This window comes from Pinus tabuliformis, chromosome J (assembly GCF_031772625.1).
Source record: "Pinus tabuliformis cultivar Carrire ecotype Pingquan chromosome J, CPIR1, whole genome shotgun sequence".
In the NCBI taxonomy this organism is placed as follows: domain Eukaryota; kingdom Viridiplantae; phylum Streptophyta; class Pinopsida; order Pinales; family Pinaceae; genus Pinus; species Pinus tabuliformis.
In genome coordinates this window covers 246074812-246651527 of record NC_142295.1, presented here as the reverse complement: position 1 = coordinate 246651527, position 576716 = coordinate 246074812, and the positions used below count along the sequence as shown (strand labels likewise).

Here is a 576716-nt window from a genome sequence, read left to right as displayed (position 1 = left end):
AAGACAATTCGTCTAGGTCGGCCAACAACCAAATAAACCCCACATGTGCTCAACGTTTTAGTATAAATAGAGGTGGCCTTCAAGTCATTTCAACACACACTTGGGATATCTTCCTCTCTCTACTTGTCTTTGGGTTTTAGCAGGAGGAGAGATCCTAAGGGATAACACTGCCCTGATCCAAAGGGCAAAAAGCCGGAACTGCCAGAAAAGCCAGAACTGTTGGAAAAGCTGAAACTGACGAAAAAGCCGGAAAAGCCGGAACTGCCTGAACTGCCGGAAAAGACAGAACTACCAGAAAAGACGGAACTGTCGGAAAAGCCGGAACTGCCGGAAAAGCCAGAACCGCCGGAAAAGCCAGAAATGCCGGAAAATCCAGAACTGTCGGAAAAGCTGGAACTGTCGGGACTACTGGAACTGCCGAGAACAACCAGAACTGCCGAAACTGCCGAGAACAACCGGAACCGCCAGAACTGCCGGGAACTGCCGAAACAGCCAGAGCATCTATCTCCGAAGGAGAGCAGCATGCAAGGGACAACTAACTAACATTGGGACAGTTGTATGGTACTTAGCAGCAAATACACCAAGCATGCAATGTTACAGCTAGCATGCAAGGGACAACTAGCATGCAACAACAAGCATGCTAGGGACAACAAGCAAGCAAGGTGCAGCCAACACATAGGTCAAGATGGCAACATGGTGCAGCAATGGCACATAATGCAGTACAGTGATGGGTACAGTCATGATTAATGAAGCGTGATGAGATGCAGCATAGTGATGATGGGTGCAGCATGGTGCAACGCGGTGAGGTGCAGCATGATGACGAAATGCAGCACAACGATAGGTGAAGGAGTCACCTTGGAGAATTAGTTGAAGCAGCATGTCTTCAACTGATCTCATGTATCATCTTCTTAGAGATGATCTATGCTCTTATCTAGATAAGTCAAAGTGTTGACTTCTGTTGTAAACGTACTATCTCTCTCTCTCTGCTAAAATATTGAAGAACATATAATAAGAATTGATCAAGGGTTTCCCCACAATGGGATTTGTCCTTGTCTAGCGCCACATCTTGTGTCCTATTGTCTTGGCTTGTCTTCTGTGATTTATGTTTATGTTCTATCTGCAGTTTACTTTAATGCTTATGTGATTGCTAATCTGGAAAAGGTATGGAGCTAACTGTGAAAATTGAAATAAATTGCTCTAAGCATAGAACATACCTAAAATTAACATGGTATCAGAGCTGAGGTGAAGGCAATGCCCAAGCAAGAGTGAAAGAGCAATCACCGAAGACAATTGGGAAAAAAAGGATCAGTGGATTCCTCATCCCTCTTCAAATTCACCAAGGGTGAAGTTGAAGCAGAGAATATTATCAGAATGGCACAGCGGAATATGGCCTACCTAAAGATCACTTCATTGGAAGACCAGATCTCAGGGTGGAAGGAAAAGCAGATAACTAGTTCGGCCATTATGCGAAGGAGTGTCCAAATGGCAAGGACACATCACTTGATGATGATAACAATCATTCCAGGGACATCTTCAATGATCAAAGGAATGATAGGTAATGCAGGTCATCAAGGAAATGGCCAACTCTTCATAGAAAGCAAGGAACCCTAGGTATGAAGAATCAAATGTTGTTTCTGATAAGATAAAGAAGTGTTATCTTGTATTGGCCCTCTCCTTCAGATTTGTTGGGAATTTAGCTTACAGATTGTAGTGCTTCAAGGCACTTCATCGGATAGATGGGTGCACTCTCTAATTTGGTAGAGATGGAAACAATCGTGGGATTATACTTGGAGCCGATGCCACCTATCTCGGAAAGGGTGTAGGGAATGTTAACTCTCAATTGAATAAGGGTAACTCGATTCATTTACAGAATCTCTTTTATGTACCTGATCGCAAGAAGAACCTAGTGTCCATCTCGAAAATGGAAGTCAAAGGTTTCAGGGTGGCATTCATCGATGGAAAGGTACGTGTTAAAAAATATAATTTTCAAAGATGCTTTTTCTCATGGGTTCAGGGTTGGCAATTTGTATCAAGTTGTAGGATGGTCCATTGGGGATCATGTCAATTGACATATCGCATCTATAACACCGGAGGTCTACCTATGGGGCCCTACCTGATGTGAGTCAAATGGTGATAGGGATGTTTGAATTCAAGTAGAGCATGAAGGTACATGTCTAAGATGTACCGAAGGAAAATCTTATAAGGGGACCATTCCCCTCATGCAGCAGGTCCACAGGTTTGGAACAACCCGAGGAGTTTGAGATTCATGATCGGGAATCTCATGTATACAGGTGGAAGAAAGCCCTCTATGGCTTGAAGCAAAACACCCCGGGTGTAGTATGAGAGGATTGATAGTTGTCTGATGAAGCTGAGATTCACTAGGAGTGAAACCGATCCAAACCATTACCCGAAGGTTGTGGATGATAGACCTCTCATACCGGCACCTTATGAGGACGACCTATTTCTGATAGGTGCAGACCCTGTCATTTGCAGAAGTAAGAGGGAGTTGGATTCTAGATGTGGAATGATAAACTGCAAGCCTGTGACTACCTCGAGGATCTTAACTTTCAGAAGTTATATGGTAGTGATGTCGGACCAGATTTGGGAAATGCCTCTGAGTTTCACAAACTCATTCGCGTTGATGTTCTTGGTGAACTACCCTCCAGACATATGTTTTGCCGTTAGCATGGTGAGCTCATATTTGGTTGAGCCTCACTGGATTGGTGACAAGAATCTTCTGAGATATCTCTGGGGCACAATCTCTCATGGATTGAGATACACTTCCGGAAATATGAAACTGCATGATTATTCGAATGCTGACTGGGCAGGCAGTGTGGAGGATCACTAGAGCACTTCTCAGTGCTGGTTCTCTTTGGATTCTACTTCGATATCATGGATGAGTAGGAAGCAGAAGTCGGTTGCTATAAGCACCACCGAGACCGAATACATAGCTATGAGTATGATCTCGTGTGAAGCTGCATGGTTGCAGAAGCTCTTAAGTGAGCTGTTTGTACACATGATGAATACCACTGTGATTCTCTGTGACAACCAGAGGGGGGATTCGATTATTGAGGAATCCCGTATTCGATGATTGCTCCAGTAGATAGACATCAGATATTGCCTTATTTGCGATATGGTAAGTCGATGAGCGAGGAGGCTCCATCACATTGAGACTGATGTACAGGTCGCAGACATTTTGTCAAAGCCCCGGGGAAAGGTCAAATCTGTGACTTTCCCGAACAACTTGGAGTCGTTGAGAGACATTCTTATAAGGGTCCTGCATGTTGCATGCATTGAGCTCTGGGAGCTTTGGGGGGCTTGGGGTACTTATTGGAGCAACATACGACCACAGGGTGACTCAACCTCCCCTGGTGGTGCGCTATGAACAAGATGATTAGTTCTTCTGTGGGCCGGGATGATTAGTTCTTCCGTGGAAACTGTGGAACAGGATGATTAGTTCTCCTGTGGTCCAGGATGATTTGTTCTCCGTGGCGACTATGGAACAGGATTAGTTCTCCTATGGGCCAAGATTATTTGTTCTCCGTGGTGACTGTGGAACAGGATGATTAGTTCTCCTATGGGCCACGATGATTAGTTCTCCGTGGCATCCACTAACAGGATGATTCATTCTCCTGTGGACAGGATGATTAGTTCTCCTGTCGAGTCATCCTACCCAAGCAGTCTGGGACTCATGAGAAGTACCTCTCATCTGATCAATGAGCAGGGAAATGAGGATAGGGACCATAGTAGTACTATCGATGGACGCATCACTGTATCTACCCTACTCCCTATGCTAGGATGACCTCCATTGATCTGGGATCAGTATGAGTGGTTTGAGACACTCTCTTGTGACATTGATATGGGATCAATGAATCTGATCTGGGATCAGTATGAGTGGTTTGAGACACTCTCTTGTGACATTGAGCTGGGATCAATGAAACTGATCTGGGCTCAATATGAGTGGTTTGAGACACTCTCTTGTGATATTGATCTGGGATCAATAAAACTAACCTTGGGTCAGTAAGAGTGATGTGACACACTCTCTTCAGATGAAACTGACTTTGGGTCAGTAGAGAATGGTATGAGACATTCTCGATCAATTCTTCTTCTTCATGGTTTAGCAGAGCGGAGCAGAGCAGTGCAGGGCACTGATGGCAGAGATAGTACAGTCGGACATATGGATCAACGGATGGAGTTCTCCCTAGTTGAGAGGGAGTGTTAAAATTGGCAACTAGGGCCAAACTCCATGTGGGTCATCTTATTTATGGTAGCTGATATTTTTCTTGGATCCCTCTCATCGAAAGGTGTAGGATTGATCTAAAGATCATCTGATTCCGATAAGTATTCATGGAGTTATGAATTTATTTGTGTTTGTCAGACCAAGCAATAACTCCTCAGAATCAATTCGTTATATTCATTCAAGTTGGTCTTTATTATATATATGAGGGAGAGACTATTCATTTCATCTGCCGGTGACTCTTCATATTTTCCATTATTTATTTACATCAATTACACTTATTCACCCAATCCTGATAATTAGGTGTTAACATTCCCCCCCTTAATCTGAAGGGATGTTGGTGAGTGCAAGCATCGTTCTGAATCGTTAAAGCTTTTCTCTTCCAAGCGCTTTGGTGAAGATGTCTGCAATTTGCACATTAGTGGAACAATGGCAGAGATGGATTGTTTTGGCCTCAACATGATGTCGAATCAGATGATATTTAGTATTGATGTGCTTTGTTCGATTATGGAACTTTGGGTTCTTGGCCAACTTTATTGATGAGGTATTGTCAATCATGAGTGGAGTCGATTGTACTTGTTTTACCTGCAAATCTTCAAGAATTTTCCTGAGCCACAGAATTTCTTTTGTTGCCTCAGCTGCTACCACATATTTTGCTTCTGTTGTGGAATTTGCTAGAACTAATTGTTTGCGTGATCTTCAGGAGACAGCTCTTGATCCAAGACTCATAGCATAACCTGAAGTAGATACCCCAATTTCTTTGTCTCCATCGAAGTCTGAATCAAAGTATCCAATCAAGCTGAAGTCATCCACATGTGTATACTTGATTCCAAAGTCTTGAGTTGCCTTCAAGTACCTCAGAACTCTTTTTGTAGCAAACCAATGTCCCTCACAAGGCTTTTGCATAAACCTGGAGAGGATTCCAACAACAAACGAAATGTCTGGTCTGGTAGTAGTTAGGTAGTTGAGACTTCCTACAAGCTATCTATACTTTGTTGCATCCTCAAATTCTTTTCCTTCAATGGATGTGAGCTTTAAGTTTTGTTCCATTGGAGTGGTAAGAGGATTGCATTCTGTCATGCCAAACCTGTTCAACAGATCTCCAATGCACTTCTTTTGAGAAAGAAATATGGACTTCGGATGTTGAGTTACTTCAATACCAAGATAGTAATGAACATAGCCCAAATTAGTCATTTCAAAACCTTTCCTCAATTCCTTCTTTATGGATACAATGTAGCTTTCATTGTTCCTTGTCATCAAAAGATCATCTACATATACCACAAGATATACAACTCTTTTGCCAACTTTCTTGACAAATAAAGTTACACCATCAAGATCATAATGTTTGAAATTGAGTTTCAGAGGATGCTCAATTAGTTTTTCATACCAGGCTCGCGGTGCTTGTTTGAGGCCATACAAGGATTTCACAAGTTTGCATACTTTATGTTCATGTCCTTTCACAACAAATCCTTTAGGCTGGGACATAAAAACATTCTCTTTTAGATCTCCATTCAAGAAAGCAGTTTTTACATCCATTTGATGGACTTTCCAACCGTTCTGAGCTGCTAGGGCAAAAAGTGTCCGGATGGTAGCCCATTTTGCTGTGGGGGCAAAAGTCTCCTCATAATCGACCCCTTCCTTCTGTGAAAAACCTTTTGCCACAAGCCTAGCTTTGTGTTTGTCAAGTGAGCCATCTGCTTTATACTTTTTCTTGTAGACCCACTTGTAGCCAATTGGTTTGGTTCCTAATGGAGGATCAACCAGCTTCCAAGTGTCATTCTTTATCAGGGCATCATACTCCTTTTGCATCGCTTCTTTCCATTCATCATGAGAAGCAACTTCTTTGAAGGAAGTTGGTTCGAAATCTGTAGACAAATTCAATTCACAATCATAAGAAACATCCATATCAACAGGTGAATCAGAGTCATCTACATCACCTCCATTTTTCCGGTTTGAATTTCTAGTTCCTGTCTTTCCAATCTCATCAGGATGAACACTTTCAAGTGTCTTTGTCAGCCACTTTGGAGGACCTTTCTCAGATGGTCCAGACTGCTCCGTTGATTGAGTTGGGACTGAATCAAGATTGAGTCTCCCAATTCTATCAATCACATCACTTAAAGTATCATCCATTGTCAGAGTTTCATGCGAGGGAGAGAGTGCTTCAGAAGAAGATTCCACAGGTTGATTTAGTATAGGAATCCCCCCTTCAAGATGTGGAATTTGATTATCAAATTCCTGAAATGATTTTGCATTTGCGAATCTATCCAAGCGATCAAGCTGCCGCTCAACAACATTGTCAGTTTTAGATGATTCAAGAAAGATTACATCTCTAGATACAACAAACCTTTTATTGACTTCATCATAGAGATGGTATGCTTTGGAGGTGTTTGAATACCCCAGGAAGATACACTTACAACTTCTTGCACTAAGTTTGTTTCTATGTACCTTTGGTATCAAGGTATAACAGGTGGAACCAAAGACCCTGAGATGCTTTACCGAAGGAATGTGCCCATACCACATTTCATAGGGAGTCTTGTTTCTAATAGCATTAGATGGACATCTATTCTTTATATATACAGCACATAGAACTGCATCAGCCCAAAACATCAATTTTACATTTTTGAAAAACATCATGGAGTGCACCATATTTAAGATTTTCCTATTCATTCTTTCAGCTACACCACTCTGTTGGGGATTATAAGGCACAGTTGTTTGATGTTTGATCCCATGTTGGCGAAGACAGTTTTCAAATTCATTTGAAGTGTATTCTTTTCCATTATCAGTGCGAGTAAAGCCAATATGACATTGTGCATCATTTTCAATCCATTTATGAAAGTTCTTGAATGTTTGAAAAGCATCAGATTTGTTCTTCAATAAATAAACCCAACACATTCTGGTGTAGTCATCAATAAATGTCATCATATATTTGTTTCCATTTGCAGAAGGAACAGGCATTGGACCACATAAATCTGAATGAATGAGTTCAAGTTTTCTATGTGCTCTTGAATGTGAATCATGAAAAGACTATTTGCTATGCTTTCCTAGAATACAAGCATCACATTGCTTAAGTTTCCTAGGAATTGTAGGCAAACTAGTAACACCATTTTTCTTCAACAAGCGGAGACTGTCATAGTTCAAATGTCCAAATCTAGCATGCCATAATAAACTTGATGGAAGTGTACCTTCTTCATAATGAGAATTGTATGAGAAATGTTGTGCACGAGCAGAGGTACGTTGCAGCTTGAAAAGCCTTTCTTCTTCTATCCCCCTCATGACAAGTGAGTGGTCAGATGCTTTTCTCACCTCAAGCTTGCCATCAAACATATGAATGGAGTGACCTTGCTGGCGGATGTGGACCAAGGACAGAAAGTTTCTCTTCAGCTGTGGGAGATATAGAACATGATGCAGAAGAAAGTCTGGAAGACCAGGCAATTTGAGCCTGATTGTGCCAAGCCCTGATGGCTTGATTTTTTATTGGTCTGCAAAGTACACTGCTCCATCAACATTGTCAGTAAATTCTTCAAAAAAATCTTTTCTATGAGTCATGTGACAAGTTGCTCCTGAATCAAGCAACCAATCATTTTTCCAAGAAGAGAGTGAAGCATTAAAAAAGTCTTCATTTACTCCAATATTACATTGTGCCACAACATAATGAGCGGATTCAGGTGCTTTACCTTTGTCTATGTTATTAGTTTTACCTTTGGGTTGGTTTCTTTGCCGCTCAATTTTGTCCCAAGGTAACTTGCATGTGGAGGCATCATGTGATCCATTTCTTTTGCAGCGTATGCAGTGCAAATCTGACTTTTCTCCTTGAGAGTGTCTGCCCCCCCTGCCTCTGAAATATCTTCCTCTGGAAGAATCTTGGGCAAGATTCTTTTCTTTATGAGCAAGGCACACAGCCTTTTCAGAAGAAGATATGATTGAATGTATTGAAAAATTTGAGTGCTATAAAAATACCTCTGCTGGCAAAAAATATGCTTTTGATGTAAAAAAGAATTGCACTGTAGTAGCAATATTCTGAATTCTTATGACAACCAAGAAACAAGCTGCAATATCTTACAAAACAGGGGCACAAAATCATGAAAGAAATTGCAGGGGCCCAAAAAAATCATAGGTCAGGTTCTTGTGCACATGATCATCAAAATATAAATAATCTTTTATATCCCAACCAACACATTAATCGATTTTTACAAGAGCTCAATGCATATGGTTATTGCAGCAACATTCGACATTCACCATTACAAACACACACACTGCACTAACTAGATTGTTCAACGCACCATTCGCAATCTCCATACAATGCACTGCCAACTTTGACCAGCGCACAAAACTTATGCAATCCAAACCAAAGTTACTTTTCTAAAACCTTAGTATCCACCCTTCAAATCATTAACAACATCATATGGAATGGGTGTGAATGGTGCACCAACGCACGATCTGCTCAAGAACTGCTTCAATGGCTACCGCAGTTTGGATTCAACACAATATTCAACATGTTCGAATATTTTAACACAACAAACCAGGAGGGCGGTGTATTGCGCATTCAACAACATTCAATGCATCATTCAAGGTATGGCGACCGGTGGAGAGAGCTAAATGTGTATGGCAGCGCAGTATTACACAATAGAGGCAGCACACATGTATTAAAATGATGTAAAAAAACAGTGTATTAAAACCATCAACGGAGCAGGCTTACAACAGTGATACCGCACTCTTGGGCAATCTCGGGCAAAATGACCGAAGTCACCGACCAGTCTCGAACTCGGGCTTGTAGAATTTCAACACGTTCTCAACGACCTTATGCAAGAGTTCCTCATTCGATGCCTCCCGCTCCAAGCCGCTTATAATTGCAACATGAGACAGAGCGTCTCTCCAACTCTGAATTCTTTTGGAAAAATGACCCACAAAAACTCACATTTTGGCTCCTCCTTCTACAGATTCTCACTTTGCTATAAATTGTGGAGGCGGACAGAAGATTTTTGCTATCGGAGATGCTTTTGAGTCGGATAGCGAATCACTTGATAATACGTCATTTTATGTCAGCAATACACAGAAGTGGGGAGTGAGTTATGCTGGACGTTTTATGGGCGACAATAATGTAACTTATACAACAAGCAATCAGTCTCAATTTACAAAGACATTAAACTCATAACTGTATCAAACAGCGTGCTTATCTCCCAACTCACTTCGATACTATGGTTTAGGGCTCGAGAACGGACCATATACAGTAAAACTACATTTTGCAGAGATACAAATTGGAAATACAAATAGTTGGAAGAGTGTTGGAAGACGCGTTTTTGATGTTTATGTTCAGGGGCAGAAAGTATTCACAGATTTTGACATCCGAAAGGAGGCAGGGGGCTCAAATATAGGTGTTGTTAAATCTTTCAACACGACCAATGTGATAGCAAACTTCCTCGAAATTCATTTATTCTGGGCTGGTTGGAAAAACGAATGTCATTGCTAACAGTAACAATAACGCCGAATATCAATGACATAAACGAAATGCGCGCAATGCACCATGAGCGTTTTGTATGCTCTGATACCTGCGTAGCAGAGAATAATAATAGTGAATAGCAGGTGGAGCAGCGACAAGAGTAATAATAGTGAATAGCAGGTGGAGCAGTGACAAGAGCAGGGTTTTTATGAAAGGCAAAACATAGCCAGAATAGGGAGTTACAAAGTAGGTGGAGGCCAAAATGGCGCTGGCTCTGACACCATGTCAGACCAGGCAGTAACTCCTCAGAATCAATTTGTTATATTCATTCAGGTTGGTCTTTATTATATACATGAGGGAGAGACTGTTCATTTCATCTCCCGGTGACTCTTCATATTTTCCATTATTTATTTACATCAGTTACACTTATTCACCCAATCCTGATGATTAGGTGTCAATAGTGTTATAAGACAATTCGTCAAGGTCGGCCAGCAACCAAATAAACCCCACATGTGCTCAACGTTTTAGTATAAATAGAGGTGGCCTTCAAGTCATTTCAACACACACTTGGGATCTCTTCCTCTCTCTACTTGTCTTTAGGTTTTAGTAGGAGGAGAGATCCTAAGGGATAACGTTGCCCTGATCCAGAGGGCAGAAAACCGGAACTGCCGGAAAAGTCGAAACTGCCGGAAAAGCCGGAACTGCCGGAAAAGCCGGAACTGTCGGAAAAGACGGAACTGTCGGAACTGCCAGAAAAGCTGGAAAAGCCGAAACTTCCGGAAAAACTGGAACTGTCGGAAAAGCTGGAACTAACAAAACTGCCGGAAAAGCCGGAACTGCCAGGACAGCTGGAACTGCCGAGAACAACTGGAACTGTCGGAACTTTCGGAACTGTCGGAACTACCGGAACTGCCAGGAATAGCCGGAACTGCCAAAACTGCCTGGAACTGCCAAAACAGCCGAAGCATCTGTCTCTGAAGGAGAGCAGCATGCAAGGGACAGCTAACTAACATTGGGACAATTGTATGGTACTTAGCAACAAATACACCAAGCGTGCAATGTTACAGCTAGCATGCAAGGGACAACTAGCATGCAACAACAAGCATGCTAAGGACAACAAGCATGCTAGGGACAACAAGCAAGCAAGGGACAACAAGCAAGCAAGGTGCAGCCAACACATAGGTCAGGATAGCAACATGGAGCAGCAATGGCACATAATGCAGTACAGTGATGGGTACAATCATGATTAATGAAGCGTGATGAGCTGCAGCATAGTGATGATGGGTGCAGCATGGTGCAGCGTGGTGAGGTGCAGCATGATGACGAAATGCAGCACAAAGATAGGTGAAGGAGTCACCTTGGAGAATTACTTGAAGTAGCTTGTCTTCAATTGATCTCATGTATCATCTTCTTAGAGATTATCTATGCTCTTATCTAGATAAGTCAAAGTGTTGACTTCTATTGTAAATGTACTATCTCTCTCTCTCTGCTGAAATATTGAAGAACATATAAGAAGAATTGATCAAGGGTTTCCCCACATTGGGGTTTGTCCCTGGCTAGCGCCACATCTTGTGTCCTCTTGTCTTGGCTTGTCTTCTACGATTTATGTTTATGTTCTATCTGCAGTTTACTTTAATGCTGATGTGATTGCTAATCTGGAAAAGATATGGAGCTAACTGTGAAAATTGAAATAAATTGCTCTAAGCATAGAACATACCTAAAATTAACACTAAAGCCCCAAAATTTGTACCAAATGGTTCAACCAGTTTAAAAACCTCAACATAGAAACATTCCTACTCCCTTGTAAGAGTCTTTGGAATAGATATAAGGGTGCCAAGATGTGCATGAGAATGGATCTATCGACATAATGGTTGCATGAAATGCACCAATGACTGTGACAAACACAACAATGTCCATGGAAAGCATGATAGAGAGGTTCAATAAAAGATATCATTTTTTTTTCTCTTTAGTATAATAACTGTGGAAATATGATTATGTAATGTTCCTAATTAGGAAAAACAATGATATGAAAAGCAAAATAATACATGCAAGCACCAAATTCAGAAAAATCAGAGAACACCCATGGAGACTCCAAAAACGCCATCCAGCTGAGCTCTTTTATCAAAAATATGGAGTAAGAGTACAATGGTATGGAAGGAGTGCACCTGGGCTTGCCTCAATGGCAAGCTTGACAAGACCTAGATGAGAAAATAGAATGCAATTATGAGAGAATAATCTGCTCCAAAGATGCCTTTCCCTGCCCTAGAAAACTGCATTGTCTGCTGGAAAGATACTGCTGAAAGTCCCACCTCTAGTGCTCAAAAAATTCTACAAAATTAGCCCCGAGCTCCTCTCATATAACCCATCAAAACCAAGAAAGGGTTTGGCCTAGTTCTGACCTCTAAAATTTGGCCCCAATTACCACCTCCTCCCCACTGGCTGGAAAATATGGCTTGTCTGCAATATCTCTGGAAAAGCCTCCCAATCACTCCAAAAATGTTGAGTTTCACCTCCCCTAAGATCTCCTCAATTCTCCCAGCAAAATCTAGCTCCCAAGCACTTCCCCCAATCTCCCATGTGTGCCTAGAAAATGACTACTATGCAGGCCCTGGAGAATGAATTACGTCCTGCCTCCAAATAGCAATCTCCTACCCCAAAACTCCTCAATTAGCTTGGTCTTCCCCTGGAGCCACTATACAAAATTTCTCCCGACAAACACCACCCAGAAAGATAGTTGGAATGAGTAGTTGGTGGTCCCCTCCTGCGTCCTCCTAGAGTACAAACTGGCTAAGAGAAAGGTTGTACGATGTGCTCTGAACTCCTTCAATCTCCCCTCCAAATTGGCACAAACTTACCTCCCTAGGGTGGCACTCGTAGTCCACCGAAAGAAGGGTGAGCTCTCCCCTTGGAAAGCTCTACGCTGAACAACACTGTGACCCGGCTAAGTAGCTCGAGCAACAAGAGAAATGTATGATTGACAAAAGACCCCAAAAGTTGCTAAGCTCCTTCAATTTATAATTTTCAAGCTGCCTTCCCATGTGGGTCCCTCCATCAAGTATTTTGACCCCCTTGGCAAATCAAATTTCCTCCTAAGGTGATGCGTATTTCAAGTGGACGTGGCCCCCACATCCCACCATCAAAATGATTTTCGGTCTCCCTTTTCCTAAGTCCTGGCCCAAAATTTCGTGGGTAACATAGTAAACAAAATTGCGAAAATTGTGATAATAAACTTAAGGAAAATTATTCTAGGAAAAGACATTACAAAGTATACATATACTTTAAAATAAAATAATAATCACAATAATATAACAAAATTATAATAACTATAAAAAGCGTCGTTCATCTCTCACAAGCAGATTTTCAACCATATCTGTTTTGATCATTTCCATTTCATGTTTTGGGAAGCCTTTTGACTTATTTTTGAAGCATTTTGCAATCTTGATATGGTTCCTTTTGTCTCTAGTTTTATTTCTGAATGTCAAATGGGTACATGCCCAAACCGTTAACGGAATATTTTTTTTTAAATTAGTGCTGGCCAAGTTTCCTGACTGGGGTTTAGCTTTGTTAGCCAGGAAAGACACTACTAGATGAATCCCAACTTGTTTCTTATTGAAAAAAAAAAAAAAAACTCAAATTTTCTCAGGAAAAAAATAATAGAAACTGTTCAATAATAAAAATGGTTCCTATTACCCCAGTGACAGCTCAATTGACAATGGCCATGAAAAATGAAAATGAAATATTATGTTTCAAGAGGTTTCAGGTTCAAATCCTCCGAATTTACATGTTGGCGGCGGTGTGGTTCACTTAGAGGTTATAATGGTAGTAGTTGGAATCAACCCGGTGTCATCATGCAAATATGAGACTGGCCTAATTGCCAATTCCTCTGGTTACAAAAACAAAACAAAAAATATAGAAATGGTTTCTATGACCCCAACAAGTTTTAAACATTTCAATAATGATAAGAATTACTTAATTCAAATGAGTATCAATGACCCGTTAGACTGAATCGGTCTACTTTCAGTCCAAAAGTACAGGTTTTTATTTGTTTAATATCTAAATTCGTGGCTTGGATTGATCATCAGGCTGTAGAAAATTTGATACTCTAAAGGTACATGTTTTTATGTGTTTAAATTTTAATTTCCTAGCATGGATTGATCGTCAGACCTGAAGAAATTTCGCATGGTATATGTGCTTGACATTCAAAATATATTTCTTTGTCCTGTATATCATATGATACGGGACATTTTACGAAATCAAAGACACTGCATGGAGTGAACCCGTGTGTTCTTTAGGGCACATTTATTTATAATTTTGGGTTGGCACCAGCAGGCTAAAATATAACAACTCCATGTTTATTAGGCACCTCCATTTTCAGAGTGGCTTGAGAGGTCCACACCAGTGGTTTTTTTTTTTTTTCTCATCAGTATATCATCTATGATATCTATTGCAACGGTTCCAGTGACAAGACTTATCCATATTTTTCTAGTACTGAATTTGGAGATGGGGTTCTCATGGAAGACGTGTGATTGAACAAAGCTGGCTCAGTGACTTCTTTTGGTTGGCTTAGAAAGCAATTAAGAAATGGAAATGTGATCAGGTTCATAAAGCAAAAAAAATGCAATTAGGCCAAGGCATTGATGAAAACTACTGATTTTAGCACATGAAGAAATGTTCTCAAACTAAACCGGAAATGCCACTCCAATTCGAAGAAATTGACCGCTACAACTGCAACAAATAAAAACTTGATTGGCTGGCTATGTCAAACTGAATTGAATTCCATTAAATATCCATCTTACTGCCTAGCTAATTCCCCTTTCCCCTAACGGTTCAAACGGTCTAAATAAAAACATAAAACGAACGAAAGCAGTCTCAAGGGTGCAGGAACTACAATAGCAAAAATTAAGGCGGGAAGATAATCATAGTAAAAATTCGCAGAACGGGTATTATTCAATTCTGAACCAGGGGTTGCAATTCACGTTCAGGTTTTCATTGGCAATCAAACGAAACGCGAAGAGTCGCCAAAACTCATAAGGCAATTAATGCATACAATAACTGACCTCCGAACCTAGTTTATTGAGGCGCTGTATCAAAGCGGCCCTGTCCTTTTTCTGGAGGGATGCCTCGTCGAGGGCTCCGCCATCTTTGAATCGCTTCCATACTTGATCATCGTCTTTCTTATAAACTCGTCCTCCTGATGAGGGGGAGTCTCTTCTATGGAAATGCATGATCACGAAGAAGACAACTCACAGTCTCTTCTCTTCTCAGCAATTCCTTTCTTTTTCCTTTCGGACCGGGACTCCTTCGAAATCCAGTCTTCTTCGGCTCGAAGGAGGCCACCCACCTTGGCCTTCCACCACCTTCGCTGTTTCACTGGCCGTCCACCAACAATTTACGATATTATAATTATTAATAATTACGTTTATGACGTGGAGTTTTGGTATTTAGAATCGACGGTGTTATAATCATTAATAATTACCACATAGCAGACGCGGAATGTTGTAATAACATTTCCATCAAATCATTTTATATATATTTTATTTAATTTATTTATAAATTATTAACTTATTAAATTAATTTAAGAATGTAAGTTTCTATAATTCATCATTTATATCAAAAATCTGAGAAATCAAATCACATAATGTTATAACAACATTATCATGCAAACATTTTAAATATATTTTACTTAATTCATTTATAAATTATAAACTTATTAAATTAATTTTAAATACTATTTAGTTATTTCATTTATAAATTATAACTTGTTAAATTAATTTCAGAATATAGGTATAAATTATAAGTTAAATTAATTATAGGTTTCTCTGATTCATAATTTATATAAAAAATCTTCGAGATGAAATCATATATAGTTTTAAATATATTTTAGTTAATTTATTTGTAAATTATAAACATTAATGTTAAATATATTTATTTTAATTAATTAATTTTAAATATATTTTAATTAATTAATTTATAAATTATAATTTAAAATTTAAAATATATTTTACTTCATTTATTTATAAATCACAAATTTATTTAAGATATAATATAGGAAAAATTAAATGGAAAATATTTTAAATTAATATTTTTTGTTTTTCATATTGTTTAATTTATAGTTTGTTTTTTATGTTTTATTAAATCACAGTGAATTAGTGATTTGTTTGAGTAATCTAGGTGAAGCCCAAGATCAAACTTAGAAGTTGTCATTATAACACCAAGGGTATATCCAATTGCTAGTACCTAAAATATACCATAAATTTATGACTTAGCAAGAGCTTACACTCCATGAGGGTGAGGGGCCTACGCCTTGAACCTTCTCACAAATGGCCAAAAATATCACCCCTAACAAAAAGTGAGTTTAAAAGTATGGCATTCCCTAAAATGATGTTTATTTGGCATATGCATGCCATCACTATTGTTATATATTATTATTATATGGTTGGGATAGTTTCATGATATCATTTTGATTGTTTAGTAATTCTAGTTTAATTGTTATTGTTTATTGTTTATTTTATTTTTAAATTAAAAACATTTCTCATAAAAAGATATTAATATAATTATTAAAATAGTTAAACAATTTCAAAACTATAATAATGATTATTATTAACGTTCACTAAGGTCTATATGGTCTATCACACCGAAAGAAGATAACAAAATAATTGAAATTCTTTAACATTTTATTTTTATCCTTAAAAAGAAGTGAGAGAAGCGTTCCCAAATCACCATAGTTTTGCTAACTTAAAAGGTTAAGAAGGTTGGTATTGTGAAAAATATTTTGAATATTAGATCAAATGTGATTATAAGATGGACAATCTAAGAGAAATTGCTTCTCAACCTCAACCCTCTTAAGATCGCACAGATCACAGACTCTTTCATTGCATGGGATTTTGGGAATTGACCAATGCTTAGTTTCACTATGAAACTCATGAGAATTAGTTCTTATCTTGGAAATGTTCATTTTCTTCTTGACATGGGTAAAGACAGAAATATAAATTTGGTTTTTGATATTAGGGTTGATCACCTCTTCATGATATTTTAGTTCCTTTTCCCCTCTAACTCTTTGTCGCCTCGCAATTTCATCCTTAACTTTGGAAGTAATAATTTGGATTCTACAAGATGATCTCCTCCTTTAGTCCCCCATGGTCCAACCAAGACTTTGGTGTGTAACACATGGCAAGTCAGTGGCAGAACACGGGGCATAAGGTGACATGTGACACGTGAAAGGATTGGTTCATGTTGAATGACATAGCAAGTGACTCGGATATGGTGGGTCTATATTGGGGAATGGGGCATTGGTGTAGTTTTAATGTTAAAATCCAAGGTCAAGCTAATGTGACTTAGTGAGGTACAACATGGTGGTGGTGAGGTGGCATGTGTTATTTAGTCCCTACTGGCATGAAGTACCAAACCTTAGGATATGTACCAAGACCCTGCCTGGAAAAAAAAATTCATGTTGACGATTTGTGGATTCGAAATTGGAAGCATGAGAGAAAGGTGGGGTTGTATTGACCCAACGCTTGTTAGACCACCAGGAACCAAAGCATTGGGAAGAAAAAATTATGTGAATGCATAGTGCAGTGTGGTAGACCACATGCCAATAAATGAAGAAATCGTCACTAGAAGCAACGAGTGGAAAGGGAAGTGTTAATTTTTTTAAAGTTCGTCGAGGTATAAAGTATTGGATCAGGATTGCCTGCAGGTAAAGTGCAACACATGGAATAGTTTGGTGATCTTCTATCGGATGCAAACTAACACCTTTTTGCTAGCACTATCATTCATCACCTTTAGTCACATGCATGAGGAAACAAGGTAAGCACCAAGTGCATTAAATTTTGGGGTTTGATTGTTTTCCCTTATAAGGCAATTTGACTGAATCGCACAAGTTGTTTGCTTAACACCCATTGACCTAAGCTTTTGGTTCTGACCCCTAGTCACATGGTTCAAGGTGGTTAGAACTCAAGTGTTGAGCCTTGAAATTTGGTGTTTTAGGGCATATAAATCAGGTAAGGGAAGAAAAATAAAAATGTATCAATGGGACAAATAAGTGTGATCTAAGGATATAAAACTGAAGACAAATGACGTGACAAATGTATGACCCCGTGCAAAACATCGTGTGAGAATGTTGTGGACACGAGAAAAGCTACAGTTTGAAAATAACGAGGAGAGAGGGTTGTGCTTTAGAAAACTGAAAAAGTTGTGAGCCAATCGCCACAAATTTGAGATAAAGTTGTAGGGGAGTGTTGTGCAAAGGCTAAAAGTGCAGATTCATTGAGATATGAAGTTGTTGTGTTAAATAAAATTGTAGATCTAAAGTGTTGTAGCTTTATTTGAAGTGTTATCTTAGAAAAGAACCAGTGTCCATAAGCATATTTGTGAGGGAGCTATTGTGATTTGGTGTAAATTCAATTGAACCAGAGAAACAAAGGAAGAGAGGTTGTTGCAAAAAAAAAGTTCAAAGAAGTCAAGTAGATCTGATATTAAAGTTTGCTTTATGTGTGATTTTTTGATCGAAGTGTTATGGATCTAAGTTGTTAAAGCAAGTTGGTGCTGGTAGCTCAAGAAGATTAATGTCTACAATGGGTTAGTGCCTGCAAATAAGTGGGGGTGTTGGTGCCTCAAACAGGTGGTTTCTTGCAAAGAAAAGGGGGTTGGTCCCTCTTGTAGGTTGGTGCCTGCAAAATCTGATGTAAAACAAAGTTGGTAATTACATTTACATTAAAATGAAAAAAAAAAAAAAAATTGTGGTTTTCTCCCATTTGGGTTTCCTATTGATTTTTGGTAGCATTGGGCAGGTGTTCTAGTCTCGATTTGTGTAAGAAAGGTTAAGGAACACAAGATCTCCAAACCCAAAAAAGGGATAAAAGACTTAGAGTCCACTCAATTAAGTTAATTGATCAATCATTAAAAAATACCTAACTTAGGAAAATTGATTAATTAACAACAATTAATTGAGAAAGATCAAGAAATCTCTAGAGACTCGCATGGATCGAATCTAAGATGATCTTATCCATTGATAATGATTTAATAATGGTCGTTGGTGCTCCAACAAGAGATTATAATAGAAAATAGATGGGATGAAGATAGACAACATCGAACAAGAGGAAGAGCGAGTGTCCTTGGAAAATCGAGCTATCCAGTCAGCAACAGGAGGATTTTGAAGCATTTCCAGTTAGTTTCAGGGCCGGAAAGGGGGGCCACATTATTCCTCAGTTGATCAAGGGGATAAAAAAATATGCTCAAAATGAAAGTGCTCAAAATCTCCCGAACCTAACGAAAAATCACAGATCTTGTCATTTTGATTCCAACGACACTTGAATCACCTAAATCTGACATCGTATAAGGAATTTATCATGTTCCGAAGTTTTTGGCAAGCAGTAAAAACGTCAACTCACAGGGTTGACTGGGAAGTGTATGGATGCCATGTGGTAGTCCGTACAATGACATCATGTCGATGTCATAAGTTGACAGGGTGTACAGGCCAGACAAGTGGCTTTTTGATGAGTTGCCAAGTGGCATTCAAAGATTGGATAGTGGTAAACAAATAAGGTTTGGACAATTGGTCTAATGGTTGGGTGACACGTGGCACCACGCGGTACCCCGGATTGGATCAAAAATTGTTAGGGCCAATTGACAACCTCCGTGCGAATCAAACTCAAGACCTTAAGTTAACGAAACTAACTCCCGACCAAATGGGCTACAAAGGTGCTTGTTAAATTTTATGGGGGAATTAATATTTAAATTTTATTATCGACAGAGTCGACATATAAAGTGGCAAGTCGGTGGGTCGAACCCCTAACTGAACCAACCACAATGGCTTAATGGTCACGCTATGGGCACGGGGGTGGGTGCGTGGTTTGTTAAACCACCATCGTTCCCTCCCATTTAACATGAGTTGTCGGTGGGTGGCACCAAATGGATGAGGTTGGTCACACGACCCCGCCACAATATATAACAAATCACTATTAAACTGATAGAAAGGGAGGATCGTACCCATGACTCGCAGAACCACAATCTAAGCACCCATTAGTTGGTTTGTCACAATTTAGTTGCCCCGTTTACAGAGTACAAAGTTTTGCATAACAGGTAGCAGGCATATTTCGTAAAATAGGCTTAAATTGGTCATTTTTTAACCTTTTTGAGCCCAATAAGACCCTACACAAGGGTTTTTGGGCATTCTAGATGCAATGGAAGTATTATTTTTTCAATTTGAGCATTGTATGTTGATTTAATTTCACATTTAATCATAGAATATAAAGGGCCATCATTGGAAGCTGGACTCGGAGACGTAGCCCAGAAGGGGTGAACTCCGTCATCAAATTGTTGTGTTGTGATGTTGCTTATTGTCCATTTTTAACTATTAAAACATAAAAAAATTTACTTAGTTTGTGTTCTTTTGCCATCACGATCCATTGCCCATAAGACATAAACAAGCTTGCAAAACTTTACATGAAACCTTCACTTTTAATTTCAGATCAGTGTGGTATCAGAGCATGTTTTTTGTGAAGGTTTGGCAGATTTTGCAAGTTTTTTTTTTCTTTAATGATTACAAGGTCTAATTGAGAAGAGGAGAAGGAGTAATTTAAGAGCCAAACCTTCCAATTGGCTCAGTGAGGCCACAAACTCCACAAGTCATGGCACATGAAGAAGGACAAGAATTGAAGTCTGGGGATGAGAGAGCTTTTAGAAAGGCTTTCTATGATATGTCTGAGATGGTGAAAGTGTTATATAATGAGAGGAAACCAAGGTTGCAAGGAGAAAGTTATAATCAACCAAAAGGTAATGGTGGTGATGGGAGCAAGCATCGACCTCCACCTCCTCCTTCACCTCCATCTTCACCTCCTTCATCACCTCCTTCATCTCATAGACCTACTCCTGCTCCATCTCCAAAAGGATATGCTAAGTCTCCTTTGATTAAACTTGATGTCAAATTTGAATTTCCAACTTACAATGGGGAAGTAAATGCTAAAAAGCTGGATAATTGTGTTCATCAAACTGAAGTCTATTGCAGGATTCAAAAAAATGATGATGATATCACAAAGATCCAACTTGCTTCTCTTCATTTGGAAGGTGCAGTACTCATCTGGTGGGAGGCCAGAACTCAAGAAGATTTGAAAAAAAATGGTAAAATTATCTCTTCTTGGAATGATTTTATAGTTGCATTAAGAAGGCAATTTTATCCATTAGCTTACATGCAAAAAGCAATTATGGATTGACAAAATTTTAGATAAGCTAAAGGTCAGAGTGTCCAAAGTTACACACAAGAATTTAGAAGAAGAGCTTTAATATTGGGTGTTGATTTGTCTTCACAAGATACTCTCCTTAAATATATAGGTTGATTACATAGTTATTTGAGACATACTATACCTATGTTTAATCCAACCAATATAGATGAAGTATGTGTTCAGGAAACTCATTTAGAAACAAGAGGCAAGAATGTTCCTCAAGAGACTAGCAATAAACCTTATAAATATGGAGATAAAGGAAAGGGGAAGTTTAAAGGCAAAGGAAAAAATAATGCTACTGTCAAGAAAGAGGGAAAGAAACTTACCTGTAAATAGTGTTCAAAAGATGGTCATGATGAAGACCATTGTTGGAAATTACATCCAGAATTGAGACCAAAGAAGTTCAATAGCAAGGGGAAACAAAAGACTGTTGCCACAGTTCAACAAGATCTAGGATCTGATTCAGGTGATGAAAACAAAATCACAGCCATGGGAATGAAAGTTATAGATTCTAATGCAAGTACTAGTTCTTCTAGTAATCCTATTGAATCTCAAAATGATAAAGAAAGAAGTGAGATTTTCCATATCAGGGTCTTTACAAAACATACAAAAGTTGATACATTTTTTGATAGTGGATCCCAACTCAATCTTATTGTTGAAGCAATTGTCAAGAAACTTAAGTTAGAAACTACACCTCGTGCTAAATCTTACCCTTTGGGTTGGGTATGTGATGATTCCAAATTACAAGTGACAAGAAAATGTAAACCAAAACTTGCCATCAATGCTAATTTTATATATGAGATAGAGCTTGAGGTTGTACCACTTGATATTTGCAGGATTATTTTAGGAAGTCCATACTTGTATGACTAAAAAGCCATATTCTATCATCATAAGAAAAAATATCATCTTTTTAAAGATGAAATTGAGTATATTGTGAGAACACATCGCAAGAAGATGAACTTATCTCTTGTCAGTGTTGGTCAAATGAAAAGGCTTGTAAATGCTAGTATGAATTTTGTGTTGTTGATGATTAAAGCTAAACATACTGTTGAATTTGAAGCTTTCACAAGGTGTAATTCTAAACTCAAGCATGAATTGGTTGAAGTTTCTAACACTTATGACAATATCTTTCAAGAACCTGAAGGGTTACCTCCAAAAAGAGCAATCCAACAAGAGATTCACTTGCAACAAGATGCACCACTTCCAAATATTAGCATGTATAGAATGTCAATTTTGGAGAATGAAAATATCAAGAAGAAAATTTAAGGGCTTCCTAACAAAGGAATCATTAGACCTAACACATCTCCTTATGGGTCTCCTATTGTCTTGGTTCCAAAGAAAGTTGGTATGTGGCACACGGATGTGGATTTCCAAGCTTTGAACAAGATCATAGTAAAGAATTGTTATCCTCTTCCTCGCATTGATGATTTGCTAGATCAATTAAAGGAATTTGTTTATTTTACTAAGTTAGATTTGAGAAGTGGTTATCATTATATAAGGATTGTTGAAGATGATATTTGGAAAATTGCTTTCAAGACAAAACAAGGTTTGTTTGAATGGTTAGTTATGTTGTTTGGGATTTACAATGCACCTGCCACATTCATGAGAGTTATGAATGATGTATTGTGACCATTCCTTGATGATTTTGTCATAGTCTACTTAGATGATATTCTTATTTTCCATGAGACTCGTGAAGAGCATGTCGAGCATGTGAAACAAGTTTTAGATGTCTTGAAAAAGGAGAAGTTGTATTTGAAGATGTCTAAATGTGAATTTGGGAAAACCTCTTTGGTTTATTTCGGTCATACTGTAGGAAGGGGTGAATTGAAGAGAAGTCCCTAAAAAGTTGATGTTATTGTGAATTGGCCTAAACCCAACAATGTAACATAATTTAGGAGTTCTTTTAGAGCAGCCCAATATTGGAGAACATTTATCGCTAACTTCTCACTCATTTCAACACCATTACATGTTTTAACAAGTGTGAAATAGGTCTTTTAGTGGGGAAGCAAGAAGCAGAAAGCCTTCAACACTTTGAAAGAGAAAATCAGTACACTGACCCATTCTAGCACTTCCAAATCTTAAGCATCCATTTGAAATTCAAACCGATGTAAGCAAATATGCTATGGGAGCAATTTTGATGCAACATGGTAAGCCAATATGTTATCATTTTGAAACCTTTACCAATGTAGCAATTAATTATCGAACTTATGATAAATAGATGTATGCTTTGGTACAAAGCATGAAGAAAGGGAAGCATTATTTGATAGGTAAAGAAACGATTATTCATACTGACCATCAACTTTTTCAATATTTACAATCACAAACCAAACTACAACAAGCTAGACATTTCAGGTGGATGGGATTCCTACAACAATTTCATTTGGTAATCAAGTATAAGAAAGGTATATACAACAAAGTTGTAGATATGTTATCAAGGCCTATTGTTAATGCATCCGTTATTATTATGCATAACTCAATCATGCATGAAATTTGTATTGAACAATATGCTCAAGATGAATATTTTAAATATGTTTAGGTAACTTTGAGTCAAGGCAATCATGTTTAGGAGTTGGATTATCATGCTCATAATAAATTGCTGTATCATCTTGGAAAGTTATGTGTTCCACAGGGTGAAATATTAAATGTCATAAGGGAATCCCACACTTCTCTTATTGCTAGCCACTTTGGTGTAGGAAAAACAATTGCTCAAATTCAAAAGTATTGTTATTGGCCTCACATGAATGAAACGATTTCAAGATATGTGAAAGGATGTTCTATGTGTGCTACTGGAAAGCCAAGCAATAGGAAATTGGGTTTGTATACTCCACTTCCTATCCCTTCTTGTCCTTAGGAAAGTATTTCTTTGGATTTTGTTCGGGGACTAACGATGACTAGGAAAGGTCATGATTATATTTATGTTGTAGTGGATCGTTTCAGCAAAATGTGTGTGTTGATGCCATGTAAGAAACATGTTATAGTTGAATAGACCGTAAATATGTTCTTTCAAAATGTATGGGTTCACTTTGGGTTACCCACTTCTATTATTTTTTATTGATATTCTCGATTTATCAGGAATTTTTGGTCAATTTTATGGGAACTCATGGACACAAAGTTAAAGAAGAGAACAACATTTCATCCACAAACTGACAACCAGATAGAAGTAGTGAACAGAAGAGTAGTGCATCTCATTCAAGGATATTTTGGTAATCATCCTAAACTTTGGGATGAGAATTTGCATTACATCCAATTCGCCTACAACCATTTCAAGCATTCATCTACACAAGTATCTCCATTTGAAGTTTGTTTGGGTTATTTGCCAAAGTCTGCTTTGGATTTCATCTTTGATAAAGATATTGCAGTAGATGGACACATTGATATGGACAAAGCCAAGCATTTCATTAAACATATTCAACTAGTGCATCAAAGGGTACAAGTACATCTAGAGAAAAGCAAATCCAAGTACAAAGCACTACATGATAAGCATCGGGTTCATCATTATTTCCAAGTGGGAGATCAATTTTGGTTGTACATTAGCAAGGAAAGACCACAAAGTGAAGGTAAAAATCTCAAGCTAATCAGATATGGTCCTTTCAAAATCTTGGAGAAGATTGGTAACAACGCTTTCCGATTAGAGTAGCCACCTTACATGCAAATTTATTCTATTGTGAATATGCAAAACTTGACACTATATGAGCCTCCTATGATTGATGATCGAGAAGAGAATGTTCAAATTCCATCTATAGAATACTTTTCTCTTGAATATTTAAATGAGTTGCAAGAAGACTTAATTCTTGACAGGAGGATAAGGAATTCACGTAGAGGCAATGTGGATTATTTTCAAGTTGGGATCAAAGGTAACAATCTAAGTAAAGCAAGGTGGATAGAGATCGATAAATTGAGGGAGTTGCAGCCTCACTTACTTGTTGAGTTAAAACAAACTTTTGGTGGTCCAAAAGCTTCTAGTCAGGAGGAATGCTCTAGTGGATCAAAAATATAATTTAAAATAAAAGTTCTCAAGATATCTTGAAACTAATGCCAAATTGTAGATCTCATCATTATAATTCCAACGACCCTTGAATCACCTCAATCCGACATCGTATGAGGAAGTTATCACATTCTGAAGTTTTTGGAAAATAGTAAAAAATCAACTTTTAGGGTTGACTGGGCAATGTACGGTTTCCACATGGCAGTATATATGATGACATCATCATCTGACTGGGTGTATTGATCAGAATCTGGATTAGGGGTAAAAATTTGCTCAAAAATCAAAGTGCTTGGAATCGCTAAAAACCTAAACGAGTGCGTCCATCTCGGCGATACGATCCCAACAAAACTCGTTTCACTCAAAATGGAGTTCATATGAGAAAGTTAGAGCTTATTGTCTATTTTGTCAAATAGGAAAAATTTTGTGACTGGGATGCTAACTAGGCATTAGTACAACCCAGTCAGCAAAAAAATATTCCTAGAATATTCCCATAGGTGGCTTAATGAGATTGTGACATTTGTTGGCACGTAATTGGTCATTGGCAGTTTTGGTGGACCAATGAGAGGCTAACATGTGGCAAGCTCGAAGGCCGCCACGTGCCCTCTCAAAAGTCGTGCAAAATTTTTTTGGCAGGCCGGGGAGTCAAACCCATGACCTCGCCCACACAAGCATTATGCCTTACCACTATACCGCACCACAATTATTAACCACTAAAGGCTTGAAATTATATTTAAATCTTAACTGCTGTCAGATTGGGAGATAACCATAACATAACCCTCTGCATTTGACCAACATTGCTTAATCTCTAGTATTTTATGTTAATCGCATGGATTAACCGAAGAGTAGTGGTAATTAATCCTTGCTTATCGTTAATTATGTGCGGGTTTAACTTGGCAAATCTTTTGGTGGGACCGCTAAATTTGGAACTAACTCCACATTTGGCAGAGTTAACTGGAGTTTCTCCAGATTTAGTGGAGTTTTCCTAGGGAAAATTGAAGAGACCATAACTTCACATTTCGACCTCACTCAGAAAGAGTCATTCCTAGATGATTTAGATTCTTTGGACACAATGGAATAGTTTGCAGAGTCAGAAAGGCACTTTTGTACGTGATTTTTCTACGTTGAGGTTTAAGGAAGCCTAGGGCCACCAAGAGAGGAGGTCAAGCCTAGATCAGCTGAAGTCCAATTGCAGAGATTGGGGAGTCATTTTTGGGGTTTTCTGGTCTTCTGAATCCAATGGAGCAGGTTTAAAATCCATTGGATCACTGTAGGTGCATGTAATCAGAGAATTGACCATTAATCCAAGGAGGGCCTAGCCGTTGAAGCAAGTCCAAGGAGATGTAGCCCAAGAGGGGTGAACTCCTTTATCAACTTTGTGTTATGAGTTTGCTTTTTTTTACTTATATGCATTTTACTTCTTGTATATGTGTTTTAAATGGATAATTAACCTCACATATTGCTCTTAAAATACACTTAATGCTTGACATATAATCCTTCACATTTTGGTTAATTTGAGACGATCCTAAATACATATTTTTAATACTGAAGAAGGGAGCTTGCATACCATTAACAAGTTTTCCCAACATTCAGATCAAGTTGGTATTAAAGCACTGTTAGCTCATTTTGACCTTGAGATGTTTTGCCAAGGTTAGCTAGAAAATTAGCTATTGGTTTTGTATTTTTCCAAGGAGAATTTAACTATGTGCAAGTTTATGTGATGGCAGCTTCAACAAGTGATGTTGCTAATCCATCTTCCTTAGTAAGACTCTTTGATGAAGAGATGTTGCAAGAGCTTATCATCATGAGAGATAGGGTGCAAAATATGTATGAAGATAGGAAGGAGAACAATATACTTCAAGAGCAGTTGATGGCCATGAAGGAGGAGAAGCAAGAGATTCTTGAAAAGATGCATGAGATGGAGATTCAACTCCATGATGCCAAGGAAACCCTAGCCAAGTATATGGATGAAAATGAGGTATGAAATTCAAGTTTATCTTCAATTTCCTATAAAAATGAATGTTTTGGTGCTTTTGAAAGACACACTAGAGGAATAGGATCCAAATTATTGATGAAGATGTGCTTGGAGGTAAAGGGTTAGGCAAACATGCACAAGGTATAGTTGAGCCAATTGTTGTTGAGGAAAGGCCTAGGTATTTGGGTCTTGGTTATGGACAACATGATGGAGAATTCTCCAAAGCCAAGGAGGCACATGAAGGTGTTCCAAGAAGGATTTTCATTACATGTTCATTACCTCAAGCTTGTAAAGTTTGTGTTCATGAGGAATGCAAAAGTCTTATACCGACTTTGCAAGAAGATGTTCATAAGCATGCAACTAGTGGAAATGGAAAACAAGAGGATGTTGAAAGCTCTAAGGTCATTGAAACCATTGTTGGTATTCCGAAGAGAGTCACTACCTCATCAAATTCACCTCTTCAAGAAGGTGATAAAGGTAAATGTGCAAGGAATAAATATGTCTTTAATCAAGTTTCTTTTGATTATGATAAACATGGTAAATCTTCACATAAGATTTGGGGAAAATTTACATATTCCTTTTGTGGTTTGAATAACCATACTGTCTTGAGGTGTTGGAAGAGGATAGCCATACACAGGAAACTTTTAAAACAAAGAGATAGAAAGCCAAAGGTCCATTGGATAATGGAAACCATGTTGAAAAGAAGATGCAATTATTTTGCACTTGTTGCCATAAGCAGGGTCATCTTGAAGACAAGTGTTGGACTTTGCATTGAGCAAGTCATCCACGACATTTGAAGAAGGTGGAGAGAGATTTTGGCAAGAATGGAAAAGAGGATTCCATAATTGATGTGGGTCAGGATGATACACATGATGAAGTGCAGCTGAAAGAAGCGCCATTGAAATGGTTTGGAAAGAGATGGTTAGATTTCTTAGCCAGTTGAGGCCTTGCATTTATTTTGATAATTGATGCAAATTTTTCCTTATTGATGCATTTCCTTATTATTTGGATGCATTTCTTTTCTCCTGAAAGTATGTTGCATATTGCATGAAGCAAGATGTTGGAAAAGTAGAGTTATGTTGACTCACTTAGATGTAGCAAAGATGGAAATTTGCAACTACAAATTTGCATGCATGTTGCATTCTTGAACTTTCATGTTTGCGCGAGGAAGGTGTTTGAAAGTGGAGTATGTTGACTCACTTATTGCAGCAAATTTGGTCATTTCAGCTCTTTAATTACTTGTACATACCAATGGGATTCTTGTACTTGTGAGAGAGTTGAGAATTGTTATACATGCATGAGAGTTTGTGTGTGTGAACAATGGAATTTTTAATAGTTTCATTGTGTTTGAACATGCATGAGTGATTGACTTGTGTTTGTCGATTGCTTTGTTAACATGTATGTTGTCAACTTGAAAATGTTGATCATTTTCACATGCATGAGTGTCAAATTGTGTGGTCGATTGATTGTTACATGTATGTTATATCGACTTGGAAGAGTTGATTTTGTCTCCAAAGATGAAAGGGAGATGTGACGAATTGTTTCATGAGAATGTGGAATTCTTGTTGTAAATCGTCAAGTTGTTGTACATGATTTTGCTTGACTTGAAAGTTAGTTGTTTGAAGAAGCATGTTTTGTCGACTTGTGTTTAGTAAACCATTGAATAAACACCAAGATGTAAGAGTACATGGCGATGTTCACATGATGTGAAATTTGTTGCTTTGAAGAAGAAAAAGGAAGAGGTTGTCAAATTATATTCTTGCGTGATTGTTTTTCAAGGTTAATGGTGTTTCTGGTGACAAGATGTCGCAGGATTTTGGAAGGTCTAGGCTTGAGCAAGAGGCTCGTGATTAGCCTTCATTCTCAAATCATGACATGAGCAGCATGTTTATACTGGAGGATGATGGAATCAAGAAGAAAAAGTGGACAAAAATGCCAAAAAAACTGCATCCCTTGTAAAATATCGAATGGTATACAATGTGATTTGATGTGTTGACACCAAGAAGAAAAAGAGACGGTGAATGCATTCTTCCAAATGTGGAATTTGGAACCGTGGAGGTAAAAGAATGGTCATTTCTTTTCTTGTTATTACTGATATTGGAACTCATTGTTGTAGTTCACTCAGATGGGCTTAACTTGGAAAATTGGTTTCCAAGGAGAAGCTTGCATCAAATGCATGTGATGCAAAGGAGGAACATGATTCTCAATGGTGATCTGAAAATGAGATCTTAGATTACTTTTAAGGTATTACAAACTCATGTGCATGGATTTTCCTATATTACTAAGTGCAATGGATCGATAAGATTGCGAATAATACAGACAATTGAGCAGTTAGATAAACATAATAGACAACATGCATAACACAACAAATATAATATGGAGTTCACCCAAAACTCTTGGGCTACGTCTCCAGGTCTAGCCTTTAGTGGTGGCCTCTCTATTATGTCTTCAAGTGTAGAGTTTTACAAAGTGTGAGCTCAAATTGAGTCTCAACACAACAGATGCAAACAACAGGAGTTTTGCTTGAATCCCTCAAGCCTCTCTGAGTACACAAACTCTTTCTTTCACTCTCTGTCTCTGTTTTCTCTCTGTCTCTGCCATTATGTGGCTTTAAAGCCAATCGACGTTGTCTGTTCATTTCCTCTTCTTGGGCTCTCTGGCTCCCGGCCTCTGTCTGCTCGAATCCCCTTCTTTGAGCGTTAAACAATCATTGCTAACGCCTTTAGGGGTGGTGGCCACCTGTTCTGCAATGGAAGGGACCATTGAGCCTTTGAAATCCCCGAAATAGCCATTCTCTATTTACACAGAGAAATACATTCAAACACGGGAAAATCCACCAAAACACTATTCATCGGATTTCAAATATCCATAGATCTGCCCTATACTTCTATCGGGTCCACCTTTTAATCGCTATCGCAAGTCACAACTGCCCTGTTCTGTGGTTTCCATTTGTATTTTAAAAATAAATTAAAACATTGAAAAATCCCGTAAAATGGCTTTAGACGGACTTGAAATATTATATATTTGAATTCATGAACCCTTTCGGATCTGGTTTCATCGCATCGGCACACTTTCTTTGTATTTTATTTATTTGGTAGAAAATGTAAATACCAAGGAAAATATCGTTTTTCGGATCTCAAAATATATGAAATATCACCTATATCTCCATCGAGTCCAGCTATTGCAAGCCATATGTATATCGGCCCCGCTCCTCGGTAATCGCTGACTGCGATATCGCGAGTTAACCTAGGTCGTCGATCTGTGCGCTTGATCGACAGTCCTCGTTGACCCCACTGATCGCTGTCGCATATTCCATGTGGTCTCTGTTGATAGCCTCCGCTTGCCACTGCCGATTGCGATTTGCCGATCGGATCTGGACTGTTGATCGGCCAGATCCGACAACTCCAGTGCAAAGTTGGTTTGACTTCCGATAGCTTCGATTTCACTGTTTTCTTCATGTTTTTGCCTCCCGATAGTGTTTTCCACCATTTTTAAAGGTTCTCCTTATGCGATAGTTTTTGGATTTAGAATACTTAGAGATGTTTTGGATCCACTTTAGATCACGCCTTCCAATTGAGGAAAAAATAAATAAATAAAATTAAAAAAAATAAATAAATAAATAAATTGGACCACCAAAAGTTGGTTTTCAAGCATCGATCAAGTGAGGGTACAGCTTCCTCACTTGCCCAATTTCCATCCATCGTGCAGTGCTTGGTTTTGAACCTTTGAGTCCAATTCCGAGGTACTTGATATCCTCTCTGCGCATAGTTCTCACCTTCCTATCCAGAACTGTATCTTCCTGCAACTCATTGAGATATTCAGGCAACAGATCATCAATAGAAGGCAATTGACTTTGCTCTTCAGGATCTTCAATTAATGAAGGTTCAAACAGTCTCAAGTTCTCTGCATTAACTACTGAATAGATGTGCATGTAAGCTGGAAAATCAATGCGAAAAGCTTTCTCACCAATTTTCTCAAGTATCTTGAAAGGCCCATACCTATTGGCTTCAGCTTCTTTCCTTCACCTTGCATTCTGTGTTTGCTGATGTACAGCCATATTTGATCACCAACTTGGAAGTTATGCTCCATTCGATGCTTATCATGCCTTGACTTGTACTTGGCGTGGCTTCTTTCCAACTTTTCCTGCACTACCTGGTGAATTTCTTAGATATGTTCAATGAACTTGGTTGCTTTGTCCACATCACTGTGTCCATCAACCATTATGTCTTTGCCAAAGACAAAATCCAAGGGAGACCTTGGTGTAAAACCAAAACAAGTCTCAAAAGGAGATCTCTGTGTAGAAGAGTGCTTAGCACGGTTGTAAGCATGTTGCACATAACACAACTGTTCATCCCAAAGCTTGGGATGCTTGCTGAAATAACCTTTGAGCAACTGGATCACTGTCCTATTGACCACCTCTGTTTGGCCATCTATTTGTGGATGAAAGGTTGTGCTCTTCTTCAATCTGGTGTCCATCAATTCCCACAGACTTGACCAAAACTTCCCAACAAATCGAGAATCTCGATCAGATACTATGGAAGTGGGTAACCCAAAATGCACCCAAACATGCTGAAAGAACAACTTCGTTGTTTGTTCAGCTGTAATCTGCTTGTTACAAGGTATTAAAATACACATTTTGCTGAACCTGTCCACAATAACATATAAATAGTCATGACCTTTTCTAGATTTTGGCAATCCCCCAACAAAGTCCATGGAAACACTTTCCCAAGGACGAGAAGGAATTGGTAGTGGAGTGTACAAGCCTAATTTTCTATTGCTGGGCTTGATTTTAGCACACATGGTACACCCTTTAATATATCTAGAAATTGTTTCATGCCTTCTTGACTAATAACAGAACCTTTGCAGCTGTGCAACTGTTTTACTTACACCAAAATGACCTGATATAAGAGAAGTATGTGACTCCCGAATTTTTAACTCTTTCAATTTTTGGAATGCATAGCTTTCCCAAATGATACAAGAGTTGGTCCTTAACATAATAATCCAATTCTTCTACTTGTTTGCCATGACTTAAAGTTGCATATACATCTTTAAAATCTATATCTTGAGCATATTGTTCAATGTAGCTTTCATGCATTACTGAGTTATGCTTAAGTATAGTAGATGCATTTATGATGGGTCTGGACAACATATCTGCAACTCTATTGTGTATGCCCTTCTTATATCTCATGACTAGATGAAATTGCTATAGGAAACCCATCCACCTATAGTGTCTTGATTGTTGCAATTTAGTTTGTGAGTGTAAATACTGAAGTGGTTGATGATCAGTATGTATAATTGTTTCTTTGCCCATTAAGTAATGTTTCCACTTTTTCACACTGTACTAATGCATACAATTCCTTATCATATGTGGGATAATTAACTACTGCGGAATTAAATGTCTCAGAATGATAGCATATGGGTTTACCATGTTGCATAAACACTAATCCCATGGCATAGTCACTGGCATCTATTTCAATCTCAAATGGTCGTTGAAGATCTGGCAGTGCTAGTACTGGTGCTGTACTAATTTTTTCTTTCAAGGTGTCAAAGGATTTCTGCTGTTTGCCTCCCCATTGAAACACGTGTTCAATCATGTTAAATCATGAAAGGGAGTTGCAATCAAGGAAAAGTTAGCAATGAACTTTCTCCAATATTGTGCTGCTCCTAGGAAGCTCCTAACTTCTGTAGCAGATTTGGGTTTAGGCCAGTTCACAATGACTTCAACCTTAAATGGATCTATCTTCAATTCACCACCCCCTACAATATGACCCAAATAATTTAAACATGTTTTGCCAAATTCACATTTTGATAACTTAACATAGAGATTTTCTCTTTTCAAAACATCTAGAGTCTGCTTTACATGTTTCAAATGTTCTTCCCATGTTTTACTAAAAACAAGAATGTCATCTAAATACACAATTACAAAATCATCAATAAAAGGCCTGAGTACATCATTCATAACTCTCATGAAAGTGGCAGGAGCATTAGTTAAGCCAAAAGGCATAACCAGCCACTCATACAGCCCTTGCTTTGTTTTGAAATCAGTCTTCCGTGCATCTTGTTCTGCTACTCTAACCTGATGATAGCCACTCCGCAAGTCCAACTTGGAAAATTAAATTGCTTTTTTCAGCTGATCTAATAGATCATCAATGCGAGGAAGGGATAACGATTCTTGATCGTTATTTTATTCAGTGCTTTGTAATCAATGCACATCCTCCACGAACTATCTTTCTTCCTCACCAACACAATTGGAGATCCGCATGATGATGTGCTTGGTCTTATGAACCCTTTCTCGAGTAGCTCCTGTACCTACTTCTTGATCTCTGCATTCTCTAAAGCGGATAACCTATACATTCTAATTATAGGAAATGGAGCATCTTGATGCAAATGAATATCATGTAAAATTTCCCTTTTGGGTGGCAGATATTTACGTTCTTGAAATAGGATATCATATTCTGAAACAACTTTTTCTAAATCAGCTTTCTGTTTAGCGTCACAGCCCTCAAATACATTGGTTTTATCAAGTTTCTTTTCCTTTACAACCATTAGTAAAAATTGCTTGCACGAATTTACAATTCTTTTCATCTGCCCTGAGTTTATGAGAGTGTAATTATTTTTGAGTTTATGAGCTCTTACAATATATTCTATTCCATCTTTGGTGAGTAGATACTTATTTTCAGCGCTATAGAAAATGGCTTTTCTATCATACAAGTAAGGACTTCCTAAAACAATACCACATATATCCAAGGGAATTATATCTAACTCAACCTCATCTACAAATGTTGACCCAATAGCAAACCTAAGTTTACATTTTTTAGTCACTTGTAGCTTTGTTTTATCACATACCCAACCTAATGGATACGGCTTCTTGTGAGGTGTGGTTAGTAGTCCCAACTTCTTTACAATTGCTTCAGAAATCAAGTTTACTTGTGAGCCACTATCAAATAAAGTATCAACCTTTTGATTCTTGGAAATAACTCTAATATGAAAAAGCTCATGTCTTTTCCTCTCATTTTCTTCATTATCAATAGTTTGTGCAGAATTACTAGTAGATGCTTCAGAATTTTTACCTTTTATACCTGTGGTTGTGACTGTTGTTTCATCACCTAAGTCTGACCCCAAATCTTTCTGAATAGTAGCAACAGTCTTCTTCTTCTTGCCATCAAACTTCTTGGGTTTCAGCTCCGGATGCAAAGACCAGCAATGTGCATCATCATGTCCATCCTTCTTGCAGTGAGTGCATGAAGGTTTGTCTTTCTGTACAACGTTTGCCTTCCTCTCTTTCCATTTCTGCTTCTTCTTTTCCTTGTTCTTGCTTGTAGTGGGACATTCTTGCCTCTAGCCTCTAGATGTGTAGCCTGAACAGATACCTCATCTATGCTAGTAGGGTTAAACATGAGAATGGTGTGCCTCAAATAGCTATGTAGACCACCTATATACTTCAACAAAGTTTCAGATGAGTCTAGAGAAATGCCTAGAATTAAAGCTCTTTTTCTAAATTCCTGGGTATAGCTTTGTACACTTCGCCCTTTTAATTGGCGAAGATTTTTCCAACTCATCATAGCTTGTTGCATATAAGCTAGTGGATAGAATTGCTTTTTAATGGTAGAAACAAATTCACTCCATGTAGAGAGAATTTTACCATGCTTCTTCAAATCAGCTTGTGTCCTGCCTTCCCACAACACTAGGGTAGTTCCTCCAAGGTGAAGGCTGGCAGCTGAATCCTTCTCCTTTTCGAATCGATGTTCTGCACCCTACAATATACATCAATCTATCTAATCCAGTTATCTATCTTTTCTGCATTTTATTCTCCATCATATATTGGCAAATCAAATTTTACATCCAATTTAATCACAAAAGTCTTCTTCTTTTTCTTATCAGGGCTAGAAGATGAGGATGATGGAGGAGGATTTTCCCCTTTCCCTTTGCCCTCTGGGGCATCCAGAGAAGGTTCTTTTGCTCCTTTATCTTGTTTGGAGGTTGAAGTACTTTCACCTCAACCTTTCTTGAATTCTCGATACATCTCTTCTACCATGGTCCTCATGGCCATAAAATTGTCCATGAACTGAGATTCTAATTCCATATGAGTTTCTTTTGCCATGCTTCTCCTCGAATATACTCTTCCAATTTTTGGGTTGGCCTCAACAAGTTCTCCTTTTCCCAGTTTGATCTTTGACCTCGTTAGCATTCAAAAAAAAGTCCAGTACAAGCTTTTCTAACCTTAACAAATCAAAAACCAAAAGCTCTGATACTACTTGATCTGAAAATGAGATCTTAGATTACTTTTAAGGTATTACAGACTCATGTGCATGGATTTGCCTATATTACTTAGTGCAATGGATCGATAAGATTGCGAACAATACATACAATTGAGCAGTTAGATAAACATAATAGATAACACACATAACACAACAAATTTAATATGGAGTTCACCTAAAACTCTTGGGCTATGTCTCCAAGTCTAGCCTTCAGTGGTGGCCCCTTTATTATGTCTTCAAGAGCAAAGTTTTACAAAGTGTGAGCTCAAATTGAGTCTCAACACAACAGATGCAAACAACATGAGTTTTGCTTGAATCCCTCAAGCCTCTCTAAGTACACAGACTCTTTCTTTCACTCTCTGTCTCTATTTTCTCTCTATCTTAGTATTGCTCCCTTCGTCTCTATCATTCTATGGCTTTAAAGTCAATTGGCACTGTCTGTTCATTTCCTCTTCTTGGGCTCTCTGTCTCCCGACCTCTGTCCACTCGAATCCCGTTTTTTTAGCGTTAAACAATCATTGCTAACGCCTTTAGGGGTGGTGGCCACCTGTTCTGCAACGGAAGTGATGTAGGAGAGTCCATCACTCTTAGTAAAAAGGAGGAATCCAAAGCAGAGTGAAGAGGAGGACGTGGACCAAGGGAACAAAACAAGGACAAATTTGTTTTAAAACAGAGAAAAAGATGGAATGGATAAGTCTCTCGAAGACTTATTTTATCTGCCACATATGTATGCATGTAGCAAGCTTTATGGCTTTAGTTGAGTGATTCAAGGAAAGGATGTGATCGGGTCCTTCACAGTGATCTGATCCAATGTTTCCATATAAATATATGTGTGATGAACCTGCGTGTTCAATAGGAGGGGGAAACAGAGTGATATAGATAGAATTGGTGTAAACAAAGTGTTGATATGTAGACGAGAGGAGAACCCGTGCTAAGGCTGAAATGCCTTAGAATTGTAACTGTGCTATTTATAATAAATATGTGTTTTGTGGGTTTCCTGTGTGTCTGTGTAGTACATTCCCTTTCAATTTTGTTATGTATATATGTGCCGAGGCTTAAGTCCCAATTGTGAGTGGTTTTATTGACCATCGATCCCCATGGGGTCGATGGCGATCCAAGATATAGAGTGATTATATATATGTAGAGTTATCGTGTGTTAACAGGGTGTGAATGCAAGTGTGACAAAAGAACAAGCTATAAAGCACAAATTTCATCACTAACAAGCAGAACTAAGTCCAACAGGAAATGAAGAATTGATGCATAGGATCCATTAAATCTGTTAGATCAACGGCCTGGATCAACTTGCAGAGGAGTGGAGAGCTCATATCGCATCGGCAAGATCATTGAAACGATATCAGAACGGAGCAAAATGGTGATGCGATAGCAAATTGCGATTGAATGGCAATCGTCGGATCAAACCCAGGATCAATGGTTGCGATCAAATCGCTAATCGCCAATCGGGGGGATCAGGAGATAGCGGTGGTGCAATGGAACGCCGATGGCCGATGAGCGATGTGGTGATGTCGTCGATAGACCAATCGACGATCGGGTAGTCGGAGTTTCGGAGAAGGCATAGATTGGTGCTGTGGACTTACAATGGGCCAAGAGTAGACCCACCGATTTTATAGTCGCGGGCTAATAAAATTTGAGGTCCAGCCCATGGGTTCTAAGCGGGGTTTTCCTTTGTATCTCCCGTATTCCTATATATTTCAGACAAATTAATGGATGTGGGTTTTAAGGCTAACCGCGTATTTAAAAGCTTCAGATGGTGAAAAAGACCCGATATTGAATAGTCCATGATTTTAAAGGCTTAATGCCTTATAAACGCTTCTGATAGGCTTAGTGGGCCATAACCCACAAGCATCAAGATCGATATTTTTTAAGGGAAAGGGATTTTGATTAACCCCCAAATTCCTATTCCCATCATTTGGTATCAGAGCAGACGAAGATTTTGTGTGCAAAGGAAGATTAAAGAATGTTCTAAGAGAAAGAAGAAGGAGCAGGAGGTACAATGGATTAAAGTATGGAGAGTTATGGTCTTACTGTCATGCAGATAATGACAGCCGAAGGTGAGAAGATTGCAGCAAACCTAGAGCATGGAGTGCTCATATGGTTCCAGACGAGAGAAACTAAAGGATGCCAAAAGACTAGGTGAGGAGAGCTTGGTGAGGTATCATGTAGCAAAAGGAGATTGTTACTGCAAAGGTTTGGTTGCAGCTCACAGAAGACCATGAAGGCAGTTCCACTGAAGAAATGCAGTGGGTAGAATTGCTAAGGACAAGGAGAAGCATATGACCAGGAGGTCATAAATTTTTGTGCCTCGGGAGTCTGATGCAAGAGCATCCAACACTCCTAGTAAAAAGGAGGAATCCAAAGCGAAGCGAAGAGGAGGACGTGGACCAGGGAAGCAAAACAGGGACAAATCTATTTTAAAACAAAGAAAAAGATGGAATGGATAAGTCTCTCGAAGACTTATTTTATCTGCCACATATGTATGCATGTAGCGAGCTTTAGGGCTTTAGTTGAGTGATTCAAGGAAAGGATGTGATCGGATCCTTCACAGTGATCCGATCCAATGTTTCCATATAAATATATGTGTGATGAACCTGTGCATTCAATAGGAGGGGGACACAGAGTGATATAGATAAAATTGGTGTAAACAGAGTGTTGATATGTAGATGAGAGGAGAACCCGTGCTAAGGCTGAAATGCCTTAGAATTGTAACTATGCTATTTATAATAAATATGTGTTTTGTGGGTTTCCTGCGTGTCTGTGTAGTATGTTCCCTTTCAATTCTGTTATGTATGTATGTGCCGAGGCTTAAGTCCCAATTGTGAGTGGTTTGATCGACCATCGACCCTCGTAGGGTCGATGGTGATCCAAGATATTGAGTGATTATATATATATGTGTGTGTGTGTGTGTGTGTGTGTGTGTGTGTGTGTATACAGTTATCGTGTGTTAACAGGGTGTGAACGCAAGCGTGACAAAAGAACAGGCTCTAAAGCACAGATTCCATCAATAACAAGCAAAACTAAGTCCAAGAGGAAATGAAGAATTGATGCACAGGATCCATTAGATCTGTTAGATCAACGACCTGGATCAACTTGCAGAGGAGCAGAGAGCTCATATCGCATCGGCAGGATCATTTAAATGATACCAGAATGGAGCGAAATGGTGATGCGATAGCGAATTGCGATTGAACGGCAACTCTCAGATCAGACCCAAGATCAATAGTTGCGATCAAATCGCTAATCACCAATCAGGGGGATCAGGAGATAGCAGTGGTGCAATGGAATGCCAATAGCCGATGAGCGATGTGGCAATGTCGCCGATAGACCAATCAGCGATCGGGTATTCGAATTTTCGGAGAAGGCAGAGTTCAGTGCTGCAAACTTGTGATGGGCCGAGAGCGGACCCATCGATTTTATAGTCGCGGGCTAATAAAATTTGAGGTCCAGCCCATGGGTTCTAAGCGGGGTTTTCCTTTGTATCTCCTATATTCGTATATATTTCCGACAAATGTATGGACGCGGGTTTTAAGGCTAACCGCGTATTTAAAAGCTCTCGATGGTGAAAAAGACCTGATAATGTATAGTCCGTGATTTTAAAGGCTTAAAGCCTTATAAATGCTTCTAATGGGCTTAGTGGCCCATAACCCACAGGCCTCAAGATCAATATTTTTTAAGGGAAAGGGATTTTGATTAACCCCCAAATTCCTATTCCCATCAGGAAGGGACCATTAGGCCTTTGAAATCCCCAAAATATCCATTCTCTGTTTACATAGAGAAATACATTCAAACACGGGAAAATTTGCCAAAACATTGTTCATCGGATTTCAAATATCCATAGATCCACCCTATAATTCTATCAGGTCCGCCTTTTAATTGCTATCGCAAGTCGCAACTGCGTTGTTCCATGGTTTCCCTTTGTATTTTAAAAATACATTAAAACATTGAAAAATCTCGTAAAATGGCTTTAGACGGGCTTGAAATATTATATATTTGCATTCATGAACCCTTTCGGGTCCGGTTTCATCGCATCGACACACTTCCTTTGTATTTTATTTATTTGGCGGAAAACACAAATACAAAGGAAAATGTCATTTTCTGGATCTCAAAATATATGAAATATCACCTATATCTCCATCGGGTCTGGCTATCGCAAGCCATATGTATATCGGCCCCGCGCTTCTGTAATCGTCGATTGCAATATCACGAGTTAACCTGGGTCGTCAATCTGCATGCTTGATCGACGGTCCTCGTTAACCCTACTGATCGTTGTCGCATATTCCATGTGGTCTTCGTCGATAGCCTCCTCTTGCCACCGCCGATTGTGATTTGCCGATCGGATTTGCCTCCCGATAATGTTTTCCGCCATTTTTAAAGGTTCTCCTTATGCGATAGCTTTTGGATTTAGAAGATTTAGAGGTGTTTTGGATCAAGTAGGAAGGCCATCAGTCAGCTTTCCAAGCACCGAGGGATCACTTTGGTACAATAGGGTGTTTAATCAACAAGTAGCCAACAAGTGTTGGATTGGGTCATCAACAAAATAAGAACATCGGTTGAAGTGCCAAGAAATTTGCAAGGAAACGCATGTTAGTGAACCCAAGTGCTTGTCATGGAGATTTTTCCAAGTAGAATCAATTGATAGAATTAGCTTCAACGGTTAGGCCATCTTTGGATTAATGGTCAAGTCCCTTATTACATGCACCTATAGTGCTCCAATGGATTTTCAATTTGCTCCATTGGATTCAGAAGACCCAAAAACCCCAAAAATGACTCTCCAAGCTCTACAATTGGACTTCAGCTGATCTAGGCTTGACCTCCTCTCCTAGTGGCCCTAGGCTTCCTTAAACTTCAATGTAGCAAAGTCACTTACAAAAGTGCCTTTCTACCTCTATAAACTATTCCATTGTTTTCATAGCATCTAAATCATATAGGAATGACTCTTTCTGAGCTAAAATTAGTCGAAATGTGAAGAAATTATGGTCTCTTCAGTTTTCCCTAGGAAAACTCCACCAAATTTGGAGAAAATCCAGTTAACTCTACCAAATGTGGAGTTAGTTTTGGATTAAGCGGTCCTGCCAAAAGATCTGCCAAGTTAAATATGCACTTAATTAATGATAATCAAGGATTAATTACCACCAATCTCTGGTTAATCCGCACGGTTAGCATTAAATGCTAGCAGTTAAGCAATGTTGGTCACATGCGAAGGGTTAATGTTACGGTTACCTCCCAATCCGTCGACGGTTAACATTTAAATATAATTTAAATCCTTTAGTGGTTAAGACTTGTGGTGTGGCATAGTGGTAAGGCATAATTCTTGCATGGGCGAGGTCACATGTTTGACTCCCCGACTTGCCAATAAACTTTTGCATGACCTTTGAGAGGGAATGTGACAACCTCTAGGCTTGCTATGTGTCATCCTCTCATTGGTCCACCAAAACTGTCAATGACCAATCACGTGCTGAAAAATGTCACAATCTCATTGAGCCACCTGTGGGAATATTTTAATAATATTCTAAGAATATTCCCTAGAATATTCTTTTTGCTAACTGGGCTGTACGGATGCCTAGTCAGGATCCTAGTCACAAAAATTTGCCTATTTGACAAAACGGACAGTAAGCTCTAACTTTCTCATGCGAACTCCATTTTGAGTGAAACAAGTTGCTTTGGGATCATATCACCTAGATTGACGCGATGTTTCAAGTTTTGAGAAATTCTGAACACTTTGATTTTTTAGCAGATTTTTGCCCCTAATCCATATTCCGATCATGTACAAACCAGACAAGTGGCATGTTGATGTGTTGACAACTGGCATTTAGAGATTGGACAAAAATGAGAAAATAAGGTTTGGAAAATTGGTCCAATGGTTGGGTGACAGGTGGCCCAATCACGTGGCATCACATGGCAACCTGAATTGGATCAAAATTTGTTGGGGCCGAGTGAAAGATTCTGTGCAAATCGAACACCAAACCCCTTGTTAATGAAACCACCGCCCAACCAAACAGGATGCAAAGGTGCTTGTTAAAGTTTATGGGCGAATTAATATTTAGCTTTTTTTATCGGTGGAGTCCACATATAAAGTGGTGGGCTGTGGGTGGAACCCCTAACTGGCCTGACCATAATGGCTTAATGATCACACTATGTCCATAGAGGCGGGCACATGGTTTGTTAAGCCACCACTGTGCCTTCCCATTTAATATGAGTTCTCGGTGGGTGGCACCAAAAGGGTGGGGTCGGTCACATAACCCCTGTCACGATATATAATAAACAACAATAAAAGAACCATAATCTAAGTGCCCACCAATTGGCTTGTCACAATTTGGTTGCCTAGTTTGCAGAGCAGGGAGTTTTAAAAAATAGTTAGCAAGCGGATATGGTAAAATAGGCCTAACTTGGTCATTTTTGAACCATTTTGAGCCAAGAAGAGCCTACAGAGGGGATTTTGAGCATTCTAGACACAATGGAAGTATTATTTTTACAATTTGAGCATTGTATGTTGATTTAATTTCACATTTGGGCATATAATATAAACGACCACCATTAGAAGTTGGACTCGAAGACATAGCCTGGGAGGGGTGAACTCCATCATCAAATTGTTTTGTTGTGACGTTGCTTATTGTCTATTTTTAACTATTAAAATCTACAAAATTTCACTTAGTTTATGTTCTTTTGCAATCATGATCCATTTCCCATTAGACATAAACTAGCTTGTAAAACTTTGCATGAAACCTTCACTTTTAATTTCAGATCATTAGTGAGGTTGCATAGAGGCTTCAAAGGGCCATTTCGATTCAACCATAGAGGAGGTTGATTCAACTGTTGGTGGCCATAATTTTCATCAAAAGGCCAAGTGAATCATTTCCAGAGGCAGACTCAGGAAAATAAATAGATTCCAGGCAGTGCGAGTAAGAACCGCACAAGGGCTTCACAAAGGCTATGCATGGGCATTTCTTGTAGCCCAAATAAGTTGTGGAATGAGAAAATTTGTCTCACAAATATTTTGGCCAGATTATCTCTGTATGATAGCCAATGAGGCATCCATAATATTGTACTCATATTTGTATTGCTACATAATAAAATATACCCTCATCTGCTGCACCGGTTTTTCCTTCAAGGTTTTTCCAAGGACTATTGTCAAAAAAATATTGTGTCAGTTTTATTGTGTGTGCCTCTATTTTCTCAATTCCAACATTTGATTTATCTTTCACATAATTTATTTGTGAAGAATTGTAGTGTGATTTATTTGGTATTAATAAGAGAAATAATTAACTCCTAACCAATTAGAAGAGTAAATTCTAGTTATTGCAATTCAAGGAAATTTCACATGGGATTAGAGCGATTTTGAACAGATCAAAAGCTCAGAGATGAGAGGAGAAAATTTTGCAGTTTCATAGTGAGAACTAAGAAAAATTTATAAAAATCTGCGCAGTCCATCTAGGGGTGAGAATTGCAGATGTAATTGGGTTGAATTTTCAGTAGTAGGACCAGGAAAAATCGATCCGCCTCAAAAGAAGAATTTATACGTAGTGGATTTTCCGGATAGAGGGTTCCAGCGAGAAAATTAGTTATTTTTTTGAGCAGATTATTATGAATATAAATTATATTCATAACAATGTGCCCCCATAGCCAAGGTAATGATCCAAGAGGAATCACTTTCCTAATTCTACCACCTTGGACCCTGCCCAAACCTACAACTCTAAAGTTATCATGCTTGTACTCCATCTAGAGGTATAGTTGCTATCAATGCAAACTCCTCTAACCTGGAGGTCAAATAATTTATCTTTGTCGAATCTATAGTTTGTTGCTCCCCCTTATTGTCCTTATTTTTCCTAGGACATTGGGTGTGGTGGTTATCAAACTCACCACACTTGAAGCATTTGATCTTTGACATATCCTTCTTCTTCTTCTTGTTTCCCCTTGAACTATGTCCCTAATTGGGACCCTTCTTAGATTTCCCTTTACTCGCAAGATCTATGTTCTCCTCTCCCTCCTTCTTAGCCTTCAATCCTCTCCTACTACTGTTGATATTGCCTTCAACAAGGCTGAGCCTCGACTGCTCTTACATAAAGTCACTCCATACACATTCCCAATCTAGTAGTTGATCTCGTCTAGTGATCCCCTAAATAAAGGTCCTTCATTCTTTAGAAAATCCATTTATAGCAACCTGCACAAGCTCTTTGTCATTAGGATTCTCACTTACAAATGTTAGATCATATCTGGATTCTGGTGAGATAGGTAGTCACGCCTTCACCCTTCTAAATCTTTGTGGTCCTCAGCTTCTCCTTGAGAACCATTTTGCGAATCTCTTATGGATCTTGGTATAGTTTTACAATGACGTCCCACATATCCTTTGTTGTTTCCTTCTGTGTGATGTGTGGAACTATATGACCTCAAACCCCATCCAATACCATTCTCTTTATCTGATCCATCTATTTCTTGAATGTAGCCAACTATTATGGATTTGTGTAATGCCCCACCCCACATTTACTCGCTTTTACAAGATTTCCAAGGTAAACATGAGTTGAGTGCTACTATGACATGATATGACCTCCAAGTTCCAGTGATGGAAATGGGGCCTACAAACCAAAAACTTATTGACATACCCTAGGGACAACAGATCACTCAGGGGCCTGGGAACCACCCCAGGTGATCAATCCCTGAGTTGGAACTCTTTTTCACTAACCTCACTCCACAAACCAACCCTTGACACTTCATGCATGTGGTTATGAGGCTATAACCATACCCAAAAGCTTGTCTGCCAGCTGTTATGACCCAATATCCCTTATTCTATGCATGCGGTCGTGAGATCTATGCCACTTTTCAGGCAAGCCCCTAGACCACTGCCCAAAACTGCTTGCAACTTTCTATAATCATGATTGAGATGATAACAATGCCAACCATTAAAAACTTGAACAAGATCTTGACCTAGACATGCCTAGTACATGATAAACATTTCGTCAAACATATGATAAACATGAAATCTATAGGTCATGAATGCATATCTGATCATAAAATCTTGATCTTCATCTGATAATCACTAAGAAGGTTCAATGCCATCTCAAGCTAGTTGCAACAACACTTCTTAGCCCATGCATTCATCAACCATTCAATAAACTATCAAAACACGAACAAGAGCCATAACTAGAGAACATCATAAAACCATGCTTATAACCATAATAGAAACCATGAAAATTCAGCCATATAATCCACATAATAACAAGTACATGTGCTCATTAATTACATTAAAATAATAACTCATATTAACTTATGCAAAATCCAACCAAGTCGGGGACTTCCATGTACCACCGGACCATAGTTTGAGCTAAACCAAATATTTCTTTCAGCTAATCACTCTCGTGCCATATTCTAAGTGTGAATGTGGGATCTCAGAGGATAAAAAAATACATAACCAACATGGACTCCAAAGGTTAAACCACCTCCACCCTCAAGTTACCATGATCTCACCTAAACCGGTCCCAAGATCACAAAACCAAACCAAGCTTGGATGCCTCATAATTCCTTCACCATACCTTGAGGAATTTTCTTGTCTCCACCCACCTATCAAAGACTTCCTGAAGAACACCATCTACACCCCAAACCCTTTGGATTTTCTTGGGACCACCTCACCTGGTGCCAAAACCTTCCAACAATCCAAAGCTCAACAAGGAATGAAACCATCACACCATGGCTATCCAATAAATGGCAAGGCAAGGTTGTAACCATTGTCAAATCAGGAAAAACCCATGCAATGATAGCAAATGAAGCAAATAAACAAATGCATGTACCATGAATTCACATCCCATCAAGGAAATCACCCATGCAACCTGTTACCTACAAGATATTCTTGCTAAATTTGTTGATCCAAATTTCTCCTTGCTTTCCTTCGCTTTCCTTTGCTTGTCCTTTTCCTTCCCTTGCTTGCTTTCCTTTCTCCAATTCCAAGTGATTTCCAAAGTGCTCCAAAAATGCTCTAAGTGTGCACAAGTGTAAAAGAGCCAAAAGTTAAACTAAGAAAAGCTAAGCCAAAAGTTGTGAATTGTTTATCTAATGCCTTTTTATCATTGATGTCCCATTTTTCTTCATTTTCCTCTAATTTCCCTTGCATGCAAATTTGTGTCTCTTCACCTTCCTTTTCTCGTATTTTCCTTTATGTTCATAATTAAATGCCAATTATTGCCTCTTTTCCTTTGTCAATGCCTTTTCCAATTTTCCATAGCCATTATTGAACCACAAGTGATGCCAACTAAAGTGTTTTCCCAACATTAATCTTGGAATACATGTCCCATGACCTTGGTGTTAGTTTACCTTTATTACATAAAAATTTAACCCGGGTTTGTTACAATCTGTGGCTCTACCATGACATTTGTCACAAAATCCTTCAAACCACGCTCATTTAACAGAAACTACATCTATCCTTCTAGACGCCAAAATGTTAGGCTCCATCAAGTCTATCCTGATCTCTTAGACCTGTTGTGGCCATCCCTGAGAAAACTCAAGAACTGAGAAATGTATTGAAATCTCCTCTCTTTCCTATGGCCCTGCTTCTGATACTTGTACTTCCTTGAGAAATGCGCAGATCTGCTCCTACTTGCATTTGGATATCCTTTTCTGACACTCATACTGTCTATTATACCTCCACTGGGCAACTCTCCCAACCTTCCTGAAGTCCTTCTCTGGAATCTAGTAGACAATCTATTGCTCTTGAAGCTTGCACTAACTAATGAAAAAAATGTTGAGGCCTACTGCCACTGAAAATTACGGATCTCCTCCTTAAAACTAGAAATTGAAAACATTGAGAAAATTGGAAATTCCTTCTTCAGTGTGCTTTTCTCTTCCACCCAACATCGATCCGCTGCTACAAACCAACCACGCCCAATTGTTACAAATATAATTTATAAATATAAATTATCTTCAAAACACCCACAATTTCAATAGCAGGAAGATCAATGTCAGTAGGCGTAGTCAGATCTTGAGAGACATTGCAAAGACTAGTTGCAGTGAGTTAATAAGGGGGCGCAGAGACATATGAACGAAAACAATTACTCAATAGACAATGCATAGACTAGTTACATTCAGAGACTCAAGAGACAATGTAGAGCCAATACAGGGGCACAGTGGATTTGTACATTAGTTCTCAATTGCAATAGTTGCAGCAACAACAATAGGAGATTAGATGTAACACAGGCAATGTTGGTAGCAATACAGGGAGGCACAGTGCAGTGTCAGCAGCAACTCAAATGCAAACTGGTTAAACTACAGGGTTAGTAGATAATCATAGTATGCATAGTGTTGATGAATAGTGAGAGCTAGTTGTATCATAGTTGTCGGACATCAACAACGTGAGGTGGTCCAACTATAGGCTACAAGATATTCATAAGGTTGATGGGTATAGTAGTAGTATGGAGAAGACAAAATGCCTTCCTTGCTAAGAGGGAGTGTTAGTTTTTGGTAGAATTAGATAGGTTTTCTAGTCTCGATTGATAGGTTTTATAGTCTCGATTTGTGTTAGAGACACTAAGGAACACAAGATAAGGTTTGGAGAGAAAATACCTAGAGACCACCCAATTAAGTTAATTGATCAATAATTAAAAAATGCCTAAGTCTATCTTAGGCAAAATCATTAATTAACAATAATTAATTGAGAAATATTGAGAAAGCTCTTTAGACTCACACAGATCGAGTCTATGATGATCGTAGCCATTGGTAATGATTTAATCATGGTTGTTGGTGCTCCAACGAGAGATTTTAAGATCAAATCGATGGGATGAATATAGACAACATCGAGCAAGAGGGAGAGCATGTATCCTTGGCAGATTGAGTTATCTAGTGTAGTGATTCAACAAGGAAGTGAGTTCAATCCAAAGAAATAGTGATTGTGGAAGTAGTAGGAGGATTTTGAAGCATTTGTAGTCAGCGTCAATGTCGAAAAGAGAGGTTTCATTATTCCTTAGTGAGGTTGCGTAGGGGCTATCCAGAGGCTTCAGAGGGACAATTTAATTCAGCTCGAGAGGAGGTCAATTAAAATACTAGTGGCCGAGGTTGTCATAAGAAGGCTAAGATAATCATTTCTATAGGCAGAGTTAAACAAAGAAACATATTCTAGGCATTTCCAGAAGTAGTTTAAGTAGGGCCTATGCAAGGATTGCACAAAGGCTGCATAGGTGCATTTCGCGTAGCTCAGATTGAGTCGATTTCTTGAGTTGGATCAGTTGTGTGGTGAGACAATTTATCTCACAAATATTTTGGCCAATTTATCTCCAAAGGATAGCCAGTGAGACATCAAGATTACTATTCTCAAAATTTTATTGCAACATAATAAAATAACCCTCATTTGCTGCACCGATTTTTCCTTCGAAGTTTTTCTAGTGATTATTGTCCAAAAATTATTATGTCACTTTTATTTTGTGTGTGCATCTATTTTCTTAGTTCTAGAATTTTATTTAGCTTATGCATAATTTATTTGTGAAGAATTGCAGTGTGATTTATTTGGTATTAATAAAAAATTTAATAAATTTCTAACCAGTTAGAAAAGTAAATTCCAATTACTGCAATTAAAGGAAATTTCACATTTCCACATAAATATCTTGTGTTCAATTATTTATGTGATTGGTGCATTATTTTTTGATTGAATGTGTTTCATCGGAGAAATAATTGTTAAAAATTGTATAATACTAATTCAACCCCCCAGTGTTATCCTAGTTTACAATAATAATAAAATTGCCATGAAGATAGAGAATCAATTGAGATAGTGGAAGAGGTGCATATCCATCGATATCCATCTATATCAACCCCGCCCCCAATAATAAATGGTCTCCATTGCATCAATTTCCCGCATCATATGGGGAAACTTCTGCTAAATTTGGATCCTAGTGAACCACTTACCTTGGGGAAGAAGTTACCTAGCTTTTACTACCTGGTAGAGTTGTATGTGTTGTTGGTGGGTATACTTTATCTTAATGTCCATGATCTAATCCATGGTAGCCTATTCAATGCAGTCAATATTGATTTCTATGGGGGAGAATTGCTCAGTTGTCTCTAGGGTGTCCAACAAAGGTGGAAAATATGGTCAAAACAACTCCACATTAAATACTAGGTGCAAGCCAAGGAATGAGGGGTTGCTCAATTCAAAATCATTTTCACCCACAACCTTTATGATTTTTTATTTATTTTTTTCCCTTTGGAAAAATCATAATTTTATTCATAAGACAAAATTACATTTTGTAGATGCTAAAGAGCAAATTCATATGGCTTGTTCCTGTTTTCACAAGAAACAAAGCAAACAAAAATAAAAAATAAAAAATATAACTACTATTCTTTTCACCCCATTTTTTTTCCACCTTTCACCAACCTCCAATGTTGGGAGTGGCCGACACAATGGAAACCTGATTTTCACATGTATGAGCAGGAATGTCTTTGTCAGAATCGGATCCTTCTGATCCATGGGTTTGCTTGATGCCAGTTATTTCCATTCCTATTAGTTGAGATGCATGGTGCTGCGTAGGATTGTTGGGGACTTCCTCCTCCTTTTGTGTGTTGTTCTAGTCCTTTTGGTCTTCCGTTTCTACTTTGTATGTTGTTGTTTCTGCTTTTTCTACTTCTTCCTCCAAGGGGGTAGTATATTGCCATCCTTTTGGTTGTTTCTGTTGCTTCTTGTTCCATTTGGGAGTTTGTTTTGCTTTAGGACAGGCACTGTGGAGGTGTCCTGTTTGTAGACATCCACGACATCGGAAGGCTGTGTTTTCGTAGTCTAGTGGTTGTGTCCACTGTGTATTATTGAAATTCAAGTTTATGCTTTCAGGTATCCCCTCACTGAAGTCTACCTTAATGCATATCCTGGCAAAAGTGAATCCCCCTTGTAATTCTATCATCATCGATCTTTAGGAATTTTCCCAATACATTCCCTATGGCGATTAATACAATGTGATGCCATAAGTGTAACGGGAGGTTGTGCAACCTGACCCAAACTGGCATCTTTGATACCACCATTGTGTTGGCGTCGAATTCCAGGAACCAAGGGGTCATAAATAGTCTTGCATTGCCCTAAAACTATGGTCCCTTATTGAGGATATGTTCCTTTTCCTGTACTGTTCTAAATCTGACTATAAAAAATCCTTTAGGGCATAGATATATTTCACAATCTAGTGACCAGGTGTCATATATCCATTGATGCAAAACATCAAATTTTTGCCAAAACCCATTAAATATCCATATAACTGATTTGGAGTAGAGATCTGTGTATAGGTCTTTTACCTTAGGCATTGCAATGGTAAGATCAGGATTCTCAAATGTTTGTTCTACAATGTAGGGCCCTAGAAGCTCTGCTGGTGTTGTGGTTTTGGTTTGTGCTTTTTCCTTATGTTTAACTACTTCCTTAAAGGATCGTGTGCTTTTTGAGCAGGTTCCAACACTTCCACCCCTCAGGCGCAGGTTAATCATGATGGTCGAGCCTGCAGTGATGCCATAATCCTGAAGTGTGAGGTTGTCCTGCAAACTGTGGCTCAAGTAGATCAGATTTTGTTGGCATGGTAGTATACCATGGTGGTTCTGGATTTTGTTTCTTAGCTCCTGAATCTTCCTCCCTTTCTAGATCCTCCAGCAAATAGTCTTGCCTTCCAATGTTTTGATGAAGATTTGTATCAGGTCCTCCATATTTGAGTGTGGGTCTGTCTAAGGAGGGGTTCGATCTATTGTCCATGTGCCCGAATATGTCAGATCTAAGCATATCGATGCTCTGTTTGGTTTTCTCTTTGCTAGATCTTGTTCTCGATGTGGTGGTAGGTCTGTATATATATATATATATTGTAGCCAGAGTATGAATATGCCCTCGTGGGGACGACACATCGCTCATAGGCCGAGTTTTCCCTTAGCATATTTTTTTTTCAGAACCGAGTTGCTTGGTCTTCATTGCTGGAATAAAACTCACAGGGAAATTGGGTTTCTTGTTGGATCTGTGTACTGATTGGAAAAGGTTGACATCTCCCTTGTTTGTAACCAGGAAAGAGGCCGAAATTCTGGGCTTATTCAGAGGTTAAAAATCATGTGCTGAAGTGACAGGCCATTGGGCAGAGTTATACCTTGTGCAGAAATGCCATTATCTTTTGTCATTGAGAAGATATTCTGTTGGAGCCCTGGAGGAAGCCATGCCATGGGTCAAAGTCCCTGTATAATCAACTGAACGTAGAACAAGTTCTGGGCGCTTCATTGGACGTGGAAAGATCATCTTACGCCAGCTGAGTCAACGCATCAGTACAAGGTTCCCTTTTCTAAATTTTATTTTTTTCCAAGTTGCAGGTAGTTTTTTGAAGACATTTTTTTCTTTCAAAAAATTCTAGAACTTTGATTCCATGAAGATGTAGTGAAGCTGAGCGCTTATGTACTCCAAAGTTTAATAAAGATATAATTTTTTGTGGTGATTGTGTCCTAGATCCGCCCGAAATTGAATAAGGGGATCTTAGGTACACGAAGAGTGTGTTGATGATGGTGCATGCTTCATGTTGTTGCATTTTTATTTGTGTCTAGTTTTGACACATAAATGATCTCATTTAACACACATAAAGTTCAATGCAAGAAAGCACGACACTGTAACGAAATAGTTGCAAGGAAGGATAATTAAGCTCAACACATGCATTTGCGTCACTACAACAAATAATCAAATTTTTCCACATCGGAATTCTACCTCAACAAACAAATTCACTCAATACAATCAAGTTCATGAATCTGCAAACTCCAACATTTCAAAGCAAAGTCTACATCACTACATTCAAGTTAATGAATCTGTAAACTTCAACATTTCAGCGCACAGACTACATCAACATTGTTGAACTTGTAATCAAACTCAAATCACATTGAATTGTAAGGGTGCATTCTCGGTTGAAACCGACACCCAAGTCTTGAATTGAGTCAAACTGAATTCATTGTAGTGAGTCATTAAAATCATTGTAAGCTTTTTTGGGTGCATTTTCGACAGTGTTCGACACCCTTCCTTTAAAGCACAATCAAGTGAGTCCATGAGTTTTAACTCCAAATGAAACACACAACAAGTTCACATCTCCTGCAAGCGAGCGTGAGTATTCATTCAAGCAATTTGCCTCAAAACAGTACAAAGTTCAAATCTTCAAGTGAGCTAGAGTGAAGTTCATTGCAGCAACCATCAAAGCAACTAAACAAGTTCAACTCTTACACCAATCAAGAAAGTTGAGATCAACATCAAGCGAGCGTGGCTATTCCTTCAAGTGAGTGTGAAGTCATCAAGTAAGGCAAGTGAACATTTATGCAAACACGATCATCATCAAGCGAGCGTGAATTCCAGAGTTTAAGCAAGAAAGTTCTACAACTCTAGCAAGTGTTCCCAGCAAGTGCAATAAGCAACAAATCAAGCAAGCGTGCCATTCAAGTCCCATAGCACAAGAGCATGTCATTCAAGTAACAAAATCAAGTGCAACAGTTCAAAGCACGACATCTACGACAAGAGAGCCTGATTTCAAGTGAGCAAGTTCAGATGGCGCAACATATTCAGTTGTTACACATTCTTCACAGTTTGATCATCTCCAATGATGAAGACATGGTGCACATCAACAAAGAAACTCTTGCTAATCTTTCACGGCATCTACAACAAACACATGAAACCATTGAATTTCTTCAACTAGAGTCGCAACTACAAAGAGATGAACTGCAACAAAAGAGTGCTTCTTCCAAGTCATTCAACCATATAGATGAAGATAATGATGTCGATTCCAACTCACTCATCCAAACAAATTCAAGTGTCGAAGTTGTTCATGGTCAAATTCAAATTTCTTCCAAACCCATCATCAAGCCCTAGGAAGAGATTCAAAATAACAAGAATCGACGAGGCTTAGGATATGTCACTGATGACACAAACTTACATATCCCAGATTATTCCAAGCCAATTAAGTTTGTGAGTGCAGGATTTCTTGAACAACTCATCTCAGAAGGTTCTGAGAAAATTGCAGACAAACAAAATTGCATGCAACCTGAAGTTCATGTCCAACCAAAATGCTCTCATTGTCAAAGAGCCGGTCATATGGAAGATCAATGTTTTGATCTCCATCCGTGTTGCCATTGTGGCAAGCCCAATCATTCCTTAGAAAAATGTCGCAACCAACAAAAATCAGCCAGATTGAAGATACATTATGCATGGATTGATCCTTGGGAATGGTCATCCACAGTCAAACGATTGTCTTAGTTCTACAATCGACTACAATCACACATAGTGCAGCCAGCAGTGAACCGATGATGGTACTCTCATGCAGTTGAACGAGGGAGTACAACAGTGAAACTCTCCTACACCTGAAGGGGGGGAGTTCAAATATATTTTGGAGAAGATTGTCTCTCCTTTCAGCTGACAAAGGGGGGAAAATGTCAATGAAATTGACAAGTGGTTGTCAGACTGAAAGTCTCGACAATATCAGCGAAGCAGCCAGTGGGCATCTTCATCAGCCAGTGGGCATTTGTCATCAGCAGTGAGCATCAGCAAATTCGCCAGTGGGCGATCGACAGCCAAAGCAGCAGTGAGCAGCTTTCATCATAGCAAAAACAACATTGAGTTGTTTTTCGACATCTTCAGCCAGTGGGCAATCATCATCAGCAAACACGCCAGTGGGCGTTCATCAAATTGTGTCAGTGGACACCGGATGCTGTTTTCAAGCAAAGGATAGTTGGATCCTTTTGTAGCTTGGCACATGATGGAGTTGTCAAGCGTCCCTCTGAGATGAATCTGTCATGCAGCTGACTCAGTCTCTTCATATTGCGGTTTGTTCAACATCCAAATTTGGCGGTTTTTTCAGGCAATGTTTTTGAGGATCAACATGAGAACTTGGAAGATGGTTCTCGTTCTTATTTTTGGATTTATCATTGAGGGGGGGGATGTTAGACTCTCTCATAAAACAATAATAAATTATTTAATTAAATATTCCAAGTTAGGAATTTGTGCCTAACTCTTGGGTTGTTCCTCTAAGATAGGAGTTAGTTTAGGTAACTCCTATATTGGTGTGTGTCTAGTGAGAAATTATCTCAACCAAAGGAGAAATTATCTCAACCAAAAGTGTCTAAGATAGCACGCACTATCTTGAGAACACTATCTCTCATCTATTTATTTGTAACACTATATTCAATTATTTTTGAGAATGTATGAATGAGAGATAATACATGAGGAAGCATGAAGCTTCAGCCTTTTTCCGCCCATATTTTGTGTCTGATTTTTATGTGTGATTTATAAATTTGTCTGGGTTAATCTCTTTTTCAATAAATGCGTACCCAAACAAGTGCTCCAAAACTCCTCTTGCGTCGTAGAGGGTTCCTTTTTCCTTCTTATCGTGGGGTCTGCTAATTAGTGGTATACAGGGGAGGTTGGGTTGTAGATGACTAGATTTGGCCAGCGTATGAACCAATCTGCCTTCTTTCGACCATTTCCAAAGGGAGGCCCAGATGGGTGATCCATAGCAATCCGCCAAGCTCAGCAAGGCCGGGTCTGTGCCAATACTTGGTATGCATAGTATTGCAGTGGCGGGGTATTCCAGTCTGTCGGCAACCTGATGGGTTTCTGAGGACTGGTAGACCCTAGCTTTGAAGGGGATGTACCCTTCGTCAACCAGCAGAGGCATGTGGAAATAAGTAGGGAAACCATAAACATTAGGTATCCAAAAGGCAACCCTCGGAATGCCATATTGTCGGCGTTCTGCTATGCAAGATACAACATACTGTCTGCTAAAATGAAGAAGATATGAGGGACATTGACGACGAAATACTTTAGATTTTCAGCCATTCTTTTAGCGTTGAGAGTGCTATGTTTCACCAGGCGCTCGCAGAGTTCGGAAAGCTTCTAGGTGCGGCCGCGATTAAGGAAATCCATCAGTAACCTCCCTCCCAACGAGGCCGAGGCTTAACTTCAAGCACAACATCTAGATCGTCGTTTCTTATACAAACAAAAATGGGGCCGAGGAAATTTTCCGGTACTTTTTCGCCTCACTTAACAATTACATCCTTCCCGGTTCCCATGTTCTGCAGCGCCTGGCCAACCCTTCCAGCATCGATGATCATAGACGGAGTTACGGACTTTTGAACGATGACCATGGTTCACAGTCTTTATGATTGTGTAAAGCCCATATTATATTTGTTTGAGCTTCATATGGAGACCTATAAGGTGCTCTTTCTATAAATGTAACCACACCTTATCACTAACCCGAAACTTATGTAAATCCTATGTTAACATGCCATTGCTTATACTTAGAATTGGCTTTTTGTAGGATATCATGGACCAGTTGTTGGAGGTTTTGGATCCGTTCAACAAATTTGTTTACCATATCTACCTTAACCTAAGTGTGGGAGGCCTATGTCGGTGAAAATGAAATGGGTATAACTACATAAATTGGGGCCATTGGTTGCAACTCTAAGCATACTTGAAAATGATTGTGGCCAATAGAGTCGTGGAGGGAGTTTTTATAGCTATGTTGAACATTTGGAAGGATATTGTCCCATGTACACATATGTTTGGTGTTGTACATGCACAAGGTATGCACAAACATCATGTTGACTACTTTTGTTTGTTAATTTGATTAGGGATGAAAGGCAATCAATTTGATCAACTTGGTATCCATGAGGGACCATAGGTTGGACCAAAAGTTATTGAGGAACCTATTGTCCCTATTTGAAATAATCATCTAAGATAGCCCAAAATGACCCCAAAAATGATCAAAGAATATTTTATTATTGGATTTAGTTATGATATTCTTCTTGCATACTGCTAAAATGGCCATCATAGAACTGATAAGCAACCACAAACACATAATAGTTACCATGCTTGTTGGATGGAAAACATGACATGTAATCCATGGATATTGACTCTTAGAGCTTTTCTGAGGTAGCTAGAGGAGTGTAAAACCCTTGCTTATTGATGGTTGGTCTAGAAATGGCACAGGAAGTGCACGATCTAATATATCGTTGAACATCTTATCAAAGCTTTAGTTAGTGGAAATACTTCTGAAGTACTACTATTATTTTCTCCACACCAAAGTGCCCTGCCACTATGTTGGAATTGCGGTAGTTAGGAAGGTATTTCCAAGAGGAGAAAACCCACCAAAAGCTAGTTGGTTGGGAAATTTACCTAGATTTTGGATTTTGGACCCAAAATTGTGGGTTTGGGACCTAAGAAACTAATTTTTTATTCTAAGGGGTTCAGAGAGTGAAAACCCTAAAGATATATAGTTTTCTTAAGAAACCCTAAAAGAAAAAGTATAAATAGAGAGCCTAAGGAGAGGCTCATTATACACACATGAGACAAAATTCATGTGTGAAGTAAAATAGCCCTTGGAGGAGTTGAATCTAGGAGGATGAGTGAAGTATCTTTCTACTCAAGAAGTTAGATTTTTTTCAAGGAGGCCTAGTTCTATTCAAGAGGTTGAGTTATGAAAAATGTTGTGTTATGTTTTTTCTTAAAGAATCAAGCTCTATTCTACATGATTTAGTTAGGTCAAGGTTAGTTTGGTAGCTCGCTGTGAACCCAAGGTGCCTTTGTTAGGGCCACATGAGGATATAGACAGGTAAGTTGAGGCTTGTGGGTTGTTTTTTCAGGGTCATAAGGCTACAATGAGTTGTGGAAGTATCCAAGGCAAACTAAGGGCATCCATGCTGAAGAATATGGGTTGATGAGGTTTGAAGCCTTAATATTGGCAGAGTGAGTTAAGTATAAGGTCTATCTGTAGCATGTAAGATCATATGAGGGAGACCTGATTCCTAAGAAAAGGGTTCGAATAGGCCGCAAAAGAGATAGGTCTAATGCAAGCCTAAATAAGGGAAATTAATGGTTAAGTGTGTCAAACACAGCTGTATTCTTTGGTTAGTCATTGGGTACCTCTACCCCATATTAGGACCGCAATTGGATGAAGAGAAGGCATAGGGCCTCTGAAATTAAGGAGATAGTCAAAAACGTTCTAAGATGGGGGCCAAGTACTCTAAATCTCGTGTGAGGTTAGTAGAAGGTGCTTATAGATGAGTGAACAAGAAGTTAAGGTTCATCAAGGACTTGAATGGAAGTTTGTGAGGTCAAAGGAAGGACCTAACAACAAGTTATTTGAGGTTGATAAGTACATTGAGCTTAAGGGAACTAGCCCTACTATGAGTAGTTTTACGAGAAAGGCCTCATGGAGAAAATATATGTATGATTTTGATGACAAAGGACAACTAGAATAGTGGATAGAGAGGACTAAAAGGACTGTGTGCAAAGGATTTCCTTCAACAAGTAAGTCAAGAGTTGTCTCTGTGTTTTGTTGGGCAAATTGTAGATCTAATGGATAAAATCTCAAGCCCTAATTTTGTATACTATGTATACTAGTTGTATTATAGTTTTAAAGGGCCATGATCCCTGGTATGGGAGCCTTAATGATTCTTTACTAATAGACTAATAATGGTTGAGATTTGGTCCATATAAATATGTGTACTTAATTGGTTTCATTTTTGTTATATTATTGTTGCAAAAAGTACTTTTGTGTTGGGGTTCCTAGTGTGTTTATGTGCTAATATCTAGTCATAGACAAGATCTAGGGTCTAAGCAAAATTCCACATGGTATCAAAGCTACTTTGAAGGGATAGTTGAATTAGAGGGTGCACAAGAAGTAGTTTAAGAGGGAGATATTGCAGAAAGTAGTGGTGTTTCCTAGATATGGAGCAAGAGGTTCAATAGAGAAGGTTCCTTTCCTTTGACAAGGTAGCTTCATGTGGATGCTTGGTTGATGGCGAGATAAATCTTCATTGGGTTGTGGAGTTGCACATCTAACAAGGGAGACACGTGCACATGAAATATTTGACCGAGGAGGATGAGATAACTTGTAGAGTTGAGTTGTGGTGGTTTGGAGTTGATTTGACCTAGTGTCTGACTGCAACTCAGAACTAAGTTTGGAAGGACACAAGTTCAGTAGCACCACTTTCTAGGAGAGAAAGTAGAGAGAGCCAATGGAGGTTGTGTAGGTTTAGAGGGACTATAGCTTTAGAGGGAGACTGCAAAGGAAGGTCAGGAGGTTTGAATCTTCAAGTTAAAGTGAGAGATTGGATTTTTTAGCTCATGTAAGGACGATCACATACCATGTAAGAACACTCATGGTGGTGTAAGGAAAAGACATGTTGCATGTGAGGATAGTCATGCACCATGCAAGATAAATCTTTGCCAAGTAAAAAATAGGATGTGGCACATGGAAGGAAAGTTATGGCCACGCAAGGAAAGTCATAACTAATGTGAGGACAATCTTGAGTATGAAAGGAAAGTCATGGAGATGGAGATTTCAAGGTATGAAGGAAATACCTTCCTCACTAAGAGGGAGTGTTGGAATCTGGGTAGCTTGGAAGGTATTTCCGAGAGGGGAAAACCCACCAAAAGTTAGTTGGTTGGGAAATTTACCCAAAGTTGGGGTTTTTGACCCAAAGTTGTGTGTTTGGGACCTAAGAAATTACTTGTTTATTCTATGGGGTTAAGAGAGTTAAAACCCTAAATCTATAGTTTTCCTAAGAAACCCTAAAAGAAAAGTACAAATAGAGACCCTAAGGAGAGGCTCATTGTACACACATGAGAAGGACTTCAAGTGTGGAGTAAAATTGCCCTTGGAGGAGCCACAACTAGGAGGATGAGTGAAGTACCTTTCTGCTCAAGAAGTTCAAGTTCTATCAAGGATGCTTAGTTCTGTTCAAGAGAGCGAGTTATGAAAAATGTTTTGTTATGTTTTTCCTTAAAGGATCAAGCTCTATTTTGCATGATTTAATTAGGGCGAGGTTAGTTTGGTAGTTGGATGTGAGCCCAAGGTACCTTTGTTAGGGTCGTAGGAGGCTATGAATAGGTCATCTAAGGCTAGTGGATGGTTTGCTCAAGGCTGCAAGGCTATAGTAAGTTGTGGAAGTATCCAAGTCAGACTAAGGGTATCTAGGTTGAAGAACAAGGGTTGTTGAAGTCATAATAGTGGTTTTAAACCTTAAGATTGGCAAAGCGAATTAAGGAGAAGGTATGTCTACAACATGTAATATTGTTTGAGGTAGAAATGAGCCCTAAGAATAGGGTTGGACTAGGCCGCAGAAGAGACAAATCTAATGCAGGCCTAAAGAAGGGCGGTCAAGGGTTAAGTGTGCCAAATGAAGATGTATTTTTTGGTTAGCCCCTGGGTACCTCTGCCCTAGATTGAGAACACAGTTGGATCAAGAGAAGGCTAAGGGCCTTTGAAATCAAGGATACAACTAAGAACCTTCTAATATAGGGGTTGAGTATCCTAAACCCTATGTGAGATTAGTAGAAGGTGGTCGTAGCTCAGTGGAAAACAAGTTAAGGTTGACTAAGGGCTTGAGAAAATGTTTGTTAGTTCAAAGGAAGGACTTAAAAACAAGAAATTTGAGGCTATAAGTATAGTGAGCTAAGGGGGACTAGCCCTATCTGAGTAGTTGTGCGATAGAGGTTTAATGTAGAAAATATTTGTATGATTTTGATGGAAAAGGGTAGCCATAATAGTGGATAAACGGGACTAAAAGGACCGAGGACAAAGGACTTCATCAAGTAAGTCAATACTTATCTCTGTGTGTTTTGGGGAAAATTGTAGATCTTATGGTTCAAATCACAAGCCCTAGTTTTATATACTATGTATACTAGTTGTATAAGAAATCTAAAGGGCCATGATCTGTGGTATGGGATCCCTAGTCATTCTTTATTAATAGACTAATAAAAATCGAGATTTGAGCCATATAAATACGTGTACTTGATTGATTTCATTATTGTTATATTTCCACTGTGAAAAGTACTTTTCTGTTGGGGTTCCTAGTGTGTTTATGTGCTAAGATCTAGTCATAGACTAGATCTAGGGCCTAAGGAAGATTCAACACGCTAGAATGTAATAAGCCTCCTATATCAAATTAACATGCTTGCTTAAAGGAACAAAAAGGTGGCTTAGGTAGCATAAGAGCACATCCTAGAGGTGGAAGTCTTGAACTTGCCTGCCTACAATCAACATCTAGAATGTGGAAGTTAATTTATTGTCATTTTGTATTATTGTAGCCACCTAGATGTTTCATGCCCAAAAGAATTAAGAAATGTGGTTAGCGTCACAAATGGGGGCAAACTATGGCTACCTATGACATGATTTGTGATACCCTTCTTGTATTTGACGTTCAAATGGAATTGTTGCAAGTAAGTGGACCATTTTTTATGGAAGTCACTCTGTAACATTCCTTATGTCTGCATAAATTGCAGAGGCCTATGATTATTTTGTATGATCATATCCTTCCCCATAATATAATGCTTTCATCACTGATAGGCTTGCTTGATGGAGTACATCTCCTTGTCATAGGTGTGTTATCTCTGGATAGTATTAGAGAGTGTTTTACTATGATAGGCCACCAGATGTGATTTTTAAGTGAGGATTGCACCAATAGCATAGTCAGAGGAATTTGTCTCAAGCTCAAATGGTCCTTGTAGTTATGTTATGGTGAGGACTAGTGTGGAGAAAAGGAAGTATTTAAGATCCTTGAATGCTTTTGACTATGATTCAAACTAGGAAAATTATATTTTTGCTCCACCCTTGGTCACTTGAATTAAGGGCCAAGTGATATAAGAGAACCCCAACATAAACCTTCAATAGAAGTTAGCAAAGCCTAAGAAGCTACAAAGATTTGTTAGAGTCATCAAGGTTGGCCAATCCCGAATGATTTGCATACAACTTGTGTTGTTGCAAGGTGATAAAGACATGTTGAATGTGCTACAAATTTTCCACCCTATTTTTGTTGAAGATGGGGATGCCATCCAAATATACAACCATAAAAGAGTTTGTGAATGACTATAGGATATCATCCATAATCCTCATGAACATTGTTGGAGCATTGAAAAATCCACGAGGCATGACCAACCACTTAAAAAGGCCTTCTTTAGATTTGAATGTTGTCTTGAACATGGTGGTAGCTTGACTTTATATCAATCTTACTAAAGAACTTGGCACCCTTAATTTGTTCAAGAAATTTTTCAATCATGGGGATTCGATATCTATCCTTGACAATGATTTTATTTATGACTTTATAATAAAGACAAAGTCTCCATGTATCATCCTTCTTCAACACCAACACAACTAGACTCCCGCAAGGTGAGGAGATCGATTGAACGTGGCCCTTTTGAATGAGCTAATGAATCTAACTTTTTATTTCCACATTCTCCAAGAGAAAGAATCTATATATTGGGCCATTATGTAAAGGAGCCCTTGGTATAAAGTCAATTGAGTGTTTGACTTAATGGTGTAGAGGAACCCCCACAAGTGGAGTGAAGATATCTTTGCATGTCACTACAATATTGTCCACTTTCTTATGTTATGTAAAGAGGCATTGTAGAGGTTGTGGTGGTTGCAGTAACCCTCCTTTCACCTTCTGACTGAACCATGAAGAGAACAAACTTTGCAGTCTGATATACTACCTTTTGCTAATGTTTTGTTAAGATCAATGAAATTTCAATAGTTGGGACTAACTTTCGTATCCTATAGAGATAACCTCTAAGAGTAACAACAACACTATGAGGATGAGACTCATAAATAACATGACATTTCCACATACAAGGTTGTCCTAAAATAACATCACAAAATTAAAGTGGGGCAATATCACATGGTACCTCATATTTGAAATTCCATAGGACAAGTAGCATTACTAACTAACACAAATGTCTTGTCCATGGCTTAACCAACTAATGGTGTATGGTTGGGGGTGTGGCATTATCAGAAGCTTCATCATCTTAGTGTCCTAGACTCAGATTGGGTTCTTTTGGCTCGTGTTTTTAATGATTAAATGGAGTGGGGTACCCTTCACCCACATCTGTGAATTGAAGAGGTTTTCCCCTTCTTCAAGCTCCTTTAACTCTTCTAGTTGGATCTTTGTGGTCACAATGGTATCACTAGGTTCTACATCGATAATATGCTTTCTTTATCCTATTGTAAATCAAAACTAGAGAAATATTCTGCTTCCTTTCCTTTAGGATCCACTGATAATGATTATTTCGAGCAATATTCATCAATGTTGTGCTATGGGCTTTTGTGGAACTCACACCACTTTCAAGCATCCTTTTTTGAATTCCCATTACCCTTCTTCACCTGTGACTTGGGCTGTTTGTCTTTAAGTTGGATATTATTTCCTTGTCCCTTGTTCTATGAGTTAGCTCCACCTTTTCTAGGCTTCTATTGTGGTAGATTGGTAGAACCAAATTCCCGCTTATTCCACTGCTTCAATTTCTGCTCATTTATGGCAACATATCGATAAGTAGCTCTGGGTGTCGAGATGTCTAGGAAATCCATCTCCATTTAGATGTCAATATTTAGGCCACTACGATACATAATACCAAATGCCACTTGAAGTCTTTGGTACCCAAATTTGAGTGCAAGGTATGGAAATTATTGGTGTACTTTGACAGCATCTAGTCTCTCTCCTATCGCATAGTTGTCCATATCATGCACTGGTCATCTCAGTTCCCTGCAAGGAAGAATTCCTCCTTAAGGGAATCAACAAAAGTGACCCAATTTTGTCCTTCATTGAACATTTCAGGTTGATCTTCGTTGTGTCTCTCCCACTAAGCTTCCCACCAATATTTGACACGGGGAACAACTTTCAACAATGCGAAAGTGATCTTCTTATTTTTGGAAACAGTAATAACCATCTAATATATTTGACCATTTCTCCTAAGCATATACATCTATTTGGCCTTCGAATAAGGGGATAATAAAGTTAACATGTACCTTGAAGGGTTTCGCACCTTTCGAAATTGCCACTCGTTGAAGGTGCGTCAGCCAGTGTTGGCAATCATTGAAGGATTTGGGAAAATTGTCCACCATATCATTCGTTTATTACATAAGTACTTCCTCAAGCAACAACTTGATAGGAATTATTGTTCCATCATCTATATTTTTTTCTGCCATGGGAGGTCGCCTGGGTTTTTAAGATTGACTGTTCCCAAATGAAATTAGCTTGAGACCCAACTCCCTATACCCTAACATCTTTAGGGACTTACATTGAAAAAAGATAAGGATAAAATTTCTCTGATACCATTGATTCAGGTTATAAAAATAATGAAATGAAATGCAGGAAATTAAATGGAACACACATAGACAAATAGAATATACATTACAATAATATGGTTAAAACTCAAATTCTATAAATAAATGAAATAACAAAATATTGTAGAACACAGACTAGATAGAATGGTGGTAGCTATCTCTGAACAAAAAGAGATGGAAACTATGTGCATTCTCAAAAGCTAGTAAAAGAGGAAAAAATAATGGCCTTTTAATATAAATCAAAAACACTAGAGGTCTTGTTGACATGGCTAATGTGCACTATGCCAACAAGGGGAACTAACCCGATCGCAAGCCCCAATCAGACCTACTTTTGTTTGGATTGGCTAGCTCCAACGGGTCTTAAGGGACCCCGTAAACCACTTGGACATGTCGAAAGATTGCTTCCGGGAAGAAGACTTCAATTAAATCAACAAAATTAAATAGCTAACCTCTATGTATTAAATCCTATCTATACTACTTCTAACTACTCTAATTTATCCTGCAAGAGCATGATACAGAGGTTTAAACATCATATATATGTTCAGCAGGAGTGTGATAAAGAAGGTTAAACATCATGCATATATTCAAGTCCAAATGAATCAATCACTGAATTCACAGCTGGACAAGACTGTATTAAAGATAAATTGCAATCCAATCACTCATATAGGAATCCACATTCTTCTATGGAATTAAAATTGCAACTGATGTTTAATTTAGTTTCAAATCAGAGACCATTCACAAGTTAACCATGAAACTGAATCACATTCAGTTTAACAAGACTAATAGTGAACTGTAAGTCATCAATATGCATAAATATAAATCACATTTACATTCATGCCAGTAACAACACTCTGATCCAAAACAATACAATCAGTCCTCAAACTAATGGCTCCTTCTTCCCCTAAAAACAGTCCTCCTCATTCACAATAAATCAACATTGTTCTTCCTGAAAATCAAAAGCCCCTTCTCCTCTTCGGAGGTAATACTTATGTGGCCCCGAACAACCCTCAGCCTTCCCTAACCTTTCCCTGCCTCTTGTCGTTACACATATCAATATGTACAGATGCGACAGGTTGGTGAAACTGTCGACAAGCTGAGGTCACCCTGCCTCTTCATCCTCCCACTGTTTCAGATATGCCAATCGAGTACACAGAGATAGGATCATTAGCATGACCGTTGGCACATAGAAGGCATAACGGCCGGGTCAATTCCTTTCCTGAGGAGGAGAACAGATGTTGGCAAAAAGGGTGACTGTGTGTTGCCTCCCCATAATGAAGACCGGGACAGCTCTGCTTACGGAATGCACAGGCAATGCATGGGCTCCCGACCTGGAACGCTTGCAGCCAGACCCTTAAACGCAACATTTTTGCATCCATGGCTCTTTGTATCCCCTCCTGCGTCCTTTACCTCTCACCTGCAGAGATAGCTATCATTAGCTTCATAATTGTGAGCGATATAATAGAGATATTCACATGAAACACAAACGCTACTTCCATTAACTTTTATAACTATGGGAACAAGTGTGAAAAGGATCTATGCATAAAACACAGTCAACATACAATTTCCTGCTCAAAGCATAGGCTTGGCACAGTTTTTGAGGGCTTCCTCTCATCACAATCGGGTATCGGCCCCCTCTCAGGTCACAGGACCCATGCCTTCCACTGCCCCGATGTGCAATTGCACTATCGGGAGTCCACAGGCTTTCCCTTTACACTAAAACCCGATCCCATTATAATTTCGAAAAATTTGGAAAACAAAGAAATACACAGGAAAACCTGAGTCAATCGCCCAAGCCGGACCTCAAATATTATATGTTGTAGCCTATAAATATCGTCGAGTCCGGTAAACAACGGCGTGCCTTATATAAAACTTTGGACCAGGCCGATTGTGATACGCGAAATGCTCCGGACCTGATATATATATATAGATATATATATCTATATATATATATATATCTATATCTATATCTATATATATATCTATATATATATATATATATATATATATATATATATATATATATATATATATATATATATATATATATATATATATATATATATATCGTGGTTGATAAAACCATCGGGTCCGGTAGATGGTAGCGCGCCATATATATAAGCCCTGTGCCTCCCAATAGCGATAAGCGATTAACTCTAGACCCGATATATCATATGATATGCTTAATAAGATCAGCGGGTCTGCCACATCGCTGCGCACCTTATGGTCAAGCCTTGGGACCCCGCCGATTGCGATATGCGAAATGCTCCGGACCTGAAGATATATGTATTCCGGTTGATAAGGCCGTCAGGTTCAGAGGGTAGCGACACGCCATGTACGCATATGCCTTGGACTTGGGCCGATTGCGATATGCGACGGGTTTTTGGACCTGAAAATGTATATATTGTGGTTTATTTTCATTACAAAGAGTTAGAATGAAATAACGTGCGATAGAAGTGAGGGTGGAGGTGATTATGCGAGTGAGCATAGAAGTGCCATGAATGCATATGAAAATTGAAAAGTTTGATGGAGGGAATGAATGAAGGGCTGAGCTGGGCCAAGAATGAACTATGCAATAGAGATTTATCAAAAGGTGGGTCTTGACCATTACGAATTAAAGATTTGACTTGACAACGAGTTAAAGTCTCTGGGATAAAATGGATCATTCGGAGAGGTGGACGATCAAAATTCTAGGGGGGGCCATGAAAAATTGCTATCAAGGCAAGTTTTAATAGGGTGGTGGTTGTGGCCACAACAAATGGTGAACCGCTAGACGAACCAGTTATCTTTGTTTCCAAATAACCTTCAGATCAATAGAATGTCAGGATGTTAAAATAAACTTGAAATGCAAACTACACAGATGGACAAGCATGGGTTCCGCTTAAACATTACTGCTTCAGAAGGGATAGAGACAAATAGCTTCTACTTGCTGATATGATTTTGACAGGCATTCTCCAATGGCAGCATTATGGGGTTTATTGACTTCCCTTTACCTGTTTCCCACTTTCAAAAACCCCTTTAGGGCCATCACTGGTCTGTCCATACCTGTTTAGGTGTGTACCTCAGCTCTTTATTGCTCATCAAGCTTGATGTAGACATGTTTTCTTGCACTCTATATGAGAATTTCAATGCTATATTTATTGATTGAATGGGGCGCAGTCATGGATCATGCCATATTTTTAAACTGCTTAAGCAAGGTTGGGCTTGCTGTGTCAACCGGTACTCTGAGCCCAGCAACAGTCCTTACTCTAATCGGCTTCCCAAACAACCTGTCCTTCCAGATTGGCACAAGGACTTGACATTTCATTTCTTTTTAGATAAGTCCTTCCAGTTTCAGGCACAAGGACTAGAGCACAATTAGATTTGCCACAGGGTATGAGACAGTGAACTTAGCCCATGAGAGGAGGTTTACTTGTAAGTAACAGGTATTGGACCATTTAATGTGGTGGATGGGACCAATGGAGAATGACTGTAAACCTTACAAGCAAGTATAGGCTAGGTCTGAGTGGGATTTATTAAAATGCAGCATTCCTCCATGCTAGTCCGGCTGTAGTTACACATTTTTTGATTTATAAGGATGCCCCTACATGCTCCAGATGTTCAAGTTATCAACAGATTTCACATAGTTCCCAACAGATGCCAATGAGGGGTTTCGGTTTGCATTCCACTGCTGATTCTCAAGGGCTCATGGGCTGCTAGAAGGTTTGTTTGATTTGCGGGAAAAAGACGGATTCAGGAACAGCAGAATCATCAGCGAGCTAATGAGGCAAGGAAAGGCTGAGAATAGCAAATGAGGGAAAATCTGAAAGGTAGAACGAGACCGGAGGACTACAATTAGCTGGCTGAAAAGGAATGTAATTCAAAATAGCAGGAGAATAGACTTGGTAGAAAACAAAGGAAGGGAAAAAATACAACTAAACTAACAGCAAAAGAAATGAACTCTAACCTACTCAAGAGGCAACCACCAATGCGATGGCTACTAGAAGTATCTCTTCAAATGCTGGCCATTAACAGGGAGCTTTTCAGTCTCCCCTTGTAATGTTTTCAACCTGTAAGTCCCTTGACCAATCTTTTCAACAACTTGGAATGGGCCCAGCCATAGGTGTTGGAATTTTGTGTGTTTACCCTTTGGCTCACTCAGCTTGTCCCATTTCAGAACTAGTTCCCCCACTTGGAAATCTTTATCTCCCACCAGATGATGATCAAACCATATTTTTACAATCATTTGGTGATTTTTGAATTTAATTCTGGTTCTATCCCTTAATTCCTCCAGCTTCCTCAGTTGTTCGATCCTTTCTTGAAGCGGGGTTGAAGGGGTTCCTCTTGAAGCTTGGGAGAGCTGTAAGGATGGAAGGGAAACGTTTGGGGGCAAGATGGCTTCTTGTTCATAGACCAGGAAGTATGGAGAGTTTCCCAAGGCCACTTTAGGGGTGAACCTATCGGCCCAAAGGGAATTTGTCAAGGCATTGTGCCAGTTCCTTTGGTTATCAACGACTGTCTTGTGGATTATGTGGATAAGGTTCTTATTGGAAGACTCTGCAACTCCGTTTCCTTGGGGATAATAGTTTGCTACACATTTTATGTGGATTGGCTTATCAATGGAAAACTCAGTAAGTCTTAGAGATGAAAAATAAGAAGTGTTATTGAAGATGAGAGTGTCATGGATGCCATACCTATTGATAATGAATTTCTCAACGAATGATATTACCTCATCTTCGTTCACCTTCCGGAGCGGGATGGCTTCGGTCCATCTGGTGAAGTAATCAATTGATGTGATTATATGCTTGTGCTGCTATGAGGAGTTTGGAGTGATTACGCCTATGATGTCTAGGCCCCATTGCTGGAACGGTCAGTAAATCATGACAGGCCTGAGGGGAACAACGGGCTTTCTTTCTCGTCCTGCGGCAGTTTGGCACACCTTGCATTTGTGAGCATAGGCATGCGAGTCTCTGAACACTATGGGCCAATAATATCTGGCTCTCAATATTTTGTGGGCAGTGGTCTCTTTGCCATAATGACCACCTGCTGGGCCATCGTGCATTTCTTTCAATACATGGTTGGCATCATCTTTCTCTAAACATCTCAGCCAGATTCCATTGTGATTTTTTCTATACAAGATGCGGTTGACCAAATAATGCAGATTGGATTTTAATATGACAACTCTCCTCTGTGATGCATCCATGTGTTCAAGACACGAACCCTTGTCGGCCGGATAAATCGTTCTTGCGGACAAGACCGATCTCCCTAGTATCAACAGATATCTAGCGACAAGCAGAACAAGAATCTATCTTTCTCTAAATATTATAATTTATAAATAAAAACCAAGAGGTGTTTTAGAACCTACCTTAAGTCCAACGCTAGTTTGTGGCAGCCACGCTTCAACCGTTAGAATGAGTTTCCTTTTAAGAACCCGCAAACACAAACAAGCACACATGAAATAACACCTGCATAGCTAATATAATAAATCATATTCATCATGGTGATCAAGGAGTCCATGAAATAAACCATAAAAGACAGCTTATTGAGAAAAATAAACTTGATTGTATTAACTTTGAACAAAGAAGAACTTTACAACCTTTGGTGCCTTGATGTTGTACAAGCTCCTCCCAGGGTCCAAGCAAGAATCTCCTCTACTTTGACAAGCCTCACACTCTTCCCAATGAGATCAAAAAAGGTATGTAATCTCTCCTCTCAAGCTCAATTAGGAAGATTAAATTCCAACAGCATTTACCCTAAAAAATATTCAGCTTTCAACCTCCCCGGTAACTAGCCCAATGCCTCATTTTATAGTGCAAAGGAAGGAGGTTACAGATCCACCTATGAAGGGATAGAGTCCTCCTTCAAAGGGATAAGCTCCTCACATCAAGGGGTTAGCTCCTTAAGGTATGGGATGCATGAACCACCAAGGAGCGAACTTGCCACCTCAAGATTCTCTCTAGAAGCTTCCAGAAATAACCCAAATTGAGTTTTTAAGAATGTACTTGCGCCTTTTTGAATTTTACAGGGGTCTGCACCTATTACACAGAAACAAAGCGGTCAGGTACACAAGGGACATGACCAGTGGGTGTGGGACAATAGGTAATGCTAAGAGAAAGTGCGGAACCAGAGTTTTAGAGATTTTTAAGGGCTTTCTCTCATTTTTCAAGGCTTGACATGAAGAGCTGAGGTTTAAGACTTGCAAAGGAGGAAAGTATGAGTGGTGATAGACACATACTGATTGCAGATGTCATGGTGACCATATTTTGTGCAACAGATTTCCACCTAAAGTGCGAAGTCTGTAATAGATGAGGATAGTATTTTTCATCTAAGAAGAGTGAAGTACTTTATCATTTCAAGGATCATCCTCTGGACAGCCTGGTTGGAACCTGTAAAAAACATTCAATACAAAATATATATATGTGATCATATCATCGCTGAGGTAGGCATTCACATACTCAGATCAAAACTGACTAGAGAACTAACTAAACTGCTCTGATATAGGAATGATTTCATAATACATCACAAGTATAGACATATGTAGACACAGTATGGGTGCAACCATCTGTTTATGAATAGTCCACTGTATAATGAATAACAAAATTCTTCACAGCCTGGATGGTGGAAACTAGATCCAGGGTCTTGATTTTTGCTTCCCGAACTAGTACGATTCTATCCATGTGAATGAATGTGTCGAAGTCGAACATGGTAGAAACCACTTGATTACCAGTCAATGATGTGAACTGTTAACAAGTGTGAGAGAAACCACTAGTAATGTCAATGGCTCTCAAAGTACTCAGTACAATCCATGAAATGTGAATAGATGAGCTGATGTCGAACATGTCACCGAATCCTTTGATCGAAGGTCAATGATGCAACCTGTCGTCGAAGTTGAGAAACCTGCCATTGAGGCATGCAGATTCCAAGGTATTGACGATTTCTAGATCATCTTTCTAGATAATGAGCTGAAGTCGATAGAAAGCGATCAGTCATAGGCAAGCCCACAACACGAAATCATAGATCAAGTTTGAAGAAATATGTTTGCAAGGACTAACTCAGGGATGGCCAAGATGGATGACAGATATTTTGCAGATGAATGGTTTATTCGAACTGACCTCTTGAACACATAACGACACTGCAGATGGTTTGGTGACAATTGACCCAAAGCTAATACCCAGAAATCGGCTGAAGACTTTCAATATGGTTTGATTAACTGTTAGGCAAAGGATTTCCCAACCCAGGTGAACAAAAAGTGTCGTGTTCAAGAGTGGTTAAATGCTTTTTTGAGACACAAAGTATAACAAACAAGTTCATTTTTCTCTCTTTTCCCCCACCATTTCTGGCAAGTACCTCTTTATTTTTTACAAGCTTGAGGAAGATAACATTTGCTTGGTTATAAGCTCATCCTTCAGATGAGTCCAACTTAGTTTATAATTCGAACCCTAAGAAGCAGTGGTCTGTTCCTGTTTAAAATTGAACAAGTCCTTTACTGTTAAATTTTAACGAGTCCAATATAGGAGAAACTCGGTGTTTTTCAATTTTAGGGAGTCAGAAGAAAAACTTAAGAAAACTCCATGGTTGTCCTTTTTCGTAAATTTGTGTCTCCCAAGCCCGAAAAAGTATAAAATAATACTTGAGAGAATTGCTTGACCATTAAGATCAAGGAGTACTTTTCATAATTAGTGTCCTTGATCCAAAAAAGTAAAAAAGTGATCAGCGACACGTCGTTTTATAACCAATATCGAACTTGAAACGACAAAATCCTGGCAATCTTTTCATGTTTATACGGTCAGAAAAGAGCTGTAAGTGGACCGTCCTTTTAATTCCGTTTTAATGATCTTAAAAAGAAAAACTCAACAATATTTTCATATTCTACGAGTCAGAAAAGAGTTTAAAGAGGACTCTAATGTTTTTTGTTAAAAATGATCAATTTTCCCTGAAAATCCGATATTCTGCACAAAAACTCAAACATTACTCATACCTGTTTAAAATAAATAAAAATGCATCAAAAAGTTACCTCTTTAAAGTGAAAAATAAACAAATTAAAAATTCATTTATTCAAAAAAGCTTATAAAAAGGGATTTTGTAAATTCATTTTTACCGTTTGACTTTAGAGTGAGAAAAGAGAGCTTTTGGGTAAGAAACTTCCTGTGAATATTGCAGAAAATCCGTCCGTTGGAAACGAAAACTGTCAGCTCCAGGTAATCCACATCACTTTAATCTTGCATTTCAACCGTTTGAATTTCGTTTTTAGGCTTCCATTTTGATTTTTAAGGAAAAATTAGTTTAAAAGACCGCTCGCGGGGGTCCGCAGGCGCAACATGCGAAACCTGCGGACCCCGACTTTTTCCTACAAAGGAAAGAGCCAGGGGCCCGCACCTGCTGCTTGGGAAGAGTGCGGACCTACGCACTGTCCCTAACTAGCAGGTGCGGACCCCACAAAATAGGTTTTTAAAACTCCAATTTTTTCATTTTTGCCCAAAAAAAAAATTTGAACTAAAATGTTCTAATCCGCCGTTTTTTCAATGTAGGATATACACAATGCTCATTTGGCGAGAAAGGGAGCACGAAGATGTGGACCTAGCTGCAATAAATCATCAGCCCTCATTGGATGCATTAAGAGCATGTGGGTTATATAAATTCTGGGCCATACCTGGCATGAGGGCCCAAGTAGAATTTTTGCAATGGCTGGTGGACAAATGGAATATACAGGACCAGTGTTTCATTATTGGTGGCCACCGGCTTGAAATGGAGCTAGAGGACATTTACTTCTTGACTGGTTTGCCCAAGAGAGGTGAACGATTATCTCTATTCGGGACTAGGCCAGGTGGCCAGTTTGTCGATAGTCTCCGACTAGAGTTTTGTAATGACCAAACAAAGGACAAAGGGATTGATATCTAAACTATCCCCCGTCCTGAACTCAAAGTGATTGCATTTACTATCACCAGACTTTGCAAAAGCGCAACATTGCATGTAGATACTGGATCCCAAATGCGAATGGCAGAAGACTGTTATTGAGGCACCATCTTCAACTGGTGCGACGCTGTGTTGGTGAATGTAAAAGGCCAACTAACTAGAGCAAAGAACGGACAACTAAAAAACTTTGGATATGGTTTCTTATTTGTGAGCTTTGGCCCATAGAGGGTCCCGATTTTGGTCCCACAGCATCTTTTCGTTGGAGTTGGACTTCCCCGCGAGCCTAAGCTGATGCGTTGGGTTACAGTTATGGCCCGTCATCCTGAGGAGGGTTCAGAGGTTGTTCGATTTCCTCCTGAGTATTTTCGTTGGATAGAGAACCAACTTTTCATGATTCAGGATTTCCTTATGCTGGGACGGATTATCGTGGTGATCCAGACATGACTCTTCCATCAGGAGAGCAGTGGGATGATTAAGGTAAAATCATTCTCAACGTTTTCTAATTTTTAACTAATTTTTTTTTTGTTCTTAAATCGTTCAAAACTGATAGTAGAAGTTTCAAGTGCAGATGTGGGTCCACGGCGACCAGCCACTCTCTGGCCCTATGAGAGGAGACACCTAGCTGCAACAATACCGGCCCCACGAGACGAATCTACAGAGACCCTGACTGAATTGGAAAATCATCTAGAGCGTTTGACAGCAGATATTCCAGAGACTAGCATAGATGATATTCCACTTAGGTTACAACGCTATGTGATTGGGGTCCCAGGACCTTTCAGGAGGTTCCTTTGTAGGGTGGCCCGAGTAGTGGTTTCTTATCGTGATCATCACCAGTGATAGGATGATCGCCTTTGTAGGCTCATATGACATTTTTGCTTTTTGTACTATCATTTTTGCCGATCATAAGGTGTTTTTCAACCTATGATCGAAGACGATGTATATTTGACACACTTCTATGCTATGCTATATCACTATTACTGGCTATCTTGTAAAACATGTTATGGAATGTTTTTAAATTTACTGTTTGATTATTGCAAATGTCTATTTAACATTCAAGAAGAAATTGCATCTGCTAATGTATTTAAATATCTTGGAATATGCTGATATTCAATGTAGTCAAATTCACGTTCCAAGAGACGAACTCTCAAAAATAATCTTAATAACACTGGATTTTTAATGGCATAAACTCTATTAAGCTGCAATACAACGAGTTTAGAATCTAACCTAACAATCAAACTCCGAATCCCAAATGAAATGTTTCAGATAATAACTCAATCACTGCACTATACTCTGCAATGTCGTTCGTTGTTTGACCGAGGCTTACCCCATGCATAGATACCAACTCATCAATGGGTGAATAGATAACCCAAGCCGCGGAATAAATGTTCCGTGTATTACGACAAGCACCATCAGCGAAACTAATGTATGTTTGAAGAGACGTCGACATCTGCAATATCAAGAGTAAAATCAAGATAAGCAGGAATAATGATAAAAACACTCTCTAAACTAAGCACACTTTTCTAATCTAAAACACACCAGCTAGAAAGAAACTAATCTAACTAAAATCTCCACACCTAGATTTAAGCATAATATCTCTTCAGATAAATACCATTTCTGGGTTTACCCAAAGAGACATTGTCAAAATCTACCAATTCATAGGCCCATTTTGCCAACTTTCGCTTAACAACACAAGGACCATGCCACATAAGTATAAATTTTCTAGCCCCTAGCTTATCGTTTGCTTGATCGTATAGTAAGACTAGGTCTCCTTCCGAAAAATTACGGGGTGTAACATTTCGATCGTACTGAGCTTTAATTCGTTTGGCATGAGTTTCGATTGCTAATGCAGCATCATGTCGATTCTCATCTAGCTGAGCTAAGTACAACAAACGTTTCTCCTCTTCGGAAGTGGCTGGGAGTAATTCTATGGCAATTTTCAATCATGGAATTTCACATTCAATGGGTAACATATCTTCCAAATCGTAAACCAATTGAAAAGGAGTGAAACCAGTTGATGTTTTTATTGAGGTTCGATATGCCCAAAGCACTGAAAATAACATGTTATGCCAATTCGACCTGTGAATACCAATGATTCATCGGATCATAATGACTAGAACTTTGTTGATGGCTTCAACCAGACCATTAGCCTGTGGGTAATATGGAGTAGAACTATCGTGACACAGGCCAAGTTGATTTGTTAGTTCAGTCATCATGATGTTTCAAAAATGACTCCCATGATCGGTAATAATCTCTTGAGGAACACCGAATCTAGTAATTATATGATTGAAAATGAAAATTACAATAGTTTTGCCGTCTGCCGAAAATGTAGGCATCGCTTTGGCCCACTTAGTAAAATAATCTACCACAAGGATGATATATGCATGCCCCCCGGCCGAGTGAAGGTTACATGTAATAAAGTCGATACCCCACTTTGCAAAAGGGCCGACGACAATTATAGGGTGGAGAGGAGCAGGTGGAGCACGCATCTTTCGATCAAAAATTTGACAATTGTGGCATTTTTGGACCGCATAGATACAATCTTTAAATAAAGACAGCCAGAAATAACCAGCGCGCAATATATTTTGGCTATGGCATACCCAGACATATGACCGCCACATGCTCTAGAGTGACAGTCATTTAGAACCTTTTCAGCTTCCTCATGAGTTAAACAACATCAGAAAATAGAATCCGCCCCACGACGATAGAGTGTATCTCCAATGATTTTGTATTATTGGGATTGGAATCGTATTTTCCGTCGCTGAGATCGTGAAATTTCAGGCCAAAAAGATTGGGTTTGGAGATAAACGATGATATCTCCATACCATGGATCAAGAGTACTAATAAGAAACAAGGATTCGTCCGCAATGGGCTCTTCCGCCATAGTTTCAGTATCAGCACGTGGGAAATCACACATCAATTCCACAAATACCAAAGATTTCTTTGCCTTGGATTTTTCAAATTCCAAGTCAAATTTCTGTAGGATAACAATCCATTTGGAATACTTGCCCCCTAGCAATTTTTTGGTCAAAATATAGATCATAGGGTTACTATAAGAAATTACGGTAGTTTTGCGTAGTAAGATGTAATGACGAAATCTTTGGATAGCTTGAACAGCTGCCAAGGCCAATTTCTCCACATGCGAATATTTAAGCTCAGTCGGATTCAAAGTTCGACTAAGATAGTAAATCACATGTTCACTATTGAATTCATCTTCCTAAACTAAAACCATCCCGATGGTGGAATGAGAAGCGGCGAGGTACAAGAAGTAATCCTGGTTGTAGTTGGGAGGATGCAATAATGGTGCATGGGTCAACACATGTTTAAGTGCATCAAAAGATTTGTCAGCTATCTCATCCCAAAAGAATGGAGTATTCTGTTTCAACAGCCTAGTAAAACCCTTTGTTATCTTGGCGTAGTTAGGAATGAAACGATGTAAAAAGTTTGCTTTCCCTTGCAAAATTTGGAGTTGGCGAAGAGTTGAAAGAGGATGCAATTTGACAATAGCTTCAACCTTCGAGGGATTGACACAAATGCCAGCTTTTGAAACAACGAATCTTAGCAAACGACCCGTTTCTATACAGAAAACACATTTGTGTGGATTCAACCTAATTCGATAATGCCTACATCTCATAAATATTGCTCGTAAATGAGTGAGATGATCGGCTCTACGTAATGAATGGGCAGGTAAATCATCGAGATAAGGTTGCACAATGTGCTTGATGTCATGAAACGCGTAAGACATAGCTCTTTGAAAAGTTGCTCCGGCATTCTTTAATCCAAAAGGTAATTTGCAATAAGCAAATGTCCCCCATGGGAAAATGAAAGCCGTTTTTGGTTGATCAGCATGGAGTATGTTGATTTGATTGTAACCGGAAAAACCATCCATAAAGGAGAAAAACCATCTGGCACAATCATTAATGATTTGATCGATATAGGGAGTTGGGTAATTGTCTTGGGGACAAGCTCGATTAATATCCCTATAATCGATACATATTCTTATCATTCCTTGCTTTTTGTTAAAAGGAACAATATTCGATACCCAATCCGTTAAGGGAATTGGATAAATGAAACTCGATCGAAGTAATTTCTCAATTTCAGCTTTAATAGCAGCAACTTTTCGCGGATGTATATGACGCAAACGTTGCCGGACAGGTTTAGCATCTGGGTAAGTTTTAATTTCATGAACAACAGTTGTTGGATCGATTCTTGGCATTTCTTCGTATGACCAAGCAAACACGTCACAGAATTCTTGAAATAGGGCTTTATAAGTTTGGAGTTCATTGTCCGTACATGAAGCACCTATATGAATGTTTTCAACAATTCCAGGTTTAACTGAAATGTCAATAGGAACCGTTCGAGAGATATTTCCCAAATTTAACTCAGAATCAGGATGATGCAATGGATTCTGTGGTTCTTTGACATAATCAATAGTAAAAATAGATGAAAAATCATTTTCAAAATGATCAAGCTCAGGTGAAAACGAAGATCTATGATGAAGATCTTCCCATGGTAAATCATCAACAGACAAAATTTTACGAATTTGTTCATCAGTATGAACAAGCTCGAAAAAAGTTGTTGAATCTGAGGTTGATATTGAAAGTGATTCTCAATGGACCACATTCATTAGATCAATTTCGGTTGAACAAGGGTCGGAAAAGATTATACAGCCTGATATGCAATTTCATAGGGACTCAAAGGCATCGCATCACCAAATGAATCCACCTCAGATTCGGAAGGTACGATCCAAGGATCATTGAAAACAATAGTGTTTGATGAAATAATATGATTGGTTGCAGTAGAAGGCGATATGTTAGGAGGAGGAAAGGAAAAATTTCCTAGTAAACCAAAATCTTTAACTAATCCTACCCCAACATCCTTGTAAGGGATAGTCGTTTTACCGACATGTTGGATACTTTCAGAAGAGGCTAGGTCGGATGAAAAATAAGTCAGCTGGTCTATTGTAATGATCTTTCCATTATGAGGAAACTTTATAAGCTGAAAGACTGATGAAACAACAACAGTCATAGCGTAAGACCAGCTGCGACCCAAAAGAAGGTTGTAATCTAGAGGGGAATCAACCACTTCCACATCTAGATTAACAGTTTTGCCTTCAACCCCTAGAGGTAAATCCTGTAGAATGCCAAAAAGATGGAACCCACGGCCATCAAAAGCCTTTAGAATCATCGGGGATTGATTGAGTGTAGGAGAACCAAGCGATCTCCAACACTGGATCGACATAATACACGTAGAAGCTCCCTCATCAATTACAGTCCTATAGCAAGGTCTGTTTTTTACTAACACTGGAATATGGAAAGCCATTGGATGAGGTAGGTGAGGTGTACTATTTTCTAAATCGAAGATTATAAGGTTCGAGTCTTGAATATCAACAGCTCCTATAGTTGACAATAGCAATTTACGCTGTGTTGGGCATGATTGCAGCACCTCCAAAGCCGACATTGCTGAAGGGGAAATAGCTAAGTCTTCAACAATGTTATAATTCTGAGCAGCTCTCGCATGCGGATTGAAAGCTGACTTTCGAAGTATACCTTTAGCAGGTGGTTTGATTACTAAGTTTGGGTTAGGTTTCTCGATCTGTAGCAGATCGGAACCAGAAGGAGTTGAAGTTGATGGGTTTGAATTAGAAGATTCTGCTTCCTTACCACCAATAGGACTTTTACTGCCATAATCTTGTGATCACGTCGCAATCCTCACATGATACATCATCATTATGGGTTCTTCCGAGGCATTTGAGGAAGAACCGATCATATTACTATCTTAACTAGGAAAAGGATCCTTCAAGACAGCAGGCGTTTGAGAACCTTTGACGATTTTCGCAACCTCAGCGCGATGTGGGCAGTCTCTTGTAAAATGCTCTTCATCACAAATGAGACAAGGATAGTGAGGTTTACGTTTCTCGTCAGTAGATTCAGTTTTATTTGATTTCTCTTTCGAATTTTGTTTATTTTTCTTCTTCCCCTTCTTTTTACCGTTGGATTTTGATTTGGCCGTAGATGATTCTACGACATGAATATCGGCAGGAATTTCAGCGGAAGAGTCTCCTGTCGGGGAATCTGGTAAAGTTATAATAGGATAATAATTCTTTGAAGATTTCTTCTTACTTTTGGTGTTAACTGAACCAATCATACCGTCAGCGGCATGAGACCCTGAAGGAGCTGCAGTTATTTGATTTTGTTTCGGAAGGTCGGGGATTTTTTCGTGTAAAGTACTCGACTGCGTATAAACGAGGTCAAGGTACTGAGCTTGAGCAATTACTTTCTCTTCAGTAACAACTCCTGCCTTAGCTACATCCTCAGTGATTTTAGGTAATTATGATTTAATAAACCATTCTGCTAAAATTTGATCTGGAATAAAAACTTTCACTAAACGTCGCCGACGTCGCCATTCATGAATATGATTTGAAATATATGTTGACGTTGACTGTTTTAATGAAGTTAATAATTCGGTGCCATTGTCGTATCTGACAGGCAACTGAAAATGAGTTAAGAATGAAGTGGCTAACTAACTAAAATTATAAAAAGAGGCTTGCGGTAACTCAATGTACCACTTGGCCGCAAGACCAATTAGAGTGCGTTGAAAAAGACGTAAGCGAATTGAATCATCTATAATGGAATTAGATGCACACCAGAGGTGATAAGTCATCACATGGTTTGACGGGTCCTCTCCTGATTTACCTTCAAACTTTGGGATATCACTGGGCAACTTATTCGGCATTGGCGGCCAAAACAGAAGATAATTAATCGGATCGTTCGTAAGGCGCGACAAATCAAGCAATTCCAAAGTTGCAATAAATGGTAACTGATGGTTAGGGTCACGAAAACCCTGGGTCATAAGACCAGCCCCAGGAGGAGGATATCCAGGATAAATTGGAATTGGAATTGCATTTGGGATATTATATCCTCCCGGAAAACCAGGATTAACCGGACCAAACTGGGCTTGTTGAGGTTGTTGATAAGTATATCCAGGATACGGTTGATACTGGTAAATTGGGCTTTGCACAGCAGGACCGAATTGGTATTGTCCCTAGTACGGTTGATAAGTGAATTGTGGTTGACTTGTGACAACCGTACTTGGACCAGGTTGTCCTACAGGCATCTGAACCGAAGTCTGAATTGTAGGTCCTGACTGAGGTAAAGATGCTTGAGGAGTTGATACAGGAACAGTAGAAACTGGAGCTGTCGATACTCCAGAAGTAGGTGGGGTAGATTGCACAGAAGCTACAGTAGTTGCAGCAGTCGTTTGAGGTGGAGTTCGAGGGAAACTAGGCCCAGACTGATGAGCTACACCAGGTGCAGAAGTTTGAATAGTAGGTTGGACAGGTTTCTGGGTTGAAATAGAAACCAAAGTCTGTCCAGATTGAGATGACAACTGCACATTAGGCTGAAAAATCTGTTGAGATTGAGATGGATCCCACACCATGTTCATTCCGGGGTATGGACCCATAGAAAGTTGAGAATATTGAGGACCATAACTAGGTTGAGCATAGAGCTGATAATTCAAAGGTACATTTCCAGCTCCTTGTACAAATGATTGAACAGAAGGTGGTTGGAAACCTTGGGTTGGGTACTGACCTTGAGGTTGATAACCTTGAGGCACGTACTGAAACTGGGGTTGACCTTGAGGTATATATTGATACTGGGGTTGACCTTGAGGTATGCACTGAGTCTGGAGCTGACCTTGAGGAATGTACTGTCCCGAAGGTATGTACTGTCCTTGAGGTTGCCCCCCAAGCGGTAACTGACTACCTTGAGGTTGCCCCTCAGGCGATAATTGAGTACCTTGAGGTTGCCCCCCAAGCGGTAACTGACTACCTTGAGGTTGCGGATTTGGAATAGTACTAATCATCATAAAAATTTCTTCTACACTCAACGGTTGAGTTCCGTTATTATCAGTTGATATCCCATGTTCAATGGGTTGAGGAGATGCTCCTGAAAAAGTACCAGTGAGTGACTGATACCCAGAAGGAACATAAGGACTGCCATATAAAAATGCTTCTGGTGGTTGGGAAAACATGGATGACTGTCTTGACATATTCAAAGGAGGATAATAACCTCTAGGTGTTGGATGAAAAGGAATTTGAGGTGGTGAAAAACTGAGACCCGGGTTTTCTAAAAGGTTGGTCAATGAGAGGTACCAAGCGTCCCTCCTAGGTGGACTGTAGAAAATTGATTCACGCTCCCTAAGTTCTAAAGTTGGTTGATTTTCAGGAAGACTTATATCTTCTTCTGGACTAACAAGTTCTTCAATAGAAATAAGTCCCGAAGGAAGATTTTGGGTAATGATCTTTCCTACCCTGGGTGAACCAGGACCACTAGAAGTTGGAGAAGCAAATCCTGACGATGGAGTAGCAGCAGGTTCAGCTTCAGGCTCAGAAATTTCAGGTTCTTCAGCTAATTCATTAGTAGAGGAAATACTACCAGTAACTTCGGAAAATGAAATTGGTTCAGAAATATACTCTGTTGCTTGAACTTGATAATCAGGATGAAAAAATAAAGAAGATTCTCTTTCTTCCGGTGACCCAACTCTACTATCACTAAGAGTTACAAGAGCTCGTAGCCCTTCAAGCTGGCTTGGTGAATACTCGGGAGGTTTCCCCCGAAGTCTACGGGATTGTCTCGGTAATTTAGCCACGATTAAATATTTTAATTACTTCACACGCAAACAAAGAAAAAATCTCAATAAAACGACCTAAAGTCTCTAAAGAAACAAACAATTTGAATCACACGCCTAAAAAATCTAAGAGTTCAAACCACACACAAACAGTAACTTTCCGTACCAAAAACACTAGTTGGTGATGAAATCCAACGCTGCAGAATTCAATACAGAAAGGGCGGTTGGAATAGTTAGCGGTTGGAACAGTTACCCCGACAACCTGCTTAATGAAACAGATTGGCACAAGTTTCTTCACAAAACCGTCTCGAGTGAAGGGAACCCCCCAGAGAGTCCAAGTGAGTCTAGTTGACGTTTGCTCCAAGTACAGTGGGATCTTCCCTTCACCGTCACCTTAGGAAAGAATCCTATAGATTATGGTCACTATGGTTACCAACAGAAACAAATATACCTGGGGGAACAGTCTACGATCCGATACACACGCAAGGGCAGAGTAACAAAGCTCAATCCCCTTGAAGGCTCCTTGACATAATCCAAGTTTTACCAAAAAGTGACCCCAGGCTCCTCGACAATGGTCAATCCAAGGTTTACCGTTTTTAATACGTGTATATATGCTATCGTTCCCAATGAGGAAGGATTGATTACCCCACTGGTTCAGATATGATCTCGTGCTTGACTCCTTTAAGAGGAGCTTCCCAGAGCATAGATGTAACAATTGGAATTTATCTCCTACCGCAAGATATAGCTACTTGTTTGTTTTAACTATCTTGGAGAGTTAATTACTCCCTAATCCAAGATACTAGCCTAAGCTATGTTGGTGATAAGAGCCCTAGAAATAAAAAGATTGCTAGATCAATTTTAATTTAAGCGTTATTTTTATGGGTTGTTTCTTATGTCAAAAGGTATGGAGATGAAACTTTATGGTGTGAAGACTCGACTCAAAAACACTAACAATGCACCTAAGATGATAAACAATTCTTTTTCTTCAATGAATTTCTAGCTAAAGAAAGAGTTGAAAATGCAAATCTTTGAAAAACAAATCTTTCCTTCAACATATAAATGAAAAGAAAATATTTTTTGTCTTTTTCAATAAACTCAAAAATGAGACTACTAATTATGCTCATGAAAAAATCCTTTTCTTTTTGAACACTCAACAACTACAGAAAACAATTTCTTTCAAAAGAGAATCTAAAATTTCTAGAAAACACTCAAAACTATAAAAAAACTATGCTTGAGATCTAAAAATTTCTAAAAACTTAATTGAAGTAAAAGCTTAAAAAAATTCTTTTTGAGGACGTTTTACTTAGTTATTTAGCAAACTAAGGACTAATTCGTTCAGAATAACAAATTAATCAAAAAACACCCAGCTATGTTTTCTTTTTTAAAAATGAAATTCAAAACTTTCCAACAAGTTCTTTCAAAGCTTTGCAAAGAAAAAACGAGATCTATTTCTCACCAAAGGCAGATTTCAAAAATCAGTCAGACTCATCAAGAATACGAAAAAAAACCAGGGTAATCTGAGGTTTCTTAGGCTTCTAATCTCTGAGTTACTACAAAGAACAAGCGAAAATCAAACCAGGCACGCAAAACTTCTAGAAAATCACCTAAAACCAAAATGCCAATGGAAGTCACTTACAAGAAATTTCTGACAAGACACATGCAGATTTGGGCAGAGGCTAAAAAACATAAATAATCCTAAGCTTAACTGGACGAAAACAATTTAGGTTTTTCAAAAAGTTTGACAGGGTCCACAGGCTTCCGATATAACCAGATGCGGTACCGCTCTGTGTAGTAAAGTAACAGTGCGAGGATGTCCGCACTGTGTTACAAACAGAACGTGCGGTCCTCTTCAAAATTTCGGAAAAAAACAAAATATACTCCAGATCCTAAAAAACTACCCAATCCCACACACATCAAGCAAAAACCAAAAACAAGAAAAAGTTTCTGAAGTCAAAGTAAAAGTAAAGGAAAAAACCAAAAATTCAAGTCCCCAGTGGAGTCGCCAATTTGTCGGTCGGATAAATTGTTCTTGCAGACAAGACCGATCTCCCTAGTATCAACAGATATCTAGCGACAAGCAGAACAAGCAAATCTATCTTTCTCTAAATATTACGATTTATAAATAAAAACCAAGAGGTGTTTTAGAACCTACCTTAAGTCCAATGCTAGTTTGTGGCAGCCACGCTTCGACCGTCTGAATGAGTTTCCTTTTAAGAACCTACAAACACAAACAAGCACACATCAAATAACACCTGCATAGCTAATATAATAAATCATATTCATCTTGGTGATCAAGGAGTCCATGAAATAAACCATAAAAGATAGCTTATTGAGAAAAATAAACTTGATTGTATTAACTTTGAACAAAGAAGAACTTTACAACCTTTGGTGCCTTGATGTTGTACAAGCTCCTCCCAGGGTCCAAGCAAGAATCTCCTCTACTTTGACAAGCCTCACACTCTTCCCAATGAGATCAAAAAAGGTATGTAATATCTCCTCTCAAGCTCAATTAGGAAGACTAAATTCCAACAACATTTATCCTAAAAAATATTCAGCTTTCAACCTCCCCAGTAACCAGCCCAATGCCTCATTTTGTAGTGCAAAGGAAGGAGGTTACAGGTCCACCTATGAAGGGATAGAGTCCTCCTTCAAAGGGATAAGCTCCTCACATCAAGGGGTTAGCTCCTTAAGGTATGGGATGCATGAACCACCAAGGAGCGAACTTGCCACCTCAAGATTCTCTCTAGAAGCTTCCAGAAATAACCCAAAGTGAGTTTTTAAGAATGTACTTGCACCTTTTTGACTTTTACAAGGGTCCGCACCTATTACACAGAAACAGAGCGGTCAGGTACGCAGGGGACATGACCAGTGGGTGCGGGACAACAGGTAATGCTAAGAGAAAGTGCGGAACCAGAGTTTTAGAGATTTTTAAGGGCTTTCTCTCATTTTTCAAGGCTTGACATGAAGAGCTGAGGTTTAAGACTTGCAAAGGAGGAAAGTATGAGTGGTGATAGACTCATATTGATTGCAGAATGTCATGGTGACAATATTTTGTGCAACAACCCCGCACTAGATAGAAGCGTATGTTGTGGTACCACGACTAGGGGTCCAAAAAGGTTTTCGATGCTTCTCGCTCATACATCAGTGCTTCGTTACTCCATAAGAGCTCCTCCCTGAGTTCCCTTTGCGCATATTGCAAGCTCAACGTTCCTAATTTTTCAGATGCCTCCTTTTGGTCCGCTAAGGCTTCTGCCGCTAGCCCGCAAAGTCCCTGCCCTCGGATTATCAGTGCTGGTTTTACCTCCATGTCGACCTCTTGAAGGGCAGTTATCCAATTCCCTCTTCGTTCACCCATTTCTTTCTGTACAAAGAGGGCTCTTATAGTAGGATGGGGCATGATGACTTTGGTCTTGGCCTTTAGTAAGTAAGGGCGGAAATGTTTAATGGCCTTGAAAACTGTGTAGCCCTGTTTCTCCACGTCTGGGTAATTCAGTTCCGCTCCTTGGAGATTTGAACTCATGTAGGAAATGGGGACTTCATTGTCGTCATCATTTTTTTGAGTGAGAATTGCGGCATATGAAAGGTCAGAAGCAAAGGTGTATAAGAAGAATCCTTTGCCAAAATCAAGGCTGACCAATGTAGGAGCTTCAACAATGGCTTCTTTGATTCACGAAACGCTTCCTTGGCTTCATCGCTCCATTTATATGCAACATCCTTCTTCATCATCAACTGTAAGGGGTGTATTATTTTGGAGAATCTTGATACGAACTTTCTAATGAAATTAATCCTCTCGAAGAAAGATTGCATGGCCCTTTTGTTAGTAGCGGGTTGTATTGTCATGATGGTCTGTATTCTTTCAGGATCAATCACAATCCCATCTTTAGAAAGCATATGACCCAGTAGTTTCCCCTCTGTGGCTACAAAGATGCTCTTCTTGGGATTAAAAGAAATTCCATACCTTCAGAATCTTTCGAAAATATGCCTCAGGTGATAAACGTGATCCCTCCTGCGATATGAATACACAGTGATGTCATCCATGTACACCACTACCGATCTGTTCATCAACCCTCGAAAGGCTATGTCCATAGCTCTCTGGAATGTGGCACCTGCGTTAATGAGCCCAAAAGGCATTTTTCGGTATGCGTAGGTGCCCCATTTGGTGTTGAAGGCTGTCTTAAGCTGATCCCCATGCGATACCAGTACCTGATTATATCCTGAAAACCCATCTAATAGGGACAACATTTCAGACCCAGAAACACACTGAAGGATGTGTTCCATAGAAGGGACCGGATAGTTGTCCTTTTGAGATGCTCTGTTCAGGTTTCTGAAATCAATACATAGCCTGATGTCTCCATTTTTCTTTCTCACTGGCACGAGATTGGCTACCCAGTGGGTGTGTCTGATTGGGAATATGATTTTAGCATCCAGCATCTTGTTTAGTTCTTTCTTCACCAATGGTTCTAGGCTTGGATGCATCTTACGCAGCTTTTGTTGGTAGGGCTTGGCCTCCTTTTCCAAAGGGATCACATGCTGCATAATACTGGTATCAAAGGTCTTTAGGTCTTCATATGTCCATGCAAAGACATCCTTGTATTCTTTAAATATTCTGACAAATGCAGTCTTTTCTTGCGGAGAGCACCCCAAGCCCAGATTGAAATTTTTTGGGTCTTTTTTGGTCCCATTGTTGACCGTTTCATACTTCATGGACGAGCTGTGTGTTTTGCAGTTAGTAGGTTTCTTGAATTTATCATGCAAGTCGTACAAGTGCTCCATCCTAACCACTGATTTTGGAATCATATTGGGTTGATCCTTTTCCTCATCTTCCATTTCATTCATAAGCTTGTCATGCTCCTTTTCGTCAATGACTGCACTCTTGAATGTCTTCTCGTAGTGTAGGAACTCAAGGATTTTCTCATCATCTTTGAAAAATTGCCAATTCGAGATGTTATCAGGCATGGATGGTTTGAAAATCAATTCAGTAGAACATTTATTTTTATTCAATCTAAAGTCACGCAAAAGTTTAGTAGCCATATTAGTCAACAGATCATCATCTTGGTTTTGGCCTCGAGGTATGTATGTAATATTAAAGGAATCAAAACTGTCAATTAAATCCCATACCTCATGCTGGTACCTCATCAGGTCTGGAGAATTGCAATGTATCCTTTTCCTTACCTGATTTATGATTATATGAGAGTCGCCAAAAACTTTAAGATTTTTCACATTCATACCAATGGCTTTCTTCATGCCTTGCAGTAGGCCCTCATATTCCACCGTGTTGTTGGTGCATACGAACTCCTACCGGCTGGCCATTAGATGTTGGTTCCCTTGCGGGTCAATGAGAATACTTCCAGCACTTGCACCTTCAAGGTAGTTAGAGCCATCAAAATAGAGTGTCCAGATTATCACATCTAATGTTACATCAATTGAACTAATATCTAAGAAATTGGTCCTATCATCTACTATAATACAGGATAACTCATCAGTTGGATTATAAGAGGGAGTTTCCAACTGTGTGTGCATCAAAGTTTCTTCCACGATTTCTGCATGAAACTCTCCAAAACAGGTTTCTATATTATAAACATTGAAACTGTAGCTCCCAAGGATGGAGTTGGAAAACATTACAGGTTCATTGGGACCATTTAGTTCCATTACCACATACTTCATGTATCTCTCCCTATCGAATCTCAACATATCATCCTTTCCCTTCTGAGGCAACAAGAGATGGGACCAATTCGACGAGAAGTATCCATTCAATTTTGCTAGCCAATCCCCACTAAGTAGCATTCCATAGGCCTCAGGTATATCGACTACCACTATATCAATGACTTGTGTGTACTGTGGTTTAGCAGCCATCCAAATCAACACATCCTTCAATTCTCCAATTACTGTCACATTTGTCCTATCTAATTGCATGATTCGAGTTCTAGTTTTTTCAGGTATGGCCTGAAGTCTTTTAGCCACAGCATAAGGCATGACAGTGGATGAGGTGCCAGAATCTACCAAGCAATTATGGACGTTCATGTTGAAAATTTCAAACGTAATGAGGAACGGTGGGGTCATAGATTTCAATTTCCTCCCTATCATGGTTGCGCTGACATCTTGGGGTTTTCGATTCATTTTAGACAACGTGGCCTCCATAGCTGAGGGTATTTGGGTTGCACTAGTGGTACTAATAGGTTTGGACATTGGCTTCTTGGTTTGGGTGCTTGAGGTGGTGGGGGTTTTGTAGTTCTGCTCATTCATAGCTTTCAACAACAAATCTCTTTGCTGCGTTAATTTTAACAAGTCAAAATATGTGATATCGGCCCTAGAATTCTTGAGATCGTCCACAATATTATAATCAATGTTATAAAAAGGATAGCGTAGAGTAAACATACCTGTCTTTCCATTTTTAAGTGGGAGTTTACCGTGTTGAGTAGCCTTCGTTGCAGTGGGAGATACATTTTCTTTCTCTGGGGGACTTGCAACACGGGTATTCTTGGATTGACCGCTAGGCCTACTATTCTCGATAGGAACCTTGGGAGCGGATGCTTTCACAAGGCGAACATCTTGCTTTGTTCGGTCTAAGGGATTTGTCGCACCTAGAAGCAGCCCTTTACTACACGTGTGGATTTCATTAGCGTTGATTTCTACGGTGTTATCTCCCTCATCATCATTCTCATCACTATGGAAATCCCACAACACATTAATTTGGGTTTCCTCATCTGAGGGTTCTTCTACTTGGTATTCCTCTTCATCTCCTTGTTCTGGTTCGAGCTCCAGTATAGGTTCTTCTTTGTTGAGGAGCGATCCAATCAGAGCCAATTCTTCTGTGTTTAAAGCCCCTTCATTAGGTGGAGTAGGTAATGCAAGCTGACCATGACCACCTTCTATTTTCTTCCGGTAGAAAGGTTTTCTGTTATTATAATCTCCTCCCTAACCACTAGTACTCTCTCCATGATTCCTTCTCATATCAATTACTGTGTTCGTAAGTTTTTTAATGATCTGATGCAACCCTTCCACATCTGTGGCATCCTTGTCTTTAGTTTCAGCCCCTTTGTTATCATTTCCATTATTCTTCTTGGATGTCTAAGAGACTTTCTTTTCTCCAGTTGTGGGATGGCATGCTGTGAGGCTGATCATTTCATTTTCAACTTTCACCGCTTCATCAATAGCACCTTGCAAGGTTTGCACATTACTCCTTTTAACCCACATCACTGTAGGGACAGGGAGAGCAGATACATAGAACTCCATGAGCACTTCCTCAGTAGGTCTAGTGGTGGCTGGGATTCTATTGAATAAGGTGTTGAATCGGATATTAAAATCCTTAACCTTCTCCTTGGTTTCCATTTTCAGACGGGATAATTCTAAAACTAAGGCCGCAGGTGTTTTGTCATCACCAAACTTGTCTAAAAAGGCTTGCTGAAAAGCATCCCAAGAGGTGATTGACCCTATTCTCAAGCTGAAATACCATGTGGAGGCAGCACCAGTCAAAGTAAAAGAGAACATGCGACACACCACATCTTCATCGGCGACCCCCAACCTGCGCAAGGCTAGGAAGAAAGAGCGAATATGGTTATCAGCGGTATCTCCCCACTCAGGGTCGAAATTGGGTAACACTCTTTCTGTATTTCTGGGTAAGGGATGCTGCTACACAGGTACTGCCACAGCATCCTATGCAAGCTAGGGAGGAAGTGCTCCTGGAGGAGGTGGGGGTTGATTCCCACCCGGAGGAGGAGGTGGAGGTTGGTTCCCACCTGGAGGGGGAATGTTGGCCATATTATGGGCAGGGAAGTTTTGGTTAGAGGCTTCTCCACTAGGATTCTCAAAATCAAGTGAGGAGTTACCTTTAGAAGGGGAATCCTCAGCAATTTCTTCCCAAGGGGTGTCGATACTATGCAAGGATTCTAGCACAATGTCTTTAAGAGAAGTGGTTGCTGATGTATCTTCGCTCGGGGTAAAGATCCTTGGCTTTCTCTTAGTTGTCAGAGGTAAAGAGTGAAAGATGGGAAGCTGAGAGAGGGAATGAGCATAAGCCCAAGTAAGCACTCTGACTGGTTGTTCCTGAGTGACAGGATATCCCCACAGTCTCTCTTCCTTGGGTGACCCGGAAACAAGACTTAGAGGGGTCTCTGTTTCTTCAAAATGAGGCTCTTTCAAATGTGTGGCAAGATCTCTCTGACCTTTACAATCCATACAGTAATCCATTTGAATCCATGGGTGGCACTTATAGATGAAATATTGAAAAGCTGGAGAGGGCGGTTCAGCCCTCCTTCTAGCGCCAATTTGTTGACATGGCTAATGTGCACTATGCCAACAAGGGGAACTAACCCGATCGAAAACCCCAATTAGAGATGCTTTCGTTTGGATTGTCTAGCTCCGACGGGTTTTAAGGGACCCCATAAATCACTTGGACATGTCAAAAGATTGCTTCCGGGAAGAAGACTTCAATTAAATCAACAAAATTAAACAGCTAACCTCTATGTATTAAATCCTATCTATACTACTTCTAACTACTCTAACCTATCCTGCAAGAGCATGATACAAAGGTTTAAACATCATATATATGTTCAGCAGTAGTGTGATAACGAAGGTTAAACATCATGCATAGATTAAAGTCCAAATGAATCAATCACTGAATTCACAGCTGGACAAGACTATATTAAAGCTAAATTGCAATCCAATCACTCATATAGGAATCCACATTCTTCTATGGAATTAAAACTGCATCTGATGTTTAATTTAGTTTCAAATCAAAGACCATTCACAAGTTAACCATGATACTGAATCACATTCAATTTAACAAGACTAATAGTGAACTGTAAGTCATTAATATGCATAAATATAAATCACATTTACATTCATGCCAGTAACAACACTTTGATCCAAAACAATACAATCAGTCCTCAAACTAATGGCTCCTTCTTCCCCTAAAAACAGTCCTCCTCATTCACAATAAAGCAACACTGTTCTTCCTGAAAATCAAAAGCCCCTTCTCCTCTTCGGAGGTAATACTTATGCGGCCCCGAATGACCCTCGACCTTCCCTGACCTTTCCCTACCTCTTTTCATTACATAGATCAGTATGTACAGATGCGATAGGTTGGTGAAACTGTTGACAACCTGAGTTCACCTAGCCTCTTCATCCTCCCACTGTTTCAGATATGCCAATCGAGTACACAGAGATAGGATCATTAGCGTGACTGCTGGCACGTAGAAGGCATAACAGTCGGGTCGATTCCTTTCTTGAGGAGGAGAACAGATGTTGGAAAAAAGGGTGACTGTGTGTTGCCTCCCCATAATGAAGACTGGGACAACTTTGCTTACAGAATGCACAGGCAACGCGTGGGCTCCCAACCCGGAACGCTTGCAGCCAAACCCTTAAATGCAACGTTTCTACATCCATGGCTCTTCGTATCCCCTCCTACGTCCTTTACCTCTCACCTGCAGAGATAGCTATCATTAGCTTCATAATTGTGAGCGATATAACAAAGATATTCACATGAAACACAAACACTGCTTCCATTAACTTTTATAACTGTGGGAACAAGTGTGAAAAGGATCTATGCATAAAACACAATCAACATACAATTTCCCGCTCAAAGCATAGGCTTGGCACAGTTTCCGAGGGCTTCCTCTCATCGCAATCAGGTATCGGCCCCCTCTCAGGTCACAGGACCCATGCCTTCCACCGCCCCGATGCGCAATTGCACTATCGGGAGTCCACAAGCTTGCCCTTTACACTAAAACCTGATCCCATTATAATTTCAGAAAATTTGGAAAACAAAGAAATACACAGGAAAACCTGAGTCAATCGCCCAAGCTGGACCTCAAATATTATATGTTGTAGCCTATAAATATCGCCGGGTCCGGTAAAAAACGCCGCACCTTATATAAAACTTTGGACTGGACTGATTGTGATACGCGAAATGCTTCGGACGCAATATATATATATCTATCTATATATATATATATATATATATATATATATATATATAGATATCGTGGTTGATAAAACCATTGGGTCTGGTAGATGGTAGCGTGCCATATATATAATCCCTGTGCCTCCCAATAGTGATAAGCAATTAACTCCAGACCCGATATATCATATGATAGGCTTAATAAGATCGACGGGTCCGCCACATCATTGCGCACCTTATGGTCAAGCATTAGGACCCTGCCGATTGCAATATGCGAAATGCTTCGGACCCGAAGATATATGTATTCCAGTTGATAAGGTCATCGGGTCTGGAGGGTAGCGGCACGCCATGTACGCATATGCCTTGGACTTGGGCCGATTGCGATATGTGACGGGTTTTTTGGACTCGAAAATGTATATATTGTGGTTTATAACGCCGTCGGGTCCGGAGCCTTATGGCATGCATTATGTTAATTGCAATAAGCCCCAAAAGGGATTTATGTATGTTTTGTGAGGGATTTTCGTTATAAAGAGTTAGAACGAAATAAGGTGCGATAGAAGTGAGGGTGGAGGTGATTATGCGAGTGAGCATAGAAGTGCCATGAATGCATATGAAAATTGAAAAGTTTGATGGAGGGAATGAATGAAGGGCTGAGTTGGGCCAAGAATGAACTATGCAATGGAGATTTATCAAAAGGTGGGTCTTGACCATTACGAATTAAAGATTTGACTTGGCAATGAGTTAAAGTCTCTGGGATAAAATGGATCATTCAGAGAGGTGGATGATCAAACTTCTAGGGGGACCCATGAAAAATTGCTATCAGGGCAAGTTTTAATAGGGTGGTGGTTGTGGCCACAACAAGTCCAAAAACCTAACCCTAGAAGATGAAACACCAAAAGGTTTGCCAGCCTCGAGGTGGTTAGTTGGCATGTCAACTCCTTGGGGGCGCAACTTTTGAATACAATATATGTTTGGGGTCCACAATATCCCATTGGAAATTAATATCTGAGGACTAAAAATTTTGATTGGGGAAAGGGAATGTCATGACAAACCCTCCCCACAAAATAAAAATAAAAAAAGTCAAAAAACAACATTTAGGGTTTCAAAACAACTGCAAAAGTTTGGGACCAAGAAATTATTAAAAAAATACCAAGAATATAGAGAATTGTTGAGACAGTGGAAGAGGTGGGTGGCCACCAATATCCACCTAGATCAGAAAAATTGGCTTAAAAGTCCAAAATTGGTATCAGAGGTAAGTCAAGATAAGTGAATTAGTGGGAAATCAACAAAATTATTAAGTACCCAATATCCCTTTTAGGTCATAGAGGTTTAGGTACACAACACATGAGTATTAGAGTAATAACTAAAATTAGATCTAAGCAAAATTTGGCTCACTCCACCATCCCTAATATTGTTTAAGGAGGGTCAAGTGTGTTACAGAATAGTATTAGAGCTTGGATTTAAACACGAGACATAGATGGGTGATCCAAGTGATCCCTATATAATTTCTTATCCAAATCATCATTTTCAGAGTGGAAAAATTGAAAGAATCAACTAACAATCACAGTTTTATCAGTTGAAATCAATTTGGAGAATTGGGGTTTGAAACATTCTAGGTTTATTTTGAGGCCTCAAATGATGTGTCGATTGAAGTTTGAATGCAAGAGTTATGCTTCCTAGAAGTTGACATATCATGATTGACCATTATAATTTGAGAGGATGCCACATTAACCCCTATTACTAATGGTAAATGGGATAGCCACGTGGGAAATGGGAATAAGGCTCTATTAGGGTTGAGTTATAACTCATTTTGAGGGTTGAATGGGCCAAATTTAACCCCAAGTTGGCTATTGGGTTGTGTTATAACTAAGCCTCTAGAAAGAAAAGGGGTTTCATTCTATTTTCTTACATTTTATTCCATAGTAGAGTAGAATAGGTAAGTGTGGAGAGAGAGAGAATAAGATATGGGTTTTGTGTTTTCTAGCATCCTATGGGACACATGTATCAAGAATCTCCATATAGAATGTCTTCTCCTTTGTACTAGCATCATTTACATTCTAGACAAAAGAGAGTAAAGTAGCATCACCTTCCAACTGGATTTTCTCTTGAAAGGGTTTCCAGAGCATATCTTGGTGTTCATTGTGGTTTGTGAGTGATTGTATCTACCCATTCTCTATTTTATACATATTGTCTATTTCATGCAAAAATAACAAAACAATAATAAAAAAATTAGAATCTAAAAGGTATTAACCCTTCATAATATATAATGTTTTATTTTCATAGATTTGTTATAATGAATTTTCCATTGGAATATCCATGGCAGTTTAGAGATTAATGGGCCAAAGACATAGCAAAGGATATAACATTAGGTATGTGTGGGCCATAAATTAACTTGCAAAGGAAAAAGTTACAAGTTATTTGTAAAACACATGGCAAGATTTCATTAAGAGGAGAGGTTGGGAAAATATTATAGTTTGCACACCATTGTAATGTGCGATAAGATGCATCATTTCAACACAACAAAATGCTAATTGATGAAGTTCTTTGGAATGACACAATGGAATGTTGATTGATTAAGCACATGGCTTGCAGTGTAGCCATGTTGGGGGGGTTTTCTTAACTCATTCACTTGCCACATTGACATATTCTTATTATTGAAATAGTTGTTATATATTGATAATTAAACACACAAGAATGTTGAAAATACAATATACTAGATAGCTAGAAATCATAAACACTATTAGGCATGATGAGAGTGATTGCTTGGTGCATATGGTAATGCTTAAGCATACATATAATGTGCTTATAGACTCAAAGTAGTCTACAATTATTTATAAAATAAAGATGTTATGATGGATAATTATGGTTAATAATGGTCATGTAACCAAGAAAAGGTTGATAAAATGGCTAAAATTGTTGTTACTATTGCATATGATAAATAATGTCATCAAGAAAAGGTCTCAAAACCTTCAGGGTGCTCTATGTACACCTCTTCCTCAATCTTGCCATTGAGGAATGCAGTCTTCACATCCATCTGATGGATCTTCCAACCCATCTGTGCTGATAGTGCCAACATCAATCTGATAGATGAGTACCTTGCTACAGGAGCAAAAGTCTCATCATAGTCGATCCCCTTGACCTGTGAGAAACCACAGGCAACAAATCTTGCCTTGTGTTTCTGCACACTACCATCAGCAACTTTCTTTACATTGTAAAGCCAACGGTAACTCACAACAGACTTGTTCTCCGGTCTTGGAACCACATCCCAAACACTATTCCGAACTATGTAGTCATACTCCTCCACCATAACATCAACCCAAATCGGCTGTTGCACTGCTTCCTCAAAGGAAGATGGCTCGATCTCAACACATTCCCCAACGAGGGCCATGTATCCAGTATACCTATCAGGTGACCTCCTCTATCTATGCTGAGAAAATGGTTATCCCACATTCTCTCTCGCATCCGACAACAATCTATTAGCTCCTCTCGTGCGCTTCTGCCCATCTCTGGAAGACTCTGCTTGAGTGGATGTCTCCACTCCTGGAACCTCTGCATGTGGCTTCTCTGCATCAGTCTGAGGCTCCTCCTCCTTAGGAACCAAAATTTCCTCCACAACCTGTAGTTGGAGCTCCCTCTCTAGGGAAACTTGCATGGCCTTCTGCTCATCATACTTGAGATCTTTGTGAACCACTGTCCTCCGACTGGTAGGAAAATACACCTGATAGTTGTGGGGTGTACCAGTGTACCCCACAGGTATCCCCAATTCTGTTGTAGGCTCAAGTTTCTTCCGGGCATCCTTTGTCACATGGAAATATACCAATGAGCCAAAGATCCTGAAGTGACCCACATCCGGTCTCTTCCTGAAGAAAGCTTCCTCTGGTGTCTTCATCCCAGTATGCGATGCAGGCTTTTATTCTGCAAATAGACCATTGTGTTGCATGCCTCAGCACACAAATGAAGTGGTAGGCCTTGGTCATGCAACATCGCCCAAGTTGCTCTCACAATCGTTCTATTCTTCCTCTCGGCCACTCCATTATGTTGTGGGTTATGAGGTGTTGTCAATTCCCGTTTATTTCCTTCTGTAGCACAGAAGTCCTTAAACTCTTGAGAGACATACTCTCTACCATTGTCGCTTCTCAAGGCCCTGATGTTCTTCCCTAATTATTTCTCAACCAAAGCTTTGAACTCACAAAACTTTGAGAAGGTTTGATCCTTCTTTTGCATGAAATAGATCCAGCATTTACGAGAAAAATCATCAATGAAAATCACATAATACCTTTGCTTTGTTGTGGATGCTATCAAGAATGGTCCACACACATCTATATGAACTCACTCCAAGATTTCTTCAGCTCGACTGTCTCGATCATGAAAGGAAGACTTGGCATACTTTCCCAAGGTGCAACCTTTTCATGTGTCCACTTGCTCAAGTTTACCTTTGGGAAGTCCGGTAGAAATCTGTTCCATTATCTTCAAGGCCCCATGATGCAAGTGGCCCAACCGCCTATGCCATAACTCGCCAATATCTTGGCTTTGTACCAATTCTTATTTGGAACTCAATGCAGCACAATGATCTACCTCCATCTTATATAGATTCTTCACTCGAATCCCAATCCTCTTGGTCTGACCTGTGACTATGTGTCTTAGGAACGCCTTTCCTTTACTGAAGACTACATCATATCCTTTGTCTTCCAACATCGCGACCGATACCAAGTTCTTCTTCAGTCCAGGCACATACTTTACATCAGTCAGGGTGAGAGGAGCTCCATGCTCCCTCTAAAAAACAACCGTGCCTTCACTTGAAACACAATACTTTCCATCATCGCCCATCTCTATGCACATCTTGAGGTCTTTCTCCTCCAAGGTACTGAATAAACTCTTATCGTCGGTCATGTGGAATGAGGCTCCACTGTCCAGATACCAAACACAACCCACCATCGATGAAACCATGCATGTGATGAGGGTAAAATCCAATTCAATCTAAGAGGCTAGTGCCTCACCTTCTAATCCTTTCGAGGATCCCTTCTTGGATTTCTTCTATGGATAATTAGTTGCATAATGGCCCACCTCATGACAATTAAAGCATCTCACTTTAGATTTGTCAATCTTCTTTTCTCCATGGGAAGAACTCGATTTGGAATGGGAAGCCTTCCCTTTCCCTTTCCTTTCCTTACTTGCTAAGGCTAGATTTTCTTCATCATCATGCTTAGATGAAGAACCATCTCTGGTGCTTCTCCTAATCTCCTCCTGCATCAGACCCGACCACAGTCCTTCCCAATCCGGAAGTTTCTCTCTTCCATTCACTGATTCCTGGTAGCTATTCCAGCTCTTTGGAAGACCGAGGAGAGAAAGGCTCATTATATCATCATCGACTGTCGTTATTCCTACACTCCCAAGCTCATCACTGCAAGTGGTGAGCTTGCTCAGATATGTAGAAATAGTGTCACCCTTTTCATACTTGATTTTCCGAAGCTTGTCCTTGAGCGCCAGCTTCCTCTGATCATTATTGTTCTAATATAGGTCCTTTAATGTCTTCCACATTCAAAACGGAGTCTCCTTCCCATGGAGATTCGAGACAATATGGTCTTGAACTCCCTCTAGAAGAATCTTCCTCACCTTTGCCACACACTTCTTCCATCTAGCCAATTCTTGTGCATTAGCTGTAGCTGGCTTGGGGACTTCTTAATCAATGAAATCCTTTAAACCATTGTCTTCTAATACCGCTTCCATGTTATCCTTCCATGCTATGTAATTCGAGCTGCCATCCAGGGCATACTCGAGTCTCAAGCCATTGAACGCCATTGGTGAACTTTAAGGTGTGATAAGAATTTGATTTTGTACCTGCAATCAAGAACTTCAAAACTTGGAATTTCCTTTCTATGTATATTGTTCTCCACTTTGATCACCTTTGCTCTGATACCATGTAGAAATTCTAACTGTAGATTAATCTGATTATGCAATGTACTAAAGCAAAATACTTAATCTACTTCTACAATCAAACTTGCAGAAGCTTAATCGTTTTGAGCAAGATTAAACAAAACACATATAACGAAGAAAAAGAAACAATCACACATGAAATACAGAAGAATACTCTGGGGAAAGCCTCGGCTAAAAACCCCGCTATCTGTATTACCATACAAGTGGAAATATCTCAGGATTACATAAAGCTTTAGCTCTCACAGCTATCCAGCTCTCAATACAATCCCTCACTATTGCTCATAGACAGAATAGACAACACATATGCCTTCTCCTCTGTCCTCCAAGCCTCCTATTTCCTTGCGTTGTTCCTCTGGGATGATTCACCTTCAACCAAGTGGAACACTGCTCTTACACACTGTAAACTGTGCAATCCTCAAGGAATGAATTCCTTCTGCATGCAAGAGATTTTCTCATAGGAAAATTCTTGCAACTGATAGTACACTGTCCCTGCCTTTAATCTCAACTGGGTCTTTGTCTGAACTGACATGCATGAGTTATTTATGAGAGAATATTCAGTTATCTGGAGTACACTAGTTTCATGCATTCATGCATTAACTAACTGAACTCAAAATCAGTTCCACAAACTGTTTGGAACTAATCTAACTGGACTTAACTCAATTAACTAAGCTAACTAATTACAACTCAAATACAACTCATCCTTATCTCCTTAATTAAGGGATAACTTCCTCAATCAAAGGGATAACTGTTGCATGACTTCATAAAGACTTCATGTTTGAATTTCTCCAACTAATTAACTCAAGATGAATTAATTAATTATTTTTCAAACAGCTGGTGAGACTAAATTTGAATTTTAATTCAAGGACAAATTAAAATTGGAATATCCTGCTATTTTTAGCATTTATTGTTGCTATTTTCAACACATACCTCCCCCCTACCCCTTCTAGCTTGCCACAATGACATGGCATGGTTGTTTTTCCCATTGTCCAACAAACCTTGAACATGACAATAACATGGCTAGTCAAATAAGTGCCACAACCATCAACCTTCATGCCCAAATATCCACACAGTCTAAACAATACCCTCATCCAAGAACCTCAAATCCCCACTAGACAATTGTATACAGTGAAGGGAGAGCACCTAGTTCTAAAGCCAGGTTGTAAACAATTCTTCCCTAGAGGCAAGACTAAATAACTTACACCACCACTGACTTTGGTTTGGAAAACCGTTGAATTTGAAATGAAATCAATCCTCAGAGACTAACTGCAAAGGTCTATCAAGAATGCACAACCCAGGTATGGTTGGCTTGGGAAGTGAATTTCCCTAGCATACCTATGGCTAGCCCCCACTAGAAGAAGAAAATAAAACCTAGGTTGACATGAAATAAATTGTATCCCCACAGACAAAAGAGGTCTTTGATGCCTAGGTGAAATAAGAATAGAGGCCCAACTGGAGAAAAAAGGTGCCTTACCAGAGAAACGAGAGGTAAGTCTGGTGAGTGACCATGCATGTGCTAGGCATCGAAGCACTGAGCCACCTCCCTAATTCCATGCAGAGGAGTTGAACTGCCTTATGTGATGCCCCGGTCCTAGACTATGAGGCTATTATCACACCCTTCTCCTAACAACTCATCCCCTAGGCCAGAAAACTCCCCTTCACAACATAATATCTAGCTCCTCGAGCAAGATTTCCACCCCCGACTTGACTCCCTAATCAAGAGTTGCAAGTGAACCTCTCATAAGCTCGATTCCCATGCACAATATCTAGCTCCTCGACATGTGTCCCTTTTAAAAATATAGATAAAATATTCCCTAAATAAAAACAATGTCAACTATAATAAAAAACAAAAATGAATTTACATATTTGGTTAGTTTTAATTTAAAATGCTATAAAATATCAATAATCCTAGTTTCACCTAGGAGACTTGGTAACAATATTTCACTCTAAAAAATGAATTTACATATTTGGTTTGTTTTAAAAAAGCGTTATAAAACATTAATAATCATACTTTCACTAAGCAGATGTGGTAAAAATATTTCTCTCTCACTTTCAGTGATAAATAAAAAATATTTTGATGTGCATAAAAATATATTAATGACAAAAAAAATATTTATATGGTCTATAAATTAAATAATTCAATTGTCATTTTAGGTAAAATAATAAAATATTTCAATTCACATTTTAAGTAAAATATTTAAAATTTAAACATGTATATATTATATATGGTTAAAAAAGAATATGCGTGTGTGTTGGTGGGGTTTAAATTACCAAATCCATCGAAATATAACACTTCTTTTCATCTCAACCATGAAGCCTAATCCCGAGAGTGTCAAGGGAATTGAACACATAACCTCTCAATAACAAAGGTGTTTTAAGAATATACATATATATATATATATATATATATATATATATATATATGGATGGTCAAACTTGTTGGTATGATAAAAACATTTTTAGTCTCATTATTTTTGCACTAAGAAGTGCTCTCTAGCCAAATATGGTAGACATGTTGTAATGTTTAACATTTTGACTAGGTCAAAATAAAATTAAAATAAAAACATAAAATTTATAATTTTAATTAATAATTAAACCAGCCTAAATCCATCTTAACTTTGGATCTACCAAGTGCTGAGAGGGATCAAACATATTGAGATGCAAACTCTTTTTGAGTGAAAATAGATTTGACCCCTCTCGGCACTTGGTAGATCCAAAGTTAAAATAGATCTAGGCTAGTATATTTTGGCTTCAATTGATTTTGTTTAAAATCCAATAGAGATTTGTTGAAATTGTAAATTTAAACTGTGTAGTCTACATAATCGAAGTGCCTAAAGGGATCTTCAAGGCATTGAATCCATTTATGCATTCAAATATGCAATTAAAATAATGAAGACTTACACATGGTGTGTCTGTGTAGAGAGAACCAATATAGATCCATCCTAACCATGGATATATCAAGCATCAAGAGGGATCAAATCTCTTGATGTGTAAACTTTTTTTCAAGTTTTGCACATCAATAAATTCGATCCCTCTAGGAACTTGAGAGCTATATTGATCCATGAGTTAACACCTGATTGGTCCATGATCCTATTTAAATAGCATGGAAATTCAATTGGTCAAAGATTAATTGTGAGAAACTCTCATGTGTAATATTTTTGTTTTGCATTAATGTATTGTCTCAAATGGTTGTATTGAGTGGGCCTATAGATTGTTTCCCTCTGGGAGTTTTAACCATGTAAAGCATTAATGTTTGATCCTTGATCTATTTATGTGAGTAGTTGCATAAGGTTTTAAAATGATTTAGAAATACCTTGTTTTGTTGAACATGGTTTTAGAGCTCATATGAGGACTCACCTCCTTTGTTGGTCAAAATCTTGAACTTGTTTGGTGGAATGCACCAAAATATTTATAAGCTCTATTATTTCTATGCATTTATGGTATGAGAGAGTTGTAACCTATTTTCCATTGAAAACAATTTTCATTTCGCTTGAAAATATTTTCATCTACCCAAGATAGGACCATTTTTGTTAAATCCAAAAGTATAAAGTTTCATTACGCCTTTTAAAAAAAATTATATATTATTTTAATATTTTAGTTTTTCTATTTATTCTTTCTATAACACCCTTTCTAGTTTGTGTCTAGTCTTTGTTGTGTGCTCTTTGGATGTTTAAAAATAAAAAAACAAAGTGAAAAGCATTTTATTTTTTATGTATGCTCTTTGTTTCATGTGATCTCATCAAACTAGAAGTTGATGAAGCAAAAGAAAGCTTGCATTTTCTAGACAATTTAATTGAAATCTAAATCCAATATTGTTGAACTTTGAAATTTTTATCTCAAAAATTTAATTTGTTTTTTACGTAGTTATGTTGAAATTATTGTTGTAACCTAAAATACTTCAAAATTTTTAAAGTTCTTCACAAATTTCACTCATTTTCTCACTTACTCTACCTTGATACCTCCTTTTGCTTTAAACCTATGTTACACAGGTATTGCTCCCAACCATTGGAGAGCACGTACCCCGTGATATCATGCTCTTGGGAATTTGGGAGAAGGTACAAAATGCTCCAAAACCACCAGGAGCATATGCGGGTACTTTGGAGTGATTCTGGAGTGACTATGCAATTTTGGACATTTCAGGTATAGGTTTCGACTTGGAACGTGGCTTTGGAGCTTGTGGGAGTTCCTGATCCATCCAGGAGCGTCTAGACTCTAAGAGGATGGAACCCTAAAGATAGTATTGAACCCTAATGTTGATACTTCAAATCTGAAGAAAATATTGCAGAGAAGGTGAGTCCAAGGGACTACACAGTATGTGGGTGAAATTTTAAGAATATGAGAGATCTAATGTGGGCCACATCTTACCTGTTCACCCTGTTTTGGTCTGTGTCAAGCCTCACCCTTGGAAGGCAATAACATGTTAGGAAAAACGAGAAGGGGACAATAATAATATACTGAACAAAGGAAGGCAAGGCAGAGGGTAAAACTACAACAACAAAAAACAAAAACAAAAACAAAAAAACAAACACCCTTAGTATCAGAGCAAAGAGGTGGCAACCATAACCGAACAGAGAAATGAAAATGAATGATAGTAGTTTTCCATATCCAAGTGTAACACTGAGTTGTGTCCACTGTCAGATCGCCTTGTGCGATCTCCCTCGTCCAACTAAAAATCCCATGTGAAGGATGTCAAGTGGATCAACGCCTAAGAAACTGCATGGCATGATTATATGCCCTACCATGAGTTAAGGTGTACCAAGTTAACTACTAGTCACCCAGGTATAAGGTTTAAGGTTTATTGGGCAGAGCATAGCATTGGTCCCATGGAATATGTAAATAAAATGTAAGGTGTCAAAATAAATGAAAAATGTGTCTCTTACCAATCGCCAAGGCTAAGGTTTACTCTTTAATGTCAGAACATATCTATTCAAATCTTGTTATTTCTTTGGTTTATTTCTATTATCATATATTTCTGGGTCAGATATATAACAAGTGGGATCAGAGCACTTTCTTGGGCAAAAGTGGAGAATTTTTTTAATTTTTTGCAGGAACTTTTTGGGGCGGCGAGTTTGTAGATCATATCTGTATGTTTTGGGGCAAAATATGCAAAATCTAATTGCAAATCTGGATTATTTGTGAAAAAATACCTGATTTCAAAAAAAAATCGGCCGAATCGGAGTCCGGATGAAAGAGATATCGTTGATCTAAAAATCAGTGGTGTTGCAGACATTTTTCGGGGCAGCGAGTTTGTGGTGCAGATCTGTACATTTTGGGACAAAATATGCAAAATCTAACTGCAGATCTGGATTCTTTGTAAAAAAAATACCCGATTTCAAAAAAAAATCTGTCGAATCGGAGTCTGGATGAGGGAGATATCGCTGATTTAAAATCAGCTCTTTTTTCAGGTATTTTTTTGTGACAGCAGGATAGTTGCAGCGTGGATCTGAAATTCCAGTGCCTAGATCAGGATTTCTATCACATGGGTAGATGCAGAATGGTTGTTCCATTTCCGAAAACAAGTCATAATAGAAATTCTAATCAATATTAACTAAACTGTGGCCACTATAAATTTTCGCCAAGTAAGTGAATTTTTTTCAAAACCCTCTTCATGGCGGTCTTATGTTTTATAGGAAAAGATAATGGTCCCACTATTGAAGAATACATAAAACAAAAAAAGTTAGTATGGGCAAAAAATTGGAAGGATTCAGTGTGGCTTGGTTTCAAAGATGAGGCTTACAGATAGTATTTCTCACTTGACGACAAGCAGTTGTCCAAACTGTCAGATGAAGAATTTGAAACAGTCCTTTTAGACAAATGGTCTCATGCTAGAAAATAGAAGAATGAGACATGTAAGGGGTTATTTTCTACTGGTATATCATTATTGCAGTTTCATGGATTGATTCAGAAGGAGAAAATCATTGTGTCTATAAATCCGAGTTGCAAGCAAAATCTTATAAATGTCGACTTGGCAAAAAAATTACAAGTGCCAGCAAAACACATTGAAAACACACAACATGTGCAAGTTTATAAAGTTTTGAAGCTTTCAATAGATAAGTATGTGTTGCATGGTGATTTTTATACTTCAGATATGGATAACATGGATGTTGTTTTGGGATATCCTTGGATGGAATCCGTGGGTACTATCAATATTAATGTGCAGAACAAATTCCTGAAGCTCTGGTATAAAAAGAAGAAAATTACATTACAAGATATTTCCATCAATAAACAGGTGGAGTCCATGGAGGTTGAAGCAAAAGATGTTCCAGGGACTGACATATCAAATGATGAGCCTTTGATGATCGACAATCAAACACAAACAGAGGCTGAAGTAGAAAAGGTTACAGGTGCTAATACATCAGATGAGGGCTCAGTGGTTGAAGTAATATTGGAAGATAAGACACCACAGCAAGCACCACAACATGCACCAGATAAAAGTCAGGCTCCAGTCAAGGGTGAATTAAAGAAAAAGACACCGTGGGTTAAAACTTCAACATATCATCACCCACATCACCCCGCAAGACAATAACCAACAAGATGGCAACCAATTAGCCACAAGGACAACAACCCCCGCATGACAGATAGAGAGGAGCGAAGATCCACCTACTACACATCAACACAGAAGAGTTGCCACAGTCAACTTCCATCTCAAGCGAGGGAGGCACCAGCGAGATCGACTGTTCACCTTTCTCTTGGATGGCTAGATGCACGTCCATGGTAGCAGTGGGCTACTCTTTTGAGTAGATCTTATTATTTGTGTTCTTCCCATGTTTCGGGGACGAAACATGTTAAGGGGGTGGAATGTTATATACCTAGGGGAGATAATATGGAGTACAAAGGGAGGTACCCAAGGGAATAATGTAATAATGGGATGGGCCATAGTAATAAATAAGGTGGTTAACTCGTATCATGTAAGGGACCACAAGTAATTAGTAATAATGTAATGGACCCATGGTATTAGATAGATGGTATTGAGGGAACCATGGTAACGACCCATAGTATTGTATATATGAGGCCTATATAGAGGCTAGAGACTCCACATTGAGAGGTGTCAAGAAACATTGTATGAACAGGCATATGGCTTGTGGAGTGTTCTCCTTCCTTAAGGAGTGAATGTATGGTGTTGCCCTACCTTAAGGGTTTGATCAATAAAGAATCATTTCTATCTACTTTGATCTTGTTATTTTTTGGGTTTATTTGTGTTCTCATATATTTTTAGATCAGATCTATAACAAGTGGTATCAGAGCACTTTCTTGGGCAAAAGTGGAGCATTTTTTATTTTTGTAGGAACTTTCTGGGGGCGGCAAGTTTGCAGATCAGATCTGTACGTTTTGGGCAAAATCTGCAAAATATAATTGCAAATTTGGATTTCTTATGAAAAATACCTGATTTCAAAAAAAAAAATCGGACGAATCGGAGTCCGGATGAAGGAGATATCGCTGATTTAAAAATCAGTGGTGTCGCAGACATTTTTTTCGGGGCAGCAAGTTTGTGGCACAGATTTGTAAATTTTGGGGCAAAATCTGCAAAATCTAATTGCAGATCTGGATTCTTTGTGAAAAAATACCTGATTTCAAAAAAAAATCAGTCGAATCGGAGTCCGGATGAGGGAGATATCGCTGATTTAAAATCAGCTCTTTTTTTCAGAATTTTTGGTGACGGCGGGAGAGTTGCAACGCAGATCTGAAATTTCAGTGCCTGGATCGGGATTTCTATCACATGGGCAGATGCAGAATGGTTGTTCCATTTCCGAAAACAGGTCATAATAGGGATTCTGAGCAATATTAACTAAACTGTGACAATTTCAAATTTTCGCCAACTAAGTGAATTTTTTTCAAAACCCTCTTCATAATGGTTCTATGTTTTATAGGAAAAAATAATGGTCCTACTATTGAAGAATACATAAAACAAAAAAATTTAGTATGGGCAAAAAATTGGAGGCATTCAGTGTGGCTTGGTTTCAAAGATGCGGCTTACAAATGGTATTTCTCACTTGACGACAAGCAGTTGACCAAACTCTTAGATGCAGAATTTGAAAGAGTCCTTTTAGACAAATGGTCTCGTGCTAGAAAAAAGGAGAACGAGACACGTAAGGGGTTATTTTCTACTAGTGTCTCCTTATTGCAGGTTCATGGATCGATTCAGAAGGAGAAGATTGTTGTGTCTATAAATCCTAGTTGCAAGCATAATTTTATCAAAGTTAAATTGGCAAAAAAATTGCAAGTTCCAACAAAATACATTGAAAACAGACAGATTGATGATGAGAATGTGCAAGCTTATAAGGATTTAAAGCTTTCTATGGATAAGTATGTGTTGCATGATGATTTTTATACTTCAGATATGGATAACATGGATGTTGTTTTGGGATATCCTTGGATGGAATCCATGGGTACTATCAATATTAATGTGTAGAACAAATTCCTGAAGCTCTGGTATAAAAAGAAAAAAATTACATTACAGAATATTTCCATAAATAAACAGGTAGAGTCCATGGAGGCTGAACGTTAGGTCCCTATAATACTATTGATTATCCCATTACTATTGTAGTTGTATCCCTTATTAATATTGTTGAACCCCTATTGTCCCCATATTTTTATTATTGTGCCCCATAGAATCCCTTTATTGTTATTTTTGTGGCTTTATATTATTATTGTTAGGTCGGATGGGTTATATTGTGACTCCATAGACTCCTATATATAGAAAGGAGGTTTTGTCATTTGAATCATCTAATAATTGTTCATTTGTGTAATGTAAAGGAGGTTGTCCCCTTGAAGAGACTGAATTCTAAGGCGTTAATCTCTCTTTTCTATCTTTTTGTGAGCTAGTTTCATAACATTTGGTATCAAAGCTTTGGATTCTAGGATTTCGCCGCTCCAAATAGGTCATCGTGGCATTTTCGTTATAACTTTTTTCTGCGATGTTTCAAGAAAAAAAAAAAAAACAAAACAAAACAAAACAAAAAAAAAAACAAAAACAAAAACAAAAACAAAACAAACAAACAAAAACAAAAAAAAAAAACAAAACAAAAAAAAAAAAACAAAACAAAACAAAACAAAACAAAAAAACAAAAACAAAAACAAAAACAAAAACAGAACAAAACAAAAACAAAACAAAACAAAAAGAAAAAAAAACAAAAACCCATTTGAGACGAAATCGCACTGAACTTCGGGTCCGAATTTCAAAGATTTTTGCGCTATATTTGCGGAGATATGATCCGAGGAAGTTGGTCTTTTTGCAGAATCCTGAATTACATTCCAAACAGGTGACCTGGATAAAATCATCATAACTTTCTCTCTGAGCATCGGATTGAAATTTTGTAAAAAGGTACAGAAAGAGGACGGACTGTAGTTTCTTGTATATATTTTTCAGTGCCATAGGTTGAAACAGTGTCACGTGGCACTTCATATAAGTTCGCTCTTCTGGAAAGGTCTATAATCAGGTCATCTTGGGAGATTGTGAATAACTCTTTCTTGGAGAATCCAATTTGGATCAAACTGGTGGCATTAGAAAGAGGATGCATAGGGCTACTATAGGTCACAATTTCATAACTGGATGATCCGAAATTACAGAGATACATCAGATTCAATATCAAGCTCCTACAAAGTGAAAAAAGGTGTGTAATTTTTTTTAAATTTTTGCTTAAGCTTGGTTTCAAAAATTAGTTTGAAGGAATTCAAAGGGAATAGTAAAGAATTATTATCGGTAATTGATGCCCTGAGGAAAGAAAATGTAAACACCTAGTAAGCAACCTGAAAGCTCTAGCATGACTCATGAAGAAGAGGAAGAAATGCAAAATGATATATCAAAATTACGAGACCAAGTGCAACAAGTGTCACTTGCACAAAAAGTAACAAAATCTAAGATGAAAGATGTAGAAGCTAAGATGGATGGTTTAAAGAAAGATGTATAAGCTAAGATGGATTGTTTAAAGAAATGTGTAGAAGCTAAGATGGATGGCATGGAAGCTAAGATGAATGGCATGGACGCTAAAATGGATGGCATGGATGATAAGATAGAAGAATTGAAGATAAATATGAATAAGTTGCTACAAGAAATGGTCACTAATGGTGAAAGGGTAGTAAAGAAAACTCATGATGAGAACAAAAAAATGTTAATCGTGATTCCATAGACTTTAATGTTGGATCGAAGACCCACCATATTCCAAAAATCGATATGAGGAAGTTTGATGGCAAGGATTCCGCAACATGGATATTACAGATGGAGCAATTTTTCGATCTCAATAATGTGCAAAATACACAAAAGGTACGTATTGCAACTTTATATTTGGAACCAAATCAGTTTGTATGGTATCAATGGCTTTGCTCTCGTAAACAAATTATCACTTGGGAAATTTTTACGGAAGAATTGACAACACATTATGAGTATACAAAAAGCAACACTTTTTTTAGCCAATTGATAAGTCTCAAACAAAAGGATCCAATAATGGAGCATATTGAGGAGTTCCAAAAATTGAACATAAGGGTAAAAAATATTCCAGAGGAGCATAGGATTGATGTGTTCATAGGGACTTTAAAGGATAATATCCAACATGGTCTTCGCCTTTGGGAACCTGATTCATTAGAGAAGGCATTCAGGTTAGCAAGAAAAATGGAAAGCAAAATTATGGCAACTAGGAAGCATACCAGTCACAACTATAAATATGGAAATGTTGTTACCCCTAGCCTTCCACAACCTATAAGGTTGACACCACAACAATTGGAAGAAAAAAGAGCAAAATGGATTTGTTACATTTGTGATAGCTAATATGTAGGAATTTACAGGGTAAGTTCCTCAAAAAGAACACCAAAAGGACACCGCTCACAACCAGATCACAGATCAATACACCAGTATTTTTGACGTGGTTAAAACCCTCAAAGAGGGAAACAGTCCACGGCCTGAGCCAACGCGGCCACTTCAGGCAATTTATTAATCAAAGAATGAAAATTTACATAAGCTTCTCTCATGCACGGATTACCCTACAAATGACCCTCCATGCGCTTTAAATAGAATTCATGGACCAATCGGGTGTCAAGCCACGGATCAAGTGTCGGTAATACCGAGGAGAGAATGAACCGTCGGATCACTACATATCGTGACCATCGGATTGTAAGTTACAAAATGTACAACGGTAAAGAAACACACTTTACTTAACTCTATACTAGACCAAGTTGTACTTAACTATTTCCTATGCGTCGGAATATCCTAACATCCCCCCTTAAGAACAACTTGGGATAGGATTGAAGGATTTACAAATATGACACAATAGGAGAAGGAAGGAGGCACTAGAGCCTATCCCCCCTTAGTGACAACTTCCTGAACTCCAACCATAAATCGAAGTTTAGTGAACTTCGCCTCTCTGAGAGCCTTTGTGAAGATGTCTGCAACTTGATCATCTGTTGAACAATATTGCACTTCAAGAACATGGTCGTGAATGAGATTTCTGATGAAGTGCATGTGCAGTTCAATGTGTTTGCTGCGCTGATGTTGAAATGGATCTTTGCATAGCTGAATGGCACTTTGATTATCACACCAAAGTGTAGTCGAATGCTGCTGCTGAAAGCCAAATTCTGACAGGATCTGACGAAGCCACAAGGCTTCCTTACTAGCTTCTACGGCACCACAATACTCTGCTTCTGCTGATGAAAGAGAAATGGCACCCTGTTTCTTGCAAGCCCATGTAATAGGTCCTGAACCAAGAGTGAACACATAACCGGCAGTAGACTTTCGATCATCAGGGTCACCAGCCCAATCGGAATCAGTGAAACCAACCAATAGAGGAGATGCTTTGGCACTGTAATGAATCCCAAACTGAACTGTACCTCGAACATAACGAAGTATTCTTTTAGCTGCTTTCCAATGACTTTCACGGGGGTTTTGCATGAACCGAGCAACAAGGCCAACAGCAAAGGAAAGGTCAGGACGAGTATGGGTTAGATACAAAAGTTTTCCTACAAGTTGACGGTATAAGGTAGCATCAACTTCAGGAGAAGTACAAGTGACTGAGAGTTTGACTCCAGACTGAAAGGGAGAAAGGGGCTGGCTTACAGTCTTCCATGTGAAAATGACGTAGAATATCACAAGCATACTTGGACTGGGAAAGGGAAATACCCTCCTTGGATTGCAAGACTTGAAGACCGAGAAAATAGTGTAAGTGTCCTAAGTCTGTCATTTCAAATTTCCTTTTGAGGCTAGACTTCACATGGTTTATAAGGTTGGGATCACTACCAGTAAGGATAAGATCATCAACATAAAGAACAAGGATGATAAGAGAGTTGCCCACTTTCTTGGTGTAGACAGTATTGTCAGAATGACACCTAGAAAAGCCAGATTCTAAAAGAAAGCTATCCATTTTGGCATACCAAGCCCGAGGAGCTTGCTTGAGACCATAAAGGGATTTCTTAAGTCGACAAACAAGGCTGGAGTCTGTTTGTATGAAGCCAATGGGTTGTTCCATATAGATTTCTTCATGCAAGTCCCCATGCAAGAAGGCAGATTTAACATCCATCTGATGGACTTCCCATTTGAAAGAGGCAGCAAGGGAAAGAACAAGGTGGATAGAGTTCATTTTGGCAACAGGGGAGAAGGTTTCAGTGTAGTCAATGCCTTCAACCTGTGAAAAGCCCTTAGCAACAAGACGAGCTTTATGTTTATCAACTTTCCCATCTGGTCCATACTTGGTTCTGTAAACCCATTTGCATCTAACAATTTTTCGTCCCTTTGGTAAAGGAACAAGATCCCATGTATCATTTGCCAATAATGAATGATATTCTTCATTCATAGCTGCTTCCCAATCTGGATGGCCTGAAGCTTCTGCAAAGGTGTCAGGATCATAATTTACTGGAGCTTGAGCCAGTAAAGAAGAGGCTCTCTCGAACTGAGAACGTGTGCGTCGCTGATCTGTAGGATCACCGGCAAGATCACCTGCTGCATCTCGAGTAGCACGAACCCATTTTGGAAGCTCAGGAGCTTAAGGAGGATCCTGAGATGGTGGGGGAGGATTGTCATCCTCACTTTCATCATCTGAAGAAGAAATGTTTTCAAAGGTAGAAGAGATAGGGAGAGGTGGCACATCCGCCGGACTAGGCTCGCAGGCCGATATATTTTCATCAAATTTTACATCTCTTCTAATGATAACATTTTTGGACTTAAATGGAATAAGTCTATAGCCTTTCACATCTTCAGAATATCCAACAAAAGTACATTTTTCACTCTTAGGTTCTAAAGCTTTATGCTTTTCATCTGGAATATGGGCCCACGCTTCACTTCCAAAAACACGAAAGTGACTTACATCTGGTTTGATTGAGCTCCATGCTTCTTCTGGAGTGATATTCTTTAAAGCCTTAGTAGGAGTGCGATTTATTATGTAATTTGCACAGTTAATTGCTTCTGCCCAAAAACTAAGACCAAGTCCTTTAGATTGTAGCATACAATTAGCCATTTCCTTTAAGGTGCGATTCTTCCTTTCAGCTACACCATTTTGTTGTGGAGTATATGGAACAGTATGTTGCATTTGAATTCCATTCTCAGTGCAATAGTTGATGAATGTGTTTTTAACATATTCTCCGCCATTATCAGATCTTAACTTAAGAATTTGATGTCCAGATTGTTTTTCAACAAAGGCCTTGAAGGCCAAAAAGTGTTAAATACTTCACTCTTGAGTTTTAAGAAGTATACCCAAGTGCGTCTGGAGAAATCATCAATGAAAGTTAAGAAATACTTGCAACCAGAGAATGACACAACTGGAAGTGGACCACATAAATCACTATGCACAAGCTGTAAAGGGGCTGAGGCGTGCCAAGAGGCACGTTTTTCAAAACTGTCCCGATGATGTTTTCCGAGTACACATCCGGAACAAACACCATCTCTGCAAGATACCATAGGAAGACCTGTCACCATATTTTCTTTACATAGATGCTGAAGGGAGCGATAGTTTAAGTGACCAAATCGCTCATGCCAAAGTTTGCTCACTTCATCGTTATGAGCAACAAATACTGAGGGAAGATTTGATGACCCAAAGTTGTGAAACTTATACAACCTTGTAGAATCATCAACAATGCCAGTAGCCAAAATCTGTTTAGGATCTTTTAAGTCCTTGATTACAACATCATGAGGTGAAAATTCAATGATTTTACCTTCACCTGAATGAGTTATCTGATATACAGATAGAAGGTTGCAGGATAAGGTTGGAACACATAATACATCATTAAACTGACCATTGTCTAGATGAACAGTTCCAGTCCCTACAACATTAAGAGATCTATCATCACCAACATATATATTTTTGGTGTTACAATCATTTAAAGAAGAAAACATGGCTTTGTTTTTGGCCATGTGATAAGAAGCTCCAGAATCAATGAGCCACTCATGAGAATGAGAAGAAGAAGATACATTTAATGCATAGCCAGACTGAGATGCTTGACAACCACATGCAAAAAGTGCCATTCCTGAAGATGAAGTTGAAGTTGAAGATTGCCCCAAATGGATGTTATGCTTCTTCATTGCTGCTTCCAAGGCTTCCATCTTTTTAAAGCATTTTGATTCTAAGTGGCCATCTCGATTACAAAAATTGCAATGTCTATCAGTCTTCTTCCCTTTTTTTTTATTTGTCTTATCATTTTGTTGAAATGATTTTTCATTTTGGGGCTGAAATTGCTTAGGACCCTTGTTTGGTTTAGGACCATTCTTTTTAGGATATGACTTCTTAGGATTCTTTGAATTTGGTTGCTGCTGGGCGGCTAACGCTTTCTTGGAAGAGTTTCCAAGATTAAGAAGACCAAGGTGTAAGAGTTTTTCTTGTTCTCTTATTAAAGAATCACAAAAAGAGTCAAAGGAAGGGGGCTTGTAGTCTTTTCCTTGAGAAATTAAGGCTTCTCTTGTAGAATGGAAGGTGGAAACAAATACAGAGTAGGCTGGTCCCAACTTAGTAAGGATGGAATAAATAAGGTTACTATCTTCTTTCTTAACCTTAACACTTTCCAAGAGATATCTGAGGGTCTTGAACTTGGACAAGAAATCTTCAATGCAAGAAAAATTATTAGAGTCCAATGTAAGCAACTCAATTTCAAGTTGATGGGCTCTAATTTCATTTTTAATCCCAAAAACTTTAGTGATTTGTTCCAATGCTTCATTAGGAGTATCAAGTTTTGCAATATCGAATCTAAGATCAGGAGAGATAGACATCCCTATCAAACCACGTGCTTGATCTTGTCTATTTTCCCATTTAGCAGCCTTATCTTCATCCTTCGGTTTGTTCTCTTGGCCTGTGGCTATTCTGTAGAGACCTTTACTTCTGAGTAAATCCTCAATGTAGGACAACCATTAGAAGTAGTTGGTGTTGTCAAGGGTAACTTGGTATTGACTTTCCATTTCAACAGAAACTGAAGCTGAAAATGCTGAAAGTAAGTGTTTCAATGGATGGATCTCGAAAAATTAGGCTGGTTTAAAAAAAACGGCTCTAAAAAAGGCTTCCGGATGAAGAAGTTATGGCTTTTTTTTAAAAAAGTTGTTGAAGTTGCCGACGAAGTGCGGGAATGTGCGGAAATGAAAAAGTCCGCCCCCACAAAATGGAGACTTGAACCCAAGACCTCTACTCTCTTAAAATAGCTTTGAACCAATTGATCTATACAAAAAATTTGAGAGAGGGAGAGAGAGAGAGAGGGGGGGGGGGAACCTTGGGTTGCGTGCTTGATTTGAGAAAGCTTTTTTTCCCTACAAAACAAAAAACACAAAACCCAACACGGACATGCAAAGAAAACGAACCTTATGGCTCGAAGTTATCTTTAGCCGAAAAACTAAATATTTTCAAAAATGAACCTTGTGGCTCAAAGTTAGCTTTGGCCGGAAACTAAATATTTTCCTCAATGTTTCTGATTTTCCGAGATCACCCTAAGGCGCAGGGAAAAGAGCATACGCATGAGAAAAATCCTTCCTTTCTGTTTCTGATTTGCCCAGATCGCACAGAGTCGCAGGGCAAAGAGCATACGCAGAAATGAAAGGTATAGATCCGGTAATAAAAAGGCTAAATAAACCGAAACCGAAATAAACAGAGAGAAAATAACAGTAAACTGCAAATAAACACTGTATACCTCCAGATCTTAAAAATGACGCAGCTAGGGCTACCGGAAACCTTTTCGCGTGAAACGAAAGGGGTTCCTCACTGGAACAGATGCTCCGAACACAACAGAGCAGTCCTCTCGGCCCGAAAGCAGTTAGAAACAGCAGATCTAGGAAACGGCAGTCGGATGCAGTTCTACCGGCTTCAGATTTGGATCACCAATGGACGCGGCCCTCAAATAGCTCTGATACCATGTAGGAATTTACAGGGTAAGTTCCTCAGAAAGAACACCAAAAGGACACCGCTCACAACCAGATCACAGATCAATACACCAGTATTTTTGACGTGGTTAAAACCCTCAAAGAGGGAAACAGTCCACGGCCTGAGCCAACGCGGCCACTTCAGGAAATTTATTAATCAAAGAATGAAAATTTACATAAGCTTCTCTCATGCACGGATTACCCTACAAATGACCCTCCATGCGCTTTAAATAGAATTCATGGACCAATTGGGTGTCAAGCCACAGATCAAGTGTCGGTAATACCGAGGAGAGAATGAACCGTCGGATCACTACATATCGTGACCGTCGGATTGTAAGTTACAAAATGTACAACGGTAAAGAAACACACTTTACCTAACTCTATACTAGACCAAGTTGTACTTAACTATTTCCTATGTGTCGGAATATCCTAACATAATACACTAAAGGTCATAAGTATGCTTAGAAGAAATTATTCTACATAGATTGTGAAGAGGAAGAAGAAAAGGAGCAAAAAAGGTCAAAGGAAGAGGATATACTCCAAGAACAAAACCTAGATAAAGAAGAAATGAATCTGACCATATATTGTAATGCATTGGCTGGAATTACCACTCCTCAAACCATCAAGATAGAAGGACAAATCAAGAAGAAAAAGGTAATATTGTTGATTGATTCAGGAAGTACCCACAATTTTATTCATTGTAAGGTAGCAAAAGAATTGAATTGCTTCCTATATCCAGCATCGAAGTGTCAAGTGATGATTGCAAATGGAGGAACGATAAATTGCTCTGGAAAGTGCCATAATATCAAGCTATCCATGGGAGAATATGTATTGACTAGCCCAATGCTTTCCATTCCAATGGGAGGTGCTGATGTTGTACTAGGAGTTCAATGGCTACAATCCTTGGGTACAATAGCTTTTAATTTTCAAGAACTTTTCATGAAATTCTCTGCCGAAGGAAAGGAAGTTGAAATAAGGGGTATTGCAGGGAAACCAGGAAAGATAATCAGCTCTAATAGTATGACAAAGCTTCTAAAAGAAACAAAGAGGTGTAATTGCTCAATTATGTTCGCTAGATGTTTCCACATCAGAATCATCTATTTCTCCATATCTCCAAAAAGTCTTGGACAATCATTCTATGGTATTTGAGACTCCCAAAGGTCTCCCACCTATTTGTGATCATGATCATGCTATTCATCTAATTCCAGGAAGTGTTCCTTCAAACATCAGGCCGTACAGATATCCCTATGCCCAAAAGAGTGAAATTGAACGTATGGTTGCAGAAATGCTAGAGGCTGGTATAATTCAACCTAGTCAAAGTTCTTTCTCTGCTCCAGTAGTATTGGTGCACAAGAAGGATGGATCATGGCGCATGTGTCTGAATTATAGGGAGCTCAACAAGCTCACTATTAAAGATAAGTTTCCCATTCCTGACATTGGTGAATTACTGGATGAATTGCATGGATCAATTTACTTCACCAAGTTAGATCTTCATTCAAGATATCATCAAATCAGAATGAAGACTGAAGACATTCCAAAAACAACGTTTAGAACTCATAAGGGTCATTATGAATTTTTGGTCATGCCTTTTGGCCTTACCAATGCACCTTCGACATTTCAAGGTTTGATGAATTCCATTGTCAAACCCTTCCTTCGAAAATTTGTGTTAGTATTTTTTGATGATATACTAATCTATAGCAAGTCTTGGAAGGATCATGTTGAACATGTTGACAGGGTGCTACAACTATTGGAGGAGAAACAATTATATGCAAAAAGATCCAAATGTTTCTTTGGAGTACAAGAGGTGGAATATCTTGGTCATATTGTATCTCATGAAGGAGTTAAGGTAGACCCTAGCAAAATTAAAGCCATTAAGGAATGGAAAATCCCCACATCCATAAAGCATCTGCGAGGATTTCTCAGGTTGACAGGGTATTATCGCAAGTTTGTTAAGAATTATGGGAGAATAGCAGCACCTCTAACAACATTATTGAAGAAAGATGCATTTTCAAGGACTCCAAAAGCAACAAGGGCCTTCGAACATCTTAAAGAGGCAATGTGCCAAGCACCGGTCTTAGCTACACCGTACTTCACAAAAACCTTTATTGTGGAATGTGATGCTTCAGGAAATGGAATTGGTGTTGTTTTAATGCAAGATGAAAGACCTATTACTTTTGAAAGTCGTCCAATCAAGGGAAAGTTTTTACACAAAGCTATTTATGAGAAGGAAATGTTGGCAATACTACATGCACTTAAGAAATGGCGACCCTACCTAATGGGAAGACACTTCAAGGTAAAAACAGATCATGATAGCCTTAAATACTTTTTAGAACAAAGATTATCCTCTGAAGAGCAACAAAAGTGGGTCACAAAGATGTTGGGTTATGACTTTGAAATCATCTACAAAAAAGGGAAGCAAAATGTGGTGGCAAATGCACTCTCAAGAAAGGATAAGGAAGTGGAAGCATTGTTGTGCGCCATTTCTATTATCCAACCAGACTGGATAAATGAAGCAAGGGAGGAATGGAAGAATGATGAAGAAGTATGGGCACTTATTCGAAAGTGACAACAAGATTATAATATATCTGATACATTTAGCTGGCAAAATGATTCGTTATGGTATAAAGATCGCTTATACCTCTGTAAGAATTCACAACTCAAACAAAAAATTCTTATGGAATTGCACACTTCTCCCTTAGGAGGGCACTCAAGATTTTTAAAAACTTACCACAGGGTTAAGAAGGAATTTTTTTGGGATGGCCTTAAATCGGATATTCAAAAGTTTGTGGCGGAATGTTTGGTTTGCCAACAAAATAAAGTTGAAACAATTAAGACCCTCAGTCTATTACAACATTTATCCTTTCCAAGCCTATGTTGGGAGGAGGTTTCAATGGATTTTATCAGAGATTTACCCAAGTCTGAGGGAAAGAGTGTCATCATGGTGGTAGTTGACAGACTTACCAAGTATGCATACTTTTGTGCATTATCACATCCATTTAAATCAGTACAGTTTCTACTGCATTTATGGAAACAATTCAAAAGCTACATGGAAACCCAAAGATTATTGTAAGCGACAGAGATCCCATTTTCACTGGAAATTTTTGGACAGAATTATTTTCTTGTCTTGGTACTCAGTTAGCTCATAGCTCATCTTATCATCCTCAATCTGATGGGAAAACTGAGATAGTAAACAAATGTTTGGAAGGATGTCTTCATTGCTTTGTATCTGATAAACACACACAATGGGTCAAATGGTTGCCTCTGGTTGGATGGTGGTATAACACTTCCTTCCACACAGCAACAAAAATGACCCCATTTATGGCACTTTATGGATATCAGCCACCATCCATTATATCATATTTAAGAGAAAATTCTAAGGTTCAAGCAGTGGAACATCACATCGAACATCAACAACAAGTCCTCCAACTCTTAAAGGATAACCTCGTGTTGGCACAGAATAGAATGAAACAACAGGCAGATCAACATCACAGCGAAAGAAGTTTTGATGTAGGTGATTGGGTATTCCTACGGCTACAACCATATAAACGAATGTCCCTCAAGCAAGCTAAGAAGGATAATAAATTATCACCAAAGTATTATGGTCCGTACAAGGTGTTGCAAAATATTGGTACTATGGCATACAAATTGGAGCTTCCTGCAGTGTCTCGAGTGCACCCAGTTTTCCATGTTTCATGTTTAAAGAAGGTTATAGGCGACAAGCTCCCAGTTCAAACAATAGTGCCAGAATTTGACGAGGAAGGAAAAATTATATTGGAACCGGAAGTAGTCACAGAAACAAGAACTCGACAGTTACGAAATCGATCAATTTCGGAGTATCTCATCAAGTGTAAGAACTTATCCGTTGAAGATTCCACATGGGAGGATGAAAATTTTATACAGAAACATCCAAAACTACTCAAGCATTGAGGACAACACTTTTTTGAAGGAGAGGGGCATGTTAGGTCCCTATAATACTAGTGATTACACCATTACTATAGCAATTGTATCCCTTATTAATATTGTTGAGCCCCTATTGTCCACATATTTTTATTATTGTGCCCCATAGAATTCTTCTATTGTTATTTTTGTGGCTTTATATTATTATTGTTAGGTCGGCTGGGTTATATTGTGACTCCATAGACTCCTATATATAGAAAGGAGGTTTTGTCATTTGAATCATCCAAGAATTGTTCATTTGTGTAATGTAAAGGAGGTTTCCCCTCGAAGAGGTTGAATTCTAAGGCATTGCTCTCTCTTTTCTATCTTTTTGTGAGCTGGTTTCATAACACTGAAGCAGAAGATGTTCCAGGGATTGACATATCAAATGATGAGCCATTGATGATCAACAATCAAACACAAATAGAAGCTGAAGCAGAAAAGGATACAGGTGCTAATACATCAGATGAAGGCTCAGTGGTTGAAGTAATATTGGAAGATAAGACACTACAACATGCACCAGATAACAGTTAGGCTCCAGTAAGGGGTGAATTAAAGAAAAAGACACTGTGGGTTAAAACTTCAACATATCATTACCCACATCACCTCGCAAGACAACAACCAACAAGATGGAAACCAATTAGCCATAAGGACAACAACCCCCGCATGACAAATAGAGAGGAGCGAAGATCCACCTACTACACATCAACACAGAAGAGCTGCCACGGTCAACTTCCATCTCAAGCGAGTGAGGCACTAGCGAGATCGAGGGTTCACCTTTCTCTTGGAAGGCTAGATGCACGTGCATGGTACCAGTGGACTACTCTTTTGAGTAGATCTTATTATTTGTGTTCTTCCCATGTTTCGAGGACGAAACATGCTAAGGGGGGTGGAATGTTATATACCTAGGGGTGATAATATGGGGTACAAATGGAGGTACTCAAGGGAATAATGTAATAATGGGATGGGCAATAGTAATAAATAAGGTGGTTAACCCGTATCATGTAAGGGACCACAAGTAGTTAGTAATAATGTAATGGGCCTATGGTATTAGATAGATGGTATTGAGGGAACCATGGTAATGACCCATGGTATTGTATGTATGAGGTCTATATAGAGGCTAGAGACTCCACATTGAGAGGTGTCAAGAAATATTGTATGAACAGGCATATGGCTTGTGGAATGTTCTTCTTCCTTAAGGAGTGAATGTATGGTGTTGCCTTACCTTAAGTGTTTGATCAATAAAGAATCATCTATATCTACTTCGATCTTGTTATTTTTTGGGTTTATTTGTGTTCTCATATATTTTTAGATCAGATCTATAACAAAACTAGAGTCATTGTTGATGGAAGGTTCTTAACATTAGCGGCCCATAATACTTAACGGTAGGACTAGGGTATCCCAAGGTAAAGACTTGATTCTTTGCAAATCGAGATATGGGAATCCTTAATGCCATGGGTGAAATGTATAAAGTCTCATATAAGGCTATATCTTATGGTTACCAGTATATATCCAACTTAAATACAGATCTAACACGCGCTGAGAGGGATCCAATTCCTTCACGTGCAATTTTTTATGAGCCGAAATTGTTTAAATGTTTTGTAGAGTTATTTAATTTTTTAATTTTTATATTTTTTAAAATTTTTAATTTGGCCTACATGAGCAAAATTTCAACATTGATGACGGAGATACATCGTTACACATCACACTCACACTAGGTTGTAGAATGAGCCTCTCCGCTCAACTTGTCCTGACGATGAACCACACTGGTTGGTTCGAAATGCGTCGACAAATGGTATTCTATGTGATTTTCGCCGAAGAATTTCTCTCTGACTTTTTAGTATTTACATTATGCCTATGGTTATATAATTAAATAAAAAGGGTACATATATAATTCATTGATTTATGTCATATGATCTTCATTTTCAACCTTTAATATTGGAGGTATTAGGTATTTTGATTTATGATATACTCATACATTAATTTTTTGTTTTAATGTGGTGTGCATTTTTTTAAATAATTATTTTATTTTTATTCTTAATATATATTATATTATTGTCTCTCCAAACTTGATATTTCTAGTAAATTTGGGCAAAGCTTCTAACCATACTAGATACTTGTTCTCGCATACCCAAAGTACCTGCATAACGGATACTCGTGCAATGTAGCTTTAAACCAATATTATAACATTGGTCTCCTTAAACATCGTTGGCATTGAGCTTTTCTATTTTGTTTATACCTATGTTAGCTACTAAACAACAAAAGCTAAAAAGAAAGAAGGAAAGCAGTAAGCCTTGAGTTAACACTAAAGTTTTAATAAATATAATGTTTTTTTTTTTTTTTTTTTTTCACAGAAACGGGTATGAGCTTTCATTAACTGGGCGGCCAAAAGCCATAAATTCGGTTACAAAGACGGGGTAGATTTTCTGCGTGACTTTTCAGCCAGCGAGCTATGCCACCTACTCTTAACAGGATCTTCTTATTACATTTAACAAAGTGAGTTTCTGCTGCTAGTTTCCCAAGGTGGAAGATACAAACAAACTGATGTAGAAGGAGACAAAAAAACATTTCACTTTAGGGAATTGGGTCCCAAATAATTTCGTTGTCTTTGAGAAGGGAACCAACGTCTAGCTGAGCTGCCATGTTTGCCTCGTTGTCTGCTTCTTTATTATTTGTTCTTAAGACATGGAAGTACTTCAACTTCATGGACTTTGTCTTACCTTTGATCCTTGAAATTATCCTTGCAAGCTGCAAGTCTACTGAGTTGGAATTGGTCGCCAAGGCTTGGATAATCACCTGGGAATCTCCAAAGACATTTGCCTCCTTATAGCCCAGATCCTTGAGGAATTTAATTCCTTGGTAGAGGGCCATCGCTTCCGCTTGAATGCTTGTGGAGTGGCCTAATCCCCAAGCAAATCTATGCACCCATGTTCCGTCTGAACTTATGATAATACCTCTGGCTCCCGCAGTGCTTGGGTTCCCTTTAGCAGCCCCATCGAAGAAGAGAGATGGAAGAGCTTGGATGGACATCCAGCTTTGGAATTCGTGTTCATTTTTTCTGATTTGCCAATCTTTGCAAGGAGAAGAGGAGCTGTTGGCTTTTGGGAATTTAAAGTTTAGAGCAGATCCTAGCTCTATGTCCTGCTGGCTTAAGTTTGTGTCGTCCCCTTTATCTTCCAGCCACTCAGCTAGTTGGCATTTTGCTGCATTGGCCACTAGTCTGAAATCCTGTTCCTTATTTCGAAAAATTCTTCGGTTCCTTTCCAGCCATACTTGCCAGCTGATGAACTTTGGTAAAGCACTCCAAGCTGACCTGACTGTTTTATTTTTTGGGGAATAGCCTGGGTATTTGGTCATCCAACTCGCAAATAGATCCTGGACTGCTGTTGGGAAGGCGAATTTATGATTCCAGGTGTTTAGGAGCTCCTGCCATATAGAGGTTGTGAATCTGCATTCAATCATGATGTGGAGAGTAGATTCAGCGTTTTCCTTGCATAGAGAGCATCTAGACGGCCCATAGAAGCCCCTTTCAAGGAGCCTGTCTTCAGTCAAAATTTTCTGATGGTAGAGGAGCCAGCAGAAGTGGTCCACCTTGGGGATTGAAGGAATTCTCCAAATGTTGATCCAGGGAGCAGGGTTGGGAGGCACATGAGGCCTCGCGAGGTGTTTGGCGTAGCCTTGAGCTACAGAGTAGCCTGATTGATTCGTTCCCCAGCCTCTCACGTCTTGATTGGTTTTTCGGGATGGAGCAATCCCATGCAAATTTGTGATAAGAGTGCTCAAGTCAGAGCAAAGATAGGAAGGGACTGCGAGTTGCTTCCACCCCAACCACGCATTTTCCTCCCAAGTTGATAGATCCCACAGCGTGTTTATGTTGGCTTCTGCCATCCAGCGTTGCAGTTCTGGCATGCTCCTTGCTTCTGCCAGCGGAGGTCTATTAAGGATGCTATCATTCCAAATATGTATGCGCTTTCCATTGCCTGGGATCCAGTATGCATGGTTCCTTATCAACGAACTGGTTTTGCTGATAAACTTGCTGAAAGGCGAATTGAATTTGTTCTTGGGCTGCTCCAGACATCTAGTTCTCGGTCCTCTGAAGTATTTTCTCCATAACGCAATTTGCACCCAGCCAGGATTTGGAGCTATGATTTTCCAAATTATTTTGGCTCCCATGGCTAAGTTTTGGGCATTGAGATCCTTAAAATTCAAGCCTCCCTCCTGAAGCGGTCTCATGACTGTATCCCAATTTACCAACGAAATTATTTTCTCGTTTTGTTTACCTCCCTTCCAGAAAAAAGTTCTGATTAGATCTTCCATTTTTTTTATGATTCCTACAGGTGCCAATAGAACTGAGAATTTAAATAGGGGAAGGCTGCTGAGCACTGATTTTATGAGAACTGATTTCCCTGCTATATTTAACCAGGAGGACCCCCAGGACTGCAATTTTAATTTAAATTTGTCTAACTGAGGCAGCCAGTCTTTATTCAATGCCCTTGAATGAAATATGGGCAATCCCAGATACTTGAAAGACGACCATGAAATTAAGATTGCAAAACCCAGGCAACGAGCAATGGAGCTTGCAGTTGAGGCAGGAACATTCCAGCTGTAGATGTGACATTTGGCGTTGTTTAGGACACTGCCCGAAACCTTGCAATATTCTTCCAGAACTTCTTTAAATTTGGATGCTGAATGAGGTGTTGCAGCCCCCAGCAAAATAGTGTCATCCGCGAAGAGGGCGTGATTGATTCTTTTGACCCCTCTAGCTATGCATAGGCCTAATATGTCTTGATCTTGTTGCTTTCGTTGTAGATGGAAGCTGAGAACAGCAGCCTGAAGTACAAAAAGGAGTGGAGACAGGGGGCACCCCTGCCTCAGCCCTCTAGTGGCTTTGAAGAAGTCAGCTGCCCTTCCATTCACCAATGGGGCAATCCATGGCTCCGAGATGCAGGCTCTAATCCACTTGATAAAGCTTGGACCGAACCCCATTTTTTGCAAAACATCAAACAAAAAACTATGCCTAACCCGATCAAAAGCATTTGCAAGATCTAGTTTGACAACCATACCTTTTTCCTTTCGGTGAAGACTGGAATGGATCGCCTCTTGGACCAGCACGAAATTGTCCACCAGTTGCCTTCCATGGATAAATCCACCTTGATTGTCCGGGATGATTTTGGGGAGGATCCTTTTCAACCTGTTGGTTATCACTTTAGTTATGACTTTGTACCCAATATTGCATAGGGAAATTGGATGAAATCTATTGAAGGAGTTTGATCCTTTCTCCTTAGGAATGAGGGCAAGGAAGGCTGAGTTTGTACAGCCACCTATATTTTGGCAATCTTGAGATTTCTGTATCATTTTGTAAAATTCCTTCTCTACAATCTGCCAGCAGACCTGGAGAAACCTGGGAATGAAACCATCTGGTCCTGGGGCTTTGTCCGGGTCCATTGAGAAGAGGAATTCGTTAACTTCCTTCAACGTGAATTTTGATTCAAGAGATTGATTCATTTTAGAGGAGATCATATTAGGGACAACATCCAACAGGTCAGCGTTGAATTCAGCTCCTGATTCCTCTCTATACAACTGTTCAAAATGATCAGTAGCTGCTTTTTTTATGCTGTTAAAGTCCTTCAAAACGTGATTATCTTCCTTTATTTCGCTGATGGTGTTGCAGCCTTTCCTGGCCTGGGTTTGTTTGTGGAAGTATGAGGTGTTTCTATCTCCAGATTTGAGCCAGAGGCTTCTGGACTTGAGCCTCCAGAATTCTTCCTCTGCCAGGCAGGCCTTGTGGAAGCTTTGTTGGAGTTTGGCCTCCTTTTCTAACTCATCCTTAGTGATTTCCGCTGTTTCAATATGCAGATGTTGTCTTTCTAACTCACTTTGGATTTTTTTCCTTTCCGCTGCAGGATTTGACAGGGTCTTGGCCCAATTTTTTAGCATGCTTTTAACTCTTCTGAGTTTTTCCTCCCACACAAAAAACGCTGATCCACTGACTGGCTTTTTCCAGCACTCTCTGATCTTATCCATAAAATCCTTTTCTTTGATCCACAGGGAGCTGAATCTGAAAGGAATAGGCCCCAGATCCTTAGGGGTCAACAGTTCAAGACTTATGGGTTTATGATCTGATATGCTGTTGTGGAGGATGTGCGATCTAGCTTCTAAACCAAGGAGCAGAAAGGAACTTTGCACCAAGAATCTGTCCAGTCTTGCCGCTATGTGCCCCGGGCCAACCCTTTTGTTTGACCACGTGTACTTGCCAATAGCCGGCTTGATATCTATCAGATCCCAATCCTGCATGAGGTCATCTACTGATTCTCTTGCCGGATCTCTAACTATACTGCCTCCTCTTTTTTCTGACGAGAGGAGGGTGAGGTTCAGGTCTCCGGCAATGATTATATTTTCCAAGTTTTCTAGATTTGCCAAACTTTTGATGGAATCCCAACATGATTTTTTTTCACCTGCATTGTTAGGAGCATATACATTTACCAGGCAAATAGTTTCCTTAGATTCTAAGTGCTGTAATTTTAACAAAATCCAATGAGTATTTAGGGACTCAGAGATAAGAGAGAACTTATTTGGATTCCATAGCGACCCGAGACCTCATGATGCTCCACGGGCAGAGGTTGCTTTTGCTCCGTCTTTTTTCCAAAATTTTGCTTGCTTGGAGGAAACTGATTCCTCCAATTTAGTCTCCTGGATGAGAAGAATGTCCGGGGCTTCCAGTCTTATTAGACTATTTATAGCTTCTTCCTTGGATTTGGAGCCTATTCCCCTACAATTCCAGGAGACTATCTTCATCATTTACTTTTTCTGTGTTGAGCCCCTTTGGAGCTCTGAGTTTGGATCCTATTCATATTCAGGGTTTTTGCTAGGAGTTTCTCTAGTGTTGGTTGGCTGCCCTGAAGCTTATCTTTATATGTCTCTTGGTCTCTTTTTTCCTTTGTTGACATCCTGCCTCTCGTAGATCTTCTGGGGGTAGACTGTGATTCCCCTATCTCCCCTTCTTCCTCTAATTCCTCGGACTCTTGAGTTTCCTCTTCATCTTCTGACAATTTCTCTTTGGATCTCTCTGGTAGGCTTATGGATTTGGTCAGAGAGACTACTTTAGGGATTTTTGTCTCTTGCGTAGTCATGATATCTGATCCGAGGATCTCAAATTTGTTCCCTTGGCTTTCTGAGGGTGGATTCTGAGATCCCGCTTGGGGGGCTTTGACATTAATGTTTGCGTTCTTCCTAAATGAAGTTTTGGATTTTTTTGCCTGGTTCCATCCCTCGTCTTTCCCTTTTTCTTCAACCCCTTTGGTTGGGCAATCTCTGGCGAAGTGGCCGTAGACTTGACACTTCCGGCATTTGAATGGCAGCTGCTCATAATCTAATTTTTGGACATGCGTCCACGGACCTACCCTTATTTTGATGGCCTCTGGTAATCCGACCTCCAGATCTACCTCCACACAAATTCTGGCGCAGTCGTATTGATCTTTACTGTTAGCCTTATCTATGAATTTCCCGAGGGCGTTTCCGATATGCTTCAAAGAGTCCCAATTCCAGCAGTGGACGGGAAGATTTGGGAGCCTTACCCACACCGGGACCGCAGAAGGCACATCCACCGCCGGATCGAAGTCTGGCGTCCATTTGTTTAGATACAACCCTTGGGGGCCCATGAAATAGGGGTCGTTTCTGAAGATGAGATCCTTATCCTCTTTATCAGTAAATTCAAATAAGAAATATCCTCTTCCGAGGAAGTAAGAGGTTACCTTGTTCTTTATCAGTGGAGCCCAGTTCCTAGCAACCTAGTTCTTTGTTGATTTCGGGGAAGGCCAGAGACCTGTAAACTGGCCAACCAGAGCGCGATCCGCCAGAGATAAAGCTACTTGAATCGGACCTTCAGGAGGAAGAGCGATCTACGGGATGTCTTCTAGTCTTTTCATGAATTTGGCAGCTTCCACAGCTTTCTTCTTGGGCAGAGAGGCCAGCAAGGATCTGAAGGCCTCAGCAGCGAAAGGTGGAGAAAGGGAGGAAGGCCCCTAGGGGGGATCTGGTTCCTCCATGGTGATCTAGCCCAAACCCTAGTTGACCGCAGCCAGAAGCTAGTGCCTTCGGCGGCCAAACCCTAGTCGACCGCAGCCAGGGGGAAGAGCCCTCGGTGGACCTTTCCGCAGTGACTGAAAGGAGCAGGAGCGGATGCGCTCGCAGCTTTCTGGATCCGTGGGATGCGGACCTCGCATGTTGTAGGGCCGAGCGATCACGCGCAGCAGCTCAGCTCAAAAAAAGTGGTCTCATTTCTCCTTAATAAATATAATGTTAACATGATAATAATAACAAATATTATGAGTACTATAATACACTTATAATTGAGTCTAGAAGCTCATTCTATAGTCCAGTATGAAGCGATGTTGTGTGAGTAAGATGTTTAAACCTTATACTTTTCAAAAATATTTCAACATGGGATTTAAATAAACTATTTGAATATCTATGTTAACTAATTTATGTTGATATCAACTTCATATATATCTATATATAGAAAAAAAAAATGTTAAAAAAAATATTTTGGTGTTTTATATAATAAATATTCAATGTGGGTTACACTTAAAAATATATTAATAACAAAAAAATTATTTTAATTTGCTCATGCACATGTTATGTAAAATATTTTAATGTCAACTATGTATTTATTATATATTGTTTAAATTTTTTATGTATATATCATATAAAGCTATTGAAAAAAATAAGCTTTTATGGGTGAAATGTTTTAAGTGGTTTGAGTATTTTACAGTTTGGTTTTTTTTTTATGTATATGTTTTTTTGTCTAAATCCAACAAAGATTTTTTTGGACTTACAAATTTAAGTTATGTACTCTACGTAGAATTTAAATATATCGTTTAAACAATAAAATATTACACATTGTATTTTGCACTCTAAAAGAAGTTTACAGTTGAAACTTTTTTACCCTCTGGGCTCATGTTAGATCCTAGTTAGATAAATCATTGCTAATCATAATATAACAATAGTCAATTTATATTATAATACAAACTATTATTATACTTCAGTATTAATTTTATTAATCTTTAATATAATTTAATTATAAAATAAAATATAAAAGATATTACTATTATAATATTAGTGAAATTAAATGTTAATTATATTAATGTTATAATATTAGTGAAAGAAAGAAAGAAGAAAGAAAGAAATTATTTTAACGTCCACAAGGCCAAAGATAGCCTATGGGACAGATTGCTTCTTCATATGCTTGATGTATTCGGCCCTTTTTATGTGAAGCTTCAAAATAAATGCTCCAGCTTCTTAACAAACCCCTCGCTAAATAGATTATCCCAAGAGCTAGCTGCCAGCATATCTGCATAACTTTCCCTATTGTCTTTGAAGGCCTCACATTCTAAAATGAAATGTTTTTTTGTTTCCATTTTTATGAAAGAACAAAAAATGCATTCTCTTTCCTCCCACACTTCCTTTGGCCTTTTCCAACGCCCTGTTTCACAACGGGGTTGATGAGAATTAGTCCTTAACTGAGCAATAATAATTTTAGCTCTCCAAGAGATATTGGCCTCTATGTATGCTTTTTGTTGATGACTATGAGTGGGATTAAACACTTCAATATAGTAATTTTTCTTTCTTCCTAACTCCTTATCCAAAGTACGCTTGTGGAACTTTTCCATAACAAAAGTTTTTATCTCTTTGTTGTTTATGGGACACACGTTTAAGCAAATACCCCATTTACTAAACCATTTGTTATTTTGCTGCATCCAAGTTTTTTTGTTCTTGCACAATCTATCATTGAATACAACCTTAGGCCATCTACCCTCTTCCATTTGCTCATTTTTTTTTAAATACCTTATGACTCGCACCATAGCAATTGCTTCAATAGGAGCAGTGCATGTTTCACTTAACAAGATGTCATAAGGAACTGCACTTTTAATCTTAAATTTGTTTGTACTCAAATGCTTCTCAATTTTCTCAATTTGTCTCCACTGCATGTCGGATGCATTGTTGGCCCATAGTTCACAATCATAGAGAATCACCGGAATCACTAGAAGGCTAAAAATAGTTTGAGTGGTTTTCCAATCCCATAACTCTGCCTCTCTACACCTATTTTGAAAAGCATAAAATGCTTTCTAACCCCCCAAATTTCTTTTCTTTCTACAACCATTCCAACTTAGATTTTTGTTGAAGTCAATACCGAGGTATTTGTAATCCGCAACTTCCTCCGGAATGTTGTCTTCAAAGTAGAACTTATGCAAGTTATGTTTTATTTTCTTAGAGAAGACCACTACTTTCGTTTTGTTGATATTGACTTGCATCCCCACACTTCTACAAAAATTCTCAAGGGATAGTAAGTGCTCTTGCAAACCAAGAGCCAATTTAGCAATCAAAATAAGGTCATCTACATACAAAAGAAGTCTTATAACAAACTTTCCCAAATAGATACCATCACCCCCTTGAGAATTTAACCACTCCTAAAGCTTGTCGATATGTAAACCAAAAAGGGTAAGAGACAGTGGGAAACCTTGCTTGACCCCGATATCGCTTCTAAAACTTTCAGAATTCCCTGCTGAAGTTCTAATTTTGACTTTCGATTCTTCATACAGCGTATGCATAGCTGCTCTCAAATGTTTAGGAACCCCAAGTTCCTCCATTCTGTGCCAAAGCTTATCCCTAGGAACTAAATCAAACGCTTTTCTGAAATCAACAAAGCAACAAAAGGCTTCTTCCTTTTTCTCCCAAAATTTTTCAATGATGTGCCTTAAAGTTATACAATGAGCAACTGTGGAATGTTTAGGTCTAAAACCTGATTTCCCTTTAGCACGCTTATCTCTTTCTTTTGCCCACTTGCTAATTTTGTTTTCTAGCATGCTTCCAAATAGCTTTGAAAACAACCGGTTTATCATGATGGTCCTATAATTGGAGGTATTATTGATGTCGCCGCTCTTGAAAAGAGGTATTGCCAAACTAGTTGTCCAATCTGTGGGGAGCCCTTGTTGTATGATGTTGTTGAAGATTTTTGTAATGTGAGGTGCAAGAATCTTTGAGCCCCACTTTAGATATTCTGCTTGGAGTTCAGCTAAGTCTTTTGCTTTTCCAACACCCAACTTCTTGATACCCATCTCTACCTCTTGTACCGTGAAGATTTCAGTATCAGTGTTGACCAAGGGGGGAGGGTCAACCTTGGGAACCTACTCATAGAGTTGTTTTTCATAGTCAAACCATTTAGAAGTTGTAATATTATTTCCAATTTGTATCTTTTTCGGTTGGAGCTCCTTTCAAAATAATTTGGGATTATTTTTCCCAATGAAGATTAGTTCTTCCCTCCTTGAAACCATGAAATCTGCCTTTTTCTTGCTTAATAAATTCTTGCAAGCTTTAAGCTTTATGTTATCCTTGTTTGACTCTTTCCACATTCTCCTTGCCTTTTTGCATTCCTCGTCAAACCAAGCATTAACAAGAAAGAAATTTGTTTCAGACTTCTTAATTTTTGCTCTTTTGCACTTTGCAAGTGCACATTGAATTAAATGTGTTAATTCATGACTATGAAGGCCGTGAATTGTAATTTTCTCCTTCTCGAAGAACCTCTCTAGCGTCATTTTGAAGGTATTACAATTTTCTGGGGTCAAAAGAATTCTGCCCTGTGAGAGTTTTGTTGCACATGCTGAATTTTTTACTCTAATTGCTTTTTCCAATCCAAGAGAAACATAAATAAATTGGCTTATGATCTGATTTCAAGTCCCACAGTTGATCTCCAATCAAAACTTCCTCCATTTTCTCACACAAACCATGCGAGCAAATTACATAATCTATGAGACTTGCTCCATTGTAAGTATTGCAAGTGAAATTATCGGACTTTGCTCATCTAGTCAAACCATTAGAAATGATTAAATCAAAGGCCCCACATAGAGGAAGCAATTGTTCACCAAAGAGATTGCAGCCCTTGTTCTCTGAAATTCTTTCCCACTGATGATTACTTTCTTTTGTAAGCCAAATAGGGTCACAATCATCTTTACAACAAAGAATGCTAGCTTTCTCACTTGTAGTCATAACATTGAAATCACCCACTATAAGGACTTCACCTAGCTGTGAGTACGTTGCAATATCCGTTTTTAAGGCTACAAATGGATCTTTGTGGTCAAGCCCTCTACCTTTGTAGATTTTTGAAACTTGCGGTGCAAAATAGCATACTGTAATTCTGATGTGGTTTCCATTTTCTTATATTTTTAACCAAATGAATTGCTTATTTGAGTCTTTTTTTTCTAACTAAATGAGACAACCTTCTTTCTCCCTTACTAAAACCATGATACCCCCATGCCCTTTGTCATTCCTTGTTGCCTTGTTCCACACTGCCATCTTCCAATATCCTTCAAATAGAGGTGTCTTGCACCCTTCATGCTCATGTGTTTCTATGAAGCAAATTATGTCTATATCTTCCGCAATAGGCCCTAACCCAGGTCCTCGTCTCCATGGTAACCTCTGCAGTTCCAACAAACTAATCTTAAGGAAACCTGGGTATGACTTGATTGTTATTTATTTTGACATGCAAGACTCACATTTGAGTCTTTGTCCCTGCTTTCCCATACTAACCTTGCTTTTTGATTTCCTGTTGAAGAGTTTGCTGCCTCTTCTTTATTACCATCTTGTTGCTCTGTTTTGGAAGGAGGTCCAAATCGCGCTATCACAACTTTTCCTTTGTAAATCCATGCTCTCTTGCCTTCGTCTCTTGCTTCCCTAACCTTTAAATTTCCTCCTTTCTTTCCTCCTATTGTTTTACAGTTAAATCTTCTTCTAGAAAAAAATGAGAACCCCTCATGAAATGTTTCTTGCTTATAATGGTATATTTATCACGCAAGCTAGGCATAATGACTTTTATGGGTGTGGCTCTCTCCCCGTTAAACTTACCCACCCTCCATGCTTGGCATATTTGTCCTTCCCATAGCAACTTGTCTTTCAAGAAGTCTCTTGCAAGATCAAGAGTACATTCATTTTTCCCATAGTTTTTCACCCCTTTAATAATTATGTTTGCTGCCCTATTTTGTCTTTCCTTGCCTTCACTATCTTGCATGTTGTCAACCTGAATATTTGTTTATCCTTCCTTATTAGCAGAATTGCTAATAACTTGAGCCTAAGTTTTTGAAACTTTGGTGGAATCTCCTTTATTTTCTTCTCTTGCGTTCTCTTCATGGTTGTTTATTTGGGCAATCATTTTCCCTTTATCCTGGGATGATTTCACATTCACCACCTCTGTACTTTCCACTACAAATTTCTTTATGTTTTGCACATCCGCCTTCATGCGTTGCCATTCTGTCTTCCCTATCAGGAGAGCTTCCTGTAGCAATGTCACTTGTTCTTTTAAAACTTTATTGCTTTCTGTTAAAGCCTTGTTCTCAGTTGTTATTATATGAATTTTATGATCTCTTTCCTACCCTTTAGCTTCTAAAACCTCCAACCTTTGTTTTGCATTTAACAATTCTTTCACATAAAGATCAGATGACCAGGTGAGAGGTGTGGATGTGGGACTATATAAGGCAGAATCATCAATGACTTTTCCTCTGGACTTCTTGTTGCCACGTGCTTGTAGAGGAGACTTGTTTGAGTGCTTTTTGCGAAGGGCTCGAGTACTTTTCTTTTTACACTATTTTAGACGGGTTATTCTTCATTTTAAAATGCCCTGATATTGTTTGGCATTGACCCAAACCCACTTCCCAACTTTGGCGGATGAGGCAATTTTCACTTGTCCTAAATCATTTGTCTCCACATGTTCTGAAATTTCTTGTTCCTTTGTCATGTTTGAATGCATTTGCTGCTCCTTGCTCGCTGCTCGATATTTTTGCTGCATAAAAACTCCCCGCTCTCACATAGCTCACTATTCACTGCTCGTTGCTCTCATTGTTGACCACACTACTCACACTGCTCGGACAGCTGCACTGAACAAACGAGAACTCATTGTCGCTCCAAGAGAAACCTGTCAAAGAAAATTGCAGCAAAAAAGTTCCCACAAAGTTCTCTCTGTAGATTCTTAAAATAATTGTTGTCGTGCTCTTCTTTTCTGAAATTCTGCAAAGATCTCCAATAAAAATACATTTAACATTAAACTCTCACGAGAATTAACAATATCACTTAGGGTTACCACTTTATGCTTTGCCGAGATTTGAAACCAACACCCTTTGAAATATTTGCTTTGCCATTATTGCCACAATATAAGCATTTTGGTATAGGTGTGATTTGGTTCCAGCTCAGAGAATGTCTCAGCAAGTGTCGTCTTTGTCTTTGTCTATTGATTGCCTTTGTGACAAATTAACACCATTTCATAATCTCTTTCCTTGTTACCGCCTCCCATATTCATATGTTGCTCTGGTTTCTTCTCATAACCCTCTAACAGGTGATGGATATTTTCCTCTTGTCTTAAACTCCTATCACGCCTTAATATTAACACTGATATTAATCAATAATATTGTGATTATCATACAGTTATATTATATTATAATACTTAATTTAGTAATAAATATTATAATAAATTAATATTAAAATTATATTGTAATTTTTAAATGAATATTTTTTTAGTATTAAATGAATATAATATGTTGACACAATTTATTGAATGTTAATTGTTTAAAATGCAGTTTTAAATTTATAAATGGATTTAGCTTCTTGAAAAGTTTTTAGACTATTAGAATTTTACAGATTATACAATTAAAAGTAACACAAATTTAATGGTTATCAAATTTTAGGCAAAATTATCTAGACTAGAAAAGACAAAAACTTCTAACAATTAAACCATTGCTTAAAAAATAAAAGCACTAATGAAATAATAACCCCGAGTAGTTAGAAGGATTTAATAATAACCTCCCAACCCAAGTTCAAATCACACACCAATACAAATCGCAAATCGCAAATACTACATTATACGTTACCATCAAATGACACATGACACAACCATGATGTAACCATGTCCTTAAAATGATGATGATATATAAACCACATTTCTTTGCACGGGTCGCACCCCTTTTAAAAAAAAGGCGGTTTAAAAAAAATGAAATTTGGACTTGAAAGGAACGACAAGCAGACAAATGCATCGAACGTCGTTTCGCCTTTTCGGGCGCACGGGAATAAAGTCCATGTATTTTTGCCCCTGAAATGCACGATGAGCGCAAATTATTTTACACGTGGATTTTGATAATAGATAATCGATTAAGGTTTTCTCCATTGAAAAATGATAAACTCTAGGCTTATGAATCTATAATTCGTCGGATTTTGAACATGGTTAGGAATACAATTCATGAGAACAATATTTGGTTCACAGCCCAGAGTATCTTATGTTTATGTATTATATAGTTGTTGGTCACAAAAACAATCTATTAGGCAAAAGGAGTACAACGATTTTGCAGCATACTTGAGAATCAAAAATCAGTTTTATATTTTTAAATCGAAGAAATTGTGTTTGGAGTAGTATTTAGGTATATATAGTTTTTCTTGGGATTAGATTATAAGATTTATGAGAAACTTCTCACTTAACAATTAGACTATATCAGTTAAATAAAATAGTATTTTTTTAAATAACTTATTCTAAAATATATTGGTAAATTTTTCAATAAATTTGCTTAAATTACGAAACTTTCCTAACTATCTTTAGCCTCGTGGACGTTAAAATAATTTCTTTCTTTCTTTCTCTTTCTCATGGTAATTGCCAAAAGCAAAAAGACAAGTTAGATAAGACAATGATGGAAACTGTCCCAGTGCCGCTTGAAGTGTCATAACTGAAATGCGGTCTCCTGGGTCTCTAAAATGTCATTGTTTTTTAGATTTTATAAGATTCTTAAAATCTGCAATCAAAATAGAGATGACCATAAACATGGTATTCTATTGGCAAAACTTAATATTTCTATTGCTGGGAAATTTTCTTACATGGTCTACTAGGTTGTCTTACTAACCCAGAATTTTTTTTCCAATCTAAATAAAACTCTTTCTTTTCATTAATAAAAAAAAGTACATTAATTATGGATTCCATACATTCTATTGATCTTTCCTATCTGTAGCAGTTTTCCTACGTTTTCCTGTGTCAAAATTATTCATATAGTTCCATACATATTCTCTGTGTTTATAGATACACTATATTTTCTGAAAATTCCTTCGTTATAGTTACAAAAAGAAAAATTCTATCTGTTCTTAGTATCAAAATGGAATTCTATTCCCGATCTTTATGTTCTTGCTTTTCAACATAAAGTGAACCCTGCATTTATAGCATATAACCATCTAAAATTAATTGCAGTCCCTATGTACAATTGATGCTCCCAGCATTCATAAATCTGTCCTGCACATAAGCCGCAAAATGATACTTACCTGTCTCCGAATCAATTCCCCTCTTACTTACCCAGATTTACAGGCTTGAGACCACAAAGGAAGTTCTAGTATTGGGAGCTACAAATAATCCGGAAGCAATGATGTCACGCTTACACGTCCTGGTCGCTTTGATTTGGCACTCTATGTGCCACCACCTGATTCGAAAGGAAGAGTTGAAGTGCTACATGCACATACCCGTAATATGAAGCTAGAGAATGATGTTATCTGCCGCAGATTGCTAAGCAAACACAGTTTTTCAGCGGAGCGGAGTTAGCAGGTCTTGTAGGGTAGCGGCTATAGTTCTCAGAGGTCATTGTATCCTATTCTATGTCGAGCTTGGACTGCCATTATTCTATGTCGAGCTTGGACTGCCATTCCTCCGGGCGTGACACATGTTGAAATTCAAATTTAAACGAAAAGAACATTGAGAAGTTTAAATGGCCCATAAAACAATAGGTGTCCCATTCGCTAAATCATATAATGTTTTCAAAAAAAGATGGGGGCAGAGTTCAAAATTGAAGTGGGGATTGTTTTTCAAGAGCTATTTGGTTAGAGTTATAAATGGAGACTCTGCTCATACTATTTAACATGCTAAGTTAGATCTGTCTTTTCAACTTGTCCTAACGATGAACCACACTAGCTGGTTCGAAACGCGTCGACAAAAATTTGTCTATGTGATTTTCGCCAAAGAATCTTAAAAAAAAAAAAGAAATAAAATTATTTTCTGTGCCAATGAAATTTAAATTAAAAATTTATTTCTCAAAGTTGAAATGAAAATTGTTTTCTCACATTAGAAATGAAAATGAGCAATAAACTACCTAGTCTCAAATAAAATTAACGAAAAATTGTTAAGAAAGCGAAATCAAACAAAGAAAAAGGCTATAAAATAAAAGGTGGAAAAAAAGTAGATCCAAATAAAGGGTAACTCAAGTAGATGCAAGTGCCCGTTTCATAAAGGTGTTCATAGATGAAGGTCTTGCATAAACTAGTATGAGGCTATGACGCTTCTTATGAAGTACACCTCATATGATATTGTTTATCGCTTACATTTATTAATCGAAGGGTTAATTTGAGAATTGTTTCTCACTTTGTGTCTAGAAGCAACCATTGATGACATTTGATGATTATCCTATACCTAAATTTGGTACATTTACGATGTCATAAGTTAATGTGAAATTCGAAGTGGTTACTTTTTGTGATATACTTACATGGTTTTGACATTAAATGTGGTCCATGTTTTATGCTTAAATGAATTTTGTGATCATGTTAATTGGTTTTACTTAACTCTTTGAGCCTATGCATATGATCCATAAATGGTCATGGTCCTGTGGAGGGCATTGGTTGCACCACTCATGCCTTTTAGATGCTAATGATACACCCTTTGGAGGGTCTTCTGTGAAAATTCAGAAACCTGAATCCTGTTGCAACAACTGGAAATTATTCTCCTAATTGTTAATTAAATTTAACAATTTATTTATTGTTTCCTACAACAAATAATGAATAACTCACATTGCAACCTACACAAATAAAAACAGTGGAAGAATAAACCCTAGAAGAAATGTTAGCAAGCATACATAAATTTACACAGTTATTTTTGGACCAATGTCCCCGAAAAACCCAACTTGGGAACTGGGGTAGCAGTGAAATTTGGGCACATCTATGGATGTCCAATTGGCAATCCAAACAACAAGAAAATCTAAGTAAAATATTGAAGGTAATTTCTCTTCTCCCACAAGCAATCTCTGGCTGAATTTTCCCTATCAAAACTTAGCCTCTTGGAGCACTGTGTCAGCCTCTGCGCTACTTTGCGTAGCTGGCTAGAAGATTTGCTTTGGATTGGGCTCAAATGAAGTCGTTCTACCTATGGAAGCTGAGAAAATCATCTCTCCGACCCTCTGGGACTCCTTCTCAACCTTTGGAACTGAGAACAAATTTCCTTCTCTCCAAATCGATCTGCCTGACTGAAGCACTGCGCAGTCCCTCAACATTGCCTCTCTGGGATAATTCGATTCACTTGTTGTTGCCTCCCCGGATTTGGAAAATCTTTCCTCCGGCTCACTGTCCCTACCCCTCAATCACTGCTTCGATCTCACTGGCTCTCTCTTTGGCAACTGATTGTTGCTACTCTGGAAATTGATTTTCTCATGAAATTGAACTGCTCAAGTGTATTCTCCAAGTGCCCAACGACTTCTTCTTATAATCCTCTGTTGGGACTCCAACGGCCAAGATTAAATCTTAGTTGATGGCTAAAATTTTCTTGAAGTCGATCCGTGTGAGTATCTACAACATTCACACCTTGACTTAATTAATTCTGATTAATTAATCATATTTCCTATGTTTAGACTTAGGAAATAATAAAAAACTAGTTAATAATCTAATTAAGTCATTTCTAGGCAGAATTTCCATAAACGATTTCTGGTTTTTGGAGATCTCTTATATTCTAGCTTCTCCACAAATTTTTGTGGCTAGAACACATCCGATGCTACAAAAATTAACACTCCCTCTTAGCGAGGAATGTGTTCTACTGCTACTACCCCCTGTAGCAGCACCCTGTCTTTGCATTATCTCCTGTCACGATGTTGATGTCTGGCCATGCTTCCCACTAACTGTTATCCAACTCTGATATGTCTTGCATCTGTGTTGCTACGGACCCTACTGAAGTGCTGCCAACACTTCATATACACTGCAACTCCCTCTTCATCTATTGTTGTTGCAACTACAACATTTGGAACTGAAAATAATCCTAAATACTGAGTCAATTATGATTAGCATGATGCATCTATCTCTCGAGTCTTGATTTCTACTATTTATTGCTCTATCCACTCAAGACTCTACGTTGTTGTTGACTCTACATTGTGCCAACTGCACTGCTACGAAATTTGCATTGCGCTCCCCAGCATCTGGCTGCTACTAGTCTGCAACTGTCACTTGGCCTCTAACTGCATCTACTGCCACTGATCTATCCTGCTACTGAATATTGTGGGCTCCCATAGCAAGGTATTGATCCATGAGGTGGACCTCCTCAAGGATCCTGCCCATCTGTAGCACTTTGGGGCTACATCGCCAAATCTCCCCACCTCACTCCTAGAGGTATGTCAGCAAACATGGCAAAGTCTTTCTCCAACCTGGAGGAAAGCCTATCGATCTTTGCTAATGTTTCATGTTGGTCGAACCTCTCCTCCTTGTCCTTCTTCCTAAGAGGACACTGGGTATTATAATGACCAAGTTCACCACATCTGAAGCACTTGACCTTTGACAAGTCCTTCTTCTTCTTTCAATGCTCCCCATGTCCCTGACTGGGACCCTTCGATGTGAGGGCCAAATTCTCCTCCTCCTTCATCTGGTTCGATCCGCTACTGCTGCCACTTATGGAGCTCTTTAGAAGAGCTCGCCTCAATTCCTCCTACTACAAATCAACCAACATCTTGTCCCACTCTGGTAGCTTGTATTTGCCCAATATGCTTTGGACAAAGACTTGCCACTCCTGAGAGACACAGTTGAGTGTCAATCTCACAAGCTCTGTGGGTTGAGGCACTTCCCCAATAGCTGAAAATTGATCTTGGACCTCCCAAATCTTAGGGAGGAAGGGGTTTATGCCTTCCCCCTTCCGCATCTGGATAAGCCTCAACTTCTCCTCTAAGTACATATTCCGCTGCTCGAAAGTGCCCTGGTACAGCGTGGTGAGAATCTCCCACATCTCTCTAGCAATCCCTTTTCTAGCTATGTGTGAAACAATGTGATCTCGAACAACATCAAGGATCAACCTCTTCGCCTGCGCCATCTCCTTTATGTACCCCTTCGTTTGATCTGCATCCTAAGGCATATATACCACCGCATCTATATATGTCTTCAGGCCAAACTCACCGAGAATGAAGGACATCCTTGCCTTCCAGATGACATAGTTGGAAGTACCATCCAACCCGTTCTGATCTCACAGCTCAGCAGTGGCCATCTCAACAAATGTCAAAAATCCCCTCTTCCCTTCTGCTCAGTTGTTGCTCATCTATTCGCACTCCCTTATGGAGTGGAAAACTCTACACACAACGACTATTGATCTGTAAGTGAAATTGAACTTCTTGAGACTAGAAGTGCCTTGAGGAAAATTTTCCCTCAGTGTGTGCTCTTCTTCCACCCGACGCTAGCTCTACTCTAGCAAACTGCAGCAAAACTATTGCGTCCAGCTAGAGATATGCTCTGTGAAAATATTGGGTTACTCCCTATACCTTTGGAATCCTTTGATCTGGAGACATCGAATTTTTCTACCTCACACTCAGAAAAATCGAATCTCCTCAAGAAATTCAGCCTCTTGGCTAAGGTGATTGCACTGCCTCTGGGGTTTCGATCTGTTGCCCACATTGAATAGAAAAAATCCCTCTTCCTTCGCTACTGAGCTCTCTGGATGATCATTTGCGCTCTGATACCATGTGAAAATTTGGAAAACTAAATCCTATTCTAGCAACTGGAAATTATTCTCCTAATTGTTAATTAAATTTAACAATTTATTTATTGTTTCCTATAGAAAATACTGAATAAATCACACTGCAACCTACAGAAATAAAAATTGTGGAAGAATAAATGCTAGAATAAATTCTAGCACACACATAAATTTACACAGTTACTTTTGGACCAATATCCCCAAAAAAACCCCAGCTTGGGGAAACCAGTGCAGCAATGAGGGTTTATATTATTATGCAACAGTGAAATCTGAGTACATCTATGGATGCCCAACTGGAAATCCAAACAGCAAGAAAATTTCAGTAAAATACTGAAGGGAATTACCCTTCTCCCACAGGCAATCTCTAACTGGACTTTCCCTATCAAAACTCGGCCTCCCGGAGCACACGTCAGCCTTTGCACTGATCTATGTAGCTAGTTGGATGAATTGCTCTGGGATGGGCTCAGATGAAGTCGTTTTGCCTTTAGAAGCTGAAAAAAATGTCTCTCCGGCCCTCTATGACTCCTTCTCAGCCTCTGGAATTGAGAATGAATTTCCTTCTCTCCAAATCGATTTTCCTGATTGAAGCACTGCACAGTCCCTCAGTAATGCCTCTCTGGGATAACTCGACTCACTTGCTGCTACCTCCCCGGAACTAGAAAATATTTCTTCTGACTCACTGTTCCTACCCCTCAATCACTGCTTCGATCTCACTGGCTCTCTCTCCGGCAACTGATTGTTGCTACTCTGGAAATTGATCTTCTCATGAAATCAAACTGCTCAAGTGTATTCTCCAAGTGCCCATCGACTTCTTCTTATAATCCTTTGTTGGGACTTGAACGACCAAGATTAAATCTTAATCGATTGCTAGGATTAACTTGAAGTCGATCCATCTGAGTTTCTAGAAAATTCACACCTTGACTTTAATTAATTCTGATTAATTAATCATATTCCCTAAGTTTAGACTTAGAAAATAATCAAAAATTGGCTAATAATATAATTAAGTCATTTCTAGGCAGAATTTATAGAAATGATTTCTGGGTTTTGGAGTTCTACTATTGATCTAGGTGGTTCTAGATAAACTCGGAATTCAACAATGGCTATAGAAAATCTTCAAAATTGAAGTCCTCAGATTGAAGTGCAACGAGAACTAGGTCATAGTGCTCGTCGTCCTGATTCCAATGGTGTGAACAACACACAAATCTGAGTTCGTATGCTTTAGATATTTGCGGTTAAAGTTTTGGTTAAACTTTGACAAGTGGCAGGCTTAAGGAGGTAATAAATTCGCAGAAACCCAACGCATAGAATTCAGCCACCGGAAAGGGTGAATTGTCAAATAGTTAAAAAACCCAATGACCTTTATTCTCGGAAAACTTAAAAATGTCTGATTTGTTTTATAAAACGAAAAATTATTAAAGAAATAGGGGGGCGAGTCTGGCGGGCCCATCGGTCAACATTGTAATATATATGTTAAACAATCAAAACCCAAAATGGGTATGCAAGTCGCCACCCCCGTCGAGCCCCATGACATAAAAGATATTATTGGATTGTGGGTCATTGACCACCGAAAACTGGGGCCAGTGGGACTTGAACTCGCGTCACGGCAGCCCCACAACACTCTGCCAACTACTAAACCAACAATGCCAACGCATATGATTATAATTTGTTTCCATTACCACATGTCAATCGCATAACCGCCGACATATGTTGTAACGTCGCCCAAACGTTGTTAACCACCACTCCAATGGTCTGCAATATATGTTAAGCAAAAACCAACTAATGCCAAAAATTAACATATGACCGTCGCACAACAAATGCCAATGGGTCATATAACACTTCGCACCAAAAATGCTAAACCATCATGGGCACGCAAGGGTTTGACCTTGGAACCGTTGCCCAGTGAACTTCGACACCCCCCAATAGCCCAAATGGGCCTTGCTTTGTAAACTTCGTCGGAACTTAAATATTTAAACCCAAATTTTACCCATTTTCCCAAGAAGCGAAGGAGCGGAGTTTCGACCAGTGGAACCAGGTGCAGAACCTTGAGCACCCAGATGTAGTGGAACCATGAACAAGGAATATGCCAAGATGCCGAAAAGATTCCCTTAGAGGGCCAAAGGTGCCAGTGTCAGAATTAGTCAAGTTGATAGTCATTTTTGCACGTTTTCTTGCCAAGAGTCCAATCGTGTAGTCATAATATCCATCTAAGCAGAAGAAATTCCGATGTCGAGCAGCAAGGAATCTTTGGAGAATCTTAGGGAATCTAAAAGATTATCTTGGAGGTTGATTTTTGACAGTGTCGGAATGATGCCGACTTTATAGTCATTTTTCACATAATTTCACAGGGAACACAGTTGTGTGCTCATAATTTCCATCCAAGTGGCAGATTTTTCGGCCATCCTCAAGAAGGAATCTTTGGGGGAATCTTTAAGATTCCCGAGGGTCCAGAATTTGATAGTGTTAGAAAGGGGCAAAGTTTATAGTTGTTTGACATGATTTCACGCCACAAATTCAGCGATGATGTCCATTTCAATAGCCGAGCTTTTCATTTTTCACCCATCCTCGAAAGTGGAGGTATATGGTGAAGTTATGTCATGTTTTCTTCTGATTTGCTAAGATGATGTTTTTGTTATTGACATCCTTTATTACCATTATGTTGAGGAATACTTGTATGCTACGTCATGTGATATTTTATTAGCTTTTCATGCTGAAGGAATGCCCATTTGAGTGAGAGTTCCTATAGGGAGAACGTCTCATGGAGAGACATGCCACTCTTATTGAGGAAATTTTCCCATATGAGTGAGAGTTCATGAGAACGTCTCGTGGAGAGACATGCCACTTTGGTTGAGGGTACTTATCCTTGTAATGACAAAGAATATACCATGTACATCATCATCATTTGCATCATTTAATGAAGCGACCTCCCCACTCTTGACACCAGGATCCAAAGATGCAACCCATACTGGGTGAACTCCATTATCAATCTATCTGTGTTCTTTGATTTAATGGTCATCATTATATTTCATGTCCTTTAAAGCATGCACATGTTGCTTTTCATACTCTTTTATATGCAATTATGCTAACATCGTAGAAGTAAAAGATCTTGGTTAATTCTTGTAGCTGAAGAGATCCGGATCACTTGTATTCTAGCCTCTCCACAACATTTCGTGGCTAGAACACATTTGATGCTACAAAAACTAACACCTTCCACTACACCTTAGATGTTGTACATTAGACGAGGGATGTTGACTTGATTTTGACTTGGATTGCTCTGAGAGACACTTATACAACTCTATCACCTTGAACACTTAGACCCATTGGAGCTTGGGCAATGCCCATAAAGGGTGAGAAGATACCCTTAAGGATGATGTGGGCTTGAGGAGGTGACATTGAGGCTTGAGAAGGCACTTTTTGGATGTTAGAGGTGAATTTTCGGTTAGGACATGCGCCATTAATGAGGAGATACACTTTTTCATGATGAGACGTCACTTTTGATGTGCTTTTATTCCTATTTGGAGATGTTGTCACCCTAAGAGTCAATTTTACTCACATATGTGGGTTAATTTGAGGATAATTTGTATGTTTAAGCCTTGGGAGGTTATTTTAGGGGTAAACTTGAGGGCCTATCCACCGTGTATCATGGACTTTATGTTTTTAGAGGATTTTAGCTTAATTTGAGTTAAATTGCTGAGCTACCCTAGTATAAATAAGGGAGCGATTAGATCATTTGAATCATTATCATACTTGCAGATCACTCATTTCTTATTTTAGCATATTTTCTCTAGTTCTCTATGGAGCGCTAGTTAAGTGAATTCTCTTGAGGGACTCTTGTGTTGTGGAACAATCTCTTTTCATGGATGGTTATGGTGAATCTTGGATGCATGCATGGTGAAGTAAGCAGGTTTACTATTTTTATCTTGGCTAATGTTTCATTGGAGGGATGATTCATACATTAATCTAGTTAGCATCATATTTGTTTCACGATCCTTGTTAAAATAATCCTTCTTCTAAGACCTTGAGGAAGTAGCATGTTAGCTCCTTCCCTTGGCTTATTTTGAAATTGATAACCTTGATCTTAGACCATAGGGAAAATAGGTTTACTTGCCCTATTTAGTTGAAAACTTATTTCGGCTCCAAAGAAACTCTACATTGATTTGTTCATGGACTCCATTAGCAATTGAGAAGGCACTAGTCCTCTCTCTAGTGGCAGCCATATTTTATCATAAATCATGTTTTTCATTTCTTAATATAGGGTAAATTAGGGTTTATTGCAACAAAAAAATTATATTTATAGAATTTAATGACCTATGCATGAGTGACATAATGTGATGAAATATTTCAATCACTTGTTTCTTCCACGGATTGAAGTAATAAATCAATGGTGGAAAATACTCCATTCAATTTATGACAATGTGTTAATCATGACCATATCATGTGAAGCAACTGATGGGAGAGTTCTTAAAGGAGCTTTTATTAGAACCTCAGAAGTAATCAAGGTCATTGTTGAATCTATAGGAAATCCATCAAGAGAGGACCTTGCTTGTTGTCGTGTTTACTAAGTTGGAGTAGCAAGAATTGTTCCAAAAGTGCTTTGTGTTGATTTTCTAGTGCAATTAGGGTTGGCATAATATTTCTAAAATTCTAATAGTTACTTTTGATGTAGATATTATTTTTAGCTTGTTCCAATATATCGATCGGAAATTATACTTCAAAAATTCAACAATAAAGGACAATAGAACAGTAGAGATTGCAATGCACAAAAGAGAGACAAGATTTACCCTAGGAAAACTCACTATGGGGAAAAACCCAACAAGCCTCATTGGCTATAATGTATTCTGCTCCAGCAATGTTGAGTGCAATTGACCTCTACTTCTAACTCATCCACAATATCATAGCAGATCTGAAACTAACCCATACTCCCAAGGTACTTTTCGCGTATTCAACACTCCGTGCCCAATCAACGTCTTTATATACCTAAAGTTGTACATCCTTGTTTGCAACATACCTCAAGCCATAGTTCATTGTACCATGCAAATATTTCAAGATGTGCTTTGCTTAATCCAATGCTTGTGTCTCGATTCCACCTAGAACTAGCTCAAGGTATTCAAAGCAAAGCAAATGCCTGCCCTAGTGTTAACCAAACACAACAACATACCAATCAGTCAATGGTACATAGATGGATCTACCAATCTAGAGTCGGAGCCTCTTAACTTCTTCAAATTAGTCACCATAGGAGTTTCCATGGATTTGCAATCCATCATACCGAATATCTGAAGGATCTCTATCACATACTTTCCTTGGCTAAGGAAGACTTCACTAGGTTTTTGCCATACTTATAATCCCAAGTAAGAGTGCATCAACCCAAGATACTTCATGTCGAACTCAGAAAGCAACTGCTTTTTGCACTAAATGATAAGAGGCTTAGAACCTGTCAGAAACAATGATCAACATATAATAATAAGATCACAAGTGCATTATTCATGACCTTGAAGTAAATGTTTGGATTAGCTTCACTCTTGGTAAATCCCAGTCTCGTCAGATAACTGTCAAATCAAGCATACTAAGCTCTTAGAGATTGCTTGAGTCCATACAAGGCCTTTTTCAACCTGCATACGTGAGACTCCTTTCCATATACCTCAAATTTCTCTATGTATACCTCTTCCTCAATTACTCCAATGAGGAAATCAGTATTTACATCCATCTAGTGTAGTTTTCATCCCATGGAAGCAACAAGTGAAATGATGGTTCTAATAGAGGTGTACCTGGAAACTGGAGAAAAATTCTCATCATAGTCTTCTACTTCTTTGTGGGAGAATCCTATAGTTATGAACCACGCCTTGTATTTGTCAATACTAAAATATACATCATGATTTATCTTGTAGATCCACTTGGAAGTCACTAATGACTTCCCCTCGAGCCTTGGCACAATCTCCCAACATGCTGTCTATTTTCTTCTTCATATGTGGAAGGTTCTTCATCAATGATTTTTGTCACGAGGGTTGCATAACTGGAGAATATATTAGATTTCTTCACCTCTTTAAATGTGCCATCAGGAGTTTCATGTCCTTCAACCTCTTCTAATGCGGATCTAAGCCATGTTGGTCTATTCTTGATCTTTGGAACTATGACTAGTTATGAAGGATCTTGAGGCCCTTCTGGCCTTCATGTACATTCTATATAACTTGAGTGCTCCTCCCTTAACGATTCTTGATTAAATTCTTCCAAGGAATCTACATATACTTCCTTATACCTCCAATATGCCACTCATTGAAGGTGACATCTCGAATGAACTTAATCTAGCGTTGCTATGGAATATATATTCTATAGGTTTTTGAAGATTCATTGTATCCAACAAATATGAATTTCTTTCCAGAAGGCCCAAGATTGTTCCTCTTATCCTTAGGAACATGAAAATATACAGTACAACCAAATATTCTCATGTGCCCAACCTCTGGCTTCCTTTTGGAGAATGCTTCTTTAGGAGTCATGCCTTCTAAAACTCTATGAGGACTTTGATTTTGAATGTACACAGTTTTCTGTTATGGTTCGCCTTATAAGAACAATGACAAGTCCAAATCATGTATCATGGCCTTGACAAATTATTCAATGGATCTATTATTTTGTTCTGCTACACCATTTTGTTGTGTATTATATGGGACAATTATCTCCCTCTTAATCCCAGCCTGCTTGTAGAAAGGAACAAGCTCCTTTGAGGTGTATTCTCCTACATTGTCAGATATCAATATCTTGATTTTTTACCTGTCAGTTTTTCCACTTCAACTTTGAATTCCTAGAACTTCTCAAATACCTCACCTTTTGTATTTAATATATATACATGTCTTACGGGAGAAGTCATCAATGAATGTCACGTAGTATAATGAACCAACGAACGATTTTACAGGCATCGGACCACAAACATCAGAATGAATCAAGTCCAAAGCTTCCTTAGACCTGTTGTCACTATTTGGAAATGGTTTCTTGATGTTCTTCCCAAGAGAACAACCTTTACAACACCATTATTATTTATCTGTATTTCAAGAACCCCCAATACTATTTTACTTAATTCAGGCAATGCTCTAAAATGAAGATGTCCACACCTTCAGTGCCATAACTCACTTGGATCTATTTCATCATTTACTAATGCTTAATCTAGTTGACTCACAAGTCTATATAGTCTTCCATCATGAACACCAATAACCCTAGCATCATCTATACTAGAGCCCTTTGACCACACAATTACTTTTCCATCCACAAAAGCAACCTTCCCCTTTATCTTCTAAACAAGAAACATAAACAAGATTATTTTTCAAACCTAGTACATAAAGGACATTGCTAAGATGTATGTGGTTACCATATTCCATCTCTATGGATGCCTTTCCAATTCCTTTAAATGCATAACTTTTATTGTCTCCCATTTCAATCCTTTGAGACAACTTATTCTTTGTCGTGCTTGAAAGATTCCTACTCTCTCTGGTCATGTGTCTTGATGCTGCACTATCTACCAACCACATGTAATCATCATCTATAAAGGAGCCCGTCAAATTGGAATAGTAGAAAAAATCTTTTTCACCTTTGGGCTTCTTTGGATTTTCATCTTCTTCAACTTCTATTGCGGAAACGTGTTGTTTCCCTTTTCTTTCCTTGTTATCCATATTAAGACAATCTCTCTTGAAATGTCCATATTCTTGAAAACCATAGCATTGTATCTTAGATAAGTATTTCGTCCTCTTAGAGGAAGGAAACCCTTTTTCTGACTTCTTATGTTGAGGTCCAAACTTCTTCTTTCTCTTATTCTTGAAACGAGTTGTAAGGGCTTGACTTCTTCATGTTGATGATCTCTAGTCATCAATGTTGCTTCTTCTTGAGCACATGATGTCAATAATTTCTCAAATGAAGGAACTTATTTCCAACTGCTGCAAATGCATCCCATGATCTAGGAAGACCTTTGAGTGTTGTAGTCACAAGTTCTTGATCGGGAATAGATTCTCCAATAGCTGAAATTTGATCTCTGATTTATGAAATCCTTACAAAGTATGAAGCCACGGTGTCATCATTAGTCATGTTTTAATTTAAGAGATCATTCATCAAACTCATGGACTAACCAACATTCTTGATAGTGTATAGATTTATTAAGGCATCATACATCTTCTTGGAGGTATCGTGCTTTGCAATGCAGGGAATGAGATGATCTCTAATGGAATCCACCATTAGACTCATATAAATTATATCATCCTCCTTGAACTTCTCTTTTTTAATTGCATCAGTCGATTCAGTAGTCTTTCCTATCACAATATCCAACACTTTGTTTTTGGCAAGAATAAGATCTATTCTAACTTTCCGAGCTCTACAATTCGATGCTCCCTCTAGCTTATTTTCGGATTTCATGGAGGAAGCCATAGATGCCAATGTATAAGAAGAACTTTAATAAAACTTTCTCTCTAGGGTTTCTGCAAAGGTGATCTCAATGTACCTTCCTTTCGTCTCCAAAGCTTTGATCTCATATTGATCTTATAGTGCAATTAGGGTTAACTTTTTCCAATATAACATTCAGCAATTATACTTCAAAAATTCAACAATAAATAACAATATAACAATAAGATCACAATGCAAAAAAAAGAGACAAGATTTACCCAGGGAAAAACCCACTGCAGGGAAAACCCCAACAACCTTTTCAATAGAGAAATTCTTCTTGTTCAGTGAGAGACACAACTAGACCTATGGTCAAACATGGTCTTCTCCTCCAAGTCAAGTCACCCAAATTAGATCTTTCACTTTAGTCTTGGTCATGTACTTCTAGAATTTCGGCCCTCCTACAATACTAATTTCCCTAGACTTTCGGCCCTACAACAGTTGCCCTAGTAACCGAAAAAATTTCAGCCCCCTGCAACAATTTCCCCAGAAACTACGAATCACAAAGAGAGAGATTCCTTCACACATGCGAGATGCTAGAGAGATATAGGAGAGAGAAAATATGACCTCCTTCTTCGTCCTTCTTTGTCCTTCTTGCCCTTTACTCACTTTCCCATAAACTGTCTTAAGAGAGAAATGTGAATTTCTCAAATGAGGATCTTGATCTACCTTTATGTAGTAATTTGTCTAGGGGGAATGGATGTGTCTCTTGGCTAGGGTCAACTTGACTTGGAGGGAAGCCGATTTGTCACATTTGGAGCCAAATTTTTCATTTTAAAAATTCAAATTTACATCTTTTAAAAATTGCAATGGGACTTTGACTCAAAAATAAATTTTCCTTTGACTCAAGAATTTATAAATATGTTTTACAATGATAAATATAATTACATCAAGTGACCACAAGTACATTATGAAGATCGAACATAGTTACAAATTCAACACCTTTTTCCTCTAAAATATTATTTTCGGATTGAATCCTCATGAATTCATCCCATTCTTGATGCATCTTAATTTTATGAGAAGCTTGTTCAATAACTTATTTTCAAGGCAATTCATCAACAATCTCAATAATAACTTCGTTGATGTATAATGCAACTTTTTTCTGGAACTGTTGTAGGTGTTGCACATGGAGTGGCCTTGGGCATGCTCCTTGCTTGTATTGCATTATCAATATCTTCTATTTCCTTTTGAATAACAAGTGGCAATTTTTTTTTTCTTTAATATGTGGTTAAATGAGAGTATGTTTGTCTTGACAATTGTTGATTCCTTTGAATAACTTCTTCATAAGATTATACTCTCTTGAACAAGTCATCATAAGATGATTGTTCATGTACATACTTCTTCATTCCAATTGCACTGCAATGATTAGCAACAATACTCAAAAGGATCGTGTAACTTCAAAGAAATCTAAGAAAAAATGGTAATTCAATAAGCTATCGCTTCTTTAACAACATGAGTAGGGTTTTCCAAAGTATAGACCCCAATACAAATGGGAAACATAGGCCAACCCATTTTAGAGATAATATATAGTTCCTTAGTGATACTAGTATCTACAATTTTGTAAGCAATTTGTATAAAAATAAGAGAGTCGTAGGAAAAGAAAGGAAAAGCATGAGGGGCATAACAACTATAAATGTGAATATAAGAATATGTTTCATTTAAATATTAATCACTAATTGGGGTTATGCATTCCTTGGCTTCTTCTGACATGTGAGGGGGTTTGGTTCTATAAAACAACTGATGGATGTGAATTATAACATAATAATAAATTTCGTAAAAGTGTTTTTCATAGTTCTCATCCATGAACTTTGAATGATAAACATGGATGGGCTCTAATAATTCTTGAGTCCATTTCTATCCCATGAGTAGAAAAGCATTAGAAAAAAAAATGGCATCCATAATGTAGGCAAACATGTGAAAAGGAGGGATAAATTGTTCTATTTTAGCATAACGAAAGGCAAAAACCTGTTTGGCTAGGTTATCAAATAGAATAGTGGCCGAGTTAAAATTATAACCATATAAAACTCTCTGCATGAAAGGTATCCAAATTAAATTAAAATGATTAGCATCCTTTCTACCAATTAAGCGACATAACATAATAACAAGATAACAAGGACCAAGTTCTAAAGAATAAATTGAGTATTCTTTAAAACTTTTTTCTTTATGCTTAGGTTCTTTTCCCCTCCAAAGTCTAATAAACTCAAGCATAATTGTATGTTCTTGTATGCATTCTTTCTTGATAAAAGCTTTAACAAAATCAAAATTTGAGGTCGGGGAAGCTTATACATTACTTGAAGACTATCAAGATAAAATGAGCTTACAACAAATCCCTCTGGTATGAGTGGACCAAGTCAAAGTATCTGCATGGTCAAGTGCCTAATGAATCATGTTTATATATGGCAAAAGCCTCAAGCTCCCAACAACTTTGTGTAGAGTAGACTTTGTGATTAGCTTAAAAGTCTTATCCTTTAAAGGTTCTTCCAGAATCTCTTCCTCTAAACTCCACTACAATTCTTCTTCAAACATTTCATATATGTTCAACCAAAGTGAAATACCAATTTCTGCTTTGGATATGACAATATCATAAGAGAGACCTGCATTGGAATTTTTCTCCTCTATCTTCAACAACTTGCTATTGGGCTTTTTGCGCTCTCTTAGCTTGTTTTCCTATGGCTTATGGCTTAAATGACTTAACGTTGTGAGAATTATACATAATGAACAATGGAAAGCAATTAACTGACTTAATAGATTTAACATTCCCAAAACTAGTAAATGCACAATAATTTCACCATAAATCGTGTAAATGCATTTATCATTTCATATTACTCACCATAAAAGCCTACAAACATGACTGACAGGTAAATCTTGATACATCGGATCTGATAGTTAAATTCATTTAAATGTGAAAAGAGCCACAATCCACAACATTTAATGTATTAGTCGTAATGATGATAATTAATCCTAATGACCATATTTAACGTTTTAATCACAAAGGTTAATACAATATTTAACACTAATCTCGTGTCATCATTGTCTCGTCTGTTGGAATATTAATTCCTACTTGTCTTAGTTGTTATTTTCTATGTAAAGAGTATGTTCCTATTCTATAGGAGTGGTTTCCCTAGTTTGGTGTGTGGTTGAGATATTCTCTCAACCAACAGATTGCGTGTCCAAGATAGTTTCCCTATCTTGAGACAACACTTCCTGTATATATGTAATCTCATATTTGATTAATAGAATATTGATTGCTTTATGGAATTTTAACATGGTACCAGAGCCCGTGAGGGCCTGGCCCCTCCTGGGCTGGGCTCGTCCTAGGCTAAGGAAAATAAGTAAAATAAAATTTTTGTGAATGTTTGTTTGTCCATCACCCTTTGTTGGCCAACGCAACTATGGTTGTGGCGATTCACCCCTGAGATCTACTTCAACAGATCTGCTTCATTTAGGGAATTATGGATTGAGCCTACCAACTGGTGCAAGAGCCGAGCAAAGTGCGTGGTGTAGCATAGGAGAGTGAGATCACTGTAGGTGCATGGTGTGTGGTGCCTTCAATTGTTGCAGGTCGTGGAGCAGCATCGTGAATTATTGTAGATCAGAGCGTAGCTGTTGAGGCTCGCTGAACCTGATTTCCTATTGATCTCGAGCACTTTGGTTTTAATAAGTGGTGCTGAGGCTTGAGGTTATTATAAATGAGCAGAAGAAGTTTATTCACTCTAGTCTGATGGAAGATATAGAAAAAGCGATACTTGAGCCACAAAAGGCTAAGGTTAAGTTGAAGGTGGAAAATGTGGATATTTGTTACCCTCCTATGTTTCAGAGCGGAGGTGAGCTTGATTTGAGGCTCGGGGTTGTTAGCAATGATGATAATCTCTACTACGAAGTCACTGGTGTCATTGTCTACTCTATTGGATCATGGTATAATAGCTATTGCTCGAACATGTCTATAACTTATCTGATCGATGCAGAGCCTGTTCAGGGGAAGGCGTATAAGGTGCTGTTGAAGGCCCAGGAAGTGGCGATTAATGCGCTCAGGCCAGGAAATCCTGTGAGCGCTGCTTATAAGGCTACAGTGGAAGTTGTTCAGAGAGATGGACCAGAGTTTCTTCCCCATTTGACAAAAAACTGCAGGAACAGGGATCGGAATCGAGTTCTAGGAGTCCGGATTGAGCTTGAATGCGAGGAATGACAAAGTCCTTAGAGTTTCACTCGTGTTCAATGTTGCACTTGGACTTCAGAATTTGCAGCTGCAGAATGGTAATTCTAAAACTCGGAATTATTCTTTGTCAATTAGCGTTTCTATCAAAGCTAGCGGGAGGGAGTTCCAGTTTTACGAATCTGATGTGTTCACTAGCGCTTGCGGAACCCAGCTAAACCACGGTGTGACTCTTGTGGGCTATGGATCAGAGTCTAGCATAGACTATTGAATTGTTAAGAATTTTTGGGGAAAGAGATGGGGAGAGGAGGGATTTATCAGACTGCAGAGATAGATAAATTTGATGCTTTGTTAATCTGAAAGTTTATTTATTTATTTTTATGTCTTTGAATCATGGATAAAATTATTGTGCCCTGATTGAGCCTAGCTAACTCAATTTAGGTTAAGTTATTTTGTTAGAATTCACGACTCTAAAAAATGACGATAGGTTAAGCATGGAGTTCCAATATTAAATTGACAAAGAAAAAGATGCCTAAGATGTTAAACGAACAGCAACAACGATTAAATGATGATGGACAGCCAAGTGAAAGCTAGTATGAGTTTGTTTGTGTTTGTGGAATAGACTCTATTATGTTGTATTATGAGTCACACATTTTATTAGTAAGCAAGTCTAGGATGTTTTGTAGTGGTCTTTGTAATATATGTACCTACTAACTCCAAAAGTTGGAGTTGTGTTGTAAGCCTTGTAAGGCATGTGTACCCCCATATAGTTCATGGTAATTTAAAAAACACTTTGTATTTGTAGTGTCAGTTTGTGGTAAGCTAGAAACCACATGTAAGAGTGAAGTGGGAGAGAGATTCCATGTTGGCATGGTTTAGGGTTAGCCGAGAAAACCCTCGGCTTGGTTGAGTCAGGTCTTTGGTGAGCCGTAGTGGTTGGATTGCCCTAGTGGTAGGTTTGTAGCCCAAAGTGGTTGGAGTGCCCTAGTGGCAGATTTGTGGCCCAGAGCAGCTGTGATGAGCCTTCGTGGCTGAGTTTAATGGCTGTGTTTAGCCTTGGTGGCCGAGAGCCCTTGGAGGCATGGTTGAGGGTGATCCGATAAAACCCAGAGCATGGTTACGGGTAATTTGATAAAACCCGTGATGATATTGGAGGGGGATTTACAGGTACAGGTACAGGTGTGCAGTGATAATGGTAGAAAGAACCATGTAACCGAAGGACATCCTACAACACTGGCGGTTGCAGTGTTTAGTACCCATGCATTCTGGTGGATGGTTGCTCCTTTATATGGACATCAACATATTCTTTTATGTTTGACCACAACTAGACTTTGCAGATTGATATCGAGACAAGTACTCATTAAGGAGGTGTGTTGGAATATTAATTCCTACTTGCCTCAGTTATTACTTTCTATGTAAAGAGTTTGTTCCTATTCTATAGGAGTGGTTTCCCTAGTTTGGTGTGTGGTTGAGATATTCTCTCAACCAACATATTGTGTGTCCAAGATAGTTTCCCTATCTTGAGACAACACTTCCTGTATATATGTAATCTCATATTTGATTAATAGAATACTGAGTTCTTTATGAAATTTTAACATCGTCGAGTTTGTATGTGAAGTTCTTTTGAAATGGTGCAGTAAGACAGGAAATCACTTTTTGTAAAATTCCAACTTTTCTGGTTAATTTCCGATCTTATTCCCTATAGTGAGTTGGATTTTTTTTGCTGACGTGAATGAATGACATGGCTTAAATAATGATGTGTTGTGTCATTGTCGTGGCAATGAAATGTATCAACTAGAAAAGGCATTTTAGGATGTTTATTCATCTTAAACAACATAACATGTGAAGTGGGTTTGTAATGCTACATGGCAGTGTGATTCCATGCAGTATGACATCGAGGAGACATGGTGGATATGCCACATTATATCGGCTCTCGAATCATCGCTAGTTCTGATAGCTTTTCCTTTGTTACCTCGGCACGAAGACAGAAAGTGCGACAACAATTTTTTTAAGTACGGAAATACTTCACATTTGCGCCATCGAAACAACGCCATATTTCCTCAGCTAAACTTTGAAGGTGGGCGTGATTGACAAAAAGTGCAACGAGAGACTTTAAATTTTATTGACGGAAATATTTTTTTGTTCACGTTATTGAAAAACCTTTATATCAAATCAATTTTGCATAATGAAATGAAATGAAATGGTACTTTAACGTTTAAGAGACTAAAAATAGTTTATGGGACTACCAGTTTCCTACTTTTCGCCTTTTGCAATTCAATCTTTTTCTTATTCAAATTGATGATGAGTTGGCCCAACCTTCCAACAATTCCCTCGCTGAAAAGACAATGCCAAGAAACCAATGCTAACATATTCCCATAACTTTCTTTAATGTCTTTGAACGCATCACATTCAAAAATGAAATTTTTTTCGATTCCAATGCCCCAGACGTGCAAAATGTACACACCTATTCTTCCCGAGCTTCTTTAGGCCTTTTCCACCGTCATTTTTCACACCGAAGTTGATGCGAGTTGGTTCTTAATTGAGCAATACGAACCTTTTCCCACCACGGAATGCTAACTCCATTGTACTCTTTTTGTTGGAGATCACATGTATGGTTGAATTCCTCAATGTAGTACTTCTTTTTTTTACCCAACTCTTTTCCCCATACCTATTTACGAAACTTCTCCATAAAAATATTCATTAGCTACTTGTTATTTGTGGGACAGGCATTGAGGTGGATATTCCATTTTTGCATCCATGTGTAGTTTTGTCTCATCCATGTTTTCTTTCTTTCACTCATTCCTTCATTGAAGATAACATTAGGCCATATACCTACTCACATTTGCTCAATTCTTTTTAGATATCTTATGAGACGCACCATACCAATTGCTTCGATGGGAGTTTCTCATGTTTCACTCAACATTATCTTCTAAGGTACCGAACTTTTTATTTTGAACTTGCTCATGATCAAGCATTTTTGGATTTTCTAAATTTGTTTCCATTTTGAGACGGGGGTGCTGCTAGCCCACAATTCACACCCATATAGCATCACTAGAAAAACTAGGAGTCCAAAAAGAACTTTAATCATTTTCCAATGCAATGTCTGTAAGCATTGTGGTGCAAAGGTGGGATGGGAAAAATATTCATTAGTTTTTTGTGTTTTGGTCTCTGTTAGCACTTATCGGAAGCATTAAGCGATAGTTTCCTTATGAGGTTTTGGCATTGTGGTGCTATGGTGATCATGGTTGTGTAAATAAGTGCCCCTGCCTCCTGGCCCCTGAATTTTAAATGTTTTCCTACGTTTTATGTGATAATAGAACAAATAGGGTCCCTAGGGGAAAACCTATACAAAAGGTTCTAGTGCCTAACCTAATATATGAGAGAAATCTAATGAAATAAAAGGGAAATAGACAGCAAAAACATTAAAAAAAGGGTTTAGTAAAAGAAAAACAAACTTCAAAATTCAAAAGGGTTCCCATTTTTTATTAAGGTATATACAAAATTGGAGGGTGTTGTGAGGCTGCAAAAATGCCCTAAGACATTCACCTAATGTTCCTCCATTCAAACCCATAAAGATTCTCTCTTAAATCTGTTATATACAGAACACCTAGTAAGGGCTTTCTCCATTAACATTACTACAACTTCCAATATCTCCACCAAGGGCCATTTTCACCTACTGTTTTTTTTCTTTTCCTTATACACCTTTACTTCAATTATTCTTAAAATCCTTCCTTTCGAGTTGCAACTTATCACTCACAAAATATCCTTCCTCCCTGCTCTTTTTTATATTGTCATCTTCAACATATCCCATTCTCAACACCCCTACCATCTAGCTCTAATGCTTTATATATTGTAACACCCCACCCCACATTTACCCGCTTTTACAATCTCTCTCAGGTAAACATGAATTGAATGTCACTAGAACATGACCCAAACTCCAAGTTCTAGTGATGGAAGTGGGGCCTATAACTAACAACTTACAGTGATCCCTCAAGGACTACACACCACTCAGTAGCCTGCAAACCACCCTAGGTGATCATTCCCTGAGCTGGAACTCTTTTCTCACAAGATTTGTCAGGCCAGGGTAACTCCAGCAATTAATGAGCACAAGACAGAAATGACTGACTTATTCATTAGACAATTATTTATTTATACATATACACAACGGATCAGTTCATCTTCTAGATGACTGTCCAGCTTCACCTCATCCGTTTCGGATTAGGTGTCAACATTCCCCCCCTTAATCTGAAGGGATGTTGGTGAGTCCAAGCATCGTTCTGAATCTTTCAAGCTTTTCTCTTCCAAGCGCTTTGGTGAAGATGTCTGCAATTTGCTCGTTTGTGGAACAATGACGGAGATGGATTGTTTTGGCCTCAACATGATGTCGGATCAGATGATATTTAGTGTTGATGTGCTTAGTACGATCATGGAACTTTGGGTTCTTGGCCAATTTTATTGCAGAGGTGTTATCAATCATGAGTGGAGTTGATTGTATTTGTTTTACCTGCAAATCTTCAAGAATTTTCCTGAGCCACACAATTTCTTTCGTTGCTTCAGCTGCTGCCACATATTCTGCTTCTGTTGTGGAATCTGCTGGTACTGATTGTTTGCGTGATCTCCAGGAGACAGCTCCCGATCCAAGACTCATAGCATATCCTGAAGTAGATACCCCAGTTTCTTTGTCTCCATCAAAGTCTGAATCAGAGTATCCAATCAAGTTGAAGTCGTCCACCTGTGTATACTTGATTCCAAGGTCTTGAGTTCCCTTCAAGTACCTTAGAACTCTTTTTGCAGCAGACCAATGTCCCTCACAAGGCTTTTGCATAAACCTGGAGAGGATTCCAACAACAAATGAAATGTTTGGTCTGGTAGTAGTGAGGTAGATGAGACTTCCTACAAGCTGTCTATACTTTGTTGCATCCTCAAATTCCATTCCTTCAGTAGATGTGAGCTTCAAGTTTTGTTCCATTGGAGTAGAAAGGGGATTGCACTCTGTCATGCCAAATCTGTATAACAAATCTCCAATGTATTTCTTTTGAGAAAGAAATATGGACTTTGGATGTTGGGTTACTTCAATGCCAAGATAGTAATGAACATAGCCCAAATCAGTCATTTCAAAAAAATTTCCTAATTCTTTCTTTATGGATGCAATATAACTTTCATTGTTCCCTGTCATTAAAAGATCATCTACATATACCACAAGATATACAACTGTTTTGCCAACTTTCTTGACAAATAAAGTTGCATCATCAAGATCAAAATGATTGAAGTTGAGTTTCAGAAGATGCTCAGTTAGTTTTTCATACCAGGCTCGTGGTGCTTGTTTGAGGCCATACAAGGACTTCACAAGTTTGCATACTTTGTGTTCATGTCCTTTCACAGCAAATCCTTCAGGCTATGACATAAAAACATTCTCTTTTAGATCTCCATTCAAGAATGCAGTTTTTACATCCATTTGATGGACTTTCCAACCGTTCTGAGCAGCTAGTGCAAAGAGTGTCCGGATGGTGGCCCATTTTGCTGTGGGAGCAAAAGTTTCCTCATAATCGACCCCTTCCTTCTGTGCAAAACCTTTTGCCACAAGCCTAGCTTTGTGCTTGTCAAGTGAGCCATCAGCTTTGTACTTGTTCTTGTAGACCCACTTGCAGCCAATTGGTTTGGTTCCAAATGGAGGATCAACCAGCTTCCAAGTGCCATTCTTTATGAGGGCATCATACTCCTTCTGCATCGCTTCTTTCCATTCATCATGAGAAGCAGCTTCTTTGAAGGAAGTTGGTTCAAAATCTGTAGACAAGTTCAATTCACAATCATAAGTAATATCCATATCAACAGGTGAATTAGAGTTATCTACATCACCTCCATCTTGTCGGTTTGTATTTCTGGTTCCTGTTTTTCCAATTTCATCAGGATGAACACTTTCAAGTGTCTTTGTCAGCCACTTTGGAGGACCTTTCTGAGATGGTCCAGGCTGTTCTGTTGATTGAGTTGGGACTGAATCAAGATTAAGTCTCCCAATTCTATCAATTACATCACTTAAAGCATTATCCGTTGTTGGAGTGTCATGTAGGGGAGATTGTTCTTCAGAAGGAGATTCCACATGTTGATCTAGTATAGGAATCCCCCCTTCAAGATGTGGAATCTGATTATCAAACTCTTGAAATGATTTCGGTTTTGTGAATCTATCCAAGCGATCAAGTTGCCGCTCAACAACACTGTCAGATTTGGATGATTCAAGAAAAATGACATCTCTAGATAAAACAAACTTTTTATTTACTTCATCATAATGGCGGTATGCTTTAGATGTGTTTGAATACCCCAGGAAGATACACTTACGACTTCTAGCACCAAGTTTGTTTCTATGTACCTTTGGTATGAAAGCATAACAGGTGGAACCAAATATCTTGAGATGTTTTACCGAAGGAACATGTCCATACCACAATTCATAAGGAGTCTTGTTTCTTATAGCACTAGATGGACATCTATTCTTTATATATGCAGCACATAGAACAGCATCAGCCCAAAACATTGTCTTTACATTTTTTAAGAAAAGCATGGATCGTACCATATTCAAAATTGTTCTATTCATTCTTTCAGCTACACCATTCTGTTGAGGATTATAAGGCACAGTTGTTTGATGTTTAATCCCATGTTGGCGAAGATAGTGTTCAAATTCATTTGATGTATATTCTTTTCCATTATCAGTGCGAATAGACCCAATATGAGATTGTGCATCATTTTCAATCCACTTATGAAAATTCTTGAATGTTTGAAAAGCATCAGATTTGTTCTTCAATAAGTAAACCCAACACATTCTGGTGTAATCATCAATAAATGTCATGATATATTTATTTCCATTTGCAGAAGGAACAGGCATTGGACCACATAAATCTGAATGAATAAGTTCAAGCTTCCTATGTGCTCTTGAATGTGAATCATGAAAAGACTGTTTGCTATGCTTTCCTAGAATGCAAGCATCACATTGTTTATGTTTTCTAGGAATTGTAGGCAAACCAGCAACACCATTTTTCTTCAATAAGCGGAGACTATCATAGTTTAAATGTCCAAATCTAGCATGCCATAATAAACTTGATGGAAGTGCACCTTCTTCATGATGAGAAATATATGAGAAATGTTGTGCATGAGCAGAGGTTCCTTGCAGTTTAAGAAGTCTTTCTTCTTCTATACCCCTCATGACAAGTGAGTGGTCAGATGCCTTTCTTACCTCAAGCTTGCCATCAAACATGTGAATGGAGTGACCTTGCTGGCGGATGTGGACCAGGGACAGCAAGTTTCTCTTCAGCTGTGGGAGATATAGAACATGATCCAGAAGAAAGTCTGGAAGACCAGGCAGTCTAAGCCTGATTGTGCCAAGCCCTGATGGCTTGATTTTTGACTGATCTGCAAAGTATACTGCTCCATCAACATTGTCAGTGAAATCTTCAAAGAAATCTTTCCTATGAGTCATATGACAGGTTGCTCCTGAATCAAGCAACCGGTCATTTTTTGAAGAAGCAAGTGAAGCATTAAACAGATCTTCATTTACTCCAATGTTACATTGTGCCTCAATATAGTGAGTGGATTCAGGTGCTTTACCTTTGTCTGTGTCATCAGTTTTACCTTTCTGCTGATTTCTTCTCTGCTCAACCTTGTCCCATGGTAGCTTGCATGTAGAAGCATCATGTGATCCATTTCGTTTGCAGCGAATGCAATGCAGATCTGCCTTTTCTGCTTGAGGATGTCTGCCCCCCCTGCCTCTGAAGTGTCTTCCTCTTCCTCTTCGTCCACCTCTTCCTCTTGTAGAATCTTGAGCAGGATGCTTTTCTTTATGAGCAAGGCAAACAGTCTCTTCAGAAGATTCAGGGACTGTTTTCTTTCCAAAGGCTTTCTCTCTTTCAGCAAACTTTTTCACAAGAGTGTCAAAGGTTATATCTTTAAGATTTCCATTTGCTTGTAAAGACTCAAGATAGTTAGAGTAGGTAGGATAGAGTGCTTTGAGAAAGGCAATAAGAGAGATATCCAGCTCAACCTTAGTGGATTTAATATCATGCACTATAGACTTTATTTCAGATGCAAGAGTAAGAGGATCATTATTTTTCAGTTCAAGAGTGAAGAGTTTAATCATGAGCTGAACAACTTCAAGTGCAGAATGTGTATCATAGAGTTCTTTCAGCTTTTGTAAAGCTTCAAAGGCAGTGGAATAGGATGAAATATGACGACTTACATCCTCATTTACAGATGCTGCGATCAATGCAAAGGCTTTGCTGTTCTTGTTTTCCCAAATGGCGAGTTCTTTGTCTGATGTGGGCTGCACAGGGTCTTTGTCTTCTTCTCCGACACACACTCCTTTCCACAGCTCATTGTAGATAAGGGTGTGTTTTACCATCCGGGACCATTCAGAATAGTTCTCCTTGCCAGTGAGAACTATTCCGACCATAGAAATGATTGAATGCATTCTGTAAAAATATCTCTGCTAAAAAAAAAAACTTTTGTTGATAAAAGACTTCTGCTGGAAAAAATATTATGCCACAACAAGACTTCTGCTACAAATCCCTCTAATGTGTGACAGAAGGCATCGGAATTTTATTGAAATATTATAACACATTGTGCTTCAATACAGCATAAAACAAACTATGCAAATGTTCTGCTCTGAATGCTTTCGAAAACTGCTTATATAACCCCTTGAAAACACAATTAATATAGCATAACTAACATGATCTCATTTTTTTTTTTTAATGCAGAAATAATCCACGCTCATCGAACCACCATACACAGTCTTTGATGTCAGTCTTTAATGGAAAATGGCTTGTATAGGAGCAGTTCCAAAAAAAACGCAGTCATTAATAGAAAGCAGTCTTCAATACAATAAAAAACGCAGTAGCAATAAGATGCAGTCTTCAGTCTTCAATATAAAAAAAAACTCAGTCACCATTACAAGCTTAAGCTTCTGCCGTTCCTTCAACCTCCACAGATTCTCGACATGAGCGTTACCGGGTTCTCTTTATATTACAAAAGCAGTTCCACGGTGACACAAGAAAATGGCTTGAATAGGAGCGTAATAAAAAACAGCGCATTCAAAAACTCAGATGGCTTGAATAGGAGCGTAATAAAAAAACAGCGCATTCAAAAATACTGTAAAATACACTCAGTTTTTAACTTTCCTCACTTCTGCAATAACACAACCCACATTCTATGAAGACGCTCAATTCCATAACTTTGCCACTTGCTTCAAGCCTCTTTCCAGGCACCTCCGAGATTTGTACACCTCTCAAGAAACTTTTCCTATTTTGTGTATGGAAGTCAATTTACATGCCACTGTATTGCGTTGAAGCCATTAAATATTCAGAAATATGTAGAGTGGACAATGTAAAAAGAAATGTATATGGAACGCAGAGTTCATCTTCTAGAAAATAACTGAAGCAAGGGGCTGAGTGGCTGAGAGGGATGCCTGACACAGGTTCAGGAGTCTAAAGAATTGACTCTCAGGGACTTCGGACAAGCTCTAGACACATATCGCACCAGCCATGTTTTGTGCAATTTCCTGAGCGACGCCGGAAGAACCCGTGGTTTCCAAGCGTTCGGGGTGGCTGTTCGAGAAAAGGCTGGTGGAAAAACACATTACGGAATATGGTACATGTCCTGTCACTGGAGAATCACTTTCAACAGATGACTTGGTCCCTGTCAATACACCAAAGGCAGTAAAGCCGAGGCCATTACAAGCTGCCAGTATTCCTGGAATGCTTGTTCTGTTTCAGAATGAATGGGATGCACAGATGCGTTGTCAGAGGCAGCGTAGAGAGGGGCAGATATGTCAAAGGCAGCGCAGAGAGGGGCAGTGAATTGCCTGAATGAAACGCATGACAGAGGCAGTGTATTCAAGCCAGAGAGCGCAGAGGCAGAGGCAGGAGTTACAGCTAATTTAAGGGACTGGGACTGAGCTCTGATACCATGTCAGGCCAGGGTAACTCCAGCAATTAATGAGCGCAAGACAGAAATGACTGACTTATTCATTAGACAATTATTTATTTATACATATACACAACGGATCAGTTCATCTTCTAGATGACTGTCCAGCTTCACCTCATCCGTTTCGGATTAGGTGTCAACAAGATTTACACCCCAAAAGCACCCTTGACACACTGTGCATGCGGTTAGGAGGCTCCAACTACACCCATAAGCATGCCTACCTGCGGTTATAGCCTAAAATTACATGTTATATGCATGCGATCACGAGATCTATGCCACTTTTTCAGGCAAGCCTCTAGACCACATGCCTAGAACTTCCTGTAAGTTTCAAGAGCCATAAATAATCTGATAACAAGGCTAACCATTCAAAACTTGAACAAGATCTTGACCATAAAATGCCTAGTACATGATAGACATTTCATCAAACATATGATAAACATGAAATCTACAAGTCATGAATGCATATTTAATCATAAAATTCTAAACTTCAATTGAGAATCACCAAGAAGGCTAAATGCCCTCTCAAGCTAGCTGCAACAACACTTGTTAGCCCATGCATTCATCAACCATTCAATAAACTATCAAATCATGAACAACTATCAAATCATGAACAAGAGCTATAGCTAGAGAACATCATAGAACCATGATTATAACCAACATATAACCAGAATAAAAACCATGACAAATCAACCATAAAATCCACATAATAACAAGTGCATGTGCACATTAATTACATTAGAAGAATAAGTCATATTAACTTATGCAAAAAACCAACCAAGTCAGGGACTTCCATGTACCACCCGACCATAGATTGGGCTAAACCAAATCTTTATTTCAGTCAATCACTCTTATGCCATATTCCAAGAATGAATGTGGGATCTCATGGGATAAACCAAGACATACTCAACCAAGGAATTTGGAGGTTAAACGACCTCCACCCTCAAGCTACTGTGATCTCACCTAAATCGATCCCGAGATCACAAAACCAAATCAAGCTTGGATGCCTCAAAATTCCTTCACCATTCCTTGAGGAATTTTCTTGTCTCCACCCATCTATCAAGGGCCTCTCAGAGAAAACCATCTCCACCCCAAACCCTTGGGATTTTCCTAATACCACCTCACCCGATTCCAAAACCTTCCAGAAATTCGAAGCTCAACCAAGAATGAATCCCATCACACCATGGTTATCCAGGAAATGTCAAGGAAGGGATAAAACCATAGTCAAACCAGGCAAAACCCATGCCAATGACAACAAATGAACCAAATAAACAAATTCATGTACCATGCATTCACAATCCAACAAGGAAATCACACATACAAACTGTAACCTACAAAATCTTCCTGTTGAAGTTGTTGATCCACCCTTCTCCTTGCTTTCCTTTACTTGTCTATTTCCTTCCTTTGCTTGCTTGCTTTCCTTTATCCAAATCCAAGTGAATGCTAAAGTGCTCCAAGAATGCCCTAAGTGCACAAGAGTCTAAGAGAGCCAAAAGTTAAACTAAAAAAAAGTTGTGAATTGATTCTCTGATTCATTTTTATCATTGATATCCCATTTTTATTCATTTTCCTTCATTTTCCCTCTAATTTCCTTTGCATGCAAATTTGTGTCTCTTCACCTTCCTTTTCCCCTATTATTTTCCCTTTGTTTTCATAATTAAATATCATTTATTGCCTCTTTTCCTTTGCCAATTTCGATAACCATTATTGAACCACAAGTGATGCCCACTATAATGTTTTCCCAACATTGAGCTTAAAATATGTGTCCCATGACCTTGACCTTATTTTGCCCTTATTATCCTTTATTGCATGAAACTTTAACTTGGGGTAGTTACAAACCCCTCCCCCTTGGGGGAACACCGTCCTCGGCGTTCTACGACACCTATGACTAGAAAACCACTGAAAACAAAACATACTACCTATGGAGCTTTATAATATAGCTCCTGAGATCCTGCTGAAAGAAAAACAAACATACCATTTATTGCAGCTTTATAACACAACTCATTGTGGTGTTTACAACAACATCCACATCCACACACACCAAAAACTCATTTGCTTGAACTAGCAAATAATGAAGGATACAAAGCCCACATCTGATCAACCATCTCCCATGTAGCTTTATCGGGCCCAAAGTGCTTCTATTGCACTTTAATTTTCTCTATTGCTCGGTTTCGAAGCATGAGTTGTTTCCACTGCAATATGCATTAAGGCTTTGGCTCGAACTACCCCTCTGGTTTCACCTATAATATAGACCAATTAATCACACAATCAACATATTGCACATATCTCTAAAGTAATGAAACATGGAAAACATCATGGACTTTCATTATTGGTAGCAGTGCAAGTCTGTAGGCCACTCGTCCAATCCTCTCAAGGATCTCAAAAGGCCCACAACATTGAGGTGCTAGCTTGGCACATGATCCAATCCTCAAGGAGCTCCTATTGGGCTTGATGTACAATAACACATGCTCCCCAGCCTGAAACTCCTTGAATGCTCTATGTTGATCTACATAACTCTTCTGCCTATCGTGTGTTGCCTTCAAATTCCTCTTGATAACCTGCATCTCCTGCTCCATCTCAACCAACATATCCGATCCAATCAACACCCTGTTCACTGGATCACTTCAGCTGATAGGAGTATTACAATTTTTCCCATAAAGAGCCTCGAATGGACTCATCCTCAAGGATTCTTGATACCCATTATTATATGCAAACTCCACTAGTGGAAAATACTCCTCCCACTTCCTTTGTTAATGCATGACATACATCCTCAACATGTCCTTAAGAATAATGTTAAATCTCTCTATATGTCCATCTGTTTGGGGATGATAAGTTATACTGAAAGTTAATTCTATCTCGAAACATACAAACAACGCCTTCCAAAACTTGGAAGTGAACTTGGCATCTTTATCTTATATGATCTTCTTAGGAACACCATGCGACCTCATTATCTCCCTAATGAATATTTGAGCTACCCCACTAGCCGAATTTGTAGATTTCACTACAATGAAGTGAGCTAACTTACTTAAATTGTCAACCACAACCATGATGGAATCATGTTGTCTCGATGTCCTAGGAAAACCTGTAATGAAGTCCATGGGAGTGACCTCCCATTTCCATTTTGGAATTGGAATAGGTTGTAATAGACCAACTGGGTGCTTACACTCAGCTTTCACTTGTTGACAGTCCAAACATCTAGCAACAAACTCAGCCACTTCCTTTTTAATGTTCAACCGATGATATGATTTCTTAATAGTTGTCAATGTCTTTTGATATCCAGGGTGACCTGAATATGGCTTAACATTAAACTCCCTCAAGATAAGCTTCTTGAGCTCACTGTTATCCGTCACATAAATCATGTTCCTGGATCTGACCAAGCCATATGTCGTGAGGTGATACTCTTCATCCCTATTATCTTCATCGTGCTGTTGTAACCTCTGCTTAGTTGTTGGTACCTATTATAGTGTTGTCCTACCTGCAAGATCGCTCCTGCAAATCTATCCCATAAGAGCTCACAACTTAAATATGATTCACCTACACTCTCCTACCAAGAGTATTTGCAACCTTGTTCTCCTTTTCCTTGATGTATATGATCTCAAGTCAAACTCACTGAGAGTAGCCAACCATTTAGCTTGTCTGGCATTTACATTAGGTTGGTCAAACAAGTACCTCAATCCACTATGATCACTCATCATAATAAAACCCCTGCTAAGAATATAATTCCTCCACATCTTCAAGGCATGAATGATAACTGCCAAATCAAGATCATGAGTCACATAGTTCTAGTTGTGCTCATTCAACTTCCTTAACTCATAGCATACCACATGTCCTTCCATCATCAAGACTCCATCAAGTCCTTTCTTGCAAGCATCTGTACAAATCACAAACTCCTTATCAGGATCTGCAATCTTCAAGACTGGAGCATTTGTAAGCAAATCATTCAACTGCTCAAAACTAGTTGCGCACACCTCAGTCCATTCAAAGATCTTTCCTTTTCTCTACAAAGATGTAATAGGATAGGAAATGCTTGAGAAGTTCTTGATGAACTTCCTATAATAACCTACTAGTCCCATGAATGATTTGACCTCATTGTTTCTAGGGTAGCTACCAAACCTAGAGGGCTCAAAACATGTTAATTTCTATGAAGAGGTTGGCTAATAAGACCACTCATTGCAATTGTTCCTCAAAAAGGGTAAAACAACCAAGTGAAATCGTATGATCGGCCAAACGGATGGTGGCGATGGGATGTACACAACCAAGGTTCAAAAGGCTGATAGAATGGCAATCACAAAGGTTAATTACTTGTAAATGGGATCATTTTTTGACAAGCTTGAACCATGGGGGAACTATGCTTGGATTTGGTTTCATGTTTACAGAAGCTCGAAACGAACAAACTATGCTTGTAGTCAGTTTCATTTTTACACAAGCTCGAAATGATAAAACTATGCTTGCATTGGTTTGCATGCCCCCAGCATGATAAAAGGGAGAGTCTCCTGTAACTAGAGGGAAGTCACTGCGGTGAAACAGGATGGCTTCATCCAGAATAGACAAAACACCTCTTTGGCTTCATCCAGAATAGAAAAAGGTGAATGGTGTGTCAGACCAATCACATAACCTACAGGGAAACTTATCTTTACACACTAGGTGCATGCCCCCAAAGCTTCATTACATTCACCAGATTACTCTTGGCTATCAAGCGGATGGAATGAAGGTTCAAGTGATACCGTTGATGCAAATGGACCATTTAGGGATGATGATTGACATGGAGCTATATTTGGACCGGGAAATGAAAGCTAGTTAGCAGTGACAATTTTGCCTTCATGCGGGAAACACATCACTCGGTAAAGTGTTGAAACAATACCTTCCATGTTATAAACATAGTCACATCCAAGGAGTAAATTGTAATCTAACGGTCCTGGGACTATCATCACATTCAGATGAATGGTTTTCCTTCTCAAAGTGATAGGTAACTTAGGAAGGATCCCTAATGGTCGACTGGGTCCTTTGTTAAAGCCTAACAAATTTTGTGTAACGGGCATAAGCGATGGCGAACCAAGCGCTTTCCAAGCAGTTGAGGAAAGGATACTCACTGATGCACCTTCATCTATAATAGTGCCAGACATGATCATTTTACAAACTTGTACTATGATCCGGAAAGGTACATAAGAAGGAAGGCGAGATCTTACCAGTCGATTCCAATCAAAGGAAGTGACTAGACTACTTGGAGGGGGTATCGAATAAATGGGTGAATTAACCCATTGAGTTACAAGAACTGGGGGGTTTTCCTCCTATCATGAAGGAATGGGCGGATTGCCCCCATGTTCATTAGAATCTGAAGTAACAAAAAGAATTTGAATGGTATCATTTTCACTCTTTTCGGGAAAGGTACGATTATCTGAAGGTGAAACTGGGTCAACCGTTACCTAGACCTGTTGACTTTGGTCGGGTATAGACTCATAAGATTCACTTTCAGAGAGAGTGGTTTTGACCGAGAGTTGATTTAAGTCAGTTGGTTTTTCAACTAGTAAAGGACTTAGGGAGAGTTTCTTGTAACCAGATGGGAGTCGCTATGGTGAAGCATGACAGTTATCCAACACTCTTTTGGCTTCACCCAAAAAAGGACAAAGGTGAAGAGAATGGTTACCTTCACATAACTTACATGGAAACTTAACCTTTCTCCTGTGTGCATGAATTTTACTATCACTAGTTGAAGATGTGTTACCAACATGATCTCCAGAAGTTGATGACACGGGATGGTGTGAACAGGGAGACCATTGAAGAGGAAGAAGGGGAGGGAGAAACAAACCAGGAAGAAGGTGAAGGGTAAACTTCAGGATCAACTGGAGGTTGATTCGATTGCGGAGAAATTACGGCATTTTGAACCACAAAGGTTGAAAACAGCCATACTGGTAGGCCAATGGTAATTCCTGGAAGGGATAATGTAGCCCTATAAGGAGCACCAATATTTCCCCAAGAAGGAAAAGGACTAGGATTCCCCTCCAAAGGGATTCCTTGATTGGTGGACTCTGAATTTGTCTCCATATATCTCAACCTAAGATCAACTAAGGAACAGGGATGTTATTCCGAATTCAATTAATTTTAATGACGCTTTGACACAACTTTGCTTTTTTAGTTTTTAAGAATCGAGAAAAAGCTAAACATGACTCTAGTCTCCTTCGATTTTTAATGAGCCTGAAAGGACAAGTGCTCAGATGGACCTTTTCTTTTAAAGAGTTGAAAATGAATGAAAGTGACAACTCTGGAAAATCTAGACAGAGGGATTACCAAACCAATCGCAAAACTGCAATATACACCTTGGTGATAAATTAAAGAGAAATTACCAAGGACTTATGTATGGCAGTCAATCTTCCTGAATGTTGTGTTCAGTGCATTGCGATCAATAAGGCGGTAGACTCGGCTTCCTATGGATAAAGGATTTAAGCCTATTGTGGTCTCCCAATATATACACGACGGTACGAGGAGCACAAGTCTGTGCTAGCACTTGTTGTATCAAGGAGGAGGAATCACCCAACCTTCAATGAAAACGATAGCCACTAGATTTAATGACGCCAGAACAAGTCTCTAGCCTAGACCTCTAGATATGTTGCGTTAAGTTCCAAAGCGTTGTTAGGTTCATTGAAATTTATTTTAAAGTTGATCTTGTTTAGAATTTTTCTTTCAATGGTTCACCGCATGATGATGTTTTGAAATTCCTAAAATGCAATCTACAATGATAAACAATCTTTGTTTATTTTGAGCAATGAAAATCCTAGCTAGTAGGGAAATAAAATTACAGCGCTTTCAAGCGAAAGCAAAGAGCACACACTAGTGCATTTCCCTAAATCATATTTTCGCACACAAATCTAAAAAATGCTAAATGCAAATGCATGTATTTGTTTTTGTTCTCCTTAATGTGAAAATACCAAAAGGAAAACTAAATGCAGTGAAGATCTGAAATATTTTATTCAACATGTCACATTTTCGACAATTTCTTCTTCAAAAGAGAAATGAAGACTCCACGACACTTTTCAATTTTGAATAAAAATGATTTTGACACTTCAAATATAAACAAATCAAACCAAATACATGAAGAAAAGTTCAATCGACTATTGAAGGAAGGAAGAATTCATGACACTTCTCTTTTTGACACAAAACGACAATTACGACTCTTTGTATCAAAGTGACAAATCGATTTAAACAACTTTTCGACAAAGGACTATAAATGATGAAAAAAATACAAAAAAAACATTCACTAATCCTAATCTAATGGAGGTTGATCTATGTGATGCAAGTAGGCTTCAGTAAGGAGGCACTGTTCATATGCAGCAAAACAACTAAACAAAACTGAAAACAAGGTCAAAGACCCCCAATTTCTAGAATGGAAAAAGAGTTCAGTTAGTAATCGCACCTGGGCTTCACAGAAACAGGGATGCATCGCACTTACTACACTCGGGAGGTGCGATGCATACTGGGTTACAGTGGAAGACAGTGCGATGGTCCAGGGAGCGCAACTGAAATGGGTTTTGGCTCAGATGTGCAATTGTTTTCAATGAGTTAGGTTGGGCTTTGATGATCAGTAAAGAGCAAAGTATGAAGGAGTGTCTTGAGAGGTTGTTGGGCTACCAAACAGGCATCTAGATGTGCTTGTAAGTCAAATGTTTAATTCATAAACTAAACCAGAGATTGATTGAAGCAACATTCATCTACTATGAAATTGCAAAGAAAGAGCAGTTCAAAGGCTACCTGGCTGACTTCAGGCTCTGTCTATAGTTTATAAAACAAAAAATAACAACAAACAAACATCTATTCTCTCCCCAATGGAGTCGCCAATTTGTTTCTAGGAAAACTAGTGTCTTGTCAAACGACTAGCCCTCTAAGTTTGGCAGCTACCCTAGAAACAACAGTTTAAAGCAATTCAACGATTTCTTCTATGTGTAACAGATAAGAGAAAGTTAATGGAACCAACCTGGAACTTCCGCTTAATCCCTTGCTTGCTCTCTCTCCCCTTTGATAGATCCAGCAACTCCTCCCCATACTTAACACGCTTGGAGAGTACCTGCACAAGTACAACAACAAATAACCGTCAAAGTATCACGATCTATTACAACATAAACACTACAGAATCAGATATGTAATGAACAAATGATAGCATTCACAAATAATAACATTCACAATTGCACAATCATATGGAAGAAAACTTGAATAACTTTGTTAATAGAAGGGATAATTACAACCCAGTTGTCTGATCCAGCATCATCCTCCCAGCTTCAATCCCTCTTCACCTCATGAAATAGCAAGATCGCACCAACAATACAATGTTATTTCCTCAATTACAAACTATTAGCACTTCCTTGCAATTCACAACCTTCCAACCTCTAGATCTCTTAGATGAGGGATCCATTTATAGATGTGTGCAAGGGTCTGAGTCATCTATGGGGTTTGATTAGTGTCATTCCACTTGTTACAATTGGTTCCACTTGGATATTTTTTAGATCTCTTACTCATCCTTGGGCGAATTCAAAGAGGCAAGTGGCACAGGAGAAGTTTCTAGAAGATTCCATGAGCAACCACCTAGCAAACTGTCTCAGACAATTTTCAATCCTCGCCCATCGCACCCTACAGAAGGCCCAAACAGTATGCATCGCACCCTGGCAGTGTACCACTTAGTATGCATCGCACTTTGCCAGTGGAGCAGTCAGTATGGTTCAGTTTAGGCCATTTCTAGATGGTTTCTCAGATGGAATTTTTGGGGAATGATGTAATCAGATGACTATGTTCTTTTAGGGACTGATGAGCCCTAGTTTATCGACATAAAAATTTGGGGTTGATGTGCCCAAATATGTCTATAATACTCATTGACATTCCTAGGATCCGGTCACTCCATGATAGCTCTAACCTTTTCCGTGTCCACTACTATCCCTTCCTTGGAAACAACATGCCCCGAGTAATGCATCTGAGACTAAAATAAATTGACTTGCTAAACTTGGCATACAATTGATGCTCTCTCAACAATCTCAACATTGTTGCGAGGTGTTGTGCATGTCCCTACTCATTCTTAGAGTATATCAATATATCATTAATAAACACTATCACAAACTTGTCCAGATAAGGACGCAACACAATGTTCATCAAGCACATGGAAGTGGTTGGAGCATTAGTAAGACCAAAAAGAACCACCACAAACCCATAATGTCCATACCTAGTATGGAATGTGGTCTTGCAGATATCTTATTCTTTGATTCGCACTTGATGATATCCCGATCTCAGATCAATCTTTGAGAATACTATTGCTCCCTTCAACTGATCAAACAAGTCATCAATCCTCGGCAATGGATACATGTGCTTGATCGTCACCTTGTTCAGTTGTTTGAAATCAATGCGTAATCTGAGAGGACCATCATTCTTCTTTAAAAACAACACTAGTGCACCCCAAGGCGAGACACTTGGCCTTATTTATCCTTTATCAAGCATCTCCTTAAGCTACAACTCCAATTCCACCAACTCTGGAGTGCTCATCCTGTAAGTTGCCTTTGATGATGGTGCTACTCCTCATACCAAATCAATAGAGAAATCCACTTCCCTATGAGGCATTAACTCTGATATTTGTACAAGAAACACATCCTAAAACTGCTGCAAAATAAGATACATCTTCAAGACTTCATCATCCTCAACATCCTTCCCTTTGTCACTAGAAATATGCATGACAAACAGTACACACCCTTTCATGCAACTGCACTTAGCTTGCATGGTTGTAACCATTCTCACTGATGTAGGCTTATTTTTTTCCTACAAGATTTTATTCTCTCCATCACCATCCAGGCACTCAATAGCCTTCTCATAATAGTCTTGTAACACTCTCCTCCCACATTTACCCAAGTTAACCGGTTTATCGGGGTAAACATGTGACGAGAGGTTACTATGATGTGATTCAACTCCCCATTTATAGTCAAGGAAGTGGAACCCACAAAACACAACCAATCTGACCTTATACTCATGTTACAAAACCTTCGAGAGCCAACCAACCCTTCCAGGTGACCAACCCCTGAGGTAACTTGACATTTCACTGCCCTAGAGCCTAAGTCACTAGGACCCTCTATTCACTCCCACAACAAGGGCATGCCAACGACTAGGGAATTTTTTAGCTAGTTTTGAGCTAGCGACCCCAAATTCTATGCCACTTTCTTAAGGCTAGGTCTCATGCCACTCCCCGGAACTTCATGAAACTTCCAGAAATGAAAAATGACATTGAAATAATGATATTAATGCAAATAATTGAACAATGACTTGATCTGACCCGTAGTAGCCATGACAAGCATTTGTCAAACATGTCACAAATATACATTCTACAGGTCATAACAACATATCTGAGAATAGGGGACTCATACTTATCTGAGAATCGATAAGAAGCAATGACGCCTTATCACATTAGCTGCATTATCATCTATTAGGTAATATATTCATTGTTCATTCATTTAAAAAACAAAACATGATGAGAGACATACATCATCACTATCATAAAATGTACTCATAACCAGCGTATAAACAACGGAAATAACAAGGATACAACAACCATAAATGCCACATATAAACCAGTACATTTTCTCATAAAATACCAAATAAAGGAACTATCATAATGAATGCAAAATCCAACCAAGTTTGGGACTTCCACTTACCACCTGACCATATATTGGCTAAACGAAAGCTTTCTTTCAGCCAATCACCCTCGTGCCATATTCCAAGCATGAATGTGGGACTCATAACCAAAATCAACCAGTGCTTCCCAAGGCTACACCACCTCACCCTTATCAATAGAACCATGCTTTACCGCAATCCCCTCTGGATCACTAGGCCCTAAACAAGCATGGATTCTGTTAGCACTCAGGTTGTTCCCCAAAGTTGTAAGAAAGGGAATACGGCCGAGGTAACCACAGACCAATCTTTTAGATACAGATTCTAGCCAATCTGCATCCAGAGAGGGCTCTCTCTTTATGATTTAGTGTTGTTTGAAATGTGTTAGGCTAGCTATGAAGTTCAAGGGTTTTGTTTTGGGTTTGGATGATGGAATTCAATAGAACAGTGAGGAAAACTGAATAGTTCAGTCCATTGGGCATGATGGAGTCAAAGAAGTATGGCCTTCTGGATTTGGCTTCTAAACGAAGGATGGTATCACAGAGCAAGGTAGTCAAACATGGAACGAATATAAGCTGGAATCAGATGGAATGGACTCAATGGATGAAGGGAAATTAAGAATCCTTCAACATATTGAAAGAGAGAAAATGGATGATTACTGGTAAGGAGCAATTAAGAATTCCTTAGCAAATAGTCAAAATGCAAGAATCAGGAAGCAAGAGCAACTAAGAATTCACTGCTTATATTAATTCTGAAGAAAACACAGAGAATAATAAAGATTGAAGACAGAGTGCAATTTAAGCAAATTCTGAATTAATCCTTTTCTTTACCATTCAGATTATGAAACACAGATGATATAGCAAATAAGAAAATTGTAAAACATGAGATATGGTGGACTTATTGATCCGAAGTTTGATTCAAGAATTCTATAACAATTCTTCTGCATCAATTCCTCATCCAGTAGGCCAGACAACAGATGGTTCCAACAACTTTTTATTCCAAAAGTCTCAGTATTACAACCAAAATCTATGAATACCCACCAACCCCAAATACTTCGTTTGGGGGGGTATTTATACAAAATATCAAAATATTTGATAGAGATAATATCTAGTGATGACTAATCCCAATTTTTTACAAAAGATAGAGACAAACAGTCTCGAAAACAGGGAAAAGATGAATCGATGTTGTGTTGGCTGTTCCATCTTTGTCGGATGTGTTGGAGGTAGGTTCTGTGAGTCGGTTTACAGCTGTCTTCCACTGATACTCTGTGTTGGCTACTCTGTTATTGTTGGACATTCTTTGACCTTGATCAGATATACTTTGACACGCTTGAGCCTCATTTATCTTTGTTTATCTTTATCATGGAAAAATAACCCAAAATGTACGTTTTACCCAAGAGAAATTTACAAAATCCCCAACATGTCTTCCCACCATTGTTGCTCTAGCAATTTATGCCTCTGAAGTTTCCTCAGTGTTTCATCAGTTTTTGTATATTTGAAAAAATTAGGCTGGAGCTGAAACAGATGTTTTACCTCATGCTCAATATAAAATAAGTTTTCTAAGTTATCATAGAGAATTTGGCCTGTGGGGAGTGCTTTTACTGCTGAAGCACTTGTTGATGAATTAACTTGATCAACAGCATATTTGCTCAACTTATGTACATAATCTGCGTGTTTCATAAGCCGGTCATTATTTCCCAAAAGACTAGGTAGCCCTTTATCCTGCAAAACTATAAACCTTTCCATGAAAGAATTAATTTCTACTTGCATATCCTGACATCTTTTTTCCAAATAATTCTGCATTAAAATTCTCTTGGTTAGAACTCTTTTGATTTCCAAAATGGTGCCTGTCCTGTCTGGGAGGCCGAGTTGTTCCAGCTGTTCCCTATTTCTGTTATTAAAAAAATGTATGAGCCGGTTGGCTTGATCAGGCATTTGTCCTAATAAAGCTCTTGATTTTTGAATTTCTCCATGTGTTGCATTCACTAAGTCAATCTGCTCATAAATAGATTGGATAGATGGTCAAACATTATTTAGGGATTGATTGATGTTGGTCCAAAGAATTCCTTTGATTTCTGCCAGAGGCTTATCCATAGTGAGATCCTTCTCTAATGTTATCACTTTATTCTCTAATGCTTTAACCTATCTTATTTTCTCTGCCACACTTATTTTGGATTTATCATAACTCTTTTCTACTTTTGCCAATTGCTCTTTCACTCGTTTCAATTCTGACACTTGGAGTCTCAATTCTTCCATGGCCTTTATCAATTCTTCTATGCTCATATTAGTACTGTTGCCTAGTGCTGCTCCTGCTGATGATATATCTATGATTGCCTTTGTTGTGATTGCTGGGACATTTGGGGCCAATGCTGATCCAATTGTTGAGGGGACTGCAATTGTGACTGTAGGGATTACCTCAGGTGGCTGGGAGTTCGACTCTCCCTGCTTCTCTTTTAATTCTTTTTCAGGTGCCTGCTCTATATCAGTTAATCTTTCATTGAGTTTCATGAGCAGGTCCATCATATCTTCTTCTGATTTCTGCTCTATAATTTCTGCAGTCTGAGGGTGCCTTGAAGGAGGTAGCTTCAGTTGTTTCCTCAGGGCAGCAATGTCCTCTTCTTTCTTCTTGATTAGTGCCTTTATGCCTTTAGCATCTTGGGGGTCATGCCCCAGTTCCATGATGATCTCTTCCAATGATTTGATTCTATTATCCTTAGCTAGAGAAGAAGCTTTTTCCCAATGTAACTGAGCTGTTGTGTTGTCTAAGGAACTTTGTAACTGGTGGGCCAACATTGCTTTGTCAGTTAATGTGGAATAAACCATTTCCCCAGTTTGTTTGTGAAGTTTAATTTGGTCCAGTGGATGAATGTCTTTGGCTAGGACCTCCAAGTTTGTTCTGATGTAATTTGTTGCCGACTGGGGTTGCTGTACCTTTGGCTTAAAATAACTCATTAACATTTTGCCTTCTTTAATGTCATAGGCAGACATCAATCTTTGCTGGGTTGAGGGGACCATTTTCAAGTATTGATTATAGATTTCAATTCTCACAGGATCATTCCTGACCTTTATCTCTGTGAAAGTTTTCTTGATGTCTGAGGCCTGCTTGCTTTGTGGCCTGGTGGACGACACCTCTACACTGTGTTGCCTTTCTAGCTCCTGCATATGTGAGCTAGTTGATGTATCTACCACTGGGGAAGTTTGCTGGCTGACTACCCTCTCACCTCTTAGATTGTCTGTCGTTTCTTCAATAATTTCCTCTTCTAACAAAGGATTCAGTCTTTGTCTCTTTGCTCCTGGTTGTTCAGCAGGTCCACTGATAGGTGTGGCCTCTTCTCTGTCTCTCTTCTTGCTTCTTTCCTCATTTAGAGGAGTTTGCAGTGCTAGAATTTTTGGTGCTCTAGTTTGGGCTGGAGGAATTTGTTCCTGATTCTGTTCTTTTGACGTTGCTGGTAGATATGTCATTATAGGATACTCTGTGGTATCTACCTCTTTACCCTTTGAAGTCCCTGTGACTGATGTGTTGGTTTTCTGTGCAGGCTGCTGAGAAGTTCCAGCAGAGGATGTCCCAACTCCTGATTGTTGAGGCAGCTTGAAAGATACCTGTCCAAAAGAGTCCAGGTCAAGGGTTTTTTCAAGATCTTTCATAGCTTTTTCCATTTTTTCCTGTTCACTAATTTCTTCTATTAAGGTCCCTTCTACCCATTCTTCTTGATTTGCATACTGTTCAATTTCTGGGATCCTATGATGTACATACACTGATAGCCTGTACCTTACCCTTCTGTCACTTATGAAACTACATGGGTCATATGGCACCCATTGAAAACTCTTCTTCAATCTAAGGTGGTCTTCTAAGATTTTTCAGCATCTTTCCACGCATCCCTATAATGGATAACATAAGGGCCTAACTGGTTTTTGATTCTCAGTTGAGCCTTCTTCTTTACATTACAAAAGTGGGTCAAGTCTGCATTGATGATCTGCCTGAAATATTCTAATGCAAATAACCTCATGGGCACATATCTAGGCAACTTGAAAGGGCAAAGTTCACATCCATACATTCTGATTTCTGTGTGATTCTGGTAGAGGTACCAGTCACCTATCCTGTACTGTTTAGAAAGTTGCAGAATCTTCTTCATATCACCAGTGATCCTAGGAGGAGGAGCTCCTATCAACAGAGTGGAGGCTGGGTGTACAAACAAGTCAATGAATTCACTATAAGTATAAAGGGATTCATAGGTATCATGGAAGACTGAGCCCCAAAATATCACAGACCTCCGATTTCCTTTTGAGTCTAATTTCCTGATGGGAAATGGAAAGTTGTCTGGCTGATAATATAACAACAGATGGTATATAAAAGATGTGTATTTGAAGACTCCTTCTCTATCCAAATTCAGGAATTGGTCATGGATTTTGTTGGCAATAAAAGTGGCATAGTCATACTTGACAGCAGGGGGATGTCCTGGAGTAAAGATTGATAATAGAACCAGGGTGATATCGTCCACATATTCACTGGACCTAAATCCCAAGATCAAGGATATCATGTCAACAATGAGTTTACCAGTTTCAGTAAAAAAGGCGTGCAGATAAGAAGGAGGGCCTTTAGGTTGGTGCGTTGGTACCATGAACATCTGAGAAATACGAGTTATCTCTGAGTTGGGCAATTGAGAAGCTTTTTCCAACAAAAATCCCACGGAAAGACGAGCAAGGGGCTCAGTGGAATGGAAATGTATCATCTCATTGATGGATTCAACAGTTATGGAAAAAAGGACAGTTTTAGAAGGTGACATAACTGCTCTATGGACAGGGTCATAGCTGGCACAACATTGGTGAATGATGTCTGGGAAAACATGGACTGAGGGAAGGAAGTACATGGGAAGGTTTGATTCCCACAGTCCAAAAATATCATAGTTGCTCAGATAACTATCCCTAATTTGGCAGAAGGCCTGGAGTTGATTATAATCAGTGGTTAAGTCCTTTATTTGAAAATATTTATTTGCAAGAGGCAGATAATCTAAGTCTTTGTGGGAAGCATTGATGGGTGCGATGCTCAGAGCTGTAGGGGCTTCCATGTTTGGTTCTTGTGTTTTCAAACTGGAATTCGGAATTCGTGTGGAAAACTGGGCTAAACAGCAGGTTTAAGAGTCTTTTTATGGCATCTGTGGACTGTTTTTACTTGAATTTGGTTTTCACAGGCAGAATTTTCAGCGAAGAACTGAAATTTACAGGGTTGCTGGTAAAATGGATAAATACCTGGATTAAGGAGGCAAATTGAGTAACTGTAGGTGGGATGACGAATTGCAGAGCGCATTGTTGTGGTCTCTTTCGCCGGGTGGTGGTTGAAATCTAGTATAGTGGCTCCAGTAGTTATTTTGCATGGGAGCGTGAACAAAGAGAATTACAGTGAAAATGATATTTCGTCGTTTTTTAATGAAATTCAGTTCGGCGGGTAATTTCTGGCATTTATTGAGTGGATGACGTTAGCATGACGGGACATCTTTAGCATTTAGTGGAGGGTACGGAACGGTGACATGGCATTGATGTGGTGGTGACATGGCAGGATGACGCCAGCGAGGGGTCAGCGGGAGGGTGGTAAGCGGTTTACCCTGCACCGCTTATGGGCTTAAGTGGTTTCGGACCAGGCAGCCGCGAGCAGCGCGGGTGGTTGACACGTGTCCAAGGTACGGGCGCGATACCGCCAGTCTCCCGGGCGGTAAAGTTCGACGATGGAGGGGGTGCAATATAGATATCGGCCATCCGATGGCAGGGCGCCGATCGGACGGTGGGCGCTTGTTGGAGGTGGCAGATGGTTAATGCACGGGACCGACACACAATAAAATAAAGTTTTATAATGCATCGGGGTTATTACAATTGGTTGGCGGGGTTGTGGGTTTGGTTATTTAATTAACGAGAGGTTAATAAATCCCAAGGCTATGCACGCGAAGGGTTATTACAAGGTTTCGGATAAACCTTCAATCCCCGATTACATAGTGATATGGTTTATAACTAAGCCAGGGGGGATATTTAACATTTTGAGGATTATATTCTAAATACATAATATGGGAGAGGGTAATGGGGCGGGATTTAAATAATAAAATTAAAGTTAATATGAAAAAATGAATTGGAAAGCGCCAAGTCATAATGTTTAAAAACTTAGGAAAAAGGGGAAAAACAGGGATTTATACAAGAAATGAGGCCATTTCCCTAAGTAAAACTGGGGTTTTACTCAAGCATCTGATGAAAAAAAGGGAATGAGTGCCTTTTAAGGATATTAAACAGATCTTAATATCTCTGGGGGAGTTTTTAGTAAATGATTTGGGAAAGGGATGAAGGGGAGTTAGTCATGCTTTGCTTGAGTTGTATCCACACATTTGCCATGGTACTTGTGATAATAGTAAGATGAACAACTTGAGAGATAAAACCTATCACAAGTCTTATTCTGCAACACCAAAATTGCCTACCCAGCCTACTGTACCTAACATTTTCTCTTCTTTTTCTTTGGGTGCACTTAGACTGGAAAACCCTCATCAATTTTCTTTTCTTTGCATGATAAGCCTATCTAAGTCTGCCCTTATTTCTTCCAAGGGCTCAGATTAAACAGTTGAGCTCCTTAGCTTCTCTACCTATCTATTTATCTGCCAAGATTAAACAATTTGGACAGATTTCTATTCTCTATCTCTAAAACAGGAAATTCAAACATGAACTGGCCAAGATTAAGCTTTTTGGCCATTCATCAATTGTGGTAAAAAGTTCAACAAGCTGTACATGATGCTTTATTTACATAAAAATGAAATAGTAGTGGCATTTGGACTTGCACACTTTCCTAGTCCTTTTTATTTGGGGTTCATTTCTTTTCATTTTTTCTTTTGACCATTTATCTTTTCACCCTTTGATTTTTCTTTTAGGGTATACCCTCTTTACATTTTTTAAATTTTTTGATTTTTTGAAAATATGAAAACCTTTGCAACAAGAAAAGGTATGTACATATTGCAGAGCTAATCAAGTCAATCATGAAAGATGACACCTATTGGTATAGGAGCATAACAGATTCCATCAGATTTCTCCACCTAGACTATGAGGAATTTTCTTGGCTCCTAGTCTCTAGGCTTTACTATACATCTCGCCATACCATGGTTGAGGATCCCTAGTCCTAATCAAGACCCCACCCTCTAGGATTTACAGTATATCCTACCATTCACTGGCCAAGGATTCCTAGGCCTCATCGAGGACACCCACATCTAGGTTTTATTGTATATCCCACCATTCACTGGTTGAAGATTCCTAGTCCCACCGAGGTAACACAAAAATATGGATTTACCGCAACCCACAGTGCGGTTCAGGGATTACTAGGCTAAGACTTTACCGTGATCCACAATCTGATTTAGGGATCACGAGGATATGTGTTCTTTATTTCAGAGATCACCTCACTTAGTTTCGAATCCATCCAGCAATCTAGCTCAACGAAATTATGAGAACCCCATCACACCATGGTTATCCCGAAATGGAAAGGAAAGGTTGAAGAACATTATCACGCTTGACAAAACCCATGCCAATGACAACAAGAGAACCAAATACACACATGCATGTATCATGCATGCAAAATATAGCAAGGAAATCACATGTGAAAATACATACATGCAAATAATCTCATTGTAGTTGTTTGATCCTACTCTTCCTTGCTTTATCTTTTCTTTCTCTCGCCTTCTTTTCTTTTCTTGATCCAATGATGAAGTGCTCCAAGAAAAATTTAAGTTTCCAAGAATGTGTGAGAGAGAATAGAGAGAGAGCCCCAAAACCAAACTGACAAAAGTCAATGAATTGATCCTCATAAGCCTTTTTATCAATGAGGCCTCTATTTTCTTCAATTTCCTCTATTTTCCTTCATTTTCCTCCTCTCATGCATCATGTGACCTTTCACCTTCATCTTCTCCTAATTTCCTTTATTTTCATAAAGAAAATTCCAATTAATGCCTTGTGTCTTTCCAAAGCCTTTTCCTTTGCCTTTGCCAATTTCCTTAGGAATAATAAACCAAATGAATGTTGGAAAATGTAACTATGTTGGGTCTTCATTAATGTACTTGATTCATCATGTCAAAAGAATAAAGAAAATATTTGTTATTATTATTATTATTATTGTGACTTATTAAAGCACTGGTTTCATGCTTGGGTCACTTTGTTTTAGGTCAAAGTCCCCATTGAGGACTTCTAGGATTTATTCTGAGTCAATAGAGTCATTTTACTTTTAAAGAGACCTTTCTTGGGCTTTTGAATCATGTGAAAAGGTTAAGTGTTGAGTCAAATATGATTTATGTATCCTCCACACCATGTCAACCTAAAAGAAGATCAAGTCATCCTAAGGACCCTATTCGACCTCACATGGAGCCTATAAATACAATCTCACTGAATTCATTTGGAGCATCATTCTCTCACATAAGTTTGATATCTCTTGTAGCTGGGAAAAAGTGTGGAGTTCTCTTGTAGTTGGGAAAAGGTGAGAAGTCTGTTGCCGGGAAGCCGAAGTGAATGCGAGTTTGGGGAAGTATAAGGAGAAATGGAAAATATAAATTTTGGTGCCTCTCTCTCTTTGTTTTGTTGTTTGGATTGAGAGATCGAAGTCTAAGTTTCATTGTTGTCAGAAGTTGTATGTTGCCGGAAGCTACTGCCTAATAGAAGTTGCTAGAAGGGGTCGAAGATCTGGAAGGCTTACTTGGAGTGGAGGGAAGGTATGGTCTTGGTTTAGGGTGAAGAGTCTCAAAGAATACTATTAAAAGGAAGAATTATCTTGACTGGATTTTCCTCTCGAGGGGGGTTTTTCCCTGGCATATTGCCTATATCTTGTGTCTCTTGTTTTGTGATCTTCATACACATAATATGGTAATTGCTTGATGAAAAATAAGATAATAAAGAAGTAAAAGAAGCCAACACATTCACAAGTAATTATCAAGAAATGTGAATCAAACCCTAATATAACTACTTTGATTTTCCAACATTGTATCGGAGCTAAGGTCAGGAAGATTCGAAGATCACTTTGTTGGCATGGATTCTCCCTCTATGATGAACTACATAAGAATGGTTGCAACACTGCTGGAAGCTAGATTAAGAAGGTCATCTACTACTTGTTCAACAAGGTTAAGAGTAAAGTATTCTTGGCTACCCTTACAAGTTCTCTTACTAATGACAATGCATTGATCATAGATAGTGGATCATCGAGACACATAACGGGAGAAAGTAAGTAACTTCATACACTATCAAAGGTGTTATCATCCCATGCAGTGGAATTGGGTGACAACAAAAGCTGTGTTGTTAGAGGCCTGGGATCAACATCGTTGAAGCTGGATAATGGATTGAAGTTGCATCTCAACTACATTCTATATGTTCCAGATTTGAAAAAAAAAATCTTTCTATTTCTTGTTTAGAAGATAAAAGGGAAATAATTGCTTTTGTTGATGAAAAATATTGGTTCGAGGAAAGACTCTAGTGTTGATAAATCTAGGGTTATTGGAGTTCGTGAAGGAAGTCTTTATAGAGTCATCACACCACCTCCTCAAGATCTTGTTCATATGGAAACAAGTCCCATTGAGCTATGGCAAAGGAGGTATGATCATCTACATTATAAGGTCATCCCTACTCTAGGTTACATTCATTCATGACCATTCTAGAAAGACATGGCTCTACTTTCTCAAGACAAAAGATGAAATATTTGAGAAGTTCAAGGAGTTTAGGGATGAAGTGGAAATCCTAACCGAAAGAAAGATAAAAACTTTGAGGTCTAAAAATGGTAGGGAATACACTTCTAAGGAATTGACTGCACGTTGTAAGGAAGCATGTATTAAGAGGGAGCTCATTGTTCCCTATTATCTCGAACAAAATGGATTGGCTGAAAGGAAGAATAGGTTAATTGAAGAAGGCATTTGAACTATGCTCCTTGATCAAGATCTACCAAAGTCCTTATGGGGAGAAGCAACGATGAGAGTTGTATACATTCAAAATAGAAATCCTCATAAGAGTCTTGATAAAACTACACCTGAAGAAGTATTCACAGGAAAGAAGTCGAGTATGGATCACCTCCGAATCTTTGGAAGTCCAGCATATATTCATGTTCCAAAAGACATTTGCCATGAAAGAGTCCTCTCAAGACAAGGTTTGTCAAAGAAAAATGGTATGCTTTAAACATTGATTTCTTTTGTTTATTCATTTGACAATCTATTAATAACATTGTTATGTCTAGTTATATTGAATCATAATGATTCTTGTTTTGGGTGATTCATCTCTTGATAAATCTACCCACCCCAACCATATTCTTAATTGATTTTGTAGAACCCTAGATAGGTTATGGGAAACCCTAACCGAAGGGTATGCTAATGAGAATGAAACCCTAAACTGCTTAGGGATATTGTGAAACTCTTTTTGAATTTTGATGATGTCATGTTTGGGATTTTGGTATGATCGGGAAAACCTAACTTGTCAGGGTCGAATGATAAGGTCTAAATCTGAACCTTTGAAGCTTTGGTAATGTTGGGTTTGATATGTTTCTACATTGAAACCCTAGCTCATTAGAGTTTGGTGGAATGTGTGAGCAAGACCCTTATATTGTCTTAGAAATGATTTCCTTGGTATGTGTGTGTTTATCCGATCAAGCCCTAGTGTAATCAAGATTGTTGTATATCTAACTCTTATTGATCATTGTGAAGATAGGTTTGACTAACACGTGATATGAAATGCCTTTGCATGATGATGAATCCATAGGTATATATAGATATGCTTATATGTGATTATGAATTCCTAGATATGTGTGTTGACCTAGTTATGATGGTCATAATTCTTAGGGTTTAATGGAAGTCCTTCTCTGAGATTCTAGGATGATGATATTTGAAAATCTAGGGTTTGCAGCTAAATCCTAGTAATAGTTACATTGTCTAGTATGTGTGATATAACAATCTGAGATCTATTTATTTAATGATTGTTGAGATTGTGAAATGAAATTCTAGGGTTTTTGAGTTAAACCTTAGTAGAAGTAAAAATCTCTAATGTATGATGAAAATTTGGTAATTTGAGATTTGTGTAAGACTGTTGAAATCTGAGTTTAGGTTGGATTTGATGGTTGATCGTAAATCTAGGGTTTGCAACTAACTCTAGTGGAAGCTAGTCATGTTAATGACTAAGCTGTGATTGATTTTGATTGATTATTTTGTATGAAACCCTAGTGAGCAGTCTAACATTTGAATTTTGAAAGGTTGTTGGATGCTTTATATTTGTCTAAATTGTTTCTAGGGTTTTCCATATGTTGTAGTAAGGCATGTCATACCTTTGGAAGAAACATTGAAACCCTAGATGGAATGAAATTTGTTATGAAGTAGTATAGGGCTTATGACAAAGTCCCTAGCAAGATGTTGAAGAGTATATGTCTCTTGTTTTTAATTAAGTCTAGGTATCTGATATGCATAAAGTTGAAATGCTTCCGTGATTATAATATGGCTAGCTTCATGCTTCTATAGATTTGGTTGTACTTGCAATCTAAGTTGTGTAGGTACACAATCTTCAATTTCATGAAGATGCTCGTTGATGTGATAAGCATGATGAGGATGATAATAACTCTGATGGAATGGTTGGAAGCCACGAAAGATTCTTCGATAACGAAAATAAGAAGTTGATCTTCCTGATAAAGCATGAATAGAAGAGATCTCCCTAAGATTAAGAGGGAGTCCAAATTGTAGAAATTTTGAATAATATGACACATATTCAATGGAGATTATCCTGATCATGTACTATTGCGGAATAAATACACAATACATAAGCTCCTCTAAGTTGATCATCAATTTACAGAAGCAGAAACATTCACAGGCGCACATAGAAGCATCAATCAAACTCATTAACACAGTATGTATCTCGGGGAAAGCATCTCGCTAAACACCCCAACTATCTTTATATTATATTGATTGAATCATGTAACATTACAAAGTACAATTCTTATCACAAGCAATCGAGTACCATCTCCACCTGTTACACACAATACAACTCAGATCTAATCTCCAAATCTATTCCACTACTTGCCTGCCTCCACAGCTCAATACCTGCTCAAGAATGAATGAGAATGGTTTACCAAACTCGTATTTAACCTCCAAAGAATCACTCACACTGGGAAAGACGTGAGCACAGGCTATAATACTTGGTATTGGCCAATTCATTGGCATACTCAATCCCTTTGATTGTGCAAATCATCATGCACAACTATAGTCACAACTGATAGCAATCTGATCCTCTAACACCTGTCCCTGCTGAACTGAACATGCACTGACATGCAATTGAGTTAACTGATGTATTCTATAGTTTCATTATGAGTTAATAATTAGTTTAACAACTCATCATTAGTCTATTTGCAGTTAGATTAATTACAACTAGTTTAACCAAGTCAAACTGAACACAACTCCATTAACTCTACAATCAACTCCACCAAACTCAATTGGTTGAGTTCTAACTGAAGTCATGCATGCAACAACTCAACTGACCCACAAAGAAAGTGTACTTCCTTCTGACAGCTGCATGTGCCACCTCTGTAGCTCAAACTAAAGTGCTCCAAGAGAATAAGATCAAGTTTATAGTCCAAATATTATTATGAGACAATAATATTTGACTTTTCTATTTTTGACAGCCAGTCTAAAAATAGACTTTGATCACTCCTGCTGTGATCACTCCTGCTGTGATCACTTCCTGCTGTGGTCACTCCTACTATGATCATCCCTGTTGTGGTCACTCCTGCTGTGATCATCCCTGCTGGGATCCAAAAATAGAACTTGCGCCACAATTTGCCTGCGGGCCCACTTAGTGAAGGCGACTCTTTTCACTAAGCTCCATCATCTTGTTGCATTCTCAAAAGGCATTTCTTATTGCACACTTTTCAACACGAATGAAAAGTTACTTCCTAGTTGAGAGGGAGGGCATAGCTTGTTGTTAATTGAAGAATGAATTTTAGAGGATATGTTGCTACATGAGAAGTAGGAAAGGAAAGTATATAATTGAGGAACCTTCTATCAAATATTCGGTTGATAGTCCTACTGAGTTGAGGAGAAACATATAGAATGACCTTGGAGGTTTGTATTTGATTATGTACATGTGAAAGTATATTATTTATTGGGGTTATGTTTGTATAGGTAAATCTCTCCAAGGTTTTTTATAGCATGTTGGTTACCGATCAGTTTGATTGGGAGAGATTTTTGGTCCTTAATATGTTGAATCAAGGGGAGTTGAGGCTTTGTGAGTGAGGTATTTCTCGGGAAGACATCTGGGTGACACTTTGTATTGATGTCTGGGTCCTGAAGTTAGAAAGGTGGTGTTGGTTATTGAACTCTGTTAGGGATACACACCTAGATGTTTGGGTTGGTGGTTAGCAAGTAAGCCTGATGGTACTTAGAGGGGCTGAAAGATTGAGTCCATCTTATTCCCACTTTGATAGATTTCCCTGGTTAGGAATCTAGTCCATGGCATTCAAGTGCCTAAATCGTTGAGAGACCAATGGATCGATATCCCCGTTCAGGAATATAGTATGTGGCATTGCAGTGCATAAATTGTTGAGAGACCAATGGATCGATTGCCCTGGTCAGGAATCTAGTATGTGGCATTGCAGTGCATAAATTGTTGAGAGACCAATGGATAGAGTTCCCTGGTCAGGAATCTATTTCATGGCTTTTTGGTGCCTAAAGTTCTTCATGGTTCATATAGTTTGACATCTTCCATTGTATTTTTACATTATGAGTACCTCCCTAGTTAAGAGGAAGTGTTGGAAAGCGTAACTATGTTCGGTCTTCATTAATTTACTTGAGTCATTATGTAATGTACTTGTCAAAAATAAAAGAATTTTTATTATTATTATTGTGACTTATTAAAGCATGGGATTCATGCTTGGGTCACCTTGTTTTAGGTCAAAGTATCCCCATTGAGGAATTCTAGGATTTATTTTGAGTCAATAGGGTCATTGTACTTTTAAAGGGACCCTTCTTGGGATTTTGAATCATGTAAAAAGGTTAAGTGTTGAGTCAAATATGATCAATCAAAATGGAAATAGCTCGATCTAAAGCTTCCCTTCCAAGCTTATTATCAAATGCTACACAAATATGTGGAATTCTCTAACAAACATCCCCAACTATCTGCGCCTCCTAAGCACTGTAGATTTGAGGTCTGCTACCCTAGTACAATGGATAATCCTTCTTGCGATGATCTTTGCCATAAATCCAACATTGCAATGGTTCTCTACCACTACCTTTGTACGCTGCTTTCTAGGCTGAGGTCCATGTCCTTTCTCAGTTGCATTAAACTTCTTATAAGGAGCCACATTTTATTTCTCACTTGCATCTTGAGTTCTTCCTCGCTTCTGAGGCCATTTTCCTTTAGCCTTCTCATTCCCTTTCCAATCACGCTTAGGCTCAGGCTTGCACTTCGACTGCTCATAATAATGCTTCAATTTCCTAATGACTTCCTCCAATGATCGAGGCTCATCATACTCAATCTGATCCTTGAATGCTAATGGAAGTCCACTAATGAACCTTTAGACCTTTGCCTTCTCATCCTTGAGATAAGGCACGTACCTCAACAACTCCTGAAACTTGGTTGACTAATCTTCATCTGTCATGGAACCCATCTTCAACTCATAGAATTCCTTTTCCTTTCTATCATAATATCTCTCAGACAAGTACTTCTTCTTGAGGAGTCTTTTAAACTCTTTCTAACTCAACTCTTCTACCTTGATGCTCTTGACACGCTTCACATCTTCCCACCAGATATGTGCATTTCCCTTGAGACTGAAGATCGCTATAATGGATTTCATATTCTATTAATAACCTTGCAATCCAAAGAACTTCTTCATCCCAAGAAGCCATGCTTCTGCATCTTCTAATTTCTTCACATCCCTATCAAAAGTAGGAGGCCTCACTTTCTTTAACTCATCTGGTAAATACTACTTCTCTCTCCCCCTATAAGGATGATTGTGGTGATGAGGATGATGTCTTTTTGAACCAAAACTAGAATAGAACCCATAAGGATTGCCTCTCATATTAGGTGTATCCAACCATCTGCCACCTCTGATTGTACCATATTTGTCAAATATGTATCTTGATCGAGACCTACTACCATATGCCACATTATTCATTTCCTCCTGTCCATGATTAATCTTTAATTTTCCTTGTCTCTACAAAAATGATAGGCTCTAAAGGTTCACTGCATTAACCTCTAATTGCTTTTCTTGAGCTCTGGAAAACCTTTCCTGTGTCTCAATTAGCCTATCATTATCTGCCTTGCAACTTTTGATTTTCTCCTTTAAACATCTCAATGTATCCACTATATCAGGAGAATACTCATCTCCTTCCTGATCAACTGATTTGTAAAGAGAGACACACGAATTGTAATCCATCATTCTGCTCATCATCTCTGATATTTTTCTTCCTGTGAAAATACCATGTTAGATAAACCGAATAGAAAACATAATCAAACCATACCTTAGTGTATCTTAGGGGAGGCTATCTCATCTGCACAAATTAGTTCAGATTAGCACTATATCTATATATATATATATATATATATATATATATATAATGACATCAACATATCAACGTCTCAAAATCATACACGATGAAACAAAACTACAATAATAACAACATGCATGATAACTGTAACCATCCTAATGCATGGATATTAGGCACCTATACACTTGACATACATAAATAACTATATACCTTTACATCAAGGTCCAATGCTGCAACCTCGCACTGGTACCACCTGTGCTATCAGATATCACCCAAAGAGAATGAAAACTACTCGAGTACCATCCTGTAACACCCTACCCCACATTTACCCACTTTTACAAGCTCTCCCAGGTAAATATTAGTTGAGTGTCACTATGACATGACCTAGCCTCCATGTTCTAGAGATGGAAGTGGGGCCTACAACCAACAACATAAAACCATACCTAAGGGACTATAGACCACTCAGAAGCCTATAAGCTACCCCAGGTGATCAATCGCTAAGTTGGAACTCTTTTGTTATAATATTTACACCCCAAACACACCCTTGACACACTGTGTGTGCGGTTGTGAGGCTCCAACCACACCCATAAGCCTGCCTGCCCATGGTTATAGCCCAAAATTCCCTGTTCTATACACGCGGTTGCGAGATCTATGCCATTTTTTCAAGAAAGCCTCCAAACCACTACCCAGAATTTCTTGTAAGTTTCGAAAAAACATAAATAACTTGATAACAAGGATAATCATTCAAAACTTGAACACGATATTGACCAGAACAAGCCTAGTACATGATAAACATTCCGTCAAACATATGATAAACATGAAAGCTACAGGTCATGAATGCATATTTGATCATTAACTTCTGAACTTCATTTGAGAATCACTAAGAAGGTCATTTCCCTCTCAAGCTAGCTGTTATCACTTAGAACTATAAACATATGTATATAATCCTTTGTCCAAGTTAAATGTCAAAAAGTTGGTGTCAAATGGTTTTTGTCCTATGTTTCTTACTTAGGGTTGAAGTTTTAAAGGTGTTTGATGTAAATCGTTGTCTAATCCTATTGGTCATCCTTCATCATGATTGCTAAAGCCATGTCTTGTCTTATCCATGTCACCGATCCTTTCCGTAATTTCACAGCGGAGTCTCATTGGTTAGTTTTGCAGCGTAATCATTGTTTAGCCATTTCGCAGCGCGTCAGCATCAAGCCGTTTCGCAGCGCATTATGCCAATTCATAACTAACTGCGCTACGAAATCACAGATTCGTGCGTTTTGCAGCGTATATTCCTCAAAGGGTCAAGTCTGTTGATGAGTCACCACTTTCGTCCGTTCATGTCAGTGGGTGTACCTCCCAAACACTCATTAACCATCACTCCACCAATAGATTTGTAGGCATGCACATAAATATTATTCAAATGGGTTTTACCGTGCAAGGATTTTTTATGATGATCATAGATGATGCATAAATGACCAAACTGTGTGATGAGATATTTGAGTTGGCAAGCGAGCCCGAGTTTTTCAAGTGAGCCTGATTACAAGCGACCCCGCGTTAAAAAGAATTGAATTACCATTTGAGTTGAAGCTGTTGGCCATTCTCTGTGTGAAAATTTCAGAAGTGAAATGGAGAGGAAAGAACATAGGTCTGGAAAATGTCAGAGAACAGAGCCTGAAGGTTTGGACCTTGCATTAAGAGATGAAGGCGTGAAGAAAGCCTTCAAGGATGCCGGCTGTTGGAATTTCTGTAAGAAGCTGCAGGGTGGCCATGCTCAAGTAACAAAGGATTTTGCTTTAAACTTCACGGGTTTGAATTCTAAAATAGCTATGTTAGAAGTTCAAGTGTCTCCGGAGGCAATTGCTGCTGTAACTGAGATTCCAAGAGGGGGGCAAGAATGGTTTAAGAACTTTAAATTTGATATGAACCCCTGTAAAGAGTTTTTAAAAGAGGCATATGTGAATGAAGACCTAACAAAAGCAGTGCCTAGAAACTATGTTAAGGAGCACTATGCCCTTCTTCTCACCTGTATTCAGAAGTACTTAACCTGTGAGGGAAGATACAATAAGGTCTACTCTTATCACTTCAAATCGCTGTTACATTTCACTGGTAAAGCATCCATAGATATTCCCTTTTACTTGTTTCGCAGTCTAAGCAAAATGTGTGACAAAGTGAAATTAAGGAAGGATGACTGTGAAACATCTTTATTTCACCATGGTTTGGTTAAATTGTTAGTTTTGGATGGTCTTCAGAAAATTGGTAGAGACTGGAACTCTTTCATCTTCATGGCGGGTTTCCAAAGTAAAACAGGTCTTACTCCACAGCCGGTTAGAGAAAAAGAAAAATCAGTTGAAGAACTCACGATAGCTGAGCTTCAAAAGGAGGCAAAAGATAAGAAGAAGGCCAAGTCACAGTTGAGAAAATCAATAAAGCCACTGATCATTAAAGAACAACCTCAGTCATCATCAAAAGAAAAAGCTCAGCATAAGAAAACTGTACCTGGACCAAGTGGATCTAAAACAGTGTCAAGAGTTAGGACAAGGAGTCAAATAAGCAAAGAAAAAGGCAAAGCATTGGCTGTTCAGGAAAGCCCGATATCTAAGGCCAGCTTGAGTGATTTGCTTGAGGCCATTGAGTTTGAGCAGGTTGAACCGGTGCATATTGAACCAATGCACATTGATTTGACTCAATCATCACCGGAAAGCACTAAGAAATCTAAAGCTTCAAAAAGACTGAGGTTTGATGAACCAGGTGATGAATTTATCTTCAAACCAAGAAGACCTGTTACAAGAAAACAAGTAAGGGAAGCTGAGAAACTGCCTAGAGCAGAGGAAGTTGAAAAATTGCCCAGAACAGAGGAGGCAGAGAAAATTAAGCAAAAAGACAAGAATAGAACAGTCATTATTTCCCAAGGAGGTAAGATTATAGCTATAAAGAACCAGTTGGAGGCAGCAAAAAATGTAATTGCCAAGGTGAAGAGTGCCACTAGGGAGTCTGCAGTCAGGTATGCAAATTATCGAAAAGCTGTTTTGAGAGGAAGTAAAAACCTAGTAAGCTAGGTGGATTCAGTAGCTGATGTTTACACATGGACTGTTCCAGCTCTCAAACAGGCCAAATCCATTAGAAAAATAAACATGCATTTAAGAGCTGAAAACAAAGCCTTGAGGAAGGAGGTTGCAGACTTAAAGGCACAGCTAGATCAAATAGCTGCTAACTGATGTTGAGAAAGGTGTTGTTCTAAGTTTTGTAAAATTTTGCTTAGTTTCATTATTTTGAGGACATATAGATCTCTGCCACATGTAAAGGAGGTTTAAAAAATTAAAGGTCCAAGCAGTAAATACCTCAGGGCAAATACACATTGTTTTAGCAAATTCAGCAGTTTCGTAGCGCGCTACGAAACTGCTGTAGGTGTTGTTTTTTAACGCAGACAAACAGTTTGATAGGATGATCAGAAATTTTCAAAGGAAACATCTGAGGGACATTTAAGAGACCAAATGAAGATAGCATAGCCATTCAAATGATGACAGGTGTACCTTGGTAAAAGTGAAATGTTTTGGCTCAAGTTAAAGTTTTGATTATAAAGACACTTTATTACCGGTCATTAGGGTTTGGAAGGAGTTGCATACGAGGAGACTTGGCTTGCACACCTGTCCATCAACGAAGCCTCCAACACATCTGGAAACATGGTGGTGCTCTACATTTTTGGGATATTAAAGAGCTGGAGACATGCTGCTGCATTTTCGAATAAGTGGTGGAAGACTGGAACCGGAAAAACAGGGGTTTTCTCCTAACATCACTGAACCATCAAAGCATTCAGCATCCAAAGCTAGTATGGGACATTGAATCCTTTTCTCAGCCATCTCGGCCAAACTAAAAGGAGACAGGTGTCAAAGAACAAGAAAGAATCATTCTACGAGGAGGATAGAATTAGAGTTATAGTTAAATTAGGACTCTTTAAAATTCCAATTTAGCACTTATTGTATTTAATGAGTTAGTTCAATAGTGGATAGGGGTAATTAGTGGCAGTCATCGAGCTCCCCTCATGCTGGAGGAGGAAGCTCAAAGTAGTTAAAGTTATGTTTCTATATATAGATGAGACTTTATGTAATGAGGGTTGGATATTTGAGATAACAGAGAGTGTTATTTTGGCTTGTGTACAAACTCATTTTCAGTAATACAAGTGACTGCTTTTCTTCTCAGGATTCATACAGTGTTTCAAATGCTCAAGATATGTGGTTTTGTTTTATCCTTTATGTTTTTACAGTTGTATAGATACACAATCACTCAGAATTCACTTTGCTGCTCTGATTTCCTGTGTGTATTTATAAGCTGAGGTTTCTATGAGATGTGTTTTGAGTATTTAAACATTACATGCCCTGACTTCTATGAATGAGTAGTGTTATAGTTTACTGAAGGATGATTAACTCCATAAGCCCAATGGAAGTCTGTGTAATGCATGTCCAGCCAACATATTTGTTAAATTCACTTTGCAAGAGTTAGCCATCTCATCAATAGTCAAAATAAATAACCTTTTGAGAGAGCCCTCTCAGGCTAAGGAGGCTAAGCATTAGTCAAAAGATTGGTCTGAAACAGTTACACAGAGTCTACCTGGTCAGCAGCCTTCCAGTGCTTGATTTTGTGATAACATTTTGGTGCGTCTGCCGGGAGACTGAAGATTACTCATTCCCGAAATCTTAAGATTGAACTTCTGAAGGTAGCAGGAGCTCAAAAAGGTTTTCGAGGCTGCATTCTACCTTGGTGACTCCATTAATTCTTAAAGTTTAAAAGGTGGCTTCGAGAGGAAGATATACGAGGAGTAATCGTGACCCAAACCCACCTAGTCCTGTGGATAATCCTAATATCATCTCAAGGAGTAGACAAAGATTTTCTGATATACCAGGTACTTCAAATATTTCAAAGTCTTTGTTTCCTGAGTTTTCTAGAAGTCCTGAAGATAAAATTGTTGATGATAAAATTCAAGAAGTCTTGTTGAGGTCTGAAAACGAAGAAGAAGCTGATAAGGTAATTGATGAATTTCATAAGGGGGATTGTGGAGGCCATCACTATTGGAAAGCCACTGCAAATAAAGTTTTGAGAGCTGGATATTTTTGGCCAACTATGTTCAGAGATATTTATAAAAAGATAGCATCATGCCATGAATGTCAAGTTTTTGAAGGAAAGAGAAAGCTCATGCCAATGCCATTGGTTCCTATTTATGTTGAAGCACCTTTCCAGCAGTGGGGATTAGATTTTATAGGGGAAATCCATCCTCCTTCATCAGGACAGCATCGCTGGATTCTCACAGCCACTGATTATTTTACAAAGTGGATAGAGGCAATACCTACCAGGCAAGCAAATGATTCAGTGATAATTTCCTTTTTAGAAAATAACATCTTATCAAGGTTTGGTTGTCCAATCAAGATTATCACAGACAATGCCCAGGCTTTTAAGTCCAAAAGACTGATAAATTTTTGTCATCAATACCACATTTCCCTTGGTCATTCCACTGCTTATTATCCACAGGGAAATGGCTTAGCTGAAAGTTCAAACAAGAGTTTTGTGAGGATTATTAAGAAGCTGCTGCAGGAAAATAAAAAGGCTTGGCATTTGAAGCTAAAGTATGCCTTGTGGGCTGATCGAATTTGCATAAAGAGGTCCATTGGAACATCACCATATGAGCTTGTGTATGGAGCAGAGGCTATATTCCCCACTTCTCTCGGGGTACCAGTTATGAAGCTGATTCAAGGATTAGAAGAGGAACCAAATGCCATACAGCGAAGGATAAATCAGCTAATAGCTTTGCAGGAGAAAAGAAGTGAGGTGTTTGAAGGTCATCAACAAAACCAGAATCGGGTCAAGAGAGCATTTGACAAGAAGATCAAAGAGGTTACATTTCAGATTCATGATAAAGTCCTGAAATGGGAAGCCAGAATTGAAGAGAAAGGTAAACATGGTAAATTTGAAAATTTGTGGAAAGGGCCATATCAGATTTCTGCTTTCCATGGAAATAACACCTATATTCTGCAGGAAGTTGATGGAACACCATATGCTGGAGGACCTGTTAATGGCAGGTTCTTAAGGCATTACAATCACTGAAAGTCTGCCAAGAATCTCATGAGCATTGTATATAACCGTTTTATGAATCTTTTCTGTTGAAAATAAATGACAAGCTGAACTGAAAAGCTTAAGCCCGAGGAGAAGGCCCACAAAGCTAGAAAGGGATGCTTGTCAACTGTGTGTGTGTTTTTAAGGAATGGATAAAGCACTGGATCTACGAGTTCTTAGTGTACTACAGGAGCACACTACCCCAAGTGGAGCCATTGTTATCACTTAGAACTATAAACATATGTATATAATCCTTTGTCCAAGTTAAATGTCAAAAAGTTGGTGTCAAATGGTTTTTGTCCTATGTTTCTTACTTAGGGTTGAAGTTTTAAAGGTGTTTGATGTAAATCGTTCTCTAATCCTATTGGTCATCCTTCATCATGATTGTTAAAGCCATGTCTTGTCTTATCCATGTCACTGATCCTTTCCGTAATTTCGCAGCGCAGTCTCATTGGTTAGTTTTGCAGCGTAATCATTGTTTAGCCATTTCGCAGCGCGTCAGCATCAAGCCGTTTCGCAGCGCATTATGCCAATTCATAACTAACTGCGCTACGAAATCGCAGATTCGTGCGTTTTGCAGCGTATATTCCTCAAAGGGTCAAGTCTGTTGATGAGTCACCACTTTCGTCCGTTCATGTCAGTGGGCGTACCTCCCAAACACTCATTAACCATCACTCCACCAATAGATTTGTAGGCATGCACATAAACATTATTCAAATGGGTTTTACCGTGCAAGGATTTTTTATGATGATCATAGATGATGCATAAATGACCAACCTGTGTGATGAGATATTTGAGTTGGCAAGCAAGCCCGAGTTTTTCAAGTGAGCCTGATTACAAGCGAGCCCGCGTTAAAAAGAATTGAATTACCATTTGATTTGAAGTTGTTGGCCATTCTCTGTGTGAAAATTTCAGAAGTGAAATGGAGAGGAAAGAACATAGGTCTGGAAAATGTCAGAGAACAGAGCCTGAAGGTTTGGACCTTGCATTAAGAGATGAAGGCGTGAAGAAAGCCTTCAAGGATGCCGGCTGTTGGAATTTCTGTAAGAAGCTGCAGGGTGGCCATGCTCAGGTAACAAAGGATTTTGCTTTAAACTTCACGGGTTTGAATTCTAAAATAGCTATGTTAGAAGTTCAAGTGTCTCCGGAGGCAATTGCTGCTGTAACTGAGATTCCAAGAGGGGGGCAAGAATGGTTTAAGAACTTTAAATTTGATATGAACCCCTGCAAAGAGTTTTTAAAAGAGGCATATGTGAATGAAGACCTAACAAAAGCAGTGCCTAGAAACTATGTTAAGGAGCACTATGCCCTTCTTCTCACCTGTATTCAGAAGTACTTAACCTGTGAGGGAAGATACAATAAGGTCTACTCTTATCACTTCAAATTGCTGTTACATTTCACTGGTAAAGCATCCATAGATATTCCCTTTTACTTGTTTCGCAGTCTAAGCAAAATGTGTGACAAAGTGCAATTAAGGAAGGATGACTGTGAAACATCTTTATTTCACCATGGTTTGGTTAAATTGTTAGTTTTGGATGGTCTTCAGAAAATTGGTAGAGACTGGAACTCCTTCATCTTCATGGCGGGTTTCCAAAGTAAAACAGGTCTTACTCCACAGCCAGTTAGAGAAAAAGAAAAATCAGTTGAAGAACTCACGATAGCTGAGCTTCAAAAGGAGGCAAAAGATAAGAAGAAGGCCAAGTCACAGTTGAGAAAATCAATAAAGCCACTGATCATTAAAGAACAACCTCAGTCATCATCAAAAGAAAAAGCTCAGCATAAGAAAACTGTACCTGGACCAAGTGGATCTGAAACAGTGTCAAGAGTTAGGACAAGGAGTCAAATAAGCAAAGAAAAAGGCAAAGCATTGGCTGTTGAGGAAAGCCCGATATCTAAGGCCAGCTTGAGTGATTTGCTTGAGGCCATTGAGTTTGAGCAGGTTGAACCGGTGCATATTGAAACAATGCACATTGATTTGACTCAATCATCACCAGAAAGCACTAAGAAATCTAAAGCTTCAAAAAGACTGAGGTTTGATGAACCAGGTGATGAATTTATCTTCAAACCAAGAAGACCTGTTACAAGAAAACAAGTAAGGGAAGCTGAGAAACTGCCTAGAGCAGAGGAAGTTGAAAAATTGCCCAGAACAGAGGAGGCAGAGAAAATTAAGCAAAAAGACAAGAATAGAACAATCATTATTTCCCAAGATGGTAAGATTATAGCTATAAAGAACCAGTTGGAGGCAACAAAAAATGTAATTGCCAAGGTGAAGAGTGCCACTAGGGAGTCTGCAGTCAGGTATGCAAATTATCGAAAAGCTGTTTTGAGAGGAAGTAAAAACCTAGTAAGCCAGGTGGATTCAGTAGCTGATGTTTACACATGGACTGTTCCAGCTCTCAAACAGGCCAAATCCATTAGAAAAATAAACATGCATTTAAGAGCTGAAAACAAAGCCTTGAGGAAGGAGGTTGCAGACTTAAAGGCACAGCTAGATCAAATAGCTGCTAACTGATGTTGAGAAAGGTGTTGTTCTAAGTTTTGTAAAATTTTGCTTAGTTTCATTATTTTGAGGACATATAGATCTCTGCCACATGTAAAGGAGGTTTAAAAAAATTAAAGGTCCAAGCAGTAAATACCTCAGGGCAAATACACACTGTTTTAGCAAATTCAGCAGTTTCGTAGCGCGCTACGAAACTGCTGTAGGTGTTGTTTTTTAACGCAGACAAACAGTTTGATAGGATGATCAGAAATTTTCAAAGGAAACATCTGAGGGACATTTAAGAGACCAAATGAAGATAGCATAGCCATTCAAATGATGACAGGTGTACCTTGGTAAAAGTGAAATGTTTTGGCTCAAGTTAAAGTTTTGATTATAAAGGCACTTTATTACCGGTCATTAGGGTTTGGAAGGAGTTGCATACGAGGAGACTTGGCTTGCACACCTGTCCATCAACGAAGCCTCCAACACATCTGGAAACATGGTGGTGCTCTACATTTTTGGGATATTAAAGAGCTAGAGACATGCTGCTGCATTTTCGAATAAGTGGTGGAAGACTGGAACCGGAAAAACAGGGGTTTTCTCCTAACATCACTGAACCATCAAAGCATTCAGCATCCAAAGCTAGTATGGGACATTGAATCCTTTTCTCAGCCATCTCGGCCAAACTAAAAGGAGACAGGTGTCAAAGAACAAGAAAGAATCATTCTACGAGGAGGATAGAATTAGAGTTATAGTTAAATTAGGACTCTTTAAAATTCCAATTTAGCACTTATTGTATTTAATGAGTTAGTTCAATAGTGGATAGGGGTAATTAGTGGCAGTCATCGAGCTCCCCTCATGCTGGAGGAGGAAGCTCAAAGTAGTTAAAGTTATGTTTCTATATATAGATGAGACTTTTATGTAATGAGGGTTGGATATTTGAGATAACAGAGAGTGTTATTTTGGCTTGTGTACAAACTCATTTTCAGTAATACAAGTGACTGCTTTTCTTCTCAGGATTCATACAGTGTTTCAAATGCTCAAGATATGTGGTTTTGTTTTATCCTTTATGTTTTTACAGTTGTATAGATACATAATCACTCAGAATTCACTTTGCTGCTCTGATTTCCTGTGTGTATTTATAAGCTGAGGTTTCTATGAGATGTGTTTTGAGTATTTAAACATTACATGCCCTGACTTCTATGAATGAGTAGTGTTATAGTTTACTGAAGGATGATTAACTCCATAAGCCCAATGGAAGTCTGTGTAATGCATGTCCAGCCAACATATTTGTTAAATTCACTTTGCAAGAGTTAGCCATCTCATCAATAGTCAAAATAAATAACCTTTTGAGAGAGCCCTCTCAGGCTAAGGAGGCTAAGCCTTAGTCAAAAGATTGGTCTGAAACAGTTACACAGAGTCTACCTGGTCAGCAGCCTTCCAGTGCTTGATTTTGTGATAACATTTTGGTGCGTCTGCCGGGAGACTGAAGATTACTCATTCCCGAAATCTTAAGATTGAACTTCTGAAGGTAGCAGGAGCTCAAAAAGGTTTTCGAGGCTGCATTCTACCTTGGTGACTCCATTAATTCTTAAAGTTTAAAAGGTGGCTTCGAGAGGAAGATATACGAGGAGTAATCCTGACCCAAACCCACCTAGTCCTGTGGATAATCCTAATATCATCTCAAGGAGTAGACAAAGATTTTCTGATATACCAGGTACTTCAAATATTTCAAAGTCTTTGTTTCCTGAGTTTTCTAGAAGTCCTGAAGATAAAATTGTTGATGATAAAATTCAAGAAGTCTTGTTGAGGTCTGAAAACGAAGAAGAAGCTGATAAGGTAATTGATGAATTTCATAAGGGGGATTGTGGAGGCCATCACTATTGGAAAGCCACTGCAAATAAAGTTTTGAGAGCTGGATATTTTTGGCCAACTATGTTCAGAGATATTTATAAAAAGATAGCATCATGCCATGAATGTCAAGTTTTTGAAGGAAAGAGAAAGCTCATGCCAATGCCATTGGTTCCTATTTATGTTGAAGCACCTTTCCAGCAGTGGGGATTAGATTTTATAGGGGAAATCCATCCTCCTTCATCAGGACAGCATCGCTGGATTCTCACAGCCACTGATTATTTTACAAAGTGGATAGAGGCAATACCTACCATGCAAGCAAATGATTCAGTGATAATTTCCTTTTTAGAAAATAACATCTTATCAAGGTTTGGTTGTCCAATCAAGATTATCACAGACAATGCCCAGGCTTTTAAGTCCAAAAGACTGATAAATTTTTGTCATCAATACCACATTTCCCTTGGTCATTCCACTGCTTATTATCCACAGGGAAATGGCTTAGCTGAAAGTTCAAACAAGAGTCTTGTGAGGATTATTAAGAAGCTACTGCAGGAAAATAAAAAGGCTTGGCATTTGAAGCTAAAGTATGCCTTGTGGGCTGATCGAATTTGCATAAAGAGGTCCATTGGAACATCACCATATGAGCTTGTGTATGGAGCAGAGGCTATATTCCCAACTTCTCTCGGGGTACCAGTTATGAAGCTGATTCAAGGATTAGAAGAGGAACCAAATGCCATACAGCGAAGGATAAATCAGCTAATAGCTTTGCAGGAGAAAAGAAGTGAGGTGTTTGAAGGTCATCAACAAAACCAGAATCGGGTCAAGAGAGCATTTGACAAGAAGATCAAAGAGGTTACATTTCAGATTCATGATAAAGTCCTGAAATGGGAAGCCAGAATTGAAGAGAAAGGTAAACATGGTAAATTTGAAAATTTGTGGAAAGGGCCATATCAGATTTCTGCTTTCCATGGAAATAACACCTATATTCTGCAGGAAGTTGATGGAACACCATATGCTGGAGGACCTGTTAATGGCAGGTTCTTAAAGCATTACAATCACTGAAAGTCTGCCAAGAATCTCATGAGCATTGTATATAACCGTTTTATGAATCTTTTCTGTTGAAAATAAATGACAAGCTGAACTGAAAAGCTTAAGCCCGAGGAGAAGGCCCACAAAGCTAGAAAGGAATGCTTGTCAACTGTGTGTGTGTTTTTAAGGAATGGATAAAGCACTGGATCTACGAGTTCTTAGTGTACTACAGGAGCACACTATCCCAAGTGGAGCCACTGTTATCACTTAGAACTATAAACATATGTATATAATCCTTTGTCCAAGTTAAATGTCAAAAAGTTGGTGTCAAATGGTTTTTGTCCTATGTTTCTTACTTAGGGTTGAAGTTTTAAAGGTGTTTGATGTAAATCGTTCTCTAATCCTATTGGTCATCCTTCATCATGATTGTTAAATCCATGTCTTGTCTTATCCATGTCACTGATCCTTTCCGTAATTTCGCAGCGCAGTCTCATTGGTTAGTTTTGCAGCGTAATCATTGTTTAGCCATTTCGCAGCGCGTCAGCATCAAGCCGTTTCGCAGCGCATTATGCCAATTCATAACTAACTGCGCTACGAAATCGCAGATTCGTGCGTTTTGCAGCGTATATTCCTCAAAGGGTCAAGTCTGTTGATGAGTCACCACTTTCGTCCGTTCATGTCAGTGGGCGTACCTCCCAAACACTCATTAACCATCACTCCACCAATAGATTTGTAGGCATGCACATAAATATTATTCAAATGGGTTTTACCGTGCAAGGATTTTTTATGATGATCATAGATGATGCATAAATGACCAACCTGTGTGATGATATATTTGAGTTGGCAAGCGAGCCCGAGTTTTTCAAGTGAGCCTGATTACAAGCGAGCCCGCGTTAAAAAGAATTGAATTACCATTTGAGTTGAAGCTGTTGGCCATTCTCTGTGTGAAAATTTCAGAAGTGAAATGGAGAGGAAAGAACATAGGTCTGGAAAATGTCAGAGAACAGAGCCTGAAGGTTTGGACCTTGCATTAAGAGATGAAGGCGTGAAGAAAGCCTTCAAGGATGCCGGCTGTTGGAATTTCTGTAAGAAGCTGCAGGGTGGCCATGCTCAGGTAACAAAGGATTTTGCTTTAAACTTCACGGGTTTGAATTCTAAAATAGCTATGTTAGAAGTTCAAGTGTCTCCGGAGGCAATTGCTGCTGTAACTGAGATTCCAAGAGGGGGGCAAGAATGGTTTAAGAACTTTAAATTTGATATGAACCCCTGTAAAGAGTTTTTAAAAGAGGCATATGTGAATGAAGACCTAACAAAAACAGTGCCTAGAAACTATGTTAAGGAGCACTATGCCCTTCTTCTCACCTGTATTCAGAAGTACTTAACCTGTGAGGGAAGATACAATAAGGTCTACTCTTATCACTTCAAATTGCTGTTACATTTCACTGGTAAAGCATCCACAGATATTCCCTTTTACTTGTTTCGCAGTCTAAGCAAAATGTGTGACAAAGTGAAATTAAGGAAGGATGACTGTGAAACATCTTTATTTCACCATGGTTTGGTTAAATTGTTAGTTTTGGATGGTCTTCAGAAAATTGGTAGAGACCATGGTTTGCGCGCTACGAAACTGCTGTAGGTGTTGTTTTTTAACGCAGACAAACAGTTTGATAGGATGATCAGAAATTTTCAAAGGAAACATCTGAGGGACATTTAAGAGACCAAATGAAGATAGCATAGCCATTCAAATGATGACAGGTGTACCTTGGTAAAAGTGAAATGTTTTGGCTCAAGTTAAAGTTTTGATTATAAAGGCACTTTATTACCGGTCATTAGGGTTTGGAAGGAGTTGCATACGAGGAGACTTGGCTTGCACACCTGTCCATCAACGAAGCCTCCAACACATCTGGAAACATGGTGGTGCTCTACATTTTTGGGATATTAAAGAGCTGGAGACATGCTGCTGCATTTTCGAATAAGTGGTGGAAGACTGGAACCGGAAAAACAGGGGTTTTCTCCTAACATCACTGAACCATCAAAGCATTCAGCATCCAAAGCTAGTATGGGACATTGAATCCTTTTCTCAGCCATCTCGGCCAAACTAAAAGGAGACAGGTGTCAAAGAACAAGAAAGAATCATTCTACGAGGAGGATAGAATTAGAGTTATAGTTAAATTAGGACTCTTTAAAATTCCAATTTAGCACTTATTGTATTTAATGAGTTAGTTCAATAGTGGATAGGGGTAATTAGTGGCAGTCATCGAGCTCCCCTCATGCTGGAGGAGGAAGCTCAAAGTAGTTAAAGTTATGTTTCTATATATAGATGAGACTTTTATGTAATGAGGGTTGGATATTTGAGATAACAGAGAGTGTTATTTTGGCTTGTGTACAAACTCATTTTCAGTAATACAAGTGACTGCTTTTCTTCTCAGGTTTCATACAGTGTTTCAAATGCTCAAGATATGTGGTTTTGTTTTATCCTTTATGTTTTTACAGTTGTATAGATACACAATCACTCAGAATTCACTTTGCTGCTCTGATTTCCTGTGTGTATTTATAAGCTGAGGTTTCTATGAGATGTGTTTTGAGTATTTAAACATTACATTCCCTGACTTCTATGAATGAGTAGTGTTATAGTTTACTGAAGGATGATTAACTCCATAAGCCCAATGGAAGTCTGTGTAATGCCTGTCCAGCCAACATATTTGTTAAATTCACTTTGCAAGAGTTAGCCATCTCATCAATAGTCAAAATCAATAACCTTTTGAGAGAGCCCTCTCAGGCTAAGGAGGCTAAGCCTTAGTCAAAAGATTGGTCTGAAACAGTTACACAGAGTCTAACTGGTCAGCAGCCTTCCAGTGCTTGATTTTGTGATAACACTAGCTACAACAACACTTGTTAAACCATGCATTCATCAACCATTCAATAAACTATCAAATCATGAACAAGAGCCATATCTAGAGCACATCATAGAACCATACTTATAACTAGCATATAACCATATTAGCAACCATGACAAATAATCCATAAAATAGACATAATAACAAGTACATGTGCTCATTTATTACATTAGAAGAATAATTTATATTAACTTATGTAAAAGGAAACCAGGTCAGGGACTTCCACATACCACCTGACCATAGATTGGGCTGAACCAAATATTTCTTTCAGCCAATCACCCCCATGCCATATTTCAAGCATGAATGTGGGATCTCATAGGATAAACCAAGACATAATCAACTGAGGACTTCAGAGGTTAAACCACCTCCACCCTCAAGCTACTGTGATCTCACCTAAACCGGACCCAAGATCATAAAACCAAACCATGCTTGGAGGCCTCATAATTCCTTCACCATACCTTGAGGAATTTTCCTGTCTCCACCAACATGTTGAGGGCTTCCTGGAGAAAACCATCTCCATTCCTAACCCTTGGGATTTTCATGAGACCACCTCACCTGGTTCCAAAACCTTTCGGCGATCCAAAGCTAAACCAAGAATTAATCCCATAACACCATTACTATCAATGAAATGGCAAGGCAAGGTTGAAACATTGTCAAACCAAGAAAAACCCATGCCAATGACAACAAATGAACCAAATAAACAAATGAATGTACCATGCATTCACAGCCCAACAAGGAAATCACACATACAACCAATTACTTGCCAAATATTCCCATTGAAGCTACTGATCCACCCTTCTCCTTTCTTTCCTTCAATTTCCTTTGCTTGTCCTTTTCCTTCCTTTGTTTGCTTGCTTGAATTTCTCCAAATCCAAGTGGATGATAAAGTACTCCAAGAATGCTCTAAGTGCGAAAGTGTGTAAGAGAGAAAAAATCTAAACTAAAAAAAAATGTGCAAAAAGTTGTGAATTGATTCTCTAATGCCTTTCTGTCATTGATGTCCCATTTTTCTTCATTTCCCTTCAATTTTCCTCTAATTTTCCTTGCATTCAAATTTGTGTCTCTTCACCTTCCTTTTCTCATTTTTCCCCTTTATTTTCATAATTAAATGCCATTTATTGCCTCTTTTCCTTTGCCAATTTCCATAGTCATTATTGAACCACAAGTGATGCCCACTATAGTGTTTGGCCAACATTCAACTTGAAATACGTGTCCCGTCACCTTGCTCTTATTTTTCCTTTATTATATTTTATTACATGAAACTTTAACCCGGGGTTCTTATAGATATTGTATCAAGGATATCAAACTTGTATGGCAGTGCTCACATAACTTCAATGAACTTCCATTAAATAGGGTCGTTGAGCCTTCAAGAAACCTTCATTACAAGATTGATCTCCTCACTCATGTTAGTGTCATTATCATCATTAGCCTTTACTTTGAGGATGGTGGGAGTTAAGATTTGAACTATCCTTTCTCTATTGATGGCTTGATCCTTTGAACTTCCAATAACCTCTTCGTAATTGAATTTTTATGTCTTGTTGAAAAATTGGCCCAAACCCTTTTCACTATAAGATAAAGACCTTCATGACATGTCCCCATATTCTATGCTTGAAATAATCTCCTTCTTGAAAGCCTTAGACCTCCTCCATATCTCCAAAATCTCCTTCATGGATCTAAAGATTGACCAAGGACTAAAACTCTCAATTTCATTACAGTCCACTTGGTCAATCTCCACTAAATCAACCAACCTAACTCAAAGTAACCATCTCTTTATAACTCTCAAATCATTTGTTTATGAACTAATAATGATATTGTTAACTTTATTTATTCAGTTTTCTATAATCTAATTATTAATGTTTTACTAATTTTTTCACAATTAATCTTAATAATCAACTTTCGATGTTCCACTTTTAATTGTCTTTAGATCTAATGTTCTTTACGATCGCATCAGTTTTATCTCTCTAATAATTAAAGGAAAATGTATATTCATACTAGTAAGAACATTGTAGCTACTAGTAATTAGCTGACATGACAAAATAATTGTTGATAAGATAGAAAACACTATATCTATGAAAATATATTCCTAATGTTGATAATAAGTACAAAAAATTATCTTGAAGAACATTCTCATAGTTCCACATTGCCATACTTTGTTGCATCATTTCCACAATATTCTCTTCACCGTGTTAAGTGGACCCAATGGTTAAGAGCACGTGTTTCCTTGTAAGAGGCCACAAGATCAAATCCAAAGGGGGGTAGAATATGCACACCTCCATAAAATTTAGTAGTCAAACCATTGCGTGGAGGTGGGTCACTTGTCCCACAAACAAGGGGGTCTCATACGCCAATTCGGTCTTTGGCTTGGAAGTGACATTAAAAAAACAATTTATAAGATTATAAGAATTAAAGAGTTTAGGTCATTGACACGACTAGAAATGCTCAATGTGTTGTGATTTTTTAATTAATTTTTATTGTTTTTTACCTTAGGAACAATCAAATGTCTCGATCCATCGGAATCAACAATTATTTTTTAAACTTAGTGTTCATCCAATAAAGATTCAAATGTACATTCATTTTAGTAATAAGTTATATAGTTATATTAATATAGCCATTTTAAGATATTTGCAGAACAATCTAAGAGGTCGAGCTTTTATGTGTTTTTTTTGGCATGGGAAAATTCATTGCACTCCTCAATAAATGTATTTTTCCCTCTCTTTTATTTTATGATATAGATATAAATATTTTTGGTATTTTCACTAGTGGTGAAAAGAGATGACGAATATTATAGTGGTTAAGAGAGAGGAAATCATAATCTTTGTTAGAAAATACCAAGGTAATGTTTCATAGCCATGCCCACAAGGAATTGGTGAATGTTATAGTCTAAATGACTCGATTAATGTCGAAAAAAATCAGTAAGCATTTGTTTTATAATTTAGCAAGTCAATGGGATTCATTTTAATGTTCAACAATTCAATGGGTTAAGTCTCTTAATACTTGCATTTTGGGTCTTTTATAAAGTTTTTTTGTTTGATCGAATGATCTGTTAACTTTTGTGGATATTCCACTGGGCAGTTCGTCACAAAAGTCCTGCTCAAATATATATGAAAATCTGAAATCTACAATACGAGGTTTAATTTTTCCTTAGATTCTTGGATTTTTTAATTATTTTATTATTCTTATGGATGCAATAAATAAACTATGGAAAATAGAGAAGAATAAAATAAATTCACAAACCAAAATGAACATAAGATATGATTTGGGAAACTCTTGTGAGAGAAAACCTAGCTAGAAGGCGAGGTTGCCTTGTTCTCTCTTTCTCTGAACGGAAATGAATGCAATTACAATGGAGTGAGATCTGTGACTCATAGGTTGCTACAATACACAAGCCCTCTTTGTTTTTTCTCTCTCTATCAACTCTCCATTACTATGCTCATCTATAGAAAAAATGCACTCCAACATAATGAAACCCCTTTTCCTCCTAGTGATTCGGTTACAACACAATCTAATAGCCTACTAGTGGTTAAGTTTGAATTCTTGAACTCTTAACTAGAGTTGCAATATTGAATCTTCTAGAGTCTTACTCATCAAGAACACATGGCTTGCCCCTTTCCCATGAATAATGGGGGTTGACATGGCATCCTCTCAAATCACATTGATCCAAACAAGAAGGTCAATTTCCATGTGACATAACTTTTGCATAGAAACTATCTGAGGTCTTTCTTATGTCGTTGGAAAGGTATTTAAGTGTAGAATAGCACTATGGGGTGAAACAATTAAGAATCAAAGTTTTACCCCCACAAAACTCCTTTGAATGCCTCAAACTGCTTCTAGAAGGTTCCATACCCCAATTTGTCAAACTAGGGGCCTTTGATAAAAATGGTCCTATGACTTGAATCCTCCCTATTTTCCACTATGAAAGCATTAAGATGGATGAAAATAATATAATGATCCAATCTAGATCTTGGAAAAATCTGCTTAACAAGCAATTTTGAATAAATGCATAACCATAGATGTCATTGCCATCTTTATCTAATGTAGAAGCATGCATGACCATATCACACTCTCTAGTATTTGAAAGAGGGTATAATACGAGTTGAGTGCAAACTAATTTTAGTGTGGGGAAGGGAGGGGGGATGAGGGGACTCCACTAGAGTTTTATTTCCGATGTGTTTTCTTAATGTGAAAGGTTTCCTTTCCATTCAATGTATTCTCTTTATTTACATTGTTTCTATTTTTCTTTGTAGCAGATTTTAATAGAATTTTATTTTGATTGTGTTTTTCAATGTGAAAGGTTTCACTCCATTCAAGGTATTCTCTTTATTTGTATTATTCTCATGAGATAGTTGTTTCTATTAATCCACATTGCATATTTTTGAATTCCACAAAAGGCTTATAATTATTACAAATGTATACTTGTTTTTCTTTTATGGATGAAGGTGGTTTATTTGTGGGAACAAACATTGAGTATGATTACATAGTAGTCTTGAGTCTTAATCCTACACAAATTATAATTGGGAGTACACTTTAAGTAAATTGGTTCCGCTAGCCATTATTATATGTTTCCTTGTCTATTTGATGGATATTCCTTGGGAAATTTCATATTACTATGTTCCAAATATGGATTTAAGGTGTCAACTTCCCTTCATATCTTAAATAAGATGAATATAGAGTAATTGTTGGTTGATAAGTTCTCTCTTAGCCACCGGATGTGATTAGAGGCTATTTCTTCGTAATGAGAACTTTGATACATTTCATAATTTAGACATTTGCGATTATTCTTGTGTGTAGAATTTGTTTCTGGATTCATCGCATCAGTATTGGTTGTTTTGTCAACGTTTCGAACCATCATATGTGGTTCCTCATCAGGATTTAAAGAAAAAGGCGAAGGTCTAATAAAAAAAGGTAATATGTGTATGTGTGTGTGAGGTAATGATGGGAAAGTCGACAAAAAAGAAGAAAGGGAAAAAACAAACAAAAGGAATCCTAAAAACCCTAAAAAATGTTAATAATAATTTAATGATATGTATCATTAACTAATAGATTATTAATATTTAAAATTAGCATTAAGTTAAACAAAGATATTAAAAATTAGCATTAAGTTAAACAAAAATATTAGTCATTAATATTGTAATTGAGATAAAGATATAGTGATAGAGTTAAGGGTGAAGACATATTATATATGTAACTAAATTGTGTGTAGTAGTAATTAATAATTATAATATTAATTAAAATAAAGGAGTGGAAATACATATTAATATAAAGTTCTATATCTAAAGAATTATAATATAAAATATTATATTTATAAAGTAAAGTGAATATAAAATAATATTATTAAGTGAAATTTAATATGATATTAATTATTATTATAAAATATAAAATATAGATAATTATTTATTTAAATTGTTATGTAATTGGATCATTATGTTAAAAGAAAAGATAAGAAGCTAATTAGAGATAGACTTGGAAGCAAGGTGGGAATCTAATTCTCGCTTATTTTCCAGTCTTCATTTCTATTAAGGTTTGTTAGGACGTTTTCCTATTTCTTTAGATTCCCTAAATTTTTTATGGTGATAGTGATAAATTTTAGCAAATATGTTTTCAATGAAAAATTGATCAAATAATATGACTTGACCTGGAAACATCAAATTTACATTGAAAACAACTACATCCTTGCTAAAATTGATCACTATCACCATAGAAAATTTAGAGAAGCTATAGAAATAAGAAAATGTCCTAAATTTTAATAGAAACGACCACTGGAAAATAAGCCAGAATTAGGTTCCCACCTTAACCTCCAAGTCTATCTCTAATTAGCTTCCTATCTCTTCTTTTAACTAGATGATCCAATTACATAACAATTTAAATGAATAATTCTTTATATTTAATATTTTCTAATAATATTTAATATCATATTGAATTTCACTTAATAATGTTATTTTATTTTGACTTTACTTTATAAATATAATACACATTAATAATTCCTTATCTTTAAACTTTATATTAATATTTATTTTCACTCCTTTATGTTAATTAACTCTATCACTATCTCTTTATCTCAATTACAATATCAATAATTAATATCTCTATTTAAACTTAATGTTAAGTTTAGATAGATATTAAATATTAATAATCTATTAGTTAATCAACATATCATGAAATTATCATTAACATTTTTTAGGGTTTTTAAGATTTCTTTTTGTCTATGTTTTGTTTTTTTCCTTTTCTTGTCAGTTTTCCCCATCATTATTTCACAGATATATATCACATTTTTTTACCAGATATTCACATCTTTCTTTAAATCTTAATGATAAACCACATATGATGGTTTGAAACGTCGATAAAACAACCAATACTTATGAAATGGACCCGGAAACAAATTCTACACAACTTCAGACAATGAATTAGAGAATCATAATGACATTTATTAGCAAACACTCACTATACAAAGCCTTGTTTTCAATTATTAGATTACTGGAGCGCTTTACCTCATTTTAAGGATGGTACACATGGTAAATTGAATTCTACAAAAGCTTTGTCAACATAAGCTTCAAGGTCATTACAACAATATACTCACCAAGAGTTCAACACGTGGCTTGCAGTTGTGGGGTTCAACACTCCTCTCACTCTTCTCAACCTCTCTGGCTAGACCCAATTGACACAAGGCTACCTTACTAAGTTAAGTTGTTGTCCAATATAAAATGACATGTTTGGTTGTAGTTATCTTTTTATTTCATAGATGGGAGATTTCAAGCTCTATGTTTATTATTATCCATTAATAAAGATGTTTTTGTCCCTTGTATTCCCAAATTTAGCAAGTTAGTTGAGAGGTTTACTAAAAGGAATTACAACAAAATCATGCAGGAACATATACAATGGAATTATGCAAAGAGGCATAAATGTTCATTATTGATATACATTTCATTAACAAGAAATAAATGGAAGAAGTGATTACTAAGCTCTAAATGAAGTGACAAACTAATAAAGAAGTTAATAAAATATAGATTACAAGAACAATAAGAAAGAAAAAAATTATTTTAACGTCCACCATGCTAAAGATAGCCTATGGGACAGATTGCTTCTTCATATACTTAATGTATTTGGCCCTTTTTCTGTGAAGCTTCACAATAAATGCTCCCAACTTCTTGACAAACCCCTCGCTAAGAATGAGGAGTGTGTTTTTTGTGATGATGGTAGTATATGATAGATGCTAGTGTAAATCTAACATGATTAGTCCCTCAAAAAAAAATTTATAACAGTATCATTATCAATTCTCTTGATGTTAGTTGTATCCATATCTCTATTATTAAATTTCAAGTAAGTAGTATCAAAAATTGTTCTCTAAAATTTATAAAAACTTAAAACCAATAGTAAAAAGAATAAAAAAACCATGTCAACAATGTCAAAAGTGCAAATTTAGATGATTTAAGTATCCACATCAACACCAATAATACTATTTCCTAACCTAAAAAAAAAAACACCAATAATACTATTTCCTAATGTAAAAAACAAAAAAAACAACGCTAAACAAACCAAACAACCCAGACAGAAAAAAATAAAAAAATAAACACCATTACAACGCTAAACAAACCAGAGATAAACAACTCAAACAAAAAAACCATTATTTTAAATACTTAATATTGAAATTCTAAAAAAACACACCATTTTTTTTAATAAGAAATTTAATTAAAAAACAAAAATAACAAATATAATGAAATTTGTGATGTTTATATAAAAATCAAATTTTTGAAAATAGTAAAAGGCCATGATAATGTAGTTAGTTTTCCACGTAAAAAAAATAAAAACCTAAAAATATAATGAAATTTGTGATGCTTATATAAATTTTTTGAAAATAGTAAAAACCCATGATGATGTAGTTAGTTTACCACATAAAAAATAAAAACCTAAAAGAAAAATTGATGCTAATTTATCTTTCATTTCTCCATTATTCTTCATTAAAGACTACATAGTTTTCGCATTGCAATTTATTAATTAAGAGTCTTCCTTCTCGTGCATATTTGATAAAAGAGAAATCTAGACGGGTATTCATAAAATTGGAATTCAGAAAGAATGAAAAACAATATTTAATGTATATATGGTTTAGGATGTAGATTGAATTGGGTACTTTTAAGATTTTTCTTATATTTTTTATTTTTTATCAATAACAAAAAATTATTATTTTTTCCAGAAAGAAAATGAACATGTATATTATATTAAGGAAATATATTATTTTATTATATTTTTTATTGTGAATGTTTTGTTTTGGAAATTGTTGCGCAAAGATTTGTTCTTCACAACAATTTCCTAAAAACTTCATTCACAATGATGACAAAATGTGATGACAAAATGTGAGAGGATACATAAAATAAAATAAAAAAATAAAGTAACAAATTTTGAAATAATTAAATATATAAAAATATAATTTAAAGAAAAAACAAAGTAACAAATTTTGAAATAATTAAATATATAAAAATATAATTTAAAGAAAAAACTAAAAATTAATATAGAATAAAATCTAAAATTATTTTTTTGAAATTTTGAAATAATTAAATATATAAAAATATAATTTAAGGAAAAAACTAAAAATTAATATATAAAATAAAATCTAAAATTTAATTTAATTATAGTAAGGGGAAAAATTAAACCTAAAATTTGATTCAATTACATTTAGAAGAAATTTTATAAACAACAAAGAAAATGTAAAGAAAAAGATCAAAGTAATAAAAATGCAACCATTGCCTATTTATTTATTTATTTATTTTGGTTTTTTTTTTTTAATTTTAAGTAGATTTTTTTGAAGGAATCATATTCCGTTGGCAGTTGGCCAAACTAATCAGGTTCTAACCCCAAGAGCATCAAGGAGAATTGACTTTGTGACCTCCCAACAACAAGGTATTTGGCAACAAGACCTCAACCCCCAAGAGCATCAAGGAGAATTGACTTTGTGACCTCCCAACAACAAGGTATTTGGCAACAAGACCTCAACCCCTCGAGGCTACACGTCAATACAACTAATAAAGTTAGTTATATATTTTACTTTTTAAATTGATGTTATATGAGAGTTATTATCCACCTTATAACAACAACTTGGAGTTTTTTTAATAGATATAATACAATCTCATTTATACAATTGGTTGATATACATCATTTAATGTGTGCATATTTATAAATTGCATTTAATTATTTATATATATGAAATTATTTAATTGTAACATATGAATTTATGTAAACGTAAAGTGTAAATAAAATATATATGAAATTTCTCACAGGGCGTAGAATAGATGGTGATGGAGTGTAATATTAAGGTACTCTATGATGTGAAGGTCATCAACTTGAAACTATATGGAAAAAAATCCAACCATGTTAAGGGTTGTTGTGGCCTAGGGTGGTTGTGATCCCCGAGTGATTTTGATGGCTTAGATACCCCTCGGTCATGATTTCTCAAGCCAATGGTTAAGCGTGCAATCATCTCAGGACTCACACAAGTTATCAAACTAACACACACACACATGAAATTATACCCTTGATAGGGGTGTCTGAACATTTGTTAGAGGGATCATCAGGTGGGGGGTGCGCACCCGCCTCCCCACCAACTATCAAGCTAATTAAAAGGGGGTTCGCATGGCCTCCCCCCCACCCCACATGCACGAATGTATGAAGCCCCATACCATTTGTAATGGATGGAAGCACTCTTATTTACTCATGTTTTGTTTTGATCCAAAGTGGTGTGTATTTATGCCTTGGGAATGTTTTATCCCTGATGCAGGTGGTATTTTCCTCCCCCTTTTGGTGGTTGGTAGCTCTGTGTTGCTTTAAGAACATGTCCATGATTCACAATGGAAAGTAGGAGTTTGCTATTTTAAATTGGCATGTCGGCGGATATGCTGAAAGTGTGGCTCATTATATTAGCATTGTGGTTCTCTAGGCAATTATGGGAGGAAGAACTCAGGAAGAAGTTGGTAGAGTCAACAAGGTAGAAGATGACTATGGTGCCAAATTTGTGGTTGGATGGTGGGGTTGTGTGGGGCATAATTAAGGCTTCATGTCTCTCACTACCTCAACCGTGGCTCCTCCTCGGGGTTGTAAACTGGTAACATTTTTCTTCCGGCCTTCTGTGTTTCCCTCAAATTTTGTTTGTTCCCAATGTGTTGTGGGTTTTGGTGAAAGGTTTATGAAAGGGTTTGTTATTGATCCTTTGTTCTTGAGTGTTGGGGGCTTGTTTCCTATGGAGTTGGTCTATAATCAAGGAATTTTCACTTCTCAAATTGGTCATTGGTTGTTCCTTCTTATCAATTTTGTTAGTGGGTTTGCTCTGGTCAACTCTTCATACAGTTGTAAGCCTTTGAGTTTGTATGGTCTCCTCACATGCTTAGTTGGTTTTTTCTCTGTCGCATTTTTCGAGAAAGTGATCTCTCCTAGAGTTCTAATTATGTTGTTCGGATTATGAGGGGTTGCACTCTATTTGGGGTTCCTAGAGTTGATTAAATTCTTATTTCTAGCTCTATGTTGGTTTGGAGTATACTATAGTCCTCATGCTGATCATCATGGGGCTGGTGGTCATGGCCAAAAGAGTTGGTCACATGTCCAATCGAAGGTCCAAGAGGCGACATGTACTTTCTAATCAATGTCCCCTTGAAGTACTTGGGAGGATATTCAATGAATTGAGAAACAGGTTTCTTAAGACTATTAGGCCTTGTCAGATTCAAAGTTATTAGAGGGGGTGTCTTGTTGGCTTCTCAACCCGAGCCACACTAGGCAAAGACAAAACAAATAAATGCATTCAATAAGTCTTCACTATCAACTACGACTTTGCTATGAAGAGTTTTAAAGGAGAAGCATGAGGATATGAACGACATCATTTATTTATTAAATACTATTCATTGGAATAAGTGGAAACAACAGAACAACCTTAACGAAATGGAAGCACATTTTGCTCACATCGAAATTCATATCCAATTTGAGTTTAAACCCTTAGCTCCTCCAAATTCAAGGGCATGTGATCTAGTTCCTGTTATATCATCAGCACTTGATTTGGCTTTCATGTTTTGGATTTTTCATAACAATTTTCTTTTGGTTTTAGGATATATTTCAATATGTGTAGTCCTTTGTTATCTGCAAACTCTTTGCATTTTCATAATACCGACCAATAAATCTGGTTTCTATGTGGTAGAGTGATGTTGGCATATTTTTGTCATCTATGATGTAATCAATTTTTTGAAGGCAATATAATCAATTTACAAAAAATAAATATATGAAATTATATAAACTCATAAGATGTATTCTATTTACAATGAACCCTAATTTGATTAGCGGTGAATGTGATTCCACTGTGACACCTGGTATGAAGTTGGCATCATTCTTGACATCTGTGCTACACTAAGCTTTACGATTCATTTTCTAAGCATAACTTCTGATTCCGTATCAATTATATCTCAATGCCACTTGTTATATGATAACTTGTATAATAATTCCCCCGATCGGGGTGATGAAAGAGGAGAGTACGAGAAGGAGGACAGCGCAGGGGAGAGGATGGCTAGGACGGCCACCTACTGCCCTCAATCTGGATCAACCGGACGTGGTGGCGTCTTGCATGACTGCGGGAGTTTCGAGGCAGCGAAGTGGCAGGAGAGTGGGGGGAGAGGTGGGAAGAAACGACGGCGGTAGTGGGATGGGACGTAGGGTAGATGGGAAGGGGTACATGAGGGTGGCAAGGGTAGGAAGAGAGCTCAGTATGCAGCGAAGGAAGGAGGAGAATAGGGCAACGCGGGCGATGGGTTCTTCTGCGGCCAAGCTTAACTCCGGGTATGTCTCATTTGGCTCACCTCCTGTAATTCAATCTGTCATGCTTAGTATGTTGGAGGAGGGGGGGAAGCTGGGAATTGCAGGGGAGGGGTTGTGTCTGAGTGGGTCTAAGAATTGCATTGTGAGGCAGCAAGAGGAACAGAGCATAGGCATGCCGGGGGAAGGTATTCATAGGGCAAAGGGTCAGCCCAAGAAAACTAAGGCTTGAATCCATGCAAAGGATAGGATGAATGAGGGCTTGACCTCCATTTTTAGTCCAGGGGGGGAGAGACCATCAATTCTCGAGAGTGAAGGGGGAGGCTGGAGTGGAGAAGGAATGCTAAGAAACAAGGAGATGCTGGCTTATGGGAAGATAGCAGGTCCTAGAAAGCTAACGTTTGTTGTTGATAATTGTAAGCAGGAGCCAGTAAAGGAAAAGATGGCACGCCTGGGTAGAGGCCGAGGTCGTGGAGGCAAAGGGCGACAGAGCCAGCCGGGTAGAAGCGATCCTACAACTTCGACACCAGCAGGTCAAAGAAGAGGCAGGAAATCTATCAAGACGACTGTCCATGAAGCTGCTCGCGCATATCGAGAAGGGACGGATGTTGACATTCGTCAGCTTATACAAGAGATGGAGGATAACGTCATAGAAGAGGATTATGAGCCAGAGATGGAGGAATTGGGGGATATTGTCCCGGACTGAGGGCACACCAGAGGAAGGATTATGCTTTACAGGCAAGCCCTGCACGTGTACTGGTTTATGAAGCACTTACTGGCCAGGGGCTTGGAGCAGGTGGAGGGAGAAATGGCAGAAATAGCTCAAGGTATGCCCAATATAAAAAAGGACATGAAAAATCTGCAAATTAGCATGATTATGCAAGACAGTAAGCTGGATGAGATCCAACAACGTTTAATGAAGCTATCTCCAGAACCAGGCGATGCAGCGGCAGCACCAGCTACTGTGGACTCTGACAAAGATGACCGAAAGGAATAGTTTTTTCAGTTTATAGTTTTGATCATTTTGTAGATATCATTTTCTTTTCATATGTTTTATTTTATTTCGGAACATGAATAGCATTTCTAGACGTGAAGTTCATATAGCTTGGATTGAAAGACTGGTTAAATTTTGTTACTGGATGGCATATAACAGACTCAGGTGACCAACAGACTTGGTTTCCCATATGGGCAAGTTGAGGCCACCAAAATGTTGTTCATGGAACAACTTGTTTTATAAATAGAAAAGGAAGGAACTACTGTAGCTTACAAAAAAAAAACTTGTATAATAGTTTCTTAATTGTATTAGGTAAATGTAAAACATTAAGCATATTTTTTTTATTTACTTTTAACTAGAATGGGAATTTTTATATTTATATTCAAGTTTGTGCCCAGGTCACAACAAATACTTCATGTATTACATATCATTATCAACAAAATTTTAGTTTATTCCCTCCTATCTAAGAGCATTACTATCTTTTCTTGAGGGACATGATTCTAGTAATAAAAATGGGGGATTTGTAAGTGAATTTAAAAAATTGCCCCACTAAAAAGCAAAATTTACATAACATTCAATTTTTGATCTATAATATAATCTATCATAACAATGAACATGCCCAGGTGTTGGGCGGGTTAATTTAAATTAGGACAATAGACTATGGTTGTATTGCTTGAACTATTCTTATCATTCATGCTAAGGATTAGGCTATTTACTGAAGCTTTGATCTCTTCAATCCGTTGTCAAAGTGTGTTTGCTACATCTTCATTTTTCTTTGATTTTGCTTTCACCTCTTGAAAATTATCCATAACACGAGAAGTAGATGTTATATGCTCATTTTGCTTCAATTTTAACTTAAATACATCTAATTATAGTTCTTCAAGCGTCTTTGTAAGCTAAGTAATGATTACCTTATGATTACAACCCATAGATGCCTCACTGCTAAAACCAACAAATTTGTGAATATCAAGGGGGTTTGTACTATAACCAAGATCCTCTATTGTGTTTAACAAACTAAGAAAAGATAATTGAATAAGTATCCAAAAAAATTATTTCAAATCCCTTTATGATTTTGAATTGGTCACACAATGTTAGTTTTTGTATCATCAGATATGTTCTAGTCTCGAAACTTTGTGGAGAGACTAAAATACATGAGTTCTCCAAAACCCATAAATTGTTTATGGAAATTCCACCTAGAAGTGTCTCAATTAGATTATTAGCAATTTTTAAATATTTCCTAAGTATAAACTTAGGGAATATGGTTAATTAATTAGTATTAATTGAGATAAGGTATGAATCATCTAGAAACTCATACAGATTGAATGGGAATTAATATGGGCCTTTGATTAAGTTTTAATCTTGGTCATTGGAGGTCTAACAAAATACTATAAGAAAAAGTCGATGGGTAGATGGAGAACACACTAGTACAGATACTCAATGATCAAGGTACTTCGATTCCCTAGTGGCAAGTAATTTAGCAGCGAGAGCCAGTGATTGAGCAATAGGTGGAAGAGGGGCAACACAGTAGATGCCTAGAGGAGTTTCCGGTTTTGGAGGAATCATAAGAGAAGGCCGAAATTATTCTCCAGGTGGCTAAGCAGGGAATTGTAGGGCCTCAATTTGAGTAGTTCGATTTAGCTGACAGAAAGCACAATTCAACGTCCAAAAGCCAGGAAAAGTTTCCATAGTGCCAAAGAGTCACTTTCACCAGTATAGGAAGGCATGACAACTTGTTTTGAGAGGGTTTGTTAGCCACACATGTGGGACCTATGCAAAGGCAACGTAGAAGGGTCTACGTTGAAGTTGGAGGAATAGCCTTTAAGAGGGAGTCAGTTGCCAGAATTGCTCGGAGAAAGGGAAAAATACGTCAATATATTTTTACCAGTATTTCTCTTAGGTAGAATCGCCAGTTTGGCAACAGTTTATTGCATTCAGAAATTCCGTTGCTGCATAATAATAAAAACCCTCACTGTTGCACTGGTTTTCCCACATTGGGTTTTTCTACGGACAATTATCCAAAATAACGGTGTCAAAGTTTCTGTGTGTTAGAATTTCTTAGTTTCCAACATTTTATTTTCCGCAATTTTATTTGTGAAGGTTGCAGTGTGAGTTATTTGATATTTGTTGTAGAATATAAATTATTAAATTAATTAACAATTAGAAAAATAATTTCCAGTTGCCCCAATAAAACTTTAGACTTGAAATCTTCACATGGTATCAGAGCGAGGTTAGCATATTGGTAGCTCAGATCGAAGAAGCAGGAATTTCGTAAATTCACAGAGGTTGCGTAGATTACCTAGCTAGGTAGTACGAATTGCTTGGGAAATTCAATTTTCAATTGCAGGTGGCAGAAAAAGACTGATCTCCCGAGATAAGTGATTCCAGTAAGCAGAGGGAGCAACAAGTTATTTTCGTGAGTAGATTATTGATCTGTGGAATAGAGGGTTTTTCAGTAGCATAATGAGTGTCGTGGGGAAGAGAAATAACACACATAAAAATTCTTTAGTATGGTCATGGATGAATTTGATATTCAGGGAGCTTCATAGTTGTCTTCCAGATTGTAGGACGAATTTGCTTGATTATCAGGCTCAACTTCAAAGGGTGTTTGGTATATAGATAGTGGAGCATCAACTCATATGGCAGGGGTTAGAGAATATTTATCTAGCTACAATGAGGAGCAGATGGAATTCTAGACTACTCCAGTAGGGAGAGGTACCATTGATTTTCAGAGGGAATTAGGAACAAGTATTAGCACTATAAAGGTACTACATGTGCCAAGATTGGGTATTAATCTGATTTTAATATCCAAGCTACAAGGTAAGGCATATGATGTCCACATTTTAGGGAAGAAGGTGTTTGTCAAACACCCAAGCTGGAAGAGGGTGAGATAGATTGGAGTTCAAAGAAACATGTTATACAGGTTGCAACTCAATTCTCCATTGGCACTGATAAGCAGTGACAATAGCAGTGGTAATGAGTTGAATGAGTTAAGGCAAGAAGAATGGGACATTTACATCATGGAACACTCAAGATGCTCAGGGAAACAGTAATAGGGGTTCCAGAATTGAGCACTTAACACAATGATGTATGTAGATGGTGTGTGCTTGGGAAATATGCTAAGGCAACACTCCCAAGAAGTGGCAGCAGAGCAGATGGTGTGTTAGGACTTATACACTCAGATATTTGTGGCTCGATGTCCACTAGAGCTCTTAGTGGGGTTGAATATTTCGTCACCTTTATTGATGATCATTCTAGAAAAACTTGGATCTATTTCTTGAAGACCAAGGATGAGGTCTTCGATCGTTTCTGGGAGTTTAAGGTTCTCATGGAGAATGCGACAGGGGAAAATATCAAGATGCTTCACTCAAATAATGGTGGAGAGTATATTGATAAAGACTTCATAGATTTTTTTTGTGAAGGAAGGCATCATAAGGGAGTGGATAACTCCATATAATCCATGGTAGAATGGAGTAGCGGAGCAGAAGAACATAAATATAGTCGAGGCTGCAAAAGAGATGTTATATGACCAGGGTTTACCTAGGTTTCTATGGGTAGAGGCCTGTAACACAAAAGTGTATATTCAGAACAAGACTCCTCATAGAGCATTGGGGAAGAAAATGCAAGAAGGAGTCTTCTCAGGGAAGAAGCCAGAAGTTACTCACTTCATGATCTTCAATAACATTGCTTATTGCCATGTACCAGATGAGAAGCACACCAAATTGGATTAGACTGTGGAGAAGGGGTTTCTTGTTGGGTATAATGAAACCTTAAAGGCATACAAGATCTACATTCTTAGCAATAGGAAGATTGTAGTGAGACAGGATGTAAAGTTCATGGAGGACCGAACTTTCAAGAGATCCCATGAGATGCCTACAGGTGATCAAAATTAGCCAACATAAGCTCCATTGGTCCAGTAGCAGGGGTAGCCAGTGGGACCGCCAACAGAACAGTCACAGACATCTAGTATAGTGACCAATACTAACATTTCCTCAGGTGTAGGAGATCCAGTAAGTTCACAAAAGATGAAGTAGCAAAGGCAGGATGAGCAGGAGATGGTTGAACCTCCTACCAATATTGGTCAAGCCAACAAAGAGGTTCTTCAGACATTGAGAGATGCAGAAGAGTTTATTGGAACTCCTAGGATGAACAAGGGACAACACACACAACTTGATAGGTGCCAAGCATTGGTGGCTCAAGTTGTAGAACATGCCAACTTTCAGGAGGCCACATAACATCAGGGGTAGATTCCATGTTAGAAGAGTATATCTCTGTCACGAAGAATGATATTTGGGAGGTGGTGTTGAGACCTGAAGATATGTCAGTTGTATGTTCTCAATGGATCTACAAGATCAAGTGTGTTGCAGATGGAAGTGTGAAAAAGTACAAGGCTAGTTTCATGGAAAAGGGGTATGCACAGAAAGAAGTGATAGATTATGACGAGACCTTTGCCCTAGTTTCTAGATACACTTCTATTCAGTCAATTATATCCCTAGAAGCTTAGATGGGGTGGCAAGTTTCACCAGATGGACGTCAAGATAACGTTCTTAAACTGGGTGATAGAGGAACAAGTGTACATAGAACAATGAGAGGGCGTCAAGACTCATGAGAGGCACACTCATGTGTGTAGACTGAAGCAAGCTCTAGAAAGGCTCAAGTAGGCTCCCAGGGCATGGTATGGTTGGATTGACATCTACTTGCAATAGATGGGATTTGTCAAGAGTGACACAAATCCCAACCTTTACTATTTGATGGTAGAGGGTGAGCCATTCATCCTAGTATTTCATGTGGATGATCTCCTCCTGACAGGATCATCAGGGCTCATAGAGGACTGCAAGAGGAACTTGGTAATAGAGTTTGACATGAAGGATTTGGGGTTGACGAACTATTTCCTAGGATTGGGAGTGTGGAAAAGATATGGGGAGATCTTCCTTGGTCAAAGGGAGATACGCTAAAGATATTTTGAAGAGGTTCAAAATGCAAGATTATAGACCCATGTCCATGCCTATGATCATCAATTGGAAGAAGATAGATGCATCAGATAATAAGGATGTTGACCCTACCTTGTATAGAAAACTCATCGGTTCTCACATGTATTTTGTCAAAACTAGGTCAAATATCTACTTCATGGTCAATACTCGCAGTCAGTTTATGGTGGATCCAAAGATGGTACATTGGACAACGACAAGGCACATTTTTAGATATGTTCATGGCACAATCGAATATGGGTTGAGATATACCCAAGGAGATGACACTAGAGTATGTGGGTTCACAGATGCAGATTGGGCAGACAATTCATTGGATATGAAAGTACCTCTGGGTATCGCTTCAACGTTGGATGATAGACGATCTCTTGGTGTAACAGGAAGAAAAAATCAATAGCACTGAGCTCTGCAGAAGCAAAGTATATGGCAGTAAGCACAACTAAATGCAAAGCTATATGGATTCAGAAACTGCTAGTAAGCCTTTTCAGGCAAAGGATGGAGGAAAACCAATGTCTACTCTGATAATCAGAGTTGCATCAAGATCTCCGAGAATCCAATGTTTCATGACAGGTCGAAATACATAGATATTCACTGCCATTTTATCAGATAATATGTGCAGTGTGGAGCAGTCTAGCTACAATATGTTTCCAAAGACGAGTAGGTTGCAGACATACTCATGAAAGCTCTAAGGAGATCTAAGTTCGTCTATTTTAGAGAACATATGGGTATGGTGGAGAACTCGTTCAGTAGAAGGGACAAAGCGTTTTGGATGCTTCTCAGTTGCACTTGCAACAATAACAGATAGAGGGAGTTGCAGTGTAGATGTTGAGTTGGCAACAATATGACAATGTCAGTAGCAACATATATGCAACATCATAGTTGGACATTGGTTGGTGGGCAGTATGGCCAGACATCAGTGGCATGACCAGTGATGGTATAGAGACAGGGTGTTGTGGCAAGATGTGCAGCATTAGAACATAGTCCTCGCTAAGAGGGAGTGTTAGTTTTGTAGCATCGGATGTGTTCTAGTCTCAAAACTTTGTGGAGAGACTAAAACACATGAGTTCTCCATACCCCATAAATACTTTCTAGAAATTCCACCTAGAAGTGTCTCAATTAGATTGTTAGACAATTTTTTAATATTTCCTAAGTCTAAACTTAGGGAATATGGTTAATTAATCAATATTAATTGAGATAAGGTGCGAATCATATAGAAACTCACACAAATTGATTGAGAATTAATCTGGCCCTTTGATTAAGTTTTAATCTTGGCCTTTGGAGGTCCAACAAAATATTATAAGAATAATTTGATGGGTTGATGGAGAACACACCAGTGTAGATACTCAGTGATCAAGGCAATTCGATTTCCTTGTGGCAGGTAATTCAATAGCGAGATTGAGCCAGTGATCGAGTAGAAAGTGGTAGAGGGGCAGAACAATAGATTTCTGAAGGAGTTTCCAATTCCATAGGAATCAAAAGAGAAGGCCAAAATTATTCTCTAGGAGACTGAGCAGGGACTGCGTACAACCTCAATTTGAGCAGTTCGATTTCGCTGAGGGAAAGCTCGATTCGACATCTAGAAGCCAGGAAAAGTTTCCAGAGTGCTGGAGAGTCACTTTCACTAGTAGAGGTAGATATGAAAGCTTTTTGTGAGAGGGTTCGTCAGCCACACGTGTGGGACCTACACGAAGGCAACGCAGAAGGGACTGCGCTAAAGTTCGACGACTAGCTTTTCAGAGGGAGTCGATTGCCAGAATTGTTCGAAGAAAGGGAAAAATGTCTCAGTGTATTTTTACCAGTATTTCTCTTGGGTAGAATCGCTAGTTTGGCGACATTTTATTATATTCATAAATTTTGTTGCTGCATAATAATAAAAACCCTCACTGCTGCACTGGTTTTCCCACATTGGTTTTTTCTAGGGACAATTGTCCAAAATAATGGCGTCAAAATTTTTATGTGCTATAATTTCTCAGTTTCTAACATTTTATTTCCAATAGTTTTATTTTTGAAGGTTGCAGTGTGAGTTATTTGATAATTGTTGTAGCAAATAAATTGTTAAATTAATTAACAATTAGAAAAATAATTTCCAGTTGCTACAATAAAATTTTAGACTTGAAATTTTCACACAGGGTCCCTTGTTCATTATAGAACACTATATTAGACTAAAGACACAAACAAACCAAAAGACAATAGTTGCACAGTGTGAATTCCAACCACAATTCTCAACGGAAACCGACATAATTGACTAATTTTCAAATAATTTAAAACTCTTATCACCAAGCAAGAGGCTCACACTAATTTCCCTATACCACTTCCAACCAGAAGTCACCGCAATGACATACATGACATTTCCATATACAAAGTGTAACACACATCAAACACTATAAAAAACATTGGAGTTTCTACACGAAAGTCCTCTCAGTATGTTATCTACATAAAATTCATTTCTCACACCAAACTTTCCAATATGCAAACCTGATTAAGAATTAATCACCAACTTGGAAAGAGTGCTCTCCATGCTTCAGTTGAACTAGGATTTGATGCAGAGGAGAATTACATGACTCCCGCTAGCTGCCACTAAATCCTTTCCCTCGAATGGAAGGAAAATGCACCGCTTCTCTCTAAAATCACTACTTACAAAGGAAACTTAGCAATTCTTGGAGTGTTCACTACTCTTTGTACCTAGTTCCATTATAATTTGTTCTTGGCAATCATGCACAGAAATGGGTGGCAGCGGGATTGATTCAAGCCATCTCTTCACAAAATTACCACACTACCTAAGAAGCCATTCACCATTACTATCCATAAGTGGCAAGCAATGCAGATTGATATCTTCCCATGGGAGCATGATCTGTGAATTGAAGAACTCAGTCCTTGTTTGCTTGGAAAGGACGACCTTGCTGTATCACTTAGATTGTGAAATAATATTGATATGAATGTTGGGTTTGTTTGCATGCATAACTTCAATGGGTCTACCATGTTGTGCTAAGATCCCCCTATATAATTTTTGAATAAATTTTTTGTTCGAAAAAAATATTTTTAAAATTAAAGTCCACCATCTTCTAAGGTATTAGAAAGGGCCTGATATGGACATTTACTTTTAAATCCCTCGTTTGCAATTTACACCCTCATCGGCATAGAGATCTACTTCTTTATTTAGGTCTCTTGGGACATGAAAGAATTTTGAAGAGGGGATTCCTTTTGTGCCTTTTCTGATTCTTCGGATAAGGTTTTCTAGATATTTATCCTTCGGGAAGGAGCCCTTGACCATATGTTGAAGAACTAGGAGAGTATCTCCCAAAACGGTAAGTGAATTGGCATGATTTTCCTTAGCCAACAAAAAACCTTAATAGAGTCCATATTCTTCTACTTTATTATTCATCAAGTAACCTAATTGCCATGAATATTCTATAACTTTAACTTCCTTCGGATCATGGAGCATCCCTGCCCCTCGTGCCACCCCTATTTTTTTTTAAAAGGAGGACACAAGATTCAGATTTGATCCACTTATGTGTGCACATATCATGAAACCATTTAATATGTTCTCACTGGTTGAAACCACATGTTCAACTACTACGTCAATGTGCCCCTATGCCTCTAGGGAAACCCTCATGGGAATTGGACCTTGCCCAGTGGTGAAAATCTCCTTGCTTTCTGCCATTGAATCTTAACCCCTTTGGGCTTTTTTTAAAGGAGGACATGGGGGTGGGATTTGATCCACTTATGTGTGCACAAGTCCCAAAACAATTCAATAGGTCTTTCTGGGTGCAACCACATATTTGATCATTGCCTCAAGGTGCACCCATGGCTCCATAGAAGCCATCATGGAATTGAACCTTGCCCAATGGTGAAAAACTCGTCGCTTTCCACCACTAGATCCAACCCATTTGGGCATTAAGCATAGATAACAATGTAAACTATGAAATGAGAACTGTAAACTTAGAGCGATAACTCTAGCCAAAAAACAAAAAAAAAACATGAAAAATAGTCCGAAAATGAAAAATGTTGATGCTGGAATAAAGATTTATTTTTATTTTTATTTTTTAATTATTTAACTTTTTTTCCCGGGTAAATTTTCAACATTTTTTACAATTGCCTGTAGAAACCAATCTTTTGTGCAAAAAATACCCTAAAAACAAGAAGTGTTGATCTTGTAATAACATCTTTTCTTTTTAGGTAAAATTTCAACATTTTTTAGCAATGGCGTTAAGGATAACATATCATGACTTTGAAAAACTTTAAAATTCCAATGATTCTCAGGCATGACATTAAATAGAAAACATCACGTCTCTGAAAAGCCTTAAAATTCCAACAATTTTCATCCATGGTGTTAAATATAAAATATCATGACTAAAAAAACCCTCAAAATTTTGACAAATTTTCAGCCATGTAATTAAAACAAAAGATCATGACTACATAAAACCTTAAGTTTTCAACATATTTCAACCATGACATTATGAAAATTTTCTATGACTTTTTTTTTTTTTTAAATGAATACATTTTGTAAATTGAATACGTGAATGAAAAGGTCATTATACCAAGAGTAATTTTTTTTCAAATGCTAAAAGTATAACAACTTTAAAATCTTAGCCTAAGACAACTTGACACATTGCAACAAAAATTTAAAAATCAACCATCAAATTGACACGCAGTGTAGGCGAACTAACCCATTGTAATGAAAGCTTAAAGACCAACCATGAAATTGACATATTGTGGGGTCAGACTCGATCCATTATAACAAAAACTTTAAAATCAACTATCAAATTGACACATAATGGGATCAGGTTGCTAGTCGATGATCGACACAGACCCTGCAGGAAAAAATAAAATAAAACAAAATAATAAATAAATAAAAATGAAAAATACAAAAGAAAATAAAAATTAAAACATTGAAAAAAATAAAAACATAAAAAAAACACAAAAATTTAAAAAATAATAACAAGTAAATAAATAAATAAATATATATATATATATATATATATATATATATATATATATATATATATATGATAAAATATAAAAAGACATGAAAAAAAAAGAAAACGTAAATTAAAATATTGAGAAAAATAGAAAACAAACAAAAAATTAAAACAAAATAATAGCAAGTAAATAAAAATATATATTAAAATATAAACAAATTAAAAACATGGCAAAAAATATAAACAAATACAAAAAAATATAAAAATGAAAAAAAAGAAACATAAAAATTGAATTTAGGCTTATGTGATTCATATCAATGTTTATTGAGAAGGTTTTCGGCGATAATCACATCAAAATTCATTGGTCGACATGTTTCGAACCAACAAGTGTGGTTCATCGTCAAGACAAGATGAAGAACCAAAATGTGGCATCAAGTTAAATAGAGAGATCTATCATTCAACAACTAGAAAGGAACGACTACATTTGACCAAGGAACCGGCTGGGCAACGACTTTATTTGGTCTCATGACCAAGAAAAATTAGATTTTTTTTTTCCAACATCTCAACAGGCAATCTTCCTCCATAAAGTTTACTATGGAGCAGGAAATTGATGGGTGCCTACCTTTCCTTGATGTTCTCATTTCGAAGAATGATGATGATTCTTTCTCCCACCAAGTGTTTCGGAAGAAAACTCATACTGAGCAGTATCTTCATGCCAACTCTCATCATTTCCCTGCTCAAAAGTTGGGTGTTCTCAACACTTTAGCTACTCGTGTGCTGAGAATCTTTGATGAAAAGAACCTTGATAAAGAAAAAGCCCATCTCCTTAACGTTTTTGTTAATAATGGGTATAGTAGGCACCAAGGTCTGAATGCTTTCCTTAAAGCGAGTAGGGGTCCCAGGGTGAAGAAAGACCTTAAAGATCGAATCTCTGGGGTTCATCTCCCTTTCATCCAAGGAACCACTGACAAGATTGCGAGAATCCTTAGGAAGCATAATGTTCCCTCAACCTTTAGATCCCTTAACACCATTCATAGCTCCCTAAGATCTGTTAAAGATCCTATTGATCCCAAGGACATGAAGGGTGTTTATGTTATTCCTTGTTCTTGTGGGACCCCCTATGTTGGAGAAACTGGGTGCTCTATAAATCAGAGGATTCATGAGCACACAACTGACATCAAACATGGGAGGACCCGTTCCTCTGCCCTGGCTGAACATGCGGAGAAGACTAAGCACCATATATGCATTGAGGAGGCCCAAGTTATTGCTAAGATTGCTCCTTTCCATCATCGGAAGTTTAGGGAGGCCATTGAAATTGAAAGAAGGCCGAAGAATCTCAATAGGGATGACGGCTGGAAGATTAGCAACTATTGGATCCCAGTCCTTTCCTCCTAACCCCTCCTCTTCCTTTCCCCCTTTGCCCCCCTGTTTCACCCCTTATTTTGATTTTCACTCCCTTGTCTTCTGGATTGTTTGTTTCTCCTTTATTCCCTTTTCTAATATTATTATACAATTTTATTTATTTGTTTATATATAATAAAAAAAAATTATATAAAACATTTTCTTAAACCCTTAAGTTTTTTCCCAATTATCATGTGATTCCAATTATCATGTGATTCCTTTTGTTAAAGAAAATAAATATTTCCAATAATCAAAATAAACTAATTGATTATAAACAAATTTATTAGAAGAACATGTTTCTAATTTAGTTTCATATAACTTAAATGTAAAAATAAAAATAAAAAAATAAATGAATTAAATAATTAACTAACTAACTATTTATTCTTTCTTATAATAATAAAGTCTTTATATAATCTTTTTGGTTTTAAAATAATAAAGAGGATGCACATGAGGTGCACGGTGTAATGGTAGGGGCGGATGGCTGTAGCACCCAGGTTCGCGTCCTGCCGTGGCAGGTGTATGATGTTGTATGTTGGAAAATGTAAAGGTCCCACACTAGCTTACAAAAAAAAAATAATAAAGAGGATAGTCAAAAATAAAAAATAAAAAATTCTTAATTTAAACTCATAAATATTAGTTAAATATTAGATTTATTTAGTTACAAAAAACATTAATAAATAAATTTAACAAACTAACTACTTAGTTATTAATTATTTGATTAATATTAATAATAGAGACGATAGTCAAAAATATATATATATTTTTAAATTTATAAAAATTAGTTAGAGATAGGATTTATTTAGTTACAAATAAAAATAATATTAAATAAATTTAACAAACTAACTAATTATTTATCAATTATCTAATTGATATTATTCCTATCTCTTGGCCCTGTCAAATGTAGTTGTTGCCCAGTCAGTTCCTTGGTCAAATGTAGCCGTTCCTTTCTAGCAGTTAAATGATAGATCTCTCTATTTAACTTGTTGTCACGTTCTGGTTCTTCATCTTGTCCTGACGAGAACCACACTTGTTAGTTCGAAACGCGTCGACCAATGAATTTTGATGTGATTATCACCAAAAGCCTTCCCAATAAACAAAAAAAAAAAAAAAAAAAAAAAAATTGAACTTATAAATGATAAAATTTTAAAAAATATATTAAAAAACACAAAAAAAACTGAAAATAAAATAAAAAATACAAAAAAATATTTCCAAAAGATACATAATTTACATAAAAAAATATTAAAAAAAAATCATAAAAAGAACATCAAAATAAATAAATAAATAAAACATGAAAAAACAAATTGAAAACTATTTTTTTTTTCACTTATTGGTTCACGGATACCCGGGTCAGTGGGTAGCCGCTACGTCCAGGGTTTTTAAACACTGAGTGGACGCCACCCGAAGGGCATCAACACCCCTCGGCCTATTTATTGACCTAACCCCAAGAGCTTTCGGGATTCGACCCTGTGACCTCCCATTGGCGAGGCACTTGATTTGACCGATTGAGCTAACTCTTGGGGCTAACAAATTGAAAACCATTAAAAAAAATTAAAAACATAAAAATAAAAATAAAAATAAATAAATAAAATAAAAATAAATAAAAATCATGCGGCTCAACAAGCCCAGGGGGTGGAGGGTCGATTCTCCCTCCCCCCACCGCTGCGGCCCAACGAGCCCAGGCGTTGGAGGTCGATTCCGCTCATGAAGGTGTAAAGTGTCTCCAGTGAGCCATTCCTCATGCCACAGTGCGCTCTCCTTTGCCTTAAGTGCATGAGCGCATTGTGAATGCTCAAAGCTTTGTTAACCCTTTCCTTCGTCCCTTCAAAGTGCGTCACTGTGCCCTCCTTGTCTCCTTGAGCGCATAGGGAAGACATGAAGGCCCATTATTCCATCCTTTCGACACTTCAGGGTGCGACAATGCACCCTAGTTTATTTCTTTCCTCTTTCTTGAGCGCATGAGTGCACTACGAAGACCTGAATGACCTCACATGTCCTCTTCGTGCTTTGAAAGTGCACCCTTGTAGTTTGCATGCCTATTTTCTCATGCATGTAAGTTATTTTATGTTGTCATTCATAATTTTCCATGATCTGTCATTTGTAATGGCTCTTTTTATGTGATTTACAAGTATTGCTACATAGTTAGGTTATTTTAAGCTAATATTATCACTATGAGTGTTAGAAGGAAGCTTGGTAGGCATAGTTGACCGATTGAGATCATGGAGAAGAGGGTCATTGATGAGCTAGCGGAAATCAGGGAGACTCAAATCAACCATAAAAGGAAGCAATGGAGTAGGAGTGACCATACCTGTGGAAGGTTTCGCTCGTGGGGTTACCCCGGTTAGTACTTCGGTTACCACCTTGGTTTCCCGCAGAACGCAATTTTTGGTGTTTGATGGAGATTACAGGGTCTCGGAGTAGAAAAGGCTACATCTCAAACAGAAATAAATTCCCATCAAACTTGTGATTTCAATAAATTCCTCCGAAATTATAATTTTTTTTTTTGAAAATTCTCACTGACTCTATTTATAAAACAATCATAACCCAATATCATTTTCATAAATTTATGTGATACATCAATTTTCAAACACGTTAGAGAGCATGAAATCTTTTCGGTTCAATGAATTATAAGGCAACATTGTTTGACCACCAAGTTAATGGTATAGCACCCCGTCGGAATAATAAAAATGAGAGGCCACAATGGGTCGGACGACCATTATCGTAAACCGCCAACCACCAAGCAACGTGTAATACAGGCCTGACTAAGCTATTTCAGACGAACTCGGCTTCAATGTCTGGCTCTAATCGAGGCTCAAGATTGCCAATGTACATGGAATAAAAATGGCTACATAAGATTGCTGGTGAGCTTATCCTTTTGTAAAGCACATCCCTTGAGAGAATTCAGAGATCAAATGGCTTTGCTTACGCCAGCTTGTCTAGATATTAGAAACAAGTCTTACCACGGAGGTAACACCCGCCAAATTATCAATTCAATTTACAGTAAAGAAATCCAAATTCCTCCTGTCAAAATAGCACTCCGGGTCCGTGCTCAATTACAAGGACAGGGTTCAGTGGAAGATGGAGAAGAAAATAGAATTCCTGCAGCCGTGAAGCGTGCACTAGAAAAAGCAAAAGCTTACAAGAAGAAGCAGCGGCAGCAAAATCAAAATGGAGCTCCTAATGTACCAGAATCAGAATCGGTGTCCTCCAAAGGTAAAGGCACAGCTATGTATCAATTTTAAGGAACCAATTTGAGAAATCTTTATTTTTTAAAATTTTAAGAAACTGCATATATATGTGGATGGCATCTATATGTGGGAAACTTAAGGGATTCTTGTCCGATGGCATCTCTAGAAACCCGTTGCTGTAGATTACTGTGCTTGCTTGCACGGAACTAGATGAATGCTCAGCAACGTTGATGAGAACCAGTTCAGCCAATCCTTTGTGCTTTTATATATATAAGTAGGTTGGCTATTGTTTAAATCCCAGCTTATTTATTTCAAAGTTCTGTTGATGTTTGAAACTGTCAGGTCCCTTCTCAGGCGGCATAGTACTTAAAGGAATGCTTGATCTTTCCTTGAAGTCTTTATATCCACTGGGTTAGTTGGAGTTTACTCTGGGGTTTAGCTGTATAACATTCCCTTTTATCCACCAAGTGACAAAGCTTTTATCCACCAAGTAACAAAGATTTTTTGATGCATTGAAGATCAACCCCCAGCTGACTTGACACTCCAAAAGACTTTGACAAAATGGATCTTGAGACCTCTGTGAACTTCGCACAAGAGCATCTTACCGATAGAGCTTACCCTTGGGGCTAGGACACTCACACACACAGATATTAATTTATTTTTGAAACAAACTTGTAACGTACCCACAAGGACTTGACAAAATGGATCTTGAGACATTTATGAACTTTGCACAAGAGCGTCTTACAAATAAAGCTTACCCCTGGGGCTAGGACATGTTGCCTCCCCGCAAAATCTAGTGGAGGCTTGGTGCAAAGACTCACTGAGTTATGGGCCAGAGACTACTAAGGCAACAAAGGATTGGTTGCCCAGTGTCTCCTTAGAAACCAGTCTCTTGCTCTTTAATGGAATTTCACCACAAGGGAGGCTTCTCTGTATTCACCTACAAGGGTATTCTTATTAGAAGGCTCAAGGTGATATAAATGACCCGGGGAATGATACTTTAAAGCTAAAATAGACTCAAGTCTTCTTTATAAAGGAACAAGTATCCTAACCCTAGACTAATGAAGGACTACTACAAGTTAGGGTTTATTGATCGACAATGATAAGGAGTCAACAAAGAGATAGGGGAACCCTTAGGCTTCACGTTGAAGCTTGGCTAAGGACTAGGTTTCAATGACAGCAATGAGCCAAGGAGCGATGACATCAGCCCTAATTACGGAAGTTTAATTGTTATAAATGTTAGATTTTATGTTTTAAGGGTTCCAAAGGCTAAACCTTGGATTTTCATCCACAACGATCCACTCAAAGCTCAACTATATGGCAATTTGGCCCTAGGAAACCTTAGAGGCTTGGCTTAAAAAGCCTAGGAGATGTAAAAAAAGGAAAAATACAAGTTTTGATGGATTTTGATCAACACAACCTTGACCAGTGCCTAATCCTGCAAGGGCTAATGGAGTTTTAGGGAAAGTTTAAAAGGAAGATGAAATTTGATTGGAGTAAGGGGGGGGAATTTATTTTCCTCTTGTAATACCCTATCTACCTTTTTTTGTGAGGGGAGAAATTAAGTATAGAAGATGCATCCTATAAGTTCTTCTATAGGTTTTGTTGTCGCAAAATCTAGTAGGCCTTGTGGAGGGGTACCCTACAAGGCAAGAACTAGACTAAGTGACAACATTAAGGTAGTAGCCCACTGTCAACACAACTACTAGCCCTTGTTCTTTATGGATTTTCACCAATGGGAGGAGTCCTGGTATATAGGTAACCTAAGAGATGTTCTATGGTTAAAGGTATAAGGTGACTAAAAGGCTTCTAAGGGAGGATTCAACTTAAGGACAAGGCTCAAGCAATGAAGAAGAGGCAATGCACTTCCCTTAGACAAGCCAATATAGGGCACACTAGACCTAGCGTTTGAGTAATAACATGGAAAAATGAATGTCCCAAGGTCAAGGTGTAAAGAAAAGGTTCCCAACAATGAGTATTAGGCTATTAGCACAACGAAAGGACTTGAAACCTTCAATAAGCCCTCAAGTTGAAGCTTAACGAAACTAGGGTTTTATCCTAGGGCAAATAACTAGGGTAAGAGAAATTAGGGATGAAAATGGACAAAATGGTCTCCAAGAGGAAGGATTTTGAGGCAACCACTACAACCCTTGATGTTGAAACTTTCCAAGATAAAAAATTCCTCTTCCCAGCTAATTCACACTAAAGCCTTAATTAGGTTGCTTGGCCTTAAGAGTGTTGAATTAGAGAAAGAGAAAATTTTAATTTATGGATAAAAGATGACTTAATCACCAACTAGACAAGGCCGATGCTTAGTCCTTGGGTGGATGGAGTCTATGGATTCTTAGGATAGGCTATAACTTGCAAAGGAGTAAAGATGTTTGATGCCCTAACATAAACCCTAACTAAGGGCATTGTGAGGGATCAAGGTCACTTGGGAGAGCCATAATCAAGATTCACCAAGGGGATTGTCATTCACATATCATACAATAATGAGACCTAGTTTCTATGCAATTGATTTTCAACAAATTAGGGCACAATAGAAAAACTCTAGATCATCAATATATTCCATACATTAGATCTAAAATCAGAAATTTTCAATAATTAAAGCTCACTTACAAGAAATTATGCATGAACAATCCTTTGTTGATCCACGTAAACTTCTCCAAAGTCAAGAAAGTAGCTCCAATGAACAAGAATACTCCATAGATCATGTCTTCACCAAGAAACAAGAAGGCTTTAATCTCTCTAAGGAGGGCCGAAATAGTCCAAGAGGTGATGATGAATAACAATGATCCTTTCCTCTATTTATATGAGGATGAGTTCTAATTATTAGCCTACAAGCCCTAATAACAAGTAAAATCACAAGCCAACCCACTAGCTTTTGACATAAATACTAAGAAAAGCCCACACTTGTGGGCTGTGAGGCTTCTAAAGCTCATGTTATCCATGAAAGAGGCTCTAAATGCCATGCGTTGGTGCTACAAGGTGCCAAGTGTGATGTAGTAGCATAGAAAAATCATGATTCAAGGGTTGGCCCTCAAATCGACCTCAATAGCTATCCATGGTCCCAAAATTCAGTTGGGGCAGCACAAAGGGGTCTCCATGGGTCTCTAGCTGCTCAGAATGTCCATATTTGCTCTAGCGTTGAGGGATTTCCAAGTACTACTAGCCTTTCCAAGTCTCCTAAGGTGACACCATCCTCGTCTGTGCCTTGAATCAACTGCCATCCCTCATATGGTGTTAAGGCCGACCTGGGGGAATGCTAGGTCTAGGTGTGTCATCTTGAAGAAGCATTAAATGCAGTGGAAAGTGGCAAAACATCTTGGGTGCAACAAGTGCCTAGGGTCATGTATGATGTGCTACTGCTGCTCGAAGTTCCAAGGCTCTCAACACTTCACCTGTGAGTACCAATGTACTTCTTTGGTGGCCTGGGTACCTATGGGTGATGTGCCCAGAACATTGGCTAACCATCTGACTATCACGACATAGATTCTAGTGAAAGCAAGCAATCATTAGAGACAATAATCATTATTTCATCTAAGTGAACCAAGATTGAATGTAATGGGCCATTTAACACTTCAAATAAGGATTCCCTTCCAAAATCAAGGCCTTGAGCTCACAATGGTGTTTCCTCCCTAGGTAGGAGTGGCTAAAGAAAAACCCTATTAGGTGTTTCCAGCCCCTAAAGTGAAGTAACATTTCCTTAGTCTACCCCTCAATTGATAGGTGTTAGTGAATAATGATGATGGTACGAAGGGGAGAAGACTTCATGGTCAAGTGCCATGGTCAAAGGGATCGACATTATGGGGATCCACATCCTTAGTGTATAGATGTGAGGAGGGAGCAATCGTGGATACATGAGTTACCAACTTGGCCTTTGTTTTTCCACCCCTCTTGTGCTCCTTTTACTTTTGATTGCTTTTCCTTTGTATTACTGCTTAGCTCAAAGGGTTAGATCTTGATTTGAATGATATTGTAGTTGTATTACCCCTTAAGGATGAGTCATTTCATTGCTCATCGGGGTTGGGATATGCAAGGGTTCCTTTTATGATGTAATGGAGCAACATGTGCTCAAGAATTGGGTGATGGCCATAAGGAGTGAGGTAGAGCTCATGTTAGGCTTTTGCCCACACGCTAATTTGTATGTCCCGACCACCTTTTGCATTTTGATATTCTTTCTCTTGATTATTTTTGTGGCCATAATACACTCTTTCTTTTTCTTTTAGCTGCGTCAACCTCCTAGGACAAAGTTCCTAGCCCTACCCAGGTATGAGGATGTATGGGTGCCAAATCCCAGAGAACTAATGGTTAGTTGAACCTGAAGAATGGATGTGAGATAAGGGTTTGTAATGTATGATGAAAAGTGGTAAGTATGGAATATGGATAGATGGAAGAACGCTATATCAATAAGGGCTACCCGAGTAGTGCCCCTCCTATACCCATTGGGCCATTAGGGGAGGTCCCACTAGACTAGGATCGAAGATTAACCCCCCATTTAAGGTGAGAGAACAAGATCATGGTCAAAACCTCTTTTTCTTCCAATTCACCCCATAATCTATATCTTCGTCCACATGCTCATGCTGGATGGGTGAGAAGCATATGAATGATGCATGTGGCGAAGATATAATGGCATGTCATCGACTAGTGGTGGTTGTTAGGGGTTGCATGGATGACCAACTGGATGTGAAGAATAGGAGAAAAGTTTTCTCCTATAGGGTTACCCATTTTGGTGGGTAACAGGTTTCAAGGAAGAATAATTTTAACATGCAAAAAATTTCACCAAGGTTTCCAATATTCAATATGCATTTAGACATGGAATATATTAGAAACCTTAGCTTAAATTCATTCACTTATAGAATATAAAAAAATCAACAATAAATTTACAAATTCCACCATGAAACTCTTCTTTCAAGCCCAAAAATGCATCTCCAATGCAAAAATCAATCTCCAAGATAAAAATGCTCCATAAATACCATATTTTGCCAAGTAGCGAGTTAGACAAAGGCAATTCACACTCTTTAAGAATGTTGAATTCACTTGTGTGATGATGCTAAAATGAAATCGAGGGATCCCCTATTTATATGAGGTCTATCCCTTCAAATTTACAAAATAATTAAGCCTACAAGCCCTAAAAAAAGATCACTTTTGAGTGCTTGACAAGACAAGAGGTTACAAGCCAACCTTATCGCTCAAAACCATAAAAAAAATTCTTTAAATGCCCACATGTGTGGGTCAATTTCCTCTACAAGCATGATGTCATCTCCTTTTTAGAAATAAATGCCACAATAAAGTGTGGAATGGGCTAAGGAGATGCTTCACCACCATAATCAACTCCAAATCCTGAGGAGAAGCCTCAAGAAGTGCCTCAAAATGCCTCCATGTCCAAAAACCATGTTTTGGGTGCCTTACATCAACCCCTCAAGGGCTAGATGGGTGATGTGATAACTTCTCTCTTCAGTGTTGGGGCTCCAAGACTGAGTACAAGTCCTCCCTTGTCATCCTATGGATGACCATCATCATCTGGACTCTGGAACAAGTAACGCCCATCGAATAGTGCCAAGACCAACCTGGGGGTGTCTTGGGTCCGCTGGGTAGAACATCAAGTAAATCCAACACCAAGCAAGAGGAACTCAACTTTTAAGCATTTTGGGGTGCTATGGGGTGTCAATCATCCCTTAGAATCATCAAAGTGTCCAGTGCTCTATTTGGAGGGAAATGCTGCATATACGAGGTCATCACTGCTCTCTCGAAGGTAGAAAATGACCTGGGCATATTGTGCGTGGAGTGTTGGAAGGTGTCCTTCAAGGCCTCTACTATTGTGTGAAAAATCACTTGGCAAAACCATCTCAAGGTCAAGTGAAAGTCACCAATCATTAAGGAAAATGACCATAGATGCATCACAGTGGACCATACTTAATGCTTGGGGCATAATAACACTTCAAATTGAGATCACCTTCAAATATCTAACTAGATGTTGTAGCGGCTACAACAACCTCCAAAATTTTGGCATGCATCCAATTTCAGAGCCTCCTTTGAGAGTTTTACGTGATGACTACACACACTTGGGTTCACTCCGTGAGCTCATGTGAGTCCTCACACCCACCTTGCTTGATCATTCCACCGACAACTTTTGCATGTTGATGTCAATGTCATGCTTGCGACCATGTCTGGTCATACACAAGGTCTTCGCTTCGTGTGTACATGTTGTGTTTGCTATGTAAACATCTATCGCGCTCACACACGGAGTCATATACACTGTCGCGCAAGCGTTGTCATGGTCGACCAACGATCAATCACAAGTGTCGTGCTTGTCGCTTACACTGTCAGTCAATCATGTTGAACATGTGTATCTGGATGTATATCTAGCAGGTTCCCTCCAGGAATTGCGCAGTTTTTGCTGCCAATGTCCCAGCAACTGACTGCCAGTTCCCTCCAGGAATTGTGTAGTTTTGGTGGCCAGGCTCCTGTTGCTTGCTCCTTCCAGAAATTGTGCAGATTTTATCTACCATGCCTTCCCGTAGCCCAGATTGCTTCTCTCAAAAACTGCGCAGTTTTTCCCTCTAGCTGAGCCAGGCCCCGCGGACAGTCATTGTCAATCCTAATTGCCTGTCTCCATCACCTAGTGACTCCTGCTCAGTTTTCACCAGCAGTGCCAGGAGCCTCCATCCAAGCTCATATCTCGCAACCTTGTCTCCTCTCTCGGTCACCTACATCCAAAACGATCATGCATCATGGTAGACTAGGAGGTTTATGGATTTCATGTCGTCTAGTCATGAGCGACTGCAGATACATGTACACAAACGAACATGGCGCGACGACAGATGGGATGATCAAAGGGAGTTCATGTAGAAGGACATGTTCACCAACGGACTAACAAACGATGCATGCAAAGGGATGTGCTTGCGAACGGACGATCATGCAAAGATGGGTTCGCGGACGGATGGACGGATGAGCGAACATGCGAGATGTGTTCACGTACGGATGGACGGATGGACGAGCATGCACTTTTTGCGAACGGGCGAACCTGTCAAGCATGCCAACATGCAAGCAAGGAGCAACGTGCAAAGGCAACATCAAGCGAACCCAACGACCATCGAAGACTCCGCGCACTTTGCCATGTGGAGGTGAAGCTGTGACACACCATGAGGACATCCATCACCCAACAACACTACAACTCGACATGCACACTAGCAACAGCACGAATGTACCAGCACTGTCATGTCGAGTCTTGTCATGAGTCATGTCGTCCACATCTCTACTGTGGGCCACACTGTCAATCAATGTAATGTAACGTGGAAGTCCAAGAGACCCACTTGTCATATGAAGAGTCATGTAAAGTCGAAAGGTCATGGAAGTCAAACAGTCATGAGGGTAGTCGAACAACCACAAGGGTCAGTTTCACCCTTGGCTATAAATACCCCCTCATTTGTACATGCAAAGGACTTTTCACCTCGGCTCCTCCCACATAGTCTTGAGAGTCTGTAATCTTTTCTTTGAGGAGTAAGTAGTGGCTCCAACGCCCCGCCCCGGGGTTAGTGATGTATGGTGTAACGATGTGTCTTGAAACTTTCGCTTAATTCAGAAGCCTGCGAACAGGCCAACACCTTTTCACACATGTATTGTAACTGTTGTAAAACTGATCTTGAACACTTGTAATGCATTTTCTTTAACCTGTGTTTAACATTTGAACTCATTCACTTGTTGTAATACATATATATTAATGAAAATGTGTTGTATGAGCTGTTAACGCTGTCCTGCCTGTGTTGGTTACCTCCCCGGACATCAGACAGACCTTTCACATAAACTTGCTATAACAACCGTCGCACTCGCGCGGACTCCTTCGCTGTGTGTTGTATGTGTTATCTTTCCTTGTGTGTTGTGATTGCCGCATTCGTGTGGACTGCTCTTTCGGAAGCTGTGCATGTCTTTTTGTGTTGTGTGTTCCTAGCAGAGTTGGGGCTTCCTCCCATCCGACTTGGGACTCACTCCCACCCTCTCCTTCTACAGTGAAAGAACCATTGACACAAGTAACACTAGTCATCAGCAGGCATGCGAACCTCACTACTCGAAGAAAAATAAGACCACTCTCTTGTGCTCACAAGCAAGAGCTGAGGCAAATCTTTAAGATAATGGCAACCGGGCCATCATACCGGGTGGGACTCCCACACCAAACAGTGTGAGGTCTAGTTGGGACTTCATACCGGGGTGATCCCTTGAATGTTGGCGGGTCCAACAGCGTCTACACTAGACCAAATCTTGTAAAAGTGTTGCCTATTTGTGTTAGAGATGACTAGATGGTCAACCCTATTAGGTGTTTCTAGCCCGTAAGGGGAAGTGACAAGTCTTAGGTGAAGTCTTCAATCCATAGGTGCTTGTGATAATAGTGGCAACAGAGGGAAAGGAATTCAGGGCAAGATACCACTGCCATGGAATCAACTGTTGGAGGTCCAACATCTCGAGTCTATAGATGTAAGGAGGGAGCAATCGTGGAGACATGAGTTACCCTTTTCCTTGGCTTGCTTCTTCCACCCCTCTGGTGCACCTTTTACTTCTTTTTGATAATGCTTTGATTGGGAGCATAACTTATGAGCCCAAGCTTGCTTTTAATGATTTAACATTTATGCATCCTTAATAATGAGATAACTTATTGCTCATCAGGGTTGGTACATGCAAGGGTTCCTTTATTATGTCATGGAGCATCAAGTGCTCAAGGAATTGGGTAATTGCTAATGAGAGGTGTAGAGGTCATGCTAGGATTTTGCCCATGTGCTAATTAATGTCCTAACCATCTTTTGCATTTTCACTTTGTTTTTCTTTCATTGTGGCCATTTATGTTTTTAACGTTCTTTTAGCTGCATCAACCTCCAGGGAAAAGTTTTCAACCCAATCTCAAGGACGAGGATAAAAGAGTACCAATCTTGATGAACCGATGGCCACAAACCTGAATAATGGAGATGAAATCTAGGGAATGATGGAAAGTGGTAAGTATGGAATATCATGGATACACTACTTCAATCCAAGTTTCCCATGTAGCGCCCTTCCTATAATTCTAAGGCCTAAAGGAGGTGCCACTGGACTAGGGTAAAAAACTCACCTCCATGGTGAAGTGCGAGAACAAATTTACAGTCAAGATTGGTTGATTGTCCAATTCATCCCTTTATTCATATTAGAATGCCCAAAACTTTAAGCAAAAGCAAATAATTGCAAGATTGTTAAAGTGCTTGCCAAAGGATGACCCACCTTCCTTCAAGAGGAATGTCGGATGAGAGAGAGATATTTGACTGGTGAAAATGGTGGAGGATCTTGGCACAATGTCATGTATTGAACAATGTAGGATTGTTGGCTGGCTGGTTGTCCAAAGAAGAGAAGTTTTTTCTTGTATCGCATTATCCACATTTTGGTGGGTAACATCTAGCTCCAACTTGGGGACATGTGCTCAAGATAGAGCCTATGATCCATATGCTCGAATGGGGAGTGCATGAGAACTCCAACAACTCAAAGCAACTAGATGATAGCATGTGAGTGGACTATTAATCATTACACTTGTGATTTTATAGGATATAAATAATACTTGAAAGAAAAAGTTAGCTAAATGTAATGTGATATAATTGCTATGCATATACATCAACATGAAGAATGCAAAAGTAGGATGCTCACACAAGAATGCAGTGCAACTTCCTACTCTAACTTATGCTAGCCTACAATACATCAACTAAGTATAGTCGTACCAATGTGTTGTTGCTGCTACAACACCCTCTAAAATTTTGGCCTACACCAAATTTCGGAGCCTACCTTGGTCTTGTATATTGGCGTCACAAACATTGAAATCCATTTCATGTGTTTTCCCTAAGTATTTTGGTCCCTTTTGAGAGAAAATAAAAATGTCGTCTTTTCACATGTCAAGTGTCGCGCGATGTATATAAGCTTGTTTTGGTGGTTTCAAGGGGTTATCTTTGTGAAAATGAGTTGATCTTACCATGTAAACATTCGTCGCACTCATTCCCAAAGTTTTAAGCATTGTCGCACAAGTGTCATCACGGTCGTCGCACTTGTTGTAACTTGTCGCAACGTTGTCGCACTGAGGGAAATGTGTTTTTCATGTGTCCTAGATGATCTATGTTGTTGTGTCGTCAAGCATTCTAAGTGTGTGATCATAGTCAAGTCGTATTATTGTTCACAGTAGCTTCATCGGTCCAACACAGCCAAATTACGAAAACTTTCCATCAACTTAGCCTCATCCAACCCTCTTGAATTGCGCATTGTGTAGTTCTAGCCCTCAAGCTGCAACCTAGCCTCTTGACATTGCGCAATGCGTAGTTCCTGCCTCCTAGGACTGCGCAGTCTCAGTGCCCAAGCCCCAACCTTGACCTCTAGAATTGCGCAATTTAGCCCTCCAGCCTAGTCTCAACTGCGCATTGCGCAATCTCTGAGCTCAAGCCCAGGTCTTGAGCTCCTGAGTTGTGTAATTGTGCAATCACCAGGTTTGCTCTGCCTCCTAGAACTGTGCAGTTCGCTGAAACAGTGCAAAACCCCTACGCCCGACCCACTGAGTCCCAAAATTGCGCAATCTGTTTGCCTAGTCCAGCCTGGATTGCACATTGCGCAGTCTCAAGGCTCAAGCTTCACCCCTGACTGCTTGAGCTGCGTAATTGCGCAATCACTGAGCCTCTCCCCCAGCCTGCAACCCGGTTCCAGTTCCGGCTCAGTCAGTGGATCAACATGCATCATCTTAGACTAGGGGTTTATCAAACTGATGTTGTCTTGTCATGAGTGAATTGCAGATGCAGGTACTCTATCAGTCCGTGACAAGATGATGAAGAAGGAGATGGAGAAGGGAAACATGCTGAAAGACATATTTGTAGCTGGTTATGCAAGTTGATCAATCAACACAAAGCAAAGGGACACCAGTTTGCGATCACAACTCAAGACTTGATATCATTGAAGACTCCTCACCTCTAAGCCATATGGAGGTGGACAGAAGAGCATACTCAAGAAGACACATAGCAAGGAGCAACAAGAATGGCTTGACATTGCCATGTCATCAAGAAGTCCATGTCAGCAATGTCATGTCATGTCATGTCATGAGTCGTCATATGCCACATCATTATTGTGGATTATGTAATTTACGATTCGAGAATGGATTGTAAAGTGGAAGTCCAAAGGACATGTACAAAATATGAAGAGTCATGTAAAGTCGAAAAGTCATAGGAAGTCAGTCATGAGGGAAGTCAAAGAGTCACAAGGAGGTGAAGCATCACTCCATTGGTTATATATACACCCTTATTGTATGAGCAAAGGACTTTTCACCTTGGCTCCTTCCGGAAGGCATCAAAGAGACAAGCTAGTTCTTTTGGGGAGTAAGGAGTGGCTCCAATGCCCCACTATTGGGGCTAGTGGCTCCACTATTGGGGCCAGTGGTGTTCGTTGTATACATGTATCTTGTGACTTATACTTAATATTAGAAGCCTCATGGCCAACAAGTTCTTCCTGCGTGGATTATGAATATTTGTAAGACTATTCTGTGGATGTTTGTAATTCATGTTTGCTTTCATCTGTGCTAAAGTAGTTGAACTATTTCGGTTATTTTAATGCTTATCATATTGAGAATGTGTTGTAATGGTTGCTATAACTGTCGCATCCTTGTGGACTATTCCGCTGGATGTTAGACATATATTTTCTGTGTGTGTCTCTACGAGGGTGGTACTATTATTTCTCTCCTAGAGGATCACTTTCCTTTCCCTCCTAGTAGAAGAATCTTGACACACTTACAACCGAACACTCACTAGGCATACTCACTTGCTGATCCAAGATTTCATGTGCATAACACTCTTCTGCTGAACTTTGTAGCCAAGGAAAACCGATAAGAATACATGGCAGCTAGGCTGATATCTTGGATGGGGCTACTATTCCAAACAATTTGAGGTCTAATTGGGACTTCACATCGGGGATACCCCCTTGGTTGACGAATTTCCAACACCGTCAACAAAATGGTGCTAGGAGGGCTAGATGACAAGCTAAGCTCTTTGAGCCTGTTTTGAATCTCTTATCTTAAATGGTTCATCCTCAAATCATACTCCTTGGGTGTTTTTCTAACCTGTCCCCTGGTGAACTTTCAATCCTCGATGAGTTTCTCCATGACTCGTCTCAACTAAAGTTTGATGGTGAGGGTGATATGTCCTTTGCCGAACATGCATCTCTTTTTCTTATGTTCTGTGAATATTATGAAATTGATTGTGAAGATGTGACTTGTATCACCCTTGAAGGTCGAGTTAACCGATGGTGTCACACTCTACCACCTGCTTCCATTCATTCTCTTAACCATCTCATCGAGGAGCTTCATTTAGCATTTGATAGGTATGATTACCAAGATGTTTATAAAAGAATCAATCAGCTTAGAATGGAGCTTGATGAATTAGTTGAGGATTTCTCTAATCGATTCCTTCACCTTTGTTATGAATTTCCTGAAGAAGATATGGATTGGGATTTATTGAAACAAAAGTTTGAGCATTTGGTTCATATCTCTTTGCACGGTGAATCCAAACCACCTAATGTTTCTTCTTCCCCAACTCTTGTAAATCAAAAGACACCCCTAATTTTAGAGGAGGAATTGACTACTCCTTTTGTTCCTTGTCCCCCTCCTTTTCCAATTCTGATGAGGGTGCCTTCGTGTGATGATAGTAAAGTTGGGAAATCTGCACATCAAATTCCTAATCCATCTTCTCATCCTCCTTCCACTTTTCATGATTCAAATCCAATAGAGGAAATCCCAGAATGGCTCATAAAGCCTATGGTGAAAGCCAATTTTTCCATTCCTCAAGATGGTATCAACATTCATAACTCTAGTCTTGAATCTGATTTGGTTTTCCGTCATCCTCTATCATCTACATGCCATGACTCTTTGTACCGTGATCCACTTGATCAATCTGCTTCACCAGCTAGTTTTTTCACACTCCTAATTTTCAAGTTGCTGGTCAAAATTGCAATCAGGTTCAAGGTAGTCACATTACACAGGTAGAGGAGCAGGAAGGTGAAGATTCTTTCATTCTTTCTTCTTTTTTTCAAAATCCTCTGTGTTAAGATGATGCTCTTACATTCTTGGATGATTTTCAATCTTCTAATCTCGGTAGTGAATCAAATGAAATCAATTTGTTCAGATCTGTAGTCTTGGGCAACAATCATTTTGATGATGGTGATTCTGCTAATGTATGTGATGATGAATGCCCAAGTGCACCAACCGATTTTTCGGTTCCTCCAGAAGATGTTGATCTGACAGAATCAGATCTGGGATCTGATCCAGCTGAAGAAAATGTTCTTATCGAAACTTCCTCTTCATCCCACTATCCCTTGTGCTCACCTGTTTGCAATGCATCTACATGCAATGAAGATACTCCATGCTCTTCAAGTTCTTCATTGGATGAGGTCACTTCTCAATTGACACAAGGTAGTGAGGTTGTCCATGATGAAAGAGAAAATAATTAGATCATTGAGTATCCTTTCCATCCCGTATCATCTCTTGTTTTGCATGAAGACAACTCTTCAAATCAGCTTGCTCATGAAATTTCTCCAATTCATACATCTCTAGACTTGCGATCAAAAGAATCTTTCGACTTGAGTAATCTGGTTGTCAAAGTTGTAAAATCCAATCAAATCAGTGACAGAGATGGCTGCCATCCAGTTGATAGTGATCTCATTAAAATCAGTGAAAGTAGTTTTCCTCACACCATGCATGATCTGGTTCAATCTTCAAAATGTGATTTTATAATCCTTGAAAGTTCTGGGACTTTTCAGGGAGTCGAGGCACTTCAACTTTCGTTGATGGTTATGTCAAGACCTTGCAACTCTGTTAAGATCCCCGAACTAAGTCAGGTCTGGTTTTCCTCGCAAAATTCTTCTTTCTGCATGGTTTTGCTCGATGTAAATTCCTTCTTGAAATATGTTTGGCATTGCAGATATAATCTTTTAAACTTTCAAGATTCGGTTTCTGATTGGATTCAAGTTCCTATTTCAGTTGATTCATCTCCATGCAAAACTCTTTCTCTTAACCCAGGTTTGGAGAGTGTGTCTCTCACAAAAGCATGGAATTGTGAAGTTTATTATTCTAAAGATTATCTTTGGCCAAGGAAGTCATGCTTGTCACATTCTTTTGAAAACAATCAACTCCTGATCCTTCTTGTGAATATTTTGATGCTAATCTTTTTCTTCATCGCACCTGAAATCCTCTTGAGCGCTAGTGAATGCATGGATTATTTGATGAATCAAATCTTCTTCACTCATTTTACCCTAATTGGCTTCATGTGTTTGCTATACTAGCATTCCTTTTTACTTCTTTCGATGATTACGATGCTAGTGTAGTGTGTAACCAGTTACAAGAAAATGGTTTGTTACACTCATCATGCGAGGAAGATGATTCTATTATGTAGAGCATTTGCGAAACTATTCAAGTTGATTTATCTTTGGTAATTACAAACTGGGAATATGATGCTTTAATCAACCCATCTGATCATGATTCTATCTCTGATGACTGTCGTTCAACTTACTATTTTCCCATCAGCACATCTAATGACAATTGTTTTACACCCTTTGATCTTTATGGTTTAACATCTCACTATCTGGGTACTTGTCAAGTAGTTGAGGCACTTCCGCACTCGCTGATGGTTATGTCAAATCCTCACTGTCTTGACATGTCTGCTGAATATGATCAAATCTATTTTCCCTCGCAAGATTCTCATCATAATCCCGTGCCTCTAATTGAAAATTCATCTTTTCAAAGATTTTGAGGTTTTCAAGAGGATTGTCACAAATTTTATGATCGGATTGCTGAATGGTTGGAGCAATCTTACTTGGCAGGCTCCGTTGCAAATAGCAAGTTTCGATCTTTTCGCGTGCTTGCTAAGGAATTCGGTGTAGTTGAAGACACATTCGCAAGAAGTTTCCGAGGTTTGTTGAATGATGGTTTTCATCAAAAAGGTAAGAATGTGAACTAGTTAGAAGTAGTGGCTATGGCCTATCTTTCGGCTGATAGGTGAGACCTTCAAATTTTTGTGCAAGTTATTCAAGTTCTTATCTGTTTTATTGCACATTACTTTATATCAGTGTTACTTTCTTATATCTTTGTGAATGCAGGTTGGAGGCAGTTATGGTGGCTTCATTGGGAATTTCATTACACATGACCCCAACCTTCTAGATTATTAGGTTAGGAGTAGGTCTAGTTGCATATTAGTTTACCTGCACATTCATTTTTTGTAGTTTGTCTTGTGTTTTCTCATTTTGGTTTCACATCATCTTTCGGTTAGTCTCCTTCCGTTTTGTCATCTGGTTTTGTTTCCTTGTTGTGTGTTGTCTTTTTTTTTGTTTTGTAAGACCTTGCATGAAGATTCTATGTTGGCTCAAAAGGCAATGTGGCAAAATTGAAAAGAGTCTTGTGACACTACAACATTTGGCTAATCTTCGGTCTTCCTTCTTTGTGTTGGTTATATATTTTGGTCAATGAAGTTCCGACGGAAAATATGATCTGTCCATAAGGATATTTTTGGTCAAACCATGATACTTGTGTCTATTAAGGAAACCTTATGCCCACACTTGGTTCTTTATGTTTCAATATTTTCACGCTTATCCAATCAATAGAAGAGGAAAAGGGGAAAATCTAAACGAGCAAACCTAAATTAGAGGCCTCTATATGCTTCTCTGAAGGAACAACCTCTCCTGCTCTCAATCAGTCGAGATCCCTCTTCTTCCCATAAAATAAATAAGTGCCAATGTACAATCCTCTTTAAATATATAAATAAAGGCGAAAGAAGAGAAACGCTTCTTGCGCTGGGATACTGTCTAGGCTCGCTGGCAGTGGAGCAATGTTTGTGTTCCTGTAGTGACTCCGCCGGGGTACTATCCAGGCCTGCTGGCAGCGTAGCAACACCAAAGATGAAAAATTACACTTTGAAAATCTAAAGCTCGCGAACTTCACTACCCTTTCCAATTCGAAATATTGTGATATTGCTGAATCTTATGTTGTGTTCAACCGAGAAGGTACAAAGGGGACCATGTTTATTCACGGGGTAAGTGGGGAGGCCAGAGTGATCTACACGATGAATCAATACTCCCTGAAGAACTGAGACCCTGCACAGAAGAGTCAACCAAGACAGAGAAGCTGGAATTCTACCAGTGTCACCAAGTGTTGTTATTGCTACAAAACCCTCCAAAATTTTGGTCTGCACCAAATTTTGGAGCCTACCTTGGTCTTGTATATTGTTGTCACAAACATTGAAATCCATTCCATGTGTTTTCTCTAAGTGTTTTGGTCCCTTTTGCGAGAAAAGCAAAATGTCGTCTTTTCGCATGTTAAGTGTCGCACGATGTATATAAGCTTGTTTTGGTGGTTTCAAGGGGTTATCTTTGTGAAAATGAGTTGATCTTACTATGTAAACATCCGTCGCACTCATTCCCAAAGTTTTAAGCACTGTCGCACAAGTGTCGTCACAGTCGTCGCAAAGTGTATCTTTAGTCTTGCACCTGTCGTAACTCGACGCAAAGCTGTCGCACTGAGGGAAATGTGTTGTTCATGTGTCTTGGATGATTTGTGTTGTTGTGTGGTCAAGTGTTCTAAGTGTGTGATCATAGTCAAATCATATTATTATTCACCGTAGCTTCATCGGTCCCTCACTTAGCCAAATTACGAAAACTTTCCAGCAACTTAGCCTCATCCGACCCTCCTGAACTATGCATTGCGCAGTTCTAGCCATCAAGCTACAACCTAGCGTCTTGACACTGCACAATTCGCGGTTCCTGGCTCCCAGAACTGCGCACTACGCACTCTTAGTGCCCAAGCCCCAACCTTGACCTCCAAAATTGCGCAATTTAGCCCTCCAGCCTGGCCCCAACTGCGCATTGTGCAATCTCTGATCTTAAGCCAAGCTCTTGAGCTCATGAGATGCGCAATTGCACAATCACCAGGTCTGCTTTGCCTCCTAGAGCTGCGCAATTGGCTGAAACAGTGCAAAACCCCTAAGATCGGCCCATTGAGTCCCAAAACTACGCAACTTCTGTCTGCTCAGTCCAACTTGGATTGCATAGTCTCAAGGCTCAAGCTTCACCCTTGACTGCTTGAGTTGCGAAATTGCATAGTCACTGAGCCTCTCCCTCAGCCTGTAACCTGGTTTCAACTCAGTTAGTGGATCAACATGCATCATCTTAGACTAGGGGTTTATCAGACTGATGTCGCCTTGTCATGACTGTATTGTGGATGCAGGGACTCTATCAGTCCATGACAGGATGATGAAGAAGGAGATGGAGAAGGCAAACATGGTGAAAGACATCTTTGTAGCTGGTTGTGCAAGGTGATCAATCAACACAAAGCAAAGGGACACCAGTTTGCGATCACATTTCAAGACTTGATATCATTGAAGACTCCTCTGAAATTTTATCTATTGCAGATACTAGAAATTATTCTTCTAACTAAAATTTAATTATGCAGTTTATTTTCTATGACAAACAACGAATAAAATCACAACTGCAATTTTCACCATAAAAATACCGCGGAAAATAAAATACTGGAAACTGAGAAATTCTAGCACACACATTAATTTTGACACGGTTATTTTTGGACAATTGTCCTAGTAAAAACCCAACTTGGGAAAACCGGTGCCGCAGATGAGGGTTTTATTATTAATCTTCAACAACAATTTTAAGTACAATAATTTAGACACCCAACTGGCAAAAATATCATGAAAATTTTCTCTTACCTCACAGCTATTCTCTGCCTCCAAAACTGCCTTCCTAGCCTCTGCACTAAGCTCCCTGCGTTACCCTCTGCATAGAGCTTTCGCTGGCCCACTAGAAATTTTGGGCTCTTTCCTTTGCCTCTCCTGGGAACTGGAAATCTTCCTCCCGGAATGCTGCTGCCATCCTCTTCCACCTGCTACTCACCCTCTAGCTCTATCTTCTCTGCCGGTTCTAAGAAAATTGAATTGCCCAGGAAACTGAGTATTTGCATTGGATGATTTCTCCATCACCACATCGACTTCCTCTTATAATTCGCTGTTGGAGTACCAACGGCCAAGATTAAAACATAATGAATGGCTAGATCATCTTTGGATCGATTCGTGTGAGTTTCTAGATGATTCTCACCTTGTCTCAATTAATACTAATTAATTAACCATATTCCCTAAGTTTAGACTTAAGAAATATTTAAAAATCGGTTAATATTCTAATTGAGACACTTCTAGGCGGAATTTCTAGAAATGATTTCTAGGTTTTGGAGATCTCATGTATTTTAGCCTCCCCACCAAATTTCATTGCTAGAACACATCCGATGCTACAAAAATAACACTCCCTCTTAGCGAGGAATGTGTTTTAGTGCTACTGCATGTGAAAATTTCTAAATAGAAATCCAACTGCAGTGAATGATATTATTTGTTCTACTTATTATTTCAGAAATAAGTTATTCACAGTGTTTCTACAACAAATATCGAAATACATTCTACTGCAGCCTTCACAATTAAAAGACTGCAGAAAGTAAATGCAAGGAAAAATACTAGCACAAATGTAATCACAATGACAGTTATTTTTGGACAATTGTCCCCGGAAAAACCCAATGTGGGAAAACTGGTGTAGCAGATGAGGGTTTCTTTATTGATCTTCAGCAAAAATCTCATGTACAAGATACAACCAGCAGAATAGAAGATAAATTTACAGACGATATTCTCACGCTTCTCAGCAAGATTCTGACTCTGGAGAGGACCTGCTGCTCCCTTTGCATCTCATTGCGTCATCTTCTGCGTAGGGATTGCGCAGTCCCATCGTCACAGTCTCAGCAATGTCCCTCCTCTGCTCTGCGTCTTCTTTCGGCTCCTGCACTCCCGACTGATGCTGATGCCCTCTCTCCTTCTCACCTGCAACTCTCCCTCTGATTTGATTTCCTCTTGCCGAACTTCAACCAGTGAGAAAATTGATTTTACATTGGTAACTGAGTATCTGCCCGGTGTGTTTTCCAAATGCCTATTCAAGTCCTTATAATCCTCTAGTTGAGTAATCAACGACTCAGACTAGATTCTAATCAATGGCTCAAATCATATTGACTTGACCCTTGTCTTCTTCTAGAAGTTTCACCCTCAGTTTAATTAATACCCTTTAATTATTTTAAAATCCTAAGTTTAGACTTAGGCACCCATTAAAAATAATTAATTATTTTAATAAAACTGTCTCCGAGTGAAATTTCCCAAAACAATTTCTGGGTATTGTGGAACACGTGTGTCCAAGCCTCCCTGCTAATTTTGAGGCTTAGAGCACATCCGATGCTACCAGAAATCAACGCTCCCTCTTAGCGAGGAATGTGCTCTAGTAATGAAACCTGTTGAAGCATCACCCTTCTCTGTAACATCTCCCTCTGCGCTGCTGATGTCTGTCATCGCTTCCCACCAAATACTTCGCAAATGCTGCATCTGTACTGCTGCTGACCTTGCCACTGCCAACACTGCATCTGTGCTGCAACTCCCTCTCATTTCCTGCTACTGCAACTGAGAAACCACCTGTTTCTGCTACTGAAACGGATTCTCTACCATACCCATCTTCTCCCTGAACTGGATGAACTTAGCTCTTCCTAGATATTTTGTGAGTATGTTTGCTACCTGATTTCCTGTGGAGACATACTGCAACTGCACTGCCCCACGTTGAACATGGTCTCTGATAAAGTGACATCTGATATCAATGTGTTTCGACCGATCATGAAATATTGGATTTTCAGAGAGTTTAATACAAATCCGATTATCGCAGAAAATACTGGTCATTTCCATCCTCTTCTTGAACAAACTCACAAGCAGTTTTCTAAGCCATATAGCTTCGCATGTAGTTGTGTTGGCTACCATATATTTGGCTTCTGCTGAGCTCAGAGCCATCGACTTCTGCTTCCTGCTGCACCAAGAGATCATCCTTGATCCAACGCTAAAGCAATACCTGGAGGTACTTTTCCGATCTTTTGAACTACCTACCTAATCTGCATCTGTGAAATCATTCAATTTGACGTCATCTCCTCGGGTGTATTTCAACCCATATCTGACTATTCCACGCACATATATAACACTGTGCCTAGCTGCTGCCCATTTTGCCCTTTTCAGTTCCACCATGAGCTAACTAAGGGTGTTCACAGTGAAGCAGATGTTTGGCCTAGTGTTGTCCAGATACATGAGCGATCCAATGAGCTGTCTATACAAGGTGGGGTGCATCTCCTTGTCTCCTAATGCATCTATTTTCTTCCAGTTGGTGATCATGGGCGTAGCCATGGGTCGACAATCCTGCGTTCTAAATCTCTTCAGAACCTCTGTAGCATATCTTCCTTGCCAAGGAAGATCTCCCCATTCTTCTGCCAAACCTCGAACCCTAGAAACTAATGCATCAACCCTATATCCTACATGTCAAATTCTGCTTCAAGATTCTTCTTGCAGTCCTTTATGAGCCTGGATGATCTTGTCATATGTGAAAATTCCTAGTTTCAAGGAACCCCTACTGCAACAAATCTGAATCTACTTCACCTACTTGATTTTTTCTAACATACATTATCAAGTTATTCTTTTGAATACTGAAGAAAATTACTTCTGCAACCTACACTAATTAAATGTTTGATCTCATGAAACAGAAAACAGAGCAAAGAATAAGATACATAGGACACACTTATTTTTGGACACAATAGTCCTTGGAAAAACACAATGTGGGAAAACCGGTGCAGCAGTTTTGAGGGTTTATTATTATGCAGGAGAAATATCTGAATACAAATCTAGGATGCTCATCTAGCAATCATTTACAGAGAAAATATTGGCGGAAAATCTAAGTTAGTTTTACTTCACTTCACCAGGCAGAATTCAAGCTGATCCGGCACAAGATTGGCTAACCTTGGCTATTTCCGCGCTGGCTATGCGCCAACCCTGCGTCACCTTCTCTGCCCTCTGCATCAGCTCTCCCAATAGTTCCCGACAGTTTTGGTAGTTCTCGCCAGTTTCGGTTATTCCGGCAGTTCTGGATTCTGCGCGACAAGCAGCTTTTCTGCGTCAGCTCTCCTGGCTATTCCGGAAGTTCTGGATTCTGCGTGACAGGCAACTTTTGTTCGTCAGCTCTCCCGACTATTGCGCTGCCTCTTTGCAAGCTCTCTCCGCCTCTCTGTTCTGCATTTTCTGGAAAGTCCTTCTCTTGGATTCTCTTTGCCCCTCAGCTGCAAGATATCCCCAATCGATTTTCCTCTTGAGAATTTCTCACCTCAGAAAATCGATTTCCTCAATCTCTCTGCGTGTGTTTCTAAATGAACCTCAAGCCTCCATTTTATACTTTTCCTGTTGAGTCTTCAACGGTCGAGATTAAGTCTCTAATCAATGGCTAAGATTAAAACATGACTTGATCCGCCTTCTAGATCATTTTCACCCTTATTTTGATTAATACCCATTAATATTTTAATTTCTCTAAGTCTAGATTTAGGAACTGCATTAAAATATTAATTATTTTAATAAAATATAATCTAGGTGGAATTTAACGAAACGGTTTCTGGGTTCTTTAGAACTCATGTGCCTTAGCCTCTCCACCAATTTTCAATGCTAGATCACTTCTGATGCTACCAAAAATTAACACTCCTTCGTAGTGAGGAAAGTGCTCTAGCAATAATGTCCACCTACATGCTGCTCTGTTTCTGAAGCACCTCCTTTCTGCACTATTGCTGCCACCAACATTGTGTTGCTACTGCTACTGTACTACTGCCCATGACACTGCCACTGCCACTGCTGCATCTGTACTACATCTCCCTCTCAAACGCTGCATCTGCTATGCTGCTAGCACTGCATCCTACTGCAACTCAGTTGCTGAGAGATGCAACTGAAAAACATCCAAAATTACTTGAACTTAACTGTGTTCAACATAATACCATGGATGTTGGAATCTGACTGCTGCTGATTCTGACCCTTTGAACCTTCTACGCTGCTACTGACTCCTACATTGTGCCAACTGCACTCCTGCCAACCTTGCTTTGTGCTGATCAATCTTTGGTCCTCACGTACTGCATCTGTCCTCCAACCACTCCATTGCATCATCTGACACTAAGTCCATCTCGTTACTGATGAATCTTGGGCTCCCGTAGCAAGGAATTGATCCAAGAGGTTGACTCCTCAAGGATCTTGCCCACATGTAGTCCTCCCGACTACAACTTAATATTGCCCCATCTCCCTCTTGGAGATGCGTGGGCACTCATGGCAAACTCATCCTCGTCAATCTTTGTTGAAGTAGTCTTAGGATCATGTTTCTCATCCTTGTCCTTTTTCTTCAAAGGACACTGGGATGCATAGTGGCCCATCTCGCCACAATTGAAACATTTCATCTTCGAAAACTCCTTTCGCTTCGGCTTCTGCTGTCCTTTTAATGCTAGAGCTGCGTTTTCCTCCTCCTCCTTTGTCTTTGTGCCACTCCCACTGTTGCCATTGAGGTTGACCTTCACTAGGTCCCTCCTTAATTCGTCCTATTGAAGAGCCACCTACATATCCTACCATGAAGGTAGTTTTTCTCTGCCCAATATGCTTTGGACGAAAACTTGCTATTCATCAGAGACTCCATTCAAGGCTATCCTCACTATCACGGTTGGTTGAGGAGTGGACCCCACTGCAGCAAGTTGCTCTCTAGTGTCCTGAAGATGCTGAAGATAGAGGTTCACCCCTTCTCCTTTATCCATCAAATTCCGCTGCAACTTCTGCTCCAAATACATCTTTCGTTGTTCGGAAGAGCCTTCATATAGAGATGACAAGGCTTCCCACATCTCTCGGGTTGTATCCTTGCCTTGCAAGTGTGAGACCACATGATCTTCGACTCCAGTGAGAATGAGCCTCTTTGCCTTCCCTTGCTTGGCATTGTACTTCTTCTTTTGATCGTTGTCAGCAGGAATAGCTACAACACTATTGACGTAGGCCTCGAGATCATATTCCTCCAGAACAACTAAGATTCTGGTCTTCCATATGACATAGTTGGAAGCACCTTCCAACCTATCCTAATCTCTGAGCCCATGCGATGCCATCTCACCCAATTGTCAAACTGACTCCTCTAGTCACTACTCAGGACTTCTCAGCTGCTCAACAAGTGAGAAATTCGAACTTTCTGGCGGAAAAGTACTATGAGGAGAAAATCCCCCTTCTGCGTGTCTTCGTTCTTTTCCATCGGATTTCTGCCTCGACAGAAACTACACCCTTCAAGCACTGCATTGAGGCTCTGCATCACTCCCTCTGCTTCTGCAAACTCACGAACTAGAAATCATACCTCTCTGTCATATCACTCAGAGAGAGATTTCCTCGGATCCGCTTCCCAGCAAGGACTGCGCAATCCCTCAAGGGGATTCGAATTGCTGCCAAGTTCAGCTTTTGGCCTCACTGCTCAGCACTGGATCTGTTCTTCCTGTTTCCAAATCAATGCTCTGATACCATGTGAAAATTCCTAGTCTCAAGGAACCCCTACTGTAGCAAATCTGAATCTGCTTCACCTACTTTATTTTTTTTAACAAACATTATCAAGTTATTCCTCTGAATACTGAAGCAAATTACTCCTGCAACCTACACTAATTAAATGTTTGATCTCATGAAACAGAAAACAGAGCAAAGAACAAGATACATAGGACACGCTTAAGTTTGGACACAATAGTCCCTGGAAAAACCCAATGCGGGAAAACCGGTGTAGTGGTTCTGAGGGTTTATTATTATGTCGGAGAAATATTTGAATACAAATCTAGGATGCTCATCTAGCAATCCTTTACAGAGAAAATGCTGACAGAAAATTTGAGTGAGTTTTACCTCACTTCACCCGGCAGAATTCCGGCTGATCCGACACAAGACTAGCTAACCCCGACTGTTTCTGCTTTGGCTCTACGTTAGCCTTGCGTCACCTTCTTTGCCCTCTGCGTCAGCTCTCCTGGCTGTTTCGACAGTTCCTGTAGTTCTCGATAGTTTCGGTTGTTCCAACAATTCTGGATTCTGCGTGACAGGAAGCTTTTCTGTGTCAGCTCTCTCGGCTACTGCACTGCCTCTGCGTTAGCTCTCCCAGTTGTTCCGACAGTTCCTGACAGTTCCGGCAGTTTCAGCTGTTCCAATAGTTCTGGATTTTGCGTGATATGCAACTTTTCTGCGTAAACTCTTCCGGTTACTGCGCTGCCTCTCTGCAAGCTCACTCCGCCTCTCTGTTCTATAATTTCGGCAAATTCCTTCTCCTGTATTCTCTCTACCCCTCAGCTGCAAGATCTCCCAATCGATTTTCCTGCTAAGAACTTCTCACCACAGAAAATCGATTTCCTCAATCTCTTTGTGTGTGTTTCCAAATGAACCCCAAGCCTCCATTTTATAGTTTTCCTGTTGAGTCTTCAACGGCTGAGATTAAGTCTCTAATCAACACCTAAGATTAAAACATGACTTGATCCTCCTTTTAGATTATTCTCACCCATATTTTGATTAATACCCATTGATATTTTAATTTCGCTAAGTTTAGAGTTAGGAACTCCATTAAAAATATTAATTATTTTAATAAAATACAATCCGGGCGGAATTTCACCAAACGGTTTCTGGGTTTTTTAAAACTCATGTGCCTTAGCCTCTCCACCAATTTTCAAAGCTAGAGCTCTTTCAATGCTACCAAAAACTAACATTAGAAACAAATCATCCACATATAATACCAGAATAAGTGGCTCATTCTCCACCATTAGCTAGTAGAGATCGGGATCATCCGTTGATTTGGGGTAGCATCGGATGTGCTCTAGCCACGAAATTTGGTGGAGAGGTTGGGGCACATGAGATCTCCAATACCCCGAAAGGGTTTGGGCAGATTCTAAACAGATAAGGAGATATTAAAATAATTAATATTTTTAATGGAGTCCCTAAGTCTAAACTTAGGGAAAATAAAATATTAATGTGTATTAATATGAATCTGTGTTAGAATGGTCCAAAAGACATGGATCAAGCCTGATCTAATCTTAGCCGTTGATTAGGGACTTAATCTCGTCCGTTGAGATGTCAACTGGAAAAGTATAAGAGAAGGCTTGAGGGTCACTTGGAGAACACACCAGAGTGATCAGTCATTCTATTCTCTAGAGCGAGGTTTGCTAAGAGAGATAGAATCAGTGATCGAGAGAGTAGTTGAGGGGCATTGAGTACAGAGAGACAGAGAGGCAGAGATAGTGCCGGGAAAGCAGCAGAGCAGCCAGAGAGAGAGAGACGCAGGAGCGTACAGTGCTCACGCAGGGCCATGTAGAGGCAACTAAGTGTTGTGCAGAGCACCAGAGGGGCCAACGTAGCTGATGCAGAGGCTCAGAGAGCTGACGTAGGGCCTCCTGGGGCTGACGCAGGCCAAGATAGGCTGACGCAGGGCCAACGTTGGGCTAGGAGAGGCTGACGCAGTCCAGATTGGGCAGATGTTGGGGTTTCAGGGGCAGATTGGTGCTGAGTAGCTGCCGAAAGGATTATCCGAGGTTTTAGTTCGTAGATTTGTCTGAAACAGAGAGGTATTAATGCTAAGGAAATTCTCTATTGGGTAGGCCAATTTTGGCACCCAGATTGTACTCTCATATTGCTTAACAAGAAAACCCTTAGATAGCTGCACCGATTTTCCCACATTGGGTTTTTCTGTGGACATTAGTCCAAAAATAATGGTGTCATATGGTGTGTTTGTTCTTGTTTCTTTTAGTTGCTGATCTGTAATATGTTGAGCATGCACTGGTGTTTATTTTGAGTATTTACTTTGTAAATAACTTGTTAAGGAAAAATAACAAGTAGGTAGGAATAAATCAGATAAAGTGCATGGAGGGTTTCTAAGCTAAGTAAACTTAGAAACTTTAAAATGGTATCGGCGCGTGATTGCAGATCACAGGAGGACTAAGAGACATCAGCCAAGCGGAGCAATAGCAGTAGAAAACCACTGTCCCGAGGTGATAGAAGCTGTTTCTAGCAACGCAGAAGCCAAGGAGTGTGACACAGAGCTAGCCAGAGCCACACAAAAGAAGTCGGGAGCTGCACAGAGCCTCAGAGAGGCCAGCGTTGTTGACGCAGAGGGCCAGAGCGTTGATGCAGGGCATCCCAGGGTTGACGCAGACCCATCCGGAGTTACACAGAGCCAGCATGAGGCAGAGAGGGGTTGACGCAGTTCACAGAGAGGCAGTTGCTGGGGTCTAGAAGGCTGCAGGAATATTGCAGAGTTGAGTTGGTGAGGTACTGTAGTTAGAACAGTACCTGATAGAGTAGGGCCAGAGGAGTTGTTACTGAGGGTTTCTAGCCGAGGAACCCGGATCAAAAGGGTAGCTGCACAATTCGATCAGAGTAGGGGACATCTTGACAAGTGGCAGAAGGATTTCCAGGAGGGAAATCAGGACGCAGAGGGAGTCCAAAAGAGAACTTCCAGATAGGAAGTAGAGACTCAGAGGAGTCGAATAGAGAACTTCCAGGAGGGAAGTAGAGGAGCATCATGGAACTACATGGGGTAAGAGACCAGGATAAACTGGACAGAGCATCGAACTTCGCAGTCTGGAAGGCCAAAATCTTATTAGTGCTTGACAGGAATCGTGTCAAGAACGTTGCCTTGAAGGTTATAGCTATCCCAGTGGACCCCAATGATAACGACAAGTACGAGGAGGCAATGGCGAGGGCCAAGAGCATCATCCTTGATGGGGTCAAGGACCATGTAGTTCCACACATTGCAGAGAAGGAAACGGCATATGAGATGTGGGAGGCCCTCAAGAAATTGTACCAGCATATTTTTGTGCAGAGAAGAATGCTACTTGAGAATCAGTTGAGGTCATATCAGATGAAGAAGGGAGAACCGATTGACACCTTCCTCGGAGGACTTAATGAGATCCGAGATCAGTTGACTGCTATAGAAGCCACGCTGGATTAGGAGTTGATGGTGAGAACAACCCTGAATGCTGTCTCAGAAGAATGGGAAGTATTTGTCCAGAGTATACTGGGCAGAGGGATACTTCCACCTTGGGACGAGATGTGGGCAGCTATTCACCAGGAAGAGATCAGACGGTAGTTGAAGACGGATAGCCGCAGCAAGGGGATCAAAGTCAAGTAGGAGGAGGAAGATGTGGCCCTAACATCTAAGGGAAAGCCGGAGAAGCAGAAGAAGAAAGATCTCTCCAAGATCAAGTGCTTCCACTGTGGGGAGCTGGGTCACTATGCGACCCAGTGTCCAAGGAAGAAGAGTAAGGGAGAGTCTTCCAAGACTAAGGCAGCGCCAACACGAGCAAAGAAGGAAGTTTAGATAGACGATGACTATGCCATGAGTGCACACGCACCACTTGAGAAGTGGGGAGACATCGAGCTGTAGTCAGATGGACTACGAGCGATGAGGGGCAGGATCCTCGAGGTACCCAGCCTCTTGGATTAGACCTTGCTATGGGAGCCCCGTCGAGGAGTAGCAGGACGAGCTGATGTGGGTAGAGATGGATGTGGATGGAGCAGCATAGAGAACTACAGTGCAGGAGTCCCCAGTACAGCATAGAGCTAGCAGACTGCAACAGTGTGAGAGGCACAGGAGTGTTGCACCAGTGCAGGAAGGCACAAAGAGGTGTGCAACAGTTCAAGATGCAGGGAGTTGTTGCAGCAGCGCAGAGGTCCAAGAGGGAGCACTTGTTAGCGGCAAAGGGAGCTTCAACATCAGTGGGTGTCTCTAGCCCAACAGGGAGGTCAGTTGGGAGATCAGTTACTTACTTCTCAGTAACTGAGTTGCAGTGCAGCAGTGAGCGGCACGATGCAACTTGATGAGAAGAGGTGCAGTGCGGATGCAGTGTTGGGAGAAAGGACCAGCAGCAGCATGGATGCAGAGGGAGCTGTCGTACAGATGCAACAGTGGTAGTGGCAGAACCATGGGCAGCAGTACAGGAGGCAGTAGTGCAGAGGATGTTGGGCAGGAAGGCCTAACATCAGCACAGGCATTGATACCAGATGATTAGAGTAATATTCAGTGAGGAGTATTGCTAGAGCACAATCCTCGCTAAGAGGGAGTGTTGATTTGGGGTAGCATCGGATGTGCTCTAGCCATGAAATTTGGTAGAGAGGTTGGAGCACATGAGATCTCCAATACCCAGAAAGGGTTTGGGCAGATTCTAAACAGATCAAGAGATATTAAAATAATTAATATTTTTAATGGAGTCCCTAAGTCTAAACTTAAGGAAAATAAAATATTAATGTGTATTAATATGAATTTGTGTTAGAATGGTTCAAAGTAAATGTATCAAGCCCGTTTTAATCTTAGCCATTGATTAGGGACTTAATCTCGGCCGTTGAGATGTCAACAGGAAAAGTATAAGAGGAGGCGTGAGGGTCACTTGGAGAACACACCAGAGTGATTAGTCATTCTATTCTCTAGAGCGAGGTTTGCTAAGAGAGATAGAATTAGTGATCGGGAGAGCAACTGAGGGGCATTGAGTATAGAGAGATAGAGAGGCAGAGATAGTGCCCGGAAAGCAACATAGCAACCAGAGAGAGACGCAGAGGCAGCTAAGTGCTGTGCATAGCACTAGAGGGGCCAACGTAGCTGACGCAAGGCCTCCTGGGGCTGACGCAGTGCCAACGCTGGGCTAGGAGAGGCTGATGCAGTCCATATTGGGTAGACGCTGGGGTTTCAGGGGCAGATTGGTGCTGAGCAGCTGCCAGAAGGATTATCCGGGGTTTTAGCCAGTAGATTTGTCTAAAACAGAGAGGTATTACTCCTAAGGAAATTCTCTGTTGGGTAGGCCAGTTTCAGCACCCAGATTGTACTATGATATTGCTTAATAAGAAAACCCTTAGATAGCTGCATCGGTTTTCCCACATTGGGTTTTTCCGGGGACATTAGTCCAAAAATAATGGTGTCATATGGTGTGTTTGTTCTTGTTTTTTTTAGTTGCTGATCTGTAATATGTTGAGCATGCGCTGGTGTTTATTTTCAGTGTTTACTTTGTAAATAACTTGTTAAGGAAAAATAACAAGTAGGTAGGAATAAATCAGATAAAGTGCATGGAGGGTTTCTAAGCTAAGTAAACTTAGAAACTTCAACATCATCATCACTCTTGACGAATCCCAACTGCTGCAAGTAACTATCAATCTGACCATACCATGCTCTGGGTGCCTGCTTGAGCCCATACAGGGCTTTTTTAACTTGCAAACATGAGTTCTCTTTTCATGAGTTTTGAAGCCTTCGAGCTGTTCTATATACACCTCTTTTCTATCACCCCATTCAAGAATGTTGTCTTGACATCCATTTGGTGAAGCTCCCATCCCATTTGAGCTGCTAGGCATATAACGGATTTGATAGAGGTGTAATGGGCAACTGGGGCGAAGGTCTCTTCATAGTCTATTCCTTCTTTCTGAGTGTACCCCTTTGCCATGAACCTAGCCTTGTACTTCTCTATACTGCCAAGTATAGCATACTTGATCTTGTAGATCCATTGTGATCCTACAACTGATTTATCTTCTAGTCTAGGTACTACTTCCCAGATATAATTCGTCATCATAGGGTTGTACTCTTCTACCATTGCATCCACCCATACTTGGTATTGAACAACTTCCTGAAAGCTAGAGGGTCCTTCAACTTGAGCTACCAATGTCTGGTATCTATCAGGTTGTCTACGTTGCCTTTTCTTGGTTCTAGGAGCTCCAACAAACTCCTCTGCGACCCTCAGTGTCTGCTGTACTTCTCTGTTGGTTCTACCACTGGTGGTGGGAGGCTCAATCAACTCCTCCTCCTAATCTTGTTGTTCCATCTACTAAGAACTCTATTGATTTCCTCCTTCTGAGGAAAGACTGGTGCTGGTCACTGTGCTCGATCCAGGTGTCTGTCCTCCTTCTTGTCCTCCTTGTTGCCCCTGTTGTTGTTGGACTAATGGAACATCTACTGACTGACCTTCTGTTGTCATTATTCGAGATTTCCTGAAAGCTCTATCCTCCATGAACTTTGCATCCTGTCTTACTACAATCTTCCTGCTGCTAGGAATGTAGATTTTGTATGCCTTCGAGGTCTTGCTATATCCTACGAGGTACCCCTTTTTTGCAGTCTAATCCAGTTTACTACGCTTCTCGCTTGGAATGTGACAATATGCCACACTTCCGAATATCTTGAGATGACTCACCTCCGGCTTCTTCCCTGTGAAGACACCTTCGTGCGTTTTTGTTAAGATTAGGTATGTTCTATGCTAGAGCAATTTATTTAAATTTTCACAGTTAGCAATCACATCAGCATTACGATAAACTGCAGATAGAACATAAATATAATATGCAGAAGACAAGACAAGACAAGAGGACACAAGATATGGCGAGAGCCAGGGACAAACCCCACAATGTGTGGGGAAACCCTTGATCAATTCTTCTTTTATCTTCAAAATTCAGCAGAGAAAGAGAGAGAGAGTACATTTACAACAGAAGTCAACACTTTGACTAGATCATCTCCTATAACGATGAGATCAGTTGAAGACATTTTGCTTCAACTGGTACCTATCATCGTGCTGCATCTGGTCTTCTAGTTGCACCACTGCATACTGCACCATGCTGCTCTAATCATCATGCTGCCCATGTCCATTATCTTATCCATCATAATGCTGCTCAAACTAATGTGCATCATCATCATGCTGTTGCCCCTGTTAATGTATCATTGTACTGCCCATGCACATGATCTCATAGTGCTGCCCACCATGCTGTTGCCTCTGCCTTCTCGTTGCTTCATCGCGCTACAACAATGCATCATCATGTTGCTCATGATCACATACATTATGCTGACATCACAGTTGCATCATTGCTGCACTTTGACTGTCCCTTGAAATACCACAGAGGTAATCTTTGCATCTTCAATGAGATCATGATTTTACAAAAACTAGATCATGACTTTGTCACTGATCATTCTTGACACAGCTTCTTCCATTATGCTGAGAATGTAACTATCACTATCATTACTACAGCAGCACTGACATTGCTTGAAACCTTCGTCACTGCTTCTCATTGTGCCCAGACTTCCAACAATTTCCAAAATATATATATCGAGACTGAGGTTGTACCTTAAGGATCATTGTGATCTCCATTAATCCGAGACAGGGAGAACAGTAAGGGTTCTAAGTTCAATGTATCACATATACATTGATTGCTTATGAAGTAGATCCAACGTGTGATCTTATCTTCCATCTAGGCCGAGACTGTTCATCATGCCGATTCTTTGACTGTGGTTATGACTGCGTATACAACGAATAAAGGTATCACATGAACAGCGTATTAACTGTCATCATGACTGCGTATGAAATCAGCTACTGTGGCTATGTCTTCCTCACTGCGGCTGCTGCGGCTAGATGTCTTCCTCACTGCGGCCACTGCAGCTAGGGCATCACTGTATGTCTTCATGAACAACGTAAGAAGTGTTTTCATGACAGCGTATATATTGCTGTGTATATGACTGCGTATATATAGTTGCGTATATCACTGCGTGGTTAGCTTGCGAATATAAATATATTGCTACAGCGTATCACTGCCCATGAACTCACGTATCTCTTTATTGCTGTGTATATGACTGCGTATATATAGTTGCGTATATCACTGCGTTTCTTCTCCAAGTCTTGTAGGGCAGCGTATTACTCTTGGTGTCTCCTACTCCAAAAACCCAAGATGTGGAGAGGAGATCACCTTGAGAGTGAGTGTGCCAATTGACATCAAAAACTCTTCTATTTATACTAAAGCGAGGATGATGAATAGACACGTCGGTTGGGCTTCTAGAGCCTACATAAGTGCTAGTCGGCTTGACTATAATTACATAAACCAAAATAAATTCATATCTCCATAAATACTTATCGGAATCGGATGATCTTTGGATCAATCCTACACCTCTCGACGAGAGGGATCCAATAAAATTATCAGCTACCATAAGTAAGCTGACCCACATGGAGTTTTGCCCTCGTTCCCAATTTAACAGTTTTCTTCCCCAATGCTCTATGAGGAGTTCTATTCTAGATATACATCGTTGTGTTGCAAGCCTCTGCCCATAAGAATCTAGGCAGGTTCTGGTCATACAACATAGCCTTTGCTGCCCCAACAATAGTTCTATTCTTTCGCTCTGCTACTCCATTCTGCTCTAGATTATATGGAGTTGTCCATTCTCTTTTGATGCCCTCCTTTGCGCATAAATCTGTGAAGTCTTTGTCTGTATACTCTCCACCATTATCTGAACGCAATACCTTTATCTTTTTCCCTGTCATGTTCTCTATGAGAGCCTTAAACTCTTTGAACCGATCAAATACCTCATCCTTGGTCTTTAAGAAATAGATCCAGGTTTTTCTAGAGTGATCATCAATAAAGGTGACAAAGTATTCGCCACCACTAAGAGCTCTTGTGGACATTGGGCCACAAATATCTTAGTGTATCAATCCCAATACGCCTTCCGCTCTGTTGTTACTTCTGGAAAAAGTTGCTTTAGCGTACTTCCCTAGTACGCATCCTCTGCATACATCATCATGCTCAGTACTAAGGACTGGAACTCCTGTAATAGTGTCTTTGAGCATCCTCAGTGCTCCATGGTGTAAGTGTCCCATTCGCCTGTGCCACAGTTCATTCAGTTCCCTTTCACCATTATGATTGCTGCCTTTCAGTGCCATTGGAGATTCAAGATGCAATCTATATAGTTTGTTGCTTTGAGCTCCAATTTGTCTCTTCTTCTTCTAGCTTGGATGTTTGACGTATACTTTCCTTCCAAAGAATTATGCATTGTATCCCTTGTCATGTAACTGGGACACTGAAATCAGATTCATTCCTAACCTTGGTACATGCAGAACATTAGTGGCTCCGATGCTTTTTCTATTTCCATCTGAAATGCTATGGTGCCTCTCCCTACTAGAGTACACTTCGTTTTGTTTCCCATAGTAATATGGAAGTCCATTTTCTCTTCTTGATAGCTCGAGAAATATTCTCGTGCTCCAGTTATATGGGTTGAAGCCCCACTATCAATATACCAAACATCTACTGACGCTGAACTTGACAAGCATGCGAACTCTTCTTCCAATCTGGAAGATAATTGTGAGACATCTTGATTTCCATTCTTCTTTGTGCTATTTCTCCTATTGATTTCTGACTCTTTTCTGCCCCAACAACTATTGCAGAAAAATGCATCTTTACCTGAACACTGCTCTGCGCTGCTCCCTTTGCCGTTGACAAATCTCGATCTAGAAATCTTACCTCTCTGTCGACTCACTTAGAGTTAGAGAGAGATCTTCCACGAAAAGCTTGACCTTCTGGCTTGGACTGCGCAATCTTTATCGGGATTTGATTTGCTACCTACGCAATACTTCGACTTCCCTCCTTCTCAATGCTAGCTCTTCTGGTCTACACTCCTGCTTAACTCAGCTCTGATACCATGTGAAAATTTCTAAATAGAAATGCAACTGCAGTGACTAATATTATTTCTTCTACTTCTTATTTCAGAAATAAGTTATTCACAATGTTTCTACAACAAATATCGAAATAAATTCTATTTAGCCTTCACAATTAAAACACTGCGGAAAGTAAATGCAAGGAAAAATATGAGCACAAGTGTAATCACAATGACATATTTATTTTTGGACAATTGTCCTCGGGAAAACCCAATGTGGGAAAACTGGTGCAACAGATCAGGGTTTCTTTATTGATCTTCAGCAAAAATCTCATGTACAAGATACAACCAGTAGAATAGAAGAGGAATTTCTGTGAGAAATTTTACAGATGATATTCTCATGCTTCTCAACAAGATTTTGACTCTGGAGAGGACCAGTTGCCCCCTCTACATCTCACTATGTCAGCTTCTGTGTAGGGACTGCGTTGTCCTAGCGTCACTGCTCTGCATCTTCTTTTTGCTCTTGCACTCCCAATTGACATTGATGTCCTCTCTCCTTCTCACCTGCAACTCTCCCTCTGATTCGATTTCCTCTTGCCGAACTTTGACCAGTGACTTACTTGGGTAATTGAGTATCTGGCGGTGTGTTTTCCAAATGCCCATCGAAGTCCTTTTTATAATCCTCCAGTTGAATAATCAACGACCCAGATTACATTCTAATCAATGGCTCAAATCATATTGACTTGATCCTCGTCTTCTTCTAGAAGTTTCACTCTTAGTTTAATTAATACCCTTTAATTATTTTAATTTCTTAAGTTTAGACTTAGGCACCCATTAAAAATAATTAATTATTTTAATAAAACTGTCTCCGAGTGAAATTTTCCAAAACGATTTATGGGTATTGTGGAATACGTGTGTCCAAGCTTCCTTGCAAATTTTGAGGGTTAGAGCACATCCAATGCTACCAGAGTTTTTTCTGGGGACTTTATCCAAAGATAACTGTATTATTTTTATGTGTGTGTGATAGTATTTCTTCCAACGTTTATTCTTCCGTAGTTTTATTTGTTTAGATTGCAGTGTGATTTATTCATTATTTGTTGTAGCAAACAGTAAATGAATTGTTAAATTAAATTAACAATTAGAAGAATAATTTCCAGTCGCTGCAATAGGATTATGTGTTGGAATTTTCACACAAGTTGCTTGAGGAAAGATACATTTTATTGAGATGGGTAGAAAAATTCGATCCTTCCAGATCGAGTGATTCTAGAGGCAGAGGGAGCAACTCAATACCTTCGTTGGGCAGATTTCTAGTTGGACACAGAGGGTTTTGTAGCCATTTGCTAGAGAAAAACCAACATCGGGGTGGAAAAGAGGAATAACACACTATAAATTCTTCAGCCTAACCATGGACCTAAGTAACATTCAGGAGACTTCATATTTGTCTTCCAGATTGCATGACGAATTTGCTTGCTTAGCGGGATCAACTTCACAGGGAGTTTGGTATATAGACAGTCGAGCATTAGCTTACATGACAGGGGTTAGAGAATATTTATTTAGCTACAAAGAGGAGCAGATGGACTTCTAGATTACTATGGGAAACAAAACGAAATGTACTCCAATAGGGGGAGGTACCATAGATTTTCATAGGGAATCAGGAGGAAGCACCAGTGCTACAAATGTATTGCATGTGCCAAGATTGGGTACGAACCTGTTTTTAGTATCCCAGTTACAGGATAAAGGGTATGATATTCACTTTGTAGGGAAGAAAGTGTATGTCAAAGTTTCAAACATCCAAGTTGGAAAAAGGTAAGACAAATTGGAGTTCAAAGTAACAAATTGTACCAGTTACAGATTGATTATCCAATGGCACTAGTAGGCAATGACAGTAGCAGTGTGAAGGAGCTGAATGAGTTATTGCATAGGAGAATGAGACATCTATGCCATGGAGCACTTAGGACGCTTAGAGAAATGGTAATAGGCATTCCAAAACTTTGCACAGAACACGATGATGTGTGCAACGGATGCGTACTTGGGAAGTATGCAAAGGCAACATTTCCAAGAAGCGACAACAAATCTGATGGCATGTTAGGACTCATACATTCAGATATTTGCGGCTTGATGTCCACTAGAGCTCTCAACGGTGCAAAATATTTTGTCACCTTTATTGATGACCATTACAGGAAAAGCTGGATTTACTTCTTGAAGACCAAATATGACGTCTTCGTTTGTTTCAGAGAGTTTAAAGCTCTCTTGGAGAACGTGACAGGGAAGAAGATCAAGGTGCTTCGCTTAGATAATGGTGGAGAATATACTGATTAAGACTTCACAGGTTTCTGTGTGAAGGAAGGCTTTAAGAGAGAATGGACAACTCCATATAATCCACAACAGAATGGTTTAGCAGAGCGGAAAAACAGAACCATTGTTGGAGCTGCAAAGGCTATGTTATATGGCCAAGATGTACCCATATTTCTATGGGCAGAAGCATGCAACACGATAGTATATATTTAGAACGAGACTCCTCATAGATCATTGGGGAAGAATACGCCAGAATGAGTCTTCACAGGGAAGAAACCAGAAGTTAGCCACTTAAAATTTTTTTTGGCAGCATTGCTTATTGCCACGTGCCAGATGATAAACATACCAAACTTGATCAGACTGTAGAGAAGGGGTTCTTCGTTGGGTACAGTGAAACCTCAAAAGCATACATAATCTACATTCCTAGCAATAGGAAGATTGTAGTAAGGCGAGACGTGAAGTTCATGTAGGATCGAGCTTTTAGGAGATCTTGTGAGATGCCTTCAGGCGATCAGAATCAGTTAGTAGAAGCTCCTTTGGTCCAACAGCAGAGGTAGCCAATGGGACAGGCAAGAGGACAGTGACAAGGATTGAGTACTATGGGCAGTACCAGTATTTTCTCAGGTATGGGAAATCCGGGGAGTTCTCAGTAGATGGAGCAACAAAGGTAGGATGAGGAGGAGCCGACTGAACCTCCCATGACTAGTGGTCAAGCTAGCAGAGAGGTTCGTCAGACATTAAGAGATGTAGAGGAGTTTATTGGAACTCCTAGGACAAACAAAAGACAACGCAAACAACCTGATAGGTACCAAGCGTTGGTGGCTCAGGTTGCAGAACCTTCCAACTTTCAGGAGACCATACAGAACCAAGTGTGGGTAGATGCCATGGTAGAAGAGTATAGATCTATCATGACGAATGATGTTTGGGAGGTAGTGCTGAGGCTGGAAGACAAATCAGTTGTAGGGTCTAGATGGATCTATAAGATCAAATATGCGGCAGATGACAATGTGGAAAAGTACAAGGCTAGGTTCGTGGTAAAGGGGTATGCACAAAAAGAAGGGATAGATTGAGGAGACCTTCGCCCCAGTTGCTAGATACACTTCTATTCGGTCAGTTATATCCTTGATGTTGAAATTTCTAAGTTTGACACGTTAGAAATCCCTACTGCATTATCTGGTTTAATTTTTCCTTCTTGTTCTTCTCATTAACAAGTTATTTATAAATAGAAATACTGAAAATAAACACAAATGCAACCTTAACTCATATACACATCAACAACTAAGATAACTGAGACAAACACACAAGGGACAGTTATTTTTGGACAATCGTCCCCGGAAAAACCCAATGCGGGAAAATTGGTGCAACCGACATGAGGGTTTTATTATTATGATGTTTCTGAATACAACTAGGGTGCCAGAAATGCCTCATCCAACAGAGAATGCCCTCGGCAGTAGTACCTTTCCTCGGAGATAGATATTTCGGCTGATTAATCACCGGATGAACGATCCCTCAACAACTATGGCAACTTCCACTGCTCTACGTCACTCTGATAGGGACTACGTCACCCTCTCAACTCACTAGCACTCAGTCTGCCCCACAAAAATCTCCTAGCGCTGCCTCTTGGCCCCGCATAAGCTCTGCTAGCCTCTGCGCAACTATTGAAGCCTCTGCGTCAACCCCTTGGCTTTTTGCGTCAGCTCTTGACCCTCTGTGTCAACTCTCAGACCCTCTGCGTCACCCACGCTGGCCTCTTCAGCCTCTGCGTCAACCTCTCCATGCTCTACGTTGTCTCTCTGGCACTATCTCTGCCTCTCTGCTATGTATTCACGGCCTTGTGCCAAACTTCCCCTCGCTGCAACAGATCACTAGCTTGATTCTCTCAGCAAAAGCCCACTCCAGAAAATCAAACTGATTGATCAATTTTGGTGTATCTCCAACTGACCCTCAACCCTCCTCTTATACTTTTCTTGTTGAGTCTTCAACGACCGAGATTAAGTCTCTAATCAACGACTAAGATTAGATTTGGCTTGATCCAAGTCATTTAGAACATTCTCACCCAGTTTTATATTAATACCCATTAATATTTTAATTTTCTTAAGTTTAGACTTAGGAACCCCATTAAAAATATTAATTATTTTAATATCTCTCCAACCGGGTGGAATTTTTGCAAACCATTTTTGGGCCTTGGAGATCTTATGTGCCTTAGCCTCTCCACCAATTTTCATGGATAGAGCACATCCAATGCTACCACAAATCAACACTCCCTCTTAGCGAGGAATGTGCTCTAGTAATGCTCCACCACTGAGCATCACACCAATCCTTCCGCACCGGTACCTATGCTGATGCTTGGCCTCCTGCCCAACATCCACTGCATTGCTGCTTCCTGTATTGCTTCCCATGACACTTGCACTGCCACTGCTACATCTGTACTGCATCTCCCTTTCAACATGTTGCCCATGATGCTCATAACATTGCCATTGCTAACTGCTATAGTGCAACTTAGTTACTGATAAGTAACTGATCTACCCAAATCACTGACATCCTTGTCAGTCCGGAAGCCTCCTGATGTTGAAGCTACCTCTATTGCGATCCTATTCTCCCTCTGTTGCTTCTGCACTGCTGCAAACACCTTTGTGCCTCTTGAATTGCTGCAACCACCTCTGTGCGTCTCGCACTGCTGCAAACACCTATGTGCTTTTCGCACTGCTGCAACCCCCACTGCGCTGCTACAAACCTATGCACTCTAGCACTGCCTTGTCGCTCCATCACATCTTGCTTCTTCCCGACATCTGTCATCCTGCTACTCTCGTTAAGGGTTCCCGTAGCTGGATATGATCCAAGAGTTTGGGCACCTCAAGGATCTTGCCCCTCTTTTGTAGTCCTTTCGACTACAACTCTATGTCTCCCCACCTCTTCTCTAGAGGTGCATGAGCACTCATGGCACAATCATCATCAGTCTCAACTTCTTCCTCCGCCTTAGCCGGAACTGCCTTAGAGTTAGAAGCCTCTCCCTTGTTCTTCTTCCTGGGATACTGGGATGCATAATGACCCAATTTCCCACAATGGAAGCACTTCACCTTGGAGATATCCTTCTTCTTCCTCTTCCCCTACTGTCCCACAGATGCTAGAGCCGCATCCTCCTCTTCCTGTTTCTTGATTCGACTTCCCTTGCCACTACTCCCTACCTTGGTCAACCTCCTAATCTCTTCTTGGCGAAGAGCTACCCACATCTCCTCCCATCCTGGAAGAGTAGCCCTGCCCAAAATACTTTTGACAAATGTCTCCCACTCCTCGGAGACTACATTCAAGGCGGTCCTCACCATAAATTTCGGATCCGATGTAGACCTGATGGAAGTAAGTTGGTCATGAATCTGTTGCAATATGAGGAGGAACGGATCTATCTGCTCTCCCTTCTACATCTGATACGACTGCAACTGATTCCCCAATAGCATCTTCCGTTGCACGGAAGTGCCCTGATACAAGGTCGTCAAAGTATCCCACATCTCCTTTGCTGTGTTCTTTTCAGCAATATGTGGTATGATATGATCTTTGACCTCGTCTAGGATCATGCACTTTGCCCTCGCCATTGCATCTTCATACTTCTCATTCTCAGCTGGGCCGGCTGGGATAGCCACGGTTCTCAAGGAAAAGTCCTTGATGTGATGTCGATCTAGGATTGCCAAGATTTTGGCCTTCCAGATGACAAAGTTGGAAGCCCTGTCCAACCTGTCCTGATCCCTCAGTCCGTTCACTACCATTTCAACTCCTCTTCTGGACTCCCTCGGAGTTTCGACTCCCCTCCTGGAAATCTCCCTCTAAGTCATGATTTCCCTGCTGGAAATCCTCTTGCCGAATGTCAAACCGCTCCTCTCCAATCCTCCTTGCAACTGCAACTCGGATCTGGATTTCTTGGTTAGAAATTTGTCAAGGTAGCGACTCCCTATACCTTGGTTCTGCCCCCTTAGGTACTGTTTTGCACTGATAGAAACAACACCCCACCAGCTTCTCAATCACAATTTGCCCACAACTCCCCAAGCCCCGGCAACTGAAGAAACTGAGCCTTTCAGGCTCTGCGCAATCCTGGTAATGGCAAAATTTGCTCCTCTTGGCCACAACGTCGATCCTTCCTGACTGAGAAAGATGACCGGGCACTGCGTAGGTCTGATTTGCCCCTCTCTGCCTCTGCGTTGACCCTCCTCCTGGCTCGAAATGATGATACAGGCCCTCTACGTCACTTCTTCTCTGTTGCTTTTGCTCTGGAACAACGTTGTCTCTCGGGACAACTGCTACTACTACAAATTCTTCAGATTACTGCTGGTGCCTTCAGTTCTCCTGTGATCTGCAATGCTTTGATACCATGTTGAAATTTCTAAGTCTGACACGTTAGAAATCCCTACTGCATTATCTGGTTTATTTTCTCCTACTTGTTCTTTTCATTAACAAGTTATTTATAAATATAAATATTGAAAATAAACACAAATGCAACCTTAACTCATATACAGATCAGCAACTGAAATAACTGAGACAAACACAGAAGGGACATCGTTATTTTTGGACAATCGTACCCGGAAAAACCCAATGCGGGAGAAGCGGTACAACAGATATGAGGGTTTTATTATTATGCAGTTTCTGAATATAACTAGGGTGCCAGAAATGGCTCACCCAACAGAGAATGCCCTCGGTAGCAGTACCTCTCCTCGGAGACAGATACTCCGGTTGATCAATCATTGGATGAACGATCCCACAACAACTATGGCAACTTCCACTACTCTGCGTCACTCTGATAGGGACTGCATCGCCCTCTCAGCTCATCAACACTCAGTATGCCTCACGAAAATCTCGCGGTGTTGCCTCTTGGCCTTGCGTCAGCTCTGCTAGCCTCTGTGCAGCTACTGAAGCCTCTGCGTCAGCCCCTTGGCTCTCTACGTCAGCTCTCAAACCCTCTACGTTAGCTCTCAGTCCCTTTGCGTCACCCACGCTGGCCTCTTCAGCCTCTGCATCAGCCTCTCCAGGCTCTACGCTGTCTCTCTGGCACTATCTCTGCTTCTCTGCTATGTATTCACGGCCTCGTGCCGAACTGCTCCTTGTTGCAACAGATCACTAGCTCGATTCTTTCAGCAAAACCCCGCTCTAGAAAATCAAACTGACTGATCAATTTTGGTGTATCTCCAACTGACTCTCAAGCCTCCTCTTATACTTTTCCTGTTGAGTCTTCAATAGCTGAAATTAAGTCCCTAATGAACGGATAAGATTACATTTGGCTTGATCCAAGTCATTTAGAACATTCTCACCCAGTTTTATATTAATACCCATTAATATTTTAATTTTCCTAAGTTTAAGAACCCCATTAAAAATATTAATTATTTTAATATCTCTCCAACCTGGTGGAATTTCCCCAAACCATTTCTGGGTCTTGGAGATCTTATGTGCCTTAGCCTCTCCACCAATTTTCATGGCTAGAGCACATCCAATGCTACCACAAATCAACACCTGACAGCTCAGATGGGATGGAAGATTCACTAGATGGACGTTAAGAGAGTCTTCTTGAGCAGGGTGATAGAGGAAGAATGTTAGTTTTTGGTAGCATTGGAAGTGCTCTGGCCTTGAAAATTGGCGGAGCGGCTAAGGCACATGAGTTCTAAAGAATCCAGAAACTATTTGGTGAAATTCCACCCGGATTGTATTTTATTAAAATAATTAATATTTTTAATGGAGTTCCTAAGTCTAAACTTAGAGAAATTAAAATATTCATGGTTATTCATCAAAATGTGGGTGAGAATGATCTAGAAGGCGGATCAAGTCATTTTTTAATCTTAGCCGTTGACTAAAGACATAATCTCGACCGTTGAAGACTCAATAGGAAAAATATAAAATGGAGGCTTGGGGTTCATTTGAAAACACACATAGAGAGATTGAGGAAATTGATTTTCTGAGGTGAGAAGTTCTCAAGAGGAAAATCGATTGGGGAGATCTTGCAACGGAGGGGCAGTGGGAATCCAGAAGAAGGAATTTCCATAGAATACTGCCAGAGAGGTGGAGAGAGCTTGCAGAGAGGCAACGCAGTAGACGGGAAAGCTGCCTGTCACGTAGAATCCAGAACTGCTGGAACAGTCGAAACTGTCGGGAACAGACAAAACTGTTGGGAATTGCCGAAATAGTCGGGAGAGCTGACGTAGAGGTAGCGCAGTAGCCAGGAGAGCTGATGCAGAAAAGTTTCCTGTCATGCAAAATCTAGAATTGCCGGAACTGCCGGAACAGCTGGGAGAGCTGACATAGAGGGAAGAGAAGGTGACGCAGAGGCAACACAGAAATAATCGAGGTGTTAGCGCTTGAGATTTCACCCTAGGCTGAGGAAGGTAAACCTTCAAGGCAACATCAAACCATTTCACCTCGTAGCTAGCCCTACAGGGTATGAGAAGGCTCTCTGCGGTCAATCTCAGTAAAATATTCAATGGACAGAGATGACCAATACAGTGACATTGATATTAGGCTAGTAAACTGATTAAAAGGTTGATTTGGGGGTTTTTGGGGTTTTTTTGGTGGCAAATTGAGGATCTGCAATTTTAGGGTGCGGGGATTTGACACAGTTTCTGCAGGTGGGTCTTTGGGGCAAGGTAGGAGTTTGTGCTGATGCCTTTAGCGAGATGGATGATCAAGGAAGAAAAAAGAGAAGCTAAAGAGGGCAAACAATGACTTTGAATCCTCTCTAGACAGTGGAAAACATAAACATTAAACAAATTTGAACGCTGAGCATGGCAAGCATGAATTCAAACTTTATCACTTCATTTGTTTAATAAGCTGCAGTAAAGAAAGAGATGGAACACATAAACACACTTACAATTACAATAGGAGAACACACCATCAACACAAAAGTCCACAAGAATCCCAATGATGTCTGCAAAACCCTGGTCTTCCTTTTCCTCAAATTGCAGAGATACAAGTAAAATATACAATAGGAGCTTCTCCCTCAAGAGTCCAACCTTCCAACCTCTGAAAATGATTGAGAAAATACATAATATAGGCAATCCAACCTCTTCCCTTGCCTCTAGGGGTCGAACTCATCCTTCTAGGAGCTGTTTCAACCAATTCTAAACTGAGCACTAAAATCTAGGCAGTCAAAACAACTTGCCTCTATAAGCTAGGAAACCAATCCATTCATTAAATATTTACCCTTTACATGAATGAATCTTCTAGAAGTGTTAAACAAGAGTAAAAGTGTCTTAGAGTTACAATAATTACATCAAAGATAATCATCTTCCACCCCAAAAAGTCAAACTGAGTCAAATCTACGTTTTCTGGGCTGTACAGTGCAATCTGGCAAAAAACTGCCTGACTGGTCGCGCCCCTTTGGAGCTCTGTTTGGGGTACTTGCAGGTGGCCAAATTGAGTAAAAGTGGGCTTGTTGGAAAGGTCTGTGAGTCTACTTTCCAACCCAACTGGAATTTTTGAATTTGGAGTTGATTTGACCCCTCAAAAGTCATTTCTCCCAAGACAGCTTTCTGCAACTCAAAATAGGGGCAGAAAGTCAAAATTTGCATGTGTTTTGAGCTTTTGGAAACCCAAATCTCCATAAAATCTGAAACCCATCCATAGGCAAGTGTATTTTTGCATGACAATTCCAAAAATGCAAAGTTTTCCCCGTTCTGAGTTGCCCCCATGTATGGTCGCGCGCGGGGTGAGACCAGTCAAATGGCCAAAACCTGTAAAATTCCCAAAAATGCCAAAAATGTTTCAAAACTCTCAAAATTTCTTGGGTTTGCTGCTAGGAGGATGCTAATGAGTATCATGGTGAGTGAGAGAGGCCTCAGCCAAGATACGGAGCGGGTTGGTCTTCTTCTGTTTTTGTGCCTCGGTCAAACTCCTTGGATCCGGCGATTGTAATTTTGGCATTTCTCTAAAACCATGACACCTGTGCAAAAAGTGAAGGAGGTTTTTCTTCTTTGGCATGTTATGGACAAAAACCTCTCTCAGATTTCCAAAATTCATCTTTTATTGCTCTGAAACATCATTTGAGTGCAACTTGTCCCGATGTGTGAAACAAGGGATTTTGTCGAAATGGAGCGAAATGAAGGGGATAGGGGGCTTCTAAATTCTTGGGGAAATTTTTGGGAGTGGGGAGGGATGTTAGGAAGCAGGGGAAAGTGGAATCTCAGAGATTGAGTGAGGGGAAGGGGTCGAAAAGGGAAAAACACAGGCCAAACCTAGAAAATTGCCAGGTTGTAGCTAGAAACTAGGGTTTGTGCAAAAATGAGGAATTTGGCGGATCTAAGGGATGGGAAGTGTTTGATAAGGTACTTTAAGGATAGGGAAAGGTGTATGAACATCAGGAAACAAGTTTTGTCGGTGATTTGACCATCCAAGAGAAATTGCCTTCAAAACCCTAGGAGAGGGAAATGACCTTGCCTAGGTGCAACTGAAGCATGAACAAGGTGTGAAATGACTCATTAGACACTGACATGATGATAAACTCAGCTGAATGGTGACATGGATTGGCATTTGGGCAACTTTGAAAACAGTGAGAGCAAACCCTAGACCTAATGCCTAGTGACCAAATTTTGCTTGAAGACTCACTGAAATGACAAAATTTGACTTTGACACTCTGAGACCACTTTGTAAGAGCATATTTGATCACTGGAGGAAGGCTGGAAAGACTGACACTAACACGAGGTTAGCCAGTCTTGTGCCGGATCAGCCGAAATTCTACTGGGTGAAGTAAGGTAAAACTCACTCAGATTTTCCGCCCGTATTTTCTCTGTAAAGGATTGCTAGATGAGAATCCTAGATTTGTATTCAGATATTTCTCCTGCATAATAATTAACCCTCAAAGCTGCTTCACCAGTTTTCCCACATTGGATTTTTCTGGGGACTATTGTGTCAAAAAATAAGTGTATCCTATGTATCTTGTTCTTTGCTCTGTTTTTTGTTTCATGAGATCAAATATTTAATTAGTGTAGGTTGCAGAAGTAATTTGCTTCAGTATTCAGAAGAATAACTTGATGAAGGTAATTTAAAAATCAAGTAGGTGAAGTAGATCCAAATTTGCTGCAATAGGGGGTTCCTTCGAGTATAGGAATTTTCACATGGTATTAGAGGATTGATTTTGAAATGGGAAGAGCAGATCCAGTGTTGAGCAGTGAGGCCGAAAGCTGCACTTGGCAGTAATTCGAATCTCCTTGAAGGGATTGCGTAGTCCTTGCGGGGAAGCAGATTCGAGGAAATCTCTCTCTGATAGAGATGACAGAGGTACGATTTCCAGTTCGTGAGTTTGCAGTGGCAGAGGGAGTGACACAGAGCCTCAGCGCAGTGCTTGAAGGGCGCAGTTTCTGCTGGGTAGAAATCCACTGGAAAAGAACAAAGACACTTAGAAGGGGAATTTTCTCTTCGAAGAACTTTCTGCCAGAAAGTTCGAATTTCGCACTTGCTAAGCAGTGAGTAGAGGAGTCAGTTCGACAGTTGGGTGAGATGGCATTGCATGGGCTCAGAGATCAGGACAGGTTGGAAGGTGCTTCCAACTATGTCATATGGAAGAGCAAAATCGTAGATGTTCTGGAGGAATATGATCTTGAGGCCTTCGTCAATAGTGTTGTAGCTGTTCTTGCCGACCACGATCAAAAGAAGAAGTACAAGGCCGAGCAAGGGAAGGCAAAGAGGCTCGTTCTCGATGGAGTTCGAGATCATGTGGTCTCACACTTGCAGGGCAAAGATACAGCCTGAGAGATGTGGGAAGCCTTGTCTTCTCTATATGAAGGCTCTTCCGAACAACGAAAGATGTATTTGGAGCAGAAGTTGCAACAGACTTTGCAAAAAGGAGAAGGGGTGAACCTCTATCTTCAGCGTTTTCAGGACACTAGAGACCAACTTGCTGCAGTGGGGTCCACTCCTCATCCAACCGCGATGGTGAGGATAGCCCTAAATGGAGTCTTAGATGAATGGCATGTTTTCGTCCAAAGCATATTGGCAGAGAAAAACTACCTTCATGGGAGGAGATGTGGGCGACTCTTCAACAGGAGGAGTTAAGGAGGGACCTAGTGAAGGTCAACCTCAGTGGTAGCAGTGGGAGTAGCACAAAGATGAAGGAAGAGGAGGAGAATGCAGCTCTGGCATCAAAGGGTCAGCAGAAGCCGAAGCGAAAGGACATTTCGAAGGTGAAATGTTTCAGTTGTGGTGAGTTGGGCCACTATGCATCCCAATGTCCTTTGAAGAAAAAGGACAAGGATGAGAAACATGATCCTAAGGCTGCTTCAGCAAAGATTGACGAGGATGAGTTTGCCATGAGTGCCCACGCATCTCCAGGCAGGAGATGGGGCGATATTGAGCTGTAGTCGGGAGGAATACATGTGGGCAGGATCCTTGAGGAGTCCACCTCTTGGATCAATTCCTTGCTATGGGAGCCCAAGGTTCAGCATTAGCGAGATGGACTTAGTGTTAGATGATGCAATGGATTGTTTGGAGGACAGATGCAGTAGCTTGGGACCAGAGACTGATCAATGCAAAGCAAGGTTGGCAACACTGTAGTTGGAGCAGTGCAGGAGTCAGCAGCAGCGTAGAACATTCAGAGGGTCAGAATCAACAACAGTCAGATTCCAACATTCATTGTATTATGTTTGAACACAGTTAAGTTAAGCTAATTTTGGATGCTTTTCAATTGCTTCTCTTAGCAACTGAGTTGCAGTACGAATGCAGTGTTAGTAGTGGCAGTGCTAGCAGCATAGTAGATGTAGCATTTGAGAGGGAGTTGTAGTACATATGTAGCAATGGAAGTGGCAGTGTCATGGGCAGCAGTACAGTAGCAACAACAACACAGTGTTGGTGGAAGCAATAGTGCGGAAAGGAGGTGCTTTAGAAACAGAGGAACATGCAGGTGGACATTGTTGCTAGAGCACTTTCCTCGCTAACAGGGTGTGTTAGGTTTTGGTAGCATTGGAAGTGTTCTAGCCTTGAGAATTGGTGGGGAGGCTAAGGCACATGAGTTCTAAAGAACCCAGAAACCGTTTGGTGAAATTCCACCCGGATTGTATTTTATTAAAATAATTAATATTTTTAATGGAGTTCCTAAGTCTAAACTTAGGGAAATTAAAATATTAATGGGTATTAATCAAAATATGGGTGAGAATAATCTAGAAGGCAGATCAAGTCATGTTTTAATCTTAGCCGTTTATTAGAGATTTAATCTCTGCCGTTGAAGACTCAACAAGAAAAGTATAAAATGGAGGCTTGGGGTTCATTTGAAAGCACACACAAAGAGATTGAGGAAATCGATTTTCTGAGGTGAGAAGTTCTCAGGAGGAAAATCGATTGGGGATATCTTGCAGCAGATGGGCAGTGAGAATCTGGAAGAAGGATTTTCAAGAGAATACTGACAGAGAGAGTTTGCAGAGAGGCAGGGCAGTAGCTGGGAGAGCTGATGCAAAAACGCTGCCTGTCACGCAGAATCCAGAACTGTCAAAATAGTTGAAACTGCTGGAACTGTTGGAAGTACCGAAACAGTCGGGAGAGCTGACGCAAAGGCAGCGCAGTAGCTGGGAGAGCTGACACAGAAAAGTTTCCTTTCACGCAGAATCCAGAACTGCCGGAATTGCTGTGAACTGTTGGAACTGCCAGAACAGTCGGGAGAGCTAACGCAGAGGGCAGAGAAGGTGACTCAGGGCTGATGCAGAGCCAACACAGAAATAGTCGGGACTAGCCAGTGTTGTGTCGGATCAGTTGGAATTCTGTCGGGTGAAGTGAGGTAAAACTCACTCAGATTTTCCGCCAATATTTTCTCTATAAAGGATTTTCGGCCAATGTTTTCTCTCACCCAAAAACTAATTTCTGCCACCAAAATCACCTCCCTAGCCTCTTGCGTCACTATCTGCACAAAGCTTACGTTGGCCCTATGAGAATTTCGACCTTCCTTCCTTTGCCTCTTCCAGGGACTGGAAACCTTCCTCTCGGAATGATGCTGCCCTCCTCTTCCACCTGCTACTCACCCTCTGGCTCTATCTCCGCTGCTGAGCTATTGCTTCTGAGAAAATTTGAACTACCTGGGCAATTGAATATCTGCACTGGTGTGATCTCCATCACCACATCGGCCTCCTCTTATAATCCACTGTTGGAGTATCAACAACCAAGATTAAAACATAATCAATGGCTAGGATCATTTCTGAATCGATTAATGTGAGTTTCTATAAAATTCTCACCTTATCTCAATTAATACTGATTAATTAACCATATTCCCTAAGTTTAGACTTAAAAAATAATTATAAAACGGTAAATAATCTAATTGAGACACTTCTAGGCTAAATTTACAGAAACGATTTCTGGGTTTTTGAGATCTCATGTATTTTAGCCTCTCCACTAAATTTTGTGGCTAGAACACATCCGATGCTACAAAAATTAACATGGTATATTGTTTCAATGTTATATTGGATAACAAGGTAAGCCCTAAGTTATGATGAGAATGTCTCCTTCACAAATGGTTCATGCATATGAAAATGATTTGGATTCATGGTTCTTATAATGAAATGGTGCACTTGGTAGTAAATAAGTATCTTACCTTTTAGACATGATGAACTTTTTGATTCTATGAAGCTACTTAATATTGATGTTTGATATAGTGGTATACTTGATGTTTGGCTAACATCTATCACTTTAAATATCTTGATCCCATAAAGAAGGCTAGCACCTTGGTTCTAGTAGATGGTAACTTGACACTATTGATATTGTTTGTTAAAAGCATGGTAGCCATGATCATAGAAGTATAACAATGAGATTAGCATTCCGGATCTTTTGTTGACCTTGGTTAAGTTTTAATGAGTTTAGTAATTATGGCATATGGTAAAATTTAATGCCCTGATTGAGTTATGTGACAAACAAGTAATGTTGTGATCATGATTCTTGGAGTATACTCCTATTAGCTAACCCTTGATGAAAGATTGATGTCATAGTTGATGCTAGCATGTTATGACCATGATGGATATATGTTTGACTTTATGATCTAACAGATCAGCGGATGCATTACAGTATTATAAATAGGTTGATAACTTGAATGAAGATAACTGAAGTGGCTTCCCATTTAGAGGGAGAATCTCTCCATAAGATCCTTACTCCTATTATAATTTTTCTTCACTATTGAAGTATGATTTATGGGCATGAGTAGACAAATATCTGATTTTGTTGATCTGCAGCAAAGTTCTGAGCTGATAGGAGAGAGTTTTCCCTGACTTTAAGCCTCAGTTGCCCGGAATCAAGCTTAAGCATGCGACTGTAGCCTCTCAACTACATAGAGAAAGGCCTATGGGTGCGACTATGCCTATAGGACACAAGAGTGAATCTTTGTTCATAAAATCAGATGTTCACTCAAAGGATGTTAGTCCTACAGACATGAAGCAGACAACATAAAGTTCTATTAGCATGGAAGTTTGAATGTTTAATATAATATGAATATGTAGACTGAACTTGTGTTTGCAGGTGACCGGGATATGCATATAGACATGTCATTATGATTTAACCATTGAAATTTGTGCTACAAGAGTTTGACTAGATTTGGCTGATTGATATAGATGAGTAGTGTTTGGAGTTTTGACATGATACTTGATAATGATTTAAAACTTTAACTTGATATGTTTTGGGCTATAGATATCACTGTGATATCAAATATAGGATTTGACATGATGACTAATTTGACGATTGATGATTTGCCTTGATGACAATGCTATATGGGCATAGTGACTTTCAATAATTTATATTGGTATTCTGTGTTATTAGTTGTGACACATTGGTTGAAGTATAAACAGTTGTGATTCAGTATGAAACAATCTCACAATAAATGGATGTAACCTGCATGACTTATTCTTGGTGTATGTATTTGCATCTAGTGACTTATATTATGATCATGAGATATTGTTTGGTAAATGATAATTTGTTGATAGATGAAGTCAAAACTTGATGTGAGCTCTACTTGTCACTTGGTCCAAATAACTTGTTAAAGTGATATTGATGAGTTTTATATTAGTTTTGATCTGGCATCCAATCTTTGATAAGCTAACTTAGTTGATTAAATTGCATGGTATTGATTTGTGTAAAGCTGAGCATATTGCTTTGGTCAAGTGTCATGATTGCATAAAACATTGTCTGAAGCAATCTCGTCGATCGTGATATGTCCGCTTTGACAACTATTTGGTGAAGCTAGAATGATGTGTTGATCCAAACCTCTACTTCACTAGTGTTCCAAGGTATGGCTTTGATTTTGGTTTTATACACTGACGGTATATTCTTGACAGGTAATGAGCCTCTGATGATCTAAGTAAGAGGGAGATAGCTTCTGAAGGTCGAAATACTGAATCATGGCACGGTGAATCAATTTTTGAAGTTTGGAAAATAAAATCTATATTGCGAAGCTATTGAAGAGTTTTGGAAAGTGGAAATGCAAATCCTTCGACACTTCGATTGAATTTCAAGAAGTTGTGAAGAGATATTGTTGAACTTGAGTTGGCAACTGACAACTGATTGAAGCATTGATGTTCCGTTTTTGAACATCCATATATATATATATATGATGTGCATAGAACCTGAATGAATTCATGGTTCAGCCGCTTCATACACATTGAGTTGCCACCAAGCACCCTTCCAAATATTTGCATGAGATGATCTATCTTTGACATTCTTCTTATGATATGTGATTGCATGGATGTACTGATGATGTTTGGATCATTCTTGATGAGCACTGCCTTAGTATGAGATCTGCCATGATGTTTTGGATGAGAAGTCCGTAGCTTCAGGCACGACCGAGGTTGAGTATGATGGTTGCTAACATGACTAGCTATGAAGCAGGATGAAGAATCTTTTTGGAGAGATGTTTGAGCAGGTTCTGGATATGACATGGATACATTATGATGACAAAGAGTGGAAACCAATTGGCAGAGAATCTCGTATATAGCTGGGAATGAGATACCTTCATTGAGACAATGCTGTTGTACGAAACAAGCTTAGGCTCGTGGTTGACACCTCCTTGAAAGGGAGGATGAATAAGGTATCCTTTTTGTGATATATATATTTTTGTTCTAATATGATATTTGAGTTGATGACCTGCATGAACAAGAGACTGTTGCTATTGAGATATAATGATTACTAGATATCAGCACGATGAAATGCTGCGGATCTATAGAGAGCATCGCTGATCGAGAACACTGAGCCGACTTTCCCCCCTGTCTGAGATCCTAGGGTGAGGAATTGAGATAGAGGGCTCCTGGTGTTGAGGGATCTCTAGACAATAGGGTCGTAGATGTTGCTCCCCTAATTGTTACCCATAGGGTTGGAGTAGTAGCTCACCTATCTTGGTCTTTGCAGAGTATACCCCAGTTGGCATCATACCCACAAGTTGGGCTTGTTGGGACTACCGCTCCCCGTTTGGGAAACGGGTTGAGAGTGTACTTCGGGGTGTACAACCCAAGCTGATTATGATGCAGTTGTTCTACCACATGACTCTTGAGGGTCATTGTTGGGAATGTCAATAGGCAATAGGATGGGTTGAGTAGTAGCTCCCTTATGTCACCTATTGCTCGATATGGGGTCGTAGATGTTTAGCTCCCCCATGAGATTTTGGGTTGAGATGTGCTGCCCGATGTGGTTCTAGGGTGAGATGTGCTCCCTGATGATATGCTCTCCAATGATGATGTAGGTCGTAGAATTGGCTCCCCGTTAATGTTTCTTGGGTGGTAGCATTGAGCTCCCCTTGGCAGAGATTCCGAGTGGTAGCAGTGGCTCCTCGATGGATAGAGGATGGTAGATTGAGCTCCCCTCCGATGTCAAATTTTTCTTCTTTTAGATTCAAGAATATTCAACATATGAGCAAGGACAATCAAGAGATAAGAAAGAATAAGCAAGAGATAATCGAGATGAACAGTGATGATACGTGATGATGAGATACTTTTGATTGGATATGGTTTCATGACAGAATACACGTGACGTGTTGCAGGTGGACGTCTCCCTTGTTGATAGGCAGTGTTAAAATATGCAACTGCGGTCAAATTCCACCTTGGACAACTCATTTGATGGAGATAATGATTGCATTGGATTCCTCTTTTCGAGAGGACCAAAATCGACTTAAAGATCACTCAAATTAGATAAAGGAAAGTGTAGTTATGAAGAAAAACCCACATGTGCATATTTGATAAGGTCGGCCCTAAAGCAAATTGGACATCCTTGGAAGGCTATAAATACAAGTGACCTCAGCCTCATTTGGATATCATTATGAAACACTCTTCTATCCTAGTGTTTGGCTCGCACAAGTCTGATGCTTGTCCACAGAGGAACAGGTTCGCTTGAAGATGAAATTGCAGGGTTCGAAGCTCGCATTTATGTTTTAGGGTTTTGGACCTCAGTTGCAGGCACAAGATAGAGATATCTCGATTGTAGTTGCTTGCTACCAGTCCCATCCGTGCAACCGAAGCATCTTAGTTGCACGCATAACTCGTCCTTCGTGCCACCGACATCTAGGGTTTCAGAATATCAGTTGCAAACTGCAGTTGCTTGCTTGTAGGTTCCAGAGAGCGACATGAAGCTTCCCAGTCGCACGCATGGCTTCTCCGTGTGGTCGGGACCTAAATGATAAGATTTCAATGGTCCAAAGATTTTGCTCAGTGACCGCAGTGTTCGACAGTTGACCACAGACAGGAACAGTTCATTACAGGCTTCAAAATCATAATTTTGAGTATAAGCATTGTTTGGTTCATTTCATGGATATTGTGTAGTTGTTTTTGCTGGATAGTTGTATGGATGAAGATATGGATCATTGTACTCTCTTTTGCTAAATCATTTGTGAAAATTCCAAACCAGAATCCTATCGCAGCAATTGGAAATTATTCTCCTAATTGTTAATTTAATTTAACAATTTATTTACTGTTTGCTATAGCAAATACTGAAAAAATCACACTCCAATATACACAAATAAAACTGCGGAAGAATTAACGCTGGAAGAAATGCTAGCATACACACATAAAATAACAAAGCTATTTTTGGACAAAAGTCCTTGGAAAAACCCAACTTGGGAAAATCAGTGCAATAACTGATGGTTTTATTATTATGCAACAGTGAAATAATCTGAGTACAACTGGATGCCAAAACTCAAAATCCTACAGAAAAATACTGGCAAAAATCTGGAGAGGAATTTTCCTCACCCTAGAGGAAATCTCCCGACACACGCTGCCTTTAGAATTTTGGCCCTCTAAGCCTCTGTGTCAGCCTCTGCGCTGCTCTGCGTAGCTGGATGGATGTCTTGCCTCAGACTGGACTCTGATGAAGTCGTTTTGCCTTCGACTGACCAAAAGGATGCTTCTCCGGCACTCTAGGACTCCTTCCAAGCCCCTGGCAAATCGACTTTGCCTCTAGAGGCCTTTGCTCTATTTTGAAAAGTGTAACTACGTTCGGTTTTCATAATGACATGTAATTGTGATTTTATGTAAGAGATGTAAAGAAGAAAAATAAATTTCTTGTAATTCTTACATCATGGGTTTCATAAGCAAGAGATTTTATTTTAGTATAGGTTCCCATTGATAGCCCTTAGGAATTTTGTCATCTAGTCATAAAAGTCTAAAGAGTCATTGTCATGTAATGAAGACATGTTACACATTGTAAAGAGTCATACTTGTCTATGTAAAGTCATCCTCCAAGACCTTGTCACTAACCCTCATCAAGTCGGCCTACAACAAAGAGATTATTCTAGAAGATGAAGTCGACCTTCTCCAAATAACATGTCGGCCTAAACAATCATGACCAATGACTATATATACAAGTGCTTGTCCTCATTTGGAGACAAGCAATTCAGTGAAACAAGTCTACAAAGAAGTGTGAAAAAACACTAGAAGAAGCCTCTATATCTGCATAGTAAGAAAGAAGGATAGTGAAGATAGGTGTGGACTGTTTTTGGGCTATTTTGTCTTCCCACGTGCGAAGGTAACAGATCTGAAGGTGTCTAGAGAAGGTCAAAAGATTGTAGCTACATTGAGGTGATCTTGTTTGGGTAGAAGACCTCACTAGAAGGAGCCGAGTAGAAGTGCAATAAGTCTCTCTCTTAAGGAGACTATTCAAGGAAGCGAAAGTGATCTAGGGTTTCTGTGGTAGGGTTGCAGACCTACAAGAAGAGACCGAGATTTTGAAGAAAGCCGAGAAGGAGAAGAGGAAGAGCTGCGTTGGAGAGGAGGCTAGTGACTTGGTCTTGGGAGGACTCTAGTGTCAAGGGTCTTTGTCATGGTCTTGGTGTTCGTCAATTGAAGATCTATAAGAAGAATTTCGTTTGGGTTTTCCTCTCAAAGAGTGAGAGGTTTTGGCCCTGGATGACAAGCCTATATACTATGTCTCTTGTCTCTTTATTGTTCATGATATGGTAATTGTCTTGATGAAAAGAACACAATAATAACTACAAGAAAGAGAAGATCATAATCAAGAAGCAAAAGTCTATCACAAGTAATTATCATAAGTAGAGAAATCATCTATACAATTGATGCCCTAAATTTCTCAACATGGTATCGAAGCTAAGGTGCTAGAATCAAGGAAGGGCATCTAAACAAGAAGACACATAAGGATCAAGGTTCAAGAAAGGGATCAAAGCAAAACAAAGAATTCCAAGCAAGAGATTGAAGAAATCTACTTCAACAAGAGTCTTGGAATCATCATCGAGGAGGAAGCAGAAAGAAAGACCAAAAATACTAGAAGCATTTATGAGATCATCACTCATTCATCATCTTCAAAAAGGGGTTCGCAAAGCAAGTTCTCTCTCATCAAAGAATACTTCAAGGAATAATCTTCTACTGTCAGAATTAAGGAAGAAGCAAGGGAAGAAAGCAACATCTACTCAAGTAAGTATGTGACCTCATTTGAATCTATCAAAATGTCTTTTTGTAAGGAAAGCAATAAATTAGTTGGGGCTTCAAATTTCCTTGCGTGGAAGAAAAGAATAGACCTAAACCTCATTGAGAATGAAGTCATGGATCACATCAAGGGGTCAATAACCGAACCTCCCAAAGAAGATACTCAAGCACTTGCTGAATACATGAAAGGGGAAGTGAGGGCCCAGAGGATTCTCATAGAATCAATCAAAGACCCTCTTAGCCCATATGTATCAAAATTAGACACTTCAAAATCAATATATGACAAAGTGGTAGATTTGTTTTTCGTAAGTACTATAGGATAATTTATCTCTCTAAGACAAGAACTCGACAAATTGAAGATCTCAAGGGAAGAAGGAATAGCCTCATATTTTATGAGGATTTCAGAAATAAGAGATCAACTTCAAGATCTGGGCGAAATAATGTCTGACAAAGAAATGACCTCTGTAGTATTGAATGCACTACCAAAGGAATGGGGCAACTTCACTTCAAGCATTTATGGAAAGAAAGAAGCCACCCTGTTCCAAGATCTATGGTCATTATGCAAGATCGAAGAAACCAGACTGAAGGCAAAACCTGATGTGGGATTAAATGAGCAAAATCAAGCATATGCTGCTATGACAAAAAGAAAGGGAAAGTTTGGAAAATTTGGCCCTCAAAAGAAAGGAAGAACATGGCTAAGCTGCAGTGTTATGGATGTCAAGAATATGGGCACTATAGAAGAGATTGTCCTAAACTTAAAAGGGATAATAACAAGAGAAACAAGGAAGAAGCTCAGATTACCGAAGAAATGGAAGACCTTGAAATAAAGAAGCCTAAGAGGAAGTGAGAGATCTCTACTATGACTGAGATAATCTCCTTCACTAAAAGATATTCTTCTGTTGTGTAAATTATAGATAGGAAGATTTTTAAATGAGATAAGATGCATCATATTAGAGAATGGCATCATGGTAGAAGCATTAGATATAAGAGCTCATGACATAGGTAACATGAAAGATGTCTGGGACAAGATCTATAGCTATGTAGAGTATAGCTCTTGGAAACCTCATCGAAATCTCAAAATATACTTATGGAAAAAGGAAGAAGTCATCTAAGACAAGGCACATCATACATTAGTCAATAAGGTAACATTTGCAGGATGGGATATGCAAGATCCTTCATATTCTCTCATGGAATCTTCATTGTAAGGTTCACCAATCATGAGGAGAGACAAGTGTTTCATCAAGAATTCCAAACTTGTGGAATTCATGGGATGATGGCATGATGACATAACATGGAAGCAAGTCCATGGAATTAAGCTCCTTCATTCAGAGGGAGTTGCTGCAAGAAGTCTGGATGACCCAAAGGAAAGATTAGCTTTGTATCCTTACATGTGATATTATGGAAGTCATGTGATATGGTTGCAGTCAACATGGATCAATCTTGAGAAGCATGATTAGAGAAAGGATCTTCTCCCAGGATGCAGGAATGCATAGATCACATATCTACTAGATGAAACCAATATAATATGTCCTTTTATGGAATATGAGGTAATTGACTAAAATTGAGGAACTCTAATTGGAAGTTCTTGTGAACGAAATATGTGAAGAAACAAAGGAAGAGATCGTGGAATAAGCAACAATGGAAAAGGAAGTCAACATCTGAAAGGCCAAGAAGATTTGACTATGATATCTCCTAGAAATATATGAAGACTTTGATGGAAGTCTGGAAAAGATAGAGACCCTTGAAAATACATATCTTTGGAAGATGTGTCAACATGTACGCTGGATGCTGATACCTACAGGAAGATGTCATGATGAAAGACCATCACAAAGGTAATTGTGATTTAAGTGTAAATTTCTCATTTATGAACTAGTATCTGGTTTAGCTTATGCAAGGCTACCAAAGGAAAGAACTATGGATGTCTTCCAAGAGAACCATGTAGAAGGATGCAAGATCCTTCTGAAGGAGAAATCATGATGAAGGTAGCATAACTTGAAGCAATGCGAGATGTAGACTGATAGATCACTTTATGATGAGAGGAATGATGACGTGAATGACTCATGGATGAAAGTGATGGATGGTCTGTGCCCTATGAAGAAGTCCCCAAAAGATGAAGACTCTGTGACAAAGAAAATTCATGAAATCAAAGGAAGGAGTTCTTCTAGCAGCTGGTTGTCCCATCATCTCCACCTGAGGAGCTATTGTAGGTCCCTAATTAAGAGGGAGCCTTGAAACACTTTTCTTACTTGAAAGAAACTTGGAAATTCCTAAGCTAAGAGGGAGCTTAGGTACATTCCTTCTATAGGAATGAGTATATTCCTTTATTGGAATAGATATGTCCTCCCTAATTAAGAGGGAGAGATGTTGATTTGGGGTAGCATCGAATGTGCTCTAGCCACGAAAATTGGTGGAGAGGCTAAAGCACATGAGATCTCCAATATCCAGAAATGGTTTGGACAGATTCTAAATAGTTAGGGAGATATTAAAATAATTAATATTTTTAATGGAGTCCCTAAGTCTAAACTTAGGGAAAATAAAATATTAATGTGAATTAATATAAAACTTTGCTAGAAGGGTCCAAAAGTCATGGATCAAGCCAGAGTTAATCTTAGCCATTGATTAGGGACTTAATCTCGGCCGTTGAATTGTCAACAAGAAAAGTATAAGAGGAGGCTTGAGGGTCAATTCGAGAATACACGGAGTTGATCAAGAATTCGATTTTTTGAGGCAGGGCTTGCTGAGGAAATCGAAGGAGTGATCAGAGTTTCAACTGAGGGGTAGTGAATACAAAAGCAGAGAGGCAGAGAGGGTACCGGGAGCATCAGCGCAGAAACCGGGAGAGAGGGACACAGAGCCAGCTAGAGGCCACGTAGAGCCAGTTAGGGCCCATGCAGAGGCAACCAGGAGCTGCCCAGTGCCAGAGAGAGCTAGCGTGGGTGATGCAGAGGCTCTAGAAGATGACAAAGGGCCTCTAGAGGTTGACGCAGGGCGAGTTGGGATGACGTTGGGTTGACGCAAACCCTAGAGGTTGACACTGGGAGATTTCTTGGGGTAGATTGGGGTTGATATCTGTCTCTGATTGAGAGGTACTACTGCCGAGGGCATTCTCTATTGGGTGAGCCATTTTTGGCACCCAGATTGTATTCTGAAACTGCTGAATAATAAAACCCTCAGATACCTGCACCGGTTTTCCTGCATTGGGTTTTTCTGGGGACATTAGTCCAAAAATAACAGTGTCACTTGTGTGCATGTTTTTTTTTCTTCAGTTGATGATCTGTAATGTGTTGAGCATGTACTTGTATTTATTTTCAGTATTTACATGGTAAATAACTTGTTAATTAAACAGAACAAGTAGGCAAAAATAAATCAGAAAGTACATGAAGGATTTCTAATCGTTAGACTTAGAAATTCCAACATGGTATCAGAGCGAGGTTGCAAATCACAGGAGAACTGAGGGCATCAGCCGAGCAAAGTAGCAGCAGCAGAAACTGTTGTCCCGAGTGACAGAAGCTATTCCTAGCGGATAAGTAGCAAGGGAGGGGTGACGCAGTGCCTGCGTCATCAAGTTTGAGCCGGGAGGAGGATTAGCACAGTGGCAGAAGGGAGAAGACCTAACCTACGCAGTGCCCGGTCATCTTTCTTAGTCAGGAAGGATTGACGCCCGTGGCCAGGAGGTGCGAATTTTGCTGGTGCTGGGATTGCGCAGAGCCTAGAAGCTCTAACCTTCAGTTTGCTGAGGCATAGGAGGCTGTGGGTAAGTTGCAGAGTGAAGCTGGTGGGGTACTGTGGTCAGAACAATACCTAATAGGGCAAGACCAAGGAGGAGGGAGTTGCTGCCGAGGATTTCTAGCCAAGAAATCTGGATCAGTGTTGTAGCTACACTAACGATCAAAGTGGGGGCATCTCGACATTAGCAGAGGGGTTTCTAGGAGGGAAATCAAGGCTCAGAGGGAGTCACACTGAGAACTTCCAGGAGGGAAGTATAGGAGTAGCGAAATGGCAGTGAACGGGGTAAGAGACTAGGACAGACTAGATGGAGCCTCAAACTTCGTAGTTTGGAAGGCCAAAATCTTGTCCGTTCTAGACAGGAATCGTCTCAAGGACTTCACCTTGAAGACAATAGCAATACCAGTTGACTCGGTTGCGAACGACAAGTACGAGGAGGCAATGGCGAGGGCCAAGAGCATCATCCTTGACAGGGTCAAGGACCATGTAGTACCACATATTGCCGAAAAGGAAACGACAAATGCGATGTGGGAGGCCCTGGCGAAATTGTATCAACATACTAAAGTGCAGAGGAAGATGCTACTAGAAAATCAGTTGCGGTCATACTAGATGTAGAAGGGAGAACAAATCGACACCTTCTTCGGTCAATTAAAGGAGATCCGAGATCAATTGACTTCCATAGGGACCACGCCAGATCAAGAATTGATGGTGAGGAAAGCCTTGAATGCAGTCTCAGAAGACTGGGAGGTGTTTGTCCAGAGCATACTGGGCAGGTCGACCCTTCTAGATTGGGAGGAACTGTGGGCGGCTCTTCGCCAAGAAGAGATCAGAAGGCTGACCAAGGCAGGAAGTAGTGGCAAGGGGGTCAGAATCAATGAGGAAGATGAGGATGTTGCCCTAGCATCTGAGGGAAAGTAGAAGAAACGAAATAAGGACCTCTCCAAGGTCAAAAACTTCCACTGTGGGGAACTGGGTCACTATGCGAGCTAGTGTCCGAGGAAGAAGAGCAAGGGAGAGGCTTTCGAGACAAAGGCTATGCCAGCAAGGGCGGAGAAGGAAGTGGAGACAGATGATGACTGTGCCATGAGTGCTCACATGCCACTTGAGAGGAAGTGGGGAGACATCGAGCTGTAGTCAAATGGACTATAGGTAATGAGGGGCAAGATCCTCGAGGTACCCAGCCTCTTGGATTATACCTTGCTATGGGAGCCTTGAAGAGGAGTAGCAATACTAGCGGATGTCAGCAGAGACAGATGCGGATGGAGCGACAAAGGGAGCTACAGTGCAGGATTCCCAGGACAACGTGAGGCAGCAGTGCGAGATGCATGGAGTTGTAGCAGCGCAGAGGTTAGAGAAGGGGCACTTGTTAGTGACATATGGAGTTTCAACATCGAGGGTGTCTCTAGCCTGACAGAGATGTCAAAGTTGGGAGATCAGTTACTTACTTCTTAGTAACTGAGTTGCAGTGCAACAGTTAGCAGTGGCAGTGCTATGGGTAGCACGATGCAGCATGATGAGAGGGGTTGCCGTACAGATGCAGCAGTGGCAGTGGCAGGGCCATGGGTAGCAGTACATGATGCAGTAGTACAGAGGATGTTGGGCAGCAGGCCTAGCATCAGCACCAGGACCAATGCCGGATGATCAGGGTGATGCTCAGTGAAGAGTATTACTAGAGCACAGTCCTCGCTAAGAGGGAGTGTTGATTTGGGGTAACATCGGATGTGCTTTAGCCACAAAAATTGGTGGAGAGGCTAGAGCACATGAGATCTCCAATACTCAGAAATGGTTTGGACAGATTCTAAACAGTTTGGGAGATATTAAAATAATTAATATTTTTAATGGAGTCCCTAAGTCTATACTTAGGGAAAATAAAATATTAATGTGAATTAATATAAAACTGTGTTAGAAGGGTCCAAAAGTCATGGATCAAGCAAGAGTTAATTTTAGTTGTTGATTAGGGACTTAATTTCGGCCGTTGAATTGTCAACGAGAAAAGTATAAGAGGAGGCTTGAGGGTCACTTTGAGAATACATCGAGTTGATCAAGAATTCGATTTTCTGGGGCAGGGCTTGTTGAGGAAATCGAAGGAGTGATCAGAGTTGCAGCTGAGGGGCAGTGAATACAGAAGCAAAGAGGCAAAGAGGGTACCGGGAGCATCAGTGCAGAAGCCGGGAGAGGGGGACGCAGAGCCAGCTAGAGGCCACGTAGAGCCAGTCAGGGCTGACGCAGAGGCAGCCAGGAGCTGCGCAGTGCTAGAGAGAGTCAGCGTGGGTGATGCAGAGGCTCTAGAGGCTGACGTAGGGCGAGTTGGGGTGATGCTGGGCCAGAGAGGCTAATGCAGACCCTAGAGGTTGACGCTGGGAGATTTCGTGGGGCAGATTGGGGTTGATATCTGTCTTTGACTGAGAGGTACTACTACCGAGGGCATTCTCTGTTGGGTGAGCCATTTCTGGCACCTAGATTGTATTTTGAAACTTCTTAACTAAGTTGCAGGAAACGCTGTGAGGGGAGGAGTTTCCGTACGGAAACAGAAACAAAACGCGGAAATGCGTATGGTACGGCGCAGAGATGCGTTTCTGGCTGTACTGGCACGTTTCTCGAGGTGGAAACGTGGCCAGTACGGTCGGAAACGCGTTTCTAGGCCGTATGACGCTTTTTCCACATGCAACTTGACTTTTTTTTTAATTTTTAATTTTTATTAATGTTTTCTAATTTTTAATTAGGTTTTTTTAATGTCTTCTAGTTGCTTCTAGATGCCTGTCTAAAGTTATAAAAGTGAACTTTTGCCCTAGTGTTGATATGCAGTTCATGGTAATGTTAAATTCTTAAAGTAAAAGTGATATTTTCCTTTATTACCATGAAATGACTCAGGATGTTTGAGAGTGGTTTCGCCCTCATTGGATTTCATATGGAAAAAGTAGAATTTTAGATCTCACTCAAAATCTAGCAGACTTTTCTGTTTTTCAGGATTTCAGGATTGGGGGGATTGCAACATTTGCATTGGATTTTATCATGTACTAGGGTATGGAACTTGTATTTAATCAAGAGAACCAAGCCCTCTATGCAGGGGAGACTCCCAATAATCAAGAGCATGTAGGGTACTAGGGTATGAAACTTGTATTTAATCAGGAGCACTAAAGTTGTTCGACTATGTAGGAGGAGACTCCCAATCAAACATGAGACAAGAAATTAGAAATTTCTCGTGGCTGATTTTGGATATTTCTATTTTCATTATGTGATCATTCATGAGTAAATGTGATGTAAATTTAGAGACTTATAGTTTATGCATTGACAATTGATAATTTTATCATAATGTAATAAATTAGAATGTATCATATATGCTTTATGATTGCACATATTTCTTAAATGTCCTCATATATATATATATATATATATATATTCGCGTTTCCCCGTTTCCAAAATTTGGGGGGGTCACGTTTCGTACTTGTGCTTGTTTCGGAAACTCGTACCCATTTCCCCGTTTCGTGCAACCTTGCTTCTTAATAATAAAACCCTCAGATAGCTGCACCGGTTTTCCCACGTTGGGTTTTTCCGGGGTCATTAGTCCAAAAATAACAGTGTCACTTGTGTGCTTGTTTTTTTCTTCAGTTGATGATTTGTAATGTGTAGAGCATGTACTTGTATTTATTTTCAGTATTTAGATGGTAAATAACTTGTTAATTAAACAAAGCAAGTAGGCATAAATAAATCAGAAAGTACATGAAGGATTTCTAACAGTTAGACTTAGAAATTCCAACAAAAGATAAACACATCATTTTGGTCTTCACTTGGGAAGACAGAATGAGAGGATTGGGTAATCATTTGGCATTCGATACTTTTTGAGGATGAGATAGGGCATCCAAGATAAGAGTAGTTGTGGAGGACCGTTATTCTTTGAGGGTTGGGGAGTCCAAGATAAGAATAGTCCTCATCGAACACACCCTAAGAACCCGAGTGGGGTATGTTCCGAGAGAGACAATGATGAGAGTGTCTATAAATCATTGGTCTTGCCATAATTGAGCTCAAATCTTATGGAGAGATAGAGCTATTAGTCAAGGCCTTGCTATGTAACAATTTTGGTTGATATGATGCTATATAATTGGGTTAGCAATTCGATCCTTCTAATGAGAAATTCTTTAGATTGAGAATGACCAAGTACCATTATGAATACCTCCATAGTTAAGAGGGAGTGTTGAAAAGTGTAACTAGGTTCGGTCTTCATAATGACATGTAATTGTGATTTTATGTAAGAGATGTAAAGAAGAAAAATAAAATTATTGTAATGCTTGCATCATGGGTTTCATGAGCAAGAGATTTTATTTTAGTATAGGCTCCCATTGAGAGCCCTTAGGAATTTTGTCATCTAGTCGTAAAAGTCTAAAGAGTCATTTTCATGTAATGAAGACATGTTACACATTGTAAAGAGTCATACTTGTCTATGTAAAGTCATCCTCCAAGACCTTGTCACTAGCCCTCATCAAGTTGGCCTACAACGAAGAGATTATTCTAGAAGATGAAGTCGGCCTTCTCCAAAGAACATGTCAGCCTAAACAGTGATGACCAACGACTATATATACAAGTGCTTGTCCTCATATGGAAGCAAGAATTTCGGTGAAACAAGTCTACAAAGAAGTGCGAAAAATACACTAGAAGAAGCCCCTATATCAGCATAGCAAGAAAGAAGGATAGCGAAGATAGGTGTGGACGGTTTTTGGGCTATTTTGTCTTCCCACGTACGAAGGTAGCAGATCCGAAGGTGTCTAGAAAAGGTTGAAAGATTGCAACTACATTGAGGTGATCTTCTTTGGGTAGAAGACCTCGGTAGAAGGCGCTGAGTAGAAGTGCAATAAGTCTCTCTCTTACGGAGAGTATTCAAGGAAGTGAAAGTGATCTAGGGTTTCTGTGGTAGGGTTGCAAACCTACAAGAAGAGCTCGAGATTCTGAGGAAAGCCGAGAAGGAGAAGAGGAAGAGCTGCGTTGGAGAGGAGGCTAGTGACTTGGTCTTTGGAGGACTTTGGTTTCAAGGGTCTTTATCATTGTCTTGTTGTTCATCAATTGAAGATCTATAAGAAGAATTTCGTTTGGCTTTTCCTCTCAAAGAGTGAGAAGTTTTAGCCCTGGTTGACAAGCCTATATAATGTGTCTATTGTTTCTTTATTGTTCATGATATGGTAATTGTCTTGATGAAAAGAACACAATAATAACTACAAGAAAGAGAAGATCATAATCAAGAAGGGAAAGTCTATCACAAGTAATTATCATAAGTAAAGAAATCATCTATACAATTGATCCCCTAGATTTCTCAACATGGTATTGGAACTCAGGTGCTAGAATTAAGGAAGGGCATCTAATCAAGAAGACACATAAGGATTGATGTTCAAAAAAGGGATCAAATCAAGACAAAGAATACCAAGCAAGAGATCAAAGAAATCTACATCGACAAGAGTTTTGGAATCATCATCAAGGAGGAAGCAGAAAGAAAGACCAAAAACCCTAGAAGCATTTCCGAGATCATCACTCATTCATCATCTTCAAAAAGGGGTTCATAAAGCAAGTTCTCTCTCATGAAAGAATACTTCAAGAAATAATCTTCTACTGTCAAAATTAAGGAAGAAGCAAGGGAAGAAAGCAACATCTACTCAAGTAAGTATATGACTTCATCTGAATTTATCAAAATGTCTTTAAATTAGTTGGGGCTTCAAATTTCCTTGCGTAGAAGAAAAGAATAGACGTAAACCTCATCGAGAATGAAGTCATGGATCACATCACTCATTCATCATCTTCAAAAAGGCGTTCGTAAAGCAAGTTCTCTCTCATCAAAGAATACTTCAAGAAATAATCTTCTACTGTCAAAATTAAGGAAGAAGCAAGGGAAGAAAGCAATATCTACTCAAGTAAGTATATGACTTCATCTGAATTTATCAAAATGTCTTTTTGTAAGGAGAGCAATAAATTAGTTGGGGCTTCAAATTTCCTTGCATAGAAGAAAAGAATAGACTTAAACCTCATCGAGAATGAAGTCATGGATCACATCAAGGGGTAAATAACTGAACCTCCCAAAGAAGATACTCAAGCACTTGCTAAATACATGAAGGGGGAAGTGAGGGCCCAGAGGATTCTCATAGAATCCATCAAATACTTTCTTATCCCATATGTATCAAAATTAGACACTTTAAAAGCAATATATGACAAATTGGTAGAGTTGGTTTTTGTAAGTAATACAACATAATTTATCTCTCTAAGACAGGAAAACTACAAATTTAAAATCCCAAGGGAAGAAGGAATAGCCTCATATTTTATGAAGATTTTAGAAATAAGAGATCAACTTCAAGATTTGGGTGAAATAATGTTTGACAAAGAAATGACCACTCTAGTATTGAATGCACTACCGGAGGAATGGGACAACTTGCCTTCAAGCATTTATGGAAAGAAAGAAGCCACCCTGTTCCAAGATCTATGGTCATTATGCAAGCTCTAAGGAACCAGACTAAAGGCAAAAACTGCGGTGGGATCAAATGAGCAGAATCAAGTAATAACTGCTATGACAAAAGGAAAGGGAAAGTTTGGAAAATTTGGCCCTCAAAAGAAAAGGAAGAACATGGCTAAGGTGCAGTGCTATAGATGTCAAGAATATGGGCACTATAGAAGAGATTGTCCTAAACTTAAAAGGGACAATAACAAGAGAAACAAGGAAGAAGCTCATATTACCGAAGAAATGGAAGAACCTGAAATAAAGAAGCCTAAGAAGGAGGAAGTGAGAGATCTCTACTATGACTAAGATAATCTCCTTCACTTAAAGGTATTCTTCTGTTGTGTAAATTATAGATAAGAAGCTTTGTAAATAAGATAGGATGCATCATATTAGAGAATGGCATCATGGTAGAAGCATTATATATGAGAGATCATGACATAGGTAACATGAAAGATGTCTCGGACAAAATTTATAGCTATGTAGGGTATAGCTCTTGGAAACCTCATCGAAAGCTCGAAAGATACTTATGGAAGAAGGAAGAAGTCAAGCCCTAGCAGTCAGAGGCAAGCCTTCAAAGAGCCCTCAGGCAACCTAGCAAGCCCCCATCACCCCATCCTCCCTCCCTTGATGTCCTCATTGGCCATTTCCCTTGCGCTGACAACCACTTTGGACCTCCAAAGCCGGTACATAGCTCTGACCTCCAATCCCTCCTCAAAGAGATTCTCTGATGGAATCTTCATTGTAAGGTTCACTGATCATGAGGAGAGACAAGTATTTCATCAAGAATTCCAAACTTGTGGAAATCATGGGATGATGGCATGATGACATAACAAGGAAACAAGTCAATGGAATGAAGCTCCTTCATTCAAAGGAAGCTATTGCAGGAACTCTGGATGACCCAAAGGAAAGATGAGGTATGTATGCTCACAGGTGATATTTTGGAAGTCATGTCACATGGTTGCAGTCAAATTGGATCAATCTTGAGAAGCATGATCAAAGAAAGGATCTTCTTCCAGGATGCAGGAATACATAGATCACATATTTACTAGATGAAATCAACATAATATGTCCTCATATGGAATATGAGGTAACTGACTACAATTGAGGAACTCTAATTGGAAGTTCCTGGGAATAAAATATGTGAAGAAAGAAAATAAGAGATCGTGGAATAAACAACAATGGAAAAGGCAGTCAACATCTGAAAGGCTAAGAAGATTTGACTATGATATCTCCGAGAAAGATATGAAGACTCTGATGGAAATCTGGGAAAGATAGAGACCCTTGAAAATACATATCTTTGGAAGATGTGTCAACATGTACACTGGATGATGATACCTATAGGAAGATGTCATGATGAAGGACCATCACAAAGATAATTATGATTTAAGTGTTCGTTTCTCATTTATGAACTAGTATCTGGATGGGCTTATTCAAGGCTACCAAAGGAAAAAACTATGTTTGTCTTCCAAGAGAATCATGTAGAAGGATGCAAGATCCTTCTAAAGAAGAAAGCATGATGAAGGTAGCATAACTTGAAGAAATGCTAGATGTAGATTGATAGAACACTTTCTGATGAGAGGAATGATGACGTGACTCACTCATGGATGAAAGTGATGGATGGTTTGTGTGTTGATTTTGTGAAAATTCTATCACAACAACAACAGATTTATTTTACCTACTTATTTCTCAATAAGTTATTTATGAAAACCCTTCAGTAAACATTAAAATAAATTCTGTTGCAGATATCACACCATAATACAGAAACAAACACATGCACACGAATCAACACGTTAACACAAATATTTTGGACAATTTTCCCTGGAAAAATCCAATGTGGGAAAACCGGTGCAACAGAGGAGGATTTTATTATTTAGCAATTCTTCAGTACAACTGGGTGCCAAACTGGCTTACCCAACAGAGAAAAATCCTCCAACACTTCTCCCAGTCTCAGAGTCAAGCTTGTTGGCCTCTGCGTAGCTCCCAGACCCTCTGCGTCAGCTCCTGCCTCTTTGCGTTAGCACTGGGCCTCTTTGCGTCACCCACACAAGCCCTCCAGTGACTGCGCAGTTTGATGCCTCTGCGTATGCCTGAGAGGCTCTGTGTTTGCCTCTCCAACCTCTACGCTCATCTTCTGGTGCTATTCCCGACTCTCTGTTCTGTACCTGTTGCATCTTACTACTCTCTAGACCACTAGTTCGAATTTCTCAGCTAACCTCGCTCCATAAATCGAACTGACTGGTCTCTCTCAGTGTGTTCTCCAGCTGACCCTCAAGCTTCTTCTTATACCCATTAATATTTTATTTTTCCTAAGTTTAGACTTAGGAACTCCATTAAAAATATTATTTATTTTAATATCTCCCAAACTGGTTAGAATCTGCCCAAACCATTTATGGGTCTTGGAGATCTCATGCGCTTTAGCCTCTCCACTAATTTTCATGGCTAGAGCACATTCAGTGCTACCCCAAATCAACACTCCCTCTTAGCGAGGACTGTGCTCTAGTAATACTCCATACTGAGCATCACTCTGACTATACGACACCGGTACCTGTGCTAATGCTAGGCCTCCCTGCCCAACATCCTCTGCACTGCTGCATCTTGTAATATTTCCCATGGCTCTGCCTCTGCCACTGCTGCATCCTTACGGAAGCTCCCTCTGCATCTGTGCTGCTGCTGGTCCTTTCTCCCAACACTGCATCTGCACTGCAACCTCTTCTTATCATGCTGCATCGTGCTATTGCTGACTGCTACTGCATTGCAACATCACCCCCATTTCTGCTACTGAAATGGATTCTTTATCATCCCCATCTTTTCTTTGAAATAATTAAACTTTGTTCTTCCAAGGGCCTTGGTGAGGATGTTTGCCACCTATTCTCCTGTAGGAGTGTAGCTCAACTATACAACTGCTTGTTGGACACAATGTCTGACAAAGTGACACTGGATATCAATATGCTTATACAACTGCTCGTTGGAGACAGTCTCTGATAAAGTGACATCGGATATCAATATGCTTTAACCGATCGTGAAACACTGGATTCTCAGAGAGCTCGATGCAACTCTGATTAGTACACATGATCCTGGTCGCCTCCATCTTTCTTCTGAATAGGTTCACAAGCAGTTTTCTAAGTCATATGGCCTCGCACGAGGATGTGCTTGTAGCCATATATTCTGCCTCAACTGAGCTCAAAGCTACACACTTCTATTTCCTACTGCACTAGGAGGTCATTCCTGACCCAATGTTGAAACAGTACCCAGAGGTACTTTTTCGATCTACTGAACTTCCAGCCTAATCTGCATCAGTGAATCCACTCAATCTGATATCCTTACTCTTGGTGTACAAGAGTCTATAATCAACTGTTCCCTGTATATATTTAAGAACATGTTTGGCTGCTGTCCAGTGTGCCCTTTTCGGCTCCACCATGAACTAACTGAGGGTGTTGACAACGTAACAAATGTTTGGCCTAGTATTGACCAGATACATCAGGGACCCTATGAGCTGCCTCTATAAGGTGGGATTGACATACTTGTCTTCTAATGCATCAATTTTCTTCCAGTTGGTGATCATTGGAGTAGCCATGGGTCTACAATCCTCCCTGAATCTCTTCAGAATTTCTGTAGCATACCTCCCTTGTCCAAGGAAGATCTCCCCCTTTTGTTGCCAAACTTCCAACCCCAGGAAATAATGCATCTGTCCCAAATCCTTCATGTCAAATTCTGTGGCTAGATTCTTCTTGCAGGCCTTGATGAGCCTGGATGATCCTATCAGGAAGAGATCATCCACATATAATACTAGGATTAGAGGCTCATTCTCTACAACTAGAGAATCCCATCACTCTTGACAAATCCCATCTTCTGCAAGTAGCCATCAATTCGACCATACCATGCTCTAGGTGCCTATTTCAGACCATACAAGGCTTTCTTCAATCTACATACATGAGACTTCTTCTCATGTGTCTCAAAGCCTTTTCGCTGTTCAATGTATACCTCTTCTTCTATCACCCCGTTCAGAAATGTTGTTTTGACATCCATCTGATGAATCTCCCATCCCATCTGTGCTGCAAGAGATATCACGGTTCTAATAGATGTATACTTGGCTACTGGGGTGAAGGTCTCTTCATAGTCAATTCCTTCCTTCTGAGCATACCCCTTAGCCACAAACTTGGCTTTGTATTTTTCCACATTGCCGTTTGCAGCGTATTTAATCTTGTAGATCCATCTCGAACCTACCACTGATCTGTCTTGAGGCCTTGGCACTACCTCCCAAACATCGTTCACCATTATGGAGTTGTACTCCTCTACCATCACTTCCAACCAAACTTGATGTCTAACAACCTCCTGAAAACTGGCAGGCTCCCCATCCTGAGCTACTAATGCCTGATATCTATCTGGCTGTTTTTGCTTCCTCTTATTGTTCCTTAGTGCACCGATGAAATCCTCTGCATCTCGCAGAATCTGACGAAGTTCCCTGTTCGTTCTTCCTTTGCCAGCAAGTGCTTCTGTTAGCTCCTCCTCCTCCTGTGATTCTTCTCAATCCGAGGAAGAATTTTTGACTTCCGTTGGTTGAAGAGGTTTGACCAACGACTCCTCTTTTGACTACTCCTTGGAAGGCATTTCTCAATTTTTTTTGAAAGCCCTGTCCTCTATGAACTTCACATCTCGTCGAACTACTACCTTCTTGCTCCCTGGAAGATAGATTCTGTATGCCTTAACGCTCTCGCTATATCCCATAGATATCCTTTCTTTGTAATTTGAACCAGCTTCTTCCTCTTTTCCTCGAGTATGTGGCAATATGCTATGCTCCCAAATATCCTGAAATCACTGACTTCAGGCGTCTTCTCTGTGAAGACTTTCTCTGGAGTAATATTGCCCAATTCCTGATGAGGAGTTCTATTCTGAGCATAGATTGCCGTGTAGCATTCTTCTGCCCACAGGAATTTTGGCATATCCTAATCATACATCATGGCCCTAGCTGCTTCTACGATAGTCCTGTTCTTCCTTTCTGCCACTCCATTTTGCTCCGGATTGTAAGGAGCTATCCACTCTCTTTTGATGCCCTCCTTAGCGCAAAAGTCAGTGAAGTCCTTATCGACATACTCTCCACCATTATCTGAGCGCAAAACTTTTATTTTCTTCCTAGTCAGATTCTCCACCAGAGCCTTGAACTCTTTGAATCGACAAAAAACCTCGTCCTTGGTTTTCAGAAAATAAATCCAAGTTTTCCTTGAGTGGTCATCAATGAAGGTAAGGAAGTATTCAACACAACTAAGAACTTTAGTGGACATAGGTCCACAGATATCTGAGTGTATCAATCCTAATACACTCTTGGCCCTGTTTTTACTTCTAGGAAATGTTGCTTTAGCATACTTTCCTAGAGCACATCCTCTGCATACATCATCTCGTTTTGTACTAAGATTTGGAACTCCTGTTCAGTGTTCCTGAGAATTCTCAGATCCCCATGGTGCAAATGTCCCATTCTTTTGTGCCATAGTTCGTTCAAATCCTTGTTTCCATGACTGCCTATTAGTGCCATTGGTGATTCTAGTTGTAATTTGTACAACCTTTTACTTTTGATCTCGATCTGCACTTTTTTTTTCTAGCTCGGGTGTTTGACGTATATTTTCTCCTTGATGAAGGAAACATCATAGCCTTTGCCTTGAAGTTGCTACATGGAAAGTAAGTTCATCCCCAATCCTGGTACATGCAACACATTAGTAGCATAGAACCACTCTCCCGTTTCTGTTTGAAAAACTATGGTACCCCTCCCTACTGGAGTACACTTTGCCTTGTTCCCATGGTGATCTGAAAGTTCATCCTCTCCTCCTCATAATTTGAGAAACATTCCCGGATTCCCGTTATATGCTAAGAGGCTCCACTGTCTATATACCATACCTCTGTTGTTGCAGAGCTAGTCACACAAGCCACTTCTTCTAGCCTGGAAGTCAACATAGAGAAATCGAAATTACTGTCTCTTGTGCAATTTTCTGAAAATCTGTGCGAGTCTCCTGATGTAGATGCCTTTGCATCATGGTCTCAACCCATAATTGATCTTCCCTTCCTGTCTCTAATTACTTCCTCTGAACCATGTGAAAATTCTATCACTGCAACAACTAATTTATTTTACCTACTTATTTCTCAATAAGTTATTTATGAAAACCCTTCAGTAAACATTAAAATAAATTCTGCTGCAGATATCACACCATAATACAGAAACAAACACATGCACAAGAATTAAAACATTAATGTAGATATTGGACAATTTTCCCCGGAAAAACCCAATGTGGGAAAGCCGGTGCAATAGAGGAGGATTTTATTGTTCAACAATTCTTCAGTACAACTGGGTGCCAAACTAGCTTACCCAATAGAGAAAAATTCTCCAGCACTTCTCCTAGTCTTAGCGTCAGGCTTGCTAGCCTCTGTGCAACTCCTAGACCCTCTGCGTCAGCTCCTGCCTGTCTGCGTCAGCACTGGGCCTCTCTGCATCACCCACACAGCCCCTCCAGTGACTGCGTAATCTGTTGCCTCTGCGTCTGCCTCTCCAACCTCTGTGCTGGTTTTCTGGTGCTGTTCCAGACTCTCTTTTCCATATCTTCTGCCTCTTGCTTCTCTCTAGACCACGAGTTCGAATTTCTCAGCTAACCCCGCTATAGAAATCGAACTGACTGGTCTCCCTCAGTGTGTTCTCCAACTGACCTTCAAGCCTCTTCTTATACTTTTCCTGTTGGTCCTTCAACGGCCGAGATTAAATCTCTAATCAATGGCTAAGATTAGGTTTGGCTTGATCCATGACTTTGGGAACCTTCTAACCCAGTTTTACATTAATACCCATTAATATTTTATTTTCCTAAGTCTAGACATAGGAACTCTATCAAAAATATTAATTATTTTAATATCTCCCAAAATGGTTAGAATCTGCCCAAACCATTTCTGGGTCTTGGAGATCTCTTGTGCTTTAGCCTCTCCACTGATTTTCATGGCTAGAGCACATCCGATGCTACCCCAAATCAACAGATTTATGTTAGCATACGATGTGCTCTAAGTCTTAAATTTTGCAAGGAGGCTTGGACACATGTATTCCAAAGAACCCAGAAAGCGTTTTGGGAAATTCCACCCAGAAACAGTTGTATTAAAATAATTAATTATTTTTAAAGGGACCCTCAGTCTAAACTTAGGAAAATAAAATAAATTAAAGGGTATTAATATAAACTGTGGGTGTAACTTCTAGAACAAGACGAGGATCAAACAAAAATGATCTTAGCCATTGATTAGCTTCTAATTTGGGCCATTTAATGTCAAAGAGGAGATTATTTAAGGAGGCTTGAGGTCACTTGGAAAAACAGATAGAGAGTTCAAAAGTTCAATTTTTTGAAGCAGAGCATTTTCCTAATGAATTTCGATAGTGAGCTGTTGTAGAGAGGGGCAGAGAGAGTTTTGGTTGGAGAATCTTCTTTAGAGCCAAGAATACTTAGCAGAAAGGCAGAGAGACACACAGAGGAGGCAACGTAGAGGGCAGAGAAGGTGGCGCAGAGTCAGGAAGGGCTCACGCAAGCCCCACACAAAGCAGCTTCCAGCGCAGAGGTCCGAATTTGCTGAAGGAGCTAACGTTTCTGAGCCAGGAGGGTTGGAAAAGGGTTCCTGAAGGCAGATTCATTCTCAGTTGGGTTGACATAGTGACTTAGAGGCTGACGTAGGGCCAACGCAGAAACAACCGTGTAACTCGCAGTTCAGCTGTCGGATCAACAGTGTTGAGTGAGGTAATCTCACCAGTCTTTCTTTCCAAGTGATTTTATTTGTAAATGGATTGCCAGGAGGGCATCCAAAGTTGTATTCAGAATGCTTCTACATAATAATAAAAACCCTCAGATCTGCTGCATCGGTTTTCCCGCATTGGGTTTTTCTGGGGATGCTTGTCCAAAAAATACTTTGTTACTTGTGTGTATCTTTCTCTATTGTTTTGTTCTTGTTTTGGGCAAATTAATTAATTAAGTGAAGGCTGCAGTTGTATTAGCTTCGATATTTGGTGTAGGAAGCAGTGAATAATTTGTTTCAGTTATTAACATGTAGGAGAAGTTTAATTAGTTGTTGCAGTAGTAGATTTGAGTGGGATTCTCGAATTTTCACATGGTATCAGAGTAGTGTAGGTGAAGCAAGAAGAACTGTGCTAGAGATCCTAACGCTGAGAAAAAAAGGAGTTCGAATCCCCAGAGGGGTTTGCACAGTCCAAGCCAGGAGGGTTGAATTTCAAGGCAGTCTCTCTCTGAGTGCGTCAACGGAGAGAAGGGCTTGCAGATCGAAATCTTGCCGTGGCAGAGGGAGCAACGTTGAAGTCTTAGTGTGAGGAGGAGCCGGCGGGATGCAGTTTTTCTGTAGGCCGTTTTGTTGGGCAGAAGACAACAAAAGAGAAGAGAAGAACAGTGAGGAAACTTTTCCTCAGTAAGACTTCCTGCCAAGAAGTTCGTTTTCTTATTGGCTGAGCCACAACAGTAAGAACCAGAGAGGAGATTTTCAACATTTTTAAGTGGCAGAGATGGCAACCAGTGGCTTGAGGGATCAAGATAGGTTGGACGGAGCATCCAACTATGTCATCTGGAAGGCAAGGATGTCATTCCTTTTAGATGAGCATGCCTTCAAGATATATGTTGACAGCATGGTGGCTGTGCCTGCAGATGCAAATCCATTGAAGAAGTGTTGAGCTGAAATGGAAAAGGCAAAAAGAATGATCTTCGACGGAGTGAAGGATCATGTTGTTTGTCACATCGCTAGCAGAGGGACTGCTAAGGAGATGTGGGATGCGTTGTCTACGTTATATCAGGGATATTCCGAGCAGCGGAAGATGTACTTGGAGCAGAAGCTGAGATCTGCTCAGATGCCGAAGGGGGAGCGTGTGGATCCATTCCTCACGAAGCTTCATGAGACTCGTGATGAGTTATCTGTTGTGGGGTCTACATCTCAAGACTCAGAGTTGGTTAGACTAGCTCTCAGTTCTATCTCAGACGAGTGGCAAGTCTTTGTCCAGAGTATCCTGGGCAGGGCGACTTTGCTGAATTGGGATGAGATGTGGGCAACTCTCAAGCAAGAGGAGCCGAGGAGAGACTTGGTGAAGTGTAAACTTGACGGGAGCAGCAGCAGTGAGTTGAAGCCCAAGGAGGAGGAGGATAATGCAGCCCTTGCATCGCAGGGGCAACAGGAGCAGTGGAGACTTAAGAAGGACGTCTTGAAGATAAAGTGCTTCAGGTGTGGTGAGATGGGTCACTACGCAACATAGTGTCCTCTCAAGAAGAAGGATAAAGATGAGAAGCACAATCCAAAGGCTGCACCCACGAAGATCAAGGAGGAGGAGTTCGCCATGATAACCGAGATACCTCCAAGAGGGAGGTGGGTTGATTTGGAGCTGTAGTTGAAAAGAGCTATAGATGGGCAGGATCCTTGAGGAGTCCACCCCTTGGATAAATTCCTTGATACGGGAGCCTAGATTAGAAGTAGTAGGATGGACTAGTGTTGGATGGTACCGAGGAGTTTCAGAGAGACAGTTGCATTGGATAGGAGTGCCAGAGACTGAACAACGTAAAGTAGAGTTGGCAGCAATGCAGATGGCACAGAGTTGTAGTCAGTAGTAGCACAGTAGATTCAGAGGGTCAACATAGAGACTAGCAGCAGTCTGGCTCCAACATTCACATGGTATCATACTGAACACAGTTAGTTCAGTAATTTGGGATGTTTTTCCGTTGTTGATGGAGTAGCAGCAACAGAATGCAATGCAAAGGTAGTGCAAGCAGTAGCAAGGATACAAAAATTCAGAGGGAGTTGCAGTATGGATGTAGTGTTAGTAGTGGCAGGGTCAACAACAGTACAAATGTAGCATTTGCACAGTGGTTGGTGGATAGCATGTCAAACATCAACAACATAGAGGGAGATGTTACTGAACAGAGTAATGCTCCAACAGGGTCCATTTCTAGAGCACATTCCTCATTAAGAGGGAGTGTTGATTTTTGGTAGCATTAGATGTGCTCTAAGTCTCAAATTTTGCAGAGAGGCTTGGGCACATGTATTCCAAAGAATCCAGAAAGCATTTTGGGAAATTCCACCGAGAAACAGTTGTATTAAAATAATTAATTATTTTTGAAGGGACCCTATGTCTAGACGTAGGAAAATAAAATAATTAAAGGGTATTAAAATTTAATATAAACTGTGGGTGTAACTTCTAGAATAAGACGAGGATCAAGCATAAATGATCTTAGCCATTGATTAGCTTCTAATCTGGGCCTTTGAATGTCAACGAGGAGATTATTTAAGGAGGCTTGAGGGTAACTTGGAAAAACACACAGAGAGTTTAGAAGTTCGATTTTTTGAAGCAGAGCAACTGCCGGGTGAATTTTGATAGTGAGCTGTTGCAGGGAGGGGCATAGAGAGTTTTTACTAGAGGATCTTCTTCAAAGAAGAATACTTAGCGGAGAGGCAGAGAGACACACAGAGGAGGCAGCGTAAAGGGCAGAGAGGGTGACGTAGAGCCATGAAGGGCTCACGCAGGCCCGACGCAGAGCAGCACAACAACTTTGAGCGCAGAGGTCCAAATTTGCTGAAGGAGTTGACGTTTCTGAGCCCCGAGGGCTTGAAAAGGCTCGTGAAGAAAGATCAATTCTCAGTTGGGTTGATGCAGTGACTTAGAGGCTGACAGAAAGCCCACGTAGGGGCAGCACAAAAGCAGCCAGGGAACTCGCAGTTCAACTTCCAGATTAGCTGGGATCAACAGTGTTGAGTGAGGTAATCTCACCAGTCTTTCTTGCCAAGTGATTTTCTCTGTAACTGGATTTCCAAGAGGGCATCCAGAGTTGTATTCATAATACTTTTGCATAATAATAAAAACCCTCAGATCTGTTGCACCGGTTTTCCTGCATTGGGTTTTTCCGGGGACATTTGTCCAAAAATTACTATGTTACTTGTGTGTATCTTTCTCTATTGTTCTATTCTTGTTTTGGGAAAATTAATTAATTAAGTGAAGGTTACAATTGTATTAGCTCCGATATTTGCTGTAGGAAGGAATGGATAATTTGTTTCAGTAATTAACAGATAGGAGAAGTTTAATGAGTCGATGCAGTGGTAGATTTAGGTGGCATTCTCGAATTTTCACATTGTGCCCTATGAAGAAGTCCCCAAAAGATGAAGACTCTTAGACAAAGAAAATTCATGACATCAAAGGAAGGAGTTCTTCTAGTTGCTGGTTGTCCCTCGCTCAGATAATGGTGGGGAATACATTGATAAAGATTTCACATATTTCTGCGTGAAGGAAGGCATCAAAAGGGAATGGACAACTCCATATAACCCTCAGCAAAATGGAGTAGCAAAGTGGAAAAATAGAACAATAATTGGGGCTGCAAAAGGCTATGTTGTATGATCAGGGACTGCCCAAATTTCTATGGGCAAAGGCATGTAACACAACATTATACATTCAGAACAGAACTCCTCATAAAGCATTGGTGAAGAAAACGCCAAAGGGAGTCTTCACAAGAAAGAAGCCTGAAGTAAGTCACTTGAGGATTTTTGGGGGTGCAACTTACTGCCACTTCAGGTATAGCAAGACCTCAAAGGCATACAGGATCTACATTCCTACCGCTAGGAAGATTGTAATAAGATGAGATGTAAAGTTCATGGAGGACAAAGCTTTTAGGAGATTTCGAGAGATGCCTGTAGGTGATCAGAATCAATCAATAGAAGTTTTGTTAGTCCAGTAGCAAGGACAACTAGTGGGACCAGCAGGAGGATAGTCACAAGGATCAAGTACAGTGACTAGTACCAATATTTTAGATCCAGGGAGTTCTGAGCAAACAGAGCAACAAGAACTAGAGGAGGAATTGATTGAACCTCCCACCACCATGGGTAGAGCCAGCATGGATGTTCGTTAGACATTAAGAGATGCAGAGGAGTTTATCGAAACTTCTAGGACAGACAAGAGACAACACAGGCAACCTGATAGATATCAAGCCTTGGTAGCTCAGGTTGCAAAACCCTCCAGCTTTCAGGAAGCCGCACAACATCAGGTGTGGGTGGATGCCATGGTAGAAGAGTATAGTTCTATCATGACAAATGATGTTTGGGAGGTAGTGTCGAGGCCGGAAAACAGATCAGTTGTAGGTTCCAGATGGATCTACAAGATCAAGTACGCTGTAGATGGCAGTGTAGAGAAGTACAAGGCTAGGTTCGTGGCAAAGGGGTATGCACAAAAAGAATAAATAGACTACGAAGAGACATTTTCTCCAGTCGTCAGATATACCTCTATCAGATCTGTTATATCCCTAGCAACTCAAATGGGATGGGAGATTCACCAGATGGATGTCAAGACAACATTCTTGAACGGGGTGATAGAAGAAGAGGTGTATATAGAATAGCCTGAAGGCTTTGAAACTCATGAGAAGCGCACTCATGTGTGTAGGTTGAAGAAAGCCCTATACGGGCTTAAGCAGGCACCTAGGGCTTGGTATGGTTAGATTGATAGTGACTTGCAGTAGTTGGGATTCCTCAAGAGTGATGCAGATCCAAACCTCTATTATTTGATGGTAGAGGAAGAGCCACTCATTCTGGTTTTGTATGTGGATGATCTCTTTTTGATAGGATTATTAGGGCTCATAAAGACTGGAAGAGGAACCTTGTAGCAGAATTTGACATGAAGGATATGGGGTTGATGCACTATTTTCTAGGATTGGAAGTTTGGTAGAAGAATGGGGAGATCTTCCTATAGATATTCTGAAGAGGTTCATAATGCAGGATTGTCGACCCATGACTACGCCCATGATCACCAATTGGAAGAAGATAGATGCATCAAGGGACAAGGAAGTCGACCCCACCTTGTATAGACAACTCATTGGGTCTCTCATGTATCTGGTCAACACTAGGCCAGACATTTGTTTCGTTGTCAATACCCTTAGTCAGTTCATGGTTGAGCCGAAAAGGGTACATTGGGCAGCAGCAAGACACATTCTGAGGTATGTGTGCGACACAATTGGGTATGGGTTGAAATATACTCGAGGAGATGATGTCAGATTATGTGGATTCACAGATGTAGATTGGGCAGGCAGTTCAGTGGACAAGAAAAGTACCTCCGGGTACTGCTTCAACATTGGATCAGGGATGGTTTCTTGGTGTAGCAGGAAGCAGAAGTCAATAGCATTGAGCTCAGCGAAAGCAGAATATATGGTAGCCAGAACAGGTACGTGCGAAACTATTTGGTTTAGGAAGCTGCTCGTGAGCCTGTTCAGGCAGAGGATGGGAGCAACCAATGTCTACTGTGATAATCAGAGTTGCATAAAACTCTATGAGAATCCAATGTTTCTGTTGGGTTGTGTTATATTATTTCCACGACTAGCCCACATAGTGAACCGGGAGGTTAGAGGGGGGGCGGAGCCCCCCCTTTGTTGCGTTGATTGCGTAGTGGGGGGGTCACAGGGGGTTTGAGGGGGGAGAGTGACCACCTCTAAGGGGTCCGAGGCAGCACCCTGGGGAATTTTTTTTGGATCCTATAGTAGGTTGGGCGAACCTACCTATGGTTTTGTGCATGGTTTTGGATGCGATGGTTTTCGGTCCATGGTTTTGGACGCGATGGTTTTTGGTCCATGGTATTGGATGCTTCGGCATGTATAAATATGTATTGTAACATTGAAAAGAACATAATGAAAAATCAATATGGTAGTCCCAGGGGAAAATCTTTGTGTATATGTGTTTTATGTGTTATGCTCTCGCATTGTTTATTTTCTGTGTTTTAGAATTCGTATGCAGGTAATTTCTGTACGGGGTTAAAACCTACATTTGGTATCAGAGCTGTTTTGGCTTCAAGGGGATGCCTTTGTTGCTGAGGGGTTTCGCTCGGGCCTGTGGTAGACCCTGTTCAGTGGGAGATCTGCGGGATTGATTCTGGTGGTGAAAGAAGATGGCAAGTAGTGGAAAGATAGAGATCGAAAAATTCAATAGTCAGAGTTTTGAGTTGTGGAAACTCAAGATGGAGGATTTGTTGGTGGATAAAGATCAGTGGATCGCGGTATATCCGGGTACTAAACCAATGGGAGTGTCTGATGAAGAATGGAAGAAGTTGGATCGGAAGGCAAAGAGCACAATACAATTGTGTGTCTTAGATTCAGTATTGCTGAATGTATCAGGGGAAGTTACGATGAAGGCTTTGTGGGACAAGTTAGGGACTTTGTACCAATCTAAGACTCGGTGACAGAACATCTGAACGCATTTAACACTGTGGTAAGTCAGTTATTATCTGTTGATATTAAAATTTCAGAAGAAGATAAGTGCATTAGTTTGTTGTGTTCTCTATCAGATTCGTGGGATAGTCTAGTTATTGCAATAGGTAGCAATGCAACTGCTTTGCAGTTTGATGAAATAGTCTCATCCTTGCTGACGGAGGAGATGAGACGGAAAAATATGGAGGGTCAGAATGGTGATGCCGTGTTTGTACAAGGACAGTCTCAGAACAGAAACAAAAATAAGTCATCGAGTGGGAGATCTAAATCTCCAGGAAAACCTGTAAAGGTGGTGTGCTGGAAATGCGGAAAGGAAGGGCACTACAAAAGGGACTATAAATCTAAAGCTCTTGACAAAGAAAAGGGATCTGATGATGCTCCTTCTGCAGAGGTGAAAACCACTTTTGCTGAAGGTGGGGATGTGTACTTGGCTTCTTCAAGTACACATGTTGATCATGAGGCATGGTTGATTGACTTAGGTGCATTGTTTCACTTCACTCCCCATAAAGAGTGGTTCTGCGAGTATGAGAAATACGATGGTGGTGATGTCTTCTTAGGGGATGATAGGAAGGCTAGAATCGTTTGTTGCGGAAAAGTAAAGTTGAAGTTGCAAGGTGGAAGGGCTAGAACACTTCCGGGTGTTCTGCATATTCCTGCATTGGCCAGAAATCTGATTTCTGTAAGCAAGCTGGATGATGTAGGTGTAAAAACAGTGTTCGAGAAGGATACTTGCAAGATGGTTCGGGGAGCACTGGTATTGATGCGGGAGTTCACATTGGAACTCTGTACAAGCTGCAAGGTAGCACTGTTGTTGATGGGTGCAACAGTTTTGTGGTTCCTGAAAGTGGAACAGAAAATCTAGTGGTCTTTAGAGAGAAGACCATGCTGTGGCATCAAAGGCTTCGACATATTGGAGAGAAAGGCCTTCGAATACTTCATGGTAAAGGTATGGCAGAAGGTATGAGTAATAGCTCTCTAGATTTTGATTTCTGTGAAAATTGTGTATATGGAAAGCAGAATCAGGTGAGTTTCCCCTCTGGTGGTAAGAGGACGAAACAAATATTAGAACTTGTGCACAGTGATGTGTTTGGACCTGTGAATGTTCCATCACTGGGTAAGTCTGTGTACTATGTATCATTTATAGATGACTTCTCAAGGAATACATGGATATATTTCCTTAAGAAGAAATCTGAAGTCTTTGACAGGGTTAAAGAATTTAAGGCTTTGGTGGAAAACCAGACCGATAAGAATATAAAGGTGTTGAGAATAGATAATGGTGGAGAGTTTTGTAGTAAGGAATTTGAAGAATTCTGTAAGAAGTGTGGTATAGCACAGCAGGAGACTACTCCATACACACCTGAGCAAAATGGAGTTGCAGAAAGAATGAACAAGACGTTGATGGAAAGGGTAAGAAGCATGTTTAGTGGCGCCGAGGACATAAATTCTAGGCAGAGGCGGTGGAGACAACATGTTACCTGGTCAACAGATCACCCTCATCAGCGTTGGAGGATAAGACTTCACAAGAGGTATGGACTGGTAAGAAACCCTCTCTTTCACATCTGAGGGTATTTGCATGTGATGCATATGTACATGTTACAAAGGAGAAAAGAACCAAGTTGGATAGTAAATCTGAAAAGTGCATTTTTATTGGGTATAAGGATGGTTTAAAGGGTTATAAGCTTTGGAACCCAGTAACAAGGATAGAATGTGACAGCCAAAGTGCAATTTTCTTGGCAAATTACCTTGCTTACCATTCAAAGACAAAGCACATTGATGTTCAGTATCACTTTGTGAGGGATATGATAGAAGACAAAAAGGTGTTGCTGGTAAAGGTGGACACTTTGAAGAATACTGCAGATGCATTGACAAAATCTGTGAGCTTTGAGAAGTTCTCTTGGTGTAGAGAAACAATGGGTGTTGCAGGGCTGGGTAAATGACTAAGCTCTCCTGTGGCCCCCTGTGGAAAGAAAACAACAAGTGGGAGAATGTTGGGTTGTGTTATATTCTTTCCACGACTAGCCCATGTAGTGAACCGGGGGGTTAGAGGAGGGGCGGAGCCCCCCCTTCGTTGCGCCGATTGTGCAGTGGGGGGGTCACAACGGGTTTGAGGGGGGCGGGTAGCGGAAAATTTGTTTGGACCCTATATTAGGTTGGGTGGACCTACCTATGGTTTTGTGCATGGTTTTCGCACATGGTTTTGGACGCAATGGTTTTCGGTCCATGGTTTTGGACGCGATGGTTTTCGGTCCATGGTATTGGATGCTTCAGCATATATAAATATGTATTGTAACATTGAAAGGAACATAATGAAAAATCAATCTGGTAGTCCCGATTTTGGGATCCAGGGGAAATCTCTATGTATATGTGTTTTATGTGTTATGCTCTCGCTTTGTTTATTTTTTGTGTTTTAGAATTCGTATGCAGGTAATTTCTGTACGGGGTTAAAACCTACAATTTCATGATAGGTCGAAGCACATAGATGTCAGATGTCATTTCATCAGACATTGTGTACAGCGTGGGCAATCCACTAGCAGTATGTTCCCACAGGAGATCAAGTAGCAGACGTACTCATGAAGGCTCTAGTGAGAGCTAAGTTCATCCAGTTCAGAGAACATATGGATATGGTGGAGAACCCGTTTCAGTAGCAGATACCGGGTATCTCAAATGGTTCTCAAATGCAGATGTTGCAGTTGCAGCAACAACAACAGATGAGAGGGAGTTGTAGTGCAGATGCAACGTTGACACTGGACAGTAGTTCAGCAGGGTCAGCAACAACACAGATGCAATGTATATCAGAGTTGCGTAGTAGTTGGTGGGCCGCAGTAGCGAGACATCAACAGTGTGACAAGAAATGATGCAGAGACAGGGTGGTGTTATAGGGGTGTTAAGTTATGGTATGTTCTATGCTTACAACAGTTTACTTCTTTTTATTATTATTATCCACATATTAGCAATCACCTGTATAGTAAGTAAAGTGCAGATAGAACATTAAACGATCAACAGAAAACAAACCAAGACAAGAGACACAGATGTGGCGGCTAGCCAGGGACAAACCCCAATATGGGGAAACCCTTTGATCAAATCTTCCTTTATCTTCAACAATTCAGCAGAGAGAAATAGTACATAAATCTGATTTATATCAGCGATAGCAAACCCTAGATCAGTGGCATCAGCGACATCAGTCAATATCTGTCAGATCATCTAGATCAGCGGCATCAGTATCATCGGCATCACTGACATCACCGGCATCAGCATCACCGGCACCGGCATCACCGGCACCGGCATCAGCAGCGTCCTTCCTTCCACACGTGTGAGAGAAGAGTCCCTTTCTGCGCAGTAGGAGAAGAGCCTCTTTTCTGTGCAGGAGAGAGAGAGATGTGATGAGATGTGTGTCCAAATGAGGAAAAGACCTCCTATATTTATACACAACTGTTGATGATTGAATAGATGCGACTGTTGGGTTTTTGAGCCTACATGAGTCACTGGTTAGCTTGATAATTATTGCATAATCAAAATAAATTCATATCTCCATAAATACTTATCGGAATTGGATGATATTTAGATCAATCCTACATCTCTCGACGAGAGGAATCTAATAAAAATATTATCAGCCATGAATAAGATGACCCACATGGAGTTTGGCCCTAGTTGCCAATTTTAACACTCCCTCTCAACTAGGGAGAACTCCATCTGCAATCTGTCTGTTAGTCGCTACTATTCATCCATCCAATGCACTGCCCTGTACAGCTTGACCCTTGCTTTGTTCCGCTTTATCCTGCCTGCTCTGCTCAGTTTTGTTCTGCCCTGTTCTGATCTGCTCTGCTCTGCTCTGTTATGCTCTGCTCTGCTTTGTCCGAACTATGAAAAAGAAGAAATGATCAAGGATGTATCATACTGAGTCAAAGTCAATCTCAGAGTGTGTACCACTGGCCCCAGACTAGTGTCAACTGACCCGAAGTCAGCGTCATAGTGGGTACAACTCCTACAACTGGTCCCAGACCAGTATCATCCTCCACTGACTCAAAGTCAGTCTCAAAGTGCGTACCACTGGTCCCAGACCAGTCTCAACCGACCCGAAGTCAGTGTCATAGTAGGTACCACTCCTACTACTGGTCCCAGACCTGTCCTCCATTGACCCGAAGTCAGTCTCAGAGTATGTACCACTGGTCCCAGACCAGTCTCAATCGACCCGAAGACAGTGTCATAGTGGGTACAACTACTACCACTTGTCCCAGACCAGTATCATTGATCCCAGATCAATGAAGGTCATCCTAGCATAGGGAGTACGGTAGATACAACGATGCGTCCATCGGTACTACTATGGTCCCTATCCTCATTTCCCTGCTCATTGATCAGATGAGAGATACTTCCCTTGAGTCCTAGACTACATGGGTAGGATGCGTCAACAAGAGAACTAATCGTCCTATCCACAGGAGAGCGAATCATCCTGTCCCACAAGAGAGCGAATCATCTTGTCCACAGGAGAGCTAATCATCCTGTCCACAGGAGAGCTAATCATCCTGTCCCACAAGAGAGCGAATCATCTTGTCCACAGGAGAGCGAATCATCCTGTCCATAGGAGAGCGAATCATCCTGTCCAGTGGATGCCACGGAGAACTAATCATCCTGGCCCACAGGAGAGTGAATCATCCTGTTCCACAATCGCCATGGAGAACACATCATCCAGGCCTCACAGGAGAACTAATCATCCTGCTACGCAATCGTCATGGAGAACACATCATCCAGACCTCATAGGAGAACTAATCATGCTGCTACACAATCGTCATGGAGAACACATCATCCATAATTCACAGGAGAACTATCATCCTGCTACACAATTGTCATGGAGAACACATCCTCCAGATCTCACAGGAGAACTAATCATCCTGCTACATAGTCGCCACGGGGTGTCATAGGGAAAGTTTTGATTCTTTTACCCTGTACACGCACACCACCAAGGGATGGTGAGTCACCCTGTGGTCATATGTCACTCCAAGAAGTACCCCGCGCCCCCCCCGGAGCTCCAAAAGCTCCATACATCATACAGGACCCTCATCAGAGGGTTTTTGAACGACAACAAGTCGTTCTCAGAAAGTAAAAAATTTGACCTTTCCTAGGGGCTTTGTCAGAATGTCGGCGACCTGTTCATCTGTACCGATATGTTGGAGCCTTATAGCTCCCTACTGCACCATATCTCGAATATAGTGGTACTTGATATCGATATGCTTAGAGCGATCATGAAATACGAGATTCTCTAATAAACAAATCCCACTCTGGTTATCACACCGGATCATAGTGGTATCCAATGTAAATCCAAACAGCTCACCGAAGAGCTTTTGTAACCAGACTGCCTCACAGGAGGCCATGCTAGCAGCAATGTATTCTCCCTTGGCGCTGCTCAAAGCCATCGACTTCTGCTTCCTGCTCATCTAGGATATCGAGGTAGATTCCAGAGAGAACCAGCACTGAGATGTGATCTCCACACTACCTGCTCACTCAGCGTTCGAATAATCATGCAGTTTCATATTTCCGGCAGTGTATCTTAATCCATGAGAGATTGTGCCCCGAAGGCATCTCAGAAGATTCTTGGCATCAATCCAGTGAGGCTCAACCAAATATGAGCTCACCATGCTCACTACAAAGCATATGTCCGGACGGAGGTTCACCAAGAAAATCAACACGAATGAGTTTATGAAACTCAGAGGCATTTCCCAAATCTGGTTCGACATCACTACCATATAACTTCTGAAAGTTAAGATCCTCGAGGTAGTCACAGGCTTGCAGTCCACCATACCGAATCTTTCCAATATCTTCACCACATATTTTCCTTGAGATAGGAAAATTTCCCTTGGCTTCTGCCAGACTTCAAGTCCTAGGAAATAGTGCATCAGTCCTAGGTCCTTCATTTCAAATTCAGAAGCCAACTCCCTCTTACATTTGTGAATGAGAGGGTCTGCACTTGTTAGAAAGAGGTCATCCACATACAACACCAGTATGAGAGGTTTGTCATCTTCAACCTTAGAGTAAAGGTTAGGATCGGCTTCACTCCTAGTGAATCCCAGCTTCATCAAGTAGCTATCGATCCTCTCATACTATGCTCGGGGTGCTTGCTTCAGCCCATAGAGAGCCTTCTTCAACTTGCATACATGAGATTTTCGATCATAAATCTCAAATTCTTTGGGTTGCTTCACGTAGACCTCTTCTTTGATCGAACCATGCAAGAATGCAGTCTTGATATCCATCTGTTGTAGGTTCTATCCTTGTGAAGCCGCAAGGGCTATGATCGAGCAGATGGTGGTATATCTAGAAACAGGTGCAAATATCTCGTCATACTCTTTTTCTTTCGGTTCCCTGGTGTCAGCTTCTTAAGAGCTCCTCGCTGTAGGAAGATTGTTCACCTGGCTGAGAGCCATATCTTCGTCGAAGGTGACATCATGACTAATCACGACTTCCCTTTGATCGGCTACATAGATTCTATAGCCTTTCACTATAGCCCACGAAGATTCCTTTCGGTGAACATTTCTTCAGGAGTCTTGGAACCCAATGCTTGATGAGGGCATCGGTTTTGTACATATACGACGGTGTTTGCAGCTTCGTCCCATAGAAAATTCGGAAGTCTTTGATCATGGAACATGGCATGGATAGCTTCCACAATCGTACGGTTCTTCCTTTCCGCCACACCATTCTGTTCAGGAGTATATGGTGTAGTAGTCTCCCTCTTAATGCCTGCCTCTTTACAAAAGTCATGAAACTCATTAGATTCATATTCAGTCCCATTATCAGTCCTTAAGATCTTGATCTTGTTTTCGGTTTGATTCTCAATCATGGCTTTGAAGTATCGAAACCAAGAGAACACTTCATCTTTCTTTTTCAAGAAGTATATCCAAGTCTTTCGAGAATAGTCATCTGTAAAAGTAAGGTAATATGAATATCCTCCCAAGGAGTTCACAGGCATTATACCAGAGATGTCTGAGTGAACCAACTGTAATATATCGGAGGTCTTGCTTTGGCTTGAGGAGAATGGTCCCCTTTTGAGCTTTCCGAGCTTTCCTTCGTCACATCCCGAACATGCACCTTCTTTCTCTACTCGGAATTTGGGCATCCCTGTCACCATTTGTTTTACATCGGGTAGAGCTTTATAATGAAGGTGGACAAACCTCTGATGCCAAAGTTCGGACTGAAGAGATGTGTCACAAGACATGACACCTAGCGGACTTCCACCGACCTGATATAATGAATCAACTCAAAACCCAAGAGTAAAGGCATCTTTAACTTTAAATAAACTCACTTGTCTATCGTAGATTTCCTTGGAGGTGTTCAGCTCAGAAACATAGGCCACCAAGCGCTTGTTGATAGAGTCCCGGATGATCTTCTTTGTTTTGACTTCATCGGTTTTCCATTTGTTCTTGGTAGCAGCGGGTGCATTTGATGGAGGCTCAACAATATGCCTCTCACATGGTCCAACACTACTTGATCTTCTAAGGTTAGATCGAGAGACATCTTCCATCCGTGATTGTCAGACTTCTCACGGAGCTTGTCTTTGGCAGGGAAGAGTGTTGAGGACCCCATAGTTTTTTTAGGATAGCCTTGCCAATCTTCTCTTTGGTGATTGCTCTTGCTCTTGCTCGGTCTTTGTCTTCACCTCAGCTCTGATACCATGTTAAACTATGGTATGTTCTATGCTTATAGCAGTTTACTTCTTTTTATTATTATTATCCACAGATTAGCAATCACCTGTACAGTAAGTAAAGTGCAGATAGAACATTAAACGATTGACAGAAAACAAGCCAAGACAAGAGACACAAAATGTGGCGGCTAGCTAGGGGCAAACCCCAATATGGGGAAACCCTTTGACCAAATCTTCCTTTATCTTCAGTAATTCAGCAAAGAGAAATAGTACATAAATCTGATTTACATCAGCAACAACAAACCCTAGATCAACAACATCAATCAATATCTGTCAGATCATCTAGATCAGCGGCATCAGCATCATCGGCATCACCGGCATCACTGGCATCATCGGCATCAGCGGCATCACCGGTATCAGCGGCGTCCTTCCTTCCACACGTGTGAGGGAAGAGTCACTTTTTGCGTAGTAGGAGAAAAGCCTCTTTTCTACGCAAGAGAGAGAGATGTGATGAGATGTGCGTGTCCAAATGAGGAAAAGACCTCCTGTATTTATACACAATTGTTGATGATTGAATAGATGCGACTGTTGGGCTTCTGAGCCTACATGAGTTGCTGGTCGGCTTGATAATTATTCCATAATCAAAATAAATTCATATCTCCATAAATACTTATTGGAATCGGATGATCTTTAGATCAATCCTACACCTCTCAATGATAGGAATCTAATAAAAATATTATCAGCCATGAATAAGATGACCCACATGGAGTTTGGCCCTAGTTGCCAATTTTAACAAGGGGGCAACAACACTAGAACACATTCCTCGCTAAGAGAGAGTGTTTGTTTTGTAGCATCAAATGTGTTCTAGACACGAAATTTTGTGGAGAGGCTAGAATACATGAGATCTCCAAAACCCATAAGCCGTTTATGGAAATTTTACCTAGAGACGACTTAATTAGATTATTAGTCGTTTTTTAAATATTTCCTAAGCCTAAACTTAGGGAATATGACTAATTAATCAAAATTAATAAATTCATGGTGTGAATGTTCTAGAAACTCACATGGATCGACAGGGAAATAACCTGGGCCATTGATTATGTTTTAATCTTGGTCGTTGGTGCTCCAACAAAAGATTATAAGAAGTCGATGGGTAGATGAAGAACACACCAGTGCAGTTACTCAGTTGCCCAGGCATATCGATTTTCTCAGTGGTTGTGATTTAGCAGAGGAGATAGAGCCAGAGGGTGAGTAGTAGGTGAGAGAGAGGGTAGCAGCAGGAGTCTGGAAGGCAGATTTCCGAATTCAGGAAGAGGAAGTGTGAAGGAGAGCGTATTCCACAAGAGCATTTCCTAGAGAGTGACGAAGAGGCACCAACATATGGGCAGAGGGTCCATCTCTTGGTCAGGAAGTTGTTGTGGAGAATGAGAATTTTTTTATAAAATTTCTCTTAGTATTTTTCTCTGTCTAGACTGCCAAAATTCTTGTACTCAGATTTAGAGACTTTGTGGTTGAGAGGGAATTACCTCTCAACATGCAGCCCCATAAGCAACGACAAAAGCAGTGTCAGAAAGTTGTGGAGCAGCCACAATTAGAGAAGCAGAGAGGAGACTGAGTGGAGAGGTCCACTCAAGCAGAGAAGAAACAACCTCAGAAGTAGCCTTAGAAAGTTGTGGAGCAACCGCATTTAGAGAAGCAGAGAGGAGACTGAGTGGAGACATCCACTCAAGCAGAGACCTCCAGTAGGGGGAAATATCGAGCAAGTGGGTAGAGGGAGCACATGCAGCCATACCTCCAGGTGAGAGGTGGGGTGATGTGAAGTATTAGTCCCAAGAGTAAGAAATTTGGGTAGGGTCCATTGAGAGGTTTTGTCTCATGGATCATTTCCTTGCTACGGGAGCCCACAATATACAGTAGCAGGATGGATCAGTGGCGGTTGATGCAGTCAGGTGTCACAGTGATAGAGGCAGAGACTAGCAGCAGTCAGATACTGGGGAACGCGGAGCGGAGTTGGCAGCAGTGTAGATGGCACAATGCAGAGTCAGCAGAAGTGCAGAGTTTTCAGTAGATAGTGCAATAGCTAGTAGCGGTCAGAGACTCTGGTGACAAATGCATCACACTGATTTGGTTTGGATGCTTTTACAGTTTCAGAAGTTGCAGCAGCAACAACATTAGAGAACAGTGTTGCATGCATAACATTCCAAAGGTACCAGATCGAGATAGAGTTGAATTCCTTTCTTGTTGAGTGGGAGTGTTGAAAATAGCGACAAGAAATGATAAAAATAACATCTAGAAATTCTAATTTAATTTGTCCTTGAATTAAATTGGGAATTAAATTGAAATTCTATTCTCATAGCAATTTGTAATAGTTAATTAAGTTAAATTGACTTAATTGACTTACGAAATTCGAGATGGAAGTCTATCTAGAGTCATGTAGATTGATCGCTAAATTTTAGGGCTATAGGTTGAGTTCTTTTGAGTTGTAATTAGATAACTCAGTCTAACTGAGTTATAGTCAGTTAAATCAGTTCTAACTATTGGAGGAACTAGTAGGAGGTCTAGTAGTGGAGTAGTGCACCAGTGCATCACCAGTACCACACTAGTTAACTGAAGATTCACTCATAAATAACTCATGCATGTTAGTTTAGAGGAAGACCCAGTTGAGATTAGAGTTCAGGAACAATGTACTATCAGTGGTATAATTTTCCGAGTTGTATAGATGGTGCATGCAATCAGTTGAGGACCTATGTTTAGATTGCGTAGTTATGGAGAGTGGATTTCCCAATTAAATATAGGCTAATTCTCTTAGAGATTGCGCAAAGAAGTAGGAGCTTGGAAGGCTAGGAATTTGGCTAAGTATTGGCCAAAGGCAATCAGTCAGGCAGAAGATAAATAATACTTGTGTAAGTTGAGCTCAAGGTTGAGTAGAGCATATTGTATTCATCCAAGGCTTGCCTAGGAAGCAAAGAGATAGATTGTACTTGTGCAGGAATTGTTCGGGTTGAACAAGCATTGTATTTTCTTCTCAGATCTTCTGGTTAATGCAATATAGATAGTCGGGGTTTTTAGCAGTTGTTTTCCCCAGAGAAATATTGTGTTATGTGCGATTGATATTCTTCCTTTTCTGCTTATTATTTTCATTGATCAATTTTGGTTTCCGCTGAAGAGTAGAGTAGATTCTTGTCTTGTGTTTTAGCATATCACATAAGTTGTTGAATCTACAAGTAAAATCTACAAAATAGCAATTTAAATAACCTGTAAAATGAAATGAAATAAACCAAAGCTTTTCTTGCAAAAAAGAAAGATATTGTACTTGCTCAAAAATACTTCAACAATGAAAATGATAACTTCAATAGATGTTCATCATAACAAGTACATGAAATAAACTTGCAAGTAAGAAAGCTTTAGAAATAAAATGAGTTAGGATGAGATGCACTTAACTAAAGTGAAATGAAATTATCTTGGTAAGTTTTAAACTAAATGTCTATTTTAAGTGAGAGATTCTCTTTTCAACCTCTTACCAAAGGGTAAAGATTGGGGTGACTGCAAGGAAGAGGGGTTGAGGACGCACTTGTCATCGTTAACGATACCCTTCCCCTAATCCTTACAAGCCATGTGTGCCTTCGTTCTTACAAGGGGACAATGCCGCCTTCATAATTGCAGAGTCACACACTTTACCTTACTCTGTACCAGTTGAAAGAACTTTCCAAGAAAATCCTGATCCTAATGTTTCTATTCAACCAAGCTTATGCTTGGAAGTGAAAAAAAAATGCAAGCTTTTGCTAATATGCCTAAATGAGATGCATGTAAGTTTTCCCCAAAAGAAATGTTGATTGCAATGCTTCAAAATATAGACAATGAGATAGTGCTGAACATAAATTGCAAAAATGACTTCAACTAGAGAAATAAGATGGAAATTAGCTCACAAGTGTTGCATGCGCTGTTGATTTGGGGTAGCATCGGATGTGCTCTATCCACAAAATTTGGTGGAGAGGTTGGGGCACATGAGATCTCCAATACTCAAAAAGGGTTTGGGCAAATTTTAAACAGATCAAGAGATATTAAAATAATTAATATTTTTAATGGAGTCCCTAAGTCTAAACTTAGGGAAAATAAAATATTAATGTGTATTAATATGAATTTGTGTTAGAATGGTCCAAAAGACATGGATCAAGCTAGATCTAATCATAACCGTGGATTAGGGACTTAATCTCGGCCGTTGAAATGTCAACAGAAAAAGTATAAGAGGAGGCTTGAGGAGCACTTGGAGAACACACTAAGGGAGACCAGTCAGTTCAATTTTTGGAGTGGGGTTTGCTGAGAAATTGAACCAGTGGTCTAGAGAGTAGTCAGGAGGCAGCAAGTACGGAATAGATAGATATGAGATTAGCGCAAAAGAGGCAGACGCAGAGCCAAAGGAAGCCACGCAGAGGCAACAGAAATTACACAGAGCCAGAAGGGCCTGCGTCATCCACGCAGAGGCTGCAGGAGCGACGCAGAAGCCCACAGAGGCTGCGCAGAGCCTTAGTAGGCTGACGTAGAGGATTTCAGGGTGACGCAGAGGGTTTTCAGACTGACGCAGAGGGTTTTCAGACTGACGTAGAGGGTTTCAGGTTGTAGCAAAGGTCAGTAGGGCCTACGCTGGGTTTATGAAAGTGCTGGAAGTTTATCTATCTATGGGTAAGCCAGTTTGGCACCCTGTTGTACAAGAAAATTGCTGAATAATAAAATCCTCCCTTGCTGCACCGATTTTCCCACATTGGGTTTTTCCGAGGACATTAGTCCAAAGTAACTGTGTCAATGTGTGCATATTCTTTTTGTTTCTGTATTACAATGTGATATCTGCAACAGTATTTATTTTAATGTTTGTTTACGTAATTTCATGAATAACTTATGATGAAATAAGTAGGAAAAGTAAGTCAGTTGCTGCAGTGATAAAATTTTCACATGGTATCAGAGCAAGTAATCAGAGACAAAAAGGGAAAACCAGTTATGGGTCGAGACCATGATGCAGAGGCATCCACCTCAGGGGACTCATGTAGCTTTTCAGAAGATTGCACAAGAGAGAGAGATTTTGATTTCTCTATGTTGGCTTCCAGGTTGGAAGAAGAAGTGGCGTGCATGACTAGTGTTGCATCATCAGAAGTATGGTATATAGACAGTGGAGCCTCGTGGCATATGACGGGAATTAGGGAGTGTTTCTCAGAATATCGAGAAGAGAAGATGAACTTTCAGATCACCATGGGGAACAAGGCAAAGTGTACTCCAGTAGGAAAGGGTACCATAGTTTTTCAGACAGAATCGGGAGAGCAGTTCTATGCCACAATGCGCTGCATATGCTAGGATTGGGGATGAACTTACTTTCCGTGTCACAACTACAAGGCAAGGGCTATGACGTCTACTTCATCAAGGAAAATGTATACGTCAAACACCCGAGCTGGAAAAAGAAAGTGCAGATCGGGATCAAAAGTAATCGGTTGTACAAATTACAACTAGAATCTCCAATGGCACTAATAAGCAGTCATGGGGACAAGGACTTGAACGAACTATGGCACAGAAGGATGGGTCACTTGCACCATGGAGCTTTGAGAATTCTCAGGAGCACTGTAACAGGAGTTCTGGATCTGAGTACGGAACAAGATGATGTATGCAGGGGATGCGCTCTAGGAAAGTATGCCAAGGCGACATTTCCTAGGAGCAACCACAGGGCCAAGAGTGTACTAGGATTGATACACTCAGATATCTGCAGACCTATGTCCATCAAAGCTCTCAGCGGTGCCGAGTATTTCCTTACCTTCATTGATGACCACTCGAGGAAAACTTGGATCTATTTTTTGAAAACCAAGGATGAGGTTTTCTGTCGATTCAAGGAGTTCAAAGCTCTAGTGGAGAATCTGACAGGTAAGAAAATAAAAGTCTTGCACTTAGATAATGGTGGAGAATATGTCGATAAGGACTTCACTGATTATTGCGCTAAGGAGGGCATTAGAAGAGAGTGGACAACTCCCTACAATCTGGAGCAGAATGGGGTGGTAGAAAGGAAAAATAGGACTATTGTAGAAGCAGCTAGGGCCATGCTGTATGATCAGGATATGCCAAAATTCCTGTGGGCAGAAGAATGCAACACAACTATCTACGTTCAAAACAGGACTCCTCATCGGGCATTGGGCAAGATTATTCTAGAGAAAGTATTCACTGGGAAGACACCTGAAGTCAGTCATTTCAGGGTATTTGGGAGTTTGGCATATTGTCGCATATCCGAAGAAAAGAGGAAGAAGCTGGATCAGACTGCAGAAAAGGGGTATTTTGCAGGATATAGCGAGAACGCTAAGGCATACTGGATTTATCTTCCAGGGAGCAGGAAGGTAGTAGTACGACGAGATGTAAAGTTCATGGAGGACAGAGCTTTCAGAAGATCTCGTGAAATGCCTTCCAAGGTGCAGTTGAAAGAGGATCCGTTGGTCATGCCTCTTCAACCAACGGAAGTGAAGAATCCTTCTGCAGATCAGGAAGATTCTTAGGATGAGGAAGAGGAGCAAACAGAAGCACTTGTTGGCAGAGGAAGAACCAGCGAGGAACTTCGTCAGATTCTGCGTGATGCAGAGAAATTCATTAGAGAGCCAAGGAATAGTAAAAGGGAGCGAAAAGTTGAAAACAACCAGATAGGTATTAGGCATTAGTAGCTCAGGATGGAGAGCCTGCCAGCTTCAAGGAGGTAGCTCAACATCAGGTTTGGCTAGATGCAATGGTGGATGAGTATAACTCCATAATGGTAAACAATGCCTCGGAGGTGGTGTCAAGGCCTCAAGACAGATCTGTGGTAGGTTCAAGATGGATCTACAAGATCAAATATGCTGCAGACGACCGTATTGAAAAATACAAGGCCAGGTTTGTGGCTAAGGGGTATGCTCAAAAGGAAGGGATTGACTATGAGGAAACCGTCGCCTTGGTAGCCAGGTATACATCTATTAGGACCGTGATATCTCTTGCAGCCCAGATGGGATGGGAGATCCATCAGATGGATGTCAAGACGGCATTTCTGAACTGGGTAATAGAAGAAGAAGTATACATTGAACAACTAGAGGGCTTCGAAACTCATGAGAAGTCTCATGTATGCACACTGAAGAAAGCCTTGCATGGGCTGAAGCAGGCACCAAGAGCGTGGTATGGTCGAATAGATGGCTACTTGCAAAAGATGGGGTTTGTCAAGAGTGACGCGGATTCGAATCTCTACTATTTGGTCGTAGAGAGCGAGCCACTTATCTTAGTATTATATGTGGATGATCTCTTCCTGACAAGATCATCCAGACTCGTTGAATACTGCATGAAGAATCTAGCCACAGAGTTCGATATGAAGGATCTGGAACAAATGCACTATTTTCTAGGGTTGGAAGTTTGGCAGCAGAAAGGAGAAATCTTCCTTGGGCAAGGAAGGTATGCTACAGAAATTCTGAAAAGGTTCGGGATGGGAAACTGTAGACCTATGGCTACGCCAATTATCACCAACTGGAAGAAGATTGATGCATCAGAAGACAAGGATGTCGATCCCACCCTATACCGACAGCTCATAGGATCCCTGATGTATCTAGTCAATACCAGGCCAGATATTTGCTATGCTGTCAACACTCTCAGTCAGTGCATGGTGGAACCAAAGAAGGCTCACTGGGCAGCAGCTAAGCACGTTCTCAGGTATTTACAGGGAACAGTTGATTATGGGCTCTTGTACAACAAGGGGAAGGATATCAGGTTGAGTGGATATACTGATGTAGATTGGGTAGGAAGTTCAGTGGATCGGAAAAGTACCTCTAGGTACTGTTTCAACATTGGTTCAGGAATAACCTCCTGGTGCAGTAGGAAACAGAAGTCCATGACTCTGAGCTCGTCTGAGGCAGCATATATGGCAGCAAGCACAGCTTCGTGTGAGGCCATATGGCTTAGAAAATTGCTGGTAAACCTATTCAGAAGAAATATGGTGGCGACTAGGATCATGTGTGATATTCTGAGTTGCATCAAACTCTTTGAGAATCCATTATTTCATGATAGGTCAAAGCATATTGATATCCGGTGTCACTTTGTCAGAGATTGTGTCCAACATGGAGCTGTACAGTTGAGATACACTCCTACAGGGGAACAAGTGGCAGATATCCTCGCCAAGGCTCTTGGAAAGTCAAAATTTGACTACTTCAGGGAAAAGATGGGGATGGTAAAGAACTCCTTTCAGAAGTAATGTGTTAGCAACACGAATGCAGAGGGAGTTGCAGTGTAGATGCAGTGTTGGGAGAAATGACCAATAGCAGCACAGATGCAGAGGAAGGTGCAATGCTGGGAAAAAGGACTAGTGGCAACACGGTTGCAGCGGGAGCTCTCGTATAGATGCTGCAATGGCAGTCGCAGAACTATAGGCAGCAGTACAAGATCCAGTAGTGCAGAGGATGTTGGGCAGGGAGGCCTAGCATCAGCACAGGTACCGATGCCAGATGATCAGAGTAATACTCAATGAGGAGTATTGCTAGAGCACCATCCTTGCTAAGAGGGAGTGTTGATTTGGGGTAGCATCGGATGTGCTCTAGCCACAAAATTTGGTGGAGAGGTTGGGGAACATGAGATCTCCAATACCTAGAAACGGTTTGGGCAGATTCTAAACAGATCAGGAGATATTAAAATAATTAATATTTTTAATGGAGTCCCTAAGTCTAAACTTAGGGAAAATAAAATATTAATGTGTATTAATATGAATCTGTGTTAGAATGGTCTAAAAGACATGGATCAAGCCAGATTTAATTTTAGTTGTTGATTAGGGACTTAATCTCGGCCGTTGAGATGTCAATAGAAAAAGTATAAGAGGAGGCTTGAGGGGCATGTAGAGAACACACTGAGGGAGACCAGTAAGTTCAATTTCTGGAGTGGGGTTTGTTGAAAAATTGAACCAGTGGTCTGGAGAGCAGTCAAGAGGCAGCAAGTATGGAATAGATAGACATGAGATCAGTGCAGAAGAGGCAGACGCAGAGCCAGAGGAAGCCACGCAGAGGCAGCTGAGACTGCGCAGAGCCAAAGGAAGCCACGCAGAGGCAGCAGAGACTACGTAGAGCCAGAAGGGCCTGCGTCATCCACACGGAGGCTGCAGTAGTGGCGCAGAAGCCCAGAGAGGCTGCGCAGAGCCTTAGTAGGCTGACGCAGAGGGTTTCAAGCTGACGCAGAGGGTTTTTAGACTGACGCAGAGGGTTTCAGGCTGTAGCAGAGGTCAATAGGGCCTACGCTGGGTTTAGGAAAGTGCTGGAAGTTTGTTTATCTGTGGCTAAGGCAGTTTGGCATCCTGCTGTACAAGAAAATTGCGGAATAATAAAATCCTCCCTTGCTGCACCGGTTTTCCCACATTGGGTTTTTCCGAGGACATTAGTCCAAAATAACTGTCAATGTGTGCATATTCCTTTTTTTTTTGTATTACGATGTGATATCTGCAACAATATTTATTTTAATGTTTTTTGAAGTAATATCATGAATAACTTATGATGAAATAAGTAGGAAAAGTAAATCAGTTGCTGCAGTGATAGAATTTTCACATGTGCTTCATCAATTGATTGAAAGTAGACAAGCTAAATGAAATGAGACAACTAATTTGCTTAAGATAAAATTGCTTCAAGTGAAATATAATGCTCCAAAATTACCAAAACATGTAAGCATAAGTTGACACAATAATGAAGCATATATCCAAATAGTTGTGAAACAATTTAACAAGTTGAGTGCAAATTGGATAATTCAAAGCTTGTCAACAAAGTAAAGTGTTTGCAAATAAATGAAATTGCTCAAGAAACAAGTTGTCAATGTTGAAACATTAGACATGCAAGAACTTAGATAGCAAAATTAGCAAATTAAATGTGAAGTGAGGTTGTGTTAATTTCCAATTAAGCATGCAAATGGAATGAGTAGGAAAACTAGGAAAATGAAATGCAAAGTCAATCCACCCACAAAGTTCTCCCTCTAAATGGAGGGATGCCATGGGTAAAATCCCAAGCTCCCACAAGCAAATTAGATCTTTTATTGATGGTTACAATGAGTAGAAAGCCTCTTAGAAGGTTGCCCAAAAGATGAAGGAGAACTTTACAAAATAGGAGCTAGAGAAGCTAGAGTCTCCTTCCAAACTATGGCAACCACAATGGCCAATGGAATCCTCTCAAAATCTGAAAATTACAAGCCCCAAAAGGCCCACGACCTCCTTGAAATTGATGCTCAAGTGCTTGAGAGGTCCTACAAAAAATAGTTAGAGTTTTCCAAGATTTCTCTTCAAGACTTTTGTTGCCAAAAACTCCAACTATGGGCTGCAAAACAAAAGAGAGTATTAGTGTAGAGAGAGAGCAAAGTAAACAAAATATAATACAAATTAATATACAAGACACTAAATCAAGTAATGGGAGTAAACCCCCATACTTGTTTAGCTTAGGAAATTGCTCTTAAATAGCTTATGTAAACTTGAAAGCTCTAAATCAAAGAAGCATGTAATTTAAATGAATAAATGATTCAAGTAGATAATGAGTGAGAGAAACTCCCCTCTTGCTCCTCTTTAGATGAAAGACTTGGAGTGAAAATTGATGAGTCTTGAGCCACTTTGAATCCGGGAGTGAGTTGATCTATGTGAGACTTCTCCCACGCCCAAATAGATTCCTACACACAAATTCAAATAGATTTCTTCCTACACACTTGAAACAAATATTAGCTTGCAAAGGATTAGAGCATCACAATGGGTGAGATAGACCAAATATTCCTCCAAAAATAAATTGGTAAGCTCACTTCTAGAATGCTATTCTAAATATAGGATGTGCAAGATAGCTTGCATATATCAATCCAAAATATATGGCAAATATAAGCTAACAACATTCAAATATGCAAGAGAATTGACGCATAATAACAAAATTATGGAAGGATATCACCTCAAAATACCAAGAGAACACCACCAAAATTGCCTCAAAGTCTTTGATTATATTAACAAATTGAAAGTACAAAATGGTAGAGTTTCCTCAACCCAATAGCTCATAACATGAAAATAAACAGTGAGAGCCCATTGCTCACTTAAATAGAATCTTTGGGAGCCAATCCCAAGGCAAATGGGTGACAATTATGAAAATTTCTAAATAGAAATCCAATAGCAGTGATTAATATTATTGCTTCTACTTATTAACTCAGAAATAAGTTATTCACAATGTTCTTACAACAAATATCGAAATAAATTCTACTCCATCCCTCACAATTAAAATATTGCGAAAGGTAAATGCAAAGAAAAATACTGGCACAAATACAATCACAATGACAGTGATTTTGGACAATCTTTCCCAAAAAAACTAAATGTGGGAAAACTAGTGCAACGGATGAGAGTTTCTTTATCATTCTTCAACAAAAATCTCATGTACAAGTTACAACCAACATAATAGAATAGGATTCTTTGTGAGAAAATTTACAGATGTTTTCAGACAAGTTTTTGATCCAGGAGAAGTGCTCCTCTTCCCTCTGCGTCTCACTGTGTCCTAGCATCAACTTTCCCACGTTGTCCCAGCGTCAAAACTGCCCCACGCAGTCCCAACGTCAAACTGCCCCTGCGCTGTCTCTCCCTGCGTCACAACTTCTGCGTTGTCCTCCCTCTACTTTGTGTCTTCCTTCCCTTGCACTCCCGACTGATGCTGATTACCCTCACTCTCTATTCCACCTACAACTCTCCCTCTGATTCGATTTTCTCTTGCCAAAATTCAACCAGTGAGAAAAATCGATCTTACTTGGGTAAGTGAGTATTTGCCTCTGGTGTGTTCTCCAAGTGCCCATCAAGCCTCCTCTTATAATCCTCTTGTTGATCAATTAATGGCCTAGATTAGATCCTATTCAATGGCTAGGATCATATTGACTTGATATCCACCTTCTTCTAGAAGTTTCACCCATAGTTTAGATTAATACCCCTTAATTATTTTAATTTCCTAAGATTAGACTTAGGTTCCCATTAAAAATAATTAATTATTTTAATAAAACTGTCTCAAGGTGGAATTTCCCAAAACGTTTTCTGGGTATTGGAGAATGCATGTGTTTAAGCCTCGTTGCAAAATTTGAGACTTAGAGTATATCCGATGCTACCAGAAATTAACACTCCCTCTTAATGTCAAATGTGCTCTAGTAATGGAACTTGCTAAAGCATCACCCTGTTCTGTAACATCTCCCTCTGCGCTTGCTGATGTCTGACATCCTGCCCACCAACTACTGCGCAAATGCTGCATCTGTACTGCTGCTGACCCTGCCACTTGTCAACACTACATCTGTACTGCAACTCCCTCTGCCACTGTAACTGAGAAATCACCTGTTTCTGCTACTGAAATAGATTCTCTACCATACCCATCTGCTCTCTGAACTGAATGAACTTAGCTCTTCCTAGAGCCTTTGTGAGTATGTCTGCTACTTGATCTCCTGTGGGGACATACTGTAGTTGTATTGCCCCACGCTGAACACAGTCTCTGATAAAGTGACATCTGATATCAATGTGTTTCGACCAATCATGAAATATTGGATTCTCAGAGAGTTTGATACAACTCTTGATTATCAAAGTAAACCTTGGTTGCTTCCATTATTTTTCTAAACAAGCTCACAAGAAGTTTTCTAAGCCATATAGCTTCGCACGTAGCTGTGCTGGTTGCCATATATTCTGCTTCTGCTGAGCTCAGAGCTACTGACTTCTACTTCCTGCTGCACCAAGATATCATCCCTGATCCAACACTGAAGCAGTACTCGATGTACTTTTTCGGCCTACTGAACTACTTGCTCAATCAGCATCTGTGAACCCATTCAATTTGACGTCCTCCCCTTGGGAGTATTTCAACCCATATCTGATTGTTCCACACACATACCTAAGAATGTGTCTAGCTGCCACCTAATGCACCCTTTTTGGTTCCAGCATGAACTGACTAAGAGTGTTGACAGCAAAGCAAATGTCTGGCCTAGTGTTGACCAGATACATGAGTGACCCAATGAGTTGTTTGTACAAGGTGGGGTCCACTTCCTTGTCTCCTGATGCATCTATTTTCTTCCAGTTGGTGATCATGGGAGTAGCCATGGGTCGACAATCCTGCATTCTGAATCTCTTCAGAATCTCTGTAGCATATCTTCCTTGCCCAAGGAAGATCTCCCCATTCTTCTGCCAAACTTCCAACCCTAGAAAATAATGCATCAACCCCATGTCCTTCATGTTGAATTCAGCTTCAAGATTCTTCTTGCAATCCTGTATGAGCCTGGATGACCTTGTTAAAAACAAGTCATCCACATATAATACCAGAATAAGTGGCTCATTCTCTACCATCAAATAGTAGAGATTGGGATCAACATCACTTTTGACAAATCCCAACTGCTGCAAGTAACTATCAATCTGACCATACCATGCTCTAGGTGCCTGCTTGAGCCCATACAAGGCTTTCTTTAATTTGCAAACATGAGTTCTCTTCTCATGAGTTTCGAAGCTTTCGGGTTGTTCTATATACACCTCCTCTTCTATCACCCCATTCAAGAATGTTGTCTTGACATCTATTTGGTGAATCTACCATCCCATTTGAGCTGTTAGCGATATAACGGATTTGATAGAGATGTAACGGGCAACTGGGGCGAAGGTCTCTTCATAGTCTATTCCTTCTTTCTGAGCATACCCCTTTGCCACGAACCTAGCCTTGTACTTCTCTATACTGCTATCTGCAGCATAATTGATCTTGTAGATCCATTGTGATCCTACAACTGATCTATCTTTTGGTCTAGGTACTACGTCCTAGACATCATTCGTCATGATAGAGTTGTACTCTTTTACCATGGCATCCACCCATACTTGGTGTTGAACAACTTCCTGAAAGCTAGAGGGTTCTTCAACCTGAGCTACCAATGTCTGGTATTTGTCAGGTTGTCTATGCTGCCTTTTCTCGGTTCTAGGAGCTCCAACAAACTCCTCTACGTCCCTCAGTGTCTGTCGTACTTCTCTACTAGTTCTACCACTGGTGGTTGGAGGCTCAATCAACTCCTCCTGATCTTGTTGTTCCATTTGCTGAGAACTATTTGGATTTCCTCCTTCTGAGGAGATACTGGTACTAGTCACTGTACTTGATCCAGGTGTCTGTCTTCCTGCCTATCCTCCTTGCTGCCCCTGCTGCTCCTGGACTAGTGGAACATCTCCTGACTGATCTTCTGCAGGCATCTCATGAGATTTCTTGAAAGCTCTATCCTCCATGAACTTTGCATCCCGTCTCACTACAATCTTCGTGCTGCTAGGAATGTAGATTCTGTATGCCTTTGAAGTCTCGTTGTATCCTACAAGATACCCCTTTTCTATAGTCTGATCTAGTTTACTGCGCTTCTCGTCTGAAATTTGACAATATGCCATGCTTCTGAATATCTTGAGATGGTTGACTTCTGAATTCTTCCTTGTGAAGACTCCTTCGGGCGTTTTCTTCCCCAATGTTCTATGAGGAGTTCTATTCTGGTTATACACCTCTGTGTTGCAAGCTTCTGCCCATAAAAACTTAGGTAGATCCTGATCATACAACGTAGCTTTCGCTGCCCCAACAATAGTTCTATCTTTCCGTTCTGTGACTCCATTCTGCTTCGGATTATATCGAGCTGTCCAGTCTCTTTTGATGCCATCCTTTGCGCAAAAATCTGTGAAGTCTTTGTCTGTATATTCTCAACCATTATCTGAACGCAATACCTTTATCTTTTTCCATGTCATATTTTCAACGAGAGCCTTAAACGCTTTAAATCGATCAAAGACCTCATCCTTGGTCTTTAAGAAATAGATCCAGTTTTTTCTAAAGTGATCATCAATAAAAGTGATGAAGTATTCACCACCTCTAAGAGCTCTTGTGGACATTGGACCACATATATCTAAGTGTATTAATCCCAATACACATTCTGCTCTATTGTTACTTCTGGAAAAAGTTGCTTTAGTGTACTTCCTAGCACACATACTCGACATAAGTTATCATGCTCACTACTAAGGGTTGGTACTTCTGTAACGGTCTCTTTGAGCATCCTCAGTGCTCCATGGTTTAAGTGTCCCGTTCGCTTGTGCCATAATTCATTTCGTTTCTTTTCACCATTATAGTTGCTGCCTATCAGTGCCATTGGAGACTCAAGCTGCAACCTATATAATTTGTTTGTTCGAGTCCCAATTTGTCTCTTCTTCTTCCAGCTTGGATGCTTGACGTATACTTTCTTTCCTATGAAGTATACATCGTATCCCTTGTCCTGTAACTGGGACACTGAAATCAAGTTCATTCCTAATCCTGGCACATGCAGAACATTGGTGGCTCGGATGCTGGTCCCTGCTTCCGTCTAAAATGTTATGGTGCCTCTCCCTACTGGAGTACATTTCGTTCTATTTCCCATAGTAATATGGAAGTCCATTTGTTCTTCTTGATAGCTTGAGAAATGTTCTCGTACTCCAGTCATATGAGCTGAAGCCTCGCTATCAATGTACCAAACATCTGCTGACACTGAATTTGCTAGGCATGCAAATTCTTCTTCTAATCTGGTAGATAATTCTGAGACACTTTGAGTATCCATTTTTGTGCTATTTTCAACTGATTTCTGACGCTACCCTGCCCCAGCAACTGTTGCAGGAAAAACTCCGTCCCACCTGAGAAATCTCTCTTCGCTGAATCTTCTGTTGCACTGTTCCTTCTGCCGCTGTCAGATTTCGATCAGGAAACCCTACTTCTCTGTTGACTCACTCAGAGAGAGCTTTACCACGAAAATCTAGTCCTCCTGGCTTGAACTGCGCAAACTCCTTTGGGGTTCAAATAACTGCCCTTGCAAGAATTTCGAATTCCTTTCTTCCTTCAACACTGGGTCTTCCGACTCTTTTCTTCTTTCTTTACCTCAGCTCTGATACCATGTGAAAATTTCTAAATAGAAATCCAACTGCAGTGATTAATATTATTTCTTCTACTTATTAACTTAGAAATAAGTTATTCACAGTTTTCTGACGGCAAATATCGAAATAAATTCTACTACAGCCCTCACAATTAAAATATTGCGGAAGGTAAATGCAAAGAAAAATACAGGCACAAATGCAATCACAATCACGTAGCTATTTTGGACAATCGTCCTCGGAAAAACCCAATGTGGGAAAACTGGTGCAGCAGATGAGGGTTTCTTTATTATTCTTCAGCAAAAGTCTCATGGACAAGTTCTCTGTGAGAAAATTTACAGACATTTTCAGACAAGTTTCTGATCCAGGAGAAGTGCTCCTCTTCCCTCTGCATTTCATTGTGTCCCAGCGTCAACTTTCCCATGCAGTGCCAGTGTCAAACTGCCCATGCGCTATCTCTCCCTGCGTCACAGCTTCTGCGCTGTCCTCTCTCTACTCTACGTCTTCCTTCCCCTTGCACTCCCGACTGATGCTGATTATCGTCATTCTCTATTCCACTTGCAACTCTCCCTCTGATTTGATTTTCTCTTGCTGAACTTCGACCAGTGAGAAAAATCGATCTTACTCGGCCAACTGAGTATGTGCCTCTGGTGTGTTCTCCACGTGCCCATCAAGCCTCCTCTTATAATCCTCTCGTTGATCAATCAATGGCCCAGATTAGTTTCTAATCAATGGCTATGATCATATTGACTTGATCTTTGCCTTCTTCTAGAAGTTTCACCCACAGGTTAGATTAATACCCATTAATTATTTTAATTTCCTAAGTTTAGACTTAGGATTCCATTAAAAATAATTAATTATTTTAATAAAATTGTCTTCGAGTGGAATTTCCCAAAACAATTTCTGGGTATTGGAGAATGCATGTGTCTAAGCCTCCTTGCAAAATTTGAGACTTAGAGCACATTCGATGCTACCAGAAATCAACAACAATCCCAATGCTCCTCCATGCAAATTCAAATTTTCCAAGTGGCAACTCGATTTCTTCTTTAGAGGCCCACACAATCCTTGATGAGGGAGCTCGAATTAGATGAGAGGACATGTGGGAGAGTGAAATGGAGTGGTAGGATACCACTCTCCACCTCACTCAAGTGAACTCTAACCCAATCTCAAGTCAACTCATGATATCTCCTTGAAGCTCGAGTTAACTTCCTCAAATCTTGGATCTTGTCACTTGAATCTTGTTGTCTTTCTCCCTGAAATTCGATTTCCCTTCTTGTCGCATGTTTCTCCTTGATTTTTGGTCCATGGTGGAGTCCACATCACTCTTTAACTCCTTGATGATTTTCCACCTCATTTCTGTATCATTTAGCATGTGTGGACATTTATTTACTCCAATTTATTTAATTGCTGGGCTAATTTATTGCCACATCTTCCATAAAACTTCGGAAAAGTGGGTTTTGAGGGTCTAAAACTTATTTTTTATCTCCCAAAGTGTGTCATAGTAGAAAGTTGAGGGTGACAAGTGTAATTTTGAGCACACATACCCTATACAACTTCTCTAGACATCACTTATTACATTTTACATTCAAAATTTATTCAATTTCTGCCTTGCTGGAAATTAAAAAAAATTAAAATACTGACTCCTAGACCTATTCAAATTCCACGAAATTTTACGAGCGATCTACTATGGTAATATACAATGACTCTAGACACTAGGACTCATCCAAGACCTTGTCATCAAGCGGCACTCCGGCTTTGGGGTTATGCTTGGAGGAAAAACTCAATTAATTATTAAGTCATCGAAAGAACTTGATAATTAACCAAGTAAAAAAAAATCTCCCAGAGTAAACTCACTTGATGACAAGGTCCCAAGTTACCTAGGCCTATTACATGACTCAACTCATCACACTAACATCACTTTACGTTATCCCTACAAGGCTTGTGGAATCTGAGTACAACATAGAAGAAGATGAGAAGAAAAATTAGAGTTAAAAAGCTTTGATGATATATGAACTTTGATGGTACATGAAGCCTTTGACATAACTTCGGGCGTGGAGTCTTGAAATTTTTTTCAGGTACACTTCAGTGGTCAACACCATGGACCTGTTACTCTGTAATATCCCGTTTCCGGAATATTCCTCAAACCCAAGCAAACTCCAACCAAACACGTCCAAATGATATAGTGATTGGGAAACTCAAAGTGATAAAAATAACAGTAGTACAACATATAATAATGTGAACATGAAATAAAATATAAGTAGATACTCAAGAAATGCAGAGAGAAATGCTAAGCCATTTTATTATACTGAGTAATGCAAAGAGTACAAGAGGTGATCAGACCGGTAGCACCTCGACTTACACAAGGCAAGTGAAGAAATACACTCAAAATAAAAAAGGAATGGCTTCTCTCTGAACTACGTCCAAGCTGCTGGAGAACTGTCGTGCTGCTGCCATTGCTGGAAATCAAATGAGGATTTGGGGCTATTCCCCTTCTCAGAAAATGCTGAAACTCTGGAATTAGACTCTACTCAAGAAACCCAGAAAAACCTAGAAAGCTTTTTTGAAATAGCCGACCCCCGAAAATCACCCCCTTGGGGATCTACGCTGTCCCTCAAGGCTCTGCGCTGCCACTGAATAGAATCCTCCAAAACTCCACCTGAAACTCTGCCAAAATCCTCCAAGATGCAAGGGTTGATCCCTTGCTCAATCTCCCAGCTCAAATCCTTCGCAAAGCCCTCAATCCGGAACTCCCACCAAAAGAATTGCGTCCCTCTCTCAAGACTATGCAGTTATCCAAAATGCTCAGTTCCTCCTCCCTCCAAAGATCAATCCTCCTGCAAAAGACTGTTAAAAACTACCTTGCCCGAGCAGGCACTCGAAGTCCCCCAGGGTAAGGGTGAGATCTCTGAATGGAGACACTTGATGCACTAAACAGTGCTGCAGACTAGCTAAATAGCCAGCGTGCTCTAAGTCAAAGTGACTAGCTCAAATGCACATAATCCAATGACAAAGGAGGCTCCCTTATCCTTTATAGCGTTGGCCTCTCTCAATCCCAAGGCCCACCTCCTCTAATGCAGTGCCTCTCTTGCCACGTGTTCCTTTCTATCTGCGCAGTCCCTCCAAGTGTCTATGTGGGCCCCATCTCTGCGTGGTCCTTTGGCCCTCTTGGCTCCCCTCTAAATCACAACGTTGTGCTGCTATGGAGTGACTTTATTCTAAAGGTGAGTTATGTCCCCCTTTTCCTCACCTTTTTATTTATAAATAACTATAGAAGGCAAAATTGAGCAAAATCGGATATTCCAATTAGCCATAGCTAATTAGGAATATTACATACTCCCTTAAAGGTTTAAACCACCTAATAGAGTCCTTCATTAACCACTCCTACCGAGGAAGGTAACACTAATACATGTTATAAGACCAAATTTGGAAGGTAAAGGCACTATGAAGTGCCCATTTCTACCCCTAATTTGTTGATTTTGGGTAGCATCGAATGTGCCCTAGCCACGAAAATTGGTGGAGAGACTAAAGCACATGAGATCTCCAATACCCAGAAATGGTTTGCGTAGAATCTAACCAGTTTGGGAGATATTAAAATAATTAATATTTTTAATGGAGAATATTAATGTGAATTAATACAAAACTGAGTTAGAATGGTCCAAAAGTCATGGATCAAGCCAGATCTAATCTTAGCCGTTGATTAGGGACTTAATCTCGGCCGTTGAATTGTCAATGAGAAAAGTATAAGAGGAGGCTTGAGGGTCACTTGGAGAATACACCGAGTTGATCAAGAATTCGATTTTCTAGGGCAGGGCTTGCTGAGGAAATCGAAGGAGTGATCAGAGTTGCAGTTGAGGGGCAGTGAATGCAGTAGCAGAGAGGCAGAGATAGTACCGGGAGCATCAGCGCAGAAGTCGGGAGAGGGTTGACGCAGAGCCAGCTAGAGGCCACAGAGGCTCCAGAGGTTGACGCAGAGCCCAGAGAGGCTGACGTTGGGCCAGAGAGGCTGACGCTGGGTTGACGTAGACCCTAGAGGTTGACACTGGGAGATTTCGTGGGGCAGATTGGGGTTGATATCTGTCTCCGACTGAGAGGTACTACTTCCGAGGGAATTCTCTGTTGGGTGAGCCCTTTCTGGCACCCAGATTGTATTTTGAAACTGCTTAATAATAAAACCCTTAGATAGTTGCACCGGTTTTCCCGCATTGGGTTTTTTTCGGGGACATTAGTCCAAAAATAAGGGTGTCACTTGTGTGTTTGTTTTTTCCTTCAGTTGATGATCTGTATGTGTTGAGACTGTACTTGTATTATTTTTAGTATTTACCTGGTAAATAACTTGTTAATTAATAGAACAAGTAGGAAGAAGTAAATCAGAAAGTACAGGAAGGATTTCTAACAGTTAGACTTAGAAATTCCAACATAATTAGCAAGCTTATTTACTCAATTGCACTAATGAATTATTGTATCGGAAGGTGAGGAGATGCATTAGATCTTATATAGGATTGTAGGTTGGGTTTTCATCTTAGACTTGGCGTCCCTATACTGGATCCAAGCCAACCCTCCAGAGGATCACAATGACATTTGTAGGGTGAGCATTGAGAGCCATGGGCCTCCAACCATGCAGAGCATTGATTGCCACACCATGAGCTTCTTCAGTAGCACCACCTGCTTGTTCCTGCCTTAGTTATTCAGAGATGATGATGCACTTGGACCACGTTGCCCAACTGGCTACACATTGCATCCGACACTTGGGAGCTATTCTAGGGCCCAAAGGGGGTTATGTCTCGCCTAGGGAGACATGGGAGGGAATGTGTCATCTTCTAGCCCTGATTGATGGGGCCTTGACTTGATTATTGAGCCACTTGGAGACCCATGAGACCCATTTGGAGCCCACAAAACCCAAATAGGGGGTTTGAGATGTTTTGCATCATATGGAGGGCATGTCCCTCTTCATCATCATCTTTGGGGCCCTCTCTCACACTTGGAGCACAAGAGGCCTCAACGCTAGAATTGGAGAGCAATTTGCATGGATGACGTGGGTTAAAGGAGGAACAAAATAATGATTAATGTTTAAGCTATCTTGTTTGGCTTGTAACCAAGGGTTTGTCACCTTATTTTGACACTTTAGGGGCTTGCCCATTAGAAATTCGAACTACTAGCTCTTGTATAAATACATGAGACTTAGTCTCATTGCAAATCATCATCACTTGGATTTTCAGTTAGATCTTTAGAGATTTTTGCCCTGTAATTTGTGGAGTGACTTGGATGAATTTTGACGTTTGGATAATTTCGCTATCTCTCTTGGAGCTTCTTTTTGGCATTGTGATGGATGGATATATTCTTCATTTTCTTGTATGTGCTATTTAATGCTATATTGCTGAATTTTGATTAATGTCTAATGGATAAAATGTTTTCTCATGGTTGTTAATGTGCCCTAATTAATGAAAATTTGTTAAACTTTGAAACTATTGTGAAATTTTGCATGTGTTACTCATAGATAATGAATGAATGAATGTTCCTAGGGGATTTGTTGCATATGCATCCTCAAAACTCCATTTACAATTGCCATTGAAGTATAAATATCTAGAAGTGCCGTGTAGCTGCCTCCATTAGGGCTAGTGAAGTTGCCTCTAGGTCTCCTTGAAGAGTGAGTTAATATATTAAGATCATCCTTGACTCCAATTCTCCCCAAGTGTAAGGCACTAGTCTTGAATCCTTGGTGATCACCTTCAAATTGATAAATCATACTTCTTTTCACCTTCTTTTTCTCTTTTCCCTTTAATGACAAGGAGGCCTCCCTAGGGCTTCGTGTGAAATGCATTAGAAAGGAGCTTTTGCAAATCCATTTGGACAACCTACTGCGTTGCTGTTTCCTCTATCTCTCCTTCAAATTTGAGGCAATTCTCATGGTGGATTCTCCACAAAATCTGATGCCCTGGCCATCGCATTAAGAGGGAACCCTAGATGCTAATCCTTCAACTTGGGGATTTCCTTGAAGGCATTTTCTTTGGCACTTATAGGAGTAAATCATTAATTGTCTTTTCTCTTGTCTACCTAGGCCTTTGATGAATGCATACCTCGCTAAATATCTCAACCCCAAGTCTCGTGTAGCCTTATCTTCAAGAGTTTTTACGTGGAAATTCTTACAAGTTTCTCCCAAAGCTCGCACATTTATTGAACATTTCCATTGAATGAGCCACCTTCCCTTACTTCAAACCAACCATAGATACTTATCTATCACAAGTGAGTATTAGTGGGAGTCTGGGACTCCTCTCGTTGATGAAAATCTGAGAAGAGTAGGGGACTTAGGCTGTGGTGACATTGGGCCTCTATCCCAAGTGTTATTGTGCCCTCTAGCTTTTGCCAATTTACATGACCTGCTAGTTTGTGCAACAACAATGCAAATTGTTTCAGAGAGGGGTGCAAATTGCTAGAGCAAGGAGATAGATTGCCAGGGTGATTGATTTGCATAGGGAAGTTGAATTTGCCAATAGAGATCGAATTCCAATGGAGGCCGAATTCATTTCCTCAACAGTGTGTGTTTGCCAGAGAAGTGCGTGAGCCAGGGTCGCACGTCTGAGCAATTCAGGAGCCAAAGCAAATTTATTAGGAGGCCGAATTGCTTCCAGGAGGGTAAATCGACTTGTAGAAGTGACAATATTAATTTTCCGGATGTTTGCTAATTTATGGCAAACGATTGTAATTTTTCCATCACAGATTTTGCTGAAGAATTAATAAAATTACTCATCTGCAGAACTGGTTTTCCCCACATTGGGGTTTTTCTAGGGACATTTGTCCAAAAATATTGGTGTTCATTATTTGTGTGTGTGCAATAATTTCTCAGTTCCTGTGATTCATTTATTTTCTGTGAAGTTGCAGTAGTGTTTTATTCAGTATTTGCCGCAATTAATTGCAGAAGACAAATAATCAATTGATAGGTGAATAATAACTAGTTAACTACAATAGTCTTACAATTTCACAGAAATCTCTTATAGGCAACATTCTCCATGTTACTGAAAGATATAATCTGGAGAATATTTTGGTGATTTCACATAGAGATCACACCTGAGCTTCCTTGTTGGTTTGATATCTATAGTCTAGAGCAGATTTAAGGATATTTGTGGCAGCGAAAAGGATTTTTGAGCTTGTTTTAGCACCATGCTACATTGACGCTGCTACAGTAATTTTGCTGCAGTGATTTTGCAGATTTCAATTCAAAATCAGGCTTGTGCGTTTTCAGATTTAATGCATATACTTGAATTGTGTTTTTAAAGCATTTTGGTTATCTGAGCATTGTTCATTTTGGTCATACATTGTAATCCCAACTCTAAAAGTAAACCTGAGTTATATCATTTTGTGGGTTTTTCTAAATATTGTTATTTTCTGAGTTATTTCATTGCTGCCAGTACTATCATTGCCAAACAAATCTTCTACATATCTCTCTCTTCTATAAACACATTCAAACAAAAAACCGTAAAAAAAAGAGAAAAAGAGCGTATGTTACAAAGCATTAGCATTTAACATCTCACTTCCTTATCAATGCCCCCTACTGTGAAAGTTCATAAGGGTTAGAACTTAGGACTATGGTTAAACATAAATTAGCTCATGTCAGCTACAGTAAGCATTGACCAATAACTATGAAATTTGTCTCTAGATGTCCTGCAGTTTTTGGGGGGAGGTGAGTGGATAGAAATTACCTTGTATAGGAACTTCTTGATCAAGCAACACATATAGAAATTCATCATCCAGTTATTTCCTTGGTCTTTAATGTTTTACTTTCATTTTTAAGTTTCTGAACTCTTTTATTATGGGCTTTTATCTTTATTTTATTCACTTTGTTTATCTTCCTACTTATTGATATGTACCCTTCATTTCTGAATTATTTACTTTTATGGAATTATCCTAACAATTCTCTATCAAACTACAGGTGGTGCTGCATTTGATTCTCCTGAACAGGAAAGGGCATACGAGAAGCAGCAAGGTGAAAAAAGTTACCCTAAGGAAGATAATACAGTAGAGGTGGAAATAATCACGAAAGGTGGTGTAATCAGACGAAATGTTACTCCACCTGAACAGGCTTTTTCCAATATAAAAAGTTACAAAACAAAGGGAATTTCCAGCATTGATTTTATTGGACTAGAATTCTCTGAGAAGAAGTCAAAGCGAGGTCTGCCTGCTGGTTTAAACATTGGCTTAGAACCCCCTTCCTCAGGGCCCCTGCCTGAAGTTGAAATCATCACACGAGATGCTGCAAAATTGAATGTGAAAACACCACCTGGAAATGATAATAGTTCTGGTTTGTACAAGCCTAAGGTTGCCACCTGGGGAATCTTTCCAAGACCTGAAAACATATCTAAAACGGTATGCAATCTACCACATTGCCATCGAAAAAATTTCACGTTCTAACCACTTCTGTGTGCCTCTTTTTAAAATTAAAAATATGTGAGATTTACAAGAATCCTATCACAAAGTCATCCATACCTTTCCCAGGAGCCTTTTATTTATATGATCACACTCTGCATTTTGTAATGATAAGTTTATAATTATCTGTTTAACCCGAGTAAATAGTGGACCAAGTACTATTTAGATTCATCAATATGACAAAGTAGTATTCTTTCCATTTTGTTTTTCCAGTAGTGGTTTTAAATTTTACTCATGATCACAAGCAATCCTGGATAATCTAAGTTTGCATCTGAATTTGCTATGATTGTCTACTTTTATGATCCCACGTTATTAAGAAATGACTAATTACATTATTGGTAACAAGGTGTCTTACCAGTATTTATAGTTTAGAACACAATTCTTCCTCAAGTGGAGATGATCAACCTACCCGTAGTGGATAGGGTTGCCATTTCAACATTTGGGACCTGCCAAAACAATGGTTTACTGAGGCATATTTGATGGCCTAAAAAATGTTACATACATTTTGAAAGGTTTTAGTTTGATACTGATATGCGTTAAGAGCAGACTCTCAGTCTAAATATTACCTATCTCTGAAAAAATAAAAAATTATACTTTCTACATAATCTGCCTTAACAGAAAAAATGACAGGTTATAACTTATGCCTTAAACCAAAATTCGACAAGCAATACAGGTTGACCTGCAAAAACAACTAAATATCGAATTTTACAATTGTACAGTACTTAATCAACCATTCCATTACATTTACTATTGGCAGAAACGTAAAAACTTTTTTAATAATAACAGTTATTGCAAATGACATGTCAACAAATGCTAAGGGGAATAACCAGCAACTCATTGGCTTGTTGATATATGTAAATAATGAAGGAAGCAAAAGAACTGTCACAAGAATGCAAGAGAGAGAGGTTGCTGCAACTATACACGCTGTATATTCTATATTCCAATGTTACAAATATTGTTTTGAGGAATATATTGCTGAAGGTTCAGAAAGAATCTCAGAGAAATATCAGGGAAAATGTCAGAAGACATAAACTTAGACTTGAAAAACTGAGAAAAACCTGGACATATCAAGAACATGAAAAACTTGAAAAAAACTAGAATTATCAGGAGGAATCGGAGATATTTGCAACACTGCTATATTCCACTATAGGTATTTATAAGAGTACATAGACCTGGAAAGAAAAGGGAGTACATAGAAACAAATTGGCATGTGGAATGCTTGATGGATTCATTGCAATTTGTCTCCTTAAAATAGGAGTTACAAATAGAAATATACAAATGTAACACATTTTGCACTGTTTACCTAATAATTGTCTTCGTTTCCTCGCTGCTTTGAAGAAATTGTCCCCAATTTCTAGCAATGGTGCACCCTTTTCTGTGAATGACTTAACACTGCAGAAGCTATGCATGCCCGCTAGATTGACATATGTGACTGCTAATAGTTGTTTTGGAAGATCACCTGAATGTAGATGGCATGCACCAGGGATGACATGTGCAGTTTGACAGGAGCAGTTGGAAGGATAAAACCATTGAATATTCTCCTTGCTGAAGAACCAAGTTGACAGTAGTCATCTGCAACAATGCTGCTGGGGATATGATGTCCATGCACTTGGATTGAGGTGAGCCACAAAAATGTTCTTGAAAGCGTGTAATTCAATCTTCTTTATAGCTGAAATGAGAGATTCCTTGTTCAAAACAAGGTGAAAATCAGGGTTTTTGATCTGTGCTTGGAAGTGCACCTCCCTGCTCAAGTGTGAATACTATGGAGATCTCTTGGAAGGTTGCTGCACATTAGGGGAGGGGAGCACTGGAGCAGAACAGAAAAATCTTAAACTTGTGTAGGTTGACTTATATGAGGACTGTCATTCTAGATGGCAAGGAATTAGGAGAAGATTTGGTAAATTTGCAGACTTTACCAACGTTATGCAGTGAATATATCTTGTGGAGACCATCATAGACTGCGTTGCCATTGTACTAGCATCATGTCATAACAGCTAAGTGGTGCCACATTGCATTCAATAGTGTCCTAGAAAGGCCTCTATGAGAAAGGTGATAGAACAGAACACCTATAGTGATAAGTGTTCACTGCCTTGCACTTTTAACTCAACCAAGCTGATACAACCTAGGATGTGCCAAGTTTAGTGGTTAAAGTTCATCCACCAACTGTTGGGAGATCAGACAGATTTGTAGATCACCTTTTCATTCAGTAATCAAGATAACACTTTTCTGTCAAGCTTTAAAATTCTGGGTATACCACACTATTGGGTAGCTAGAGCCTCGGATCTAGCTCAAGCTGATGATGGTCAGTCAAACAGAAGCAGTGCTGGTTATAAAGGTAGCTATGGAAGCACTGAAATGGATTATTCTTCAACTGAATGTGCTTAATAAGCACCGGACAAAGGATATGGAGATGTATCCAGGGATATTTCTGGTAGCTCTGATATGGAGACCCCTCTTAGAGAATGAAACCATTGAAAGAATGTGGGTGCTGATTCAAGAAGCTATGGAATTGGCCACATAGTTGTCGATAGGTCACAAAATTGCAATAGCAGTTGCAACTTAAGCAATGGAATTAAGGCAAGCCTATAACTATAAAGACCCTCTTCATCACATGATTTGGGAACAGAATAGAAGGGAGTAAAATCTGAAACTTCCGTTGCTAGCACCATATGTCATGTCATCAAGGGAAAGTACCTCAACCCAACTACAGCCTACCATAGTACACAGGCATTATATAGGACTACTCAGTCAGCGACTACACTGAAGCCAGCTTCATGCAGTGATTAATCTGATGAAAATTGTCTCTAGACCAGAATCCCCTCAAAGTGATTTTTCTGTAGTGAAGTTTCAAGTGGATAACTGTGTGGCCCAATTTGACAGAATGCATTAAGGCATTGGACTCTGTTTTAAACGTTGGGAATGTCTCAATGCTGGGGCATTTCAGATGAAACAAACCCCATTAACATGAAGAGGGCATTGGCACAATTGACATAACAGACTTCTGAAGACAAAGTTCCAAAATGTTTTCTTAAAAGGACAGGTTCCAGCAAGATATTTCAGACCTGTGCAGCAGATCAAGTCACTTTGATATCAAAATTTTTTGTTATATATGTTTATGTTGGAAAGCAGACTTTTGTGGTGACCGACATAGCCTATATAGCTGAGCTGACCAGACTACAACCACGTTTTGTATTCCTTTTGAGTAAATCCGACCTTTGAGGCTTTTGAATCTTGATTGGGCATGTATACACATTTAAGGGCTGGCCTATACTTCTACATTGGGAGAGATCCTAAGGGTCTAGATTAGCATTTTGCCTCAATGATTGGTGGAGGAGAGCCAACAATGTGGGATATTGAGGCTGAGTTATCAATTTGGAAGCCCGTGTATAATCACATGAAAGACATGGGGAGTCTCTTGTTTGGTTAGTTTGAGGCAAGAATGTAGAATGGTTTTTGAAGGTCCTTGAAGGTTAAGTGTTGCATATTGAAAGCTGATATGGATGGGCCAACCCCCTATTAATGGGGGTGTCTCATCGTTGGAACACGTTTGCATTTGGAGGGTCTTTGGAGCCACTACGATGCTTTTGAATTCATCTTTCTATCTTTGGAGCAGCGATCATAACACTTAAGGGCTTGTGTGTCCACTTTGGAGGATTTCAGGGTAGGTTTGTGTTGATTTTTCGTAGCATTGGATGTGCTCTTAGCCTCAAAATTTCCAGGGAGATAGTTTTGGGAAATTCCACTCGGAGACAGTTTTATTAAAATAATTAATTATTTTTAATGGGTGCCTAAGTCTAAACTTAGGAAATTAAAATAATTAAAGGGTATTAATCAAACTAAGGGTGAAACTTTTAGAAGAAGACGGAGATCGAGTCCAAATGATCTGAGCCATTGATTAGAATCTAATTTGGGTTGTTGATTACTCAACTGGAGGATTATGAGAAGGACTTCGATGGGCATCTGGAAAACAGATTGGAGAAATATCAAGAGATCGAATTTCTCAGAGAGGGCAACGCAACAGTTGCTAGAGAGAAGATCGAAGTGATTTCTTGCAGTGAGGGGTAGGGATAGTTCCGGTTGGGGAGTTTCTTGATCCGAGAATACATTGTAGAGGAGGCAAAGAGAGATCCAGAAGAGGCAGCACAAAGGCCATGTTGGGCAGCATGAACTCATGCAAAGCTTCAGAGGGAGTCCGAAATTCAGCTAGGAAGTCGAGTTCCAGATCCAGAAGCCGGGGTGTGAGACTGGAGAGCCAGAGGAACGAAGCTCCAGACAACAGGAGATCCGGGAAGAGGTGATGCAGATCCCCAGAGAGGTTGACGTAGAACTGTTGAGGTAAAGCAGAAGAAAGGAGACGGAAGATCCAGCATTGAAGGAAGAAAGGAATTCGAAATTCCTGCAGGGGAAACAATTCAAATCTCCAAGGGATTTGCGTAGTTCAAGCTAGGAGGATTAGATTTTTGTGGAAAAACTCTTTGAGTGAGTCGACAGGGAGGTAAGTTTTCCTGATCGAAATCTACCAGCGACAGAAGAAACAATGCAGTAGAAGATTCAGCGAGGGGTTTTTCCCAAGTGGTATGCAATTTTTCCTGTAGCAGTTGCTGGGGCAGGATAGCATCAGAGATCAGCACAAGATGGATAATCAAAGTGTCTCAGAGTTGTCTACCAGATTAGAAGAAGAATTTGCATGCCTAGCAAATTCAACATCAACAGATGTTTGGTACATTGATAGGTTGGATTAAGCTCATATGACTGAAGTACGAGAACATTTCTCAAGCTATCAAGAAGAACAAATGGACTTCCAGATTACTATGGGAAACAGAAGGAAATGTATTGTAGTAGGGAGAGGCACCATAACATTTCAGACAGAAGCAAGGACCAACATCTGAGCCACCAATGTTCTGCATGTGCCAGGATTAGGAATGAACTTGATTTTAGTGTCCCAGTTACAGTACAAGGGATATGATGTATACTTCATAGGAAAGAAAGTATACTTCAAGCATCCAACTGGAAGAAGAAAAGACAAATTGGGATTCGAAGCAACAAATTGTATAGGTTGCAGCTTGAGTCACCAATGGCACTGATAGGCAGCAACTATAATGGTGAAAAGGAATGAAATGAATTATGGCACAGGCGAATGAGATACTTACACCATGGAGCACTAAGGATGCTCAGAGAGACTGTTACAACAGTACCAGCCCTTAGTAGTGAGCATGATGGCTTATGTCGAGGATGCGTACTAGGGAAGTAAGCTAAAGCAGCTTTTTCCAGAAGTATTGGTATTGATACACTCAGATATCTGTGGTCTAATGTCCACAAGAGCTCTTAGTGGTGGCGAATACTTCGTCACTTTTGTTGATGATCACTCTAGAAAAACCTGGATCTATTTTTTAAAGACCAATGATGAGGGCTTTGATTGATTTAGAGAGTTTTAAGGCTCTCGTTGAAAATATGACAGGGAAAAAGATAAAGGTATTGCGTTCAGATAATGGTGGAGAATATACGAACAAAGACTTCACAAATTTCTGCGCAAATGAGGGCATCAAAAGAGAGTGGATAGCTCCATATAATCTGGAGCAGAATGGAGTAGTAGAATGGAAAAATAGAACTATTGTTGGGGCAACCAAAGCTATGTTTCATGATCAAGATCTACCTAAGTATTTACGGGCAGAAGCTTGCAACACATCATTGTATATCGAGAATAGAACTCCTCATAGAGCATTGGGGAAGAAAACGCCCGAAAGGGTCTTTACAGGGAAGAAGCCGGAAGTTAGTCATCTCAGGATATTCAGAAGCGTGGCTTATTGTCACATTCCAAACAAGAAGCACATGAAACTGGATCAAAATGTAGAAAAGGGGTATCTTGTAGGATACATCGAGACCTCAAAGGCATATAGAATCTACATTCCTAGCTTTCAGGAAATCTCGTGAGATGCCTGCAGAAGATTAGTCAGAAGATGTTCCACTAGTCCAAGAGCAACAGGGGCAGCGAGAGGGGCAAGTGGGAGGACAAACACCTGGATTGAGTATAGTGACTAGTACCAGTATCTCCTTAGAAGGAGGAAATCCAGATAGTTCTCAGCAGATGGAACAACAGGATTAGGAGGAGGAGTTGATTGAGCCTCCCACCACTAGTGGTAGAACCAACAGAGAAGTACGAAAGACACTAAGGGACGTAAAGGAGTTTGTTGGAGCTCCTAGAACCGAGAAAAGGCAGCGTAGACAACCTGACAGATACGAAGCATTCGTAGCTCAGTTTGAAGAACCCTCTAGCTTTTAGGAAGTTTTTCAACACCAAACATGGGTGGATGCCATGGTAGAAGAGTACAACTCTAACATTACGAATGATGTCTGGGAAGTAGTACCTAGACTAGAAGATAGATCAGTTGTAGGATCATGATGGATCTACTAGATCAAGTATTCTGCAAATGGCAGTATAGAGAAAGTACAAGGCTAGGTTTGTGGCAAAGGGGTATGCTCAGAAAGAAGGAACAGACTATGAAGAGACATACACCTCTATCAGATCCGTTATATCCTTACCAACTCAAATGGGATGGGAGATTCACCAGATGGATATCAAGAAAACATTCTTGAATGGGGTGATAGAAGAGGAGGTGTATATAGAACAACCAGAAGGCTTCGAAACTCATTAGAAGAGAACTCATGTTTGCAGATTAAAGAAATCCCTGTATGGGCTCAAATAGGCACCCAGAGCATGGTATGGTCGGATTAATAGTTACTTGCAGAAGTTGGGTTTGTCAAAATTGATGTTGATCCCAATCTTTACTATTTTATGGTAGAAAATGAGCCACTTATTTGGTATTATATGTAGATGACTTGTTCCTAACAGGGTCATCCAGGCTCAAACAGGATTGCAAGAAGAATCTTGAAGCTAAATTCGACATGAAGGACATGGGGTTGATGCATTATTTTCTAGGGTTGGAAGTTTAGCAGAAGAATGGGGAGATCTTCCTTGGGCAAGGAAGATACGCTACAAAGATTCTGAAGAGATTCAATATGCAGGATTGTCGACCCATGGCTACTCCCATGATCACCAACTGGAAGAAAATAGATGCATCAAGAGACAAGGAAGTGGACCCCACCTTGTACAGATAGCTCATTGGATCGCTCATGTATCTGGTCAACACTAGGCCAAACATTTGCTTTGCTGTCAACACTCTTAGTCAATTCATGGTGGAACCGAAAAGGGTGCATTGGGCGACAAATAGACACATTCTTAGGTATGTGCATGGAATAGTCGGATATGGGTTGAAATACTCCCGAGGGGAGGACGTCAGATTGAATGGGTTCATAGATGCAGATTGGGCAAGTAGTTCAATAGACCAAAAAAGTACCTCGGGGTACTTCTTTAGTGTTGGATCAGGGATGATATCTTGGTGCAGCAGGAAGCAGAAATCGGTAGCTCTGAGCTCAGCATAAGCAGAATATATGGAAACCAACACAGCTACGTGCGAAGCTATATGGCTCAGAAAACTGCTTGTGAGCTTGTTTCAAAAAAGGATGTATGCGACCAGGATTTACTCTGATAATTAGAGTTGTGTCAAACTCTTTGAGAATCCAATATTTCATGATCGGTCAAAACACATTGATATCAGATGTCCATTTATTAGAGACTATGTTCAACGCGGGGTAGTACAACTACAGTATGTCCTCACAGGAGATCAGGTAGCAGACATACTCATAAAGGCTCTAGGAAGAGCTAAGTTCATTCAGTTCATAGAGTAGATGGGTATGGTAGAGAATCCGTTTCAGTAGCAGAAACAGGTGATTTCTTAGTTATTGTGGCAGAGGGAGTTGCAGTACGGATACAATGTTGACAAGTGGCAGGGTCAGCAGTAGTACAAATGTAGCATTTGTGTAGTCATTGGTGGACAGGATGTTGGACATCAGCAAACGCAGAGGACGAAACAGGGTGATGTGTCAGCAGGTTGCATTACTAGAGCACATTCCTCACTAAGAGGTAGTGTTGATTTTTGGTAGCATTGGATGTCCTCTAAGTCTCAAATTTTATAGGGAGGCTTAGACACACACATTCTCCAAAACCCAGAAATCGATTTGGGAAATTCCACTCGAAGGCAATTCTATTTAAATAATTAATTATTTTTGATGGGACCTGTTGACCACTACATGTCAACGACCCATAGCAGTACACCCCCTTTTTCGCAAAAGTGATAGTGCATGATCGATGTGTTCGTGCCATCCAGCTATCAACATCAGCTTGATCATCATCTTATGATGTAAACCCATTTTGCATGTGTAATGTAAATAATCTTAGCAGATCCATGTCGTGTATGTAATTACCTAGGTAAACCTACTTTTCTGGTGACGATCTACATTTCGGGAGGTTTTTTGTCTCACTGATCCATTCTCGGATGGTCGACAGAGTTTTCCTTCAACCTTACCCCAAAGCTGGAATGGATTTTGTCATTGGGATCTTAGGGGAGTCCTAGTGTTCTAAATCGAGTCTATGTAAAAGTGATTTGGGAATAATCCCAACTATTTGGTTAGGATATTTTATTACAAATTGCTTGGTCTGCTAGATTATATTTGTGTCGTAGAATTGGGTAGTTTGTGAGGGTTTTTTGCAAATGGGTTTTCCCCCTTGAGATGTAAAAAATGTAAAAATCATGATGTAAAGTGTCTTGAGGGTTGGAAAAATAATTTATCTCCTCATAGGTTAATTAATTAAATTTTCTGGCCAAAATTAATAAAAATCCTAAGCCAAAAATTTAATTAATTCTAGGTCCTAGGTAAATTTAAATTCTCTGAAGGCAAAATTCATCGGTCCTTAAAAATTAAATTTTAAGAGGTCCAGGGACTAAGGTAAATTAATTATTTTGCTAAATTTTAAGCCTTTGGTCCCTGGAGTTAAGTCAAAGTCAAAATTTTGAGGAAATTAATTAAAAAAAATTAATTTAATTTTTTAATTAATTAAAATGCATTTAATTGAAAAATTCGAATTTCCTCAAGAATTTAAAATTTCAACGGATGAGATTAAAAGAAATTTTGATCTTCATCAATGGTCAAGATTGCTTTGACGAGGATCACTCGAACTAACCGTTGGAGGATTTATCTTTAAATAGGAGGTCATTTGTCAGTCAATTCATCCGATTTTTTGATCGTGTGCTAGGCAAAAAGTTTTCGTGTAATCTTTTTTTTTTTTGAACAATAAAGGAAGACTTTGGGGTTAATTTTGGCCGGTGTTATTCTTCATGGAAATATTGTAAGATGTATCGTTTTTTCATGTATAAATTTATTTTAGCCATTGATAATAGCTTCTGAAGAGTGATTTGAGTACAAGTATCTTGCTCAGTCGTTGGGGTTTGAATAATAATCTAAATTCTGAACGTAATAGCAGGTATATCTATTTGTCTAAGTTTTATTATTGTTTTATCGCTCTATGTTGATGGCTGAATTGAGTTTTGCAGGAAAGTCTTGATTTATTAGATCATCGAGCGTTCGGAGAAGTTTTCAGTTGGACCAACCAACTCCCAATCTGTGTTTTCCAAAGAGCCCAGCATAATTCAATCCCGAGCTTATCATAAGATATTTTTTGTGGGTGATGCATGTAGGGTTTTGAGCTCAACACCTCTTTTAAAATTCAAAAAATTTAAATTTTTCTGTGCTAAATCGATAGATCTGGCTATTGAGAGCCTCAGATTATCAGATCTAGGAGCGGAGTTGGACTCACACTCCCTAGATCTGATAGATCTGCCATTCATGTACATAGATCTGTAATTATTTTTGGTTTTTTGACTTGGGTTTTTCTGGGTTTTTGTATATATCGTTTGGGTGTTTTATTGTTGTCTTGCAACTACAGATCTGAAGGAGAAATCTGTATAGAGTCCAGATCTAGGCCCTAGAGGGTAAGATTTGGATCTCTGGGGTTCATCAACATCATTTTGCAGGAATATTATTCAGCGTTTTGCAGTCCAGGGGTTTAAATTTTAAATTTTTTTTAATCTGGAAAAATTTATAAGGGTTCCAAAAAATTTTAGATCTGCAAATTTTCATGAGGGTTTCAGGGCTACCATTTTGCTGATTGATTCGCTGGTTGGGTTTTCGTTTCGCTGTGCAATTTCAATTTTTTTTTTACAAGGCCCACAGCCTTTTGCTGTTGCCTGGGGTTTTTTATTTTCGTTACTTTTAAAGCATGTTATCACCTCATCTCTGTGATTTCTCAGCCTCTGGCATCAAATTCGTTGGTGCCATTCTGCCTGCTCTCATCTGTCCGCAGCTCAAATCCCGCCCGCTTCACCTGCATTTTTTGCCGTCCCTCAAATCCGCTGCACGTATTTTCTTTGCTGTTGCCGCCATCCTTCCTTTTTCACATTCTGCATTCCTCATGCCTATCCGCATTTCCGTCTACCTTTCTCCAGCTCCAACCTGCAACCTTTCCTAACCTTCATAACTAGCTGTTTGGCCATTCTCCAAGCGCTGTCTCCATCTGCATTGTGACCCGATCTTTCCTCGCTTCAGCCATCCCTCGTCCGTTGCTACCTCCGTGTGTTGTCCCTTCCGCTCGTGATCTCCGCCTCTATCAATTACAGCGTATTACCTGCTCGCCCTCCTACTATCTGTCTGCCCTTCCAGCTCCATCCCTGTGCTGTCCCTTCCAAGAAAACCTGCGTACTCTTTCCCTCACCCTCCATACCCTCGCTCTCTTTTCCGCCGTCAAGCTCACACCTGCACACACGCACAACAATAAACAGTTCGATTTTTTTTGTAATAGCCTCTAGGTTTTAGGTAAGTTATTTGGCGTATCTCGACTTTTCATTTTAATTTTCATTTGTATTATCATGAGTTAAATTTAGGTTTGGTCTTTTTATTTTTATTTGTTATATATCATTGGGGTTTAGGTTTAGATCTTTTTTTTTTTTTTTTAATTTTCGATTTCACTTAAACAAGTTTTTGGTTAGATTCATTAAAATAAAAATTTAAAAAATCAATTTTGTTTTGACTTTCATTTTGATTTGATTCTTATATTTTATTTTTTTATTGATTTATGATTTTAAATTTTGATTCAAAACAAAAAAAATCATAAAAATAAAAAATTCTAAAACTAAAAAGTTATAAAAGACTCCTAAACTCTAAAACTAAAAAAACTAAAAAATAAAAATAAAAAAGGGAAGGGGCTTCATTTTTATTTTTCATGTGATTTTGGGACTTTCTAAAAAATTTAAATCAAAAGCATTTTTTCGCATTTAAAGATTTTTAATTTTTTTATGTGGCCTCTGGCCCATTAAAAAATTTAAAAAATTATTGAATCTTTTGATTTATTTGGGTCACATTAAAAAGATCTTGATTAATCATTTACCACATTAAGTCTTGCTTAGCATATTGAAAAAAGTTTTCCTAAGGACTAATCAAATTTGTCAATTTGTAAAATTCTTTCTTGGTGTCTTTTGTGCTAAGGATAAAATCTAAAGGAGATTTTTTTTTTTAAATAATTTTTTATTTCTCTATAGTTAAATGCGCTTAAGTTTTTTATATCTAAAGGTTAACTATAGGAAAGTGGTAAATTTTCCTAGATTTGCATCACTAAGTATAATCGTTTAAATTCTGGGATTGGGATTGGTCAGCGTTTAAATTTCATGGTTGTTTAAAGTATTTGGATCTCTAGAAATTTAACTGCTAGAATATCTTGCATCTATTGAAATTGATTGGCATTGCTTACATTATTTGATGTGTGTTACATGTTAGATATATTGCAAATATTTTCAAGTGATTGTGAAAGTGCTTTGTCCTGGAACTATAATAGATCGCATATCTTTGTTTCCTAAGCTGAGTATACTTTTGAGCATCTGTTGACATTGATATTAATTGCAAAGAAGTTTTTGTTCTCTTTGAGCTATAATTGTATCAAAAAGATTTGAAATAATCTTGTGTTTTAATTGTAATATCTTCAAGGGTTTATTTTTTAAGTCTTCATCTAGTACAACGAACATTTAATTTTGGTGATTGAGAGCTTTTGTGACACAAGTGTTTCTGATCCTCGAGTCTAACTTCATCCCATCATCTAGTGCATTCGCATATAAGTTGACTTTGCATAGATAAAATTTGCTTCCAAGCATAAGCTTGGTCGATAGAGAGATAGGTATCCATCAATCTTTGCTTGAGAAGCCTGTTTTAATAGTACTTAAAATGGTGACATTGTAGTCGCCAGAGCCACAACTCTCTGTAGCGCCGGAAGCACCGGGTATGTTAGATTTTAAAGAGAGGTATCGTTAATCACACCTTAGTGTGCTTCTCCTTATCTTCTCTCTGCTAATTACTACGAAATTAGGCTCAACATAGAAAGGATCGAAGGATTCACACTTAAATAGGCATTTAACTAAAATTAACCAAGATTATTGCATCTCACATTAGTTTTAGGATCTGCATTTCATATAAGATAGTCATTCATCTAAGCAGCAGTCGCTAATTGATTACTTGGTCTTAATTTCTCTAGCAAGATCGTTGACTCCATAAGGCATCAATTGCTTAAAATCTGATCAAATCCTATAAATATTGCTAAATCTAAATAAAGTACTTGGTCGCTTCACTATGTCTCTCGAACTAGCTGGTTTCCAATTAGTTCTCTTTCATTCCATTTTTGTAGGGTCTACCCCCCTTAGTCGGCTGTAGGGAGACATCTTAAACAGAGAGATTGGGGATCAGGGTGACAACCCTCGATCTGAGCCATTGTCATGGTGCCTAGACATTGTGTGCGACAACAGGACCCTAAGTCTAAACTTAGGAAATTAAATAATTAATAGGTATTAATCTAAACTGTGGGTGGAACTTCTAGAAAAACGCAGAGATCAAGTCAATATGATCCTAGCTATTGATTAGGATCTAATCTGGGCCATTGATTAATCAACGAGAGGATTATAAGAGGAAGCTTGATGGGCACTTGGAGAATACACCAAAGGCAGATACTCAGTTACCTAGGTAAGATCGATTTCCTTACAGGTTGAAGTTTGACAAGAGAAAATCGAATCAGAGGGAGAGTTGCAGGTGAGAAAGGAAGAGAGGGCATCAACATCATTCGAGAGTGCAAGACAACAAGACACAGAGCAGGGAGAGACAACGAAGAAACAGGTTGATGCAGAAAGAGGCAGCGTAGAGGCAGGTTGACTCTGGGATTGCGTGTGCAGCTGGACACTGGGTCAACGTGGGGAAATTGACATAGAGGGACGCAAATGTATTGAGAGGGTAGAGGAGTACTTCACCTGGATCATAGATTTGTCAGGAAGTGTCTATCAATTTTCTCACTTTTGTTTTTTTGGTTATAACTTGTACATGAGATTTTGCTAAAGAATAATAAGAAACCCTCATCTGCTGCATCGGTTTTCCCACGTTGGGTTTTTCTCGGGACAAATGTCCCAAAATTACTGTCCTTGTGATTGTATTTGTGCCAATATTTTTCTTTGCATTTACTTTCTGTAATATGTGAATTGTGAAGGCTGCAGTAGAATATATTTCTATGTTTGCCGTAAGGACACTGTGAATAACTTATTTATGAGATAACAAGTAGAAGAAATAATGTTAATCACTGTAGTTGGATTTCTATTTAGAAATTTTCACACAAGCCAAGAGGGTAAGTTTCTCGAGGAAAATCTCTCTTTGATTGAGTTGAAAGAGAGGTAAGCTTTCCAGTTCGTGATTTGTCAGTGGCATAGGGAGCAGCGCAGCAACAAATCCAATGCTAAGTAGTCTTCAGGTGGGATGCAGTTTTCTGTAGCAGTTGCTAGGGCAGAAAAGCGTCAGAAGGAAGGAGACATTGTTGAGGGAATTTCTTCCTCAGAGAATTCCTAGCCAGGGAATTCGATTTCTCTATTGCTGAGCAGCAATAGAGAGGAGCAAATCTACTAACTCCAATAGGGAGTGCGTAGGTTAGCTTAGTGCTGCGCAAAGGAGAGAGGATGTAGTTTGACATTTCGTTGGTAGAGATGGCAGCTAGTGGGTTAAGAGATGAGGATCGGTTGGAGGGTGCATCCAACTATGTGATTTGGAAGGCAAGGATCTCTTGTCTTCTGGATGAGCACGATCTCAAAACCTATGTCGACAGTGTGGTAGCTGTACCTACAGATCCAGATCCGCTCAAGAAGTATAAGGCTGAGATGGAAAAGGCCAAGTGATTAATCCTCGATGGAGTGAGAGATCACGTAGTGTGTCACATTGCTAGCAAGGATACTGCTCAACAGATGTGGGAAGCATTGGCCACGCTATATGAAGGTTCTTCTAAGTAGCGGAAGATGTACTTGGAGCAGAAGACGAGATCTCGCAGATGTAGAAGGGGGAACACGTTGATCCGTTCCTAACGAAGCTTCAGGAAATCCGAGACTCGTTGGCAGCTGTAGGGTCAACACCTCAACTACTAAGATGGCGAGGTTGGCCCTGAAGTCAGTCTCAAAAGAATGGCAAGTGTTTGTCCAGAGTATCCTGGGCAGAGAAAGGTTGCCGGATTGGGAAGGTATGTGGGTCGCTCTTTTGCAAAAAGAGATGAGGAGAGACTTAGTCAAGTGCAAACTTGATAGCAATAGCAGCAGTGGGACAAAGTCCAAGGAGGAGGAAGAAAATGCAGCGCTCGCATCAAAGCGGCAGTAGGAGTAGCGGAGAAAGAAGAAGGACGTCTCAAAGGTCAGGTGCTTCCGGTGTGGTGAATTTGGTCACTACGCTACACATTGTCCTCTCAAGAACAAGGACAAGGGCAAGAAGCATGATCTGAAGGCTGCATCCGCAAAGACCGAGGAGGAGTTTGCCATGATTCCCAAATACCTCTAGGGGAGAGGTCGGGTGATCTAGAACTGTAAGTTCGAAAGAACTACAGATGGGCAAGATCCTTGAGGAGTCCACCTCTTGGATCAATACTTTGCTACGGGAGCCCATGTAAGAAGGAATAGGATGGACCAGGGTCAGCTGGTGCAGAGGAGTGTCAGAGTGACAGTTGCAGTGGCTAGGAGCGCCAACGTTTGAGCAATGTAGATCTAGTGTTAGCAGCAGTGCAGTTGGCATAGAGCAGAGTCAACAACAACACAGTGGCTTCAGTGACAACGTAGAGATTAACAATAGTCAGAACTTCAGCAGCAGATGCATCATGCTGAACACCTTTGGTTCAGTATTTTTGATTCTTTTCCGTTGTAGTTGCAGCAGTAATAGCAGTTGGAGAAGGTTGCAGTGCAGATGCAGTGTTGGTAGTGGTAGTGCCAGCAATGACATCAAAAATTATGAGGGTTGCAGTATGGATGCAGTGTTGGTTGTGGCAGGGTCAGCATAAGTATAAATGCAACATTTGCGCAGTAGTTGGTGGGAAGTGATGTCAAACATCAACAGTGTAGAGGGAGATGTTACAGAGAAGGGTGATGCTTTAGCAGGTTGCATTACTAGAGCACATTCCTTGCTAAGAGGGAGTGTTGATTTCTAGTAGCATTGGATGTGATCTTAGCCTCAAAATTTGCAGGGAGGCTAGGACACATGTATTCCACAATACCCAGAAATCATTTTGGGAAATTCCACCTGATGACAATTTCATTAAACTAATTAATCATTTTTAATGGTTGCCTAAGTCTAAACTTAGGAAATTAAAATAATTAAAGGGTATTAATCAAACTAAGGGTGAAACTTCTAGGAGAAGACAGAGATCGAATCCAAATGATTTGAGCCATTGATTAGAATCTAATTTGATTAGAATCTAATTTGGGCCGTTGATTATTCAACTGGAGGATTATAGGAAGGACTTTGATGTATATTTGGAAAACAGATCGAAGAGAGATTAAGAGATCGATTTTCTCAGAGAGAGCAGCGCAACAGTTGCTAGAGAGAAGATCGAAGTGATTTCTTACAGTGAGGGGCAAGGATAGTTCCGGTTGGAGAGTTTCTTGATTTGAAAATACATCGCAAAGGAGGCAGAGAGAGATCTAGAAGAGGCAGCGTAGAGGCCATGTTGGGCAGCGTAAGCTCACGTAGAGGTAGCGCAGAGCTTTAGAGGGAGTTCGAAATTCAGTTGGGAAGTTGAGCTCCCGAGCTAAATGCCGGGGTGTGGACTGAAGAGCCAAAGGAACGAAGCTCCAGACAGTAGGAGATCCGGGAAGAGGTGACACAGATCACTAGAGAGGTTGACGCAGAACTGTGTAGGCTGACACAGTAGCTGCACAGAGCCAGCGTGGGGCCAACCATCCATGGCTTGGATCAGTGTTGGATCATTAGTGATAGTGTGAGTTATTTCTCACTAATCTTCTGCCAGTCAGATCTCTGCATTGGATAGCCAGAAAGGCATCCAAAGATTGTATTCGGAAAACTATTGCTTAATAATACAAACCCTCAGTTGCTGCACCAGTTTTCCCGCAATGGGTTTTTCCGCTAACATTTTTCCAAAGATATCGGTGTCGCGTGTTGTTTATTTCTTTCTTCCTCAGTTTCTTGTTTCCGCATTTAATTTAATTGGTGAAGGCTGTAGTGTAGTAGTGTCGGTATTTGCTGTAGGATTCAGTAAATAATTTGTTCAGTAATTAACAAATAGAAGGAACTTAATTAGTTGTTGCACTACAAATTCAGGTCTCCAAATTTTCACAGTTTGAAGACTAATTGAAGGATCATTGTGCATTGAAGGACCTTTGGAGGTTCGTTGCTACACCAAAACCCCCCTTCTCTTCATTTATGGAGATGGTTCATTTTGAGGGCTTGTTCCCTTTGATATTTGTACTTGTGGCATAAATAACCCTTATTTTATGTATTTCAAGTTTATTAATTAGAGAAGAGAGTCTTTTTCTCCTCGATAGACTAGATTAGGGGCTTTTAGCCTAGCAAATTAATATTTTAATGTAAAGGAAGTTGAGCATGTTAGTTTTTGGATGTGGAGTAGCATCAAACAGGTGTTCTAGTCTCAAATGATGCTAAGAGGATAAGGAACACTAGATCTTCAAAACCCATAAAAGGTTTCGCGAGATAAGCTTGGAAAACACTTTAATTAAATTAATTTGCGATAATTAATTTTTTTCCTAAGTCTAACTTGGGAAAAGTGGTAAATTAAAGTTAATTAATTAAGGATGTTTGAGATTGCTTTAGAGGCTTCTATTGATGAAGTCTAATTGATCTTAGCCGTCGATGGAGATTAAATCATGGTCGTTGAAGAGTCAACGAGAGATTATAAGAGCAAGTTGAAGGGATGAGAGGGAGATTGAGCATCAATGTGATCAAGTTGTGAGAGGCAGATTGAGCTACCTAGTTCATAGTTTTTGGTGAGGGAGCAGTTTGAATGAGGGAAAGAGAGTAGCAGGGATTTGCAGCAGTGAGAATTTTCGGGGAAATTCTTAGGTTGTTTTCATTTTCCAGATCCAAGAAAGGGAGGCCTAATTATTCAATAGGGAGGTCGAAATTCTACAGTGCGAGTCGCCTAGTTGCCCGAGAAGTGTTAATGCAGGATCTAGAGCGAAGTACCAGATCCTGGATCTACATCCCAGAGGCAAAGCGAATGGGATCTAGGGGCACAAGGAGGCAAAATGACTTGCTTGAAGGTGTTTCCAGGATAGATTGATTTCTCAAGAGCAGATAGTGCGCATTTCCATTCCAGCTATGTGAATTAGCTGGGAGATGCGAATTTGCTAGAGAGAGATAGATTGAGTTGCTATGAGGGAAGAGTATTTTCTGAGTGAAGATAAATTGTCGAAGGATTTCCAATTGGGCATCCAGATTGTAATTCTCTATATTTGATGCATAATAAAATAAACCTCATATGTTGCATCGGTTTTCCCTTTGGGGTTTTTTGGGGATGTTTAGTCCAAAAATATTGGTGTCATTTTTATTGTGTGTGTGCATCTATTTATCAATTCCAGTTTATTATTCCACAACGTTTTTATTGTGAAGAATTCATTAGTAATTTAATCGTTATCTATTGTAAAACAAATAAACTACTAAATATTAGAAGATTAAACTCCAGTTGATGAATTTGTGGAAATTTCACATGGTATTAGAGAATTGTTGATCAGATCATAGGTTGAGAGGCAAAAGGAAGAGAAATTGTGTAGTTTTAGAGGGATATCTAAAAACTATTTACATATCTGTGCATGCCAGCCAGGCAGTGCGAATTGTTGGGTAGGAAAATCGGTTTACAAAACCAGAGAGGAGGAAAAGTTCAATTTGTCCTAAAAGCAGTAGTGGCAAGCAGTGGATTTGCCGGGAAGAGATTCCAGTTAACAGATCGATGATTTTTCAAAGTAGATCGGGGCGCAGAGATTTGCAGCAATGGTTTGCAGTTGCTGATCTGCACAGGACAAGAAGAGAAAAGCACACGAAAAATTATACCCAAGACTTCTCTAGTGTATTTGTAGTCTCAAATTTTCTAGTATGGCCGAAGAAAGAATTAACATTAAGGAGGTTACAAATTTGTCTTCTAGATTGGAGAATGAATTCGCTTAGATAGCTTGCCTCTCTAACTCAACTTCACAGGGTGTCTGGGATATAGAGAGTGGAGCGTCAACTCACATGGTAAGAGTTAGAGACTACTTCTCCAGCTATAGGGAGGAGAGATGGAATTTCAAATTCAGATGGGAAACAAGAGTAAATTGACTTTAGTTGGGAGAGGTACCATCGAAATTCAGAGGGAGTCAAGAGCAAGCACCAGTGATACAAATGTGTTGCATGTGCTCATCTTGGGTATGAACCTAATTTCAGTGTCACAACTAGAGGATAAGGGATAAGATGCCTACTTCGTTGGGAAGAAGTTGTTCATCAAACACCAGAATTGGAAGAAGGTGAAGTAGATTGGAGTTCGTAGCAACAAGTTGTATAAGTTGCAGCTTGTCTCTCCAAAGTCACTAGTTAACAACAACAACAGTGATAGCAGTAGAGATGGGAGATACTTGTATGAACTATGGCATAGGAGAATGGGTCATCTACACCATGGAGCACTTAAGATGTTAAAGAACACAGTGGCAGGTGTTCCGAATTAAGCACGAAACATGATGATATGTGTAAGGGGTGCATACTTGGGAAATATGCTATGGCAATATTCCCAAGAAGTGACAGTAGATCAGATGGTGTGTTGTAGCTTATGTTGACCACTTGAGTGGCACTTGATGATTATATGAAGACTCCATGCCCAAGGATGATTTAGAGGACACTTGTACCATCAGATATCGTCAGTCAATAGAGTTTTTTAACTCTACTTCTATCTTCTCATCATCTTTCTTGTACCCAAATTCCACACCCTACGGGGAATTGTAATAAGTGATACTAGTAATGATGAGTTTTGAGTCTGTAACAGGCCTAGGATGTTGGGACTTGATCAGCAAATGAGTACACCTTGGAGTGTTTTTTTTTATCTGGTTAATTATCCCTTCTTTTTCAGAGGCAGATAATTTTCTAGGTTTTCTCACTCACGTTTTACCCCAAATCCGGGGTGATGGTTTGAAGATTGAGCCTCTGACACATCTTAGTGTCTAGAGTCAATGTTTATTACCATACTAGATCACACAAAAAATTTCGTGGAATTTGGTTAGGTCTAGGTAGTCATTTTTTAATTTTTTAGATTTCCCGCAAGTCAAAAATTGCAAATAAAATTGTATTTAAATTGTAATAAGTGTAGTCTAGAGAAGTTGTATGGGGTATGAGTAATCAAAATTACACCTCTCACCCTCAACTTTCTACTATGACACACTTTGAAGGGTTAATAATGTGTTTTGGACCCTCAAAACCACTTTTCCTAAGTTTAGTGAGAAATTTGGCAATTAATTAAGCCAGAAATTAAATAAATGGAGAAAAATAAATATCCACACATGCTAAATGTTGTGAAAATGAGGTGGAAAATTATGGTGGAGTTAAAGTGAATTCCCAAGGTGATGTGGACTCCTAAAATCAAGGAAAGTACATGTGCTCAAATAAAATTGAATTTCTAGCATTAAATGAAAAAGTTACTTGGAAATTCGAATTTGTGAAGTTAATGCACATTTAGGAGGATTTGGGAGAATATTTGCTGGAGATTCTTATGGGAAATTGTCCCCACATAGGTTACCACCCATATACACTTGTCATTTCACCATAAAGTTCGAATTTGGCACATAGGGGAAAAAGAAAATGATGTCCACTTGCTAGAATTCGATTTTTACACTTGGCATTGGAGCTCCATTCAACAAATTCAAATTGCTTTTTGGGATTGTCACCTCATGCCACTTGTTTAATCACTTTTACATTGGGATTGGCTCGAATGCCATTTGTCATTGTCATTCTTCATTGGGATTTGCTCCCAACTCTCTATATAATAGAACCATGGGTTCTCACATTGTATAATATTGTTACTAGCTATTGTGCTTGCGGAAGCGCTGCTGCTTTGTACACTTTCAGAAATATCAATAAAGACTTTGGGGTTTCATTCATGAGGTGTTTCTCTTTTTCGAGTGTGATGAATTGTTGAGTATTGGTATAATTCCTTTTACTTATGCTTTGATCTAATTTGCTTCCATATGCTCTTGTAGCTTTGTTAATGTAGAGCTATCTTGCATTCACATTTGATTTAGAAGTATGCTCTAGGTATAGAATTCTCTAGTTGGTTTTAAATAAATCTCTAGAGTTTCTTATCATTATTTATTGCTAAATCTATATGGAACTAATTCTTGATTGAAGTTTTGTAGAGGGAACATCTTGTTGGAATTACAGAATCAAGCGTGAGGGGAAGTCTTTGGAGAGACCAACCCACTCTTGATACATTCTTAAAGGAGCTCTAATTTGTTCTTCGAACCTTCATAGTCTTATCTTACAAAGTGGTTTTGCAGGGATTTCGGCACATAGCTTGTACACAAGGCGAAAACTTCTACATTTAAATCTCTTTTAAAAAAAACATTGTACTTCATTTCTTTCATTTGCTATCTAAGAGCTTGAAGATGGCTAAGCAAAGACGAGAGTATACTCTCACTATTTGACTTAGCCTTTTGTAAATTATAATTGTACATATACATTTTATCTTGCTGGTTTTTCCATTAATGCTTAACTTATTTTGCAGCCATTGTTTGGATTGTTTGCCAACTCTTGTGTGGTAGATTTTGAAGAGCAATTTCCCGCAACATCTAACAATTGTTTGCAGGACTTTTGGCAAGTGTTGGGGGTTCGATTTCCAAGGATGTCGTGAGCCCTTTTGAGGCTTATTTTGGCCAAGTCGAGTTCACTAGAGGGCTGCCCATTTTCCTCTCTAAGCCATGGGCATTTGGAGGAAACTCACACCTTGTTTCCCTTGCATAAGTTTTGTGAGATCTTGTCACTACTTTCTCAAGAAAAGAGGTCTAGTGTCCAAGTTTCAAGCAATTATTGTGAGGACTCTTCTTGAAGAATAGTTGAGAACTTTGAAGGGCCTTCTTTTCATTATAATATTAATAAAATATCTAACTTACTTGTGGGAGCTTGGGATTTCTCCCATGGTATCCTATCTCCCCATTTAGAGGGAGGCTTCTCTTGGGTGGATTGACATTTGCATGGTTTAAGCTTTCATACTTCATTCACTTACATGCATGCTTTAATTGGGAATTAACACAACCTCACTATCACATTTCATTAAGTTAAAGTTTGTTACAATTTCATTTGAGTTTTGCATCATTGTTGCTTGGAGCTACAATCTTACACTTCACTTTGGGCAATTCATCTTTTACATGCAAGCATTTTATGTTCTTAACAAACTTTGATTTCTTTCCATTTGCCTTAGTAAATTGTTTCATGAGCACTTGAATACATGCTTCAATTTTATGGTACATTGTTATCTTGAATATTGGAGCAATTGTCACTGTCCATTTGAAACAAATTTTACTTTCAAGCAAATTACTTGTATCATTTTATTTCATTGATGAAACACATGCAACACTTGTAAGCTAATTTTATTCCTCTAATTGAAGTTATAATTGCAACTTATGTTGAACACAATTTCATTTTCAAGCATTGCAAATCAATCTCTTTGAAGCATTTGCATGTATCATTATTTTAATTTGGGGAATTAACACAATTTGCATTTCATTTAGGCATTTTAGTGCAGGAAGGCCTCAAGTCTTATTAAAATTTTACCTTCAACATAAGTTGGTTGAAGTAGACATCTTAGGGATCCTTTACTCCTCTATTGACTCTTCACTGTGAGATATATATCATTGGGCGAGAGTTAGGTCTGAGGATTGAAGTAGTGTTGTTAAAATCACGCTTAGTACTTAGAATTTTTTTTTTTGCCCGATTTTTTCGAAGAAATCGCGATTTTTTGAAAAAATCGTGATTTTTTTTTTTTTTTTAGGAGGTGACCCAAGCTACCCCTGTCACATGTATAGGACGTGGTATACCTCCTGTAGCTCCTAGTTCTTCAGTTTCTAGAGCACAGTAGCCTCCATAGTCTACTGCGGCCTGCCAACTCCACCGACATCTACATCTAGAGGAGCAAAGGAAATCAGTAGTATTAGACTTTAGTTATTTGGTTCATTTCATTGTATATGACATTATGACTCATGATATCAGATACATTATTATATTTTTTGTTGATATTTTGAGGTTGAGTTGGGACTCAGGAGTCAAAACTTACTATTTAGGACATGATTCATTGTTATGTGTGATTTTAGCACTAGAAATGATATTAAACATCTTATATATTAGTTCTTTTATCATATTTATGCGTCAATGTATTTATTTTATGTTGTAGATGGTTTAAATATTAAAAAGATTGAAAAAAAAATGAATATTTTTGTACCAAACGATTTTTTGCCGATTGTTACCGATCTTTTCCTCGCGCCGATATTATCTCGATAACGATTAGTGCAACATTGGATTGAAGAGTTAAATTGTAATCTTGTTGTAAAGCTAATTAATAAAATTAACCAAGAACACTTTCCATTACATTTACTTTACTTGTCTCTTGATGGCGTGAGTTTTCATATGCAAAGTCTATTCCAAAAGCAAGTATTGTAATCATTTCAAACAAGTGTTTTCTTTTCATGTTTAAAGTCCAATTGCATATTGATGTCTTGGTTTAACACTTCCTTTCTTTTACATTTCCAAGTTAATTACTAATTTTTGGGTTTTGGCAAGATATGTTTCACATGTTTTGATTTATAAAGTTGATTATCTCAAAAGCATTTTGTATCTTACATATCTTGTGCTAATATTTCTTATTTACATTTCAGGGTTACTTTGTTTTCTCTTTTGAGAGCATTACATTTTACTTTGAGCAAATATATCTTTAAATTGTTGAGCAAATTCCTTATAAGGCATTGGTTTTATGGTTTTTAATCATATTAATGATTGACATTGTTATTTCAATTTGCTCACTTCATATTTGCTCATAAATCCTTAAAAGTAATCCATTTTCACTATAACACTCTCTTAGAAACTCACATCTTTTAACTTAACTTTTCATTAGGGACCACCCCCCTTAGCTAACCTAGGAGATACCTCAAACGGAGAAAGTCGGGATTAGTGTGACAACCCCTTCTTTGAGTTCCCTGCCACCAACCACACCTAGTGGGGTTGAAGGCTTGTCTCATTGACTTGTAGGCAGGTGTAGGTGGCAGGGTCAACATCTTTTGGCGCCGTTGTCGGGGACAAGCTTTCTTGTACCTGGGAAATTGACTAACCTTTTGGTTTTAGCATTTTTGAACTTTAGATTTAGATTTTTTTTCAAGTGGCAACTCCACTCAAATCCAAATTTTGCAAGTCTCTACTAGGAAAAATTCAAGTGGTCTAGTTAGCCCCTCTCCTGATCCTGAAAGGGTTTTTAGAGAGAGGTTGAATAGACTTTCTCGTAGTAGAGCTCTTGCTAGTCTTGGGCAAGAGGCTATTTCTAATATTCATTTGCTTTTTCAAGAACAAGTAGAGCCTAGCATCATGAATGATCTTTTTGCTCCTTGTGACTTCACTAACATAAATGGCTATCCTCACAATATCCCTGACAAGGCTATTGAAAAGTTGCCTTCCTTTCAAGGTAACAATGCCATTAGTGCTACATCACATGTGAAAAACTTTAATGTTTGTATCTTTAAATGGTGTAACACTGCTAATTATGAGGATGTGAAGATTAGGCTTTTTGTTTTATCTTTAGAAGAGGATGCTCTTAATTGGCTCACTGAGCAACCTGCTAACTCATATAACTATTTACAAGCCATTCTGACTGCATTTTTAGATAAGTTTGGAGAGAAGAAGGAAAATAGGCATTTGATCAATGCCATTAGCAACATGAAGAAAAATGAGAATGAGACCATGGAGGAGTTTAATAAGAGATCCAATGAATTAGTAAAAAGCATGCCTGCTACTGTTAAACCTCTTGATGAATTTCTTTTATGCTCATATCTAGATGCTTTTAGGGTCGACACTACTTATGAGTTGAGGAGGAAGGAGCCTACGAATCTAAGTGTGGCTCAATCTGAAGCCTTGAAGATAGAAAGAGCTAGAAAGCAGTCAGGAAAATCTAAAATTCCTGGTTTCAATAAAGGGCCATCAAAATCAAATGATTACAAAGGCAATGCCAAGGAAGAGACTACACATGATCCTATTAAAGAATTAACTCAACTCATCAAGAGCATGGAAGCAAATCACTTCAAAGAAATGCAAACCATGCAAAATAGGTTGGTAGCCATGGAGAGATCACAAGTGCAAAGATTCCAAACTAGGCCAAATGATAGATGGCAAAATAATAAAGGCCCTCAACAGGAGCATAGGCCTCCAAATCCATTGGATTCCACCAACATGGTAGATCAGATTCCCCCTTTTTGTAGGCCATGTAATCAGTTCCATGAAGAGGCCACATGCGTATATGTGAAGAGGATCATGGAGAGTGGCATGTTAGGAGCTGAACATGTAGGGACAACTAGTCAAATCAATATGTTCTCCATGGAGGATCAGATATACACCATTAAGAGAAGTCAAGAGATTGACCATATGCTTAATAATCTTGGGGTTTACAATATGATTGCAAATTTTGATGAGGTCACTAAGATTTTTGGGGAAAAACCTACATCTGGAGAGATTCTTGCTATGGAAAAACACAAAGGGATGACTTATCAGAGAAGGGATATCCAAGACCAGAATAATCACAGAAATTTTTCTCCTCCTACTTCAGAATTGAATTTTGACTTAGGCAATTGGTTGAATAATGCAAAGGTTTCTATTCCAATGACAGAAGTTTTAAAGATACCATCTCAAAGGGCCAAGTTACTAAGTGCCATTGAAGTTATTCAAAGGGAAGAAAAGCCTAGTGACGAACCAAAAGATGAGGAAATTGTATTGAAAAGTATGAACTATTATGTGGGGAATGAAGATCATCTACCATTTTATGTTTATTTGATAGTGAATGTGTAATAACCATTCACACACAGTAACTAAAATCTGAAATACAGAAGCCTGAAGAATTAATTTGTACTTACCTTAACTGCTGCTGATTCTGCTACTGAACTGGTGAATCTGCTGCTGGTGATGTCGAGGCTATTTTGATCCAATCTCCGGGAGACCAATACCACCCAACCAGACTGAGCAAACCTAGCTGCTCAATCAAGAAAGCTACTCAACAGAAGCTCTCTGTCCCTCCGTGCCCAGAACCTCAGACGGCTTAAAGCTCTTCCAATAGATAATTATCTTCTCGTGGTTTTCTCCTGGTGAAATTCTGCTTCCGGTTCTCTCTGCCCCTCTCTGGTTTTTCTCCCCCCCTTTCTCGATCCAGGCTGCTGGTTTTTATCTCCGGGCCTGGCGGTGGCCGCCCTCCTACCTGCAGCCACCGCCTTCCCCCGACTTGACACGCCCTCCATGCAATTTAACTCTCAGATCTTTTCCTGGCAAAGGGCGCTCTGCTATAAATTCTCAGTTGGTTGGACGCGCCCCCTATTAATGGATCCTTTAATGATTTTATTTTAGGTATGCTAGCATAGGTTGTGTTTTACGCTGCATATGTATATTCATAAGTTTAGCTTATATATATCTTATAACATTTGGATTATATATATATTATAAAGTTCCATTATATAGTATATAAAATTTATATTATAAAGTTCAAGTATGTATTTTGTAAATTTAATATATATATATTATAAAGTTTAATTATATATTTTATAGAATTTAACTTATATATATTTATAAATTTAAATTGTATTTATAAAACTTAACACATTTATTGTTTAAATTTCATCACATTTGTTTTATTATAAGGTTTAAAACTTTATATAATGGATCAATTTAGCTGGGTCGTTACATACACCCCCCTTCTGAGAACTTCGTCCCGAAGTTTAGAGTTTTAGGTTCAAGGTTTTAATGGACATGACCTTTTCTATCCCGGTCCCCAAGCTATTCAAAATCATCCTATCCTCCCTAATCTCTTCTGCTCCCATCCTATCCGTCCTCTACTGGAGTATGCCATGGCGTCAATTTTACTGACCTAACCATTCATAAACACTACGGTGACAGCGTCGGTTATACCGACCTGATTCCCAGTAGGCATCCGGCAGTCATCATCACACGTCTAGGGGAGCGTGACTCGCACAGTCCTCCCATGACTCCAGGGTTCGGAGGATAAACGGTGGGTAACACCTCCACCCCTCCCTGTAAAATTAGGGCTACCACCCTATCATAGAATCACTTTGAGCTTTAATTGTTCTGAGGTTCTGTCATCACGTGGTCATCTCGGAAATTGGATCATTTATCTGCAATCATACACTTACCCATGCATTTGTAAAATGTGCATCAGCATATTCAAAATAACTCATGTATTATTTACATATGTCACTACAGCATAACATATTTTGCCATATTCCAAGCACGTCTTTTGACGTTCATCTAGAATGTGTTCACTTCCTGATTTCTATCCTATTGATCATACTAAAATAAAATAAATCAGATCTATAATATCTTAATTTTTATCAGAAGAAAACTTATTCAACTGTCTTAACTTTACTTCAACATTTATAATTTAGTAAAATAAATCACATATATTGTTTTGGTATCCATGTACCAGCAGGAATTAAACACATATTATTTTGGTATCCATGTACCAGCAGGAATTTAAACTTATATTATGCCACAAAATTTCATGTTTATCCATAATCATTCAAAATGTTTTTGAATCCCTGATTGTAGTGAAGTAAATATATACTAAACATAGTGTAAGGTTCTTCAAAATGGACATAAATTAGGGTATCTCTGGCATATGTCCTCTGTATCTTCCCAAGTCGCTGATCCAGGGCTATACTTGTCCCATTGGACCTTAACTTGGTCCACCAGGCGGTTCCTCAGCTGTCGAACTCTACGTTCCAGTATACGTAACGGTTCGACCGTTATGACTCCCTCGTCCGATACTGTAACGACCCATATAAACTGATCCACTATATAAAGTTTTAAACTTTATAATAAAACAAATATGATGAGTTTTAAATAATAAATATGTTTAAATCTTATAAATATAAATTTAGGACTTTATAACATATATAAATTTAAGACTTTATAACATGTATAAATTTAAGACTTTGTAACATATATAAATTTAACTTATAAAATATATAATTTAAGGCTTTATAACATATAAAAATTAAAACTTTAATAAACTAGACTATATACTAAAATACCAAAAAAATCAAAAGGACCCTTATACAAAAGGGGGCGCTTAAAGACCAACTGAATATTTATAACAGAGCGCAGAGGACAGTAGGAAAATATCTAAGAGCCATCAATGCGTGGAAGGCGGTGGCTGCAGGTAGGAGGGCGGCCACCGCCAGGCCCGTAAATAAAAGCAGAGGCCTGAACCGAGAGAAGGGGGGGAAACAAGAGAGGAGCAGAAAGAACCAGGAGCAGAAATTCACCAGGAGGAAGTTAATTATCCATTGGAAGAGCTTTAAGTTGTTTGAGGTTCTGGGCACGGAGGGATAGAGAGCTTCTGTTGTGAAGTTTTCTGGATTGAGTAGCTAGGTTTGCTCAATCTGGCTGGGTGGTATTGGTCTCCCGGAGACTGGATCAAAATAACCATGACATCACCAGCAGAATCAGCAGCAGCACCAGCAGAATCAACCGCAGTTAAGGTAAGTACAAATTTAAATTCTTCAGGCTTTCTGTATTTCAGATTCTAGTTACTGTGTTTGGTCATTACAGATACCTGCAATTCCTTCCATTGAAGGTTATGAGATAGATCAGCTATATAATGCCTTAATACAGAAACATGAAATACATTACGAATTTTATGCAGGTGAGGTGGCAGGGCAAGACGATAGGCAACAGGTCCAACTCTTTCCACGACTTTAAACGGTCCAATAAATCGGGGCGACAATTTTGTCCCTTTTCCGAATCGAATAGTACTTTTATTTGGTTTAATGCGGACGAAGACCTGATCCCCTACTTCATACTTCCTATCAGTTCGGTGAGCATCAGCATAACTCTTTTGTCTATCCTGTGCTTCCTTTAATCATTGTCTAATCTGTCTGACCTGCGCTTCCATTTCCTGGATTAATTCTGGTCCTATTATCACTCGATCTTCTAACCTGTCCCAACTTAACGGTGTTCTGCAAGGTCTGCCATACAAAGCTTCAAATGGTGGCATCCCAATCGAACTGTGGTAACTGTTGTTGTATGCGAATTCGACTAAGGGTAAATACTTTTCCCAGTGTGATTGCTGATCCATTACATACATTCGCAACATGTCTTCAAGTACTTGATTTACTCTTTCAGTTTGCCCATCAGTGTCAGGATGGTAAGCAGTGCTTAAATTTAGCTTAGTACCTAAGGTTGTCTGCATCCACATCCAGAATCTGGAAGTGAATCGCGAATCTCTATTGGATATAATCTTCTTAGGTACTCCATGAAATCTGATGATTTCATTTATGAATACTCTAGCTACGTCAGCAACATCATAAGTATCTCTTACCGGAATGAAATGGGCGCTCTTTGTTAATTTATCCACCACTACCAGAATGGCATTGTGTCTTTGAGAAGTAAGAAGTAGTCCAGTGATAAAATCCATAGAAATGGTCTCCCATTTAGACATAGGAATGTTGTGGGGTTGTAAGAGGCCCGCTGGGTGACGATGATCTGCCTTTACTTGCTGACATTCCAAACATTTTGCAACAAATTGAGCGATATCACACTTCATGCCTGCCCAAAAGAAGAGTTTCTTGGTATCTGCATACATTTTCCCTACTCCAGGATGAGCACAATATACTGCTTTGTGAGCTTCCCCAAGGATGGTATTCCGAAGATCTTTATCATCAGGAATGTACATCCTTCCATGGAATCGTAGGATCCCATCGTTTTCTAATTCATAACCTTCAAATTTAGATTCTTTTGCCTTAATTCCCTCAAGACTTGCCCTCACCTTTAAATACCAGCTGTCTTTTATAAGACGATCCAGTACTCGTTGTCTTAAGTCCACTTTAATGGGTATGAGAGAAAATATCCGGGGTCTCCTGCTTAAGGCATCGGCTACTACATTTTCTTTTCCCTTAATATATGATATTCCGAAGTCATATTCACTTAGGAATTCACTCCATCGTCTTTGCCTGGCATTTAAGTCTCTTTGGGTGAACAAATATTGTAGACTTTGATGGTCGCTTTTTAGTGTAAAATTTTGTCCCACCAGATAGTGTCTCAAGATCTTTAAAGCTAGCATTACAGCGGCCAATTCTAAATCGTGAGTAGCATAGAGCTCTTCATGAGGTTTTAGCTTTCTGGAAGCATAAGCTATCACTCCCCTATCCTGCATCAATACTGCACCCAGCCCTTGCTTGGATGCATCAGTACATACCGTGAAGTCTTTGCCCATATCAGGGACTCTTAGGATTGGTGCACTGGTGAGTAGTCTTTTGAGTTCAGAGAATGCTTTATTACATTCCTCGGTCCACTCATACTTAACACCTTTACGCTGAAGGGTTGTGATTGGCTTTGCGATTTTGGAGAATCCCTCCACAAATCTCCGGTAATAACCTGCTAAACCCATAAAGCTTCGTATCTCATGTGCATTTTTCGGTATTGGCCATTCCATGATCGCTTTTACCTTCTCAAGATCTACTGAAATCCCTTCACCTGATATGATGTGACCCAAATAATGAATCTTTTCCTGAAAGAAAGAACACTTGGATAGTTTTCCATATAACTGACGTTCTCTAAGGCAGGACAATACTATTCGCAAATGCTCTTCATGCTCTTCTTCATTCTTGAAATAGATGAGAATATCATCTAAAAAGACTTGTACAAATTTATCAAGATACTGACGGAAAACACTTTTATAAGATTCATGAATACGGCTGGCGCATTTGTTAACCCAAATGGTACCACAGTAAATTCATAGTGCCCAAAACGTGTCCGGAATGCAGTCTTAGAGATATCATTTTCAGAAATCCTTAGCTGATGATACCCTGATCGAAGGTCAATTTTTGAAAAGACAGCAGCTCCTTTCATTTGATCGAAAAGATCATCGATTCGCGGCATAGGGTATTGATTCTTTACTGTAGCTTGATTCAAGTCTCGATAGTCTATGCATAATCTTAAGGATCCATCTTTCTTCTTCACAAAAATTACGGGAGCGCCCCAAGGTGAGGTACTGGGCCGGATAAGCCCTATATCGAGTAGTTCCTTCAACTGGATTTGCAATTCCTGAATTTCTAGAGCTGTCATTCTATAAGGCGTTTTAGAGATCGGTTGGGTACCTGGCTTTAATTCAATAGTGAGATCCAATTCTCTTACCGGGGGTAACCCAGGTAGTTCCTTTGGAAATACATCCGGGAACTCGGCTAACACAGGATATTGTTCTAAGGATGGCCCTTTTTCCTGGCTTACTTCGTGAATTGCATAAGCCTGACAACCCTTTCTTAAACAACGCTTCACCTGCATTGCCGAAATGTAGCGTAAAGAAACTTCCCTCTTGATTCCTTGAATTTGGATTACTTCTCCCTCGTCATTTATACCCAGAATCCTTTTTCCATAACAGTCCACCCAAGCTCGGTGAGCTTCCAGCCAATCCATACCTATGATAAGATCATACGTCCCTAAGGCTGTGACATAGACTTTTAGTTTAGTTGAACAGACCCCTAGGTCAATTTTGCATTGATCCACACTCAAGCCCACGGTTTGGAGTTCTCCTGAGGCCATTTCCACTTGGTGGAAATCATTTTGTCTACGAGCTGCCAACCCACATTTGTTTAATGCATATGACGAAATGAAACTATCTGTGGCACCAGTATCAAATAAGATTTTGAGTTTTATGCCATTGACAATACCTGAAGATTCCACTACAGTGGATTGATGGGCTGCTTGGTCGTGGTTGACTACTGCATGAATTCTATGATTACTTCGATTGTCTGATACCGGCTCCTTCCCAGTCCCATGAAATATATTTGATGAAGCTTCTGGGCAGTTACGCTGGAAATGCGGCCCCCCACATCCCCAACAATTGAGCTGCGCTGATCCTCTTGAATCAAGGTGTGAATTTCTAGAGAACGAGCCGCGTCCTCCCATGTTGATTCCTCTCGCACTCCTTCCTCTACCGGTAGTCCCTCGCGATGCCCATGGTCTGGTGTTGGATGATTCCGCGGCTATAGTGTTTACAGCCATGGGAACTCTTGTCCCCATACTTGGGGTAAACCTGTTACCGTAAGGTGGCCTCGAGCTACCTCCTCTGAAAAAGTTCCGGGGAGCCTTCCCTGGAAATCCTGATTGTAAAGGCCCTACTGGCCCCATATCCTTTTTGATTCCAAGGTGCTCTTCTGCATAACGGCCACATTCGACTGCCTCGGCTACAGATGATGGTTTCCACATACTTACCAAGGCTCTGATGCGAGGATTTAACCCAAATATGAAGCGTTCAGCTTGACGTTCATCAGAGTCTAAGTAGTGAATGTATTTTACCAGCTCCATAAACCTGATTTCGTACTCTTCCACCGTTTTACTTCCCTGAATTAGTGTATGAAAGGCTCTGGCTTGCTGTTGTTGAAAGTATGGAGGTAAATACTTCGCGTGGAACCTTTCCTCAAACAGATCCCAAAGAACATTATCCGATGTGAGGTGCAGCTGCTTTTCCATATTTCCCCACCAAATCAAGGCACTTTCCTTTAGTTGAAACACGACAATTTTTGTTTTTGCTGCAGGCGAATATTCTCTTAACCTAAAGCACCGGTTCATCCCTTCCAACCATGTCTCAGCGCATTCACCAGCTCGACCTCCCAAAAATTCTGGGAGTCTAATTTTCTGGAGCTCTCTAGAGATGTCTTCTCTCGATCCTCTGGGCTCCAAATTATTTGGTTCCGCTGAACTGGTGGCTACATGCTGAAATTCCTCTTTGTTTTTAGCCTTAGTTGATTCCTTTAATGTCTCCAATAAGGCTTCCAAAGAGTTCATTATCACAGTCAACTCTGGCGTTGGAGCGTTTGATGTTGACGGTGGTCTTGGTGGTGACGAAGGTGATGGGGATGGTGATGGCGACGGTGGCGGCATTAATGGTGATGATGCTGCCTGGTCACGTCGTCGTCGCTCATACGTCCTTACCATGGTAATGGTCCCTGAACACATAATAAAATTTATATAAATAAAAAAAATTGAGGTGGATAACCGAATTTTAACACACAATTTTCTTTGCAACATCACACTTATAAACGGGTATAGTTTTGCTATTTTTGCCCGCTAGGCGGATCTTACTGGTACCGAGGTCAAGGAGGGTGGCCTCGCGACCTCCTTGTCCTAATGCAGGGTATTCTATCCTAATTATGAATAATGCAGAAGTGTATGTTTATCACCTCCTAAGGTAAGACATCCAAAGTTTATTCACCTAATAACATTCACAAAAATGAAAATGTTAGATGTCTTGTTTATAATGTTCATTGGTAACATACTTGTCATACCCCCCAATCTGACTATTACATTTAAGGCGGTCATATATACCTATCTCCTAAATATATTACTTGGATATGGATTTAATCCAAAAGAAGGGTTGTGTTGTTTCCATATTCGTTTGACCTTTAGCTGTAAAATTTACCATAGACATGTCCTGATTAAAATCTAGAAGAGGCAAAGTTCATCAGTGAATCATAAAAGTAGATTGGATTTTAAGCGGAGGACAACAATGATTTATGATTTCGAGAACCATTTCTGTGAAAATGGTCCCGTCCAAGGATGTATTTAGTACAATTTCGTTTTCTAATTGAGGTTTTGGAAAGTATATATATATACTAGACTCCAAACATGTGGAACAAATCCGACTTCTTGCTGAAATATTCTAAATAATTTGTATGGAAATAAAAGGTTAATGATTTAAAACTGTTTATATATAGTCACAAAATTAATTAGATAACATAAACTATATAATTTTTACATGATTGGTTTTCTTCCTTTCCTATGTGAGTAGTCAGTTAAACAGGGTACTTCCAGCATTTCAAGTGAGAGGATAACATTGATCACATCTCATAAATTGACCTAAAAAAACAGTGCTGATAGAAGCAAAATGAAGAGAGCTGCATGCAGAAGATAGAGATAAGGGGAATTTTTGTGAATGTGTTCAATCACAAGAACTGCAACTAAAATTCACCTGAAACAGGCCAGAAAAGGATGTGATGACGACAACCCAAGTTGAATTGACATGATAAGATGATAAAGAAACTCACAAACAACTTTTCGTTGAATATAAAGAACAATATTTCAAAAACAAATGGCATACTTGAAAATGTTTTTTTTTTTTTTTCAATAGATGACTCCAATATATATACTAATCGATTTTAACCATTCGAGCACAGCTATACAAGGCATGAGGAAGAAAATCCTCAAAAATATCTTTACAATATAGCTTGAAGAACAAGGATATTGCTTCAGTGTTGGTTGGCATGAACTCTGTTCAACAGGTGGTTGCCTTTATCCAATTCTCACTATTCATTCCTGGGTATAATTTAAAAAAATTAAAGAAAACAGTGTTATTAATTTCCTTGGATGATAAAAATTCAGTTAATTGAAGCATAAATGGATTTTTAGAGTATGCATTGTTTGGTTGTCAGCGATCAATGTGCTCCTGCAGTTGGATACAACTGAATTAATCATTCACTGTCATGTGTGTATCCCACGAAAATAAATTTGTCAAGGTCAATATAATGATATCTTGTTGACGATAATTGCCCCAATTTGATGAATGTCGGCCCAAGTTGTAATATGCACTCCCTCAGCCAGGAAGCTGTTCCTCGCCTTCTTATTTTATGTTTTTCTTCAGAGAAACCGCCAATGTATGTCCACTTCGCATCATCCATGTACGTACAGGCTCTCAATGCTAGAACAACGACCACACATCGAAGTTCCTTTGAAGCTTACTATAATTTTCGTTCGACCACTAAAACCTTCATCTGACGGCAATACCTTCACGTCAAGCTCCGGCAAAATCCGCTTACTTTCACCGTTAATTTCCCTCGTCTTCTGAGGCACCAGCGCCCTCAAATTAGATCCACTTACACGTCCATTGATGACAGAACCATTAATGACCTTTTTCGCGGACCCGTTAACTGTGTTAGAAATTGTAGACGGATTATTTCTAATCTGGGCAGTGGCCTCTTTCACGGGGACCATTTGTGGCGCCCGTCCATTAATCTTTGCAGGAGGACTGCCGGAGCCAGAGCTTCTGGCTTCAATTTTAAAGCCTGAAAATTCTCCGGCGTCTCGAGACGTTTCGATTTGGGAAATTTCGCGGCGCAAATGTGCGGCAGAAGCTCAAATCTTGACTGTCATTGGACTGTGAACAGACGAGGCAAGAAACGTAGCCATGGCTCTTTCTATCAATCCACAGAATGATTATTCAATTCAGCACAAGCGCACCTTAGACCGTGGCTGCGTGGCTGTAAAATTTTAATGGAGGAGATGGTTCGAACCCTACCATCTGCGGAGGACAAACTATGAATAATAGCTATAAACGTGAACCCCACTCATACGCGATCAAGGCAGAGCCGAGAAGAAACTAAAACATCAATTGACTCCATTTTTACCTAGATGAGGGTTACCTAAAGTTTTCACGTAGCATTTCAACAGAAAATTACAAAGGGTTTGAAAACTATAAGGGCCATGATGAGAAATTGCAGGAAATTGAGATTTCAAGTTCCCTCTGTAACTCAGTTCGATACAGACCCTGAGACTGTTGCATCTGAGCCTGGAATTTGTTTCTACGAAAATGTTTTCTTTCTAAAACAGAACAGAATCATAAAACTTAAGAGCGTGTTTACAGGTGTAGGGCCAATAAGGTACCGCAGAGTTTAAAACTGGCTCTGATACCACCTGTAATAACCATTCACACACAGTAACTAAAATCTGAAATACAGAAGCCTGAAGAATTAATTTGTACTTACCTTAATTGTTGCTGATTCTGCTACTGAACTGGTGAATCTGCTGTTGGTGATGCCGTGGCTATTTTGATCCAATCTCCGGGAGACCAATACCACCCAACCAGATTGAGCAAACCTACCTGCTCAATCCAGAAAGCTGCTCAACAAAAGCTCTCTATCCCTTCGTACCCAGAACCTTAGACGGCTTAAAGCTCTTCCAATAGATAATTATCTTCTCCTGGTTTTCTCCTGGTGAAATTCTGCTTCCGGTTCTCTCTGCCCCTCTTTGGTTTTTCTCCCCTCCCCTTCTCGATCCAGGCTGCTGGTTTTTATCTCCGGGCCTGGCGGTGGCCGCCCTCCTACCTGCAGCCACCGCCTTCCCCCGACTTGACACGCCCTCCATGCAATTTAACTCTCAAATCTTTTCCTGGCAAAGGGCGCTCTGCTATAAATTCTCAGTTGGTTGGACGCGCCCCCTATTAATGGATCCTTTAATGATTTTATTTTAGGTATGCTAGCATAGGTTGTGTTTTACGCTGCATATGTATATTCATAAGTTTAGCTTATATATATCTTATAACATTTGGATTATATATATATATATTAAAAAGTTCCATTATATAGTATATAAAATTTATATTATAAAGTTCAAGTATGTATTTTGTAAATTTAATATATATATATTATAAAGTTTAATTATATACTTTATAGAATTTAACTTATATATATTTATAAATTTAAATTGTATTTATAGAACTTAACACATTTATTGTTTAAATTTCATCACATTTGTTTTATTATAGGGTTTAAAACTTTATATAATGGATCAATTTAGCTGGGTCGTTACAGAATGATCGTCTTTTACACAATTGCATGCTTGATTCAGGGGCTTCATCAAATGTCATGACCAAGAAAGTCATGGAGCAACTGAATTTAAGGGTTTCTAGGCCCTATCACAACATATGTTCGATTCTAAAAGAATTGAAGTGTGTGGGATAATTAAAGATTTACAGGTTTTCCTAGCTGCATACACAGATAGAATAATGACTATGGATATTGTTGTGATAGATGTTCCATATTCATGGGGAATGCTCCCATTAAGAAAATGGGCATCAGATCTAGGTGGCAGCCTTCAAATGGACCCACCATCCCCACGCCTGATAATAAATTTGTCAGACTTGATAGAGAGTTAGAGAAAAGATATCATGTTGAAGATCCAAGGAAACCCAACAATGAGATTATCTTTAGATCATGCCAGACAGGGAGTGATGCAGTGTTGACAAACTTCCTTCCCCCCTTAACAGAATAGATTCAAAACAAAGAGAGTAGGCATAGCTCAAAAATCTTGGGTACTTCAAAACTTCCATCAGAGCATTTTCAAGACAAAGCAGTAGGATTGGCAATAAATGCATCATCATCACTATCGCAACTAACCAAGAAGAAAAGAAAAAAGCGAAAAAAGAAAAAAGATATAAAAAATGAACCACCAGTTTTGAGCAAGATCAAGCCTCAACGCATCAATAGTTGGAAAAGGAAAAGGAAGAGGTTTGGTATATCTGATGGCCACAAACATGTTAATATTGGGGCAAGTCATAGTCCCAAGATAGTCAGAATTGGGCAAGGCACATCAAAGAAAGAACTTATGAACTTCCCTGTGAGTAGGCAGGCTCTATAAGTGGATTTTATCGAAGACATCTGATGCCATGGGGCATCTTTTTGTATCATATTTCTAACCTTATCTCGTGTCGTTTTTGTTTAAGTAGTTTTATTTCATGAATAAATTTTCATTTATGCTGTTAGAATAAATTTCCATTTCTTCGTCTTTGTACTTTATTTCATTTGATGATATTTTGAATGGATATTGCTGATATATGTCTTTTGTCAGCTGATGCAGATTACAGGTTCTTGCACACTATCACTTCATATCTAGCGTGCATTCCCATATGGAGCCTAATGTTGACCACTGGAGTGGCACCTGATGGTTATATGAAGACTCCATGCCCAAGGATGATCTAGAGGACACTTGTACCATCAGATATCGTTAGTCAACAGAGTTTTTTAACTCTACTTCTATCTTCTTATCATCTTTCTTGTACCTAGATTCCACACCCTACAGGGAATTGTAATAAGTGATACTAGTAATGACGAGTTTTAAGTCTGTAACAGACCTAGAATGTTGGGACTCGATCAGCAAACGAGTACACCTTGGAGTGTTTTTTTATCTGGTTAATTATCCCTTATTTTTCAGAGGCGGATAATTTTCTAGGTTTTTTCACTCACGTTTTACCCCAAAGTCGGGGTGACGGTTTGAAGATTGAGCCCCAGACACATCTTAGTGTCTAGAGTCGATGTTTATTACCATACTAGATCACACAAAAAATTTCGTGGAATTTGGTTAGGTCTAGGTAGTCATTTTAAATTTTTTTAGATTCCCGCAAGTAAAAAATTGCAAATAAAATTGTATTTAAATTGTAATAAGTGTAGTCTAGAGAAGTTGTATGGGGTATGAGGAATCAAAATTACACCTCTCACCCTCAACTTTCTACTGTGCCTCACTTTGAAGGGTTAATAATGTGTTTTGGACCTTCAAAACCCATTTTTCCTAAGTTTAGTGGGAAATTTGGCAATTAATTAAGCCAGAAATTAAATAAATGGAGAAAAATAAATATCCAAACATGCTAAATGTTGTGGAAATGAGGTGGAAAATTATGGTGAAGTTAAAGTGAAGTCCCAAGGTGATGTGGACTCTTAAAATCAAGGAAAGTGCATGTGCTCAAATAAAATCAAATTTCTAGTATTAAATGAAAAAGCTGTTTGAAAATTCGAATTTGTGAAGTTAATGTACATTTGGGAGGATTTGGGAGAATATTTGGTGTAGATTTTTGTGGGAAATTGCCCCCACATGGGTTAACACCCATATACATTTGTCATTCCACCATAAAATTCGAATTTGGCACATAAGGGAAGAAGAAAATGATGTCCACTTGCTAGAATTCGATTTTTACACTTGGCATTGGAGCTCCATTCAACAAATTCAAATTTCTCTTTGGGATTGTCACCTCATGCCACTTGTTTAATCACTTCTACATTGGGATTGGCTGAAATGCCATTTGTCATTGTCATTTTTCATTGGGATTTGCTCCCAACTCTCTATATAATAGAGCCATGGGCTCTCACATTGTATAATATTGTTACTAGCTATTGTGCTTGCGGAAGCGCTGCTGCCTTGTACACTTTCAAAAATATCAATAAAGACTTTGGGGTTTCATTCATGAGCTGGTTCTCCTTTTCGAGTGTGATGAATTGTTGAGTATTTGTATAATTCCTTTTACTTATGCTTTGATCTAATTTGCTTCCATATGCTCTTGTAGATTTGTTAATGTAGAGCTATCTTGCATTCACATTTGATTTAGAAGTATGCTCTAGGTATAGAATGCTCTAGTAGGTTTTAAATAAATCTCTAGAGTTTCTTATCTTTGTTTATTGCTAAATCTATATGGAACTAATTCTTGATTGAAGTTTTGTAAAGGGAACATCTTGTTGGGATTACAGAATCAAGTGTGAGGTGAAGTCTTTTGAGAGACCAACCCACTCTTGATATATTCTTAAAGTGTTAGGATATTCCGACACATAGGATATAGTTAAGTTCAACTTGGTCTAGTTTAGAGTTAGGTATAGAGTTAGGTAAAGTGTGTTTCTTTACCGTTGTACATATTGTAACTTACAATCCGACGGTCACGATATGAAGTGATCCGACGGTTCATTCTCTCCTCGGTATTATCGACACTTGATCCGTGGCTTGACACCCGATTGGTCCATGAGTTCTATTTAAAGCGCATGGAGGGTCATTGTTCGGGTAATCCGTGCATGAGAGAAGCTTATGTAAATTTTTATTCTTTGATTAATAAATTGCCTGTAGTACCCACGTTGGGACAGGCCGTGGACTGTTTCCCTCTTTGAGGGTTTTAACCACGTCAAAAACACTGGCGTATTGATCTGTGATCTGGTTGTGAGCGGTGTCCTTTTGGTATTCTTTCTGAGGAACTTACCCTGTAAATTCCTACATGGTATCAGAGCTATTTGAGGGCCGCGTCCGTTGGTGATCAAATCTGAAGTCGGTAGAACTGCATGCGGCTGTCGTTTCCTAGATCTGTTGTTTCTGACTGCTTTCCGGCCGAGAGGACTGTTCTGTTGCGTTCGGAGCATCTGTTCCAGTGAGGAACCCCTTTCGTTTCACGCGAAAAGGTTTCCGGTAGCCCTAGCTGCGTCATTTTTCAGATCGGGAGGTATACAGTGTTTTTTGCAGTTTACTGTTATTTTCTCTCTGCTTATTTCGGTTTCGGTTTATTTAGCTTTTTTTTTAACCGGATCTATACCTTTCATTTCTGCGTATGCTCTTTGCCCTGCGACTCTGTGCGATCTGGGCAAATCAGAAACAAAAAGGAAGGATTTTTGCTCATGCGTATGCTCTTTTCCCTGCACCTTAGTGTGATCTCGGAAAATCAGAAACATTGAGAAAAATATTTAGTTTTTCGGCTAAAGCTAACCTTGAGATTTTTTTTTAAATTTCTAGTTTTTTGGCTAAAGCTAACTTCGAGCCGCAAGGTTCGTTTTTCTTTGCATATTCGTGTTGGGTTTTGTGTTTTGTAGGGAAAAAGAGCTTTCTCAAGGCAAGCACGCAAACCAAGGCCCCCCCCCCCTCTCTCTCTCTCTCTCTCTCTCAAATTTTTTGTATAGATCAATTGGTTCAAAGCTATTTTAAGAGAGTAGAGGTCTTGGGTTCAAGTCTCCATTTTGTGGGGGCGGATTTTTTTATTGCCGCACATTCGCGCACTTTGCCGGCAACGTCAACAATTTTTTTTCAAAAAGCCATAACTTCTTCATGCGGAAGCCTTTTTCAGAGCCGTTTTTTTTAAAACCGCCTATTTTTTTGAGATCTATCCATTGGAACACTTACTTTCAGCATCTTCAGCTTCAGTTTTTTAAAAAAAAAATGGAAAGTCCATGCCAAGTCATTCTTGACAGCACTAACTACTTCCAATGGGTAGCCTACATGGAAGATTTACTTAGAAGTAAAGGTCTCTTCAGAATAGCCACAGACCAAGAGAAGAAACCAAAAGATGAAGACAAGGCTGCAAAATGGGAAAATAGACAAGATCAAGCACGAGGTTTTGATAGGGATGTCTATTTCTCCTGATCTTAGATTCCACATTGCAGAACTTGAGACTCCTCATGAAGCATTAGAAAAACTCGCTAAAGTTTTTGGGATTAAAAATGAAATTAGAGCCCATCAACTTGAAAATGAGTTGCTTACTTTGGATCCTAATAATTTTTCTTGCATTGAAGATTTCTTGTCCAAATTCAAGACCCTTAGATATCTCTTGGAAGGTGTTAAAGTTAAGAAAGAAGATGGTAACCTTATTTATTCCATCCTTACTAAGTTGGGACCAGCCTACTCTGTATTTGTTTCCACTTTCCATTCTACAAGGGAAGCTTTCATTTGTCAAGGAAAAGACTACAAGGCCCCTTCCTTTGACTCCTTTTGTGATTCCTTAATAAGAGAACAAGAAAAACTCTTACACCTTGGTCTTCTTAATCTTGGAAACTCTTCCACGAAAGCGTTAGCCGCCCAGCAGCAACCAAATTCAAAGAATCCTAAGAAGTCATATCCTCAAAAGAATGGTCCTAAACCAACTCAGCCTCAAAATGAAAGATCATTTCAGCAAAATGATAAGACCAATAAAAACAAATGGAAGAAGACTGATAGACATTGTAACTTTTGTAATCGAGATGGCCACTTAGAATCTAAATGCTTTAAGAAGATGGAAGCCTTGGAAGCCGCAATGAAGAAACATAACATCCATGTGGAGCTTACTTCAACTTCAACTTCCAGAATGGCACTTTCTGCATGTCGTTGTCAATCATCTCAGTCTGGTTATGCATTAAATGTATCTTCTTCTTCTTCTTCTCATTCTCATGAGTGGCTCATTGATTCTGGAGCCTCTTATCACATGGCCAAAAACCAAGCCATGTTTTCTTCTTTAAATGATTGTAACACCAAAAATATATATGTTGGTGATGATAGATCTCTTAATGTTGTAGGGACTGGAACTGTTCATCTAGACAATGGTCAGTTTAATGATGTATTATGTGTTCCAACCTTATCCTGCAACCTTCTATCTGTCTATCAGATAACTCATTCAGGTGAAGGTAAAATTGTTGAATTTTCACCTCATGATGTTGTAATCAAGGATCTAAAAGATCCTAAACAGATTCTAGCTACTGGTCTTGCTGATGATTCCACAAGGTTGTATAAGTTTCACAACTTTGGGTCATCAAATCTTCCCTCAGTATTTGTTGCTCATAATGATGAAGTGAGCAAACTTTGGCATGAGCGATTTGGTCACTTAAACTATCGCTCCCTTCAGCATCTATGTAAAGAAAATATGGTGACAGGTCTTCCTATGGTATCTTGCAGAGATGGTGTTTGTTCCGGATGTGTACTCGGAAAACATCATCGGGACAGTTTTGACAAACGTGCCTCTTGGCACGCCTCAGCCCTTTTACAGCTTGTGCACAGTGATTTATGTGGTCCTCTTCCTGTTGCTTCATTCTCTGGCTGCAAGTACTTCTTAACTTTCATTGATGATTTCTCCAGACGCACTTGGGTATACTTCTTAAAACTCAAGAGCGAAGTATTTAACACATTTTTGGCCTTCAAAGCCTTTGTTGAAAAACAATCTGGACATCAAATTCTTAAGCTAAGAACTGATAATGGTGGAGAATATGTTAAAAACACATTCATCAACTTTTGCACCGAAAATGGAATTCAAATGCAACATACTGTTCCATACACTCCACAACAAAATGGTGTAGCTGAAAGGAAAAATCGCACCTTAAAGGAAATGGCTAATTGTATGCTGCAATCTAAAGGACTCAGTCTTAGTTTTTGGGCCGAAGCAATTAATTGTGCAAATTATATAATCAATCGCACTCCTACTAAGGTTCTAGAGAATATCACTCCAGAAGAAGCTTGGAGTTCCATTAAACCAGATGTAAGTCACTTTCGTGTGTTTGGAAGTGAAGCATGGGCCCATATTCCAGATGAAAAGCATAAAGCTTTAGAACCTAAGAGTGAGAAATGTACTTTTGTTGGATATTCTGAAGATGTAAAAGGTTATAGACTTATTCCATTTAAGTCCAAAAATGTTATCATTAGAAGAGATGTAAAATTTGATGAAAATAAATCGGCCTGCGAGCCTAGTCCGGCGGATGTGCCACCTCTTTCTATCTCTTCTACTTTTGAAAACATTTCTTCTTCAGATGATGAAAGCGAGGATGATAATCCTCCCCCACCTTCTCAGGATCCTCAACTTCCAAGATGGGTCCGTGCTACTCGGGATGCAGCAGGTGATCTTGCCGGTGATCCTACAGATCAGCGACGTACACGTTCTCAGTTTGAAAGAGCCTCTTCTTTACTGGCTCAAGCTCCAGTAAATCATGATCCTGACACTTTTGCAGAAGCTTCAGGCCATCCACATTGGGAAGCAGCTATGAATGAAGAATATCATTCATTGATGACAAATGATACATGGGATCTTGTTCCTCTACCAAAGGGACGCAAACTTGTTAGATGTAAATGGGTTTACAGAACCAAGTATGGACCAGATGGGAAAGTTGATAAACATAAAGCTCGTCTCGTTGCTAAGGGCTTTTCACAGGTTGAAGGCATTGACTACACTGAAACCTTCTCCCCTGTTGCCAAAATGAACTCTATCCGCCTTGTTCTTTCCCTTGCTGCCTCTTTAAAATGGGAAGTCCATCAGATGGATGTTAAATCTGCCTTCTTGCATGGGGACTTGCAGGAAGAAATCTATATGGAACAACCCATTGGCTTCATACAAACAGACTCCAGCCTTGTTTGTCGACTTAAGAAATCCCTTTATGGCCTCAAGCAAGCTCCTCGAGCTTGGTATGCCAAAATGGATAGCTTTCTTTTAGAATCTGGCTTTTCTAGGTGTCATTCTGACAATACTGTCTACACCAAGAAAGTGGGCAACTCTCTTATCATCCTTGTTCTTTATGTTGATGATCTTATTCTTACTGGTAGTGATCCCAACCTTATAAACCATGTGAAGTCCAGCCTTAAAAAGAAATTTGAAATGACAGACTTAGGACACTTACACTATTTTCTCGGTCTTCAAGTCTTGCAATCCAAGGAGGGTATTTTCCTTTCCCAGTCCAAGTATGCTTGTGATATTCTTCGTCATTTTCACATGGAAGACTGTAAGCCAGCCCCTTCTCCCTTTCAGTCTGGAGTCAAACTTTCAGTCTCTTGTACTTCTCCTGAAGTTGATGCTACCTTATACCGTCAACTTGTAGGAAAACTCTTGTATTTAACCCATACTCGTCCTGATCTTTCCTTTGTTGTTGGCCTTGTTGCTCGTTTTATGCAAAACCCCCGTGAAAGTCATTGGAAAGCAGCTAAAAGAATACTTCGTTATGTTCGAGGTACAGTACAGTTTGGGATTCATTACAGTGCCAAAGCAGCTCCTCTATTAGTTGGTTTCACTGATTCTGATTGGGCTGGTGACCCTGATGATCGGAAGTCTACTGCCGGTTATGTCTTCACTCTTGGTTCAGGACCTATTACATGGGCTTGTAAGAAACAGGCTGCCATTTCTCTTTCGTCAGCAGAAGCAGAGTATCGTGGTGCCGTGGAAGCTAGTAAGGAAGCCTTGTGGCTTCGTCAGATCCTATCAGAGTTTGGCTTTGAGCAGCAGCATCCAACCACACTTTGGTGTGATAATCAAAGTGCCATTCAGCTATGCAAAGATCCAGTCCAGCATCAGCGCAGCAAACACATTGAACTACACATGCACTTCATCAGAAAGCTCATTCATGACCATGTTTTTGAAGTGCAATATTGTCCAACAGATGATCAGGTTGCAGACATCTTCACAAAGGCTCTCACAGAGGCGAAGTTCACTAAACTTCGATATATGCTTGGAGTTCAGGAAGTTGTCACTAAGGGGGGATAGGCTCTAGTGCCTCCTTCCTTCTCCTATTGTGTCATATTTGTAAATCCTTCAATCCTATCCCAAGTTGTTCTTAAGGGGGGATGTTAGGATATTCCGACACATAGAATATAGTTAAGTTCAACTTGGTCTAGTTTAGAGTTAGGTATAAAGTTAGGTAAAGTGTGTTTCTTTACTGTTGTACATATTTTAACTTACAATCCGACGGTCACGATATGTAGTGATCCGACGGTTCATTCTCTCCTCGGTATTACCGACACTTGATCCGTGGCTTGACACCCGATTGGTCCATGAGTTCTATTTAAAGCGCATGGAGGGTCATTGTTCGGGTAATCCGTGCATGAGAGAAGCTTATGTAAATTTTCATTCTTTGATTAATAAATTGCCTGTAGTACCCACGTTGGGACAGGCCGTGGACTGTTTCCCTCTTTGAGGGTTTTAACCACGTCAAAAATACTGGCGTATTGATCTGTGATCTGGTTGTGAGCGATGTCCTTTTGGTATTCTTTCTGAGGAACTTACCTTGTAAATTCCTACATATAGGAGCTCTCATTTGTTCTTCGACCCTTCATAGTCTTATCTTACAAAGTGGTTTTGCAGGGATTTCGGCACATAGCTTGTGCACAAGCCGAAAACTTCTAAATTTAAATCTCTTTTAAAAAAAACATTGTACTTCATTTCTTTCATTTGCTATCTAAGAGTGTTGGGTCCCTATAATACTAGTGATTACCCCATTACTGTTGTAGTTGTATCCCTTATTAATATTGTTGTGCCCCTATTGTTCCCATATTGTTATTATTGTGCCCCATAGAATCCCTCTATTGTTATTTTTGTGGCTTTATATTATTATTGTTAGGTCGGCTGGGTTATATTGTGACTCCTTAGACTCCTATATATAGAAAGGAGGTTTTGTCATTTGAATCATCATAGAATCATTCATTTGTGTAATGTAAAGGAGGTTTCCCCTCAAAGAGGCTGAATTCTAAGGCGTTGATCTATCTTTTCCATCTTTTTGTGAGCTGGTTTCATAACATTTGGTATCAGAGCTTTGGATTCTAGGGTTTCGCTGCTCCAAATAGGTCATCGTGGCATTTTTGCTATAACTTTTTTTTCTGCGACGTTTCAGAAGCTAAAAAAAACCCATTTGAGAAGAGATCGCACTGAAGCTCGGGTCCGAATTTCAGAGCTTTTCGCTCTATATTTGCGGAGATATGATCTGAGGAAGTTGGTCTTTTTGCAAATTCCTGAATTACATTCCAAACATGTGACCTGGGGAAAATCGTCATAACTTTCTCTCTGAGCATCGGATTGAAATTTCGTAAGAAGGTACAAAAAGAGAACGGACTGTAGTTTCTGTTATATATTTTTCAGAGCCAAAAGTCGAAACAGGGACACGTGGCACGTCATACAAGTTCGCTCTACTGAACTAGTCTATAATCAGGTCACTGTGGGAGATTTGGCATAACTCTTCCTTGGAGAATCCAATTGGGATCAGACTGGTGGCATTGGAAAGAGGACACAAAGGGCTACTATAGATCGCAATTTCAGAACTGGATGATTTGAAATTACAGAGATACATCAAAGGCAATATCGAGCTCCTACAAAGTGAAAAAAGGTGTGTAGAATTTTTTTAAATTTTTGCTTAAGCTTGGTTTGAAAAATCATTTTGAAGGAATTCAAAGGGCATAGTAGAGCATTATTATCGGTAACTGATGCCTCGAGGAAAGAAAATGCAAACACCTAGTAAGCAACCTGAAAGCTCTAGCATGACTCATGAAGAAGAGGAAGAAATGCTACATGATATATCAAAATTACAAGACCAAGTGCAACAAATTTCACTGTCACAAAAGCTAACAGAAGCTAAGATAGATGGTGTGGAATCTAAGATAAAGGGCGTGGAAGCTAAGATGAATGGCGTGGAAGCTAAGATTGACGATTTGAAGATAGATTTGAAGACAAATTTGACAAATTTTCTACAAGAAATACTTACTAATGGTGAAAGGGTAGTAAAGGAAACTCATGATGAGAACAAAAGAAATGTTAATCATGATTCCATAGACTCTAATGTTGGATCGAAGACTCACCATATTCCAAAAATCGATATGAGGAAGTTTGATGGCAAGGATCCCGCAACATGGATATTACAGATGGAGCAATTTTTCGATCTCAATAATGTGCAAAACACACAAAAGGTACGTATTGCAACTTTATATTTGGAACCAAATCAGTTTGTATGGTATCAATGGCTTTGCTCTCGTAAACAAATTATCACTTGGGCAATTTTTACGGAAGAATTGATAGCACATTATGAGGATACAAAAAGCAACACTTTTTTTAGCCAATTGATAAGTCTCAAACAAAAGGGTTCAATAATGGAGCACATTGAGGAGTTCCAAAAATTGAACATAAGGGTAAAAAATATTCCAGAGGAGCATAGGATTGATGTGTTCATAGGGTCTTTAAAGGATAATATCCAACATGATGTTCACCTTTGGGAACCTGATTCATTAGAGAAGGCATTCAGGTTAGCAAGAAAAATGGAAAGCAAAATTATAGCAACCCGGAAGCATACCACTCACAACTATAAAGATGGAAGTGTTTTGCCCCTAGTCTTCCACAACCTATAAGGTTGACACCAAAACAATTGGAAGAAAAAAGAGCAAAAGGGCTTTGTTACAATTGTGATAGCAAATACACTAAAGGTCATAAGTGTGTTGAGAAGAAATTATTCTACATAGATTGTGAAGAGGAAGAAGAAAAGGAGCAAGAAAGGTCAAAAGAAGAGGATATACTCCAGGAACAAAGCCTAGATAAAAAGAAATGAATCCGACCATATCTTGTAATGCATTGGCGGGAATTACCACTCCTCAAACCATCAAGATAGAAGGACAAATCAAGAAGAAAAAGGTAATAGTGTTGATTGATTCAGGAAGCACCCACAATTTTATTCATTGTAAGGTAGCAAAAGAATTGAATTGCTTCCTATATCCAGCACCAGAGTGTCAAGTGATGATTGCAAATGGAGGAACAATAAATTGCTCTGGAAAGTGCCATAATATCAAGCTATCCATGGGAGAATATGTATTGACTAGCCCAATGCTTTCCATTCCAATGGGAGGTGCTGATGTTGTACTAGGAGTCCAATGGCTACAATCCTTGGGTACAATAGCTTTTAATTTTCAAGAACTTTTCATGAAATTTTCTGTGGAAGGAAAGGAAGTTGAATTAAGGGGTATTGCAGGGAAACCAGGAAAGATAATCAGCTCTAATGGTATGACAAAGCTTCTAAAAAAGGAACAAAGAGGTGTAATTGCACAATTATGTTCGCTAGATGTTTCCACATTGGAATCATCTATTTCTCCAGATCTCCAAAAAGTCTTGGACAATCATTCCAAGGTATTTGAGACTCCCAAAGGTCTCCCACCTATTCGTGATCATGATCATGCTATTCATCTGATTCCAGGAAGTGTTCCTCCAAACATCAGGCCGTACAGATATCCCTATGCCCAAAAAAGTGAAATTGAACGTATGGTTGCAGAAATGCTAGAGGCTGGTATAATTCAACCGAGTCAAAGTTCTTTCTCTGCTCCAGTAGTATTGGTGCACAAGAAGGATGGATCATGGCGCATGTGTCCGGATTATAGGGAGCTCAACAAGCTCACTATTAAAGATAAGTTCCCATTCCTGTCATTGATGAATTACTGGATGAATTGCATGGATCAATTTACTTCACCAAGTTGGATCTTCGTTCAGGATATCATCAAATCAGAATGAAGATTGAAGACATTCCGAAAACAGCATTTAGAACTCATGAGGGTCATTATGAATTTTTGGTCATGCCTTTTGGCCTTACCAATGCACCTTCAACATTTCAAGGTTTGATGAATTCAATTTTCAAACCATTCCTTAGAAAATTTGTGTTAGTATTTTTTGATGATATACTAATCTACAGCAAGTCTTGGAAGGATCATGTTGAACATGTTGACAGGGTGCTACAACTATTGGAGGAGAAACAATTATATGCAAAAAGATCCAAATGTTTCTTTGGAGTACAAGAGGTGGAATATCTTGGTCATATTGTATCTCATGAAGGAGTTAAGGTAGACCCTAGCAAAATTAAAGCCATTAAGGAATGGAAAATCCCCACATCCATAAAGCATCTGCGAGGATTTCTTGGGTTGACAGGGTATTATCGCAAGTTTGTTAAGAATTATGGGAGAATAGCAGCACCTCTAACAACATTATTGAAGAAAGATGCATTTTCATGGACTCCAGAAGCAACAAAGGCCTTTGAACATCTTAAAGAGGCAATGTGCCAAGCACCGGTCTTAGCTACACCGGACTTCACAAAAACCTTTATTGTGGAATGTGATGCTTCAGGAAATGGAATTGGTGCTGTTTTAATGCAAGATGAAAGACCCATTGCTTTTGAAAGTCGTCCAATCAAGGGAAAGTTTTTACAAAGCTATTTATGAGAAGGAAATGTTGGCAATACTCCATGCACTTAAGAAATGGCGACCCTACCTAATGGGAAGACACTTCAAGGTAAAAACGGATCATGATAGCCTTAAATACTTTTTAGAACAAAGATTATCCTCTGAAGAGCAACAAAAGTGGGTCACAAAGATGTTGGGTTATGACTTTGAAATCATCTACAAAAAAGGGAAGCAAAATGTGGTGGCAGATGCACTCTCAAGAAAGGATGAGGATGTGGAAGCATTGTTGTGTGCCATTTCTATTATCCAACCAGATTGGATAAACGAAGCAAGGGAGGAATGGAAGAATGACGAAGAAGTGTGGGCACTTATTCGAAAGTTACAACAAGATTCCAGTACGTCTGATACATTTAGCTGGCAAAATGATTCGTTATGGTACAAAGATCGCTTATACCTCTGTAAGAATTCCCAGCTAAAACAAAAGATTCTTATGGAATTGCACACTTCTCCCTTAGGAGGGCACTCAGGATTTTTAAAAACTTACCACAGGGTTAAGAAGGAATTTTTTTGGGATGGCCTTAAATCAGATATTCAAAAGTTTGTGGCGGAATGTTTGGTTTGCCAACAAAATAAAGTTGAAACAATTAAGACACCGGGTCTATTACAACCTTTATCCATTCCAAGCCAACGTTGGGAGGAGGTTTCAATGGATTTTATCACAGGTTTACCCAAGTCTGAGGGAAAGAGTGTCATCATGGTGGTAGTTGACAGACTTACCAAGTATGCACACTTTTGTGCATTATCACATCCATTTAAAGCCAGTACAGTTTCTACTGCATTTATGGAAACAATTCAAAAGCTACATGGAAACCCAAAGATTATTGTAAGTGACAGAGATCCCATTTTCACTGGAAATTTTTGGACAAAATTATTTTCTTGTCTTGGTACTCAGTTAGCTCATAGCTCATCTTATCATCCTCAATCTGATGGGCAAACTGAGATAGTAAACAAATGTTTGGAAGGATATCTTCGTTGCTTTGTATCTGATAAACAGACACAATGGGTCAAATGGTTGCCTCTGGCTGAATGGTGGTATAACACTTCCTTCCATACAGCAACAAAAATGACCCCATTTATGGCACTTTATGGATATCAACCACCATCCATCACATCATATTTAAGAGAAAATTCTAAGGTTCAAGCAGTGGAACATCACATCGAACATCAACAACAAGTCCTCCAACTCTTAAAGGATAACCTCGTGTTGGCACAAAATAGAATGAAACAACAGGCAGATCAACATCGCAGTGAAAGAAGTTTTGATGTAGGTGATTGGGTATTCCTACGGCTACAACCATATAAACAAATGTCCCTCAAGCAAGCTAAGAAGGATAATAAATTATCACCAAAGTATTATGGTCCGTACAAGGTGTTGCAAAAGATTGGTACTATGGCATACAAATTGGAGCTTCCTGCAGCTTCTCGATTGCACCCAGTTTTCCATGTTTCATGTTTAAAGAAGGTTATAGGCAACAAGCTCCCAGTTCAAACAATATTGCCAAAACTTGACGAGGAAGGAAAAATTATATTGGAACCAGAAGCAGTCACAGAAACAAGAACTCGACAGCTACGAAATCGATCAATTTCAGAGTATCTTATCAAGTGGAAGAACTTATCCGCTGAAGATTCCACATGGGAGGATGAGAATTTTATACAAAAGCATCCAGAACTACTCAAGCATTGAGGACAACACTTTTTTGAAGGAGAGGGGCATGTTGGGTCCCTATAATACTAGTGATTACCCCATTACTATTGTAGTTGTATCCCTTATTAATATTGTTGTGCCCCTATTGTCCCCATATTGTTATTACTGTGTCCCATAGAATCCCTCTATTGTTATTTTTGTGGCTTTATATTATTATTGTTAGGTCGGCTGGGTTATATTATGACTCCTTAGACTCCTATATATGGAAAGGAGATTTTGTCATTTGAATCATCAAAGAATTATTCTTTTGTGTAATGTAAAGGAGGTTGCCCCCTCGAAGAGGCTGAATTCTAAGGCGTTGATCTATCTTTTCTATCTTTTTGTGAGCTAGTTTCATAACAAAGAGCTTGAAGATGGCTAAGCAAAGACGAGAGTTTACTCTCACTCTTTAGATTAGCCTTTTGTAAATTATAATTGTACATATACATTTTATCTTGCTAATTTTTCCATTAATACTTAACTTATTTTGCAGCCATTGTTTGGATTGTTTGCCAACTCTTGTGTGGCAGATTTTGAAGAGCAATTTTCTGCAACATCTAACAATTGTTTGCAGGACCTTTGGCAAGTGTTGGGGGTTCGATTTCCAAGGATGTCGTGAGCCCTTTTGAGGCTTATTTTGGCCAAGTCGAGTTCACTAGAGGGTTGCCCATTTTCCTCTCTAAGCCGTGGGCATTTGGAGGAAACTCACACCTTGTTTCCCTTGCATAAGTTTTGTGAGATCTTGTCACTACTTTCTCAAGAAAAGAGGTCTAGTGTCCAAGTTTCAAGCAATTATTGTGAGGACTCTCCTTGAAGTATAGTTGAGAACTTTGAAGGGCCCTCTTCTCATTGTAATATTAATAAAATATCTAACTTGCTTGTGGGAGCTTGGGATTTCTCCCATGGTATCCTATCTCCCCATTTAGAGGGAGGCTTTTCTTGGGTGGATTGACATTTGCATGGTTTAATCTTTCATACTTCATTCACTTATATGCATGCTTTAATTGAGAATTAACACAACCTCTCTATCACATTTCATTAAGTTAAAGTTTGTTACAATTTCATTTGAGCTTTGCATCATTGTTGCTTGGAGCTACAAGCTTACACTTCACTTTGGGCAATTCATCCTTTACATGCAAGCATTTTATATTCTTAACAAACTTTGATTCGTTTCCATTTACCTTAGTAAATTGTTTCATTAGCAGTTGAATACATGCTTCAATTTTGTGGTACATTGTTATCTTGAATATTGGAGCAATTTATTGTCATTGTCTATTTGAAACAAATTTTACTTTCAAGCAAATTACTTGTATCATTTTAATTCATTGATGAAACGCATGCAACACTTGTAAGCTAATTTTATTCCTCCAATTGAAGTTATAATTGCAACTTATGTTGAACACAATTTCATTTTCAAGCATTGCAAATCAATCTCTTTGAAGCATTTGCATGTATCATTATTTTAATTTGGGGAATTAACACAATTTGCATCTCATCTAGGCATTTTAGTGTAGGAAGGCCCCAAGCCTCATTAAAATTTTACCTCCAACATAAGTTGGTTGAAGTAGACATCTTAGGGATCCTCTACTCCTCTATTGACTCCTCACTGTGAGATCCATATCATTGGGCGAGGGTGAGGTTTGAGGATTGAAGAGTTAAATTGTAATTTTGTTGTAAAGTTAATTAATAAAATTAACCAAGAACACTTTCTATTACATTTACTTGTCTCTTGATGGTTTGAGTTTTTATATGCAAAATCTATTCCAAAAGCAAGTATTGTAATCATTTCAAACAAGTGTTTTCTTTTCATGTTTCAAATCCAATTGCATATTGATATCTTGGTTTAAAACTTCCTTTCTTTTACATTTCCAAGTTAATTACTAATTTTTGGATTTTGGCAAGATATGTTTCACATGTTTTGATTTATAAAGCTGATTATCTCAAAAGCATTTTGTATCTTACATATCTTGTGCTAATAATTCTTATTTACATTTCAGGGTTACGTAGTTTTCTCTTTTGAGAGCATTGCATTTTATTTTGAGCAAATATACCTTTAAATTGTTGAGCAAATTCCTTATAAGGCACTAGTTTTATGGTTTTTAATCATATTAATGATTGACATCGTTATTTCAAGTTGCTCAATTTATATTTTCTCAAAAATCCTTAAAAGTAATCCATTTTCACTATAATAGTCTCCTAGAAACTCACATCTTTTAACTTAACTTTTCATTAGGGACCACCCGCCTTAGTTAACCTAGGAGATACCTCAAACGGAGAGAGTCGGGATTAGTGTGACAACCCCTTCTCTGAGTTCCCTGCCACCAACCACACCTTGTGGGGTTGAAGGCTTTTCTCATTGATTTGTAGGTAGGTGTAGGCGGCAGGGTCAATAGCTTATACACTCAGATATTTGCGGTCTTATGTCCACCAGAACTCTTAGAGGATACGAGTATTTCATCACCTTCATTGATGACTACTCCAAGAAAACCTAGATCTATTTCTTGAAGACCAAGGATGAGGTCTTCAGTCGTTTCCAAAATTTTAAAGCTCTAGTGGAAATGTGACAGGGAAGCGGATCAAGATGCTTTGCATGGATAACGGAGGAGAGTAAACAAACAATGACTTCACGGGCTTCTGTGCGAAGGAGGGCATCAGGAGGGAGTGGGAAGCTCCATAGAATCTTCAACAAAATGGAGTAGCACAGTAGAAAAATAGGTCTATAGTTGGGGTGATAAAAGCTATGTTATATGACCATGACATGCCCATGTTTCTATGGGTTGAGGTATGTAACATAACAATGTATATATAGAACAAGGTTCCTCACAGGGCATTGGGGAAAATAACACCAGAAGAGGTTTTCTCGGGGGAGGAACCATAAGTTAGTCACTTCAGGATCTTTGGCAGTGTAGCCTACTTCCATATACTAGATGAGAAACACACTAAGTTAGATCAGACTGCAAAGAAGGGGTTCTTCGTTGGGTATAGTGAAACCTCAAAGGCATACAGGATCTATATTCCTAGCAGTAGGAAGAATATCGTGATATGAGACGTGAAGTGCATGGAGGATAGAGCCTTCAAGAGATCTTACGAGATGCCAACGAGTGATCAGAGTGAGCCAATAGAAGCTTCATTGGTCTAACAGCAGGGGCAGCCATAGGGATTGCCGCAAGGATAGTCACAAGGATCTACTGCAGTTACGAATACGAGCATGACCTCAGGTGCAGGATTTCCAGTGAGTTTGCAGCAAACAAAGCAGTAGAGGCGGATGAGGAGCTGGTCGAACCACCCCCCAGTGGCGGTCAAACCAACATAGAAGTTCATCAGACGCTGAGGGATGCAAAGGAGTTTATGGGAACTGCTAGGATGGGCAAGAGAGAACAGAGACAAGTGCTGAGATTTGGTGGCACAGGTTATTGAGCCTTCCATCTATCAGGAGGCTGCACAACATCAGGTGTGGCAGGATGCCATGGTGGAGGAGTATAGCTCCATCATGACGAACAATTGGGAGGTAGTGCCGAGACTTGTGGATACATTATTTGTGGGCTCTTGGTGCATCTATAAGATCAAATACGTTGCAGATGGCAGCGTGGAGAAGTTCTGAAGTACAAGGCTAGGTTCGTAGCAAAGGGGTATGCATAGAAGGAAGGCACAGATTATGAGGAAACCTTCTCTCTAGTTGCTAGATATACTTCCATTCGGTTAATCATATCTCTAGCAGCATAGATGGGATGTAAATTCACCAGATGGATGTCAAGAAAACATTCTCCAACAGAGTGATAGAGGAGGAGGTATACATCAAATAGCCAGAGGGTTTTGAGACACATGAGAGAGGCACACACGTGTGCAGATTGAAGAGAGCGCTAAATGGGCTCAAATAGGCTCCCAGGATGTGGTATGGTCAAATTGACAGCTACTTGTAGCAAATGAGATTTGTCAAGAGTGATGCACATCCCAACTTTTACTATCTGATGGTAGAGGGTGAGCCACTCATCCTAGTGTTGTATGTGGATGACCTCTTTTGAATAGTGTCATCGGGGCTCATAGAGAACTGCAAGATGAACCTAGCAGCAGAGTTTGACATGAAGGATTTGGGACAAATACATTACTTCCTAGGCCTAAAGGTACGACAAAGGGACGGGGAGATCTTCCTTAGTCAAGGGAGATACACTACAAAGATTATGAAGAGGTCCAGGATGTAGGACTGTAGGCCTATGTCTACGCCTGTGATCACAAACTGGACGAAGATAGATGCATCAAAGGATGAGGACGTGGATCCGACCTTGTATAGACAACTCATCAGTTAACTCATGTATCTGGTCGACACTAGGCCAAATATTTGCTTCGTAGTCAACACTCTCAGTCAATTTATGGTGGGACCTAAGAGAGTGCACTGGACAACAACAAGGCATATATTGAGATACTTGCATGGCACAACCGAGTATGGATTAAGGTATATTCGAGGTGATGGTGTCAGGGTATGTGGATATACAAATGCAGATTGGGCAGACAGTTCAGTTGATTAGAAAAGCACATCGGGGTGTTGCTTTAGTGTTGGATCAAGGATTGTATCTTGGTGCAAAAGGAGGCAGAATTTCGTGGCACTGAGCTTTGCAGAAACATAGTACATGGCAAAGCTATGTGGCTTCGGAAGTTGCTATTGGTTTGGAGGCGACCGACATCTACTGTGGTAATCAGAGTTGCATGAGGGTCTCTGAAAATCTAGTGTTTCATGATAGGTCGAAACATATAAACATACTATACCACTTCATCAGAGATTGTGTGCAGCGTGGAGCAATCCAACTACATGATGTTTCCATAGAGCAGTAGGTTGCAAATTTACTCATGAAGGCTCTAGGGAGAGCCAAGTTCGTTTATTTTAGAGAAAAAATGGGTATAGTGGAGAAGACCTTCCTCGCTAAGAGGGAGTGTTAGTTTTTGGATATGGACTAGCATCAGACATGTGTTCTAGTCTTATATGATGTTAAGAGGCTAAGAAACACTAGATCTCCAAAACCCATAAAAGGTTTTGTGAGATAAGCTTGGGAAACACCTTAATTAAATTAAATTTCCATAACTAAATTATTTCCCAAGTCTAACTTATGAAAAGTGGTAAAATAAAGTTAATTAATTAAGGATGTTCGAGATTTCTCTAGAGGCTTCTATTGATGAAGTCCAATTGATCTTAGCCATCGATGGAGATTAAATCGTGGCCGTTGAAGACTCAATGAGAGATTATAAGAGTAGGTTGAAGGGATGAGAAGGAGATTGAGCATTAGTGTGATCGAATTGTGAGAGGCAGATTGAGCTACCCAGCTCGTAGTTTTCAGTGAGGGTGCAGTTCGAGCCAGGGAAACAGAGTGGTGGGTTTTTGCAGTAATGAGAATTTCTAGAGAAATTCTCAACTGGTTTTCTAGTTTCTAGATCCAGGAAAGGGAGGCCGTATTATTCAGGGAGGAGGTCAAAATTCCGTAGTGTGAGTTTCCCAGTTTCTTAGGAAGTGCGAGTGCGGGATCTAGAGCGAAGTGCAGGATCTCAGATCTACATCTCGGAGGCAGAGCGATTGGATCTAGGGGCAAAAGGAGGCAGGACAAATTGCTTGGAGGTGTTTCCATTTTATGCACTTGACCTACTAGAAAACCAGAATACCAGAAATACGAAACAATGGCCCAAAACATAGAAATATCACATGAAATGAGACAAGTTGCAAAGATATTTTATTATTCAGAAGCAGAATACAATGTTCACTTGCCTCTTCGAGGGGGCAACCTCCAACAAAGTAGAGCTCAATTACAATAAGACTTGATACTTCTTCCCTTGCTATCTAAGACTATTTGTAGCTTTATGACATCCAAAACCCTAATTACTATGGTCCCTTGCATAATGCGAGTTAACCACTTGATTTATTAACTATGGCCCATTTATATCTAATTGTGGTCCCTTTTCTATAATGCGAGTCGTTGCTGCCCGGATTGTACAAGCACTTGCGACAACCACTCAGGGCGAGGGTTGTCACTCTGATCCCTGCCCACTCCATTCTAGTTGTCTCCCAACAACAAGCTATGGGGGGTAGTCCCTATGAGATGAAGTGAAGGAAGACAAGTTGGGGACCAACTTGGCTAGGAGACACAGATGAGTGGCCTAGACACTTGGTTAGATTAGAGCAAGATTTATTGATTAGATTAGCTTTTCAAGTATGAGACCAGTGCCTTAATGGAGTCACAAATCTTGCTGCTCGAGATGATTAACTAACCTATATGATATGCAAATCCTAGGACCTATGTGAGATGCAGTGATCTTGGAGAGTTTTAATTATATGTTTGGTCCAAGTGTAACCTTCCCTTGACTATTTTGATGTTGGGCTCCAAGGTAGGTTGTGGGAAGGAGGCCAATAGGAAGTAGGCTAGGGCCTGATTAAATGATACCTTATGTTGTGCTCCTATCAGCCGATGCCCCCGGCGCTACAGAGACTGTGGCTTTGATGACTGCAAGATCACTTTGTTAACCACCAAAGAGTTGTCAATGCCCCTCAAGCTAGGTGAGAAGGGTTGCCCTATATTTCTATCAACCTAGCTTATGCTAGGAGGTAAATTATTAATGCAAGCTAGATCTAGGATGCTTAATGCAAGATGATGAGTGAAATTTATCTTGAGTTAAGATTGTTTAAGTTACTTAAGTACTTATTGTGAATTTTCTTAAAGGAAGAGTACTTAACAATATTAAGATGACAATCTTAAACAAGATAGATACTAATGGATACAAGTGCAAAATTCAACTATAGGTCAATCCAAAAGATGCTTAAGTAAATCAACTTATCCACCAATGATTATCAACACAAGATATTATGCCAATTTAAACTTAGATGCCCAAGTTAACTCTATTCATCAACAAGATTAACTTCAGATTTTGAGTGCAAAGTTAGACAACCTTTGAGACCAAGATGAGATAAGCCAATTTCAGATTTATGACAATTTAGATCAGCAATAACACTTCAGAAATTTCAGACTTTGTTAATGTTATGACAACATTAAGGAAACCACTTCAAATCATGAAATTTGCCCAACACATGAAACATAAAATTTTCTGATGACCAACAAATGAAAACTAACTCGTTAAGCCCACTTTATGATGATGTATTCAGTGATATTTCAGATATGATTTTTTAATTACAGCAGTAAATAAATTACAGATCATCCAACTAGCAATGCCTAAGATAATACCAAAAATGTCTAAAAATGGAAAAAATTCACTGAAAACTAAAAACTTCAAATTTTTTATCCTAATTAAGAATGTGCTTTAGAAATTTCAGATCTAGTATTTTTAGTTATGCAGAAAATTCCAGCCAACAGAAAATTAGATCTAAGCCAAATCCAAGATGCCCAAGAGGCCAAAATTCATGAAAATCAAGATTTAACAATTTTGACCATTTAGTATGTGATTTTAGGGCTTAATTCTTACTGATTTAATTGTTGTAATAAAACAGAGATAAAACTAGGGTTTAGAGGTCAAACCCTAGGCCCAAGGCCTTGAAGATCCCTTGGTCAAAATTTGTTGAAACTTTGGGATCAAATTGCCACCTGAAAAAATAGAATTTTTGAGTTTAAAAACCTGCAAAACCACCAAGTATTCACTCCAAAACTTCATTTCTATGGTTTAGGGCAAACTAGGGCAGAAAACGGCCAAGAAAAGCCAACACTAGGCCAAAGAAGCCCAACGTTGGGGGATAAAGGGGCTTAGATGATAGATCGAGGGTAGAAAAGGCAGGAGAAGGCCAAAAAGAGGCAACGCTGGGGGAGAAAGAGCCTCAAAGGCTTCAGCAAGGGTAACCGAGGCCTAAGAAGGAGGATGCTGGGGTTTTGAGGGCTCAAACGCCCATGGAATGCCCTCTAGGGGATCCATCCAGCCCTCTAGAGGGAGGTCAATGCTAAAAAAGGCTATGCCTAGCCCTGGAAAGGGCAAAAACCCTCAGTGCAGGGAGGAAGGGAGGAGGCTGAGGCCCCTAGGTCTCACGGCTCGCCTCAGAGAGGCCAAAAACTTGGATGTAGGGGGTCAGAGGTTGACGCAAGGAGGAGGAAGACTGACGTTGGCCTTGGAGGGGCCAGATCTGGGCCTGGGAGGGCTGAAGAGTAAAACCCTTGTCTCGAAAAAAAAATCTTCCTTGGATTTGAATTTTGCTGCAATCTTCCTCAGTGGGTAGCTCTGCAAAATTCTCAAGAGGTTAGATCTTACCCTCAAGGGCCTAGATCTAGCTCTTCCTACACTTGATCGCTTGATCCAAACTGCAAAAAATAAAATACAACACCAAAACTCCAAGTATATACAAAATAACTCTAAAAAACCCCAACCCAAGTTAGAAAAATAATTTACAATTAAAATTACAAAATTATTTTACAAATTATACAAGGGTTTTTTTAAATGAATTTTGAGAAAATAAATTTTATAACATTTTTCCTTGGATGAATGGCAAAAAATGCTTCAGAAAATTTATGCTCACTATAGCCTTAGCGAAGATTTAATCCACTATATCAAATCTATGGATCCAAGCAAAATAATTTTTTGCCCACAGTCTGTGAACTTGGAGACCAATGATTGAGTACCTGCAAACACTATGTATTATCTAAAAATAATCATATAAATCACAACATAGGAAGCCCATAGTCAATACATGCCATAGTCAATACATGCCACAGATCAACGAACAAGAAGACCTCGAGTTGCACCCCAAAGTTTTTTATTATAACAGACAAAATGGTTCCCAATGGTACAATAGTTTACAAAAATGCTTCAGCAACAATATTCTAGCTAGTGATCAAGATGCTAGAGACTCAAATGACTCTCTAATTTATGGATAAATCCTCCAAATGGAAAAATAATGGCTAGTTTCTTTGATCCTTGTCAAAATAATATTGGTCGTTGATAAACACTTCAAGATCTTTTAATGTTGGCCTTTGATTTTTTATTTTTGAGGAATTTTCGAATTTATCATTTTATTTCATTTTAATTAAGCTCAAAATTAATTAGTTTGACCCAATTTCCTCAAAAAATTGACTGACTTAACCACCAAGGTCCAAGGGTCCAAATTTTCTTGAACTATACAATATTCCCCTGGTGGAGGACCCTTAAAAGTTGACTCTATTAAGACCCACGAATTTTTCCATTTGGAGAATTTATTTTCCTAAGAAAATTTTAAATTTGACTCTAATTAATTAATTAATTTTCTGGCTTAGGATTTAATTTTATTTTGCCAGAAAAATTAATTAATTTACACGAGGGGATTTAATATTTTTCGGGCCCTCTAATACATAAGCTTTGACATTTACAAGTCTCAAACAGGGAATGCAAATTTGGTCTAGACCCTCAAGACACATAACCCATCTGCGACACAATATGATCTAGTAAATCAAGTGATTTGTAATAAAATAATTAAGCCAACTAGCTTAAATTATTGCCAAACTACTTTTACATCAAACACGACTAAAAACACTAGGATTCACCTAATAATTTGACAATAAATTTCAGCCTATCTTTGGGGTTTACACTGGAGGGAAATAACTCTTATGATTCGCCGTGTTTAGAAACACAGGTAATCAGGGAAGTTAAAAAACCTCCTAGGATGAATATAAAGATTCCTCTCGTCGAGAGGTGTAGGATTAATATAAAGATCATCCGATTCCGATAAGTATACATGGAGATATGAATTTATTTTGATTATGGAATTATTATCAAGCCAACCTACAACTCATGTAGGCTCAGAAGCCCAACAGTCGCATCTATTCAAACACCAACGTTGTGTATAACTATAGGAGGACTTTTCCTCATTTGGACCACTCATATCATCACATCTCTCTCTCTCTACTGCGCAGAAAAGAGTCTCTTCTCTACTGCACAGGAAAGGGTCTCTCCCTCACACATGTGAAGCCAAAAGCTGCTGAAACTGAAGCTGCAATTGCAGAAGTAAAGATTGACCTACGTGGACTAGAAGATCTCCTCATCTGAACTTTCTTGTAGGTTCATTTGAACTTCCTCTGAAAGCCGCAACTTTTGGTGGTGGAATCAAGTCAATCCGACGGACAGTTTGCAAGATATCGACTGCCCTAGTTTGAAGGAAGATGTTGAAACTGAAGATGCAACTGCAGAAGTAAAGATTGACCTGCGTGGACTAGAAGATCTCCTAATCTGAACTGTGTTGTAGGTTCATCTGAACCTCCTCTGAAAGCCGCAATTTTTGGTGGTGGAATCAAGTCAATCCGACGGACGGTTTGCAAGATATCGACTACCCTAGTTTGAAGGAAGCTGCTGAAACTGAAGTTGCAACTGCAGAAGTAAAGATTGACATGCGTGGACTAGAATATCTCCTCATCTGAACTGCGTTGTAGGTTCATCTGAACCTCCTCTAGAAGCCGCAACTTTTGGTGGTGGAATCAAGCCGATCCGACGGTCGGTTTGTGAGATATCGTCTGCCCTAGTTTGATGATGAAGCCGCTAACGCTGATGCTGCTAATCTAGGGTTTGCCACTGCTGATATGAATAAGATTTATTGTACTATTTCTCTCTGCTGAATTATTGAAGATAAAAGAAGATTTGATTAAAGGGTTTCCCCACACATTGTGGGGTTTGTCCCTGGCTAGCCGCCACATCTTGTGTCTCTTGTCTTGGCTTGTTTTCTGTTGATCGTTTAATGTTGTATTTGCACTTTACTTTATGTACATATGATTGCTAATCTGTGGAATATAACAAGGAAAAGAAGTAAACTGTTATAAGCATAGAACATACCATAACTTAACACCTTTACATCTGATGAGAATGACATTCTTTGCAGAGGTGATCGCTGCATATTGGTGCATCATTTAATACTTTAAGTCATAGCTGTACAGGATATATGTTATTGTGATTTATATATCGAGATCTTTCATAGCACATCAAAACTGTTCTTAGATGTGCCCAGATTACCTATCAAGTACAACGTATATAGTTTTCATGATCTGCGTATAAATTCTTTTATGAACAACGTATAAAGACCTTAATGAACAACGTATAAAGAAGTCTCCATGATCTGCTTATAAATGTCATCAATGGTCTGCGGCTAGGGCTGAGTGTCACCATTGACTGTGTCTAGATGACTTCCTTACTGCGGCTACTACAACTAGGTCATCACTGCGGTCTTTATTACCCTTACAACGTCTTCATTACCATGACTGCAGCTCTTACGTGCTTCATTATGTTATTACTGCGACTTCCATGCTTTGGTTGTGACTTCATGCCTTGACCCATTACATTGCGTGTAAGGATCTCTGCCCTGCGTATAATTAGGGCATCACGTTGACTGATGTCACTATGAACAGCGTAACCATGAACAGATCATGACTGCGTTGGATGTTGAATATGCGTAACCATGAACAGATCATGACTGCGTTGGATGTTGAATATGCGTAACCATGAACAGATCATAACTGCATTATATTATTGCCTACGTCCTGATCATGAACAGTGTGTAGATACCACTGCGTATATTATTTATAACCATGAACAGCGTGTAGATACCACTGCGTATATTATTTATAACCATGAACAGCGTGTATTGTATAAGGTTTCCCATGTATCAGCGTATAGAGATGAACAACGTATCTGGTCTCCTTGAACAACATATAGAGATTCATCATTTGTCAGCAGATAGATGTCTTCTTGACCTGCATAGGATTAGGGCGTCATTTTGCAGCCAGGGCATCATCTCTTTGGGATCTCTCCTTCTCCAAAAACCCAAGACGTGGAGAGGACATCACCTAAAGAGTGTGTGTAAATGACATCAAATCCTCTTATATCTATATTGAAATGTATAGGTTGAATAGACATGACGTTTGGGCTTCTAGAGCCTACATAAGAGCTGGTCGGCTTGATAATAATTACATAATCAAAATAAATTCATATCTCCATAAATACTTATCGGAATCGGATGATCTTTCCATCAATCCTACACCTCTCGACGAGAGGGATCCAATAAAAATATTAGCTGCCATAAATAAGCTGACCCACATGGAGTTTGGCCCTAGTTGCCAATTTAACAAGATAGAAGCCTTGGGTCCTTTCTTCTCTACACATTGTGTGGGCGTTTCAAAGACATTCTTTGCAAAGCTCATAGCATCGCTTTTTCTGCGACATCAAAATTTTTACAGCTTCTGACGAGGGAAGAAAGCCAATTGTTTGATGCAGCTTACACTTCAATGAAAGCTTTCAAGAAGTGGCGACTTGAGGGCCCAAGATTGGAGAAGGCATCTGCGTGGAGGCACCAGTTTTGAAAGACCGCACACTATTTCCGCACCAGTTTTGAAAGACCGCGTCGTTTCTTGCTTCCCAAGAATGCTAGGCTTCACCAGCAGTGCCAAGAGACTCGTATCCAGGAAAATTAATCAGCTCATGCAAGCGTTTCATCCAAAGTATTCCAGGAAAATTAGCAGAGGGACAGAGTCAGACTTCTGAAGAAATTACAGTGCGTAGTAGAGCAGGCAATGGAATGCTGGAAGCAGTGTAATACTAGAACGCCAAACACAGCGTATTGGGAGCCAAACACAGCGTATTGGGAGCAGCGTGAGGTTACTGCCTGAAGTTATTCATTCAACCTTGCTTGTGCTGGTCAATCTTGTGTGTCCTCCTCCATCTCTCAGCAGCAAACCAGTTACTGCACTACAGGGCCAAAATGCACTTTCAAGTCAAGTTCCAAATGGTCCTCTTTCAGAAGGTAGAGAGAGGAATATCGATAAGATTACAACAGAGCGCACTGTGCCACTGGTTAGTCACAATGAGGTAAAAGAACGCGATGCGGATCCACAATGAAGATGTGTTTGGGTAGCAGCGATCTTATGACGAAGAACGCCCCAATCACCAACAACGCCGCTGCAACATACGACTCAACAGGAATTTTGACCAGCATTCAAGAGTTTTGACCAGCGTCCAGATGAAGAGTCTCCAACTCAATGCGTGGAGGCACCAACCAAATGCAATAGTAAATATTCATAACCACAACACAAAAATTAAACATCTCATAGAGCAGCAACCGATTATCACAAATCAAACTGCTCCTTCTGTGAAAATCTGCATTACTCATACCAGTCTATCCGCTCCATCAAAGCCGATGGCCATAGAAAACCAATGCACAGTGACAACGTATCAATTACAATGTTGTGGTATGTAGTCCAACAAAACACTATGCCAACAACATGCAGATTGATCTGAGTCTGCTACTAAGACAGAGAATCCACAGAGCATTCAATGCACGAGTTCAATCAACTGCGACCAGCATTTTGAAAATCAAAGGCGGTCAGTTACGCTTTTCGAAAACAACCCTCTGCAATGGAACGCTGTTACCAGGTCAGGGCCTGGGATGTCAGTTCTGCAATATGGGCAGAACAGGAAAATAGGCAGAAAAACTGATACAAGGAGTTACAACCAATTTTAGGAATGGTAAAAATAGGGCTGGAGAAATCACAGAGGTTGCAGCTAGAATTTAGCTGAGAAAATATTTATGAAATGCAGAAGTCATGGCAGAAATAACCTGCACAGAAAGGCCATAAAACAAATGGCTCAAATTAATTATGCAGGGCAGGAATACGCCTGCTTTGATGCCATGTTAAACACACACATGGTAGCAACAAATATGAAAGATAAAACATGAGAACACACTTTTATTAACAAGAGATATACATTTATAGTACATAGTTTGACTGTTGGGTTCCACATCCCAAGGTCTCTTGGACTTCCTTTTGTCTATTCTGCTTCCACACTAACCCATTCAGGATTAGGTGTCCAAAAAAGCCTCTTATTTATAGAAAAATTCTCCAACGGCTAGTTGGCTTGATCCCTATCAAAGCAATCTCAACCGTTGATGAAGATCAAATGATCTTTTAATCATCACCGTTGAAATAAAGTTACTTTTTGAGGAAATTCGAATTTCACTTTTAATTAACTCAAAAATGATTATTTTGAGTTAATTGCCGCAAAAAGTTGACTTTGACTTAACTACTATGGCTCAAGGGTTCAAAATATCTTGAATTTTTCAATATTCCCTTGGTCGAGGACCTCCAAAAATTAGGAACTTTAAAACCCACGAATTTTAAATGTTGGAGAATTTAATTTTTCCTAGGATCTAAATTAATTAAATTTCTGGCTTTAGCATTTTAATCTATCTTAGCCAGAAATTTTAATTAATTGACTCATGAGAGAATTATTAATTTTTCCAACCCTCTAATATTTAACCATAGTGTCTAACTATGAGAGACCATGCATTAAATATTTTTTTACATGAAATATTACAATTCTAACCCATTAAGGGGGAACACCCATTCGTTATAGACCCTCAATAATTACCCATTTCTGTGACACAAAATATGATCTAGTAGACTAAGTGACTTGTAAGAAAATAATCTAACCAAATAGTTATAATTATTCACAAATCAATTTTACAGAGACTCGATAAATAACACTAGGACTCGTTTAAAATCCTTACGACAAAATCCACCCTAGCTTTGGGTGAGGCTGGAGGGAATAACTTTGTCGATTATCCATGTTTAGAAACACACATGAATCAGTGAGACTAAAAACCTCCTAGGATAGAAATCATCATCAGAAAAATAAATTTACCTAGGTTGTTACATACATTTGTCTTACTAGGATCATTCACATTATAAAATGCAGAATGGGTTTACAAAACTCTCGTGTACATATAGAAGATAATGATGAATCTGTGGATCATTTGAATGCTTGGACATGATGGAAATCCATGTGCGAAAAGATGTACAGCTATGGGGTAGTTGACATGGAGTGGTCAACATCTGGCTCTACTTCTGGACATGTTGCTTTATCGAAGGAATGTGAGAATCCAGAATCTGCACCCAAAGAAAACACAGAATGACATAAGTAGTGTCCATCCAAATATAATCCAAAAATCATCATATAACATTATATAAAATAGAAGCTCTGTAACAATTCTACAAACATGAAATGTAAACTTAATCTAAGAACATAAATAAAATGCTAAAATATCAAGGTGTAGGGTTAGAAATACAATACAACGGATGCCCCATGGCATCAGATGTCATCTTTGAAGAATAGCCTGAGCGTTTGGCCATTTGCAGGTAAGTCAAGTGGTTCAGCATCCAATCTGCTCAAGTGGAATGAATTTGGACTAGCGATGCCTCGGATGATGTAAAGTCCCAACCACAAATTGTCAAATTTCTTATGCTTTCCTGGCTTTTCATTTTTGCGATCCCATAGTAAAACTATATCTCCAACCTGCAAAGATCTAGACCGAGAAGATTTGTCAAAGCTTTTCTTAATGTTAGATTGATTTTTGCATATACTATCAAAAGCTTTCCCGCGGGTTTCATCCAACTCCACAATTTGATCAATCTTGTTTTGGACAGCATCTTTATCACTAGAAAAATGTTGAAGGAGTTGGTAAGCTGGTAATTTAAGATGGATAGGTAATGTCACATCCATGCCATAGACAAGTTCAAAGGGACTTTTACCAGTAGGTTTCTTTTTAGTTATCCTATCTGCCCACAAAGCGTACTTGATTTTGCTGCCCCAAGGCCGCTTGTTATCTCCTACTATCTTCTTGATAATGGTTATAAGATTCTTGTCACTTGATTCAGCGAGGCCATTACCTTGAGGATAGTAGTTAGACGAATGGGATAACACAATGCCATACTTAAAACATAACGATGAAAACTCTATAGAACTAAAAGCCTTGGCATTATTGATGGTGATTTTAGCCAGGACGCCGAATCTAGTAATAATATGATTTTCAATAAAATCCATTATGACCTTTTCAGTGGCATTCTTAGTAGGAATGGCTTCAACCCATTTAGTGAAATAGTCGGTAGCCATCAAGATCCATGAGTAGCCATTGCTAGAATTTTCATGGAATTTCCCAATGAAATCCAGACCCCAATGCTGAAAAGGTGCCTCAACAACAATAGGTTGTAGGGGCAGGGCAGCTAGCTTCTGCTTCCTAGTGAACATTTGGCAAGCTTGGCAACTTCTAACAAATTTATGAACATCAGAAAAAATACAAGGCCAATAGTAACCAGCTCTAAGGATTTTGTGGGCGGTGGTTCTAGCAGCATAATGACCACCACAAAATCCTGAATGAAACTCAGAAATCAACTTTTTAGACTCTATCTCATCAACACATCTAAGTACAATGCCCTCAGGATTTCTCCATCCAAGGCCATCCTTCATAAGGCAATACTTAGTGGTTTTTAATCTAAGAGCCCTTCTCCTATGAGCAACTAAATGGTTAGGACATGTAAGATTTAACAAATAATAAATAATATCCTTGTACCATTCATGCTCTCCTAATCTTTGCAGCTCAGACAAAGATGAATCATTAAGACAAATCAAACCAAGAGCTTTTTCATTTCCCTCAGTCATCATTTCAGCGAAACCTTGACCTTTGACTAACTTGGTGGGTCTAATCTCTAAATCATATTCTTGAATCTTAGTAACCCACCTAGCACGAGTCCCTAAGCAATCAGTTTGAGTTAATATATCTTTAACAACAGAGTGTGGGACAAAAGCAATGATCTTGGAATAACCCACATAAGTCCTGAAATGCTTAAGAGATTTAACTAAGGCATAGGCTTGCTTTTCCATGGGAGTATAATTTAATTCAGAATTCTGAAGCGCTCTACTCATGAAAGCTATAGGTTGTTCGTGATTGTCTTTGTTCTTTTGTAATAGGACACCAACAATGGTATCTTCAGAAGCAAAAGAGAAAATCATGAAGTCCTTTGAATAATCGGGACTAACTAAGACAGGAGCTTTAGCAATAGCACCTTTGATCTCCTGAAAAGCCTTTTTGCCATCGTCTTTCCATAAGAATTTAACATCCTTTTTCAGAAGACTTTGAATAGGCTTAGCTATTTCTGCGTAGTTTGGAATAAATCTTCTAAGGAAATTGGTTTTTCCAAGAAAAGACTGAAGGGATTTGAGATTATGAGGGAGAGGAATCTTTTGGATTGCCTCAACCCTCTCAGGGTCAATCTTGATCCCATCCCTGGAAATGATGTGACCAAGAAACTTCCCTTTTGTTACTCCAAAAACAAACTTAGCAGGGTTCAAAGAGATTCCAAATTCTCTGCATCTATTAAAAACCTGCCTAAGATGCCCTATATGACTGATACAATTCTTAGAAAAAACCATAAGATCATCCTGATAAATTTCAATAATGTTACCGAAAGGCATAGTCCATAGCCCTTTGAAAGGTAGCCCCAACTTTGGTTAACCCAAAAGGCATTCGAATGTATTCAAATGTACCCCATGGTGTGGTGAAAATAGTTTTGTGTCGATCTTCTTTCTTAACCTAAACTTGATGATACCCGGAGAAACCATCTAGCAGCGACATCATTCAAGAACTTGTTATCCTTTGCAACATGGTCTCCATATTTGGCAAAGGATAATTATCCTTCTTACATGCTAGATTAAGGTTTTTGAAATCGACACAAAGTCTGATTGTTCCATTGTTCTTTCTAACAATCACCGGATTGGAACAGTGTGATGAATGCCTAGTCTGAGCAATGATTCCGGCTGCGAGCATTTTTGCAAGCTCCTTTTGGACTAAGGGGGCCAACCTAGGGTTTATCTGCCTAAGCTTCTGACGAAAGGGCTTAGCATTCTCGTCCTTTAAAGGGATAGTATGCTCCATTCATCATAAGAAAATGCTAAGACATCCCGATATTCATGAAGTAAATCGATTATCTTTTTCCTTTCTTCCTTACTAGTACCCTTACCAATTTTAACAATTTTATGGTCACTAGGGGTACGTATATTTACTTCACTAAATTCGCCAGGATCCATCTTATTCTCTTCTCCTTTATTTGTGGCATCATGCCGATCAAGGTGTTGCTCTAAGGCAACAACATTTCTGGGAGTAGGATTTATAATATCTTCATAGTCATCAGATCCATCGTCACTATATCTTACCTGGAAATTCTCAAACTCATCCATGTTATTTAAAAAGCGAATCATTTGCTTTTCATTGTCAAAAACTTGCCAATGCTCTAAGTTATTTGCAACAGAAGGTCTAAAAATAATTTCCATTGTAATCTTATCCTTCACTAATTCATCAGACAACTGCAAGGTAGATGCGGCTACAACAAGCTCATCGGCCAAACTATTCTGCTCTTTTGGGATAGCTTTGAGGTCAAGAGCGTCAAAGTATTTTAAAAGATCCTAGACTGCATTCCGATAGTTTCTCAATCTCTGATTCTTACAAGTAAATTTTTTTTTACTTGCATGATAAGCAAATTAGAGTCCCCCTTAATATGAAGTAATTTAACCCCTAAGCCCTTTGCCAACTCAAGGCCCAACAACAAAGCTTCATACTCATCCATGTTGTTGGTTGCTCCAAATTCTAATCTATAGGAAAATTTGGAAACATGCCCTAGGGGAGACTTCAACACATTTACCATGCCTAGATGATGCACCATCGAAATGCATATACCATATTTGACTCTTCAGATCACTTATCCTTTCATCAACCTCAACTTCTGAGGGGATTATGGAATTAGACAAAATAACATAATTCCCCAAGTCAGGTTTGTCAGTGATCACCTCATTATCGGGTCTCTTAGGATCTTCCACATGGAATCTCCTTTCTATCTCCCTATTTAGTATAATGAATCCAGAACCTCTAGGAAAAGGAATCATATCATATGACCAATTCATTTGGATACTTCCTCCTAGATCAAAGGCCCATTTCCTAGATAATAGCATACCCCAAGCATCAGGAACATCAACTACAACTATGTCCATCAGGATCATAATGTCAGGGTAGACAGACAAATGGACTTGCAAATCCTTTATTAACCCATGAACTCATGGCACATATGTTGTAGTAAGGCCTGGAAATCCTTATATTTAGTTGCTCCATGACTCTCTTGGTCATAACACAAGCTGAAACGCCTGAATCTAACATGCAATTGTACAACTTGTAACCATTAACCATCAAGGTAATGAGAAAAGGTTGATGCTCATTGTTGTTAGAATCCATACTTTGCAAATACATAGGAGCATCCTAGTAGATAGTCTCAGGAGCCTTGTCTTGAGTAACATTAATACAAGGATTCTCAATGGCATTTAACAACTTAGCCCTTCGGGAAGGGATTTTCAAAACTTTGGTGACATGAACCCAAATTTTGGAATTGTTCAACCATCCTCCCAAATCAATATTCATTTCAGAGGAGGGGCTAAAATTTTGAAGGGGGGCATGATTATCACTTTGATCTTTATCCCTTCTTTGATAAGTTAGCCCCTTATCTCTCGCAATTTCTAAGATTTGATCTGGAGAGGGCCTTTCACCAAATAATTTAACCAACATATCATTGTCATGGTCAAAATTATTTATACTATAGGAAGACGCGAAAGGTCTGACATCATGACTATGCTCCTTAACCCCCTCCCAATTTTCATTTGATAGGTGATATTCCCTACCAACAACATTAATTTGGTTACTTGCCCCAAAGATCCCATTATCCACAATTCTCTTGATAGTGGGGCAAGTAGCTTCTTCATGCAAGGCATCACAAGCCCTACAATATGGAGGAGCATCCTCAACAAGATTGGTAGATTCAAGGGGATTTGGCAGTCGATGTTCATTTGATTGCCCTTTCCTCTGCCAAGCATTATTATTTTTGTTATTATTTCTAGGTTGGGAACTTTGAGCTTGCGACCTTTCCATTTGGACCAACCTAGATTGCAGAGTACCTATCTCTTTAGCATGGTTAGAGATTAATTTTGCTTGGTTGAGCTCCATGCTTTCCAACTTTTGAAGTAACTTTTGCATAGGATCATCCTCAGATTCCTTAACTTCTTTACCCTTAGGCTCTTTTAGCTTTGTGGAAGATCTATCAAAGCCTGGAATCTCAAATTTTCCAGATGCCTTCTTATCCTTCTCAAGCTCTTCGTCTAAAGTTTGACATTCCTTATAATCAGGAAGTTTAGCACGTCTTAATTCATAAGAGGTGTCAACATTAAACGCATCAATATATAAGTCCCAGAGAGATTTGTGAGGAGGTTTATAATCTTGAGGTAATTCCTTAACGATACCATTAAACCTTCTGTTAAATTCCTCAACGTTTTCATTCTCTTTTTTCTTCATGATACTTAAGGCTTTAACTAGATGCCTTTCTTCCCTCTTATCTCCAAACTTATCCTTAAAGGCATTAGTAAGAGCTTGTAATGAATTGAAGGAATGATTAGGTCTTTTGGTGAACCATTCTAAAGCATCCTCTTCCAAAGAGAGCACAAAGAGCTTCATTCTCATGAGCAGCATTAGCACAACCCCATTTGTTAATGAAATTCCTAAAGCGATTAATATGATCTTTAACGGTTACCACATTATTGCCTTGGAAAACAGGGAATGTATCCATACCTATAGTAGGAAGATCATGCAGGTAACCCTGAATGTTAGCGAAATTGCAAGGAAGATACAAGTCATCCATTAATTCTTGCTGAATGGGATCTGAAAAAAGCGAATGGATATCAAAGAGAGCTTCCTGTCCAAGATTATCAAGGTGTGAACGGGAAGAGAGCCTATTTAATCGAACTCTAAAAACCTTTTTAGGATCCAGAGTGGGATTAATCAGGGTACTTGGATTCCTTCTAGTGCAAACCCTTGTAGGAAATGAATAAAATGGAGAAGCCACTCGGACAATAATCTAACTCAAACACCTGAGATGAAAGATGAAGGATAGAAGATGAAAGATGAGAATTGTCGTAAAGCCAAGGTCCAATAAATTGGTCCCTGACAACGACGCCAAAAAATGTTGTCGCACAGAATGTCTAGGCACCGCGACAACAACTCAGATCGGGGGCTGTCACACTGATCCCCAATCACTTTGTTTGAGTTGTCTCCCAATAGTAGACTAAGGGGGGTAGACCCTATGGAAATGGAAAAATGAAAGATTAGTTGGGAACCAACCAACCTGGGAGACACAGCTAAGCAACCAATACTTGTTTTATATTGCGCAAGATTTTAAGGATTCAAAATGATTTGAAGAAAGTGATACTAGTGCCTTGTGGAGTCAACTATCTTGCAAAGAAAATAAGGTTCAAGTAAAGGATGAGAAACTGCTGCTGAAAAGACTCGACTGTCTCATATGCAAATGCAAAACTTAAAACTATGTGAAATGCATAGACTTGGTTAATTTCAATTAAATGAGGGCCTAAAATTATTTCTGAAATATGTCTTAAATGTTCCTTAACTTAAGGCTCAGAAAGGTGGTGATCTAAATGTGAAAGCAAGTACTTATACCAGCGATGCAAAATGTAAAATTTGAACAAATAATCACTGAAATGCACAATGGACTGAAACATATAATGCTGGAATAAAACACCTTTAAATTCAAAAATTCATTTGTATGAAATACTCAATCAAAGATTATTAGATGCATAAGTAAAACTCGCATGAGCATGCAAAAAAAAAGGAAAATGTATTTTCGAAATTAAACTAAGTGCTTAAACTCAGGTTACATCAATGAAATATCAGTCTAGAAATCTACGCTTAAAACAAGTGTTAATACCAACAATATATTTTAACTCTACAGTCCAATAACCATGCAATATTCAGAAATTTCTATGTATAACAACACATAATTTTAAATGACAAATTGATAACTACAATTCAGAAAGTTTCCGAGTTTAATTATTTCTGATCTATTAATGTATTTGATTTAAAAAACTTAGAAATAAACTGCCGAACAACAGTAAAACAATTTTCAGAAATTTGTTTGCAAAAGTTACTGAAACTAACTTCTATTTCAGCGATTATACAACAGTAAAAATATAAATTAGATTTGCTGCTAAATTCAGAAAATTTCCGAGTTTAATTTTTTCTGATCTATTAATTTATTTGATCTAAAACCTCAGAAATATACTACTGAACAACAGTAAAACAATTTTCAGATATTTGTTTGCAAAAGTTACAAAATCTAACTTCTATTTCAGCGATTATACAGCAATAAAAATGTAAATTAAATCTGCTACTAAATTCAGAAAATTTCTGAGTTTATTCATTTCTGATCTATTGATGTGTTTGATTTAAAAACTCAAAAAGGTTACTAAAAAAAGTGAAATAATATTCAGAAAATAGCATGCAAAAGTTTATGAAATTAATTATATTTCTGAAATGTAATGCAGTGAAAGATGCAAACTAATTTGCTGCTAAATTTTAGATAACTAAACTTTTATGCCGGTATTAATCTTGCTTTCAATTAGATCAATGAAAAAGATAAGGGTTTAGAAGATGTGCACTAGTAAGCCCCTAGGGGCTTGAGGACACTTGAAGATGGGTTGCCCAAGTTACTAAAAATTCTCCAATGCAAATGTTCAACTTGGAAAATTTTGAGAAAATTTTGTTAAACTTTTTTCTTGGAAAAATTTAGTGAGAAAATTATGGTGAAGAACGCTGCAAAGATGAGAGGCCTAAGGGTGGAATGATAGAGGCTGAGAATGAGGCTGGAGATGGCCAGCGCTGGGCCTTAAGGCCCTAATTTTTTTTTTCCCATGATCCTTCTAAAATTTCTCCTCAACCTGCACACAAAATGGAAATGTCCTCTGGGGCTCAGATCTCTCTCCAGAATCTACAAAAATCACGTGCAATTTTTAGATTTTTCCTTGCGCAAATAAAAGACAGAAAACCCCAAAGCATGTATATCTAAAAATATGAAATACCAAGAACTACAATGAATTAGAAATTTGTTACTTACAAATCTACAATAATATTCTATAGATCTAACAGATCTATAGATCAAATCCCTCTATTAGCCAGATTTAAACAAATTTTTGCACAATATTCAGAAATAAATTTGAAATTTTAAAGTGGCACAAGCCCAAGAAAAACCCTGCAAGTAAAATATTCTATAAAATGACTTCAGAAATTAAAAAGATAGTGGGCTCTTTTAGATTATGTAAACTGAGAGTCAGTTGGTCAAGCTGAAGACTTCCGCAAATGCCCAAATTCTGAATGATAACTTCTGCACACTTAATTCTGCTTGTTAGTTTAATAGAGATCTAAAAAATGATTATAAAATTATTAAGAAATAGAGATACTTGCTACTATCAAATTAAAATGATATTATAAAAAACCCAGAAATTTGTGCAAGATACCTGTACACAGATCAATCCTCAAAGGATATTAACTAGCAAATGCAAATAAAAGCAGCAAGTATTAAGAACAATATTACTACATAAATCTGAAAGAGGAATACCATGATCTGAAACCCCAAAGTCTTTGCGTTTTATTAACTAGAAAAAGTTACAAGAGCTTTCTTAGAGCAAGTACACGATTCAGAAATAGGATGAAATAATGGACAGATACTTCTCATTTATAGAAAAATTCTCCAACGGCTAGTTGTCTTGACCCCTGTCAAAGCAATCTCAACCGTTGATGAAGATTAAATGATCTTTTAATCATCACTGTTGAAATAAAGTTACTTTTTGAGGAAATTCAAATTTCACTTTTAATTTCCTTTTACTTAATTCAAAAATGATTATTTTGAGTTAATTGCCGCAAAAAATTGACTTTGACTTAACTACTATGGTCCAAGGGTTCAAAATATCTTGAAATTTTCAATATTCCCTTGGTCGGGGACCTTAAAAAATTAGAAACTTTAAAATCCACAAATTTTAAATGTTGTAGAAGTTAATTTTTCCTAGGACCTAAATTAATTAAATTTCTGGCTTTAGCATTTTAATTTATTTTAGCCAGAAATTTTAATTAATTGACTCATGAGGGGATTATTAATTTTTCCAAACCTCTATAATATTTAACTATGGTGTCTAACTATGAGGGACCATGCATTAAATATTGTTTTACATGAAATATTACAATTCTAACCCATGAAGGGGGAACACCCGTTCCTTATAGATCCTCGATAATTACCTATTTCTGCGACACAAAATATGATCTAGTAGACTAAGTGACTTGTAATAAAAAAATCTAACCAAATAGTTAGAATTATTCCCAAATCACTTTTACAGAGATTTGATAAATAACATTAGGACTCATTTAAAATCCTTACGACAAAATCCAATTGGGGTGAGACTGGAGGGAAAAACTCTGCCGATCATCCGTGTTTAGAAACACACATGAATTGGTAAGATTAAAAACCTCCTAGGATAGAAATCATCATTAGAGAAATAAATTTACCTAGGTTGTTACATACATTTGTCTTACTAGGATCATTTACATTATAAAATGCAGAATGGGTTTACCAAACTCTAGTGTACATATAGAAGATAATGATGAATCTGTGGATCATATGAATGTTTGGACATGATGGAAATCAATGTGTGAAAAAAATGTACAGCTATGGGGTAGTTGACATGGAGTGGTCAACAGGGTTTTCTCAGGGAGAAAGTCAGAAGTGAGTCATCTTCAGATATTCGGAAGTGTGGCATATTTTCAAATTCCAGACAAGAAGTGTAGTAAACTGGATCAGACTGCAGAAAAGGGGTACCTCGTAGGATATAGCGAGACCTTGAAGGCATACAAAATCTACATTCCTAGTAGTAGGAAGATTGTAGTAAGACGGGATGCAAAGTTCATGGAGGAAAGAGCTTTCAGGAAATCTCGAGAGATGCCAACAGTAGATCTGTCAGTGGATGTTCCATTAGTCCAACAGTAGCAGGGGCAACAAGGAGGACAGACACTAGGATCGAGCGCAGTGATCAGTGCTAGTATTTCCTTAGGAGTAGGAGATCCTAGTAGTTCTCAGCAAATGGAATAACAAGAGGAAGAATAGATTGAGCCTCCTACCACCAGTGGTAGAACCAGTAGGGAAGTACGACAGACACTGAGGGACACAAAGGAGTTTGTTGGAGCTCCTAGAACTAACAAAAGGCATGTTAAAATTGGCAACTACGACCAAACTCCATGTGGGTCATCTTATTCATGGCTGATAATATTTTTATTAGATTCCTCTCATCGAGAGGTGTAGGATTGATCTAAAAATCATCCAATTCTGATAAGTATTTATGGAGATATGAATTTATTTTGATTATGGAATAATTATCAAGCCGACTAGCAACTCATGTAGGCTCAGAAGCCCAACAGTCGCATCTATTCAATCATCAACAGTTGTGTATAAATACAGGAGGTCTTTTCCTCATTTTGACACACACTGATCATCACATCTCTCTCTCTCTCTTTGGTGCGCGGCAAAATCTTGCACTGGTGCACGACGATATCTTGGACTGGTGCACGGTGAAGTCTCGGATTGGTGCACGGTGAACGACTCAACTGATAGAGACTTGACAAGTTTGATCTAGGGTTTGCTGCCCTAGTTTAGGGCTGATCTGGGGTTTGCTGCTGCTGATGTAAATCAGATTTATGTACTATTTCTCTCTGCTGAATTATTGAAGATAAAGGAAGATTTGATCAAAGGGTTTCCCGACATTGGGGTTACTCCCTGGCTAGTTGCCACATCTTGTGTCTCTTGTCTTGGCTTGTTTTCTGTCGATCGTTTAATGTTCTATCTGCACTTTACTTTATGTACATGTGATTGCTAATTTGTGGATAATAATAAGAAAGATAAGTAAACATAGAACATACCATATCTTAACATGGTATCAGAGATCAGGTGAAGACAAACCCCGAGCAAGAGCAAGAGAAATCACCAAAGAGAAGATTGGCAAGGCTATCCTAAAAGAACTATGGGGTCCTCAACACTCTTCCCTACCGAAGACGAGCTCCGTGAGAAAGCTGACTATCACGGATGGAAGATGTCTATCGATCTAACCTTAGAAGATCAAGGAGTGTTGGACCATGTGAGAGGCAATATTGTTGAGCCTCCATCAAATGCACCAGCTGCTGCCAGGATCAAATGGAAACCGGTGAAATCAAAACAAATAAGATCATCCGGGACTCTATCGACAAGCGCTTGGTGGCCTACATCTTTGACCTGAATACCTCCAAGGAAATCTATGATAGACTGTTGAGTTTATTTAAAGTTAATGATGAAATCAAGTTTTGTTTCTTAGAAATAAGCTGAAGGAAATTAAGAAGGGAAAAGATGAGAGTATGCAAGCATACTTCTTAAGAATCATTGAGATCAGGAACGATCTCCTATCTATTGGGGAGACTATTACTGATAGGGAAATGGCACTCACGACTCTTGGAGGATTACTGATAGGGAAATGGCACTCACGACTTTTGGAGGATTACCATCCGAATGGTACGTGTTCAGGACTACTCTTTTGAACAATAATGTAATTCCTGGTTTCGAGGAATTAATGGCTAGATGCATTCAAGAAGAAACAAGGGTAGAAGAGCAAAAAATGCCTATGCCTAAAGGTCCTCCTGCTGCCTTTTCTTCTCATGCTAAGAAAAGAAATAATTCTAGGACTAAATCAAAAAGAAAGGCTGGACCTAAGAGTGGAAGAAAAGGACGATGTTACATTTGCGATAAAGTAGGTCACTATGAAAGGGAGTGACCTGATAGAAGAGACTCACACCGGGACGATGATTAAAATCCCTCTCATGGCAATCGAAGGAATGGCAAATCTAATAGAAAAGGTAAAAGGAGTGCTGGAAATCAAGGAAGAGGACAACCATTCAAGAAGGCTAGAAATTCCAGGTATGAATCCAACATTGTTGAAAATAAGCAGGATGAATATTATCTACCAGTTGCTCTATCTACCTGTGCGTCTTCAGACTCAATGGGAATTTGGCTCATTGATAGTGGTGCCTCAAGGCACTTCATTGGTTAGAAAGTTCTCCATAATCTGATAAAATATCCCGTAAAAGGTGTAGGCAGTGTCTCTCTTAAATTGAATCAAGGTAATACAGTCCACTTACAAGATGTATTATATGTACCTGACCTCAAAAAGAACTTGGTGTCCATCTCGGCAATGGAAGACAAAGGCTACAAGGTGACCTTCAACGATGGCAAGGTATGTATATGGAAAAATAATGTTAAAGATGCCTTCACTCTTGGGTTTCGAGTTGATTCATTATATCAAGTCGGTGAAAGTCCGCTAGGTGTCATGTCTTGTGACACATCTCTTTAGTCCGAACTTTGGCATTGGAGGTTTTCCCACCTTCATTTTAAAACTCTACCCGATGTAAGACAAATGGTAACAGGGATGCCCAAATTCCAAATAGAGAAAGAAGCTATATGTCCAGGATTTGCCGAAGGAAAGCTAAAAAGGGGACCATTCCCCTCAAGCCAAAGCAAGACCTCCGATATATTACAACTGGTTCACTCAGACATATCTGGTATGATGCCTGTGAACTCCTTGGGAGGATATTTATATTACCTTACTTTTACAGATGACTATTCTCGAAAGACTTGGATATACTCCTTGAAAAAGAAGGATGAAGTGTCTTCTTGGTTTTGACACTTCAAAGCCTTCATCGAGAATCAAACCGAAAAGAAGATCAAGATCTTAAGCACTGATAATGGGACTAAATATGAATCTAACGAGTTTCATGACTTTTGTAAAGAGGCTGGCATCAAGAGGGAGACTATTACACCATATACTCTTGAACAGAATGGTGTGGTAGAAAGAAAGAACCGTAGGATTGTGGAAGCTGTCCGTGCCATTCTCCATGATCAAAGACTTTCGAAGTTTCTATGGGCCAAAGTTGCAAACACTATCGTATATGTACAAAACCAATGCCCTCATCAAGCATTGGGTTCCAAGACTTCTGAAGAAATGTTCACCGGTAAGAAACCTGACATATCTCATTTTAGAATTTTTGGAAGCCCTGTGTATTTTCATGTGCCGAAAGAGAAAAGGAATAAATTGGGTGCATTTGGAAAGAAAGGAATCTTCGTGGGCTATGGTGAAAATACTAAGGGCTATAGAATCTATGTAGCCGGTCAAAGGGAAGTCGTGATTAGTCATGATGTCACCTTTGACAAAGATATGGCCCTCAGCAAGGTGGACAATCTTTTGACTTTGAGGAGCTCTCAAGAAGCTGACACCAAGGAATCGAAAGAAAAGGATGATGAAACAATGCCTAATATGGAAGAACCCATGGATCCTATTGATCCACCTGAGCCTTCCTCTTCTAGGAAGAGGCCCTCTTGGCTTAGGGGGCTACTCGATGATGCTGAAAGACACACTGCACCCCGGGGAACCTTCCTTGAAAGTAAGAAACCCAACATGTATCAGAGATACCTGACCATCATGAGCACGATCATACAAAATGAACCTTCATCATTCTCAGATGTCGTCAAGCATCAAGTATGGAAGGATGCTATGACCGAAGAATATGAGTCTATTATGAAGAATGATGTCTGGGAAGTAGTTCCCAGACCCCAGGACAAGACAATTGTCACTTCTAAATGGCTTTACAAGATAAAGTATGCAGCAGATGGAAGTACGGAAAAATGTAAGGCTCGTTTTGTCGCTCGTGGCTTGTCCCAGAAGGAAGGTATAGACTATGACGAGATATTTGCACTTGTTGCCAGATATACCACCATCCGCTCGATCATAGCCCTTGCGGCTTCACAAGGATAGAACCTACATCAGATGGATGTCAAGACCGCGTTCTTGCATGGTTCGATCAATGAAGAGGTCTACGTGGAGCAAGCCGAAGGATTTGAGATTTATGATCGAAAATCTCATGTATGCAGGTTGAAGAAGGCTCTCTATGGGCTGAAGCAAGCACCCTGAGCATGGTATGAGAGGATCGACAGCTACTTGATGAAGCTGGGATTCATTAGGAGTGAAGTCGGCCCTAACCTCTACTTTGAGGTTGAAGATGACAAACCTCTCATACTGATGCTGTATGTGGATGACCTCTTCCTAACAGGTGTAGACCCTCTCATTCACAAATGTAAGAGGGAGTTGGCTTCTGAATTTGAAATGAAGGACCTAAGACTGATGCACTATTTCCTAGGACTTGAAGTCTGGCAGAAGCCAAGGGAAATTTTCCTATCTCAAGGAAAATATGTGGTGAAGATATTGGAAAGATTCAGTATGGTAGATTGCAAGCCTGTAACTACCCCGATGGAGCTTGACTTCAAGAAGTTAAGCGGTAGTGCTGCTGGACCTGTTTTACGAAATGCTACCGAGTATCGGCAACTCGTCAGAGCATTAATGTTCTTAGTGAACTCCCGTCCAGATATATGCTTTGTAGTCAACACATTAAGTCAACATATGGTTGAACCTCATCACATACATTGGATTGGTGCTAAGAATATGTTAAGATATCTTCGTGACACAATTACATATGGGCTAAGATACACTACCGGAGATGTGAGACTACTTGGATACACATATGCTGATTGGGCAGGCAGTGTGGTGGATCGTAAGAGCACTTCTGGGTGTTGTTTCTCCTTGGGATCTGCTTCAATATCCTGGATGAGCAGGAAGCAGAAGTCAGTGGCTTTGAGCACCGCCGAGGCAAAGTATATTGCTGCTAGCATGGCCTCTTGTGAGGTAGTCTGGTTGCGAAAGCTTTTCAGTGAGCTTTTTGGATTTACATTGGATACCACCATGATCCTATGTGACAACCAGAGTGGGATTCATTTGTCAAAGAATCCCGTATTTCATGATTTCTCCAAGCATATCGATATCAGGTACCACTATATTCGAGATATGGTGCAGTGGGGAGTTATAAGGCTCCAACATATCGGTAGAGATGAATAGGTCGTCGACATTCTGACAAAGCCCCTAGGAAAGGTCAAATTTTTGACTTTCCGAGAATGACCCTCTGATGAGGGTCCTGTATGATGTATGGAGCTCTTGTATCTCCGAAGGGGGTGTGCGGGGTACTTCTTGGAGTGACATATGATCACAGGGTAAAAGAATCAAAACTTTCCCTATAACACCCCGTGGCGACTATGTAGCAGGATGATTAGTTCTCCTGTGAGGTCTAGATGATGTGTTCTCCATGACGATTGTGTAGCAGGATGATTAGTTCTCCTGTGAGGACAGGATTGATTAGTTCTCCTGTCAAGGCATCCTACCCATGCAGTTTGGGACTCATGGGAAGTACCTCTCATCTGATCAATGAGCAGGGAAATGAGGATAGGGACCATAGTAGTACCGATGGATGCATCGCTGTATCTACCGTACTCCCTATGCTAGGATGACCTTCATTGATCTGGGATCAATGATACTGGTCTGGGACCAGTGGTAGGAGTTGTACCCACTATGATGTTGACTTTGGGTCGGTTGAGACTGGTCTGGGACCAGTGGTACACACTCTGAGACTGACTTTGAGTCAGTGGAGGATGATACTGGTCTGGGACTAGTGGTAGGAGTTGTACCCACTATGATGCTGACTTCGGGTCGGTTGAGATTGGTCTGGGACCAGTGGTACACACTCTGAGATTGACTTTGAGTCAGTGGAGGATGATACTAGTCTGGGACCAGTGGTAGGAGTTGTACCCACTATGATGCTGACTTCGGGTCGGTTGAGACTGGTTTGGGACTAGTGGTACACACTTTGAGACTGACTTTGAGTCAGTGGAGGATGATACTGGTCTGGGACCAGTGGTAGGAGTTGTACCCACTATGACGCTGACTTCGGGTCGGTTGAGACTGGTCTGGGACCAGTGGTACACACTCTGAGACTGACTTTGAGTCAGTATGATACATCCTCGATCATTTCTTCTTCTTCATAATTCGGACAAAGCAGAGCAGAACAGAACAAAGTAGAGCAGAGCAAATCAGAACAGGGCAGAACAAAATAGAGCAGAGCAAGCAGGATAGAGTAGAGTAGAGCAGGGGTCAAGCTGTACAGGGCAGTGCATTTGATGGATGAATCGTAGCCAGTGTTTTAAAAGCCAGCCGGCTCGGAATCGACTCGGCCGAGTTGGTACGAGCCGGTAAAAAAATTTGCGACTCAGCCGTTGAACTGGTTCGGTTGGCTGAGTCCGTATCAACTCGGTGGGGTCACTTCATGTGGCCAGTAAACCCCAAAAACGCAATTTTTTTATTTTTTTTTTTATGTTTTTTTCTGAGTGTGTGGGACTCCAAATGGTTTTATTAATTGGTTTTTTGGTCATTGGAATCCATTCCCCTCTCCTAGTATTGATATGCTATTCAAATTTCATGGTAATGTTAAATTCTTAAAGTAAAAGTGACATTCTCATTAATCTTCATTTTCATCCTTTTACTTAAATTTTTAACATTACCATGAAATGACTCAGGATGTTTGAGAGTGGTTCCGGTCTCATTGGATTTCATATGGAGAAAGTAGAATTTTAGATTTCATTCAAAATCCAGCAGACTTGTCAGTTTTTCAGGATTTCAGGATTGGGGGATTGCAATGTTTCCATTGAATTTTGTCATGTATTAGGGTATGGAACTCATATTTAATCAAGAGCACCAATCCCTCGATGTACCTTGATGTTAGTGACATTGGTTGTCGAACTCCTCTGGGATTCGCTCCCAAATCGGGAGCTTCTGAAAATGTCGCTCCTGCTCCCGTTTTCGCTCTCGCTCCCTGCTTTCGCTCTCGCTCCAAAGTAACACTGAGCCAGATGATGTTGGCAACTCTAGCAGTAGCCAGTAGTATTGGTCATAGACTTTTGTTGTAGAGGCCATTTGTAGCCTCCTTGGTTATGTGTTTTTGTTTTAATCTCTATATCATCATCGTGTATGTATTGCATAGTGCACTGGGTGCCATTTTGATATAATGGATATATTCATGATCCTACTTTGATCATATGTTGTCTTCTATCTATATTCTAATGCTGTGTGTTTGGAAACATGAATGAAAATCTTTAAAATTAAGTGTTTTTATAAAAAATAAATATTTAATTTATTTTTTACAACAACCGATTCATTGAAATCGAGCCGACTGAGTCGATACCGAGTCGGAGTCGGAGTCGGAGTTGACCCTCGGCCGAGTCGGAGTTTTAAAACATTGATAGTAGCGATCGACAGACGAATTGCTGATGGAGTTCTCCCTAGTTAAGAGGGAGTGTTAAAATTGGCAGCTAGGGGCAAACTCCATGTGGGTAATCTTATTCATGGTTGATAATATTTTTATTAGATTCCTCTCATCGAGAGGTGTAGGATTGATCTAAAGATCATCTAATTCCGATAAGTATTTATGGAGATATAAATTTATTTTGATTATGGAATAATTATCAAGCTGACCAGCGACTCATGTAGGCTCAGAGGCCCAACAGTTGCATCTATTCAATCATTAACAGTGGTGTATTAATATAGTGATCTTTTCCTCATTTTGACACACACACTGATCATCACATCTCTCTCTCTGGTGCGCGGCGAAATCTTGCACTGGTGCGCGACAATATCTTGGACTGGTGCACGGTGAAGGACTCACCGGTGGAGACTTGACAAGTTCAATCTAGGGTTTGCTACCCTAGTTTAGGGCTGATCTGGGGTTTGCTGCTGCTGATGTAAATTAGATTTATGTACTATTTCTCTCTGCTGAATTGTTGAAGATAAAGAAAGATTTGATCAAAGGGTTTCCCCACATTGGGGTTTGTCCCTGGCTAGCCGCCACATCTTGTGACTCTTGTCTTGGCTTGTTTTCTGTCAATCGTTTAATGTTCTATCTGCACTTTACTTTAGGTACATGTGATTGCTAATCTGTGGATAATAATAAGAAAGATAAGTAAATTGCTATAAGCATGGAACATACCGTATCTTAACAAGGCAGCGTAGACAACCTGACAAATATCAAGCCTTGGTAGCACAGGTTGAAGAACCTTCCAGTTTCAAGACGCTGTACAACACCAAGTATGGGTGGATGCCATGGTAGAAGAATACAGTTCTATCATGACGAATGATGTCTGGGAAGTGGTATCTAGACCAGTGGATAGATCCGTTGTAGGATCAAGGTGGATCTACAAGATCAAGTACGCTGCAGATGGCAGTGTAGAGAAGTATAAGGCTAGGTTCATAGCAAAGGGGTATGCACAAAAGGAAGGAATAGACTATGAGGAGACCTTCGCCCCTGTAGCTAGATATACCTCTATCAGATCTGTTATATCCCTAACAGCTCAGATGGGATGGGAGATTCACTAGATGGATGTCAAGACAACATTCTTGAATGGGGTGATCGAAGAGGAGGTGTATATTGAACAACCTGAAGGCTTCGAGACTCATGAGAAGAGAACTCATGTATGCAAGTTAAAGAAAGCCCTATATGGGCTCAAGCAAGCACCCAAAGCTTGGTATGGTTGGATTGATAGTTACTTGCAGCAGTTGGGATTCATCAAGAGTGATGCCGATCCTACTCTCTACTATCTAATGGTGGAGACAACATTCTTGAATGGGGTGATTGAAAAGGAGGTGTATATTGAACAACCCTAAGGCTTCGAGATTCATGAAAAGAGAACTCATGTATGCAGGTTAAAGAAAGCCCTATATGGGCTCAAGTAGGCACCCAGAGCTTGGTATGGTCGGATTGATAGTTACTTGCAGCAGTTGGGATTCATCAAGAGTGATGCTGATCCCAATCTCTACTATCTAATGGTGGAGAATGAGCCACTTATTTTGGTATTATATGTAGATGACTTATTTCTAACAGGGTCATCTAGGCTCATAAAGGACTGCAAGAAGAATCTTGAAGCAAAATTCGACATGAAGGATATGGGGTTGATGCATTATTTTCTAGGGTTGGAAGTTTGGCAGAAGAATGGGGAGATCTTCCTTGGGCAAGGAAGATATGCTACAAAGATTCTGAAGAGATTCAAAATGCAGGATTGTCGACCCATGGCTACACCTATGATCACCAACTGGAAGAAAATAGATGCATCAGGAGACAAGGAAGTGGACCCCACCTTGTACAAATAGCTCATTGGGTCGCTCATGTATCTGGTCAACACCAAGCCAAACATTTGTTTTGCTGTCAACATCCTTAGTTAGTTCATGGTGAAACCGAAAAGGGTACATTGGGCAGTAGCTAGGCACATTCTTAGATATGTGCGTGGAACAGTCAAATGTGGTTTGAAATACACTCGAGGAGATGACGTCAGACTGAGCAGACTCACAGATGTAGATTAGGCAGGTAGTCCAGTAGATTGGAAAATTACCTTCGGGTATTGCCTCAACGTTGAATCAGGAATGATCTCTTGGTGCAGCAGGAAGTAGAATTCGGTAGTTCTAATCTGAGCAAAAGTAGAATATATGGCGGCCAACACAGCGATGTGTGAAGCCATATGGCTTAGAAAACTACTTGTGGGTCTGTTTAGAAAGAGAATGGAAGCGATCGGTGTTTACTGCGATAATCAGAGTTGTATCAAACTCTCTGAGAATCCAGTATTTCATGATTGGTCGAAACACATTGATATCAAATGTCACTTTATCAGAGACTGTGTTCAACGCGGGGTAGTACAACTGCAGTATGTCCCCATAGGAAATCAAGCAGTGGACGTACTCACAAAAGCTCTAGGAAGAGTTAAGTTCACCCAGTTAAGGGAGTAGATGGGTATGGTAGAGAACCCGTTTCAGTAGCAAAAACAGATGGTTTCTCAGTTGCAGTAGTAGTAGATGAGAGGGAGTTGCAGTGCACATATAGTTGGCAATAGTATGCAGGGTCAACAATAGTACAGATGCAACATTTGTTCAGTAGTTGGTGGGCAGTGATGTAAGACATCAACAACGCAGAGGGAGATGTTACAGAGTTAGAGTGATCCTTCAGCAGGTTGCATTAATAGAGCACATTCCTCGCTAATAGGGAGTGTTGATTTTTGGTAGCATCGGATGTGCTCTAAGCCTCAAAATTTGCAGGGAGTCGAGGACACATGTATTCTAGAATACCCAGAAATCGTTTTGGGAAATTCCACCGGGAGACGGTTTTATTAAAATAATTAATTATTTTTAATGGGTGCGTAAGTCTAAACTTAGGAAATTAAAATAATTAAAGTGTATTAATGAAACTAGATGTGAATCTTCTAGAAGAAGACAAAGATCGAGTCAATATGATCTAAGGCATTGATTAGATTCTAATTTGGGGCTGTAGATACTCAACTGGAAGATTATAAGAGGGACTTCGATGGGCATTTGGAAAATAGACTAGGAAGATACTCAGTTGCCCAAGCAAATCGATTTTCTCTCTGGCTAAAGTTTGGCAAGAGAAAATCAAATCAGAGGGAAAGTTGCAGGGTGGAGAGACAGGGCATCAACAATAGTCAAGAGTGCAGGGAGCAGAGAGAAGAAGCAGAGCAATGGAGGGACAACACAGAGGTAGTGATGCTGGGATTGTGCAATCACTGCGCAGAAGGTGACGCAGTGAGGGCAAAAGGGCCTCTCTAGTGTCAGAATTTCACTGTGAAGCGTGAGAAAATTGTCTGCAAAATTTCTCACAGAAATTCCTCCTATATTTTGTTGGTTGTATCTTGTACATGAGATTTTGCTAAAGATCAATAAAGAAATCCTCATCTGCTGCATCGGCTTTCCCACATTGGGTTTTTTCGAGGACAATTTTCTAAAAATAACTATCATTGTGATTGTACTTATGCTAGTATTTTTGCTTGCATTTATTTTCTGCAGTATTTTAATTGTGACGGCTGCAGTAGAATTTATTTCGATATTTGTTGTAGAAAAACTGAGAATAACGTATTTCCAAATTAATAAGTAGAAGAAATAATATCAGTCACTGTAGTTGGATTTCTATTCTAAAAGTTTCACAGATTTTTGCAACAAAAGAGCCATTCAAGACAAAGGGTCGAATTTCCGGGGTCAAGCTTCAGCCAAACCCTTCGTGGGTTATTCTGTGTTTCTTGAGTAGAGGTCGGGATTAATTTCCCGAAATTTCCTGAGCAGTGGAGAGGACCCTAGTAGCAGATCCTTTCAGTAGAAACACATTTTTGGGCATCTACAGTGCAAGACTTGGGCAAATTCGCAGCATATGGGAGGAGGATGATTCATTGGTCATTTTGGGGCTTTGCTAGCTTTCCTAGAGCAATCCCAAGTGCACTCATTCCAACACCTTGTTGTACACCTCTTTCCATTAATAAAATGAGTACATAGTGCAGTTTTGGATGCAAATTCGTGGTCTGATTGCTTGCTTTGGTTTCATGGTGTTTTTGTCTATTTTGCTTTGCATATTTACTGTTAATTTTCCCTTAGGGATATTACATTGAGATAAATTGCCAGAGGATTTCTAGTTGGGCATCCAGATTGTAATTCTCTGTATTTGCTGCATAATAAAATAAACCATCATTTGTTGCACTGGTTTTCCCCTTGGGGTTTTTCTGGGGACATTTAATCCAAAAATCTTGGTATCATTTTTATTTTGTGTGTGCATCTATTTCTCAGTTTTAGTTTATTTTTCCGCAACTTTTTTATTGTGAAGATTTCATTACTGATTTAATTGTTATTTGTCGTAAAACAAATAAATTGTTAATAGTTAGAAGATTAAACTCCAGTTGATGAGGATTGGCATATGTCAATGAAAGAGGGGTGACTTTCATGGTTGCTTAGGGTTTCTGGCAAACTCTGCAACGACGGAATCACTCTGCACAACACCAGACTGCAACAACTCAGCCCCTCTGGCGACAACATTATTCAGCAAATAGGCCCATTGCTATGGATTCCCTTCCTGGGGGGGGGGACTCAGAGCCTCCCCCCAATGGCAGCAACGAGATTCAGACTCCCAATGTGACTATAAGGGCTTTTGAAATGGCTCAGACTGACATCACTGCAAAGCAGACTGACCCAGCAGATCAAGGAAAACAAAAATCACCACAGGATACGGAGGCAACGCCTCAGACTCAGCAGCAAGATTCTACACTGAATAGAGAGATCCCCAAAGCGACCTCTGCCACTTGCAAACCTATTGCAGCAGAGCGACCCAAGATAGAATTACCTGGTCACTGGATCAATACCCAAATCTAGTTTATGAAGGACCACGCTCTCATAGGGAAATTTATCGGCTTCTGGCCGACGGAGAAAGCCCTGTAGGGATGGATTGCGGCCAAATGGAAACCTAAAGGACATGTCACCTTGTAGCTAGGACCAAAAGGTTTCTTTACGACTATCTTCAACTGCATAGAAGACCGTAACAGAGTCCTAGATGAAGGCCCTTACTTCTTCAACTCCGCGGCCCTGTATTTGAGAGACTGGATCGAAAGATTCAACTTGGAAAAAGAGTATTTCAGTTGGGTGCCGGTCTGGATCTGAATGTATTCCTTTTCATTGGAGTGCTGGGATGAAGAATCACTAAAAGACATAAGAAATGGTTTGGGAGATTTCATAAAGATAGCTGAAGAAACGAAACTTAGACGATACACCTCTTATGCTCGCATCTGTGTCTACATGCACCTAGACAAAGCACTCCCAGACTCGGTAAGTCTATATCATGATGATTTTGAATGGATTCAGCCTATAGATTATGAACATGTTCCATTCAGATGCAGAAAATGTCATGCCCATGGTCATCTTTTCCGTGATTGCCCCCTAAATGCAACCCCCAAAACCAATGCCACCTCAGAAAAACCTGATTCGGAAGGATTTACCAAAGTCAATAACCGGAAAAAGCACCACAAAAAGCCTGCCTCGGGCTCTAGAAATCCCACAGCCAACTCCTCCATACCCTCTACCAGCAATAGCTTTGATATCTTGGCACAACCAGCAATGAATGACTCTGAGCCCCCCAACCAAACTGCTGATATACCCAAGCTATCTTCGGTAATCCAACCCTCAGACACAAGGAATGCACTGAAGCCACCTCACGCCACTGTAAGCCCAACATCCAATCCCAATAAGGAATCTGAATGGAGGCCTAATGGAATGGAAATTGATATCTTTCTCCAAGAACCAATCCATTCAAATGACTTCGTAGCAGAAAGCAGTGAGCCCAAACATATGGAAGAGGAGCCTGAAAGTATTGACATTGGGGATCTGGACATATTCAGCCTTGAGCAAGCATGTAGGAAGAAAGAGTTTGATAAAATCCCGGATAGACAGTTAGAAAGTTTGGAGGTAATCCTTTCTAGAGCACATCAACAACGAACTTTAGGGATCCAACTGGGTAGTCAATGGGATGGGAAAAACCTTCCCAAAGATACCAAGAAATGAGGGAGAAAGACAAATCTGCAAAGAACCATCATCATTGGGGAAATGTTGGTGGAGTCAGGAAAATATTCCAAGTTAACGAAGTATTACAGGCTGCTACCCAATATTGAACCATGAAGCTCACATCATGGAATTTAAGAGGGTTAAACAGGCCCGTGAAGTACAGAATGATAAAAAACATGATACAACAGGAGAAATCTCAAATATTATTCATGCAAGAAACATAATGTAATAGTAACACACTTGGCTCCATTCTCTCAAAAGCCTGACCAGGAAGTCATTCAGTAGCAGTGGACGCCTTGGGAGCTTCAGGGGGACTTGCAATAGCATGGGATACACAGGCTATTTCGCTCATTGACATCCATGCGACTCATAATCTCATTCAAGCTACTTTTCATATCATAGGGACCAATGTTCATGGACATCTCACCAATGTCTATTTCCCCCAGGATGCCACGAACAAATTGGCATTGTTGAACACGATAGCATCGCTCAACTCTACCAGAGTCCATCCTCTTTGGATTACAGGTGGCAACTTTAATATGATTACTAAACTTGAGGAAAAGAATGGAGGCCAAGTTAAATTAGATATTGAAAGTAGTGACTTCAAGGATTTTATACAAAATAATTTGCTCATTGATCTGCCCTTTAACAATGGAATGTATACCTGGAACAATAAAAGATCAGGTTCGCAGCAAATTGCCTCTTGGTTGGATCATTTCTTGTTATCTGACAATGCCATTCATTTAGGAGGAGACTTTACTGCCTCAATCTTGCCTCTATCCGGATCAGACCATTGGCCCATATCTCTTCAATGGCAAAGACCTGGCAACTCCACACGGAGACCCTTCCGTTTTGAAGCATTTTGGCTTACACATCCAGAATTCAACAATCTGGTCCTCTCAGTCTGGAAAAGCTTCATTCCCCCTGAAGGAACAAAAATGTATCAATTTCAACAGCGGCTCAAATATCTCAAAATGCACATCAAGCAGTGGAATCAAACGACCTTTGGAAATATCTTTCAAGCCCAAAAAGCTCTAGCACAAGAAATGATGGACCTTCAACAGAAAATAATTAATGAAGGAAGGACAAAAGCACTGGTGGAAAAGGAACAAAACCTTCAGAATCACTTGGATGGAAGAAGATAGCAAGAGGAGATCCTCTGGAAGCAAAAATATAGAGTAAGATGGCTAAAAGAGGGAGAGCGGAATACAAAATTCTTTCACTGCACCACCATACAGAGAAGAATGCACAACAACATTACACAAATTCAGAATCAGCAGGGAGAAAGGCTGGAAGAACACGATGATATTGAAAGAGAGCTCCTCAAGCATTTCAAAAATGTTCATCAGGAACCACAAATCAATAGACAGCCAGCTATAGAACGGATTCTCCAGCACATCCCTAAAATCATAACGGAAGAACATAATCAATTACTCCTTCGTCCGGTTACTCTACAGGAAGTTGAATCAGCAATGAATCAGCTCAAGGAGGGTAAAGCTCCTGGACCAGATGGTTTTACCTCCAACTTCTTTCATAAGTTCTGGGATCTCATCAAAGTGGACGTATGGCAGGTTGTGGAAGAATCTAGGACTTTTCATTGGTTGCTTCCATCTCTAAATGCCACCTTTATTGCACTCATTCCTAAAGAAGAGCATTCTATTACTCCGGACAAATTCAGGCCAATAGCTCTCTGCAATGTTATCTACAAAGTCATCTCCAAAGTCATCGCTTCCCGTCTGAAACCGTTGCTTCCCTTGCTCATATCACCAGAACAATCGGGATACGTAGAAGGACAACAAATCATTGACAACATCATCCTCACCCATGAGATCATTCATTCACTAAAGCACAACAAAAAAGCAGGTATGCTTCTCAAAATTGATCTCTCTAAAGCTTTTGACAAGTTAAGTTGGATCTACATTCAAAAAATGCTTACAGCCTTTGGATTCTCTCCTCCATGGGTCAGATGGGTAATGAATCTTGTCTCCTCTACTTTTTTCTCCATATTGGTAAATGACATTCCTTCTCATCCTTTCCACCCATCTAGAGGCATTCGTCAAGGAGATCCCCTCTCTCCCTTTCTTTTTGTGCTAATGGCCGAAGGGTTAGGTTATATAATCAAGAACGCTCTTCAAACTCAGCAACTTAGAGGAATTTCAGTCCATGGCTCCCCAACTATCACTCATCAACAATTTGTGGATGACAACATGTTGTTTGGGCACCCTTCAATTCAAGAAGCATTAATGTTTAAATCACTGCTTGATGACTATTCAGAAGCATCTGAAGTTAGCATTAACACTGCAAAATCTCAAATCTTCTTTTTTCACACTCCCTCCATTACTCAATCCTCTATAACCGACATTCTTGGATTCTCTGTAGCTTCTCTACCCTCAAAGTATGTAGGCACCCTTTTAACTGATTCTACACTAAAACATGCCTCATGGCAACTGCTCCTCGAAAAACTTGAAGCTCGCCTTTCCTCCTGGACCTACATAGCCCTCAATATGGTTAGTCGGCTGGTGCTGGTTAAAGCCGTTTTACAATCGATGCCTTTATATCTTTTCTCTGTTTTGGCGGCACCAAAATGGGTGCTTAAGAGGATAAAAAATTTACAACATAATTTTCTATGGGGATCCTTAGGCCAAAATCGTAAATGGGCATTGGTCAAATGGACGATAGTTTTCCTTCCAAAAAAATATGGAGGTACAGGTCTCTGAGATCCTCAACACAGCAATGCAGTTATGGGAGCAAGGATATGGTGGAAATGGCTCTCAGCTCCACACACACCGTGGGCTATACTTTGGACTGCCAAATATGCAAATAACAGACCACCAGAAGATTTAATCAGACTTATGTCCACTGAAAAGGGCTCCTTAATATGGAATGCAGCCAGACAGCATAGCGCCATGATTCAGCAGCACAGTTTCTGGGAAATCAGAGATGGCAGCAATGCTCGTTTTTGGGCTGACTCTTGGCAACAAAGACCCAGGCTAAGCAATTTGTTCAGACCTCCACAAACAGATGATTGGGACACGCAACAGAAGGAAAAAGTCAATCAGCACTGGATTCCAGCCCTCAACCAGGGATATAGACAATGGCTAAAAGTGGCACAAATTATCAGACAAGGAATAGAGCAAATCCACAATGAGATTGATACAGAACTCATGAACAGAAAAATTAGATTCTCAGACAAGAAAGATATGTTGAGATGGGGGTACACCACATGGGATTTTTACCACTAAGGAGGCGTACAACCTTTTGATTAGCAATCAAGATTCCAAAGACCTTCTTTGGGACAAAATCTGGTCTTCAGGAATTTGGCTCAAGGTTTCGACGTTTCTCTGGATACTATGTCAAAAAAGGATACTCACTTGGGACAATCTAAAGAAAAAAGTTTCCATGGGCCTTCAAAATGTCCCAATTGCAACCAATAGGAAGAGACCATACAACATCTTATGGATTCGTGCCATTTAGGCAATAAATTATGGGAAAAAACCAGCTTTAGATGTAAAAAATGATGCAGAGTAACAGGGGATATTACAAACACCATTCGTAATTGGACAATCGATCCTTACAAGAGTAGGTTGCTAAACTCTCTGTGGAAAATTATTCCAGGCCTTTTCATTTGGAAATTATGGAAAGAAAGAAACAGATGCATTTTTAAGAATCAATGTACACCTCTAGATAACATCTGGAGTAATTTCTGCAACAATCTTCAGGAAACCTTGGCGCTTCAAAAGTGGCATGAAGATGACTTTCCTACCCTTCCTCAGGAGTAGAACATCTGGGAGAATTGGCATCTTCGGATTACCCAAACACATGAGAACCCCAACAACTCTTCTCAAAATCCCAAAGCACCAAGCAAATGGCAGCCTCCTCCCTAAGGAATGATACAATTAAATTTTGACGGAGCCTCCAAAGGCAACCCAGGCATGGCAGGTTATGGAGGCATCTTCAGGGATCACGGAGGCAAACCACTCCTGCTCTTCCTTGGCTCAATAGGATGGGACACGAACAATTCAGCTGAACTAGAAGGACTGTGGCAGGGACTTTGCTTAGCTCAGCAACATGGATTCTTTCCTATTGTAATTGAAGGAGACTCACAGATCCTTATCAACATGGCTAATCAAATTCTTCAGGGGACACCTGCTCACAAAGTAGCCTGTAGCTGGAGATTAGTAGCTCGTTTAGAGATCATAGAACAATGGCTCTTAACCAATAGAGCAATCACATTCAAACATGTCAAAAGGGAAGGCAATAAAGTGGTAGATCTCCTGGCAAATCTGGGGGTGGACAGTGATCGAGTTCTAAACTCAGGCTCGCTTGACATTTTAAATGATAGCTCTCATTTATAGGAATGCACTGATCTGGTGCAGAATGATGCAGAACTCCTAGATGCGGGTGTTTAGGCACGTAGGCTGTTACCCCTACGTGGGCAGCAAACTCTTATAGTTTTAGACTGGTTTCCCCGGTGTGGGCAGTCTCTTTCCAGTCTTTTATTGTTAAACATGGCATAATTTGGGGCTTGCTCTGCAAAAGCCTGTGCCTCCTTGTACTACTTTTCTTACATTAATAGAATTAGTCTAATTTAGAAAAAACTCTAGTTGATGAATTCGTGGAAATTTCACAAAGCACTTCCTCTATAAATAGAGGTGCACTTCCTCTCATTTTCTCATGGTTGGATTGGGGAAGAGATCCTTTAGTAGGTCTGGAATTTCTATGATTTTATTTTGTTCTTATAATTATGCTATGGATGGATGAGTTGTGACCTGTTGGATAGAGGTCTTGTTGATGTGGATTTCACTATTTTCTTGGATGGATATTGGTGAAGTTTGGATGAATGCATGATAATCTAAGTGGACTTTCTTTGTCTTGGTTGTGTTTATGGATGATGGCAATTAAGTATTAAGTAGGTGGGCATGGTATTTTATTTTCATTATCCCTCTTAAACAAGCCCTTCTTCCAAGGCTATGAGGAAATAGTAGGTGGGTTTCTTCCCTTGCTCATCCTAGAAGATTGAGAAGTCTATGGATAGTGAGTGGACTTACCCTAGCCTAAGGAGCTTAAATCTACTCCAGTCCTCTTCAATTGTGTTGATTCTTGACCCCATATGCCTCAAAAAATATATTTGCAAGCTAAGGCAATTATCCTTTATCCTCTGCCACTCTTTTTCCCTTTAAAATCCTTTAAACCATTTTGCTTAGGTTTACTCTTTGAAATCACTCTGTAATTCCTTGATTTCGTGTTTGGGGACCTTTCTTTGAACTTAAATTTGGAAACTACCCTAAAAAGCCTAGCAATCATATTTTCAAGATCCATCTTAAACCTTGATTATTCAATCCTTTGATTGGTGGTGATAGAAGCCTTAGGGCTCTTGGCTTGGTTTGATTAGGCCATTTGATCCCTAAAATCTACTAGGGAGAACCCCCCTTGGGCTAGATGAGAATCGACCAGAAAAATTAGGAGGGTTGGTCAAGTGACAATGGCACCCTCTTGAGTACATAGGTTCTCAAACTTGCGCTATTTTACTTTATCTCGAGAAATACAAGATATTGTTGTAACAAGGATGATGCAAGATGACATAATTTTTTGAGGACTGAGCAAAATTGTTTGACTATAAGAGGGTCTAACCACCCTAATTTGACATTTTGTGAAATGTTGCGCTTCTACGATTTCCAAGATGAACTTTTATCATGAGACTCAACAATATTGGGATTGATATTCTTTGTAGTATAGATCAATTGGTTTTGTTTTTTTTGATATTGATATATTGATTGGTTATTATGTTGGTGTTAGAAAATGTAAAGCAACAACTATTAATCTTATTTTCTTTTAACATTCATACTTGCTTGTGAATCTTAATTATCTTCTTTGAGTTCTTTAGTTAAATTTTATAATCAAACAATATCAACAATGATAAAAGAAACAATAGAGGACACAAATATAGGCTCTCAGCTAGGGCAAAACCCCTCCATGGGGAAACTCGAAAACTCTTCTCTTCTTAGAATCTGTTTCAAATGAGATACAAAGACCCAATCCCTAAAGCAAGTCCTTCTCCCAGTACCAAGTTGGCCCTTTCTCAAGTCTTTCTTTTAATCTACACCAAACTGCTACACCCAACAACTTTGACCTATGATCCAACAATCGTCATAACACCCTTAGTCAACCTTACCTCTGATACCATGTTGAGAAATCAAAAGGGTAGTGATTATATAGATTTGTCTTTACTTGATAACTGCTTGTGATGTCCTTTTACTTATTAAATTTGTTACTTATTATATGTGTGAATCATCAAACAACTACCAAAACAAGAAGAACAAGAACACAAAATATAGGTTGCAAGCCAGGGCCAAAACCTCTCCACTTGAGCAGAAAACCTGCAAATCTCTCCTCTTCCTTATAGATTCTTCAATTGATGAATTCAAAGACCTTAACACTGACTTCAAAACCCTCCAAGACCAAGACCAACCTCTCTAGATTATGTGCTAACCCTGATCCTGTCAAACCCAGTGAAATCTCTTCCATTAGCACTTCTTTGGCCTCCAACTACAAAAATTTCAGCCTCCACTATAGATCTGAAATTTTGCCCCTCCACTAGTAGTTGCTGCTGCCACACGTGTGAGCTTTGATCTGCCTTTTGAGCCCTCCTTTGACCTTCGCTTGAATTTCCCTCACTTTAGGAGCATGAGGATTACCCTTGGTGACCTTCGCTTGACCTACTTGTCTCTTTTTCTCCAAGATCGAACTTGAAGATAGAAACCCTAGGTCTTGCTGCAGAAACCCTAGTTCTCCTTAGCACGTGTGAGAGAAAATTAGCCCAAACACAAATCTCCTTTGTCCTCCTTCTTCTTCGTTGCCTTCTTCTTCCTCTTCCTTCGCTAGAATGAGTGGTGAGTGAATGTGCTTCAAGTAGGACGAGTTCTCTTCTATTTATAGGCTCTTCAAGGGTGGACGTGGCTCTTCCTTTAGGCTGACTTGCCAGCTGCCAGGTCAACTTGGTCTTGGAGGGTATCTAGACACTTTTTAAGACAAAAATAATTTTCTTTACAAGTTACAATGAGCCCGATGGGGTCTTCAACTTATGACAATGACTCTTTTGACTTCTAGACCTTGGACAAACCCTAGAAGCACACAATGGGTGCTTGAACTATAAAATAAAAGACCTTGAGCCTAAAACCCATGCTTCAATTATTATTATTTTCTTTCATTTTACACTTTACAAGAATCAAAAGTACATTTCCTCCATATGAAGACTGAACCTAGTTACACATTTTTCAACACCAATGACAATCAACCCAAAGAATGGAGATGAATAAAAAGGAAGGTTGGTAAGTTGTAAGCATGGATGACCATGGACACACTATATTAATCAGTGCCCTCTATTAGTGCCTCCCCTAAGCCGTAAGGCCTTAGAGGAGGTCCCCCTAGACTCTGGTCAAAGGTTAACCTCCTACGTGAACTGTGGGAACAAGGATACAATTAAGACTTGTCAATCATCCATTTTTCCCAGTGATTCAGATTAATATGCCCTTAACATTAAATGAAAGCACATGGTTGCTAAATGGTTGAAGTACCTGTTGATAATGACCCACCTTCCATCAAGAAGAATGCTAGATTGGAGAGAGTATTGACCAGAGTAGTGGGTGGATAGCTTTGACATAAATAAAACGAAGACCATCATAGAGCTGCTGGTTGTCAAATGGGGAGAAATTTTTTCTCTTATGGGTTACCCACTTTTTGTGGGTATCATAACAGTGACAACAAAACATAGGCATGCTAACTTTCTAAGAACAATTGAAGATAAGAATAGGAAGTTTGGAAGTCATTTTGCTAAAAATGCTACTTCTATCCAAGCAGATCATCTTTTGTCATTCCATCTTGTTTACCACTATGTGTTAACGACCCATAGCAATACACCCCTTTTTTTTGCAAAAGGGATAGCACCTGATCGATGTGTTCGTGCCGTTCAACTATCATCAGCAGCCTAATTTCCAAGATGTTATAATGTAAACCCATTCTGCATGTATATGATGTAAATAATCTCAGCAGGTCCGTGTCATGTATGTAATGGCTTAGGTAAACCTACTTTTTTGGTGACGATCTACACTCTGGGAGGTTTTTTGTCTCACTGATCCATTCTTGGATGGTCAACAGAGTTTTTTTTTAGTCTTATCCCAAAGCCGAAATGGATTTTGTCATTGGGATCTTAGGTGAGTCGTAGTGTTCTAGATCGAGTATGTATAAAAGTGATCTAAGAATAATCCTAACTATTTGGTTAGTTTATTTTATTACAAATTGCTTGGTCTGCTGGATTATATTTGTGTTGCAGAAATGAGTAGTGTGTGAGGGTCTATTACAAATGGGTTTTCCCCTTTGTGATGTAAAAAATATGAAAACCATAATGTAAAGTGTCTTGAGGGTTGGAAAAATAATTTATTCCCTCATAGGTTAATTAATTAAATTTTTTGGCAAAAAATTAATTAAAATCCTAAGCCAAAAATTTATTAATTCTAGGTTCTATGTAAATTTAAATTCTCTAAAGGCAAAATTCGTCGGTCCTTAAAAATTAAATTTTAAGAGGTTCAGGGACTAAGGTAGATTAATTATTTTGATAAATTTTAAACCTTTGATCACTGGGGTTAAGTCAAAGTCAAAATTTTCGGGAAATTAACTCAAAAATTTAATTTTTTAAGTTAATTAAAATACATTTAATTGACGAATTTTCTCGAGAATTAAATATTTCGACAGATGAGACTAATTTTTTTTTTTAATCTTCATCAATGGTCGTGATTGCTTTGATGAAGATCACTCAAATTAGCCGTTGGAGGATTTATCTTTAAATAGGAAGTCATTATCAGTCGATAGATCCGATCTCTGAGTCGTGTGCTAAGCAAAAAGCTCTTGTGTAATCTTTTTCTGGATAATAAAGAAAGACTTTGGGGTTACATTTCAATGGTGTTACTCTTCATGAGAATACTATAAGATGTGTTGTTTTTATGCATAATTTTTTTAAGCCATTAATGATAGCTTTTGAAGAGTGATTTGAGTACAGGTATTTTGCTCGGTCGCTGGGGTTTAAATGATAATTTAAATTTTGAATGTAATAGTAGGTATCTCTATTTGGTCTAAATTTTATTATCATTTTCTCGCTTTATTTTAATGGCTAGATTGAGTTTTGTAGGAAAATCTTGTTTTTTAAGTCCTTGGGCATTAGGGGAAGTTTTCAGTTGAACCAACCAACTCCCGATCTATGTTTTTTGAAGAGCCCATCTAAATTAGCTTCGGGCTTATGATAAGATTTTATGTGTGATATACAAAAGGTTTTGAGTTAAGCACCTCATTTAAAATTTAAAAAATTTAATTTTAATGTGGAAAATTGATAGATCTGACTAGTGAGAGCCTTAGATTATTAGATCTGAGAGTGGAGTTGGACTCATACTCCTCAGATCTGATAGATCTACCATTCTTGTGCATAGATCTGTAAATTTTTTGGTTTTTTGACTTGGGTTTCTGGGGTTTTATTTTTTATTTTTGTATATCTGGGTTCTGGGTGTTTTTGTTTTCAGGTACAGGTTGCAGATCTGAAAGAGAAGTTTGATTTGAAGCTAGATCTAGGCCCTAGAGGGTAAGATCTGGCCTCAAAATCATTTTTTGCAAGGATATTATCCAACTTTTTTGCAGTCCAAGGGTTTTAAAATTTTAATCTGGAAATTTTACAAGGGTTTCACTGCCAAATCTGAAGCATAAAAAATGTATTGATGTAATATTCGTTTTTCTGGGTTTATTTTGGGTTTTTAAAGCTACCATTGGCTGCCTGGAACTGCTATTTGGGTTTTTCTTCTTGCTGTAAAAAATTTCGAATTTTATCTATTGCTTACATTTTTCTTTTGGTTGCATCTTCCTTACTACGTTTTCTACACCCTTATCCCTCCAGTCCTCTCCTTTCTCTGCAGCTCCTATTTCTTTACCTGCAAACCCATGGGTCCCTTCCTCCTTTGATCCTCACGCTACAATCCGCAACTCCATCTCCTTCATATCCTCTTTCGGCAACCCTAAAAGGCATCTCCAAGCCTTATGCTGCCCCTTATTTTCCCTTATCTCTCCTTCCCTTTCTCCTCCTCTTTGTCCACTCTGCCCTCCTCGTTGCTAACTCCTACTCCATTCCTTTTGTTGCATTAAACCTCTCCCTCACCCATAGCACCCTCTTGGCCCTCATTTCCTAACCCTCCCGCTCAGTCCTTCTCCCTATCTCGTCGCTGCCTATCCGCAACCCTCCTCTCCATCCTCCACTGCCCTATCTCTTCGTTGCTCGACCTGCAGTTGTCTCCCTCAACCTTCTGCATCCAGTTCTCCTCCGCCATCGCTGCCCTCTCCAAATTTGCATACACAAAACACTTCGATTTCCTTTTTTTATTTTTTGTTTTGTATTCGCTTTTAGGGTTTTAGTTAGTTTTTTCCTTTTCTAAATAAAATAAAAAATTTCCGATTCCATTTTAATGAAACTTTGGTTAGATTTGATTTAAAATTTCGATTTTTTATTAGGTTGTGGTTTTTCGATTTTTTATTTTTCGATTTGATTTTATTTGTGTTTTACATTTTATCATTTTTTACTTTAATTTATAGTTTTGATTTTTACTTTTTCATTTGAAAAACATTATTATTATTATTTTTTTTTTTTTTTTGTGAATTTGGGATTGAAAATGAAATAAATTAAAAAAGGATTTGCACTTTCACATTAAATATTTTAATGTGGCCTATGGCCCATTAAAATTTTAATTTTTTAACCCTTTGATTCGTTTTACTTTCGTCACATTAAAAAATTTTGATTTCTTCATTTACCACATTCAACTAATTGCCTAAGGAATAATTAAATTGTTAAACTAAAGTTCCTTGGTGTCTTTGGTGTTAAGTGAAAAATCTTAATTTTTGTGATTTCTCTATTGTCAAGAGCGATAAATGTTTTAAAAAATCATATTGACTTTTGGAGAAAGATAAATTTTGCTAGATTATCCTGCATGCTAAAGTTTTGAGCATTTTACATTTAATTGTTCATGATTGTCACTTTGCCACATTTATAAATTTGCTCTGGATAACTTGTTTTTATTTAGTCTATGGTTAATTCAATATAAAGGCACTGGTCTATAATCAATTTTATCTCGTGGTTGTTTCTTATTTTAATATGTCATCTCAATTGACCAAGACTTGTTCTAAATTCATTATGTTGTTCATTCTTAAAATCTCCTAGAGCCTGTGTTCTGTAGGAATTTACAGGGTAAGTTCCTCAGAAAGAACACTAAAAGGACACCGCTCACAACCAGATCACAGATCAATACACCAATAGTTTTGACGTGGTTAAAACCATCAAAGAGGGAAACAGTCCACGGCCTGTGCCAACGTGGCTACTACAGGCAATTTATTAATCAAAGAATGAAAATTTACATAAGCTTCTCTCATGCACGGATTACGCGAACAATGACCCTCCATGCGCTTTAAATAAAACTCATGGACCAATCGAGTGTCAAGCCACGGATCAAGTGTCGGTAATACCGAGGAGAGAGTGAACCGTCGGATCACTACATATCGTGACCGTCGGATTGTAAGTTACAAAATGTACAACGGTAAAGAAACACACTTTACCTAACTCTATACCTAATTCTACACTAGACCAAGTTGAACTTAACTATATCCTGTGTCGGAATATCCTAACATCCCCCCTTAAGAACAACTTGGGATAGGATTGAAGGATTTACAAATATGACACAATAGGAGAAGGAAGGAGGCATTAGAGCCTATCCCCCCTTAGTGACAACTTCCTGAACTCCAAGCATATATCGAAGTTTAGTGAACTTCGCCTCTGTGAGAGCCTTTGTGAAGATGTCTGCAACTTGATCATCTGTTGAACAATATTGCACTTCAAGAACATGGTCATGAATGAGCTTTCTGATGAAGTGCATGTGTAGTTCAATGTGTTTGCTGCGCTGACGCTGGACTGGATCTTTGCATAGCTGAATGGCACTTTGATTATCACACCAAAGTGTGGTTGGATGTTGCTGCTCAAAGCCAAACTCTGATAGGATCTGACGAAGCCACAAGGCTTCCTTACTAGCTTCCACGGCACCACGATACTCTGCTTCTGCTGACGAAAGAGAAATGGCAGCCTGTTTCTTACAAGCCCATGTAATAGGTCCTGAACCAAGAGTGAAGACATAACCGGCAGTAGACTTCCGATCATCAGGGTCACCAACCCAATCAGAATCAGTGAAACCAACTAATAGAGGAGCTGCTTTGGCACTGTAATGAATCCCAAACTGTACTGTACCTCGAACATAACGAAGTATTCTTTTAGCTGCTTTCCAATGACTTTCACGGGGGTTTTGCATAAAACGAGCAACAAGGCCAACAACAAAGGAAAGGTCAGGACGAGTATGGGTTAAATACAAGAGTTTTCCTACAAGTTGACGGTATAAGGTAGCATCAACTTCAGGAGAAGTACAAGAGACTGAAAGTTTGACTCCAGACTGAAAGGGAGAAGGGGCTGGCTTACAGTCTTCCATGTGAAAATGACGAAGAATATCACAAGCATACTTGGACTGGGAAAGGGAAATACCCTCCTTGGATTGCAAGACTTGAAGACCGAGAAAATAGTGTAAGTGTCCTAAGTCTGTCATTTCAAATTTCTTGTTAAGGCTGGACTTCACATGGTTTATAAGGTTGGGATCACTACCAGTAAGAATAAGATCATCAACATAAAGAACAAGGATGATAAGAGAGTTGCCCACTTTCTTGGTGTAGACAGTATTGTCAGAATAACACCTAGAAAAGCCAGATTCTAAAAGAAAGCTATCCATTTTGGCATACCAAGCCCGAGGAACTTGCTTGAGACCATAAAGAGATTTCTTAAGTCGACATACAAGGCTGGAGTCTGTTTGGATGAAGCGAATGGGTTGTTCCATATAGATTTCTTCATGCAAGTCCCCATGCAAGAAGGCAGATTTAACATCCATCTGATGGACTTCCCATTTTAAAGGGGCAGCAAGGGAAAGAACAAGGCGGATAGAGTTCATTTTGGCAACAGGGGAGAAGGTTTCAGTGTAGTCAATGCCTTCAACCTGTGAAAAGCCCTTAGCAACAAGACGAGCTTTATGTTTATCAACTTTCCCATCTGGTCCATACTTGGTTCTGTAAACCCATTTACATCTAACAAGTTTGCGTCCCTTTGGTAGAGGAACAAGATCCCATGTATCATTTGTCAACAATGAATGATATTCTTCATTCATAGCTGCTTACCAATGTGGATGGCCTGAAGCTTCTGCAAAAGTGTCAGGATCATGATTTACTGGAGCTTGAGCCAGTAAAGAAGAGGCTCTTTCAAACTGAGAACGTGTACGTCGCTGATCTGTAGGATCACCGACAAGATCACCTGCTGCATCCCGAGTAGCACGGACCCATCTTGGAAGTTGAGGATCCTGAGAAGGTGGGGGAGGATTGTCATCCTCACTTTCATCATCTGAAGAAGAAATGTTTTCAAAAGTAGAAGAGATAGGAAGAGGTGGCACATCCTGTAGTGCCCTGAATTCAAACTTACAGTAAACAGATAACACTCATATGAAAATTTGAAAACAGTAATACATAAAACTGTAAGCTGCACCTACCTGTACTGCTGGCTGACCTCCGATGCTGCTGCTGAACTAGCAATTCTGAACTGCTGGCTAATTTGATCCAATTTCGGGATGGCCAATACCACCCTACCAGACAGAGCAACCTGGTTGCTCGATCCAGAGAAGCTCTCCACAGAGGCTCTCTGTCCCTCCGTGCCCAGAACTCAGATCACTCAAAACTCTGCCATTTCAAGTTTACTTCCCCTGTTTTTGCTGATCAATTCTCAATCCTCTCCGGTTTTTCTCCCCCCTGCTCCCGGGTCAGGCTGCTGTTATAAATATCCCCCCTGCCTGGCGGTGGCCGCCCTCCCACTTGCAGCCACCGCCCCTCAGCATTGAAGTTCCTCCGCGATATTTCTTGCAATCAATTTTCAGTAGGTAGGGGTAGTCTTTATTAGCTCAGATATTTTGTTTATACGACCCATTATATGTGATATATATATATTGTGATTGACATCCCTGTTGTCACGTTATGGCTTAAGTTCATAACTTTAGCTTATATTTATGTATATGCATGACTGTTCTTTAATACATAGTTTAACTTTAATGATATTTCTTATAACATTTTATTTAATATAATTTACAAACATTAAATGTTTTCACTTATAACATTTTATCAAGTATCTGCTATAATTATTTAATGATGTATATATATACTTATAACATTTCAAAATATGTTATAATCTTTTAATGATATATATATTTTTATTAAATGCTATTTGTAAAGTCTAACTATATATACCATAAATTTAATGTATATATATATAGATATATTCATATATTATAAAGTTTAACATTTTAATTAATGGGTCAATTAGATGGGTTGTTACATACATTCCCCCTTCTGAAAACTTCGTCCCGAAGTTAGAGCTTTAGGTTCAAGGTTTTAACGGTCATACCCTTTTCTATCCCGGTCCCCGAGCTATTCAAAACTCATCCTATCCTCCCTAATCTCTTCTGCTCCCATCCTATCCGTCCTCTACTAAAGTATGCCATGGCGTCAATTTATTGACCTAACCATTCATAACACAAAGGTAACAGCGTCGGCTATACCGACCTGATTCCCAGTAGGCATCCGGCAGTCATCATCACACGTCTAGGGGAGCGTGACTCGCACAGTCCTCCCATGACTCCAGGTTTTGGAGGATAAACGGTGGGTAACACCTCCACCCCTCCAGTAGCACCAGGGTTACTACCCTATCAAAGAATCACTTTGAGCTTTAACTGATCTGAGTTCTGTCATCACGTGGTCATCTCGAAAATTGGATCAATTATCTGCAATCGTAGTTTATCTGCAAGTTTACCTGCAATCTTATACTTACCCAGCATTTGTAAGATGTGCATCAGCATATTCGTAATAACTTATGTATTATCTATATATAACAGATTTTTGTTTATTTTCTCATGCATGTATTCTAACTTCTCTATAGGATGTATTCACTTCCTGTCTTTTATTTCAGTTGCTCGTTTTGACATGCATAAAATAAAATAGATTTATATTGTTCAATTTCTACCAGAAGTAAATACATTTGACGGTCTTAATCTTTACTTCAACATTTATAATTGAGTAATATAATCACATATATTGTTTTGGTATCCATGTACCAGCAGGAATTAAACCTATATTATTTTTGGTATCCATGTACCAGCAGGAATTAAACATATATTATGCCGCAAAGTTTCATGTTTATCACTAATCATTCAAATGTTTTTGGTTCTCTGACAGAGGTGAAGTAAATATATATACTAAACATAGCGTAGTTCTTCAAAATGGACATAAACTAGGGTATCTCTGACATATGTCCTCTGTATCCTCCCAAGTCGCTGACCCAGGACTATACTTGTCCCACTGGACCTTAACTTGGTCCACCAGGCGGTTCCTCAGCTGTCGAACTCTACGTTCCAGGATACGTAACGGTTCGACCGTTATGACTCCCTCGTCCGAAACCTGCAATTCTTTCCACTGGATGTTATGAGATAGATCAGCTACATAATGTCTTAATACAGAAACATGAAATACATTATGAATTCTATGCAGGTGGGATGGCAGGGCAAGACGATAGGCAACAGATCCAACTCTTTCCACGATTTTAAACGGTCCTATAAATCGGGGTGATAACTTTGTCCCTTTCCCGAATCGAATAGTACTTTTGTTTGGTTTGATGCGGACGAAGACCTGGTCCCCTACTTCATACCTCCTATCAGATCGGCGGGCGTCAGCATAACTCTTTTGTCTATCCTGGGCTTCCTTTAATCGCTGTCTAATCTGTCTGACCTGCGCTTCCATTTCATGGATTAATTCTGGTCCTATTATCACTCGGTCTTCTAACCTGTCCCAACTTAACGGAGTTCTGCAAGGTCTGCCATATAAAGCTTCAAATGGAGGCATCCCAATTGAACTGTGATAACTGTTGTTGTAAGCGAATTCAACCAAGGGTAAATACTTTTCCCAGTGGGATTGCTGATCCATTACATACATCCGCAACATGTCTTCAAGTACTTGATTTACTCTTTCAGTCTGGCCATCAGTTTCAGGATGGTAAGCCGTGCTTAAATTTAGCTGAGTACCTAAGGCTGTCTGCATGCATGTCCAGAATCTGGAAGTGAATCGCGAATCTCTATCGGATATAATCTTCTTAGGTACTCCATGATATCTGATAATCTCGTTTATGAATACTCGAGCCACGTCAGCAACATCATAAGTATCTCTTACCGGAATAAAATGGGCGCTTTTTGTTAATTTATCCACCACTACCAGAATGGCATTGTGTCTTTGAGAAGTAAGAGGTAGTCCAGTGATAAAATCCATAGAGATGGTCTCCCATTTAGACATAGGAATGTCGTGGGGCTGTAAGAGACCTGCTGGGTGACAATGATCTGCCTTTACCTGCTGACATTCCAAACATTTTGCAACAAATTGAGTGATATCCCGCTTCATGCCTGCCCAAAAGAAGAGTTTCTTGATATCCGCATACATTTTTCCTACTCCAGGATGAGCACAATATACGGCTTTGTGAGCTTCCCTGAGGATGGTATCTCGGAGATCTTTATCATCAGGAATGTACATCCTTCCATGGAATCGCAAGATCCCATCGCTTTCTAATTCATAACCCTCGAACTTAGATTCTTTCGCCTTAATCCCCTCAAGACTTGCCCTCACTTTTAAATACCAGCTGTCTTTTATAAGGTGATCCCGCACTCGCTGTCTTAAGTCCACCTTAATGGGTATGAGAGAAAATATCCGGGGTCTCCTGCTTAAGGCATCGGCTACCACATTTTCCTTTCCCTTAATATATGATATTCCGAAGTCATACTCACTTAGGAATTCACTCCATCGCCTTTGCCTGGCATTTAAGTCTCTTTGGGTGAACAAATATTGTAGACTTTGATGGTCGCTTTTAAGTGTAAACCTTCGTCCTACCAAATAGTGTCTCCAGATCTTTAAAGCTAGCATCACAGCGGCCAATTCTAGATCGTGAGTAGCATAGAGTTCTTCATGAGGTTTTAGCTTTCTGGAAGCATAAGCTATCACTCCCCTATCCTGCATCAATACTGCACCCAGCCCTTGCTTGGATGCATCAGTACATACTGTAAAGTCTTTGCCCATATCAGGGACTCTTAGGATTGGTGCGCTGGTGAGTAGTCTTTTGAGTTCAGAGAATGCATTATTACATTCCTCGGTCCACTCATACTTAACACCTTTACGCTGGAGAGTTGTGATTGGCTTCGCGATTTTGGAGAACCCTTCCACAAATCTCCGGTAATAACCAGCTAAGCCCATAAAGCTTCGTATCTCATGTGCATTTCTCGGTATTGGCCAATCCATGATCGCTTTTACCTTCTCAGGATCTACTGAGATTCCTTCACCTGATATGATGTGACCCAAATAATGAATCTTTTCCTGAAAGAAGGAACACTTGGACAGTTTTCCATATAACTGACGTTCTCTAAGGCAGGACAATACTAACCGCAAATGCTCCTTATGCTCTTCTTCATTCTTGGAATAGATGAGAATATCATCTAAAAAGACTTGTACAAATTTATCAAGATACTGACGGAAAACACTGTTCATAAGATTCATGAATACGGCTGGCGCATTTGTTAACCCAAATGGTACCACAGTAAATTCATAGTGCCCAAAACGTGTCCGGAATGCTGTCTTAGAGATATCATTTTCAGAAATCCTTAGCTGATGATATCCTGATCGAAGATCAATTTTTGAGAAGACAGAGGCTCCTTTCATTTGATCGAAAAGATCATCGATCCGCGGCATAGGGTATTGATTCTTTACTGTAGCGCGATTCAAGTCCTGATAGTCTATGCATAATCTTAAGGATCCATCTTTCTTCTTCACAAAAATTACAGGAGCGCCCCAAGGTGAGGTACTGGGTCGAATAAGCCCTATATCGAGTAGTTCCTTCAACTGGATTTGTAATTCCTGAAGTTCTGGAGCTGTCATTCTATAAGGCGTTTTAGAGATCGGTTGGGTACCTGGCTTTAATTCAATAGTGAGATCCAATTCTCTGACCGGGGGTAATCCTGGTAGTTCCTTTGGAAATACATCCGGGAACTCGGCTAACACCGGATATTGTTCTAAGGACGGTCCCTTTTCCTGGCTTACTTCGTGAATTGCATAAGCCTGACAACCCTTCCTTAAACAACGCTTCACCTGCATTGCCGAAATGTAGCGTAAAGAGATTTCTCTCTTAATTCCTTGAATTTGGATTACTTCTCCCTCATCATTTAAGCCCAAAATCCTTTTTCCATAACAATCTACCCACGCTTGGTGAGCTTCCAGCCAATCCATACCTATGATAAGGTCATACGTCCCTAGGGCGGTAACGTACACTTTTAGTTTAGTCGAACAGACCCCTAGGTCAATTTTGCATTGATCCACACTCAAGCCCACGGTTTGGAGTTCTCCTGAGGCCATTTCCACTTGGTGGAAATCATTTTGTCTACGAGCTGCCAGCCCACATTTGTTTAATGCATATGACGAAATGAAACTATCTGTGGCACCAGTATCAAATAAGATTTTGAGTTTTACACCATTGATAATACCTGATGATTCCACTACAGTGGATTGATGGGCTGCTTGGTCGTGGTTGACTACTGCATGAATTCTATGATTACTTCGCTTGGCTGATATCGGCTCCCTCCCGGTGCTTTGCAATATGTCCGATGACGCTTCTGGGCAGTTACGCTGGAAATGCGGCCCCCCACATCCCCAACAATTCAGCTGCGCTGGTCCTCTTGAATTAAGGTGTGAGTTTCTAGAGAACGAGCCGCGTCCTCCCATGCTGGTTCCTCTCGCACCCCTTCCTCTGCCGGTAGTCCCTCGCGATGCCCATGGTCTGGTGCTGGACGATTCTGCAGCTATAGTGTTTACCGCCATGGGAACTTTTGTCCCCATACCTGGGGTATACCTGCTACTGTAAGGTGGCCTCGAGCTACCTCCTCTGAAAAAGTTCCGGGGAGCCTTCCCTGGGAGTCCTGATTGTAAAGGCCCTGCTGGCCCTATATCCTTTTTGATTCCAAGGTGCTCTTCTGCATAACGGCTACATTCGACTGCCTCGGCTACCGATGATGGTTTCCACATACTTACCAAGGCTCTGATGCGGGGGTTTAACCCAAATATGAAACGTTTAGCTTGACGTTCATCAGAGTCTAAGTAGGGAATGTATTTTACCAGCTCCATAAACCTTATTTCGTACTCTTCCACCGTTTTACTCCCCTGAATTAGTGTATGAAAGGCTCTGGCTTGCTGTTGTTGAAAATATGGGGGTAAATACTTCGCTCGGAACCTTTCCTCGAACAGATCCCAAGGAACGTTGTCTGATGTAAGGTGTAGCTGCTTTTCCAGGTTTCCCCACCAAATCAGGGCACTTTCCTTTAGTTGAAACACGACAATTTTTGTCTTTGCTGAAGGCGAATATTCTCTTAACCTAAAGCACCGGTTCATCCCTTCCAGCCATGCCTCAGCGCGTTCACCAGCTCGACCTCCCGAAAATTCTGGGAGTCTAATTTTCTGAAGCTCTCTAGAGATGTCTTCTCTCGATCCTCTGGGCTCCAAATTATGTGGTTCCGCTGAACTGGTGGCTGCATGCTGAGATTCCTCTTTGTTTTTAGCCTTAGTTGATTCCTTTAATGTTTCCAACAAGGCCTGCAAAGAGTTCATTATCACAGCCAACTCTGGCGCTTGAGCGTTTGATGTTGACTGCTGCCTTGGTGGTGACGAGGGTGAGGGGGATGGCGACGGTGGCGGTGGCGATGGCGACGGTGGCGGCATTAATGGTGATGATGCTGCCTGGTCACGTCGTCGTCGCTCATACGTCTTTACCATCGTAATGGTCCCTGAACACAAATAAAATGTATATAAATATAAAAATATGGGCGGATAACCGAATTTTAACACACCAATTTCCTTGCAACTTCACATTTTGAAACGGGTATAGTTTTGCTATTTTACCCGCTAGGCGGATCTTACTGGTACCGAGGTCAAGGAGGGTGGCCACGCGACCTCCTTGTCCTAATGCAGGGTTTTCTAAAAATGAAAATGAATAATGCAGAAGTGTATGGTTATTTATTCCCTAAGGTAAGACATCCAAATTCGTTTCTTGAATGGCATCTGATGTTCACTATTTTAATGTATATCTGATCTACTGGTACGATTCAAAATTCCCCTGATTCATCTACTTCAAATTATCACGGTTCCTCTAATGGTTTGAAAATAAACTTCAACATTTTGTTATGGTCAATGAGTTGTAGTTGGCTCTCTTAAAAATTTAAGAGGCCTTAACACTCTTTGTTCTGCAGAATTGACCAGAACTCTAGTGTTTACACGGTCATTGTAAACATAGTGTCTTTAAAAATCTAGATGGCAAGGCGCATATATATATATATATATATATTTTTGTTATTCTGAAATTCAAAAGTAATTTAACCCATGCCATTGTCATTGCTTTCAGGTTATCTACGGTCAACTGGTAATGATATCATTAAAGACATTTTATAGCCATTTATTTAGGAAGTATGCTGCTATTTCCCAGTAGTTTTGATCTGGAAATTTATGAGAGTTTGACAAATTGTCTCCAGAGTCCTTTTTACCTTTTAGATTATTGGCCACATAGGGTTTCTAGGGATGAATTAAGAAACTTGAAAATGTTGAATAATAAAACTATTAAACCAACATTCTCTCAAGGTTCAGCCAAGGTATTGTTGATGGGTCCCCATGCAAGTGGAGACTATTTTTAGAGGTCCCTTGATTCCTTAATTTCTCAAATAATGCAATGAACTGGTTCAGTCTATACCCCCATATAAAGTATTATTAATTTATTTTATGAAAGAACAAATTCATTTAAGGGAGTGCCACCGACACATTCGGAGTTTGAATAATCATATCACAAGCCGTTCATTGGGAAATAAATTGAAATTGAAATTTGTATTAATGTCCACAGAGTCTAAAAGTCAAAGGGACTAGTGGCTATAACCAGTAATGATAACCAAGCAAAAGAGGCAACAGACACCTTGGGAAACTGTGTAAGGGCTTGTCCCAAAATAAAAGAAAAATGCAGGAACAACCACATATGGGACAACTGGGTGTGCATTTTTGCACACAGTGCACACCTTCATCCAATCATCCTCAAGGGGATGGTTGTGTGCATTTAAAAAAATATTTACTATCATTATTTATCCCTAAACTCTGGCAATGATTGGTAAATGCCATTTCAAATACTTTATAATGCAAAGCAATTGAAAGAAAAATTAGCAAACACAGAGCAACATAGCAAATTTGAAAACAACAAGCTGCTTCCAAAGGAGATCAAACCAACTAAATTGAAGTTAATTCAAACAAAATGATACTCCACCAATGGTAAAATAGTATGATTTATGGGAGCTTAAGCTGAAGACAAAAGGATGCAAAAAGGTAAATTAAAACAATATCGGCATTCTCTGTTCTGGATTTCTGGAACAATTGGGCATTCTGTTCGTAGGCTCTACAAATTCATAAACCAAGTATGTGTTTTGGAACAGTCAACTAGGCATCGTTGAGAAAATGAGTACGTCGTTATTTCATTCATGTCTTCGTTGCCTCTGCCTTCCAAAGGCTCCCTACAGTTGCATTATACATTATATTTTCTTTATAGACGAAAAAGCTTTCCTGCTTTAATTTAACCAGAGGAATCTGAATGGATGTACCATTATAAAATGCTTGAAATCCAATCATGAAAAAAAGAATAAATGTCAAAATGATTACTTTTACAAAATAAAGTTTGGTTGAAAAGGAGCCTCTAACAAAACGAACATGATAAATGGATTGTAAAATCGATATTGCAAATAGACAAAGGAGATTGAAAAAAAATGACGATCAACCATAAGAGCACAACATAAATTCTCCATAGTGGATTTTGGAATAGAAACTAAATAATTTCGTTGTCCCATTAACCAAGGATTTAAATCAACTACAAATTATGATTCTATTCGTCAATGAACTTCAGAAAATTTGTCTACTAAAGCTCTACATATATAACCTTTATGTAGAGTTATAAATCAGCTTGAATCAGCCTTGACAAAATTTGATAAATTATGAAGCATTTCAATCTTTTCATCGGTAAGTTCTGAAATAAGAATGAAATTTGAACAACATAATAATAAACAATAAACCAAAACCCCGATTTCTAACTGAATTATTTCGATTGACTCGATAATGGGAAAGATCACTGCCAACATTGCACCGCCTTCACCAACGAATTCCATCTCTCCTAGCGATACTTATCAAATCCGTTGTCTTTGGAATAAGAGCGAACGCACTGTCGGCAACAATTAAGACCATATTTCCTAATCAAGCCATGTGGATTGCCACACACCCGACAGGTGCGGGAACCGGGCCCATATTTCTTGGGATGAGAATTCCAGACTGCGGAGTGAGGCATCTTCGATCAAAAAAAATAACCAAATTCGACCTCGCAACCTCGTATTAACTGGTATGACTTCGCTCCTTCCTCGCCCTGCCGCTCCTTCTACTTCGCTCCGTTGTATGCAACACTGGATTGTCTTCAAACCCTAATGTAAGTATATGAAGGATGCTCCAACTATTAGGACGCGTTTTATTCCACTTTCACGTCCGCAAAAGCCCTAACTTGGTGTCGTTGCCCCAATCGTAAAAATCGGCAATAGACACCGTGGGGTTGGGTGATCGAATCACACCCCTTCCACCATTCCGCCTTAACCAACAGGCCAACACCATTTTCACTACCAATGTGCCACAACGACATTGTTTGACGCTTTTATCCGTAACTGTGAATATGATTTAAAGTTCCAGCTGACTATACCATTAAATAAAAGTCACAAAAAGATTAAGAAATTCAATCCTGTCTTTCGAACGGGTAATTTAAAACATGGATATTTGGATATTACTACACTACAAAACCGGGTATGGCAACCGGTGGGGAAAACACTGATAAAACATTGTGTTAGCTGAGATTTTGAGTATGCTATCATCAAACCTACGAATGCGGTGATATGTAAGAACCGCCAAAAACGCAGCTATCCTATAACTACCAGAAACACAGCTATATAAACCAGGACCGCAACAGTATGCTGGTGGAATGAATTCTTGGTTGATAAAGGAAACCTTAGAGGGTTTAAGAGCCTGCGGTTGCATAATCCAACAGAACAAAAGCTATTAAAGAGAATTAAATCACAGCGCACAGGAGCGTAGGGTTGGGAGGTCCGAAGGTTTGAACAGGGCTCTGATACCATGTGTAGTGCCCTGAATTCGAACTTACAGTAAACAGATAACACTCATATGAAAATTTGAAAACAGTAATACATAAAACTGTAAGCTGCACCTACCTGTACTGCTGGCTGACCTCCGATGCTGCTGCTGAACTAGCAATTCTGAACTGCTGGCTAATTTGATCCAATTTCGGGATGGCCAATACCACCCTACCAGACAGAGCAACCTGGTTGCTCGATCCAGAGAAGCTCTCCACAGAGGCTCTCTGTCCCTCCGTGCCCAGAACTCAGATCACTCAAAACTCTGCCATTTCAAGTTTACTTCTCCTGTTTTTGCTGATCAATTCTCAATCCTCTCCGGTTTTTCTCCCCCCTGCTCCCGGGTCAGGCTGCTGTTATAAATATCCCCCCTGCCTGGCGGTGGCCGCCCTCCCACTTGCAGCCACCGCCCCTCAGCATTGAAGTTCCTCCGCGATATTTCTTGCAATCAATTTTCAGTAGGTAGGGGTAGTCTTTATTAGCTCAGATATTTTGTTTATACGACCCATTATATGTGATATATATATATTGTGATTGACATCCCTGTTGTCACGTTATGGCTTAAGTTCATAACTTTAGCTTATATTTATGTATATGCATGACTGTTCTTTAATACATAGTTTAACTTTAATGATATTTCTTATAACATTTTATTTAATATAATTTACAAACATTAAATGTTTTCACTTATAACATTTTATCAAGTATCTGCTATAATTATTTAATGATGTATATATATACTTATAACATTTCAAAATATGTTATAATCTTTTAATGATATATATATTTTTATTAAATGCTATTTGTAAAGTCTAACTATATATACCATAAATTTAATGTATATATATATAGATATATTCATATATTATAAAGTTTAACATTTTAATTAATGGGTCAATTAGATGGGTTGTTACACATCCGCCGGACTAGGCTCGCAGGCCGATTTATTTTCATCAAATTTTACATCTCTTCTAATGATAACATTTTTGGACTGAAATGGAATAAGTCTATAACCTATTACATCTTCAGAATATCCAACAAAAGTACATTTCTCACTCTTAGGTTCTAAAGCTTTATGCTTTTCATCTGGAATATGGGCCCATGCTTCACTTCCAAAAACACGAAAGTGACTTACATCTGGTTTAATGGAACTCCAAGCTTCTTTTGGAGTGAGATTCTTTAGAACCTTAGTAGGAGTGCGATTTATTATATAATTTGCACAATTAATTGGTTCGGCCCAAAAACTAAGACTGAGTCCTTTAGATTGCAGCATACAATTAGCCATTTCCTTTAAGGTGCGATTTTTCCTTTCAGCTACACCATTTTGTTGTGGAGTGTATGGAACAGTATGTTGCATTTGAATTCCATTTTCGGTGCAAAAGTTGATGAATGTGTTTTTAACATATTCTCCACCATTATCAGTTCTTAGCTTAAGAATTTGATGTCCAGATTGTTTTTCAACAAAGGCTTTGAAGGCCAAAAATGTGTTAAATACTTCGCTCTTGAGTTTTAAGAAGTATACCCAAGTGTGTCTGGAGAAATCATCAATGAAAGTTAAGAAATACTTGCAGCCAGAGAATGAAGCAACAGGAAGTGGACCACATAAATCACTGTGCACAAGCTGTAAAGGGGCTGAGGCGTGCCAAGAGGCACGTTTTCCAAAACTGTCCCGATGATGTTTTCCGAGTACACATCCGGAATAAACACCATCTCTGCAAGATACCATAGGAAGACCTGTCACCATATTTTCTTTACATAGATGCTGAAGGGAGCGATAGTTTAGGTGACCAAATCGCTCATGCCAAAGTTTGCTCACTTCATCATTATGAGCAACAAATACTGAGGGAAGATTTGATGACCCAAAGTTGTGAAACTTATACAACCTTGTGGAATCATCAGCAATACCAGTAGCTAGAATCTGTTTAGGCTCTCTTAGATCCTTGATTACAACATCATGAGGTGAAAATTCAACAATTTTACCTTCACCTGAATGAGTTATCTGATATACAGATAGAAGGTTGCAGGATAAGGTTGGAACACATAATACATCATTAAACTGACCATTGTCTAGATGAACAGTTCCAGTCCCTACAACATTAAGAGATCTATCATCACCAACATATATATTTTTGGTGTTACAATCATTTAAAGAAGAAAACATGGCTTTGTTTTTGGCCATGTGATAAGAGGCTCCAGAATCAATGAGCCACTCATGAGAATGAGAAGAAGAAGATACATTTATTGCATAACCAGACCGAGATGATTGACAACGACATGCAGAAAGTGCCATTCCTGAAGATGAAGTTGAAGTTGAAGTTGAAGAATGCTCCACATGGATGTTATGTTTCTTCATTGCGGCTTCCAAGGCTTCCATCTTCTTAAAGCATTTAGATTCTAAGTGGCCATCTCGATTACAAAAGTTACAATGTCTATCAGTCTTCTTCCATTTGTTTTTATTGGTCCTATCGTTTTGCTGAAATGATCTTTCATTTTGAGGCTGAGTTTGCTTAGGACCCTTGTTTGGTTTAGGACCATTCTTTTTAGGATATGACTTCTTAGGATTCTTTGAATTTGGTCGCTGCTGGGCGGCTAACGCTTTCTTGGAAGAGTTTCCAAGATTAAGAAGACCAAGGTGTAAGAGTTTTTCTTGTTCTCTTATTAAAGAATCACAAAAAGAGTCAAAGGAAGGGGCCTTGTAGTCTTTTCCCTGACAAATGAAAGCTTCCCTTGTAGAATGGAAGGTGGAAACAAATACAAAGTAGGCGGGTCCCAACTTAGTAAGGATGGAATAAATAAGGTTACTATCTTCTTTCTTAACCTTAACACCTTCCAAGAGATATCTAAGGGTCTTGAATTTGGACATGAAATCTTCAATGCAAGAAAAATTATTAGGATCCAATGTAAGCAACTCATTTTCAAGTTGATGGGCTCTAATTTCATTTTTAATCCCAAAAACTTTAGTGATTTGTTCCAATGCTTCATGAGGAGTCTCAAGTTCTGCAATATGGAATCTAAGATCAGGAGAAATAGACATCCCTATCAAACCACGTGCTTGATCTTGTCTATTTTCCCATTTTGCAGCCTTGTCTTCATCTTTTGGTTTCTTCTCTTGGTCTGTGGCTATTCTGTAGAGACCTTTACTTCTAAGTAAATCTTCCATGTAGGATATCCATTGGAAGTAGTTAGTGCTGTCAAGAATGACTTGGCATGGACTTTCCATTTTTTTTTTAAAAAACTGAAGCTAAAGATGCTGAAAGTAAGTGTTCCAATGGATAGATCTCGAAAAATTAGGCGGTTTTAAAAAAAACGTCTCTGAAAAAGGCTTCCGGATGAAGAAGTTATGGCTTTTTAAAAAAAAAAAATTGTTGAAGTTGCCGGCAAAGTGCGCGAATGTGCGGAAATGAAAAAATCCGCCCCCACAAAATGGAGACTTGAACCCAAGACCTCTACTCTCTTAAAATAGCTTTGAATCAATTGATCTATACAAAAAATTTGAGAGAGAGAGAGAGAGAGAGAGAGAGGGGGGGGGGGCTTGGTTTGCGTGCTTGCCTTGAGAAAGCTCTTTTTTTTCCCTACAAAACACAAAACACAAAACCCAACACGGACATGCAAAGAAAACGAACCTTATGGCTCGAAGTTAGCTTTAGCCAAAAAACTAGATATTTTAAAAAAAAGAACCTTGCGGCTCAAAGTTAGCTTTAGCCGAAAAACTAAATATTTTTCTCAATGTTTCTGATTTTCCGAGATCACACTAAGGTGCAGGGAAAAGAGCATACGCATGAGAAAAATCCTTCCTTTCTGTTTCTGATTTGCCCAGATCGCACAGAGTCGCAGGGCAAAGAGCATACGCAGAAATGAAAGGTATAGATCCGGTTAAAAAAATGCTAAATAGACCGAAACCGAAATAAGCAGAGAGAAAATAACAGTAAACTGCAAATAAACACTGTATACCTCCAGATCTTAAAAAAGACGCAGCTGGGGCTACCGGAAACCTTTTCGCATGAAACGAAAGGGGTTCCTCACTGGAACAGATGCTCCGAACACAACAGAGCAGTCCTCTTGGCCCGAAAGCAGTCAGAAACAACAGATCTAGGAAACAACAGTCGGATGCAGTTCTACCGGTTTCAGATTTGGATCACCAACGGACGCGGCCCTCAAATAGTTCTGATACCATGTAGGAATTTACAGGGTAAGTTCCTCAGAAAGAACACCAAAAGGACACCGCTCACAACCAGATCACAGATCAATACACCAGTATTTTTGACGTGGTTAAAACCCTCAAAGAGGGAAACAGTCCACGGCCTGTGCCAACGTGGCTACTACAGACAATTTATTAATCAAAGAATGAAAATTTACATAAGCTTCTCTCATGCACGGATTACGCGAACAATGACCCTCCATGCGCTTTAAATAGAACTCATGGACCAATCGGGTGTCAAGCCACGGATCAAGTGTCGGTAATACCGAGGAGAGAGTGAACTGTCGGATCACTACATATCGTGACCGTCGGATTGTAAGTTACAAAATGTACAACGGTAAAGAAACACACTTTACCTAACTCTATACCTAACTCTACAGTAGACCAAGTTGAACTTAACTATATCCTATGTGTCGGAATATCCTAACATGTTCCACAGACTATCTTCATCCATTCACCTTAGGGACTACCCTCATTGACTTGTCTAGGAGAGAGTCTAAACGGAGTGAGTAAGGATTAGAGTGACAACCCTCACTCTGAGCATTGTCACGGTGCCTGGACACTTTGTGCGACAACACATCTTCAAAAAATTCAACATCCTTGTGGACTGTGCGTTTGGGAAAGACAAGCCTTTTACAACCCTCATTGGTATCTTTCTTTACTATCCTTTGCTGTCTTTTCCTCCTTACAGTAAAATACTAAAATATACTATATATATGCATTTAGTACTAGTTCATCTATGGAGAATTATTCTTTTGAATATATTTTCCCGTCACATGCTATTAAGTGAAAAACTCCTTTGTTTGACCTTCCTTGCTAAAAGGATTACAGGGTTGGGTCATTCCTCCATCTGGAGTGAATCAAGACACAAATTCTCTTCTTGTCCACAGCTAAGGCACTTCAAAAAATTCATTCTTCTTAATTTGTTTTTAGGAGCATCCCACATGGCTGTCTTTCATTGCATATCACCAAATTGTTTAACAATAGAAATCTTTTCCTGAGTTTGACATGATCATGTTCCTGATGGATAAGGAGATTTCCCTTAAAACAGAAAAGACCATATGTATACTTCATACTACCCATACAGCTAGTTTAAGCTGTTAGAAACAACTTAGAGTATAGCTAGGTATGAAAAAGATGTCAACCCATGTCAATGGCCCAATGGTCTCCGCAACCACTAAACTATTTTAAGGTGTTTTTCTCCAATAATCTTAGCACAATTGCTATAACAGCAGGTGATTTCAAGCTTTTAAGAATTGTAGGTTGCAAGTAACAGCACAGTGATGGTTGCAACAAGATAATCAACTATGGGTGATCAAATTGCTAGAATGGTGACCTCAACCCAACATTATAGTGTTTTTCCTACAACATAACATGATGATTTCAGAAGCTGCATTTGACTTAATCTGTGCACTGATTTGAGGATGTTTTTGGGCATCCAAGGTCCGTTATCATTTCTAGCAGTTTGATTATAAATATCTCCATAATGCACCCTTCAACATGAAGTTAAGTTACCAAGTTGGATGATATGATATCACTAGCAGATAAACAATAGAATAAAGTGTTGTTCTACTTAATCCACGATAAAATCAATCCATAACTATTAAGAGATTGGAAGAGAGTATGAAATTATGCATAGTAGAATTCCTCGCCCTATGAACCGACACATGTTTGCATTTCAGCGCTCATTTTTTGTGGACAGTATTGATTAAAATCATCTCCTGTACCTGCACCCCATAACTTTTACATGGCTCAGATGGCTTGTATGTCTTTCCTCAGCTGCGCACTACTTTGCCTTATTCATTCATAAGAATTATTTACTAAAAGAACAATCAAATCCTTAAAGAATGAGGTCGAATGGGTATCTTAGCTCAATTGTTTGGGAAAAAGCAGGAAATCTGCTTTTCTTTACTCATTCATATTGAATGGAAACATCAACAAAAAATTTGCTTTTCATATCTCCTCTATGGAATGGAAAATCCTCACTTTTCTCTAGCTTTACTCATGAAGACATTTAGTAAAAGCTCTCACTCTCTCATTAAAGCAATTCAACCACCTTTTGATGCGGTTGAAATAATTAAATGAGGGTCTAATAAATTAGTCACTGTACAAATAATGACTTTAAAGTCATAATCCATAGAAATTTACCCAAACCAGGATTTAGATCCATGCCAAGTATCAGCTTGATACAAAAACCAGCGGCAAAGATGCTACTCAACTCCTCATTTTTCCATGCAAAGGTAACTCAAATCACCCCAGTTGCTAGTTGGAAACCATGACCAATAACTGCACCTGCCAAATACGTAAAGTTACTAATTATAGCCATGTTTAAAAAAGACATTCTTCACAAAAAAACAAAAAAGCATGAAAGTATAAATTTTGGCCAAATGACACATTGGTCGATAAGTACAAAAAAGCAGAGGAAAATGTAGCATTCCATATTTTAGTGAAAATGGTCCCATAGGACTCGCTTTTTCACCAAGATCAAGAAAATGTAGTCAAGTCTGATGTGTGGGCTCCTGATGGTTTGAATATCATAAAAACCAGAACTGCCCAATACAGCAGTTTTTCTGATGCTAGCGAAACTGAATATGAAAGGTCCTTTAATTGATGATCATGCCATGAAGCATATGGTAATAGACCAATGTGACTGAGCCTCATTGGAATTTAACCCTTTGGTAGCAAGAAGCGCTATTGGGGTTAATAGGTCATTGTATGAGTGGCAATGGAACCTATATTATCTTTGCACAAATGAGCAAGATAGATAGACAAACAACTCATGCACCAATCACATTCATGCAGTAGATGAGAAACATTCAGAAAAGGAGATGTATTAGTGAATGCGGTGAAATCACTAAGAAGCCAAGTGCTTGGTAGTTGTTCAATCCTTCAATTTGCTTTGACTTACATCCTAACCAAAGAGTGGTATCTATACATAGAATAGGCAGCTACATGATTGGTAATTAACTAATTTTACTTTGTCAGTACTGATATATAGTCTGACATAGTTGTTTAGTTGACATGTCCAACTATAAGTAATGTTGGTGTTTCAAGTATGGATGATTGAGACTTGAAAAGTTGAATGGGAAGATGTTAAATATGTAACATGTGTGTCTTTGATAAATAAGATTAGGTTTTAGCTTGCGACATAAAACTTGAGATATATATATTTTGTTGTGGCATGAATATTTTTGCATATTGGTATAATTGTCTAGAAATTGCACTTCTTAAACAGCCAATACATGCTATAATAAAATATCCTTACATAAAGTGAAATTCATTTGCATATTTGCTCTTTCTTGAGAAGAAATTCCATGCTTTTACCGAGTTATCTCATTTCTTATTTCACAATTTTCATCTAATGTAGCATTTTATACTGGAAGTGTTATTATTATTATTATTTTAAATTTTAACATCATTGATCACTACTTTGACTTCGAATTTTATTGCTATAAGATCTCAGACCTTATGTGTGTTTGTACATACGTTGTCATGAATTGATTGGTTAGAGTACCTTAAACTAAAACTTTTTATGCTATTAATATATACTCAACAATGGTTGTAATAGGTTTTGCAACTTAAATGGTTTGATATCTTTTGATTTTGTTTTTTATGAATTTTTATCCTTATTCTGTACCATGGAACAACACCTATAGTTACACCAATTCTAATTATGCAGTATGGTGGAGGGAAGGTAATTCGACCTGGAGATGTCGTTGAGACTAAAGAAGAGAAGGAAATGCGTGAAGCTAAGACAAAGAAATTGCTTGATGACTATAAGGAGAAGATGGGTCTAAAAGTGGATCCAAAAGTTAAAGCAAATTGTGAAAAGGTTTGTTAGAAAATAATATCACAACTATCAACCATTTTTTTCGTTTTGTTTATGCATCTTATATTACATTATTGCACAAGAATATAGTTTTCCTTCTATTTATGGATCCTTCTTTCCAAAGAAAATATCGCAGGGAAACCCAAGGGATGCTTCCCCACATTCGATGATGGCATTCCTAGTAAACCCATTGGCGTAGACTGGCTGCACTTCACCTGAAGGGATTTGAACTAGGTGCCTATGGACATGGATTGAACCAAATTCCCAGTGACATTGGCAACAATTGGTTGAGTTAACCCCTTGGAATTTTAGTAAAAGTGTTTGTAGCCCTGGACAATAGGTCTAGAAGAGGGTGTGTCACTGTGTTATATATTAAAAGGCTTTAACAATTTTCTAGCCTATCTGCCCTGTGAGGAAGCCTGAGATAACTCCCAAGTTTAGTGCAGACATGCTCGAGTCCATGGATAGTTCATGCTGGAGCCTTTCCAAACTTTTATGAGAGCTATTGTGCCTAACCCAACTATGTGCCTTTTACAGCTAACCATAAGGGACTTGTGGGATTTTTTTTCTCAAGGCCTCTGTGAAGTTTCACAAATGAGTATCCACCAATAAAGGAAACCCTTGGGGATTTTGTTTGTGCATCTTAAATTGCATTAGTACACAAAATAGAGTATATCAAAGTGTAATATCATTGAGCTTGGATATGATAATATAGATAACCTTGCCCTACAAAGGCAATGAATGCTAGCAAAAATGCCTTAGATCCAATCTCAAGAGAGGCTTGAAATTTACAGAAATGTTGATTTTGGCTAAAACTCAAGTGGTAAATATTGCTTTGAATGCTATATTCTCATCCTATTGAAATGAGGAAGCTTCCCTATCAAATGTAACTCAATATCTCATTTTCTATAAAGAGGTTTTGTATATTTCTCTACCAAGCTATCATATCATCCACTTGTCTCCCAAACATACTCCTTTCTAATGACATGCATTGGCTAAAGAATGTCACACTCAAAGGCATCCCATTCCAAGGACACATCTAACTTTACGCTCTAGACACATGTTTTTAGCATCTCTTATTTGCAACAAACTGTGAGACCTAGAATTTAAATTTGACAATTTTAATGATATTAAAGCTTTGAAAACAGTTGGTGAAACCCTAAATTGGGAATTTAACAAGGTATAATCAATATTACTCTCTGAATATACAACTCTGAAATTTTGTACAAAATTTATCAATTTTACCATTGAGTACTAACATGGGGTTCTGTGGTTGAAGATGTCTTTGCTCTGCTGTGGCTCTCGTTCCTACTCTCATTAACAAAATGACCGAAACCTACCTACCAAACTGAGCACAATCTTAGTACCTAGCTCCAAAGTACTTCAAATTCGAGGTACTCTGGGCCTCGTGCCCAAAACTTCAAGAATAATTGAGCTCAAATTTCCTTCTATCAATGACACTATTGGAATTTCCTACTCTTTATAATTCTCCGAAAATCTTCTCCTGTTATGGCCTTCTTCACTCCCTTATATCTTTAATTCCACCGTTTCCCAACCTTCTTGTTGTCTGCCTCCTTCCTCCACCGCTTCCTATTTCTCTTCGCTGTCATCCTCCTACTACCTTCTCGACCCTTCTTTCTTTTTGGATGGAGGCGGTTCTATTTTTAATTTAAATGAATCATTGAAATGGTTTATTTACTTTTAGGTCTTAATAGTATTTTATTAAATTGTTTTATTCATATATTTAAATAAATTACTTTATTTAATTTTTTTTTTAAAGCTTGGTAGGACCTTTCATTCATTCATTTGCAAAAAAGCAGGTTACATCCATGAAATATGTTCTGTGGCCTCAACCTGCCCATTGGGAAACCAGGGCTGTTGGCCATTAGACCGCATTGTATGCCATCCAAAATCTGAGAATCTTAAGTCTGTCACACATATCCTTATAGGACTGGATGTCTATAGACCAGTTTACCCCTAACATACTAACATAAGCACTGCTAACCGACATATACATCATCAAAATAAACAAAAAAAAAGGCGGTAGCTACTACTCATCAGAGGACTCCACTAGGGCTGGGTCCTTAGCATTGTTGATTTGGAGTAGCATCAGATGTGCTCTAGCCATGAAAATTGGTGGAGAGGCTAAAGTACATGAGATCTCCAATACCCAGAAAGGGTTTGGGCAGATTCTAAAGAGTTTGGGGGATATTAAAATAATTAATATTTTTAATGGAGTTCCTAAGTCTAAACTTAGGGAAAACAAAATATTAATGTGTATTAATATAAAACTGTGTTAGAATGGTCTAAAAGTCATGGATCAAGCCAGATATAATCTTAGCCGTTGATTTGTCAACGAGAAAAGTATAAGAGGAGGCTTGAGGGTCACTTGGAGAACACAATGAGGGAGACCAGTCAGTTCAATTTCTAAAGCGGGGTTAGCTGAGAAATTGAACCAATGGTCTGGAGAGTAGTCAGGAGGCAGCAAGTACGGAACAGAAAGACGGGAGATCAACACAGAGGCAGAAAAGGCAAACGCAGGGTTAGAGGAAGCCACGCAGAGGCAACAGAGACTCCGCAGAGCCAATAGGGCCTGTGTCATCCACGCAGAGGCTGCAGGAGTGATGCAGAAGGCCAGAGAGGTTGCGCCAATGTTGTTAAAAGCGCGATCGGGATTAAATCGGCGCCGGGAAAAAAGCGGAAAAAATCGGCAAAAGCGGGAAAAAAGCATTTGGCACAAAAATATTCATTTTTTTTTTCAATTTTTTTAATATCTAAACCATCTACAACATAAAATAAATACATTGACACATAAATATGATAAAAAAACTAACATATAAGATGTTTAATATCATTTCTAGCGCTAAAATCACACATAACATTGAATCATGTCCTGAATAGTAAGTCCTGACTCCTGAGTCCCAACTCAGCCTCAAAATATCAACAAAAAATATGATAATGTATCTGATCATGTCATAATGTCATATACAATAAAATGAAAGTCTAATCCTATTGATTTCCTCTGCCCCTCTTGCGAGAAAATGCCACAGCTTTCCCTTTCCCTCTAGATGTAGATGCTGGTGCCCGTGCAGGTGGAAATGGCAGTGGAGTCTGATGTGCTCTAGACGTTGAAGAACTAGAAGTAGGAGCTATAGGAGGTAGACCACGTCCTCTACTGGTGGCAGGGGTAGCCCGGGTAGGTGGTGTCACCTGGAAACATTACAATCTCCCAATCCTGAAATCCTGAAAAACTGATAAGTCTGCTGGATTTTAAATGAAATCTAAAATTCTACTTTCTCCATATGAAATCCAATGAGGCTGGAACCACTCTCAAACATCCTGAGTCATTTCATGGTAATGTTAAAAATTTAAGTAAAAGGATGAAAATGAAGATTAAGGAGAATGTCACTTTTACTTTAAGAATTTAACATTACCATGAATAGCATATCCATACTAGGGCCTAGACTTGATCATTAAGCTACCCCACTCAAAAATTATTTGTTTCTTTCAAAAAACATTGCATGAAAAAACCCAAAAAAAGTTATAAAACTATGCTGTCCTAAGCCCCCACGATTTTTTCGTTAAAAATCGCGTTTTTTCCGAAAAAATCGCGATTTTTTGAAAAAAGCGCAATTTTTTCAGTAAAAATCGGCAAAAAAAAAGTAGGCGATTTTTTCGTATAAAAATCGCGATTTGATCGGCAAGATGAAAAAATCACGATTTTTTCATTAAATCGCGATTTTATCGCGATTTTAACAACACTGGGTTGCGCAGAGTCTCAACAGGCTAACACAGAGGGTTTCAGGTCACGCAAAGGTTAGTAGGGTTGATGCTGGGTTCAAAAGAGGTGCTGGAAAATTTATCTATCTGTGGGTGAGCCAGTTTGGCACCCTGTTGTACTAGAAAATTGGTGAATAGTAAAATCCTCCCTTGCTGCACCGGTTTTCCCACATTGGGATTTCCCGGGGACATTAGTCCAAAATAACTGTGTCAATGTGTTGATTCTTGTGCATATGTTTGTTTCTGTATTACGGTGTGATATCCGTAGCAGTATTTGTTTTTATGTTTATTGTAGTAATTTCATGAATAACTTATGGTGAAATAAGTAGGGAAAGTAAATTAGTTGCTGCAGTGATAGAATTTTTACATGGTATCAGAGCAAGTAATTAGAGATAGAAAGGGAAAATCAGTTATGGGTCGAGACCACGATGCAGAGGCATCCACCTTAGGGGACTCACGCATATTTTCAGAAGATTTCACAAGAGAAAGAGATTTCTCTATGTTGGCTTCCAGGCTGGAAGAAGTGGCGTGCATGACTAGTGTTGCATCATCAGAAGTATGGTATATAGACAGTGGAGCCTCGTGGCATATGACGGGAATCAGGGAGTGTTTCTCAGAATATCGAGAAGAGAAGATGAACTTTCAGATCACCATGGAGAACAAGGCAAAGTGTACTCCAGTAGGAAAGGGTACCATAGTTTTTTAGACAGAATTGGGGGAGTAGTTTCGTGCCACAAATGTGCTGCATGTACCAGGATTGGGGATGAACTTACTTTCCGTGTCACAACTACAAGGCAAGGGCTATGACGTCTACTTCATCAAGGAAAAGGTATACGTCAAACACTCGAGCTAGAAAAAGAAAGTGCAAATCAGGATCAAAAGTAATCGGTTGTATAGATTACAACTAGAATCACCAATGGCACTAATAGGTAGTCATGGGGACAAGGAATTGAATGAACTATGGCACAGAAGGATGGGTCACTTGCACCATGGAGCTTTGAGAATTCTTGGGAGCACTATAACAGGAGTTTCAGATCTGAGTACGAAACGAGATGATGTATGCAGGGGATGCGCTCTAGGAAGGTATGCCAAGGCGGCATCTCCTAGGAGCAAACACAGGGCGAAGAGTGTACTAGGATTGATACACCCAGATATTTGCATACCTATGTCTATCAAAGCTCTCAGCAGTGCCGAGTATTTCCTTACCTTCATTGATGACCACTCGAGGAAAACTTGGATTTATTTTTTGAAAACCAAGGATGAGGTTTTTTGTCGATTCAAGGAGTTCAAGGCTCCGATGGAGAATCTGACTGGGAAGAAAATAAAAGTCTTGTGCTCAGATAATGGTGGAGAGCATGTCGATAAGGACTTCACTGATTATTGCGCTGAGGGCATCAGAAGAGAGTGGACAACTCCCTACAGTCCGGAGTAGAATGGTGTGGTAGAAAGAAAAAACAGGACTATTGCAGAAGCAGCTAGGGCCATGCTGTATGATTAGGATATGCCAAAATTCCTGTGGGCGGAAGCATGTGACACAACTGTCTATGTTCAGAACAAGACTCCTCATCGGGCATTGGGCAAGATTACTCCAAAGAAAGTCTTCACTGGGAGGATGCCTGAAGTCAGTCATTTCAGGATATTTGGGAGTTTAGCATATTGCTGCATACCCGAAGAAAAGAGGAAGACGCTGGATCAGACTGCAGAAAAGGGATATCTGGTGGGATATAGCGAGAATGCTAAGGCATACAGAATCTGTTTTCTAGGGAGCAGGAAGGTAGTAGTATGACGAGATGTAAAGTTCATGGAGGACAAAGCTTTCAAAAGATCTCGCGAAATGCCTTCCGAGGAGCAGTCGAAAGAGGATCCATTGGTCATGCCTCTTCAACCAACGGAAGTGAAGAATTATTCCTCAGGTCAGGAAGATTCTCAGGATGAGGAGGAGGAGCGAACAGAAGCACCTGCTGGCAGAGGAAGAACTAGCAGGGAACTTCATCAGATTCTGCGTGATGCAGAGAACTTCATCGGTGAGCCAAGGAATAGTAAGAGGGAGCGAAAACAGGCAAATAGATATTAGGCATTAGTAGCTCAGGATGGAGAGCCTGCTAGTTTCAAGGAGGCAGCTCAGCATCAGGTCTGGCTAGATGCGATGGTAGAGGAGTATAACTCCATAATGGTGAACGATGTCTGGGAGGTGGTGTCAAGGCCTCAAGACAGATCTGTGGTAGGTTCAAGATGGATCTACAAGATCAAATATGCTGCGGACGACAGTGTTGAGAAATACAAGGCCAGGTTTGTGGCTAAGGGGTATGCTCAAAAGGAAGGGATTGACTATGAGGAAACCTTCACCCCAATAGCCAGGTATACATCTATTAGGACCATGATATCTCTTGCAGCCCAAATGGGATGGGAGATCCATCAGATGGATGTCAAGACGACATTTCTGAATGGGGTAATAGAAGAAGAGGTATACATTGAACAACCAGAGGGCTTTGAAACTCATGAGAAGAAGTCTCATGTATGTAGACTGAAGAAAGCCTTGTATGGGCTGAAGCAGGCACTGAGAGCATGGTATGGTCAAATAGATGGCTACTTGCAAAAGATGGGGTTTGTCAAGAGTGACGCGGATCCGAATCTCTACTATCTGGTCGTAGAGAACGAGCCGCTTATCTTAGTATTATATGTGGATGATCTCTTTCTGACAGGATCATCGAGACTCATTGAGGATTGTAAGAAGAATCTAGCCACAGGGTTCGATATGAAGGATCTGGGACGAATGCACTACTTCCTAGGGTTGCAAGTTTGGTAGCAGAAAGGAGAGATCTTCCTTGGGCAAGGCAGGTATGCTACAAAAATCCTGAAAAGGTTCGAGATGGGAGACTGTAGACCTATGGCTACGCCAATGATCACCAACTAGAAGAGGATTGATGCATCAGAAGACAAGGATGTCGATCCCATCCTATACTGGCAGCTCATAGGGTCCCTAAAGTATCTGGTCAATACCAGGCCAGATATTTGCTACGCTGTCAACACCCTCAATCAGTTCATGGTGGAACCAAAGAGGGCACACTGGGCAACAACTAGACATGTTTTCAAGTATTTACAGTGAACAGTTGATTATGGGCTCTTATACACCAAGTGGAAGGATATCAGGTTGATTGGATTTACTGATGCAGATTGGGTAGGAAGTTCAGTGGATCGAAAGGTACATCTGGGTACTGTTGCAAGTTTCAACATTGGATCAGGGATGACCTCCTGGTGCAGTAGGAAACAGAAGTCTGTGGCTCTGAGCTCATCTGAGGCAGAATATATGGCAGCAAGCACAACTTCATGTGAGGCCATATGGCTTAGAAAACTGCTGGTGAACCTATTTAGAAGAAATATGGAGGCGACCAGGATCATGTGTGATAATCAGAGTTGCATCAAACTCTCTAAGAATCCAGTGTTTCATGATAGGTCGAAGCATATTGATATCCGGTGTCACTTTGTCAGAGACTGTGTCCAATGAGGAGCTGTACAATTGAGCTACACTCCTACAGGAGAACAGTTGGCAGATATCCTCACCAAGGCCCTTGGAATGTCAAAATTGGACTACTTCAGGGAAAAGACGGGAATGGTAAAGAACCCCTTTCAGAAGTAAAAATAATTGTGTTAGCAGCACGAATGAAGAGGGAGTTGCAGTGCAAATGCAGTGTTGGGAGAAAGGACCAACAATAGCACAGATGCAGAGGGAGTTGCAGTGTGGATGCAGTGTTGGGAGAAAGGACCAGCAACAGAACAGATGTAGAGGGAGTTGTTGTACAGATGCAGCAGTGGCAGTAATAGAGTCATGGGCAGCAGTACAGGATGCAGTAGTGCAGAGGATGTTGGGTAAGGAGGCTTAGCATCAGCACAGGGACCAATGTCGGATGATCAGGGTGATACTTAGTGAGGAGAATTACTAGAGCGTAGTTTTTGCTAAGAGGGAGTGTTGATTTGGGGTAGCATCAGATGTTCTCTAGCCACGAAATTTGGTGGAGAGACTAAAGCACATGAGATCTCCAATACCCAGAAAGGGTTTGGGCAGATTCTAAACAATTTGGGAGATTTTAAAATAATTAATATTTTTAATGGAGTCCCTAAGTTTAGACTTAGGGAAAATAAAATATTAATGTGTATTAATATAAAATTGTGTTAGAATAGTCCAAAAGTCATGGATAAAGCCATATCTAATCTTAGTCGTTGATTAGGGACTTAATCTCGGCCGTTGATTTGTGAATGAGAAAAGTATAAGAGGAGGCTTGAGGGTCACTTGGAGAACACACTGAGGGAGACCAATTAGTTCAATTTCTGGAGTGGGGTTAGATGAGAAATTGAACTAGTGGTCTGGAGAGCAGTCAGGAGGCAGCAATCATGGAACAGAGAGATGGGAGATCAGCACAGAGGCAGAAAAGGCAGACGCAGAGCCAGAGGAAGCCACGCAGAGGCAGCAGAGACTGCATCATCCACGCAGAGGTTGCAGGAGTGATGCAGAAGGCCAGAGAGGCTGCGCAAAGTCTCAACAGGCTGACGCAGAGGGTTTCAGGTCACGCAAAGGTCAGTAGGGCTGACACTGGGTTCAGAAGAAGTGCTGGAAAATTTGTCTATCTGTGGGTAAGCCAGTTTGGCACCTTGTTGTACTAGAAAATTGCTGAATAATAAAATCCTCCCTTGCTGCACCGGTTTTCCCACATTGGGTTTTTCCGGGGACATTAGTCCAAAATAACTGTGTCAATGTGTTGATTCTTGTGCATATGTTTGTTTATGCATTACGATGTGATATCTGCAGCAATATTTATTTTTATGTTTATTGAAGTAATTTCATGAACAACTTATGGTGAAATAAGTAGGAAAAGTAAATCAGTTGTTGCAGTGATAAAATTTTCACAAGCACTAGAACCTGGTAATTCTGATTGAGGAAGGCACGAAATGTGCTTCTCAATACAACCAAGACGAACATTCTACTGCTGTATTTGAAATTGGACAAGTTGAAATTCTTTTTGAATTTCCTGGAACAGGGTTCAGACTTAACGGAAGTTGTAGAATTCATAATAGCTCATGCCACAATACTCTTCATCATCCAGTAAAGGTGTACCGTTTGTTTATACTGAGTGAGCCTACCTCGGGTATGGTTGGGATCAGGAACTAGTAGACGCCAATCCTCGAGTTGCACTTCATTCTTAGCACGTTGGTTGAGATCTGCCTCCCATGACGAAATCAATTGTTTTACCTGAGTTGGAGTACCTGTGTTATATGCTTGGGCTGCGACATTGATAAGTTGAGCATCAAACTTTTTGCCACTTCTCCTTGGTGGCTGCGTAGAGGAGGAACCCTGTCCACCTCTATTCCCAACCTTTCAACTGCAACCCCAACCCCCAATTCCTGACAGACCAACACCTGGAGAAGGCCGAGCCATATCTATAAACCACCAATCCAACACAGTATACCCTTCCACCCAAACAGGCCAAGACATAGTTCGAGAATAGATCAACGACGTGCGGGCTGAGTGGAGACCCAACTAATATGACCTAACACATATACAGGGAAAAAGAACAAGAAGCGAATTACATTAGGCCCAGGCCATACAAAAAAAAACATGTTGATAGGACTAACCACCAATGCCATTCGTTGAAAATCACCAGCACCTCGTGCTCAGATAGTTCAGTTGACATATAGAAACCAGGGATAGTCCGCCGCCTCATACGGGAGGTGCTACAGACTGGATCCTCGAGCCAACTCCCCTATAAAAAACTGGAGACGAAGAAATATAGGAGACTTTCATGTTCCAACTCATCAAATCACAAAGAAAACCATTTCCATTGGGCGAACAGTCCTTACACAAAAGACAACTGACCTGAATTGTTCCATACATTCCCATTCGAAGCAATAGAATACCATATAAGACGGACACTGACATAGAAACAACAGACTCAACATAAAAGGTAACCACAAAACATGCTCACTTGCCGAACCGTCAATTTCAGTTTGCTCAATAAGCAATTTGCAGGAGGGGTCGACAACCTTGCATGAAACATTTAGATATAGTGTTTGTTGCGGGTGAGGAGGGGATAAATAAACATTATATACTTGACTACCATCGCCATGAACCCGAGGCCGACGATGTCCCGCGAACAGAACCTCCCTACCAATCTTACCACCAAAGGATAAAGACGTAGACACTTTAATGCGTAATCTCAGATGATAACAAAAATTAATAAAACTTGTTCACAGAAGCACTAAGTTTGAAGTTTAACAGAATTTTAAACGAAATTTATGCTCAAAATATATGGAGCCCTAATTTTAACCAAATTAATACTCAATACTGGACAGTGACATTTTAAAACAGGAATTGTCAACTCATGAATGAGTACTTCCCTTAAATTTTAGTTTGAAGATGTTTTTAGCATGTTGTTGCTCCTGTTGCGGTAGTTACCAAATCACCCTTTCCTGCCAGCCTATCTAGGGTTTACCTATACAGTCCCCAGATCCAGAGGACAAGTCTTCTGGCCCCCGTGCCCAAAACCCCAAGAACAATCAAGCTCAATGTTCCTCTCTGTCTGTGATTCCTACTTTGTCTCTATAAAAATCCAATTAGTTCCCTTTCTTTCACTTACTCCCATGGCAAATATTTTCTCCTCTCTCTGTTGTACCCCCTATCCTTATACCCCCTAAGACCACCGTCTCCCAATGGTTTATCCGCTCTGTAATTTTTGCCTTTTGGCACGTGGAATTCCAAGATTGTCGAGTATCCTCCTTTTGAGGCAGTCATACCTTATTATGCGTTGAGTTGACATAGTTGGTTAAATGTTTAATAAAAATTTACTTAATTTCTTTTATGTCATGTGTACTAGGGATATTTACTTGTTTCCTTGGTTGATATAATATATTTATTTTTGTTAATTGCCTTTAGTCCCTTTATATAAAATATACAATTAGTAATTAATAATAATAATTTATAGTTCATTTTTATTTGGTTAATATATTGTATATGTATTTTATAATTTCCCCCTTTTGTTTGTATAAAAATATATTACAATTCCCATTAGTCTTGTATGATATATATTATAATGCCATTTGTATAATGCCTTGCATTTACCTTTTATTTGGTATAATATATTATAGTTTATGATGGTGGTACACATATTAAGTACCCCAAGTGGTCATTATATCCCCTTTGAGTTAGGTATTTACTTCGTATTTTCAATAATTATTTTATTTATCCTATACTTGGATATTTTCATCACCGGTTAGTAGGTATACTAGTGCAGTACATGTGATGCATGCATATGTAGCTATCATATACATGTCTCGCATGCATGCTAGTAATCATATTCTATGTGTATTTCGAAATGGGTCATTATAGACACGGCCGCTTACCTCCTGAAACCAGTCTTTAGCACAAAACGAATGCATGAATGGGGCTATGCGCCCTCACCACTTGGAGATTATGAACCCTGTGTCGTATCTCTCCCACATTAAACTCACCCATGCTATCTGCCACCCCACCGTCCTGATCACGCATGCAAGGTCTTGGTATGAGCTGCCCTTCCGCTCTGTCACCCGGCATATCACTGTTGTCGAGAGTCCCGAGAGGGATGATGAGCTGTCTTGCAACCCAATTGGGGATAACATTTAATTAAATTCTTTTATTTACTTTAATTAATTATAAATTTAGTAAATTTTAATTTATATCTTTCATTATCTTTATTATATATATAGCTATATATATTTTTTTGATTTAAAAGATTAGTCATATATATATATATAGTTCTATAAAGGTGTTACACATTGTTACCCACCATTTTGTGGCTAATATCCCTAGGAGAATTTTTTTCTCCAAGATAGTCCTCAGCCACCAGCCACCAGCCACCAACTTGCTCATTGTGCCATCTTCTCTGCCACAGGAGCCAACCATGTGGTCCCTCGTCCATCTGCCACGATCGTATGTTTGAAGGTCAACCTCCTGAATCTAAAGTTATGCCTTGTCATTTGGAAATTAAGTATTGCTTATCATGGACACTTTTGGGCATGGATTAATGGGGGGATTCGACGGAAATAATGGGGTAGGTCTATACTTCTGTCCCCTAGACCCCATTTAGGAATTAACCTTGGACTCTAGCCCCGTGGGATCTCTTTTACTGACCATTTGGTTCCAGGGATGGTATTTCATGGGAAACCCTGATTTTGGTTGTGTGGTCCCACTCCCTTATCCACTCATATTACCCTCTTTCCATTCATTACTACCCCATCCATAATTTTTCCTGCCTAGGTCCACATTCCTCCATTGGGTCTACATAGGTTTAGCTTGCCCCTTTCCCTTGCCCACACCATGGGTCATTGCTTAGATCGAAGCCCAGAGGTTGATGAAGCCGAAAAGAAAGTTAAAATCATATATGGCCACATTCAATAGGGAAAGTACCTCAAAATGCAAAAGATGGTCAGGACAAGAACATTTAGCACGTGGGCAAAAGCCAATAGATGAGCTCTACCCCATCATAACCTTGGTTCCTACAGGTTCTATGAGCCTTCTTCATCATATAGGAACCCATGATTGTTCCAACCTCTGGTGGGCAATGAACTGCCCTACCTTAAAAGGGGGATTTCACTTCTATATATTACACATCATGCTCTAACCCCCTGAGCCCCGAGCAGTCAACCAAAGAAAATCGTAAAAAGGAAAAAGGCATAAAAAAAGGGTGGAAAAATCAAGGCCAAGGTACCTCATGTACCATGATTTCTCCCTCCTATACATTATAAACCCAAGTGGTGGGCTTCTCTTTTATTTGCTACCCTTGTACCCCAGCGTGTGGCCCAGGGATGCCCCTTCTCATTCCCTACTTCATTAACCTATCTGCCATAAGCCACCACCTTTTGAAGGATGTACCTTGACTATATTTTCCCCTTTAGAAGTAAAAACCACTTAATAGGGCACTTGGTTAAACCCATTTGGAGTTTAGAAGACATTGGCACATCCCGAAGCCCATTATGGAAGGGTAGCCATTATGAAGTCCCCACCTGTAGTCCATGATTAGGTAAGCTCATTTACTCGATTTCTCTAATGACTTGCTGTACTGGAAGGGTGGGGGACGCATTGGATCTTATGCAGGCTTGCAAATGGTTTCCATTTGGGGTTTGGTCTCCCTATACGAGTTCCTAATCCTCCAGAGGGCTACATTGGCACATGTAGGGTGAGCGTTGAGGGCTATGGGCCTCCACAACAGCAGATTGCACTACATGGATCCCCACAACCATTCATGGATTGCTCATGGTTCAGTTATTGGACAAGGAGGATGCACCTAATCCATCATGCCCAACCGACCCCACATCTACACCATACACTTGGCAAATGATCCAGGGCTTGCATGATGATGTGGCATCACCTACACCATCATCCTAGCCCTTGCACGCAATCTACAGGTATCTTTGATTTGTTTGGAGACCCATGAGGTCACTTGTGTGCCCCCATATGTCATTTGGAGCACCACAGGTTATTACAAGGGACCAACACCTTGTCCACTGCTTTTGAGGGTCCTATTCTTCAATATAGCACCCATGGATCTCATTAGGCCTCTTAGAGGGCCCTACGACATGCATAGATTATTATTTGACCTCTTGAGAGACTTAACTTTTCGTTTATGAGCTAGTTTGGTGGGCTTGTCACCAAAAGTTGTATTATTAGAACATTATTTTATTTTTGGGGCTTATGTAGGCTAAGGAGGCTAATTCGAACTCCTAAGTTGTGTAGAAATACAAGCGAGATTAGTTCGTTTCTCATCATCACTTTGGTTTGGATCTCTTATCTCTCTTGAGATTTTCGCACTTTTTCTAAGGATGAATTGGAGCTTTATGGATGAGTTTTGATGTATGGATTATGGTCTATCTTCTCTTGGAGCTTCTTTATTGTCAATTCTGAATGGTTAGATATACTCTATTACATGTAAATACGTACTTTTGATGTAATTCTTGTTTACTTTTGTCATATATGTTGGATTGGGATTTTTGTTATTCTAGGGCTAATTGTTGCATGCATTTACTGTTTAATATTGTAGAATTTGTCTCTATTATAGCATTCCTTCAATGTATGGGCCATGTAATGGGAGAGAAATCTCCTAGGGGTAAAATTTGACCTTGACAAGCCATTCCTCTTGCACATCGAAGTATAAAAGCTGCAAGGTTGCTTCTTCTTGACCTAGAAGGAAAACAAAGTGATCTTGAGGCCTCCTTGACTGGGAACCAAGAAATCCTACTCTTACTCAACATAGACTCCATTCTCCCAAATATTAAGGCACTAATCTACCAAGGGTGGTCACTAAATCCATATTTTCTCACATCCTTCCGGCACTAGCCACATTCGAGTGACTAGGGCATCAATTTCCCCACAAGCTAGCCATCAAAAAAATTCAATCTCCTAGGATCTCCTACGTTGGCCTTTCCTCTAGCCCTCCAATTTTGAAGCCATTTTGACGATGGAGTTGGACGAAAAGTCAATCCGTAGCTCCGATATCAAAATTTGCCTTGCCATCCCCAAGGCTAGTGCTTCATAGGGTCAAAACAACATCTTTGAGTGAAAATACTTTCTTTGATCCTTTCCCCACCTTGTCTAGGGTAAGAATATCATTGGTTGCTTCATACCTTCCTCATACCCTAGACTGGGTCCACTTGGCCCCGTGTGGTTTCGCTCCTTCAAAGGACCATTCTTCAAGAACCATTCAGGATACCAATTTTAACAAGGATTTTAGGGTTTGGGGAACTCCTTCAGAAAGCCTATTCCCATACACCTAACCTCGAAAATCCTCTCTTCCTTTCCCTAGAATCTATACTACCTTTCTTAGTGAGCAAGCAAGCTCCATATTTCAAACTTTTCTAGGAAGGGTTAGTTTGGGTCACTCATACCCATTGATTTATCATTCATTAGTGACTCCAATACATATCGGGTCTCCTCCCACTGGTGAAAGTTCGTAAATAGAAGGGAGCCTTAGCTGAGGTGACAGTGAACTAAGTCTCCATTTGTTGCCCTTGGCCTAGCATTTTCCCTTTAGGGATCCCCCTTAGGTCCCCTGCTAGTTTGAGCGGTAACATTTTGGTGCCGTTGCCGGGGAGGAAGCAGGTCTACCTCCCTAGTGAATCATTGAGGAATTGATTCATTGACGACATTTATAAATATTCCTCTGGCGACTCCACTCATTGTCCAATCCCCTAGTTTACTTGAAGGCGACAACATTCCTCCTTTAACTAGGGTTGCTGCAAAAAGGGGAAAGCGAACTCCATCACCTGTTGGAACCTCCCTTTTCCCCGAATTCGAGAAGGTCAGTGATACATCTCCAAAGATGGCATCTACTTCAAGCACTGACTCCGAAAGGGATCAACCCAAGATGACCAAGAGTGAAAGACACTTGGTTAGTGTCTTTGCCCCTTTGAAATTGAGTAACGATCCCAAGCCATTACCTGAAAAATTTAATTGATGGTTGCCCAAATTCAAAGGGGATGCTACTTGGACTGCCCATGGTTTTATTGAAGAATTCTACTAGCAGTTGTCCCCTAGAATGATATTTGATGAAGATAGGATCATGATGCTTTTTTCCTTATCACTTGAGGGACAAGCAAGAGATCGGTATTTTAGCCTTCCCCCTCGATGCATAAAGGACTCCGATGAATTCGAGGAACTATTCATGAAAAGGTGGTCATGTAATGCCCAAGGGACCTTCAACATTGAAAAGTTCTACCAAATAACCAAGGGAAGGGAAGACGTGTGAGAATTCATTCAAAAGTTTGACAGGGTAGTCAAAGATATACCTAATCATTTGAAGCCAACGTTCTTGACAAATTCATAAAAGTTGTGGGTGGCCAACTCACCTATATGTTGAGGGATAAGAAACCATCCACTTTGGTTGAGTCTAAGGAAATGGCAATGTAAGTTGACATCAATGATCACCCTAGAGCCAAATTTGAAACCAAGAAGGAGAATTCCAAAGATCAACACGAAGAAACTCTCCTTGCTATTCTCAAAAACAAGGAAAGGTTCACCAAAGAAGCCAATGCACTTGACAGGGTTATCATGAGCAAAATCACCACCATAGAAAGGGCCCAAAAACCGAGTTACATCCCTAAAGGAAAGCCTTTTCCCAAAAAGCAAAGTGAAGAAGATAGGCCTGAGCTCTTCTCAAATCCCAAACAAATTTGCCCCAACTAACGCTGTTGAGCCAAATTCTTCACCTGATGATGAAGAGAGTGAACAGGATGAAAGTGAGGACGAAGAAATAGATGAGCAAACCAATCTTGTGGAATCTGATGTCTTCAACATTTTGCTAGGAGTATCATACATGCATCCTCCCATTAGTGAGGTCACCCTTAAGGAAGAAAAGGAAGAATCCATTCTTAATGCCGATAACCAGGGAAGATTCAAAGGGGTCCAATATTCCCGAAAGGAAAAGAACACAGACCACTCACCTCCTAAGGAATCACCTTAAGGATGATCCATCACCTAAGTAAGCCCCTCCTAAAGAGTCCATCCCCAAAGTCCCTCCCAAGAAGGATCCCCAAACAAAGGTCAAGCAAAAGAAGGATCCTCCTAAGAAAGAATACAGGAAGAAGGAAAAGGGGAAGGAAATTAAACTTGACATTGACATAGGGGTTGTCGTAGGAAAGATGACTATACCTATTCCACAGAAGGAGATTTCTAACTGTTGAAGTTTCTAAGTTTACTTAGAAACCCTCCATGCACTCTATCTGATTTATTCCTACCTACTTGTTATGTTACTTAACAAGTTATTTACAATGTAAACACTGAAAATAAACACTAGTTCATGCTCAACATATTATGGTTCAACAACTAAAGGAAACAAAAACAATCACACCATATGACACCATTATTTTTGGACTAATGTCCCCGAAAAAACCCAATGTGGAAAAACCGGTGCAACTATCTAAGGGTTTTCTTATTAAGCAATATCAAAGTACAATCTAGGTGCTGAAACTAGCCTACCCAACAGAGAATTTCCTAGGCAGTAACACCTCTCAGTTTCTGACAAATCTCCTGGCTGAAACCTCGGATAATCCGTTCGGCAGTTCTGTAACCCCAATCTGCCCCAGAAAACCTAGCGTTAGCCTCTCTCTGGACTGCGTCAGCCCCTATCTGCTTATTGCTGGCCCTGCGTCACGTCGGATGGGTCTGCGTTAGCCTTAGGAGGCCCTGCGTTAGCAACACTGGCCTCTCTGAGGCTCTGCGTAGCTCCCGATTGCCTTTGCGTGGCCCTGCGTGAGCCCTGGCTGGCTCTGCGTCACTCTCCCCGGCTACTGCGCTGCTCTCCCGACACTATCTCTACCTCTCTGTCTCTCTGTACTCAATGCCCCTCAGCTGCAACTCCCGATCACTAATTCTATCTCTCTTAGCAAACCCCGCTCTAGAGAATAGAATGACTGATCACTCTGGTGTATTCTCCAAGTGACCCTCAAGCCTCCTCTTATACTTTTCCTGTTGACATATCAATGGCCGAGATTAAGTCCCTAATCAACGACTAAGATTAGATCTGGCTTGATCCATGTCTTTTGGACCATTCTAACACAGTTTCATATTAATACACATTAATATTTTATTTTCCCTAAGTTTAAACTTAGGGACTCCATTAAAAATATTAATTATTTTAATATTTCCTGAACTGTTTAGAATCTGCCCAAACCCTTTCTGGGTATTGGAGATCTCATGTGCCCCAACCTCTCCACCAAATTTCGTGGCTAGAGCACATTCGATGCTACTCCAAATCAACACTCCCTCTTAGCGAGGACTGTGCTCTAGCAATTCTCCTCACTAAGTATTACTCTGATCGTCCAGCATCGGTCCTTGTGCTGATGCTAGGCCTGCTGCCCACCATCCTCTGCACTGTTGTATCTTGTATTGCCGCCCATGGTTCTGCCACTGTCACTGCTGCATCTGTACGACAGCTCGCTCTGCATCTGTGTTGCTGCTGGTCCTTTCTCCTAGCACTGCATCCGCATTGCACCTCCTCTCATCATGTTGCATTGCGCTGCCCACTATTGCACTGCAACTCAGTTATTGAGAAGTAAGTAACTGATCTCCCAATCTAACCTCTCTGCTGGGCTAGAGACACCCACTGATGCTAAAGCTCCCTCTGCCGCTGACAAGTGCTCCCTCTCAGACCTTTTCACTGCTGCAACAACTCCTTGCATCTCGCACGATTGCACACCTCTCTGTGCCATCCTGCACTTGGTGCAACACTCCCGTGCCTCTCGCACTGTTGCAGCCTGCTAGCCTCGAGCTGACTTGGGACTCTTGCACTGTATCTCTCTTTGCTGCTCCATCTGCATCCGTCTCTACCCACATAAGCTAGTCCTGCTACTCCTCTTTTGGGCTCCCGTGGCAAGGTCTAATCTAAGAGGCTGGGTACCTCGAGGATCCTGCCCTCATCGCCTGTAGTCCGCCCGACTACAACTTGATGTCTCCCCACTTTTGCTCAAGTGGTGCGTGTGCACTCATGGCACAGTCATTGTCTGCCAAAACTTCCTTCTTTGCCCTTGCTGGCACTGCCTTAGTGTCGGAAGACTCTCCCTTATTCTTCTTCCTTGGACACTGGGTCACATAATGGCCCAGCTCCCCATAGTGGAAGCACTTGATCTTGGAGAGATCCTTCTTCTTCCACTTTTCCTGCTTTCCCTCAGATGTTAGGGCGACATCTTCGTACTCCTGCTTGACTTTGATCCCCTTGCTGTTGCTACCTGTCTTCGACTGCCGTCTGATCTCTTCCTGGCAAAGAGCCGCCCATATCTCATCCCAAGGTGGAAGTGCCCCTCTGCCTAGTATACTCTGGACAAATACCTCCCAGTCTTCTGAGACTATATTTAGGGTCGTCCTCACCATCAAATCTTGATCTGGCATGGCTTCTATAGCAGTCAACTGATCTCGGATCTCATTTAGTCCTCTGAGGAAGGTGTCAATTGGTTCTCCCTTCTTCATCTGATACGACCTCAACTAATTCTCAAGTAACATTCTTCTCTGCACAAAAGTATGCTGGTACAATTTCTTGAGGGCCTCCCACATCTCATATGTTGTTTCCTTCTCGGCAATGTGTGGTACTACATGGTCCTTGACCCCGTCAAGGATGATGCTCTTGGCCCTCGCCATTGCCTCCTTGTACTTGTCGTTATCATTGGGGTCGACTGGGATAGCTATAACCTTCAAGGCGAAGTTCTTGACACGATTTCTGTCAAGTATGGATAAGATTTTGGCCTTCCAGACTGCGAAGTTCGACGCTCCGTCCAGTCTATCCTGGTCTCTTACTCCGTGTAGTGCCATGATGCTCTTCTACTTCCCTCCTGGAAGTTCTCTGTTCGACTCCTCTGAGTCTCTACTTCCCGTCTGGAAGTTCTCTTCTGGACTCCCTCTGAGTCCCAATTTCCCTCCTGGAAATCCTTCTGCCGCTATTGAGATGCACCCTACTCTGATCGTCTTGTTCAACTGCACCACTAATCCAGGTTCCTCGACTAGAAACCCTTGGTAGCAACTCATCTTAGCCTCGCTATGTTAGGTACTGTTCTGACTACAGTACCTCACCGGCTCCACTCTGCAATATTCCCATAGCCTTCTAAACCCCAACAACCTGAAGGTGAGAGCTCCTAGGCTCTGCACAATCCCGGCACCAGCAACTCGGCCTCCTATGCCAACTACGTCAGCCCTACCAGCTTCTGCGTGGCTCTGCATGAGGCTCTCTTTGCCTTCCTTAGCCTCTGCGCTGCCTCTTCCCGGCTCACCCTTGATGACGCAGGCACTGCGTCACCCTTCCTTTGTTGCTGCTTTGCTAGAAACAACTTCTGTCACCTCGGGACAACTGTTTTCTGCTGCTATTGCTCCGCTCGGCTGATGTCCTTGGTCCTCCTATGATTAGTAATCACCCTCTGATACCATGTTGAAGTTTCTAAGTTTACTTAGCTAGAAACTCTCCATGCACTTTATCTGATTTATTCCTACCTACTTGTTATGTTACTTAACAAGTTATTTACAATGTAAATATTGAAAATAAACACTAGTGCATGCTCAACATATTATTGATCAACAACTAAAGGAAACAAAAACAATCACACCATATGACAGCATTATTTTTGGACTAATGTCCCCGGAAAAACCCAATGTGGGAAAACCTGTGCAGCTATTTGAGGGTTTCTTATTAAGCAATATCAGAGTACAATCTGGGTGCCAAAACTGGCCTACCCAACAAAGAATTTCCTTGGTAGTAATACCTCTCAGTTTCTGACAAATCTCCTGGTTGAAACCCCAGATAATCCTTTTGGCAGCTCCTCAGCACCAATCTGCCCCAAAAACCCCAGCGTCAACCTCTCTCTGGACTGTGTCAGCCCCTCTCTGCCCAGCGTTGGCCCTGCATCAGCCCTTTGGCCCTCTACGTCAGCAACTCTAGCCTCTTTGAGGCTCTGCGCAGCCCCTAGCTGCCTCTTCGTGGCCCTGCGTGAGCCCTGGCTAGCTCTGCATCATTCTCCTCGGCTACTGTGCTGCTCTCCCAGCACTATCTCTACCTCTCTATCTCTCTGTACTCAATGCCCTTCAGCTGCAACTCCCGATCACTAATTCTATCTTTCTTAGCAAACCCCGCTCTAAAGAATAGAATGACTGATCACTCTGGTGTATTCTCTAAGTGACCCCCAAGCCTCCTCTTATATTTTTCCTGTTGACATATCAACGGCCGAGATTAAGTCCCTAATCAACGGCTAAGATTAGATCTGGCTTAATCCATGTCTTTTGGACCATTCTAACATAGTTTCATATTAATACATATTAATATTTTATTTTCCCTAAGTTTAGACTTAGGGACTCCATTAAAAATATTAATTATTTTAATATCTCCTAAACTGTTTAGAATCTACCCAAACCCTTTCTGGGTATTGGAGATGTCATGTGCCCCAACCTCTCCACCTAATTTCGTGGCTAGAGCACATCCGATGCTACCCGAAATCAACACTAAGCTCCTTGAGCAACAACAACAACAACTTAAGAAGTCCATGGGAATTCAAGATGAGAAACTACTTGAAGAATTGCAAAACATTCATATTCTTGACCGAAACTTTGGGCACAAACCATTCTTGCTTACTTTGGCTATTAATGACCTCTTCTTACACAATTGTATGCTAGACTCAGGTGCTTCTGCCAATATCATGCCTTTCACTGTTATGAAGCAATTGGGTCTCAGCATCACTTGACCATATAAAAGTGTAATATTCCTAATGGAAAAATTTACAGTGAAAACAAAAATATGCAAGACAATTCAGCATAAAAATTTTCTGTAAACACTAATAAACCAAAAATGCTCCCAAACACTCCAAAATGGGCAATTTTATTATATATAATTGCTGGAGTACAATGTGAGATAGAAAGAGTGCACTTGGGCTTGCACAAGGCAAGCTACAAGCCTCGAGTGGTCGATATATCAATGCTCAACTGCTGCAGGAGTTTATCTTCCCGAACTATGCGTTGGCCCTAGTAATTTTGCATTGCTAGTTTTGTTGAGACCCTGATTTGACCCCTCAAATCTGCTCATAAAATTCTGCAAAATTAGATATGAGATCCTTGTCAAAAACCCAGAAAGGGTTTTCTCTAGTTTTGACGCTCCAAAATTGACCCCAAATTCCCAGCGCTTCAGCATTACTTGCAAATTTCGGTCTTCAGGACTTTCTGTCTTTACAACCATCCAAAATAGTGGAAAATCTCCCCTTGGCTCCCTTATAACTCCAAGACCACCCACAACAGCTCCCTCTTAATTACTACGCAGGCCTGGGTAGTAACTACGTAGGATCAGCAAGAGAAATTTGTACTGGTGGGAAGGGATCACTTCTCCTTTGCGGTTCTCTCCTCTCCTCCAACAAATTATGCAAGTAGTGTCCAACAAATGACATGGCTTCTAATTCCTGACAACAACTTCCCAAAGGATACCATAGCTCTAATTCTGCATCCCAGTTTAGCTCAGAAAATTCGTGGCACCTGTGCTATGCTTTTCCCTACCTCCGCAAGAAAATGGTGAAACCTTCCTAGGGTGGCATTCGTAGTCCACTGAAGAGAAGGGTGAGTTTCCTCCTTGGGAAACTCTAGTGCTCAATAGCACTTCTGACTCAGTTGAACAACTTGAGCAACAACAAAGTTTGTCAAATGATCAAAGGCCCCTAAAATGAAAGCCTGTCCTCCAATTTATAGCTAGTCATCCCTCATGCTCCTTGTGGGCTCCACCATCAAATACGCTCTCACAACTAATTCGAATTCCTCCAAGGGGTGCGTATTCCCTTGGAGTGGCTCCCACTCTCCATTTTCCATCAAATTTCTTGGCTTTTCTAATGTTTGGGGGTGGCACCTTTATAAATTTTCCTTTTTCACCCACTTTTCCTAAGTTTATATGCCAAATATTTATTAACTTCCAAAAATTGCAACATTGAGAATTCCCTTAGCAAAATTATTAATTGGGGACATGACAAAAAGGGTTTGTGGTTTTAATTCCAAACTTGTGGAAGTGGAAGGCATCATCAAAGACCTTAACGCCTCTTTAGCTAGGAATCCCGATATATCCCTCCTCATGGATGTTATTGTTAACGATATTCCTGATATGTGGGGGATGTTGTTATTGTTGAAATTTCTAAGTCTGACACGTTAGAAATCCTTACTGCATTATCTGGTTTATTTTACCTACTTGTTTATTCCTTAACAAGTTATTTATACATATAAATACTGAAAATAAACACAAATGCAACGTTAACTCATATACAGATCAACAACTGAAATGGCAGACAAACACACAAGGGACACCGTTATTTTTGGACAATCGTCCCTGGAAAAACCCAATGTGGGAAAACTGGTGCAGCAGTTCTGAGGATTTTATTATTATGCATATTTCTTAACTACAACTAGGGTGCCAAACTGGCTCACCCTACAGAGATTGTTACACGGCAGTAATACCTCTTCTCGGAGATAGATATTCAGCTAGTCTGCCCCACGAAAATCCTTCCAGTGCTTCTCCTAAGCATTGCGTCAGCCTTGCTAGCCTCAGCATAGCTTTGGAACCCTCTGTGTCAGCTTTCTACCTCTCTGCGTCAGCTCTCTGGCCTTCTGCGCCACCCACCCAAGCCCCTCAGCCTCTGCACAGTCTCTAGCTGCCTTTGCGTGGCTCTTGCTACCTCTGCGTAGCTTTGGCTGCCTCTGCGTCAACCACTTCAGTCATTGCACTGACCCTCAGGCACTATCTTGCCTCTCTGCTATGTACTTACTGCCCCTCGCTGCAACAAATCACTTGTTCGAATTTTCTCAGCAAACCCTGCTTCAGAAAATCGAACTGACTGATCAATCTTGGTGTATCTTTGATTGACCCTCAAGCCTCCTCTTATACTTTTCCTGTTGAGTCTTCAACGGCCGAGATTAAGTCTCTAATCAATGGCTAAGATTAGATTTGGCTTGATCCATGTCAGTTAGAACATTTTCACCCAGTTTTATATTAATACCCATTAATATTTTAATTTTCCCAAGTTTAGACTTAATAACCCCATTAAAAATATTAATTATTTTAATATCTCTCTAACTGGGTGGAATTTCCCCAAACAATTTCTGGGTCTTGGAGATCTCATGTGCTTTAGCCTCTCCAGCAATTTTCATGGCTAGAGCACATCCGATGCTACCACAAATCAAAAGTTATCTCGGAAATGGGGCGCTACCATAAGGGGGCATGTTCAAATGGACTTATCATACGCAACCATCCCGCAATCCGATGGCACCCCTTTTATCCTTTATAGGGAACCTGCTTATTTACAACATGTGATCAAGCCTCGACTATACTATGAGACATGCGAGGTTGATAAACCTTCCCATATCCTCCCTACACAATAAGTCTGAATCCTTAAGTGACCAATGATCTGAAAATCACCATATGAGTGATCTCAGTTAAAGAATTATTAAATGAAGATATTACAGACTCATGTAATGGTGTGTCTCTATGTTATTTAGGCAACTGATCGATTAGATTGCAAATACACGGACACCTGAAATGGAAAACAACAGAGAAATACAGTGAGCAAATATAAGAAGTTAAGAACACAAGAATTTAATAAGGAGTTCACCCTATCCTCTAGGGCTACATCTCCGGTCCAACTCTTAGTGGTGGCCTTCTTTTATTGTGTCTTAAAGAAGAGAATTACAATGAAGGAGCTCAATATGAGTCTCCTGAAACAGAATTTGCTTGGCAGGGTGGTTCTTGTATGCTCCAAGCCACTAGAGTGCACAGACTCTTTTCCTTACCAGCTCTTTGACCTCTCTGGTTTTTAATGGAAGGAGCCCAATGTGGTGCTCAGTCCTGATAGACCCTCTCAGGGATGGCTTGAATGTCTCAAGCTCTTTGGTGCTTGACGTTGCCTTTGGTCAGCTCGACCCTCTGTCTTCTTCCTGCTTTCTTTTTGCTTCACTGTCTTTTCTTCATTTTCACTGTCTTCTTTCCTTTCTTCTCTTCCTTCGTCTTCTGTCTTTTGGTGTCTTCTGCTTGTCTGTTCATGGCTTTAAAGCCATTCGAGCTCATGGTTGTTCGATTCCCCTTCCACTTCCATCGGATCGCCTGCTGCAGCTTTGCTTGGAGTTCCCTATCTCGGCGTCATCATCAGGCTCACAGGGAGTGGCCACTTGTCCTCCTGCCAACTGCGCTAGCTTGCTTCGTCGGTTCGGTTTTTCAGTTATGTCATGGAATGAGTCATCTGCCACCTTGGCGATCAAATCAGACGTCAAATTCTTATAGATTGCAGCTTTATCCCCTATCGATTTCGGCTTTCCCATCGGGCGTGATCTCAGTCGTTAGATCTAGAGCCCCCAGATCCGACGCCATTCGCTCATTTCGCGTAGTTGACTTGCTCGACTATTAGCACGCAATGAGCAGCGGTTTTCTCTCTCCTCCGCTTGCCATGCGTCGGGCGCTGAGTGGAATCGCTCTGTTTTCGCCAAATCTGCTTACCGCCCAAGGGTGCCCCCGATAAATACTGTCGGTTTTTGGAGCACGGGTCCCACCTTTGCCTTTAGCCTTTTTCCCCACGGTTTTCTCGGCTCTCATGCGATCGAGCACTCGGGGCCTCTCCTTCTCGAGGGGTTTTGCCCGTCGACATCAAAAACTGCCTCCTTTTCCTGATCTGGGCTTCCTAGGGGCTAGTTTCGCCTCCTGCGCAGTCTCTGTGGGCCTCGGTCGACGCGCTTTGACCAAGGTCCTCGTCATTCCACGTTGGCTGCCAACTGCCACTGTTCAGAGGTGCTTCTGATCGTTGCTCTTAATTCTTTGAAGTCTGTCCCGATCTGATACAGTCACGGTTCTCTGATACTTCTTCATGGATCCAATTTGAATCATGGCCTTCCCACTGAAAAAGCTTTTGGACCACCAAAAGTTGGTTTTCAAGCATCGACTAAGGGAGGGTACTGTTTTCTCACTTGTCCAATCTCAATCCACTTTGCATTGCTTGGCTTTGAACCTTTGAGCCTACTCTGAGGTACTCAACATCTCTTCTGCGCGTCGTCCTCACCTTCCTGTCCAGTGCTATGTCTTCCTGTAATTCATTAAGATATTCAGGTAGCAGGTCATCAATAGAAGGCAACTGACTTTGCTCTTCAGGATCCTCAATCAGTGAGGGTTCAAACAATCTCAAGCAATCTGCATTTACGACTGAGTAGATGTGCATGTAAGCTGGTAGATCAAGGCGAAAAGCATTCTCACCAATCTTCTCAAGTATTTTGAAGGGTCCATACCTGATAGGCTTTAGCTTTTTACCTTCACCTTGCATCCTGTCCTTGCTGATATACAACCAGACCTAGTCACCAACTTGGAAACTATGCTCCATCCGATGCTTGTCATGCCTAGCCTTGTATTTGGCTTGGCTCTTTTCCAGCTGTTCTTGTACTTCCTGGTGGATCTCCTGGATTTGTTCAATGAACCTAGTTCCCTTGTCCACATCACTGTGTCCATCAACTGTGGTATCTTTACTAAAGACAATCTAAAGGAGACTTTGGTGTGAAACCAAAACAGGTCTCAAAAGATCTCTGTGTGGAAGAATGTTTGGCTTTATTGTAAGCATGCTGCGCATAACACAAATGTTCATCCCAAAGCTTAGGATGTTTGCTGTAATATCCTCTCAGTAACTGGATCACTGTCCTGTTAACTACTTCTGTCTGGCCATTAGTTTGTGGATGAAAAGCTGTGCTTTTCTCTAGTTTGGTGTCCATCAGTTTCCACAGACTTGACAAGAACTTCCCCACAAATCGGGTGTCTCGATCAGATACAATAGAAGTGGTTAATCCAAAATGAACCTATTGACCGCTACGTGTCAACTATCCATAGCAGTACACCCCCTTTTTCGCAAAAGGGATAGCGCTTGAGCGACGTTTCCATGACATTCGATTGTCATCATCAGCTCGATCATGTTATGTTGTAAACCCAGTCTGCATGTGTAAATTGTAAATAATCTTAGCAAATCTGAGTCATGTATGTAAATTTCCTAGGCAAACCTAATTTTCTAGTGATAATCTATGTTCCAGAAGGTTTTTTGTCTCACCGATCCATGATCGGCAGAGTTTTCCTTCAACCTAACCCTAAAGCCGGAATGGATTTTGTCATTAGAATCTTAGGGGACTCCTAGTGTACTTGGTCGAGTCTATGTAAAAGTAATTTGGAAATAACTCTAACTATTTGGTTAGGTTATTACAAATTGGTTGATCTGTTAGATTATAGTTGTGTCGCAGAACTGGGTGGTCTATGAGGGTCTATGTCAAATGGGTTTTCCCCCTTGAGATGTAAAATTGTAAAAGTCATGATGTAAAGTGTCTTGAGGGTTAGAAAATGTTTTAATCCCCTCATAAGTCCTAAGTCCTAAGTCCTAGGTGATTTTTCCAAAGGGCTAAGTTCGAGGATTCAAAAAAAAAAAAATTAAAATAAAAAAAATAAATAAATAAAATAAAATAATAAAATAAGTCAAAATTTTGAGAAAATAAATGTAAAGTTTTGATTTTTTAATATATTAAAATGCATGTAAAAATTTTGACGGATGAGATTAAAAGGGATTTTGATCCTCATCGATGGTCGAGATTAGTTTGACATGGATCACTCGAACTAGCTGTTGGGAATTTTTCCTTTAAATAGGGTGTTAGGGGTCATTTGAGATCAGATTCGATCTGAGAGTCTGGTGCTAAAGAAAGCTCTCTTGTAGTCATTTTTTGTGCAATAAAGAAAGACTTTGGGGTTGAAAATCTTGTTGGTGTTACTTTTCTGGAAATGCTGTAAGATTGTTTTATTTTTCTGCATAATTTTATTTTTAGCCATTGATGATAGCTTAATGAAGATTGATCTAGGCACAAGTATCTTGTCTGATCTCTAGGGTTTGAATGATAGTTTAGATTCTGAAATATGGCAGGTATCTCCATTTGATCTGGATTTCACTATTGTTTTCTCCCTCTATGTTAATGGTTGATTTTAAGCTGTGCAACAAAATCTTAGTTTTGAGTTTACCGGGCATTAGGGGATATTCTCGGCTGAACCGGCCAACTCCTGGATTGCATTTTCTAAAAGAGCCTAGCCAGTTTTGATTCCGGGCTTATCATTTGAATTTTTTTTTTTATGAATGCATGAAAGGTTTTCTGAAGCATCCCACATTAAATTTAAAATTCTGAAAATATTTCTGTAGATTATTGACAAATCTGGCTATTTAGAGCCTTTGAGCTGTAATTATTGTAATTATTTAGCAGGTTCTTAGTGTTTTTAGGGTTTCATTTATTTTTTTTTACATTTTCAGGTTCTGGCTATTTGTTTTCATTGTTTTCAGGTTGCAGGTACAGGTTTTGAAAATTTTGCAGAGATAATCTTCAATAGGTTTTCAATTTTTCTGAAGGTCAGCTATCTGCTTGCTGGGGTTTCATTTCTGAAGGAAAAATTTTTTGAAATTTTTTTTAGGGAGGCTCCTGGATTATGCCAAGTTTCAGCACTGCCATTTTTTTTTTTGCTCAGCTCCTTCCCTCAACAATCTGCCCAAGTATCATTGTCACACCTTTGGCTAGTTTCTACCTACAGATTTGTGCAAAATCCTATTCACAATACGCTGCTCCTACCTCTTCCAGCTTCTTCTATTATCGCAGTCAGTTTCCCCACCTGCGTGCTGCCTTTCCACAGCACCCATTGCCCACCTACGCATTTCTCTCCCTACGTTGCCTTCAAACGCAGCTTCCTACCACCGCTCCTCACGTCTGGCTTTCGTCCTCCGCATTGGCGCCTTTCAGTTCTCCCTCAGCTCCATTCCACTGTCAAAATGCCCTTCCTCCATCGCTGCCCACGTCCCTCCAAACCTGCAATTAATCTTCTTGCTGTCTGCTGTCTGCACCTGCTTTTTGCTGTCCATTACTACAGCTCCCCTCAGCATTTCCCCTCACACTTCTCCCTACGCTGTCCTCTCACTATGTCAGCTACACACTGCCATCAAACCTGCCGTCGAGCTGCCATTACGCCGTCACCTTCGCCCTCCACCCGTAGACCTCTCCGCAGTCGAAAACCTACGCACAAGCAAACAATAACCAGCAAACAAAATCTGCGTTTGAATTTATGGAAGATAGGGTAATGTATATTTCTGTATAGTTTTGTTTTGATTGAAATCGTAAATTTTTTTAGCTTTTAGATTTATTTTTGTTCATTTTTTGTTTTATTTAAAATTTTTGATAACAATTGAAATTAGAAATTCGAGTGTCATCAGTTTTAGGTTTTGATTAATCTAAGTTTTAGTTTTTTTATTTTAGAATTAGATTTATTTAAAAATAATTTTTAGTTTTAAATTTCATTGTATTTATGTAGTTTAGTTTAGTTTAATTTTGTTTTATTTATATAAAAATATAAATTAAAAATATTTTGAAAAAGTTTAGCAAAAAATAAAAAAAAAAAATCATTTTGGTGGTATCTATGTGCCAATTTTCCATAGTTAAATGCACTTTAATGTTTATTTGAAGTTAGCTATGTGAAAGTGGTAACTGGTCAGCATTTAAATTTTATGATCATTTAAAGCATTTAATTTTTCTTGAAGTTTAATTGCTGGATCATCGTTAAGACATTGAGCATTTATCGATTATCTCGCATTTGGTAAAATTAAATTTTGCTTGGGTTATTGATGATAAATGATTGTTAATGGTGGAATTACAAGGTTCATATTTTCTGCAACATCTAATAAATAATCATTTAATCATTAACTCCATAAGGCACTGGTACATTAATTCCTAAAATCAATCAAGTCCTAAATTGTCTTATTGTGTCTCCCAACCCAACTGGTCCACAATTGGTCTTCATTCATCCCATAGGGTCTACCCCCCTTAGCCTCGGGAGACGGCTTAAACGGAGAGATCGGGGATCAGAGTGACAACCCCCGGTCTGAGTGTTGTCATGACAATCTGTGCGACAACATTTTTTGGCGCCGTTGCCGGGGATAGAGTTTTTTATGTCCTTGGTTTATTCGACATTCATCTTCTCATTTCTCATCATTCTTTCATCTTTCTCATCTCTCATTTGAGCTGGTAGATTCAACTTTTTTTGGCATCATTTGGGTCTTTTCATCGCCTTATTTTTCGTCATATTAGCAATTACTCTTCAGTTCGTTTCTTGTTTGGGTGGCTACTCCATTTCTTTTCATTTATTTTTCCTAGACAAGAAGCCTCCCTCTTGTCTGCTTGTTGGTTGCTTTTTGGATCCGAGAATTAGATTCATTGTTCAAGTGGCGACTCCACTTCTTTCATCTCTTGATTTTCTTGAGCAGGGATCTCTCTCTATCATCCATTTGGTCCCTCGTTATTCATCATGGATTATTCGTTTAAACCATGTCATTTCACTGATGATCTCCATGATTTACCGGAAGTGGCCATTTCTAAATTACCTTTGTTCTCGCGTGGTGGTTCAGTCACTGTTAGAAGGCATTTATGGAGTATTTATCGTATAATGGTCATGTATTTTAGATTTCCTCAATATGATCATGAAGATGTCAAAATGCGTCTATTTGTCCTTTCTTTAGAGGGTGATGCTTTGAATTGGTTTAATAATTGTCTTGAAGACTCTTTCACTTCTTTACAAGACATTTACAATGCTTTTAAAGATAGATATGGTGATCCAGATAGCTCGCCTTGTGCCCCTAAAATTGTGCAGCAGAATGAAAATAATCCTATAAAAGGTCCAGCTGTCGATGAAAGATTTCAAGACAATTTTTCATATCAGAATGTGCCATCCACCTGTACCATTGCAGATCAAATCCATGATAGTGGAAAAGCAGGGACAAATTACAAAATCAGTGTCAACGATGAAAAGGAAGATTAGAAGCAAATTATACAAGAACTAATGCGGCTCGTAAAATATATGGAGATCAATCAAACTAATTACACCAATGATGTGAGAACTTTATGCCCCACCTGAAAAAACATAATAAGGAGATGGAGATCATGCAAAATCAGCATGCTGAGGAAATTAAGGCCATGAAAACTAATCATGACACAGAAATTAGTTTTGTGCAAAGCAAGTTATCAGGCTTAGAGGAAAATATGACGACCATGAACGCTAATCATGATAGGGAAATTAATTTTATGCAAAACAAGTTATTAACTATGGATGAAGAAATGACTATCATGACATTCGATCATAGTAATTTGTTGGCTACCATGTAAGCAAATTATAAGAAAGAGATAAACTCTATGCAGCATTGCTTGATGACCATAACGGAAAAGAACAATAAAGTAATAAAAGATATGGAAGAAAAACATGCCAGGGAAATCAATGCTATGAAAGTTGAACACTCTAGCCAGATAGATGCCATTACAATACAGGTACATAAATTTCAACATCGGTTAGAGGATGAAAGAAACTAGGAAACATCAATAGATCAGGAGCCTCCTCATTTGCTGCAACAAGCTCCATCTTATTATGAGGAGGTCATTGGTTCGATTGAAAGGTGGTTAATTGAAGGTGATCCAGATAAAATTAAAAACGATAAAGATCGGATGCAAGATGAAGAAAAACATGTCACGCATATTTTACATACTTCATCTGAGAGCTTTGAAGCAGAAAGTTCCACGTCATCAGTAATACAACCTGCCACGTAGAAAAAGCGTAAGAGAAAGAAAATGAGAAGAAGATTTGATGCATCAGACGGCCGCAAGCAGCTTGATTTTCGGATAGGGAAAAGTCCTACTGTATGCAAAATTGAACATGGCACATCCGACAAGTAGCCGACAGATTTGCCTGAAAGCAGGCAAATGCTCAGTATACACTATATTGAACACATTTGATGCCATATGGCATCCTCTGTATTTCTAACTTTTTTTTTCAGCATTTTCATTTCTGTTTTAGGATTAGATTTATTTTTCATGTTACTAGATAGTTAATAAATGAAGAGCTTATATCTTTCATGTGCTTAATGTTATATGATGATTTTTGGATGGATGCTACTTATATTTTGTTGTGTGTTGCATGGATGCAGATTCTAGATTCTCACATTCCTACAGTGCAGCAACGTGTCCCCAAGTAGAGCCAGATGTTGACCGCTACGTGTCAACTACCCATAGCGGTACACCCCCTTTTTTGCAAAAGGGATAGCGCTTGAGCGACGTGTCCATGACATTTGATTGTCATCATCAGCCTGATCATGTTATGTTGTAAACCCAGTTTGCATGTGTAAATTGTAAATAATCTTAGCAGATCTGAGTCATGTATGTAAATTGCCTAGGCAAACCTAATTTTCTAGTGATAATCTACGTTCTGGAAGGTTTTTTGTCTCATCGATCCATGATCGGTAGAGTTTTCTTTCAATCTAACCCCAACGCTGGAATGGATTTTGTCATTAGAATCTTAGGGGACTCCTAGTGTACTTGGTCGAGTCTATGTAAAAGTAATTTGGAAATAACTCTAACTATTTGGTTAGGTTATTACAAATTGATTGACCTGCTAGATTATAGTTGTGTCGCAGAACTGGGTGGTCTATGAGGGTCTATGTTTTTCTCCCTTGAGATGTAGAATTGTAAAAGTCATGATGTGAAGTGTCTTGAGGGTTAGAAAATGTTTTAATCCCCTCATAAGTCCTAAGTCCTAAGTCCTAGGTGATTTTTCCAAAGGGTTAAGTTCAAGGATCCAAAAATAAAAAATAAAAAAATAAAAAAATAATAATAAAAGATAATAAAATTTAAAAATTAAAATTTAAAAAAAAAAATAAAAAAAAATAATAAAATAAGTCAAAATTTTGAGAAAATAAATGCAAAGTTTTAATTTTTTAATATATTAAAATGCATTTAAAAATTTCGACGGATGAGATTAAAAGGGATTTTGATCCTCATCGACGGTCGAGATTAGTTTGACATGGATCACTTGAACAACCGTTGGGAATTTTTCCTTTAAATAGGGTGTTAGGGGTCATTTGAGATTAGATTCGATTTGAGAGTCTGGTGCTAAAGAAAGCTCTCTTGTAGTCATTTTTTGTGCAATAAAGAAAGACTTTGGGGTTGAAAATCTTGCTGGTGTTATTCTTCTGAAAATGCTGTAAGATTGTTTTATTTTTCTGCATAATTTTATTTTCATCCATTTGATGATAGCTTAATGAAAATTGATCTATGCACAGGTATCTTGTCTGATCTCTGGGGTTTGAATGATAATTTAGATTCTGAAATATAATGGCAGGTATCTCCATTTGATCTGGATTTCACTATTGTTTTATCCCTCTATGTTAATGGTTGATTTTAAGCTGTGCAGGAAATCTTAGTTTTGAGTTTACCGAGCGTTAGGGGAAGTTCTTGGCTGAACCAGCCAACTCCCGGATTGCGTTTTCTGAAAGAGCCCAACCAGTTTTGATCCCGGGCTTATCATTTGCATTTTTTTTTATGAATGCATGAACGGTTTTCTGAAGCATCCCACATTAAATTTAAAATTCTGAAAATATTTCTGTAGATTATTGACAAATCTGGCTATTTAGAGCCTTTGAGCTGTAATTACTGTAATTATTTAGCAGGTTCTTAGGGCTTTTAGGGTTTCATTTTTTTTTGTACATTTTCAAGTTTTGGCTGTTTGTTTTCATTGTTTTCAGGTTGCAGGTACTGGTTTTGAAAATTTTGCAGAGATAATCTTCAACAGGTTTTCAATTTTTCTAAAGAAGGTCAGCTATTTGCTTGCTGGGGTTTCATTTCTGGAGGAATTTTTTTTTGAAATTTTTTTCAAGGAAATTTTTTTCAGGGAGGCTCTTGGATTATGCCAAGTTTCAGCACTGCTATTTTTTTTGCTCAGCTCCTTCCCTCAGCAATCTGCCCAGGTATCATTATCACACCTCTGGCCAGTCTCTACCTACAGATTTGTGCAAAATCCTGTCCACAATACGCTGCTCCTAACTCTGCCAGCTTCTTCCATTATCGCAGTTAGTTTCCCAACCTGCGTGTTGCCTTTCCACAACACCCATTGCCCACCTACGCATTTCTCTCCCTACGCTGCCTTCAAACACAGCTTCCCACTGCTGCTTCTCACATCTGGCTTTCTTCCTCTACATTGGCGCCTTTCAGTTCTCCCTCAGCTCCATTTGGCTGTCAAAACGCCCTTCCTCCATTGCTGCCCACATCCCTCCAAATCTGCAATTAATCTTCTTGCTGTCTGCTGTCCGCACCCGCTTTTCGCTGTCCATTACTACAGCTCCCCTCAGTGTTTCCTCTCACACTTCTCCCTATGCTGTCCTCTCACTGTGTCAGCTACACGCTGCCATCAAACCTGCCGTCGAGCTGCCATTACGCCGTCACCTTCGCCCTCAGTCTGTAGACTTCCCCGCCGTCGAAAACCTGTGCACAAGCAAACAATAACCAGGGAGCAAAATCTGCATTTGAATTTATGGAAGATAGGGTAATGTATATTTCTGTGTAGTTTTGTTTTGATTAAAATCGTAAATTTTTTTAGCTTTAAGATTTATTTCAGTTCATTTTTTGTTTTATTTAAATTTTTTGATAACAATTGAAATTAAAAATTCGAGTGTCATCCGATTTAGGTTTTGATTAATCTAAGTTTTAGTTTTTTTTTAGAATTAGATTTTTTAAATAATTTTTAGTTTTAAATTTCATTGTATTTATTTAGTTTAGTTTAGTTTAATTTTGTTTTATTTATATAAAAATATAAAAAAAAATTGAAAAAGCTTAACAAAAAATTAAAAAAAATCATTTTGGTGGTATCTATGTGCCAATTTTCCATAGTTAAATGCACTTTAATGTTTATTTGAAGTTAGCTATGTGAAAGTGGTAACTGGTCAACATTGAAATTCTATGATCATTTAAAGCATTTAATTTTTCTTGAAGTTTAATTGCTGGATCATCATTAAGGCATTGCGCATTTATCGATTATCTAGCATTTGGTAAAATTAATTTTTGCTTGGGTTATTTGATGATAAATGAATGTTAATGGTGGAATTACAAGGTTCATATTTTCTGCAACATCTAATAAATAATCATGTAATCATTAACTCCATAAGGCACTGGTACATTAATTCCTAAAATCAATCAAGTGCTAAATCGTCTTATTGTGTCTCCCAACCCAACTAGTCCACAGATGGTCTTCATTCATCCCATAGGGTCTACCCCCCTTAGCCTCGGGAGACGGCTTAAACGGAGAGATCAGGGATCAAGGTGACAACCCCCGATCTGAGCGTTGTCGTGACAATCTGTGCGACAATAAGACCCATACATGTTCAAAGAACAGTTTTGTAGTTTGTTCAGCTGTAATCTATTTATTACAAGGTATCAAAATACACATTTTGCTGAACCTATCCACAACATTCTGCTTAACATGCTTTAAGTGCTCTTCCCACGTTTTACTAAAAATCAGAATGTCATCCACATACACAATAACAAAATCATCAAGAAAAGGTCTGAGTACATCATTCATTAATCTCACGAAAGTAGCAAGGAGCATTAGTTAAGCCAAAAGGCATAACCAACCACTCATACAATCCCTGCTTTGTTTTGAAAACAGTCTTCCATGCATCTTGTTCTGCAACTCTGACCTGATGGTATCCACTATGCAAGTCTAGCTTGGTGAAACAAACAACTTCCTTCAATTGATCTAAAAGATCATCTATGCGAGGAAGGGGATAACGATTTTTTATTGTTATTTTATTTAGTGCTCGGTAGTCAATGCACATTCTCCACGAGCCATCTTTCTTTCTCACCAAAATGATTGGTGACACACATGGTGATGTGCTAGGCCTGATGAACCCCTTCTCGAGCAACTCCTGCACCTGCCTCTTGATTTCAGCATTCTCTAAAGCAGACAACCTGTACATTCCAATGTTAGGCAATGGAACATCTTGCTGCAAAATAATATCATGTACTATTTCCTTCTTGGGTGGCAGAACTTTAGGTTCTTGAAACAAAGACATCATACTCTGAAACAACCCTTTCTAAATCAGCTTGTTTTTTAGCATTACAGCCCTCAAATACATTGGTTTTATCAGGTTTCTTTTCCTTTACAACCATCAGTAAGAATTGTTTGCATGAATTCATCATTCTTTTCATCTGCCTTGAGTTTATGAGAATATAATTATTCTTGAGCTTGTGAGCTCTTACAAAGTATTCGATTCCATCGTTAACAAGTAGATACTTGTTCTCAACTCTATAGAAAATAGCTTTTCTATCATACAACTACAAGTAAGGACTTCCTAAAACAATTCACATATATCCAGAGGAATTATGTCTAACTCAACCTCATCTACAAATGCTGACCCAAAAGAAAACTTGAGTTTGCACTGTCTAGTCACTTGTAGTTGTGCTTTATCATTCAACCATCCTAATGGGTATGGTTTCTTGTGAGGTGTAGTTGCTAATCCCAATTTCTTTACGATTGCTTCAGAAATTAAATTTACTTGTGAGCCACTATCAAACAAAGTATCAATCTTTTGATATTTGGAAACAACTCGAATATGGAAAAGCTCATGTCTTTTTCTCTCATTTTCTTCATCAATAACAGATTGAGCATAATTACTAGTAGATGCCTCAAAATTCTTACCTTTTATACCTGTGGCTACAATAGTTATTTCATCTACTGAGTCTGATCCCAAATCTTTCTGAATAGCTGCAGCAGTCTTCTTCTTCTTTCCCTCGAACTTCTTAAGTCTCAGCTCTGGATGCAGAATCCAACAATGCTCATCATCATGCCCATCCTTTTTACAGTGAGTGCATGAAGCTTTGCTTTTCAGCGCAGTGTTAGTCTTCCTTGCTTTCCACTTCTGCTTTCTTTTCTCCTTTCTCTTACTTGCAGTGGGTTGGGATGGTCCCCCAACTTTTGGATTTCCATTCTTTCCTCTAGCTTCTAGATGAGTAGCTTGTACAGATACCTCATCTATACTAATGGGATTAAACACGGGGATGGTATGCTTCATGTAGCTGTGTAGACCACCAATGTACTTCAACAGAGTTTCTGGTGAGTCTAATGAGATTCCTAGAATCAATGCTTTCTTTCTAAATTCTTGAGTGTACCCTTGCACACTTTTCCCTTTCAACTGCCGAAGAGTTTGCCAACTCATCATGGCTTGTTGCATGTAGGCCAATGGATAGAACTGCTTTTTGATTGCAGAAACAAATTCACTCCAAACAGAGATAGCCTAACCATGTCTTCTCATATCAACTTGGGTTTTGCCTTCCCACCAAACCAAGGCAGTGCCTCCTAGGTGTAGGCTTGCCAGCTGAATCTTGCTCTTGTCTGAGTCGATGTTTTGTACTTTGCAATAAACATCAATTTGTCTAATCCAATTGTCCAACTTTTCTGCATTTAACTCTCCATCATATATAGGCAAATCAAATTTAACATCTAGCTTGATCAAAGATGCTTTCTTGTTATGCACAGGGCTATTAGGAGGTGTGAGGAAGCTTTCCTCTTTCCCTTTTCCTTTGGAGTGGTCATGGAAGTGAGACTCATCTTCTTCTTTGTCTTGTTTAGAACCTGATGAATCTTCATCCTTATGCTTTCTAAAGTCCCTATACATTTCTTCTACCATGGACTTTATGGCTAGGAAACTTTCTATGAATTGAGGGTCTGGCCCTACAGAACCTTCCTCTGACATTGTCTTCCGAGGATAGACTCTCCCAATTTCAGGATTAGTTTCAACCAACTCTCCTTCTCCTAATTTGAGCTTTGATCTAGTGAGCATTCAACAGCTAAACCAACACAAGCTTGTCTAACCTTACAGCCTAAAGCTTTGATACCACTTGATTTGAAAATCACCCTATGAGTGATCTCAGTTAAAGAATTATTAAATGAAGGTATTACAGACTCATGTGTTGGTGTGTGTCTATGTTATTTAGGCAACGGATCGATCAGATTGCAAATACACAGACACTTGAAATGGAAAACAGTAGAGAAATACAGTAAGCAAATATAGGAACACAAGAATTTAATAATGAGTTCACCCTATCCTCCAGGGCTACATCTCCGGTCCAGCTCTTAGTGGTGGCCTTCTTTTATTGTGTATTAAAGTAGAGAATTACAATGAAGGAGCTCAATATGAGTCTCCTAAAACAGAATTTGTTTGGCAGGGTGGTTCTTGGATGCCCCAAGCCACTGGAGTGCACAAATTCTTTTCCTTACCAGCTCTTTGACCTCTTTGGTTTTTAATGGAAGGGGCCCAATGTGGTGCTCAGTCCTGACAGATCCTCTCAAGGATGGCTTGAATCTCTCAAGCTCTCTGGTGCTCGATGCTGCCTTTGGTTAGCTCGACCCTCTGTCTTCTTCCTGCTTTCTTTTTGCTTCACTGTCTTTTCTTCGTTTTCTCTGTCTTCTTTCCTTTCTTCTCTTCCTTTGTCTTCTGTCTTCCAGTGTCTTTTGCTTGTTTGTTCATGGCTTTAAAGCCATTCGAGCTCATGGCTGTTTGATTCCCCTTCCACTTCCGTCGGATCGCCTGCTGCAGCTTCGCTTGGAGTTCCCTGTCTCGACGTCATCATCAGGCTCACAGGGAGTGGCCACTTGTCCTCCTGCCAACTGCGCCAACTTGCTTCGTTGGTTTGGTTTTTTAGTTACGTCGTGGAATGAGTCATCTGCCACCTTGGCGGTCAAATTGGATGTCAAATTCTTATAGATCGCGGCTTTATCCCCTGTCGATTCTGGCTTTCCCATCAGGCGCGATCTCAGCTGTTAGATCTGGAGCCCCCAGATCCGACGCCATTCACTCATTTCGCGTGGTTGACTTGCTCGACTGTTAGCGCATGATGAGCGACGGTTTTCTCTCTCCTCCGCTTGCCATGCATCGTGCGCTGAGTGGAATCGCTCCGTTTTCGCCAAATCTGCATACTGCCCAAGGGTGCCCCCAATAAATATCGCCGGTTTTTGGAGCACGGGTCTCGCCTTTGCCTTTTGCCTTTTTCCCCACGATTTTCCCGGCTCTCATGCGATCGAGCACTCGGGGCCTCTCCTTCTTGAGGGGTTTTGCCCAGTGAATCGGGCATCAAAAACTGCGTCCTTTTCTCGATCCGGGCTTCCCAGGGGCTAGTTTTTCCTCTTGCGCAATTTCCATGGGCCTCGGTCAGCGCGCTTTGATGGAGGTCTTTGTCGTTCCACGCTGGCTACCAACTGCCACTGTTCAGAGGTGCTTCTGATCGCTGCTCTTAATTCGATCTGATACAGTCACTGTTCTCTGATACTTCTTCATGGATCCAATTCGGATCAACCAATCTCTCAAACAAGCAAGAAGTGGAAGCCTAAGAAAGAATATAAGGTTGGGGACTTAGTCTTGGTGGATAAAAATCCCATGCGAGTCAGGATCCATGGAAGTATTGGGGATGACGATTATTACATTGCTAAACTTAACGACGAACTTTAGTTTGAGCTGATCAAATTAAGTCGTATCACCTCCTTCCTTGAGACTTGACATTGTATCATATGCATGGTAGAGTAGGACGCATGACATGCTAATTTTCACATTAGAACTAATGGCATATGATATTTCTCATGGTAGATTCGCTGCACTTAGATTAAAATTTGCATATTTTTATTTTTTCTGTTGATTTTATGGCCTAACATATTAGCATGTGCGATCATAAGACGTCGCTAAAGCATGCTGCCCCGTGTTTTTCCATTTATTATATGTGTAGGTGACAGATCTACGGTAACCAAGGGATTGTTGGAGTTCTCCTGACCTCCCGTTCGAGTAGCTTCACCCACTTCTTCGAGAGATCACGTCCCAGTTGGAGCCAGATGTTACCCACCATTTTGTGGTTAATATCCCTGGGAGAAATTTTTGCTTGAAGATAGTCCTTAACCGGCAGCCAACATGTGAAAATTTCTGAATCTACACATCATAAACCCCCACCGCAATCATTGGTTTATCATCTCCTACTTGTCATTTGTATTTAACAAGTTATTTAATGTTAAAATTTGCAACTAGGGCCAAACTCCATGTGGGTCACCTTATTTATGGCAGCTGACATTTTTCTTGGATTCCTCTCTCCGAGAGGTGTAGGATTGATCTAAAGATAATCTGATCCCGACATGTATTTATGGAGATATGAATTTATTCATATTATTGACAATTTGTCAAGGTCGGCCAGCAAGTAAATCAAGCACCTTTACCCTCAGCTCATCCTCAATGTTGCATTTAAATAGAGGAGACCTCAAGTCATTTTAGGAGCACATCATCTCATGATCTCTCTCTCCACTTGTTTGGGTATGTCTTCTCACAAGGAGGACGTGGTGGAAAGAAAGGTCAAGAGGTGCCCTAGCCGCAGTCAAGGAGAAGAGGCCATGCCCTAGCCATAGTCATGAAGAAGAGATCTAGCCGCAGTCATGAAGGGACAAGGAGCATGAAGGGAATGTTAGGGGAAGGACACTTTTAAAGGGAAAATGGGAATAAACATATAAAACAGGGATTTAAGGGAAAAAACATTGCAAAAATCATTGCATATGCATCATTATATACATTGTTTACATGGGTAATGAGAGATAGGGTTAGGGCTTAATTTTTCATTTTTTAGGGAAGAGGGGTAGGGTTTGGATTTTTCTTTACAAATTTAAAAGGGAAATTTATATAGAAGGATAAGGAAAATGACATGGGAAATGGGGAAAATGATTACAAGGGGAATACCTTTCAAACAGCATAAAACCCTAGGCAAATTTTACAAATTTAAAATGCAGCAACATGGAGCTTTTATCTTGCACATGGAGATCCTTTAAAAATGCCATTAAGATTCCCATTGACCATAACAAGCAACCATTCTTAAGTTTGGAGAGCCTACCTTGGCAATTTGGCGATTTCGGAGGGTCCTTAGATAAATTTGCAGTTGGTTTGGTAAAGAGGACGCTGACGGGTCTCGCGCCACTGACGGGTCGCGCCCGTTGAAAAATTACACTGCCGGAACACTGCTGACGGGTCGCGCACCTGGTCTGACGGGTCGCGCGCCTGTCCAGCTCCCAAATTCGCTCAAACTTTCACTCAATCGCTCTTGCAAACAACTTGGATGCACAATGAGGGTCGATGGAGGGAGATTGGGCCTTTATAGCTTTGATTTGAAATAATTTCATGCTCAAACCCACTTTATAATGTTTCTCTTTGACACTTTAATTTTTCTCTTTGACACTTTATAAAATTGACCATTTTGGTTTCCTTTATCCTGAAATTGACTCATTTAATGCTTTTGCTTGATATTTTTTGCAGGGACATCATCTGAGGGATCTTGGCAAGGGAGCCAGGGTTTCATACTGTCCTTGGAAGCTTTTTTGAAATTTCATCACTTTTTACAAAAATTTGAAAAATGACCTTGGCTTTAAAAACAGAGTTTTTAAATCCAAGGTAAAGATTAACTGTACAAGATTGAAATTTGCGAAGAAACACCTTTAAAATCATCCCTCTGGCTTGCTGAGCACTTATTGACCTTCAGAGACATGACCTTGTAAACAAATTTGACCAAAACCCTAGACCTAGGAATTTGACCTCAAGACAAGACAAGACAAGCTTGAAAGTGACTAAGGACTGAAATGACCTGATCCAGCAATGCCAAGAGGGGGACAAAGAGACCAGCTCCTCCATCAGGGTTATGGCATGCCTAATGGGATGCAAAAATTGACACTGATGAGACACCTACTTATGCAAATGCAAAGAGCTTTGATCACTGATGGAGGGCAACAAGACCGACTCTAACACCTCCAACTAGATCGAACTGCACTGTTGTTTCTACCTGCATAGTCCTTATGTAGATCCTCTGGGCAAACTCACACTCCCTCAATCTAATTCTCCGAAACTGGAAAATCTTCCTTCGGATATTGCTGACCTCACCTGCCACCTGCTACTCACCCACTCGATCGACCTCCACTGCTGAATCACTCTTGTTACTATGAATTCGACCTACCTGGGTAGCTGAGTATCTGCACTTATGTGTTCTCCATCTACCCATCGACCTCTTCTTATAATCTCTAGTTGGGACTCCAACAGCCACAATTAAAACTTAATCGATGGTTGAGATCATTTCCAAGTCGATTTGTGTGAATTTCTAGATGATTCACACCTTTCTCAATTAATTCCTATTAATTAACCACTTTTCCTAAGTTAGATTTGGGGAAATTTTTAATTATGGTCAATTAATTTAATTGAGCCATCTCTAGGTGGAATTTCCAGAAACGATTTTCCTGTGTTTTAGCCTCTCCACAAAGTTTTGAGACTAGAACACCATATTATGCTACAAAAACTAACACCTACATTTTCCTTTTGCCTTCTATTGATTTTTTTCATTTTATTGCTTGGAGCTCAAGGGGATGAGAGCATGGTGTGTAAGATATAGCAGTGATTACCCCATTAAGGTTGGATAGTTCATCACCCACTAGGGGTTAGGACATTCATGGGTTTCTTAATGATGCAAGGGGCACACGTAGGGTCCCTAGGAACTAGGGTGATGGCCATAATGATAAGGGGTAGAGCTCATGTTTGGCTTTTGCCCACGTGCTAAATTTTATTGTCACGACCATCTTTTGCATTTTATGGCACATTTTTTGTTGCATGTGGTCATATTATGCTTTTGCCTTTTTTATTTCAGCTGCATCAACCTCTAAGACATTGTTCTAGGCCCGACCCAAGGTGTGGACAATGGGAAGGGGAGGCTAACACCTTGTGGAACCATTGGACAAAATTGAACCCAGATAGGAAAAATGTGAAAAGGGCTTGTAATGAACAGAGGGGAGTGAGATATATGGTATCAGGAAGCAAGACTACATAACCAAAATCAATGTTTCCCATGTAGTGCTACTCCTAAAGCTAATAGGTTATAAAGGAGATCCCACAGGACTAAGATACAAGATTAACCCCCCTAGTTGAGGTAAGGGAACAAGAGTACAATCAAAGCCCTTCCTTCTTCCAAGTTGCCCAATATTCCATACCCAGGTGTGCCCAAGAAAAACAGGCATAATTAGTCGATTACATAATGAAAAATCATACCTTTGGGATTGGATGACCCACCTTCAAACATACGATCATGGCAGATGAGTGAAGGTACACAATGGCTAGCTCAGGTGGTGGAGAAAAGTAGCATATCAAAGCTATCAAGTGGCTGCAAGGGGTTATTGGCTGTCGGCTGAAGGCAAATCTAGGATAAATTTCTCCCATGGGGTCACCCACTTGTGGTAGGTAACACAACCCACTTCTTGCTGTCATCCAAAATAATGAGTCGATCCATCCCTCTTATGTTTATTGTTGTTATGTTGAGCTTGCATCTAACAAGCTATGTTTTTGGTAGACTAATACATCACCTTGATAACAATGTTTAAGAGTAGCAACCCTAGCTCTCCAAGGTCAATTTTTTGCAACAATTTTCAGCAAGCTAAGGCTAGATTATGGCATGTATAAAAGCTCTTGTTTGTCCTACATATTCATGCATTCACCCTCTTAGATTCATGCTTCCTTGACTCCATTTTGCCCAAGATTTGGTAGGAACTAGTCTTGGGGTTTGCATCACCAAAGATTCTCGAACCATTCATCTTTTCACCACTTCTACAACCACATGTTTTATTAAGGATTACTCTTCAAACATCATCTAGAGCCTCCACTCCATAGCCTTAGCAATCCTACGTAGGGTTACTACCTTGTGTTGCAAAAGAGCCAACTTAAAAATTAGAGGAAGAAACTCTGAGGTGACACGGGTAGCCCCTTGTTTTGGGACTTCACACTTTTGTGGGTGCTACATTTTGTTGTAACAGGAACCAGATAACTTGACAATAAGGCATGTGCATTCTTGCTCTATAAAGGCATCTCCAACCTACTTGTATTTTTAAACCTCAGATCTTGAGAAATATGATGATAATATCATATTCTACTTATATTTTGATTTGATTAGAGCAAGTCCATAATCTTATGTACATCGTGTGTGTTTTCTGAATATTGAAGCTGAGTTCCCAGCTTGGGGTTTTGTGTACATATTCCCCCTGTTCTCACATCAATAGGTTGTCCGTTGTATTGATATGCAACTGCATAAACTTAACTTGTAATGTGTTGATTAGACACCATAACAAATATTATAATAATAACACTGATACTAAATATAATAATTAGATTAATAAAACATCAACCTTCACACATTCCTTCACCTTGTGACCTGACTAAGTCAATTTATATATATGCACTGTCAAGACACGTATAATCATTTTATTTGTCAGTGCTTTATTATGTACTTGCAGGAATACTAGATTGATCTCGTAATAAACAAGAACTGTTTATTCCTGACATTTTTTGAAATAGTTTTTGGATTAAATGTGTAAATAACTCATAGATTCAACTTAAGAATAAAATACCATCGCTAGTGCACAAAGTGAGACAAGTAGTGCCATTACACCATGGAATTTTGATGGTTACAAGGAGAGTTAGCTTTATAAGGGTATTTTTTATGCTAGATAGGCTTGTGATGGTTTTTACAAACAATGACTCTTATGTTGAAGATGCATGCAAATTATTGTAAAGCTATACTTTCGCGTAGTCCTTTTTTTGTCAATTCTCTTGTACAAGTTTAGACTAGCTAAATTAAGTATCACATTTATACAATAATATCTATAGATACACACATAGTGGTTCAGTTTTTATAGTAAATGGTTTGCATGCATTTTTTAGCTTGCCTAACTATTCCTGAATTTAAGCATGTGTATAAGCTTTCAAAAATTTATATTATTTATAGGGACCTCCTTACTCGTTGAATGTTTAGGAATCCTTTGTGTTGAATTCAAGTCCAAAAGAAACTTAGTATTCACTTTTATCTTGTGGTGATTCAATAGGTTTTGAAGGAAGGGAATGAATTAATGGAGATTGGCAAAGTGAGGGAAGCACTTGTTCTCTATGAAAAGATAATGGACGAAATGGTGTTCCAGGTACTTTTTCACTCAATCCAAGAGTATGGGAATGGATGACATAGTTCTTTTCTCCATTTTCTTTAACATATTTTCATTCATTTATTTGATCGTGAGTTATTTACAGCAATAAAAAATAAAATAAAGGGCTACAACTTTGAAAGAGAATGGCAATCGTTAAGGTGCTCAAACATAGAATAAAATTAAGCATATTTTAGTAGTAACAAGGCAGCGTGAAATCAAGATCAATCTAGGAAACAAAAAGGTCCAATTCTCTCAATAAATGTCTTCTTTGAAACATGAGTTGATAACACATCAATTCTCGTTTAATTCCATGCTCTCCATTTTGAATCTTTTATAATTTCCTATTGCATTGCCTAGAATGCCTTTCCCTGTCTTCAAGTATGATATACTCAATATTTACAAAAAAATATCTAGTGGACTCAAATTCGTAGTGGGTCCTGAATTTTTCATGTGCTTGTGTCTTTGGGTGTTGGAAATGAATGTGACAATGATATACACAAGATTTACTTATGACCACAGTCATATATATCAATCATGTGTATCATTCAAAAATACTCGAAAGTAGCATTAATATTAGTGATCCAATTTGTAAAAAGTAGATTACAATATATACCAAATTATGGAAATTATGGGTACATTTAAATATCAAGCTGAAAATCCTTTCATTAACACCATTAGGATCACAAGAGTGCTTAGATATGAAATGTAACATCCATTAAAAATCATTATATTTTCTCCATAGATTATACTTTTGTTAAACCACATGAATAGAAAACATATTTAGGTGAATCTAGTGTTACTTGGGAGCGGGAGCGAAAACGGGAGCAGGAGTGACCTTTTCAGAAGCTCCCGGTTTGGGAGCGAATCCTAGAACGTTTTTTTATATAATATATATATTTTTTATATTTTTATACATATAAGTCAACAAAAACATGTAGAATAATGAATTAAAAATAAAAAACATAAAAAAACATAGATTGAACCATATAACAACAATCATTTAGAAGTTATAATCTTCATCAACCACGTCCACAAGTTAGTAACATAGTAACATACAAGATATTGAGTCTCATGATTCATCAATCTTAAAGTTTCAAGCTTTCAAAATTCAATATATAACATTTATCATCATTGATCGTCAAAGTTGTACTTGTAAGCTAAGTGTAACCATTACAACTTTCATGAAGCATCATATTCATAATTCATTACTAATGAGTTACAATTGCCAACTTCAAACATAAATTGTCATATATTATTTAAAAAAATATCATAATAAATATGAAAGAGTCAATAGTTATAAAAGCTACTAGAAACTAGAAAAGAGAAGTAAATCTATTATCTATTTCTTATGCTTGGGCCTCTTGTCATCATGAGAAATGTCTAATTTTTTAGTCTTGATGGAAAATCAGGATCTTTGTCATTAATATCACCCTCTAAGCATTAATATCTAGATGTATCTTTGTCATTACCTTTGTATCTGTATAGGGGTCTTTGTCATTAATATCACCCTCTAAGCATTAACATAAGATAGAAAAAGCATAGCATGTCAAGTCAAGATTTTGTTTGAGTGATGTGTACATTTTTAGGAGGGTCATGATAGAGGAGTTCGACAACCAATGTCACTGACATCAAGGTACATAGAGGGATTGGTGCTCTTGATTAAATACGAGTTCCATACCCTAATACATGACAAAATTCAGTGGAAACATTGCAATCCCCCAATCCTGAAATCCTGAAAAACTGATAAATCTGCTGGATTTTGAATGAAATCTAAAATTCTACTTTCTCCATATGAAATCCAATAAGGCCGAAACCACTCTCAAACATCCTCAGTCATTTCATGGTAATGTTAAAAATTTAAGTAAAAGGATGGAAATGAAGATTAAGGAGAATGTCACTTTTACTTTAAGAATTTAACATTACCATGAATAACATATCAATACTAGGGCCTAGACTTGATCATTAAGCTGCCCCACTCAAAAATTATTTGTTTCTTTCAAAAAAATTTGCATTTCGAACATTACTACAAAAAAAATTGCAAAAAAGGCAAAACGCTCCCGAAAAGGCAGGGAGCGAATTTTTTTTTAGGGAGCACGCTCCCGCGCAGATTGGGAGCGGGATTGAGGGGGGGAGCGCTCCCCCGCAACACTGGGTGAATCATGAGATGTATTTCATTTACAAAATTTACATATTAATATGTGAAAATTTCTGAATCTACACCAGAAATCCTACTGCAATCACTGGTTTATCATCTCCTACTTGTTTCTACATTCAATAAGTTATTTAATTATTAAACAACGATGAAAACACTATTGCAAACTACACATACATACAGATCATGAACTGAAATAGAATGAGACAAATACACAAGGGACACCGTTATTTTTGGACAAACGTCCCCGGAAAACCTAATGCGGTAAAACCAATGCAACAATTCTGAGGGTTTTCTATTATTAAGTAGTAGCTTTGAATACAACTTTGGATGCCCTCTTAGCAATCCAGTTACAGAGATAAAAATATACTTGCAGAAACCTAAGTGAGATTACCTCACTTCACTCGGCAAAATCTCTTCGTTCCGGCAACTGGACTAGCTGTCCTCAGCTACAATTGCGCTGCGGCGCTGCCCCTTCGCGGTCACTGCGTGGGCCTGCGTGGAGCACACCGGGACACTGTGTCAGCACTACGCTGCCTCCTCTTCCTTCTGGAGCTCTGACGTCAACCTTCTCAACTGATCCTGCTGCTCCCCGGCTGAATTCAGATTTCTGCTGGAGGGTGGATCTACCCTAGTGCTGGAAATGCGTGGGCCCTTCCTGGCCCAACGTCAGTCTCCTTGGGTCTGCGCTGCCTCCTCTGGCATCTCTCTGCCTCTCTTTGTTGTGTATTCGAGGTGCCGGAGAAGATCCTCCAACCTCAACTATCCTTGCCCCTCTGCTACAACAGATCACTTGTTCAATTTTCTCAGTGAACCTCGCCCTAGAAAAATCGAACTGATTGATCTATCAAGTGTATCTTCAACTGACCCTCAAGCCTCCTCTTATACTTTTCTTGTTGATGAATCAATAGCTGAGATTAAGTCCCTAATCAATGGCGAAGATTAGAACAGACTTGATCCTTGTGACTTAGAAGTTTCTCACCCATATTCTTATTAATACCCATTAATATTTTTATTTTCCTAAGTTTAGACTTAGGAACCCATTAAAAATATTAATTATTTTAATAACTCCTCATTCGGATGGAATTTCTCGAAACAATTTCTGGGTTCTAGAGATCTCATGTATTCTAGCCCTTCCACAAAATTTCGGAGCTAAAGCACATCCAATGCTACCCAAAATCAACATAATACACATTGTCTAGAACCTTGGTTTTCATCTTCAAAGTGGTCTCTTGGATGTCAATGACTGTTGGAACTCCTCCACACCAACCCTAACAGATTAGGTGTCCAACATCCGCCCCCTTAATCCAAAAGGGATGTAAATCCAAGAAGAGAGCTGAAATAGAAAAGTGCATGGCAGTGAATGGCTGGATGTGCTCTCTAAAATGGCGGTTTAAGGAAGAATACAAACCAATTGAGGTAGAAGAACTCGAAGTTCCTACCGGTGGTGGTTTAAGGCTGACCACCAACTCTGGAACTAGGCGCGAAGTAGTTCCTAAAACAATTCTGAATCTAGCTACAAGTTGAAGTCTTGTGCGAAGTGGAAGTGATCCTTGATAATGGGTTGAAGATGACCACAAACTAATATAGAAGACACTGAAGTCTTCTGCCAATGGTGGTTTATGGCAAGCCACCAACCAAAACATGCTCATGGAGCATGAATCTGTCTTTGGATACAACTTTGAATCTGGCTATGGCTAACTGTGGCTCTAGGCTTTGGCAACTAGCTCTAGTTCAGGTTGTGGCTTAGGCTCGCATGATAAATCTTAAAAGCAAGTAGCTAACCATCGATTCACCCTTGTCAGATACAAGGTGAGAAGATGAAGATATCTCCACTGCAAGATGTGTTAATACTCGAGAATGAACTCTAAGGTATGACCGATATATCTTGGTTGTTGAAGACCATTGCCAAGAAGTGATCCATCCAAGGTGAATCTTTGTTCTTGCAAGAGTTTTGTTTCTGGAATATCTGTTTGAATGATTTGTATGTTTACTACAATGCTCACAAGGGTGAAGATCAAAACATTGATCTTTCACATGGCCAACCTGAACACAATGTTGGCATCTGACACTCTGATGTGAATGTGGAGAAGGAGCAAGTGAAGATGAATTGTCTTGAAGAAACCCAACACTATGAAATTGGATTGGTTTGGAATAGTCTAGAATGTGAAAGGACACATCCTTGTTATATCCAAGAGCAAGTCTATTTTTGTTGCTGATTAGTTATTCCCAAGGTCTAATGATGGGTTTGGGAAGTGCACATTGAACCTCTACATATTCGTGCAAATCTATTCCTGAAATGGCCTCACTAATCCGATCAATTTTTGGTTGTTGATGGGAGTTTTTCTCTAACTCAAAAAGAGAATTTTTTTGAACAAGATTTTATAACAAAACCACAATAGAAGCCTGATGAAGTCCATAAGTGCCATAATGATGAATAGGACTTCCAAAAGTAATGGACAAGGGGTTGGCCCCTTGTTCTCCACGTAATAAACTTGTGGTGCTCCCAATGGGTGTGAGGGCACACAAGTGACCTCATGGGTCCCCAAGTAAGTCGAAGATCCCTGTAGACTATTTGTAAGGGTTCATATGATGGTGTAAGTGATGCCACATCAGCATACAAGTCATGGGCCATCAACCAAGTGCATGGTACAACTGTGGGGCTGGTTGGGCAGAGGTGGACCAGGGGCATCCTCCTTGTCCAATAGGTGAATCTCGAGCAATCTCTGAACATCTTTCGGGATCCATGGAGTGTTGTCTACTGCTGTGAAGGCCCATGGCTCTCAACACACACTCTACATGTGCCAATGTAGCCCTCTGGAGGGTTAGGACCCCATATAGGGAGACCAAACCCAAAATGGAGACCACCCGCAATCCTGCATAAGATCCAATGCATCCCTTAGCCTTCCAGTGTGAAAATTCCTAAACTTGGAATCCCTACTACAATAAACTGATGTTACTTCTCCTACTTGTTAATCCATACAAGTTATTTACTGTGTTCTATCGTAAATATCAAAGTAAATACAACTTCAACATCCACTGTTTAAAATAATATGCCAAAACAAGAAATTGAACAAGAAAAAAGTACAAGTGACACAGTTGTTTTTGGACAAATGTCCCCGGAAAAACCCAATGCAGGAAAACCAGTGCAGCAGCTCTGAGGGTTTTATTATTATGCATAGTTAATTTCTGAATACAACTTCTGGATGCCTTCCCGAAAATCTAGTTACAGAGAATATCACTGACAGAGAGATTTGTGTGTTTACCTCACACTATCACTGGAAATCCTGGCTGATTCAGCCCTTGAATGAACAGCCTTTGTGCTGCCTCTATGCAGTGTCTGCATCAGCCCAACATCACACTGTCTAGGATCTGCGTCACTCTTCTCGACTGATCGATTTGCCTCTGAGATTCAGACTTCTACTCTCCCGGTCTCACACCCCGGCTTCCAGCTATAGAAATCGAACCCTCCAACAAATTTCGGACTCACTCAAGGCTTCTGCGCTGCCTCCGCATGGGGCCTGCGTAGCTCTGCGTTAGCCTTTTTTGGCTCAGCGCTGCCTCTCTCGGATCTCTCTCTGCCTCCTCTGCTGAGTATTCTGCGACCGGGAAAGATTTCCCTTCGGATACTATTCTTGCCCCTCACTGCAAAAGATCACTATCGAAAATTTCTTCGGCAGCTGTCTGCTTCAGAAAATCGACTTTTGATCCCCCTTTTGTGTGATTTTCAAATGACCCTCAAGCCTCCTTAAATAATCTTCTTGTTGACATTCAACGACCCAGATTAGAAGCTAATCAATGGCTAAGATCATTTCTACTTGATCTTGGTCTTCTTTTAGAAGTTACACCCACAATTAGATTAATACCCATTAATTATTTTAATTTCCTAAGTTTAGACTTAGGGTCCTATTAAGAATAATTAATTATTTTAATAAAACTATCTCCGGGTGGAATTTCCCAAAACGCTTTATGGGTTCTTTGGAATACATGTGGCTCAAGCCTCCCTGCATAATTTGAGACTTAGAGGACATTCGATGCTACCAGAAATCAACACTCCCTCTTGGCGAGGAATGTGCTCTAGCAATGCCTCCCACTGAAGCATTACCCTGACTTCATAACATTGTCCTCTACGCTGTTGATGTCTGTCATGCTGTCTACCAACTACTGTGCTGCTGTTGCAACTGTACTGCTGCTGCAATTGTACTGCTGCTGACACTGCCACTATCAACACTGCATCAGTACTACAACTCCCTCTGAATTTTTGCATGTGTTGTTGTTGGCACTGCCATTGCCAACTGCATCTGCACTGCAAACTGCTGCTGCTACTACATCAACAACGGAAAATCATCCCAAATTATTAAACAAGTGTTCAGCATAGATGCATCTTGATGCTAAATATCTAACTGATGTTAGTCCCGCGCTATCCCTCTGAAGCCACTACATTGTTGTTGCTATTGCACTGTGCCTCCCTGCATTGCTACAACTCTACACTATGTTGCTTAGACTTGGTGTTCTAGCCAATGCACTTGTCGCTCCAACATTCCTTTGCATCCACTGACACAGGTCCATCCTGCTACTTCTGATCTGGGCTCCCATAGCAATGAATTGATCCGAGAGGTGGGCTCCTCAAGGATCCTGCCCATCTGTAGCTCTTTCGAACTATAGCTCTAAATCATCCCACCTCCCTCCTGGATGTATTTCGGTTGTCATGGCAAACTCCTCCTCCTTGATCTTCGTGGGTGCAACCTTCGAATCGTGCTTCTCATCTTTGTCCTCCTTCCTGAGAGGACATTGTGTTGTGTAGTGACCCATTTCACCACACCTAAAGCATTTGATCTTCGAGACGTCTTTCTTCTGCCTCCACTGCTCCTACTGCCCCTTGGATGCAAGGGTTGCATTCTCTTCCTCCTCCTTGGGCTTCGACCCACTACTGCTGCTTTCGTCAAGCTTACAGTTGACTAGATCTCTCCTTAGATCTTCTTGCTTGAGAGCTGCCCACATACCATCCCAGTCTGGCAAAGCTGCCCTGCCCAAGATGCTCTATACAAAGACTTGCCACTCTTCTGAGACTGTGTTTAGGGCCAGTCTCACCATCTCGGAACCTTGAGGTGTAGACTGCACAATTGCTAACTCATCCCGGCTCTTCTGAAGCTTCGTGAGGAATGGATCTATGCGCTCCCCCTTATGCATTTGTGCAGATCTGAGTTTCTGCTCTAAGTACATATTTTGCTGCTCGGAAGATCCTTGATACAGCGTTGCCAAGGCATCCCACATCTCTTTAGCAGTCCCTCTGCTAGCGATGTGACAAACTACATGATCCTTTACTCCATCAAGGATCATCCTCTTGGCCTTTGCTATTTCTCCCTTGTACTTCTTTCGCTGATCTGGATCTGTGGAACCAGCTACCACGCTATCGACATAGACCTTGAGAAATGCTCATCTAGAAGGCACGTCATCCTTGCCTTCCAGATCACATAGTTGGATGCCCCATCCAACCTATCCTAATCTCTCAATCCACTGGCTACCATCTCTGCCACGAAAATGTCGAACTGCTCCTCTTTGTTTCTTATTGTTGTTGCTCAGGCAATAAGAAAACAAACTTCTTGGCGGGAAGTCTATTGAGGAAAAATTCCCTCATTGTGCTTCTTCTCTCTTCTGACGATTTTCTGCCCAGCAAACTGCCTACAGAAAAACTACATCCCACCAGCTCTTTCCTCACTCTGAGGCTGTTGCATTGCTCCATTTGACACGGCAAGATTTCGATCTGGAAGCCCTTCCTCTCCATCGACTCACTTAGAGAGAGACTTTCCTCGAAAATTCATCCCTCCTGGCTTAGACTGCGTAATCCCTCTGGGGATTCAAACTGCTGCTTCCTGCAACTATTCAACCTCCTTCTCTGCTCAGTGTTGGGTTCTTTGGCACTGCTCTTCTTGTTTCACCTGCACTACTCTAATACCATGTGAAAATTCCTAAACCCAGAATCCCTACTGTAGCAAACTAATGTTACTTCTACTTGTTAATCCATACAAGTTATTTACTGTGTTCTATGGTAAATATCAAAGTAAATACAACTGTAGCATCCATTATTTAAAATAATATGCCGAAACAAGAAACTGAACAAGAAAAGGATACAACATAAGTGACAGAGTTGTTTTTGGACAAATGTCCCCGAAAAAACCCAATGCGGGAAAACTGGTGAAGCAACTTTGACGGTTTTATTATTATGCAATAGTAATTTCTAAATACAACTTCTGGATGCCTTCTCGGCAATCCAGTTACAGAGAATATCATTGACAGAGAGATTTGTGAGATTACCTCACACTATCATTGGAAATCCTGGTTGATCCAACCCTTGAATGAATAACATTTGTGTTGCTTCTACGCAATGTCTGCGTCAGCCCAATATCACATTGTCTAGGATCTAGTCACTCTTCCCAGTTGATTGATTTGCCTCTGAGATTCAGACTTTTGCTCTCCCGGTCTCACACCCCGTCTTCCAGCTACAGAAATCAAACCCTCCAGCAAATTTCAGACTCCCCCAAGGCTTCCGCATTGCCTCTGTGTGGGGTCTGTGTAGCTATGCGTCACCCTCTTTTGGCTCAGTGCTGCCTCTTCCAGATCTCTCTCCACCTCCTCTACTGAGTATTCTCCGACCGGTAAAGATTTCCCTTTGGATACTATTCCTGCCCCTCACTGCAAAACATCACTATCGAAAATCTCTTTGGCAGCTGCTCTGCTTCAGAAAATTGAACATCCGATCCCCATTCTGTGTGATTTCCAAATGACCCTCAGGCCTTCTTAAATAATCTTCTCATTCACATTTAACGGTCTAGATTAGAAGCTAATCAATGGCTAAGATCATTTTTGCTTGATCCTCGTCTTCTTCTAGAAGTTACACCCACAGTTAGATTAATACCCACTAATTATTTTAATTCCTAAGTTTAGACTTAGGGTCCCATTAAAAATAATTAATTATTTTAATAAAACTATCTCTGGGTGGAATTTCCCAAAACGCTTTTTGGGTTCTTTGGAATGCATGTGCCCAAGTCTCCCTGCAAAATTTGAGACTTAGAGCACATCCGATGCTGCCAGAAATCAACATCCAATACAACAAGTCATCAAGGAAATCAAGTAAAAGAGCTTACAAAGCATGAACAACAGGTGGGGACTTCATAATGGCATGCCCTTCTGTAGTGGGCTTTGGCATGTGCTAATGGCTCCAAACTCCAAATGGGGTTAACCAAGTATCCTATTAGGTGGTTTCTACTTCTAAAGGGGATAGTATGTCCAAGGTACATCCTTTAAAGGACAGTGGCATGTGATAAAGAGATGAATGGAGTAGGGAATGAAAGGGGCAACCTTGGGTCACATGCTGGGGTACAAGGGTAGCTAATACAAGGGAAGCCCACACTTGGGTATATAATGTATAAGAGGGAGCAATCATGGTACATGAGGTGCCCCGACTTGATTTTTCCACCCTTCTTTATATGTCTTTTGCCTTTTATGATTTTCTTTAATTGATTGCTCGGGGCTCAAGGGGTAAGAGCATGATGTGTGAGATATAGCAGTGGATACCCCCTTTAAGGTAGGGCGGTTCATTGCCCACCAGGGGTTGGGACAATCATGGGTTCCTAAATGATAAAGGAGGCTCATCTAGGGCTTGTAGGAACCAAGGTGATGGCCATGATGATGAGGTTGGGCTCATGTAGCTTTTGCCCACGTGCTAAATGTGTTTGTCCTGGCCATCTTTTGCATTTTGTGGTACATCTTCTTGTTGAATGTGGCCAATTATGCTTTTACTTTTCTTTTTAGTTGCATCAACCTCCGGGGCATCATTCAAAGCCCAACCCAAGGTGTGGGTAAACGAAGCAGGAAGGCTTACCCTATGTGGACCCAGTGGAGGAATGTGGACCCAAGTGGGAGAAATGATGAATGGGGTCATAATGAGTGGAAGGGGAGTGATATATGTGGATGAGGGAGCGGGACCACGCAACCAAAATCAGGGTTTCTCATGTAGTACCATCCCTAAATCCCAAAGATCAGTAAAACAAATCCCATAGGACTAGGCTCCAAGGTTAAGATCCAAAAAAGGTCTAGGGGACATGAGCACAAACCTAGCCCACTCTTTTCGCTGAATCCCCCCATTAATCCATGCCCAGAAGTGTCCTTTATAAGAAAACTACAATACTCAATTACCAAATGACAAGGCATACCTTTAGGTTTAGGAGGCCCACCTTCAAACATACGATCATAATAGATGGGTGACCACATGGCTGGCTCAGGTGGCAGAGAAATGGCACAATGAGCTAGTTGGTGGCTACAAGGGGCTGTTGACTGCCAGCTGAGGACCATCTTGGAGAAAAACTTTCTACTAGGGATATCACCCACAAAATGGTGGGTAACATGCTTCATTGAGCAATTCGCGCTTTCTTCATTGTTCATCAACACACTCTAAACGTACTTTCATTAATTGATTAATTTGATCATCTTAAGTGGAATGGTATTTGTTAATTGATATTCATAAGACATTTCACATTTGAAACATTTGGTTTTAATTGTCAAATCTATTTCGTGCTTGGAGCACTTGTGTTAAATTAGTATCTAATTGCATTTTTGATCCTTTAAAATTTACCTCCAAGCGTAAGCTTGTTTGATAGACATTTAGGACACCTTCCTCAACTGTCATTCAATCTCCCTAAATTTGAGTTTGGAGCAAAGGTTGAAACGTGTGACCTCGCAGTTATCTTGTTGTCGAGTCCCTTGTAGGAATGAACTCATGCGAGTTGTATTGGAGTCTTAGGTGGGTATCGTTAATGAGGCCTTTGCCTCCTCACTCTAGCCTTCTTGCAACTACCTCATTCCTTATCAAATTGAAGGGATTGAGAGGAAGCCAAACATTAGATTAGGCATTTAATATAAAATTTACCAAGACCACTCTTTGTTCCACACACTCACATAAAACTTTGTTTGATTTTGCACATAATTGGTTATTATATAAGTTGGGTTGTGAGCATATCATTCACTTGCAAGCCTTTCATTTAATATTCTTGTAAGTGTCTATTTCATTTTCATACCGATGTTAATTGTCCTTTAAAGTTATATCATATTTGATCATCTCTCCTTAAAATACAAGTTCTATTTTCTTGCACGTTTTATTTCCATTTTTTTTGCTCATGTTTCAAAGTTGTATATAATATATTGTGGTTTTCTTTTTTACTAACACATGTTTGATAGCCTCCCATTCTTATATCTTGAAAATCATATTTCATTTGCAAGTATTGTGATTTTACGTTGAGCATATATTTCTTACAAGAGGCACTGGTCTCTCAAAAATTGTCTTTTAGGATATGTTGTTAAATTAATTGAATCCATATCATTGGTATTCATATGCTCATAAACATTTGTATTTGCTAAACGAATTTCTAATTTCTTTCCAAGTTACATTGAATAGTGATTACCTTACTAATTGTCTCTTAGAACTTGTTATTTCTAACAAGTTATCCTTTAGAATCTTCTTTAGGGATCAACCCCCTTGACTTAGCTAGGAGAGAGTCTAAATGGAGAGAGTTGGGATCAGGTGACAACCCCTTCTTTGAGCGCTGCGACAAAACACACCTTGTGGGGTTGAAGATTTTTCCCACAATCCTAGGTGTGCAAATTTGTGGTTAACAATTCCATTTTCACAAATCAACCTTGGCCACAAAACCCCAACTGCAAAATTAAAAAAATAATTCTGCTACTCTAAAAAGAAGAAATTCACTACTAGAAACCCTAATGATCTCACATTTCTCTTTCAGAGTTATCTAGAAAGCTCTGATGCGATGTTAAATCTCCTAATACCAACCCAGATGTATTTTCTCACAACAATTATTTATTCCTAGCAATCTATTTAATTAACCAAATGAATTTTGAATTATAGAAAAATAAAATTGCTGGTATTTTAACTTCTAGAAATATATGCAGTGGAAAATGAAAATTTGGAGACATCAATCACACATTGCAACAGATAAATAATTCACCCACAATAATTCTCCATCTTTCATTAATTTGGAAAATTAGGGTTTTCGACCCATAGAGTATTACAAAGTAAAATACAATTGTTGGAACCTATAATTGGGCTCCCACTGTGGATGAATTCGGCCCAAGGAAATTCAACCTCCTAGAATCTAGACTCTGAAGGAATTCAGCCCAATCATTCTATTGGAAAATCAACTCTGCGCCTTCACTACAACCTACCATTTTGCCTCAGTTAGTTCTACCTCCACCAAATCGGCTAATCCAGTTAAATCGGCCTCCCTCTCTTCAGCAACTTGGCCCTGAAATCTCTAGCAACTCGGCCTCCTAGATATGGCCTCAAATCTTCTTGTAGTCTTACTCTATGCTTCAGTCTACTGAGCCACTCACACTAGAGAAAATCACTTTCTCTTGTTGTGTCTCCTCTCTTATGTCTTCACCTCTTCCTTAGGCTTCTTTTTATAATATTCATTAAGCCCAAATCCCTAACCCTAATCTCCCTTCTAGAAGATCTTGGAGATCAATGGTTGAGATCATTTCTAAGTCACTTAAATAATTAAATTATTTATCCTTAAAAAATGACTTAATAGTCCACAATAATTAATTGACTTTAAATATTGTACTTTTCCTAACTTAGAATTAGGAGAGAAGACATAAATCACTTACACCACCTAGCAAGCACCTACATAGGCAATAAATCACCTTCCACATGCTAAGACACCAAGCCTATGCAAAATACCTGCTGAAGCTACTATAAACTTCAACATTGTGTCCTTTGTTAGTTTTTGTAGCATCAGACAAGTGTTCTAGTCTTGATTTGTGTCTAAGAGACTAAGGAACATGAGATTTTCAAAACCCAGAAAAGGTTTCGGGAGAAAACACCTGGAGATTACTCAATTAAATTAATTGATCAAATATTAAAAAAATCCTAAGTCTAACTTAGGGAAATCGATTAATTAAAGGAAATAATTGAGTATGATTGAGAATGCTCTAGAGACTCACATGGATCGAGTGTAAGATGATCTTAGCTGTTGATGAAGATATTATTCATAGCCATTGAAGCTCCAGCGAGAGATTATAAGAGTAGATTGATGGGATAAGGAGAGACACAAGTGAGGGAGCAAGCATCCAGGTAGTGCGAATTTCCGAGTGCACAATGATTTAGTGAGGGAAGAATTTGAGCCAGTGGAGGAGCATCAATGATTGATGGAGCAACAGAGAGAATTCCAAAGGCATTTCCCAACAAATTTTCAGTGTCCGAGAGGCAGGAAAGAGGGAGGTTGAATTGTTCTGCAAAAAATTCGTCCAGGCAGTGAAAGTGAGCCATCCTAGTGCGAGTGCCGGGAGAAGTTTCTTTTTGTTGCCAGAGGCTAGATCTCAAAAAAGAAGGCAAAGTGAATATTTTTTAGAGGCAGAGGGAGGCTAGATGGCCCAATTGGAGGCAATTTCAGGGGTCGTGTAGACTTGCATAAGGTAGCAATGCGAGCATGCCAGTTGATTTTCAGAAGGGAGAAAATTTCTCCAAATAATTTTGCCAGATTATTCTCCAGAGGATTTCTAATTAGGCATCCAAATTATTGTACTCATATTTTACTGCATAGTAATATAATAATATAAACCCTCATTTGTTGCACCAGTTTTCCCTTCAGGGTTTTTCCGAGGACATTAGTCCAAAATAACTATGTTAATTGTGTGCATGAATTTCTCAGTTCTAGTTTATTTTTCCGCAATGTATTTAATTTTTTGTGAAGAATTGCAGTGAGATTTATTCGATATTAATAAAAAATTAATAAACTAATAATCAGTTAGGAGAATAAATTCCAGTTGCTGCATGTTGACCATTAGCTGTCAACTGCCCATAGCAGTACACCCCCCTTTTCTTTACAAAAAGGGGTAGCGCTTGATCCACATGACCGTGCCATCCTGCAGTCATCAACAGCTTGATCGATTTATGTTGTAAACCCAGTCTGCATATATGAAATGTAAATAATATTAGCAGATATGAGTCGTGTATGTAAATTTCCTGGGTGGACCTAACTTTCTAATGATAATCTACGTCCCGGAAGGTTTTTCGTCTCACCGATCCATGATCGGCAGAGTTTTCCTTCAGCCTGACCCCAAAGCCGGGATTGATTTTGTCATTAAAATTTTAGGAGAATCCTAGTGTGTTAATCTGCTAGATTATAGTTGTGTCGCAGAACTGGGTGGTTTATGAGGGTCTGTGTTAAGTGGGTTTGTCCCCTTAAGATGTAAATTGTAAAAGTCATGATGTAAAGTGTCTTGAGGGTTGGAAAATATTTTAAATCCCCTCATGAGTCCTAAGTCCTAGGTCCTAGGTGATTTTTCCAAAGGCTAAGTTCGAGGATCCATTTAGAAAATGAATTAAAAATTAAAAAATTAAAAATAAATAAATAAATAACTAAAAAAAAATAAAAAAATATATAAAATAAAGCAAAAACCCTAAAAAATAATAAAATAATAATATTTTGAGTAAATACATGCAAAATTTCATTTTTTAATGAATTAATAATTTCGACGGATGAGATTAAGAGATGTCTTGATCCTCATCGACGGTCGAGATCATTTCGACATGGATCACTCGAACTAGCCGTTGGGATCTTTTCCTTTAAATAGGGTGCTAGGAGTCATTTGAGATCATTCGATCTGTGAGTCTTGTGCTGAAGAAGCTCTTGTGTAATCTGTTTCTGGTTAATAAAGGAAGACTTTGGGGTTCAAATCTTGGTGGTGTTACTCTCTGGAAGTGCTGTGAGATATTTTATTTTCTGCATATTTTATTTTTCAGCCGTTAATAACAGCTTATTTTAGAGTATTGTGAGCACAGGTATCTTGTTCACTTGCTAGGGTTTGAATGGTGTTAGGGTTTCTGAAGTAATGGCAGGTATCTCCATTGCTTTTTGAGATCTAGCATCATTTTTGCTCTCTTTACTGATGGTTGATTTAAGGTGTGCAGAAAACCCTTACTGAAGAAGATTGGTGGGCGTTTGGGGAAGTTCTAGGCTGAACCAGCCAACTCCCACAGGCTCTTCCTTGCAGAGCCCAGCTAATTTTTACCCTGGGTTAATCATTTAAATTTACTTTTCTGGTTTGCATGAGAGATTTTTCTAAGCCTTTTCACAGCAAATTCGAAGTTTCTAAAATTCTGAAAATATTAACGCTGTTATTGCCAAATCTGGCTTTTTCTAGAGCTGCAAATTTTTGTGATTTTAGGCTGATTTTGAAGGGTTTTATGTTAAAACTTTGCATATATCTGCCGGGCTTTTGTTTTCTATTTGGCAGGTTACAGGCCTGAGATAAGATTTGGAGGAAAAATCAAGTTCTGCAGGGTTATCATTTTGCCATCCAGGGTTTTGCAGATCTGAAAAATTTTTCACATCAATTCCAATCGTTGCAAAATTTTTCTACAGTCATTTCAGCTCCATCTGGGCTCTTTTCACCCCACGCACCTCTGCAGTCGCTACACCAACCTGCACAGCAAAGCCGTTTAAAATCTGTTAACCTGCCCATCAGCCTTTTGTTGGTCCCAAATTGCACATTCGTTATAGCTCCAAGCTGCAGAGAATAAAGCGTTTCTTTTTGGGTGATACACGTTGTCCAGGGGGTATTTTTCAATGTTGTTAAAAGCGCGAGCGGGATTAAATCGGCGCCGGGAATGAAGCAGAAAAAATCGGAAAAAGCGGGAAAAAAGCGGAAAAAAGCGGGAAAAAAACGTTTGGTACAAAAATATTCATTTTTTTTCATTTTTCATTATAAAGCGCGCTGCCAGGGACCCCCGAGCTTTTTTACGAAAAAAGCGCACTTTTTTGAAAAAAGCGCGCTTTTTTAGAAAAAAAGCGGCAAAAAATTTTTAGGCGCTTTTTTTCCCATAAAAAGCGCGATTAAATCGGCTTAGGGAAAAAAGCGCACTTTTTTGAAAAAAGCGCGATTTAATCGCGCTTTTAACAACACTGAGAAAAATTGCATGCTCACTCAGCCGTCATCCTAAACAGCCTGCAAACCCCACGCTGATCCCTACGTCTCTCTGCACTTGCGTTCTTCTCGGATCACCATTAAATTTCTCCCCAGACTCCTCAGACAAAGAAGAACGTGATTATTCTACTGACCTTCACTGCGTCCAGCGTGCATTGGGCATTTTTACGTGGGAGCTTTGGGCGTGAAAGAGATCAGCAGAACCCTTTTCAGCGCATTTGACATTCGGTCTAGGTAATAACCCGCAGAGGTATGTTGTCTTCGTTCACGGGCCAGGTAACGTCTTTCATAAGCCTGTGTTTTCTTCGATTTTAGCTGCAGTCTCCTCCTGAGACATAGCCGGTGCTCTCGATTTTTTTTTAAACGCGTTAGTCTTCTTTTTATTGGCCCAGGCAGTTAAACGTATTTTGATTGTTCTGATTTTTTTTTGGTTTATCATATATATATTGTATGCGTTGGTCCGTTTGGGATTTAGGTTTTTTTCCATATGCTCTCATTTCGTTAGACTTTAGATCTTTGTTTAGATTCAGATTTAATTTTATATATATTCATAGCTTTAGATTAGGTTACTTTAGATTTTTATTTAAGTTTTGATTTCCTTTAGTTATAATTCAAAATCTTATAAAAAAGGGAAATAATAAAAGTTTTGGTCTAGGATAAAAATTTTAATTCTATTAAATTTTATTTTCTTTTAGATTTTAATTTAGTTTTTTCTTTTAGATTTTAATTTAGTTTTACTTTAGTTTTAAATTTATTTTTAATATAAAAAAAATCATAAAAATTTAAAAATAAAAAAAAATCATAGATTTAGATTTTATTTAGTTTTAGCTTAAAATCTTTTTGTCGTATTTAAAAAGGTATAAAAAGTATTGTGGGAAATTTTGCCAGTTTCAGTTTTCCTCGGGAAATCGTCACGTCATATTTTTTCACGCTGAGATTTAAATTTATGTGGAATGAATGTTTATCATCTTAGACAAGTCTGCGCATGAATGATTATCTTAAAGATTAGCTGCATATGATATCTGGTTAATGTTTCATAATTGCGTGGTTGTTTAAAGCATTGATCTTTTAGAATTTTTTAATTGCTGGATATCGTTATTGAGATTTGGTCATTATAAGAACTTTGTGCTTTATAACTGATATCTTGCGTCGTTATAGTCGTTAAATGATAAATGATTGCTTTTCATTGTTTGTATTTCTATATCATCTAGCGAGTAATCATTTAAACATAAATTGTGTAAAGCACTGGTCTGCTAAATTAATAAAATCATTTTAGTGCTTCGTGTCTCCCAAACCAACTGACCAACAGTTGGTCTCCTTCACCTCATAGGGTGTACCCCCCTTAGCCGCGGGAGACAGGCTTAAACGGAGAGATCGGGGATTAGAGTGACAGCCCCCGGTCTGAGCGTTGTCGTGTCAATCTGCGCGACAACATTTTTTGGCGCCGTTGCCGGGGATAGAGTTTTTCTGTCCTTGGTTCTTTCATCTCAAGCTATTTCGTGTTTTACTTCTTGTTCAGGTGGCGACTCCACTTCATATATTATCTTCAAGAGTGTACACTAGAAGACATCCAAGCAGTCTGTGCAACCCTACTCCTGATCCTGAAAAGGTCCTCAGGGTACGATTACACAAACTCGCTTCTCGTACACTTCTTGTAGACCTTGGACAAGAAGCCCTCTCTGATATTCATTTGTTATTTAAAGGTCAAGCTAGGCACAACATCATGGATATGTATGCCCCTTGTGATTTTTCTAACATTCCAGGATATCCCAACGATATTCCATCTGTTGGGATCGATAAATTGCCTAATTTTCAAGGAAATAATGTGATTAGTGCTAACTCTCATTTGCGAGATTTTAGCATATGGATGGCTAAATACGCAAGATCTGCTGATTTTGATCATGAGGATGTCAGAATGACTCTTTTCATCTTAACTCTAGGAGGCGATGCTTATGATTGGTTTGCAGAAAAACCTCAGAATTCATTTAACTCTTTACAGTCGATCATTAATGCATTTAAAGAAAAGTATGGAGATAAGAGAGAAGGAAGACACCTAGTAAAAGCTCTTAGCCTAATAAAAAAGAGAGAGGATGAAAATGTTGAAGAATTTAATAAAAGGTTTAACGGAATTGTTAGAGAATTACCTCAAGACTATAAACCTACAGATAAAACTCTCCAAGATTTTTACATTGATGCCTTTAGTCCTGAACCATCTTATGAATTAAGGCGTGCTAAACTTAATGATTATAGAGATTGCCAATCCTTAGCTATAGAACTTGAAAAGGACAAGGCCGCATCTGGAAAGTCTGAGATCCCAGGTTTCGATAGGGCTGCTACGAAACTAAAAGAACCTAAGGGAAAAGCAGCCCAAGAACCTAAAAGTGAGCTTTTTCTCAAATTGCTTCAAAAAATTGAAACTATGGAAATTAATCATAATAAGGAGATAACCACTTTGCAGAATAGGTTGATTCAAATGGAAAGATCGCAAACGCAAAATTTTCAACCTCGAAACAATAATAATAGAAATAACAATTGGCAAAGGAAGGGTCAAACTAGTGACCAGAGACCTCCTAATCCGCTGACTAATTTGGTTGATAATGCTCCTCATTGTCAAGTTTGTGATGCTCTTCATGAAGAGGCCACTTGTCCCATTGTTAGAAGAATTTTAGATAATGGAATGTTTGGAACAGGTGATCAAATAAATGTAGTAGGCAGCAAGTTTCCTTTGTCTATGGATGATTGGATAGAGGTCAAGGAAAGGAGTCGTGATGTTGTAAATCTTTCATCAGCTTTTAGTATAAATAACCTTGAAAACGAAGATGATATTTTGGCTAGGTTATATGGTGAAAAACCCTCTCCTGAGAAAATCTTGGAAATTGTTAGAGATAAGGGTTTGACCTATCAAAGAAAGGATAAAGATCAAAGCGGGAATCAAATGCCCCTTCGAACTTTTAACCCTGGTGTAAACTCTGGAATAGATGTCGATTTGGGAAGTTGGTATAACAATGCTAAAATCTGGGTTCCTGTCTCCGAGATTGCTAAAATCCCTTCCCAAAGAGACAAGTTACTAAAAGCGATTCAAGGTCCTCAAGTCAATACTTCTCAACAGAAGACTCGGGAAGTTGGCTATCATGATGCTCCCATATATCTGCAAAGCTTAGATGCTGATAACAAAGATCACCAACCTTTCTTCATCACCTTATTAGTTAATGGGTATAAATTGAATAATTGCATGTTGGATTCTGGTGCGTCCGCTTGTGTAATGACTAAAAGGGTCATGGAACAGCTTAACTTAAGAGTTTCTAGACCCTATTATAACATATGCGCCATGGATTCTAAGAAAATCGAAGTACATGGTTTAATCAAAGATTTGCAAGTTCATCTTTCAGTTTACCCAGACATCATGGTTGTCATGGATATTGTTGTTGTGGATGTGCCTGATGCCTGGGGTATGCTGTTATCTAGAAAGTGGGCCTCTGATCTAGGAGGAAGTATTCAAATGAATTGGTCATATGCCATGATTCCTTCTCCTAGTGCCGATGGTTTTGTAAGACTAAATAGAGAGCCCGAAAGAAAATTTCATGTTGAAGATCCTAAGAGACCTCATAACGAAATAATCAAAGAGCAATCTGACATTGGGAACTATGCCATCATGTCTAATTTTATAATTCCTCCCGATGATAAGATTAGGGGTCTCAAGGATAAAGTTTGGTATATGTACTTTGATGGTGCATCATCTAGGGCTGGTAAAGGTGCGGGAATAGTGCTTAAATCTCCCCTTGGTCACATTTTCAAGTTTGCCTATCGATTAGAATTTGAGGCAACCAACAATGTCGCTGAATATGAGGCCATATTGTTGGGTCTTGAATTGGCCAAGTCCTTGAAGGTTAGATTGCTTAGCATTAAAGGAGATTCTGATTTAGTTATCATGCAACTTAAGAATAAATTCACATGCAGAAATCAAAGACTAAGAAACTACAAAATGCTGTGTGGGATACTATGGGGCATTTTGATGCCCTTGACCTCGAAGCAATTCCAAGAGAGCAAAATAGTTTGGCGGATGAACTTGCCGTGGCTGCTACTACTTTCCAGTTGTCGGATGAACTAATTAACGATAAGATTAAAATGGAAGTAATATTCAGACCATCTGTTCCAGACAACTCAGAGCATTGGCAAGTTTTTAATGACGAAAAACAAGTCATTCGTTTCCTTAATAGTTTAGATGAGTTTGAGGATTTCCGGATAGTTTCTGAGGAGGAGGGAGTTTTAAATCATGAGCATATCATAAATCCTACTCCTAGGAATGTGGTTGCTCTAGAGCAACATTTTGATCGGCATGATGCTACGAAGCTGAAAGAAGAAAACAAGATGGACCCAAGCGAATATCTCGAGATTAATATTGGTACTTCTGAAAACCCGAAAATGGTTAAAATTGGTAAAGGTACTAGTTTGGAGGAAAGAAAGAAGTTAACTAATTTACTTCGCGAATATCGAGATGTTTTAGCTTTTTCTTATGATGAATTAAAGGGCTATAGGGAGGATGTTATGGAACATACTATTCCCCTAAAAGATGAAAATGCTAAGCCCTTTCGTCAGAAACTTAGGCAAATTAATCCTAAGTTAGCCCCCTTGGTCCAGAAAGAACTTGCAAAAATGCTTGCAGCAGGGATCATCGCTCAAACTAGGCATTCGACATGGTGTTCGAATTTGGTGATTGTTAGGAAAAAGAATGGTACAATAAGACTTTGTGTCGATTTTAGAAACCTTAATCTAGCATGCAAAAAGGATAATTACCCTTTGCCAAACATGGAAAATTTGTTGCAAAGAGTAACTGGTTCTGGAATGATGTCACTGCTAGATGGTTTTTCTGGGTACAATCAGGTATGGGTTAAAAGGGAAGATCGTCACAAAACCACATTCACGACACCATGGGGTACTTTTGAATACATCAGAATGCCATTTGGATTAACGAACGCTGGGGCTACATTCCAAAGGGCTATGGATTATGCCTTCAAAGGGTTAATCGGGAAAATTATTGAAATTTACCAAGATGATCTTACTGTTTTCTCCAAAGATGGTATCAGTCATATAGATCATCTTAGGCAAGTCTTCAATAGATGTAGAGAGTATGGGATTTCTTTGAATCCGGCTAAGTCTGTTTTTGGGGTAACGGAAGGGAAATTACTGGGCCATATTATTTCTAAAGAAGGAATCAAGATTGATCCTGAAAGAATTGAAGCAATCCAAAAGATTCCTCTTCCGCATAATCTTAAGTCCCTTCAGTCTTTCCTTGGAAAGATAAATTTTATTAGAAGATTCATCCCAAATTACGCAGAAATAGCCAAGCCTATTCAAATTCTTCTGAAAAAAGATGCAAAATTTGTTTGGCAAGAAGACGACAAAAAGGCTTTCCAAGAAATCAAATCTGCTATTGCAAAAGCTCCTGTCTTAGTTAGTCCTGATTATTCCAAGGATTTCATGATTTTTTCTTTCGCTTCCAAAGATACCATTGCTGGTGTCCTGCTTCAAAAGAATAAAGATGGTCACGAGCAGCCTATTGCTTTCGTGAGTAGAGCACTTCAAAATTCCGAATTGAAGTACAATACCATGGAAAAGCAGGCCTATGCCCTGGTTAAGTCTCTTAAGCACTTTAAAACTTATGTGGGTTATTCTAAAATCATTGCTTTCGTCCCACATTCTGCTGTTAAGGATATATTAACTCAAACCGATTGCTTAGGGACTCGTGCTAGGTGGGTTACTAAAATACAAGAGTATGATTTAGAGATCAGACCCACCAAGCTAATCAAAGGCCAAGGTTTAGCTCAGATGTTAACTGACGGTAATGAAAAGACTCTTGGTTTGTTCTGTCTTAGTGATTTATCTTCGCCAAAGTTGCAAAGATTAGGAGAGCATGAGTGGTACAAGGACATAGTTTATTACTTAATGAATCTTGCATGTCCTAACCATTTAGTTGCTCATAAGAGAAGGGCTCTTAGACTAAAAGCCACTAAGTATTGCCTTATGAAGGGTGGCCTTGGATGGAGAAATCCTGAGGGCATAGTGCTTAGGTGTGTTGATGACGTTGAGTCCAAGAAGTTAGTCTCTGAGTTTCACTCAGGATTCTGTGGTGGTCACTATGCCGCTAGAACTACCGCCCACAAAATCCTGAGAGCTGGCTATTATTGGCCTTCGATTTTTTCTGATGTGCACAAGTTTGTTAGAGCGTGTCAAGCTTGTCAACTATTCACTGGGAAACAGAAGCTTGCTGCCCTTCCTCTACAACCTGTCATTGTAGAGGCACCTTTTCAGCATTGGGGTCTGGACTTCATAGGGAAGTTCCATGAAAATTCCAGCAATGGCTACTCATGGATTTTGACTGCTACGGACTATTTTACTAAATGGGTCGAAGCCATTCCTGCTAAGAATGCCACTGAAAAGGTTATTATGGATTTCATTGAAAATAACATCATTACTAGATTTGGTGTCCCTGCTAAGATCACTACCGACAATGCCAAGGCTTTTAGTTCCTTAGAGTTTTCATCTTTTTGTTTCAAGTATGGCATTGTCTTATCTCATTCGTCAAATTACTATCCTCAAGGTAATGGTTTGGCTGAATCAAGTAACAAAAATCTCATAACCATTATCAAGAAGATAGTAGGAGATAATAAGAGATCCTGGGACAGCAAAATCAAGTATGCTTTATGGGCAGATAGAATCACTAAGAAGAAGGCTACTGGTATATCTCCCTTTGAATTAGTTTATGGCTTGGATGTTACTTTACCTGTGCATCTGAAGTTGCCAGCTTATCAGCTTCTCCAGAATTTTTCTACTAATAAAGATGTTGTTCAGAATAGAATAGATCAAATTGTCGAGTTAGATGAAGCTCGTAGGACAGCTTTTGACGCTTTATGTAAAAATCAATCTAATATTAAGAAAAGCTTTGATAAATGTTCTCGATCTAGATCTTTGCAGGTTGGAGATATGGTATTGCTTTGGGATCGCAAGAATGAGAAACCAGGAAAACATAAGAAGTTTGACAGTTTGTGGCTGGGACCTTACATTATTCGAGATATAGCTGGACCAAACTCATTCCACTTGAGCAGATTGGATGGCGAACCACTTGATCTACCAGCGAATGGCCAAATGCTCAAGCTGTTCTTCAGAGATGATATCTGATGCCATAGGGCATCCTTTGTATTGTATTTCTATCCCTACTCATTGTCTTTTCAGCATTTCATTTCTGTTTTAAGATTAGATTCACTTTTCATGTTACTAGATAGTTAATAAATGCAGAGCTTTTATCTTTCCCGTGCTTAATGTATATGATGATTTTTTGGATGGACGCTACTTATTTTTATCTGTGTGCTGTGCGGATGCAGATTCTGGATTCTCACATTCCTATAGTGTAGCAACGTGTCCCCAAGTAGAGCCAGATGTTGACCATTACCGATCAACTGCCCATAGCAGTACGCCCCCCTTTTCTTTACAAAAAGGGGTAGCGCTTGATCGACATGACCGTGCCATCCTGCAGTCATCAACAACTTGATCGATTTATGTTGTAAACCCAGTCTGCATATATGAAATGTAAATAATCTTAGCAGATATGAGTCGTGTATGTAAATTGCCTGGGTGGACCTAACTTTCTAATGATAATCTACGTCCCAGAAGGTTTTTCGTCTCACCGATCCATGATCGGCAGAGTTTTCCTTCAGCCTGACCCCAAAGCCGGGATTGATTTTGTCATTAAAATTTTAGGAGAATCCTAGTGTGTTAATCTGCTAGATTATAGTTGTGTCGCAGAACTGGGTGGTTTATGAGGGTCTGTGTTAAGTGGGTTTGTCCCCTTAAGATGTAAATTGTAAAAGTCATGATGTAAAGTGTCTTGAGGGTTGGAAAATATTTTAAATCCCTTCATGAGTCCTAAGTCCTAGGTCCTAGGTGATTTTTCCAAAGGCTAAGTTTGAGGATCCATTTAGAAAATGAATTAAAAATTAAAAAATTAAAAATAAATAAATAAATAACTAAAAAAAAAAATTATAAAATAAAGCAAAAACCCTAAAAAATAATAAAATAATAATATTTTGAGTAAATACATGCAAAGTTTCATTTTTTAATGAATTAATAATTTCGACGGATGAGATTAAGAGATGTCTTGATCCTCATCGACGGTCGAGATTATTTCGACATGGATCACTCGAACTAGCCGTTGGGATCTTTTCCTTTAAATAGGGTGCTAGGAGTCATTTGAGATCATTCGATCTGTGAGTCTTGTGCTGAAGAAGCTCTTGTGTAATCTGTTTCTGGTTAATAAAGGAAGACTTTGGGGTTCAAATCTTGGTGGTGTTACTCTCTGGAAGTGCTGTGAGATATTTTATTTTCTGCATATTTTATTTTTCAGCCGTTAATAACAGCTTATTTTAGAGTATTGTGAGCACAGGTATCTTGTTCACTTGCTAGGGTTTGAATGGTGTTAGGGTTTCTGAAGTAATGGCAGGTATCTCCATTGCTTTTTGAGATCTAGCATCATTTTTGCTCTCTTTACTGAAGAAAACCCTTACTGAAGAAGATTGGTGGGCGTTTGGGGAAGTTCTAGGCTGAACCAACCAACTCCCACAGGCTCTTCTTTGCAGAGCCCAGCTAATTTTTACCCTGGGTTAATCATTTAAATTTACTTTTCTGGTTTGCATGAGAGATTTTTCTAAGCCTTTTCACAGCAAATTCGAAGTTTCTAAATTTCTGAAAATATTAACGCTGTTATTGCCAAATCTGGCTTTTTCTAGAGCTGCAAATTTTTGTGATTTTAGGCTGATTTTGAAGAGTTTTATGTTAAAAATTTGCATATATCTGCTGGGCTTTTGTTTTCTATTTGGCAGGTTACAGGCCTGTTGACCTCTACTGGTCAACTACCCATGCAGTACACCCCCTTTTTCTTTGCAAGAAAAGGGCAGCACCTGATCAACGTGTCCGTGCCAGCCTGCAGTCATCAGCAGCTTAATCATTTTGATTGTAAACCCAGTCTGCATGTATGAATTGTAAATAATCTTAGCAGATATGAGTCGTTTATGTGAATTGCCTAGGTGGACCTAACTTTCTAGTGGTAATCTACGTCCCGGAAGGTTTTTCGTCTCACCGATCCATGGATCGGCAGAGTTTTCCTTCAAACTTGACCCCAAAGCCGGGATGGATTTTGTCATTAGAACTTTAGGAGAATCCTAGTGTGTTGATCTGCTAGATTATAGTTGTGTCGCAGAACTGGGTGTTTTGTGAGGGTCTGTATTAAGTGGGTTTGTCCCCTTGAGATGTAAATTGTAAAAAGTCATCATGAAATGTGTCTTGAGGGTTGGAAATGTTTTAAATCCCCTCGTGACTCCTAAGTCCTAGGTCCTAGGTGATGTTTCCGAAGGCTTAGTTCGATGATCCATTTAAAAAATGAAATAAAATAATAAAATAAATAAAAATTAAGGAATTTAAAAATTTAAAAAATGAAATAAATAAAAAATAATAAAAAATTTAAAAATTTAAAAAATGAAATAAATAATACATAATAAAAAATTTAAAAATTTAAAAATTTAAAAAATGAAATAAAAAAAAAAAAAAAAAAAAATAAAGCAAAAACCCTAACTAATAAAATAATAATATTTTAAGTGAATAAATCGACGGATGAGATCAAGAGATGTCTTGATCCTCATCAACGGTCGAGATCATTTTTACATGGATCATTCGAACTAGCCGTTGGGATCATTTCCTTTATATAGGGTCTTAGGTGGTCATTTCAGATGGATTCGATCTGTGAGTCTGAGACTCAATAAGCTCTATTGTAAATCTGTTTCTGGTTAATAAAAGAAGACTTTGGGGTCTATATCTTGCTGGTGTTACTCTCTTGAAATGCTGTGAGATTGTTTTAATTTTCTGCATATGTTATTTTCAGCTGTTAATAATAGCTTTTTGTAGAGTATTGTGAGCACAAGTATCTTGTTCACTTGCTAGGGTTTGGGTGCTGTTAGGGTTTCTGAAGTAATGGCAGGTATTTCCATTACTTCCTGAGATCTAGCAGCATTTTTGCCCTCTTTACTGATGGTTGTTTTGAGCTGTGCAGAAAACATCATTGAAAGAAATTTTGTGGGCGTTCGGGGAAGTTCTCGGCTGAACCAGCCAACTCCCGCAAGCATTTTTTGTTGAGTCCAGTTGGATTTGATCCTGGGTCTATCATTCGATTTATTTATCTGATTTGCATGAGAGATTTTCTGAAGTTCTTCACAGTGAAAACCTAAAATTTCTGTTTTCTTTAAAATATTTCCGTGCTTATTGCCGAATCTGGCTGTTAAGGGGCCAAATCTGTAAATTTATTAGCTGTCTTAGAGTTTCAAATTTTTTCATTAGGGTTTTGGATTTTGCTTTATGCAGTTTTTATTAGGGTTTCATTCCTTTTCCTTTTTTATTTATTTCACAGGCCATCACGCCAGCAGCTCCAGCGTTCATAATCCACGTCCACCACCAAAATAAGCACTGTTTTTTTTTTATTACGGCAAACGAAATCAGAACCCAAAGGTCATGCGTATTCCCAAATTGCTTCAACAACCGAATCAACGTCAATCCGAAAGCAGCAGAGATTCAACGCTGGGCAATTTATTCACTATCCGCAAGAGATCGATCTAAAGCCACCACACCAGGCAGGATCCACGCAGATCATCACCTGTCTCAGGAATTAAGCACTGTGGGTCTGCATCACCTTCAACGCGGAGAGCATTCAAACAAATCAACGTGGGCAAGCGGTTTTTCGTGGGCCAGTTGTGGCGTGTGCGGCTAGCGAAGAATCGTTCTCAGCGTGACTGCGTTTTGGTATTTGAATCTTCAGATATGTATGAGTCCAGCAAGTAATCATCCCTCGATCACGCTTGGTAAACCATTGATTTATGCGCTGTATCATTTCCTTCCTCCGGTGGCCGAGAGATAGCCGTTTTCCGATTTGCTGGAAGTCGTGGACCTGGCAAACGATTTCTCCCTGCCACGCCATCACCTGCAAACCCTGCAAAATCGATTTTGAATTCTCTGTGGCCGCCGACAGGTAAAACCGATGCATTTTTCTTCTGCCCTCCTCCGTCAAGCTGTGCTCTCGATTTCTTATTCTGCGACGGGGTCGGGATCTTCGTTTTAACGCAGAGGGTAAGTATTAAGTCAAAGTCTTCAGGGCGGTGGTTTCGTTTTTTGTTGAATCGTATTTCCCTTTTTAGTCTTTGATGTATATGAAAATGAAAAAGGGTTAGCATAGATTATAGTTTAGATTGCATTTTTTGTTTTATTTTGAATATGTTAGTTTTAATATAGTTAGGTTTTAGCGTAGTTTTGTAATTTAGATTTTTTATTTAGTTTTTACTTTAATTCTTTTTTTAGTTGCATTTTGTTAAATTTAAATTTATAAAAAAAAATCAAAAAATATTTATGTTTTAGAATTTAGCAATTAGTTTTAAATTAGAATTCATTTTAGTTTTTTTTTTATTTTAATTAGATTTGAATTAGATTTTTTGATTTTTGTTTTAGTTTGGTTTTAAAATGAAAAAGAAATAATAATAAAAAAAAAATTAGTTTTTCATCTTTGGTTTAATTTTTATTTTAAAATTTTTAGATTTTAGTTTTTTTTTAGATTTTTTCCCTTTTTTTAGATTTTTATAATATAAAAAATAAAAAAGATTTTTGGTTTAGTTTAATTTTTTATTTATAGTTTAGTTTTAGATTAATTTAAAAAAAAAAAAAAAAAAAAAAGCATAAAAATTTTGTGGAAAATTCTCTTGTTTGCCAGATCCAGTTATTCTCGGGTTTTATCATCTTTTATGCTGAGATCTAAGTCGAGATACGAATATGATATCTGGTTAATGATTCATGACTCTTGTGGTGGTTTTAAAGCATTCATCTTTTCTAAATTTTCAGTTGCTGGATATCGTTCTGGTCATCGTGATTTAGCTGATACCTTTGATGACAAATGATTGCTGTTCACGGCTTATATTTCTATATCATTTAACAAGTAATCATTTTAATAACAATCTTATAAGGCACTGGTCTGCTCAATTAATCAAATCCATCGAGTGCTTTTTATATCGTATCTCGTGTCTCCCAACCAACTGGTCGACAGTTGGTCTCATTATCTCACAGGGACTACCCCCCTTAGCCGCGGGAGACAGGCTTAAACGGAGGGATCGGGGATCAGAGTGACAGCCCCCGGTCTGAGCGTTGTCGTGTCAATCCGCGCGACAACAAGGCCTGAGATAAGATTTGGAGGAAAAATCAAGTTCTGCAGGGTTATCATTTTGCCATCCAGGGTTTTGCAGATCTGAAAATTTTTTCACATCAATTCTAATCGTTGCAAAATTTTTCTATAGTCATTTTAGCTCCATCTGGGCTCTTTTCACCCCACGCACCTCTGCAATCGCTACACCAACCTGCACAGCAAAGCCGTTTAAAATCTGTTAACCTGCCCATCAGCCTTTTGTTGGTCCCAAATTGCACATTCATTATAGCTCCAAGCTGCAGAGAATAAAGCGTTTCTTTTTGGGTGATACACGTTGTCCAGGTGGTATTTTTCATATTGAAAAATTGCATGCTCACTCAGCCGTCATCCTAAACAGCCTGCAAACCCCACGCTGATCCCTACGTCTCTCTGCACTTGCGTTCTTCTCGGATCACCATTAAATTTCTCCCCAGACTCCTCAGACAAAGAAGAACGTGATTATTCTACTGACCTTCACTGCGTCCAGCGTGCGTTGGGCATTTTTACGTGGGAGTTTTGGGCGTGAAAGAGATCAGCGGAACCCTTTTCAGCGCATTTGACATTCGGTCTAGGTAATAACCCGCAGAGGTATGCTGTCTTCGTTCACGGGCCAGGTAACGTCTTTCATAAGCCTGCGTTTTCTTCGATTTTAGCTGCAGTCTCCTCCTGAGACATAGCCGGTGCTCTCAATTTTTTTTTAAAACGCGTTAGTCTTCTTTTATTGGCCCAGGCAGTCAAACGTATTTTGATTGTTCTGATCTTTTTTTGGTTTATCATATATATATTGTATGCGTTGGTCCGTTTGGGATTTAGGTTTTTTCCGTATGCTCTCATTTCGTTAGACTTTAGATCTTGGTTTAGATTCAGATTTAATTTTATATATATTCATAGCTTTAGATTAGGTTACTTTAGATTTTTATTTAAGTTTTGATTTCCTTTAGTTATAATTCAAAATCTTATAAAAAGGGAAATAATAAAAGTTTTGGTCTAGGATAAAAATTTTAATTCTATTAAATTTTATTTTCTTTTAGATTTTAATTTAGTTTTTTCTTTTAGATTTTAATTTAGTTTTACTTTAGTTTTAAATTTATTTTAATATAAAAAAAAATCATAAAAATTTTAAAATAAAAAAAAATTATAGATTTAGATTTTATTTAGTTTTAGCTTAAAAAATTTTTTTGTCGTATTTAAAACGGTATAAAAAGTATTGTGGGAAATTTTGCTAGTTTCAGTTTTCCTCGGGAAATCGTCACGTCATATTTTTTCATGCTGAGATTTAAATTTATGTGGAATGAATGTTTATCATCTTAGACAAGTCTGCGCATGAATGATTATCTTAAAGATTAGCTGCATATGATATCTGGTTAATGTTTCATTATTGCGTAGTTGTTTAAATCATTGATCTTTTAGAATTTTTTAATTGCTGGATATCGTTATTGAGATTTGGTCATTATAAGAACTTTGTGCTTTTTAACTGATATCTTGCGTCGTTCTAGTCGTTGAATGATAAATGATTGCTTTTCATTGTTTGTATTTCTATATCATCTAGCGAGTAATCATTTAAACATAAATCTTGTAAAGCACTGGTCCGCTAAATTAATAAAATCATTTTAGTGCTTCGTGTCTCCCAAACCAACTGACCAACAGTTGGTCTCCTTCACCTCATAGGGTCTACCCCCCTTAGCCGCGGGAGACAAGCTTAAACGTAGAGATCGGGGATCAGAGTGACAGCCCCCGGTCTTAGCGTTGTCATGTCAATCTGCGCGTCAACGCTGCAGTTTAAGAAATTTTCACATGGTATCAGAGCATGTTGATCAGATTTGAAGTTCAGAGGCAAGGGAAGGAGAATTTTGTAGGTTCAAAGGAATATATGAGCACATTTTCTCCAGATTTCCTTAGGTCAGCCAGTTGTGCGAATTGCAAATGCAGAGGGCTCGATTTCCAAATCCAGTCCGAGGAAAAGTTTTAATAACCTCAAAAGAAAAATTTGCAGCGTGTGGATTTGTCAGAGGGTGGTTTCAGTAAGTAGATCAATGCTTTTGTAGGGAAAATCTATTAGATCTGGGCGTAAGAATTTGCAGTAGGTGCAGTAGTTGCAAATTTGCGCAGGGCAGGAAGAAATAAGCACACAAAGAAGAAAAGGGTTTCCAGTTTTCAGGAGGAGATCCATGATTTCAACTTGCAGGAGGTTGTAGCAAACTTTCCAGTCCAGCCAATGCAAGTCTCCCAGTAGAGGAACAAAAAGAAGGAATTCTAGAGGCAAGTGTGTTGATTTTTGTAGCATTAGATGTTTTCTAGCCACGAAAATTTGTGGAGAGGCTAGAATACATGTATTTTCCAAAACCCAAAAATTGTTTTTGGAAGTTCCACCTAGAGAAGACTTAATTAAAATAATTAATCCTTTTTTAATGGAACCTAAGTCCAAACTTAAGAAAACTGATTAATCAAAGGGTATTAATTAAGTCATGGTGAGAATTTTCTAGAAGAAGACATGGATCGAGTTCTAGTTAATCTTAGCCATCGATTATGTTTTAATCTTGGCCGTTGATGTTTCAATGAGAGACTATAAGAAGAAATTCGATGGGGGTTGGAGAAAACACTTGAGAGACAAGGAATTCAATTTTGCTAGGAAATCGAACTCCAGAGTAGCAACATTCAGTTGTCGAAGGTGATTCAGTGAAGTCGAAGCAGTGAGAGAGGGCAGGATAGTAAGGCCGAAAGGAAGTTTCTCCAGTCCGATGAGTGCATATCAAAGACGCAGTGAGTGCCACAGAGAGGCATCGTAGAGCTTCAGAAGGAGATCCATATTATCTTGAGGAGAAGTTGAAATTCAGTGCCAGAAGCCGGAGTGGGAGCCTGGAGACCAGAAGGATCAATTTTCCAGATAACAGTTATTAGTTAGCAAGAGAGATGTTGGTCCGAGTTGTGGGATGCAAATCTGCATAGGCTGACCCAAGGGTAGCAAGGGGCTGCTCATCTTGAGCCAAGGTCAGCGTCGGATCACTGGTGGGAGTGAGAATTTTCTCACTGGATCTCCTGTTAGTTATTTTTCTGTATGGAAAGCTAGATTTGAGCTTCCATAGATTTGTATGTTCATTTGGGTAGCATGGGATGTGCTCTAGCCATGAAAATTGGTGGAGAGGCTAAGGCATATGAGATCTCCAATACCTAGAAAGGGTTTGGGCAGATTCTAAACAGTGTGGGAGATATTAAAATAATTAATATTTTTAATGGAGTCCCTAAGTGTAAACTTAGGGAAAATAAAATATTAATGTGAATTAATATAAAATTGTGTTAGAATGGTCCAAAAGTCATGGATCAAGCCAGATCTAATCTTAGCTGTTGATTAGAGACTTAATCTCGGCCGTTGATTTGTCAACGAGAAAAGTATAAGAGGAGGCTTGAGGGTCACTTGGAGAACACACCAAGAGATCAAGATTTCGACTTTCTGGGGCTGGGTTTGCTGAGAAAATTGAGAGAGTGATCAGAGTTGCAACTGAGGGGTAGTGAATACAGAAGCAGAGAGGCAGAGATAGCACTGGGAGGATCAGCGCAGTAGCCAAATGGAGGGACGTAGAATCAACAAGTGTTCACCAGAGCCAGCTAGGCGCTGCGCAGTGCCTTAGAGGGCCAGCGTGGGTGATGCAGAGGGCTAGAGGACTGACGCAGTGCTTCTAGAGGCTAATGCAGGCCAAAGCCAAAGTGATGTTGGGCTAACGCTGGGCCAGAGAGAGGTTGATGCAGTCGCTAGAGGCTGACGCTGGGGTTTCGTGGGGCAGATTGGAGCTGTGGAGCTGCTAGAGTGTTTATCCGGGGTTTCAACCAGAATATCTGCTTCCAAGTAGAGAGGTACTACTCCCGAGATTTTTCTCTGTTGGGTGAGCCAGATTTGGTACCCAGATTGTATTCTGAAACTGCTTAATAAATCAAACCCTTAGATAGCTACACCGGTTTTCCTGCATTGGGTTTTTCCGAGGATGTTAGTCCAAAAACAACGGTGTCACTTGTGTGCCTATTTATGTTTCCTTCAGTTGATGATCTGTAATGTGTTGAGCATGCACTTGTATTTATTTCCAGTATTTACATGGTAAATAACTTGTTAATTAACAGAAGAAGTAGGTAGGAATAAATCAGTAAAGTGCATGAAGGGTTTCTAACAGTTAGACTTAGAAATTCCAACATGGTATCAGAGCGTGGTTGCAGATCACAGGAGAATTGAGGACATCAGCCGAGCAGAGCAGCAACAACAGAAAACAACTGTCCCGAGTGACAGAAGCTGTTCCTAGTAGAGTAGCAGCAAGGAAGGGGTGACGCAGTGCTTGCGTCATCAAGATTGAGCCAGGAAGAGGCAGTGCAGAGGCTGAGGGAGGCAAATACAGGCTCACGCAGAGCCACACAGAGGCCAGGAGGGCTGATGCAATTGGCTGAGGAAGTTGATTTTCCGGTGCCGGGATTGCGCAGAGCCTAGGAGCTCTAACCTTCAGTTTGCTGGGGTTTAGGAGGCTGTGGGTAAGTTGCAGAGTGGAGCTGGTGGGGTATTGTAGTCAGAACAGTACCTAACAGGGCAAGGCCAAGGAGGAGGGAGTTGCTACCAAGGATTTCTAGCTGAGAAATCTGAACCAATGGTGCAGCTACACTAGCGATTGTAGTGGGGGCATCTCAACATTGGCAAAAGGGTTTCCAGGAGGGAAATCGAGGCTCAGAGGGAGTCACACCGAGAACTTCCAAGAGGGAAGTAGAGGAGCAGCGAGATGGCAGTGAACGGGGTAAGAGACCAAGACAAACTAGATGGAGCCTCAAACTTCGTTGTCTGGAAGGCTAGAATCCTATCCGTTCTAGACAAGAATAGTGTCAAGCAGTTCGCCTTGAGGATGATAGCTATCCTAGTTGACCCAGCTAATAATGGCAAGTACGAGGAGGCAATGGCGAGGGCCATGAGCATAATTCTTGACGGGGTCAAGGACCATGTAGTACCACATATTGCCGAAAAGGACACGGCAAATGAGATGTGGGAGGCCCTAAAGAAATTGTACCAACATACTTTTGTGCAGAGAAGGATGTTACTAGAAAATCAGCTGCGATCATACCAGATGCAGAAGGGAGAACAAATCGACCCCTTCCTCGGTCGATTGAAGGAGATCCAGGATCAGCTGACTTCCATAGGGGCCACGCCGGATCAAGAATTGATGGTGAGAATAGCCCTGAACGCAGTCTCAAAAGATTGGGAGGTGTTTGTCCAGAGCATACTGGGCAGGGCGACCCTTCCAGATTGGGAGGAAATGTGGGCTGCTCTTCGCCAAGAAGAGATTAGAAGGCTGAGCAAGGTGGGAAGTAGCAGCAAGGGGATCAGAATCAAGAAGTAGGAGGAGATGGATGCTGCCCTAGCATCTGAGGGAAAGCAGGAGAAACGAAAGAAGAAGGATCTCTCCAAGGTCAAATGCTTCCACTGTGGGGAGCTGGGTCATTATGCGACCCAGTGTCCAAGTAAGAAGAGCAAGGGAGAGGCTTTTGAGACCAAGGCTGCACCAGCAAGGGTAGAGAAGGAAGTGGAGATAAACGATGACTGTGCCATGAGTGCACACACACCACTTGAGCGAAAGTGGGTAGACATCGAGCTGTAGGACTACAGGCGATGAGGGGCAGGATCCTCAAGGTACCCAGCCTCTTGGATTAGAATTTGCTACAGGAGCCTCGAAGAGAGAGGGAGCTTCAGTGCAGGATTCCCAGGACAGCATGAGGCAGCAACGCGAGAAGCATGGGAATGTTGCACCAGTGTAGGATGGCACATAAAGGTGTGCAATGGTGCAAGATGCATGGAGTAGTTGTAGTGGCGCAGAGGTCAGAGAGGGAGCACTTATCAGCGACAGAGGGAGTTTCAGCATCATGGGTGTCTCTAGCCTGAGAGAGATGTCAGAGTTGGGAGATCAATTACTTCTCAGTAACTAGGTTACAGTGCAGCAGTTAGCAGTGACAGTGCTATGTGCAGCATGATGTAATAGGATGAGAGGGAGTTACAGTACGGATGCAGCAGTGGCAGTGGCAGGGCCATGGGTAGCAGTACAGGATGCAACAATGTAGATGATGGGCAGCAAGCCTAGCATCAGCACAGGGACCGATGTTGGATGATCAGGGTGATACTCAGTGAGGAGTATTGCTAGAGCACAGTCCTCGCTAAGAGGGAGTGTTGATTTGGGGTAGCATGAGATGTGCTCTAGCCACAAAAATTGGTGGAGAGGCTAAGGAACATGAGATCTCCAATACCCAGAAAGGGTTTGGGCATATTCGAAACAGTCTGAGAGATATTAAAATAATTAATATTTTTAATGGAGTCCCTAAGTCTAAACTTAGGGAAAATAAAATATTAATGTGAATTAATATAAAACTGTGTTAGAATGGTCCAAAAGTCATGGATCAAGCCAGATCTAATCTTAGCCGTTGATTAGGGACTTAATCTCGGCCGTTGATTTGTCAACGAGAAAAGTATAAGAGGAGGCTTGAGGGTCACTTGGAGAACACACCAAGAGATCAAGATTTTGACTTTCTGGGGCTAGGTTGGCTGAGAAAGTTGAGAGAGTGATTAGAGTTGCAGCTGACGGGCAGTGATTATAGAAGTAGAGAGGCATAGATAGCACCGGGAGGATCAATGTAGTAGCCGGAGAGAGGGACGCAGAATCAATAAGGGTTCACGTAGAGCCAGCCAAGGCTCACGCAGAGGCAGTGCCTCAGAGGGCTAGCATGGGTGACGCAGAGGGTTAGAGGACTGACGTAGTGCCTCCAGAGGTTGATGCAGGCCAAGCCAGAGTGACGCTGCGCTAATGCTGGGCTAGAGAGAGGTCGATGCAGTCCCTAGAGGCTGACGTTGGGGTTTCGTGGGGTAGATTGGAGCTGTGGAGCTGCCGGAGTGTTTATCTGGGTTTTCAGCCGGAATATCTGCTTCCGAGTAGAGAGGTACTATTGTCGAGAATTTTCTTTGTTGGGTGAGCCGGATTTGGCACCCAGATTGTATTCTAAAACTGCTTAATAAATCAAACCCTCAGATAGTTGCACTAGTTTTCCCGCATTGGGTTTTTCCGAGGACACTAGTCCAAAAACAACGGTGTCACTTGTGGGCCTGTTTCTATTTCCTTCAATTGATGATCTGTAATGTGTTGAGCATGCACTTGTATTTATTTCTAGTATTTACATGGTAAATAACTAGTTAATCAACAGAACAAGTAGGTAGGAATAAATCAGTAAAGTGCATGAAGGGTTTCTAATTGTTAGACATAGAAATTCCAACATTGTATTCAGATTTACCACTGCATAATAATAAAACCCTCAGTTGCTGTCCCAGTTTTCCCAGGTTGGGTTTTGCCGGGGAAATTAGTCCAAAAATAATGGTGTATTATTGTGTGTGCGCATCTATTCTTCCATTGTTTTTATTTCTTTCGCAATATTTATTTTGTGAAGGATGTGGTGTGTATGTTTCGATATTTGCCATAGAAAACTGCAAATAATTTATTTAGTTAGTTTAACAAATAGAAGAAATATTATCAGTTGTCGTAGTAGGATTCGGGGTCTCCAAATTTTTACATGGTATCAGAGCACAGATCGTAAATCGGAGAGCTCCATAGTAGAAGGGAGGAGGAATTTTGAATCTCTGTAGAGGCAGCAGTTCGAAACCCTCAGAGGTAGAGCAGTCCCTTGGGCCAACAGGGTCATTTTCTGAGGAAAATTTATTTCTCTGAGAGAGTCGACAGAGAATAGATTTTCCAGATCAGAGGTTACTAGAGGCAGAGGGAGCAACAACATTTTCCTTGCAGAGCAAATCTTCAGTTGGGACGCAGTTATTTTGCAGTGCCTTGCTAGTGCAAAATAGTGTTAGAAGGAAGGAAGAGCACACACTGAGGGAATTCTTTTCTCAGGGGACTTCTAGCCCAGAAGTTCAAATTTTCCTAGCAGAGCAGCAGTAGTTGTGAGCAGATTTGCCCACTCTAGCAGGGAGTGCGAAAAGCCAGTCAACAACTATGCAGAGGAGAAGAGGAGGAATTCAACATTTTTGCAAAGATGGCATCAACAGGGCTGAGAGGTCAGGATCGATTGGAGAGAGCCTCAATGTTGGTTGCGTGGGGCTTGACCTAGGTTCAGCGTTAGTTAGCCAAACAAACCCCTACACTACTGGCCCTTTCGGCATCAGCCTGCAAAGCGTGGATCGAAGTCTCAACCGAAACAGTATGGGGGGATGCTGGAACAAAGTTTCTACACCCTAAGATGGTCATGATGTCGGTTTATACCTTTTGTTCCTGCTTTCGCGCTGGTCACCAAGTTCTAGGGCTCTATCAGTCTAGCCCTTTATTCCGCCCTTCGGTACCTCCACGAAGGGGTACGATCAACCTTCTCGCAGCCCTAGCCTGCATTTCAGGTACTTTCGTGCTGCTAGGATAGCATATTGTACAGATTCCCAAGGTATCTTAAGTGTCTTACTTATCTTATTAAATGATCATAGTTACCGCTGCATAAACAGATATTCTTACTTGCGTTTTATCAACTAATACAGTCACCTACATTCACGCATCACATGAACATTATATATTAAACCCAAAATGCAATATAACCAGATGCATTAACAAGAAATAGATACACAAAATTTGTAGAATACTTCTCTTTATTGATATCTTCAGACTATTACAGACTCTATCCGCCCTGCGCACACAACTGCAGGGGTCCGCGCACTCAGTGGTGAACTTCCACCCTAGCCTCTGCGCACTCAACTACAAAGCCTCTATGTAGGCTAAGACCCGAAACTTAGACTTCTCTAAAGACTTCCTCCTTATCGCTTAAGACTTCTTTTTTCTTAGAGCGAGCTTACTTAGCTCTTTTTATACAATCCCATGGTCTCCGGACCATGGGTAGATCCTTATAGCCGACTTTACACTTTACAAAATAAGGGCGGACAACCCTTTATGACTCATGACACCTTCGCGCTTCCCGGCCACAAAAATGCAAAGACTTTACAACTTTATTACAAAATTTGACGCAAAACATGGGCTTTTAGCTCCAAAACTATCCTTGGGGGATTCGTTCCCAACAGGCCCCCAACACAAACATCGTGAATCGCCCTCGAGTCACTCTGCAGGCGCGGAGATCTTAGCGCAAAGACCTCCCAACGCGACCTGTATGACTGCAACCTCGGTAGTGCATTGTGCGGTTGCCTGCTTTACTTCTTCAACCATTTGCTGTGTCACTGCTCCTGAACTGTCGGCCTGAAGCTTCTACTGAGTTGCTTGCAGAGTGGAAAGCTTTCCTTCAATAGGGGCTGTGATCGCGTAAGCCTCATCTAGCCAGGGCTTCAGTCGCGCCTTCAACACTGCCTCCTTGTGCTACGCTGCATCTACCTGTTCCTTCAACTGTTTGGCCTCTTGCAGCTTTGCCAATCTCTGCGTGAGCGCGACGGTTCGCGTTGTGCCTTTGACCTCGTCATAGTGCTACTGCAACTCACGCGCTTCTGTCTCTAGTCGCTGTACATTAGGGTCCTCCTGCAAGCTCGTCAGGACCTCGAACGACTGTTCAAAAAGTTGTGTGCAGTCTGCTACTACACTGTCGACCGCCACTATTGCCTCTGTGACAGCGGTTGCACGCTGCTCCTTTACTTCTGGCAGAGTTGAAGGCTGGGCCTTCAACTGTAATTCGGTGATCTGCAGGTTCAACTCCAACTGAACCCTCGCCATCTCTGTGCGAGCGTCGCACACCCTTGTAGCTAGCTTGTGGACACGCACCTCGACCGGTTCTTTCTTAGGAATGGCCAACTCTGGGACCATTCGGCATGCCTCCTCTACGACCTGAATTATTCGCTTGTTTTGCGTGGTTACCTCAGTCACGACAGCGATGGCAGAGTCTCTCTGTAGGGCCATCTGTTTGTTATTAATCCTTTGCTCGCTGATCACCTGTAGAGCGCGGTGTTCACAGGCCCTCAGCTCTTTGATCATTCCATCCTGCAATAGGTAGAGTGCCTCGCCAAGGAGCGCTGCTAGATTCAACCCTACTCCCTTGAGAGCACTGACAGTGGGCCTATCAGCTTCATTCTCCGTGCTCAGTGCTCCATCTGGCAACACTATCGCGCTGGAGACCTTCGCGCGCAACATCTCTGTAGCTTCTGAAGTGCCGATAGCAAGGCTGGTGGACACTATGCCAGCTTGTGACGCGTGGGTCTGCAGCTCCTGCAGACCTGTCTGGATAGCCCCCAATATTAGTTGCTGCTACTGCTCAAACTATTGTAGGGCCTCCGCGGTGACATCCCACACCGTGTCTCTAATGTCATGCAAATCGCCCTCTGTGAGGGTGATTGGGTCCAGCGATGTCTTAGTGGCCTTGGATTTCTTCCTAGACCCTCCTTTCTCTTGCTCCCTTGGACGTTTGATGTGGGTGGACGTCGCCTGTGGGTCTGTGTCGTGCTGCTCTGTCTGCTCGTCTGTCTCTTCCTCTGTCTCGGGCGAAGGCAACCTCGCGCCTTTGTCAAAGCCTTGCTTTGTTCCACCTGTTTGCTTCTTTGTCTGCTAAGTGACATCGCGGTCCGCATGGGCCTTGTCAATAGCCTCCTTCTTTCTCTTTTCGGCCAGCTGCGTCATCTTGAGCTTGGCCTCCTCCTTCTTGCGCTGTGCGGCGAGCTTGCTCCTTCCCACTGCCAAGTTTGCTGTAGTGCGCCATTCTGTCGGCCAGTGATCAAGTACTGCATCAATGGCATCATCCATTGCTAGGTAAGGCAAGTCATACCATGTCTGCGTAGGGTCCTTCTGCGCCCTGATGGACACATGGTGAAAATCGGCCTTAAACTCCGTGTATCCCTGTAGGTTGGCAAACATAGTCGGCAACAACCGCGGTTTGTGATTGATGGCTATGCAGATGTTCATCTCCATCAAGATCCAGAAGATATTGTTGTCCTTGATGCACTGTGCATCCTTGGTCGCCCACAACGAAGCGCACTTTGCTTCTTCTGGTAGGTCCGGCGTGACTGAAGGGAGTTGACTGTCTTCTGGCAGCTCCCATGCTACCAGAACAATAGACAACAAGAGCCACGCATAGTGGAAAGTCTTGCTGAGCTCCTGTGCCTTGCGGCAGTTCACAAGGAACTCACTGCAAAGATAGTGCGCCCAATTGAACTGGACTCCTTCGGCCCACTGGGCTGCTAGCGCAACGACAGGTGCTGACACCTCATCGGCGCGACATTTCCTCATCACCTTCCCTGCCAAAATCTGGGTAGCCACCTTTATGGCAAGGTCACTGATACTTCATATGGCATTTCCCTGCGGCTTCTTCACAAGCTTAAATTTTTCCTTCATGGCCTCCACGAGGGCTTGCTCACCACCTTTTCCCCCAAACATCTTGGCCAGATTTTCTCCTGTGTAGGGTAACCGCGTGATCCTATGGATCAATCTGTCGATGATGGGTATTGGCTCCTCTAGCCACAGACACCCATCATGCACCAAGCATAGCAGCTGCTTGATGACCAATACTGTAATTGGGGTGCGGTTGTAGTGCGACACCCATAGTAGGTTGAGCAGACCTGCCTTGTCTACTCCTCTGAGCCACTTCCGCGGCTCCAATGCGGTCATCCCGGTGGTTGTGTCAATAATGTGGCGCATTAGCTACTCGGTTGCCAAGTGCAGGAACTTCTCATGGTCAGCTAAGTCCCAGTCTTCGAGCTTTAACAGAGGAACCTGCCCCAAGTGCAGTCCTTCGAAGACAATCTCATCCGGCAGCAGAGGGGTTTGCAAGGGGACCTTGCTCTCATCGATATCTTTTGGCACCTTAGTCTTGCCCTTGCGCAGAGGGACATACTCAGGCAACTGAGTGATAGGGTCAGCACCTTGGGCTTCAACTTCCTCCACATCTATCCCCAAGTCCTCGTCATCCATTGGGATGTCTTCGATTTCCTCCTCCTTCGGCTCCAGATTGATGGCTTTTCCCTTTTCTTGTGTGGTGGGCTTGTCCTTCGGTGGATTTCTTCTCGGCGATGCGTGCACTGGTATTGCAGGCTGCTTGCCCTTTTTATCCTTCGCGCTCTCCTTGGTTGGGGTCGGCTTTGGTCTCAGCGTTCGTGGTGATTTGGGGACTTCCGCTAATACTTTGGCAACCTCTAGAGTAGCTTCTTCTGCCTCCCTAACCACTTCCGACATATCCTCCTCGGCTGTCACTGCTTCGATGTCCATAGCTATTGCAGGTGTCAACATAACACTATTCAACAGTGCTTGTGTCGTCTCTAGTAACTGCTCAAACGCTGAACTCGCTATCAGAGCCTTGAATAATTCTTGGTTCATGTGCGCCTGAGAGCTCAACAACTCAATTCTCAAAATGCCAAGTGTTTTTTGCTGGGCAGCCATTTGTAATTTATAGGGCATTTTGAATTCAAATCCGATCGTTCCTCCCACATTCACTTCATTAATGCCGGATTGGTGGCAGATTTTCAAGGATCTGACCCATAAATTCCGTCTTAAATGCCAGCCGCCTGCTCCATTTGGTCGCATTTCTACCATCAAATCATGAGCAGTGACTTTAACAGTCATTTTCGGTTATCCTGCACGATTTCCCCCTGGGTAGCGTAGCTCTCTTCACGTTGTTGCGGACTCTGTGACACTTGCTTCGCACAATCCTCCAATTGCGCAGCTCCCCAACCCGGGCAGTGTAGTTTATAGTCTTGCGCCTCCTTTCAGCTACCTGGAGCGCTGAGATTGTGCTACTCTCATATAGTCACATGGCCAGACCACCAGTGTATGGCTTCAAGCCGCTGCCATTCACCTTTCTTGGGAAGGGATCTCCATTCAATTTAACCAACTGAACCGCTCCATCGTCGGTAATTTCCTTAATGGCATATGGCCCTAACCAGTGCATTCTGAACTTCCCTGGAAATTGATCAAACTTACTGTCATATAACAAAACTAGGTCATTTACCTTAAAGGTGCGTAGCTTAATGTGTTGATCATGCCATGCTTTTTTGCGCTGCTTTTGGACCTGTTAGTGAAATCCATCTAGAAATCTCTCTTCCTCAAGCTCATCCAGCTATGTGAGCCTCTCTTCCAGGGCTCTGCGATCCGTCATACCTGTGAGTGCTGTTATGCGCAGACTAGGCACAATGTATTCCATGGGCATCACTACTTCAACACCATATACAAGCCTAAAGGGTGTCTATCCAGTCAACTTCTTGCATGTCGTCCGATAGGCCCATAGTATTGCGGGTATGTGCAGGTCCCAATCACTTCGTTGAGCATTGCAAACCTTGGTCAGCGTGTTCTCCAGCACTTTATTGAATGCTTCCACCGTCCCGTTAGCCTGTGGGTGATAAGGCGTGCTCTTCTGGTGATATACCTGAAATTCCTTCGTCAGCGCGCTGATCGTCTCATTTAGAAAGTGCATACCGCAATCACTCATCAAAATCTTTGGACACCCAAATCGCGTCAGTACATACTCAAAGAGGAACTTCGTAGCAGTTGTGCCTGTGCAATCCTTCACAGGCTGTGCCTCCGCCCATTGAGTCAAATACTCCGTCGCAGTGATAATGTACCGCGCTCCCGTCTTCTTCCCTTGGGGCTGAATGGGTCCCACAAAATCTATCGCCCATTTCTCAAAGGGTTGTAACATCATCTGTGGATTCAGAGGCAGCTCATCCCTTTGCGATGGCCTGCCCATCCTTTGACACACATCACATGCTTTGCAATAAGCTTTTGAATCTTGATGGAGGGTTGGCCACCACAACCCTGCGCATAGAATCTTTTGCGCGGCCACTCTCCCTGCATAATGACCTCCCGCGGCGCCCCCATGAGCATCCGTAAGGATACTGCTCCTTTCAAACTCCGGTACATATCGTCGCAATATTTCATCAGACCCCATTTTGTACAAATGCCCAGCAATGATAAAAAAGTCTGTTGCGCACACCACTAACTCCTTCTGCTGGACGGTGTAACCTCTGGGGTAGTTCCTATTGTTAGGAAGTGTATGATATCTTCAAAATGACCATCCGCAGCGCACACTGCAAATAGCTACGCGTCAGGCAATCCTTCCTCCAAATTAGTGGGCTCTTCCCCTGTTTCGATGCGCGACAGATGGTCTGGTCCCGCGTTCAGTCGTCCAGGCTTCACAATAACTTCAAAATCATATTCCTGGAACAATAACGACCATCTACAAATTCTCCCCCCCAACACAGGCTTATTGACCAGGTATTTCAATGCGGAATGGTCTGTATACATCTTAAAATGTCCACCCAGCAAATAGTGTCTAAACTTTTGGAGCGCGTATACCATGGCTAACCCCTCGCGTTCGGTGGTGGAATAGTTCTTCTCAGCCTTGGATAACCTTCTGCTTGCGAATGCTATCGGATGGTCCAATTCTCCTCCGCCAGCCCGTGTCAGCATTGCTCCCAGCACTATACATGATGCGTCAACATGTACATGAAACTCCTTCCAACTCGGGAAGACAAAAATCGGCACAGTGACCATCTTTTCTTTCAGTACATGCAAGCTTTTTTTATAGTTCTCGTTCCAACAAAATGTGACATCCTTTTTCAATAACTTTTCCATAGGTGCGGTGATCTGGGCATAGCCCTTGATAAACTTTCTGAAATATCCAATATGTCTTAGGGTGGCGCGCAACTGTTTCACACTCCTTGGTGCTTCCAAGTTAAGTATCACTGCGATCTTCACGGGATCTACCATCAGTCCCTGCCTACAAACCACATGACCCAGCAGGGTCCCAAAAGGAACACAAAACAGGCACTTCTTCAGATTGAGCGCGATCTGGTACCTTCGACAGGTATCTAGCATCAGGCGCAAACTTGCCACATGGCGTTTCACTAGCCCAAACACAGTCCAGTCATCAAAGTACACTTCTAGAAACTTATGAATAAATTCTTTGAACGCAGCAATGACTACGCGCGAAAAAATTGCAGCCACATTCTTCAATCCGAATTACAGTGTACTGAAAACATCCCCACTCAGTTGCGAAGGTTGTCTTGCTCCTATCCTCTGGCGCGATTTTGATCTGATGGTACCCAGAGAACCCATTAGTGAAGGAATATGCTTCCTGGCCACTTACATTGTCCAACACTTCATCAGTGAACGGAGTCGGGAAAGGATCTTGTACGCAAGTGTCATTCAACTTCCTGAGATCCACGCATATCCTTATTTCATCTTTCTGCTTCTTTTCCTATACCACCATTGGGCTTACCCAATCATATTCTTCTATGGGCTCAATGATGCTTGCTACGAGCATCTTGTCTAGCTCTAAGCGAACCTTCTCCTTATACTTCGGATTGAGATGGTAAGGTCTTTGCTTAACCAGCTTCGCGTCGGGTTTTAATGTGATCTTCATAACGCCCAAGAGTCCTATTATCCCTTTTAGCTCCATAGACTTGGTAGGGAACAAATCCTGGTATTTGCAAAGCAATTCAGCGACCTTATCCACCGTCGTGTCATCCCAGTAATCTCCAATCTTTGCGAATTTGGGTTCTGCCTCCATACCAATATTTACCTATTTCGTTTTTAGTGGCGCGGTTATATCAGGATTCTCAATCTGTGGTCCCTCAATCTCGCGGTGACCCTCTGTTTCAGGGATGTTAATCTTTTGCGGATCGTCATCTTCTTCTTCAGCGGTCACCTTATAGCATTCCAGCGTGTGACTCAACTGAGTAGTCCAATCGGGTTGAATCAGATCTAATGGATCTTGTAGTATCTTGAATATTGCTGCTTTCACTTCTTGTAGCGCTTTGTCAATATAGTCAAACTTGTCTTCAAAGCTGAATGTCATTATGAATCCTTCGCGAAGGATATCCCATTCACCTGTACCATGGCGGGGCTTTGTTTCTAAGTACCAGTTCATTGGGATGACATCCAAGGTGTGGCAGAACAAGTGCACCCATTCTAGTTGGGGCTTCGCTCCATAAGCCTGAGCCCATTTGGCCAAGTGTGCGCGCAGATCATCCTTCCCATCATATTTGTCTGTCATTCATACCTTCGGCTTCCCAAAGCGTGTTCTCATCATCCTCCTACACTCACGCCAATCATCAAAGCTACCCTTGTGTGTACCCACCACCTTGCGGGCGTAGCGTGTAGTGCCCAGTCCAAAGCCTGGAAGCGTTGCTTCTCTGGTACCTCCCTCTCAAATGCATCCAGAAATACATCTACATCATTCAAGCCATCGTAAGTGGGCAGATTTCTTACCTCTAATGACACACAGCGCAGTGACCGGGTCATCATGTTACAGCTCAGTGTGGTTACTTCGTGTAATCGATTTTGCCAGCGCTCTAATTCTTCGTCGGAGTTTGAGGTGTAGGAACTCTCGCGATCCCACGTAATTCGTTCATCCGCTGTTGGGTTCACCCAATCTTGGTCTCACGCTGTTATCTTATAGATACAATCCAAATCGTCATCGCTCTCATAATCGCGGACTAGTTCAGTATAGCGCGATCCTTCAGCCGGATCTAGGGGTACTATTACGCAGAGTGAATTCTTCTCAAATATCATCTTTCGCTTCTTTAGGTTGATTACCCGTTCATATTAGTGGTCCAATCAATGCCAAGGAGTGCAGGGTAGGGGTTGTTGTCATCCACAATTTCTATTACTTCAAAGTCAGCCAACGTGCTCGCGCCTTCAATATCTACAGTCACCCCTTGCAGCCGCCCCATGGGGATGATCTTCTGTTGATTTTCCATCCTTAACTAATCGGAGACCACTGCAGCGCGGGTCTTCCCATCCGCTCCCAAGTCTGCTTCGGTAGGACGTTCGCGTCTAACCCCAGATCCAAAATAACCTGATCCATTTCATATTCTCCTATCTGCACGGTCAGTCTCATTTCTCGTCCTGTCCTTGCTTTATGTTTACCAATCTTTCGTCCCGCGAGCAGTTCGCTTGGAGTGTTTCCGGTGCATCTATTTATAAGCTCCTGTAATCCCTTCACAGCCTTGCTATCGTGCAACAACTTCATGCAGGTCTCTAGAAAGGTCGTAAGCATAGAAGGGTCCATTTCCTGATCAGGCTTATCCTTGCTTCCTGAGGTGGAGGCCTCAGCGAAGCTCTTCTTTGCTTCCATGAACGTTTCGCGTGCGCGCTCCAAATCAAATTCAACCTCCTTCGCCAGAGCTTTGCGAACCCACGTGTTGTCTTTGGGTTGTTTCCCCTTATCATCCCCTGTTGCAATTCCACTTCGAAGCACTATATTCACATTCGAATCCTCTTCGCGAGGCTCAGACCTCATCATCTGCAGGTTCTGAGTCGGCTGAGGTGGTAGCGCCCCTTTGTCGCGTATCCTTGCTATCAGCGTAGGACAGTCTTCTGTCTCATGATCAAACTGAGTACAATATTTGCACGACGGTCGTGTAGGGTTAGTGCATTCGCGGGCATAGTGTCCTGGTCCTCCGCAATTGTAGCAAATTGTAATATCCCTTATCAGGAATATACCTCAAACACAAGCAAACTCCAACCAGAGATGGACTGGGAGGGCATTTACCAGATATGTCGCCTCTAAAAAGAGAACGAGATCCAGAGGTTACCTGGCCCTTTCCAGACTCTGTCTAAGGGTATAATAGAAGCAAACAAGTGGTATCATAGCCGAGAAAGCTCAAAGAGATACAATAAGAATGATACGATATATATCAAATAAACCATAAACAGATACACAAGAAATGCAGAGAGAATGCTAAGCCATTTTATTATACTGAGTAATAAAATGAGTATAGGAGGTGATTAAGAAGATGGCACCTCTACTTGCACAAGGCAAGTGAAGAAATACACTCAGAATAGAAAAGGAATGGCCCCTCTTTGATCTGCGTCCAAGCTGCTGGGAAAACTGTTGCGCTACTGTTGCTGCTAGAAATCAAATGAGGATTTAGGACTACGCCCCTCCTCAGAAAAAGCTGAAACTCTGGAATCGGACTCTACTCAAGAAACCCAGAAAAACCTAGAAAGCTTTCCTGGAATGGCCGACCCCTGAAAATCACCCGCTTGGGGTTCTGCGCAGTTCCACACTGCTCTGCGCTGCCACTGAATAGAACCCTTCGAAACTCAGCCCAGAACTCTGCCAAACTCCTCCAATATGCAAGAGCTGATCTCTTGCTCAATCCCTTGGCTCAAATCCTCCACAAACCCTCAATCCAGACTGCTCCCAAAAGAACTGCGTCCCTCTCCCAGTTTTGCGAAGTCTTCCAGAACACTGATAAAACCACTGCTGAAATGCTGAAGATACTGCTGCTAAAATACCAACGAAAATACCTTGCCCGAGCAGGCACTCAAAGTCCCCCGGGGCCAAGGGTGAGATCTCCGAACGAAGACACTCAATGCACTAAACAGTGCTGCAGACTAGCTAAATAGCCAATGTGCTCTAAGCCAAAATGACTATCACAAATGCACATAACTGAATGATCAAAATGAGGGAGCTCCTCTGTCTTTTATAGCTTCTGCCTCTCTCAATCCCAATGCTCACCTTCTCCTGTGTGATTCCCCTTTTGCCACGTGTTCCTCCCCTCTTGTGCAGTCCCTCCATGTGTCTGCGTGGGCTCCATTTCTGTGTTCCCCTTTTGGCCCCCTTGGCTCTCCCTTTAAGTCACAATGTTGTGCTACTAGGAAGTGACTTTTATTCTAAAAGTGAGTTATGTCCCCCTTTCTCACTTTTTTATTTACAAAATAACTATAGAAGGCAAAATTTGGCAAAATCGAATATTCCAATTAGCTGGGGCTAATTAGGAATATTACAATCTCCCCCGGCAAAATGTTGCTTGCCCTCAAGCAACTGAAGTGATGGATGTTGTAAGATCTTCTCATTCTCCTAAGTGGCATCCTCATTCGGCAAATTCTTCCACCTCACCAAGAATTCCCGAACCGTCTTGCTCCACAGCTACCTCTCCCTGGTATCCTTGATAGCCTCCGACTGCAATACCAAATTCCCCTCATCATCCATAGGTGGTAGCTCATCTGTCACTGTTACCTGCTGCCCCAATGGCTTTTTCAGGCATGATACATGAAAATGTTATGAATCTTGCTGCCTTGGGGCAACTCCAACTCATATGCAACCTGTCCAATCCTGCGTATCACCCTGTATGGCCCATAAAAGTGGGGCTTGAGCTTTTCGGCCCCCTTCTGCTTTAGTGACGACTATTGGTATGGCTGTAATCGTAGGTAGACCACGTCCCCCACCTCGAACTGCCTCTCTACCTGACCCCTGTCGGCATACGGCTTCTGCTGGTTCTGCGCTGTAGCCATGTTATCCTTGAGAGCTTGGAGGATATCTTGACTCTCTTGGATCCAAATCTTGGCTCTAGGAGCCCTGCTGTCACCAAACATTACGTCAACAAAAGATAAAGGATGATACCCATATAAGGCATAGAATCGTGACATACCAATGGATATGTGATGTGAAGTATTGTAGCAATACTCCCCCAAATGCAGCCACTTCAGCCATGCTCGCTGCTGCCCACTGACATAGTTATGCAAGTAGCCCTCCAGCCACTTGTTAATTATCTCTGTCTGCCCATCCGTCTGTGGGTGATAACTAGTACTCGGAGTCAACTCCGTCCCCACCAACCGAAAAAGCTCCTGCCAAAACCCGCCCATGAAACGACTATCCCTATCACTGACAATGGTCTTAGGAAGACCATGTAGCCTGAAGATCTCCCTGAAGAATAGCTCGGCCACCTGTGCTGCTGTGTAGTGTGCGGATATGGAAAAGAAATGCGTGTACTTTGTCAGTTGGTCAACGACGACAAAGATACAATCCTTACCCTGTACCGTGGGCAATCCTGTGGTGAAGTCCATCGAAATGCTCTCCCTTTTCCCCTCCGGAATGGGTAGCGACTGCAATAAACTTGTGGGATGGCTCATCTATCCCTTGTTCTGCTGGCAAACATCACACTTCCTGATATGCCGGAGTACGTCCTCCTTGAGGCCCTTCCAGGAGAACCTCTCTCTAATGGCCCTGTAGGTTTTGGTAAACCCCTGATGGTCTGCCAATGGTGAATCATGTGATGCCTGGAGTATCTTCTTCTTGAGCTGAGACCCCTCAGTCAAGAAGATCCAATCCCTGTAATAGATGATCTCATCAATCACCCTGAACCTGTCATCTGCCACTTGCCCGTCCAGAATCTCACATGCAAACCTGTGCTTGGAGTACTCTACTAAGAGTCGAGCCGTCTAGTCTGTATCCAAGCTCATAAGAGACAATGTGGTTGGTCTACGTGAAAGGGCATCTGCTACCACGTTGTTCTTACCCTTGACATACTCAATGTCAAAGTCATATGCTTCGATTTTATTGATCCACTTCTGCTGCCTCTCCTGCAACTGCTTTTGCTCCAAAAAGAACTTGAGGCTGTTGTGATCAGTCCTCACCCTGAACTTGTTCCCCACCAAATACTGCTGATACTTAGCCAATGCATGCATGATGGCCAGCATCTCCTTGTCATATATGGAATACAATACAACCTCTCATGCAGAAGGAGCTTCCGGCGCTCAAAGGCTATAGGCTGACCTCCCTGCATCAAAACTGCGTTGATCCCCTCTCCCGACGCATCACACTCCAAAACAAATGGCTGCGTAAAATTTGGCAATGCAAGTACTGGGCAGCTACTCATAACCTCCTTGAGCCTGTCAAAGGCTCGCTGCGCTGTATCCGACCAACTGAATGCCCTCTTCCTCGTCAAATCTGTTAGGGGTGCAGCAAGCTGTGAGAAACCTTTGACGAACTTCCGGTAGTAAGTACAAATGCCAATGAATCCTCGAAGTTCCGTCATGTTTCTCGGCTCTAGCCAATCTCTGATGGCTCTAATCTTCTCCTCGTGGACCCTCACTCCGTCCACTTCGATGATGTGTCCCAAGTATAACATCTCTGTCAACCCGAACTCACATTTGGAGAGCTTGGCATAGAACTGCTGCTCCTCCAAGATGCGTAATACTGTCTCAATATGCTGGAGATGCTCCTCCCACGTCCTGCTGTAAATGAGTATATCATCAAAGAACACCAACACAAACTTCCTCAAGTGACTACGGAAGATGTGATTCATGCAACACTGGAATGTAGCTGGGGCATTGGTTAGCCCAAAGGGCATCACCAAAAACTCAAAGTGCCCATAGTGACATCTGAAGGCGGTCTTGAGAATGTCCTGCTCCCTCACGTGAATCTGATGGTACCCTGATCTCAAATCAATCTTTGAGAAGAACCATGCTCCTCTCAACTCATCCATCAACTCATCGATCCTGGGTATGGGGTACCTGTTCTTTAGTGTCCTCTTGTTCAGGGCCCTGTAGTCAATGCACATCCTCAATGTACTGTCCTTGTTCTTCACCAACACCACAGAAGAAGCAAAAGGACTCGTGCTTGGTCGGATGTGCCCAAGAGCCAACAACTCCTGAATGGCCCGCTCTATCTCGTCCCGATAGGCCTTGGGATGCCTATAGGGGGTAGTAATCACTGCCTATATGCCCTGCTCAAGCTCAACAGCGTGCTCAAACCCCCAGTCCGGTGGTTGACCCGGCGGAATATCCCCAAATACTATGGCATACCGGTCAAGGATGGACTGTATCTCCGGGTGCACTGTCTGCCCTGTAGTCCCTGCCTTCGATGCACGCAGCTCTACTGCCCACTCTATGTCTCCCTTCCGGAAGACTGCCTCCATCCGATGAGCCGAAACAGTTTGAGGTGGATACGTATGCTGTCCCCGTATCTTCTCATGCCTCCCTGTCTTCTCATCATCCCACTCCATCTCTAGGGTCTTCCAATTCGTCGTGACCTTCCCTAGAGTGATGAGCCATTGAACACCCAGTATCATGTTGGTATTCGGAATATCGACCACGAAAAAGTGGTCAGTTAATGTGTAGGTGCCCATCGTCACTGAAAGCTCTGGAACATATTGAGCACACGTCATGGTCTAATCTCCTGGGACCAACACTGAAAACCCATCGAAGCTCTCTGTCTGTATGCTTCTCCGCTCAACCATCTGTGCATCGATGAAGTTGTGGGTTGCCCCACTGTCAACCAAAACTGACACTCACTGGCCACGTACCGTACGTGTAGCGTCAGATACTTGGGAACTCCTCGCAATGTGGCAAGGGCCGCTCCAGTGGGTGCAAAAGATGCACCACCTGCTGCTGGCGGTGGAGGTGGCAAAGGTCCCTGTCCATCATGGCTATCTCTTGCCTCCACACCATCCTCGTCATCCTCTTCTCCACTGCTCTCGGAGAAAACCTCAATGAAATGTGCCTTGCCAGCAGCACATCTATGTCCTGGTGCCCATGGCTCCTGACATGTGAAGCACAACCGCTTCTTCTTCAGCTCCCTCTTGACATCATCGTCAATCTGCACTCGTCCTGGATTCCCCTTTGGAGGTGGAATCCTCACATCCTTCCCCTTAGACTGGAAAGTTTGTCTCTGGGGGTAAGGTGTCCGGGTCCTGGGTAAGACATCCTGTAGGTCCCGAGTCCCACTGATAGCATCCTGAAGGCTGGTCGGTGTAGCGGATCTGACTAGACCCCGAAGTGGCTCTACTAACCCCTCAACATACATATAGATCCTCCGTGCCGTGGATAGATCTGGCACCATCACTGAGACCCTCAAGAAATCTGCAATGTAGGTCTCTGGGCTCCCTGTCTATTTGAGCCTTGTCAGCTCAACAAAATGCTGCTCTGGATCCCTCCGATCAAATCGCTCCATCAATCTCCTGGTGAACTCGGCATATGTCATCACCATGGAGTGTCCTAGTGTAACCATCCCATGAAACCACCAATCCTGGGCCTCACCATCCAAATGCAATGTCGCCACCTTGATGGCCTCTGTCTCCGACATCTGGTTAAGCTGGAAATAAATGTCTAGCTTCTCCACCCAAGACCTTGCCAAACTATTTGATGAGCCATCAAACATAGGCAAGTGGAATCTACTCGCTGCACGGTGGGTGTCACCATCATGATAATGTCGGTACCCTCTGTGATGGTCACGGGGTCTACTATCCCGCTGGAGCTGAACAAAATCACGGAATGAGAGGGCTCCCCTGAACTCCTGCCCATAGGCCTAGTACTCTACAAAATAATCACCCATGTGTCTAGGCTGTGCCTCCTGCTGGGCTACAGCCCCTTGTCTGCTCCTAAGAAAGTGGGCATGGTAGAGTGTGTAGGGGCATGTGAAGCCACCTGCTGCGCAATATCACGCTGCTTTGGCAAATGGTGGGATGCATCCGATCCCTTACCAACTTGGAAAACCCGTGAGCTCTCACGTTGTCTGGCCTCTACTGCCGTGAATCTCTGCCCCATCACCTCAATCTGCCTCGACAGATCCTGCACTGATTTGAGGAGCATATCCGCAAATCTCTTCTCGTCATCATCTGCCATTGGAGCCTCCTGCTCTGCATCCACCACCGGCTCCCTCTATTCTGCGTCCACCACAGGCTCCTCCTATTCTGCGTCCACCACCGGAACACAGTCTCCCTCTCCGTAGGTATTCTCCAACCTATGCCCAGCGTCTCTGTATCTCCGACCTCTGTAACAGATATAGGGTTTCTCCCCCGGTGTCATAGATTGCTAGCTCCACAGGCTGAGCCAAATCTATGCTCTGATACCACTGTAATATCCCTTATTAGGAATATACCTCAAACATAAGCAAACTCCAACCAGAGATGGACTAGGAGGGCATTTACCAGATATGTCGCCTCTAAAAAGAGGACGAGATCCGGAGGCTACCTGGCCCTTTCCAGACTCTGTCTAAGAGTATAATCGAAACACACAAGTGGTATAATAGTCGAGAACGCTCAAAGAGATACAGTAACAATGATACGATATATATCAAATAAACTATAAACAGATACACAAGAAATGCAGAAAGAATGCTAAGCCATTTTATTATACTGAGTAATAAAAAAAGTACAGGAGGTGATTAGGAAGATGGTACCTCTACTTGCACAAGGCAAGTGAAGAAATACACTCAGAATAGCAAAGGAATGGCCCCTTTCTGATCTGCGTCCAAGCTGCTAGGAAAACTATTGTGCTGTTGCTGCTGCTAGAAATCAAATGAGGATTTGGGACTACTCCCCTCCTCAGAAAAAGATGAAACTCTGGAATCGGAGTCTACTCAAGAAACCCAGAAAAACCCAGAAAGCTTTCCTGGAATGGCCGACCCCTGAAAATCACCCCCCTTGGGGTTCTGCGTAGTTCCTCACTGCTTTGCGCTGCCACTGAATAGAACTCTCTGAAACTCAGCCCAGAACTCTGCCAAACTCCTCCAATATGCAAGCGCTGATCTCTTGCTCAATCCCTCGGCTCAAATCCTCCACAAACCCTCAATCCAGACTGCTCCCAAAAGAACTGTGTCCCTCTCCCAATGCTGTGCAGTCTTCCAGAACATTGATAAAACCACTGCTGAAATGCTGAAGATATTGCTATTGAAATGCCAACGAAAATACCTCGCCCGAGTAGGCACTCGAAGTCCCCCGGGGCTAAGGGTGAGATCTCCGAATGGAGACACTCAATGCACTAAACAGCGCTGCAGACTAGCTAAACAGCCAGCGTACTGTAAGCGAAAACGACTATCACAAATGCACATCACTGAATGATCAAAATGAGGGGGCTTCTCTCTCTTTTATAGCTTCTGCCTCTCTCAATCCCAATGCTCACATTTTCCTGTGTGATTCCCCTTTTGCCACATGTTCCTCCCCTCCTGCGCAGTCCCTCCATGTGTCTGCGTGGGCTCCATTTTTGCGTCCCCCTTTTGGCCCCCTTGGCTCTCCCTTTAAGTCACAACGTTGTCCTACTAGGAAGTGACTTTTATTCTAAAAGTGAGTTATGTCCCCCCTTTCTCACTTTTTTTATTTACAAAATAACTATAGAAGGCAAAATTTGGCAAAATCGAATATTACAATTAGCTGGGCTAATTAGGAATATTACAAAAATTCGCTGTCCCCGACCTCTGCCAGGTCCTCCTCTGCCTCGCCCTTGTCCGCGCCCTTGAAAGCCTGTTTGCGCCATCCCTGCGCTCTGGTCAGGGGGCCGCGTTTTTTGCCTAAACCTTATAGGCGGGTGTTCTGTCCATCATCAATTCATAACTTCTACAGTTGCACTCATCATGTCCTACCAATCTACAGAAGTTGCAAAACAGTTGTTGCGGTGTTTGTACAAACTTTTGCAGCAAATGACAATTATCCGTCGCATGTTTTCCTGCTACCTGACATATAGCACACCACAACACAGGCCCTGCGCTTGGTCCTGCTTGAGCTTCCGGCCTCAAAGGCATCGGTCCTCCTCCTGCAATATAGTTCGCAAAGACCAGACAATGGTCCTTGTCATGCCCCTGACCTTTACATTTCAGGCACCATAACTCTTCATGCACATCCAGTCGAATTGTTCTGTCTTGCTTCAAACTTTTCATCTCAAGGCAAAGATTTTTCCACTGTGCATGGATCTGCTGAACCCCCAGATTCGGATCTTGCATCGGTGTTTCATGCAGTCTCACTGCAATCTCCAAGGCCTCTGCCTGAGTCATAATCTTTAGTTGTGATAGCGCAACCCTTAGGTGTGGCAGGAGCGAAGCCACGATCCACTTGCGGTGTTGTCCATCTGTTAAGTTCATATTAGCTTCGTGGATTTTACATTTCAACTTCAGATCCAATTCCCAAGGTGTCTCGCCTAGTTTCATTGCGATCTCCTTGAACCCCACAATTGATTGTGCCTCGGATTTTGGCCTACTGAATTCTTTATTTAGCGTGGTCTGGATGTCTGCCACTCCAGCGTTTGGGTTATCATTAGAGTACTTAATGTACCAAGTTAACACGCAATCCTGCAGAGCACTAACCATTGTTGCCTTCTTCATGTGATCATTTGCAACGCCTTGAGCTTCCCACACAGCTTTCACAATGAACCAAAATTGTTCCTGGTCCTTATTACCCAAGCCTTTAAACAAAGGTAGCTTCACTGAATTTGCCATGCTGAACTGTGGTGGAGGTGGTGGTGGTATGGGTGAAGCCGTAGGTGATGGTGGTGAAGTTGGAGGTGGTGTGGGTGGACATGGCAGTCGTGGGAATCCTTGTCTTATTAACTGAATTGCACTTCGTAGAGAGGCTTGCGCTACTCCCTCTTCGTCACCTAGCGGAGGTGAAATCAATGGACTATATTCAGGACCCTTTCTCCCTTCGTTTCTGTAAGTCTTTCTACTTCGCGTAACTCTGAACATCAAGGTAGCTGCATAACCCGTTTTTTTGCACAATAACATCTTAATCCAAGTATTCAAAGACTCGAAAAATCGTCACTCTGCCTCGTTGTTGCTAATTGAGGTATCAACCGCAAATTTAGTCATAAATTCTCATATGATGCAATCGAGCCAATGATCGATAGCGCGGACGATCTTATCCTTAGAGGCTTCCAATCTCTGTACTAACTCCAGGGTCTAGACAATAGGACCGTCAAGTCTCCACCTTCCTTGGCTATCCGCTAGTTTCGCTATCCACTCGTATAGCTCAACCGGAAAGGAACAGAAAAAGATCTCATGAATTTTTGTATACAGGTACCTGTCTAGCCACTATTCCTTTGTCAGTCGTGGATTTCTGTTCTCCTGCGCCACGAATTTGTGGATCTTCCTATCCAACCAATCTCCGATCTCTTTCTTAGTTGGATTGCAATTATACGACATCACGCATCTCTTATGCATATTTTGGTCCCGGCAATGGAACCATTTGTTGGCTGTGTGGGGCCTGACCCAGGTTCAGTGTTAGTTAGCCAAACAAATCCATACACTATTGGCCCTTTTGGCATCAGCGCGCGGAGCGCGGACCGAAGTCTCACCCAAAGCGGTATGGGGGGATGCTGGAACCAAGTTTCTGCACCTTGAGATGGTCGTGATGTCGGTTTATAACTTCTATTCTTGCTTTCGCGCAAGTCACCAAGTTCTAGGGCTCTGTCGGTCTAGCCCTTTATTCCGTCCTTTAGTACCTCTGCGTAGGGGTATGATTGACCTTCACACAGCCCTAGCCTGCGGTTCAGGTACTTTCACGCTGCTAGGACAACGTATTGTACAGATTCCCAAGTTATCTTAAGTGTCTTACTTATCTTATTAAACGATCACAGTTAGCGCCGCGTAAACAGATATTCTTACTTGCGTTTGATTAACTAATATAGTCACATATATTCGTGCATCACATGAACATTATATATTAACCCAAAATGCAATATAACCAGATGCATTAACAAGAAATAGATACAAAAAATTTGTAGAATATTTCTCTTTATTGATATCTTCAGACTATTATAGACTATATCTGCCCTGTGCACACAGCTGCAGGGGTTTGCGCGCTCAACGACAAACTTCCACCCTAGGACTCTGCGCACTCCGCTGCAGAGCCTCTACCTACATTAAGACCCGAAACTTAGACTTCTCTAAAGACTTCTTCTTATCGCTTAAGACATCTTTTTTCTTAGAGCTTACTTAGCTTTTTTTATACAATCCCATGGTCCACAGACCATGGATAGATCTTTACAGCCAACTTTACACTTCACAAAATAAGGGCGGACAACCCTTTATGACTCATGACACTTTCGCGCTCTGTGACCACAAAATGCGGAGACTTTACAACTTTATTACAAAATTTAACCCAAAACATGGGCTTTTAGCCCCAAAACTGTCCTTGGGGGATCCCGTTCCCAACACTCCAACTATGTGATCTGGAAGGCAAGAATTTCCTGTCTTCTAGATGAGTATGATCTCAAAGCTTACATCGATTGTGTGGTAGTTGTACCTGCAGATGCAGATCCACTGAAGGCCTACAAGAAAGAGATGGCGAAGGTAAAGAGGTTGATTCTTGATGGGGTTTGAGATCACGTGGTGTCTCACATAGTTGGCAAAGATACTGCCCGGCAGATGTGGGAGGCACTTGCTACACTATATGAGGGATCTTCCGAGCAGCGAAAGATGTATCTTGAGGAGAAGCTGAGATGCACAAGGATGTAGAAAGGGGAGTGCATAGACCATAGTTGCAGGAATCGCCCCCCCCGGATCCTAAGCCGGAATCGCGTCCCGTACGGAAGCGTTCCGGAACCTCCAGGCGAAGCGCGATTCCGGTTTTTCTGAAGCGCGATTCCTATTTTTTGAAACGATTCCTGGAATATCCGCTTACCATCCGCTATGAGTTTATTTTATTTATGGTGACGCACAAGTCTTATTTAAAGTTTTGTTGTAATGCTAATGGGGGTAAGGATTGGTGGAGCCCCGCCAACCTAGCAGCCCCGCTAAACCATTAGACAATGTTATCAATGCTTGAAACTCATGGATAGCAGCAACTCAGCGCGAAGTCAATATGGCGGAGTATGTCTAAACTTTGGTTTATATGTCCGCTGGTTCATTATATTTGGCATTCCGGAGTTGGTTAGCAACACTCCAAATATCACAGGAATCTCCACCAAACTCGGCGTGGAGAAATTTTACGGCAACACCATATTCCAAAGTCAAATCGTATATCACGAATATTCCGCAGGGAGCTATGTCAAACTTTGGTTATATTTGATATATGCCACGGGTCGGAGTAATATTACACCGTCAATGTTTGCCACACCACTGAGGGGAGTTACATAACTATCGGAGTTCATGCGCTCATATGCCAAGGTTACATTTTTTATAATTGTCATATCCAATCACGGATGGCGCACCGTCGGACTTTGGTTATAATGCATATGCCAAAGTTATCAAATATATGCCATGCGGAACTCAAACATATCATCTGTCGGTTCAATTGAGCTTATGTTTATCATATGGTTACAACTATATCATATCTGATGCCACAAGGCCTTGTCATTGTCGGGTCTTTGTTATACCATATGTAGTATATGGTTGCACCAAAGCGAAGTGTTAAGTGCAAACTTCGGTTTTTTAACCAAAATGTGCCACAGAGATTTGTATATCCGCTTAAAAATTTGATGTATGTTTGTAATAGCTAGAATATAGATGATTGTTGTACATACTAGTAACTACAATGGAATCATGGATGCCATATCTATCTTGATTTATGCAAAAATATGCATGTTTTCATGTCTTCTACAATTAATTTGGTATTTGGGATGTTTGTTTTGAGTATAAATGCAAAAAAATATAAAAAAATATATATATATAGCAGACGCTTCCGCGGACGCTTCGCTTCCTAGATTTTTGGAAAATGACGCTTCCGCGCTCCGCGCTTCCGCTTCGCGCTTCCGCTTCGCTCCCGCTTCGTGCAACATTGGCATAGACCCCTTCCTTACTAGGCTTCAAGATATCCGAGACCATCTGTCTGCAGTAGGGTCAATGCCTCAGCCTATAGAATTGGCGCGGTTGGCTCTAAATAGTGTTTCCAAAGAGTGGCAAGTCTTCGTCTAGAGTATTCTAGGCAGAGAAAAGTTGCCAGACTGGGATCGTATGTGGGCTGATTTGCAGCAGGAGGAGATGAGGCGTGATTTGGTGAAGACCACCATCACTGGTAGTAGCAGCAGAAGTGGGACAGAGCAAGTAGAGGAAGAGGAGGATGTGGATATTGTATCAAAAGGCAGTTGGAGCAATTCAAGAGGAAAAAGGACATTTCCAAGGTGAAATGCTTCAGATGTGGTGAGCTTGGCCACTACAACACTCAATGTCTTCTCAGAAAGAAGGAAAAGGAGGAGAAGCAAGATCAATAGGCTGCATCTATAGAGATTGACACATTGTCCTCCAGATTGGAGGAAGAATTTTCCAAGATCACTGATATACCTCCAGGAGTGAGGTGGGGTGATTTGGTTTTGTAGCCCTAGAGAGCTACCATCCGTAGTAGGATGGATCAGTGGCAGTTGGTGCAATTAGGTGCCAGAGTGACAGATGCAGTGGCTAGTAGTAGCCATATACTGAGCAGCGCAGAGTAGACTTGGCAGCAGTGTAGATGGCATAGAGAAGAGTCAACAACAGCACAAAGGCTTCAGTGGCAGCGCAGAGTCTAGCAACAGTCAGGACTCAGGTGACAAATGCATCATACTGACCACAGTTGGTTCAGTATTTTGGATGCCTTTCCATTGCAGTTGTTGCAATTGTAGCAACAACAAATGGAAAGGGAGTTGCAGTGCAGATGTAGTGTTGGCAGCAGTTCAACAGGGCCAACAGTAGCACGGATGCATTGTTTATCAGAGTTGCGCAGTAGTTGGTGGGCAACAACAGCAGCACGGATGCAGTGTTTATCAGAGTTGCGCAATAGTTGGTGGGAAACAACAACCAGATATCGGAAGTGTAACAGGAGGTGGTGCAGAGACAGGGTGTTGCTTTAGTGGGTTGCAGTGCTAGAACACATTCCTCGCTAAGAGGGAGTGTTGATTTTTATAGCATCAGATGTGTTCTAGCCACGAAACTTTGTGGAGAGGTTAGAATATATGTATTCTCCAAAACCTAGAAATCGTTTCTAGAAATTCTAGCTAGAGACGACTTAATTAAAATAATTAATCCTTTTTTAATGGGACCAAAGTCCAAACTTAGGAAAACTAATTAATTAAAGGGTATTAATTAAGTCATGCTGAGAATCATCTAGAAGAAGACATGGATCGAGTTCTAGTTAATCTTAGCCATCAATTACGTTTTAATCTTGGTCGTTGATGTCTCAACGAGAGATTATAAGAGCAAATTCGATGGGGGTTGTAGAAAACACTTACGAGACAAGGAATTTGATTTTGCTGGGAAATCAAACTCCAGAGTAGCAGCAGTCAGTTTCCGAAGGTGATTCAATGAAGTCGAAGCAGTGAGAGAGGGGCAGGGATAGTAAGGTCAGAAGGAAGTTTCTCCAGTCCGGTGAGTGCATAGCAGAGAGGCAGTGAGTGCCACAGAGAGGCAGCACAGAGCTTCAGAGGGAGATCCATATTTTGTTGAGGAGAAGTCGAAATTCAGTGCCAGAAGCCAGAGTGGGAGCCCAGAGGCTAGGAGGATCGATTTTCCAGATAGTAGCTGATCAGTTAGCGAGAGAGACGCTGGTCTGAGTTGTGGGACGCAAATCTGTGTAGGCTGATGCAAAGGCAGCGCAAAGGCAGCAAGGGGCAACTCATCTTGAGCCAAGGTCAGTGTCAGATCACTGGTGGGAGTGAGATTTTTCTCACTAGATCTCCTGTCAGTTATTTCTTTGTATGGAAAGCTAGATTTGAGCTTCCATAGATTTGTACTCAGATTTACTACTGCATAATAATAAAACCCTCAATTGTTGCACCGATTTTCCCAAGTTGGGTTTTTCTGGGGACATTAGTCCAAAAATAACAGTGTATTATTGTGTGTGTGCATCTATTCTTCCAGTGTTTTTATTTCTTCCACAATATTTATTTTGTGAAGGTTGTAGTGTATATGTTTCGATATTTTCCGTAGAAAACTGCAAATAATTTGTTCAGTTAATTTAACAAATAGAAGAAATATTATCAGTTGTTGTAGTAGGATTCAGGGTTTCCGAATTTTCACAAAGTGAGGCAGATCTGCACATTCCAGTGAGGAGTGCGAGTATTCGAAGGAAGTCCGAGAAGGAAGGAGAAGTTTGCAAAGAAGGCAGCAACAGGTCTCAGGGATTAAGACAAGCTTGACGGAGCCTCTAACTTTCGCATATGGAAGGCTAGAATGTCATTCTTGTTACATGAATATGGTTTGAAGGAGTGTGAATAGAAAAATGTTGTGACACCTACATATGCTCAACAACAAGCAACGTACAAGAAAGAAATGGCCAAGGCTAAGAGGATGATCCTAGATGGCATTCGGGATCATATCGTTCTACATGTTGCTACATTAAACACAACAAAGGAAATGTGGGATGCTGTAGTCAAGCTGTATGAGAATCCATCGAAGAATTGGAAGATGATTTTCAAGGAGAAGCTGAGGACCACTAGAATGCAAAAGGGAGAAGGTGTTACACCCTACCTCACCAGGATTCAAAATGTCAGAGATGAACTTGCAGTCGTTGGAGAAAAACCATCAAATAGCGAGCTAGTAAAAACAACTCTCAGTGGTTTCACCAAGGAGTGGCATACTTTCATCCAAGTTATTTCTGGGCGAGATATGCTACCTGGTTGGGATTGTCTATGGAGTGACTTCACTCAAAAGGTGCTGAGGATCAGTGTTGCAAATGGTTCTACTAGCAACAACAGTAAGGGACCGAAGGAGGAGGAGGATAAGGAAAACGTGGCCCTTGCAGGTAAGGGAAAGGCAAAGAAAGGTCCTAGTCAAGGACAAGGCTTAGAAGGAGGTGAGAGAAAGAAGAAAGATATGTCGAAGATCAAGTGCTTCGGGTGTGGTGAGTATGGCCACTATGTCACCCATTGTCCTCAAAGGAAAAAGGACAAGAAGGGGCAATAAGAGCAAAAAAAAACTTCGGCAGAGATTGATGAATTAACCTCTAGATTGGAGGAGCATGCGTGATAACAGTAGTACCTTTAGGAGGAGAAGCATGATACCTATGAATATCAAGCCGGGTTCGGTCCAGCGTAGGTGCAACAAGGATATTAGTTAGATCAGTTCCAGTGGTTGCTGCAGGGCCATCCCTTTGCTACAGGGGCCTGTAGTTTCACAGTAGAACGATTCATTGTTAGCAAAACTAGTTGCAATCAGATGCTCGATAGACAATTGCAAAGCTAGTTGCGGTAACACAATGTCAGCAGGGTGCAGTGAAATTGATAGTAGCAGAGCTAGTTTTAGTCAGGTGATCGAGAAACAGTTTGAGAACCAGTTGCAATGACATAGATAATGTGAATTGCCCAGTTGCAATATGTAGGCATAGTTCCAACCAAAATATTTCCAGCGCAGAGCTACGCAGTCTAGTTTCCAGTGCGAGTTTCCAGAAGGAAGCAAAAAGGTTTCCCATAAGGAAATCGAGACTCAAATGGACTCTAGGTTTAGAGGTAGTAGCCCTATGAAAGCTAACACTTTAGGATCTTGGGAGATCATACTCATTATTGCAATAGTTGTAGCAACAATGCAAAGATATCAATAGAGCAGTAGTAATAACAGTGTGAGTAGATCAAAGTTTGCGCAGTAGCATGATGGACAATATTATCTTCATAGTGATTTCCAGTGACAGCGAGATTGATTAGCTTGGAGACGTGGAGAAGGTCAGTTAGACATCGATAGCGCAAGACTGTCAAAATGCAAGAGAGTAGTATTGATGGGGAGAACACCTTCCTCGCTAAGAGGGAGTGTTAGTTTTTGTAGCATCGGACAAGTGTTCTAGTCTCAATTTGTGTATAAGAGATTAAAGAACACGAGATCTCCAAAACCCAAAAAAGGTTTCGGGAGAAAACACCTAGAGACCACTCAATTAAATTAATTGATCGATAATTAAAAATGTTTAAGTCTAACTTAGGGAAATCGATTAATTAAAGGGAATTAATTGAGTATGATCGAGAATGCTCTAGAGACTCACATGGATTGAGTCTAAGATGATCTTAGTCGTTGATGAGGATTTAATCATGGTCATTGAAGCTCTAGCAAGAGATTATAAGAGCAGATTGATGGGATGAGGAGAGACACAAGCGAGGGAGAAAGCATCCAAGTAGTGTGAATTTCCTAGTGCATAGTGACTTAGTGAGGTAAGAATTTGAGCCAGTGGAGGAGCATCGGTGATTGAGGGAGCAACAAAGAGATTTTCGAAGGTATTTCCCAGTAGATTTCCAGTGCCAGAGAGGTAGGAAAGAGGGAGGTCAAATTATTCTGTAGAAAAGTCATCCAGGTAGTGTGAGTGAGCGAGAAACCCCTGTGCGAGTGTTGGGAGAAGTTCATTTCAGTTGCCAGAGGCCAGGTCTCAACAGGGAAGGCAAAGTGAATATTTTTTAGAGGTAAAGGGAGGCTAGGCGACCTAGTTGGAGGAAGTTTCAGGGGGCCGTCTAGACTTGCGCAGGACAATAGTGCGAGTAGGCCAAAAGAAGGCCAGTTGATTTGTAGAAGGGAGAAAATTTCTTCAAATAATTTTGCTAGATTATTCTCCGGAGGATTGGTAGTTAGGCATCCAAATTATTGTACTCAGATTTTACTGCATAATGATAAAATAGAAACCCTCATTTGTTGCACCGGTTTTCCTTTCGAGGTTTTTTTGGGGACATTAGTCCAAAGTAACTGTGTTAATTGTGTGCATGAATTTCTCAATTCCTGTTTATTTTTCCCCAACGTATTTATTTTTGTGAAGAATTGCATTAAGATTTATTCGATATTAATGAGAGATTAATAAACTGATAATCAATTAGGAGAATAATAAATTTTGGTAGTTACAGTTAAAGGAATTTTCACATCCTTGCTTGATATGTGAGGAATTATGTGATGCCTCACACAATCCAAAATTGTACCCATTGCTTTCACATCCTTCTCATTGTGCTGATTTGCTTGGTTTGGATCTAAAGGAACTTGGATATCGATGTTCACAAAATTCCACAAATCATTCATTTTTAAAATATGGTGATTTTCTCCTTCAAGGTTTTGGAGTTACCGACCCCATCCAACTTGTCTTCATATCGCAAATTACTTAGTGATGCCATTTCACAAATCAACTTGGTAACATTGCCAAAACCTAGTTTCAAAATTTAAAATAATTATGCCATCGTAAAAAGAAGAAATTCGTTGCTGCAAACTATAGTGATCTCGAATCTCCATTTTAGAGTTTTCTAGAGCTCTGATATCATGTTAAATCTCCTAGTGCCAACCCAGATTTATTTTCTCGCAATAATTATTTCTTCCCAAAAATTTATTTTACTAACCAAATAAATTTTGAATTGTTTAAAAATAAATTCATTGGTATTTTAATTTCCATAATTTATATGCAGCGGAAATAAAATCAGAGAGAGATCAATCACTCATTACAATAGATAAACACCCACAACAATTCTTCTTCATTAATTGATCTTAGGAAAATCAGGTTTTGACCAACAGTGAAATCACAAGGAAAGATGCATTGACTGGAACCTATAACTTGATCCCATTAGAAGAATTAGGCCCACTGGAAATTAGCCTTTGAAGAAATTTGTATTGGAGAATTCGACCCACCTCTTCACCAACAACTTGGCCCTGCACCTTCCCGTCAAACAGCTTTCGTGCCTCAAGATATTCGGCCCTAGAAAATCGCCCTCTCCAACAATTCAACTTCCTTCTCGCTTCAGCAATTTGGCCCTCCAATCTCCAGCAATTATGCCTCCTGGAAATGCTCTCAAATCCAATTGAACTCTTCCTCCTTTACACTATAGTCTAGTTGAGCCTCTCGCTCTAGAGAAAAATTGCTTTCTCCACTTGCCGTTGTCTTCACCTCTCCCTTAAGCATATTTTATTATCTTCATCAAGTCCAAATCCATAACCCTAATCTTCCTTCTAGAAGATCTAGGAGATCAACGGTTGAGATCATTTCTAAATCACTTAAATAATTAAATTATTTATCCTTAGAAATTGACTTAATAGTCCACAATAATTAAATGACTTAAGTTATTGTACTTTTCCTAAGTTAGACTTAGGAAAGAAGACATAATCACTTACTCCACCAAGCAAGCACCTAAAGAGGCAATAAATTATCTTCTACATGCTTAAGACACCAAGCCTATGCAAAAGGCTTTCCGATGCTACCATAAGCTTCAACATTTGTTGTTCTACGAAATTATATATTTAGTCTATCAATGAAGGATCACAAATTGATTGAAGAATGAAGCAATGGTAGATTACTTCCATGTGAATATGAATCAAATCAATGTAAATCTTATCCACAATATGCTTTTATTGTATGACTAAAGGTTGTGGTTAAACACATTCAATGCCAAATATTTTCTTGAAAGCTTTGACTTATTATGGCTTAGTTTTAAAATATATTTTTTCCCTCTCTAGACATGTAACTTTAGATTGAACCTCAAATGCTTGAAACTTTTTCTACCTTTTTCTTTATATGTTTCAAAAGTTTAGGTTTTGAAGTATATTTGGTGTTTTTGCCTGAGTGAAAGCTGAACAAGCAAGCAGGTTTTCAATGCTGAACGGGAAGTTATTATATCAGTTCATTGGCCATCCTCGAGACTAAATTGTTATATAAGCTTTGTAGAGATGCAAATGGAATATATTCAAAAAATTTACTATAATGAATGAAATTCACAACATGATGCTATTAGATTTATTTTTTAAATGTTTCTAGTCTCCTTAAAAGCTCGAGCTTAAAAAAGTAAAAAATTAAAAATATATCCTCCAGGTTTCTTTAACAATTTATAACAATTGTTAATTTCTTTTTCTCCCAACACATACACATTTCTGAAATATTGCCTATTTTATGTTCTAAGCATTAGTGTGATTAACATTTTTCTGTATGATGATTGACTTGCAGTTCTATCATATTCTAGTTGTGGTCTGATGAAATCTCAATTGGTTTAAAGATGTATTCCCCAGTGTGATTAGCTGACATGAAGATTATGGATATAACATGCAGAGTGAACTCCATGGTCTTGCAGCCTTGCAATGGTCCGTCTGTTTGGACTCTATTGGAAGGTAATGTCTTCTTTTTGTAAGGATTATGCTTAGTTTCAGATAGAAAACACCATTTCATGATTTTTCCATTTTTTTCTTTTGGTAAAACACCCTTTGTTTAGATGGAGTGACTATGGAACTCCATTTTTTGTGTAAAACGGGAACAACCAAATACAACAACAGCATAAATACAGTCCCTTTTCACTGATTTAACGCAGCCCTTTATCAGGTGGGGCACCCCTGCTGGGATTTAAACTCAGGTCATCATGGTGGTATGCACCCCCACTTACCATTAGACCACAGCCAACAGACACATGATGTATTTATAAACTTTCATTTCTTTCCAGTCTTTTCTATAGTTGACCTTTGTTGAGTTTACTTTGCTCTTGCAATGTATAAAGTAAATTGGACTACTCGTATGACTTGCCAAATCTTGGGCACAAAATAATAGTCATTCAAAAGAAAACATATGTTTTATTCAACATAGTCAAGCCACACAGTATGAACAAATACTCATGTGAAGAGGAAGGAAAGGGAAACTTGCTGGAAGAATTCTTTAACCCAAAATTGCGGCAAGGAGAGACGAAATTGGCTATCAACCTATCCTGGAGCATAGAAATAACAATTAAGCACAGAAGTATAGTAATAAGTTTCCATCTAACTGTGGGCAATAATCTGTCTGCTTAATGCTCTGGTCATAGACTTGAAGCATAGACAACACCACTCAATATTCCACTCTTAGATGGAATGGTATAGGGATAATTCCATGTCTAAACCACAGACAATGACCAACCTGAGCCTACTCAACCCTCTACTCTTTATCCCATAGACTATTAATACTCTTGTTGGAAATCCTTTTATTACTCCACATTCAAGGAAATTTCATCATCATTTATTGACAAAATGATTCCCTTGTGTTTCTCTCTCTTTCACCCGTTATATGCATTCCTGAAAGGTGTTAGAGTGTGACTTTCCACCAACCAACCTTTTCATTTATTTTAATAATCTAACATTTAATATTATATAATCTATTTATTACGGCTAACATGGATACACCATTAACACATTTTCACAATATAATCATGTCTTCGAGGGGCTGCATCCCTTTCTTTTATTAGGGCAGTTTAGGTACTGTTACCTCTTTTTCATGACAACAACATCATAAGACCAATGAAATGCAAGTGTCAAAGCCCTGGAGGCCATGTTATTATTATTTATATGGTGTCCTAGGCCTCTTATCATTGGCCATGCTAGGTCTCTTTAGTCTCCACTCTCAATTCCTTTTGTCCTCGATAAATTTGGATGCCTTGAGATGAATCTATTGGGATACATGGTTTATGGGAGCCATTGTTTTTGTATATGTGATCACACTATGTAGGGCTTGTCCAACCCATGTCTTAAATGCATTTATGTCTTGACTCTTTCCCACATGGTCATTTGTCGTAATGTTTGTATGTATCTCATTTAACTGTGGTACTGTATAATTCAAATCTCTAAGTGGTAGTCTCACAGTTCACAATAAAATTCACGTTTTCTAAGCCACTTCATGGATGCCAATGCATAGGGCTGGTTGCCGCCTCGCTTGCACACCTAGGTTAGTGTGGGAAAAATCCTCAACTCCACGAGGTGTGATCTTGGTGGCAAACTAAGAGAAGGGGTTGTTACGTAATCTCTACTCTCTCCATTAAAACTTTCTCCTCGTTAAGCTAAGAGGTGTGGTCCCTAAAGAAGGTTAATTAAAGGAAATGTGAGTTTCTAGGAGACTAAAGTTAAAAGGAGAAACTTATCAAAGATAATTTTATACCAAAATGTGAACAAGCATAAAATATATGAGCAATATTCAATGATATATTCAAAATATAGATTAGTGCCTCAAAGTAAATGACAAATGCTTGCTCAAAATAAAATTCAAGATATAATGATAAATAATCCTTCAAAATCAAATGTTAGACCAAAATGAACATATAAATATCACTTGCAACTATAGAAGAAATAGTACTTGGAAGAAAATGTTAAAGTGACAAGATAATGACATCAGTTACTCATGAGCTAAATGGCATTCAAAGTAACAAATACATGAAATAGATTGAAATAGTGTTGCACCAATGAGAATATTCCAAGTACAAGAAAGTTGATAGTTGCAAAATTAAAAGATTCACGATAATTCCATAGTAAAATAAATACTTCTTGAAATAAGGATGAAATTTACAAATAAGACTCACATAAATTCATGATAGCATATGTAGGAGAGTTGCATTTGCAACTAAAGTAAAGATGTGATGTCGATGTGTGCTTCGTTGATTTTATTAGTTGCTTTCTAAAGCAGAGTTTCAATTGAAATCCTATCCCCAAACCTCACCCTTGCTCGGAAATCTGTATCTCATAGTGAGGAGTCAATAGGGGTGGAGGGTCCCTAGAGTCTATACAACCAACTTAAGTTGGAGGTTGATTTTAGAGATGCTTGAGTGAAAGTGAAATGACAATGCCCAAAGTAAATTGCACTAACAACTTCAAAGAAAAATTAGAATGATACTTGACAAGAAATTTAAATGGAGTTATAAGCTTTCCAAAGTGCTTGAAAGCAAATGAACCAAATATGAAATTGCAATATTGCTTCCAAATAGAGATGCTCCAAAATAACTTATGAAACACTTTGCCAAGTAAAGAGATGGAAATGAAAAAGTGAAATAATCAAAGCTTGTAAAGTAAAGTAAGTACTTGCTTGTAACTTGAATGCACATAAATAAAATTTGCTCATAAACAAATATTGCAAGCTGTAGTTTGTACAAGAGTAAATTGCATACAAGTGTTTTAACTTGAAAATGAAATTAAAATTGCACAATTGCAAGTACTGGAAAATTGAAATGACAAACTAGATAAGCTCACTTGCAAATGGAAAAGTAAATGTGAAAGATATGTTAATCCCAAGAATTAATGTGAGTGTTGAGCAAGTTAGAACATTAAAGATGCATGCAAATGAATGAAGTGTGGAAATTTAAACCATGCAAAGTCAATCCACCTAAAAGAAGCCTCCCTCTAAATGGGGAGATAGGATACCATGGGAGAAATCTGTGAAAATTCCTGTACTCAAGGAACCCCTACTGCAACAAAACTGAATTTACCTCTCCTACTTGATTTTAATATACATTATCAAGTTATTTTCTGAAAAATATTGAAGTAAATTACTTCTGCAGCCTACACCAATTTAATTTGATTACATGAAACAAGAAACTAAGCAAAGAACAAGATACATAGGACGTCATTGTTTTTGGACAAAATAGTCCCCAGAAAAACCCAATGCGGGAAAACCAGTTTAGCAGCTCTGAGGGTTTATATTATTAAGTAGTAGTTATGAATACAATGTTGGATGCCCTTCCGACAATCTAGTTATACAGAAAAATATAATGGCAGAAAACTGAATGAGATTACCTCACTTCACTCGACAGTTTCCAGCTGATCTGACAGCAGAACTGGCAAACCCCCGGCTATCTCTACGTTGGCCCTGTGTCAACCTCAGAGACTCTGCGTCAACCCTGTGTTGTCTCTTCTGCCTCTTGGAGCTTCTGCGTCAGCCTCTCCTGACTGTTCTGGTAGCTCCCCGACAGTTTTGAATTTCTGCGTGAAGGTAGCTTCCCTTCCGCGCTGGCCCTTCTGGCTCTGAATCAAGCCTGCATGGGCCTAGATTGGCCCAACGTCAGTCCCTCTAGGTGTTGTGCTACCTCCACTGGTGGCTCTCCGCCTCTCTGCCCAGTATTCCTAAACTATCCCTGCCCCTCTGCTGCAGAATGATCACTTTGAATTTCTTAGCTTCCAAGCCCCAAAAATTTCGAATTCTAAATCAATTCATTCTCTCGGTGTGTTTCTGAATGAATCCCAAGGCTCCTTCTTATGCTTTTCTCGTTGAGACTTCAACAACCAAGATTAAGTATCTAATCAACGACAAAGATTAAAAACTTGACTTGATCCGCTTTCTAGAACATTCTCACCCATATTTTTGATTAATACCCATTAATCCTTTAATTTTCCTAAGCTTAGACTTAGGAACCCCATTAAAAATATTAATTATTTTAATAAAATACAATTCGGGTGGAATTTCTCCAAATGGTTTCTCGGTTCTTTAGAATTCATGCGCCGTAGCCTCTCCACCAATTTTCTTGGCTAGAGCACATCCGATGCTACCAAAAACTAACACTCCCTCTTAGCGAGGAATGTTCTCTAGCAACAATGTCCAACTGCATGCTGCTCTGTCTTTGAAGCATCTCCTTTCCGCACTGTTGCTGCCATCAACACTGTGCTACTGCTGCTATTGTACTGCTGCCCATGATACTGCCACTGCCACTGCTTCATCTGTACTACAACTCCCTCTCAAATGCTGCATCTACTATGCTGCTAGCATTGCCATTGCTAACACTGCATTCATACTACAACTCAGTTACTGAGAGAAGCAACTAGAAAACAACCCAAAATTACTGAACTAACTGTGTTCAGCATAATACCATGTGAATGTTTGGAATCTGGCTGCCCCCCGTCTCTGACCCTCTGAATCTTCTGCGCTGTTGTTGACTTCTGCACTGTGCCATCTACACTGCTGCCAACCTTTCTCTGTGTTGATGTTAAGTTATGGTATGTTCTATGCTTATAACAGTTTACTTCTTTTTCTTATTATATTCCACCGATTAGCAATCACATGTACATAAAGTAAAGTGCAGATAGAACATTAAATGATCGACAGAAAACAAGCCAAGACAAGAGACACAAGATGTGGCGGCTAGCCAGGGACAAACCCCACAATGTGTGGGGAAACCCTTTGATCAAATCTTCTTTTATCTTCAATAATTCAGCAGAGAGAAATAGTACAATAAATCTGATTCATATCAGCAGTAGCAAACCCTAGATCAGTAGCATCAGCATTAGCGGCTTCATTATCAAACTAGGGCAGACCATATCTCACAAACCGACCGTCGAATTGACTTCATTCCACCTCCAAAAGTTTTGGCTTCCAGAGGAGGTTCAGATGAACCTACAGCGCAGTTCAGATGAGGAGATATTCTAGGTCACGCAAGTCAATCTTTACTTCTGCACTTGCAGCTTCAGTTTCAGCAGTTTCCGGCTTCAAACTAGGGCAGTCGATATCTTGCAAACCGTTCGTCGGATTGACTTCATTCCACCACCAAAAGTTGTGGCTTTCAAAGGAGGTTCAGATGAACCTACAACGCAGTTCCAAAGAGGAGATCTTCTAGGCCACGCAAGTCAATCTTTACTTCTGCAGTTGCAGCTTCAGTTTCAACAGTTTCCGGCTTCAAACTAGGGCAGTCGATATCTTGCAAACTGTTCGTCGGATTGACTTCATTCCAACACCAAAAGTTGCGGCTTTCAAAGGAGGTTCAGATGAACCTACAACGCAGTTCCAAAGAGGAGATCTTCTAGGCCACGCAAGTCAATCTTTACTTCTGCAATTGCAGCTTCAAATTCAACAGCTTCCGGCTTCACATGTGTGAGAGAGAGAGACCCATTTCAGCACAGTAGAGAAGAGACTCATATCTGCGCAGTAGAGAGAGAGAGATGTGATGAGATGAGTGAGTCCAAATGAGGAAAAATCCTCTTATATTTATACACAACGTTGGTGGGTGAATAGATGCGACTGTTGGGCTTCTGAGCCTACATGAGTTGTAGGTCGGCTTGATAATAATTCCATAATCAAAATAAATTCATATCTCCATGAATACTTATCGGAATTGGATGATCTTTATATCAATCCTACACCTCTCAACGAGAGGAATCTAATAAAAATATTATCAGCCATGAATAAGATGACCCACATGAAGTTTTGCCCTGGTTGCCAATTTTAATACTCCCTCTCAACCATGGAGAACTTCATCTGCAATCTGTCTATCGGTCGTTACTATTCATCCATCAAATGCACTGCCCTGTACAGCCTGACCGTTGCCCTGCTCTGCTCTATTCCGCCTGTTCTGCTCTATCTTGTTCTGTCCTGCACTGATCTGTACTGTTTTGTTCTGTTTTGCTCTGCTCTTGCATTGTTCTATTCTACTCTGCTTTTGTCCGAATTATGAAGAAGAAGAAATGATCGAGGATGTATCATACTGACTCAAAGTCAATCTCAGAGTATGTACCACTGGTCCTAGACCAGTCTCAACCAACCCAAAGTCAGCGTCATAGTGAGTACAACTCCAATGGTCCCAGACCAATATCATCCTCCACTGACTCAAAGTCAGTCTCAGAGTATGTACCACTGATCCCAGACCAGTCTCAACCGACCCGAAGTCAGCGTCATAGTATGGTACAACTCCTACCACTGGTCCCAGACCAGTATCATTGATCCCAGATCAATGGAGGTCATCCTAGCGTAGGGAGTATGGTAGTTACAACGGTGCGTCCATTGGTACTACTATGGTCCCTAACTTCATTTCCTTGCTCATTGATTAGATGAGAGGTACTTCCCATGAGTCCCAGACTGCATGGGTAGGATGCCTCGATAGGAGAACTAATCAATCCTGTCCTCACAGGAGAACACATCAATCCTGCTACAATTGCCATGGAGAACACATCAATCCAGGCCTCACAGGAGAACACATCAATCCTGCTACAATTGCCATGGAGAACACAACAATTTAGGCTGCCATGGAGAACACATCAATCCAGGCCTCACAGGAGAACACGTCAATCCTGCTACACAGGAGAGCGAATCATCCTGTTCCACAAGAGATCGAATCATCTTGTCCCACAAGAGAGCGAATCATCTTGTTCCAATGTGCACCACCAGGGGAGGGTGAGTCACCCTGTGGTCATATGTTGCTCCAGTAGGAACCGCAAGCCCTCCGAGCTCCCAGAGCTCAATGTATGCAACATGCAGGACCCTTGTACAAGGGTTTCTTGCCGACTCCAAGTCGTTTGGGAAAATCACAGATTAGATCTTTCCTCGGGGCTTTGACAAGGTGTATCAACCTGTACATCATCTTAATGTGATGGAGCGTCATTGCTCATCGACTTACCATATCCCAGGTGATGTCTATTTGCTGGAGCAATTAACGAATACGGGATTCCTCAATAATCAAATCCCACCTCTGGTTGTTACAGAGAATCACAGTGGTATCCAATGTAAATCCAAACAGCTCACTGAAGAGCTTTCGCAACCAGACTGCTTCACACGAAGTTATGCTAGCAACAATATATCCTGCTTCGGCGGTGCTCAAAGCCACCGACTTCTGCTTCCTGCTCATCCAGGATATCGAAGCAGATCCCAAGGTGAAACAGTACCCGGAAGTGCTCTTACAGTCCACCACACTACCTGCCCAATCAACATCACTATATCCAAGTAGTTTCACATCTCCGGCAGTGTATCTTAATCCATGAGAGATTGTGTCCTGAAGACATCTCAGAAGATTCCTGGCATCAATCTAGTGAGGCTCAACCAAATATGAGCTCACAATGCTAACTGCAAAACATATGTTCGGACGGAGGTTCACTAAGAACATCAATGCGAATGAGTTTTTGAAACTCAAAGGCATTTCCCAAGTCTGGTCCGACATCACTACCATATAACTTCTAAAAGTTAAGATCCTCGAGGTAGTCACAAGCTTGCAGTGCATCATACCGAATCTTTCCAATATATTTACCACATATTTTCCTTGAGATAAGTAAATTTCCCTTGGCTTCTGCCACACTTCAAGTCCTTGGTCCTTCATTTCAAATTCAGAAGCCATCTCCCTCTTACATTTGTGAATGAGAGGGTCTGCACCTGTTAGAAAGAGGTCATCCACATACAATACCAGTATGAGAGGCTTGTCATCTTCAACCTTAAAGTAAAGGTTAGGATCGGCTTCACTCCTAGTGAATCCCAGCTTCATCAAGTAGCTATCGATCCTCTCATACCATGCTCGGGGTGCTTGCTTTAGCCCATAGAGAGCTTTCTTCAACCTGCATACATGAGATTTTCGATCATAAATCTCAAATCCTTCGGGTTGCTCCACGTAGACCTCTTCTTTGATCTAGCCATGCAAGAACGCAGTCTTGACATCCATCTGATGTAGGTTCCATCCTTGTGAAGCGGCAAGGGCTATGATCGAGCGGATGGTCGTATATCTGGCAACAGGTGCAAATATCATAGTCTATACCTCCCTTTTAGGATAAACCACGAGCAACAAAATGAACCTTATACGTTTCCATACTTCCATTTGCTGCATGCTTTATCTTGTAAAGCCATTTTGAAGTAACAATTGTCTTGTCCAGGGTCTGGGAACTACTTCCCAGACATCATTCTCCATGATAGACTCATATTCTTTGGTCATAGCATCCTTCCATACTTGATGCTTGACGGCATCTGAGAATGACGAAGGCTCATTTTGAATGATCGTGCTCATGATGGTCAGGTATCCTTGATACCTATTAGGTTTCTTACTTTCACGAAAGGTTCCTCGGGGTGCAGCATGTCCTTCAGCATCATCAAGTAACCCCTTAAGCCATGAAGGCCTCTTCCTAGAAGAGGAAGGCTCATATGGAGGAGGATCAATCGGATCCATGGGTTCTTCTACATCAGGCATTGATTCATCATCCTTTTCTTTCGGTTCCCTGGTGTCGGCTTCTTGAGAGCTCCTCAAAGTCGGAAGATTGATCACCTTGCTGAGAGCCATATCTTCGTCAAAGATGACATCATGACTAATTATGACTTACCTTTGACCGGCTACAAAGATTCTATAGCCTTTAGTATTTTCACTATAGCCCACGAAAATTCCCTTCTTTCCAGATGCTCCCAATTTATTTCTTTTCTCTTTCGGCACATGAAAGTATACAGGGCTTCCAAAAATTTTAAAATGAGAAACATCAGGTTTCTTACCGGTGAATTTTTCTTCAGGAGTCTTGGAACCCAATGCTTGATGAGGGCATCGATTTTGTACATATACGACAGTGTTTGCAGCTTTATCCCATAGAAACTTAGGAATACTTTGATCATGTAGCATGGCCCGGACAGCTTCCATAATCGTGTGGTTCTTCCTTCCCACCACACCATTCTGCTCAAGAGTATGTGGTGTAGTAGTCTCCCTCTTAATCCCAACCTCAGGTGTGCCTGAGTAAACCAATTGTAATATATCGGAGGTCTTGCTTTGGCTTGAGGGGAATGGTCCCCTTTTGAGCTTTCCTTTGGCACATCCCGGACATACACCTTCTTTCTCTACTTGGAATTCAGGCATCCCTGTTACCATCTGTCTTACATCGGGTAGAGCTTTGTAATGAAGGTGGGCAAACCTCCGATGCCAAAGTTCGGACTGAAGCGTTGTGTCACAAGACATGACACCTAGCGGACTTCCACCGACTTGATATAAAGAATCAACTCGAAACCCAAGAGTGAAAGCATCTTTAACATTATTTTTCCATATGCGTACCTTACCATCGCTGAAGGCCTTATAGCCTTTGTCTTCCATTGCCAAGATGGATACCAGGTTCTTTTTGAGATCAGGTACATATAATACATCTTGTAAGTGAATCGTATTACCTTGATTCAGTTTAAGAGAAACATTGCCTACACCTTTCACTGGGTATTTCATGTCATCTCCAACGACAATTTTCAGGTTAGTTTCTTTCTCTACCAGATTATAGAGTACTTCTTTGTAACCAGTGAAGTGTCTTGAGGCACCACTATCAATGAGCCAAATTCTCATTGAGTCCGAAGGAGCGGAGGTAGATAGAGCAGCTGGTAGATAATATTCAGCCCGCTTATCGTCAACAGTGTTAGATTCATACCTAGAATTTCTAGTCTTCTTGAATGGTTGCCCTCTTCCTTGATTTCCCGCATTCCTTTTTCCTTTGTTGTTGAATTTTCCATTCCTTCGATTACCATGAGAGGGATTTTGATCATCGTCATGGTGAGAGTCCTTTCTATCAGGGCATTCCCTTGCATAGTGACCTGCTTTATTGCAAATGAAGCATCGTCCTTTTCTTCCACCCTTAAATCCAGCCTTTCTTTTCGATTTAGACCCAAAATTATTTCTTTTTTTTTAGCATGAGAAGAAAAAGCAGCAGGAGGACCTTTAGGCAAGGGCATTTCCTGCTCTTCTACCCTTGTTTGTTCTTGAATGCATCTAGCCATTAATTCCTCAAAACTAGGAATTACATTATTGTTCAGAAGAGTAGTCCTGAACACATACCATTCAGATGGTAATTCTCCGAGAG

At 39.7% G+C, this 576716-nt stretch overlaps 1 protein-coding gene and 1 pseudogene across 5 annotated transcripts; one reads left to right on the top strand and one right to left on the bottom strand.

Moving 5' to 3' along the window:
• The first annotated feature begins 226283 nt into the window (after positions 1-226283).
• On the top strand, positions 226284-566861 carry LOC149226684 (uncharacterized). 5 transcript variants are annotated; one of them, XM_089377554.1, is made up of 6 exons: positions 226288-226823; positions 337096-337529; positions 457391-457543; positions 501613-501705; positions 566491-566549; positions 566747-566861. In XM_089377554.1, exons 1-6 carry the CDS (start codon positions 226523-226525, stop codon positions 566844-566846), a joined length of 1140 nt encoding a protein of 379 aa, XP_089233680.1. In that variant the 5' UTR covers positions 226288-226522; the 3' UTR covers positions 566847-566861. The 5 variants fall into 5 exon arrangements, with proteins under 5 accessions (XP_089233683.1, XP_089233684.1, XP_089233680.1 ...); XM_089377555.1 differs by having other exon boundaries at positions 226290-226823; positions 566758-566817; XM_089377557.1 differs by lacking the exon at positions 457391-457543 and having other exon boundaries at positions 226284-226823.
• Positions 448151-448893, bottom strand: LOC149226685 (small ribosomal subunit protein uS14z/uS14y/uS14x pseudogene; annotated as a pseudogene).
• Positions 566862-576716: the final 9855 nt, after the last annotated feature.

Coding starts and splice junctions, on each gene's coding strand:
- LOC149226684 (XM_089377554.1), top strand. CDS start 226,523: ATGGCTTTGCTTACGCCAGCTTGTCTAGATATTAGAAACAAGTCTTAC. Junction 457,544..501,612: donor TTAAAGCAAATTGTGAAAAG/GTTTGTTAGAAA, acceptor GTGATTCAATAG/GTTTTGAAGGAAGGGAATGA. Junction 501,706..566,490: donor TGGACGAAATGGTGTTCCAG/GTACTTTTTCAC, acceptor TATAACATGCAG/AGTGAACTCCATGGTCTTGC.